The sequence below is a fragment of the Equus caballus genome, chromosome 10 (assembly GCF_041296265.1).
Source record: "Equus caballus isolate H_3958 breed thoroughbred chromosome 10, TB-T2T, whole genome shotgun sequence".
Classification (NCBI taxonomy): Eukaryota; Metazoa; Chordata; class Mammalia; order Perissodactyla; family Equidae; genus Equus; species Equus caballus.
The window spans coordinates 64,530,059-65,094,417 of record NC_091693.1 but is presented as its reverse complement, the minus strand read 5'-3'; the positions used below and the strand labels follow the sequence as shown (position 1 = coordinate 65,094,417).

General features: G+C 41.0%; 4 protein-coding genes and 1 long non-coding RNA gene across 14 annotated transcripts; 3 read left to right on the top strand and 2 right to left on the bottom strand.

The window, feature by feature from the left end:
• Positions 1 to 7,604: 7,604 nt before the first annotated feature.
• Positions 7,605 to 13,231, top strand: LOC111775333 (uncharacterized). The gene is made up of 2 exons (XR_002810909.2): positions 7,605 to 8,610; positions 10,176 to 13,231. It is a non-coding gene; the product is annotated as an uncharacterized lncRNA (long non-coding RNA).
• Positions 13,232 to 26,152: 12,921 nt separating this feature from the next.
• On the bottom strand, positions 26,153 to 182,243 carry SOBP (sine oculis binding protein homolog). 5 transcript variants are annotated; one of them, XR_011422130.1, is made up of 8 exons: positions 181,567 to 182,242; positions 168,814 to 168,952; positions 166,558 to 166,743; positions 143,299 to 143,450; positions 92,529 to 92,624; positions 45,712 to 47,664; positions 45,306 to 45,594; positions 26,153 to 28,071 (listed from the first exon to the last, which is right to left on the bottom strand). XR_011422130.1 is itself a non-coding variant. In XM_067053918.2 (7 exons), exons 1-6 carry the CDS (start codon positions 181,660 to 181,662, stop codon positions 45,715 to 45,717), a joined length of 2,619 nt encoding a protein of 872 aa, XP_066910019.2. In that variant the 5' UTR covers positions 181,663 to 182,242; the 3' UTR covers positions 26,153 to 28,071; positions 45,712 to 45,714. The 5 variants fall into 5 exon arrangements, 3 of the variants coding, with proteins under 3 accessions (XP_066910019.2, XP_070079732.1, XP_070079731.1); XR_011422131.1 differs by having other exon boundaries at positions 45,512 to 45,594; XM_067053918.2 differs by lacking the exon at positions 45,306 to 45,594.
• A 27,263-nt stretch (positions 182,244 to 209,506) lies between these two features.
• PDSS2 (decaprenyl diphosphate synthase subunit 2) lies at positions 209,507 to 477,286 on the top strand. 4 transcript variants are annotated; one of them, XM_001503961.6, is made up of 8 exons: positions 209,507 to 210,739; positions 326,554 to 326,688; positions 373,748 to 373,946; positions 394,883 to 394,957; positions 423,863 to 424,036; positions 424,967 to 425,098; positions 439,208 to 439,240; positions 466,057 to 467,497. In XM_001503961.6, exons 1-8 carry the CDS (start codon positions 210,444 to 210,446, stop codon positions 466,213 to 466,215), a joined length of 1,203 nt encoding a protein of 400 aa, XP_001504011.1. In that variant the 5' UTR covers positions 209,507 to 210,443; the 3' UTR covers positions 466,216 to 467,497. The 4 variants fall into 4 exon arrangements, with proteins under 4 accessions (XP_001504011.1, XP_023506642.1, XP_070079729.1 ...); XM_023650874.2 differs by lacking the exon at positions 466,057 to 467,497 and adding an exon at positions 477,032 to 477,286 and having other exon boundaries at positions 210,158 to 210,739; XM_070223628.1 differs by lacking the exons at positions 326,554 to 326,688; positions 466,057 to 467,497 and adding an exon at positions 477,032 to 477,286 and having other exon boundaries at positions 210,163 to 210,739.
• Positions 477,287 to 495,893: 18,607 nt separating this feature from the next.
• On the top strand, positions 495,894 to 530,073 carry BEND3 (BEN domain containing 3). 2 transcript variants are annotated; one of them, XM_023650873.2, is made up of 4 exons: positions 495,894 to 496,079; positions 510,155 to 510,202; positions 510,695 to 510,897; positions 524,246 to 530,073. In XM_023650873.2, the coding sequence occupies exons 2-4, from the start codon at positions 510,166 to 510,168 to the stop codon at positions 526,490 to 526,492; spliced, it is 2,487 nt and encodes an 828-aa protein (XP_023506641.2). In that variant the 5' UTR covers positions 495,894 to 496,079; positions 510,155 to 510,165; the 3' UTR covers positions 526,493 to 530,073. The 2 variants fall into 2 exon arrangements, with proteins under 2 accessions (XP_023506641.2, XP_001504004.2); XM_001503954.7 differs by lacking the exon at positions 495,894 to 496,079 and having other exon boundaries at positions 507,832 to 510,202.
• A 9,016-nt stretch (positions 530,074 to 539,089) lies between these two features.
• Positions 539,090 to 556,137, bottom strand: MTRES1 (mitochondrial transcription rescue factor 1). Of its 2 annotated transcripts, none has more exons than XM_005596857.4 (4): positions 555,787 to 556,137; positions 545,652 to 546,124; positions 543,935 to 544,007; positions 539,090 to 539,375 (listed from the first exon to the last, which is right to left on the bottom strand). In XM_005596857.4, the coding sequence occupies exons 2-4, from the start codon at positions 546,110 to 546,112 to the stop codon at positions 539,196 to 539,198; spliced, it is 714 nt and encodes a 237-aa protein (XP_005596914.1). In that variant the 5' UTR covers positions 546,113 to 546,124; positions 555,787 to 556,137; the 3' UTR covers positions 539,090 to 539,195. The 2 variants fall into 2 exon arrangements, with proteins under 2 accessions (XP_005596914.1, XP_005596913.1); XM_005596856.4 differs by having other exon boundaries at positions 555,751 to 556,125.
• Positions 556,138 to 564,359: the final 8,222 nt, after the last annotated feature.

The following is a 564,359-nucleotide window of genomic DNA, read 5'->3' as shown; positions in this document are numbered from 1 at the left end:
CTCCATTGTAGGAATTCAAAGCGCCATCACATGCATTGAACACGGACAGATCTTGCCTTCTGATCTCTAAGAACTTCCATTCATTTTAGTGCTCAACGAACTTGCACGTTTTCTCATTACCCTTTTCATAAAAAAATCATTTTTTAAGTGGAATTGCTTTTCTCCTTGAACTCTTCACCAAGGTTGATTCGCTATCTGTCTCGGAGTGGCTCCTAACTTACTGTTAACCTATTAGTGGAAGCAATAAAAAATATTGAGAGGCAAAGGCTATTTAGATGAGAAATATTTCTATGAAATCCCCTGGGATCGGGAGGTGGAGGAGCAGTGGATCTGACAGTAGCTCTGTTGCCGGTTTCAGACTAACAGGTTTGGCAATGATGTTTTGTTAGCAGCAATTAATCAGCGAATCCCATTACTTAATAAGGTTATCACTCTTAGCAAAAGCTGCAAATTACAGCTTCTTTCTCCAGGCTGAAGATAACATCCTTAAAAATTTTGCATCTACAAATGGTATCTCGTTAGCAGAAACTGGGTAAACAGAAGCACGTTGAAAATGCCTTTTGCGTGCAATTCAGGCTGATGTTTTTACCCAAAGTTGTACAGTCATGTGAGCCTGCTATTTCCCTTCTCCACCGTCGTTGGGTGCTGGTGTGGACTGTGAATCAGAAAGAGGTAGGAAAACGCTCCTTTGTTCATCACCAGCTGCAGGAGTCACTCTCGTGTCCTCCGAGAGTAAATTCATAGGCTGGTAAAATCCTCACTAAGTACCACCCATCCCAGGTCCCTCTGCTCCTCTGTCTTGAAGGATTTAGTCTACTAGTGATTCAGTGATCCAGGAGAGTCTTGTCTTTCAAGTAAACCATCTCCATTAACCCCTGCAACTCTCACTTCACATCTCATCACAGGGTTCTCAGAGTAATCTATGAACTGTGGCTCCCCACCTCACCTGTCCCCACTCCTGCCCTTGGCTCTTGCTGGTGTTTAAATCCCACAGCCTCATCTGCCAAAATTCCACTGTGAGGGTTCATACACGTGCACCCATCCCTTTCCTTGTGGGGCCCAAGACCTCGGAGAAGGATCAGGTGGTGCTAAACTCATTGGCGTCAGCCTTGACCTCCTACCAAGATGGCGTCATGTCCCATATGGAAGGGGAGGTCATGTAACAATGAGTGTATCATGTAGCTGATGGGAGGTGCTGTGGAAGCCCCTCAGAGATGGGGGCGAAGGAAGCTGCTCCCCCTTTGCAAAATACAGGACAGGAGGTGCTTGGGAGAAAGGTGTCTGGGGGCCAGGAGAATATGCAGTGGAGACTTTCTCTCGGGCTTCCCCTCCAGAGGGGCTGGGCTGTGTCTGAGCACTGCCCCCTGCACTCACAGATGTAGACCCAGCTGACCTGCTATTCCATCTCCATAGCGCTCCTCTTTCCAGTTCAGTTGTTTTGTTTTGTTTATTTTCCTTTTGGCTCAAAAAGCTCCAGAGGGGATAAATTTGAGAATTTTTCTGGTGTATGTGTGTTGTGTGTATGTACTGAGTCTCTACCTCATTCCAGTTGTTGATGACATTTCCCTCCCACCCTTTCTCTCTCCCCCCACCCACCCCTTCCCACCCATTCCTGGTCCCTAGCATTTCTTAGAGCTGCATGTGATTTCCCCGGGGAGGGACTTTGTGTTTTCTGGCTGAGTTATCCTTTATAAATTTCCAGTCAACCATTTCCCCCTTTCAGTTGCACCACTGCATCCTTCCTCCACTTGGCTCTTGAAGCATTTTTTCTTAGTGTTTTATTTCCTCCTCTTGCCTTCTCCATCCCCACCCCCAGTGAGAACATCTCTGTGCATGTCTCACAGCCTTATATTTTCCACCAGCAAACACACTTCCAAGGGCCTTAGTGACTTGTGAAAATTCCTTCCAAACTTGTCTCCTGGAAGCAGGATGGCAGATGAAAGATTTCTTCGTTAAAATTAGACACTTTAAAGAGGCATCCAGTAAGCCTCCAAGAATCCCCAATGGGCCTGTGTCTGAATGGAGCTGGCGAGGAGGCCAGAAGGAGTGGTGGACTCTGGAAAGCCTAGGACGAAGCATGCTGGGGTTCTATCCCCCTCTTTCTGACACAGAATCACTCCCCTGGGCAACGAGGTTTTGAGCCTGACGGGTTGTTGCTTCGCTTCCCACCCATTGCTCACACTGTGACTTCTGCTTGAAACAGCTCGTGTATGAGGTACCTGGAGGTCCCCATGACCCATGTTCTTGGAGAACAGAATATGATTTACGACTCGAGAAGCTGGTCAAGGCTCTGGACGTAATTCCAAGCTGTGATGTCTCATTGGGGCTCCTAATGTTTGATTATGCAGCTGGGTGGCATCCCCTCTAAAAGGAAGCTTTCGTGACATGAGCCAGTTCCCAGCTGGGGGTTTTAACTGGACCAGCAGAGAGCAAACAGAGCATGGAGGAAACTCCTGGGCAGGGCCGGAGGAAACTCAGGGCCTGGGAGAGTGGTTGTCTAAGTGACTGAGAGCAGGGGAGAAGGAGGCTCCTAAATGGTTCCTCTTCTGAGCCAGGCTCAGCTCTGGGTGCTTCACGCACAGCAAACATCTCACTGATTCCTTAAATGCCCCAGCTTGAAGGGAGCTGGAAGGGCAAGGTGAGCACATGGAGGGCAGGCTCCAGTGCGGTACTGGGGCAAACCAGAACACCGGAGGGGCTGGCAGGAGCCCCCGACTCTCTGTAAGGTCTTTGGTGCCTCCATGAGGACCGAAGGGATGGGTGATCTGGTCTTGTGGTTAGGCCTCTGTCCGAGGCAGGAGCCATCTCTTAGGGGCCCACTCCTCAGTCTACACGGACACTTTCTACTTCTTTCAGAGACTTAGAACACAAGCTTCTAAAAAGCTACTGAGAAGCCAAGCACAGAAATGGACAGAGATTTTATTTTTTTGCCACCTGGCCCACCTGACAGAAGCCAAGAATAAAACACCTTCTCAGCAGGCACACACACACACACACACACACAGCACTAGCAGCAGATTGGCCCCATCCTTTACTGTAGACCCTTGTTGTATCTAACTTTCAAGCAAACTATTAGGATCAACATCCTTGCCAGAATATTGAATCCCAAGGCAGGCAGACGAATGACCTGTGTCACTAAAGTCTTTCTTATCCAGCTATCATCCACCCTCCTCAGTGCAGCCTCTCAACATTCACTTTCACGCATATTGTTTCTGCCAGCAGACGTGAGCCAGGTCCTGCCACGCCTTGGTGTGTAAGCACCTACCTCCTGAAGCAGGGACTGTATTCCCTCACTGAGCTGTGTGAGACCTGACCCTGGCTATTGACCAGGAGGCAACCAAGGGGTTGAGTGGAGGTCAGGGGGCAGATCTTGAAGAGTACAGGTACCATCTTGTGAGGCTCCTGAGGAAGTCTTTACATTGTCTCTGGGCAAAGGGAAGTTGTTTTCCTATGTCGAATGAGAGAGCCCTGCTTCCACTGGCCTGGAGAATTGATAGCTGAAGATTCTTAGGTGCTTCCAACCAATGTCCCTACCCCAAGTCCCAGGGTCCCACTCTTTCACTTTTAGAGCCATGAATTTGACATATGAGACCTAAGGCTGCATATTCAGTATCCTTTGCAGCTCTGCTATATTATTATTATCGGATCTTGAGACTGATTTCAGCACAGTTTGTCCCATGGATGCAGGAGATAAGAGTTAAGGACTGCCATAGAGGCCCTCTGGCTTTCCCAGCATACTCTAAGCTGGCAGTAAGCTGTCCTGAAGGTTTTTTTTTTAATCAAGTGTTGCAATGCTATCAAAAACTGTGAGCACCTACCATAATCCTTATAATTACCCCATTCTACCAATCAAGAGCCATGGCCAATGGATATCCCAGTGGTTTCCAATTTTTGCTGCATATAAGAATCACCTGATGATTTTTTAAAAATGCTGATACCTGGCTTCCACCCATAGACAGTTTGATTTCATTGGTATGGGGTGGGACTGAAGCATGCGGTTATTTTAAAGCTCCCACGTGATTTTAATGTGCAGCAGTTTGGAAACTACTGGATAACCCAGTGCCTCATCTTCCACCTCTACTTCATCACAATTAACCACAGGTGCAGACTTTAGTGATGCTACTGAACATCATGGGTTGTTACTAATCCACTTACCACCAGCAATGGGGGCCCTGTGCCTTCAGACCAGTGAGTAATTCAACTCCAAAATCCCATTCTGGGCGTCTGCTTTCTAGAACCACTCTTGGGACTGTCTTTTCCCAGATTCCCTAGAAAACAGAGGCCAAGCAAAAGCTTATATGTTAAGACTTTATTGGGGAATGGAATTCCAGGGAAACAGAAGTGAAGACAAGAGAAAGAGAGAGCAAATATAAGGAGGTGCATTACCAAGCTGGCCACGGCTCCATGAGAAACTGATTGCTCAGTTCTGCAGGAATGTCTCCAGAGAGGCCATATGACACTATCCATCCTCAAACAGTCCTTCCCAGGGGAAGAAGGGAGAAGGATTTGTCCTCAGCTCCTGTCTTCCATTGGTCTTGGTTTGCCAGTTGCCATTTCTGGATTGTGTATGTGTGGGCACCAAGTGGGTCCCAAGTATCTTGCATCTCATAGTAAAAGGAAAGCCCAGAAAATGAGAGGCAAGAGATGTGCGGCACAGCATGTGAGGAGAGGCATTGCATCAGTTGTCTATTGCTGTGGAACAAACCATCCTAAAACTTAATGGCTTAAAGCAACAACCATTTCATTTGCTCACAGTACTATGGGTAAGCAATTTGGGCTGGCTTTACTGGAGTGGTGCTTCTGCTGGTTTTGCCATGGGTTACTCACACAGCTGGTGTCATCTTGTGGCTTAACTGGGGGTTCCTTGGGCTGAATGGTCTGAGATGGCCACACTCACATGTCGGGCAGTTGCTGCTTGCCAATGGCAGGGTCTTTCTTCACAGGGTTGTTTACCCTCAAAGAGGCCAGCTCAGGCTTCCTGACATGGCAGAATTGTGTCCCAAAGTGGGGAGACAAGAGACTGCAACGCTTCTTGAGGCTGAGGCTCAGAAGTCACACAAGGTCATTCCTACTGGTCCTACATTCTACTGGTCAAAGAAGTCACAAGGCCAGCCTAGATTCTAGGAAGAGGACATTGGCCTCTTGATGGGAGGAGAAGGAGAGGCACACGCAATGGGCATGTGTGTAGCAGTGGGAGGGGTCATTGCCGCTGTCTTTAGAAGCAAACTACCTCAAGCACTGTGACTTTATGCCTGCAAGCCCTGGTCCGTGGCAGTGGTGGAGGTGGCAGCAGCCATCTGGCTCCAAGATAGACGGAATAGCACAAGCTGTAGTTAGAGCCATTCCAGCCAAAATCCAGGGAGAACGTGTGGATCTGGGTGGCCAGTACCTGAATCCAGTTCAGCGTGTACAACTATTTTAGAGAGCAATGTGGCAATACCTAGTAAAGTTGAAGATGTACCTACACAACAACGTCAAAATTCCACCTCTAGAAATTCTCACAACTGTTCACAAGAAGGTGAGGACATATCAGTCCAGCAGGGCAACATTGTTCAAAATAGCAAAACATTGGAACAACCTAAAAGTCTATCAAAAAGGCACTAGATAAATGAACTTCGGGGTCCGGCCCATGGCCAAGTGGTTATGTTCACACGCTCTGCTTCGGCAGCCCAGGGTTTCGCAGTATGGATCCTGGGCACAGACATGGCACCACTCATGAGGCCATGCTGAGGTGGTGTCCCACGTGCCACAACTAGAAGGACCCACAACTAGGATATACAACTATGTACTGGGGGGATTTGGGGAGAAAAAGCAGCAAAAAAAAAAAAAAAAAAAAAAGGTTTGGCAGCAGTTGTTAGCTCAGGTGCCAATCTTTAAACAAAAAATCTTTCTTAATTTAAAAAATTTTTAAAAACTGAAAACAGTGAACTCAGATATATTCTTTCCACAGGAAACTATATAGTAACTAAAATGATATACATGTATCCACATGAATAAATGTCAGAAATATGATGGTGCATGCAAAAAAGAACCTTGTCGGAGACATACATATTGATATAATTTGTGCAAATCTTAAACCACAAAAATGATACTTTATATTAAGCATGCAAACATACATAGAAAAATATAATAACAGATAAGGGAGAGATATTCTCAACTTCAGGAAAGTGGTTATCTCCTGGAGAGGGGAAAGGGATGGGGTGGTTGTCAAAAGTCAGCAACATTGTGTTTATTAACACAATTAAACAAAAGGTATCTGAAGTAAATATAGAAACGCTAACTTTTGTAATATGTGGGCCTTAGGTTCATGGATTTTTGTACCATTATTTTCTATGTTTTTTATATATTTGGCGTATATCATAATAAATAAAAACAAATATTCTTAAAAGATGCCAAGAAACCTGAATTTGGGTCTGGATTCAGCTTCCAAGTTTGCTGTTTGATAGGGAGATATACACCACAATGTAAAGGCTGCTTATGTCTGGGTCATGGGATTTTAGATTATCTTTATTTCCTTAATTTTTATTGCATTTTTTTAGCATTGTGTTTTTTTGTTTTGGGGGGCTTTTTTTCGGTCTATAGACCGTTTATGGGGATCGGAGAGGAGTTACTCTTCTACTCTGGCTGCACCTTCCAAGGAGCACCCCGTGTAGGCCTTGGAGGACCTGTGTGGAGGTGGCCCTAGGCGGTGGGTCCCCCACAGAAGCTGTTCTCAAACCAACACACTGGCTCCAGCTCACACTTTTGCTCCTGGCCTCTGTCCCTCCGCCCAGAAGCCTCTGAGCAGGATGAGAGGCGCCTGCCTGCCTGGGAGCAGGCTTGCTGGGAGAGGGGCACATTGGAGGAAGGAAACCTCAGACCTTTCATCCTCAGGCTGGAGCAGGCTGAGCAGAAGGCTGGCCCGGGGCTCTGGGTTCCTCCCAGTCCTCTCCCCGTGGAGAGGGGCAGGCTGGGCTGGCGTGGGGGCAGACAGCTGGGCCCAGAGATCCTGTGGTTGGGCAGGCCAGCCTGTTAGGCAGGAGGTTGAAGCGGAGCCTTGAGGGGGAGCAGGCCCCCTCCAGTGAGGGTGATGCCCGGAGTCAGGAGAGGGTGTGCAGAAACAGACAGTGACCAGGGAGACACCCAAATCTCTTTTACTGGGGAGGATGGGGCCCTGGGGGATGGGTCCAGGGGCCCTCCCCCTGCACGGCTCTATGCTGTATGCATATCTCATCATCATATCTTAAAGGGGGTCCTCCGTCAGGTAAGCCATTGTTGCTGAGAGTTATTTAATAAAGGAGCGTGGTGGGGGGTCCACTTTACAGTCAGGGAGAGCCTGTCTGCTGCTTGGTGTCCCTGCCTTCCTACCCACCATAAGTCCGAGCCTGCTGACGCACGGCTGCATTTAATGTCCAATTGTCCAAGCTACGTGCAGAAGTGATGTGAAATAGCAAAGATCAGACACACATTCAATGAACAAAATGGTGATTTCCGATTGTTTTTTTCTTGTGATGCACATGGTGGCTTTAAAGTTGAGTGATTTATCTAAGGCCAAAGAACAAAGTTTTTTGAAAATATCTTAATTTATTTCTGATAATTAAAAAATACAGGCGGGGGAAGGGGCGGGGTAGGGGCCGGGCTCTGCGCTCACACCGGCCAGCCGCCCCCAGGATGTGATCCTCATGATCCGATGCCGCCACGACCACCATCTTCGTGGACACCAGGGAGTCAGCACCGTGTTCTTGCTAAAGTGCATCATCGAGGGCAATGAAAGAAAGGACATCCAAGTGTACACACCACTGCATGTGCGTGCTGATTTTACAGTGCCACTTTCCATCATTTGACGTGTTCCTCACCCTCATGACACAGGACTCTGGATTTCTTTATAATAATCAGGCTGGGGTCTCTATCAAGGGGCTCCACCCACTTCCACCCGCCAGTGAATGACAACAGGTTGTCTGAACCATCACTACCAACTGTCACAGACTGCAGTGATTGCAAGTGAGATTTGTAAACTGAGAACACAGAGGCAGCACGAATACCCTCAGGCCTGACCTCACTCAGCTGATTTCACCACAAACAAATCAAGAGATGCAACTCCAAGTAAGTAAAAAGGGAGAGTTACTTATCAGCTTATCTAATTGGAGTGGAAAAGGGTGGATCCAGGGACTCAAAGTACATCAGCTGGACGATTTCTTGATTTGCCATCTCAGCTTCTCTCTTGGTGTTGATCTCATTCTGTCTTTCTCCAAGAAACTCCCTCCAGCGGGCAGGACACAGAAAAGGGAAACTGACAGCAGGCAGTTCCAGACTTCCATCCTTCCAGCTCAGTCAGGCTCCAAGAGGAGAGAAAGGGAGATTCACTAACACCATCAGCACCTTTAATCTCATGGAAGGATTCTAATGAAACCAACTAGAGTCTCCTCCTGTCCACCATACGGACCAATCATTAAGGCCAGAGACTAGGCCAAGCTTGGGCCACACGCCCATGTCTGCAGTGGGGCATGAGGCAAAGTCCAGGGACTGGTGGCCTCATCAGAACCAATGACACAGGCATGGAGGAGCAATTCTCTAAAGGAAGAAAGCGTGCTATCATCTGAGGCAGAAGGAAGAAAGCCTGAGGAGAGAAAGGTAAGTGTCCACCCCAATGCACATAGGATTCAGAGCTCATAGTCTGCAACCAAGTCTCTTAAACAGCCTGGGGGCATCTTGTCCCCCTCCCCCATTCTAAGGGATTTGTGGAGATAGTATCTGAGGTGCGGGGAGGACCCCAGGAGTGAAACAATAGAAGTTATTGCAGCTGTTTGGTAGGCTGGGGGCTTCACCTTGAATTAGCCAAACTCCTCCTCCTTTCTCCAGCACCGTCACCGCCCCCTCCCCTTGCATCTCTATTCTCTATGCATCGCTTTTTTTTTCTAAAGGCAATAACCTTAGTCTTTATAACCTTCCCTAGAGATAATTAAAAGATATTCCTGGCTTCTTAGCAGCAAGCCCTTGTATTTCAGGGGTAGAGAACGGTGAATGAAAGGAAAATTCTTAGCTAATCTCACTTATGAACTAAAAAATCCTAAACAAATGATTAGCAAACAAAATCCAGCAATATACTGAGTTGCTGGTATTCAACCATTTTTAACCTACAAATACAGCAATTTCTTGTGCTTCAATCTAATATTTAAAACTTCTATGACCAAGCTGGGTTTGACTCAGAAATACAAAGAGAATTTAACATTTCATATGATCATCTCAATAGATGGTTGACTTAAAATGTATGACTTAAAAATTCACGATTTAAATTTTTTAAAAACACTAAGAACAGAAGGAAATATTCTTAACCTGATAAAGGATAGCTCCCAAAAAATTTCAGCAAACTTAGTGGTGGAACATTAAAACTACTCCCTTTGTAAGTAAGTGGATGGTGGATGTGGGAGCTGGATTTCTCACAGTTGGAGAGAGAAGTTATGGATAAGAAGGGGGAAGCCTGGAATGAACCATGTGCTATTGGATTAGAATCTGAGACATCAGTATGAACTCATGTTTAACCTAATAAAGACGAAAATGGGTAACTACAGACAAAATTATAGATCTCTGTGCATATATTGGTTAGCATGCATACAGTTATTTCATAGCTCTGTCAGCTGAGAGGCCTAGAGGCAGTGACACTCCAGTTGTAATGAGCAAAGCCATCACTCAGAAAGAAAGGAAGTGCCCAAATCAAAAGGATGGGGGCAAGTGGAAGGGGCACAGGAGCCAACCTGAAAGAGCTTCTGATGGCCAAGGCTGGAAGAATTTGAACAACAAAATAAATAACATAGAACATCCCAAAGTATGAAATAAATATACACGAGTCCATACTGATATAAATACGTTTGAATAAACAAATAATTAAATGAATAGAAAAGACAAGTCTTCCTTACAGAAGAAATCCAGATAACATGTGTAAATATTCTGTCCTCTAGGAGGTAAAATTTAATTCTCCCTCCTTGAGGGTGGGATGGACTTAGTGACTTACTTCCAAAGACTAGAGAACGGAAAGCCAGGGGTGGGTGGGCGGGTCACTTTCCCATGGAAAAACCTGGCAAACACTACCTTGGTGGGGTGACAAGGTTAACTTCACCAGTGATCAGTCATGCTGTCAGAATGGATCCCTGCTATGATGTGATGAGAAGGGCACTTACCCTCTCTGGTCTTATTCCCAGGAAACATAACCCCAGTCTAATCGTGAGAAAGACAACGGCAAACCCAAATTAAAGGACATGCGACGAAACACCTAACCAGTACTCCTCAAAACTTCAAGGTCACGAAGAAGAAAGAAAGAATAAGAAACTGTCATAGGCCAGAGAAGACTAAGGAGAGTTAATGAGCAAACACACTGGGGTCTCCTGGATTAGACCCTGGGACAGAAAAAGCACATTAGTGGAAGAACTATTGAAATCTCAACAAAGTCTGGAATTTAGTTAATAGTGGTTCACCAGTGTTGGTTTCTTAGTTTTGACATGAGTTACATAACCCATGGTTATGTAAGATGTTAACAATAGGAGAAACTGGGTGAGGAGTATACGAGAACTTTGTGTACTCTGTGACTTTCTTGTAAATCTAGAATTATTCCAAAATAAAACATTTATGCAAAAAAACTATTTCCCTTAAAGTCAGGTTGAGTAGCAGGATGACCTCAGAATGCTAAGCAACACTGTAAGAAATAAGAAATAGAAATCGAACATATCAGGATCAAATGGGAAAAATAAAACTGGTATTATTTGATAGGATTGTTTACACAGAAAATCCAAAACAATAGACAAACTATTAGAACTAATAAGGCTCCAGTTAACAGCTATCAATACACACACACACACACACACATTTGTCTACATACCAGCAACAATTAGAAAATGTAGATATTCTTAAAGATACATTACAGTAGCGGAAAAAAGCTATAATTTATCTAGGAATGAATCAAATATAAGATGAGCAAAGTCTTTATAAAGAAACAAAATTTTTTATTGAAAGACATAAAAGAGAAACGGAATAAATGAAAAGACACACCATGTTCATGGAAGGAAAAATTCTATATCTTAAAGATGTCACTTTTGCACAGATTAATATATAACTTTGTAAAATTACAATGAAATTCCCATCAGAGGTTTTCATGGGATATTTTCAGGGTAGTTCACTTCCACCAAGAGATGGGTCACAGGAAAAGCTCCACAGAGCAATGACCAGTGGTGACAGCCTCGGCTCTTCTTTGACATCATCTCAAGGTGACGGGGTCTAGGCTTCAGTCCCCATTGACCCCAAAAAGGTGATGAGCACGGGAGTCTTAAGTCAGGCCTATGACAGGGATATATTTCAACATCAGCTGAATTCCATGTTTTTGAAAGAGGAGCAATGGAGAAACTTGTTTCCTGCTATTTCTATTGCTCAGGAACCAAAGCCTCTTCAACCCTCGGATCTGGCCAGCTAGGACATAATAAATGACCCCACCAGTGGAAAAAATGCCTTCATTTCATTCCATGAGTTTATAAATCACTATGTTACTCAGTTATCCCCTGACTTCATCTCATATTTTTCTCCATCACTCCACCATAGGGGATAGTGTCCTGCAGGAAAAAGTTACATTCTGAAATGTGCATTTCATCTTCTTCCAGTATGGAAAATCAGGCTCAGCGAAGAAGGAAGAGCAAACAGCCACTGCCAGCTTTCCGCTTGGAAACAAGCCACGGAAAGGCATCCAGGAAGAAACTCATTGGAAGATGACTCTATCAGGCCAGATCAGGAGCTCACATCCCGTCTGAAGGAAGCCCTGTGACACAGCTCAGGTCAAACGAATCCCAAGACCCGCGCCAGTGTGTATACAGTACCTCATAGTTCGCAAATCATTTTGTCTCATTTGATCCACGTAACAACCCTGTGACTATTGCCATTTGAAAAATGGGGACTATGGCATTTTACAGATGGAGAAGCAAACCCAGACTTCAAATTCAAGCAAACAAGCCAGAATGGACATTCAGATTTTTTTTAAAAAAATAACTGTCCTGTATTCTTCTGTCTCCACACTCCGTACATCATGGCTTTCTGCAGCGTTATCCCCCTGTCCCCACCTGCGTTGACCTCTTCAAGCCACCATCGGGCTTGGTCGAGATGCCCTGCAGCGGCTATTTTATTCATCTGAAGGCACATAGAGGCTTGTGGCTTATCCACAGGCAAGACCGAGGAGGGGTGGCCTTTTGGTAACTTAATAATCATGCCCCTACTAATAACAAAGGCAACTTCTCCAAACAAAAAATTTCAAAGGGCAGCCAGCGACACCTTCTCTGTGCGCCAGGGCGTTCCTCAGGGCTGCGCTGGGAGCCAGCACCTGGCCAGCCCACTGCTGACACCTCGTGGCCGAGAAACAGAGTTCCAGACCAGTTCCTATCAGAATCACGTGGAGAAAGGAAGCTGAATGCTTAGAACCAGCCAGCTATCCCTCTGTCCTTCCCGGGTTCCCCTGGCAACCCTTTCCTCTAAATGGTGCCAGGGCTGCTTAGGAGCTGCTGTGACCCTCAGTGGGTGGCTGCAGGGCTTCCTCAGGGCCTCGGCGGCCCAGCTCCTGCCAAGCCACGGTGGTAGTCACAGGGCCCTCTAGGTGGCACCTCTGCCCAAGGCAGTAACCAGCATGCATGGCACTCGCCAAACAACTGACAGATGAAACACAGATTTGCTCATAAAAATAGGCATGAACCAGACACCTGAACACTGGGTCTAGTTTGGGGCCCTGTGTCTGCCGCCGCGAACTGTGAGCATCAGGAGGCGGGCGGAGGACACTCTGCTGGAAATAGAGCTTGTGGCAAACGGCTCTTGTGACAGCCATTGAGGCTAATTACAATTTAGAGGCAAAAATCATCGAGGGCCTTGTTCTGACATCAGTGAGAAAACACTTCAAATTCTAAGGAGACACTCCTAGTAATAGGCCAGGGGTAACTTCTGATATCTAGATTCATACCCTTTTAGTCGAGGCATCTAAATATGGAGAGTCTTGTCATTGCTTTACGAGGCGGTGTGCAATGATTTTAGCTCAAGATATTTTTAAATATTCCTAACAGCAATCAGCAGTATGGCTGTTACTGGCTTAGTTCACATAACGAGAATTTGAGGCGGTTCTATCTCAAACCACCGTGATCTTCCATTACTCTAAGTACTCTAAGGGTCCTGACGCAGGACGTTTCATCTCTAGCCCTCTGGCTCCTCACCAATAAAATGAAAAGTTTGAACAATCTGTATTTCTTAAAGTGTAGTTTGTGAACATATGTGCATCAGAGTCACACAATCTTATTAAAGACCCAGATTGCAAAGCCATGGGTCTAGAGTCTGGGATCTGCGTTTTAATCCATTTTTCAGGTAATTCTTATGCACTTATGTTTGAGAATCACTAAACAAGGTGACATGGGGTCTAAGATTTATTGAGACCTATTGTGCACCCAGCACCGACAAAAAAAGCTTCTTTCGCTCAAAGAGCCCACAGTCCCACTGAGAACATAGACAAGAGAATAAACGGTGTAGCAAAGGACAGCAAACGCTATGGGAGAAATGAGGAGGGTAGTGGGTGACTGCCTGGGGGCTTCATCCCTGAAGGCTTCCCAGGGGAGGGGACGCTGGAGTTGTCTGGAAAGATGGGTTCACCAGGCGCACAAAGGGTGCTGCTTCCGGAGGTCAGGAGGGGCAGCGCAGACCTCGTGAGCAGCATGTGACTTTCCGACACCGTCCTAGGGCTGGGACTGTCAGGGATCTGAAGCCCCACCCCTCCAGGGAGGCCAGCATCTGTAAGAGGAGAGGAACACGCTCAGGATTAGCCTGCCGTTTTCATTTGATCCAAAAATGGATCCGGAGCTCTGGTAATCTCATCCTCTCCTTCCAAAGCAGCGAGAGGTCAGGTCCTCACCGAGGGAATGGCCAGGGCGGGGCTGGGGCAGCGTCCATCGCAGCTCGCCGGTGGGAGGCCCGTGGGAGTGTCCACAAAAGCGGGCCTAAGCTTTCGTGCCAGCAAATGACTTTCTTAATAAAGGGTCATTTTAAGTAACAGTTCTTTTTCTCCTTATTTCTCTTTCCCCTTTTTCCCTTTTATCCTCTCAATTTCTTTAACTATCTAATATTTTGAAAATATTTAGTTTCTGTCACTTTTGGAAAGACGTACACCCCGCAAAAAACCTTTAGTTACATACTACATAGAATCTGACCCACGCTCTTACATCCACCTCTAGCCCTCAGCATGAGTCCTGCCCAGGCCTCCTTACCTTCCTACCTAGATGGCTGCTGACCTGGTCTCCTGGGCCCAGTGCCTTGGGCAGACTCTGAAACAAAGCACAGCAGCCTGTCCCTCTCCTGCCAGCGGGGTGCTGGCGGCTGCTCCGGTCAGCTCACAAAAGCCCATTCTAAATTTTCAGGAATTTTGTGAGCTAGTTGCTAAATAGAGACATGATTAAAAATTAAATTATACAGATGACAATTAAATAAGTTATGTTAATAACAAAGGAAACAGACACTCAAAATGCACCACTCCCCAATTATTTTACCACGTTATAGTGTTATCTATGCTCTTGAGGTTATTTATGTCCATTATGTCTGAATAGTGGAAATACTGTATAAATTGAGGTGCTGCTACCACGAGTCCTGCCTACTCTGAGTTCAATGACACCATGTTGTTAGCTTGAAATTGATCATGGTGAAAATATTTACACCATGGAAATCAGCGTATGCTAGAAATCAGGCCTTCATTTATTATTTTGTTGATTGTCTAGACTTACGGAAGTGATGGAAAATGTTAATAATGAGGATTAAACTTTAAAATATGTAGTGTCTATGGCTGTTACATTGTGAGTGGCAAAAAAATTTGAAGTGCTATTCTCCCAGTATTTGAAAACTAATATCTGATTTAGAAAAGAAGTTGCTCATGTCATTAATGAATGGACAAATTTCCAGCCTCTGTTATTGTGGTTCCAGTTCTGTCTTACGTGTTAACATATGAGAAAACATCATTGAACACTTATTCAGCAATGGCAATCAGGTATAGGTACAAGAATTCAGCACAAATCAACAAAAGCATTTTGTGACAGCCTATTTGCTTTATAGAATTTATAACAGAGTGGTGTATGTTTTATTATTATTGTAAATTGTGTGCTACACATCCTTAATATCAGCAAAATTTTCAACAAACTTGTATACACATGCATTTTTTTCCCCAGAGAGCCCATAGTTAAACATTTACCAGTGCAACATTAATTTTCTTTGGGCTGTACATCTGTGGACCACAACTCATACCCCTGTAGCAAAAGCTTGAGTTGGTTTTAATTGACATGGTGGCCTCTGGAAGGAGCACTAGATTAAGAGTTCATAAAGACCCAGGTTCTCATCTTGATACTGCCCCTTGCTAGCTATCTGCCATTGGCCAAGTCACTCAGCCTTTCTCTGTATCTGACCTCACAGATGACACTGTGCACTGAAGTTTACAGTTGGGAATCCTTAGGCTGGTGTGTTTGCACTACCCAAACCTCATGGATTCCATTCCTGCAACTTTGGAATCATCTCTTTCTCATATATTCATAACTCATAACAGGTTACAGCTGGAAGGGACTTTGCTGTTCCTATTGTTCCCTGCACCCATTTCTGCACATGAGGCACTGAGATACAGAGAAAGCACTTTATAGCTCGCACAGTTCCTTTGGGTCTTCACAATGTTGGGCAGGAAACGGTTAAGCAGGGCCCGGCCTGAGCCTGGGCAGTCACAGGCAGGGGAGGGGCTCCGATTAATAACACTGCACAGGAAGTGTGGGCCTCCTTCTCTCTGCCCAATGGGGAAATCCATTTTCAATTCTGACCTCAATGAGGAAGTTACTCTTCCTGCCAAAAGGAGTGGAGTAGAACTTTCTCCATCCCCACAGCACAGAAGAACCAGAAGACAGAGGGCAGACAGAGACAAACAGCACAGAGGGCAGAGCAAAACCTGGGAAGGGATGGGCAGGAGGTTGATGGAGACAACCTCCCTTAGCAGTGCAGAGATAAGATAACACTCATGGCTCCCTCACTGAAACGGAGCACAGGCTGGGAAACAAGACAATGCTACCAGGTGTGGAACAGGAATAGCGGGAGACTCAGAAAAAGGTCCACAAAATCTAGAAGAGTCTAGACACACCAGACCACACTGCTTGTAGCTTCCTTAGCAAAGAGTAAATGAAAGGCACACCTGAAGTCCCCTGGGTACGTTTTATTACAGTATATATTTTTTAGCTAATACATGATAAAAACATATATACTTCTTATCCCATGTTTCTGTCTTTATAAAATCCCAAGTTGAAGAACCCCTGTGGAAATTGTTTCAGATTGACAGCTGGCTCAGGAAGATCCTGACCTTACGGTCCACGTCCAGGATCTGATGCTTAGAGTGAAAAGAACCAGGTGAGCAGCCCTGCCCCCTTGCACCTTGTGGAATGTGATCTTCAGGAGGTCTGTCTCCACCTCGGTGTGCAACACATTTACACGCTCACACACTTTACCAACCAAGGTCCAACCAGGAAAACAGAAAGCATCTCGGGCATTTATATGCAAGGGAATTCAATGAAGGGGACTGGCTACACAGGTGATGGTGAGCTGAGAAGCTGGACAGGTGACAGTGAGGTAACCTTGAGGCTGAAGGGACAAAGGGCGGAGGCCATTGTGGGAGCTGCAGTATTAAGGGCTTTCCAGAGGAGACTGGAGAAATGGCAGAGAGGAAGAGGTTGCTGGAGAAGCTGCCTGAGGCAGAAAGAGAGGGAAAGAAATACCTTCTCCCAAGTTCCCATTGGCTGAACTCAGCCAGGGTCAGGGGCCCTGCCATGCGAGGCAGAACAGGAAACGTGAAGGAATGGGTCTGAGGGAAAACAGGCCCAGAGCTAGCATATATACTAGCATTTAATTCTGGAAGTAGCCCTAAGGGTAGGTATTATAATCTCCATATCACTGTTGGAGAAACCAAGCCTTGGAGACATTAAAACAAACACAGCCAACAGCACACAGTAGCAAATGGTGGAGCTGAGACAGAAACGTCAATCTTCCATCTGTACACCACTCTGTCCATCCTCCTAATTTGGTCCTGCAGTGGGGTGGGGGGCAGGGATGTCTCTTGGGCCACATAGCACTTCCAAGTTACCAACAGTAGCGATCCTTAACCTCCTGCTCGTTCCTGTGCCAGGAGCCACAGTCAGGGCACCACATGGTGCTCTGGCATGAGGGGAGGCCATTGTGGGCCAGGACTGCCAGCCAGGGAGGTGGACTCATGGAGGGTCTTGCCCAACCTCCCTGAACCTCCATGAAAGCCCTCTGTGTGCTCTTCAGAAGGCAAAGCAATGGCCCAACACGAAGGCTATGCCAGCTAATTATCTAGCCCTCCTTCTGCTCCCTGGAAGCCCCGGCCCTGTGGACGGGCCAGCGTTCTGTGTTTCTGATGTCAGATGGCCTGGTTCCACCTCTCAGTGGGGCTGGTATTTGGTTGATCCTTCAGGCTCCTACTTGGCTCATAAAGCACAAACATCTGCTGGGGTTCTGGTTGGCCTGTAGCAGACTTCAGAGTGCAGAGGGATGGAGAAAAGGTGAGGAAAGGGAGAGGGGAACCGGGGGGGAAGGGAGGGCGAGAGCAGCCGTTCTGAGGGAGTTAATCAGATGGTGTGTGATGGAGGATGCTTCATCAAGCCAGAGCCTTGATCAACCTCCCAAAGAAGGGAAAGGCAGAAGAGAGGACGCATTTTCATGGAGCTTTGTTGGAAAGCCTGAAGTAGAGTCTGTGGATGCTCTTCCGCCATTGCTTTGCTTCCGCCAACTGTTCCTTTTCTCACCAGTTGGCTATTATTTTCTAACGCATTTTGATAATTACTTTATCAATCAAGAAAGATAAACAAAAGCCTAAAAATACATCTGAGTAAATGAGTTCCCAGAGCCAACCAGTCTTCAGTACTATGATTTTTCAACGGGCGTGCTTGGGGGTGTACGGGTTTGATTCCTCACTCACTGGTGGTTCACTAGAGTATGTTCACCAACCTCCGCCCTCCTGGCGCTCCTCTGTAGGGCCAAAGAAATTCAATGAATCAAGGAAATGCTCTCCAAGAAAAATAAACACCCTAAAAAGACTTGCCTAAAATCTTATCCTTATTAGAATGACTCTGCTTTTGATTTGCTTATTAAATCAACAGAATATTGGGTCAAGAGTTGAGGGAGCACTTCACAAGCCACCTTTTAACAAAGTAAAATGCGGGGAGTTTGTATCATTGCAACTGTTTAGAAAGAAAAGTGTCAGTTACTCAATGAATAGAGCTCATATTTCAGAAGCCAAAATGTTGTCTAGAGATGCCCTGTGAGCGACTGGATATAAACCCAGGCCATTAGCCTCCAGTATACCTCACCAAGAGGCCCAGCCCCGCCTGGCTTATTAAGAGCCCTGGAGATAAGCTAATGAGCATTGTATTGGGGGAAGAGGCATTAGCCTCAACTTCTGCCTCAGTCCTAAATCTATGACTTTGGAATGAAAAAGTCATGGAATAAAGCACCCTAGTGACCCATTGGAAAGGCTTTTGTGACAGACCCCACCTCCTCCCAAATTTCCATTTCCCAAAGTCACTGTCGCCCACCACGAGAGGGTCTGGGTTTCCATTCCTGTCACGAACAGCACAGGACTCACATATTCAGGGACTATTCTCGACAATCCAAAGCAGGTACTACAGGGATATGGGACCTGAAGGAAACCATCCAATTTATAGCTGCTCACGTAAAAACCATCAGAAGAATTGTGGAATGATTCTCCATATGGTGCCCTGAAGCTTCCAAAAACTATATGAGAAAGGGGCTTGGAAGAAATTCTTTCCTTTTCGGAGACAAGAAAGGTCGAAGCCAAGCATCTGCGGCAACCTGGAAGACTCCTCCCTGACACCCACCCCCACTGCATCCCCAGGGGTGGCCTGGAGGACCAGTCTGTGATGCCGCCCAGGCACACGGGGTCACCGACATTGGCTTGTTAGGCTTTTCCATTAACCAAGCTTATGTTTTCTAGTATAAATGAACTCTACAGTTACATTGTGTGGAAGCTTCGGGACATGGTTTGCCAAATGGAAAAACATTTGGAGGTTGGGAAAATATCTTGCACATAAATTACTGAAGGCACAGAGAATCTAAAAGAGGGCTGAAATCAGAAGCCAAGGAAAAGCCGGGAGGGTGCCAAAGTAAAAATGGAGAGAGAGAGAGAGACGGGGGGAAAGCGACGTAATGATTTCTCTTAATGACCTGCCTTCAGACCGAAAAGGCAAGTTTCTAAGCCATATTTGAGCCTCATAAAAGCCATGTGCCTGAGGATTAGGAAATATACTTTAAATGGCTAGATCAAGCCCCCATTTTTTATCCTTTCTGAGTGGAGCTCTCCATTGATTATGTTAAGTGCTGGCCACTGGTAAGAAACACAAAAAGCTCATTGTCTTTGACTGTGGCAAAGGCCAGTTACACACTTGTTAATTTCCTGATTTATGACACTGAGGAGATGGAACTGAGAACAGTGTTTCCTGTCTGTCTCTCTCTGTCTCTCACTCACTCAGTCTCTCTCTTTCTCTCTGTCTCTCTCTCTTGCTGTCTCTCTTTTGGTGGTGGTGGTGGAAACTATTAAAACAGAGGCAGATCAGGAAGTTTGTGATAAAGAGAAGCCAGGCTTTCGTCTGACATACAATCTCCCTCTTGGCTTAAGTAAACTTGCTCCTTAAAGGCCTGCCATCAACAGACTCGGGCTCACGTTTCACCACTAAATCTGAGTCAACAATCTCTAATCTGGACACTGGGTTCGGAATCCAGGCTCAGGTTGCACTTGGAAGCTGACAGCAGGGACGAGAGTGGAGAAAAATACAGCCTTTGTTTCTGGTTTGATCGTCCCCACCGAGCCGAGCTGAGGTCATGTGTCATTTTCTGTCATCAACAAGATAGAACTTTGCACTTCCCTGGCCCTGAAATGGCTCTCCTGCCATTTATATGAAGGCCAAGGAGTGCTCTGCCCCAGGTTTTGAGGGCCAAGTTTGTGGAGAGCTTAGATTTGGAGTCCTTTTCATCTTTCTGACATGTGATACCGTGACATAGGCAGCCCTTGCTGGGTTGCTAGGCAGATATACAATTTCTGAAAAGTTACACCCGGAAAACGAAAACCCCGGGCTGGATTAGCATTTCACAAAGAACAGGGATAAAATGTGTAGCAGTTAGGCTAAAAAGCTAAAAAAAATAAAATAAAAAAGAATTAAAGTTTCATGAAAACAAACTCTTTTTTTAAAGGATCAATAAGTATAAAAGTATCTTATTGCGTTCCTGGCCTTTGGTCCCGAGCCCTAATCCAGCTACTGTATGTGAAGTCGACATTGTGAGCCAACCGGCAGAGACTGGGAAGGAAGGTCTGGTGCAGTGTGGGGGTTTGGGGGTGCCAGGGAGTGTGAAATAAAAAAAACCTCTGTTTTGTGCTGTTGTTTCAGAAAACTGTTCTTTCTTTCTACCTATAATTGTTTGCATTGTTTTTATTTTGTAATGGTCTTGCCCTTTCGTTTAAATCAACCTAGAAAGAAGAAAACAAATTACCACATAGTCTAAAGGTTCTGGATACATATCCGAAGGCATCCACCTTCCCTTTCTTCACCGAGGTCAATGGGCATGGCTTCCACAGCTCGCTCACTCACATGCCAGCCTTCCCTTAACAGAAATTTTTTTTAAGTATTTCTAATAACGGAAACGATCTTATATGGAACATTTAAATGGAATGTGAGGTGTTCACACCAGAAGTAGGAGGGGGAAATTTAGGGGTTACCCTTGTTACCTCGAGACTCAGTGCTTCCAGCTGAGGCTGTACACTACTCCTCTGGTGCCCTTCCCAAGCTGGCCTTGTCACACAGCTGGGCAGGTGGTGGCCCCTCACCTGCTGCTCCGACACCATGGGCTTCCCAGCAGCCTCACCCGCAGAAGCTCTGGAGGGAAGCCCAGAACAGGAAATGGGAAAGGGCGTTTTGAAGACACAGAGGATGTGGAGGAGATTCGAGGGACCCAACTAATTCTGTGCCCACAGGGCATGGGAAGCAGAACAGTCAGGATCCATGGCCCAGAAAACTCAGTCCTTCCACACTGAGTGAGTGCTGCATGCTAGGTGCACATAGGTAATGCAAAGATGAATTAGCCCTGGTCCTTGCCCCCAGGCTCTTAGAGGAAAGCAGATGAGTGGAAACAGGCACAGTAAAGAGCTGTGGAGGGAATCCCCTTGAGCGTTCCCCTTGAGCATTGTTGGATCATGAGGCTGGCTCTGTTTGCAAAGAAGAGTTCTCATCCAGGACAGGAATTTATTGGAGGTTAAAGAAAATATTGGCAATTGACCTTTTCCATAACTCAAGAGATGGGAACCACTTTTGTGCTCTTCTGCATGACTTTCAGGGTTGATGCTCCAGTCAGTCTCAATGAGATGACATATGTGAAAGTGACTGTTGTAAAACTTGGCCACACAGGAGGTACTCAATTCAATGCTCCTTTATTCATGCATGCAGGCATCTGTCCGGCCACAAGAGGGAGGCCAAAATGCGAGTGTGCTGGTTAAGTGTGGGCCTTGGTAACAGACTGCCAAATGCAATTCCAGGCTTTGCCCTTACTAGGCTTCTATGTGCTCAGTTTCCTCATCCGTAAAGTGGGAATAATAACAGTACCCACCTCACAGGGTTGTTGTGAGGCATAAATAAAATAATGCAATGGAAAGGCATTTAGTACCCATTGGATAAATGTCCACTAAGATTAGCAGTGTTGTTCATTACTTCTTTGGGGGTTCACTCTGCTGGTTTGGCAAAACTCTGCATGTGAAGAATGGGTGAGGAAAGAGGGCATTATCCATTCCCACAGGTCTGGAAGGATATCATCAAGCATGTGTGCCATTGGCTGATTCAGAGTCAAACGGAGTTAAGACCTGAGTTGACGCCGTATTTCTGGGGCTGTGGTGCCATCAAAAGAGCCCTGCATGTGGGGGCAGAGGGTTTAGATCTTGGCTCTCCTACCTACTAGCCGAAGGACCCGAGCAGATCCCTAACCTTCCTGAACTGTTCTTCCTCATGCAGAAATGAGGATCGCACAGCCTATAGCGTGTGGCTTTGTGAGAATTGCCTGAGATAGTCTGAGTGACTGCCCCCATTGTGGGGTCTGGCATGTGGACACTTTCAATATTTCTGTCCATTTGTTCGGTCAGCTAGTCGACCAGGGATCCAGTGACCCCGCCCAAAAGTGCCTGTGTGGCTTGGATTCAGGCCCCTGTGTTCTGGGCAAAGTGGCACAGCCCCGTGTGGCCCTGGCAGCTCCACGGCTGCTCTTGTTGGGCGTCCCTTCACCTATCCAGTCAAGGGCCATGCGAGAAAGCCCAGCTTGCAGCTCAGAAAGTCAGAACAGTAGGAAATGGAAAACAGCCCCTGGCCCAAACGCTCCCTCTCTCCCTGCCCCAGGAACGTTAACATGGCGGCCAAGTGCTTCTCTCTCCTCTTCTTCCCACTGAGCTGCTGCACAGGCCCCCACCCCTTCTCCCTCCCACTTTATTGACGGATATATTGACAGTTGGATTTTTGGTGGTGTTCAAAACCAGGTGTCAGGAGCAGCAGAGGTAGATATTTTTCTCTCCAAACACCACATAAAGGTCAAAGATGTTTCAATCTCATGGTTTAGGCACCAAGTAAATGACATGAACTTTGCCCTATGACCTGAACCGCCAGGCGTCCTCGGCCCTGATGAGGCAGCTCAGCGCAGCGATGGGGAGTGTGGGTGCTGGAGCCCACTGCTGGGTTCTGCCTCTTCCTCCTTGCGGCGCCTTGAGCCCTGCAACTTCATGCCTCAGTTTCTTCGGCTATAGAATGGGGATGTAGATAATACCAGTGCCTCCCTCACAGGGCTGCTATGAGAGTTCAATAAGTGAATGTGGGCACAGCTCGAAGATGGGGCTGCGCACCGAGTAAGCGCCTAAAGGACGTGAGCTATTTTCCGTTTCTCAGCTGAGGCCCCTCCTTTCACTAGAACAACCACATACACTGGTGACAACTGTTCATTCCGCCCATGGTCAAGAGGACAGAATGAGAGGCCCTTTCTGGGTACTGAAGATTAACTTTCCATCTATAAGTGTGTCCAAGGATCGAGGAATTATCTGATCTCTAAGGCTCTTTTGGGTAAAAAGTATAATATTCCGTGACCTGGAATCATTGCACAGCACAGAAACCCAAGAGCAGTGACTGAGTCTTGTCCCCTCGTGTCACTCCTTGTATTGAAAAGAAGCCCAAAGATGCACTGACCGACTGCTGAGTCGGAGGTAACACCAGCACCTCCCTCCCCTGAGCACCAGAAACGAAACGAAACTCTGCAGCCTTTCTGGGCTTGCTGCATAGCTGGTTTTCAGGGTTTTACTATCCTATCATTAGGCCAGTAGGATAAAAGGGCCTCCACGCAGCCGACATTTCCCATTTCAAAGGCGGAGAAGAGCTCTTCAAGGGTGCAAAGTTAGGAAAGCCACAGTGGCCACCTTCTAGGACCCTGGATGACACGGGAAGAGCAGTGCGAGCAGTGGCCTCAGTCTGTCTGAACAAGAGCCACAGAGCCTGAGGGAGAAGCGATTAACTGCAACTCAGGAAAATCAGACTTGGCTTCGCAGAGGGGTGGCATGTAAATTGAGCTTTGAAGGGGGTGGCTTATTAATTGTATTAAAAATAATTATAATAACTTCCCATGTGCTGGGCCTAGGAGATACAAGGCAAATAAGACAGGATCCCAAACCTCAGGGACTTTGGAAACTAGCAAAGGGCACAGAAAGCTGAGCAGCTGGACAAGCAGAGTGTGATGTGCACTGGGATGGAGGTGGGCATGGAGGGGTACCTGCCCTGGCAAGGAAAGGGAGGAAGTGGTGCCCGCAGGTTACCCAGGAGAGCATCACCCCAGTAGTTGGCTGAGCCTTGATGGGCTGCAGAAATTGCCCAGGGAAGACAGGGGAAGACATTGAAGGCAGAGGCAGCTCCGTGTGCAAAGATGTAGAAGGAAGAAAGAGAGCAGAGGTGTCAGGAAGCAGCTCCTAACTCAGCATGGGGAGTGCAGGCGGGGCTGGCAGGCAGGGAGAGGCCAGCAGGGGCCAAAGCTGGGGGGTCTTGGCATGCCACACTGGGTCTGTGGCTTTGCCTTTGTAGGGCACAGGGAACCACTGAAGAGCTGTAAGCGGGGTGTGACATGTCCCAGGGTGGGGTCCAGTTGAACTGATCAAGGAAGCTACTAAGACTCTCGCCCCTGGGGTGGAGGAGGAGCACAGGAGGGGAGGAGTCAGCTGAGTCTTGAGTGCCTTTGTACCTGGGCCTCAGCCCTGGCCTTTGGCTGTGGCAAGTGGACAGCATGAGCTGGCACCTACAAGTCTGCTTGAGGCTCAAGGGAACACCTGCAAGAAGAGAGTGGCTTGCAAGGCTGTGAATCAAGGCTCCAGATGTGCAATTATAGACACCCTGGAAAACACTCAGAGAGATCCCTGCTGAGACCAAGAAGTGGTCCATCTTGTCCACAGCCTTGTGCTCTCATTCCATGTAAGCTCTGGGGCAGGGGCTATGAGCGCTACTCTTTTCTAGTCTCCACCCCCAGCATGAGACATGGGACCTTGGGTTCGGTGGGGCTTTACCAACAAGGAAGGCACTGCCTGACTCGTTTCTCAGAAAGCGGAGTGGCCTCAGCACTTCCCCACACTCAGTATGGTATGTGAGCAGCAACTGTTAACACCCAACTTTCTAGCTTAGTTTAAACTAAGGAAAATCAGACTTGAGGGCCACTTTACAACAAAGCTGAATCACTGCCACAAACTGACAGGAAGTCAAAATGACAATTCATGGAGACGTCAACAGTTTTTCTTCAGATTGGATCCGGTAATAAAAGGAAAATAAAAGGACCTTTCTCACAGGGTCACCATGAAAATGAAATGAGGCTAATGTCCATACGCTCACCACTTGCTCATAAGTATTTGCGTTATTATTTCTATGTAATTATTCTATGTATTATTTCTCTTTATATATAGTTTTGATAGACTAAGAGGATTTCGCACTCAGGGAACACTAAGATTAAGAGAAAGAAGGGAAGGAGGAAAAGGTGTGCCGATGTCTAATGAGATGCCCCGGAATCTTTTCATGTTGGAACAAAGGTACCTTTTGTTTCCAGAAAGGTCAAAATATTTGCTCAGCAATCTTGGACTACAGCACAAAAGCAAAATCGATATCCTGGACAATTGACTCTACGGCCAAGTCCAGATGAATAACGCTAACAGGCACTTTGCACCAGACAGCCACAGCTGAGTGTCCGGGTCCTGGCACATCCTCACCTGGGCCTGAGGAGTTCCCATGGAGTCATAAACACAACCCCACACCAGGAACCTCTGAGATTCCCTCAGGCTCCATGAGAGAAAGAAACCAGGTATCCAGAAGCCTCTCCTAGGATGGCTATTTGGAGAAAATTGCTGATGGTGCCTAAGCTTTTAATGAACATTCGTTTTTTTTGACAAGCTAAACCAACTCAGTGTGGGACTCTGGACAAGTCAATTCACCTTTCTAGGCTTCAGTTTTTTCACATGTAGAACAAGAGGACTAGACTAGATCTACATTGACTAGAGCCAGGTATTAATGTACTTTCTACCTTAGAAACTTTCTGATGTTTAATTCAGGTACCAAAAAAAATCCAGATTGACCCCTCCCATTCATACAAACCACCTCCAAGTAGATGCGACTGATCGGAGGGGAACCCACGAGCGAAGTTTGCATCCACTGTGCGGTGCTTCTTGAGCCTTAGATCCAAACCCTTGGAGCCAAAAAAGACCGGGACTTAGAGAGAATTCGGGAAGGGACAACACAGTCTACAGGCCCAGGAACCGGCTCTACACGCAGTGTGTGTTGTCAACAATGGACGTGGTGGGGAAGCAGACCCTGGAACACACGTGTGGGCTCTTGTTCACAGAGCAGCATGATCCACAGCAGGTTGGGAAGGGCCAGTGTCACCCCAATATCTCAACATCTTTTAAAACGTACTTACTTTATTTCTAAAAATTTTTCCCTGGGGGAAAGAAGTGAACATCTGTAACAAGGAACATAACAACAATAGTCGTAATAATGAGAAAAGCAAAATCAGCACATGTAAGTGCATTTTTTTTTCTTAGAGATTTATTTTCGTTTGATGAATCTGACACCGGTCAGGGAGAGAGGAGAATGTGGGGGAGCCCAGCATGGAAATGAGCACCCGGAGGAGGGGTGCAGCTTCCTGCGCGGGGACTCGGTGTTGGGGTGGGTTGGTTGGTTGGTGGAATTTGTTGCCGGAAGTTTTCCTTTTGTTTACGTTTATAAATCTCTCCCCGGGCTTGCGAGCTTCCCCTCCCTCCCCTCCCTTCCCCTGCCCCCCAATTTCATTTTTAAAAAGCGAGCTCGCTCGCCAGGTGTGTCCCCCAAGCTCTCACAGCTCTAATAAATAAGGAGCACCTGTAAAACAGTAGCTTGACTTGTTAAGTGACTCTGTACAAAGGAGAATATAGAAATACAGTATGTACACCGCATCCACGGCCCCGGGGGCTCTAAGGCCGGCGCGACACCGTCCCAGCCTCACCCGCCGCTGCCCACCACCCCTCCTGCTGCCGGCTCAGCGGCCCTGTGGGCAGGGGGCACCTGGACCCCTCCAGAGGGAACAATTGCTTTATTTGAGTTAGTAAACAGATACACTGAATCACAAGGTGATTTGATTTTTTTTTTTTTAGTTTTCTTCTTTTTTTGGATTTTTTTCTTATTTTTTCTCTTTTTTTTTTTTTTTCTGTACTCATCAGAATGGGATACTCCACGACTGTCTCACCGACTCAGTGCCAGTACACATGCTCTAGAGGACTTCTGGACTCGCAGCTACAACTGTACAAGTGCACACAAGAAAATCTACCCTGTTATCCTCCACCCACTGATTGAGGATCCAATTGCACATTTCTCTTAACCATGACAGGAGAAAGCAAACAGTGAAACAGAATCATGGGTGATCTTTCTCACTTTCCCTCTTGTTTTCATTGGTTTGTCCATACCATTCTAATTATCATGAAAGGGCTCTGCGTATAGAGAGATTGCTTCACTGACTTCCTGGATCACCGAAAACCATCAGGGTTGAAATTTCATCCAAGTCTTTCGTGACGCCCAGCAAATATTCCCTCTCGGATTATTTTACACCTAGAGGGCATTTTGGTCTTCAGTTCAACACTCTTGCTCTGTTCCCAAATGGGGCGCTATTTAGGGGAATTTAAAGAGAAAGCTGAGAAGAATAAACATTTACCGAGTTCTCTTGGCATTCAGTCTCTGAAAAACCACAGTATAAACTATTCATGCTGCTTCTTACATCTGTCAAATCGAAAATTAAAAGCCATAAAAGTGTAACACTGAAAATATGGCATTAAAAAGGATAAAGGTGGCCTTTGTAAAAATAACAAGAAAAGTATATTAGCCAATAAAATATTCTAACTCTTCATTTAAAAGTGCATCCTGGGCAGGACAGAGATGAATCTGAAGCGTTGGGACTCCAGTATGATCCCTCTCCGCCGTCAAAACGTGGACAGTATAGGTCCAAAACCGTACAATGCAAATCACAATTCTTAGTGTAGCAGCAAAACCACAGCAGTTTTTAAAAAGATTAAAAAAAGATTTTTGTTTTCAAATCCATATCATCTTCCAGCCTCACCCTCTGAGCCTGGAAGATGGAGCGGGGAGAATACCTACATTGGTCCTTGTGGCTTGTTGGTGTTTTGTTTTTTTAAAACCAGGGGCGAAATCCCTAAGTTCCTCTGGGAGAAGCAGAGATGGTGGCAGCAGGAAGGCTGGGCCCGCTTGGTGGGTCCAAGACGTGCTGGCTTCTCTGGGCTAGAGGCCACGGAGGGAGGGCTGCTTCCTCTGAGATGCTTAATGACAGGAAGCGGCTTTATTTGCTTGAGTTTTAGCCAGAGGGGGTGGTGAGCTGACCAGCTGGTGTCATTGGATGGTGTGACATGGTTTGCTCTGCGCCCTCTCTCCATGCAAGGTACCCTGTGAGTGAGCGTTCCTGGAAAAAGAGGAGAAGGGGCCTGTCAGCACCTACTGGACCAAACCAGCCCCCCCACCTCCCACACTGGGGAGAACCCAGGCATGAGTCAGACCAGCACACTCTCCAGCCATCAGGTCAGACCTAAGATGAGTCCCTAAAATTAAGGCAGCACAGCGTGATTTCGACATGACTTTCATTCACGGTTCTGCTCAGGATGCAACCCTGCCAGCTCTGCGTGAGGAAATGAAACTCGAGTCGCTTTTTGGAATACCACAATGAGCATGGTGCACCACGCCCTCACTCAAAGACCACAACAGCATCCTTTGCGACCTGGCAACTTTCACTCTCCACGTTACTGCACGCTTAACTGGCAGAAGGTCTTCTGAGTTGCCCAAGGTCACCCCAAAGCCAGACAAGCCTGGAGCTCCAGACCTCACCCCTGTACTCCATGCCCTGGTGTTTACTGCTAAGGAGGAAAGCCAAGAGATTCACATTTTAGGACATGAAAATTTACTGTGGACACATAGACCTCTCTTCCTATGGTTTCCTATGGAGGCAACTAAGCTGGCAGAAATGCCCCTCTCTGTGGGTCTTGCTGACAAAGGTGAGCCATTCACATCTCTTCATATCCTAACCAAACAGTAGCACAGGACTGGAAGACAATAAACCAACCAGGCCTTGGAATCCCAGGGCAGATGTTCTAAACAGGATTGTTCACCTGGGGAATGCCCACCCCAACTCCACCACCACCGTTAGGCTCTGCTTCTCCACCCCTACGGGCTTATTCCATTTGCTGCTAGTCCCTTGGTTTGAAACATAACCTCCTAAGGACACTCAGTCACTCCCAGTAAGGAGCCACTTAGAAGTTTGCCAACCAACGGGGAAGTCCCTGAGGTCTGGGGCTGTGTCCGTTTTGCTCACGTCTCTATGCCCAGCTCCTAGTTCAGCTCGACACACGTTTGTCAAATGAATGAGGGTCAAGCGGCTCTGGTCCTCCATGCCCCAAAATAGTACCTTTTTTTTCCTGCCAATAACTGGGGATGTCAGGAATGTGAATGGGTAAAATTTGGCTAACGTGAGGTGGTGACAGAGGACTCATAAACATCTTTACAACTGTTGAGATTATTCCTAGAACAATGAACAAATAACTTCAGGGAGGTGATAGAATTTAGAACTTGAAGGGACCCCAGAGATAATATACTACAATTTCTTCATTTTATAGATGAAGAAATGGAGGCCACAAAGAGACTTGGAAACTTGCTCAGAGTGTCTGTAGCATGAATTTAGCACAAGTGTGAGGAGGTCAAAATGCCCGAGGGGAGGACGAAGTCCAAGCTTGTGCTTTGAACCCGGCTATCCAAATCCTGGTGTTAATGGTAACAATCACGATCAGCCAAAAACAAGGTTTGAAAAATCTGAATGTGCATGACAGGAAATGCCTGAGTTCCCCAAATCACATTAAATCACCAGATCTGTGTGCATTTAATATGTATATTAAATAACCAAAGTGAAAATGCAAAACACCACAAATATGCAGTGGGGGTGGAATTACAAGGCCATGGAAACCTTTTCATTTGGCATGGTCAGATCTGGAAACGCGGATATTTATCTCTGAATAAAGAGCTCACTTTAATTTCTTTCTTTCTCTTTCTTTCTCTCTCACTTTCTCTCTTTCTTTCTTCCCTCCCTTCCTTTCTTCCTTCTTTCCTTTCTTTTTTTGAGAATGAGGGACAATGGCGAGAGGGACACAGAAACAAAAACACCAAGAGCCACCAAATGTGAAGTCACAAAGGACCAGGAAGCAGCCTCAGAAATGACAAATGGATCCAAAGACACCAGCGTAGCATCTACTGTAGATGATTCTTTTTCGTGTAGGGAGCACAGCCTGAAACTTGCTGTGGAGGAAGGGAACCCGTCCCCACCTCTGGGCTTGAGACCAAGAGTGACCAAATCTTATAGTCAGAGGGGGCCTCTGAATTCTTTCTTTCTAAAGGAAAAGAAAAAAAAAAAGGTGTTTAATGCTTTCTTCCAGCGACTGGAAAACACCACCATTTTGAATTCCTTCCTTAAGATTGCTGCCACTGCTTTTGAGTGATGTAGCTTTTTCCTCTAATGTAACCATGACCCAAAAATGTGAAATATTTCTCAAATAAATTTCCTTATGTTCAAATCACCTTTGGACAAAGGCCAAACATGGACAGCATCGGCCTACTTGGAGAAAATTTCAAGGCTTTCATAAGGGACTGGGGAAACGGGATTATAATGAGAGCCATTCTGGAAGCTTAACTACAGCGTTTGCCATCCCAAACACTATAATAATCATTATTATTCGCTGGTATCTATTATTGTCTGGTAAATAATATGTGTTTTCCCCCAAAGTTCTAAAGGATGCAGCTGTACCACACGCTATTTTTTGCAGCCCCATTCCTGCTGCCTCCAGAAGCCTCCTCACACCAAGCTTATTTTAAGAGAATGGCAAAGTAGACAATTTGTGCTGTTTCCTTCCCTCTCACCACACACTTGCCGAGGCCGGGACACCCACAAAGGCCAGATGGTGGCAGTACAAATCCCTTTCTACCAGTTGAGGAGGGGGTGGTCCTGAAGTTATCTTCATTTGTTCTTCTGGCTCTGCCTAGTACAGGGCAGCCCCCCTGTTGGTGACACAGGAGTAGACTCTGGAATCAATGAGACTACGGAACCAAGCTCGGGCTTCACTTTCCTGATAGTTACTGGTATGTGAGGTACAGAACTCAAGAGTGGGGAGGAAGCAAGCTTGGAGTTTTAGAAAGTGATCACGGCAGGAAGTTCCAAAGCCGGAGCCCCTTCCTACTTTGCCCTTGCCAAGCATGGGGATCTTAGGGAAAATCCATCCTCTCTGTCTGAATTTCTTGCTCTGAGTGAAAAGGAAATTACTACCAAAAGTGAGACAGATGTGAGTTACAGCCCAATGTGACCCCTAACTAGCAGTGTGACCTTGGACCTATTCTATAACCTCCCTAAGCCTTGATCCCTCCTATGAAATGGGGGCCTGGGTTAGATTTTCTATTATATCTTCCATCTTTCATATTCTGTGATTGTAGGATCTCTGGACCAAAACAAGTATCTAGGATTATAAACTTGAGCAGTTGAATATTAATCTGTTATCAGTGTATGAGAAAGACTATTAATTTCTGGACCTCAAAGTCTGAAGTTTCAGAAAGAGTCTCCTTCTCTCTCTTAATCACACACACACACACACACACACACACACACACATTCTCAGCACTGGCAGAGATTTCTGGAATGTCCCTTAATGCAGGGGGTTCTGGGAAAGTGGCAATATTTGCACCTCACATTCAGGTTTTCTTCTGAATTGGGGGTTTGTCTGAAAGCAGGACAAGCCAGGGCCCTGTGACATGGAACATCACACACACACAGCCCATCCTGTATACCGTGGATGTACCGTGTATGAAGACCGGCTGCATAACGCATGGTCTCCAGGGGGCATGTATGGCCAGGTGTCTTCAGAATTCCAGGCCCACCTGTCCCTTTTGGCCAGAGCAATGAAGTGTCTTCCTCATGGAATCATAACTGCACACCAAATGCACTGAGAGAGCCACTGTCCACCTGACACTTCCTTTTCATCACAAAAGCATGGCTAAGAGTGAGTGAGTTACTCATTCTCCTTTATCACACAAGAATTTTCAGAGAATTACAGAGAGCAAAAATGTGCCTGAGTACTAATAAATTCTTTCAATGTTGATACTGTCAAAATATGGTCATTCTCACCTTTTCTTCTTGGCCTGTACAGCCTAAGACTTACGCTGATAGCATTTAAAAGGAAATTTTACAATTTCCAGGCAACCATTCCCCAAAGAAAATGTGTGTCCAGAGAAAAATGTCTGTCTTATTCTACATCCCAACATTTCCAAGCTAGTCCCTCCGTGGTGTGAGTCCACCTCTACCAGGAAGCCTGCCTCAATTAATCTAAACCATTTTCCAAACTTTTATTCCTCTTTCCTTCCTTACGTACCTATGTTATTAGCATAACCAAAATCCTATAATCCTGTAGTCCTGTCTTACCTGGTTAGAAGGCAAGCTCCTCGTGACTGTCATATTTATTCCCATGAGTCTAAAATCTGGTGGCATCAACTCTATAATGTGCAAGAAATGCCTGTTGCCAAACCGACTTGCCTTTGTCCAATAACCCAGGTCGCACTAATGATGCCACTCACTCAAGCATGTTGGCCCATCACTTATCATGGTTAAATACAGCCATTACACTCTGGCTTTGGCCACGCTGTTTATCTGGGACAATAACGAGTCCCCAAGGACTGGACTGCTCTCAGGTAGCCACAGCTATTCTGGGACACTCACAAGGGTACAGCCCCACGGTCAATGAACAGAGCCACCTGCAGCAGCTGATAAACCCAGGTGTGATGCCAGATAGTGGTCTCTGCACCAAGCTTATCCCAGAAAGGGCTACACTTGGAGAGGTTTTGCCAAGAAAATGGTTCCCTCTCTCCCCCGTCAACCACTGCTTCATGAAGAGCTTTGAAATGGCTTTTATCGAGTTGGAAACGGTTTTCATTAATGAAGTGGAGGGCATCTCTTTCCTTATAGCTCACTAACTGATGAAAGCAATTTAAAAAATCCTTTTTCCTTTTTAGTGCGATTGTGATGGGAAATAACCCAGGGTGAGGACAGGGGTGTGGGGGCCTGGGGTGAGCTTCAGCTCAGCTCAGTGCTGGCTCTGGTCTGAATCACAACTTCGTCACCACTGAGCTGTTCACTCCTTGGCTTTGACAAGCTAAGGCCCATGTATATTTAAAAGAAAAAAAATTAAACCAAACCTAAGAACTTGAATTTTTTTTAAATAATTTTCTTCTTTAGCAGTATCTCTTATTTTACTCTTTAATCTATAAAAATCACAACCATACAAGACCCCCTACTGAGATAACTCCATCTTTAATTCTTTGTTTCAGAAATTAAAATTCTGGTTTTCTTTGCTTAGCTGGGTCTAGGAGTTAAATGGGTAGACAGGCCTGTTTATTCTTATAAGGAGTCACTGCTGTTTCTGGCTGACCTCAGAAAGTTCCTGGGGGACCAAGAACGCTGAACCGGGGAACCCCCTCTTGTGCACCCACAAAGGCCTTATCTTCACCCTGGACAACTGATCCTCTTTAACTACTTCCAGTCCTTTCTGGAACCTGGGAGTTTAGGCAAAGCAAATGACTCTATCTCTGGCTTTTTTCTAAAAGCAGGCGGGGACTCGTGACTCACAGTGCACATTTGTACCAACACACTGGAGCAGGGAGCTACATCCATTCACAAAAGACAAAAATAAAATAAAGAAGAATTACCTGATCCAGCTAATATTCTGCAGGAAACTTTGAAGAAGAGCCTAGAGTCCTATGTCCCTGGCTTTCAGGACCAAGCACTTTCCATTACGGTTTGAGAAAGCCGTAGTGTTTTCAAAGAAAGGAGTCAAATTTTATTGAGCACCTACTTTATGTCAAGTATTGCACTAGAAACTTTCATATAGTTCCTTCACTTGAAAACTGGTATATCTTATATACTGACTTCACTTATACACTTATTTCATTGAAACAACAATGCTTCTAAAGTTTATTATTGTCTCCATTTTACAGATGAGGAAACTTTCCTAGGAAGGTTAAAGAACCTACTTGCTCAAGGTCACTGCTAGAAAGGGGCAAAGCTGGACTAAAATCCAGCTCCTACGACTCTAATGTTACACCCCCTGCAGGGAGTGCTGCCCCCAATCCAGGTTTCATCGCTCACCTTCCTTACCCTGACAGGTGGGGTTTACGATATCAGAGCTGTGAGGGGCCTTAGAGACATACATAGTCCAGCTCCCTTGCTTTGCAAACAAGAACTCTGAGAAGTTATTTGATAAAAATTACTAATTGCATTTCCATTCAAGTCCTATTCAATACATCAACTAGCCGACGCTGATTCACACCTTCCAAAAATTCTGCCTTGGACAAAAAAAGGTAGATGTTTATTGTATTAAGATTGAGTTTGTTATTTCTCTATATTATCTGAATACAGGCCTTCTAGGTATTAAAAACAAACAAAAGAACCTAGAGAAAAAAGCAGCTTTATGTGGCAAGTAGCTATGGTCTATGGATCAAGAGATTTTAAGATTTTTAGATGAGATCCAAAAAAAGAGGTCTTTATGACACTTTATTATTTTTTTTACAATCAGCCCATTAGCAGAGAGAGAGAGAGAGGGAGAGAGACAGGCTCCATATTCATGGAAATTTCACTGTAAGAAATAACAACAAGCATACTGTCCCCCTGCCCCCACCCCAAACAGCCAAGGAGATGGGGAGCGTGGTTAATAATCGCTTTTCTGCAACCCTTCAACCCTTCAGCCCCAGGTATTCAGGTACAACCTATTTCGTCTCTGAAATCAGCTGCCCAACATGAGGAAGCGATGCTGTGGGTGGCAAAAATATGACTCTGGTCCTTGGCACAGGGCTTGTAACTCAAGCAGCTTTGGTCGTATCCCGTGTCCCACTGAGGGGAAAGGCAGATGAGAACTCAGGTTCTAATCCTAGCTGAGCCACGCTGTGACCTTGAGCATTCGCTCTGTTTGTCCCAGTCTCTACTTGTAAAAGTGGAACCAGACATCTTATGACAATTTCTGGAACAACAGCATGGAAGTGTTTCATTACCTTACATGACACATTTGAGCGAAGAAGTTCTGGGCTGCAGGGGCCACCATGACAATTCTTATACTAAGGACCTACTATGTGCCAGGTACCTCCTGGACATTTTAACTTATGTTATTTACACTGGAGCCTGACAACTCTATTACTAAGTAGGGGTATTAGCTTCGTTTTTTTCTATACAAGATATGCTCAGTGGTTTTATGTGGAAACTCTGGAGCCAGACTGCCAGTTAAATCCCAGTGCTGCCATTTAATGGCCAATGACTCTCGGTAGGAGATTAACCTCTCCGTGCCTCAGTTTCTCCATCTGTAAAATAAGTTTAATAATGGTGTCCCATTGGGTTGTTGTGGGCATGTAGCACTTGGAACACTGCCTACATAGGAAAAGTGCTCAATAAGTACTAGCTGTTACCATTATTTAATGAGAAGATTCAGGCACAGAGAGGTTATAAAAGTTTTCCAAACTCCCAGCTGGAAAGCAACATAGCTGGTTTTCAAATCAAAGCAGGCCTCACTCCAGCCCTGTGCTCTTCTCCCAGGCATTACAGCCTTTCTAACAGGACAGTAACTGCCATTTCTAGGGCACCAATGATGCGCCACACTCTACGTATGTTTTCTTACCTATCCTTCACAGCACTGTTACTATTACTCATGAAAATACTAATAGCTCAGAGGTTGAGTCACTTCTTCCCTCATCTAGGAAATGGCTCTGGCAGGATCTGAACCCAGGCCGGCCCAACCCCAAAGCAGATGTTCTTATCCACGAAACCACAGTGACACCTTCCTTCACTCCTGGGAGCCCACTGATGCCACATGTGGAAGCTTCAGAAGGTCTATGGCCTAGGAAGTTAAAAAAGATGACAGAACATCTCCAAAAGTTGCCAAACTCCCCTAAAAGGACCTGCAGGCTGTGGGAGGATCTGACTTAGATTCTGTGAAAATCTCTGAAGGTGTCTGGGGGAAAGCAAGACACCCAGGCCTCAAGGCTGCTCTTCAGGCCAAGGACAGAGCGTTTGGGCATCACTGTGGCCACTGTCCAGTCTCCGTGTCCATCATAAGGGAAGTCCTCTGCCAGGAGAGCCACTGCCTGCCTCTGTGCACCCACTAGGCGACAGCCGGCAGCCCGCACCACTCCCTGCCCTGCTGGCCTAAGGCTCGGAGCAGCTGGTCAGAAGGGCGGAGCCCATTTCCACGGCAATCTGGGGCCTGGCCAGCACCCTCCTTGACTGGGCTTTGTGAGGTTTCCTTTCCTGGTGTGCTATGAAGCCTCCTTAGGCCTACTCTGGGCCCAAAGAAAGGAGTTCTTCTTCCCACTGCATGGCTACAGTGGCTTTCCATACTTAAGACATAGATATAGCAGTGTCTGCCCCTCACACTGTAGTGATAACATACTGCAATGTTTAGAATCAACCGCTGGTACTTAGCCTGTCATCAGGATGCAGCCATCAGCTTTAGCGAGGCCAGTCTTACTTCCTCTCAGTCTACAAACAGCTGCTAAAGTAATTTTCCTCAAACCCAGATTTCATCCTGTCACTGCTCTGCTCAAGGTCGTGGTGACGCTGCCTAATGTATAGAGTACAAATCCCACAACCTCCTGCTCCACTACCACCTTTCTCCTCCAGCCTCCTGCTCCTCTCCTTCTGCAGTCAAGCCCTCTGCTGCAGCCAAGGCAAGGGCAAGGTCATCCCTAACGTGGCTTTGCTCTTTGCCTCTGCAGCTTGGGCCATCCAATTGCACTCCTTATTCCTCCACTCCTGACTGCCAGTCCACGTCCCTCCCCGGTTTTAGGATCTAACTCCAAATTCATCTGCTTTATGGAATGCTATCAGCCTAACGCCACTGGCTAGTCGTCTCTTCAGACTCTTCTCATTCATTTGCTCAACAAATACTTGCGAGCTTGTTCTGCCAGCTCCCAAGCTAGGTGCTCAGTTACAAGGGAGAGTGACCCGCCCCCAGTCCCTGCCCTCGCTGAAGCCGGCCGGCCAGCACAGGCTTTTGTACTGTATCACATCAGTTTGCAGATTCCGCATATTGCTTGTAAAAGTGACCTCGTTATTTTGTTATTTCGTGTCTCTCTCAAGGTTATTAGCACCTCAAAACAACTCAAGGACCCCTGCCACAACCTCTCCCTTTTTTTTCTTTTCTCTTCCTTCCTTCCTTGCATCTTTCCTTTCTTCCTCCCTCCCTCTTTCCTTCCTTCCTTTCTCCTTCCTTTCTTCCCTTGTTTTTTCCTTCCTTCCTTCTTCTCTTCCTCCCTTCCTTCTTCCTCCCTCCCTTCCTCTTTCTTCCTTTCCTCCTTCCTTTCTCCTTTCTTCCTTCCTCCTTCCTTCCTGATATCACCTAATAACAGTGTCCTTGCAGGAAGTCAATGTTAGATTTTGTTAGTTAAAATTGGATACGTTTTACCCCCTAGAGAAATAAATGACGACCATCTCTGAACCATGAATAAGTGAAAGCGACTGCCCCCCTCTGTTTGGATATGATTAGGAATTTATTAAGTTTTGCAGAATGTGATATATTAATTAAATATAAATTAAGAACTCCAAACATAGGATTTTTAATAAGTTATTATTTCTGTGCATAGGCCACACACACACAGCTGAGACACAGAACAAGTTGATCAGACGATCAGACGGTGAGGAGTGCTGTCGAAATCAGAACCCTCAACCGAAATCAGAAACTTCATTTGTACGTTCATAATGTTTTCCCACAAAAACTTTTTCATAGGTTTTCAATTAGCATCTGGGATTCATGTTGTTCAAACCTTGATTTGAAAATAGACATTAAGTCCCATGTTTATGATGCCATTGTATTAGATGAGAGGATGGAGGGACCTGGATGTATTTTTGGTTTGGCAAATTGTAGAACTATTTTTTCAAACTTCTGGGGTTTGGCTAAAACCAAAACTTATTTTGCCAAGCACTGTGGCCTTAATTTTTAAACCCATGTGTATTTTAAAAGAAATTCAATCTATATGTTTCTGACTCATTTACACTTAACTCATGAAAACGCTGCTTGGTACAAGCGATTAGATGTCCAAGCAGGTTTATGAGCCCTTCTAAGCCTTCTTTTCCCCCATTCTTCCCAGAAAGTTGTATTTTGCCAGCCATAAAAGAGTGTGAGCCCCAGAGGTCTGTGGTCAGTTTGAAATTTATAACCTCCGAAGCTTAAATGGATTCTGAATTTGGAAAAAGTGTTTTTTCCTCTCCTCTCTTTCACATTAAGTGCACGAACAGACTCCCTATGGTAAAGCCACGGTCCTACGTCTTAGTTCCCAAGATGGCTGAAGGTGAATAGTAAGAATTCAATCTAGCCACCAATAAGTTGTCCCTAAGACATTTCGGAGGAACAATGTGACACTTTAAGTTTAAGGTGGACACAGATCCAGATCCAACACCCTAATGGAAAGTTTTACTAATTACTCAGGATAAGAAAAAGAGGTGGGACTCAGCGTGATTCAAGTTGGACATTTTACTTTTGGGGGACTGGGTAATTTTTTTTTTAATCACAGACAACCAACCCTGTTTATGAGTTTTTATACATTTTTTAAATAAGCTGAAATCTACTAAAAACATCACTTGAATTAAAACCAGAAAAGCAGGAAGAATGTGCATGCACACTGCAGTGACACCCCCCTGGTATCTTCCATATATAATGATGCTCAGATACCCCTCCAGTACAGCATTCTACTGGGAGAAAGCTTTTGGATAAAGTACTTAAAAATGGCTTATAAATATTTAAAGTATAAGCATCTAACAAATCATAATGACAAAGTTTTACATTTAACCACATGTGCTCCAAATATCTTGAAATTACTCTAAGTACGGGTTTAAAATATCAAAAGGGCTTGTTGATGGGATGCAGAACTTTGCAGAGAAACTTGAACCTGATCATTCTTGCTCCCACAACACCCAATCTGCACAATTTTTAAAGTGTGCGTGTGTAGATTTCCCTAGAAAAAGATCACGTTACAGCCTGAATTTCCAAAACAAGAGTTGAAGGACGAAATATAGGGTTTCCCCTTCTCTCACCAAATGCAGCTTAGCCACTTTGCTTCTAGATAATTTGTTATTGTAGGTTGGCTCAAATTTAAGACAGTAACATTTTAGAAACACTTGGAGAACTAAGCCAGCTGCAAGGAGGATATCATTACAAATTGAGACACATGTTGTATGGGAATACCATTCATTTTCAATACCAAAAATATGTCTGGGGAAATAGGCCATGCAAATAAGGGAGAGATACACTTTTTAATTGCATTTTTTGGGCGTTAGGTCAATGATTCGTGTCAAATAAGTCCATAAAGTGTGTTTCTCCCTCCTGTTCTTTAAATGCTATCAGTCATATTCTTACTTTCCCTTTGACCCAAAACAAAACACAGCTTGCTATCAAAGAAAGACAACAAACCAGAGGTTCAAAGGAGGAATGATGAGACAACCAGCAGCACAACCAAATATCTGAATGGGATGAGGCTGGGGAGCCTAAACAGCTTTGATTTGTTGCCGTCCTGACCCCAGGGCTACATGGAAAGGCAGTTCTGCTCTTGTGTTCCCTTCTTCCTATTCAGTTGTGCATTTGGGCAACACGCTAAAATTTCATGAGCATGTTGTTGCTTATGTCTGTAGCTCAGTCCTAAGAGCGTAAAATTAAGAGACCTCAGGGGCAACTCGACTGGTTTCCAATGTAAGAATGTTTCGAACACTCAGGAGCTAATTAAAGCATGAGAGACTAATTCCAACTTTCCGCAGTCATTATACTTTGCTCTTGCTCCAGTCTATTCACTAGAATCTTTTAAACGGCCCTTGAAATAACCTGTGTGTGTGTATTTCCCCTCCTTGTCAATGGCCTCACGTCCTCAATCCTGACCCCACCAGACTTTTTCCTCAAGCAGAAGGCTGTGAAAATCCACAAATATGGAGAAGAATTCTACAGGAGTAGTATTTAAAAACGGCATTTACTCCTTTTCCTTGAGAATGGGACCCTGTTAAATGATGCCAGCACTAAATTGTTTATCTTTTAAAGCTAATTTATTTTTCTCTGAAATGGATTCCTTTTATGCTTTTGGGGCTTAAAAAAAAAGTTTACACAGGCAGAATGCATGTCCTCAACACGTACCCACATATAAAGTGTTATGCATTCAAATTGGCATCTGAAGGATACAAAATAGTTCTGCGCAGGACAGGGGGAAGGAAAATAGAATGGCCACCCTCTGTCCCTTTGGCACAGTCTCTTTGACAAGAGAGTCTGGAAAAGGCGGAGTGTTGGGGGTGGAGGTAAGCGTTCCACTCCATGAGGTAAGTGTTCCATGCTGTAGTATACTTTGGTTCTCAAACACCTCTGCCCCTCCACAATGCTTGTCTGCACCATGGTAGGTGTAAATGATTGAACTATGATGCCCAGGCAGCCGCTCAGGCCGGTGAGGAAGTGATTCACTGGAAACCAGACAGGGAGCTTATTTTCAGTGCCCTTCTGGGCAATGGCTTGCTAATGGCTGGTCAAAGGCTTTCCCCTTTCCAAGCACACTCTCCCCAGGTGAAGAAGCATGCTAGGGAGCTAGGGAGGATGGGCAGTACTCTCAGACATGGCCACATCGACGCCCTGGGGTCTACTGAACCATGCACTTCTCAGACTCTTGCCATTCGGCTCCGTTGGCCTCAACAGCAGGGTAAAAGGTTTTTCATGGAAGGACAGGGTCTCCCTCCACAGCAGAAACTCTGAACATCCAAGTCCTGGGGAAGTGTCTAGCTTGTTTCTTTTCTCGCTTCCCTTTTCTTCTTTCACCATAGGCAGTCATAGGACATGGTAACTTGAAGAAAGCTCTACAACCTTTTGCATTTTGTCACTAAGGCAATCTTACCGAGGCAAGTGCTACATTCTGTAGCTGCAAGAGGGATTCTGCAACATTGAGTCCACAGCAAAATTTGCTAAAAATAAGTTCTAAGTTTTAAAGGAAACATAATTAATTCAGCTTCCTCAGAGTAACAAGAAAAATTCCAACTCAGATGGTGATAAGATAATCCTTCAGAGATGTAAGGCATAGTTTCTCTGAGGCCAAAATCTATGGACCTCTCCTCCCAAGAAAATGCCTCTGTGCGTGGGCACATAAAACTTTCCATGACATTCCAGGGGGGATTGCTGAAAGCCATCCAAAGACTAGTCCATGGAGCAGACTAGCTTTAGGGAGCTGCCACACGGATCCGAAGGTCTGGAGATCAGAGCCAGGACTAGGGCTGCACCTGCATGACCCGGAGAGGGAATTACTCTTTGAAGTTTGCACACTAAGCACTTCCCCTTCCTCACTCTAGTCCCAGGCCTGCTGAAGACGGAGGGTTATGGCTACATCTGAAATAAATAAATACCTAGTCACATATGTCATTTCCTATTCCATCATAATCTGATTGGAATAATATCTCAAAGCCAGATGCCTGCACATTAAAACCCTCCTTCAATCCCCTTGTCAAAAGGGTTAAAATAGACCCCGCAGCATTGAACGAGCTGTGTCTGAAGCCAAGCTTGACACTGTTCATCCCAGCAAACTCTCCTCTACAGCCTCAAATGACCACGGCAAGCGCTCTTCCAGGTCCTCACCACTCACCTGTGTGCATGATCACACCTGGTGCTTCTCGCTGGCTCTTTGAATGACCTATACCCAGAACTGGACAGCCATCTGCATCCTGACAGACGGCGAAACTTTAACATCAAGGATTATGTTGCCAATTAACTTTTCCAGCAATCAACTATTAGAACGTTAAAACTCTCAAGTCTGGCACGGGATCTGAGCACATCCCATTTGTATTGATTTTCTCTTCTCGCTGGCAATTTTTCTTCTTTTCCTTGCTTTAAAAGTAGGCACCCAGAGTAATATTTCCAAAGGATGGACTGACTTCCCAGGAAGAGCACTCTCTAATACTTCAGCAGGACAAACTAAACTGGCAGAAAGTTACCTCTCATCTGCACCCTTCTGGCTTTCCTAACGAGGTGAGCTCCCTGTCTCTGACATAGACCTTTCTGGGATTGTGGCTCCATGACCAAACTAATAATTAAACTCTAAACTCCCGAAAGCCCAAACTACAGCCCCCTCCTCGAGCTCTCCCAGAGAAAACAAAAAGTGGAAGGAACCCCTGCTGCTGAGGCTGGGAGAGCACCACGGAATTGGGGCCAGGGAACAGAGTCTCATATTTTCTTTCTGGTTTTAGAAACACATAAGAAATTTGGGAGCCACAAAGGTGGGAAGTTGTATGGACTTGTTGCTCCTCAGGAATGGAAAAATTGAGGCTGAATGGGTTACTCATGGTACACATTTTTTCCATTGATTATTTTATTTAAAGAGAATATGTCATTTCCCTGGAAAATCGAGGAGGGGGGATATTTTCTTTTGAATATCTTCAAACATTTGCAAATGGTTACTCTGAACTCCCCAGCGTACCGTAAACAAGTGTAAACTGCAGAAATTCAGAAAATGTACAAATAGAAACAGCTATCCCCCAAGCTCCAAGGCAAAGAAACGAAGGGAGTATTCCATTTATAAATGGAATTCTTTGTGGATAGAATAGTTTGGGAAATGTTTATACATTGTTTTCCTTATTATTTGGGGGGATTTTTTTTCCAGCTTACAGAAGCTGTAGAACTGGTATTTGGAGTCTCAAAAGTTGAAGATTAAAGGAAGTTTACAACCTTTTTAAAATCTTCGACTAAACTTAATTAGTTCTGCATCTAGGAAAACATCTGCCCATTGAAGTCACTTGTAGTCATATCAACAAACAAGAATGCATAAAGTCAGGTAACCAGAAACAGAATAACTTCAAAATGGAAAAAAATATAGACTATAATTTGCCAAGAACTAGCAAATACGATGACCTCTTTGAAGACAACTGTGGCTGCCTGGATTGTTGATTTCAAGACACAGTCTGCTTTGAATCTATTTAAAATGATAAAATAATAGTAACATAGTATGAGAACGGTGGGCATCGTAAAAAGAATGAAGAGTCCTTACTGAAGCTACTGACAGACTTTCCTAAGAAATAGTAATGAGCCACTAGCAAGCCCATGGAGAAATCGCTCACCTGCCCCTCACCCACTGCAACTCCGCCTTGGTTTGTTTTGGGTTTTGAATACTTCCCACTTTGGCTTTAACTCATCACCAAACAGCGGTCACTGTCAGGGCACAAAAGCCATGCAGTCCTTTATTTAACGGATGCATTTTCAATTTCCTCAACCACACGAATGGGCTGGGTTTCTGAAGGCCTAGAAGAAAAACAGCCAGCACGTGTGCACAGAAAATCAGGAAGGGCAGAGAACGTGAGTGAATTACGGCAGGTTGAGACTGCGCTGTGAAGTGACGTGGAACTACAGAGGCCAAGAGGAAACGTGATTTAGTGGAGGAGAGGCCGTTCTTCTCCCGTCTTAAATCACTTGCCTCGTCACCCCGCTGTAGCTGGCAAAGGCTGAGTGTCTCCGACTTTAGAGAAAAGCTGTAATTTCTTGGGGGACCCATCATAAAAAGAACTCTCCAATCTCGAGGGGCTCTGGGCAATTTTGTCATTGCATCTTCTGAAATTGGCTGAAGCCAGGTTAATATTTCTAGCAACAACTCTGGTCCACACACAAGACCCTTGCCTGACTCTTTATTCAGAAACATATATCATCCAAATAGCCATCATACATTTCATGCTTTTATGTTCTTTTGGCCCCATGCTACTTATGGACTCGTGGCACTATTCCTGACCTGGTCACTTCTCACTCCAGTAATAGTAATGAAATCTTGCACACCACCCATTTTTCCTTTAATGTTGTTTGAATGAGCGATATTAGAATGCGTTTAAAATTACAATTTCCAGCTTTCTAAAGGCCATCAGTTTTTTTGTCCCACATCTTCCCATTACTTGCTGCTTTGTCAACCTTACTCACTGCTTTGTCAACCAGATTAAATTACTCTGGTGGAGAAAACAGGGGCATTTTCAATTGAGGTGACTAGGAGAAGACTGGAGCCATCTGTCTTTGGACAGCAGAACTTGTAAATGTAAAACCAAGAAGGAATGGTGAACCGAATTTTAGTGTTTTGCTGCTACTGGCAAAGACATCAGTGGAAAAGGAAACCCCAAACTACGGCGGCTGAGAAACCCTTCTCGTACCACGAGACAAGCCCCCTCGCTCTGGCTCAGTGCTTCCCAAGCAAACTTCCGGCTATGAGTTAGGCAGGCGCCCATGTAAACATGCTGACTTAGAGACAACCATCTCCACGCCACATCCAGTGCTCTGGTCCACACTTACATTTCCCACTGTGGAGTAATGGGTTGGTATTCTAGGTTTGCTGTTGTTGTTGCCGGAAAAACAAGAAATGAACACTGTCTACACACTTAGAGAAGTTGGTAGGTAGGCTTGGTTTTTCTCTAGGAACTTCCCCAAAGACAACCGAGTTGGATAAAAGAATTTTATCACATAGTGTAACAAAGGGACCAGTTTGCCTATTCTCCTACGGTGGTCTAAAGAAAATGCAGCTCTTGAGGCAGACAGCCTGGATTTGAATCTCGACTCTGCTAACTTGGTGACCTTGGGCAAGTCACTTGTCTTAGCTTCCTCATCAGTAAAATGAAAATAATAATAATTGTATGGATCCAGATCCAAATAAATACTACCAAAAAAACTTAGAAGAGACCTGCACATATAAACATGAGCAACTCTTCTTCCTAAGGCCCGCCTCTCCTGCCCAGGCCTCCCTCCGCCCTGGTTTATCTCTCCCCAAGACTGTTAAGTGCCTTGAGGGCAGCCACTGCATTATAGTCACCTTTCTACGTCCCCAGTGCCTAAAAGGAGCTGTGCACGAGTTAAATGCTTAATAAATGTTCATTTCTCTTCCTTTCCTCTCCATAACAGTTGATAAACCTCAACTGAACATTAGCCAGTTTGCTGTGCTCTTGATTAGAGGGGAGAGCTGTGGCTCTGGGTTCAGCAGGTCTGAGTTGGATACTGGTTCCCCCACTTACCAGCTTTGATTTGGGCAACGTCTCCAAGGCTCATCTTCCTCCTTGGTAAGATGCAGATGATGCCTACTCCACCAGGATTGGCGGGGGACCAAATCAGGCCACATCTGGCTATAGTGGGAATGCCACACGTGCTACTTCCTCGTCCCCTTACTGAAATTCTGGACTCACTATCAAGGGTTCACTTGGCATCAAGCAGGATTCCGACCATTAGGTCAGAGATGTGCACCCTCACCCACTTCAGCAACGTCCTCCTTTTCCCTGTCAAAGCCCCCCACTCTCTACCCACCAGCTGAGCCGCTGAGCCCAAAAGGGGAAGAAAGCAAAGCTGGTCACTGATGTTGAGGCCTGCCCTAGGGAATGCTGGATGGTGACAAAATGAAGGAAGAGACCCCATGAACGGGAGCTATGAGCCACTGCTCCAACACCCTGCCAGGAAAACAGGGTTGAGTGGCCTCAGTTCAGCTGGCGTAAGCATGTAAGAAGGTTAGATTTTATTCTCATCTTGCAAATGGGAATCCGGGAGTTAGAAAATTTGGTGAGTTGAGACATTCTGCCAATGAGTCTATCAGCTTCCAGGAAGCCGCCTAGCTCACCTTTTACCACAGCCTTGTAACCGCATGAGTGAACACTGACAGGTCCAGAGTAATCTCTCCTTCCTCCCCACATCCTCCTCTTCTTCAACAGGGTGAATTACAGAGAAAAGCATAATAATGCAAGTGTAATTAAGTAGATAGTGTTTCAAGTCAGTTTCAAGACTGGGCTTTACCATCAAGTAAGTGACCTCGGGCATGGCACTTACATGCTGTGACTCAGTTTCCTCAGCTGTAAAATGGGAATGACGTTGGATCAAAATGATGATAGTGTGTGACCACACAAGGTGTACTGGAAAACATGTAAGGTAAAAAATGATTATCAATACACTCTCTCGCCTCTGCCTCCTAAGAAGTACGGAGAGGTGCACTGGCTCGTGCGGAGGACAGCCGCGGCGTACATACAAACCTTTTACTTATTCTGATTTCTAATTCGGAGGCACCTCCTTTTGAGCGGAGGCTCCAGGTCCTCGGGCCCGGCGCTCAGCATGGGCGAGGAGATGATGCACGGCGCCATGGCAGTCTTCTCCGCCGGTTTTGGCACAGGCTGGATCACGCAGCCCGTCTTGGGCAGCATGCGCAGAGCATACGCGTGGTCCTCGTCCGCGGGGTTATTAAGGTTCGGGTCTGACTTGTCGCCCCCCGCCAGGGCCTCCTCCCCCATCAGCTTTTTGGCCGCCTCCCCGTCCAGGTGGCAGTTGGAAGCACAGTTGTTCTCCTTGACGGACTCCAGCTCGCTCACCGCGGGCTCCTCGTGCGACAGCAGCTTCTTGGGGGGCGCGGGCGGCGGCGGCGGCGGCGGCGGGGGCTGCTCGGGCGGCGGCTCCGCGCCCTTGGCGCCCTCGGCGGCGGCGCCGCGCGTGCCGTTCACGATGACGTTGCAGGCCGCGGCGGCCTCGGGGCCCGCGGGGGCGCCCGGACCCGGGTCGCCGGCGGCGGGCGGGCTGCAGTGGCCGTCCCTGCAGCCGCCGCAGGTCCTGCGCTCCGCGGCGCCCGGCTCGCGCTCCGCCTTGACGTGCGCGTGCAGCGCGCGGTGGATCACGTTGTGCAGCCGGGCCCGGTGGCCCACGGTCAGGTCGATGACGCCGTCCTGCGGGCCCTGCAGCACGCCGGGGAAGCCGAGCTGGCCGCCCGCGCCCGGGGGGCTGCCGGCGCGCCGCGTCAGGTCCACCACCTCGCTCCGGCCGTGCTCCGCGGGCGCGGGCGCCAGGCTCAGGGCCTGGCCCGAGCAGCCGGGCGGCGAGTCCGCGGACTTGGACGAGCCCTGCTTGGAGTCCCGGGGGGACAGGGAGTGTCCGCCTGGCTTACCTCCTGCCGCCGAGGAGTCGCCGGGGGCGCTCGGAATGAAGTTCTCCCCGTTGCTGGAAAATCCGTTGGGGGGCTTGGAATCATTGACGTGAGGGATGGGAATAGGGATGGGGATGGGCACGGGCAGGGGCACGATCACCGGGTATGGCACGAGCAAGGTGGGGGGCGGCACCAGCGGGGCGAGCGACGGCAGCCCGAAATTCATCATCTGGGGCACGGGCATCGGGCCATTTGGCATCATGCTCACGGGCGGGAAGGGGAGACTCGGCAAGGGCGCGCCCGGGGGCGGAGGGGGCAGCAGGCCCGGGGGGTTACCAGGCATGGTCGGGGTGCTCGGGGGGTGGATATGGGGCGAGAGCATGGGCCGGTGCATGGGACTGGAAGTGGGGCCCAGGTTTCTGGGGCCGCCCGGAGGGGGCCCGATGCCCGGGAGCATGGGGTTGGACAGAGGGCTGTTGGGGTTGGAGGCGTGGTGTGGCGGCCCGCGAATGAAGGGCGGGCGGATCTGCTGCATGATCTGTTGTTCCATGAAGATGGGCAGCGGCACCGGGCCGCGGTTGGTCATCACCATGGGAGGGCTGCGAGGCGGCACTCCGAGGGGAGGCCCGATGCTAGCAGGTGGCTGGACGGAGACAGGAGGGATGTTTGGAGTCTCGCTGATCGGCATGGACTTGGGCACTGGCGTGGGGATTTTAGCGACAGAGCAGTTGGCAGTGTCAGATGGAGAGACGGTGGTGGACGCCGATGGGCCAGGGCCCTGGCTTTGGCCAGCTGCAGCCACCGGGGAGGGGGCTTTCCTCCGAGCATCTGTTAGAGGAATATTCCAAGAGTCTGGAGTGAGCAGCTGCACCCCGGTGCCTTCTGCTTTATTTTCCATGGGAGGGTGTAATGTGCTGCACAGCCCAGCTGGAAGATTGGCCTGGGTCTCTTTGTAGAAAATGTCCATTTTGTATTGATTGAGACATTTTGCACTGCAGAACTGAAGCCTTCTTTCCCCGTCCCCAAAATCCAGGTATTCTTTTGTGTGTCTTATGTGTTTACACCAGTCACATACCTACAACACAGTAATAAAAAAGATAAATAAAAAGATAAGCAGTTTCCTCTGGTAGATGGCGTTTCAGGTTTCACATAAACGTTCTTTCAGACTTTATCACAATCTTTCAAACAGGCTGAAGTGTTTCCTTCGAAAAGGTAAAATTCTGAAAAGTTCGTAAAATAATTTTTCCTTGGAAACCAGAATTGCTTTATAAATATTAACTCTTCAGAATAGCAATTATCACCATCTCCTATTTAAAAAAAAAACAAAACAAAACTCTCTTGTCCCCTTTGAGCATGACTTTAAGGTGGATCTGACAAAAAGGAATATGTATACCTGCCCACACATTTTCACTTGTCAGAGAGGCTCGTTGTAAATGCAAATCTAAGTAGTTTTGGAGAGAAGGATTCTCCAGAAAGTTCAATGGGTTTTGAAATATAGCCCCTTAAAATTCTCCTCATGCAAAGTCACTTTACACTATTGACTGTGTTCGATAATGCAGTTGGAAAGGGTGTGCTGTGTTAGCCAATAACACGAAGCGTGGAACATCATTATGTCTGCCTTCCAAGGGGAAACTTGGAATTAGTCATGAAGTCTGTGTGAGGTTTAGCTATTCCCAACCTGTGATGTTGCAGCAAGCTAGAATTATTTTTTGAGCTGTTTGCCCACTCTCTCTCAGTAGTCAGAATTTTTGGTGACATTTCTTGGCAGGCAGTCTTATTTAACAACTTTTCAAACACCAGAGAACGTTTTCCAAAAGTTGTTATGGCTTTTTCCCCCCTTCAGAGCTACTCCTGGCACAGGAAAGACATTGCCAAATTTATTTTAAAGTTGGGCTGCAGAACTAATTAAAGGCTGAGAGCTTTTCCCAATTGGAAATCATTAGACATCAAAGTTCAAAAAATAGTCATTCTCAGCTTCAGAACCCATTACTTTGGAGAAATTATTGTGATTTCATTAACACATTAATTTTGCAACACCATCAGCTCTCACAGATGGTGAAGACATGATCTACAATTCAAATATGACTCTTGTTTGCACAAATGTCTTTCCTTCATATGGCATTTTAAACAAGAATTAATATGAGTAATCTTGCCATAGCTATAAACAGATAAACAGATGTCAAAATTTTCAATAGTTTTTTCAGTGCCTTACTTTTTTGACTGAACATTACACACAGAATCTTTTTTTCTTTTCTTTTCTTTTTGCTTTTTTGGTCATTTCCTCAGCTTCAACCCATGCAGCAGCAGAGGAAGGATTCTGAAATGCAATGCAATGGTGAGTTTATTGACTTCGAGTCCATCTTCAGTAAAGCACTGGTTCCAATATTGCTCTAAATGGAACCCTGTTTTTGTGGAGGAGGGTGTCTGTTGTTGGTGTGTGTTGTTTTTTAACTATGGTACACTGATAGCATTAAAAGATGATAAATTTTAATAACGATTGATCACATAAACAATGCAAAAACAACATATGCTGGGCATTTGATTCCTCATCTCATTTAACTCTCAGTTTTCCTTGACTGTAAACAGTGGTGGCATGCCCGTATGTAATTGTGGGTGCCCACACTCGTGGCAGATGTGGGTCTGGATGGGTAAATCCACTCTTTTCCTTCTCGCTGTTTTTTCAGTGATATTCGCAGGTAATATACTCGATGGTGTAAGGCTGAAGAACAAATACTTACTGGCACACATTAGTTTTTCCTTTGGTTTCATATCAAATTGCCCTTTCAAAATATTTGTTGTAAAAAAAATTTTTTTTCAATGCTAATATCCTCCTGTGTTTCACTACAGTGTTTCAGGTTTCTCCAGAATTAAGAGAATTTTTTTTAATCCTAGTTGAGATGTCCAGTTTACAGATAAGTACAGAATTGCCTCTGATGAGAAGAGACATGCAGAATCCATCAGACCCTCAAAATTCTCATCTAGAAAAGGTTAAATAAACTAGTAGTGAAAGTTTGATGCATGTAAGTTATTATTTTTAAAACCTGATCATTTTTACACAGTTAATTTATAATGATGTGACATTTAAACTCCAATATGAAATAAAGCCACCTAATTCTGTTTCAATATTAGACATCCATAGAAAGACTAAAATGTAAATTTATAAGTTTGAAGTGAAGGATCAAATATAGCTTCTTTAATCATGAACTAGAAAACATTATCAATAAATTAAACTAATGAAAATAATATACCAAATTTTCTGGCATATTTCTTTGGGAAGTTATTTTTTAACCATAAGGGGAAAGAGTTTTCTGAAATCCTTAATTGGTTTTTAAATTGCCAGATTGAATTATTTGTCTCCAGAGGATTCCTCTGTTTCCTCAAGCTAAATAAATATTTTCAAGTGAAATCACAAAAAATAATCTAAATATAACTTAAATGTGCTCCCTTCGCTTCCTTCACTTTTAATAATTCATTGATGAATAAGGAATGCGCAGCGATCTATCCCAATTATCAAGTGAGAATTCCCCACCACATTTTATCTATTTCCACATAAAAAGGATTACAGACATCAAAGTTCAAAGCAAATTCCATTTCATCAAACTTTCCAGTTAAAGCAAAGGCTTAACGCTTAGCTACTTGGTTTTCTGCAACATCCCAGTGTTTAGGTAATAGTGTGACTGTTTATGACTATCTCATTTTGGGTAACGTGAGTGTGAATGTGTGTGTATCCTTGCCTTGTTACATCTCAATTCAGAACGCTGTTGTAAAAATCCAGAAAAGCAAGCTCTCTGATGAAGCAAAAAATTACTAGAGAAAAAAATGGTCACTTAAGAAATAATGAATCAAGTCTGTCTTACAGGACACATCATTTAAGATGAGGTCAATGAATTTATGGCACAAATGGCTATATCATGTGAGGCAATAAAATGCAGTCCATCATTCATTCTACATCTAACTAATGACACACTTCTAGTAATTAAAGATTTCATCATCAGAGCCTGAGCTGATTACTTAAGATGGGGTAGTTAGGTAAAAATACATACTGTAGATCTCTCTCTTTAATAAAATAACATTTGCATATCCATGAAATACACAGCATGTGTCTCATAAACTATGGTTTTCTGAATTGTGGTGTTATAGAGTATTCTCTTTTTCCACAGACGGCTTTAATTTTTTTTTTTACTTTGTGAGGCTTTAGTTTTTCCTCATTATGCCAAGAAGTACCAAAATTCCTTCGGATATTTTAAAAGATAAAGATTAAGAAGTGCAGAGGCCAACTCACTGGGCTCTGGAACGATTTCCCCCTAATTCCACCCCGGCTTTGTTTCTGTTGGAATCTGGCCTCTTTGGTTCCAGTTCTCTCCCTAACAGGTCCCAGATTGGACAGAGCTGAGGCTGAAGCTGTTTAACGATGGCAATCTGGGGACCGAACAATCAGCTAATGCAATGCCATTGAGCGAGACAGCTGAAATGCTTCGCATCACAAATACATAATGTATCACCAGGAAGACAAAGAGATCACAAAGGAGATAAACAAATGCGTGTTCCATTCAACCCTCTCACAGCAGTCCTCAAAAAGATTAAATTTACCTTCCTGGGATGTGTCCAATTCTAAACAACAGAATGAACATTTCCTTTAGTCCATTTAGAGTATTTATATTTTGGTGGCTGACTGCCAGAGTAGTACTTATAAGCTCAGTGGCCTGATGGATTCACTCCTTTCCTGTGAAATAAATGTGTGGCAACCTACACCGTGGAACTGCTCAAAAGATACTGCCTCAGCAGAAATATCACTTGCTCTTGATATAAGAAAACCGAAAGGCAAGACTTCTGGTTCCTATAACTCTTTCCATCTTGTGTTTCCCCTGGAAAGAAAGGAGGCTATTCATCTTGGCGACGAAGCCTTTATTTTTATATAAATGTCCGAAGCCAAAGCCAAAGTATGCCATGAGGTTACTCACATGGGCACTAGATATACATTCTACTGGGCTTAAGAGAAGATTCAGGTGACTGGAGGTAGGGGGGACAGGGTTCCTAATTAACACATTAATCAATTGTCGGCTGTGGGAGTGAAGTTCATCCTTTAATGGAACCCTTCTGAGTGGTAATCTGGCATCAGGCAATATTTAATTAGGAAACCCTTTTGCTGAAACCTTTCTTATCTGGGCAAAGACACGTGCAGCAATGGAAGAGTAAAAGGATATTTTCAATCCCTTGAATGCCATCAACAATTTGAAAAACAAAACAATCTTCACATGCTCCTGACTTTCCACGAATATAGCATCCAGGTAACAGGTCAGAAGCTACAGCTCTTTAGGCAAAACTGAAGCTTGCCATAAGAGGCTGGATCTCTAAGCCTTGGCTTGTTAAATGTGGCATTGATCTTGCCAGCCATTGATCTTGAGTCCAGGCCCAATCAAAAAAATCATGAGCTCACCCAAGAGTGAAGCAAAGGAGGATGAAGAGACATGGGCGGAGGTGATCAGTGCTTTGAAGGGTCTGGGGTCTCCTCTACCTGTGAACAGTCACCTCACAGCATGAGTTGAGGGCCTGAGGCTGACCCCATCTGAACACCTGCTTCCAGCCCAACCCTGGAGTCCCATGGTCCCAGCATCAGCTGTTCCTTGGCGTTTAGCCACTGCCTCCATCAGGGCCCTGGGTCAGTGGACCCGGGCAGCAAAGGATGCTATGGAAATCATGTGGATTTGGAATCAGAAGATGTGGGTTTGAATCTGGGCTCCATTACTGACTAGCAGTGCAACCTTATGAAAATCAGCTTCAATTTCTTTATCTGTGAAATGAAGCTAATAGTAGTAACAAGTAATGCTTGTGTGCCAGGCATATCACTAAGCTGGTTACACAGTGTAGTTTTTCAGGCCCTAGCCTGCCGCCCTCATGGTTGCCGATGCCCCAGGAACATCCCACATGTTTCAGTTCATTTTAACTTAATGCGAGGATGTTTGTATGGCAGTGTGAGGAGAGAAAGGGAAATTTTCGTCCACAGTTTTCCTATGAGCCTGTGTGTCTTTGAGATAGAATGGGGCATGTTTCTCTCCGGGCAAAATGCATGCTGCACATCACAGACACCAGCCCTCCACCCTGCTTCCTAGGAGACTCTGTCCCAGGGCTAAGAGAGGGGCTGTCCGCAGTGACAAGGAACCAAGGAAAGTTGTGTGTGCGTCCCAGTTGCCCATCACCCTGAGAAGGCTCTATTCAACTCCTGCCGAGCCGTCTTCATTTTCCAAGGCCAGTCATTCTCTATTTCGGGCAAAAGCTTGATAAAGCAGCATGGCTGCTTGGAAATGAGTGTTAGAACCATTAAAATGAATAATTCCTCTTAGGCTCAACTGCTGTTTGAATAGTGGTAGCCATAAACTGTGCTATTCATGTTTTATTAAAAAACAGAGCTGATGAATGATCTGCTTGACTCATTACATGGCAGAAGAATCTTCCAAAGGAAGGGCCAGAAGCCACAGTATCAGACGCCTTTAAGACAGGATGACCCAACCCCCGCGGGGCAGAATGAGTGTGAGGGAAAGCCCCATGGAGCAGGGAGGGTGCACTAACACCTGATGGAGGGACCAAGCTCGCCACTCCAAGTTTCCTTGCAAAGTTCGATTGGAGAGTGAAGGAAGGAAAAAGATGGCCTAGCCATAGATATGCAAAGCCATACGGAAATCAGGAGAGGATTTAGAACTAGTAAGGGCTATTTTTTTTTTTTTTAAAAAGCAAATTCATGGTGAAATTTATTTTCAAAATAAACTTTCTGCAGGTTTAGATTCCAACATGATGATGTTTGCTACATAGTTCTTTATATTTAAGGGTCTTATTTGGCTTTTTGTTTTGCTTTATAGTTTGATCTCTATTCTCTCTCTCAATTTCTCTTCCTCTCTCCTCAAATAGGATTTGGAGCTCAAGGGGAGGCCAACAAGCATCTTTATAAGAATTGAAAATCTCATTAGAAAACTGCCCTGTAGGAACTTTATACCATGACTCAAATTCTACTTATCTTATAAATTTTAAGCTAGATTTCAGACCCAGGTCGTCAGGGCAGATCCTTCTCTTTCACATGTGCCATGAGCTCTGTAAGGGAGAGCAGAGATGGGCTTGGTTTTCAGGATCTCAACGAGCATTGACAAACGGCTCATTACTGACCCAAGTCTCTGTTTCTACAGCCAAAGCAAGAGCTGGAATCCTGGCAGTGACCAAGATTCAGTGACCGAGGGGCCATCCTCATAGCCAAACACACGATGCAGAAGAAGGTGATTTTACCCTTTGGTATGACAGTTTAGGTTGCCTACAAGCATTAGCATATCATCACACACCTCTGCTTTGTTTAAGCTGGATAAATGCAACTTACATCTTCCTAACACAAGTCATCCAGATGGACACTGAAAAATTCAAACATCGGAAAATCTGGTCTACCTGGTGCCAAATGTCTGCCTCTCTGTTTTCCAACTATTGGCACTGAGAAGACACAAAAATAGCCTAAGAGATCTCAAAGCCATGAAACTTAGCCCTGAAAGAACCTCAGAGAACATCTAGTCCACTCCTCCAGCCTCCAGGTCCTGCTGGGGCCAGGCGCTTAATCACTTCGAGCCCCAGGTGCTCAGCTGTAAAATGAGATCGTCAATAGAAACAGCACCCCCCTGGGAAACAAGTGAGGAAGAACCAGCGAGTGATTGCAGATGCGGAAAATGTGCCACATAAAAGCAGAGAGCGGTGTCCTACCCCGTCTCCCACTGTCATGCCCTGTGACTCAATTTTCTCTTTTTATCAACTCCAGATATTGTAACTATCACCTGCCCTGAAAAATCTGCCATCACATAATCCAATCTATTTGTTCATAAGCGAGCGTGTGGTGAGGGCCCAGCATGTGTCAGGCACTGTACAAGGAACTGGGGTATAAGTAAGATGCGTCCCCGGCCCTCATACAGCTTCAGGTCTACTGCAGCAAACAGGGGGCCTGCACATTTTCGTTCTGTTTTTATTTAACCATCTTTGCTACAAACTGAAGCTTAAGAAAAAACTGTGCTTCTATCTGTAATGCTTTTATTCATTCAAAAGTAAGTGCTGAGCTGTGCTCAAAAAGGAAATGGACAGTGGAACAGCACAGGAAAGGTCCAGTACTTGCCCTCAAGGAGCTCAAAATCTGTCTATTAACAGTCACAATAGAAATTTGCACACACCTCCTCTCCCCAGAAATATTCTGCACTCCATCCATCAACAGGTTTGTTCTAAAGGTTAAAATTCAACTGACAGATTTTAACTAAAAAATAGTCAATATTTTACTCTCTCAATATCAGACTCCCCTTTGTCCTTCTAACCCAACACTGTCTCCCCTTTTTTTCAAATGTATATCTGAATCTTTTTTTTTTTACCTTGGTTATTGGAACTCCTTGTTTTCAAAATACATATTTGAATCTCTTTTCAAATGTATCTTGGATCTCATTGATCATGACTCTTTCCGTTTTCTAAATGCATGCTCGAATATTTGAAGTTTTATTATTTGTGACTATAAGAGCCCTCTCTCTGCCTGAAAAAGTTTCAGGGAGGGACCCTGGGTTGTTCTTGAGTATAAAGGGAGACTCACCAAACTGATAGATTAAAAAAGTGAAGCGTGCTGGTTACCTGGCTTCTATGTGAGGTCATTCACTTCATTTCTTCCTTCATGCAGACTTTTTAGAAAATGGCAAAAATCATTATCTCAAAACACCTAGCTTTAGTTCCACAACACGGCTCATCATACATCAATGACAGGACTTTTTGGAAGGACTTCTGTTATTATCTGTGATATCTGAAGCAGCCTTTTGTTCCTAGGGATCTTATTTGAATCTGCCTCCCAGCCTCCTCAACCACCTGGGCTATGTCTTGGCATCTGTGATGAGCAGCACCACTGATATGCCATAGGACCAAGGCTGTGTGTGTACCGGTGGTCCAGGTCAAGGGCACTGCTGGGCAGAATTAATGGCCCCTCTGGCAATCCTGCACCTCGGCTCCCTCTCTGGCTGCTTCTTGAAGGCTCACAGCAGCTCCTGGCCACCTCTCATTCACTTACCAACGACAGACTGATTGCTTGGAACGTGCCAGGCACTTGGCTAAGGGCTTTACTTGCAATGCCTCAGTCAATCATCTTTTAACAGTCTCTTGCACATTTCTCTGCTCCCTGAGTCATAGACTGAACCAGCTTCTATCTGTGGATGCTCAGGATTGTCCCACTTCAGTCCCTGGTGTCCATCTCTGCACAGTCCTCAAATCTCTCCAGGACACTCCATCAAAAGTTATGGCTTTTATTATAGTGCCTTCTGGAAGCCCCAATCTGATGTAATAATAATAGATTATACTAGTAACAACAGCTAGCATTATTTAAGCACTAGTAACTGTGTTGAGCATGTTACATGGATTGCCTCACACTCTCCACAAGTACCTTATCGTATAGGTAACTGGGGTTTAGGTAGGTTAAAGAACTTGCCCAAGATGACCTACGCAGATAACAGATGGCAGATCCAGATTCTAACTTGCATCTGTCTGGCTTCAAAGCCCGTACTGCCCCACTATCTCAAAGACTTTTTGCATTTTCCTTTAAAACTATAGGATTAATATGTTGGCTAATATTTGATAATAACTTTGTTCTGAAATTCCAGAATCACAGACATTTAGACCTGGAAGGAACTTCACAGGTCAAACCAATCTATCTCCCCTGGGAAGCCTGGGCTTCCTTCAACACATAGGTGGTCTTCCAGGTGGCGCTCATACTTCCTGTGACAGGGAGAACCAACCAGATCCATCCACACAGCCGAAGAGTGATTCCCACAGAGTGAACTTCCTCCTTTGCGTGGACTTTTCGACGGCCTTCAAAGGAGGGTTGCAAGATAATTGCAGAGCCCTGCGCAGCCTGTTTTGAGGCAACCTGTTCTGTTGCCGGACAGCTGTGATTCTTAGAAAGTTGAACCACTCCACGTCGCTGTCACTTCCACCCACGGGAAGTAGTTCTGTTCACCAGGATCTCCCAGCACAGGTCAACAACTCTTCCAAAATTCAGCCTTTCAAATACTTAAAAAGAGCCATCATATTTCCCCCAGATTGTCATTTTTAAACCTCCCCAGTTCCTGTGCCCATTCCCCAGGGGACGAGTTCCCAGAGCCCTCCTATCCTGTCTGTCCTCCTGTGCCTCTTACCCAGGCATATACTTCACCTGGGTAAGGCCCCTCCTAAAGGGTGGAGCCCAGAATGGAATGCAGCAGCCTGACCAGCACAGAATCCAGGGAACTCTCCCCTCCCTCATGTAGAACTATACCTCCGCTAATGCCGCCCAAGAATGCATGTGCTTTTTAAGCAGTTATAGCCCGCTGTGAAGTCTTTACTTTCTAAAAACAAACATTTATTGAGTATCTGTTATGTACCAGGCTTGAAGCTTTCCCTTAAGTTATCTCCTTCAATTCTGACCACAAACTTGTAAAGGAGCTATTGTTTTTCCTATTTTACTTAAAAATGGGAAAACAAAGTTTCAAAGAGATGATGCATTTCCCTAGGCTCTCACAGCCTACAAACAGTGGAGCCAGGATCCAGATCCAGACCTTCCAACACATCCTCTTTCCACCCCACCACGCTGCTTGCTTCATGCTGAGTTTCTGGTCAACCAAAACCTTTTTCCCCTAAGTGCTTATCAACCATTCGTTTAATGATATAGTCAAGGACTTTTGAGGGTAAGCCGTCAAGCCTACTGGTCTAGAGTTTCAGAAATCAGAAACTCTTTCCCGGTTTTGAAAATGTGGTCAACATTTGTCCATTTCTGTTGTTTTGAAACCTCTCTCATTCATCATGATAGAACAGATTACCCAAAATTAGATATGAAATTATCTACAAACTTCCTCATAGTGGCTGGGCAATCTAAATTGGGTTAGCGTAGCAGGTGCTCTCTGCCTGTTTCTTTGCCCCTAACTTGGGATTCACAGCATTCTTTATGGTATCTGCCCTACCCATTCTGGTATGAGAACATTCTCTTTATGGAGAAAGTTGAGAGAAATCAAATAAAAGTTGCCCAGCCTTGCCTTCTCACTCTCTTTTGTTAAATATTACACCATTTGCTCTAAACACTGACCTGTCCAGTTTTACTTCTTGCTCCTTCCAGGAGCACAGCCTTAATAGCTCCTTTTACTAACCTGGGCAGTTCCCCAAGGGTCCAGCCCCTCATGCACCCCAGCCTTCCTGACACAATACTCCTTCTCAGAATTTCCTACCTGCCATGTTGCCCCCCTCGCCCCAACTACACTGAGCATCCGATTGTGGGACTAAACCCACCTTTCCTTGGAAATTTTTTAAAAATCTGCTTTTCTAAATTGTAGGAATGTAGCTGATCATATCCAGCATTGTCTCCCTCTGACATTGCACATTCCAAGGTGGTTGGGTCTCTTCCCCACTCTATCCACATACCAAGCAGCTTTCCCCCATATTAATCAAAGTGGTGGTCAAAGTAGGGTTCTCCTCATTGCCCCTTTACCTTCTCAGAGCTATCTGCAAGGCATGGGAAGAATGATCAATTGCTCTGTTTTATGAGAGTGAAATTCTTAGCAGATATCTAGGTAAATTGCCCCATATCTTGCTTCTTTGCTAATTAATCTATTTTTAATGTCTGCTTCAGATTTTGTACTCAATACCCCCAAATAACTCCTTGGATGTTTCCTTTCATTTTCCTAAAATTCCCATCTTGCATTTCCCCCCAAGTGCGTGGACTGCCATATAAAGATTTATTTTCCTGAGATTTACCCACCTATTAGATATGTTGGTGGGGTATGTTGTTTTATATTTTAGTTCTACATGTTAGCTCTAGTCTAGGCATAAACCTCCCTCCAAGGCTCAGTGGTATCTCTGAGATTGTTTTTATCTTTCTGCGCCCACAATCCAGGATAACCCCGTCCTTCCCACTCTCTGCGTTGGTAGACAGATGTCAGAATCCATTTGTTTATTCCTCTGCAAGACTTTGCTCTGGAGAAGGAGTGGCCCCTTCTTAACTATCCCATCTTTTCCTGTGTCAGACATGCTGCCTTCATTGTGTCTAGCTTCACAGGTTTAAAATAGAGCCAACTGGTTTACCCACACTCTACTCTTATTTACTCATTATTCTCCTATTAAGTCTCACTTATAAAAAACAAAGACAAAATCCTCTACCATGAATTTTCCTATGATGTGTCCTTCAAAGTAAAAAGCACACCACAAAAATAAAACCCAGAAACCCAAGTCAACGAAACTCTTGACCCCCAAATTCGCCACTGTTTCCAAAGGCTTGTGGAGTGTTTGACAGTAATGTAATTGCAATAATGAGGAGGTTTGCAGGCCAGGTTGTGGTCCTAAGCTCACTATGGATGTTTTAGCCCTAGGCTCAGCTTCAGGCCAGCACCAGTCGCCGGGCCCAGAGACACCAGTGGAATCCCTTATGCTCAGTCACACACAAATGTGACATTTATGGCATCTGGTGCACAATGCTACAAATTCAAAAGGCCCAGAGTGCTGGGCTCACAAACTTGGGGAAAAGAAATAACTTAGGTTGCTTATTATCTTTTCTTCTTAGTTAATTAAGACCTGTGTGAGAGCACCAGCTTAGTGACAGGTCTTAGGTATCTGGGAGGGATATGCTGGACTGCTTCTGATGTTGGATCTACATGTTGGTTCCTTTGTCTCTGAAAAGCTTCCTGGATGTTTGTGGACTGTTAGTTTGCCTAGTTCTCTTCCATCTTTGTCCCATGAACATAGCCATCCTGCTGTACTAACTACCCAGTTGAAAGCCAACACTCCACTAATGCTAGATTCTGCCCAGAGCATCCCTCTTACAACTGCATCCTCATAAGCAAATCCTGGGTCAGCCCCACCCAATCTCTCCATCCAGGATGAACGTCTAAAGGGCCAAATGTGTGAAGAGAGACAGCCTGGGACAAAGAGATGTTTTCATACATATTTAAACACACCTGTTATTTATATAACTCCTTTCTCTCAGTGAATTCAAGTGGCTCAATAGACACTATCACAGTATCATTCACCAGAAGTCTGTAAAGAGATAAGCAGCCAGATAACATACTTATTTTAGAGATAAGTAAATTGAAACTAGCAGCAATTATATATCAGTTGTCAGTATTTGGGTCAAAGCCCCCATCTCATCATCCCTGTATAACCAACTATAGTCACTCATCGCTTAACAAGGGGGATACATTCTGAGAAATGCGTCGTTAGGCAATTTCGTCATTGTGCGAACATCATAGAGCATACTTACACAAACTTAGATGGTATAGCCTACGACACGCCTAGACTCTATAGTACTAATCTAATGGGACCACTGTCCTATATGCGGTCTGTCACTGGCTGAAACGTTGATATGCAATGCATGACTGCAGATCATTCTTTGGTCTATGAAGAAAGAAACAAAATGAAGAAGAATACTTCCATTTGACCTGTCATACAACTGGAGTCTTGGCTCCCGGGTGAAAAGAGAAAGGAGTATGACAGAGCTGCCTAATCCAAACAGCCTGCACAATGGGCCTCAGATCTGGTAAGACACACAAAAAAGGCATATCTGGGGGAGAATCTAAATATGTGAGGCCAGGCATCTCTCCTAGGGCTTAGTATCTATGAGTGAAGTAAAAGGCATTACTGGCTATATTCTGCTGCATCACGGCATGCCCTGGGTACAGACTGGCATGTAGAGAAGTGGAGGAGAAGAGGAAAAGGAAGAAAGAGGAGGAGGGAAAGAACTCTGTACTAACTACCTTTGTATCAGAACAGAACCCATTAGACACTGAGTGCCTGCTATGGCCACAGCCCTGCTGTTCTCTGGCCACAGCTGACTGGGCCCAAAGACATCTCAAGAACTTGGTGTGGCTCTGCCAAACAGGAACAGAGTAATTCAACAAACCAATCAGAGTTTCTTCTTTGGGAAGATGGGAATCAAGATAACTTCAAGAGACTAAGTAGCGATGGGGATAGCGGTTGTGGGAATAACCACAGAGGATAGGCAGTGAGCAGAAGACATGGGGCAGCACAGGTCATGAGGCAGAGTCGGGAGAAGGGGCTGGAAGTGGCAGGAATGGAAGTTAAGCGGCAGGGAGTTGCAAGTCCTCAGAAGCCATGTGCTAAAACAGGAAGGAACAATGCCTGCTCCTGGGGGGCAGTAAGACAGTCCAGTTGCCCAGTTATTAGCACTGTGGGACCATCTTTGATGCCAGAACAATCACCCAGGCTCCATGAGGACGGGCAGTGGCTATTCCCATCTTACTTATTTCCTTGGGCTTCTTTATAGCAAGCCTCCATAACTTTAGGAAGACCAAGAATCTAACCCAGCTTTATTAAATTAAAATTAAATCTCTCTGATTTAATCCTTACTCTCTAATCAGTATTAATCTCTATTAAAAGATGAGGGAAATCTAGGAAGGGGCAGTGACTTCAAAGTCCTTGCATGATCCCACAATAATTCCTCCTGTTGTTAAGAAGTGCCTTGTGGCACATTACCACCATGTACCCTGCTATGGGTGTGGGGTGCCCAGGGCAGCTTCAGCCCAGGGCAGGAGGAAGCTGACACCAGGACGTGCCTCTTTACACCAGCACTATTTCCAAGGGTTACCACAGAAAGGAAACGTGACTGCCACATCAGGTGCTTGCCCAGTCCCAAACCCACTGCAACTGCCCCCTTGTCACAGACCACTCCGACCCCAACTCTCTATTGCCTACAGTATATTCATCCCTTCCTGCCCCTGAACAAGGGTTCCACGTTCAAATAAGTTTGGGAAACGTTGCATACCCTGTGCCCCTCTTAAGATTCTCAATGCACATTGCCATATTTAAGCTTCTGAGAAGTTCTGCAGAAAAGAAACATGTTTAACTTCATTAATCCAGAGTTTCCTCAATTTTCCAAAAATAGAATTCTTTTTTTCTAGTAGGATCCTGTAGAAAAACACTTTGGAAAATGCTGCTTTAATGATTTGGATGCATATAAGAGAGAGCCAAGAAACCTAGGCCTTACCATTATTCCTTTGACTAAAGCTTTCCTCTGTGGTCTCGCGGAACTTTTACACCTGGCCTGCTGTCTCACACGTGGTAGGGGTTTCATATGCAACTGTTGGTTGTTCACGGAATTGTAGGAGAAGGCCAAGGTGATTCCCAGCCTGTGCCCCTCTGCACATCAGCAGGCTCTGTCCTGCCGGAAATCAAGGTTATTCGTCCCCTTGTAGCACTTTTCTCAGCTCTGCGGCTCCCCCCTCACCTCCCACCAGCTTCCTGTGCTCGCCCAGGCCTAGACCCGATTACATTTCACACTGTGGTTTCAGCTTCTGCAGTCAGTACAAACTCAATTTCTGTCCTCTCAGCTCCAGTTACCCCACACAGTGCGCGGGGCCGACAGGATGTCGTGAATGCCACTACCTAGAGCGTGACCTTCCAAAACCTGAAGCTCCACCTGAGAGCATTTGAGGTCACACCATTGCATTTTCTGCATTACAGATGAATCCATGAGCATCTTCTGAAGGACGAGCAGCCAAAATGGAGGGAGCAAACTCTCACAGCACAACAAGAACAACAAATGGCCTATCTGTATTTTCATATTCATATACAAAGGACTGTCCTTATCTGCCTGCTGAATAAAAACATAAAATCAAGAAATACTACCTCAACCAGCCTTGCTGGCACACTGATTTTGAAAGAAATTTGAAATAAACCCTCACAGTTATCTCTTCCCTTGGCCATCCTCTGCCACAGGTCTTTGGGTGAGTTCTCCCTTATCAACAGCGAGTGACACACGTGTCCTAAAGGGCCAGAACAACTATGGTCTCAAAAGACAAATGGGTGATTAACTGTTCCTGGACTAAGTATATTCTTCTAATCGGACACCTGCATCCTGTAACACACACTCCATGGCCTGATAAACCCAACGGTGGCATGGATGCCTTGATTTCTAATAGGTAACCTCACTCTCTCAGGTCCCAGTTGGAAGTAACTCAAATTCTTTTCTAAGTCCTGTTAACACTGTACAGTCATTTTATCCATCCATTTAACTAAAAAGGGTTGCAATGATAATCTAATAAAGCACAACACTACCTACACTGCCATATCTATGTTGCTACAGAGTTTAAGCCAACCTGGGCGTGGCCCTGTGATAGTCAAAATGAGCCGTGGAGTGAGCAGGCTCACTGGCTAATTGAGCTTCCTGCTGATCACCACTGAGACGAGAGACACGAGTAGGGATTGGAATTCCATTATGAGTTTTTAATAATTAAACATTACACGTTCGGAACCTCATTCTTCTGTATTACTTTTTAAATATTAATCTATTTACATCAGCTAGACCTCCTGCAGCTTGACACGCAGCAAATGGGAGTCATGCTGAGATAGACAACTGTGTTCCGAGCTTACGACATCTTTGTTCTTCAGTAACAGTAAATGTGACACTAACCCTCTGTTCAACTCAATCCTATACCGTAATTACCCCACCTTTTAGAAGGCGGCTTGCTCCGTTTTTCAGCACACTCACATGTTGAAACATGATGAGTCATGACACTGACTTTTAAAATTATCAAAGAATCCAGATTAATCTTCTTTTGAGAGTTTTTAATGCCCCTTATAATGAGATCTCAATGAGATCTCTGGGTGGGGGGCACCCTGCCCTCTTCAGAACCGGGGTTAGGAAATGGATGTGGGAGGCACGTGAGGGTTTCCTTCGATATTATCCCACACTGTAATGAGACTCCAGCATAAAAATTCAAAACCCGGAGCTCACATAAAATGCTCATAAAGAGCTAATTCTGCTTTACACTGCGCCCTCATGCCCAGAGGACTTGTCCCAGGGGCCCGACAGCCACTCTCCTTCAGGGTGAATGTTGCTGCTTTCACTCGTGTCCTTCCCTCCTCCCATTTCATCATCCCTGTCAGGAACCCTGGGTGCCCCTCTCTCTGCTGCTGGGGTCTCAGACTCAGGTTTTGCTGCCTGTCCATCCTCTCCCAGCTCAAACACAGAACATCCCAAGAACAGAGACAAGCCCTTCCCAAACGCCTGAGTGAACTGGTGCTGCCCAAGAGGACAGCCTGGGGTAGGACTTCAATGGAATCTGGAATTCTAAGCCATCAATCAATGATTGATCTATACAATCAAGGGCTGTCTAAATCCAACGATGGGGAGAACCGACGGCAGCAAGTGTCCACTGCTCCAGAGATAGCTGACCCCTCTGCTTCTGCAGTCAACGTAATCATCAGACCCATGTCTGCACTCGGCCCCTCATAGAGCGCACCACAGAACAGTCCAATTTGGTTTCAATTTAAGAGTTTTATTCCCTTTTAAGACAAAGCTGGCAGCGCAGACCAGTCATGGTCTGTTTTAAAGAGTAAAACACCATTTTACTTGATAAAGATGTAGGATTCAAAGTGGGAAATTACATGGGAGCTACCCTTGTAATGGAAAAAGAGCCCCCCCCCAGCTGCCCACCTCTGTGACCGCTGAGGAAGCCAGAAGTAGTGACACTCCCAAGAGATTAAACATAAAAATTTTTAGCAAATGTCAGTCTATCTTTCTATTGTTTTTGTTTTACCTGTCAGTACTATTGAATGACTAATGCTAACGACCTCAATGCAAACGTCTCTAGTCTCAGAAGGGAGCCTGGGTCCCATGAACCCTCCAGGCAATGTATGGGTGCCCAGCATGCCTGGTCCAGGAAGGCCACAAGTCCTACAACAGTGGCTGATGGTCACCAGAAGCTGGGGCCATCTTGGAAGAGCCATCCATACTAGACTTTGGAAAGGAAAGTAGATTCCTAGCGTTTAGGGGAAACGCTCCAGAAGAAAAGAAAAGCTCCAGGCTTTTATTCAGGGCTCTGCAATGGCTGAGGCCTCCAACTTCCTCAGCAGCAGAGTTCAATCCTCCCGGTAGCAGCCATCTCCTTCTAACCCAGAATTCCAAGATCCTTTCCCACCAATCACAGGAATGGATAACCTTCGCTTCCTCTTCCTGCCCTCCAGAGGCAGGACTAAGTAGCAGGCGGAGGAGTCAGGTGCCTACCCGACCCCAGAGCCTCTCCAGAACTGTCCCCTGATTCTCACATTCAGATTTTTCGTTTGGGAACACACCATCCTTTGAATAATCCCCGGTTTTAAGAAAAACAAGCACTTGTTACAGAAGTGATTCAGAAGGGGGTCGCCCACTGAGCTGTTCATGTTTATGAGCCAAACCAGAGGAAAACGGAGCTAAGCATTCTGTTTGCCTGATCCCCAGAGGCTGTGGTTTCCTCAAGATTATCTCAGTCTCGGTCCCCCTCATTTCAAGTAACTTGGAAAACACAGAACAGCATTCTCTAGAAATTATTTAAAAATTTAATAAATCTATTGCTTAGAAGTGCCTCACGAATATTCAGTCTGAATCTTTCTTTGCTTAATTTCATTCCCTTACTCCTCCCTAATTATGTCCCCCAAGCTAAATAGATTCCTTCCTTCCTTGGTGTTTACATCCTCCAGATGTCTGAAGACCATGATCATGTCAACCATCCAAATCCTCAGACCTCACTACTGTGATCCGAGAGCAATAGAAAGGATGATAACACAAACAGGCCCTGTGTGCGCTGGGTCTTTCCTGCTTTGTGAACCCCCAAGATCCATACCCAAGGAGTGGCTCCACTTCGAGTTTTCTAATTATTAGCATAAAAGGGAAATGCCAATAGGTCAGAGCAGTACACAGTGATCAAAAGACACTCAAATTGATGCTCCCACTGAATTTGTAAACAGAAGTAGACAAAATCCCCAAAGAGCAATTAACTCTAAATGGTTCAGAAATTTCCATCAATGACACAGAGTGGTTTTTTTTTTTAATGGAGGGACATGCTTTAAACAGTGAAAATGATCGATCCATATCAGATTCCCTTTTGATACTGGTCTTGCCTTCAGCATATAACAATTCAGCAACTTTTGGAAGCTCAGGGTCATAACGCCTTGGAGTTGGACTAGCAGCAGGGAGTCATTTCATCCTACCTTCTAGTCAGAGCTGGGAGCCCTGTTACAATACGCCTGGCTGGTCAGCCGACTCAACTGTGATGCTTCTGCCAAGATGCCAATGGGAAACTCACTATTTCACAAGGGTGCCCATCCTACTGTTGTTAGCAAACTCCTTCTGATACTGAGAAGAGATCAGCCTTCCTGCAAAACCCTACCCACAGGCCTGGCCCTCGCTCTCAGAGCCACTCAGCACGGCCACATCCTCTCCCACATGGCCACCCTTCAGACACCTGGCAACACGGGATGTGTCCCCTTGACCTTTTCGTCCCGAGAGGAACATCCTCAGTTGCTTCCACTGTCCGTAAGGCATCAGGACTTTCAGACCATCACAGTCCAGGCTGCTTCCATCTCACACCATTTCATTCTCAATATGCGACACCCAAGACGAAACGCAATGCCCTTCTGAAACTGCCCTCCAGGGACGGCTAGAGCTGAGCTTGCAGGAGACAACGTGGTGTGACTTTGCAGTTGCTGCAGGGCCTCCCTCTCCTATTCCTCAGGTATGACATTCTATCTTTGAAGATTTATTTCTTTAGGTTAAAACATTACATATCCAGGAGTCCTCTGTTAAAAATTCAAATATCCCCAAAGGAGGTAATATTTTCAGCCAAAAGCAGCCAGTATGAATCGATTTATTCGGCAACTTTGGACTGAGACCTGGATTCTAATCCTGGCTTTGTCATTTATTAGCTGTGCAACCACAAGCATATTATTGAACCTCTCTGATTAGGAAGGAGTTAGTTAAGAAGAAGGTAGTGGGGCCTGTAAATTCTTAAGACAACAATCATCAAACATTCGCCAAGCATCTGTGAGCCTACAGCAAACACATTTTTCCTTCTTTCTTTTCTTTTTACCTACTACCTTAACAATTCTCAGAAAAATGACCTGATTTCCATAGATAAGAGCAGGGTAGTCCTTGTTATAGCTAATATCGAAGCAGTCACAGAGCAACATAAAGCCTCTCAACGAGACTCCAATGAACACGTCAAATGGTTATGTGTTTTTAATAAATATTTTTCTGCCATCCCTTTAAAATATTTTGATGCACCACCCTTGAAACAAGGTCAAAGAGAACCGCTAATCTGGACAAGTATTTTTGTCTTGGGCCCAGGCTTAGGAGGACCATTGAGAAACTCTAAATATTGATTCTCTGCAGCAAAAATGAAAGGTTAGTGGCCACAGCCCTGACCTCTGGCTGAGATGGAGGAAGTTGCAGTAAAGCACACATCCGCCACTGAGCGTTCTGAGTTCCAGCACAGAGACAGCTCTGGGCCTCTGGACCATGGCTTTGCCAACTTGAGTGTACATCAGAGTCCCCTGGAGGACTTGTTAAAACATGGACTCCTGATATTTGTACACCAAGGTTCATAGCAGCATTATGCACAACAAAGGGTGGAAACAGCCCAATAGCCTGTGTCCCTCAACAGATGAATGGACAAACAAAATATTGTGTGTACATACAATGGAATATTATGCGGCCATAAAAAGGAATGAGGTTCCGATACATGCTACAACCTTGAAAACATGCTAAGTGAAAGAAGCCAGACACAAACATCACATATTGTATGATTCCACTTGTACGAAATGTCTAGAACAGGCATATTCATAGTGAGAGAAAGCAGATTAGAGGTTATCAGGGGCTGGGGGTAGTGAGGAGAGGGGTGTGAAGAGTTATTGCTTAATGGTTATAGAGTTTCTGTTTGGGTGATGAAAAGGTTTTGGAAGCAGATAGTGGCGATGGTTGCACAATTTTGTGAATGCCACTAAATTATACACTTAAGTGGTTAAAATGGCAAATGTTTTATTATATATATTTTACAATATAAAAAAGTGCTTTTGAACCCACAGATTCTGGGGCTCCATCTTCAGAGTTTATGATTCAGTACGTCTCGGATGGAGCCCGAGAACCTGCGTCTCTAATAAGTTTCCATCATTGGTGCTGATGCTGCTGATCTGGGGACCACATTTTGAAACCATTGCTCTAAGCCCGCAGAGAGGCTGAGCAAACCCTTCAGCCTCTCTTCTCATCTTGCTCTGCTTTGGTGATTGTCTAGAAGAGCTCAAACTTCTGTGCATTCTAGCAATGTCAACACACGCTGGAAATACATAACAAAAACAGCTGCATTCTGGCCAGCTTGAGGTATCGGTCCTGCCCTGTGGTTTTCTTCCTCTTTTTTTTCTCACTCAGTTTTGAGCTGCCATGGACCGTAGGAATGCCAATAATTACACCCACTTCAGCAGGGCAGAAACAGGTGCAAATCAGAATTGGGGGTGAGTGAATGAAGTCACCCTCCAGGCCTCATCCTCAGAAATCTAGCCCCCCCAAATCCAAATTCACCACATTAGCAGTGAATTATTTTCTTTCTTTCTTTTTTTGAGGAAGATTAGCCCTGAGCTAACATCCGTGCCCATCTTCCTCTACTTTATATGTGGGACACCTACGACAGCATGGCTTGCCAAGCGGTGCCATGTCCGCACCCAGGATCCGAACCGGCGAACCCCGGGCAGCTGAAGCGGAATGTGTGCAGTTAACTGCTGCGCCACCGGGCCGGCCCCAAATTATTTTCTAATAACACTTAGAAAAGTGCTTGCTGCTTAAAGTTTCAAAAGAACTTGTGTGCCAGGGTTCCTGATATTGATCTGGGCAAGATATTCATACGGGGCATAGAGGATGTAATGCATATGTCTCATTTGGGGTCTGGTAAACTGCTGAAGAGCTCATGTTTCTGCGATTCTCTTTTTTGACATTCTTGGGTTCACCTCAAGTTCACTGGTTTTCCCGATGGTATTACTTAACTTCTTCAAATTTAATATATTTTTATTCCTGCTCATTTGAGTGTTGTATTTCCACACATGCATGCTTAATTAAACAAAGTGCTCTGGACATTTTCCCTACAGAGGTAACACTGCGCAGCTTCTTCACCCGGAAAGAACAGCATCCTCGTCACCACTGTGGAGGAGCCTGCCATCAATGGCTGACACGCAAATATCCATGGCAACACAGGTGAACCCAATGCCTGGCCAGGCCGGACGTCACATGGAGCGGGTCCTCCCACGGGGCTGAGGGGAGGTGACAGCTTTTACTCAGCCAGCAGATAGAGTGTTGGTTCTTTTCTATTTGCAGGGCTGTCATGTTTAAATACGAAAATGCTGCTTATAGGTAAATGTTAGTGACAGCAGCCTGTGGCGCCTATCACGGTTTGCACTCTTACTCCTGCTAAAAATAGGCTTGCTTTCTCTGGATTCCTTCAAACTCCACATCTGCAGGAAGTTTTTGTTGCTGTTGCTGGCCCTTTTCTTTCTTTCCCAAAGATTATGGTTCTTTGGCTCCTCCAGGGCCCCCTCCTTTCTCCCCTCCCCTGGGGAACGCCACTCAGAATGATAACAGACACCCTCGGCTCACACAGTCCCACAAAGCCCTCACATGGGTTCTCAGTTCTTATCTTAAACCTTTGCCTTTGAACTCTTTGGGGAAGAGGGAACTGGGGCAGCTACAAGGGGCAGAATCATTTGACCTTCAGAAGGAAAAGATGGAGCGAGGTGGGATTGGCTGGGCAGGTTGAGAAGCCAAACTGAAGGGCAAGGCTTCTGTGTTTGGGACCCACTCAGCAGCCACACCTGCACCAGCCAAGCCAACAGCCTGCTCCCACTGCGTGCTGCGATAATTTTGTTTTTGAGGTATTAAATTCACACCCAGCAAATGGTAACTACGGTAATGATGCATTTTGAGCAAATGTTCAACTCCTCTCAAGGCGAGTGTTCAATTACCTTTATTATTCTCTCTCTCCTGCCCATCGGGTGTGCATGTGTGTGCGTGTGTGTATGAGAGAGGTACAGAAAGAAAGATACGCTATGCGGAGGAGGGGGGATGGAGCAGATGGCAAAGTTGCTCTGGGTGTTTTCAGAACCAGCCAGATCTTTTTGGAACAGGACCTCAGCACCTTCAGATGCTCCAGGTGCTTCACAACACATTAGAATCACATGGGGAGATTCTTCTCTGGCCGCCACTCTCAGGGATTCTGATTCAGCTGGTCTGCAGTGGGTGGCGCCCCCCTGAGGGCTTGTGTGGCGGCCACATGGCCCCTGCCAGGACCTCCTGAGCAAAGGTCACACACTGGCTCATGGATCCGTAGGCTGCTTAGACGTGCTGTGTCTTTCTTCCCCAGACCACCCTTCCTGACTCCCTGCGGCCTCTGTGGACCAGTCACTTCTGATACGCCGCCCTCTTAAGAAGCTAGCGAGGATTCTGGCTGTGAAACATCTTATAGGAGACAGTCCAGAGAGTTACTACGGCTCCTTCTCCCCCAGAAAGGAAGATGGGCCAGTTCTGCAGTCCTGGCCCTGCTGTCTCGCTCTGGGGGACCCCAGGCAGCTCCAGACCAAATGAGCCCCGTGGGAAGGAAGAATCCACCTCATTCTGCTCCCAGCTCTTCCCAAGGGCCTGGACTTGCTGGATGCCTGACAGAGGCCGCAGTGTTGAGTGCTTTCTCAGAGTTCTCCCAGGGCTCACAACATAGGTGGCCTCCAACCGGGAGAGCAGATGTGACGACTAAGAAGAGATGCCTGTGAGTGAATTCCTATCAAGTGAGCCCTCTGTGAGCCCCAACTTGGCTTATGGAAATTGGGAGATTTGTGTTTATGGTAGGAGGATCCTCAGAGAACCAGAAGCCCTTGGTCAAAGCGCGCCAGATAATCAAGACCTGAGGACACGCAGGTAGCATTTTAAGCTCATGAGCCCATTGCCCAGTCCTAACTTAGTGCTTCCCTCCCAGTTTAGTCTTCCCCAGGGATAGTGATGATCTGGGGGGGGGGGGTGCAGGGGTCCCCAGAACTTCTGTCCTCCTTCCACCTGGGATTCCTAATGCCTAATGGAGCCAGTAGGCAAGAGCAGCCGGCTCACTGGGGCTGCTAACACCACGTGCTACTCCAGCCTGAAAACTCCTCAGGATCAAGCAGAGAGGTCCTGGGGGATGGATCAGCTACCAAGGGGTTAAATGCAAACTCTGCACTACAAGGGGATTTACGACAAAGAATCTCAGCATTGTGCTCCGCGGTGGCTCTGTAACCTCTCTCTACCACCCATAGATGCCAACGCACTCTTGGGATTTGCTCAGGAATAGGATGTGTAGCCTAACAGGCTACACCTTGGGGCTTTTCCTGTCTATAAGAGCAATTACTACACAATGTAGTTTCCTTCAACAGCCTATGCACACCTCTCTAGAGTGGTGATCTTCAAGACGAGGTGGGGTCCCCCAGAGGGTGCAGAAATGATCCACTGAAGTAAGGGAAGAAAATAGCAGAACGTCAAATGTTTTTTCCCGGCGGGGTGTGTAATGAGAAACCTGCTGAGACCATGGGGCTAGGTGGCATAGTCTGGCCTCACTTTTCACGAAACACTGAAAGCAGCAGATTAGGGTGCGAATGGCTGGGGGCTGGGGGGGGGGGTGGGGAGGAGCGTGTTGGATGATACTCCCTAGGTTTTTCTTTGGGAAGGGGATGAAGAACAGATCAAAAGTGATGGATGCCCTTTGTGTCTGTGTCAGCCCAAGGAGCTTTCTGATGCCAAATCTAACAGACCACCCGATTACCTCTCCCTGATCGGATGTGGTCTGTTCCTCCTTGGGACCCCTCCTGGCACAAGGCACACGTCACTGTAATTTGTGACATCACTTGAATTCTTATTACGCTGTTCTAGGCTCCCAGCTCCCTGAGGGGGGTGTCTGTTTCTTAACTCATCTCCTGAAGACCTTGCTTATAGTATCTGATGGAGAACACTTGGAAACGTAATCAAAGCTTTCATTTTAAAAGAGGTGACCGTGTCTATAGTGAGGTCACTGGGGACTAGACAGTGCTGCCCTGGCTTTGGATTCCACAGTCAATAAAAGCTCAAAAACAGCTTTTAAGCTACTGTCAGTCCCCTGAATTATTTTTACCTAAAGACTTTTTAAAATCATTATTTATTATCACTGCCATTTCCATTTTAAAAAGGAAAAGAAAAATGGCAATTTAATACCACACAACTCAGAAAGACATAATCTCAGAAAGAAAACTGTTCTTCCCCAAAAAGGACCAGGACCTTATGCCTCCATATGAAGTATCTAAACATTAGCATCCTCATTTTTCTCATTCATCATGCGCCAGTTCATTTAGGAACTTCTGAGGTGAAGGGAAGCAACAACATAAACATTCCAACCAAATCACTGACAGCATTTTGTTCCCCTGGGTGATCAAGGGAGAGACAAGCCCAGTTCTAGACAAAACTATGATATATAAGATGTAAAATATTTGTCCCACCTTCTTCTTCATCGGTCTTTCCTGCCTCTTGGTTATCTGTCCTTCTTTCATGGCCCTGATCCTAGGCAAGTGAAACTCAAAATGTCAATCCTTACATATAAGGCTTTCATACTTTAGATGGCATTAAAAACCCAAAGAAAATAATCTCTAATGGTGGAATTTCAGGCAAGCGAGTGGCCTATCCCTTCCACATGAGTAGCTCTTCAAATCACAGTATATTCATGGCTACAAACCAATCCACCTCTCTGTAGAGCTGGCCCTATAATGAGGTCCAAAGCTCCAGCAGCCATTAGGACCCTAGACTGACACAGGGTCTCTCATGCCTGGTCAGAGGGCAAAGCTCTCTACAGAACCCTATGAACTGCTGATATGGTTAATTCTATCATTCAAACTAAAAACAACGTTATATCCAGAAAACACGATTATTTTAACTATATACACATACACAATTGAGAAACCCGACCTCAAGCCACGTACTGCCCACACGATCAACTCTCTTTGAGTACTTCAGCACTAATTTTTTCCCATTGCTTATTCAGTTTGTCAACTGCTACAATAGGTCCCAAGTGCTTAAGAAAAACTAGAAGAGAAATTATTAAATGAAAAAATTACATTAATTTTTTCTGCCGCAATGCCAGTATTTGACATCAGCAGCAGAACACAATGGTCCAGCTGGAGGTGCACCAGTGTTCCCTGGGAGCTTAAGGATAACAGGCCAGAATATTTTACATTGGGCCTCTCCCAGAAATTCCCTGTGGCCATAGACGTGATCCTTTAAGTTAGTCCACTTCCTGTCGTGCAATAAATTGTCACCAATTGCCTGAAAAAAAGTCAGGACACATGATCTGACCCATGTCTGTTCTGCCATGGGTGGGGTGTGTAAGGCAGACTGGGGAGTATAGCTGGAGCCCCAGCTCATCTCAGTGATTTATAGTGACAACAGGCAGAACATCTGACACCAGGCGTCCTGGAACAGGTACAGTAGCCATATCAATAACATCACCCAGAGCATGTCCGCAGGACTGGACGTAAGGTCAAATGCTCAGCAGCCCCAGTCCCCTGTCACACAACCTTCTCCCCGGTCCCCTTTCTTGGTATGGACAACAGACTCTGTCCCCAGACTATGAGAAACCCAAGGCTTCCCAGTCAGCCATGTGCTTAGCTCCCTCACCAGTTCAAAGTACGTGGGAGGGAGGGGGTGGTGATAAGCCCCAAGTTGGGCACCACTGTAGGCAGCTACTTTGAAGTCGTGGGGCAGGGCTGGGAGCGCCCTGACTACCCTTCCCACTACACACGGTCATCTGCCTGAGCAGAGGGAGGCCAGGTGAGTCCAGCATCTCCTGGTCCTGCAGGCAGACAGCAGGGGGGTGGATCCTGGTGCAGGCCCTGCCGACCCCATCCTCGCCCCTGCCCAGCCTGTGGACCCCCACCCCCATCCCACGCGGCTGGGCCACCTCCCCTTAGGTGAGGCAGGAACCATTCTCTCCCTTCCAGGGATTAAATAATGAAGCCCAAATTCCAGGCACCAGAGGCAGTTAGGGATTTAGTTTCCTAATTTAGCTGCCTTATCTTTTCTTCCTAAACTGGAGCCCTACAACTCAGCCATCAAATACGCAGCGGCAGTAAAGCAGAGGGCTGAACTTCCCGAAGGGCTGCGTTCTCTCGATGCTGTGTCCCCATCGCCGCTGCACACCCACCTTCCTCCACCCCACCTTGCTCCTTGCAGAGACTGCCAGGGAGATCCTCTCTCAGCCGTGGGTAAGACTTCTATCCGTTGTCCACGATAAGTTTCTCAATAGCTGTGAAAGAGATTCCAGCAGTGGGGGAAGGAGTGTGGAGTGTGAATGTGTTGTGGGCTCGTGTCCTGTAAAGATAAGGAGCCCACTGAAGCAGGCCCAGATTTGCAGGATAAAAATCTATCATATCCTCGCTTCTCAAATTTCAATATGTACACGAACCCCCAGGGGATCTCGTGAAAATGCAGCTTCTGATTCAGGATATCTGGGCGGGGCCTGGGAATCTGCATTCCTTCCACCATCCAGGTGGAGTCCGCCCTGCTGGGGGTGGGCCACATTTTGAGTAGTGAGGGCTCTAGGCAACTTGGGGTTGGAGGGTCAGCCCACAGTCAAGGGGACCATATTTTCTGAACCCCAAACCAGGCCTATGGTCTGAGGAAGCATTTGGGTTTGCTTCCTGGAGCCACAGACAGTCTGGGAGCCGCACCAGGACGCTGAAGCTTCGCCCTTCCTGGGACGTTCTCAGAGACTGGGGGCAGTGGTTCTCAGACTCAGCTGCTGGGGACCCACTGTGTGCCTGTAAGCTAGACCAGCTGAAGCTGCTACTGCAATCAAACCACTTTTGTTTTCTCCCAGACCACTGGGGAGAAATGGCAAAGCACTGATTTTGCAATTTTATGTTTTTCTCCTACGTACTTTCCTCAGCTTCAGTTAGAAGCCTTCAAGATTTAGCTACTACGGCAGGATAATCTCTGGTAAGAGAGGGCAGCTAAGTGAGCAAGAGGCAGCGACTCCTGAGCGTCACCACCTCTGGGGGCCCCCCACTTCAGCCCTGCTGGCCCCGCATGGGTCTGTAGATGCAGCTGCCTGGTCAAGCGTCTGCCGTCCTTTGACTTGCTTTATTCCCACTTTATTCTTTATATCCCATAAAGATATTACAGTATATAATATGTGAGAACACAAGGGAAATGTACCCAGAGAATACAGGAAGCACAAAGGCTGCCTGGTGACAACAGGTCTGTTCAGCATAAAAAAGTGGAGGGGGATTTGAGCACGGGGGATAAGCAGGCAGAGAGGGGAAAGAAGGAAGTGCAGGAGGGGAAGATGGCTCTGGACTAACGGGTGACTGGAACCTGTGGGCAAATGTGGCCTGGGAGACATCCCTCAGGGCAGGTGGCTGATGAACTTTCGTGATCGGAAGTGTCATATTTAAGCTTTTCACAGTACTGTGATATAAAAGCGCTCGCTGACTCGAACCTTCAGTGAAACCTGCTGCATGCACAAACACCAGAGTCTGGCTCAGCGATCTAAAATATCGAACTCGCAGGTCCCAACTATTGGCGTAATTGGCAGGCCTGGGTCCAGACACTGGACCCAACTTCAGGGCCAGCTTGCAGGGTGTTATTATACCACACATCACTAGGGGGCGCCCTCAGAGGCATAGTGTAGTAAAGAGCCTGCCTGTCCACTGTCCTCACCCTTCCTGGTTTCCAAGGGAAGGAGGTGGGAAGGGGAGAGATGTGGCAACGAGGGTGAGGGTGGAGGTGCAGGGTTGAGTTTAGAAATATGAGACACCAGTCTCTTTGAAAATGGAGTGGCCAGGTCTCCAGCTCAAGATGAGCAGGGAAATAAACTCATATCACAAGACAGAAACCACAGCACGCATAAACAAGAATTATCCAGATTCCGTAGGAAAGGACTTATCTCACAGACCAAGACGGCTGTATCTGCTAACAAGCATTCAAAGATGACAAAATCCACAAGCAAGCGGCAAAGGAATACTAATGAAAAGCCAGAAACGGCCAGTCTCACTTAGACAGCTCGATTATATATTTGCAAACCTGTTTATGACTTTATATTTCATATGTGTATTATAGATGGCAAAAGTTACTCCCAGGTCACACAATGGGGATTAAATAGGTCAATAATTCATGGTGTTCTCAAAAGAGTGACACTATTTCCAAATGCTGGGCACCTGAACTCATTTGAGGACCACTGATTTATGAAAACACACAATCTATGCAAAAGTGGGAAGGTTGAGCAATTCCGGGGACATGTGGTCAACACTCCAATAGCCAAGGTGCCTGTGTCTGCCTGTGGATATGATACCCCCCAACAAAGGATGCCCCCCAACACAGCCCTGAATCCCAGCCCAGCAAATAAGGAAAACCCATGGCAATCCAATTTGCTCCATCCAAACTGATTTTCTTACCCTCCAGTTTTTAAGGAATTATTACAGGTGTTGGGGGTTGGGGGCACTCTAGGCCCCCAAAGCATGAGACCCACAGGTACCCTCTGCCTTCTGGCCCTGCTTTCCCTCTGGGTATCTCACATCTCTGGGCGAAGGGGACTGGTGAGGCCATACCATCTTGACGCATCTCTCTAGGCATAGAGGTTTCCTTCATGCTCCTATGGCACTTTGTTCAGGCTTCTATTACATGGTACTTAAACTGCTTTTGAAACAGTTTTCCACTGTTTTAAAAGCCAGACCTGGCATGTCTGTAAACATCAGTTCATATTCCTGGAATAAATCTTTTTTGTGTTCCATCCTACTACCCACAGGGGTACAGATGGCATGTTTTATGTGGCGGCCACTATTTACAATTCAACCCCAAGGAGGCTCATGAGATGCCACAAATGGAGCCCACACAGGAAGACAGCCCCCTGGGCAGAGACATTTGTCCCCACAGGACAGGCGTGCCAGGAAAGGACACACCCTGAAAGTACACGGGGGTGCCTCTGCGGCTGACACACATCCTCCGTCCGGGGACAGAGGGGTCCTGGGCATCCCCGAGAGGCACATGGAGAGGCAGGCTTTGCCCAAGTGACGGTGGGGCGTGCGCGGCCAGTGGCTGCAAGGAGGGAAAACAGCACACAAAATGCCCCAAACTGGCTGTAGAGTTAAAAACATCAACAAAGCAAATCCTTCCCTCCCAAGAAGGCTCACCACATTCATTTGCATGTTCATGAGCATCTGCTAGCTGAGTATCAATGTATCCTTCTTTCTAATCTGATGGACAGCCATTAATCACAGTAGATTTGACCTTGTCAGGACCTCAATGAGTGGATAAAGAAGCAGGGTTTTTTGTGAGGGCGGAGGGGGGAAAGGAGAGAAGAATCACTCTACTTTGAAGAATAATCTGAAGAAGCCACCGCCGCCTCTGTCTCAGACTAAGATAGCATTTGCCGAAAATGTCAACAGATTGCTCCTTGAGTTGGAGTTGTGCAGACATCAAAAGCTTATTTTAACAGGGCATTTTGCTTAAAATCGCTTGGTTGGTTTAGGCATTTAGAATGTCTCTGACTATATAATTTAGATTAAGAGGTTCTTGTTGAGTTTTACTGATTTAGCATAAATCAGAAGGCCATCGTGGAATAGACCCCTTCTCATAACCAAAGCCTCGAGGCCATTAATATAGTAAAATTTGTGCTTTGCGTTGCATTTTTAGTGGGTTCTTTTTTCTTTCTTTCTTTCCCTTTTTCTTTTTCTTTTTTTTTTTTAACGCGGCTTAGTTGCTATGCGGAGGCTTAGCGCTCCAGCGTGGGGATCAGTTCCAGCCTTTGGTTTGATCTGAAACAAGCCAAGCAATTTGCCCGAATGTGATTTCCAAAGGTTTTCCTGTTTTCCCATTTCTCTCATCAGGAGACTGAAGGAAGCTGAAAAGCTCGTCACTATTTGGGTTCAAATAATGCTGGCCTGATTTTCTCAAGTATTTAGCATGATTCAATAGACAGAGTTCAGATGGACGGCCACTGCTCCTCTGAGACCTTGCAATAGTTCTCAAGACAGGACCCGGTCTCAGGAAGCTAATTTTAAAAGGCAAATTACTTATACTTGCAGATAAAGCCTTTTTCTTCCATTTTTACTTTTCTTTCAGTCTTTCTTTTTCACTTTCTCTCTCCATATCATATTGACTAGATGTGACTTAAAAAGTTAATGGTAATTGCTCTCATCTTAATCTAGCAAAGAGAGAGAGAAATGAGTCCAATTTGCAGAGCTGAGCGCAGGTCATTACAGGTGTGTTATATTAGTGTATTCATGAGCCCCCTGGGACAGGCAGGCTGAGCGATCCAATAACTTTCTTAATGTGTAATTACACAGCATCGGACTATAATTGATTAATTGAAAAGAGAATGTAGGCAGATGTGAGGGCAAGACTTCTGCTGCTCATTAAATGAATATGTCCTTGCTTCTCTTTAATAAGTTAAGTGGAACTACTCAAAAGCAATTAAGTCAGTAGTGAAATTCATTAAATTTTAAGTAATTATTGGTATTAAATTCTGTAATAAAATTTAAGACTTGCATAGTTCTATTTCAAAAGGAAGTATGAGAATTCTATGGGGCCAATTTAGCAGAATGAGGGTTCCAGAGAAAACTACATCTTGGACCCACTGATATTTTGTGTGAAAATCACCTGAGAGAGAGAGGCAGATGGAAAGGGGGACAGGGGACATTCTAGAAGCTCTGCTCACCATCCTAGACCAGCCAGAGTGAGTGTCTCCTTTAAACCTAGGAATTTAGTAGAGCTTCCAGAGTAATTCTCTCATTTAAAATCTTAAATAGTTCAAAAAGAATGAAAAAAATATATATCTTTTAATATAATGCCTTAAGTACTACATTTGATACCTACTCTAGTAGCTAAATTCAAACATAAACATGAATATGGAGAGTTGAATGCAATTTGGAGAAAATTCTTTCCAGACTGTATTCTCTCATTTGGGAAACAACCCTGGGCTGGTGGGGTCGGGAGAGAGGATGGGGTTTGCCACAGTTTAGGGAGGGGGCCACACGTAGTTCTCAGAGCCGGTGGGTAGTTTCTACACCTTCTGCCACTATTCATTCTGCCTAGGAAACTGGACAACTCAGAACTGTGTCAGAGAGGAACTCAACTCAGCCAGCGCTGCCGCATTCCAGACATTCCTGACGACTCCTAGACACAGGAGAGACCTTGGAGTCTGAGCCGCTGTGGGAAAATGCCAATAGGGAGCCACACCAGCATGGGCTGTTCATTCATTCATATACTATTTCTTCAGCACCTATTCAAATCCTTTATTAAGATGAGCTTATATAGTTATGTCTATATCTATATAGTATATAAATAATATAAAGTAAATGTATAAACAACTTATAAAAACTAAGGGTGGAATTCTGTAAAAATGCAGTCCATTTTGTACCCATCCAAGATGATCTTGTGCCCTGCACATAGTAGGCACTCAGTAAAAGCTTGCTGAATGAATGATGGAAGGAATTGATGATGTGGGCTTTGAGGAAAGCGGGACAGTGTGTGGCACTCGCATAAAGTTCTCTACTTAATTTAAGGAAACACTTAAGAAATGTTAAGCCTTGGCCAGGATAAGCCAAAGAGATGAGAATGGTAGCAGCTGAGACTGAAGGGAAACTGATTCCAGAACCTTTATCTCTTCCCAGGTTTCTGCCCCAACCATCAGCATCCTTAACAGTCCTGTCATTTCCTTCTTGCAATAGAAAACTTAAAATGGAAACCCATGTATTGGCATCTTTTTTTTTTAAACAGTAGATTCAATCACATTTTTTTTAAACTTGTGCTTCCAAATCTAAAAATAACGTTGTAAGGTTTGTTTCACAATCTAACAAAGTGATTGTACTTTCATTGTTTGCTGGGGCCAACACTTTGATGACATGAGAGCCAGTCTCCTGGATGCCAGACTTCGGGGCTGCTGGTTCTGGGAAGTACCTCTCCCACCACGTGCCCCATGAGAGGCGTCCCTACTGCCGACTGACCAGACACAGAGTGAGTAGGGACATAGGAGATTCCTGCCCTTCCCTGAAGGAGGAGAGAAAAGCAGTTTATGTATACTCTAACTCCTGCTGGAAGAAAAAATTCCAATCCTCATACACACTGTAATTTTAGAAAGCATCACAAAAGCTAAAACTAAATTGGACTAAATAGGTATATTAGGCTCAGAAAGAAAAAAAAATCAGAGCATACAGAAAAACATTAGGTCTCATTTTCTGTTTGTCTATTTTTCTGCTGTAATGGGCAATTTATGGTCCCACAGCTCATTTTAATCTTGAACATGACCTTGATAATCTGGGTAGGGGCAGCCCAACTATTTCAAAGAGGAGTTCTTACCAAGAGAGATGCTCTCCAGCTTTCTCATGTTCACTAAATGACATTTTGCTCACATTATTTTGGATGTTTGTTTCTTTGTTTTTGATTTTTACAGCTGTAACAGGTCCCAAGGGTATTCCACAGAGCTAAGTCAGACCAAAGGGAAAACTGATTTATCAGATCAATAATTAAGTGCCTAACTGATATATTCCAAAACTGATCAGCATATGAACAAAGCAGATGGCCAAGAAGTGGGTGAGGTGTTTACTTCCAAAAGAAAAGTGGAATTTTAAATGGTCAGGTAATTAGAATAATTAGGGAATATGGGATTATAGGAAATTTAATTTGGGGGATTAACTAGCAAACGCTTTTTTGTGTGAGACTTCTTCCTCACCCCACCCCCAAATCATTTTATATTTGTCTAACGTTCTATCTTAGTAAACGCAGCAAATTCAGTCAGACATTTTCTCTTTGATGAAGATCTTGATGATCCTTAGGGTCATTACTGGATACATACCAGTTCTCCTTCTAGAGTCCTCACCTATGCAGGGTGTAAAGAACAAACTAAGTCCACACGATCAAAAGCTATGTATTGTAAGATTTTTCCCTTCGCTTTCAAAAAGCAAGGATTCTGAATACTTGTGTGTGTTTTATTTATTGGCATTTCCTTATTTCTCTTAAAAGATGAGTACAAGAGAGAGATTTTATTCCCTTTATTAGTTACCTTCTACTGAGTGCTTATTATAGGCCAAGCACTGCATGTATTATGTCCTTTAGCTTTTACAGCAACCCTAAATGGTGTATCCAGCTATTATTCCTGTTTTACAGATGCAGAAGTTGACCTTCCCAAGGCCACAGAGTGAGTGACTCACATAGCCTGGAAGGGGACCGAGTCAGTGATTCCAGGGCGCATACCCTACATGGCCCCTGTGCTGTCTTCTGAGAGAAGGGGTTATTGCACTCTTGGTCATGGAGATTCGGTCCCTCTGTAAATAATCCCAATTTAAGAACCTTTTTCCCCTAGTTTGTATTTTTCCAGTCTAAATCACACTGATCCATGAATCATTCTGGATCACAAAGATCTTAAACTTCAGCGTCTTGCTCCTACTTTGATCTTTTTCCCATTGCACACAACTAGCAACTTAATTAAGACTGTTCTCCAACATCTAAATTTACAAGAAAATTGGCTTGAGATAAAAATCTTTGCCAGTTACTTATATATTAACATTGTCATAAGAACTTGACGACCAATATTTTGGGACAGTCATTTGCAGTCTCTTCCTCGCCTTCCCAGCTGTGAGCAGCCTTTGTCCTCATCGCACTGTGCCTGGACCCTTCTAACTGCCTTCCAGGCATCTCCCACTCCCATCCTCCAACCTGGGAAAGCACTGCTTTCATAACAGTACTTTCTTGTCAGGAACCTAATACAGATCTCCAGAGCCGAAAGCACCGAGTGTAAAATTAGCGGCTTGGCTTTCACTGTTTTTATTATCTGACCACAACCTACAGAGTTACCTCTATTCTCACCACTCCCAAAAGGATGCCAGGCCAGGCAGTCTCTCAACTGGTCCCCCAAGTACTTGCTGCTCAGCTCCTTCACCATCATTCCGCCCACAGTCTTCTCTTTCTCTGGGACCCCTTCCATTCCCCACCCACCCTCCAAGGCCCAGTCCAGGACCCCCCTCCTCTGAGGATCTAATCCTGATGACTCCAGCCCATCCTCTCTTCCGCACTAAATGACCCTTTATTTCCTTCTTGCACACATAAAACTTTAATATTTCTATTCTCTAATCATCATACCACCCCATCTGGCACCTTACTCTACACCGGAGTTTCATTGTTCATAGAAGCACAGTTTGTAAACGCCTTATGAGAAGGCTCCACATTTTATACTTTGCACTGCAACACATGACTTCTAAGCACAGCACTGGGAAGACAGTAGGCACTCAATCAATGCATGTCAGTTAAAAGACAAATGTCTTTAAATTCCAGGTCATATACACACCCCATAACCACCTACTCTCATATTAATTCCACTTCTTGAGATATGTTCCTGACACTAAATACCCAGATTTTCAAAAAGGTCTTAAATCTTTATAGACATTGCATTGCATTATAGCCATTGTTTTCATGCAGTGTATACCAAAGATAAATTAGAGATATAAGACACTATTCAGACCAAATAAACCAGAGAGAATATATCCCTCAAGAAAAGGTCTTTTGGGTTTGAATTATCAAGACTGACTTTCTCCACTGATGCAGCTCAATTTTCAGCTTGGCTGATTTGATCACAGTCAGAACATTGTTTAAAAATCAAAATGCTAAGGAGAAAGGAAAATAAAAATTTCATTACAACTTTATTTTTCCATGTTATTTATTTTTCTGTATTCATATGTAAACATCAAATTGTTATTAAAAAAATACTGCATAAATGATCGAGATGCGTTAAATGCCATAGGCTCATAGCACTTTTGTAATGCTCTAGTTTATTTTCATTTTCCTCTATATAGACAACCACATTTCTACATAGGATATATAAATTTGCCTTCACATATTGTAATTTATATGTGTATATATGCAATGATGTTGCATATTTTCAAAATTCAAGCTCTCTGAAAAATATATAAATATTTCTCTAAGCCAAAAATGGTGTTTAATTCCCTGGGAATGCCCTTACACATTTATCAGACAATTTAGAAGCTAAAAACACCACTGATGGAAATGGTTATATAATGGAGGCCCCCAAAGTATTTCACATATCATAATAATCTGGACACTTTTCATGGGAAAGCCTTACCCTTGCACATTTAAATATTGCCTCCTTTCCCATCTCAGGCTTTGAGACTTAAAAATGTTTATGTGGTTTTTCCCCTCCTTGTTCATACAAATAAGCGTATAACAGATCCGGCTGCAATATCAGAATCAGATTCAAATTTTCCATTCAAAGGAAACCAAACTATATGGAGACTTGAACGCTATAGAACCACAGAGTATTTCACATAGCTAAGTTTAGGGTATAACTTTACCTATACAAGTTGATATCCTCCATGTGGATTAAAAAATTCTGAAGTGGAGGAAATATATTGATGTGTGCTTTTTTTTCTGTACACTGGGATCCTCCCTAAGAGATGACCGTGATGGTGATGATGATGGATTAGCGCATCCTAATTTATAAAAAACATGCTTTGTCCTAATGAAATCTATAGCTTGTTCTATCAAGAGAGAAAAAGAAATGACTGCTACACTACCAACGTAGCTTCATGAATTTTCAAGAGAAATCTTGATGGATATGCAAACCAAAGTAGAACGTTAAGCAATTTTCTGGATAATTAAGGCAAGAGTACTGCTTATTATTTTAAACCTGGCTTGGGGTATGTCTTAACTGGTTCAACATTTCACTTTGGAAGAATGAACAAAGCTACCTATCAGCTCCACTGGAGGGAAAGTATACAGCAGTAAGATACTCAGCCAAAGCAACCACAGGCCAACCCTCCATTCCACCCCGTCAGTGGCCAATCCACATTCCAGAACCAACTATAAAGATTTCATTTTTACCTGCACTTGAACCAGGGGAATATGGTGTTGCACGCATTCATTCGACAATTATTGACTACCAACCACTACAGTTCATTGAATCTTTATCACCACTGGTTGTTAAGATGTCATTATTTTAAATCACTAGGGAAAAATACCGCCAATTTAAAGATCCCATTTCTGAGATTTTAAAATGTTACGGGGGAAAAGTGCATCTTGGGATCCACAAAATATGGTATGGGCCAACCATAGTTCTCAAGCTTACAGCGAGGAACAAGACAAAGCTCCTGCCTCTTAGCAGAAGGGAGCCTCATCTGGAATGAAAAGACGATCTCTCAAGTCCTGGCTGTCTGTGGCTATGCAGTAGGGAGGACGGGCTGGGAGAGAGCCCTCCAGGAAAGCCTGACACCTCAGACCAGAAGAGTAGGAAATGCACAAATGTACAAAAGTACAAAAGACACTTCAAGCCAAATGCAATGAGAAAATACATTATTTTAAAGACTTGTTTGCCTGAACCTGCTATTTGCAGCTTAATCATTGGCTTCTATCTTCCTTCTTCCCTTTTAAAATTCCCTCTCTGCCGTTCCTCATCACCTCCACATCCCCATCTCCAATTTCTTGCCTCTTTTATTACTCACATATGTCTTTCTTCTCAACTCCAAATATTTTTATACCCTTTCCCTTTTCCTCCCAAGAGACTTTCGTTAGCTTGTTCTTCTAGCCATAAAGCAAGCACATGACTGAATTTGATTAATATTAGTTCTGGCTGGTTACTTCTGCAATTTTATATTGATAATTGATATCCTATCTGATTTTCTGGTTTTGCTTGATATATGACCTAGAGTTTCCGTGAAGCCATCAGAGGCGAATTCTCTTTGGTATTTTAGGTAAATTGTTCAGTTCTAGCAATTAAAACAATGAGGGAAAATATGACTGATGCCTGACTCCAGCATGCTACTTGATGGCCAGAAGTCTCGAAGGAAATAGATCACTTCATTCCGAGGAAAACAACCATACCAAATCAAAAGAGGTCTAGCCTTTTTTAAATGGCCTTACTAAACAAAATTCTCAAAAGAAGACTTAGCACTTATCATACATAATTTATTGCTGTCCGATTAAAAAAATAATATACTCAAATGCTTATATCACATTGAAAAATATATTTTCTACAGTCTACCAAATTAAAAAATATATCCTTTGGTTCCTTCCTCCACAATTTATTACGCATTGGGAATTCTCAAACACTGACATGACTTTCTGAATAAACTCTGCTTCCTAATATTCCCAGAGATGTTCTTTCTGGCTTCAGAATTCTACCAAAGAATTGATACTATAAATTAGCTAGGAAGAGTGATTCAGAATTAGCTTCTTAATTCCTTCATCTCACAAACATAGATTGAACCCCTTCTCTAGCCCTGGGGTGGAAGGATGGATCGGACCTGGTCCCTATCCTGAGAAGGCAGCAGTGTGTGTTGACCTGAGCACGTCAGAGAGATATGGTCAATCCTCGCTTCTGGGCCTGCTCACTGAATCCCCTCTCCTCCCCATGGGCAAGAAACACAACATCTCTGAATTTTAATTTCCCCATCTGTAAAATGGAAATAACAATTTCTACTTAGCAAAGTTATTGAGAATAAAGAGTCTAAAAAAGGGTCTATAAAGACCGAGCACAGTGATGGGACATTGGAGGCACTCTACAAAATACGATTTCTTGTCTCCTTCCCTTAGCAGGCTTATCAGAGGCCCATCCATTTGCTACTGTAGATATTTCCATGTGTAAATTACACTTTTTTCTTTGCTTTGCATTTTTTTCTTAGTTGTATACCTCTAAGATTAACAATTTTATTATTAAATGGTAGGGCAAGATGAAGGAGTCTTGGATCATGTAGAGTGTTCCTTGAGAGTTATACTTAAAAAAAGAGGAAAAAAAGCTCAGCTCTAAGAATTATCTGCATAATGTATCTTGTCCCTCTCACTGTTCACAAGGAAATTTTGTGACTTTTGCACACAAATGTGCGTACTCAAGACTTTTAGACAATCTATTGCTAGAAAATTTGGTCAAGTGGTATTCTGTGATGCACTTGAAAGTAAGCAACATTGGAAGAAACAATCATAATCATAATCACAACAACATTGATTAAGTGCCAACTGTTTGCCAAATATTGTTCTAAGCACCTTATGGGTATTCATCTATTTAGACCTCACACCAATCCTACTGGATAGATACTATTGTCCTCATTTTTACAGACAAGGACATGGACACAGAGAGATTCAGTGATGTGCCCAAGGTCACACAGCCAGTAGGTGGAGTGGTAGAGATTCCTGAATCTGAACCAAATAGTCTGGCTCAACAGTCCAACCTCCTTACTACAACAGCATACTATTCTTTGGAAGTTTTGTATTCTTCAAAAAAGTATTCCAACATCAAAGTACCTCACAAATCAGCAACATCTGCTATGCAGTCAACAGGCATCTCTAGTGCCCTCGGCATAGTCAAGTGGGTGGATGCTCAAGGCTTTCTCTGAAGTTCTTTGTCCTAAATTAAAATATTACATATGGACTTCTATCCAAACCAATTGGGAAGAGACTCTAGTTAGAGAATAACAGCAAGTACTCCCAGTATCTACCTTAAGATTTTTTTTAAACTAATACCACCAACTAGCTCCATTTTATTAGTAATAGGGCTATCGCTTATTGAACTTCTACTGTGTGCCAGGCATACTAAGTGCTTCATATACATGTTCTTGGTTACTCCCCAAAACGACTCTATGAAGTAGGTACTGTATTTATCCTCATTTTATTGATAAAGACACTGAGGCTCAGGGCAAGCAAGAAACTTGCCCAGGTTCCACAGCCGGCATGTCTGCAAAGCAGGGATCGGGACAACCACTCTTATCCACGACACCAGTGTCTCCCTTGGAGAACACATGGTCCTCGATACCTCTCTCTGGCTCCAGGAACCACTATGATGTACTAGAAGCCAGCATGAAAACCAAACCATTATGCCTCTGAGCTATTTGTGCAATGGCCTGAAACTAGAAAGGCAAAGAATTCTGTGCCTTGGAAAAGGGAGCTTGCTGGTGACCAACGGTCTCCAATCAAATCAATGGTCTCTAACCCCAAGAAAAGTCCGAAGACCAGGGCAGAAGCTGGGGAACTCTAGTCCTCCCCCAGATGGCTTCTCCTCCAAATAAAGAAACTAAGAAGAGAGAGTTAAAATAGGGTTTGCTTGGGTGGGAGCTGAAGGGAGATGGTCTACACTGGTACAGAGGGTCTTTGTACAGGAGAAGAAGGCTCTGAACCATGAGACCATGGCAGCAATGGAAGCCAAGAAGCTGAAAAGAGAGAGAACAGCAGACCCAGCTGGAGAGCAGGGTGAAACAAGAGGACAGATGGAAACAGGAATGTGCAGGCGAAACAGGACAGCTCCAGCAGAATCCACTCCTACCGCCTGTGTTAAAAACTATATGATTTTGCTGGAGAGCATAATTGTGCCCCCTCTATTGGAATGGCCCCTTGCTTAGTCTAATACTGGTCCTTTTCCTTCTACAAAGTTCTATTTTTCTAAAACGTAGTTCAAAAAACTTTAAGAGCACAGGAGTAGCCCCAGACTAAAGGGATCTGGAGAGTGGGTGGAAAAAATGGTGGGATAGGACAACTCTCTCTAGACAGCAACCAGCCCCTGGGGTTTTCTGGGTCATTTTGCACCTTTGGGGCTTTTACAGTTAGTATTTCAGGAAACTGGCACACAGCGTACTATATATGTGTACATCATATGATATTTTATTTGATGTCATGCAAGTCCAAGTGTGTCACCATGAATTTTAATTCTCAGAGCCTTGCTGCTCAGCTGCAACGTCACAGAAACTGTGTAAATTCAAGTTGAGCTGGGGCACAAATCTGGCTTTCTGTTCAACCAATAGTGTTCATGGGAGGGTCTTTGGTCAGTTATACCTCTTTTGAAAAGCCTATCAAGTTTCAAGCGAAACGTGGAAGTTTCTATCACCCCTTTGGGGGTTCTCATTAAGTCTCTATGATCTAGCAGGAAAGTTGTAGCAATAGTTAGTATCTGACAGCAATCGAGAAATTTCCCCTCATTACTGTGATGAGGCCAACATGTACTGGTGCGCTGGGCTGGGTTGCAAAGAGATCTAATCTTATTGTTAAATAAATACATTTAAAATTAGGGGCCTGAGAGCAGAGAAGACTCAATCATCAGTGGTGTTGTGCTGTGTCTTTCACCTTAAGGGCTTTTTAAACTGGATCTGATCGTCCAAGCCTTACAAGGCTGTGCTGAGTAGAGGGGAAGAGTGCACTGTGTAACCAAGAGTCTTTTATGTATACATAGTCCCAAGGTTCCAATTCCCAATCTAATCAGTGTCAATGGATTCTCTCTAGCCAGAGAAGTAGAGTACGAAAGTCTTCACAAACAAACAAACATAAAAGCACATTTGTTTCGTAATACTCCTGAAGAATAAAAGGGTGGGGTGGGTAGAGGGTAAAGAGATAGATGTAGTAAGATTAATAGTTGATCATTGTTGAAGCTGGGTGATAAGTATATGGGGTTCATTATGACTCTCACTACTTTTGTGTATGTTAGAAATTTTCCATAGTAATTTTTTTTAATCTATAGAAGTACTAGGAATTTCCATGAAGCAGATCTACTAAAGGCCAGACTTGATAGGAGGGTGTCAGTTATTGAGACCTCTGCAAATGGGCCACCTGCCAGCTCACCCTGTATCCTTCAGGGACTCTATGCTCCAGCCAACTTAGATGCCAACTGAGGTATGGTTCACCTGGCCTGTACCTTCCCACCTCCTTGCCTTTTCCCATGCTACTTCCTTCCACTTGGAATGCCCCCTTCCCTTACACTCAGCTCTGACCTATCAAAATCCAACCCATGTAAGGCCTAGACCGAAGGTATCCTTCTTTGTTAAGTCTCTAATGACTGCATGGAAATTCTCTCTTCTTCCTTGTACTCTAGAACTTTGCTAGTGCTCTCCTAGGGCACAGCTCACTGTGTAATGATAACAATCATGAGACTAAGAAGAATCATAATAATAGCAGCTAATAGGTACTGAATGTTACTACATATCAGGCACTTTAAATAGGTCATCACTTTCAATCCTTACAATATCCTCTGAGGTTATTACCTTTTATTATCATAGTTTACAGGTGAAGATCTGAAGCTCAGAGGGGTCCAAGAGGTAAAACAGGGATCTAAGGTGATGTGATGCCAGCTGTATCGCCATAAACTTTACACCTTTGTGCCTATGATCCTTACCTAAACCACCAGAGTGACATAGTATAAATTAAAGTCAAGCTGGGGCAAAATTCTAACCTTCAGGAAGATCTGAGAACCCACATTCCCAACGACAACCATACTGTATATGCCTATTCTTCCTACTGAATTGTGAGCCCCCACAGGAAAGGGACTATGTCTTTTTCTATTTTGCGTCCCCTACAAGCACTGTCTAGTACAATGCCTTCTAGAAGATGCTCAATAATGTCTTGTTAATTGAACACTGCATTAATACAGAGCAGTTCTGCCTAAGGCCTAGGTCCAACTCTCATAATCCACCTGTCTGCCTCCAAGAGGAAATGAGATGAACACATCAGCCCACAGAAGAGCTGCCTAAGCACCTCTCCTCCCACCATCTCTGTTCACAAGGCCACAACACTAAAATAGTTTTCATCTTCTCCCTACAGTGGCATTGTAAGTGACCAGAAAGAATTCTTCCCCAATGCTATTTTTATTTAGCCTCCCAGCTGCGGGCCCCTCTCCCTCCCTCTGCAAACCCCCACCTCTAGCAGCCTGAAGAAAAGCCAAAGGGAGTCAGACTTTGTCTACATGATGACCTGGGACTCTGGAACCGAGGAAGACAGGCTGATTCTCCCCCAAGTTTCCTTTCTCTTATTTCCCCTTTCAGACTTCCTAAACCTGGTTTCTTTCCAACCAGATTACACTACTTTATTTGCTGCTCTTCTTTGACTCTATTGTGACCTTCCTCCTGAATACAGTGATGTTCTCTGGACGGGCCCTAAGAACACTTGGGAAGAAGGCTCAACTGACTTCAGTTCCTTCCCCCAAACCCTCTCAATATTCCTCTTCTTCTAGCTTTTGGTCTTTCCCCCTCCAAGGACCCAGCTCATGCTATATTTCTGCAAGGTCTTACTCCCAGCCTGCTTTCAAGGACTGAGAAAGTACTGGCTGATAAGCAGGTGTGAGCTCATAATGTGACTAAGGTCCTCCTCTCACACTAGCCCTTTACCCAACTCCCACCATCGATACTGAGCATTTTCATAGGGGAAATCAGAAGGCCTTTTTGTTCCAAAAGAATGAGGCAATAGCAGTAAAGGGACCAGCAATGGAGTTGGAATTTGGGGCAAGGGTTAGTTGCCCATGGCTGGCTCTAAATGTTCCTTCTTCTGGGCTCTCATAAGTCATGTTGCTGTAGTGTTAACATGATGTGTATTTCCTGTGTTTTCTTCTATTGAAAGTTATTTGCTTTGGTCATAAATTTAGATATGCCAACAAAATATCCTGGGGCGGGGGGATGTGTGTGAGTGTGTATGTGCATGTGTACATACCTATCTGTGAAGAGGTAGATAGGGCCACCTTGAATTGTGATATATCAAATAGTACTCAAGTTTTATCTAATGTCACTCATCTTGACAGCCTTGCATTTTCAAAATTAATAGAAAGCATAAGGAAACTGCTGCAAAATCACCAACCAAAGAATTTTGGCCACCAAGCTAAATATCTAGTCATCTGTGTTGTACATTGTGTGAAGGCACAGATCACAGTTTGGGATTTAAACGGAAAAATCAATACCCTACAGGAAATCTACAGTCGCACGGCAGATTTTTCTATCAGCCAATGCTTTCTTTGTCAGTGCCTTCTGATTACACTACTTGTGTATTCCAGGCATCGATTTTACTTTGCTTTTGTGTAGGTTACTTAATATTCCTCCCTCTTCCAAGAATCAGAGGCTGGGGGTGTGGGGGGAGGGCAGAGACAATCAACAGTCAGTAATAAAGTCAGAAGCAATGTCTTGTCTGCCTGGACAGGGCACGTTCTGTCACACCTGTGATCCAAGGGGTTAGCCTGCCAGTCATGTGTCCTCATTACCTGGGAGCCTAGAAGTAAACGCGCCCTGAATGCTTTCTCCCTAGAGCCAGCAGCATCCCTTACAAGACTCCCCCAGTCTCTAAACCCACCACTGCTCTCGCTGCAGCGAACCACACAAGATGGCAGACCACCCTTAAGCTAAGAAAGCACTTTGGAGCAGAGCTTGCCATCTTCTCTCACGGAGTCTTCTAAAATTTGCTCTAAGCAGCGCTAAGAAAACTCCAAGGACGTCCTATTTCTCTCTTAAGAATGAACAAGCCTCTGTCACATAGAAGCATAACTTCTCAGGGCTTCATAACCAGCCAAACACCATCGCTTCTCTTGCAGCTGAAAAAAATTAAATTTCTCTTTGGAGAAATAAGCTTTCTCGGTTTTTCTCTTTTATCACAAGAAAGTATGCTGACCAAAATAAAGCATTTCTAACAGTGACTAGAAGGACAAAGATTGTACCAATCTCTCAAAACTACTGCCAACCCAATATTGTGTTTAAGCACAGCAATGACTCATCATATATTTTCTCTAAAGACAGCTGGAAAAAGATGTTCACATACACGTTTTACTTCCTCCAGTGCAAATTGACCCCAGACAAGACTCAAGTATGTTCACTTTTCCAACAAATAGAAAAAAAAATCGAACATGGCATATTTCTTTTAACAATTTCTCTAAAAAGAAGTGAGCTATTCCCAAAAGCATTTTGATACCAAAACATAGCATAAATGGCCTCTACGGTCTTCTGCTGGATAACCATAGTTATGGAGTGAAACCTTAAAACAGAAACGAATGGAAAGGTTTTCCCCAAAATAGGTAATGCTAGCAGGCCTGGAAGTTTAAAAGCCCAAAGATAAAATATACAGTGAGTTAAATTTTTAGAGAAAAAATTGCATTCATCAGCAGCAAATGTGCCTGTGGATGGGTTGGTCAAGGAGCTACACCCAGAATGAGTGGTGCTATTGTAACCGTGCAGCCTGTGGAGCAGGAGAAGAAGTTTCTTGCCGTCAACATCTAGCTACTGCGGCTAGAATGGGTAAGAACTGTATTTTTCTCACTTCTCCTGCTCTTTGGATTCTTTGTTTTTAAGGAACAGTTGGTATCAAAGCTAAGTCCAAAGACTGTTACATGTGGGATTTCCTAACGCAGAGACCTGGCAGAGCTGGACTGTACTCGACCAAAAAGCTAAACAGAAAGGAGACTACCTCAAAATGTAGCAACTGAGCATCCTCATTCTCTTTCAGTGTTTTCATTGAGTTGGAGCAAATGTTTTGCTTTAATGCAATTGAAAAGAAAAGAACATTTAGGGACAACATCGCTAGATCCCTCATAAAGTTTCATTTTCAAAAGCAATGTTTGAATCTCTAAATAAATGACAATTCATTCTCTGTTTACTTTAGGTAAACAGAAAACGCATTGCGGAGCACTCATTTTCAAAAGCTAATCAAGAACATTAGGTCCCAACAGATTCATTTAATAGAAATATAATAGGCATTCCTGCTTGCTTTTCATCTCGTCTCGTTGTAAATGCTAAAATGAACAGCAGATTAACCCTCGTTGGAACAGAGTCCTGTCACAGCTGATATGCTCTCTCTCACGACTCGTAAACATCCCCGCATCCTGTCGCTGCTTTGACTTCTTCCACAGAGGAGAGATGAAAATGCCTGATTGAGTTTGGCAAGAAAGTGTAGGAATACTTGAATTCTAAAGGGAGTACTGCGTGTCAACTCCGCTATCTTTCCTAGCAGAACAAAATATTACCATGTTGTCTCTTAAAATAGTGTACAATTAGGAAGCGGGGGGCAGGGTGGTGATTGTTGAGGTTTTTTTCCAAGCTACATATATCAACTGTCTTTCTCTGTATTTTTAACTTTACTAGCCATTCTCCAAATGGATGCTTACAAACTACGATACAAACCAAGCTAATAAAGACAGGGCCATTCAAGCTCTATAATCAGATATAAAAGAGGTGCAAACAATTTGAGATCGTATAATTAATATTCAGTGATATCAGAATCAGCATTTAGAACTCTATACAGAAAAACTATAATACTTCATAAATTATGTAATAATGAACAAACCCTTTCAAAAACTGTTTTCACTGTGCTAAAGTAACATTCTAGACTTGTTGTAAGTATGTTATTCTTACAAGTAGTTCGCAGTTATTCTTGAAGGCAAGCCTTGGAGTTTCCTTAGCATAGTGCTGCTGGGGGAAATTTTCAGCATGTCCATCTTCATCTCTAGCCTGAAGGGAAATATAATGGCCTATTTAGGGACTTACAAATAATGGAAGAAAAAAAAAGCTAAAAGCATAACAGCTCAGATCATTAAACAAACGGGAATCCAGAAATAACAACATCATTAAGAAGTTTGTTTAAATACGCAGTACGCCTTTTAGACATCAAAATTTGGGATTTATTTTTCTTTGCATAGTTTAGTTTGAACATGCAAATTCATTGTGGTGTAATATTTTAAATGATACGAAGCAAAAACCAAAATCGAATAATTTTGTTGGAAATGACCACCACTTTAGTCTTCCAGCGACTTTCGGTGCACATTTCAGATTATATGACATACATACGTGTTTAAACTTTTTGGCATGCTTAAGCAATCTCTAGATAATGCACTTTTAAAAAATTCTAATAGCAAGGCCATAAGAAAAGCAATTTGCATAGTTATATTTTGCATTGTAATACTATTAGAGATAAACTGATTCCCCTCAATTTTTAAATAAAGATCTGAAAGGAGCAATGATCTAGTAAGAACAATGACTCTTCAATCAAATGCAGTAAAAAAAAAATAGATTTAATTAAGAAGCTGCATTAAAAGTTACTGGTTATTTTGATCTACACTGTTAATTAAGAAAGCTGAAGTTTAAATGGAGACATTAACAGAACCCATTAGCAATACCGCTTGCATAGTCTTCTCTTTCTAATCTCCATCGGTTTCTGGTTTGGAGTTGGAGAAAAGGGAGAGGTAGGTGAAAGGAAGCGTGTCCGGAGCACACTCATTAAACCATTCATTTGGGTGACACTTGCACTCCGCTCTGCTCTCATCTCATCTTAGCCCTAACTGCTCTCTCTTTCCTGGCCTCCTGAAATTCACAGCTGAGCTGTCTCCCACACATATGGCTTGCATATAATTATGCATATTCCATTTTGCACTGCATTAAAATGATGAGCTCCTGGCTCCCTGCCAGCTGATTTTAAAAAGCCCAAGTGAAGTAGGAAAAAGGAGAGAAACACAGGGAGAGCCGCACAGGAAGCAGCAGGTAGTTCTGTCTGCTGTCTCTTTAGATAAAATGTATGTCTGGCACCAGGGGAACAGCTGAGAACTACCTGTTGTGATGTATGGATCGAGGGGGAGAAAACAATGAGCATACGTCTGTGGCATAGCAATGACAGCGCTTATGTATTGTTTCTCCTTTAATGGAGTGAGACCTGCCCGCCGACAAGTGTCACTCAGAGCTCCTCGGCTAGACTGGGGATTGTCATTTTAGAACGGAATCCATATTTTGTACGTTTTAGAATGTATCGCTTGTCTTTCGATAAAGGCTTCTGCTACTTAATGCAGGGAGGGAACTGGATGGAATTTGGAAGCGGAACGTCATGGGCAGTAATATCTGGGTTACAAGAAGTTTGTGGGAGAAGAGATTGCTCTGTTTCAGTTTCATTTTTGAGATTTATGAACCTCTCTGGGATTTGGTACCTTTTTATTGTACCTTTTCTTCCTGCCAAATCAGAGTAAAATAAAAATGCAGTCATGGGTTTGGACCATATGTGACAAAGAAAAAAGTGTAAGTATTGTTCATGTCCAATGGCTATCAAGGCACTGAAACCAGTGGTTTTCCTTCTCTCTGCGTCAGTTCGACTCTGCAGCTACATCAGGGTGTAAGTTAATACAGCCTTAAATGGGACCCGTTTTAAAGTGGAGTGTATAAATAAAAGGCAGCCATGAGAAAGCAGTAAGATGCCAATGGGCAGCAATGATGTTACAGTCTTCATAACTGAATTTGAAGCCACTCTGTGAGGTACAGGTCTCTTGAAGAAAGGGCCACATCTATTTCATCTTTCATATTCTGCCATGCACAGGGCCTTACTTTTAGTTGGTACTTAACAAACATTTAAGTGATGAAAAAAAACCCCATACATGGACAGTAACTAGACCCTACCATAAACAACTCTGTAGAAAATGCCACCTCAAAATATGCTAAACTTGGTGGGAGGTTTATTATATTCCTGATGCACTATGATGCATATGCTTGGAAACACGCTTTGCATATAGTTTACAAGGGCTACTATTTACATATGTATGTCTATATTCAATATATATGTATCTTGTGTATAAATATTCATAAGGTGGAATGTGTTTATTATGCATGTTCTATGTATACACATTCATACACACCAGATGCCTGGGGATATTTTCAACATTAGTGGAAAAAATACATTCATTCCACTTACATGTAAGGTGCTCACAATGCTTTTTATGTTTTTAAAGGACAAAAAAAAATCCTATTATCTATGATTTGAATGTGCTTCCTCAAAGGGGTTATAGATTTCATATAAAGCCTCATAATTTATGAGGTTAAATAAAGCAGCAGTGGAAGAGAAAGGAGAGGGGAATCGGGGGGATTGGAAGTAGACAGAGAAAGCCAGAAATCTGCTTCTTTATTGAGCTGTATATTTGCCTCTGCATCAAACTACACGGCCCTGGGAACGGGCCGCCTCTGACAAGCAATCTGATTCCAGCGTCCAAGAAATTCCTTCCTCCAGTCATTTGCTGTGTTTCCACCACATGCCGCAGAGATGGAAAGCACACAACGTGCCAGGAGACCCAGCACCATCACCCTCACATGTGTGCACACAAGCGCTCCCATACTCTCAACAAAGTAACTCCCTTTGCCTTAGGAAGTTGTTTCATGTAAGTTTTTAAATTATTATCACCAGACTAAGAGAAATTAAGTGCATTCATCTAAGGCAATAGTTCTCTACGCTGGCTGCATATTAGAATCACGGGGGTTGGTTTTTTAACATGTTGGTGCCTGACCTCCCCCTCTCCCTCAGCTTTCCAGGGTTCTGATTTCTTTGGCCCAGGGCAGGGCCTGGACATGGGTGACTATAACGTACAGGCAGGGCTGAGAACCATTGATCTAAGGAGAGTGCCTACCGCGAGCAAAAGGAGGCCCTTGGCAGAGTTGGCAGAATAGTCCCTAACCACGTCCCAAGCCCAAAGGAGTGAACCACTATGCAACGCTAGGAGGACACAGGATGTGGCCCCTGAGATGGGTCTTACTCTAAAGATTCAAGAGATTACATGGCCAGCTGCTTGTAGGCAAAAACTTCTCTTTATTTGTTTATTTATTTTTAGTTTCTGGTGTGACAAATAATCCTGAAAGAACTACTATATCACTTCTTTAAAAAGGCGTCCCTGAACCTCTCTAACCAAGTCAAATATCTCCTCTCTTAGACTTGACACAGGCGCAACCTTACACTGGTTGGTGTGATTCTTGTCTCCCCCACTAGAATGTGAGCTTCCTAAGGGCAGGGATGGTGTCTGGTTCCTCATCACTGGATCTTCAGGCCCCGCCACTGCCTGGTGCATAGCTGATGCTCTGCAGGAATGAGCTCTATTATCCTTCCACAGCAACTGGGTGGCAAAGTTAGACAAAGTCCAGAGGAACTTCCTTATGCCACATGCAGAATCCTTTCAGAACGCTTAATAACCTCTTATATATGGAAGCCGGCGCTTTATTCTGCATCTGCCCCATTTTGAGTGGCAGACAATGGCATATCAAGGGGGGTGCACAGAAGGAGCCCATGACCCCCGCAGGGAGGGGTGTGCGAACCCTGAAGATGTTCAGAATCACCGCTCATAGTAATAACATAAAGCAGACTGACTTTCAGCTGGTTTTATTATTGTTCTTAAATTCCCTGCAGACGATGCCTTCTCTAATTGCCTGTCTTGGGGCCGACCACCCCACTGCCGGCTCTTGGTATCCACTGGGGCCGGGAGACCTGTGCTGATGTCTGACTTTGTTCTGGAGTGACCGGTTCTGATAGAAGGAACGTCAAGACATGTTATGACGAACTAACTGTCTCCATGTGTCTTATTCTCAACAGCTTTATTCTGACTAATACACTAGATATTTATGCCAACGAAGGGGAAAAGCAAATAGGAAACAATTTTTTGCATTTTACTACAAATGTAATTGTCAAACCAAAGGTACATTTTTGATCTATTTATTCTAAGAAGACTTCACTTCTTGCCATAAAATAGAAATAAAGATAAAAATCCTTCAGTTAAACTGCAAGGGGATTTCCCCATCTTGCTGTCATGCATCTGTTTTCGTTTGGTGCCTAGCATCTGAATAAATATTAGATTACGTGAGAAACTTACACTAATTGCCTCCCTGCTTCCAAAACCTCTGGCTTAAACTTTGTATTCACCTCTCTTTCCCTGTGAATCACCACTAATTCACTTTTTTATTTTCAATCTTACATCGAACAGACCTTAGTTCTCTTTCAAAGAGCTCACTTCTTCCGTTGGGCCAAAGCCATGGTGCCATGTGCATATTCAAACAGATCGGTATTCTTTCTCCTCTGGAGGGCTCCTTTAGAAAATGTGGAACATTCTAAAAACAGCTCCACTGACCTACCCCAGAAAAGTGAGAGTTTCTGACTCATCAAAAGGTTAACACTGTTGCCATTTAAGTGCAAAGATAACGAGGCTTTGGAGTTAATACCTCCTGTGATGAATGGGCGTTTACGCCTCCGTGTCATTGTGATTTCCCAATTTCTTTTGAAAAGAAGGGAAGGCTGTGCCTGGAATCAGAGCGGGAGGAGAGCTTCCAGACTTAGCTTTCCAACGCTGCAACAGATGTAGCCATGTCAGCTCACACATGTGGTGTCATTACTAGACTTGGGAACATAAAAAATAGTGCATCTCAAAGTTGTGGGAATAAGTTTTGGGATGAATAGTCGTAGAGAAAAAAAATTTATATTTTATAGCTATTTTTTTGAACCAGAAACAATAGAATTTCTTTTCAAAATTCAAGATAAAAGCACAGGGACACCACTTCTGAAAACTCCTAGCATTTCATTTTCTGATATCCCATTTCTGGTCTATCCTTCCTTTTTCAAATACCCACACACATTCTCTTAGGGAAGCTCAGACGGCTGTCACAGGCTGTCTTTCCGTGTATTGCGAACATCTTTGTGAACTGGACTAAAGGTCAGCCTGGTTTCTTTGTCCCTCAGTGGAGTTCAGCCAGTGCTGGCCCTGGGCTGGAATAACCTGGGGAGCCCTAGAGAGTAGCTCCTGATTCCACTTGAGTCACTGCCCAGTTATTACCCTCTCGGTGGCCCAACTCCTCATCACTAAATGTCCAGTTCCCTTCTACTGGGTTCTCGTCTTTTACCCCATGTTCTCAGGGTAAACCAGATTCTGTCTCTCCTCTCCACTTCTCTTGGAAAATTCTTATGCATCCTTTAAGACTTCACTCTGACTGCAGTCCTTTAGGAAGCCATTGGAGACCTTTTCCTCCCGGTCCTAACCTGGGCTCTGAGCCCCTCTGTCCCTGTATATCTGTCTATTGCATTGTGTCATGACCATCTAGATGTCTGCCTCCCCACTCATCTGTGAAGTCCCTGAGCGCCTAAACTGTGTTCCAGTCCTCTGCAGATCTCTAGAGCCTCGTCTGGTGCCTGGCATATTTTGACGGCTCCATAAATGGTGAGTCAATGAATGAATGAATGGGTTCCTATCCTTCAACCCTAGCAACTAGACATTCCGCCTTGCACTCCAGTCCTGAGGTGAGTCCTCAGTTCTCTCCACACCTGAGTCTCAGCCGGCCTCTGCCGGAGCTCTCTGTTCGCACCGGCCTCACACCTGAACCTTCACTGACTATTCCGTGCACTTCTGCCCCTGTCCTTCCCGCTTGGTTGGACGCTAGGGTCTCAGCCTCACTGAAGCTCTCGTACAGATCTCCCTTGACTTACAATAGGCTCATGTCCTAATAATCCCATCGTAAGTTGAAAATATCATTAAGTTGAAAATAAATGCATTTAATACACCTAACCTACAGAACATCATAGCTTAGCCTAGCCTACCTTAAACGTGCTCAGAACACTTACATTAGCTGGGCAAAATCATCTTACACAAAGCCTATTTTATAATAAAGTATTGAGTATCTCATGTAATTTATTGAATACTATACTGAAAATGAAAAACAGAATGGCTGGATGGGTACAGAGTGGTAGGAAGTGTACTGGTTATTTACCCTTGTGATCGTGTGGCGGACTGGGAGCTGCGGCTCACAGCCACTGCCCAGCATCACGAGAGAGTATCGTAATGCATATTGCTGGCCCAGGAGAAGATAAAAATTCAAAATTTGAAGTATGGTTTCTACTGAATGCGTATTGCTTTCACACCACCATAAAGTCAAAAAATCGTAAATCCAACCATTGTAAGTCGGGGACCATCTGTACTCAATTTGGACTCTGGCCAATAAACCTTCTGTCCCACATGTTTCTCTCCTCCACCTCCCACCTGGAATGACTTTCTGGTCTGTGCCTAACAAACTCTCATCCCCAAACGCCCATTCTTAGATTAACCAACCTGGCACCTTGCTCCCTGTTTCTGGTATCTCATCTGGTCAGAGTGACCCAAGTCAGGCTGGTACTCCTTGGTGTAACTCATCTGGGTTATGACTCAAGTCTTACCTTCTCTACCAGACTGGAAACTCCTTGAGGGCAGAGATCATGCATTATGTATGAAGCCCCCAAGCTCAGTAGAATATCTTGTATAACAAACGATCCTGTAAATGCATGTTGAATGGATTCATTAATCCTTTGCTCTTCCTTAAACCAAGGCCCACAAGTGTTCTACTTTTCTCCACTCTGAACTGCCTAGGCTCTACAAATGGATCCCGTTAAGTATGACTTGTTTCTAGGCAAGTGTTCAAGTCACTGAACGGGTCACAGAGAATTGCGCGGCTCATGGACAGGATCGTGCGTGCGTGCAGCTTGGGTAGAGAGCTTTCCCCTGGACAGAGGACTCCCACCTGGTATCAACTCTGCTCTAGAGATACCCCAGGTCCCCAGAAACATCAGCCTCTGGACCTAGGCATCTGCTCAATTCACGTTCCTACTAATCTTTGCATCAGGATCCCTTGGCCTCCCTTTCATTAGCTTGTCATCAAAGATTGACTATGGTCAATGCAGTGGTGCTGTTTTACTTTGCTCCTTTAAAAAAATGTTGTAAATTCCCATTGAGCATGTAAGCCAAGGAAAAAGCTGTGCCCGCAGCGAAGTTCCTCCTAATTCTCCATCTTCCTCAACCGGCAAGCGGAGGAGCTCTCTCCATACCTCTTCAGGCAGCTCTGACAGCTCGCACATCTCTCATAGATGAGACAGACTTATTTGCTGCAGCTATTTTTTCATTCCATGCAAACTTTTATATATATCATAAATTTTTAATATCCAATTTGGAGGCTTCAAAGAATAACGGTAACAAATATGCAACATGAAGATAATGGGAATCGAATCACGTTTACGGCCTCCAGGAGCATCTCCTTAAACGATGTCAGGTCAGAGCCACTTGGAGCCGCGAGCGTGTGAGGCTACCGAGCTGATCTGGTGGCTGATTAATGGCTACCCTTACTCAGGGGCCCTAATGGATTGCATGACAGTTACGGCAACAGATTCCACATCAGCCTGAAATACAGCTACCACGTGAGCTAAAATATATCATGCTCATCCCAGCACATTACAGCTGTGTCTGGAATAATCAGAGCAGTTGCTAAGTGGTTCTGAAAATCCCTGTTTTGGCTTTTCATTTTTTAAATCTATTTTTCCTTTATTGGACAGGTGACCTTACAGATTTATCTTGCGCTGCTCTTTGTCAGGTCACCTGAGTGTCTTTGTCTGGTTTAAGAACTGTTTTTTCAAAGTGTTCACAGGTAACGCCCAGCAGCTGGGGCACACAACCTTGTTCTTTTCTATTCTCTGCTAAAGCCACATGGCCATCACATCCCGGGCAGCTACTGATTATCCCAGGATGCCTAATCTGGGGTGGATTATCCAGGTTCCTTGATTGCTCCCCATCCCCCACCTTCTGCCTCCGCCCACCGCTTGCCTTTTGGCTTCCCCACTCACTGTTCATTTGCATCTATTACCCAGGGACCCGAGGAGGAGAAACAAAAGGCAGGGAAACACAGATGAATCCACTTTGCTACCAGCCAGCGCCTATAAAATGCTTAAATAATTGGCCTAATCTACGCATTTCAGGTGGCCCTTTTATTCCTGTTCTCTGAAATCACTAGGCAGAAGGGGCTGAACTCAGGGCTTTATCTACTACTCTGATGAGGGACCTGAAAAATTAGAGAAAATGGGAAACAGGCAAGGGCCGGGAAGGGGACTCCTGGACCCCATCCATGAGGTGAGGAAAGGATCCAGGCTTGACGGTAGAGATTTACTATCCACAGGAAGTCTCCCCGAAATAACCCGGCCTCAAATGGGACTAGGAAACACACTAGAAGCAGATGCAGACACTGCTCTGGATATGATCAGGGATTAATAGTAACAGCTTACCTTCCTACAGCTCCTAGGTACGCACCAGACACCATTCTAAGTGCTTTATATACATAATGCATTTAACACACACTCCTACATAGACTAATACAAAAACTTGTGAGGTAGGTACTATCATTATCTCCATTTTTTATATGAGGAAATTGGAGCACAGAGAGCTTATGTGGTTTACACAAAGTCACACAGCTAACAAGTGGTGAAACCAGGATTCAAACGCAGGCAGTCTGCCTCCAGAGTTCCCACTCTTGCACCCTGATGATCTGTTACCCCTCTGCCAATGGTTCAAAAAACAATTCAGTGTGGAATAACTTAAAATACTGACGTCATTCACTTAAATATATAGATTATTTATTAATTATGGGAGGTTTTCATAATTCTTCGGTTTTAGCATTCCAAGATTGAATACACCAAGGAAATTAGGAAAGGAGGGTATTTAATGACCAATCTAACTGAAGGGGGCGGGGCGGTCTGCAAAGAGCCTAGGAAAAGAGAGGCAGGAGTAAGCACAAGTCAGTAGGTCTCTGGTACAACCTGAGGGAGACGGTACTTCAAAATTTATCCAATTAATCCTTAAAACAAACCAACTTTTTGAACCCGATTCTTAGTAAATAATCTTCAGATCACTGATTACGACATCTAAACCCATCAATTCCAGAAGGACATCCTACAGAGTTCACTGAACTCTTCAGATCCTTCAGCAATTTCCTCTGTGAATTTCTAAAAGCATTATCAATAGTATCATATTATTTTTTATTTATCCCATAGATGATGCTGTACAGAGTATAAAGGACGTTTGTGTGTCTTATCTCATGTCGTCCTGGCACTCTGGTACATAAATGCAGACTGTGACATTTGTTAAGATGAGTCAGTTCATCACAGCAATGGAGACCCTTGGGAGAATTGGGGAAATTGAGTCCCTGGACTTGCCTAGCTGAGAAACAGGCCTGGACTGTGGCGATTCTTCAAAGATGGGGCGCCAAAAGGCAGTTCCCCGGCCCCTGCTCAATACCACCACACCCTCCACTGCTAGGGATGACTGAGACAGAGCAAGGACAACACAGCCCTGATCAGGGCCACAGATAATTAGCTCAGTTGGTGGGAGGACGATGCAAGAGGCTTGGGTTGCGGTCCTGGGAGAGTTAACTTTCTCTGTGCCTGGTCACAGAATACACCCTTCATCATGACCTGCCACATCACACACATACAGGTCTTGGCAAAGGGGAGATGGACACCAGAAAACATGTGAGAGGATGTGGATAAATCAGTGCACATCTGTCACTACTTCTGGAAGAAATAAGTCAAAGGGCATACCCTGGTGACGGTGGTCATGAATAGCTATGAGTCACAAACTGAAACAAATGGTGTCCTTGAATTCATCTCTAATTCTGAGGTCAAGGACTATAAATTCTGAATTAGCAGCAATATTTGTCAAAGACCATGATGTCACAATAGTTATCTGTCACAAAGGGTCAGTTCCCAGACAAACTTAACTTTCTTTTCTCCCACCAGCAATTACAGAAATGCCATAATCAGGCTCCAGATATAATGGGATTGCCTACGTCTTCTCTGGAAGGTTCGTACACACCCCATCCCCTGGGTGGCCACCAACCTGCAAAGCAGGCCTGTAGATGCCCCACGACTGTTCTCGGTAATCATCCTGCACTCCTGTCACTCCCTCCCATCTCTGGCCTGGAGCCCCCTTCCAAACCACTCCCAGTTCTCAGTCCTCTCCCTTGACTCTGGCCCTGCCTCGGACCCTTTGATCTGTGCACTTCACCTGACTGGAGCTTACTGTCACTTATGGATGTAGCCTTGGACCAGCCACTCTGGTCCTCCGCTCTGGACAGCCTCAGAAGGGTCACTCTGGTCACAGCGCTGGCCTGGGACAGTTTTACAGTCAGCATCCTATACTGGTGCCCTGAACACAATTTGTCTTAATGAGAAGATATCTTTAGGAAGAAATATAAGTGAAAATGATGCACAGTTCTAAAGATCTCACATCAGCCTGATCACAAAGAAGAGAGAGCAGGACTAGGAGTAAAATCCTGACTCTTACTGTGCACTCTCTACACGATTTTTCTGCCCAACACAGAGCGAGGCTGTGGTTTACGTCAGTGGAGGCGGGCAAAGGAAAGAGACATCTATTTGCTCTGCCCTCTGGGTCTTTCAGAATGTGAAGCTAGGATGTGATTCTGAACAGGATGGTCCTCCTAACAGCTTCAATTACAACTCATGTGCCACTCGACCTGTTAAGAGAGGCACCATCAGGCTTAAAGGAACAAAGTCTAAATTACCTTGTTTCCAAACCCAGGACCAATCAGCCTCTCTGAGGAGCCAAATGCAAAGATGGTGGCAAAGGGGCTTCATAAATAACGACCTCTGCTTGAACGACACTCTCTGGAGTTTTAATTTTAAATCCCAGCCATTCTGCAGATGATGAATGGAAGTAATAAAAGGTGGGATTGTGGCATGTTTAAATAGGGGATAATCTTCGAGCAGAATTTGACTGGTGTTGAGGGAAGAGCCTATTGAAGCCAGCAGCTCAGTATCAAGTTAAGATCTATTTTTGGATGACAACTTCAGTTAACACTTGCTCCTCTGTCACCATTATCATTATTATTATTATTATTACAGTCATGTATCACTTAACAACAGGGATACGTTCTAAGAAATGCCTCGTTAGGCAATTTCCTCATTGTGCAAACATCATAGAGTGCACTTATACAAACCTAGATGGTGTAGCCTACTACACTCCAAGGGCTCTATGGTACTAATCTTACGGGACCACGGTCATACGTGCAGTCCATCATTGACCAAAACGTTATGTGGGACACAACTGTATTACTTCTCCAGAAGGTATATTTTGGAACCAAAGCCCAGGTGATAAAAAACAAAAGTGACCTAGGTTTCCACGTCCTCTCTCTTTTTCGTATAACTGAGAAGAAGATGTGGTTTTCCCCTGCACAGTAAGCAGCCCTGTCCCCGTTTGCTCCGTTCCCTCCCTTACCCAAGCTTTCTGGTTACCAAAATTCCCAAATTATCCCGGTTCCTCTGTACTCTGGTTTCTCCAGCAGTGTGGTTCTAGATATGAGATAACTGGGAGCCACACAGACCACAGACTAGACCCCACTGAAGAGAACATCACCACTTCCAGAAACATCCAACTCAATGACTGCTTCGTGGAGCTGTCACCACAAACGAAGAAAACTCAATAGAGAAGTCACTTTGACAGAAACATTGAGATTTAATACTTGTTCTGTGCAAGACACCGAGCTAAGAATTTTTCAGACTTCGGCTCATTAAAGCTCCTCAAACCCTTATGAAGTGTATATTACCATTACCATTACCATTACCATTACCATCTCTATTTTGCCAGCAAAGAGTCTGAAGTGTAGAGAAGTTGAGTAACCTGTCCCAGGCTAGAGAGCTGATAAAGAACGCAGGTGTGATGACACCTGGCGCAGGCCTTAACCCCCACCAAACTGACCCTTCCACAGCAGCACAGCCAGCAGAGGAAGGTGGGCTCACTACGAGCGACCAGAACTAGTGGGAGACAGGGACACTTGCCCTCTGGTGTCTTCCCTTCATGGTGAAGCACTGATGCCCAAAGAAACCCAAATGGAGGTGGTCAAGGGAGCAGCACCTCACAGGCAACAAGAACACAGCCAAAGGCTGAGCAGATCCAAACTCTAAGCCCACCAGGATGGAAGGCAATGGCCTTGCCACATCTTCTGCACTTGAGCTGTGGGGCAGAGAAGCCAGAAGGATGGGAGGAGAGGAAGGATGGGAGTACACGTGGAAATGGGAGTGTGCCAAGGGAGTTTTCTGTACATCAGCAGGAGAAACGCTGCATGGACATGGGGAAGGACGCATTCTTGAAGCTGACAGACTTCTCATCAGGGGCCTGTCACCTTGAAATCCCTCTTATATTTCAGCTTCATTTGCATATCCTACAAATCCTACAATTATGGGATTCCAAGGTGAGACTGAGAGCCCAAATCCTTTCTTGGGTATCAAGAGAGACTGAGACACGTTTTCAAGGACGAAGGATCCTAAATCCATAAAACTCTTCCAGCAGTTCTTGCTTAATCATAGAACAGAAAACTGTTATGGTTTGACGTTGAAACTAAGAAAAGGGGAACAAGAACTACCACTTGATATAATTATTACTAATATCAGCTTTGCCTTATTAGTAAAACCCAGCAGGGTTTACATGCAATCAAGTGTCCTAATGTGATAAAGAAATTTCACTCATTTCTTTGCCTTAAGAAATGACAACCTTTGCCTTTGAATTATAAAAATGTTTTGTCGAACTCTGTAAACTGTAGTTTGCACTGCTGTATATTTATACCAAACCATTGTATTATTGGGCATTGCGATCCCATAGAAAGCAGACAGTAATGAGAAGAGCACTTACATAACTTTTTCCTTAGGTCTCATTCATTCATACATCATTTATTGAGTGTCTACCATGTGCCCAGCAGTTATAGGCAATCGAACAACTAAGCATCTAAAATGAATGGCATTCAGCCCACATGTTCAATACATTTTAATTTTTTAAGTTCAATGATAACAATAAAATGAAGGTCTAAGCATGCACAGTTTGGAGTGCCAAGTATCATACATCTATATCCTATTGAAAATTAAGATATTTAAATAACTATAATTTTTAAAAGGTAAATAAATGTAAACTACAGAAGTCAAGAAGTAGGAAATATTCTTGTGAGCAGACTAGAATTTTGAGAAAGTAAAAACCAAGAAGTGAGAGCCAATTCTTAAAGGCCCATGCCCAAGCGACCCATGTGCCATTTGGTTGAGGATGTTAGTATAGAAAGGGGCGAGGAGGGCCATTTCATGCCAATACTGAGCTGAGTTTGATTTCTGGTGCCGCTGGTAAAGTGGGGACATAAAATCCAGCTCAGAAATTCATTGCAAGGATTAAATGAGATAATCCAACACACGTCCCACACAATGCCTGGCACAGAGTAAGTACTCAATAAATGACAGTTATTTAAATTTGACAAACACGCTCTCTTTTCTGGAAAGAAAAACTCAGCTGGCAGGAAGGCAATGGGTACTCACTATCTTTTCTTATCATTAAAGTCTTGATTAAAATTGAGTTACATGCAACTATGGAGCATGCTCAGCAGCGAAAGGCAAATACCAATCAGGAGACACTGGAGAAAATGTGAGGACTTTCAGAAATTCATAAACACGCCCACTAATCAGGATCCTAACCCTCTACAAATCTGGACACATGGATACTTAATGACCACTTTTCTCTCTTTTCTGCCATCTGACTACCCAATTTGCTCCCTGCAAATAAGGCATAGTTTTGTTTTCTTTTTATCTCTTCATCTCCTCTTGTGTTTCATAAGTGGCATCTCCATCAAGAAACTTTCCACACTGTCTGAGCAGCTCCCACACACATAAGCAGCCCCGGATTCAGGGAGACAGCAATACGTTGAAGTCTACGGCCCTCACCACACTTCTGTCAAAGAAGTTGACCAAGGTTTTATTGTTGGTCCCTTTCATCACCATTCATGTCATCTCCCTTTATTCCTCTTTTTCGAGCTACTAACTTCACCCTGTATCAACTCTGTTTCTAACTCAGTAATAGAGGATGTCTGTATCATTTGCTGATTTAACTGCTCGGCAGGGGTTGGGCACACATACATTGTAACACACTCTTTCCAAGCTGAATGGCCTTAACACAGACAGACAGGAGAAGACAAAAAAAAAAAAAGGAGAGGGGGAATTTCTGAACAATCTAATATTTGGTTCACCATCTTCAGAAAATGTGCAAATAAGTGGATTATTTTCTTATTTCAAAGGCTAGGGATTTTTTTTTTAATTAAATGTTGTAGCATTTATTAGGTCCTTATTTGTTTTAGAATTCAGTTCAAAATTGTTGCCTTTGAGGTTTTTTTTTTTTTTTTCATGTGTTCACCCCCATTTTTCGGACACATCAACTCTCCTTCAAAACCCTTAGACAGGACTCAATCACCTGGCAATCTCTTCTCCATAAGCGAGAACCCCCCTCCCTTAGTCACCTGTGCAATCGGAAACAGCTTTCTTTTATTTTACTGATTTATTTCATCTTACAGTAAAATGTCCTTCTTGTATGAAACATTTCCATTTCTATTCCTCCCTACCCCTTGCCCCGTCACAAGAAGCTGCTCTCCAGGTACCATATAACGTTTATGCTCATTTGTTTCTTTATATTACAACCTGGCCTCCTGTGCTCTAGGATCTGATGTCTACAAAGATATAATCAAAATGAAATTGTATTAGTTTAGATTAGCATCTGTGGCAGCAATTCCTATAAATGATACAGACAAGGCAGTAGCTATAACGTCTGTCTTGTTTCCAGGGAAAAATGAAAAATGACATCTTTGATGGAGAAGACTCCACAGAGACCCGGGTAGAAACGCATCCTGTTCTTCAGCTCACAGACAGCTCTCTTTCCCATCATATGGCTGACAGGTGTGTAATCAAGTTCCTTAGTCACAGTTTGTGTAAAAATAACCAATTACCGAATGAATGAGAATCGAGCTCCAGTGTGACTGTCACCACCATTGCAAAGTAAGGATGTGCATCCTAAACACGGGCTCAAAGGGGAGGCTCTGATGGGCTCCTCCCCAGCCAAGGATGCTCTCCAAGGCTGAGAAGGCTTTCCTACTCTACAACGAGCTCACCAAAGTGCACGACATTTCCCCTCTTGTCCCTCCTCTTAGGAATGAAGATTCCAACAGAGCCACCACGGACGGTCAGTCAGATTTCCCTGGTAACTCAATGTCCCTACCATTTCCTGTCCTTGATCTTTCCAGAACATCACCCTCGCCTCTCATTGAGGACCCACTAGCACAGATGTCTCCCTGCCCACTCAGATTTCCACGTGAAGAGTATCCGCCATCAGCCCTTTCTTTCCCCTGTGGCATACATCACCTTCTACCAGACTCCACAGTGACAGAGGACAAGGCTGAAACCCGAGAGCGCTGCCATTCCAAGCATATCCTCATCAGGCAAGTGGTTCCCCAGATCTACTGCTCAGGAAAAGTGGGGCAGTCCCCAGGGAGCCTACATTGTTCTGTGTTGTGGATATAATCAAGAGCAGGGAATCCTTTAGCACTCATGAAAAATATAAGCACAAAAATCACACTTTATATTGGCCCAAAGGTTATTTGATAACATGTTGAGAGAGAAAGACTGCAAATAACTCAAAAGAAGTCAAGGTAGAAAGTTGAGATGATGACTTATTTACAACAGATTGATTATAATCACACTGTTATTATACTTAGGTGACCTTCATCAAATGTAGACTAACCCTCTCTGGCTGTCAGAGATGCCCTGTTGCAGGGCCCATGGGTGGAGGAACCCTACCTCCCAGACTAGTGGCTGAAGAAACAGAAGGGCAGGTGAAAGGAAGTTACTGCCCTGTGTCTTTGTTTCCCACCTGTGACACAAGGCTAGTGCTTGTTACCCACACTTGGTTGAATGAGAGAGCGGTGGTAACCGCCAGGTTATAGCAATCATATAGCTCAAGAAAAGAGTTTAAGCTGTGTGCCCACTGACATCTTCAGGTCAGAAATACTGTAGGCTTCAAACAAATACTAAGTTTTCAGTAAAGCCAAAGGAGGCAATGATTCCAGTTAACCCAAAAAATCTCCAGATTGGTTTATTTAGGCTAAAGGATACAAGGATATTAAAGACAAATTCAAAAAGGTCAGGGAAAAGTAGAATTCTTTTATATCCCTCACTCTTTTTTTTTTCTGTTTTTTTCTTATCCACAAAAGATCTTCCACTGCAAGATTTACCTTCGAAGACTAGACCAATGTTACTTTCCTGTAAAAAGGCGTGGGAAGCTACGCTTTGCATGAGATGAAGACAATAAACACTTAAGGGGAGAAAAAAGCATTAGCTGGTTTTTCCCTTCGTGTCATTCCTCTGTAACTGATGAGTTTTTAACTGCAGTCTTGTTATCCTCATTAGCATTAAGTGTTAATTTCCCCCGTCTTCTCCTACTGGAAGGGTACCTGGAACTCCACGCTGACCTCAACAATGGCTGGCATCATAGGTCAAGGTTGAGGGAGAAGGATGAGGGTAAGACTGTGTAAAAAAAGGTAAGCCGAAAACGGTGTGACCAATGAACTGAAGAGAGGACACAAATGCAGGTGGCTGCTGAAATCAGGGTCTCCTTCCAAGAAGGGGGTGAGGCCTGGTGGGCATTGCGTACAAGATTCTCTCCTCCACTTATTCATGTGCTCCTGGCAATTTTGGCAGTGGCACCTCGAGTGAAAAGCACACTACTTTGCACATATGGTGGAAAGAATCTTGTGCATCAGTTGAATGCATACTGTACTACATACACATTCTGTTTTATCTCCGGGCCCAGCCGTGCTGCAAACGCTTGCAAATTGGGAAACCTTCTGTGCAGTAAAAATACGGACAGGAGAAGCTAGACTGTGACTTCTAAGATGCAACACCAGCCAAAAAAGCCAAAGTAACTAAAAGTTAAGGCGTGTGCTTCACGCTCATTGCAACAAAGGCAGCTCTGCAAGGTGGGGACTCACAGCCAGCATTTATTTCGTTCCCCTTCATTCTGTGGTTTCAGGCCCAATGAATGGGCTTCCCTACCATACACATGAAGCCCTCTGGGAACCGTATCCATTGCTGCTTTATTTTATGGGATATTGGAAATTTATATGGAAAAAAAACTTCAGTGAATTTCTCAGATTTACCTTGGTAGGGGACAGTAATGAAATGGCTATTTTTGTCCTCTGTTTTATCCTGAGGTCTTGAGCCTGCCATCCAGCAATGGGATGCCACTGCCCTTAGTGAGACCCTGGCATCGCTTTCACTTCCTAAGTGTTTCTAAAAGCAAAATCTGATACCGCTCAGGATTCAGAACACCCTGAATAGTTGGGATATAAAAGGGGCAAAGTGGTAGATTCTGGCTTTCCTTCTTGCCCACTCTTCCTTTACCTGGCCCCCAAACAAAGGAAGGATGTTTTTTAAATAACTCTTTTAAAACAACTGGTCGCTAATTAAAGAGATTGATATAAAAATCGTTTCTTACTTTAAGTCACGGATCTTCCTCTCTTTTCTATTATAAAAGTGTGAGAGTGTACAGATTTCTTTAATAAACGAAGACAATTTTTAGAGGGGTCAATGCATTAAGGTTTCTATGGCTCTTTTCCAACTTGCTGAGAATGGTAACATCTTCAAAATGAAGAAACCAAGACGTAACCAGGTAACCCAACTGAAGGCACAGAGGAAGACCCATAACATAAGGTTCTTGGTAAGATCCTGACTGCTCAAAGTATCAGAGGAAAAGAGCATTGGGTACCCAGGGTGACGCCCGGTCTTGCCTCCACTATCTGCTGGCAGCTCCTTCTTATTCAAGGACACCCGTCTCCCCTCCTAACCCTTTCGTCTGTGCAACGTCAGAAGGTGTAAAGGAGCAGCAGGCCTAATAACGCTGAAGTGTGTGCTGCTCCTTTCCTAATTTATTCTGTGCTTAGAATCCGTGATTTAGTTTCCATGTTATTTAGAATCATCCTCTCACAAATGTTAGGAGTGATGGAAGTTAACCCCAGACTGGTGGAAGCTTTGAGTTGCCTGAGGCATGCTTTGGCTCCTTTCAGTCAGTTGTTCATTTTCAATATGGTTTTAGTTTGTCGAGTTGCTAGAAACAATAAAATACATATTTAAAAGATTGCGTTTTATAAGGACTCCACAGGCAACTCTGCCACACTTTCCACTGGGCAGCACTTTGCCCGGCTCTATTCTTCTTTGTCTTGTTTTTGTGGCGCGCTTCTTTTTTAATGAGTTGAAATATACAGAAAATATAAAGTCAATAACTGGGAATGACTCTCGCCATTCAACTCATTAACAATAGTGTGTGATAATCATTAATGATACATCTGAAATTGTTAAATGGAGATTTCTGAGAAGTATGTATAAACCGAAGGGAAAGAAATATTACATACATGGATAAAGCCTCAAGCTCTTAAAATGGGCCTTTTAACAAAGTCATTAGAGAACCAGCCAGCTGAGTTTAAAAACTGCCCCTCCTCCCCCACACCCACTCCAGAGCCAGAAAAGGCAGAACAGGGGAAATCCTCTGGGCTACCTTCAGAGTCTCTTTTCTCGTTCTCCTTTTTGAACATCCCACGTGTGCCAGGCCTCCCAGGGCAAAGATACACCTTCAACATCACAGCTCGCCCTTGTAGGAGTGACCACTTTTTACACCATGTCCTTACTTGATCAAGAAATTTACCTCCTCAAAATCTATAGTCTTGGGCATTTCAAGTACTGCTATTTTATTTTGTATCATCAAAATATCTACATATTTTAGTAACCAAATTCTAGGATAGGATTGCATTTTAATACATAGTATATTCAACAGTAACCAAGGCTCCTCCCAGAGGAACTTCTTCCAGTATTCTGAATTCATTTTACCTCAACTCATAGAACGTCAACTATGGGAATTACAAGAAAGAGGTTAATATCTGGTCCCTTCTCCCAAGGAGTTTTCTGTCTAGTTAAGAAGATTAGACATCAACACATTAAAGAGAGAAAAAAAGTGGCAGATTCTTGTTTTAACATGTGCCCTGCTGGGCAAGCCAGCGGGAGAGGGGCATCCTCTTGGGGTGGAGTGGTCAGGCCAAGATGGGATTTTAGCTGAGCCCTGGAGGTAGGCTTTCAATAGGAATTTTAGCCATTTCTAAGGACGTCTCCATCTTTCAATTTCATGGAGCAAGACTGAAGAAGAACATGCTTTTGTGTGCTCTGGATTTTAGATTAGAATCGTAAGTCTGGTTATGGATTATTGAATCCTAAACTTCTACCATCTTCCCACATGCTACCTGCTATGTCTTATCTGCTTCTACTTGTGGTCATTTTTTCCTTCCCTCCTTACTACGTAAAAAGGAAATGAATGACAGACTTTTGACCACCCTTGATGCCCAACTCAGTGCTTGACACAAATGATGCTCAATAAACGATGGGCATTGGACTTGAGCTATCAGTCAAAGTGTCTGCCCACCACATACCCTTCTAAGGGACTGTGTACCATGTTTTGTACCAGATGACCCAGCCTTAGCTGACTGGACCAAGTATATGCACGTGACCCAAGGGCAGCCACTAGATAAGGTGTCCAGAAACCCATGAGGTGGCTTGTTCCAAAAAAATGAACTGATTCAATCAGATTTCTTCTCTCAGGAATGAGAATTAGAATATACGAAGAGACGGCAGCAGATAATGATGGGGGTTAAACCTAAAGGTCACAACACTGAGAGGAGCTGGAGAGGCCATGATGGAGTCGTACTTGCTGAAGTGATGTGGACCAGGAACTACAGGGAAGCAAAGAAATCTGGTTGATAGAGAGAAAAACATGGAGCAGACCGCCAGAGAAAATCAGAGATACCAAGAGAGAAGAGGTGGAGAGAAGCCAAGCCCAAAAGCTGCCTGAGTTCTCACTGCTCTCTGGTTCCAATTCCAGCCCCCCTTGCCTAAAGAGCCTGGCTAAAATAGACTGTAATATCTTCTGTCTTCAATTTAGCTCCACTCTCTTCCCTTTCAAAAGTCTTGAGGCTTGTTTTCTTTCTCTCCCATGGTGGAGAGGGAAAGTGGCTACCACAGATGGAAGGAGTCTCAAAGGGTGAACGATCATGAGGACTTTGAAACCATCAAGTATCTCATCACAAACCTCCATCACCTGCTGTGATGGACTGGACACTGCATTAAATCTTAGAAAGGGCAGGCACAAGTGAGAATGGTCTTTGCTTTGTTTTGCAAGAGAAGATAGCAGTGTTAACAAGCGGAACCAGGTTGCCCATTTTCCTTCGTCACCTGAAATCACCACTAAATGCATGGATTAGACAATGCTGTCCATTTGGTGAGTGGTGGAGTCTGAGTGGATTCTATTTTTTACGGAAAATCAGCCAAGGCCTTTCACCCTTCAGGGCATCTGTCATTTCTAATTTCTAAGAGTGGCAGATGTCAGCTCCCTTAGCAGGGGACAATTTTTAAAAATCTGTTTGTACACATAAGCTGACACAAACTGAGCTGAAACCCACTGGGGGAAAGTACAGGATTATGCTTGAAGCAACTGGAGAACACGGCATCAACCTCCTTCCCTGTATGGTAGGGCTGGATGAGCTAGGATGCCTTCCCACCCTAATTTGCTTTACTTCCTTCTCACATACTCCAGGGTACAGTTTTGGAAGGGGTGGAGACTGGTCAATTAACCTGAATACTCAGATTAGGTTCACTTTTAGGTGGCCTCGGATGTTCCAGACCCTGGCTCTGCACTAACACCTAAAGATTAGATGTATCTTCTACAATTTAATAGAACTTCACTTTTTGTTTTTGGTTTTGTTTTTTTAATTAATATTACTTACTCATTCCACTTATCTCCAGATACCTTCAGTTATGGCCGAAGTCTAAGGAAGTGCCAAGGAGTGGAGAGTACTCCCTGAATCGTGCCTCTTCTCCTTGGGCTCCATCCACCCCACCCCACACCTGCCTGGTTCCATTCTCAGCCTAGGAGCCCTAAGAATCTGGAATAGGCCCAAGTCATCTCCCACCCAGATGACCATATGGAAACTGAGTCTGTTTTAGACCTCTTTCTGTCTTTCTCTCTCTCTCTCTCTCAGACACAGACACACACACATGCACACACCTTCCAGTAATCACTCAGTCTGAGAGAGATCCTTTGCACCTGCTGTGCACTGGATTCAGGGAACCCAGTATGAGAAGGGGTGTGGAAAAGCAGTACTCTCTGTGATGGTGGAAACTCTAAGGCAACCTAGCCTCGATCAGACTGACCCGGTGAGGGCAGCCTTGTGCAGACAGACTACAGCACATCAAGACAGAGAGGAGCTCAGTGGAACCCAACAGAGACTCTGGAACCATGGACAACTAGGTCTTATTTCTGATTGTCTACGTCAACTCCTCTGCTTCATTAAATATCACTGAGTCCTGAGAAGAAAACTTCTGAGGGTCTCTTGACCCTTCAAACCACAAGGGGACTTCATTCTTTCATTACAGCAAGAGTTGAAGGACCACAGGTTGATCTAGTCATAGAATCCAAACCAAAGAGAAAACATGGACAATCTCAAAATTTGTGTTGCAGTCATCCAGACTTCAGCTTTCCATAGCCATCTCTTCTTTCTCTCTTGCCCTCTTTATTTTGATCTGCTGCCCTTTCAGACAGAGATGCTGTTTTCTTTAGCAGACCAAAGGCAGTTTGTTTCTGAGTTAAATGTCACTTCAATATTTCCCCAAGTGAGATGTTTGAACCAGTTTATGAGTTTCCTAAGCAACAGAGAAATGCTGGAAAAATATTTGGTATCTCAGGTCTGAAAGTTGCCTTAAACTCTGACTCCCTGAGGCAAATGAAACAGATAGATTGAAAACTCCAGTCTCACTAAAGTTTCAAGCTGAAAAATAAAGTATTGACCTGAAACCATGGAGCTCTAAAAGCCGGCCTCCTAAAGCCATGCCACTCAGGTTTGTGCCTGCAAACAATTTTCATACTGAAATATCCTAGTGACAGTAAGAGAAATGATGGCAGCACAAGTCCAGGATCATGGAGCCACGATCAACAACTAATGTGTGAGGAGGGAAGCAAGCTTCCCCAGCCAAACATAGAATTCTGCAGGAAAATTCCTGTGGGAACCAGATTATGCCCTGAAGGCTGAGATTTGATTAACCTTCTTGTAGCATGTGTAACGACAAATGTTATTGGTCATAAAATTATCCAGCCCTTATTAAAACACAGCTGCAGCTCTGGGCTCACTGACCTCCTGGGGGAGAGATTTCCATAAGATAGCGATAGACTTTATGGAAGGAGAGCGCCTTCCTAGCGTCAAAACTCCGGGAGAGTGTTTTATACTTTAATGAGGAGTTCTTGAGAGAGACCAGGCTCCTTAGTATTAAAAGCTTTAAGAAATAGAAGGGCCAGATTACATTCAGTCTGCTACTTGGTGGGCAGCCAGCCTACAGCTCACAATATGGATACGTCTTCCTTTATGGGGAACTGTGCAGTCACACTCACACAGACATACCTATCTTGTATCCAACTGTTACCGCTGCGTGTGTTTTCATTTCTTTTTGTCTTATAGAATCTCAGAATTTGAAGGGAACTAAGAGACTCTCCGGTCCAACTACCCATTCAACTCCATCACTAAGGAGAACTGCACAAAAATGGAAACCAGTTCCCTGCCTTTAGAAGTTTTCCAGAGAGACTATGAAACCCAGAGGGATGTTCTCAAAGGCTACCACGGCCAAAGGAACTGACTCCTGCCAAGAGCTAGTGCTGGCCCGCTCTCCGTCTAAAGTTGTGGGGTCTTCCTTGTGCTTTCCTGAACCTCCACAGTCATGGGGAGTGTGGCTATGAGGCTCCAACCCCTACAAGACAAATACCATTGTGGGAGGAGCATCCTCGGCTTTTCTCGCCATACTGGCGAATCCTTGAGTAATGCCCTTTTGTCTCAAGTTTTTTAAATAGCTAGGGACAAAATAAGAACAATGAAAATGCTTATTCTTTTCTGTAGTTTGTTTCTCAACTATTTATATCCTACTATTTTTTCCTCCCCATGAGCCACTAAACTCATTTTTACTAATGGTGCTTCCTTTGTGAAATTTTAGCTCTGCTCCTAGAAATCCTTCCCCCACATACAATTTCCCCAGTTTAATTTCACCTAAGTTGATAATTTATCTGCTGAAAAAATCAGAACCTGAATGACTCCAGAGTTGGTCTCATTAATTTTTTTCTCAATGATGTAAATTACCCAGTAATACATATTTTTTTCTTAATGACATAAAGCTTTTCTTGTGAAATTATTTTGGACCAAAGACCTACAGTCTATGATTCTTATTTTTCTATCTCCTACATATCTTGCCTCTATTACCATATTATCACTTTTAAAATTTTTATTATGAATTTTTTTAATATACACAAAAATAAAGATAATTTAATACTGAATCCCCAAATTTCCATCACTCAGCTTCAATAATTATCAAATTTGTACCCCACTTACTTCATCCCTCCCTTCTTTTCATTTTTTCCTTGCAGAAGTATTTAATTTTGAGTCATTTCATCCCTACATACAGCAGTACACATTTCATTCTATCAGTTTTTACATAATTTTGATATTATTTTTTTTTCCTTTTTTTGTGATTTTTCAACTTTGGTCCTTAAGTAAACGATCTCAGAATGTTTCAGTCCCTTACTCAGGGGATCTCAGCATCTCAACATGTCACATTCACTGGTCTCTACTTTGTAGAGGGTAAGGGGAAAAAAATGGTTTGCTTCCCAAATAAGAACACTCCATCATGAAAGATGAAATTCTGGAGATGAATTTAAAGTCTCTTTAAATTGGCATATAGAAATTATTTGGAGAAGATAAGTGTAGGTGCGTAACTGTACTACTCGGTGACCATAAGACAGAATATGCTGCTGCTGACATTCTCATCAAGACATCATGCTACCATGTACCAAATGACCTGCCAGTGTCCAAAGACAATCTTCTAAAAAATTTTTATTTTATTAACCTCTAAAAGGCTTCCTTTTAATATACCATCATTAAGCAAAATTCAGTATTTTAAGAACCAGGGAGCCATTAAGAAGCAGGCGTGTGATGATTTAGTAACGTTTTAGTTCAAAGAATACATGATTTTAATGATCTCTTTTGAACACCGCAGAATCCCAGACACTGGAAAGAAACAGAAACGTATGACACACCATTCAAGGGATCTATTTCTCTCTGTTATTCTTACTTCTTTTTAAACTATCAAGCTGTAATAATTATTCAGTCTAAGCAGCCCCCAGTAAATGAAACAGCCCTTAGACAGCTGTCAAGGCTCAGTCTTCCGGAAGCTTTGATTTTAATGAAACTCATTAAGGAAAGAAATTAACAGAAAATATAATAATTTGTCTTGTTTCAGAAAACTAAACAGAAACAAAGGGCTTCTTAACCTGACAAGGAATCTGACGAGCCAAGCTCCTTTATTATATTCGGAGCTCCTCACCGGCAGCTCTGCACACACATGGGACTAGGTTAGAAAATGTGACTCCTTCCAGAAGAATGGCCCAGCCTGGCCCAGCCCAGCCCAGCCCAGCCCAGGCCAGAGATTTGTCTCAACTTCATGGAGAAGGCCTCCTCAGCCAGGGCAGGGGTTTTTGGAGTCATGTTATGCAAGCACAGAATATTCAAGGAAACGAAAGGCTATGGAAAATGTAATTCCCATTAAAAGGCTACAGTTGGAGAAACTGTCCACACATCTGGCTGAAAACACTGAGTTCAACTTCTCTCCAGACAATAATGAAATTTCAGCTTGGATTTCTTTCTTGCTTTTTTTTTAACTTAAAGAAACCCTCATGAAGTATATGCTCCTTGCTTTCCTTTTCATAATGTCTTCCAGCCAACTAAGCTGGAATGTTTCAAAAGCAGGAAGCAGCATTCACCCAAACTTCCATCTCCTAGCTAGAACGCTTCCAAGGAGGAGTGACAATGCCCACAGTCCTTGTGCCGATAGGGTTGGCACAGCCCTGATTTGGATGTGCCTAGATTGCACATGGATGTAACTGGCCTCTCATCCTGACAGGTCAGATAACCCCAGAAACAGACTTTTCCAGAAAGAGGGCATCCAAAGCGTCCATGAAACCGAAAGCAAGTGTAATATTGACGGTGGTCTCACTGCAGCAAACACACATTTCTGAGTCCCTCAGAAAAAAGCCTGAAAAGGTGGTTGAGCTTTTCCAGGGATTCAGGTCGTGTCAGTAAGAGACAAGAAGAGGGGCAGAACAGAGCAGGGACCGTGCAGGGGCACTGCTGCACCCACTGGGCACACACACCCACCTTCAGCCTGACTCGGGGAGAGTCTAAAGCTCAGTCCCTCGGGGAAGGAGACCTGGTCACTTATGGACCATCTGACCTGGGTAAGTTATTGACCTTCTCTGAGTCTCACTTGCCTCCCGTAAGCGAGGACAATAAGATGGGGACAATAATACCTTTTTCATCAGGTTATTGTGAGGATTAAACAAACATAAAGTGCTTAGCCCAGTGTCTGATGTTGTAAGAACGTTTTAAAAATAGGAGGAACTGTGAGGAGCCATAGTTGTATGGAGAGGGTGCTAACGCACTAACCCTTGGCAGTCAGGAAGGCTCTTGGGGCCAGGATTTGGGAGAAAGAGAGAATGGATCCGGGGACCCAAGTCCTTGAAGGAGAGGAACCAGCGATGAAGGGGCCCCCGGTGGGGTGGGCAGAGACCCTGGGCAGGCAGAGTTCCTGCACTTGGCTGGCCTCCATCCCGGTGTTGCACTGCCCTATAGGCAGGTCCCCAGGAAAACCCCCAAATCCTTCCTGGGCTAGTCCTAGCCTTACCAGGAGGATCTACTAAGGAGACCGTGGAGAGAGCTGCGTAAAGCTTAGCTGAACATTACTTGGGATGGGGAAAGGTAAGGCTCCTGAAATCCTGGTTTTTACAAGCTGATTGGTAAACGGAAGGCAGGTAGCTGCTAAGAAAGAGGAAAACACCAGATAGACAAGAGGAGAAAGAAGAAAGGTTCTTTTTTGGCACACAGTATTACTTCAACTGTTGAAAAGGTCGTTTTGAATTAGTTATTTTCGACCTTCTCCTGGGCTCCATTTGACACACACTGGGGCATCAGAACGCCACCTCCAGTCACCCTCCCCCCACCATAAGGTTAAAACTCAGTTCTAGGCAATGCATTGAACATCATTCCTTTTGAAAGGAGAAAGAAATTGACACGTACATTACAAACCAGTGAGTGGGACTCATGACTGAGATTTCTACTTTAGGTTATAAGAGTCTGTGTTCGCTGCAAGGTACAAACTATATGTGGATGGTATTAATGGAAAATAACCTGATCTATGTGCCACCCAAACTTTGTACAAATCCATATTCTCTCACACAATACAAAATAAGACGTTTTGTCTGGTGATACCACTGAATAGCTAAGAATAAGATAATTATTCCTACTACTACAAACCCGGGAAGACGGATTAGTTAATCTGCAAAGGTTTTATACAACCCAGTGACTCAGGGACAAAGCTATGTGGATGGATGATCAGGAGATTAAGGACCCCCTGACTCTGGGTCCATTTACCCCAGACAGTATTATGCATACACATTGTAGTTCTCAATCTTTTTCCAATATCTCCTCTTTTTCTTATTTCATGCCTGTTTCTATTGTTTTCTTAGTTAAAATAAATTTCATCTGAATTTTTTCATCTCCAATCCACTTAGATCCTTTGTACTAAAGGATTTGTATTTTGAAAAAGAAAAAATAGGACAATTACCTAGTGTACCCTTTATTTTTGCAGCCTCCACATCCTCTGTATGGATTCCCAGTTTCAAAAAATGCACCCAACACTTGATGGTAGAAATGAGGATATCTATTAGCCTACAAACTAGCTCTTTTTAACATTTAATTAATCTAATTTGGTAAGCAAATTAACATTCCTTTCAATGCTCCTTATTTCAAAAAGTCAGGCCTAGATTATTTAGTTCATCATTTAGTTCAGACCTATTTATTAATTCATTCAATGAATATTTATCAAGAATCTTTCATATGGCTGACACAATTTTAAACACTGGGGGATGCATCAGTAAACAAGACAGAGAAAGTCACTATCTTCATGGGGTTTTATTATAATGGGAAGTACAGACAATAGACAAACATCTGTAAAAAGTATATGATATCCAGTGGGATTATATGCTATAAAAACAAAAGCAGTTGTAAGAATTTGAAGAGTAATGGGGGCTGCTGATCTAAATAGATATTTGTTGAATAAAATAACAAGTGCTCAATTTTTAATATCACTAGGGCAACTTTTAAATTTTTCTAATCATCTCCCAAGTGTGCTATGAATTAGCATGTTAGAACAGACACGTAACCATGATACTCGGCACTTTTACCGATTAATTCAGTTTTATTTATTAATTTACTTGTACTCTGCCTTTTTCCTGAAAGGATTTATGGTAGAGCTACTATATAGTTGCACAAATTGCCCTCTTCGCTATTAGAGAACAAGATCTTTATGAAAATAGTAGAGACACAAACTCATTTCCCAAGTATTTCATTTTCTCTCATCTCAAGTTGACTTCCTTGACAAGCTAAGTGTGTCAGTAAGTACTCAGAACCAAGATTTTCCAGGAAGATCAAATGAAAAGGCTAAAAATCAATACAGGCAGCCACTACTTCTTATAATCACAATTTTCATAGAAATTTAACTTGGTAATCTTTTTTCCACAATGTGTCAGTCTCACAAGCATATCAGGATCGATCCTGTAGTCAGCATCCTAACTTTAAAATGTTCAAATGTCCCATTCTAGTGATGTAAATGAATGTCACAACGACACAGAAGGGTGGAGGCAGAATGAAGGGAGAAATTATTCAGAAATTATGCAGAATCATCTTTTGCTGATCTTCCTTGGTAGAACGGGTGAAGTCTGAATGACACAAGACAAAGGATAACCTAAAATTGCAGTGGAACACACACAACCAACGGCCCCCTCCATAACCAGCCTTGGCCCCTCAAAGGTCCTCTCAACAGCCAGAATTTAGAATGATGATGACGACAGGCAACCTTTGCGTTGCTAGGAAAACTCAATTCATGGATAATCAAGTGGAGTCTACACACAACGTGAGCAAATGAAGTGAAACCTCTGTTTCAAATCCACTACTTGGCACTCAGTGTCCATGTGTTGAAACATTTTATAATAACTTTCTGAAAGTCTGACTTATTTTAACCAAGCGTGATATTCACCTAAAGGACATAAGATACACTTTGATGCGTGGTTCATTTTGCCATTCTCAAAAGAGTAGCCATTAACAGTTTTCAAGTGGCTATATCTTCCATAATTTTTAATAGTTTAAGAAAAATTTTATATGGAGATAGCAGAAACAGATTTATGCTTGTAAAAGCAAGCCTATAGTTCACAGAAGCACTAATTTTATTTAACAAATATTTATTAATATTTTATTTAATAATAAAATAGTTAAAAATATATTTTTTTACTTTCTGAATCACCTTTACCAGAGGTATTTATTAATTACTTATGCAAAGAAAGTTTGATATGTTTTCATTTTTCTGCTGATTTCAAAGGAAAAAATTCTCTAAAATGTGAACTATATTTTTTAGTTTTAGCTCTGCTTTGCATTCACATTAAAATTGTGTCAGCCATACAATTATCTTATTCAGAAAATAATCCTTGCACCAACAACAAAATGAGTGTGCCAACTGCACAGACAACATATGGACATTAAATAAAAGAATTGCTAAAGATCGGAGAGGAGAGATTAAGTCAAAGTCTGGAGGTATGTGAATGCTTTATAAATTATAAAATGTGATACAAATGAATATTCTTATTATTGCTACTAATGAGATCCTATCAATTAATTTCCTTTGGCGCTCATTATATAATATGGAAGACCATAGTTTTTTGAATTACCACGTGGTTATCTTTTGTAGTCACCTGATTTTTGGAATTGCCAGATGGACACATCTGTTCTGAGGTCTGACTAGACTCTGATTCACCCAGGAAGAAGTAAGGTTCAAACCAGCCCACTGCCCACAGCTGCTGAAAGGTCTGTCCCAGCCCAGGATCTACGTGCTACCTCTTATCCACGTCTATCCATGATTCTCCTGCTCAGAGCCAAGGTCTGTGGATGAGACCGTGCCACTTGCTCTGTTAGGCACAAATTAATGCAGTCAAATTATATAATTAATTCATGCCATTTTGTCAAGCCAATTCACAAAGAAAGAGCACTAGGAAACCATACCATGACCTCCTTTGATATCTCCAAATTGTGTTCAGTCACTGGCTCTCAGGTGCGATGGATCAGAAGGGTCTCCAGTGTCTGAAGTGATAGAAATCATGCTGCTGTGAACACTATGAGATTTCAGGTAAGCTGATTTGTGTGTGTTCGTAGAAGTGTGGCACTGGTATAATAAAAAACCTTTGACTATATGGAGATTTTGGAGAGGCCATCATTAGGTCATTCAGCATATCAAGGACAAAGCGCTGATTTACTGCTCAGCTTCAGAGTGTACATTTCTGCCTTTTACAAATGACAAGCCACTCAGTGGGATTATTAGATGCCACCCTTGGCTCAGGACTGTCTTACAACACCTGTGCCCTGTTATAACACCTCTATTACTTTAACAAGCAGAGCCATGGTCTGGTTTCCCCGACTTGCCACAGAATTCTCAGGTCAAGTGTAAATGCATATTACAGAGCACCCTCTGGCACATATTGTTAAAGCCCTCATTAAAAAACCTCCAAAGTCTTCAACTGTGCAATTGGAAATGTTTCCAAATTCTCTTATCCCCAACATAACAAATCCCATTGTTTATTAAATCTGACGTTTTGTAAATTTGATACTGCCTGGCTTATAGGGGAGCAATATCTTCCAAAAGAACCCAAGAGAGTTCTTATGGAAAGAAAAGCAAATCAGGAGAACCCCCTTCCATGGTAAGAAGACAATTCTAGGATTAGGAGACACAACAGCATTGCTAACCAATTACAGTTCTGTCTGGGTCATGCGCTATCTGTAGCAGAAAGAGGCAAGATGGCAGATGCCCTGGGTTATTTTAATTAATTTAATCATGTGACTAATTGGTCTCTGCTGGGTTTCTGTGGTAACTGCTTCCTAAGTGCTGATGGGCAATTGTGTTAAATGTAGCTTGGAATCCGCACGCAGGGCGCAGTGCCTTGGAGAGCTCGCGAGGAGAGCCGTGCAGCTGCGCTCGGAAGGTGCCCTGCTGGGGCTCTGATTGTCTGACTGCAGAGCGTCTACAGCTGCAGCATCCTCTGGAAGCAGGCACTGCCTCCCTTTTCTAAAAGAACATTGCTTACCTACCTACGTGGGCGAGAACTCACTGTGGACATCAGAAAATCATGTGATCAAAGAACACTCAGGTTTGGCAAGGATTTGGGAATTAGATGGAGAAACGTATCTGTAATAAAGGGACACTGGAATGGGAAAGAGGAGAGGGAATATTAAGGCTACTCCTCTGTGAATAATATGCAGCCCCAGAAGCTATCATGTGTTATTCATAGCTGCCCAAACGATACTAATAAGCCATCCTTTTTTTTTTTTTTTTTTTTTTTTAAAGATTTTATTTTTTCCTTTTTCTCCCCAAAGCCCCCCAGTACATAGTTGTATATTCCTCGTTGTGGGTCCTTCTAGTTGTGGTATGTGGGACGCTGCCTCAGCGTGGTTCGACGAGCAGTGTCACGTCCGCGCCCAGGATTCGAACCAACGAAACACTGGGCTGCCTGCAGCGGAGCGCGCGAACTTAACCACTCGGCCACGGGGCCAGCCCCCCATAAGCCATCCTTTTAAATGCCTCACAGGGTTTATCTTTTTTTTTTTTCATTCTCTTACAATGCCATCCCCTCCTTGTCACTGAGAAGGTGCGTAGGAGAATGGGTGGGTGGATGGCCAGTTTTAGAGCACAGTCTACTTCAGACAGATGGAAGGAAAATGACTTCCAAATTTTCTCATGAAGTGGGATATGTTTGTATTTGCGCAATGCATTCTAGCACCTGTGCAGAGAAGGAAAAAATTGTCATCACAGATTTCCCTCAGAAGGGGATTTAAAAAAAAAAGTAAAACCACTAAAGGCAGCACAAAGATGTTGCTGTACTTGATCAAGCCCTTCCATCTGCAGGCCCAGGCGGGCTCTCAGAACAATAGTTTCTCCCCACCCCACCCCCACCCCGAAGAAAGAAGAGTCAATGCTTGGACCATTCTAGAAACCCAAGAGAAGTTGCTTTCTGAGATCATTCCCATGTCTATTGGAATGGCAGCATGAATGACACTTTTTTCAAGAGCAGGAGTGGGAGACAGTTGGAGGGTAACGTTGCTTTTCCTTAACACATGCCACAGTGACCCACAGAAGCCATCCTGTGTCCTGTGTGTTCCAGACTTCTGCAAAGGGGCAGCTCCAATGGACTCCAGCCCTGCGCCCCACCCCGACCCCAGATATGAAGCAATGCCTTGGTAAATTAAGCTAAATTGGCTTCATCTAAAAATTTCACCTTAGAGATGAACATTAAATGGGCTGACAGTTTAAATTCCTTTAAGAGGTAGCCAGGAGTTCTGTGAAGCATAACAGTGTGTCTGACAGGACATCTAGGCAGAAAGAGTTATTTAACCTAACATCCTGCTAAGACTGGGAGCTTCCCTACATCTGTTATGTCTCTATAATGCAAATGGAAGAATCTGTCCATAATATCACCAGTTTTGTGACTTTAATGACATCCATTTTGAGAAGTATCTGTCTACTCTAAGTATTGGATAAATTGCTGAAAAATTGTGTCATTTGATTCTCAAGGCCTACATCCTGGAAGGAGCATCATCTGTGGCACCGAGGCGAAACTGCCCTCTCTCCTAAAACGGTAAAGTTTATTATTGGACGCTTATTCTAAAAATCTGCCTGGGGACGTCAAGCCGTACCAGTCAACCCCAAGTCTGCCTGTACTATCCCTCATGCTAACAGGTCACATCCACCTGTTCCAAACCTCTACTTCAGGCTGCATAGGTTAGAAAACCCTCCATCTTCTACCTCTAGTTTAAGGGAAGAACTCTAGTTTTTAGAAAAGCAGATGGGGAGCTGAATGCTCCCACATCCAATAACCCTCAGTTAGGATTCTGAACCTAGATTCAAGAGGTCCAGGAACAAACTTCAGAAAGTCCACGAACCCATGAAATTATCCGTAAAATTCTGTGCATATGTTTATCTCCTAGAGAAAAGGTGCACTCTAAAGTTTTCTTCTGATTGTCCAAGAAGGCCATGATTCAAACAAGAGGTTAAGAACCCCTGCCCCAGAGAGTTTTCTATGCTAGTTGACAGTCCACCCTCACCTCGCCTCTAATCTTGCTGTGGGTATCAAATTATTTAAATAGGGAAGCCTTAGCATCATTTCTTTATCAGCCTACTTTAAAATAAATTCAACCACTCTTTCTTCTTGATAGCCAAGTTGTCCTCCCAAATGACTCCCCTGATGTGGGCCAGTCCTTGTGAAGGATGAGCCTCATGCACACCTCTGTGGAACAGGCCTGGGCAGCATCTCTTTGACTATGGCATGAAGACCAGGCCAAACATGGTGGCAGTCTATGCCTCCATTTAGCTCCTTGTGACCTTTGGCCCAAGGCTCAGAACTGCAGTGGGAAGCTGCCTGGGAGGCCGCTCCTGCTTCACTTCACTTCTCCAGCCCCTCCTCACTGTCTGGCCTTCCTCCACCCGCTTACTCCATCCCTACCAAGTCATCTCTGCCTTCCTTTACTTCATTTCCACCTGATACAAGAGATTGACTCAGCACATTTTAAATTTTGAGCATTCCCTTTTACTACCTGGTCAATACACCCATTGCCCCCACTGCTCCATCACGACAAATGCATACTTAAAAACAAATTATAAATGGGGCAGCCATTGGCCATTTTAAGGGATAAATATGACTCCGCTGAGAAAATCCACAATGAAAGTTTTAATTAACTGAGAGAAATACCTTGGTTTAACTTGGTGAAATTGCAGTTAAGGTCAAGGAGAATCCAATAGAGAGGGCTTAAAGGCCCCCCTATCCTGCCACAATAATTACATTTCATACAAATCTATCTATTCATCTAGTATTTTCAAGCTGGGTTCTCACCCCATTAATGAGTCCCAACCAGCAACTTTTTAATGAAATAGAACAAAACAAATAGAAAATATCAGAGTTCATCCCATAGAAAAATAAGTATTGTTTCATGAAAGTTTTGTTTCAGTTTTAAATAGCTATGCCCTGTTTTGTGTATTCCAAAGCCTAAACAGTTTTCACATTTTAATACTTCTGAAATCATGATGCATTTTACAATTGTTGTCAGCCAGGTTGCAGTTGCAGCATAATTGTGTAAAAATCTTCTGCTGACACTTTCTGGTAAAATCAAGAAATTGCCAGCATCAAAGTGACTTAGATATTATGAAACAAAGTATGAGTGTGTGTGTGTGTACATTAAATTACAAAGCAAAATGTATTTCTTACTATGGGTTCACGGTAAATAAAAGTTTGAAAAATACCATACTAAGCCCTTTAATCAATTTTATATGTACGCTTACTGAATATTGATGTCCTAATCACAAGGAAGAGTGGTTTCTATTGCCCTTAGGCAGCGGCCGTTACATTCTCCTCTTGTTGACTTCAGAGACCGCATCCTAGTCTCAGCATCTGTGGTTTCTGCCCTCACTAACTGTGTGACCCCTGCAAGTCACTTCTCTTCTCAGGGCTGCAGTTTTCTCATCCATAAAAAGAGGATGCTGCAGGAGCTGTCTAACATCGCTTCCAGTTCTAACAGTCCAGGAAGCGTGCAGGTAGGCATTCAACTCTCACATGTCTGTGATGAGCCCTGTCTGTATATTCTCTTCTTCTCTGCCTCCTTTATCTCTTGTAGACTTCTTCACAACACAACCCAAAGAAAAAGGGACATCAAAAGTCTATTTTTTAAATCATATAATATGATTTTAAGTATTCCAATAAAGTTTGTAATATTTTAAAATGTTAAAACATAATACGGGAATTACAATAAGGGTTATACCTTTGTTTTTTAATGGGTGACATGTGGAGCTCTCATTCCTGACTCAGATCCTTTTTTCTCTGCCTCACTGTCCTTAGCTTTTTTCCTATCCATCCCATTTCCTGAATTTACATTTTGGTCTCCATCCTAGCGTGCTCACTCAGGCGTGGAGCCTGGCCCCTGGGCTGGGGAAGTCACTCTGCGGTTCCCAGTTCTTCTTCTCCACATCTGTTCCAGCACACCTCCCACAATATCATTTGTTTACTTGTCGGTCTCCCTTATTCAACTGTGAGAGCCTTAGCAGCAGAGACCTCTCCTTATTTATCTTTGTATCCCCAGCCACAGAACAATGCCCAGCACATCGTGAACACTAAGTGAGTAAGTGAATAAATGTGCGGCATGAGGTCAATTTCCACACAAGCACAGGAAAACACACACTCAGGCAGACATTCTTCTGAGCAGAAACCACATCTCAGATTTCTGTGTTCCATGGCACCCAGCCCTGAGACAGGTCCCAGCCTCTGAGGACCTGAGCTGCTGGTTCATTCACTGCTTGCACAGACACTGATCTGTACCCAAATATTCATTCCTGCGCTTCTCTCCAGTCTTTCACTTCCTCAACCTATGCCAGTATCCTGGCCCAAGCCAAGACTCTGGGTCAAACTGTCTCTGCCCCTGCTAGCAGCAGCCTCTGACAAGGGGCTGAGTGACAAAAGGCATTATTTCAGCCTCAGGACCCAAAAGCAAGATGGAGACAACCAAATTCCTTCCTGTTCCCACTAGGGGCAAGCTTGGCATTCCAGGTGTGGAGAAGAGGGGGTCCCATGGGTGCTGGGCTGCTCAGGAGTGAGTGAGGCTCGTCTCTCTATTCCTCCCATGCACAGCTGGTTTAGAGCAATACAGTGGTGGCTATCACTTACTGGGCCCCTGGATGTTCCTGGAGAGTACAGGTGATGGGAGCTAAATAAAATAATCAGGTTGATATAGGTTTTATTCAATATACCATCCCATCTCCCTACATACATAGGGGAGAAAAATTGAGGTCCACATCACCATTACTAGCCTTGATCAAATATTTAGCCAAATATCTAGATTCTGGGGATGTCAAACATCTCCTTGTCCACAGCTGAATTACACGGTCATAAAGAAGTAAACCTAACTGACATTTATTAAGTGCTAAATGTCTGCATTAGAAACAGAAAGGAAGTGAGCAAAAGAGCTTGAATGAAGAGGGAGTTCTTGGGGCCGGCTGGTGGCTGAGTGGTTAAGTTCGTACGTTCCGCTTCGGCGGCCCAGCGTTTCGCCGGTTCAAATCCTGGGCGTGGACATAGCACCGCTCGTCAGGCCACACTGAGGTGGCGTCCCACATGCCACAATTAGAATGGACCCACAACTGAAATATACAACTATGTACTGGGGGGATTTGGGGAGAAAAAGCAGGAAAAAGAAAAAAAAAGATAGGCAACAGTTGTTAGCTCAGGTGCCAATCTTTAAAAAAAAAACAAGACGTTCTGCTTGTAGAGGAATGGAAATGCTCACTCAAGCTCACCTCTGTTTACTCTAGTGCACTTTCATTTTCTCCTCACATCACATTTAATATACAATGCCCTAAATGAAACACCGTAAGACATCTAAACTTTGCAACCAACTCTTCCTGAATTTCTATTTACTTCTGGTTGTCTTGATTTAAGCATCAATAAATACAAATAATTTCTATGAGCTCCATTCCTGGTATAGGGATTGGGATTGTACCTCTTCATAATTAATTCTCTGGGGTCTGTCTGTTTTTAATTGACTCTTTAAGTCAAGTTCAATGCTGTGGAATTTGGGAGGCCAATATTCTTTTCTACTTATTAAATAATTCAGGGTAGACGAAAATGAAAATTATGTCATTGGTACAAGGCTTTTCTGGTGCCAACAGACCATAAGATTGAGGATTCTTTTTTTTTTAATCAGTAGTGACTTGATAATCAGGTTTGAAGCTCCATTAGATTTACAGCAGTGGTGTCTGCTGCCTTCACATTCGATTCACAAATTTCTCATACTCGATATACTCTCGATGGTACCATTTTAACCAGGAGTAAGAAGTTGTCAAATTAAATCATGGACCTGGGATGTGAGGCCACCTTCTCTCTCTCCCATTCACCTGAAGTACTTTAACCACCCCTTCCCCGGAGCATGCCTCATCAGCTGTGCAGTGCAACACAAAGGGGGAAATGTTTTCCCAACCCAGAAACTCATCAACTTGGACCCTGAAGCATGACATCTGAATACCTTACAGCAAGAGCTGGAGCAGCTCACAACTGCTATACACGATCATTAACAACCTGCTTGCATTTCCAGCGCCGCCTTCGTGGATTAATGTATGCACTATGTATTAAACCATCTGCCACAGAGTTTGACCCAGTCTTTCTCCATAGTGGCCAACTGCAAAGGTTACCCCTGAGTATTAAGAGGCAGGGCACACTTTCATTACATTTATCTTTCCCAATTATTTAGTTTTATCATAGGGTCTTTTGTCCTCAACAGAATACCTTTTCGGGCTCCTGTATCCCATATTTATTTAGCCTGGAGTCTAATGAAAATATATTTAATCCTCTATGTCAACTCTCTTAAAGTTCAGCATTAGCCTTTTATAAAAATCAGGTTAAAGAAGAATGAACTAGACATTTCCTGTGAAGATGGGACATAGCCTGATTATCAGCGAATAGTTTGATGTACTTTTGTCCACTTTAAAAAACTGTCTTTAATGCAAACATTTAAAATCTATTTTTTTACTCTAGGCGAGGAACACAGTTGAGGCCCCTTCACACTGGACCACGTTCCTCTCTCAGGATGCTGAGAGGCAGTTTGTATCAGGGAGTATGAGGACTGAAATTTTTTGTTCCCTCTGCTAGCTGACAGCTCCGTGAATGGAATTGCATCTGATGTCAGGTTACCTCATTATATTTATATATTTGTAGAGCAGGGTTTGGCTTTTTTTGGTGTGGGGGAGGGTAGTGGAGGAGAAGGTAATCCTCTGTGGTTTTTCAAGTGAAAGCAACTTAAGAGAAAGTAGCAAACTTCCCCTCCTTCCTGTCATCTACTTCCAAATAAGCAATAAGTATATTAAGTGTCACTACTCCTAATATAAACCCCTGGGATGGTATGCTATTAATTTATCTGTACTCTGAGGAATATCATCCACTCCCTCCCAGGTTCTTAATCCAAGGCAAAGCTTTATTCCTTGCCTTTGGTTATTTATTTTCCTCAAGGGTCCCTTTGGAGGGAGTCAGCCAAACTCTAAGTGAATTACTTAGATTTTTGAAAATCCAAACAACTTACCTTACTTTTTGCAAGGCTATATTTGGTCATTTTTATTTAGGTTTATATTGAATGCTAACTCAAGACACAAGTACTACTTTCTCTGTTTTTTTCTCAGAGGCTTCTCAAATGGCAACCCTACAAACTCTGTACTGTTCTGTTCTTCTTCAGAGTCTGACTTTTGGCCAAATTATGATAATGGAAGTTCACCAGTCTAAAATCCAGAGTCGTTCTGTGTACATGTGTGTGTGTGCCCCTGCACGCGCACAGGAACACACTTGGAGGATTGCAGCTGTAAGCACTGAGGGATACCTCGGAGAGACCCCAAGGATTTCCCAGTTTTCAGGTATGCCTGCAACATCATACTTTATCTCCCTTCATATGCTTTGGACCTTCTGATTTATGGCACTTAAGCATCTCAAATTTGCTCCAGCTGATTTTCCTTGGAGATTCAAAGCACCATTTTAGTTGCACCAAATCCCTATTAAAAACTGCTCTACATCAAAAATACAGGACAGGGAAGCCACAGCCAACTCTCCACATCTTTCTCTCACACTGTTTTCTCATCTCCTTACAGCACAGCTTCTGATACTCAATGTGCATAAGCACCTTGTGTGTTTCCACTATCTTTCATTGCTTTCTGAAATGTCATCTGTTTGCCCTCTCCACTTCCCACTGATCTTTAACAGGTCTTCCGAATTTCCTGAGACAGATTTTTCACTTTTCTAAAGGATGCCTTTTTAGTACTAATAAAACTTTCATACTTGTCTGCTTAATCACGCCAGCTTTACTGTCCCCTTTTTACTTTTTTGTTTTTTGGCTCAGAGGTATATGAACCATCTGTGCCTCTAAAACAGTTTGCTTAAATAGCCTCCAGGCAGATTTTATGGTTTTTAAGTTTTTTACTTTAACCTTCAGCCTGCTGTTAGCCATTTTCATCACAGTTTTAAAATCAGCCTCTTTTGGAAACGACTGTCACTATGTGTGGTTTTCAGAAGTTACTGGAACTGGAGAGGGGGCCACTGACTCCAGCTGTTCAGTCACCGGAGGCAGGTACAGGTATGGTTAGCCTTGATAAGGGTCATCTCCTCTATTTGGCATCCTGAAGAGAGACGCAGACGCCTTCATTTAGAATATCCACAGCCACATCAGCCAGTTAAGACCCAGGAAGATAAAATCTGAATTACTTACTTGCCTATTTATTTATCACTACATTTCTACAGAGTTGTTATCATGATCCTAGGCACTAAAAGAGATACCAGGCTGAAACAAAGAATACAAAGAAAGAGAAGAGAATTCTTCCCTTCCCGCCACACCACTGTGCCATGAGAATCGCCCTCCGTTATCGTGCCAGGAGACACACTGTTCTGTGTCCATTTTATCACAGTTGTCTAGTCTGCGGACCTGAGCATCAATAAGCATTCCTCTATCCTGGAATTTATCATCGCCCAAACTTCCTGTCTGCCCTTGCATTAATGTTAACATAGCTCTATAGTTCTCTCTCTACAACAAAACCACATCTCTTTCCACACCCAGCGGTGGGGGGAAGGTGGGAGAGGGGGGGATCTGCCTTTTCTGTGGCTCTCTCCATCAAAAAGTGACTTACCGCATTTATTTTCAATCATCCCACCATATTTGTCAGATAGTAATTACACTCTTTTCCTCTCTTAACTCAGTGTATTTTCACCCAATCTTTTCTCTGTTGTCATTGTTGCTTTTCTGATACATTTGATAATTAAAAACACTTAGGCTCTTACAGTCATCGTTATTTTTTATTATTATTTATTTACAAATGCTTCTAGCTTCAGGAGTTACAAGCTGTCAATATACTTCCTGAATTGAGTTAGTAGTAATGTTCTAACTCTATAGTCGATGAAGCTGAGTGAAAAGTCAGGGAAGGGAGAAGCCGGCAGGCAAGCAATGAATCCCCAAGGGCTGGTAAGAATGAATGAATGAACAAATGAATGAATACACAAACAAATGGATAAATGAGATTATTGTTCCAGGGAATATTTGTTTAATTGTTTTCTTGTTTGTCGGTAGAGTTCCATCCCTTCATGAAGAACTTGAAATTAGCAAAGAAGTAGCTAATCAGGGCCAGGATCAGAAATCAGGCAGCTGTGTCCTCAGCCCAATAAGCTCATCCTTTCTCTAGTTAATGCCTCTTCATCTTTCAGATTTCAGTTCAAGCACTACTTCCTCAGGGAAGCTTCCAGATTGCTTGGCTAGTCAGATCTCCCTGATAGAGACTCTCTCTGTGCCCCACCATTGTAGCACTTGCCACAGTAGCAATTTCACATTTGTGCTGTTATTTAAATAAATGTCTGTCTCCCACTAGATTGTAAGCTTCATGAGGGCAGGAACCAGGTTTTTCTTGTCCAGTGTAACTCCACCGACTATCACAGTGCCTGGCACATAGTAGCTGCTCAACAAATATTTGTTGAATGAATAAATAGATTAACAACTGTGAAAGTTGCAGCCTTCAAGATCTCTGCTCCTTCAGCCAACCGAACTTGATGCATTCAGCCTCAGACTAAATCACGATTTGTTTGACCACTCCCCTTTCCCTTTCGTTTAACAGACAGTTTTCAGCCACACAGAAAGTAGCTTAAATGTGTGGGGAGGCGGGCGAACTCTTGATGGGTAACAGCAGCCTCTTCCCATCACCCATCCAGTCCCAGGCATCTGCCTCCCCATATCCAATACAGTCCTTAGCAAACATCTCCCAGGTCACTTACACAGATGAAACTGTATCCTGGGCTATCTGCTATTCTAACTGACCACTGTTCCTCTTCACAAGTGAGCACAACTAACAGCTAACCACAATCCCTTAGTCTTACATCTATGTGATCTCATGTTCTATAAAGTCCAAAAAGAATAGAAAAAGTCAGCACTTTTGGTCCTGGTACTAAAGCCAACATTTTAATAATCAGATTTTCAAAGCAGCTGGTCCTGGATGGAAGAAGTAGTTCTATGATGACTGCTAACCACATTTTTCTCTTTCAATCCACACTTGGATTCCAGATTCCTTCTTCCACATGAAAAGAGTAGATGGGCAGGACACATTCACTGTATAAAGAATTCAGCCTCATGAGATAACCTCATGAGATCACCTCTCCTTCTCTCTAGTGGACATCTGCTGGCACCCACCATCAGTCATCACTCTGACCCCTTCTCTCTTTTAATAGTTTCCAGATTTTCATCCTAGGAGCTACCCTTCCCCATGCAGCCTCCCATGGGCTTTAGAGGGAAATGAGCACAACTCCAACATCAGCAAGAAGCCTTGATTAGCTCAGGCTAAGGCTAATCAGAACATTGCCAGCTCACAGTCCCCAGTTCAGGCACGTGCATGTGACCTACACATAGACAATGAGTGTGAATTTCAAGACTCTTGCTTGGAATACTAGGACACAAGCACTCTGTCTTCAATTGGATGGGAACGAGGAAGCATATAGTCCTGCTTGCTGCTAGCAGCCATCCCATAATGTCTGGCGAGCTTGCTTTGGAATATAGCCAACACTCTATACAGAAGAATATAGAGATGAGAAGAAGTGAGACCCTGATAAGACCACTGCACTGCAGGATCAACCTCACCTAAAGCATCCCCTAACTTAGGACTTGCCAGTTCCACCAGATAAAAGATGCCTTTTATTGTTTAAACCAATTTGAGTTGGGTCTTCTGTTACTTGCATTAAAAGTCCTGATACATCCTATACAGAATCACCAAATTAAGTCTTCTCTTAGAATAAAATAAACTTCAGACTAATTCCTTTACCCAAAGACGGTCTCTTCAAAGTTACCACCTCCTTTTCATCACACTATTTCTGGGGGTAGAGCTTGAGAAGGCCCATGGATGCTACAGGTGTCTCAGCTCAAGACCTGGGTTCTGTGTTGAACCTGCCTTCTGAGGCCTTAAGCTCCTCACTGGGTTGGGGGCAAGCCCATCCACCCTATAGAAAGAAAATCACTGTGTCAGAACATTTAACCAACAACGTCCATCCTTGGTTCATTTCCTCCCACTCTTTCCGAAAAAAAAAAAAAAAAAAAAAAACACCCTAAATTAGTTCAACACACTTTTGCTACTGGAAAATGTTTCATAACTGCTAGTGAATAATTCAGTGAATACAATATTTTTAGTTTTCTATTGCCAGACACACCCAACTTCAATGGGAATGCTCTTGCCTTTCTCACTCTCCAAATCTCCTTTGCATCCAGGATCTTAAATGTACTACTTCCTTAACAGACATCCGATCAACAACGAAAATCAGATCACGTCACACACCCTGCTCAACAACTCCCAACAGCTGCCATCACACAGAGACTAAAATCCAAACTATTAACTCTGTGGCTGACATGATCTGGGCCCTAACCACCTTGATCGTTCAACTCCAGACACTCTGACCTTCTTGCTCTTGTTCAAAAATGCCAAGCCTGTGCCCCCCGAGGACCTCTGCTTTTCTCTTGCTCCTCCTCCCCTCTGGAACTCTCTGCTACAAGCTTTTCACACAACCAGCTCCATCACTTCATTTTGTCCCTACCCACACGTCACCTCCTCAAAGAGAACTTCTATGACAACCAGATATAAAACAGCAACCCATCACTATCCATCCCCTCATCCTGCTCTTTCTTACAGTATTTATTACTACCTGAAATCGTGTTATATATATACCGTACTGCATCACTTAGCGGGGATATGTTCTGAGAAAGGTGAATTGGTCATTGTGCATACACCAGAGTGTACTCAGACAAACCTAGACGGTATAGCCTACTACACACCTAGGCTATACGGTGCTAATCTTATGGGACCACCACCGTATATGCCGTCTGTCATTGACTGAAAGATCGCTATGGAGCACATGACCTACATATTTTTAACTTGTATATTCTCTGTCTCCCTTAGACAATGTAAATCCCTTTCAGGCAGGGACTTTTCAGGATCCACTGAACTTAAAAACGTGCCTAGCACACCATGGCTCAATATGTCTTTTTATTTTTTATTTTTAAGAACGAATGAATGAGGGTTGGCCCAGTGGTATAGTGGTTAGGTTCAGCATGCTCCACTTCAGCAACACAACTTCATCGGTTAGAATCCTGGGTGCCAACCTACACCACTCGTGAAGCCATGCAGTGGCGGCGTCCCACATATAACATAGAGGATGGGCACAGATGTTAGCTCAGGGCCACTCCTCCTCAAGCAGAAAGAGGAAGATCGGCAACAGGTGTTAGCTCAGGGCCAATCTTCCTCACCAAAAGAAATTAATAATAATAATAAATGAACGAATAAAGAACAAGGTTTTTTAAAGCTTGGCTAAAAATAAACAAGCAAGCAGAACATAGGCACTTGTCTCCTGTTGGGCAAATCCTCCTCGTCTTTAACTATTTGCCCAGCTTCGCATCACCTGACCCTGGCTCTCTGTATTCCTAAATCCTTTGACACCAACAACTTAAATTGCTCCAACTTATGAAACACACAACCCTACAAATGATCCCAGAAAGTGTCAGGGCCTTCAAAGATTCTTCTTATAACAAAGAGTTGGATGTGCAGTCATAGAACTGCTCACCATATTTGAAATGATATGAAATCATCCCATTGAACCAGACTACAAGATAACATCGCTTATCAGATCCATATAGAAATCACCACCTTATCATGGAATGTTTGGCAAAAGGCCTATGAAGTAGACTAGCAATCAACATACCTCAAAATTCCTATTAACCACTGAACCCTCAAAATACACTTATCAGAGTGGGATCCAGCTCTCTTAATGCTAATTAGCTAATCAAGAAAGTGAAACACTAAGAAAGTTTAAGTTTGTGTGACAAAAATCGGATGCAAAATCTTTGATTTATGTCATAAATTCTCCTATCTCTGTGGAAAAAAATAATCATTTCAAAGTCAAGGCAGTAGTTTTTTCACAATCAAAAGTGGTTAACTACTTTTAAATACATTTCAACATATTTATGAAGGAATTCTCCTATATGCCGCCAAAGCTCACTCATAAATCAGAATAATGTTTCCAAAGTACATTTGGAAGTAAAAAATTCATATCTACCAACTATATTTTCCTCTATCAGAAGATGAATTAAGCATAAAATACATTAACGTCTGAATTTATAATAGGAGTGGTTAACCCTTAGCCATAGCAAACTAATGAGGAATATTTTACCACGGAAGGATTAATCAGAGCTCTCCAACACCATGCAATTTGACATTTTGAGGACTTAATCACAAATGGATTTTATTCCTCCATTTACGTTTCATCATGGGGATGCCATACAAAGACACTACACGTTAGAATAAATGTAATTCTTGAGCTTACTCTTGTGCTTTAAAGAAATATTATTTAAATAATATTCCATAGCTCTTAAAAATAGTCCTCACAGAAGCAACACTACTACGATTATGTCATCTCTGGGCCACAGTCAGCTCAAACACTGAGAAAACATCAATATAGACATAGTGAGGCTCAGAGCCTGGATCTGGCTAAGCCTCTGCTAGCAATGAGACAACAACACAAATTCTGAAAGGTTGTGATTACTGACATTGGCTTCCATCCCCAGCCATTGATTACCTCTATCTTTGTTAAAGACTACAGGAGTTTCATTTAACTAGAGTGCACAGTAAATTGCAGCCGAGTTCAAGCATCCTTTATGGATTCATTAAACCATTGATCTGCCTTCTAGTGCTTGTAGTAGTATCCAGCCCTGGCCCACAGCCTGTGTTTACAGAGAATGCAACAGACTGACGTTTATAACCTCCAAAGGCAGTCTGTCGGCAGACATTAGATTCCACTGTGTGCACGGCCACCCTAAGAGTGGACTGTAACACAGGGAATTTCCCATTCTCAGTCTGAACTGCCAGGGCAGGAATTAAGTAGCCATCTGCAACAAGATTTTCTTCACTCCATCTCAATCTATGATAACATGAACAAAGAGCAAAGAGCCCAATGAACGAAGATTTACACATGGCTTGCCCACTTCACAGTTTTGCTTACGTGTACAAAAGCTATCCAGAAGTATTGAGTTGGGGGAGGAATAAAAATAACCATGGGTGTGCCTATAGTTGGCATGTCCTGCATATGGCCCTTTTGAGTGTACTGGTTTTGTGACCAGACACTGCAAAAGTGTACCAGAGAAATGCTGGACTCAAACTACTACCTTAAATATCCCAAGGCAAGCCACCTGGCCTGTTTTAGGCATGCACTTATTTAGAAAGCTAAACATTTTCAACAAAGCATTTGAATTAACAGAGCATAACTATAATCCTAGGAAAACGCACAATCCAATCTCTCTTCGTTTCTCTGGACAGTGCCCTAAGTGCTCTTAGAAACTTCTTCCTCTGATCTCTATTAATAAGGTCTCATCACACCTTCCTTTTAAAGCCAGGCAGAAAGAGTAACTCGGTGCTGGATGGAGCTTATGCTGGGAGAAGCACATCAAAATGACCCATTAGATAATCCTTTAAATATTCATTCTTCAGATAAACCTGAACACCGTTAGCAGCAAGGTGAGAAAGTTGGCAATGCAAGTGACTGGGTCAATAAGGAGAATGCATGTCCCAAATAACTAGATCGCTTCCTGATCGTTTGTTTCACTGAACTGCCCCCTGCCCAAACAGACAGCTGGACTCTGAACTCAAAGCACGCACATTCATCACTCTGTAGCCGCAGTCACCAGAACACAATGTAGCTGATGCAATCTGACACTGTGGTTAATGTTAAAAGGGAGCGTGCCTTTGAGATGGATTGGATAATTACCAGCAGTTCACAGGAGCAAAACCTGATTCAAGTGTACAGCATTAGCTATCACCAGAAGGATGGCCAGAGACTGACTATGTCTGAAAATTAACATTCAAGCATATATGTCAATAGCCCTGTATATTGATCTCTGGGCGACCAGATTCGTGTCTACGAAAAATTCTCCCTCTTCCTTGTGCTCATTGAAAAGAAATGTTGAACAAAGATTGGGGCTTGAAGCTATTTGGAGCTTTAATCACCTCTTCATATTTAATCTAAACTATCTAACATTATTCAGAAGTTGACATCCATTCTAGGTTAACAGTTTAGAATCACTTCTCTGATTCCTCCACAATCTCCCAAAATGTAACCCATTAAAAACTAGATGTGGCTATTCCTTTCTTTCAGTACAAACTCACTGGCCCCATCTTGTATGAGTCTGAGGTATCCCCAGACCAGGGTTTCTCAAGTGGTGTCCAAGTGTTCTGGTAAACATAAGGATCACACACCTTTCCCCCAAGCTTCTGATGGCTTCCTAGGGCATTGTGTCCCACCCTGCAGAACCTCTGCCCTGCAAACTTTTCTGGTTTTCTTCAAGGGCCTAGGCATCACTTTAGCCTGACCTACATCTTAACTTCACTGGCCAGAATTTTCCTGCTCTAACCACCCCCACCCCCACCCTCACCATATTGTTTCAAAGGGCTGGCACCGCCCCCTCCTCTGCTATTGCTTTTTTCATAAGTTCTCATTTGCAGCAGCTCATCAATATTCCATTCCATATTTCAAAATACCAGAGAACAAGAAAACAGTTGGGTTTGTTGTTCTTCCCTCAAAGCTTCCTGAGGACACCCTTGTTTGCTGGGACAGAGAGGGATCGCAGCCATGGGCCTGCAGACTGAAGCCCTGGGAGGCCAGGGCCTCTACACGCAGGCAGCGGGGGAGCCAGCAGCACAGTTCCAATGGACACCGCAGAACCAGAGGAATCCTCCTGCAGGCCAGGGCACAGGCAGACAGACCCCACAGGCTCTTTGGTGCCCCATAAAAACAAAGTGAAGCCACAGAAAGAACTCTGGTGCTCCCTGGGCGCACTGACTTGTCAATTGAGAATATTTGCCAGCAACTGGCAAAAGCGAGTCTGTGGCCTGAGCTTCAGGCAGTCAGGGGACATTAATTACGGGTAATTCCTTAATATCCTTCCCCAAAACTTCATGAATGATAGCCATTTGCAAATTAAATCTCGCAGGTGTTTAAAGGGAAAAAAAGTAGACAGGTTAATCACTAGATTAACAGGGCGATTGTTACATGTTTCTTCTACACTACTAGGTTCTAGGGTTAAGTCTGAAACTGAGACTTTTTCCCAGGATATATGCAAGCTTAACATAAAGACCAATAGTCTAAATACAATGTAGCTCCAAATAATATAATATACATGCTAATTAGCAAAGGATTCTTCCAAAAGAGATCTCTTCCAAGCTCTCTTCTATATCCCTCTATATCCAGGGATATAGTTTGAAAGTAAAAGAAATTCTTATTTTACAATATTTCCCTAGTTGAATATCTGTTATTATTATATAATTGTTAGGAGATCTTAATGACATCATCTGCAAATGTTGTTTATATCTATATACCCTTTTTATATTTCATTCATCCTTATCCTTATCTCTTATCCACACAGGTTTCTTCCCACTGTGGTTTGTTGGGGAACAGTAGCATTATGATATTACAGAAGTATTTCTATCTATTCTTGTCTCAAATTATGGAAAAACTAGAACAAGGAATCAAAACTTTGGTGCTCTCGGGAATTTGTGTCTATTACCAAAATATCAATGCCACTAATCCACAAAGAACATCATAAATTTGAGATCTGAACAAAGAAAGAACACAATCATCCTTTACATTGCCTGCGTTGGCCATTTGCCTTGAGTTTTGATTTCCTGCTTGATGTGTGGACATTAGTTTAGACAACAGGATACTTCCTATGAAGAAGGAAAAAGATCAAATACAGGATATTTGAAAATGACTACTATTTGTGGTCTTGTTTGTTATACTCGTTTTTAAAGGGCTAATGGTTACAAGGCATTATTCCCTTAGGAAAGAATATTTTTAAGTGTCTCTTATTGTGCAAAGCAAAACTGGGATTTGTTGGACTAAATGCTTCAGTATTTCTTGCAAAACCAATGAGGAGTCTCTGCAACTTTCTGAGTCCTAGGAGAATCGCTCAGCTAGAAACATCCTCAAGTCCTTCTCTGCTTGTGGCCTCAAAGAGGGGCGAGGAAAAGAATGAGCTATCAGTTCTCTGAAAAGTCCTTAGTGCATGAAGCAACGAGACTGACATCCCACTGTTTGGCCAATGCCTATAGACTACAAAAGTATTTTTCTTATCCACTGTTTCAAAAGGTTTTGAGCCAGCAATTGAGCCTGCGGGGGATAAGGATTCTACAAAATATAATTATGAATTAACACTATCTAATTCTTAGAGCCAACATCCTGAAATGCGTAAGCTAGTAGTTAGGTTCCTTAAACGAATACAGCTGTGATTCACAGGCCTCTCCTAGCAGAAGCGTTTTGAAGAAAGCCTACACACTTGCAGCAATCCAAACAACTCTTCAAATAAAATTTTAAATTCAGTTTAAAAATATAACCTACATGCCATAAAGGAGTAACTTGGCTTCAATCCATCCCGACTTCATAGTGCCAGGGTTTCTGAGAGATGTAGGTGACATTCTTAATCTAATCCATCAAACAGACACAGAGACCCAAAGAGAACGGAACGTTCGAGAAGCAAATGAAATTTAAAGAGCCAATTTTCAGTGGGCCTTCATTTTCAGAGTTGGGCTATTTTTGTCCTTGTTTTTAGCAGAAAATCAGTTCCTGCTGCTATACCCAAGCATTTGTGAAGAGGAGAGCAGAGCAACCGCAGGCACAGCTGTCCAATTTACATTCACAAATGCAGGTGTTGCTCAGACACAAAACAGAGGTCAGCTGAACGCTCTCCTAATTAGCTACCTTTTTTGCTAGGATTTTTCTTTGTAAAGTTATGCTCGCAATTTGGGTTCAACTTACAGACCATTTTTAGATCCCGGCATGCTATCCACCAAGAAGCAGGCTGTCATTATAAAGCATAATTTACAGCATAATCAATTTTCCATGTTTTTTAAAATCCACATTATACCTAAGGCAAAATTCTGCTCCACACACACATTATTCACCCTATTTTCCATCTACTTCTCAATATTTAAAAGTGTAGAATTTAGCCTAAATATCTTTTATGTGGGAAAGGGAAGAATTTTCTCCTTTTGCTTAGATTAAGAAACTCTACAATTTTAATAATGAGGACTAAAGACTTTGTGAAATGATATGAGAAGTAGCTATTTGCTATTGTCTTCGGGGGGAACACCCTGGGGCTTATTACAGCAGTTCTTAGACGTGGCAGGATGGAGACTGGTATCAAATACAATCCATTAGGAAACCCAAGCCCGAAATGAAATGACCACAAAATCCTATCAGGTCACAGAAATGCAGCAGCTGTACATGTTTATTGTAATACAATAGGATATTGTTGCAGAGATAACACTCTTAAAATTAAAAAAAAAAGAAAAAAGAATCCAGCAAGCCACGTGACCAGTTTATTTCTCTGTTTGAAAAGCGAGACCATATAGTGTGGCAGAGCTTTGAATACATAAATAAGAGTGAAGATGGCAGAGAAGACAGGTATTGTATGTACACTAATGGGCTGCTGGGATCAGCCGTCAAAGTTACTGGCTAAACTTCAAGCCCCTGCGACTCCCAGGTTTTGCAGGATGTTCAAAGATCTACCCAAATAACTCCTTGCAGGCCGTGAAAGTTAATGGCTCTCCTGCCCCTGCTGATTTTCCCTACTGTAAGTATTCCAAATGCTAATTCTTCTCTTGGCCCCTGGTTATCCATTTTTTAACACTATATGCTATCGAAGTTTAAATTAAGTCTGATCTTAAACTTTATTATGATGTAATATTATATGTATATTATTTATATTACATTCTCTATTTTATAAAGTATTCTGGGCTGCTGTTCCACATAGAATCAGGTGCCTTTCTTCAAAGGCTTACTAAAGTAAGATGGCTTTGCAAAGTGTAACGTACCACCAGGATTGTGACATATTCATCTTGCTTGATTTTATTCACTACAGGAAGTCCATCAAGATTCAGACCCATAACCCTTCCGAATCATAGAAAGACAAAAATCCCTGTTCTATAGCCATCTTCTGGGATGGAATGCAAAGTATTTTGTTGTGGTAAGTAGGGATTTGAAGACAAAAGCACTGGGTCCACTCCTGTGATTGTCACCCCAGTGTTCAGCATTCAAAACGGGAGCCCCAGGGTCTCAGAGATCATTTTAATCCTCCTATATTAAAACAAAACGTGTCTCCCATGTGTTGCTCCAACCACTCTCCTCTGAAGCCTCACTGGCCTCTCCCAAGGGAAAGTGAACTCAACTTGTGACTGTCCCAAAAGAATTCCAAACAATTTCCTTACTTGCCTCTCTGTTCCAGTGAAGATTATGAGCCTAATTCTTAGAGACTGCTACTAAAATTCCACCCCACTGAATCCTGCAGCCTAATTCTTTCGGCATTATGCTTTTTGGCAGAATGATGTGACCCAAATTTGCAGGAGGTAATTTGCTGCAACAGTGCTTCTTGCAATGCAGTGAACCCAAGAGTAGCATTTCAGGATTGCAAATATCACACTTAAAAAAAATACTAATTGTTTGCTTCAAGAAAGGACAGATTTTGATTTTGTATTATGGAAATGGAAATGGTTAGCAAAATGTGGACGATTCTATGAACTGAGGAAGCTTTACAGATCAATGGAAAATAATCAAGAACTAGCAATCCACTTCAGCAACTGGTGGCAAAATGTTGTAGCGGTCCTTTAAAGATTAAGAAATTAGCTGTGTGTGTATGTGTGCGTGTGAGGGTAAAAACATCACGCATGCCATTTCCCATCAGTGGTGGCTAATACTATTCCAAAAGAACATTTTCAGATCTAAGATGTCTTAAAACAAAAAAAACAAACCAAAAAAAAAAAAAAAAAAACTATAACTATGGCTGTTCCTGTGTTTACCCACCAAGCTTCTCACAAACGCTTGTCTGCGTGAGCAATGTCAGTTCATGTATTCATTATTTCACCTTTTCTCAATATCAATCAACTTTAATATAAAGTGTCAAGAGAGACTTGACGTTTTTCTTGATTAGAATTTGTGGATCGGATTTTGGAAAGAGCCAGAGCAATATTCCCATTGGGAACAGATATTAAACTGAGTGGACTAACGCTTTCTGGCCATGCTTCTGTGGCTAGTTTCTCAGCCTTTGTAAGAAATCCCTACCACTTATCTTTCACGGACTCTAGTCTATGGACTCTACTGCTGGAGAGAGAGTCTCGTAGGATACCAGCTGCGATCACCATGTCCTCATCAGATTCATTCACCCTCTCAGAATTCAAACACCGTGACAAGAGAAACTGAAGAACAGGTTGCACATTAGAAGGGGACTCCTTATTCCAAAAGGTTAAGTATGACAGAGAAAGAGAAGAGACAAATCAGAAAGAATCAAAGTCAAAGGTGCGCAGTGTTTTCAGCAAGAAGCTAAGAGGCACACATGCGCACGTGGTCTTTGAGGCCTGCGAGGGCCCCCTCTCTCTACGGGCTCTTACCTTATTCCTCTTGAAGTAGGCTCGTCGGCAGGCCGCAAAGCACTTCTCGCTGCAGAAGCTTTTCACCTCACTTCCCATACTCAGGGAATAGCGCTTGATTCCCACTTTCTGGCACCAGGCACACATTATTTGTACATTTGACACATCATCTTCTATAATAAAAGTATAAGAAAAATGTTCATATCAGAAGCAAACATCCCTTCAAACTTAGACACACCCTGAACCTCACAGAGCTACTGGAGGTCTGATTCACATTTCGGTACTTCACCACTTTCAGACCCCGTAAGACAGCCAGCCCTTGGTGAGAAGGCTCAGTGCTCTTTTTCTTCTATTTTCTTTCCTTTTTTTTTTTTTTTTTTGGTTGGCTTCTAAGTTTCTGAAAGACATCATTTACTTAAAAACCAGAGCATAACTGCAGAGCCATGAGGGTGCCCAGGGCTTCTTAGCTTGGTAAAAATGCTTATTCTGCCTGGTTAAACCAGGTTCAGAACTAATGAAGCTTGTAAAATGACCCACGTCTTCAAAGGTACGGCTGTAAGCCTGCAAGATCTGCCATGGGTGGGACATCCAGTGCTAACCTACAAATGTGATGCCCTAATGTGAACTTGACTGTCAGGAGCCAGGCTCAACCTTGGCATCTTCCCTATTACTGTTACATGATAAGGGGTGTTGTCTACTCTTGCAATATAATGCTTCCCAAGTCATATGGTTAGTCAAAAGAGGAAAGATGGGCGTGGCCAGATTCTGAGGATGGAAAGGCACTAGCCTCATGCACTCAGCAGTCTCCTACGATGCAGCCTTCCCACACGGGTGTCCTCAGGGAGGTGCAGGCCTGATTTAAATTCTCCTCTGGGGGATGTGGTTCATGGTCCCTGGATGGAGGGATGGTAATGGGGGTGTCAGCCATGAGACCTGAGATCACAAGGCTGCCCAGATCATTCTCAGCCAGACTGATGGTCCTCACAGCTCCTGTAGGACCTGTCACCTCTCTCATGGATATGCTTAAAATGATGTTAGGTGCTATGCAATATTTTCAATATTTAAAATGCTGTATTTCTTTTCTCTTGTAGGAGAAGAAAACTAATTTAACTAGCACAACAAGCCCATGATATCACAAATAAAATATTACTGCTTAAAACAAAGGCTTTTAAAGTGAGTCAGTTAATAAAATGTATTGAGTTAAATTACAGTGTAGGTGGTAAGAAGTTATGACAAAAATGTGACGGTGATATTCAAATGACTGAAGTCGGGGAAACATGGGCCTCTTTGTGGGGGAATAAAAGGAGACTTTAAGTAGAATTCTAAGAAATATTTCCTTGCAGCCTTCTAGGGGCTCTTAGGAGTTTTCTCGGTCCTCCCAATTGACAATGTGCGTGTGCATGATTGATGGCCACTATTAGTCACATCTCCTCTTCCTTCATGGATTTTTTTTTTTGTACTAACCCAGACTCATGCTCCAGACATGAATGGTAATCACAAAATCCCCAACAAGCTCTGGTATAGTGTTGTCTGATTTCTGAGTAAAATCCCTGAAAGACTAATTGCTAAGCAAGCCTGGTCCATGAGTTGTTGACATATTCATGGTTCATAGAGTCTGTCATGCAATCATTCCATTTCCAGGGAAAAGATTTGGTTTGAGGCAGTGGGGTCATCAGCCTGCAAAATTAGAAGCAAACTAATTTGTAGTCCAGTGACACGGCTTTTTTTCCCCCGAGTGTCATCACTCAGAACTATGTGCAGCATTTTATTTACCTTAATGGAATAAATATTGTCATTTTAATGACCATTTTTATTTCACAAATTACATATTGTGATTTATTGTTAATTATCAAATGAGATGGTGTAAAAATGACCTTTGATGTTAATCAAACATTTTTAATAACATAACTTTCTTTAAATGGAGTTACAACATGAATTCAAGTGTCATACAATTACTGCATTTAATAATTTGTTCTATTCAAAGAAAGCTTTACTTATATTTTATATGATTTCTAACATAGCATCTGTCTATATATAGACATTTTACATGATAGGAAAAATCAACAAAACTCGATAATTTACCTTACAGTATAAAGGAGTTTTTTAAATTAGATTAGAAATAGTATATTTTAAAAATAATCATTACTAAACTAACTAGCTCTAATAGTTTCTATTTTTCCCAATCGATTAGCTGCTTTAAAATCTTAAATTCCTGAAAAAGAAGTTGATATAGCAGAGTTCTCACAAATCATCCACTGGCAATAAGCTTGATTCTGGTGAAATCTGTAAGGAAAAAAATTTTATGGGGGAAGTTATTTGGCCTCACAGTTCAAAGAGGAGAGCCCACTTCCCAAGGAGCTATTTTAAAACATGCATTAGATTCCCCTCATTGTTTCTTCCTTTAAATAGTCTAGTTTGGAAAACAAAACAGAAGATTTTTAAGTCCTAGATCTTTAACTATAATGGACTAAAACTGAGATGACAAAGGGCAGAGAAAAGCTATGACAAGGCCGGGCACTTAGCCTGCACTCTGGCCTGGCCGCGAGGAAGGATGCCTGGGGCAAAAGGGCAGCTGGCAGGTCTTCTCCTGGTTCACTCCATCATCACCAGACAGACCCATTTGTCATTTTTTAAGGGAAGGCAAGGATATTTGCTTACAATAGACCTAACAAATAAACAAAAAGTAGAATTTTAAAGCAGATTATTTTTATAAATCATTCATACTACAAAGTAACGATATGAGAAGATGAGACAAAAGAAATTGTGCCCTTTCGTTTTGGATCTGGCTGTTGAAAAACTCGTAGAATGGTGGTTAGCATCTGTCTTGTTAAATAATTCAGTATTCCAATCCGTTTTTCATAGAATTCCATTTCATAAAGGCAAACGCTTTGGAAAACTTCCATCAGATTTCTCCTTTTCTGTCATCAAACTGTTTTCAATGGCTAATGATCCAAAGAAGAGTCTGATTAAGTGGATTATTCCAAAAATTCAAGAAAACATTTTCCAATTTCCCAGGTATTCTCATCTTAATAAGGTCACATATTAATATTATATTTAAGAAACTCAGAAAGAACTATAATTAGCTAAATTAACTTTGTCAACTAAAACATAGCTCAAAATTCTGTCACCAGACATGAGACGGTGCCCCATGTTAAGCAGTATGACTATACCCATAGAAAAGTGAACTTTTCCTAAGTGCTTAAAGCCAGAAGGACTGGTTCATTTCAACAACCACATCTTTTTTTTTACCTGAAACCCAGAAATAACATGTATGCTTGACACTGGCAAAATAGAAGGCCCCAGCACTTCAGTTCTAATTTGATCTGCTTGAAATTTTTTTATTTAAAAAAAATTTCTTCAACCTATGAAAATCTAATTTCCTCTCTTATATTCATGCTAAAGTTCTATGTGATTAGAGACTTGAGACTACCTCAACAGAGATTCACATAACAGATTTTTCCCTACAGCTATTAGCCTGCGTATTTTTCATAATGAACAATGCAACAAGAAATGCAAAATATTTACAGCATTAAATCACATTCCCAAAGCGAATAGTTTGTATAACACGATAAAATTTTCATATGATAATACCATATAAATATGCAGCAGTAAAAATATGCATGTTTCAATTAATCATGAAAAGTTTGTACTACCTCTTTAGGATTTAATTAAGCAAAATGTTTAGGGCATTTTCTTTCCAATCAAATGTTCAAAGAGCTATAGAATATTATTCTACTTTACATCCCAGAAGGAGAAATTCAGATTAATTACTCTGAGATGAAATCAAAATTGTATTTATTTATCACAGTGCAGAGAAGTATGAGATCAAGCATTTCTGGAATGCCTTGCTGAAGCTGTTTGAGAAATTGCCTTATCTGGTGACTTTCAAAAATAAGGATGGCCATTGGTCAGTGATCTTCTAGGGACATTTGAATTGGCTATGAACACGCATACCAGCTTATCTGACCAGAGCCCAAAGAAAATCAGGAGGGTCTTAATGGACCCCAAGCTATCAAACTGTATATTTACCGTCCCTCTGTAACTTTCATTGGGACTCCAAGACTGAGGATAAAATCTGAAAGTATTTGCTGGTGGTGTTTCTCTCCTCCAATCGTTCCTAAAATGCACGCATCCAGATAATCATTTTGAGACAAGTTGCAAGGCAGTCTGAACTGCCTCCTCTGTATTGCCCACACCATGAAACAAAAGTATGGCACAGGCAGCACTCCATCAATCTACATTTGTTGGAGCAGCTATATTTAAGGACAGAATAAAGATGTGGCCTGAAAGCCAGGCAAGAAACTAGGGTTAAAGTTTACTTTCTTTGCAGCACTTCTTGGAATGCTTCAATCCTAAAAGCTTTAAAGGAGTCCAATTTAAAAATCTCTACAGAGTCCTATAGAAGCTTCTGTATAAGTCCCTGTGTTCTAGAAGTGAACGTACAAGGAGACACACGGAAAACTTGGACCACTGAGCCAAAAGGAAAATAATCATAGCTAGCCATTCATTCAATGCTTACTAGGTTCCAGGCACAGTGCCAAGTTTTTCAAATCCATCATTTAATCTGAATGACAACCACCAGCCTCCAGGTAGAGACTAACATTATCCCCATTGTGCAGATGGGGAAAGTGAAGTTTCAAGGGTAGCTTGTTCCAAATCACACAGCCAGTATGTATCAAAGCCTGGATGAAGACCAGGCCGGCTGACTCCAGGGACCGAGCTCTGGCCCACTACACCTTAGAGACCACAGCCTTCCTAAGCATGTGCAACTACACACATCCACACAGACTTCCCTCTACAAAAAGGACTAAAAGCTGCCACAGATTCTGCTACTTACACAGCACGCTGCTCCATGACACACAAACAGACAAAGAAAATGGAATCAAAGAGGTCAAAATGTCTTTGAGGAGCCAGCTGACGCGTTATTCAATCAATATTTGTTGATTGATTTTTTCAAAAAACAAGTCAAAGGCCCACAGTGAAGGCCTTTATTTTTTATGACTATGAGACATGGATTTGCTGCAAACATTCTGTCTGAGCCGCACCAGCAAGTGCTACTTAAACATTCGATGATGAGACAGAACCCACAGTACTCGGATCTTAAGAAGCAGTCGTTCTACTCACAGGCGAGCAATAGTCTAGTCAGCTTTCTCTTTTGTAAGAGGGGGCATGACAGCAGGACATGGATAAGATTGACTTTCCATGTGGGTGAAATGGGGGACCACTAAATCTGTAATTTCAAAGGTACCAATAAGATATCCCAGCTTCAAAAACTATCCCTCAACTGCTAAGATTAATTTCTACCAGTAAAGAGTCATTTCTTTGGCTAAATTTTCTTATATCCCATTAAAATACAAATTGCCTGAAGGCAAGAAGGCTTGATATTATTTGTCAATAATGATTTATGACTCAAAATGAGTGATTCTTTCTGAAGAACAAGTTTCACAGAGAGTGGGAAGAAGGGTAGAGGACAGGGTTCCAATGAGAAAGGTAGAGGGCAGAGACGGGAGAGGCTAGGGCACAAGAAGCCTCTAGTCACTCCTTTGCTAACATCTAGCCTTGGGCATACAGCTAGAGCAAGATGAGGGCAGACAAGCGAAGGCAGGGTGGACAGAAAAAAATACTGTCTGATCGTCCTGTAGCACTGTGTCAAATATTTTCAGAGTGCCTATTAGATGTGAACACAAAGCACAGTAGAAGTTGAAGGAGGTGGGAGGAAGGACATATAGCTAGAGATCGCTAGAAAAGAAAAGCAACAGCCAGATCCACTTATTCCCATCTCAAGAGGGTCACTTTTTTTTAAGCAAATGAAGTTACAGATATGCGCTGCTTTGGAAACCTAAGTTGCTACTATCTGAAAGACAGTGTGATGGCATGCAGAGACATGGAGACAGAGGATGTTGGGGAAAATACTACTGCTTCCCCTTCTTGTTGTGTGACATGGGCAAGTCCCTCAAGGCACAGTAATGCCCACCCTAACTAAAGCCATGGTGAGGACCAAACGAGAGAAAGTAGGCGTATTCTACATGTAAATGAGCCTTCCTTAGGATTACTACTGGCAATCAAGAGCCATAAGAAAAGGAGAGTATCACCTGTATGCAATCTGGAGGGACTCGGATGACCGGGTACCAGTCTCCTCAATCACATCCCCTCTCATGGACGATATTTGTAGAACCACTATTTTTGAATACAGACAACAACCCAGTAACTGGTTAAATTTCACTAACTCAGACTATTTAAGAGTCCAGCCATTAGATTTAATAAAAGCTTCACTTACGGTATTCCTTCAAAAAAATTACTTAACTTGAATTAACAGTTGACAAACTATTGCCAAATATATCACTATACTGCCAGATATTCTGTAATTAACAACGGGAATTTTTTGTAATTATTACATCAACTATCCACACATGGGTGGATCTTTCTAAGTGCCTGAGAAGTTTGTTCTTTTAAAAAGTAAATATCTGCCACCTTGGTAACTGAACTATCAAAAATTGCCAAGTAATAGAGTCTGAATTAATAAAATTTTATTGCACTTATTTCTCATTAAAAGGATAGATGCAATTAAATAAGAGGTTCCATACAACTATGATTCTTTATAGTACCTAAAATTATTCCTATTCCTGTTTTGGAAACAGAATTATTTGAAGTAATTTCAAGAATTTAAATTGTTCACACCCCTCTAAATAGAGCAGTACTTAAGCCCAAAATAAAATCTAAACCTCTACACATAAACTAAAATGTGGTTCCAGTAAGTAAAAAGAGTGAGTGCATATTAACACAAAATGACAGAAAAATGATAGAATGTAAAATTAATTTTCAATTTTCTGATGGAACTTTTCTAGCCAATTCTTAATTATTTATACATGTATGTAATGTATATATAAATATATGTGGGTAAATACATATAAATATATTTATATATTATATATATATATACATATATATAAAAGATGTGACTCCAGAATGAATTAAACATTTACACGTAGGTCCCTGCACCAGCTAACTGGTCAAGAATGCCGAGGTGAATAGGGCATGGTCCTACTCCCAAGAGAACAGATAGAAATGTGTGTGACTCATTATATGACAGGCAGAATGTGGTAAGAGAGAGGTTCAGAGACCTGCTAGAGCCCAGAGAGCACAGCATTTGAGTTCGGTCTTGAAGGATTTGGAGGGGAAGAAAGTTCAAGAGAAGAGGAGAAAGGACAGAGGAACAGCAGTAGCCTGGAAGTGGCAGACAGGCCCACGGATGGGGAGGAGACTTGAAGTCAGCTGACCAAGGGTGAATGAGGAGAAAAGTAGGAGATTAGCCTGGAGCTGGTAGGGCCTGAACAAGTTGTCCCTTGAATGGCATTTTGCTGTGGGGCAGGAGGAGCTCATCTTGATTGCACAGATAAGAAGGAGTTCCTGAATGTCTCTCAGTAGGACGTGACAGGATCAGAGATGTGCTGAGAAACATTAGTCCAGCACAGCAGATCAGAATTCGGAAAGACTGGCATCTCATTCCACATCTAGAAGCCTCAGTAAGCAACATGGGAGCAGGTTCCATATCTCATCACCTTTGTGTGTTCAGTGCCTAGCACATAGCGGTGCTTAAACTGTGTTGAATGAATGAATAAATGGATGGATGGATGGATGGATGGATGCAGAGAAAAGGAGATGAGGTTTGGAACCTACAGAGTAACAGTGGAAATGAAAAGGAGAAGACAGATTTAAGAGTGAGACTAAAACAATTACCAACATGTAGGAATGCAAGTCACCCAGAAATAATTCAGATTTCAGAGACTTCATCTCCCTGTGTGTCTATTCAAAGCAGACCAGGGAAAAGTCCAAAGAGTTCTCTGTGGAAACTGACTCTGTAGTCAAATTCAAACAAAGTGAATTTGCTTTACCTCCGGTGTCCCTTCCTCACGTATTTTCCCACATTCAAACAAAGAAGGAAAATAAAAGGAGAGATCTCATAAAGTCACAAAATAATAATTCTCTCTTGAATACTGTACTGAACCTGGATTCTTTAACAAGACACTACTAAGCACATGTGCCTTCGGCTCCTCGCCATTAACTTGAATATCTCCCCAGAATTTCAGTGACTTGCCAGTGAAGGGGCTTCTTCTTATAAGTCTCCTCAACAACCTCACCTCCACTTCCTCAGTACTCACTGTAGAGAATCTATAATTCCTATATACTAACTCTAAGAAACTGGAATAAGAAGGGAGAGGGCAGAGCTTAAGAGTAAGGAAAATCCAGAGTCCTCTATGCAACATTTCCCAAAGCACGTTCCACAGAACAGTAATTCTGTGGGATACTTAAATGGGTGCTATTTTTAAAAAGACTTCCATGGTCAATTATGTATGGAAAACACTGGGCTAAACTAAGTTAAGCTTTTCACTCTAAGTCTTTTTGGGTCCACCAATGTATATTTGGGAATCTTCAAGAGGGAGATAGAATGTGCTGTAGTTCACAAACTTGACCATGGACATATCTTTTCACAGAGAATCCACAAGACTGGACTTCTGAGGAAGTCTCCCTGGGATGTGCTGCTCCACTGCCCTACATTAGCACTGAAGCATGAGCACTTCCATGTGGGTCATTAATTCTCAGGAAGGTTTCTCTTCTTTTGCCCAGAATTGGATCCTCCATTGCCAGGAGCCTCCTTTGTCTGCACTGGGCAGAAAGACAAGGCCTGCAGCCATGTGGCCAGTGCTGGGCATGCTAACACCTACTAGTCCTCAATAAACAACACCTGACTGAACAAAGACACCCATGGTCCACAAAATCCTGTGGCGTTTGCTTCATGCGTCAAATATAGAGAAGGCGAGACTTTTCCAGTAAAGTCCTATGGAGAAAATGGCAGAAATCAACAATAAAGCAACAGGAGAGTAATAACACTGCTCTTAACAGTCTGAATAATTCATGTTCATTGGGTAGTTGCCATAGACAAGGAGCTCAAGTAAAATCTTGTCCCCCATCCCAGAGCCCTGGATCTGACTCTCTGACCAATCTAAGATGCCCTGAGATAGTGATGCTGCAGTCATGGGGTTGCCTCCACTGGACCTTTCTCTCCCACAAGGCTGAAGTCCCCTCACCAAACCCCAAGCCCCAGCATCTAGCCAACAAATACATGTGATTAGGGACAAGGGAGCAAGGTCAAAAAGTATGCACCAGCAAATCCATCAGCGCTGGAAAAGCAATTCCAAGCCCCTGTCCTGTGTAGAGTGGCATCACCTCTAAGGAAATACAAATGGCAGCACATTAGGACTAAAGGGTCAAGCTGCTTTTTATAGGACCTCAGAGCAAGAAAAGTATTTCCATCACCTACTATTTATCTGAAGGGCTCATTTCCCCTTCTGAAATCTGGCTATCCCATTAATTACACTTAATGGGCCCCACAGTGGTTGACAAATGTCCCCAGAGGGGAAACCTTGATTGTAGACAAAGGATTCATTTATTTACTCAACTTGGTGCCATACACTATACTAGGAGCTGGAAATACACTGGCAAACCAGACAGACATGATTCCAGTCCTCAAGGAGCTTTCCACGGCTGCCGTCAGTGTAAAACGCCAACATTCAGTAGAAAAGGATCATGGAAAAGCCAGGCCTGCTCCCAGGGCTCTGTCACCACCAGCAGGTCATAGCAGCCAGGTATTCTTGGCGACCACCAGGGTGGGGCGGGGGGGGCGGGCAGCTATAAGCAGTCCTGCTGCAGGGAGCATAAGCAGCTCCATCATGACTGACCAGCAGGCCAAGTCGCACCTCTCAGCATTCCAGGCAGTCCTGCCAAGCAGCGTACCATGCTGGGGCTACCATCCTAGGGGAGGTGCACTGACAGAGAGAGACTCAGGTGAAAGGGACACCTGGGAGGGGTTGTGCATTCACGTGAAGCACTGTTTTCCTTCTCCTCGGCACCTCTTCTTCTCTCCATGTCCTGAACTGCAAGTTCAGTAGACTGAAGAGTAGGAAGAACCTCACTCAACTAAATTTGTTGAAAGAACCAAGGTGAAGCTGTGGATCATTGTCAACAAGATAACTTACTTCCCTCTTTATCCTTCCCATCTTGAAATATTTATTTAGATTTTTTGAATGAGAGTAATTAACGGTTGAGGGACTCTGAAGGGGCCCCATGCCAATCCCCACTCAGGAACGTGATCAGACATAACATGCCAGAACAGCCCAGCTATGGGAAAGGTGGAGGGCACAGCAACTGGAAATCTTTCAGAGTCCTCTCTTCTCTCCACGTATTCCCCCTGGGTCATATCATCCATGGACTCCTGTGACTCCAGTTACCATCCATAAGATGAAGATTTACAAATCAACACAGTTATCTCTCATGAGATATTATTCCCAGCCGCCTCCCAGACATCTTAACTTGTCATGTTCAAAGCTACACACACCCCTCCCCATAACCTGCTCCTTCACTGTGTTTCCCACCTCAGTTCCTGGCCCTACCAGCCATGCAATTACCTGCTAGCAAAAATCTGGCATCTTTCCTGCCTCTTCTCTCCATTTCCCTCCCACATTCTGGTGAATCATCAGGTCTTCCTAAATATTTTCATAATATACCCACTCATTCATTCATTCATTCATTCAATAAATATTTATCAAGTCTACTTATGCCCAGACACTATTCTAGGTGCCCTGTCCTCATGGAGCTTCCTGCAGTCCATTCTGGTGAAGGCACTAACACCTCTTGCCCACACTACACGTGGCTTCCTATCTCACTCCCATCCAGTTCATTCCCTCCACTCTGGATGTGAGGAATTCTTCTGAAACACAAATCTCATCACTGCTCTCACATGCTCAAAACCCTTCAGTGGCATCCACTGCCCTCAGAAAGAAGCTGGAACTCCTCAGCATGACCTCCACAGCTCCCATGACCAGGCTAGCCTCATGACCAGGCTAGCCTCTCAGCTTGTCTACTCTCTGGCCTCTGGCTTCTTTTCCTTTCCTTGAGGCTCCCTCTCCACTCTGAGCCTTTCCAAGTGTTGCTTCCTCACCCACAGCCTCAAAATCCTTGACTGGTTCAGTCCTACCGCTCCTTCATAGCTTATCTTAAACTTCATCCTAGAGAGGCCTTTCCTGACCCCAAACCTGGTCAGATCCCACAGCACTCTGGACTTGATCATCATCAGACTTGATTGAGATTTATTTTTAATGTCTGTCTCCTCCAACAGCCAGTGGGCCAATTAAGACAGGGACCAAGCCTGTCTTTTTCCCTAGAATGAAATGTCTGACTTTGGGCCTTAGCATAAGGAGGAGAAAAACTAGGTGCACCTTGGGTGGTTGGATTCCTTGCAGGGCAGGAAAGCAGGGGAAGCCAAGGGCACCATCTTTGGTAATCACTCAGAACAAAGTTGCCTTAGAGGGAAACACCAGTGAAAAGCCCCAGCACAGAATGCAATCATTATTTCCACTATCCTTGGCCAAGTTCACGAACTAATTCTTCTCAATTTAACAGAAACTTTGAGAAGTCAGCACTGGGAATGTCCCTAGAATAACAAGAATTACCAACTTCACCATCACTTCTCTCTCTTAACCAAACTTTATTTATACCTTCAAATAATTAACAGCAAAACAGTTCAGTCAAGTCTAGGTTAATTCCAGAAACACAGCCACCCTCTACAAGAAAGGGAAAGCACAGCTGACATCTCCTCAGATTTCCTGTTAGCATCTTAGCTCCTTGATGACCTAGGGCTGGGTGTTCTGAAAGTACTCTCCCAGCTAGGTTATACCCTCAAGAAGAGTTTAGATGATGCCAAGAGAAGTTCCAGGCTGCCTCAGGAATCACAGGGGTGTGTGATTTAGAATCCATGTTTAAATGGTGTCCTCACTTCAGAAGTGAGTTTTGGCCCTGATTCTGCCATTAATACAACTGAGTGACCTTGAAAAGGTCACTTAGCCTCTCCAGGCCTTATTTTCCTCATCTGTAAAAGAGGACATTTAGCAAGATGATCTCCTAGGTCCCTTCTAACTAGAATTTCAGGATTCTAAATCTCTCAAAATAACAAGATCCATTTAAAGGAGTGCTGGCAGAAGTTATTCTTTCTCCTTTCCTCTTTTTCTTGAACTCCTGACTTAATTTTTCCCCTTGTTCTCCTGTGTGGCCACCACTGGTGTCCCTCAACCTTACCACAAGAAGCTTAGAAAATTCTTTGGCTGCTGGGACAATTTTATAAGTGGCCCTTTCTGAGCTCTCCAATATTTGTACCACCAAGAATCTGGTACTCTCTTTTACTCCTTTGTTATATATTTATGCTGGACTTTAACAGGAAAAACATTAATGTTCATAAAATTCTAACTTTCCATATTCTTTTCCATTAATTTCTGATCTTTCGCTGCAGACTTCCACACATGGTATTTTATCCTGAGTTTCCCAGAAAACAGAATCTGAGACAAAGACTTGCATGCAGCTGGATTATTGGGCATGTGATTCCAGGAAGTAGGAGGGACAGACAAGGGGATGAACTTGAGGAGGAAGAGCCAACACAACGATGTGTTATTGAGTTGGCCACCACGAAGGGAGACTGGTGTTCAATCATAAAGAACATTTTTTGGAGCTTATGAAATACATTTTGTAACTACTCACCCAGGGGACAAAAGGAGGAAGAATTTGTTTGTCATCTCTCACGCCCCATCGATCTAGTGTGTTAATTTTCCCACACATCTGGTTTGTGCGTGTGTGAGTGAGTGCTGAAAGGATTTACATGATGCTCAAAAGCTGCCATATCACAGAAGCCCCAGAGCGAGAAGCCAGAGACATATGCCACAGGCGTGAGGTAAGGCCCTTTAAGAACGCGAACGCATGTGCCTAGGCTGTCAAAGTACTAAAGCAATCAGTGGAGTAAGAGCTGGGGCCAAGAGGATCTGGAGTGGTGCACAAGAGGTGTCCCATACACAGAGCTGTCATCACTGTAGAGCCTGGTTTGCCAAACATAGTACTATTGACATTCTTAGCCACATAATTCCTCGCTGTGGGGCTGTCCTGTGCACTGTAGGATGTTTAGTAGCATCCCTGGCCTCTACTCACTATATGCCAGTAGCAGGCCTTCTCCCAATTGTGACAACCAAAAATATCTCCAGATATTGCCAAATGTCCCCTGGAGGACAAGGTTACCCCCAATAAACAACCACTGGTGTACAGTATTGTGTATCTTACTTTTGTCACCCACCCAGTGCCCTTCATTTCTCTCTACTTCACACCACATCGAAAGCATCTCTCAAGTGGACCACTGTGAGGGATATTTATGCCTTATGCTTACTTATGCCTTTATAGGCTTCACCATGATATATTTCATTTAAATAGATGATAATTCCTTAAGAAGAAGGAATGATGACATTTTAAATACTTGATTTGAGAAAGCTGTGAACAGCCTAGATATAGAATTAAAATGTTAAAATTACATTCTAGGGCTTAGTGCTTAAATCAGGAGAAGAAGGAGTTAAAAAATTTTTTTTGAAATCTAGGTCTCTTAAGTCAAGGACTCGTATTTTTGAGACAAGGATCTTCATCCCTGAATTATGCATATAGGAGACACACACAATTTCACATCCAACTTCCAGGCCCACACTCACTTACTCACCTCAGCTCACCCAAGGAACCCCTGGGAGACCATGCTAACCACTGTTGATGAACATTTGGATTGTTTCCGGTTTTTAGCTCTTATGAATAAATGCTGCTATGAAGGTTCTTCTATATGTCTTTGGCTCACATATATACAAATTTATGTTAAGTACATATCTAGGATAGAATCATTGGATAATAGGATATGTGTATGTTCAGCATTAATAGATAATGGCAATTAGCTTTCAACAGCGGTTATGCTAATTACTCTCTCACCAGCAATGTATGAGAGTTCTAGTTGCTCCATATCCTCCTTGACTGTTGGTATTATCAGTCTTTTTCATTTTAGCCATTCTAATGTTTGTGTATTGGTATCTCATTATTATTTTAAATTTTATTTCCCTAGTAACTAATGAGATTGAATAACTTTGAATATGTTTATGGGCCACCTGGATATTTTCTTTAATGAAGTGCCTATTTATGTTTTTTTCCCCATTTTTCTATTGGGCTCTTTTTTATTTATAGGAACTCTTTATATATTATGAATATGAGTCTTTTGTGGGCCATGCATTACAAACATCATCTCTCATGCAGTGATTTGCCTTTTCTTTCTTTTCAAGGATATCTTTTAATCAACAGAAATTCTTAATTTTAATAGAGTCTATTTAATCAACCTTTTTCTTTATGGTTAGTGCTTTCAGTGTATAGTTTAAGAAATATTGGCCTACCCAAAATCATAAATATATTCTCCTGGGCTTTCTTCTACAAGCAGTATTGTTTTATCTGTCACATTTAGATGCATAATCCATCTAGAACTAATTTTTGTGAATTGTGTGAAATAACGAATCAACAGAGATTTTTTTCCACAAGCGCTTTTATTGAAAAGACTATACTTTCCTCACTGCTACTGCTCTATGTTGTATTTCATTCCACATACATCTTTTTGTTACAAACTAAATGTCTGTGTCCCTCCAAAATTCATATGTTGGAGCCCTAACCCCCAATGTGATGGTATTTGGAGATGGGGCCTCTGAGAGTCAGTTAGGGTTAGATAAGGTCATGAGAGTAAGGCCCCTGTCTGATGTGATTAGTGCCCTTATAAGAAGAAACACCAGAGAGCTCCTCTCCCACTCACTCTCACCTTCCCCTCTTCCCCTCCCCCCTCCCCTCCCCCACATGAGGATACAGGGAAAAGGCAGCTGTCTGCAACCCAAAGAGAGAGACCTCACTACACACCGACTCTGATGGCACCTTGAGCTTAGACTTCCAGTCTCCGGAACTTCAAGAAAATAAATTTTGGTTGGTTAAGCCACCCAGTCTATGGCATTTTGCTATGGAAGTCCAAGCTGACTAATACTTTTGTCATAAATCAAGTATCTGTTTACATTTGCTTCCAGACTCCACTGAAGTGGTTTATATGTAAATCCTTGCATCATTATCTCATTGCATTAATTATTCTAATCCTATAATAAGTGTTGCGATCTGGTAGCATACGTTTTCCAATTTTTTTTTTCTTTAAGATTGTCTTGGCTAATCTTGCCCCTTTGCATCTCCATGTAAATGTTAGGATCAGCGTTTTAATTTCCACAAAATTTTATGGAGGGATTTTTATCAGAATTGAATTAAACATACGATTAATTTAGGAAGAATTTGCCTTTTTAAAATATTTAGTTTCCAATCCATAAAGATAGTGTGTGCCCCCATTGATTTAGGTCTTCTTTTATTTCTCTCAGCAATGTTTATAGTTTCCTGCGTAACAATCTTTCACATATTTTGTTAGATTTTTTTTCCTGGGTATTTGATGGTTTGATGCTACTTTAAAAGGTATTTTTAAGTTTTGTTTTTTTAATTTTTTTGTGGCTGATACATAGAGATGTAATGGATTTGGGGGCTATTGGCTGTGTTTAGAGACCTTGACAAATGCACTCATTGATTATAATAGTTTATCTGTAGATTGTAGGGGAGGTTCTAAACAAAATGTCATTTCTACCTTTCAAATCTTATATTTTTTCTTTTTCTTGCCTTATTACATTATCTATGAATTTCAGCACAAAATTAAATAGAAGTGGTGATAGTGGTCATCCTTTTCTCATTCTTGATCTCAAGAGGAAAGTTTTCAATGTTTCACCATTAAGTATGATATTTGCTGTAGGTTTTTGTGGGTACTTTTTGTCATATTAAGGAAGTTTCATTCTATTCTTACTTTGCAAAGAGTTTTTATGATTAATTATGTTAAATTTTATCAAATTACTTTTATGCATCTACTGAGAATATTGTATGACGTTTAATTTTATTCTATTAATGTGGTTAATTATATTGATCAATTTTTAAAATTTAAATCATTCTTGCATTCCTAGAAAAAAATCCAAATTAGTCATGAAGTAATATCCTTTTGTTTATATCACTGGCTTTGGTTTGCTATGATTTTGTTCAGGATTTTTGAATCAGTGCTCATGATGACATAAATTTTCCACTTTAATGTATTCCAATTACATTAAATTATCATCACGTCACAAAATCAGGCGAGCAATTCACTATCAAGTCACAAAATAAGAATTTTATAAATGTAGGGAAATTATACATCACCTAAGCTAACTATATCATTTTGCAGACAAGGAAACTGAGGCTCAGAGAGGCTAAGTGACTTATCAAAGATTATACCACCAGTAAATGGCACAGCTGGCATCAACAACCCCGGTCTCCTCATTTTTGCTCTGGTAGTCTCTCCACCACATCATGCTACCATTCAAACTACACATTCCATCTGCCATTAAGAACAATTGAACATACTGAAATTTGACTTAGACCCTTTCAAGACTTCTCAGTTGTATAAAAAAAGATGAAAAACAGGATCCATATCATAGTAGATAACATTTTTAAGCTTCATTTTGTGTCTTTTTTTTATCACTTTGAATTTCAAATGACTATCTTCTAGCCTACATTATGTTTCAGGTGTCATTTCTCCTCAACTTTACAAATATAACAGTTCTTGATTATCTGCCCATAGACTTTCTGCTACCCCATTTAAGTGCCTTTCTACTCCCACCATATACCCTCCAGATGCTGCTGAAATTATATGAAATCACACTTTCCTGATTTCACTCATATGTGGAAGATCAAACAAACACACATATACAGAGAACAGACTGGTGGTTACCAGAGGGGAAGTGGGTGAGGGGAGGGCAAAAGGGGTAAAGAGGCACATATGTATGGTGACAGATGGAAACTAGACTTTTGGTGGTAAACGTGATGCAGTCTATACAGAAGCCAAAATATACTAATGTACACCTGAAATTTACATAACGTTATGAACCAATGTGACTACAAAAAAATAAAATTTTAAAATGTAAAAGAAAAAAATTATATCATAATTTCCAAAGTCAAACTAGAATGATGTTTTGATTATATGCCAATTACACTGTAATTCTTGGAGGTTAGAGACGATGATATATATATATTTGTGTTATCTCATATAAAGTGAAAAACATTCAGTAAGTACACAATTGACTGAAAGACTGACATAGCGTTTTGGATAATGCAATGGTTATCAATTTGAGTTAAGGAGACATCATGCCTACGTTCAAATATCAGCTCTGCCAGTTATTTCCTAGGTGACCTCAGTCAAGTTGCTTAGCTTTTCTGGGTCTCAGTTTCCTCTTCTGTAAAACAAGGTTAATAACAGCATCCACACAGAGTAGTTGTAAAAATTAAATGAGATAACCTAGTGGTACAATGCCTGACCCATAAAAAGTGCTCAAGAAATATTAGCTATGATGAGATTATATCATTACTGTTATTAACTACTACTCCTTTTCCTACCAGTCACCATAATTCCTCCTGTCCTTGTCCTAAGTGATTTGGAAAACTCTCCAAATCTGAGGCTTCACTGAACCTCTTCTTTTTTTTGAGAAATGTATCTGCTACATAAATAGTAAGTCATCCAAATCCCATTAACTCTAGGTAATTTTATTTAACAATCATATTTTAAAAGTTGGACAAATAAATAAATGGCAAAGCAATTTTGATTAAATCCTGTTTTTTCAATGGCTATTTGGAACACATCACTCATATGCAAGCCCCAAGAATATTGAATAACAGATAAAATAAATAATGATCATAATGCAAACCACATTCTGATTCCTACTTCCCTGAAAGTACAACTCCATGCAAGAATTATAAGAGCCAAAAAGTAACATGCTTATTAACTGTGGGTTACTCAGCTATATACATAGAGCTTAGCAGATCACGTGAACGTTTCCATATTCTCAGTTAAGCTAATGGTTCCTTAGAGCCCAGTTCTTATAACCCCTTAAGAATTTCAAGATTTGCCTGAAAAAATATATCATATTTCCATGACTATGACTGAACACAAACTTAGAAAGCTCATTGAAAGCAAACCATCCTGGAAGACAGGAAATGGTCATTGTTTCAAAGACAGGCGATGCACACAGGAAATGAAGGTGGTCTTAGGAGCTGGATTTCATCTCCCTCCACACAGACCCGTGTGTGCTGTGTGGATGGACCCCACCTCTCACCTCCCACATGGTGGGGAATATAAATAAGGTCACTTACCATTCGAGGTAAAAGATATTTTATGCCAAACTGTCATAAAAATGCATCCAGAATATTCCTCCTTTTTTCATATTTCATTTCATTTCATTTTAAAGTATTCAGGGATTTAGAGGGATTCTGGACTTGTAACAGGCAAGTTGTAAGCCTCTGGGAAAACCTGTCAAGACTCAGATCTAAAACGTCGTCTCCTAGAAACACAGTGTTTTCTGCAGCAAGGCTCAGTGAAACTTTCACCAGAAAAAGTTGCTGCTTTTCATCTTTTCCTCATGAACAAAAACAATTACATGAATGGTTTTATTGATTTTTTAAAAAATTTTTGCGAGCAAAATGCTGTCACGGAGCAAGTCTGAAACTAGAAGATAAAAATCCTGGTGAGTCTCAGTTAGTTACTTTGAGCAGAGGTAGACAAGGTGGGGAGACCCAAATGTACCCAACAGCTGTAGAGGACTGAGGTCTGGTCAATGGAGCCAAGTGCCATTACATTTGTAAAACCTTTGTAAAAAAACTGTATTTAAAATCCATTGTGAATGGCTTTCCTTCAATAGTCAAACATGGAGGGGAGCAGGGCAGGCATAATATCTTGACAGAGACTCACCATAGCACAGTTCTTATAATCCAGGCCCAAAGTCCTTATTGGCACAACCCTCTTTGAATGAAGTCTCAAAGGTTGAATCCATAATAAATTCTCTAATATGAGAAGAATTACAGCAAAGTTACAATATAATTAACCCGAGTTATCTTTCAAAATTCTTGCTGATATATCTTCTGCCACTTCAGACTATGCTCATGCTGTGATTTTTAAATCAGCAAAGGAGGTTTTCATATTTGTTCAAACTAAAAAGATAAAGGAATGTTGCATAAAAAGAAAGAGTTGGTCAATACTTTCTATTATTTTCTAACATTATTCTTATAATAGCTTTTTTTTTAATCGCTGCTCCGTATGGCAAAGCCTTACTCTATTCACTTCCTTGAGTCTGCAGAAAAGTCTGCAATTCTTATTGAAGGATCATGGTGATTCCCTTCACTGCTTGGAGGGAAAAAAAAAAGCAAAATCAGGGCTATTATCCTGTGTTTATAACAAGTCTATTACCATAGTAACGACTGTGATGTCACAAACCCTACACCAAGGGCCAGATTCTGTCTCTGAGCGGGGAAGGGCAGCTTAGCCCCAGAAATCAGACGCAATGGAACACAAACCTGTGCGGCCAAAGCAAGGTCAATGCTTGTGGTAGTCACCAAAGCACAGGGAGCTCCAATTCTCTGAAGTAAAGGGGGGCAGGAACAGAAAAGCAGTTCCCCAGGCCCAGAAGTAAGCTACACCCACACTTCCGTATGCAGCTGTGCAAAAGGAAGGTGGAAATCCAAGCAAGTGTGGTATCACCGTGTTCCCAATCACGAGTATTCCACTGGGCCCACTGGCTGCCAAACACAGATCAGATCCAGGGGTGAGCCTGCCCGAGCACATGAAACACCCTGGAACTAGTGCCTGACCAGATGGGAGCCCTCTAGTACCTCAGAGGAGAAACAGCTTGTCTCGTGATGGCAAACACTTTAAACTAAGCGGGGGTTTTACTCTTCCTAGGTCATCCCGGTTCACAGAGTCCCAGGGTTAGAGAACCCATCAGGTCTCCCAAAAGATGTGGACCTTAAAAAATAAGCTTTTGCAGGAACAAGGTGTATCCCTTGTCACTGGGGAATCTGAAGTAGCAGATTAATAGATACTCGTATTTTGATACAGTCTAGGGAAATTTTGTACAAATATGCTGAAAACGCAACTTTAATTAAAAAGAAATTGGATAAGAAGTCAGAAGACCTTAGTACTGGTCTTGGCTCACATACTTAGCAGCCACATGACCTTGAGAAAGCCATTTAACCTATTTGAGTTTCAGTTCTTTATTTAATGGTATCTAACATGCTATTTCCCAGGGTCACTGTAAAGATCAAATTAAATAACAAATGTGAATGAGTTTCATAAACTGTAAAGGATTTAATATAAACATAAAGCACTATTATTATTAGCATTTTCACATAGCCAGTTTACAGTACAACAGGAATAATTTGGACACTAATATTTTCTTCCCAGAAATCCAAAGTACACATATGATCCTCGTCTTCCCTATCCCAAGGGGTGGACACTTGCGTGATACAGTCAACTCTAAATTACTCAGGGCTGATTACAGAGGGGCCTTTTGCTTCTAGCCATTGTACCATTTACTAGTTTCCCTCTGGAATGCCGTGTTAATCTACATATGACTTGAAAATTGACAGTGAGTGTCCCTCAACTCGATTACGTTGAATAATCACTCTGGTAAAAGTTTTACCAGAAGGAAGAATTGAAATGATTAACAAGACAGAAGTTTTTGGATAATTCGTGGACTTTCTTTATCCATGGATAATTACTGACATCACTGTCAGGGAGGCTATGGTCAAGGTCAGACATGTTGGGACTAATTCAGACAAGGTACTAGCATTTTCTCAGTGAACAATAAAGTAACCTGTACTGTCTTGTGTATGTGCAATGGGAACCTGAATATCAGTCATCCATTCATTCATGCAACAAATATTTGTGGAGTACCTACTATGTGCCAGAGCTCACCACATACCCTGAAAACCTCACAATTTTCCTGCCCTTGTTGCTGTGCCTTCCTTATGATAGTACACAGAGCATCTTGGCAAAGCTCACAGCCTGACTCTTAGAAACTCTATTCACCTTCTTGTTATCATGAGACTTGCCACCGTACCCTACTGCAAGGATCAGCAAACTATGGTCCCTGGGCCAAACCCTGTCTACTGCCTTTTTTTATAAATAAAGTTTTATTGGAACACAGCCATGCCCCTTTGTTTACGTATTATCTGTGGCTGCTTTACTGCTACCACAACAGAGTTCAGTAGTTGTGATAGAAATAGTACAGCCCCAAAGCCTAAAATACTATCTGGCCCTTTCCAGAAAAAGTTTACTGACCCCTGCACTAGATAATATAACTAAATGAAAAGTCCTCTCTCCTGCAAGTTTCTGCTTAGGGACTAATAGAGTAAGCTCCTTGAAAGCAGAGAACCTTTCTGTATCTTTGTCTTGTCATGTAGAACCCTGGAATAGGATTGAGTCAAGGTTTAGAGCAGATACAGAAAATTAAACACGTCCTTCCCTACATTTTGTTTTCAACAGATGAGTGCCTTGGAGTTGCATGGAAGACAGCATAAAACCACTGGCATTCGGTTACTCTGGCTTCTGATTCCTCAGAGTTCCTAAGTCTAAGACTTCCAAGGCTCAGTTTTTGGCCTCTATCCCTCTGCATATTTATTTCCTGATCTGATGTGGAATTAGAGTTAAATAGGAGCTGTGTGCTTGAATTCCACGTGGCTGGCTCAGCAGGAAACTCCAGGGCAGGTTTTTTGGCATGCCAGACTCATGTTAGCCTCAGCTATGCTAATTTCTAAAGCTGTTTGCTTTGCTCAAATAAATCTTAGAGGGGAATTTGCATTTGGATGCACACCTTTTTATGCACAAATTATGTGCATGATAACTCTAGGGCAGAACAAGGACTGGAAAAAAGAAAAAGAGGCATGGTGTTTACAGAAGGGTTTTTGTGTGCCAGGCACTATGCTAAATGCTTTACATACATTTTCTGGTCTCACAGCCACAATAATGCCATGAGGTGGAACTGTGATCCCCACTTTACAGATGGGGAAACTGAGGAGAAGACAGCTTATGTAACTTGTCCACAGTCACAGAGCTGGTAAGTGACAAAGCCTAGATTTGAACCCCATCTGTCTGAATCTGAAGCCCATGTTCTTTTCACTCAGTCACACAGCATCATCACCACTCACCTAAGTCACAGGACAGTCATTCAAACACGAACCCTACATTTACAAAATTAGTTACCCCTCTTCTCTCCAGCCGGCCTATGTAAAATATGTCTTTGGCCCTTGGGAGATATATTTAGGCCCCTCTGCATCACAACACAATCAACCAAAGAAGAAGAGTGGCATTAGAAAGGCAAACTTTACATGATACACAAATCATGTTAGTAATTAGTAAACAAATGCAATTACAAGTGACTTTGACAGGTAAGTGGATTTAATGATATATCTGAGAACCTCAGTACGAAATGACACTTTTATTGCTAAAATATAATAGACCAAGCAAGAGAATATGCCCATACCATGAAGAAAAATGTTAGTAACACTTAGAAGTGTTAAATATATCTATAACACAAGCCTAGGAACTTGTATCTATAAATATCTTCACTGTTTATGGGAACATAACCAAACACCTATCTTCTCTAAAAAAAAAATACAAGCATTACCTTCAGTAAGTTACAATAAGTACTGCTGTCAAAACTCTGTATTTATCATTGTTCAATTCAATATACAGAAAAATAACCAGTGTAGCAATTACATATTCTAGCATAATTCTAACATTTTAAGGCAGCCAGACACAGTACTATTGAACTTCTTTCTCTGCGTAGAACATATCTGTAACCTAGCTTGCAATATCACATCAAGCTCAGCTCATTGCCATCTAGCTTAATACACTGCTATCTAATTTTCTGGAAATATAAAAGAACTGATTACATTTTCATGCAAGTGAAATTCAGATCTCCATTTTTTTTTTAAGCTCTCAAAGAGAGCTTTCCAGGAATTAGAAAGAACTCTGTGGCGGAGATGGGTGATCTAGGTTGTTTCTTAAGTGGATTTCAAAGAAGTCACATTGAGGAACAAGCCTGCCACACACCCTCTACAAAACTTCCCCTTCCTCCAGAAAACCCACAGAGGAGACCTGGCCCTCACAACACCACCACCAGTTCAACCACGGTTACTTTTTCTTGCTAACCAGCCAGTATGTAATTTTTTAAGTTAGTTCATCCTTTTTTATTTTAAACAGATGATTTCAGAGAAAGAAAATAACTGTTTTGTAGTTAATGGTAGGAAAAGTTCATTGTCAGGTGAAAGTCCTAAGCAGTAGACTGAGGAATTCGCATAATATAGTAATACTACTTTTAATAATAAATGCACTAACATTTCTTATCTACAAAATTCCTAAAGTGGTCTTTTCCAAAATTCACTTGAACCTTTAATAATTATTCATAAGATAGTTAAAACAACTTTCTATGAACCGTTATCATTGGAAACCCCATAGCCACTTACCTGCTGGTGGCTTTATGAAAGGTGGCGGAATTAAAGGTACAATAATGGGCACATTGCCATGATCCTTTGACCCTGCAGGTGAGTCACTGAGTCCATTTCCTGTGGCAAGCCCTGAATAGCCTGTGCTTATATTGTATGGTGAAATAACACTGTCCTCAGGTAATTTTGGTTTTGGCAAAGAATTTTCTGTAAGAGAAAAAAATCACATTCAATATGACAAAAGCACTTATTTTCCTTAAAACTACATTTTCTCAAGTAAAATGGCTTTTTCAAGTAAAAGTGTAATAAAATATGTTTTTCCTTGCAAATCTTTAAACACTTTACCAGAGCTTCACAGACCATCCTGGACCTTTTCAGTCTTGTTACCATAAATTTCCAATGGGGTCCTTTATAATTGCTCCACTATGATAGCTAACATCCCAATTGCATCGTGGTGATGAATTTTAGCACTGTAAAAGCCCATAGAAAATTGAGAGGCAATTAACCTTTTCCATGTACAAAGTGATATATAGCAGGCATTGCTCTCTAGCTACCAGAGGGAAAGCTTAAAAGTGCCCCCCAGCACTGCAACTAGGTCCCACTGCATTATAACCTTGGGTCAGATTATAACCGAAAGAACCAATGAGAAAGAAGCAGAGGAATAAAACTGTTGTATCACAGGGTAGACCCATTACATTACCCCATTAACACCCATTAAAAATTAACAAAAATGAAAATGAAGAAATCTTACAATGATATGAACTGTATGAATTTTATCCTTGCATGTGAATCATTGAAAAAAAAAAAAACAACTCAACCAGGGAAAACAACTTTTTTCCCTCCAGTGGCATATCCTGGCACTCTCTCCATGTTCCCCAGAGGCAAAGATTATTACCTAGACCAAGTATTATATGAGCTATTAGTTTATAGAATATAAACTCATGACTTGCATTTTTCATTTACAGTGAAATTGATCATACTATCGCCATAACATGATGTGCACAATTTCATAGCAAGCTTAACATAAAATTTGTCACGTACGTTCAATTCCACATGCCTGCAGGACAGCTCATTTACATTTCGTTGCTTGGCATATAAGAAGGAGAAGCGCTATCTTAGAGACTGGAAATAAAATGCATGAACAGGTAGTTTATGCCAATAGATTTTGAGTGCAATGCAAATACTGATCAAGTTGCCAATGATGACACACAATTAGTTTCACCCACATTTTATTAAAGTTCCCCAAATTGGTTGCTTCTTCACATTCTCTTCTTTCTTTCTTTGACAAATTCTCATTCCAAATTTAGGTTCTTAAGTTCACTATCCATATCAACAACCACCAATGGTTCCAGCCTTCCCTATGAGATATTTGGCATTGCGACCCACTGGTAGAATCAGTGTTAATTCAATTCTGCCAAGCTTCTAAGTTCTACTCTTTAACTGGGATCTGATGAAAATTCTTCTGGAATAATATAGGATTCAATCATGTACTACACTCTTCCTCCTCTTCTTACCCTATCCAATACTGTGGGGATGAAGGAAGGGTAAAAACTTCACATGCAATCCAGAAATAGAGCTTTCTTTTAGAATTCTCACCAGAAACAGGGGAGGGGGGAACTACCAAACTAACCACGATTCTCTCTTGCAGTCTGAAAAAACCCTTATGGTTTCACTTAAAAAGCACCAGTCCCCGGGGCTGGCCCCGTGGCCGAGTGGTTAAGTTCGTACGCTCCGCTGCAGGCGGCCCAGTGTTTCGTTGGTTTGAATCCTGGGTGCGGACATGGCACTGCTCATCAAACCATGCTGAGGCAGCGTCCCACATGCCACAACTAGAAGGACCCACAATGAAGAATATACAACTATGTACTGGGGGGCTTTGGGGAGAAAAAGGAAAAAAATTTTAAAAAATCTTTAAAAAAAAAAAAAAAAGCACCAGTCCCCAACAACTGATATATCAAAGGGCTCAGGAAACTAGGAGAAGTTAGCAAACATTGTCCCTTTCTATAAATTTGTGGGCAGGACCACAGCACTTAAAATCCCTAGTCCTGTCTAGTTAGCTCGCCCATTGCTGGAAGGAGATTAAGCGGCATCTATTTTTGTTTTATGTTGCTCTCTTATATTCTGCGGCATGCTGCTTATGAGAAAGTACTACTGGGGATGTACATTTAAATCGACCATTGGCATAATCAACAAAATGAGTCCCAAAGCAACTTAATTCTGGCAGGTTGAGATAGTTAATCCTTTTTGCATGAACAAAGGGACATTAAATGTCATTACCTTTGAGAACAGAAATGTGCTGCCGGCTCTCTCCATCTGTAGGGTAGCTCCTGAATTCAATATCTTCACCATCTTTCAATTCAACCTTATCATAGCCATACCAGCCAAGGAGTTCATTCATGGTGTTTTCTGCAAAGTTCTGAAAGAGAAGCATAGGCTACTTATTTATATAATCAATAACTATTTGAAAAGAATGCATAAATCGAATTCTGTTTGCACTACCCATTTATTGCCAGCTCTGCCTCACCTCCCTTGGAGTTGTGTTCATTTTTCAAATCACGTTCAAAAATTGTAATGCATTTAAATCTCAGGATGACGCATTCAATTATGACAGGCCTTCAGACATTTGCAATTTAGTGATAATAAGAAAAAAGGTATTTGTCAGTTTTGCTTACGAATAGGAAGTCATATTTTAGCATATTCTTCTGCAAAGTCTCTATCCCACACTAATAGAAAAATATTGAAAGGGAAGGCACAAAAACAGCTGAGGAAATATTTTGAAAGTGAAAACAATTGACATTTTTGTGGCTCAGATCAATCTAAATCAAAATTGCTCTCTGATTCAGGTGTTGTTTCTTAACACGACTCATCGCAGATAAAGCAAAATCTCAGCAAAGAAATAATTTCTCAATTGTCAACCACTACCATACAGAAAGCTGAATAGGCTACAAGGGTCTCCCTTTTTAATTTCTCCTTTTGCAAGAGTATTCTTTAAAAATCAAAGCATAATTTGCTTTACAAATTTCATTAGTGCCAGATTCTTTCTCCATGAAATCAGAGGTCACTATGATTGTCTTCTGACAAATAACATAGAAGTACCAAATATCTTTAAGGTTACCAGCCAGCCAGCCCCAATTGCGGATAACATATGAAAACACATTATTAACTATAAATCGATATATAAATGCAAGGTGTTATTATTGTTGTTATTATAGATATCAAACTGTGGAAATAATGGGTGTAGTTGGACAGATTTAAAGCTTTAATATCAGGTGACTATTTTTTATGAACTTAACAACTGCTAGATATTGATACAAGATGTGCTGTGTATGTTAATGATCTTAATGCTTGCATACACCTTAAAGCATCTCTATCTGAGAAATAGTGAGTAGAGTGGGGTTTACCAGAGGTTGGAAGGTGGAGGAAATGGGAAGATATTGGTCAAAGGGTACAAACTTCCAGTTATAAGATTAACAAGTTTGGGGATCTAATGTACAACATGGTGATTATAGCTAATAATACGGTATCATATAGCTGAATGTTGCTAAGAGTGTAGATCTTAAATGCTCTCACTACAAAAAAAGAAATGGTAACTATGTGATAGGATGGAGGTGGTTAGCTAATACTATGGTGGTAATCAGTTTGCAATACATAAATGTATAAAATCAACACATTGTACACCTTAAACTTACACAATGTTATGTGTCAACTATATCTCAATAAAGCTGGAAAAAAATTTAATTAGCAAAAGGGACTCTATACTACAGAGTAAGGGCTTAATAAATATTTGTTGAATGAATTTTTTTAAAAAGCATCTCTATCTGGCAAGGCAGCCTGAGCCTCCTAGACTGAGCTAGGAAAACTATATATTCTAACCTTCTCTGTGGCTCAAAGAATCTTTTCTCATTCTCCCTAGAAGCTGTCATTTCTGAATTACACTGGGATGTATAATTTATATAGCTGAAACAAAGCACCAAGGCTTAACCAGAGCATGCATAGCCTCAACGTGTGAGTTCCATGTTCTCTTGAATTTCACAACTTTAGATTTCAGCAGGGGCTGCATAAAAAAGAAAAGATACTACTCTACTGAATCCACAAAAGCAAATGTGGCATTTCAAACCACCCACAGGATGCTAGATTTTTTTTTTTGCTTTAGTACCCACTTAAGCTCAGAGCTGCAACTGGGTCGATCTGTGATGGTGTAGTGCACAAGCAATTAAAAAAAAATCCAGCCAGATTGATTCCGTGTTACCATCCATAAGGCCAACAGTCAGCCATATCAAGCTTCAGTGAGGCATTTATTCTTTCTGATGGCTGGTCATGTTCACATTAAATAGACATTCTTTTCATGAACGCACAAAGATGATATGATCGATATGTATAATAAGCTCAGCAACTTCTGGAATCTCACTGAGGGGGACACAGCTAAATGCTGCTCTACTCGATCAAAAGAGATCCCTTTAGTGAGACGTTTGTCTCCCCTAACACCCCATTTCTTTCACTGAGCCGAGTGCCTGGACTGGAGAATGACAGTCCCTAAGCACACAAATCGAGGTCCTCCATCAGTGGTCTGGCAGCAGAAATCTCCAAGGATACGGATTATACCTTGCATCAAAAAACCAATTCCCAACAGCGTTAAAAGCAAGTCCAAGCCACCCCATTGGTCTGTGTGCTATTTGTCCCAATCTCTAAGAGAATTGTGCCAACAAGACAGCAAATCTTTCGCATAGTAACTCCTGGCCACCATATCCAATTTTCTAGACTGTTTGTAGCTGGGCGTTTGTATCTCTCCAGGTCTATCTAACTTCTGAAGTGACACAAAGGCTACAGATGCATAATTCATGGCGCAGCCTCCCAGCAAAGGATATAGATTTGTTTGTTTTAGTCCAGCTGCAAATCTATTCAGCCTTTCAGAACCAATCCCAGGGATGGGATCCAGAAGTTTCAGACATTTGGGTAAAAACTGAAACCTCAACTGGATTATTAACACCACATTCATATTATCTGGGCATCCTAACTGCCTCACTTAGTTTACGGTTTGTGCTGAAAATTCAGAGGCTTCGTGGGACAATCAATATGAACTTGATCTATTCCACGATTTTCAAGTTACTATAAATGTCAGTGAAAATAAACTCGAAAGCATTCCCTTTCTTGTCACTGAAAATAAAAATAAACACCTTAATGTTTTGATATATGACCGCAAAAGCAGAAAACAAAAGTTTTATAAAGCCTCAAGCCATAAATCTCAAACCTTCATGAAAGGAGGAACAAGATGAAAGAAAGAGAAAACAAACACCACAGTTTCTTATAGTATAACTACAAGAAATAGACTACTACCTCTGTCTTATACACTCCGGTATTAAGAAACTAAAAAACCCCAGGGAATAAATAATTTAAAACTTTATATCCCTGGGTAGAATTTGGTGCCAGGTATCACGTGGGCTTGTTACGGTGCTAAATCAAAGGAAATGAAATAGGTTTGTGAAGTTATCATCTAAGAAACATAACATATTCTAGGAGAAATGAATTAATGTTTATGGCCTATATGAATTTTCAAGTCCTTCTGGTAGAGAATTTCAAGGTTATGTTTTCAACGTTTTTTGCATCATTATTCTTTACAGAAAAGTGTTCCATTAAAAAAATGATTCCTTTCCTATATAAATTTCTTAGTAAGTTATGTTTTTCTAAATGGTGAAAAAATTAAGATGATAAGAGTTAAAATGTAGAGAGATTTTGAGGTACAGCCGTCCAATAACAGGACAAGCTACTGTACAAGGGATGCTGCAAAATTTGCTTCCCCTCAAATCTTTACCCAGCATTCGTCCTGGAGACTGAGGGCAGAAAATTGAAGTAGAGTCTCTTATTAAAGTCCCTCCCAGCTCTAAGTTTCTGTAAAATCAAAGAACTTCCACTTATACAAGAGATAATATACATTTTGCAAAGAAATATCATAATTATAGTGATCATACATCATAAATTTTACTGAACAGCCACTATTTCAAATATTTTATCATTGTTCCCATATACCATCAAAATGTGCCAGAAATTTCAATATTCTGGCATCTAAGTTACATTTTGCAGACTGCCTCTTGCCCTTGGAAGTGGCACAAAAATCCTCTCTCATACCATGTGGTCCAATTTGGGTTTGGAAAATAGGTCACTATAATTATAATGATAATGTCTAACACGCTTATAGCACTTTACAGTGATTCCACATCCTTTAACTCTGCTGTTCCTTTCAATAACCCTATGAGTTAGGTATTTGATTTCCACAATAAACTTTTGGTGAACCTATGTGACATCATTTTACAAGAGAAAATTTAGAGCATCCAGAAGGTAAATGACAGGCATGAGAGATCGCCTAGTACAGTCAGAAGGAAAACACAGATCTTCTGATTCTTATACCAGGCCTCTTTCTAATATAAATTCTTCACAGTCTAATGTGTCAGCAATCCCAAAGAAGGTACCTCCTTGAACCAATCAAAGAGTTGAAAAGAAATCATCCCATAGGATGTCAATATCACATACAGAGCCTTCCAATCGGGGCATATCTACTTATGTTAAGATTTGTCTTGCTTTCAGATTTGATCACTGGCCCCTACTCTCCTTAATTATTTGTAGTATTGGAATGAGCGTTCTCAAAATTCATGATTAAAGTTTAATCTTCTCATTTTGACAATTTTTTGACATCACATCATACTCTAATTGCTTTGCACTTCTAAAACTGTACCCCCATACTTCTTCCTTGCCCTTTTCCAACTCCCATCTCTCACCTCCAGGACTCCCAAGAAAAGAAGACAATCCTAATATTCAGTCTGAAAGCATGATATCTTCCTAGAATTTAAAAAAAAAAAGAAGAAAGATGGTGGAAAGGCAGGACATTTTACTATTTCCCCACTCTTCTGAGTTCTTTCCATACTGGCAAATTTTATTTTTGTTGGAACTTAATTCCCAGGATAGTCATTAGACACTCTCCTTATTCAACTGGAAGTACTATACAAATGTCAAAGTTCAATCTAAATGATCTTTAATTGAACATTCACCAGGTAAATAATCAAGAATTGACTTCAAGTCACTTTGAAAAACTCAGTAATTACCAATTCTCAAAACACCTCTGAAATGCAAGTACTTCAAGGTCTTCAAAAAAGACAAATGATCTTACTTTGAAAATACTAAACATTTTAAAACATAGGTAGGTACTACTAGTTTCTTTCATCCCAGGCCTTGCATAACTAAATATTGATGTGTTTTCAATTTTGTATCCTACCCAAGAAAGCAGAAAGTTCTCAAAGAGCTCCAAACCATTCATTTGAATGAGGGAAAAGCCATGTGCTCCCTCTCCCCACAAACATAATTCCCATTTCCCTCCAAGTCCTAGCTCACCCCACAGCTCTGGTAAAATATGTCACCAATCCCAAATACACTGTACATTACTGGAGGACAGAAACCTTTTATTTCATTTTATGTCTCACCTAGCACAATGCCTAGCACTTAGAATGTACTCAATAAACATGCTAATACATTTGGATATGTTCCCAAATATTTGTTTTAATGTATAAATACAGAAAAATGATCAAACAAAATTGAGGAAAACTGATTCCAAAAATAAATATGTGAAAGCTAAAAAAAATTATAATGTCCAGCGTTAATGAGCACTCTCATACTATTGGGAATTTAAATTTGACTTAACTTTTAGAAAAGGTAATTTGACTCTATGCCTAAAAAGCCTTAAAAATTTACATACCCTTTGATTCAGCAATTGTATTTCTAGGCATTGCAGACACTATTCTAAGGAAATAAGTGCAAAAATATGCACGTTCAGGAATGTTTATCTCAGTGTTGTTTTCTTAGAAACAAGCTATATGCCAAACAATGGGAATTTGGTTAAATAAATTATAGCTTAGTCATGGAACGACTAAAATGGAATACTATTTTGCCACTAAAATATATGCCATAGATAAATTTTTGCGGCTGTGAAAGGCTATTAACAATATATTAAACTTTAAAAGGAAGGTTAGTACACTATAAGACCATCTTTGTTTTTTAAAAAAACTATGTATCACACATAAAAGGACACGAAAAGACATACATCAAAATGTTGACAGTAATTGTGTCTAGGTGGGAAAATTACAGGCTTTCTTTCTCTTTTTGCTTATTTGTATTGCTTATTCTACCACCTCTGTCATATCCATGTATTATTATCATAAAAATAAAAAATAGTTTTAATTAAAAATTAATTAACACACAGTCTTCTCATAGCCAATCATGTCAGCTATATTCACAGTCCTAATAAAAAGGGTCTGTCAGTTACATGACTCAACTTCAAAACACTCTGACACTCATTATCCAAGTGGAGCATATGAGAAACACTTTGAAAGGAAAAGGAAACCACCAATCCTGAGCAATTTATAAGGCTGGGAAAAATGCTAGTATCTCTGCTAGTTGAGGTTATGAATAATAGAATAATGCTTATTTTAGAAAAATATTTTATCTCCCTTTTCACCTCCATGTTGTTCTGGCTAAGATAGATTTCTATTCAGCATCATTGGACTCAATGAGTGAGTATTTTTTAAAGGGGCTTGGGGTCTGCAAAAGAGGGGCAGAGCCTGTTCAGAGTTCCAGAGTGAAGTAGGAATTGAACTTGATCAGAAGTCAGTTTCTAGCTCTAGTCTCAGGTCTGGCCTAGGGCTAAGGCTAAGTCATCTCTCTTAACACAGACCCAGTGGATGGGTTTTATTTTAGGGTCTGCCAAGAAGAAGGTCGGGAGGTAAAAATTTAAATAGCACAAAACAAATATTGGAAGAGCCCTTTATGACTACAAAGTACTTTCACATTCATGATCCCACTGGATGAGATGGTATCCTAAGGACGAGCCACTCCCCAGAGATGACCCATTACAGGGTCATCCACATGCATGAAATAACAAGAGCAGCCAGATTCACACTCAGTGCAGACTTTACCCATTGAGCCCTGCTGTTTTTACCTGAACTACAGCTTTTTAGCTTGAAATCCTTTGAAGACAATCGCTGCGCTCCATCTGGCTCATTTTGCGGCATTGTTCTCAGCCCCAACACAATGATTATAATGCAGTTTTAAGGGCAGAGGAGATATCATAACACCAAAATCCATCTCCAGCCTGCAGCAGCCCTGAGAAGAAAGTCTTCTTGTCTTATTGATATATCCTGAATCGGATGGCTGTATAATTGGCACATGAAACCAAAATTGTGTGTTTCCACATATAAAATCTATGTCGTTTCCTTGTCTTGTTGTGACTCAGAACAGACAATTATGTCCTCACATTGTAATCTGTAGCCAGGACATCAAATATCCTAAAAAAGGTCAAAGCAATGCTGTGAAATTGTGGATACCAGCCCTCAGGCTAACATTGTGGCAGGCATGGCAGGTGTGCAGCTGTGTGCAGCTGTGTCCTATCACAGCTGCAGAACTGCCCTAAAAATCACCAAGACTTGTTACATTGTTTTCCTGTCGGTGCCAAAGCCACTGGCCTTAAAGCAGGACAGAATTCTACAGCCGTTTGGTTACATAAGAGATATTAACACCCATCAGTCTACAGATCCTTAAATATACATTCAGCAAATCTCACTCACCACATGCTTTCATGTCTGTTTACATGTTTCAATTGGCACCATCAAAAACAAAGTACTCTATTTTTTCTCATTCTACCCTGTAATATCCCTTCCCCTTTAGGAAAATATTCAATAATCTTATTAGCTGGAGAGTGCAAGTGTGGCTGACTTCCCATTCCACAGAGGAAGTTTTAGACTTCAGAGATTTTTAAATGATCCACCTTCTACTACTTCCAACGAATTTTTTTAAGAGAAGAAGTATAAAGACTCCATAAAAAGGACACTTCCTTAGAAGATATAAAAAGTCTAGTCACCCTAACAAGACACTACTTTTCCCTAGAACTCTATTGCAGACAGTCACTTGCACTCATTTGCCTTTTTTGAGGCCCTGTTTTTGACTTTCCTTTAAAAACTCTGCTACTTGGTTTCTATGAGTCTGTCTTTCACACAAGGAGAGTAGGGCTTGGCTTCTCAGAGCAGTGCTTGGCAAGCACAGAGGCAGGAAACGCAGAAGGGAATGAGTCTGTCAGACTCATTTTCTTCTAGTTTAAATGTTTATTTCAGATTCGGGAGGAAGTGGAGTGGTTCCTTTCCATTTCCTCGTCTCTGGAACCTGCAAGTTGTATAAGGCTTAGAGAATCTCGCTCTACTGCACATCACATTCACAGGTTCACAGATGGAGAGACTCTTTTCAGAAAACCCCTGGTTTGAACAGAGCAGAATTCATAGCTGTCTGTGCCCTCCTAGGACCATCTCCTACCAGTTTAGACTGGAGCCTTGAGCAGGACAACTGAGAACAATGTGAAGAACAAGGCTGGTGGGCTCAGGAACATCCTATACCAGCTCACAAGGAGCAAAAGCCATGTCCCAGCTAACATTAGTCCCCAGCCCTGCCACGTGGCACATCTGAGGCCACTGCTCAGCTGGGGAGGTCTGACATAATTTGTGAATGCCACAGCAAGATCTGGTCCTGAGCCTACTTTCTAGGTTCCTGAGACTTACCATGTCTGACACCAGGGTGGCGTTTCACCAGCAAAACTTAAAATATACCTGTTTTAGTAATAAATTTTCAACCTTAAACATGCTGATTTTTCAATCCACACTCTGATTTCTCTCTCTCTGTTTTTTTAAAGCCAGGCTATTTATCTCACTGCACTCACCAGCTGGGCTCCGCAACTTGCTTTATTGTCTACGCAATTGACAAAGGTCATCGCTAATACCAAATGAAGACCATCAGAAACCAAACTAGAAAATCTTGTGGTGAGTTTACTACTAAACTCTAACAGATGTGCCCGATTCTAACTGTAGGCATCAGGACTGAAGCATAATTTTAGGTACAAATTACTTACTGAAAATATTTATAGACAGAAAATTCTTCAGCAAAGGAGACCCTAAGACATTTAACACAGATTATCCTGTAGTTTAGCAATTGATAAAGAAGACAAACACTGTAAATGCATTAATTATGGTTTGTTTAGGAAAGTTTCAGGGCAGAGTGCTGCATCTAATCACCTTGGTTTTATCAAAGAGTTTTAAAAGATAAAAATCTGACTCATTATCTCCACTCATAGTTTAGATTTTGTGAGTTGTATTACCGTTTCGTAGTCACTAATCATATTCACTAAAATCTATGTGCACAAAGTACATCCCTGAAGTGCGACTATATTTACACTTACACATATATTTACATTTAGACATCCAATAGTACAAACTCATTTTTATATTATATCTACCATGTTCTGGAAGAACTCCTGAAATGAATTAACCCTTCCATATGTCAGAATTCCCTCCTAAGATCTATTTATTATGATATTTGTGAGCTAACAATATATTGAAGACATACTACATTAGATACCATCACAATATTCACTTTAGAAACCAAAAGAAGCCAAAATATAAATTGCATTGCCATCAGATTTTTTAAAACTTTCTCTATTGTTCATTAAATAAGGCATATTGATTGTAAGTACAGTAAAGTAACAAGCCTTTTTAATCAAGAAAAAACAGGACGAAGGGAGGAAGAAGAAAAGGAAAGATAAAGAAACACTGTAAAGATCATGAGACAAACATGTCTACTTGAAGATATTTTCACTGAAGTACACATAAGCAAGCTATGCCAAGTCATGTACTTTTCACACACAAAATTATATTGTATCAAATTTAAATTTGTTACAAGTGCCATGTACATTAAACAAGTGATAACGAAAATGTAACTCAATATCTGATCCAGTGAAACAGCAACCAACATTAGCGCCTAGCCACATGAAGACAATCTCCACTGCCATTACTGGTGTCAGCTAAACCTCAGCCAGTTTGTCCTCTCCAGCCATTTTTAAATAAATATGTGACTATCTCAATTAGGAAATCTTGAAGGAAGTCTCTATGATGAGGCAATTTTGTTGCTCATTCTAAGTGCCCTGCATTTGCTGTACTTAAAATAGACACTTGTACCAATGTCCTTTCTATTACCCGAAGGGGAAAAAAAATCACATACACACCAGTCCTTTTTCTTTCAGCTCGCAGAGAAGCAACTTGATCCAACCAGTGTTGAAACCTGAGTAGGTCACTGTACACCACGATAAAATTCCCTAATCCCTGAGCCAAATCTCCCCAAGGGGGGGCCTCCTCCTGATTCCCCACTTCCCAGGCTGACTTTTCCATTCGCTCTCTCCTCTTTCCCCCTTTCATTTCCCCTACCTTCAAGCCTTGATATGTGATCCGCAGTGGGGGCTCAGGTTTCCGTTTTTACAGCTTAGGCCGTGCTAGCTGTATACATTCCTTTCTTTCTGCCGGGCAGTGATTACTTACCAGGGCTTAGTTTACACTGGTCCAGATGAAAGCCGTTCAGATGAAGGCAAACACAGCCAGGCAACTCCAGCGGCACCGATATGAAGCTTCACAAGGCCACATTGTGTTCTCAGTGACATTTTGTTACACACATTTTTATACAGAGCAACCAACTTGTTATGCTACTCTACACTTTAGGTTTGGGGAGATGGAGGGGTAATAATACCCTGAGCTTTGAGGAGGAGTTTTATTGATGTGGTTATTAATATTAAAAGCAGAAAAATATTGATGTGTTCAAAATAACCCTTCCACCATTTGACTTTGAGAAGTCACTTTTTAAATGAGGACTTTTGGTGCTATTATATTTGAGGAATGTCTACTAAACTATTCCACTAGAAATGAGATTTCATGACTCACTGGTATGGTGTATGTTAACATGACTGAAGATTTCAGCCAGAGGTCTCCTATACGTTGTTCCAAAGCAGAGAAAATACTGATCCTACAGGCAATTGAATTATTTGCTGCATAAAGCTTCTTATTTAATGCTACACTGTATTGAAACGATAAGGATTAAAACTTCAAATAGTAGGTGGTGATTTGGAAGAAAAATAACATTTTAAAAAGAGGAAATTCTGTGCACGAAGGTTAATTCCATACTTAGTCCTGTAGCATCGGCTAAAAATTGTGTAATTTTTCCCCTTCACACAATGTTGTTTTTGTTTCTTCCTCACCAGTTCAGACAAACATCTGTTATACTGTAGAAGGACAACTATCTCCCAAACCACGGAGTACGCCCGCAGCCAAAGTCAACAACGCGAGCCCCAAGCATAGAGCACAGTCAGCCTTTATATCCAGCCGGGATAACATTTCACATGTTTTGATTAAAATTAGCTAATTTGTAATTCTAGAACCTATGAAACTTAAAAGCTGCCATCCATATAGATCACATTAAGCAGTGTTTTAAAGGGCCAGTGCACACTGCGATTGCCTAGTAGCTTCACCTCTCTCCTCTTCCTCCACCCCCAATTTAAAAGGAAAAGGAAAAGTGACCTGGAAATGCAGGACAGGGGGGAAAGGTAAGTGAGGAAGAAGGATTATTGTAGACTGTTTGAATTCTACCTCCATGGGAAGACAACAACTCCTACTGGTCTCTTTTTGAAAAAAAAAAAAAAAAAGCTATCATTGGAATCAATGGTGGTTTCCATCACAAGCAACGGCACTGATTTCCAAGGCAAATCCTCCTTAACTCTCCTTGGACTGATGCTGCACCTCATGCTTCCAGGTACTACGTGCCTCACCCAGCAAGAAAAACCCTAACTCCAAAATTTAGATTGCTATAGACATTTCCTAGAGAAAAGGAAAGCTAAGTATATGCATCTAGGTACACATATAGGACATATTATTCCACGTGCCCCTTTCTAAGCATGGGCTTCATACAAGGCACTCTCATAGAATATGCTTGATCTAATCAAGAAAACGTCAAAATGCAATAAATTTCACTTAGTTGCATGCCATTTTCATCCCGTTTGTCTTTTAAATACAAACTTCAGCAACCTGAACAAGTCGGTTGGCAGTATTAAGGATTCTATGCAGAAGATGGGGAACACCAAGACGGCTGCAGAATGAAAACTAAAGTCCCCCGAAATCTACTCGTTTTTAACTCACGGAAACAAAAAATACAAATAAAATATTTTTTTAAAAGAGAGAGAGACTCGTGAAATAAACACAGAATGAAACCCTCGCCTCGCAAAAACTGCAACTTCACGGAAAATAAGCGGGGACAGGGTGATCCGGAGCTGAGAGGTGCTCTTATGCAATCGCACCAACTCGAACAGCTGGAGCGCCAGGCTGCTGCGCTCGCCACCTCTGGAGTACCGCTGGCCTGGCGGGGAGCCCGGCCTCGCCGAGAGGACTCCGGGCTGGCCTTTCCGAACAATGGGCAGGCGCTCTGCTAAGGCCGCCCCTCAGACAGCTATCTTTCAGCGGGTCTTGCCCGGGTCGGCTTAACTGGGAAGTGAAGCATGCAAAGGCGAGCGGGAGGCGGAGGCAGCCGAGTGAGAGGCGCCGGCAGGGGCGGGCGAAGCGAGCCGGCCGTCAAAACGGTACCCAGACCCGAGCGGCTGGTGCCGCAACTCGCCCCGGCGCTGACAGCCTCACTACACCGTCGCAGCTGGCTACTCCGGGGAAAGCGGGGTCGTGGAGAGGAGAGATGAACTGGGGAGTAGGGTGGAACCGAGCGCTCCCGGGGTGCCTCGGCCCGGCAGCTCCTAACTTTAGAGGAATCCGAGGGATGGTTTCCGAAGAAGGGGGAAAAACTACACCACCGAGTAAGAAAACGTCTTCACCATGCCCAGTCGCCACTTGGGGCCCCGGTCCCCTCCCCCTGAAACGCGCCTGTGCCAAGCTGGGGTTTATAAGGTTAAATAGTATGTGGTTTCCAGGCCGCCCCTCACCCCCATCGAATCGGAGGTAGGCAAATCTCGGGGATGCAGCCCGCGAGTTGGCCTCTGTTTTGCACCTGGAGGAGGAGCTGAGGCGTTCTGGGCATCCTACTGAAACTGACAAGCGCTCCCTTGTACCCCCCAAATCCACACCACGGCCCAAAGGGAGCGGGCCGAAGAAAGAGCTCCGTCTCTCCAGCCCCGAAGTCCAAAAATACCTTCATTTCCTCATTGATCTCCCTTTTCACTGGGTGAGCCGGTTTCCTGCTCCTTTTATTTTCCGGAGGTCTCCCTTCTTTCTCCATTTCTGCCATGTTTTTGTGTCTGGTTTCTGTGGAGATGAAATGGCTGCTGCCGCCGCCGGCGGTGGTGGTGGTAGTGGTGGTGGTGGTGGTGGAGGTGCTGCTGATGGTGGCAATGCTGGCGGAGGTAGCGGTGCTGGCGGGGCTGGGGCTGGGGCTGGGAGGGGGGAGGGAAGGCAGGCGCCGGAGAAGCGGGGTCTCTTCTAGCGGCGGAGAACGTCAGTGGCTGTCAGAGGGAAAGGTAGCTCAAGGAGTCTCGGGGATGCCGCCGCCGCCGCTCCTGCTCCCGCTGCCGCCGCCGCCGCCGCCACCAACGCCGCCGCTGCCGCCGCTGCCCCTGCCGCCGCCGCTGCTTCTGCCGCTCCCGCCGCCGCCGCCGCCGCCGGGCTGCATCCTCGGTGCCCCGTGGAGTCGTCAGCCATCTTCCGTCGCTCTGTCCGTCTGCATGGGCGAAGAGAACGGGGGCCAAGCGCGGAGAGAGCTGCTCTGGGCGTGCGTGCGTGGATGTGTGTGTGCGCCTGGGAGAGCGCGCCAGCCCCGGCGCCTAGCGCCTCCCGCGAGTCGAGCCGGGGGCGGGCCGGGGGCCGGCGCGGGGAGGAGGGGGAGGGAGGGAGCCGGGGCAGGGAGGGGGCGGGCGGGAGGGGGAAAGGTGGGGGGGCTAGGACAGCCCCCAGCTCCCGAGCGGGCGTGGCTTGCACCGTCACTGTATACGCGGATGCTGCGCGGCTCCGGGGGCTGCTCGCGGCCGCTTGCTCATCCGCGGCGGGCACGGGCGGGACGCGGCGCCCCTCGCGGCCGCCACCTCTGCGCGACGCCCCCCGGGGCCGCTCGGACCCCAGCCATTCTCTTTAGCTCCGTGATGTGGGCTCGAGTGGGTTTGGAGTCGGTTTTTGAGCCCGTCCTAGAAGCTGCTGAGGAAAAATGAATGGGGGTGAGGGGAGGTGGTTGGGCAGTGGGAGGGAACAGGGACCCGAGGTCGCTGTGCGAGAGGACCGCTTTCCTTCCCCCCGGGGAAGGCACACTGAGCTCGCTGCCTCTGGATTGCAGCGCCGGGGTCTCGGAGGAAAGAAACCACAGCCCTGCCCTCCTCACAGCTGCCAGGATAGAGTGTCCCCCTTCGGGGGCCACCTCAGGGCGCATGGAGGCTGGAGGCCCCTTGGAGAGGTTCCCGCGCCGCGCTCCGCTGGTCCCCAAAGCGGCTCGGGCTACGGCTGCGTTTGCAAGAAAGCTTTTGCCTCTCAATGAACCACTTGGAAGTAGGACATCTCGGCCTTCAGCCCCCTGTTCTTTCTTTTTTCTTTCTTTTCCCTCCAGTTCTTTCTCTCCTTCTCTCTCCCTCTCTCTCTCTCACACACACACACAAACACACACACACACACACGTGTCTCACTACAAAGTAACAGCTTTACCCTGTGACCCTGCGTGCACCCTTGTCCCGGAGCCCTGGGTTTAACCCCAAAATGACTGGGTATTGCTGGGAGCGCAGGGTCGCGCGAAGGGCTCCATTCGCCACGCCCGGGCGGGACCCTCCCCACCCCGGCCGGCCGCCCTCCTTCCCCTCCGCTTCCCCGCGCGCCTCTGCTCTCCCCCCGGCCGTGCGCCCTCCCTCTGCGCCCACGCGCCGCCTCTCTGGCCCTCTCGGTCCCCGCCCGGGGCCGAGCTCGGACTGCGTTTGTCCCTCTCTGGGTTGAGGCATTGGCGTGAAGGGTTTGATGAGGCTTCGGCGAGACACGCAGCCCTGAACGCTCGTACACGCTGCGAGGGACACATTGACGTTCCCGGCTTCGCTTTCCCGCGCCGCGACACTTCGTAATTACCTGACACAATGCGATATGGGGGTGTCCATTGTTCCACTGCTTGTTATTGTGGAGTGTTCATTATGACAGCGGTGGAACTTAAAATTACACAATCTTTTTTAAGTGCTTAAAGATAGAATGAATTCGATGTGGAGATATGAGTAAGCTTTCCATTAAAATTTCAGTTTGGCCTGTCAAACGAGGCTCATTCTGGGTATTACATTGCCTGATTTGTATTTTAGCATTGTTTTGTTTCCTAAACGTCAAGTTAGAGAAATTTGGGAGCGCACTCAGGAGGGCTGAGCCCCTCCTCGTCGACGATTATGCCTTTTAGCATTATTTTGTTTCGTAAACGCCAATTACAAATACTTGAGCTTGTACCCAAGAGAACTGAGCAGCTCCTCTCGCCTCTTTCTGGAGGCAGCGAGGGGCAGCCGCACCGCTCCGCGTGGCTCGCTGGATCCCAGGCGAGTCAGGAGGCCAGAGGCAGCGGGCAGAACCAGGCTCGGCGCCCGCAAGGGGTCCGTGCGAAACACTTCCCCCAAGAAGACTTAAAAATCCTGGGGCGGTTATCTGGGACGCGGAAAAGTCGAAAGAGGAGGATTGATGAGGTTTTAGGGAGCGCTCTGCGATGCAGGCATCCCCTAATCCTGTGGACTCTGGGAGCGTACCCAGGTATTCACAGGTTGTGAGCCCAAGTCTTCTGGCCGGGTCACGCAGCCAGCACGAGCCCATAACAGAGACCTACGGCGACCCCAGCAGCAAGGATGCGGAGAGAAGCCCAAATTTGTTTGCAGGAACACTACTCTCCCCTTCCCGGAGCGACAACACAACATTCCCGAGTGGGTGAGAGTGGGTGTATTTCGCAGTGAGCAATAGTATTCTGGTGCTGTTGCCGGAAGGGAGAGAAGAAGAGGAAGTCTTTTTGGTTTTTAACTCTGAATTTCATCCAAAACATCTGATAAATAATATGTGGGTTGGAATTAGTTTATTTTCTCTGTTTTGTCCTCTTGGTCTTTAATGAGAAGTAGCGAGAAAACTTTTTTGGACTTTTGAATATTCTAAAACTGTAGAAACATATGTTGTAAAGTGTACACAAAGAGAAGCTTTTTGTCTTCTGGAAACATATTTAAGTTCCCTCTGTTCCTTTGGTGCCAGAACCATTACAATTGATTCACTGTTGTTCAGCTGATATCAAATAACAGGTTATATACCCCAAGTCCTAAGATACAGTTTCACAAGTTAAGAATAAAATAAACAGAAAAGGTGCACTGTAGCCCAGAGTTATATTTAGAGGCAGTTATACTTCCTTTAAAGAAAATTACTTACTCTGCAATGGTTCAGGCATTTAATGAAAATGATATCAATCAGCCACCTGTTCCTTCACAGGCTTATGGTCCTCCAGAAAACTGAGGTGAGAACACTGTGTTAGAATCCACAATGCACATCTTCAGTGACAGAATGACAATTCACAAAGTGTGTGTGAGGAAACTTTCAGTCTAGAATAAACTTCAGAGCTAATAATTGTTACATCTTGTTAATGACAAGATGTAAGTTTCTTCAAATGTACTACAGATTAAGACAATGGTAACAAGAGTTGTTGCTTTAGGAATCTGGACGTACCATGAGTCCAATAATGTTCCCTGGGTAACTTCATACAGTCTGATCTGTGAGAGTATAACCCTGTGTGGATAGGAACAATCTCATACATCTCCTGGAAGAGCCACTCTTTCACTACTATGACTTACCCTTATGCTCTCCAATCACCAGCTCACACACACACACGTATACATTCAAGGCTCTGGACATAGAAAAAGTCTTCAATTTTCCCTTTATTACCCCTGCTAGTCACCATGACATGACAGGACGACACTTCATATATTCCCCAGGTATAATTTTGTGATTTCTTTTACTCTTCAAGGCTGCTCTTGGTGTTCGTTCTAGCCTGATTCGCCTAGAAAATACATCAGAGAGTGGATGGGAAGAAGCTAGGGTGAGCTGCCTTGGGGCTTTAACCTCTAGATTTGCTTCTTTGTTATCTCCAAGAACACCTAACTCAGAAGCCCAGTCCTCATGCCTGGTAAGGAATTAATAAATATTTGCTGATTGATTAATATGACATAATAACAAACTTACAAAGAGATTTTCCTAGGTATTATTTGAAATTAATGACGTTCTTGAACAAGCTCTGTGATTTAGTCAAATATGGAGGCTAAAATACATGAAATAATTACTATGCTGAACACATTATAAGAATTACCTCCTTTAATAGTAACAAAATCCTATGAGGCATTGTTATCCCCATTGCACAGATGAGGAAACTGAGCCTTACACAAGCTAAGTTATTAACTCACAAGCTAGTAAGGATTGGGATTTGAATCCATAACTTTCTGTCCAAACCTAGATTTGGAGTTCTTGACCCTATGCTAATGTTCTTTAATGAATGCCTTTAACGCCTTTTAACAATCTACATTTTATCTAATCTAAGGGCCACGTTTTTCACATTTTAACATCTCTGAGATTGTGGTGTATCTTACAATAAATTCTTACAAGGATAAATGACAGCTTTTTTCCCCTGAATGGTGTATAAAATAGTAGGACATTTTCCAATCAATGGTGTATTTGGTTAGGTTATGCTGCAATAGCAAATCATCAGAAAATCTCAGGAACTTAAAACAACAAAGGTTTATGCTTGCTCACACAGAGTCTGTTGAAGATCGGTGTGACGCTGCATAGCAACTCTCCTCCATATGATGGCTTGGCATTGCACCTCCATGCCTGCGTGTGCTTCCACAGTCACTGCTGTGGGAGAAGATGGAGCCCTGGAGGATCTCTCACCAGCTCCAGCCTGGCAGTGACGTATGTCATTTCTGCCTCCAATCCGTTGGCTAGAATTAGTCATATGGCTCTGCCCAACTGCTTGGGAAGCTGGGAATTTTAATCCTCCCATGTTCCCCAGAGGAGAGGAGAGCTGGATATGGGTGAGCATTTTACATTTATACCACAAAGGTATCTTCATTCAATGAAATATAGTCATTAGGATCAATTAATGTACATATCGGGGGTCTATTTTATTCAAAAGCAGTGAGCAGTGACTGGCCTGTGATTTGTTATATTCCATTTTAAAACATACTTTCAAAGTTCATGCTGATGTTTAATTTCAAAGAACAAAATTCAGAATCAATTTCAAAAAGAATGTTATGAAACAGCATAACTGTAATGCAAGGGCTTCAACCAGAGTCCACAGATGAGCTGCCAGGGCTTTGGAACCTCCTGAAATCATATACAAAACATTTGGTGCATTTTTTCTGAGGAATCGACACATCTCTGTCATCAGATTCTCACTTGGGGTTCATCATTTATTCATTCATTTATTCAACAAATATGTATGGAGGGCTCACTATATTCCAGGCACTGTTCTGGATGCTTGGAATCCAGTAGCAAACACAAGACAAGTTTCCAAATCTCACAATGCTTATAGTCTGGAGAGGGGACAATAAATAAGCTAAACAAGTAATAAAGATAATTTTAGATACAGAGACATGACGAAAGAACAGCGTGCTAGAGAGAAACTTGAGTAGGGTGGGTATAGGGATCGGGGGTCTGCTTTAGCTAAAATGGTCATGTAGGACCTTTATAACGAGAAATTTGACCTGGAACAGGAAAGATGAGAAGGAACTGCCCATGCAGAGATCTTGGAATCCTGGAGAAAAATGTTCTGGTCAGAATTTTAAAGGAGCTAAAGAATGGATGCATTCAGCATATTTGAGAAATTGAAAGGTATCTGGAGTATAGAGAATGAGGAAGAGAATGGTAGGAAATATAGTGAAAGAGGAATGCAGAGGCCAGATTATATGGGGCCTGTAGGTCATAGTAAGGGAGCAGAATTTTATCTGAAGCACAAAGTGGACAAATGCACAGTGTAAAGAAACCCTCCTTTGCATGGAAAAGGCTAAGTTTCTTTCTGGCTCCACTACTTGTATGTGCAAGTGATCTGGCCATCATTGGCTCTGCCATTAAACAGGAGGAGAACCTAGCTGGGCACATCCCTGAGTGGGATCCCTTTCCCCGCTGGCTGTTCCAAGAACATCCTCACCCCTTTTACCATGGTGTCAAGATGAAGACCATGACCTTCCCAGAAGAATGAGTGCCTTCCATTAGTCACAAGGATATAAGAAGCTCCCCAGCTAGTAGCTTCAAACAGACTTGAGTTTCTTTGCAGGAGAATAAGGGGCTTCATCCTTTAGTGAGGCCTTGAGCAAGTCATTTTACCTTAGTCTTCATTTCTTCATTTGTGAAATGAGGATAGTAAGTTATATTTTGGAGTGTTGTTGTTATGACCACATAATGTCTATTAAAGTGAACTAAAAATAAAACTAAAAATTTCTGTATACAAATTGTATTATCTGCTCTTTTGAGCATGATTATTGTTTTACGATAGCCTTGAGTTTGTATGTAGAGACTAATACAGGTGTGTGCCAATTTAAGGAAACCTGACACATGAGGAATAATTGCCTATATAATAAAATTGTTCTTCATTTTCAAAATAATGTACACCAGGATCCCTTTTAATAGTGATTTGCTAGAATGTAACAATTTTAATTTATAAAAATGAGATTTTCGCATATGCTTTCAAGACCATTTCAACTGTACCCATTGAGGCAAGCAAGCCAATATGTATACATTCAAGGAAAAAGTCAATTTGAGTTGTAATGTTTAATCCTTATCCATTGAAGTAGAGATCAAAGTCCAGTATTTATTTATCCCAAGCATCTCTATGCTGAAAAAATATATATTAAGCTCAACTATCAATGTATGTATATCTGAATATAACAGCTTTATGTGTAGTAAGCCTGTGGAAATAAATGAAGACCACCCAAATGAGAACAAACAAAGGCTATTTATTTAGAGTAAGGAAGTCTGTCACCATCACTTGCATTTGGCAGAGACTCAAAGGCAGGCATGGGAGTGGAAAAGCTTTGTAGTGAAAGAAAAAAACAGCTTCAGGTGTGCTCTGATTGGGGTCTGTTAGCACGGAGAAGCTGGAGAAGGGCTAACCAGAACAGAAGGTGGGCTAACTAGAAGCAGGACATCCTACGCAAATTGGGGAGCATATTTGGCTTTCTCTAGTTGGTCCTGAGTTGGAAGTGAGTGGTGGTGAGGAACTGGGAAACTGGCAGTCATTGACTAAGTTCTAACCATTCTGGGCTGATTGTGGCAGAGACGGTGGTTTGGCTTCTCTGGTTTGTTGCTTCAGAGGTTGTGGGTCAGAGTTCTATTGTCATATATGGTCTGGCCGTTGTCCATTTGTACAGCCAGTCTCTCAAGCCATTAACTGGAAAATAATTTAAGTCAGACTAAGAAGAAAATGGATCAAGGTGTAAGGCAGCTTCTATATGTGAGGAGATAATATTTTCATGTATTAGGAAGTGCCTTGTTTTGTTTGTCCTTACTAATTCCTTTCTATTCCATGCACTCATTCATTCAAACTAGACTTTGGCATCCATTGCTTCAGGATAAGGATGTTACAAAAGAAATTCACAGAAAAGTGTGAGTTGTCTGTGAATTTTGAGATTTAAAATGGACTTATGACATTCAAGGCAGAAAAAAAGTTGGAGAGAAATTTGTTTTCTTCGAGTTTCAAAAGTCTAGATTTTGAGCATCAAGACCCAGTGACTTGAAGGATTTAGATTAAAAGTTTATGCCGTAAAGAATAACTTTAGAAAAAGAAATGACAAGCCAAAAACATTTTCCCAATCCAGAAAGAGATCACAATTCTGTGTGGTTGGGAGAAAGAACGAGCAAAGGAGCTTAGACAACGGAAGGAGCCTCCCTGTAGATCCTCAACCAGGTCCCAGTGCCCTGGGAAGTGGGAGGAACAACTAGAACTCTTGCTAGGGTTTGGGGAATCTGAAGGCAGAGGGCAGAGGGCAGAGGTGACTCATGCCTCCCATCTGAGATGGAGCCCGGAACAGCAGCAAGCCTTATAGAACAGACCAGCCCAGCACAGTGCAGGTAGGCACAGTAGGGGTAGGCACAGTGGTGTGAAGGAGCCTGGGCAGAAGGTCTTGGGGTGGCCATAAATACTCAGCACTCACCACAATGTGTTTCATGTGTGACTGAGGGTGGAGCAGGTGTGACTCAGATTGCAGAGTTGCAGTAGGCCTGCACCCCAAATGTTTCATTAGAGACTCCATGAAGACTGCCATCTCAGAGGATGCCAGCTGGAGAGGTGACCGTGACTGAGGGGTAGATGCCACGCAGTCGCCCACCCACCCACCTGCCATGTAGATGCCAGCCCAGTGAGAAAAGTGAAGGGGCTGGGCACAAGAGAAGACCAAGTCAACCAAGACTATCTGGAGGTTTCATGTCCACCTCCTAGCGTAGTAGTCTTGAGAAACAGAGAGTGAGTTTAAAAGAAATAAAGAAGTTTACATGTAGCAAATACCTGAGGTTTTTACATTGATTCTTATAGCTCACACATATATTTACCCTATGACTCAAATTTGCTTTTAAGCAATTAAAAAAGTGGAGTTTTCTGCCTTCTGAAGTACATTTGGGGCATTATCTGCCTAATTATTTAATATCTAAATGGTATCACCCAAACAAAAATAGTTTCTTTGGGGTTATGGCCTTAATATCATAATAAGACCAACTTAAACACAGAACATTTTCAGTAATTAGTCAAAATTCTGGTAAACACAAAAACTACTGAGTTATCTAGATAACTCAGATGACTTAGTATCTGTGTTATCTTGAATTGTCATTTTTTCCTTGACAATATCCATTGATAAAATCAGAACTCTTTTCTTTATTTGATTCATATAGATATTAATATAGACATAATAATATCATATTTCCTTTAGATAAATAATAAAATGCCATTAAAATTATAAGACCTCTGACAATCCTACGTTGAGTGATATCATCAACTATCATGTATTGGATTCCTGCTAAGAGCCAAATATTTTGCACATACTATGTCACTATATCTCACAACCATGCTTGAGATTGTAATTGTTCCTATTTCACACCCTAGGAGAGTGAGGAGGAGCAGAGGGTCACACTAGGAAGTGGCTGATTCAGGAAAAAAGTCGCCAGTCTACCAATTCCCAAACAGATGAGCTATGCTTTCACCTACACTGCACTCTTCTCCTCTCTGCTCAGCCCTGTTATCACCTTTTTGGTTAAAATAGAGCATGCAGATATGGTAAATAATTCTAATTTCTTCTGTGTTCTAATTTACACATGGCTGTTAGGGAAACTGAAACAGCCATAACAAAATACTCAAGCTTTCAAAAATAACATACTCCATTTTAATATTCTCAAATCAAGTATGATATTCAGTAAATAGTTATGGAGGATTGATATCTGTGTTTTGACCCACCTCCTTTGAGAAACATTACATGTAGTAAAAAACCATTTTTCTTTCACAGAAAATTTGTCTCCAATGTGCCGTTGGGCCATAAGTTGTCTGTTTATTACATCCCAGAGGGAGGAAGTTGAGTGGAAAAGATTCTGCAGTCTAACTACAAGAGGGCATTATATATTTCTGTGGAAGAAAGAAAAATTCATCCAAACCTAAGAAGGTAAATTAAGGATTCCATAATAAGTCTTGGGATATAGGCTGTACGTTTGGTTTTTTTTTTTAAAAGATTCCATTAAAGCTACTCAATCTGTATACCAGATGCTGAAGAAGGACTCGCTTCAACGCAGTTTTGCCCTTTCCATATGAAGTCAGTGGGTCTTTAGTGCAGCTGATCTTACTTTGAAGGCCCGGAGGTGAGGGAGAGCTGGCAAGGACAGACAGAAGAGAGAAGAGCCAGGTACAGTGACTGGTAGCTGTGCTCCCCGAAAAAGTCTCAGGATGCAGAGTTTGGGAAGGCGCTGATGTCCCAAACTGGAAAACAAAGCAAAACAAAACAAAACCCTGCATGGGAAAAAATGAAGTGCAATATTGAACACAGAATATGCACTGGGGTGTTCTTTTTATGTGGTGAGCAGTAGAGTTTGTGGCCTGAACACATGAACAATTACATAGAATTTAGTAACACAAAAGCTCCTATTTATTGAATGCTTCTTGATGCACCAGGGACCATGCTAAATACTTTACAGAGATTATTTTATTTAATTCTCACACAGTTGACACAATTATTGGTTTTGGTCCTGTTTTCCAGATGAGGAAATGGAGAGTTAAAGGGATTAAGCATTAGCCCAGTAAGTGAGCTAGCAGTCTGACTCCAGGGTCTAGAATTCTCTCTGCCACCCTGTTACCAATGGTATTGGTAAGGTTTCTTGTTTGCAAGAAGCAAAAATTAGCTCTGTCTGGAGACAAAAAATATTGGAGGGAAGAGGGATTATAGAGCCCAAAAGGCTTAAAGAATAGACTTGGGAAATAGGCAGGAACTCAGGGCTTCAGGAGGCCAGGCTATAGGAAGACTCTATCCAAGATGCCGCCATCTCTGCTTCTGCTGCAACACACCTTCTAGAAACCACCACTGGACATCATACTCCCCCATGAGCTGCCCCAGATGTTCTTCCTTCATCTAGGGGTGCACAGGCCTGATTGGGAGGGTCCATTGCCAGGTATTAGGGCTCCTGTTCCGTATTCCGTGTGGGGAGAATGAGATTCAAACTCTTTGGCTTCCATAGTGGAAGGCAAGGTCCTATATCCCAAGATCACACTTAATGAAGAATTCCCCCACATGTAAGGACAAATGGATTTTGACAGCCAAAGGAAGTTTACAACGTCCTCCCAGACTACCCACTGTTGCCACTTTGTAGCAAGTTATTCCATCAGGAAAGTAAATGTAGGTCTGTTAAAATCATTTTGAAAGGTCAGGCAAAGGTGGAATTGTGTAAACATTAAATATTGCAAATCAAAACCTGACTGACCTGGAAATTCATCCTAATAAGTGTATTTGCAATTTCTAAATGCAAACTTGGAAAAGACAAATTTGGAAACCCATTAATTAGAATGTTTAGGGAATGGAATGTTCTTGTTAACTTAAATTTCTAACTAAATGTGATTAAGCCTTCAGATCTTGTCACTGGAATTCTTAATAAAATATTTGGATTGTGAAGATTTTGCAACATCTCAGAATGCCACCATGTGTAGTTGTATAGTGCAGTGGGTGGAGACTGTGCTAAATGTGTACAGATGCCAGGGTATATGTTCCACGTACATTTCATTAACCAAACTTCTGATGTGTTTGCCTTTGGGTTTCCCCATTGCATAAAAATCGGGTAAAGAGGAAGAAATAAATTCTGTCCATGCAAAAATTTTATTTGGAGCCCACAAAGGGCAAGCGCACTACTAGGCACTGTGAAGATAAACGTAAATGATAAAAGTATTTTAAAAGTGGGGCAAGGATTAAGAAAAGGGGATGACTAATTCTGAGTGAGGGTGATAGCAGCAGCGACCATCTGAGTTGGGCCTTGAAGGATGATGAGTAGGATAGTGTCAGGCAAGGAAGGGAGGAAGAGGAGCATCTTAGACAGAAAGAACAATGTGAAGCCAAGTGTCAAGATGTGAAAGTACAAATAGAGTTAAGGCAAGCGTGAATAATTTGGTATGCCTAGGATGAGTGTGTTAAAGGGGGCTATGAGGACACTCCAAAGGTAGGATGGGACCAGATTGTCAATGATGGTATTATCAAATACCATCATAAAGGAGTGTGGACTTATTTCTAAGAGTCCTAGGAAGCCAGTGAGTCTTTTTTATTTGTTTATTTTTATTTTTTTAGTTTTTGGTGAGAAGAATTGGTCCTTGAGTTAACATCTGTTGCAAATCTTCCTCTTTTTGCTTGAGGAAGATTGTCACTGAGCTAATATCTGTGCCAATATTCCTCTATTTTGTATGTGGGATGCTGCTTAGTGAGTGTATGTAGGTCCCCGTGCAGGATCCAAACCTGCAAACCCTGGACCGCCGAAGCAGAGTGTGCAAACTTAACCACTACACCACTGGGCTGGCCCCCTAGGAAGCCACTGAGAATCTTTTTTAATATGGAAGTGATAAGATCATAAATGGGGGATGGGAAGATCACCCTGACAACAGGTGAAAGGCAAAAGGGGAGACCAGAGGTAGGAAATTACACGAGAGGTGTTTGCACTAGTCCAAGAGGTCATAAATGATTGCTTAGACTAGTGTAGTAGCAGTTGGGAGGAATTCTTTCTCTGTAGAAGTTACCTTAGACAAAATCCATAGGAATTAATATCTTGTTGAATGCAAGGAGGGAAGATGAAGAAATGAGTATTTGGATAATAGAGCCCATTGCATAGTAACTATCTCTTTTGCAAAAACGACGCCAACAATAATAAATACACTTCTAATTAGCTCATTGAATAAGCAGAGCAGTGGAGTCCAATTTTGATTAATCATCTCCCCATCCTAGACCTTTGGAAGCAGATTGTCTGGAAGTGAAGACCAGCCATCCATATTTTTAAAGTTCTCCAAGGATTCTGATGATCAGTCAGTTTGAGAAAGCACTGCAGTTGAGGACAGGAAGAGGAAGTGACAACCAGTAACATTAGATTCAGCAATATCTTATCACATCCTGTCTGCTCTACCTCTGAAACAGGTCCTGAATCTCACTGCTTCTCTCTAATTCCACTGCACCCATACTAATCTTAAGCCCGTTTATCGATTGCCAAAACTCAGTAATCACCACCTACCTGGGCTCCTTGCTTCCACTCTTACCCCTTGCAATCCATCTTCCACAAAGCAACCAAATCAATTCTTTAAAAATGTAAAACAGACCTTGCACCCTCTTGCTTAAAATGTTCCAATGACTTCCCATCATTACTGTGATGGTTTTAAAATATGTCCATAAATTCTCTTGATGCTTCTCCTTTAGAAAAAATAAAGCCTGATTCCCTTTTCCTTGACTATGGGCTATACTTAGTGACTTGCTTCTAAAAACCAGAATGTGGCAAAAGCAATGGTCTATGATGTCCAAGATTAGAACATAAAAGCATTGTGGTTTCCTTCTTGCTCTCTTTTCTTGGATCACTTGCTTGGGGGAAGCCAGCTACTATGTTATGACGACATTCAAGCAGCCCTGTGGAAAGGTCCATATGTCAAGGAACTGAAGCCCCCTGATGAAAGCTAGCAAGGAATTCAGGCCTTCTGCCAACAGACAGGTGAATGCGCCATCTTGGAAGCAGATTCTCCAGCCTCAGTCAAACCTTCAGATGATCGTAGCCCTAATCAATGTCTTGAGTCCAATTACCTGAGAGACCCTGAGCCAGAATGACCCAGCTATGGGGCTCCAAAATTTCTGACCCACAGAAACTATGAGGTAATAAATGTTGATTTTAAGTGTTTACATTTGGGAGGAAATCTGTGATGCAGCAATAGATAACTAGTACACATGTTTACAATATAATCCAAACTCCTCGCCATGGCTGACTCCTTGGTATTGGGTTCCATTCAAAATACCCTCCCCTCTATTAAAGGGGGGGATTCTCTATTAAATAATCATGAGTTCTATTTTTCATGGCACTCATCAGCACCCGAAATGTTCTCATTTATTTGTTTGTCTGTCACTCTCCCATGAAATACAATCTCCATAAGATCAAGAACCTTGTCTGCCTTATTTCCTGCTGAATCTCCAGTGCCAAGAAAGTGCCTGCACACACTAGGTGTTCTATAAGTATCTGTTGTGTGAATAAATAAACAAATAAATTAATAATCAGTGATACCAAGAACTCAGCCCTTCGGTAACTTTTCATAATTCGGCCTCCTTTATCTGTTGAAATTAGGATAAATTAGATAGCAGTCATGACTTAACTCAGGATGAACAAAAGAATGCCAACAAGTCTCTTTTACTCCACCATCAAGTGTTCTGATTTAATGAGGAAAAAGAAATGGAAATAGTAAATGAGTCTCTGCTTTTGGTCTTTAAAACCCAACTAGGGAAAAATTAAAAGAAGCTCATAAAAGTATTATGCCTAAAAAACAGATTTTCTTAAGCCCTAATATGGATTATTGTATTACATTGACTCTAAGATGCCAACTATTGTAAGACACACCATTGTTTTATGTACCGTGACAAAAGGAAAAACGCTGCTGTGGCAGATTATGTTATTGTTCCCAATTGCTGTTCCCACCGCCCCTTCCCAGCCTCATGATGCATGGGGTACACTTCCCCACTCCATTATCAGGATTGGCCATGTGACTTGCTTTCGCCAACTTAATGTGAGTAGATGTGACAAACACCATATCCAGGCAGCTCGAAATGTGCTTGTGAGGTTAGACTCAGCTTTTGCTCCTTCCCTCAACCATAAGATACTGGTAGAATAGTCCCATATAGTGGCTAGTCCTTCCACTTGAATTCTAGAGTGACACCTGTAGCAGTGCAGAGTTGAGTCATGCCCAGAAACCCATCACAGCAAAGGCCATTGGAGCCACAGCCAACCCACAGCCCTCCATAACGTGAACAAGAAATAACTGTCATTGTCAGCCACTGAGATATCAGTAATCACAACAGAAGCTATGGCACTTAAACTACTACAGGCCACCAACTGTAAGCTGCATCTTGATTTCAGAGATGTTAAAATGTGAAAAATGCATGTCTTAGAATTAAAAAAAATGGTGTGTATTGTATATGTTATCATATATTAGCATGAGATATATAGCAGGTGCCAAATAAATATTTGTTGACTTGATATTATATATATGATGATGTGGAGTTCATATTTTCACTCATAGTCTTTTTGATAAAAACATTTTCTTTTTAGCGTATTGTATGTAACAGTGTTAACTGTAATAGAAACTAAAATTTATATAGCAAGCCAAGTTCAAACCTAAGAAAAAGGTAAGCTTTTTTAAGATTTTATTTATTTTTTTCCTTCTTCTCCCCAAAGGCCCCAAGTACATAGTTGTATATTTTAGTTGTGGGTCCTTCTAGTTGTGGCATGTGGGATGCTGCCTCAGCATGGCTTGATGAGTGGTGCTAGGTCTGCGCCCAGGATCTGAACTGGCAAAACCCTGAGCTGCTGAAGCAGAGCACACGAACTTAACCACTTGGCCATGGGGCCAGCCCCAAGCTGTGACTTTTCACTATCTCTCATCTGTCCCGACTCCCCTACTACCTCATATAATTTCTTGATTTATATCCCAAAGGACTTCCTCCTCTATCTGTCCCCCTCTATAGCCCATTTTAGATAGATAATTATCTGGCCAGATATTAGTCTAGCTAGATTTAATATCTAGCCCAGCTAGATATTAGTCTATTATTTTGAGAATAACTGGAGAACAAAGGTAGCAAAAATGGAGTTCAATAGCCACTGGCATAAACATAAGACAAAATATTTGGATTCATGCTTGTGAAACAAGTTTTTCACGTGCACACACACACACACACACCCCACACTAGATAAGAGGCTGAATAGGTTGAGGGAGGGAAGGGCTGGAACCACATGAGCCACAAGCTGAGTTAGAGAGATGTCAGCATCTGCCAGATGAGGCACTATCTATTGTCAATACCAGGGGCTGTATGGAAGCCAACTCAGAACATTGCTCACCGTATATGGTCTAACACTGTGTTATAAATTAATCACAGTGTATAATTTGGATATTTTTACCCAGAAAAAATAAAATAATAGCAATAATGATGATGATGATGATAAAAATAATATTAAACATTAGCTGAGCAGAGCACAGACTATACGCCAATATTAGGTTAAACAATTTACATAAATTATGTTGTTTGCTTCTTGCAATAGTCTTATGTATTAGCCAGCTATTGCTACAGTAATGCTTTGTAACAAGATACCCCTGAACCCAGTAACTTACGCTACAGGCATTTATTATCTTTCTCATCAGTCTGCCCACCAACTGTGGCTTGGATGATCTAGGCTGAGCTCTGCTGCATAGCTCTGTTTCAGGCTGTGGGTGGGGGAGACTTGGCACCAGGGTGTGTGGTGGGTTCAGATCTGCTCCATATGTGTTTCATCATTCTGGGAAGAACAGCTACATGGGGAATGTTCTTCTCGTGGTGATGGTAGAAGTGCAAGAGGGCAAGTGAAAACACACGATACCAGGCTTGGAACTGACACACTGTCCTTTCTACCTACATTCCATGACCAAGACCCACATTGATAGGGAGGAAGAAATACCCCATGGAGCTGGGGGCGAATATTTGCTGAACTATAATCAAATATATTATATCATAAGATAGGCACATATATATTTTACACATATATATACATTTATATATATGTACATATATATACACATATATATTTTATTGTAATATATATTACAGACTAATAAACCAAAGCAAGAAAGGTTAAGTGACTTACTCAAAGACATACAGCTAGGAAATGACGAGGCCAACGATTGAATCCAGGCTGTCTGATTCCAGGGGCTAGGATCTTAACTATTACTCTACATGATTTTAACAAACCAGACTCCAGAAGGTAAAACACAGGAAAACATTGAAGCAGTGGTAATTTTACAATAATAAATAGGATCCTGGGAAAAGAAATATGCAAGATAAAAGATGCTAACTATTTTGAGATCCTAATCAATAAAGACGATTTTCTCATTAGCTTTCATAGCTGCAGAAGGTTATATTGCAGAAATCCACAGAAGGACATGGGTTTACCTATTTTTAGATTGCCCCCATCATACAAATATGTGAACATTGTATCTATTTGAATACTACCTTTGTTATTTATTTCCTATCCACCTACTTTGAAAGAGAAATCTCATTTATTCTGATAATTATGAGTAACCTATTAAGCGATTTTAAAGTGTCCCCTTGTAAAAACAATTGGAGGCTTCAGTGGCAGTCATAGTAAATCTATACTGAAAACAATGAAGTCCAATAAAAACATTAGATTCAAGCCTTAAGAGGCATGCAAATTGTCCTGTCTGGAAAGAAATAAAACCAACACATGATAATAAAACATGAGAACCAAGGTACAAATGTCATAAACGAATCCTCTGGAAATATTTTTAAGGAAGAGAAGAGAGAGTCTGAGACAGATGAGAAGCAGGAGGGAGTTCTACACCCAGGAGACTTCAAAGATTGAGATGTTGACCAGTTCATGCAGCTTCAGTGTCTTGGAATGCCCACAGACAGGCTGTTTTTGAACTCCATATGCTCCCTATACCACAAGTACTTTAGAAGGATTATTTTTCCTCTTTCTACGGTAGCAACAGAATCTACTGTCCTGAAATAGAACCTTAGGCCAGTGTTACAAGTAAAACCCAAACCAACTGGGAGACTCCCATTTCTCTATTATTATGATGATTTCAGCCGTGGTCATTCAGTTCCCTATAAAATCAGTGTAAAGCTGAAACATCTTCCAAAATAGAAAACCAAATAGTTACAACTTAAACTACCCATTTCACCTTGTCTGGATCTTGATTTAAACAAACCAATGGTATAAAGACATTTTTGGGACAATTTGAATATTAAGAATTTTGTTAGGTGCAATTGTACTCAGGTTACTTTTTTAAAAAATGAAGTCTTTATTTCTTATAAATAAATTTTGAAGTGTTTGCAGGCAAAATACTATGATGTCTGAGATTTGCTTCAAAATATTCCAGCATTGTTGGGAAGGGAGCGAAAAATGTTGGTAATTGCCAAAAATGGATTATAATTACATAAGAGCTCATTATCTTATTTTTTCCACTTTTGTGTAAAGTTTGAAAACTATAATATAGAGTAAAAAAAAATGCTCATTTAAAAACACCAAAAAAAGACCATTGTGAGTGAAATCTAATCCAGAAGATGCCTTCAACAGTGAATAGATTTCTCTCTGAAATAAAATGATGAGCTCTAAGCAATGTAACTTGCAACATCCTTAAAATAACATCACCATAATATTCACAAGCAACACAGCATTTCAACTGTCTTTTGTATGTATATACATGCTTATGCTATGTGGACAAATTGTACGATTTGCTCTGGAATTAAAAACAGCTGTTGTCTCAGAAGAGCAAGAAGGAAAAGCACTTTATATCTGTATTTTTTATTGATTTGAAGTTGGGAGGACTCATGGTTGAATAGTGCAGAATGATTGGGTTCATGTTGTCAGCTTACCATGTGCTAGACACTGATGTAAGTACTTTATGTTTATGAACTCATGTTAATATTCAGAATTACCCATTGATGTAGGTATTATTGTTCTTCCCATTTTACAACTAGAAAAACCACAGTACTGAGAGTAAATTACGTAATTTGCCCAATGTTGTCACTATTGGTTAATAGCAAAGCTGGGATTCAAATGCAGGGCATCTGGCTCCTGTTTCTGATCCCTTAATCACCAAGCTCTGTCACTCTCTATGGAAAGGGTGTCTTGTAGAGTCGTTCTTTGTTTGGATCTTGGGGACCCAGTCTCTTTTATTCTTAGAAAAACAAAGCAACTCTTACTCCCTTTGACATCAGCATATTCTTTTTATTTTGTCATGCACTTCAAACCTATTACTCCCAACATAGTCACACCAGCCCTATAATATTCAAACATATTTATTACAGATGTTTGTTTATGGCAGGATTTCAAAGAACAGAAAACATCACAGCAAGTTCTTCTCATTGATTTAAACCAGGATAATTTTGAGAAACAGCTCTGACACCATAGTAGTTGACAATGACATCTCTCTTATGTGGGTGTCACCTTCTGGGAAATGACTTTACATGATTTTTCCTAATCACTCGATCTCCTCAGATGGTCTTTTACAAATTCTTTTCAGCTCAGCAAGTTGATATCACTGCTTCCATATTTCCAAGGTTAATAATGGAATCTCTTTTTTTTCCCTCTCTTTCTCTCTCATTTCAGATATATCATCTTTTTGGGGAAAAAACAGTTTTGAAGGGTCCATTTTTCTATGGGCCACATCATAATAGCCTTTGAATATGGTGATTTTATTTTGGGGGACTTTTAATAGCTATTTCTAGAAAGGACTTAGTGTGAGTCTATGCAGGGCTTCAACTGACGTTTAACTGAATTGGTCGTTAAACTTATTAAACAAGGGCTTGAATGAGTTTTATCAGTAAATTTGTGAAAAGAAATTTCTTAGAATTAACTAACCATACTGATTTGATTGTTCACCCATAGATACTTCCACCCCTGAATGAAACATTTCCCAATTTTAGAAAAAAACTATTTTAAGACAGAGGAAATATTTTCAGGTAATTCAGGGGTTATATTTATTACTATACAGCAGCAGTTGCTGACAAGATGCCTTGACAACTCTATAGTTTGAAGTTGTCAATCTCTATACATACAATAAATACAGTATGTCCTGACTCCGTTTTACCTGATATTACCTATATATGCATTCTATGCAACAAAAAGAGGGTTTTTCTGTGTATAGAATTCTATCAGAATTTCTCTAACCCTAGGGAATGGACTCTGACCATATATTTCTTTAAAAAAGAAAGAAATGAAAGAAGAAAAGAAGAAAGGAAGGGAGAGAGACAGAGGAAAAAAATAAGCAACAAGAAATAATAGAAAAAAAGACTAGATTATAATTTTTCTAGAATAGCAATTCTCGATCCTGACTGCATATTAAAATCTCCTAAGGGGTATTTGAAAAATACTGATACCTGGTCCTCAGGCCCAGAATTTTGATTCAGTTGGTTATGGTGACTTTTTGGTCTTCCTAAGAAATGTTTAAATAGCAGTGGAGAACTAGCTGAACTTGTAGTGATGGAGACATTCTCTATTCTGGGCTTCCTGATCTTATAAATATCTTATAAATAAAATACAACTCAACTAACTTCTGAATTTGAGTGTGATGGTGGAATGATGATGGGAATGGAGAATAAAGACCTAGCTCATTCATTCATTATTCATTCAACTGGCCAACAAATATTTATGTGGTGTTTATTCTTCAGCAGACTCTGTATTAAGAGTGGGAAATGCAATGGCCAATAAAACAATTAAAGAAGAATGATAGTACCCTCTCTGAAATCTTGCTGTGGGCCTCAAGATTCAACCTACGTTAATGCCAAGATCAATCAGGTTGGTTGGATGAGAGACAGAGACAGAGAGAGAATGAAATCACCATAAAGACCAGATTAGTCTATTAGTTAATTTCATCCATGGAATAAAAACATTTTGTTACTTAACTGGACCCAAGAGATCATCTACTTTTGTTTTATAGATAAGTATTTTAAACTCAGAAGGGTTAATGACTAGCCTATGATCATATAGTTATTTAGGACAGGGTTGTAGAGCCCAGATTGCTGGCCACTTTATAATGCTGTCTATGTTCAAGTAAAAACCTTCTCAGCAGATTTTTTTTTCATTCCAAGTTCCTAAAGAAACTAGTCTCCTGGAAAGAGCCTTTGTAAAAGAAAAGAACCAAGTTCTTCCCCTGTTGAGCTAATCCTAGTGTGAAATTAACTAGCAGCATTGCTAGTCAATTCCACATTGCTGCCGTGTAGGGAGAGAAACTAGGAAGAAAAGAGAGTAGGTCTTGGTCTATTTCCTCCTTAACTATAGCTCTTCTAACACTCAGAACATTAGAAGGAGACAGCAAGAAAGGACTATTGTGATCATGGGGAGTGAGGATCTGAGAAGGGAAGACCTAAAAATTAAACCAAACAGAGAAATTACAATGAAGAATTATAGTCACGTACTCTTTCCCACATCATCTTTGAGGGTTAATCTGCAAGATGAAGAGGACATTCAGCAATGTTCCTGAATTAGGAATACAGATCCGTACTGTATACCCATTTGCTGGAAATTATAAGAAGTCTGACAATATCAAGTGCTGAGAGGGTGTGATCAACAGGATCTCTCATAAATGGCTGGTGGAAGTATAAATTGTGAAAGCCACTTTGGAAAGCTGTTTGGCATTATCTGTTAAAGTTGAATATTCACATACCTTACAACCCAATAATTTCAATGCTACATATAAACTCTTGACATGTGAACTTGGAAGCATTTATAAACCTGTTCATGGCAACATTGTTGTAGTAGAAAAAATCTGGAAGCAATCCAAATGTTGATTGACAGGAGAATGGATAAAGTGTGGTATATTCTCTCAATGAATGTTATACAGCAGTCAAAACAAATGAACTGCCGCTATACACAGCAATATGGGTGAATCTCGGTAAAACAATGTTAAGGAAATAAAAAAGGTCACAGAAAATTATATCTAGCATGAAACGTCCTTTTGAAGTTAAAAATAACATATGCTTTTTAGGAATACATATATTATTAAACTATGTTTTTGAGAAATCATGGGAATGATAAATATAAGACTAAAGATAAAGATAACCTTGGATTGAAGAAGTAAGGAGAATGGGATGGAGGAAGTACACACAGACAGAAGTCTATTGTCAATATTCTAGTTCTTGTGTTAGTGGTGGGTTCACTGCATGTATTAAACAAAGATTAATAGATTGTAGTATTATTCATTACAGCATAAAAAATTATTCCATATCTTAGCAACTTAAAACAGTAAATATTTGTTACTTCACATAGTTGCTAGGGTCAGGAATCTGGGTGCGTTTTAGCTGGGTGGTTTCGGCTCAGGTTCTCTCATGAGGTTGCAGTCAAGCTCTGAGTCAGGGCTGCAGACTCCGAAAGAGTTGGAGGATCCACTTCCAAGATGGCTCATTCATTTATTGGCATGAGGCTCAGTTCTTCACCACATGGCCCTCTCCATAGGACTGCTCATGACATGGCCTCTCTCAGGGCAAGTAATGAGAGAGAGGGAGGAATGAGCAAGAGAGAGCCCAGAACGGAAGCTGCAAAGTCTTTCATAAAACTAATATTGGAAGTGACATACCATCACTTCTGCTGATGTTCACAGAGGACCAGCCCTGAGACAATGTAGAAGAGGACCATGTGGGGTGTGACTGCAAGGAGTCAGTGGAGACCATCTTGGAAGCCGCCTATCACCATGATAAAACAAAAAAGAACAATGCATGGACCAATGATGAAAGTGTGTCAAAAAGCAATTATGTGTGAAATGTTATGTTATGAAATGTTATGTTAGAAAATAAGTGGGTAAGTAAATAAGTGCCTTCGTTTCTGAAGACAACGGGACACAGGAGAAGAAGTGAGACTATTTTGAGCCTTAATTCTAGCTCCACCACTTTCCAGCTTTATAACATTGGGCAAGTCATTTGACTTCCTTTCATTTGTAAAAAAGGGTTGAGGATATTTACTTGCCTCTTTAAAAATATTTTACTATGAAAATATTCAAACATATACAAAATAGACTAGTATAACAAATACCATCTATTCATCATCGAGAATCAACAACTTTCTAGATTTTAGCATACTTGCTTCATTTTTTCCCTCCTAAAGGGTCTTAAAGCAAATTCCTGACATTGTATTATTTTATTTCTATATAATTTAGTATGCATTGCTTAAAAAATGGACATTTTCTTTTATACTCATACATAAAATTAATAGTAATTCCTTTGCAATATCTAATATATCAAAACTATAATTCAAATTACTTTCATTGTCTCAGAATTTACTTTTTACAGGGGGTTTGCTAGAATCAGGATCCAAACAAGGTCCATACATTATGCTTGATTTGTTTTGCCTCTCAAAATCTTTCAATCTAGAGGAATCCTTTTATTCATTTCCATCTTATCCTGTTGTCTTGTTGAAGAAACCCAGTCAGTTGGCTTGTAGAATGACTGACATACCGGATTGGTCTGTTTGCTTCCTTGTGAAGTTATTTCACTAGAAAATGATGTTAGACCTACAGGCTTGATGAGATTTAGATTCAACTATTTTGGCAAAAATATTTCATAGGTGGTGCTGTGTATTTCATAATGCACCACATCAGGAGGCACATCTGTCTGGATTCCCCACTCCTAGTGATGCTGAGACTAAATAGCGGTTGCAGGTGGTATCAGCTCGAGGCCTCCATTGCTAAGTTCCCCATCAGCTTCTCATCTGATTGTTGCCTGAATTGCCTATTTCATAAAGAATTCCAAAATGGTGGTTTCTTAATTCTACCCTTTCTTCCTCTTTTATTAGATGGAATTATGTTATAAATGTTACAAAGCCTGGGCTATGTGGTTACCACATTAGAAACGACGCATTCCCTGTTTCACATCCTCTCAGCCTGCCTCTTACTACAGCCATTGCCGATGCTACCTGCCTCCTGCAGGTGTAACCTGACAGCACCTCTCCTCATATGCACGTATACATCTCACACTCTGCCCACAGAGTTCCCCTGACTCCATGAGGGTGGGATATCTGCCTAGCACTCACATCACAGCTTAGAAACGTGAGGAGGCTAAGGCCCCAAGGGGGAAAATTAGGATCAATGGGAGATGGGAGCTGGTAAATAACTGATCCTCTCTTGCATCAAGATGACAATTATGAAGTATATTCTACATGGTAACTTAGAGTCCCGGCAGGTTCAAGGCCTCATTGCCCACAGAGATGACTAACTCAAGAACACCCTTGTATTGACTTTCCCTATTTTACTCTCCCTAGTCATCCACTGCTGTTTCCTGAGATCACTATCCAAAATAAACTATCTAAAAGTAAGCCCTTGTCTCAGGTTCAGCTTTCAAGGGGGTAAGTCAGGCTAAGACACCACTAAATGTAATTCATACAGGAAAGTCAGGATAAATGTTCAATTTTTTGCATTACATTGAAAATATTCAGAGTATTGCCCTGGTTATGTCTAATAAGGAACTCAAGGAATTATATGTCATCAATGAATTTCAATCAGTTGTAGTTCTTACTCTATTTTGATGCTCAGTTTGTCCCCTTTTCAGCCAGTGGAAGCTCATTTATGCTGATCCCTTTGTCCCTTTGACCTGTCCCATTAGATTTTAGATTTTAATACCTTCCTTGATTTCTGGCACAACAGGGTGTCCCAGGCTCATCACGCGCATTTCTCGCCCCGGCCTGAAATCTGCCATTTTAGAAAGAATTTGTTCCTTTTAATAGGGAATGATGTATTGAAAGTACAATATGAATGCTAAAGGTGCTCATTGGTACAAGATTATCATTACTTCCAGGCCTTTTCAAGGGACAAAGCAAGTAAATGCTTCTTTTATTTTCCCCAAAAATGTAAAAACTTTTCTTACTGGGACATAAGAAACATTTTTGAAAAGAACAAATCACAGTTCATTTTATTTCCAATTCAACTTTAGTATTACGTGAATTCTACTTACTCTGAAATTCATTGTTCCTGAGAACTCTAATATTTGTTTTTACCTATAATACACAAAAAGAGTTTGAAAATAATAATACCTATATTTCTACTAGCAATAAGACTGCTGAACGAAGTTTAAGATTTCTTTGTCGGTGTATTTATCCTGAGAGCATATTCCACTATGAACATAGAGTGAAAACAGTATTTTCTAAAGTCATTTAATTGTTTACTTGGTGTGATTATGCCACCAACTTAATATACAGTTAGATCATTTGCTTCAGTTTGTTTTCAAATTTTAGGAATTGCATTTTCCTTTTGAATTTAAAATTATATTGAATATGTAAAATATAAACGTGATTCTAAAGTCAAAGCTATATAGTCAAGGTATATTCAGAGTAGTCTGCTTCCATGCCTCTCCCCTCCTCCACCTGCCGTCCCATCCCAAATATATGTAATACATATTCACAGTTCACCTATCTTACAATAAAAGCATACTATACTGTTCTGCACCTTGGTTTGTTTTTTGTTGTTGTTTTAAAGTTAGCATATATTCTGGAGATCACATCAGTGTAAAGAGATGGCCCTCATTCTTTTTCAGAGCTGCACAGTGTGTTTCATGGTATGGATCTACCCAAGTTTATTCAACCAGTCCCCAACTGTGGTTATTTGGCTTCTTTCTGACCTTTTGCTAGTACATACAATATTGCAATGAATAATCTTGTGCATAAGTCATTTTGTATTTGGGAAGGATTCCCAGAACTGGGATTTCTGGGTTAAAGGGTGAACGTATACACAATTTTTCTAGGGATTAGCAAATTCCCTTCGGTAGGTGCTGTGTACCATTTTACACTCTCACTAGCAATATGTGTCGTCCCTATTCTCCAAAGCCTGCCAATCCAGTAGGTGGTCAAACTTTTGGATTTCTGCTAATCTGATTACTTGCCTCCTTTTATCATTCTGCCCCAAGATATACCACGAGACTTTCATCTGCTTTTGGAAGAACTCTCTTAGCACAGACAATAGGTGATTGTGTTGAGGGTGATAGAAGGAGGGTGGCTGCAGTGTCCCTATCTATTTCCACTCACCTAATCGTGGAAGTGCCAAAGCCCAAAGTATACACCATTCTTGTTAAGGCCTTGAGCTTCCAAAGGCTGGCTCGGGTTTCCAGGCAAAGAAAAAGACATCAAATATGACCTCCCTTCTTTCTAAGGTCAGCAGAATGCAGAGAGGACACAGTGAGTGAAGCCCACTGGTATTTTACCAGCTTCAGGATCCTGAGAAAAGTGGAGGAGGAAAACTGATCATCTTTTGTCAGCTTGCTGTCTCCAGAACAATCCCAATGCCAAGGAGAAGTTTCTGTGTATGGTTGCAGGTTTCTACAGATTGTGAAGTGAGCATCCACTTTCTAAACTGCAAGTCTGTTCACACCCAGGACCTTTTCTTTTGCTGTTTTGTAGGAGTAAATGTCATGATGGACATTGTTTTCAGGTTCTCCCTTTTCTCTGTGTTTTCATGGGTGATTTTGCTCCCCAGGGGACATTTGGCAATGTTCTGAGACATATCTGGTTGTCACAACTCAGAGAGGGGTACTGCTGGCATCTAGTGAGTAGAGGCCAGGGATGCCCCTCAACATGCTACTGTGCACAGGACAGCCCTCCCCCTGTAGCAAAGAATTGGGTGCCCCCCAAATATCAATAGTACCAAAGTTGAGAAACCCTGCTGTTTTCTTTCTTTATGTACCCATTCAGAGACATCCCCAAAATTACTATTATCAGTGGCAGAATCACAGATATTACCCCTCCCTGCTCCTCCAAAAGTCACTAGCAATTCAGAAATCTCTTTAGTCAGAAAGACTCTAAGGAGTTATATATTAATCTGGAAGATTAAAGAACAAATACCATTTTAACCTTCTAAAAACTGATTATTATTAGGTATAATGCAATCTTTTAACTGTAAGTATAAAGAAAAGTGCCGATTATTTAAAGTAAATGGGACCAAAAGTCCCGTGAATAATCAGAAACTTGGTTAATAGAGTATGACCAGAGAATAATGCACTTGGCTTCTGTGGAGAAATTAAAGTACATGCTATGAATTGGTATTAAGGAAACTGCATGAAAAGTTAATCTTAAGGTACCATGATTCTGGAGAAACAGCCTCAGGTGCACAATATATCACATTCAGTCTTTATCTCTGTCTGGTTTTTCATGATTTCTTTCACCTTGGATAACCCAGAAAGTTCCGGCCTTGGAACTTTCTGGAATGCTAAGGTATCTGACGCTCCACATTTATTTTCATCTAGAAAGACCTGAATTTTATTGCCAGGAGTTTATCTCTTTCACAGGAATTATTTTTGAATTTCAGCTTGCCTTACTTATTTTGTGAGCTCAGATTGTGTTTAATACTTACAAGCATAAGTAAGTGAGGTTCATTTAAAATGTACCCCTGAAAAGTTATGCCTAAATTGAGTTTTTGGAAATAAAATCAGATTTTTAAATCACAAGGTGGGGACCGGAGGTAGACTAGTGGTCAAGTTCGGCAGGCTCCGCTTGGGTGGCCCTGGTTCGGTTCTGCAGCACAGACTACACCACTCCTGGCGACTATGCTGAGGCAATGACCCACATACAAAATAGAGGAAGATTGGCACAGATGTTAGCTCAGGGTGAATCTTCCTCAGCATAAATAAATAACAAGGGAAATTTGCCATTCGAAGGGAGTCTGCAGATACACTTTTTGTAGAGAAAAGCATCTTTTTTGCAAAGTGAATAATTACTCTTTAATACGCCCTTTAAGTCCAAGGTTTTATATGTAGCTTGAGTCTAGTCCAATATTATGCATGATGCTAATTTTAAAAATATCAATCATGGATTTGAAAGAATTTTGAAAGTTGAAGAGAGTTTTACAAGCTACTTTTTTTTTTTATTTTAAAGATTTTATTTTTTCATTTTTCTCCCCTAAGCCCCCCGGTACATAGTTGCGTATTCTTCGTTGTGGGTTCTTCTAGTTGTGGCATGTGGGACGCTGCCTCAGCGTGGTCTGATGAGCAGTGCCATGTCCGCGCCCAGGATTCGAACCAATGAAACACTGGGCCGCCTGCAGCGGAGCGCGCGAACTTAACCGCTCGGCCACGGGGCCAGCCCTACAAGCTATTTTTAAGAGTGTAAAATCGGGCAATATATTGTTTATTACTAACAAGGGTTTGTTAACACTCATTTTGGGTGACGACAACGGGGTGAGGATGCTAGACATACCTGAAAAAAGAAAAGATGGCATTACGAAAACGATAACCACTGCTTTCCCTCCGCAACGAGGATAAAGAGGTTGGTAGCTTGCTACTTAGAGGGACAGTGTAATATTGTGGTTAAGAGCATGGAATCATGGGGCTGGCCCCATAGCCCAGTGGTTAAGTTCCCCAGCTTCACTTTGGTGGCCCAGGGTTTTGCAGGTTAGGATCACGGCCACCAACCTAACACTCACCGCTCATCAAGCCATGCTAGGCAGCATCCCACATAGCAGAACCAGAGGCACTGACAACTAGAATATACAGCTATCGACTGGGGGGCTTTGGGGAGGAGAAGAGGAAGAAAAAAAAAGATTGGCAACAGATGTTAGCTCAGGTGCCAACCTTAAAAAGGGGTTGGGGGCATGGAATCAGAAACCAGATTACCTGGATTCACATCCCAGTCTAGTGGGGTCTTGGGTAATTGACACGACTTGGCTGTGCCTCAGTTTCTTCATATGAAACATAAAGAATACTAACGCTATCTACTTAATGGAGTTGTTTTGAGGATTAAATGAACACATATGTGAGCTATAAGTAGAAAGCACTAGGGTGGGTCAGTGATACAGTTTTGAATCCTGGATGGCCAGCAGAGCTTTCTTCTAAAGAGAACGACGAGAGACGCTGGGCGCAGGCCTTTCCGCACCCTGTGGAGGCACTGCTGGTTCTGCCTGGGCTGTACACATGGGGAAACAAAGGCCGGCAGAGGAGCCAGTGACTCGGACAAGGATGGAGGACATTCCTTGGAAAAAAGAACGCTTTCCGCCGGGCCACGCCACCTTCCGCCTGGTTGGCAGCTGAGGGCAGGAAGGCTCCGCCCCGCGCCTGGACATTGCGTCCCACCGGAGCCGTGGCCGCAGGTCCCGAAGCCCCGCAGCCCTAGGGGCCGCGCTCACGCCGCTCCACTACCACGGCCAGGGTCTAGCGGCGGGCAGCTACGAGAGGCATCCCAGAAGAGCGGGCGCCTCCGCCTGCCGCCCTTCCTTCCGCGGGAGCTGGGGGCCAGGGAAAGAGAGTTGGTAGACACCGACCCTCGCTCGTGACACAAACATCTGTATGTCCACTCTGTGCTGGGCGCTGGGCATGCTCTCATAAACCAGACTCCGCCTAGACTCCAGGGGCTGGAGAACCGCTCCTCGCCGCCCTGCGTCCCTCGCAATTGCGATCCTCGCAGGCCTGTACTGGGGCGTGTTAGGTGGGAGGAGCTGAGGCCTTCACCCTACCCATCACCTTCCGGGGTTCAACTCCAAAGCCCCGCCCCTCTGGGGCGTTCACGACTGCGCCGTAAAGCAAAGAACATTTGCTCCTGAACAGCCCGCCCCTGTCTTTACGGCAGGCCGCTTTCCACGCCTCCAATATGGCGTCCTCCATTTAGGCAGGGGCCGTGGTTTCTACCCAGATGGCCGGGGACGGTGCTGAGCCGGGGCTGTTGTGTATCTAGCCCATGCTGCAGAAAGCTGCAGTGAAAGTTCCTTTCTATTCTCGGCTCCAGGAACCCACCCCGCTCTGAGGCGCTGCTTCTAATTAGTCCCTGCAAGTTCCTCCTCTGCCCCTGGTTTGTTCCCCGCGCCACCTCCGGACACCCCCAGGTCCCTGACACTGTCAGACTCAAACTATGAGCCTTCGGCAGCGGCTGTTTCGCTTGCCCCGTTATCTCGGGGCCTCGGGTTCCCCGCGTCGCCTGTGGTGGTCCCCGTCCCTCGACACCATCTCCTTGGTGGGCTCCTGGCGTGGTCAGTCTTCCAGGTCCCCAGCCCACTGGAACCAAGTGGTGTCAGAGGCAGAGAAGATCGTGGGCTATCCCACGTCCTTTATGAGCCTCCGTTGCCTGCTGAGCGACGAACTCAGCAACATCGCTATGCAGGTGCGGAAGCTGGTGGGGACTCAGCACCCTCTGCTTACCACAGCCAGGTGAGCTACTCTCTGTCCCGCTGACGCTGGCACCCACTCTAGTCCTTTTTCCTGGCCGACACACCCTTCCTCGCTCATACTGGCTCCCTGCTTGTCTCTTTTTACTCCTTCCTTTCCTCAGCCCTCTTAGACTTTCAATATTGTGTCTAGTTGACTACGCTCACCTTAACCTTCTCTCTTCATTTGCTCAGCCGAACGGATTCGTGGTTCTCTTTTGAGAAACACTTGTACCCTTTTCGCGTTTTTGCTTCTTGACTATTGAGAGCGAAGATACCTCAGGGATTTGTGGAGAAATCGAGTAGGGATGAGGATTTGAGTCACTTTCTAGAAATGGTCTTTTAATAATGAGATAGATTCGTTTTCCGTTCCGCCCTATTTAAGAGGTCATCTCCAGAAAGAATGTGGAGGGGGAGATAGGCTGGAGGTAGGCAGTTCTTTTCGACGAACCAGGCTTGAAGTAGGAATTTATCCGGTCAGTAGTCATTATCCTCTTGGGATTTTTATCACTTATGCTGGTCTGCTACACTGTGAAACTTGCCGTTAGGATTTTAGGGACCACAACTTTTGTTTCCACTTAAAAAAACCCACCGTTTTATTTGTAAATGATTTTAAACATACTGAAAAGTTGCAAGAGTTAAAATAATACAAAGAACACACTTGTATACCCTTTAATCAGATTCACCTATTATGTACATATATATACTATTCACATGTATATGTAAAATTTATATATACACATACACACATATATATTTCCTGAATCATTTGAGGGTAGATTGCGTGCATCGTGATCCTTTACCCCTAAATACTTCATTGTGTGTTTCCTAAGTATAGGGATATTCTTTACATAACTACATTACAGTAATCAATTCAGGCACATTTAATATTGATACAATACTTTTATTTAATCTACCATTGATATTCCAATTTTGTTAATTGACCTAATAATGTCCTTTATAGCATTCTCTCCTCTCTAGTACAAGATCCAGCCTGGGATCAGGTATTGCATTTAGTTGCCATGTCTCCTTCTTTTGGGAACATTTCCACAGCTCTTCTTCGCTTTTATGACCAGAGCAGTGGTTCTCAAATGGGGCTGTTTTGCCCCGTAGGGAGCATCTGGCAGGGTATGGAGATGTAGTCACAAGGGGCATGCTACTGGCATTTAGTAGGTAGAGGCCAGGGATGCTGTTAAACACTGCAATGCACAATACAGCCCTAAGTGAAGAATTATGTGCCCCAAAATGTGTACCAAGATGGAGAAACCCTGGACAAAAATTATCTTTTTTTCTGTTTCTTTTTTTAAATTAAACTTTTATTTTGAGATAACTATAGATTCACATGCAGTTGGAAGAAGTAATACAGAGAGATCCGATGTACCCTTTATGCAGTTTTTCTCAATGGTAACATCTTGCACTACTATAGTACAATATCACAAGCAGGACATTGACACTGATATAGTCATGATGCAGAACATTTCCATCACTGCAAGGATCCCTCACTTGCCCTTTTTATAGCCACCCCCATTTCCTTGCCCACCCCCTTGCTATAATTTTCTATGAGACACCTGTCACTTCTTTGTTACTACAAAAGTTACCAAATAGCAATAGTAAAGTGATTTTATTTCTTGGTGGTGTTCCCAGTTATCAGGAATGTCATCTTATGAGTGGGCTAAACTTGTCCTGTAGCTGGAATGTTAGTTCTCCAGAGATTCTGGATGATACACACTCAAAACACACACACATATATGTTTTAAAGCTTAACAATGAAACTGATGAGTTTAAGAACTCAATTTAAGAACTACGACTTTACCAATCCTGTTGAAGCTATCTGTGTATTCCCCAGTCCATCTGCCTGACCCCCACTGTTCTGGATTTTGTGTTTATTTTTCCTTTTTAAAATTACATGAGTGTTTCCCTAAAAAATAGCATGTTTAATTTTGCTCAGTTTTGAGATTTATAACTATGGTAGTTTATTGCATATAATCTGCTATGACTTGGTTTTTTTTTATTCATCATTGTTTCTAAGGTTCATCCATGTTGTGTTTAACTGTACTTCATTAGTTTTTCACTGGTGTATGAAATCCTGTTGTGTGAATATGCCACAATCTTCTTTCACTCAGAATTTGGGTTGTTTGCATTTTTTGGTGTTATGACAAATGCTACTGTGAATATGCTCGCACGTGTCTCCTGGTGTACTTGTCTTGAGAGAGTAGATACAGGAATGTATGCACATGTTCAGCTTTAGTAGATAATACCAAGTGTTTTCCAAGGTATGTATACCAGTTTATACTCCCAGAGCAGTGTCTGAGTTCAGGTTACTCTGTTCTCACAGCACTAGAACCATCCGGCTTCTTAATTTTTTTTTTGCGGAAGATTAGCCCTGAGCTAACATCCACCACCAATCCTCCTCTTTTTGCTGGGGAAGATTGGCCCTGAGCTAACATGCATGCCCATCTTCCTATATATATAAAATATATATGGGATGCCTGCCACAGTATGGCTTGATAAGCAGTGCATTGGTCCGTGCCTAGGATCCGAACTGGTGAACCCCAGGCTACTGAAGTGAAGCACATAAACTTAACTGCTGTGCCACCGGGCCAGCCCCCGAAGTTTCTTCATTTTTGCTAATCAGATAGTGGGTCTGTCTGTGTGTGGTGGGAACCGTAGTGTTAGTGGTGAGGGTTGTGGTAGTATATTGCATTGTGCGTATTGTAGTCTTTGTAACAAAGCATTGAAGTTAAAAGTGCAGAGCTAGAAAGACCCTTATTGATGAGTATCTTCTGAGAATTGCAGTTCATCTGCCTAGTTGCCAGAGCATCAAATGGGGTCTTGGAGAAGATCCCTTCTGAAGCCACCAGAGACACACTGAGTGAAAGCTTCTAAGACTAATTGCTCTGAAACTTTCCTGATTGGAGCCTGCCCTGCCTACCTAGTCCCATACTACAGTGAAAGAATTGGAGAGGAACAAAATAAGTTTCAGCAAAGCTGTTGTGGTAACATATATGAATTGCTTTAGTTTATAAGAAAAGAAAGAGTGAATCCGCATATAGTTTTATTACATTTGCTTTGATAGTGTGTGGCAAATTATTGAAACAGTCTAAACTCACAGGCAACCAATGAATAAAAACCTTTGAAGGAGGGAGTTGTGTATATTTCTGTTTTAGCAAAGGAGCAGGCATTTGATCCATTGGGTAGGAAGACTGTGGTTATTGTAAATTATAGCTGAAAACATGGATTAAGTAGCTATATTTTTTCAAATGCTATACACCTTGCTTTGTTGAAATATTGTCAGCAAAGCATTGGTAATTAAGAGGAAGGTGCTGTCACTCAGCGTATTAGCCACAGGACTCAAAGACCCCTTGTGGTTGATTTAGTTAGCACCATAGAAAACCAGACGTGGTAAATTCTTTTACGGTTCCATCTGACATTCTGAGTTTCTATTTACTTAAATCAGTAAAGTACCCCTTGGGTTATTTTACTTTTTGGGTAAATCTATACAGTATGTTAGGGATGAATCATGTCTAATAGCCCTAAAATGTAGATGAATGGTAGCATTTTTGGCAAACAGCAAGAGGAAAAAAAGGAAATCACCGTAATTTATTATTCACTAACTTCTCTTTTTTACATAAGCCATCCCATCAATTCCATCAAGAAAAGGAAAAGAGCCTAGAAGTATACTCTTTAACAGTTTAATTCAGAAGTGAGATCAAGTTTAAAACCTTGAGATTTGGGGAGATAATTATCGTATTACTAGGTACAATGTAGCATTTAGCTGATTTTTTACCTTTGTCGTCTAGATTTTCTAGGATCTTTCTGTTTTAAGTTCCAGTTAGAAAAAATAATTCTCAATTAATTAATTCAATGTTTATTGAAGCTTATGGAGGAATATAAAGAAGTCTAAAACATGGACCATTTCCCTTGTTGAAGAGACATCGTGTTGGACACGTATATATATAAATATCTAACAGAAGCAAGTAAATGACTTGTGGCTAATGAATAGTGGAGATATATTAGCTATTACATTTAGAGATACTGAAGTGTCCTGGAATAATAGAGAACCTTTCATGAAGAAATCGGAGTGTCATTAGGATGAATGGATCGAAATTACCTGGATAATATTTTAGTGTGGTCGTAGTATATTACACATTGTTTCCTTCATGGTTCTTTTTTCTCCTTCCTTCCTCTGGCTGCCATACCTCTACTAGGTATAGGGAGGACCTTATAAAAAGGATAAGCAGTGCAATAAAGTAAAATGAGCAGCATGAAATGGAGCTAGAATAGCTAAAACAATTTTGGGGGAAAAAAGTGGGAGAAACATTCTACCTAATGTTAAGTCTTATATATATAACTTCATTGATCAAGATGGTGTTGTATTGGCAGAGGAACAGACAGATCAATAGAACAGAATAGAGACCTAGAAATAGACCAACACAAACACAGCCAATTAATTCTTGACAAAGGTGCAAAAGCGTTTCAGTGGAGGGAGAAAAGTCTTTTCAACAAATGGTGCTGAACAATTGGATATCTAGGGGCTGGCCCCGTGGCCAAGTGGTTAAGTTCACGCGCTCCGCTGCAGGCAGCTCAGTGTTTCGTTGATTCGAATCCTGGGCAGACATGGCACTGCTCATCAAACCACGCTGAGGCAGCGTCCCACATGCCACAACTAGAAGGACCCACAACGAAGAATATGCAACTATGTACCGGGGGGCTTTGGGGAGAAAAGGAAAAAATAAAATAAAATCTTTAAAAAAAAAAAGAAGCTTGACCTAAATTTCACATCATATTAAAAAAAAAATGTAAAACGAATCATTGTGAAATCAATGTAAATGGATTTAAATGTGAAATGCAAATGGATTTAAATGTGAAATACAAACCTATAAAACTTTTAGAAGAAAACATAGGAGAACATTTTTGGGACCTAGGGTTAGGTAAACAGTTTGTAGATCTGACACCAAAAACCCATTACATAAGAGAAAAAAATTGATAATTGGATTTCATTAAAATTAAAAACTTTGCTCTGCAGAAGACCTTGTTAATAGGATGAAAAGAGGAGCCACAGACAAGGAGAAAATATTTGCAAATTACTTATCTGAAGAAGGACTTGTGTCTGGAATATGTAAAGAACTCTCTAAACTCAGTGGTAAGAAAACAAAAAGTACATTTAGAAAATGGACAAAAAGAGCCTATAAAGATGGCAAGTAAACAAATAAAAAGATGGCAAGTAAGCATATGAAACATTATTAGCCATTAGAAAAATGTAAATTCAAATCATGACAAGATTCTGCTACATACCTATTAGAATGGCTAAAATAAAAAGTACTGACAATTTGAAGTCCTGGTGAAGATGCACAGAAACTAGATTTCTCATACATTGCTGATGGGAATGTAAAAATGGTACAGCCACTCTGGAAAACAGGTTGGCAGTTTCTTATAAAATTAAACATACAACCCAGGAATTATACTCTTGAACACATATCCCAAAGAAATAAAAACTTCTGTCAAAATGTATACACGAATGTTTATAGCAGCCTTATTTGTAATAGCCAAAAACTGGAAACAACCCAGATGTCGTTCAATGGTGAATGGTTGAACAAACTGTGTTTCGTCCCTACAATGAAATGCTACTCAACAATGAAAAGAAATGAACTGTTTATTCACACAGCAACTTGGGTGAATCTCAAAAGAATTATGCTAAATGAAAAAAGTCAATCACCTTCCTCAAAAAATTAAAAATAGAATTACCGTATCATCAAACAATTTTGCTTCTGGGTATATAGCTGAAGGAATTGAAAGCAAGGTCTCAAGAGATATTTGTTCTCCCATGTTCATGGCAGCATTATTCACAATAACCAAGAGGTGGAAGCAACCCAGATGTCCATTGATAGATCAATGGATAAACAAGATGTGGTATATATGTATAATGGAATATTATTCAACCTTAAAAAGTAAGGAAATTCTGGCGCATGTTACAACATGAATGAACCTTGAGGACGTTATGCTAAATGAAATAAGCTAGTCACAAAAAGACAAATACTGTATGATTCCATTTATATGAGGTATCTAGAGTAGTCACATTCAGAGAAACAGAATGTAAAATGGTGGTTGCCAGGGGCTGGAAGGAGGGGGAAATGGGATTTGTTGTTTAGTGGGTATAGAGTTTCGGTTTTGCAAGATGAAAAAGCTCTGGAGATTGGTTGCAGAACAGTGTGAATATACTTAACACTACTGGACTGTGCAGTTAAAAATGGTTAAGATGATAAATTTTATGTATGTTTTACCATAATTAAAGAAAAAGTCAATCTCGAAAGTTTATATACTGTATGATTCCTTTTTTTTTTTTTTTTGCTGAGGAAGACTCACTCTGAGCTAACATCTGTGCCAGTCTTCCTCTATTTTGTATGTGGGTTGCTGCCACAGCATGGCCACTGATGAGTGGTGTAGGTCCATGCCTGGGAACGAAACCCAGGCCACTGAAGTGGAGCACACCAAACTTAACCACTAGGCCATGGGCCAGCCCCTGTTTGATTCCTTTTTTACAGCATTCTTAAAATGACAAAACTATAGAGATGGAGAACAGATTAGTGTTTGCTAGAATCAGAGATAGTGTGGGGAGCAGGGAGGGATGTAAATACAAAGAGGTATTTTGTGGTGATGGAACAGTTTGATGTTTTGATTCTAATGGTGGTTACATGAATCTATACACGTGATAAAGTAGCATAGAACTATATACACCTACACACACAAATGAATGCATCTTAAAAAAACGTGCTGAAAATGGATTAAGGTCTGTAGATTTGTTAGCACTAATGTACCACTGCTAATTTTTTTGGTTTTGATAGCGTACTACAGCTCTATATTGGAGGGAGTTGGATGAAGGATACATAGGACTCTGTACTATTTTTGCAACTTTCTGTGACTCTATAATTATTTCATTGTTTTGAAAAGCTAAAAAAAATCATTTGAATCGAGAGTGAAGGGGAGTGGAGTGAATGAATGAACGGCACACAAATGCACAGTAGGCTGGGGAAACAGTAGACCTGTGGTTCTAGCTTCATCTTCAGCAGGTGACAGTGTAACTGTAGGCGAGTCATTCCATCTCTCTGGGCTTTAGTTTCCTAAGCAATGAAGTAAGGAGTTTGACTAAATGATTTCCAAAGGTGTTGCCAATTCTAGACTGCCGTAGAAATTAGTGTTGTCACTGAATATGGCAAGGAAGGGAGCTATTATCCGTCCTTCGTGTACTATTTACTGACTGTCAAGAACCTAAATGCTTTTAATAATCATATGGAGGATACTTAATTGTTTCAAAGGTGATGAGTAATACTTTTTTTTTAATATATAGAATTGGTTAAATTTTTGTTGTTTCAACATAGCTGATTTCACTGAGCAATGTCGCTTTATTTGTTTTCATTGATTATTCTTGACAGATTTGGCTCTTAGGATTAAATTTTCTTAAATACTCTTTTGACTTTTGCCCTCAAAACAATCTGATCTCTACTTCAGATTTAGATAGATGGGATTAATTTAGTATCCATTTATTGGTGACAGATTATGACGTTTAGTCTCTCTCTTAGGGAGTATTGATTCCTTGGTAGAGACTTTCTGTTCCTGACTGAGTTCGCTACAGTTACTTAGCTACTTAAGAAGCCTTATTAATCTTTTTTGCATGGTAAAATTCTTCAGAGCTCTTTGAATTTATTATTAGAAATTTAATTTTAGTCTCTTCTATGTTTATGAAAGACCCTTTCTAGATTCAGTTCTGTAATTACTGACTGAAAACCTACATTGCTCATGAAGGACTTTTTCTTGGATGACTCGGAGAAAATTATAAATTTTAATTCATTCCACAAATGTTTGAGGTGCTCTGGGCATGGGGTGTACAAACAAGAATAAGACGTAGTTGCTGCCCTTCAGGAGTTCATGGGAGACAGTATAGTGAGCATGTGCTCTGGAATCAGACTGTTCAGATTCATATCCTGGCTCTACCACTGTGTGATCTCAGGCAATTTACTTAATCTCTCTGTACCTTACTCTCCTCATTTGTAAAATGAGAATAATAATAGTACCTGTATCTTAGAGTTTTATCAAGATTAAATGGGTAAAAATAGGTAAAGTTCTTAGAACAGTACCTGGCACATAGAAAGTATCCATAAGTTAGCAGTTATCATTATTATTAGAAATTCATTTTAGTGAGGAGACATGCAAATAGTCAAGAGGATCTTGGGATAAATGCTATAGTATGTGTGAACAATATGCTGTAGAGACAGAGAGGTGAAAAAGTCTTTCTCTACAGAAAATTGAAGACTTTCAAATGTGAGATGACATAAGAGTTGGGTCATGTTGGATGAGAAGGAAATGACCAGGGCAGGGAAAGCAGTTAAGGTACAAGGAATTGCTTAGCCAAGTGTAAGGAAGTAGTGGTTTGGTGTGAGCTGAACGTGGGATGGAATGGGATAAGGCAAAAAGGACAGGTTGGGAATGTCTGCGTCTGCCAAGGTAGAGTAGCTAATGCTAGACTCACCCTTCCACTATAAATAGCAGAAAACTGGATAAATATGTGAAACAACTATATTCCGATTAGAGCACAGGAACACAGGGTTGTGAACACTTTTAGAGGGAAAACAACTGAGTTGACAACTGTGATCACTCTGGCTTTCTGCTGGGAGATACTGTCCAAATAGCAGCACAGAGAGGGGGAACTCAAGCAGAGGATGGCAGTGCTGCTGAGTTGAGGAGACAGATCAGATTTTGGAGAGGCTGAGGCAGCTGGAAATTGTGGGACAGAATATAGAAGAAGAGGGAGCATGTAGAGAAAGGCTCCAGAAATCTAGCATTTACCGAAATGATTTCAAGACTTCCTACCAAGCTACAATAAGGAAGACCGTGTGGGATTGGTGTGAAGATAGACATATACATCAGTATAACCAAATGGAGAGTTCCAAAATGGACCCACATGTATATTGTCAATCGATTTTTGACAAAGGTAGCAAGGTAATCCAATGGGTAAAAGATAGTATTTTCAGCAAATCGTGCTGGGGGAAAAAAAAAGAACCTTAATCCTTACCTCATACCATAACGAACAGTTACCTTGAAATGGACCTTGTACCTATACATGAAAATTAAACTATAAAGATTAAGTAGTAGAGAACTGAATAGAAATGCCTTTTTGAAAGCTGGCTTTCGCAGCTGTGGAGCTTGTGGATTTCAGAAAAGAAAAACTAGAGCAGGAAGACCTGGCAGAAGATTGCTATGGCCTTTTCATTTCTCCTCCCTTGCTCCCAGCCTTACTGAGGTAAAATTGTCAAGTAAATTTATTTAAAGTGTACACTGATTAGTGGTGTTGAGCACCTTTTCATGCACTTAATGGCCATTTGTATGTTTTCTTTGGAAAAATGTCTTTTCAGATCGTTTTCTTGTATTTTCTTTTTTCTTTTTTTTTAAAGATTAGCACCTGAGTTAACATCTGTTGCCATTCTTCTTCATATTTATTTATTTATTTATTTATTTATTTATTTTTCTTCTTCTTCTCCCCAAAGCCCCCCAGTACATAAGTGTATATATCGTAGTTGTGGTCCTTCTGGTTGTGCTATGTGGGACGCTGCCTCAGCATGGCCTCCCTTTGCTCATATTTTTGTTGGATTATTTGGGGTTTTTTGATATTGAGATATATGGTTTGTAAATATCTTCTCCCATTCTGTAGGTTGCTTTTTCATTTTTGTTGATTGTTTCCTTTGCTGTACAGAAGCTTTTTAGTTTGATGTAGTCCCACTTATTTATTTTTGCTTTTATTGCCTTGGTTTTTGGTGTGATATCCAAAAAATCATTGCCAAGACCAAAATCAGGGAGCTTTTTGCTTGTTTTCTTCTAGGAGTTTTACCGTTTCAGGTATTACATTTAAGTTTTTAATCTATTTCAAGTTCGTTTTTGTGAATGGTGTAAGATAGGGGTGCCGTTTCATTCTTCCGTTCCTTTCTTCTTTCAGCAGCTAGTTAAGTGTGTCTCTTAATGGCTAGGTCCTGTGCTTATTATTAGGGGTTGCAAAGAACACCAGATACTGAACTGCTCCCCCTTACTCCTCACCAGGATTTATATTCAAATAAGGGAAATAGGTATATAAAATAATAAGTGCAATAAAATGTTACACGTGTTGGGCTAAAAATGTTTCCAAGTAAAATGAAGATACAAAGAATAGAGTGGTCCAGTGAGCAGGGGGCTAATGAATCATGAAAGTCTTGAGCCACCCTGATGGCCTAGTAGCTAAAGTTTGGCATGCTCCGTTTTGGCAGCCCTGATTTGGTTCCCGGGTGCTGAACCACACCACTTGTCTGTCAGTAGCCATGCTGTGGTGGTGACTCACATAGAAGAACTAGAAGGACTTACAACTAGAATGTACAACTGTGTACTGGGGCTTTGGGGAGAGAACAAAAAAGAGAGAGAGAGGAAGATTGGCAACAGATGTTAGCTCAGAGAGAATCTTTCCCAACAAAAAACAAATAAAGTCTCAATGAGATGATTTGAGTTGAATATTGAAAATTGAGAAGGTGTTCTTGAGGGTAGAGGAGGATGAAGGTGGGGTATGAACGTAGGCAGTGGTGGTGGAGGTGATGGAGATGAAGTGGAAAGAATGGATTCAAGTTACATTTGTGAAGTGGAGTTGACAGGACTTGGTAATTTTGAGAGCAGATTTTAGGCAAGTTGCGTAATTTAATATATTGAGATACCATTAACTGACAGTGGGCATACAGGAGGAGACGCATGTTTGGGTGCAGAGTATAGTGGGTAATTTTGTGTTTGTGGCATGTGGATATGTCTAAAATGCAGTTAGGAATGGGTCACGTGCTCCTAGGGAGGTAGACACTGGAGCTAGGGTTGGAAAGGAGTGTAGAATTACAGTTGTGCACTGCATAATGACATTTCAGCCAACCGCATATATGACAGTGGTGCCATAAGACTAGTATCATAGAGCCTAGGTATGTAAGGCTATACCATCTGAGTTTGTGTAAGTGCACTCTATCATGTTCACATGGCAATGAAATTGCCTAACAATGTGTTTCTCAGAACATATACCTGTCGTTAAGCGACACATGACTGTATATGAGTGTTGTTTAGTTGCAAGCAAAGAAACTCATTTTGGATTACTTAAGCAAAAATAGGAAATTTGTTGGAAGGACGCTAGGTAGATCACAGTTTTGAAGAGGGAGTTAAAAAATCAGGCCTTAGGGAGAATGGGAACTGGGGAAGCTCTAAGGGATATCAGTAGCAGGAATTTACGGATAGTTTAGTTCCTCTACAGTACAGCACTGTTGTCAGAAAGTTTTGGCTGTAGCTGCCTTTCATCCTTCTGTGGCTCCTCAAGGCTCAAATTCCCGTCAGAGAGGACCTATTCAGCCTTTCTTTCATCTTATACATAATGTAGATCAAAAGGTGTACTATGATTGGCCCTGCCTGGGCCATTGGCCACTCCTTTGGTCATCTGTGGGGTAAACTGTTGTATTTCAGGCCTACTGAGACCTCACAGAATAAGAGAAATGAATTCTGCGAAAAGAAAAGTGAGATGTTGTTATGAGACAAAGGGGGACAGGTTCTGGGCAGGATACCCTTGCTTGAATTTGCTGCCCGCCCTCCCTGCTTTCTTACTGAATAGATATTTTAAAAGATGCCTCCACCTAAAATGATGTAATTAATCACTCATACTAAAAACATACCACCTCCCCAAAGAAATAACTCATTATCAAGTCTTGAGTGATATTCAATCTTCTTCTAATTGTATTGTGACCCAGTTTTTATATTCTTCAACCTGTGGGCTAAATGGTAAATTTGCCCACTACTATTATACCTATATGGGCAGAAGAAGTAGTAAGGCAGAGGAAACACCAAGAACTATTGACCCACTGTGGCAGAGACTGCTGGTTGCCTTTCTCAACTTTGATGCTCTTTCTACCTTGGAAAAGAGATGTGGCTCTATGACTAATTTCTGGCCAAAAAAGATACTGGTGGAAGTATATGGAATTTCTGGGAAGTCTCCTAAAGGGAGGGGGCCTACCCTTCTCTGTCCCTTCTTTTATCCTGCTACTTTGAATACTGATGTGGTATCTGGAGCTCTAGAAGCCATTTTTGACCATGAGGATGAGTGCCACACCCTATGGATGGTAGACTAGAGAGTGTGAAGGAACATGACATCTTTGTGGAGTTTCCACACAGTTCTGGGTTACCCTCTCCAGACTTCTTGGTTTTTTTGGTGAGGAAAATTGGCCCTGAGCTAACATCTGTGACAATCTTCCTCTATTTTGTATGTGGGACGCTGCCACAGCATGGCTTAATGAACAGTGTGTACATCCCCGCCGAGGATCCAAACTGGCAAACCCTGGGCCATCGAAGTGTAGTGCACAAACTCAACCACTATGTCACTGGGCCGGCCCCTCAGACTTCTTTTACATAAGAAAGAAATACACTGCTTATTGCTTAAACTGTTGTTTTGAGTTTTATGTCATAATCAGTGATACCTGATCCTAGCTAATATACACATCAAATAAAGAATTTGCATTATTTCTGCAAATGGCTATGACTCCAGCTTGTCAAGGTTCTTTGCCTCATGGGTTGATTCATATCTTCATCCTGAAGGGTTATGCCATTGATGGCCTAGCCTATATAGAATTGCAGTATCTTTCATTGTACTTTATTATGGAAGCACTCCAGAGCGTTTCCTGCATGCCATCTATACTCCTCCTGGCTCACATTGTATGCCAGTATCCATATGCCCTCTTGGTAGCTGATATATCACTCTATTTAAGCATCTCTTTTGCCCTTTCTGTCAATGATGAGCCAGGTAGCAAGCTCAGCTTCCAGTTCAGACACACCATTATTGTGTTTCTTTATGGAAGCATTCTTGGGCACAAAAGTTTATAGCAACTGCCAGGCTTAGAGACAGGTAGCAAACTTCTCAGAGATCATTAATTGTAGTTGTGAGAAATGTCACATCCATTACCCAACTGGAAGAATGCTGGTTTAGCTCATAATCTGCATTTTGCAGCAATAGCCCAGCCTCCCAACATGGTAACTCCCAGCTGAAGCCTTGCTTATGTTGTTGTAGGCTATGTTACCATTGTGTGGGCCAGGGTGCTTCTGAAAGATGGGTGGGGTATGTGTTAAGATTAAAGAAGCCCTGGGTCACTAGCCAGTTGCCTTACTTTTGCTGGGAATTGATTTTATTTATCAGAGGCAGTGTTGAATAGGGTACCATGCTAGAACACAAGTAAGACCTAGATGGTAGTGTCGGTAGCAGCCTGACAGGGAAATCATATCCAAACACAGGATAAAGGTCTCTTCTGAAGAGAACGAATTGCTCATCTCTCCAGGATGAAAACGGTCACTGGAGTTCATCCTTTATGAGGTAAGTGGTTTATCGGAAGGAGGATATCATCTAGAGACACTTAGCAATGACAGCCATTGTGTCAGCCTTGGTGGGAGGAAATCCCTGTTGTTGAGCACATGTGTAGCCACCATTACCTGCCACCACTACTGCTTTGTCAAGTGCTGAGTTGACTAGATAAGGAGAGTAGCCCCCTTTGTCAATAACAGTCACCCTGTGCATCTGCTTATTAAGAGCCTCTTCTTAGTGGGGGTATTTTTGTTGAGAAGTCACATGGAACACAGATATTCTCAGATGCTGGTCCCATTCTCAGAGATTTATCCAAATATCCATTCCCCAAACCACCTTGTCACTAGTCATCTGAATGTGTTCCTTCCTTGTCCTGATCATTCAGCCAGTCTATTAGAAATGCCAGAAATTGGCATGTAGATTCTGACCTCAGGCCTCATATTATTTCCAGGCAAAGTGAGTAATGAGATGCACTGCTTTAGGTCCTCCCTGTAGAGAGGATTTCTCTTCTCGGCTTATTCTCAGGATCACCCCTGGATGGAGTTGTCATGTAACAATAGTACTCTTGCAGCTCGTGCCAATGTGTTGTTCAGGTCTTTCTGTAACCAGGGAGGAATTTTGCCCCTCAGTCCTAAACTCACTAGTCGTGGGGTACTCCTCATGAAGCCATAGGTGCAGCTTGAGGGAGAGGTGGCATGTAGCAGGGCACAGGACGCTCCTAGGGAGTGTAAGTGATCTGATATGCAACTGAAATGTGCCTTCACATCCTGTTTGGGCCTCCGCTTGTTTTTCTTGATCATGGCCTTCTGGAATTTAGAACTAAATGCATCCAATAATAATTAATGGTGAACTGCTAGTTGCATGGTCACTTAATGTTCTTCTATTCAGTTTTCACCAGAGTCTAATAGCAAGCCAGGATCTGTTTCTCAAAAGGAAATAGTTGCTTCAGTTGCTTGCTGAAAGGGCCATGGCCTTGTTCCAAAACCTTAGGGGGCTGCGCTGTATTCATTGGGGCTTTTCACAGGTTCAATACAACATCATTTTAGGTGGAGGCATCTTTTGAGTTGCCTGTACAGTAATAGAGTAGGGGAGGAGGGCAGTATGTACACCTGCTACTCAAGCAAGCGTGCTCCTCCCAGAACCTATACCCCTTTGGCTTATAACATCTCACCTTTCCTTCAGAAATTTTAGAAAATTTCCCCTAGAAAGGCAATGATTCTGATTAGGAAAGGGAATTTGATCAGCGTCTACTTTGCACTTCTTACTGTAATATTCCTTCCTCCTAAGCCAGGGAGCCATTATGGGGACTCTGTCAGTTTGGGGGAATATCTGAAAACTAGAATGTCTTTGGGCCCTCACAATGACGACTCTGAGAAGAGGTTGTTAGAACTCCACCCCCTATACCTGACTTTCATAGTCAGTCAGACTCGTGGACAGGGGGTATTCTTAATTCCTAAGAATTAATGTTCGCTCAGAGCTAGTAGGTAGGAATCGTTAAGAGGATTGTGTATTTCCCTTTTCTGCCAGCTTGTGATTACCTCGGTAAGTGGCCAGAGATCCATTTGGGGAAAGAAAATCTTCCACGAGGGATTTGGCTTCCTCTTCATTCAAGAACTGTGGATCTCAGATTTGGGGGAGAGGCCACGACTCTCCTGTAGTGTCTCGGACGGGTCTCTGTTCACCAGACCTGGAGTTGTTCGTTTTGGGTTATTTAAATCAAAACAGATGTCAGTGGGATGCCTGTTGAATTGAATTCTTGGATCTGATTAATTAGTCGTGGATTTCTGCCTATCACAACAGAGCCTGAGATGACCTAAAATTCCCGTATCCTTGCTGCCTGTTAGGATCACCATGGCCACTTTGCTTCTGGCAGTTATTGCCACCACCTGGACCCAGCCTCCCCAGGGCTTCTCCTATCGCTTTCTGACTCAGGGAGTCCATTTCAGTTGTCTCTCCCACCAAAATCCTTAGCCCTGGCAACAAGAGCTGCTCAAGTGATTAGTAATGATTGTGGTGTGCCCCTGATCAGTCTATTTCTTGTGTCAAGACTGAAGAGAGAATCTTCTGGGGCCAGGTAGGAGACATAATAACAGCAATATATTATATGAATAAAAGTTTATATAGTTTGAATAGAGAAAAGTGGTGAGAGAATAACATCTTCACCTTAGGCTTCTCTTATTCCAAAGAACTACCACTACAGAACCATTTTCATATTGGGAATCACAGTTTAGTTTCAGTCAAGTACCGTCATCTGTCATAGTAAATTAATGCCAATTAGAATAAGTTTTGTATTCAATTTGTAATTTTATTTATTTTAGTTGTATAAGAACTGTAACCATACAGTGTTTATAATTTTTGTATTTATACATATTTAAATAATATTTTGATAAAAGTCACTTAAGGGAATACTGGATGACTGAATTTTTACTCTTTAAAAACATTCCATATATTACTTAAGGGTGAGGAATACTGACTAGTCTGTGTTCTTAATTCTGGGCCCAGTTAGTAAGGATGAATTGATCGGAAGGTTTTCTTTAGGCTTTTTGGTGAGGAAGATTGGCCCTGAGCGAATATCTGTTACCAATCTTCCTCTTTTTTTTCCTCCCCAAAGCTCCAGTACATAGTTGTATGTCCAAGTCATAAGTCATTCTGGTTCTTCTATGTGGAATGCCGCCACAGCATGGCTTGATAAATGGCGTGTAGGTCTGTGCCCAGGATCCAAACCATCAAACCCCTGGCTGCTGAAGCGGAGTGCGTGAACTTAACCATTCTGTCACAGGGCTGGTCCCAGATCATAAGTTTTTAAGTGCTGTAATACTTAATTCTTTGTGCTTAGATTCTAACAAATTAGGTTGGATGCCCACATCTCTCTTCTCATATTGTTCATTACCACGGTATTGCCAACTGCTTTTCAAAATACTGTGTTCTATAATTGTCTCTTCTTTATTCTTCTATAGGATTCAGAATATTTTCATGTGTATGTGTTTTAAACACCTTGGAGGCCCTTTAGTGACCAAAAAAAATATTCATCTGTGCTTGAGGTTTGAAGAGTTTAATGAATGTTTTTCCAAAAATAGCTACCCTGGAGTACGTTTTTGAAATGAGTATTAGATGTTAACGATTCAGATAGTTGTTTCTGATTTAAAGCTTATTCAAAGTTCTAGTTACAAATCTTTAGTTTATGGAGTGCAGCTGGATTTGCTTTTCTTCCTATGACTCACCAAAGGCTCCTCCAAGCCTTTCATTTTTTTCTATTTTCGTGTACTGAAACTTCATTTTAACAAATATTTAAAAATAGCTTTAAAAATTACCATTCTCTCAGAATCTCCTTGGAGGGTTATTTCATTTGCTTCGAAGATTTTTATTTTTATTTTTATTTTTTAGCAAACTAAATTGGTTTTACTTCTAAAATTATGAGGCTAGAGATAGGTCTAGTGAACATTATATCATACTCTAAAAACTTAGCAGTAATGTTTTGAATTTTTCAAACATTGATAATTTGCATGAATATATTCTTTGTAATGTTTAATAATTATAGGGGCTTTGTGACAGGTGCTTTCTATATCTTAAATTGTTAAATATCAACAAATAAATGAAATTATTTTATCCTCAGAATAAAAATGGCTTCATGAATCTTCTACTTCAATATTTCTCTCTGACTTTATGCTATTTCTTTTATGTTGCTGTGTATTTAAAAGAAATGTCATTTAGTTTCACAGGGCTAATACTATAGTATATACAAAGCTTTTATTAAAGGCATTTTTATGTTTTGATTATTTTTAAGTATTATATATTTTTTCCCATACTTTTTATTCTGTAGTACCCATGATTAAAAACAAGTGTGACAATAGAGTATGCATTGTACAATTTTATGAGGATGTAGAAAGGAGCTCCAGAAACATCTAGAAGTTGGTGGTCCTGGCCCCAGCATTTTAATCTAACTTTTAAAATACTAATCAATACACCTGGTCAACTTAGGAAGAAACTGGGGTGGAGCTTTTCCATCCTGGATGATTTTTACTATTTCATTGGATAAGTTAAAAAATAATGGGGGCCAGCCCTATGGCCCAGTGATTAAGTTTGCGCGCTCCGCTTCGAGGGCCTAGGGTTTCGATGGCTTGGATCCTGGGTGCAGACATGGCACTGCTTGTCAGGCCATGTTGAGGTGGCGTCCCACATAGCACAACGAGAGGCACTCACAACTAGGATATACAACTATATACCAGGGGACTTTGGGGAGAAGAAGAAGAAGGAGGAGGAGGAGGAGGGGGAGGAGAAGAAAAGATTGGCAACAGGTGTTAGCCCAGGTGCCAATCATTTTAAAAAAAACAACAATGTCTTTGACTTTGAATGTATGTTAGAATAGTGGATTCATTTGTTAGATGGTCAGGGTACTGTCTTTTGCCTCGTCGAGGACAATCCTGGGAGCTTTATGGTTTAATTTCCTCCCAAATTAAATTGAGTTTCTGATTATCCATGTGTCAGCCAGTGAAAAATTTCTTATAAATTCCTAGTAGATGTTGTCCTGCACCCTGTGCTACTTCTGCCACTTGCATTTAGTAGTGGGTTAGGGAATGCAGACTGATTTTAATTTTAAGTTGGAATTCCAACCAGTTTTAGTTTAACTTAATTACAGTGCAAGCATAATATTCTATGAAGAACACTGCCGTTTAGGGAGGCAGTACTATATGAGGCTGTGGATGAGAGCGGGGGTTTGTGAGTTTACCAGTACCTGGACTTGAATTCCAGTGCTGCCGTTTCTTAGCTGTGTGAACTCTAGAGTTCCTTGAGCCTTGTTACCTCATCTGTAAAATAGATGAGATTGTTAGTATTCCTGTCTCACAGGTTTGTAATGAGGATTACATGAGACGACACACTGTAAAATGTTTGGCTTAAGTGCTCAATAAGCATAGCTGTTGTTATCAGCTATCATTTATGCCTAATAATCATTTCTCTGTGATCTAAGGTTAGTCATTTTTATTTTCTTTGCCTAAGTTACTTGAAGGATAGTTTTAGGAACGCACAGAAATATTACAGATGAAAATGATTTGAAAGGTATGTTGCACTGTACAAATATAAGGTACAAGTGGAGTGTTATGACTTATTTTTAGAAATAGTAGCAGTTGAAGCTGTGTGATATAGTGGAAAGAACATAATTTTAGAAGCAGACTGACCTGGGTTCAGACCTAGCTTATGTTATTTACTAGCTGCCATTTGAGCAAGTTAACTTCTCAGACCTTTTGTTTTCTCATCAGCGAAAATGGGAATAATAGTACTTATCTTGTGGAATAATAATACCTATCTCTTGTGAGGCTTGAATGAAAGACTGAGGCAACACATAGTTTTCTTTCCTTCTTCCTGACTGGAGAATAGGAAATGTCCTTGGCAAAAACGAACATCCTTTCTGAAGCAAAATATAGATTAATTTTGCATTGGAGTTTATTATATTTTCATTAATGAATTGCAAGTAAAATAAGATTGACCAATGGATTAGGAGGATGACTAATGGGTTAGGAGAATGAAGAAAGTAGGGGTTGCTGGTTAATATCTGGCCCTGAATTAGATTTTAGAACTCCTGAAGTGGTTTAGCATTAAAAAAAAGAGTTCAAAATATGAATACAATTGTTTGCTGTGAATGTGTTATAAACCTAGACAAAGTAGAAAATAGGGAGCTGAGCGTCTCTTACATGGTTGAGAATAATATATGTCAAGAGGTTTTGTGAACTCTAAGTCATTTGAATAATGAATAAAGTATTGCCATTTTTTTACCCTTGCCAAGAATGGGGAGGAGACATCCGGGGGTGGCAGATGTCACAAAACTTTCTTTCTGGGTTTGGTATACTCTTCTCCATGGGTACATTGGCTGCTGTTTAAGCAGCCATTGCTGCTACTGGAACCATGTGAGCACTTAGATGTTTCAATAGTTAGGGGCCTAACAAAAGCGTTTAGGTATGGTGATGCCTACTTTATAGATTATAAGCAAGGTGCCTGCCTCTTTATCTACCAGTCAAATCTTGCAATCTCACTGAATGGCATTTTGGTGAAGTTTCCCTGCAGACAGATAAATTCTACCCTTCTATGATGTGGAGTCATAAACTCTTCAGTAGCTTCCCATGTTCTGTGGGATACAGTTTGGTCTATGCATGGCAACACGTCCCTTCCTTCCTTTCTGGTTGCTTCTGCCTCTACGCCTTTTCCACCGTAAGCTGTAGCCACAGCAAGTAAACCATCTACATTCATACCTAGTGAGCATTGTTTAACCTTCAGGACTCAACTCAAGTGTTAGCTTTTTTGCTAAGCATTTTCTGATTTCTCTAGGATAAATTGCTCCTTCCTCCAACTTACTGTCTCTTCAAAAAAATGGAAGATATGACACCATGGAGCTTGCATTCTCCATGGCCTTGATCAGCTGGTGTCAAGTGGTGGCTGCTTACCTTAGACTGGGCATATGTTGTTCATTTTAAATACATACAATTATATTTGTCAATTATTCCTCAGTAAAGCTGGAAAAAACAAAAGATTGGGCATATGTTCTCTAGTTCACCATTTGAGATGCTTCAGCTACAGCTGTCTACTTCATGGATTAATTGTCCTGTCTGGATCCTTTATTTTGGACCTTCGATTTAGGTATAAGTGTTTCTAAGACTGAACTTTTTGAAAGAGATGATTTTGCCTTTATATTCCTACTTGACACATAGAAAGCCTTCAGTAAGTATTCACAGAATTGAATTGAGTGGAGTAAAACCTTTCCTAACCAGAGGATTTTGCCCTTTTCCTGACCTTCGCTTTAGTTATTACTTTAAATTAGATTATGGTTTACTTTACAGATTATTCTTCATAGCATAGAGTGTCGTGGTTAAAGATAGTGATCAACTCTCCCTAAAAACAAAGAAAAAAATGCATTTAAATTGTAGCAGGATTGATTAAAATTAGGTAGGAAAACTTTTCCTAGCTATAGCATTTGTTAGGAATAGATTACCATGAGATGCTGTTACTCTCTTTATTTTGATATCTTCCATGGGTTTGGCATACACCTTCTTGAAGACAGAGGGAATAATAACATAAAACTCCCTATGAGTCTGTTCAGTGTACTAGTGAGCGATCAAAATGTTTCAGAAAATTTTGACTATATCTAATATGTAATATGAAAATATATTAGCTTTAAGACATTGTTGATTTAGAATTTGAGGCTAAATTCTAGTCAGCAGGTGTACAACTTCTGCAAGAACGTGAAATTTGTCATTCCATAATTTGCTCCTCTATCAAAGACAGCTATTTTCAAATAACACTTCATACTGTTGGCAAATTCATTACAAATGCAGGAATCAATTCCGGTTTTATATGATTATGATTTATAAAAATAATTTAGATGTAAGCTATCTACAAACCAGTTTTTTAGTAACAATCCTATCTATATCCTCATATTTTGGCATTAGACATGAGTGGCATAAGTTTAAATTCTGGAACCTCCAAGCAGAAATATAAGAAAAGATGGAATTCCATTTAGAATGGAATGGCAAATATTTCTAATTGGGAGGGTCCTCATTTTGATTTCTGCCCTCCTGCCCCCGCCCCTTAACCAAAAACCAAAGCAAAACATCTGGAGTTATTTAGACAGTATCAGTGTTCTTAAAAGAATGGATCCTAATCCTAAAACTTTTCTGGTATTGAAAAATGCTTTCGGATAGATAGAATTCACGTGATTCTTAAAAATATCTTTGAATTTATAAAGGCTCCCACAAGTCCTGAGTGCAGAGTTTGGGAGTATTGGGAACCGAGACTGACAGAGTTGTTCATGTGTGTGCTTTAAGAGGAAAGCAATACATTAGTGCACAAGGGTTTTTTCCTTCTCTTTTCCCATAGAATAGTCTCCAATAAAGGTGACATTTCTTGTTAAATGATGGTGGTTTTACTCTGAAAGACATGTGCCAAATGTATTAGTTTTATTCTCTTTTCACATGTGTACACAAGTTTTGCTGCAGGGAGACAGAGAAAACAGTGCCCTTCAAAACCCTTCTCTTCAGCCTCTGCTTTGTAGTTCTGTCCCTGTAAGTAAGACAGAGGGGAGGGAGGAGGAATAATAGCTGTGTTGCAAAGAACATTAGTTTCAATTAAGGAGGGGAATTGAAAGGTGTAGCTGTGTTGCAGTTAGTCAGCCAATGTTTATTGTCCATCTACTGTGTATTAAAAGACCGTGATGGATATGTTGAGGTAAAAAGGGTTCCTGTACTCAGAGAACTTAGAGTGTTCTTGAGGAAACTCGATGTAAACATATGAAGTTTAAATGATGATGCAAAATAAAAGAATTTCATCATAATTGTTAGTAATTGCCAAATGAAGGATTTAGTTAAGTGTTAGAGAAAATCAGGGCAGGGGTAGACCGCTGTGGGCTGGCTAAACCAGAGGGCTTCATGGAAGAAGAATTTTGAGCAGCTGCTTGAAGAATGGATAGAATTTGGATAGATGGAAAATAGGAAGAAGTTATTTCTGCCCTTCCCTTTAACTGGAATACCAAGTGTGGAAGTCAGGAAGAGCAGTTAGTATCATGTTAATTTTGAGTCAAAATCAGCAGTTAACTACACGGGAGAGTTTTAACTTAATGAGCCTGAGAAAACCTCTTGATGATTTCAGCATATTGTAAGCCCCCTTAATTCAGGCCTATAGAACAAAACAAAAACAAAAAGGTTTTTAAAATGCTGCAGGGCATAGAGAAGTGACCGGCATAAGACAATGTCCATAGAGAATGAAGGGCATAGAGAAAGTGATGCCATCCAGGATATAAACTATGAAAGCAGCAATACTGTATTATTAAACTTGGACATTGCAAGCAGTTTAACTGAGGGAAAGAACACACACGAAGAAGGCATGTGTCTCCACTAGAGAAACCTTAACTTTCAGTTGCACAATAACCCTTGGTAACTCTAGAGCATCAAAATAATCTTTCAGAGATTCTGATCTTGATACAAATTACCAAGCAAAAGAGGAAAAATTCCCTATATGCCTGCCTTCTTCCTTATCCTCACAACAGAACTGATTCTATTTTTTCTCAAGATCATGTTGAGGAAGATATTATCATTCTTGTCATTGTATTCTCTTTTTCCTGTCCATCTTTCCCTTACAATATTTATGGTAGAGTACACTTGTCAGCATGTTTTAATAAATTATCTATTTAAAAATATCTAAATCTGTACTCATTGCCATTTACAATTAGATATAAATGGAGATGTAGAGATTATCAACTTCATGGTGAATGGGCGTACACACTCCTTGGGTTGCATGGATTGTTTTTGAAGCAAATCTGGTCAAGTATTGTTTGTTTTTAGACTAGTAATCAACGAATCTTTTCTGGGACCTGGAGGAATCATAAAGAAAAAGCAAATGTTGCTGTGTCAGGCAGGGTAGTTTTATTTTTCCTGTGAAACTATAAAATTGAGTAGGGTTTTTAACATTATTATATATAAAAATCTCTAGTTGATAGAGCCTTCTTTAGTTTAGCATGTATTATTTGATTTTAAAAAATTAATTTCATTTTAAACATGTCCCTGTTAAACAATATAGAAATTTATTTTAAAAGTATCCATAATCTTGCCACTCAGAGATAGCTGGTGTTAATATTTTGGTATATAGCCTACAAGACTGTAAAGATGAATTTGTCCTATATGTATATTTTTGTTTCTTGCCTTTCTCTCCTAGCAGTACGTAGAGAACTGCTTTTAATAGTAAATAAACATAATTTTTAATAACTACATAGTATTCCATCGTATGGATATAATGTAATATAATTAATTATCCTCTTTTATTGGACATTTTTCCCCTAAATTCTTTGCTGTTGTAGATAGTACTGTGATGAAGAAATTTACTTGTATGTCATTGCATACTTGTTTATTTCCTTAGGATAAATTCCTACATGTTGAATTTTTAGGAATAAGGGCATGCATATTTTCTTTTGAAAATATTTTCACATTTTAATTTCTATCCCTAGTATATGGGAGTGCTTGTTTTTGCTTATTCTTGCTAACTTTGGATAGTGACAATTTTTGCCAATTTGGTAGGTGCTAAAAATATCTTGTTTTGTCTTGAGAATTTATTACTAGTGAGATTGAGTCTTTTTTCTTATGTTTATTGGCCAATTTTATCTCTGGTGAGTTGTCTGTATCTTTTGCTCATTATTAATTGCATTTTTTTCTCTTTATTGACATATGAGAGCTCTTTGTATATTAAGGATTTTATTTTTTCTCAAATGTATTTCTTTCCAATTTTATCACAGTTTTTTTCTGAACAGAAGTTTTGTTGTTTTTTTTCTCTTTTGAGATAATTATATATTCACAAGAAGTTTCAAAAATAGTACAGAGACATTCTTTGTCGCCATTATCCAGCTTTCCACAGTGGTAACATCTTGCATATATATAGAAGATTATTAAAACCTGGAAATTGACATTGGTATAATACTGTTAACTACAGATGTTATTTGGATTTCCCCAATTTGTGTGTGTGTGTCTGTTGTATAAACTTTGATCACATGTTTATATTTATGTTAACTACCACAATCAAAATATAGAACTGTTCCATTACCATGAAGAAACTTCCTAGTGCAACCCTTCTATAGTCTCATCCTCACCTCTTTCCTAATCCTGGGCATTCATTCATCTGTTCTCCATCTCTATATGTTTATCATTTTGAAATAGAATTGTATAGTATGTAACGTTTTGAAACAGGCTATTTTCACTCAGCGTAATGTCCTTGTGGTCCACCTAAGTTGTTGTGTGTATCAGTAGTTTATTCTCTTTTACTGCTAATTAATATTCCATTGTATGAATCTACCATAGTTTATCCATTTACCGTAAAGGCCATTTGGGTTTTCCCCCTCCCAGTTTTGTCTATTACAAATAAACCTGCCATGAACGTTCATATATAGGTTCTTATGTGAACATAAATTTTCACTTCTCTAAGATAAATGCTCAGGAGTATGGTTGTTAGATTATATGGTAAATGCATATTTAATTTTATAAGAAACTGCCAAATTGTTTTACACTTCCACCAGCAATGTCTGGTAAATCCAGTTACTTCACATCCTTGTCAGCATTTGGTATTATCAGTATTTTTTATTTTAGCCATTCTAACAGGTTTGTAATAGTATCTCCTCTTGGTTTTAGTTTGCATTTCCTTAATGACTAATGATGTTGAACGTTTTTTCATGTTATAATTTACCATTCTCATATCTTAACTCTTTGATGAAGAGTCTGTGCAAGTCTTTTTGCCCATTTTCAAATGGATTGTTTTCTTACTATTGAGTTTAGAGAATTCTTCACACATTTTGGATACAAGTCCTTTTTCAGATATGTAATTTGCAAATATTTTCTCTAGTCTCTGGCTCATCTTTTTATCTTGTTAACAGGATCTTTCACAAAGTAAAAGTTTTTAATTTTAATAAAGTCCAATTGTTGATTTTCTTTTCTTTTATGAATTGAGTTTTTGATGTGATGTCTAGGGACACTTTTCTTAGCCCTAGGTCCCAAAGATGTTCTTGTATGTTTTCTTCTAAAAGTTTTGTAGTTTCATATTTCACATTTAAATCCATAATCTATTATGCATTTGTTTTTGTATAAAGCATAAGTTTTAAGTCAAGGTTCATTACTTTTTTTGCCTATGAATGTCCATTTGTTCCAGCACAATTTGTTGAAAAGACTGTCCTTCCTCGATTGAACTGCTTTTGCACCTTTGTCAAAATCAATTGATGTGTTTGTGTTGATCTGTTTCTGAGTTCTTTGTTCCATTGATCTATGTTTCTATTCTTCTGCCAATGCCATACTGTCTTGATTACAATAGCTATATAGTAAGACTTATCAGATAAAGTGATTCCGCCTACTTCATTCTTCTTTTGCAAAATTCTTTTAGAATAAGCTTGTCTGTATCTGTTGTAGTTGTTGCAGTGGTGGCAGCAAAACCTGGCACCTCTCCAGCTTGACTGTGTGTGGGAGGAGCTCTGACTGAGGCCAGGAGAAGGTGCCAGTACTCTCTCGGGGGGAGCTTCTAAATGTCCAACTGAGCAGGGGTGGGAGGGAGAATCTTTTAGGGAGTAGGAAATGGTTCCTAATGTTAAACAGATATGACATCATTTAAAATTATTTTTGTAGAAAATTTTCCTTTAGCGATATCAATACAAGACTTTTATAAAGTATTTAGAATGGCATTGTCCTGCTTGAAGGCAAAGGAGTAGATGGTTAAGTACTCAAGGACCCTTCTGTTGTTGTTTTCGTTTTATCCACTGTTGTCAGGGACTTGGGTTTAGGTTTCTACAGCAACTGTGGTCTGGACTACATAATACCAACACTTTGTGTGCATGTGGTGTTAACTCTGATGCCTTATACACTACATGTGGCAGAGTTGCAGTTGCTATGGAGATCAATCTTTGGACATACTTGGTTGATAACGATGTCTCTCATATGTGGATTTTGCTGCTGAAATAATATGAGGTGATGCTAGGAGTTGACCGAGAGATGCAGAAGACTTTGTCAATAATTTCCCTATAGCTGAGAATCTTACGTTAGGAAACTTTGTTATACATTTGCTCATAAACATACCTGGAAAATAGAGGGAAAATATGACTGTAAAGAAGCATTATCAGAGGAATTTGACAGACTCTCTTGGCTAGTCTACACCATTTCTAAAATATTCTATAAAAATTCAAAGACTAAATACCTTACATAGTTTTAGTAGTCTTATAATAAATTCAGTTGTCAGTAGAAAAGTGAAGGAAGCACAATATCTTGTGAATTACTCTAATTTGAATATGGGGCCTTGGGGTAACAGCTAATAAGAACCTTTATCTTGGAGAACTCCGTCTCTGAAGAGTCCTTTGAACTCCACAAATGAGAAACATTGAGGTAGTAGAGTGATTTTATTTTTTTCTTTTCCTTCGAGAGTGTCAGTTAAACTAGGATGCAGCCCCCAGTCCGAAATTTAAACCAAGACAGACTGTTGCTGAGTGTTTTCATTTGCAGAATTCTTGAAAGAAATGTCATTTTAGGTTGATACACATTCCTGCTTTGGGTTAGGGAAACCTGTCAGTTATGAGTTGATATACTAGAGTAGTAGTGCTCAACGCTGGTTGCACATTAGCATGTGGGGCTTTTAAAAAGGACTGATACTCGAGCCTAAGAAAAATTAAATCATCCTCTGGGAATGAGGAGAAAGCATGGCATTGGTATGCTTTTTTTTTTCTTAAAGCTAATTGCTTGATACTAATATGCAACCAGGATTGAGAACCACTGCAGCAGAGTAAGTTTTCATCTAGAATCTTAAATTTTAGCTAAATTCATATATTAGAGTACAATAGAAGTAATATGAACATTACAGAAAGTTTAGAAAGGGCAGTCTTACCATCTATATTGGTTTCCTATTGCTGTTGTAACGTATTACCACAAATGTAGTGACTTAAAACAACACAAGTTTATTATCTTACTTTTTTGGAGGTCAGAGGTCCAAAATGGATGTTATGGGGCTAAAATCTAGGTGTCGGCAGAGCTGAGTTCCTTCTGTAGGCTCTAGCGAGAATCCATTCCTTGCCTTTTCCACCTTCTGGAGGCTGCCCGCCTTTCTTGGCTTGTGGCTGCCTCACTTTAACCTCTGCCCCTGTTGTCACATCTCTTTTCTGACTGACCCTTCTGATTCCCTCTTATGAGGACTCTTGTGATCATATTGAGCCTATCCAGGTCTTCCAGGATAATCTCCCCATCTCAAAGTCTATAGTTGAATCACACCTGCAAACTCCGTTTTGCCAAGTAAAGTAGCAGTCATGGGTTCTGGGGATTAGGACCTGGCCATCTTTGGCGGGGGTGGGCAGTTAATCAGCCTTCCATACCAGCTTAACACAATGATGATCTCTCTGGTATTTCCTTCCTAGTCTTCTTTAATATGCATGTTTTTATTTAAATGTGATCATCTTGCATATACAATTGTCTATCCTTTTCTACTTAGTCTTCATAACCGTCATTTTAAGTAGCTACATAATAGTCCATCCATGATTATATCATATTTTACATTGTCTTTACCCTGTTGTTGAATTTTTTATGTTGTTTCAGATATTATTATTGGTAGATCAAGATATGATAAATATTTTTGTTTATTAGATAGATCCCATCATGTGGGAATACTGAGATAAACTTATAAATATTTTTGAAGTGTTCAATTCAAACTGCCAAATTGTATTTTTGAAGAGTTCTAATCATTTTGCAACACTATTAGCAACATATGAGAGTACCAGTGTCACTATATCTTCGCCAGTCTTGGCCATGATCATTTAAAAAAGACTTTTTCTAATTAGGTGAAAAATGTTACCCTGATTTAAATGTAATTTACTTGAAAATTTTTTTCATGTTTCTGTTTATTACTTTCTCTTTATGTGTTTTGTTCATTTGTTTCTTATTAATCCTTATGACATTTTCTATGGTGAAATTGTCTTATATGCCACAAATGTTTCTTTTTAAACACACATTTAAAAACTTTAAATGTTCATATCTGATTTTTCCTTTGTGATTCGTTTATTTTCTTTATGTGTAAGTTTTTCTACCTAACAAGGTTTCGCAGCAAATAATCAGCTCTGTTTACTTTTACTTCTTTCTTGATTTAGTCACTGCCCTTAGCAAATTGCTAACAAGCTAAGAAGTTTGGGGACTCATGAGTCCAGACTTACTGTATGACTTACTGTACCAAAGCAAGTACCAAATTAATTTGGTTCCGTTTACATAATTTATCAAAATTAGAAACAAGTTTTTAAAAGGACTAGAGAAGAAATCTAGCAATTTTAGTGCAGTTCTAAGATGTTTATTGCCCTTTCCTAGAAGGTTTATTCAGCATGCTGTCACTTTGTGTGTTCATGCAGATAATTGAGAATTATAGGAAGCTATCTTAGTCCATGATAAACAGACAGAATGCACTTTAATTACATTCTAATTTATTATCTGGTGAAAGTACCTTGCTAACAAATCAACCCGGATATGACTTATTGGATAGCCTTTGCACTTAGAGGAATAATCAGTCTGTAATCATGAACAACATGAACTGTTCATCTTCTAGATTGTTATCATATTTATTACCCTCAAATGCCTGTGCCGGGTTTCTTTCCTGTTTGTTTCCCATTTCATGGCTCATGTGCCCCCACCCTGCCTGCTATAAGTTGGTGGAATCTTGTGCTTACGAATTCTTTTTCTTGAAATAAGGGTTAGGCACATGCCTAGGAACAGAGTTCTGTTGCTTTGCCCTAGGAATAAAATACATTTCCTCCCAGTAACAGTAAGTAGAATAAACTGTCACCACAATGTACTAAGATGTGATTTATTCCCTGTTGTCCTGGTAAGAACTAGCACAATTCGAATTCTTAAAGAAATAAAAACTTTGTTCCCTAGAATAGCCACCACATCCTTTAATATTCTCTATTACTTCCCCTGGTCCCAAAAAGGAGGTACTTAAATTAAACTGAAACAACAGCCAGCCCCTGTTTCTTTCTTTTGAGACAACCTTGTACAGAGAATTGATATCAGGGAGTAGATTTTACCAAGTGCATGCGGTTCTCTGATGGGGTACCTTCTTATAATTCTACTACTTAAGGCTGACAACAGAATGAACAGCCCATGGCACTAGTTCCACAGAATAATTTATAAGTTTGTAGTAGTACATTTCCTCAGTTGACCCAAATCTTTTTGACTACCACTATGTTAGGTGGGCATTGGAGTGGGGCCAAAGTGTAGGGGATACAAAACAGTGTAGAACAACCTAAAAATCTTATCATCAGCCTCCTCGATGGAGTTACAATAAAAAGTTGTTAATTACCTTCCCTGTTTCAGACACCCTTTTTTCTTTCTCCACTGCCTCTATGTTAATGATTCTAGTTGAATCTACTGATCCTGCTTAGTATCTTTAGCAACCAAAGAGAGTAATAACCTTTATCCTAGAGTATCCTGTTTTATGAACAAGGATCTTACACCTAGAAGAGACCTCACTAGTGCTTTTGATATAACACTGTCGCAACAAATGAGCCTATAGTTGTACAGATGGTAAGGGATAGAGGGGACCTGTAACTTCTGCATTTTAGTGCTATGATTTTTTGTGTCCATTCTTGGCCCAAATTTGTGTTAAAATGGAAGGTAAAAAGATATTGGTCTATTTCGCTTACCCTATTTTTCCATGTTGGAAATTGGTTTCGGCATACAGATCAGCTTAGGTGGGCTTGAAATTTCTTTCTATTCTGAGGAATTCTGTAGGAACTATATTTTTAAGTTTTTTACCCAGGAAGTGCTCAGTTAACGAGTTCCATTTGAGAGTCCTTGTTTTATTTGGCATAAACATGAATTGTAAAATTGTGATGTAAGATCACCTTTTTTTTTTTTTTAAAGCATTCTCTCTGAGCCAGATGATATCTCAGGTCTCCCCTTACTATTCTATGATTATGCGTCTTGAATTCCTTGCCTCATTCCCTGTATATTCTCCACCCTCACACAGTCCCAGGTTTCTGGAGTTTCCCGTGGGATATTCTCCTTAGGGCCTGTTCAGCCCCAGTTTGGATGTGAGCAAGGCATTGTTATTATCTTATTGACTCCTCTGTTTCCTGATCCCTCTTACTGTCTCCTTGAAGCTGGATCCTGTGTGCTATTCTGTCTGAATAGTAGGAAAGAATTAGTAATAATTCTTACACTGACTTTCTTACCAATACCCTTACTTTTCTACCAGGGAATTCTATGTGCTTCTTTTGGGACTAACCCAAAAGAGAAACTACAGTTAGGATTTTGAGATAAGTTGAAGGAGGGACAGAGTGGTATCTCAACAAGATGCAGAAGGCAGTGTCTCTGAGCAACCAGGTGCTTGTTTTGTGCATCCTGTTTAGACAGCCACTTTTTTATCTGGATCTCTGGCCGTACTTGAGAATGTTAGCAGGGGCTGCCTCCAAGCCAAGTCCTTCTCTGAAGCTGCAGCCTCAGTTGCTTTGGAGAAAATTTACTTCATGTTTGCCATCCCCTTCCTTCTATAGCTGTTACTTCCTCCTCTGGTTCTTGATACTTCCTACTATTGGCAGTATTTTCTGGATCTGTGCATTTGCATGAATTATTCAAGAACCTTCTTCTAAGACTATGTTTGAACTCCATTTTAGGAATAATAATTATACAGTTATATTCTGAATTTAGTGGCATTTTGACCTTTAAGAAGACCCTTTTAGGATCAAATTAGAGTAAAATAGTTATATTTGGCCATACTGGAATGAAAGTCCCACTTTGGCTTCTAGCCTTATTAGTACTCCCCAAAATAGATCTTACTAAGATCACTAATGACTTTCATATCACTAAATCTAATGGATTTATTTTAGTCTGTGTCCTAATTATATTGTTGACAGTTTCTTTTTTCTTAAAAAACACTCTTTACTTGATTTTCTTCTAACTTTCTAGCCATTCCTTCCCTGCTTCTGTGGCAGGCTCATCCAGGTGATTAAATGTTGCTATGCCCTCTTATCACTCTGTTTTCTCTCCAGTTTATCTCTACCATATCCTTTCATTACCAGAAACAATCTGCATTAGTCTAACCTCACCCACCTGGCCTCTTTCTAGTGTACTCCTCATATCCTTTAGAACATGAAAGTAGATGTGAACATATTGAAAAACAAACCATGTTCTTGAATAGGAAGGCTCAGCATCATAAAGTGCTGATTCCCCATACTTAATTTAAAAATTAAAGTGATCCCAATGAAAATCCTAGAAAAACTAATTATAAAGTGTATATTGAACTCTGAAAAACCTTGAAAAAGAAGAGCAATAAGAGGGGACCAGCCTTTCCAGGTAGTAAAACGTACGATGAAGCTTCAATTATAGCAATGTTGTACTGGTGCTTGAATTGACAGACTAATAGAGCAGAATGGAAAATTCAGAAATAGACTAGAAAATATTGCAACTTAGGCTATGGTAAAATCAGTATCTCTTATCAGTGGGAGTAAGGATGGACTCTAATAAATGGTGTTGATATAACTGTGTAGCCATCTGGAAAGAGAATGTTAGGTCCATCCTTGACATTGTATACTTGGATAAATTCCAGATTGGTCAGCAGTTTAAACATAAAACATGAAACCATGGGAGAATTTAATTATAACCTTAGAGTTATAAAGCCTTTCTAAAATTATGACTCAAAATCCTGAACTCGAAAGGTTGGTTAATTTGCCTTTTGAAAATCAGTATGACCAAAACACACCATAATCAAAGTCAGAAGAGAAATACAAGATTCATTGCAATCCCTATCAAAATTCCAGTGGCATTTTTCATAGAAATAGAAAAACAATCCTAAAATTTGTGTGGAACCACAAGAGACCCCAAGTAGCCAAGCAATCTTGAGAAAGAACAGCAAAGCTGGAGGCGTCACACTTTTTTTTTTTATTTTGAACTATATTACAAAGCTATAGTAAGCAAAACAGTATGGTATTGGCATAAAAAGAGTCACAACAATCAATGGAACAGAATAGAGTGCCCAGAAATAAACCCATGCATACATGGTCAATTAATTTATAACAAAGAAGCCAAGAATAGACAGTGGGGAAAGGATAGTGTCTTCAATAAATGGTGTTCGGAAAAATGGAGCACTGTTTTATAACATGAACAAAATCAACTCAAAATGGATTAAAGACTTGAACATAAAACTTGAAATCATAAAACTTCTAGAAGAAAACATAGGGGGTAAGCTCCTTGACATTCGTCTTGGCAATGGTTTTTTGGGTTTGACACCAAAAGCAAAGGCAACAAAAGCAAAAAGTAAACAAATGGGACTATATCAAACTAAAAAGCCTCTGTACAGCAAAGGAAACCATCAACAAAATGAAAGGCAACCTACTGAATGGGAGAAAATATTTGCAAATCGTATATATGATGAGGGATTAATATCTAAAATATATGAAAAACTCATGCAACTCAATAGAAAAAAAAAACCAGTCTGATTAAAAAATGGACAGAGGATCTGAATAGACATTTTTCCAAAGAAGACATACAAATGGCCAACAGGTACAGGAAAAGGTGCTGAACATCACTAATTATCAGGGAAAAGCAAACGAAAATCACAATGAGATATTACTTTACACCTGTTAGTGTGGCTATTATAAAAAATATAAGAAATAACAGGTGTTGGCGAGGATGTGGAGAAAAGTGAACCCTTATGCACTGTTGGTAGGAAGATAAATTGGTGCAGCCACTATGGAAAATAGTATGGAGGTTCCCCCCAAAATTAAAAATAGAACTACCATATGATCTAGCAATTCCACTTCGGGATATATTTCCAAAGGAAACAAAATCACTATCTCAAAAAGATATTTGCACCCCCATGTTCGTTGCAGCATTATTTATACTAGCCAAGACATGGAAACAACCTGTGTCTATTAATGGATGAATAGATAAAGAAAATGTGGTATATGTACAATGGAATACTCAGCTATAAAAAAGAGGGGAATACTGCCCTTTGTGACAACCTGAGTGGACCTGGAGAGCATCATGCTAAGTGAAATGAGTCCTACAGTGAAAGACAAATGAAATGAGTTCGTGGATACAGAGAGTAGGTTGGTGGTTTCCAGAGGTAAGGGGTGGGCAAAATGGGTGAAGGTAGCCAAAAGGTACAAACTTCCGGTTATAAGATAAATAAGTCCTGGGGATGTAAGGCACAGCATGATGACATGTTAACAATACTGTATTATATGTTTGAAAGTTGCTAAGAGAATAGATTGTTAAAGTTCTCATCACAAGAAAAAAAAATTTGTAGCTATGTATGGTAATAGATGTTAACTAAACTTATTGTGGTAATCATTTTATATACATTTATCAAATCATTAGGTTGTACACCTGAAACTAACACAATATTTTATGTCAATTATATCTCAGTTAAATTTTTTTAGTTTAAAAAAAGAGAAATACAAGTTGAAGAAAAAAGTTTGTCACTAATATTGTAGACAAATATATATACTAAGAGCTCATAGAAACACAATAGAAAAATGGACAGAGGACATGAACAAATAGTTGACAGGAAAGGAAATATAGATGGCTCTTAAACATGTGAAAGAATACTCAACCTTACCCTAAAAAAGGAAATGCAAGTTAAAGCTTGACCTGCCGCGTTTTTTCTCACCTATGACATTGATAAAAATCCAAAAGTTTCGTAACTCAACCAGTTGGTCCAGGCGCTTTCATGCATTGTTGGTAGGAGTGCACAGTTTAGCAATATCTGTCAAAATTACAAATGCATTTACCCTGTGACTGAGCAATCTTACTTACAAGATTGTCTGTGATAGCAAAATCCAGTAGCAGTTGTTGGACTTTCTTCTCATTCTCAGGGTACTGGTTAAATAAACCATGGTACACTCAAACAATGGGATGCTATGAGCTGCTAAAAAAGATTGGGCATATTAAGTGAAAAAAGCAAGGTACGGAACAATATGTATAGCATACTATCTTTTGTGTAAGAAAGGGAAGTTTGTGTGTGTGTGTGTGCGCGCGCACATGCTCACATCAGGATATATAAACTACATAGGAAAGACCAAGACTGGTTACCTTGGGGTTGGAGGAAGTCAAGTAAATAGTGACAGGTTGGGAGTGTAACAATATTCCTTTTTATTTTATATTCTTTTGATTTAAAAATGCATAAAAATATCAACAAATCTGATTCTTTCCTCCTTTTCCTAACTCTAGCTGTTTCTGTTGCTCTGAGGATGGATGAATTGCAAGGCCCTGGATGGCCTGTTTCTTCAGCCTTCCCACACTGCACACTGCCCCTTGTCCTCTCTGCTTTGCCTGCACTGGCCATCTTTCTCTACCTCAAACTCATTGTGTTTCCTTCTATCACAGGGCCTTTTTCACACTGTTCCCCCTGCCTAGAGATATTGCCTAGTTAAAATGTGCTTATCCTTTGATCTCGGCAGCATGTTACTTCCATAGAGAAGCCTCCTTGGATAAGATCAAATTTTCCTCTTCTATGCATTACTAGTGCCTTGTTCAACTCCTTTCTAACTCCAGTTATAAATGCAGTTGTATTTTCTTTGTTGGGATTGTTTAATGTCTGTCTCTCCCACTAGAAAGTAAGCCTCATGAGGGCAGGGACCATGTCTACTTTGTTCAGAGATAAGCGTACCTATCTCACATCACAGGGTAGTGAGGATTAAATGAGATGATACATGCTGTGTGCTTAGCACAGTGCCTACCATGTAAGCACAGAATGCTACTTAGATCCTGCTATAGGTTTTTTTTTTTTTCTTCTTAGTAAAAGGAAATGAGACTGTGAGTAAATTAACTGGATAAAGTTTAAGGAAGAATTCTTACTCTCCTTGGCCAGAGAAAGGATTACCTTTGGAGAGGAGTAATAGTCTTTTTGTGAAAAGAGAAAGAGAAAATAGCTTTTACTCTTCCTCTATTCTTGACTCCTGTATCTAAGTCAAAATCCAAGAAAGCAGCTTTTTTCCCAAAATATTTTTTCCTGTTTTCCAGTTGCGTTTCTTCCTCTTGTTTTTTTAATCAAATAGCAGCCAGTTTAAAAAAAAAACCGAAAATAGAATTTTTCAACTGGAATCTTGGAATTAATACATCCAATTGCAGATCTGTATTTGTCATGTCAGCCAAAGTTGTAAAAATCAGGTAGAATTCAAGACAATGGGATCCAAGATGATAACAACACACATTTCATGTTGTGGCATAGGGAACAGATTTGTTGTGAATCACTGGGGTCATATTCCCTATTGCGTGATTTTTAGGGTGGCTTTGAAGAGTTTTAAAAATTATGTTGTAGCTGCTTAATATTTTTTTCAAGTGTTCTCTAATTACCGTGGCCTCATCTCTGTTCCTGACATTTTGAAAGTTGGTAGATTGTTTTAACACATTCTTTAACTGCCAGGTTTTTACTTTTCATATATTAAGTAGGTATTAAGAAAATTGCCTTTTGGTTGACTCCTTTAGTTTCTTTATTTTACATTCCTTGAATGTTGCCTGATGCCCTGCTCTCAGGGAATTGGAGTTCTTAGATCCAACTGAGATGTGCCTAACTGGGAAGTATTGTTTCCTATCATTTTCCTTCATAGCTTGGAGAAGGATGTGCATGGAGCAGACAGCACATCCTGGGGGCCTGTAGACTCCTTGATGTTCTCAGATCTGTTTTGCTCAGCCTGTAGAGTAAGTTGAAAAATCTGAATTTCCAGCCTCTTTTGAAAATTCAGAAGGTATGGCAACAGTGGGCTGGCATTACCGGGTAGCAGCCATTGGCAGTGCTCTGTAGGTGTGACAGAAACACTCCAGGCTGCCATAGCTCTGTGTCCCTGCTTCCCTCCAGATTCATCCCCTTTGCTTCATTAATTTACTTTCTTTTTCTGGCTTTTGGCTTCTTAAACTTTGAGATTGTGACACCTGGTATAGACGAGTAGGACACTATTAGTTTAAGAGTAAGGGAAGCTAAAACCAGTGATCTGCTGAGCTGATTCAGTTATGCACTCAGAGATCTTCCATCCCTATGACATTCTGACCAAGGAAGTCCTTGGTCCCCTCTCCTGGTAAATGAGATTTTAAAAATGGCAATGGATGTCTTGTAGAAGTGAGTATAGGATGGTTAAATAAACACTTAATAAGAACTGCAGTACTGGCCAATCAGGGCTGGTTTTGCTGTCAGAACTGTTTTCTGGAGCCCCCTGTAATTCCTCTAAGTTTGTCAAAATATGTTACCTGTTGATGAAAATGTTTGAACTTATTATTTTTTTCAAGAAGAGTTTTTTAAAGGGAAATAACCCATAACTAACAAGCTGACAAGTTGGTAAGTGGCATAGAAAACCAAAAATTCCTCCCACCACCAAAATTCTCATTTTTTTTCCTTTTTTTGGTGGTATTCTGCTTCTTTTGGCCATTACTGAAGCTGTTTATGTATATTCCAGCCTTATCCTACCTCACACTCCTGCTTAACTCTAGGAGTGTAGTGATTTCCAACTTGGTTCTATCTGACTTTTCATTCTTCTCCTGTGAATTAAACTTTCATGCAACTCTGTAGATATCTGGAAGGCTTAGCTTTCTGGTCTCAGCTGCGTCGTTCACTAACTAGCTGTGTGACTTTAAGCTACACTATTCTTACTTATGAGATGAAGATTTGGAGTAGATGATATTTCAGATTTCTTCTAATTCTCATATTCTATCATTCAAAACATGCTACTTGGTGTCAGCATGGTGGTAAAAGCAAAACTTGATGGAAATCCATTTAGGATTTTGTGAATCAAATAAGATTATATATCAGAAAGTGCTTGGTAAAGGTTGTTTTACCATGATAAAGGCTACAAAAAGGTTTCTGTAACAAAGCTATTGGAAATAGAGTAACTCAATTCCTTACTGTCTAGATAAGTGGGGCTGTAGAGTGAGTAAGAAGGGAGTGTGTTTAGGAATGGATAACTGGGCCTAAAAGCACTAAGAAAATAGTATCTTTTTTTGAACAGCCAACTGATAACATTTGGAAACAATTTCAATACATTTTATAACTCTTTGATATAGCCACAAAAGTTGCTAACTTTTATAACTTTTGTTTGGGCAGGATACCTGATTGGATATACCCGATTATGTTAGAGAAGAAATGGGAGAGTCAAAGGCAGATTCTGATAAACTGATAAAGCTGGTATACACCAGTGGTTTGCAGATTTTTGAATTTCCTGGTTCAGTAAATTTTCAAAATAAATCAAGCAAATAACTTTGGGAATCATTATAGTGTTGTCAACTTTTAGTTCACCGAGAAAAAATTATTTTAAAAAATCTATTATCACTATTTCATAGAAGGAAAGACATTCTACCAGTAAAATGTAGGAATTCTCTCAGAATTAAGGACAGGTTTTTAAGTAGAACAGCACATTCTGTTACAGTTTTTCTCTACACCGTTGTAAATTTGGTTGTGAATCAGTGTTTGGGAATTACTGGTGTCAATGGTTGTGAAATTTAGAGGAAAGGAAAATCATAATTGCCTGGATTAAGCAAGGGTGGAAAGGATGGAGGAAGAGCTAGTGCCAGTGAAAGGGCAATGTTTGCGAAAGGAAGTTCTGAGGAGTAAAGAAGATGCATTGGTTTTGTATATGCTGAATGTCCAGGTTAAAGCTCAGCAAACAGTTAAAGGGTAGATCTGGGGATAAAGACTGAGACATCTGCCACCTTGAGGTGATAGTAGTAACCAGGAAAATGGGCTAAGTTTCCTGAGGGAAAATTGTGTGGTAGGTAAGGCTAAGGATAGCTTGTTAGAGGTTTAAAGGCATGGTCTCTGAAACCATCTTGCCTGGATTTGAATCCTGACTTTACTGGTTACAAGCTGTGTGACTTTAGTGAGGATACCTTATTATGTTGTCTTGAGAATTAAAGGAGTTCTGAGCATTATGCAAAATGCTTAGAATATTGCTTGGCAGACAGTAATGGTATATGTGTTACTTATTGTTATTCGGTGGTGGATGAAAGACCTCTAAGTAGTGTATAGTAAGTAGTGGCAGGCCACAGCTCCTGTGTGAAAAATGGATAAATTCCAAAAATCTTATTTTTAAAGTTATAAGAGAGCTGTGGAAGCAAAGAGGAGGAGGTAAACTCGAATTCTAGACAGAGAAGTTCACTCCTCATGTGAATTGAGATGGCCAGCTGTTTTTTTCCTGAGAGCAGTTGCCAAGTATGGGCATCTTCCTAGAATTAGGTTTGGGCCAGGCAGAGGGGTTCCACAGGGGAAAAGAGAATTCAGAAGAGCTTTTAACAGTTGTGTGGGCTGGTTTGACAGATGGAAATCTAGGTGAGCCACAAATGCACAGCCTTTTTGTCCCCACTAGGCGCTTGCTAAGTGCTGGGGTAGTGTGGGAGGCTGGTGGCTAGCCTGGAAAAGCCGGGTAAAATCTCGCAGTCTCATGGTGCTTAGGAGACTTACTGGTTTCTCAGACTTCTTGATATCAGGACCTCTTTTCAATCTTAAACATTATTGAAGACACCAAGGAGATTTTCCTTCTATGGGTTATATCTGTTGATGTTTACTATATCAGAAATTCAGAAATTAAAAGTCAGAAAAAGTTGGGGCTGGCCCCATGGTGTAGTGGTTAAGTTTGACATGCTCTGCTTCGGCAGCCTGGATTCGTGGGTTTGGTTCCTGGGTGCAGACCTACACCACTCGTCAGCTATGCTGAGGTGGCAACCCACATACAAAATAGAGGAAGACTGTCATAGATGTTAGCTCAGGGCTAATCTTCCTCAAGCAAAAAAAAGAGGAAGTTTGGCAACAGGTGTTAGCTCAGGGAGAATCTTCCTCAGGAAAAAAAAACATCAGAAAAATTTAAAATGTTTTAATTTTAAAATGACAGTAATAAACTCATTACGTTACCATTAATAAACTTTTTTTGAAAAAAAATACATTTCTCAAAACAAAAAATTTCTTATTGAGAAGAGTGAATTGTTTTATATTTTTGCAAATCTCTTAATAGCAGACAGCTGAGTTTTCATATCTGCTTTTGCTTTCAGTTTGTGCGAAGTGTTGTTTTGGTTGAAGTAAGTGAAGAAAATTCGGCCTTACACAGACAAATAGTTGGAAATAGGGATAATTTAATCACTTTTCAGATAATTGTGAAAACACTAGACAGGTGGTAGTTTCTCAAAGCTTAGTTGCATTGTGGAATCTGAAACCATATTACTGAACTTTTATACTTTATTACATTAAAATCCATTGTTTTGTCTCGTTTTTTTTTAATTGAGGTCATAATAGTTTACAACATTGTTAAATTTCAGTTGTACATTATTCTTTGTGAGTCACCATATATATATGCCCCTTTACCCCTTATGCCCACCCCCCAACCCCCTTCCCCTCTGGTAACCACTAATCTGCTCTCTTTATCCATGTGTTTGTTTATCTTCTGCAAATGAGTGAAATCGTATGGTCTTTGTCTTTCTCTGTCTGGCTTATTTCACTTAACATAATACCCTCACGGTCCATCCATGTTGTTGCAAATGGGACGATTTTGTCTTTTGTAAAATGGCTGAGTAGTATGCCATTGTATATAGATACCACATCTTCTTTATCCATTCATAAGTCGATGAGCACTTTGGTTCTTCCACGTCTTGGCTGTTGTGAATAATGCTGCAATGAACATAGTGGTGCATAAGTCCCTTTAAATTGTTAATTTCAAGTTCTTTGGATAAATAACCAATAGTGAGATAGCTGAGTCATATGATATTTCTATTTTTAGTTTTTTGATAAATTTCCATACTATTTTCTATAGTGGCTATACCAGTTTGCATTCCCACCAGCAGTGTATGAGGATTGCCTTTTCTCCAGATCCTCTCCAACATTTTTTATTTTTTGTCTTGGTGATTACAACCATTCTAACAGGTTAAGGTGGTATCTCAATGTAGTTTTGATTTGCATTTCCCTGATGATTAGTGATGTTGAACATCTTTTCTTGTGCCTATTGGCCATCTGTATATCTTTGGAAAAATGTCTGTTGATATCCTCTGCCCATTTTTTGATCAGGTTGTTTGTTTTTCTGTTGTTGAGTTGTGTGAGTTCTTTATGTATTTTGGAGATTAACCCCTTCTCAGATATATGATTTGCAAATATTTTCTCCCAGTTGGTAGGTTGTCTTTTCATTTTGTTCCTGGTTTCCTTTGCCTTGCGGAAGCTCTTTAGTCTGATGAAGTCCCATTTGTTTATTTTTTCTTTTGTTTCCCTTGCCTGAGTAGATGTGGTATTCAGAAAGATCCTTCTGAAACTGACAAAAAGAGTGTACTGCCTATATGTTCTTCTAAGAGTTTTGTGGTTTCACGTCTTACTTTTAAGTCTGTCTAATCCATTTTGAATTAATTTTTGTGTATGACAAAAGATAATGGTCTACTTTCGTTCTTTTGCATGCGGCTGTCCAGTTTTCCCATCACCATTTATTGAAGAGACTTTCCTTTCTGCATTGTATGTTCTTAGCTCCTTTGTCAAAGATTAGGTGTCCACAGATGTATGGTGTTATTTCTGGGCTTTCAGTTCTGTTCCATTGATCTGTGTGTCTGTTTTTGTACCAGTACCATGCTGTTTTGATTACTATAGCTTTGTAGTATATTTTCAAGCCAGGGATTGTGATGCCTCCAGCTTTGTTTCTTTTTTCTCAGGCCTGCTTTAGCTATTCGGGGTCTTTTGTTGCCCTATATGAATTTTAGGATTCTTTGTTCTATTTCTGTGAAGAATGTCATTGGGATTCTGATTGGAATTGCATTGAATCTGTAGATTGCTTTAGGTAGTATGGACATTTTAACCATGTTTATTCTTCCAGTCCATGTGCATGGAATATCTTTCCATTTCTTTATATCCTCATTGATTTCTTTCAATAATGTCTCATAGTTTTCCTTGTATAGATCTTTCACCTCCTTGGTTAGATTTGTTCCTAGATATTTTATTATTTTTGTTGTGATTGTAAATGGGATTGTATTCTTGAGTTCTCTTTCTGTTCGTTCTTTTTTAGGGTATAGAGATGCAACTGATTTTTGTAAGTTGATTGTGTACCCTGCAACTTTGCTGTAGTTGTTGATTATTTCTAATAGTTTTCTGTAGGATTTTCTATGTATAAAGTCGTGTCATCTGCAAACAGCAAGAGTTTCACTTCTTCATTGTCAATTTGGATACTTTTTCTTCCTTAATTGCTCTGACCAAAACCTCCAGTACTATGTTGAATAAGAGTGCTGAGAGTAGGCACCCTTGTCTTGTTCCTGTTCTCAGAAGGATGGCCTTCAGTTTTCCCTATTGAGGATGATGTTGGCCTTGGGTTTGTCATATATGGCCTTTATTATCTTGAGGTACTTTCCTGCTATACCCATTTTATTCAGAGTTTTATTTTGTTGGATCTTGTCAAATGCTTTCTCAGCATCTATTGAGATAATTGTGTATTTATTATTCCTCATTTTGTTAATGTGGTGTATCACATTGATTAATTTGCAGATGTTGAACCATCCCTGCATCCCTGGTACAAATCCCGCTTGATAATGGTATGTGATACTTTTAACGTATTGCTGTATTCAGTTTGCCGATATTTTGTTGAGGATTTTTACATCTATGTTCATCAGTGATATTGGCCTGTAATTTTCCTTCTTTGTGTTGTCCTTGTTTGGCTTTGGGATCAGGGTGATGTTGACCTCATAAAATGTGTTAGGAAGTGTTCCATCTTCTTCAATTTTTTGGAATAGCTTGAGAAGGACAGGTATTAAGTCTTCTTTGAGTGTTTGGTAGAATTCTCCAGAGAAGCCATCTGGTCCTGGGCTTTTATTTTGGGGGAGGTTTTTGATTACTGTTTCAATCTCTTTACTTGTGATTGGTCTGTTCAGATTCTCTATTCTTAATTCAGTTTTGGGAGGTTGTGTGAGTCTAAGAATTTATCCATTTCTTCTAGTTTGTCCAATTTGTTGGTATATTTTTTTCATAGTATTCTCTTATAATCCTTTGTATTTGTGTGGTATCCATTGTAATTTCTCCTCTTTCATTTCTAATTTTATTTACTTGAGCCTTCTCTCTTTGTTTCTTAGTGAGTCTAGCTAAGGGGTTGTCAATTTTATTTACCTTCTCAAAGAACCAGCTCTTAGTTTCATTGCTCCTTTCTACTATTTTTTTGTTTGTTTGTTTCAATTTCATTTATTTCTGCTCCAATTTTTATTATTTCCCTCCTTATGCAGAATTTGGACTTTGTTCTTCTTTTTCTAGTTCTGTTAGGTGCACTTTAAGATTATTTATTTGAGATTTTTCTTCTTTGTTAAGATGGGTCTTGCTATGCATTGCTATGAATTTCCCTTTTAGGACTACTTTTGCTGCATCCCACATTAGTTGGTATGGTGTATTTTCATTTTCATTTGTCTCCTGATGTTTTTTTATTTCTCCTCTAATTTCTTCAATGATCCATTGATTGTTCAGTAGCATGTTGTTTAGTCTCTACATATTTGTCCCTTTCCCACCTTTTTGCTCGTAGTTGATTTCTAGTTTCAAAACATTATGTTCAGAGAAGATGCTTGCTATGATTTCAATCTTCTTAAATTTATTGAGGCTTGCCTTGTTTCCCAGCATATGGTCTATCTTTGAGAATTTTCCATGTGCGCTTGAGAAGAATGTGTATTCTGCTGTTTCTGGATGGCATGTTCTCTATATATCTATTAAGTCCATCTGGTCTAGTTTTTTTTAAAATCCACTATTTCCTTGTTAACTTTCTGTCTGAATGATCTATCCATTGACATAAGTGGAGTGTTAAGGTCCTCTATTAATATTGTGTTGCTGTTAATATCTCCTTTTAGGTCTGTTAATAGTTGCTTTATGTACTTAAGTGCTCCTGTGTTAGGTGCATGTATATTTATAAGCATTGTGTCCCTTATATCATTATATACTGCCCCTCTTTGTCACTCATTGCCTTTTTTATCTTGAAGTCTACTTTGTCTGACATAAGTATGGCAACACCTGCTTTCTTTTGTTTGCCATTAGCCTAGAGTATTGTCCTCCATTCCTTCACTCTGAGCCTGTGTTTGTCTTTAGAGCTGAGATGTGTTTCCTGGAGGCAGCATATGTTAGGTCTGTTTTTTAATCTGTCCTGCGCCTCTGTGTCTTTTGATAGGAGATTTCAAACCATTTACATTGAGTGATTATTGATATATGAGGGCTTAATGCTGCCATTTTATTACTTGTTTTCCAGTTGTTCTGTATTTCTCTTGTTTCTTATCCTGTGTATTTCGGACTGTCAGTTCAGTTTAGTGGTTCTCTATGATGGTTTCCTGAGTTTTCTGTTTGTCATTTGTGTCTCTGTTCTGATTTTTTGTTTAGTGGTTGCTGCGAGATTAGCATAAAAGATCTCAAAGGTGACATAGTCCATTTTCTGTTAGCCTCTTATTTCCTTAGTCTAAGTAGGGTCCATCCCTTTCCTCTTCCCCAACTGAGTTATTGTTGTCACAACTAACTCCATTTTGTATTGTGAGTTTGTGGTTTAGATGAAGTGATTATATTTATTTTTGATGTTTTCCTTCCCTTTATCTTTAATGTTTTAATTAAGTGTTTGCTAACCTGTTCTGATAGAGAGCTGCAGTTTTCTGGTTTTGTTTGCCTATTTATTTCCTTGCTCAAGGCTTTGTAAACCCCCCTTTTTTCCTCCAGGTATGGGGACCTTCTTGATCATTTCTTGTATGTAAAGGAGTCTTGTGATGAACTCCCTCAGCTTTTATTTATCTGGCAACAATTTGATTTCTCCTTATCAAAGGATATTTTCACTAGGTAGAGGATTCTTGCCTGGAGGTTTTTGTCTTTCAAAATTTTGAATTTATCATTCCACTCTCTCCTAGCCTGTAAGGTTTCTGCTGAGAAATCTGCTGAAAGCCAGATAGGGGTTCCTTTTTAGCTTATTTTCTTCTGTCTTGCTGCCCTTAATATTTTTTTCTTTGTCATTGACTTGCGAGTTTTACTAATAGATACCTTAGAGTAGGTCTTTTACACTGATGTAATTAGGAGCTCTGTTAGCTTTTTATACTGGTGATTCCAGCTCCTTCCCCAGGCTTGGGATGTTCTCAGCTATTATGTCTTTGAACAGGCTCTCTGCTCCTTTCTTCCACTCTTCTCCCTCTGGAATACCTATAATCATTATGTTGCATTTCCTAATTGAGTTAGATATTTCTTGGAGAATTTCTTCAGTTCTTTTTAGTCTTAGTTCTCTCTCCTCCTCCATCTGAATTATTTCCATATTTCTGTCCTCTAAATTGCTGGTTCTGTCCTCCATAATATCAGCTCTGTTATTGAAGACTCCAGATTATTCTGTATCTCATTCATTGTGTTTTTCATCTCCAACATTTCTGATTGGTTTTTCTTTATAATTCCAATCTCTTTTGTGAAGAATTCCCTCTGTTCATTAATTCTATTCCTGATTTCATTGAACTGTCTGTCTGAGTTTTCTTGTAACTTGTTGAGTTTTTTAATGGTAGCTATTTTGAATTCTCTGTCATTTAGATTGTAAATTTCTGTGTCTTCAGGATTGATTTCTGGGTCCTTGTCATTTTCCTTCTGGTCTGGAGTATTAATATACCTCTTCATACTTTTTTTTTTTCTTTTTTGAGGAAGATTGCCCCTGAGCTAACTGCTGCCAATCCTCCTCTTTTTGCTGAGGAAGACTGGCCCTGAGCTAACATCCATGCCCATCTTCCTATACTTTATATGTGGGACACCTGCCACAGCATGGCTTGCTGAGCGGTGCCATGTCCACACCCAGGATCTGAACCTGCGAACCTTGGGCTACTGAAGCAAAACATGCACACTTAACCACTGCACCACCAGGCCCACCCTTCTTCATACTATTTGATGGAGTGGATTTGTGCCTTGTCATAGTGGTAGTGTCTGGTTTCAGATTCCACATGCTGCCACCGGGGGGCTCTCAGGAGCTGTGTATTCTGAGCCTGCCACGATCTCTGGCATCTGTGCATCTCCTTTGGAAGCTAAGCTGTAGGGTCTGTCTGTGTTGCCTGCTTGCCACAACTGCTTTACAAACATGTGCGCATGCTCTCTGGTGGGGATCCCCCTGCTCAGGCCCTTGTGCTGAGTGGTTTTGCCGGTGGTGGGTGGGAGGGGTACTTTCTTTCATGTGCACGATCCCAAGTGCCCAGGCTCTACACTCACTGTCTGACTGGCTTGGTGTGGATGCCCCCACGATTGTTTCACCACCTTGGTGTGGAGCATTTCCACAGGCTAGGAGGCAACTCTGAGAGTGCAAGTGTTCCCAAGGAAGGCTGCCTTCTCTCCCTTCTCCTCTCAGGGTCATGTGCTGGCTGTCACCAGGTCCTGCCCCTAGGTTGCTGCCACATGAGAAAGAGAGGCAATCCCCTTACCTCCTTCCATTGCCTTCTGAGGTAGTCCAGCACCCCCACCTTCAGACATATAGCTTTGTGGGTCTCTCAGATGTCTGTTGTGTTGTGTGAATGTCCTCTGTTGGTTTATGAATGTCCTTTTCATTGCATCTTAGTGAAGAGAGAGTAAGGGAAGAGCTCATTCTGCCATGATGCTGCTGTCACTCTGGTCACTCCTATCTTGTATTTTGAATGGATCTTTTACCCATTCATAATTTTGTATCGTGCATCGGTCATTTGGAAATATTGGTTCACTGAGATATGCGAGTCTTCCAAATACTGATGTTTCATTGTAAAATATAAAAAAACCCATCATATTTGTTAATATCACCACTGACCTCATCAGAAAAGTTGTTAAGTATTGGAAAGTTGTCAAGGTTATGGTGGCTGATAGAGATTTTCTGAAATTCAGATTTTCGCCTGAGGTTCAAATTTTATTATTGGCAAGAAATACTTTTATTTTTAATCCTTTAAGTAATAGGCTCACTGCATCATTTTCGAGAAAATGCCTGATAAATGTGTAAATTGAAAGACTGTGATTTGTCTGTTGATTGTTCTTTCAAATGAAAATAGTATTTCATGAAAAAAACAGCTGATTTAGATGGTGACTCAAAGAATAACACAACTGCTTTTCCTTGAGACAATTACCATACTTTGGTACACAATAGAATGCGTTATACATGCTTTCCATTTTGTAACTTGGATTATGAAGATGTATACTCGAGGGTCAAGATTTAATAAAATTAACTATTTTTACTGTTTCATCAAAGATAATCTTAAGTAAAACTGGCGTTTTTCTTACTGTGAGTGCATGACACTGAAGATCTAAGTATACGGATGGTGTCACTGCCTTGATTGGTACTCAGCCTCCAGCAGTTTTATCCACTGTTGCTTTTGCACCATCAGTGTCAATGTTAACACAGTGAGAAAGGCAAATAATATATTAATATTATTATATTATAGTTTTTCTTTCATGGACCCCCTCCTGAAAAAATCTCAGGGACCCCTGGAGGTTCACAGACTATACCTGGAGAAGCACTGATTTAGAGGAAGGAGCCTGTAACAAACATCCAACAGTTTCACCTTTGAGACATTTGAAAATAGAGGTGAATAGAGTCTAACTAAAGCTACATTCCAGTCCCAAGCCAGCTCAGTCCTTTCTGCCTAACAGCGGAAAGGGCAATCCTCTGTGGGAAATAGTATCAACCACAGTCTCTACAGTTATTTTATAAATACTGTTTGACATACAATCAAATATTATGAGAAAGAACTTTTGCTTCTCACGATGAGAGAATGATAGGATCTGGAATTGCCTTCTCTCTGTGAACAACTAGAAAACTGGACAAGATACTTGGAAGAACTGTCTTCACATACTGGGCAACAGGCAACACAGCACTGTGATTCCTAAAAGAAGGAAAACCAAAGAGATGAGTTCTATGATTACTTTGGCTTTCTGCCTGGAGGCAATTTCCAGATCGTGGTGCAGGGAGGGGAAACCCAAACAGAACCCTGTGGTGTTGTTAAGTGGTGTGAGACATAGATCAGAGTTTGGGGAAGCCATGGTGGCTAGAATTTACAGGGCCATGTACAGAGAGGAAGGAATTATGCATAGAAAGAGCTCTAGAAAGCTGTATAGGAGTCCCTTTGAGTCCTTCACATGGTTATGGTGAAACTCCATGAGGCTAGGCAAAAAACAACTTCTAGGAAAAAAGTTACTGAGGGAGTGTAAGCTGAATAACTCCCACAGCTCATACAGGACCAGAAGTCATTTGAGTTCCCATCACCAGAGTAAAGAGACCTCATTGAATACACAGGTTATTCAAGGAAGACTTCAGAAGGGTCATACTTTTGTAGTGGGACTAAATTAATTTTAGAGTAGTCCCATGTGGATCAAATTTAACTGCTCACTAGAATAAAGTCCAGTCCTCTTTAAAGGAATACAAGAAAATCTAACACTCAAGGACGTAAAATCAGCAATATTTGGAATACAATAAAAAAATTGCTGGACATGTGAAAAAGTGGGATGTGTAACTCATAACCAAAATAGAAAGAAACTCAGGAGAAAGAAACCCAGAAATGATAGAATTAGCAGACAAGACTGTTGAAGCAGCTACAATAAATATGCTCAGTATACACAAGTAATTAAAAGAAAACATGAATGAACATTGTAAGTAGAGAAATGGAAGATATAAAAAACCAAATGGAACTTCTATAGGTGAAATATAAACTATATTAAATGAATTTCACTTGATGAGATTACAGACAAGTTAGATTCTGCAGAAAAAAAGATCCATAATCTTGACAAAAATAGTAACTATCCAGACTGAACATAGAAAGATGCCTGAAAAAATTCACAAATCCTCATTAATATTTAGACCGCTATCAAGTGGTTTAAAATATGAGTAATTGGAGCACCAGAAGGTGGGGACAGGAAAAGTATTTGAAGAGATAATGTCCCAAATTTTCAAAATTTGATGGAAAATATAAACTTCCAGATCCAAGAAGCTTAACACACCCCAAGCAGGATAATCATAAAGGAAATCATACCAGAATACTTCATAATGAAATTACTGAAAAAAAGTGATAAAGAGAAAATCTTAAATTCAGTTAGAAAAAAATGGGTACGTTAAGTACAGAGGACAAAAGATAATTATCATAGAGTTCTATCAAAAACTTTAAAAACCGGGGGCTGGCTCCGTGGCTGAGTGGTTAAGTTCACGCACTCCGCTGCAGGTGGCCCAGTGTTTCATTGGTTCAAATCCTGGGCGCAGACATGGCACTGCTCATCAAACCATGCTGAGGCAGTGTCCCACATGCCACAACTAGAAGGACCCACAATGAAGAATATACAACTATGCACCAGGGGGCTTTGGGGAGAAAAAGGAAAAAGATAAAATCTTTAAAAAAAAAAAAAACTTTAAAAACCGGAAGATAATAGAATGACATCTTTAAAGTATTGATAGGAAAAAAAGCTGTCAACCTAGATTACTATACCCACAGAGAATATCTTTCACTAAAGGAGGTGAAATACTTTTTTAGATAAGTTTTAGCTGAGAGAATTCATCACCAGCAGACCACTGCTACAAGAAATATTAAACAGGATTCTTCAGACAGAGGAAAATGATACCTGATGGAAACTTTGAGCTACACAGAAGAATGAAGAGCTCTAGAAATGCTAAATATGTGGATAAATATAACAGAGTTCTTTTTTCCTCATTTAAAAATAAGTATTTGAAACAAAAATAATAGCAGTATATTGTGGTGCTTATAATATATGAGGAAGTAAATTGTATGAAAACAATAGAACAAAGGATGGGAGGGGGATAATGGAAGTATACTGTTGAAAAATTATACATGAAAGAGTATAATATTTAAAGGTAGACCATGGTAAGTAAAAGATGCATATTGCAAATCCTAGAATAACCACTTTAAAAAAAAGACTAAACTAATGAGCCAAATAGTGATGATAAAATAGAATACTGAAAAAAAAAATACTCAGTTCAGAGGATGGCAGGAAATGAGGGGGAAAAGGAACAAAGAACAAATGGGACAAACAGAAAACAAATCGCAACATGGTAGATTTAAACCCAGTCTCACCTAATATGTTACATTAGATGTACCCAATACATTAATTATAAATGGTCTTGATACTCCAGTTAAAAGGCAAAGAATTTCAGACTATATAAAAGCAAGAGACTGTTGTCTGTAAGAAACTCATTTTAAATATAAAGGCCAAAGGGTGGAAAAATAGGTACCACACAAGCACTAATCATAAGAAAGTTAGAAGAGCTGTTTTTATCTAAGAGTAGGCTTGAGAACAAAGAATATTATAAGGGATAAATATGATAAAGGGGGCAATTCATCAAGAAGGTGTAACTATTCTTAATGTATATACATGTAATAACAGAGCTTCAGAGTACATGGAGCAAAAACTGACAACTGAAATAGACAGATCCACAATTATAGTTGGAGATTTCAACATTCCTCTCTCAGTAATTGGTAGAACAAGTGTAGGTAAAATTCATAAGGATATAGAAGACAAACAACACTATAGACTAACTTGACATTTATAGAACATGCCTCGCAACAATGCAAAATAAACATTATTTTCAGGTGCACATGGGACATTCACCTAGATTGACCATATGCTGGGTGATTAAAAAAAAAAGTCTCAATAAATTTAAAAGTTTCTAAATCACGTAGAGTGTCTGCTGTGACCGAAACTAGAATTAAATTGGAATTCTCTAACAGAAAGATATCTGGAAAATTCTTAAATATTTAGAAATTAAACAACAGTCTTCTAAATAACTCATGGGTAAAATAAGAGATCACATGGAAAGTTAGAAAATAGTTTGAATGACAATGAAAAAACAACATGTCAGTTTGTGGGATGCAGCTAACGCGATGTTTAGAGGGGAATTTATCACTTTAAAACAATAGTCTAATTTTGTACCTTAATAAGCTAGAAAAGAAGAGCAAGTAACCCAGAGTAGAAGGAATGTAGTAATAAAGAGAAGAAATCAGTGGAATAGAAAATGGAAACAATAGAGAAAAATTAATAAAAGAAAATGCTGGTTTTTGAAAAGATCAATAGCCTCGCCAGTATCAGAAATGATATTGAGAAGAAGAGTAGGTGGTGACATGGGCAGTCCCCAGGTGGGCATAAAGGTAGTTTATTGGTATCACGAAGTAAGAGAGGAGCCAACACAGAGCCTCAGCTTCCAAAAGGGGAGTGCCTAGTTTGAGGTCTTGGTGGGCGTGCCTGTACTTCTGACAGTAGAGTAAGGTGGAGAGTGAAGGGAGGCCAGGATGAAAGTCAGCGGGACCCCACAAGTCATCTGTTGATATTGGTTTAACTGAGAATGAAAGGCAAAGGGAGAAAATAACCTACCACTTAGAAGAGAGTAATGTTTTTCCCTTGTGAAAATACTTTGACTCTATTTATGCATTGAAAATTCAGATGCTGTGATAGCCTTCGATGTGGTCATTTTTCACTCAGATTTAAGCTAATGAATAATGCTCAAGTTCCTTTAAAATTGTATTTAGTAAGAACATGCCTGAAAATTTTTCTTTTGAGAATTTTCAAGCTTAACATGGAACTGAAAATCAGAAGAAATATGCAGCTGCTTGTGTGGTCCCCTCCCCTGCTTTTAAGCTGATTTTCAACAGTGAGTATTTTACTGTTTTATTTTTTTTTAACTGTCGCTTTTTACTGCTGCAGATAGTAGCTGGCCATTTTATTGACTATAGTAGAGATAGGCAGAGAAAAGTTCTTTTTGGTTTATTTCAGGAAAATCATTGGGCTGAATTCTCAGGTTATTTTTAATAAGAGAAGAGTCTAGGATTAATATTGATATAAAATTCAAACTTCACAGCTTTTTTTTTTTTTTTAAGAAAACTTTTCTTATTTGAAAAGTGGCTAAAATGCTTTTTTTTTTTTTTTAAAGATTTTATTTTTTCCCCTTTTTCTCCCCAAAGGCCCCCGGTACATAGTTGTGTATTCTTCGTTGTGGGTTCCTCTAGTTGTGGCATGTGGGACGCTGCCTCAGCGTGGTCTGACGAGCAGTGCCATGTCCGCGCCCAGGATTCGAACCGACGAAACACTGGACCGCCTGCAGCGGAGCGCGCGAACTTAACCACTCAGCCACGGGGCCAGCCCCTAGCTAAAATGCTTTTTATAAAACATTTATTAATGTGCCTGGCAAAGAGAGATGTCTAGATTCTTTTTTACCAAATGTTAAATTCTGGGTGGTAGGCTGTGGGGTGATTTTTTTCCCCCTTTTTTCATTTTTTTTGTTTGTTTGAATTGCTTGAATTTTAAAATAATGAGCACGTACCCTTTTTTTTCAAAACCTATAGACGTTTTCAAAAAGTGCCTAATGTGTAAGAAACAAAGTAAATATTTATTGACTAAATGAATGAATGAAATGGACTTTGTGGGAAAATTAAAGGTAATACTTATTATATTACTATTATATTAGGTTTAATTATAATATGCATTGATATATTGGACATACTGGAAAGTCATTTTGGCAGAAATTCTAGTTTGTTGTCCCCCACAAATGAAATATGTAAGTTTATGCCAGTTTAGTATATTAGAAATACCTGTAACTCCCTACAACACCTACCCTCCTCATACAAGATTGAAGGGGGACAAGCATCAAGAAAAATATTTGCTTCCAAATGATTTCTGTACCCTCTCTGTAATTTTTTCCCCCCTGCTCGGAATAGAAACTATTTCTGGCAGCAAAGAGCTCTCTAAGGAGAATGTTAGTCCTCACCACAGCAGACAGAGTTGTACAAAGAGTTAATTAAAAATACAGTTTGTTTACTACCAGCCAGGATGCCAGCCAGGATAGAAGGTGGTTAGTCAGTTTTCAGTATCTTCTTTAACTCCCCCTTAATCCTTAAGAGTAGTCTTTTCTTTTTTTTTAACCCTACTAATTTGTTTCTTTCTTATTTCTCTTGAGCTATAGGTCTAGTGTGGTAGGCCTCCCAGTTCACCACTTATCTTGTGAGTAATGAGGTTTCTTTTCCAATAGCCGTGTTGTTGTTCTCTCTTCCACAAGAATAAAATACTTAAGCCTTAAATATGAAAATTGAATGGAAGGGAAGTTCTAAGTAATAAGTCTTTTAGTCACAAATCATCTTTTCTTCTGCATTTTCTCCCCTCTCATCAGTAAAAGGAGACTTATTTGAAGCATTATTTTGTATTTTGTGCAGTTAGGAATTACAAAAGAAAGTTTAAAAAATTGTTTTAGCAGCGATGGAATCCAATTAGATTTTCCATTGATCAATGAATAGCACAAACTCAATGGTTATTCTCTAGATTTTCAATAGAGGATGTTAAGAGTGAAGGTAGACAGAGATCCCACATCAGATGAGCATAATGTCCTGGTTTTTCCAAGACAGTTCTAGTTTATATATATTTTCCTGGCATAGTTTTTTAATACACCTTTTATTTTGGAATAATTTTAGATTTATAGCAAAGTTGCGAAGATATTATAGAGAGTTCCTGTATACCCCTCATCAAGTTTCCTCTCTTGTTAACGTCTTACATAACCATGGTACATTTGTCAAAACTAGGAAATCAACAGTAGTACATTACTATTAACTAAGTTCCAGACTTTATTCAGTTTCTACTAGCTTTACCACTCTTTTTTTTCTGTTCCACGATCCGACCCAGGATACCACATTGCATTTAGATGTCATGTCTCCTTAGTCTCCTCTGTTCTGTGACAATTTATCAGTCTTTAATTATATCTTTCATGACTTTAAGTTTTGAGGAATGTTGGTCAACTCTTTTGTGGAGTGTCCCTCAGTTTGGGTTTGCCTGATGTTTTTCCTGTATAGACTGAGAATGTGGTTTTTTGCGAATGATACGACACTTGAATTGCCCTTCTCATCACATAATATTAGGGATACCTTCTGTCAATATGACTTACCATTACTGATGTTAACCTTGATAATCTGGCCAAGGTAATTTTTGCCAGGCTTCTCCACTGTGAAGATACCCCCATCCCCTATACTCTGTTTTTTGCAAGTCACTAAGTCCAGCCCAGACTCAAAAGGAGGGAGTAAGTTAAGCTCTTAGAGAGTATGTACATAGATTATTTGGAATTCTTCTATAAGGAAGATCTGTCCTTTCTTCCTCATGTATTTATTTCTTCAATCATTTATTTATATCAGTATGGAACTCATGTCTATTTATTTTATACTTTGAACTATGACCTATTAACTGTGTTATTTTGTTGCTCAAATGGTTCCAACCTTGGCTGTTGGGAGCTCTTTCAGGATAGCTCCTGTGTCCCTTTTAGATACCTCAATACTTTCGTTTTTTTGAACACTTCCTTACTTTCTGGTTCTACAAGATGCTCTGGGCTCATCTTGTGTTTTGCCTACCGGAGTGCTAGAACCAGCCATTTTTCCAAGGAGCCCTGGCTCCTTTTATTGGATAGTGGCTTTTAGAAACCAATATCTGGGCAGTAAGTGTTTTCATTGCTACTGGGAATGTCACTGTTTCTAGGCCCTCTGAACAGACATAGCAAGGAATGTATATATTTATAAAGGCACACCCCCTCATACCTACACATGTATCTATAATTATTTCTGTATCTTTCCATCTGTGTCTATATTAAGCTAAACATGAGTTCATACTAATGATGCTGACTCTAATCCAGTACCTCAGGATTTGTTCTAGCCTTCCTCCTTTGTTTGGCTGTAACTTCCCTCTCAACTGTGAGTAACCTGGCTTCTACCATCCATCATCCATTTACTTATTTGTTCAACTGTAGTATATATGTAAAGCAGTTTCAGAAATGTCAATTCCTACCCCTGTGAGAAACAGCTTACCAACTAGAAAACTGTGTTTATGTACAGTTCCTTTTGCCTCTAGCCTTACTGTTTCTAGTCAGCACGTGATTTTCCAAAGTTATTTAGATTAGCTCCTTTTATTTTCCTGCAGCCCCTTCAGTGAGATTATGCCCTACATTTATAATACAGTTAGATTCTTTTGACGTAGTCTGCATTTTGTCCTGGGGTCCCCAATCTCTTGGTTGATTTTTTTACATAGGCATACATTAAAAGTTTACTTTTTTTGTTGTAAAGTTCTTTGGGTTTTGCCAAATACATAGTATCATGTATCCACCATCCCAGTACCATATAGATTAGTTCCATCACTCTAAAAATTCCCCTATGTGTCCCCTTTATAGTAAACCACTCTCCATTCCCCCAAAGCCTGGCAACCACTTAACTGTTTTGCTTTTTCTAGAATGTAATATGAAGGGAATCATGTAATACGTAACCTTTTAGATCTGACATTTTTCACTTAGCAGAATGCATTTAGGATTCATCCATCTTGGGGCCAGCCCTGTGGCCGAGAGGTTAAGTTTGCGCGCTCCACTTCGGCAGCCCAGGGTTTTCCCAGTTTGGATCCTGGGCGCAGACCTAGCACCACTCACCAAGCCACGCTGAGACGGTATCTCACATAGCACAACCAGAAGGACCTACAACTAGAATATACAATTATGTACTGGGGGGCTTTGGGGAGAAGAAGAAAAAAACCAGAAGATTGGCAGCAGGTGTTAGCTCAGGTGCTGATCTTTAACAACAAAAGATTCATCCATCTTGTGTGAATCAGTAGTTTTGTTCCTTTTTATTGGTGAATAGTATTACATTGCATGGATGTCTCAGTTTGTTTATCCACTGCTCTGGTGAATGACATCTTGGTTGCTTCCAGTTTTTAGTGATTATGAATAAAGCTACTATAAAAATTCACATATAGGCTTTCACATGAACATAAGTTTTCAGTTCACTTGAGTAAATACCTAGGAGCATGACTGCTAGGTTATATAGTGAATCTATGTCTGACTTTGTAAGAAACTGCCAAACTGTCTTCTGAAATGGCTGTTAACATTTTGCATTTCCGTCAGCAATGAGTGAGAGTTCATGTTGCTCTGCATCCTCGCCTAGTGTAATTCTTAATAGTGCCCCCTTTCACTTCCAATAGTGTTCTGGTTTGGATGATAAATTATGCTGTTTTAAGTAAACATATTGACATGTTCTATCTTCTCTTCCTATGTTTTCTGACTGTATTGGTGAAGAAATTGAGTCCAGGATTTTTTTTGAGAGATAGGATTTTCCTCATTAGCAGCATGATTTCAGATAGTCTAATTTCAATAATGGTGAAATAAGGGAAAAAACAGGTAAAGGAAATCAGAGTAAACTAATTCATTTGATAAATCAGATTGACATCATGTAGTGAGTGCCAGTCTCTTAGTGAGTTTGCTCATCTTGATAACCACTCTTTACTTGTCTATTCACTTTCTTCAGTGGCATCACAGGTAATTTTGTACATTTGTTTCCATAAATCTGAAGTCTAGCACTCATTGCAGCTTCTCGTGTAGTTCTCTATCACAATCGCAGTTGAAGCCTCTAGGGATGGTCAGTGAGGCCAAAAAGCCATCTTTGTCCTTGGAACTCCTGCAAAATAACTGTGAGTACCTGTTATCCTTCAGATCTTTATGCCTCAGTGTTATTTTAATCTTCATATTTATTCTTTGGATTCCAGCGTTAGATATTTAAGTTATACCTTTGACATGCTACATATTAGCCTTGGGCACTGCCCTTTTTGCCTTATTGTGAAACCAAACAGTTAGAGCAAATAGTGCTTTTCTTTCTTTAAAATTTTTTTTGCCTTCTGTCTCTGTAATCACTTATTTATTCATACAAAAATAATGGTGTCTGCAAAAATGAGAGTTCAAGTTTGCTGAGAAAATTTTTGAGCAGTTCATTCATGTTGTCTACCCAGGGTCTTTAGAGACAGTTTGCTTAAATGAAAACTGCTAATATTTCTAGAAATCCACACTGTTGCTTCTTTTAGTCATGCAAGTGAGACTTCTGCTCGCAGATCAGAGGCCTCAAGTGCATCTGCAGGCCTGTCATCTCATCTTCAGGAATAGCCAGCCAAACCTTCTGGCCTTTTACACAGGTGGTGGAGAGAAGCTGGGGAACACTGCAGTTTCCCGGTGTCATGGTCTAAGTAGGTCAAGTCAGACCCTCTTTGGGAATGTCCAGTCCCAATTGTCAGAATACCGAAGCAGAGTGCAGTGGTTGGCAGAAAATTGACAAACCCGTGAGACTTATTTGTGGAGATGGTGGCTTGTGGATTAAATTGCTTCACTAGTGATTTTCCTGTCCTTAGACCAAATTCAAGTGGAAGACCATTGTACACCTACTTCTAAGGGAGAAAGATAGCAGGGAGAACCCTAACTTTGGACTTTCCTGGTTTATTTTTAAATTTTTAATTGCTTTAGATCCTAGGAAATATTTTGAAGATTTCCTTTATTACTGAAACTGATTGCTAGTTGATCTTCATGTTCTCTTTCAAACTAAGAAAATCACTTTATGATGAAAGAACAAAATTGAGTAAGCCTTCGAAAGATACTTCTTCCTGGTTAAATGTAGTTGAGTTAGCTTCAATGTTAAAATATTACAACTAGGGGCCGCCCCTGTGGCCGAGTGCTTAAGTTCATGCGCTCTGCTTTTGCCACCCAGGGTTTCGCTGGTTCGGATCCTGGGTGCGAACATGGTGCACATGGTGCGAACTCATCAGGCCATGCTGAGGTGGCATCCCACATGCCACAACTAGAAGGACTCACAGCTAAAAATACACAACTGTGTACCAGGGGGCGTTGGGGAGAAAAAAGGAAAAATAAAATCTTTAAAAAAAAATTACAACTAGCGCTATGCTGTGCCCTAATCTTGAGATCACCAGGCATCTTGGGCAAGTCAGCTAATTTCCATTGGCCCTGGAAGGTTCTTTTGTAAATTTAGGAGATTTGGACTAGTGAGCTCTTGGATACCTTCCAACTTTATAGTCTGTGGTTTTGTGACATGAATGGTCATATTAGAATTTACCCTAAAATGAGTAATTACCAAATAATGTTGATGATTTAAACGTAAGCCTAGTTCTGCTGTGAGCCTTGGTAGATCACAGAACAATGTTTACTGTGTTCAAATGACATTTTAATATAGGATCAACTTGTCAGGTTTTGTTTTGATTTTTTTTTTTTTTAAATCTTCATCTCCAGTATAATACTATTTACAAGTATCACCTTTCTGTATCTAATAGCATGAAGTCACTTTTTAATAAGACTGAATTTTTTTTTTAAAGGAAGATTAACCCTGAGCTAACATCTGCTGCCTATCTTCCTCTTTTTGCTGAGGAAGACTGGCCCTGAGCTAACATCCCTGCCCATCTTCCTCTACTTTATATGTGGGATGCCTACCACAGCATCGCTTGCCATGCAGTGCCATGTCCGCACCCAGGATCTGAACCAGTGAACCCCGGGCCGCCAAAGCGGAACATGCGCAGTTAACTGCTGCGCCACTGGGCTGGCCCCAAGACTGAATTTTTAAGTCTACTATTCCTCATTGTACAAATATCCTTTTGTTTTGATTCCTGTATATCGGAACTCAGAAGAGAAGTAGATCATTGTGTTCAGTGCCAGATTCTTTTCCCTATGAAGACATATAACTGCTTATTAAATAGTTAATACAATCTTAATTTTTAAAAATGTATCTCAGTTGATTTCTGAAGAGAAAAATTTGTAGCTGTCTTTTCAAAGATGCTTTTTTTAGAGGACAGGCTAGAGAATGAGGAGGATGGGAAAGGGAGGTTGACTTTCCTTCACTTAACGTGACGTTCCAAGGTAGATGTTCTATTTACATAACAGTTAATTTGTAAGATCTTTAAGTATCGCATATGATTTCCTGTAGACTTGTTACTGTCCTTTTCAGGGAATGATATCCCTTGTTCCACTAAGCAGTCCTGTTGCATATTTTGAGCTGTGTATTTTTGCTGATGTACAGTAGTTGCTTTTAAAGGTAGAATTGGCAGCACCTGGAAACTTACATATTTGGTGAAAGTTCCAGGCCACATAAAATTGCTACTGTGTACCTACACCTAAGGGATCATTATACCTCTGCATCCATGTGTGCTTGGCCTAGTGTGGTTGTCTGTTTCTTGGAATGGACACAGAGAAAGCCATTGAAAGGCACAAAGAGATAAATGGACTTTTCTCTTTTGTGTCTTCATTAAACTAGAGTTTAATGAAGTTTATTTGCAGAGTTCCTTCTGTTCCTCCCCTGTTTACATCCCACCAGGAGTCAAAGATTTCGTATTTGAAGGGTTATATGAAACTTCCTCCTTTGACCCCTCTCCTCTGTAAGGATTCCTGGATGCCAGTGTTCCTCCTAGTTAAGCTTTCATTCAGCCTTTTTGTTTCCTTTCATGATTTAGTGATGAATTGCCCATCGCTTGCTTGCTTACTTTATTTCTCTCTTTCTGTTTCTGTCTTTTTTCCTTAAGATGTTTCATCTTACAGGCTTAAGCTATCGATTTTCTTGTTTTCACTGTCCTATAGTAAAAGTTGGTCTATCTGGCATTCTTTCAGCTGAAACTTCCTCACTGAATACACATGCAACGACAGCCCAACATAGAGAATAATGACAGTTGGTTGTAACGATGACCCTAAGGTAGTGCAAGATACCCAAGTGTTTTCTGATTTATTCAAGAAAGAGAAGATCATGGTCAGCTCAGTTTGTTGTATATTTGTTCCAATTCATTTGGCAAGTACCAATCTATATATAGTAAGTTGATATTAACCAGAATACCCCATTCCCTGATCCAAGCGGGTAACAGGATGTTTGTTGTGTTTTGTTTCAACTCTGCTATAGCGATGCGCTGCATGGAGGATGTTTTTAATTAAATCATTCAAGAAGGTACTGATAGTATCCCTTATATTAGTGTCATGTTCTGAAGATTTCTCAAGTCTCTCCTCCTAAAGAAACTGGCTGAACACAAAATAAAGATCAAATTCAGAAATCAGGATTCATCTGGAAAGCCTCACTATAACAGTACTTCTTCTAACCATTCAGGTTCCCTAGTCTCTTTTTTGAAGAGCAAACATTTGAGCAAACATTTATCAAGCATTTGCTATGTGGAAGATACTGGTGATAGGAGATAAACATCAGGGTCAGGAATGAAGGGAAATAGAACTATGATGTTGATACTTTTGTGGCCTTCAAGGACTTCGCATTCTAACAGTTCCTTAAATTAACTTTCAGCCCTCTATTTATAAATCTGGGGGAGTTTTATTTGTGGAAATTGAGCATTTTGCATCAGTCAGCTGGAAAGCATCGGGGGGAGAATGATCTATTCAAAGGTCTGCAAACAACATGTATGTGTGTGTGTATTTTTTAATAACAGCTTTATTTAGATATAACTCACATACCATAAAATTCACCCTTTTAAAGTGTACACTTCAGTGAGTTTTAGTATATTTATGGAGTTGTGCAATCATCACCACCCTCTAATTTTAGAACATTTTCATCATCCCCAAAAGAACTGTACCTATTAGTGTTCACGTACCCTTACCCCCCACTCCCAGCCCTAGGTAACCATTAACCTAGTTTCTGTCTTTGTGGATTTACCTATTCTGGACATTTCATGTAAACAGAATTATAAAATATTAGTCCTTTTGTGTTTGACTTCGTTTACTTTGCATAATGTTTTCGTGGCTCATCTATTTTGTAGCATGTATCAGTGCTTCATTTCTTTTTATGGCTGAATAATATGCTGTTGTGTGGATATACCACATTTTGTTTATCCATTGTTCAGTTGATGGATATTTGGGTTGTTTCCACTTTTTGGCTGTTATGAGTAATACTGTTATATACATTTGCATATAAGTTTTTGTATAGATGTATGTGTTCATTTCTCTTGGGTATGTACCTAGGAGTGGAACTGCTGGGTCATATGATAACTTTGTTTAACTTTTAAAAACTGTTTTCCAAAGTGGCTGTATGATTTTACACTTCCACCATCAATGAGTGAGGGTTCCAATTTCTCCATATCCTCATCAACACTTGCTGTTGTCCGTCTTTTTTATTTTAGCTGTCCTGATAGGTTTGGAGTAGTCATTGTGGCTTTCATTTGCATTTCCGTAAAGGCTAATGACTTTGAGCATCTTTTCATGTTTCTTGGCCATTTGTATATCTTCTTTGGGGAACTATCTATTCGAATCTTTTGCCCATTTAAAAATTATGTTATCTTTTTATTGTTGTGTTGTAAGAGTTCTTCATATAAGCTAGATACAAATCTCTTATCAACTATATGATTTGCAAATATTCTCTCCCATTCTGTGGATTGTTCTTTCACTTTCTTGATGGTGTCTTTTGAAACACAAAAGTTTTTAATTTTGATGATTTCAATTTATCTATTTTTGTCTTTTGTTGTTCGTGTCATATCTAAGAAACCATTGCCTAATCCAAGGATATGAAGATTCACTCCTATATTTTCTGCTAAGAGTTTATAGTTCTAGTTGTTACGTTTAGAGTTAATTTTTGTATATGGTGTGAGGTAGGGTCCAGCTTCATTCTTTTGTATGTAGCTACCCAGTTGTCCCTGCACTATTTATATTATTCTTTCCCCATTGAATGAACTTTGCAACCTTGTCAAAAATCAGTTGACCAAAGATGTAACGGTTTATTTCTGGACTCTCAAGTCTATTCCATTGATCTATGTGTCTCTTTATGCCATTTGCAAACTGTCTTTATTATTGTAGCTTTGTGGTAAGTTTTGAAATCCCACAAATGATTTTTTCCTTTTCCTCATTGTCCACATTGTTTTGGTCACCAGTTTTCAATTTTTAGTTTTTAATATTTCTCAGACTGGTCTGTTTGTGCCCCCACTAACAATGCATTGGTTTAGGATCTTAATTGTTTATAGTTATTTCCCAGGCCAAAAAAAAAAGCGAAAAAAAGCATTGGCTTCTTAACTGGTTCTTTACATTAATTCATTCAGCTGTTTTTGTTTGTTTACTTGCTATAGCTGCATTATATAGATACTGGGGATATAATGATGAATAAGTCAGATATGATCTGTAGTCTTATGGACTTTACATTCTAATTGGGGAAACACAAAAGATAAGTTTTAAAAAGTTAGATGGTATGATGAAAGGAATTAAACAAAATAATCTGTATAAAACGTAAATGTAGTCTGGCTACTTTCCCGACTAAAATTCTTCAGTGGCTCCCCATTACTCTCAGGATGAAGTTCAAGTTCCTCATCTAATTATATTTGAACTTTTTTTCAACATTAGCTTCTGGTAAGTTCTGTCTTGTCTTCTTTCGTGAATACTACTTATGAACTGTATAGCTAGTATTAAACCTCTAAAAAATTCATCTGTAGCTGTAAAAAATTTTCAGTAGGCTCTTTTTATCTCAACATATTGGCTTGTATATTGCCAATATAGTGGAATATACTTTAAATGCTATAATTTTAATGAAATATTTATAAGTAGGATGAAGTATATTAAAGGAATATATTGACATGCTAATATGGAAGTCAAAAAGTATAGCTGCACAAGTTATCTCATAATAAAAGCATTCTAGTTGCATTACATGAAACTAGATCACAGCATATCTAACCAGAATAGTCTAATTGTGGTCTTTGAATGTGTCAAATATTCTAAAATACTAAATTATGCCTTTGATCATACTGCCTGGCTTTAAACAACGCCTAACTTCAATTTCTTGGATACAGTTAGTAAATATAAGCAGCATCGTAAGAAAACGGAACATATCCATGAACAAGGTGAAAAAAAATCTTATTTCCAAAATGGCCAAGAGGATGAGTCAATTTTCTATTACTATGAAGAAATTCTGTTGTTACTGAGTACTTCATAGTATTTTGCATATGCTTCAAAGCTCTTTGATTTAAACCTGTTTTCTCTCTCAGTTGGTGATGAGCACAAAAAACTTGGAAGACAAGGGCTAGATTTGGCCACCTTCCAGCCTTATAATAATGGAGATCAGAGTCAATAAAAGCACCTTATCTCCTGGTTCATTGATCTAACAGAGATTTATTGAATGCCTGCTATGTGCCATATACAGTTTTATGTACTGGGGATACAGTATGTTATGGCAAACAAAGCTCCTACTGTCAGGAGTTTACAATTTAGGAGTTAATAGGATAGACTAATAAAGAGAAATGAGGGGCTGGCATATAATACAGTCTAATGGGTACTGCCTTTCCCATGCTAAAATAAACCTTAAAATTTTCCTTTTGCCTTATCTAGCATATTCCATTCTTTAATTCATATTGTTAACTGTTTTGAGGGAAAGAAAAAAATCATAGAAAAATAAATCTGTACTTTTTTAGACTTCCAGTTTCTGCTCTGACATGTAAAGAGCTTGGAAGTTGTCACTCCCCTTCTCACAACAAGAAAAAGCTCAAAACTGAAAATCAATAACTCTTCATAGATTGAGGTCACAGGGCAAATCACTACTCTGAAAACTAGAGAGACAGGTGAATACAGAGAATCACAGCTCGCCAAGAGCACAAGCTGCTGCAACTGGTAGGATCACTTAAATGATAATTGACTAGTCAATGAAGACTGAGTGTGGACTAGCTTGAGAGTTAAAAACTCCTGGGAACCCAGTCTAAGGAGGTTCCCACACTTTCATGAGTTTTATCTCTAGGGGTTGCACCACCTTTGCAAGTGAAAGATCTGAGAAAAATCCCCTCATTCTTCTGGTGAGTAAAGGAGGAAACTAATCATTGTGAAATATTCCCAGTATTCCATTCTCGGTAAGGAAGGCCAGCCCTCAAAGGAAACTGCCAGAGCTTTATCTCCCCTAGGGAAAGGGCGGTTAGACAACTCAGCCCACTCTAGCCTTCCTGTCTCACATAAGGGGATGGAAAAAAGAGTGAGAAATTCTTCTGAAGGTCACAGCCCAGGGGCTCAGGCCCACACAAAAAGCTGAGATTTAGTCATAAGAACAGAAAATGTTTCCTCTTCACAGTACCTTCCCACCATGTCAACAGAGCTCCAGTAAACTAACAGTGGATTATAAGCTGCAAGACACACACCCTATTTAAGAAGGGGTTTCTAGGGAAACCCGAAGATAACAGGAGAGACCAAAAAAAAGGCACTAGAGGAAATTGAAACCTCTGACACCTACAGCTATAGTAAACGTTAAGCACAGCCTAACTCCTAGCCAAATAAACAAAACCTCACACTAAAGACCTGTTTACAGTAAAGCACAAAGGCAATCACTAGAACAAGGGGGGAAAAATCTTCCTAAACATAAAAGAAATCTTACAAATAATAAACCAAAGGAAACGTGGAGAAAATATAGCAGATAAACATATTACACTTAATAATTACAAAATAATATGACATAGTTAAGACCAAACATATGAATTATGTCAGTAAGTGTGAATAGCCTCACCTCACCTCACCTGTTAACAAAAAATATTTTCAATTTGGCTTAGAAAAACTGTATGCTATATACAAGGGGCACGTCTAAAACAATATGAATCAGAAAAGCTAAAAATAAAAGGATGAGTAAAGGAATACCAGACAAATGGAAAAATGACTTAAAAGCAGGAGTTATAATCCTGATACCAAAGTAGAAGTCAAGCCAAAAAGCATTAAAAATGAGGAATAACTCATTTCAATACAAAAATCCACAATTAAAAATGAGGATATAACAGTTATGAGTATCCATATAACAGATGAACACAGCAACGACAGTTTTTAAAGCAAAAAATTCAAGACATTCAAGGAAACATAAGCATGCTTATTTATAATGGGAGACTTTAGCATGCTGCTTTTAGTATAAGACAAGACAGACAAAAATAAATATATAGAAGGCCTAAGCAACCTAACCAAATAGGTACGTATGTATATATATGTCAAACTGATAATAGAAAATACATCTTTTTCTCAAGTGCATGTGAAATGTTCACAAAAATTGACCACATATTAAGTAACAAAAGTAAACATCAGATAAGTGTCATAATGTAGAAATATTACAAGGTACATGCTCTGATCAGTATGCAATAAAGCCAAAAATTATTTTATAAATTAAAAAAACCAAAGTATAAAATTAGCATCCATGCTGACATAAATATTGAATAAATAAATAGAGAGAAGAGATAAATCTCCCATACATAAGAATTCCAAGTAATTTATATAGATATTACACCCTCAAGGACAGGGAGCATAACTCCCTACTCTTGAGTGTGGGCCAGGCATGGTGACTTGTTCCAAAGAGTACAGTATGGAAAGTGGGAGGGGAGGACAGAAAGGAGAAACCTGACAAACATGACCTCAGCCAGGTGATCCAGGTCAGCATCAGCAGTGATAAATCATGTTGATTTTATGTGTGGCAATTTACCTATATAATATTCCTGCCCAAATCCCAGAACCCCAGTCTAATCATGAGAAAAACAGACTACTTTCAATAGAGGGGCATTTTAAAAAACACCTAACACTCCTCAAAACTGTCAAGGTCATTAAAAACAAGGAAAGTCTGAGAAACTGTCGCAGCCAAGAGGAGACTAGGAGACATGGCAACTAAATGTAGTGTGATGTCCTGGATGGGATCCTGGAGAAGATATACATGGTGGAAATGGGACATTGTTAAAAATTAATAAAATCCAAATAAAATATGGAGTTTAATAAATTCAACAGCAACAACAAATTATGTATCATATTCTGTGGGATACATTTAAAGTAGTAATCAAAGGAAAATTCATAGCCTCAATCCCTTTTATAAGTGAAAGTTCAGAGATCAAAAAACTAGAAAACCAACAACAAAGTAAACCAAAAGAAATGCTAAATGTAAAACAAATTAATGAAGAAAAATAGATCTATTGATAAAACAAAGTTTAAAAAATAGACAAATTACTAGCTAATTTCATCAAAGTGAGAGAAAGCAGAAATTTGCAAAATAAGAAATGAGTAGGAGGAAGTGACCATTGAGACCAGAGAAAATAAATTAAAAAAAAAATACTCTACAGATACCTGTGCAAATAAATTGAAAGTATAAATGAAATCAAGGGAGATACAGTTTACCAAAATTTATCTCCTTGGGCATAGAAAGCAATGAACCTGCAGATTAGTTTGGGGAGAATTGGCATTTTAACAATATTGAGTCTTCTAATTCAAAGACATGATCTCTCTCTATTTACTTAAGTCTTCATTGGTTTCTTTCATCAAAGCTTTGTAATTTTCAGCTTACCAATTTTGAACACTTTGTTAGATTTATGTGTAAGTATTTCTTGGTTTTTTGGTGCTATTTTAAATGGTATTGCTTTTAAAATGTCAGGTTCTAATTATCCATTACTAGTATATAGAAATACACTTAGTTTTTGTATATTGGCCTTATATTACGTGACTTTGCTAAGCTTATTTATTAGTTGTATTAGCTCTTTTATAGATTCCTTGGGATTTCTACATAGATGACCATGTCTTTTGCAAATAGGGACAACTTTATTTTTTCATTTGCAGCCTATATGTCATCATATTTTTTTTCTTGCCTTATTGTGCTTGCTAGAATATCTAGTATGATGCCGAAAGTGGTGGTGAGAGTGGACATTTATACCCTGTTCCAAATCTTAGGGGAAAAATTCATTTTTTCACTATTAAGTATGATGCTGGTTCTAGGGTTTTTGTAGATACCCTTTATTAGGTTGTGGCAGTTCTTTTTTTGTTGTTGTTGTTCTTTTTTGTGTGTGTGTGAGGAAGATTGGCTCTGAGCTAACATCTGTTGCCAATCTTCCTCTTTTTGCTTGAGGAAGATTGTCACTGAGCTAACATCTATGCCAATCTTCTATTTTATGTGGGATGCTGCTACAGCATGGCTTGACAAGCGGTGCTAGGGCTGTGCTCTGAATCCAAACCGGCAAACCCTGGGCTGCTGAAGCATAGCATGCAAACTTAACCACTATGCAACTGGGCCAACCCCCAGAAGTTCCCTTCTTTTTATATATTGCTGGGTTTGATTTGTTAATATTTTTTGAGGATTTTTGCATTCCAGTACTGTTTCATAAGTGTATTGTAATGTTTTTGTCTGCCTTTAATATCAGTGTTCTCTTTGTCTATCTTATTTGCCATTAGCTTGGAGTATTATCTTCCATCCCTTTGCTCTGAGCCTGTGTTTGTCATTGGAGCTGAGATGTATTTCCTGGAGGGATCATATTGTTGGCTTTTGTTCTTTAATCTATCTTGCTATTCCGTGTCTTTTTATTGGAGAATTCAACCCGTTTACATTTGGAGAGATTATTGATATATGAGGGCTTAATGCTGTGATTTTGTCACTTGTTTTCTGGCTCTGCTGCATTTCCTTTGTTTCTCATTCCGTGTATTTTGGACTACCAGTGCGGTTTGGTAGTTTTTTATGGTGGATTTCTTAGTTTTATCCTTGTTTATTATTTGTGCCTCTAATCTACTTTTTTGTTTAGTGGTTGCCATGAGGTTTGTATGCAAAATCTCATAGATGAGATAGTCCATTTTATGATGAACTCTTATCTTTAGACTAAGCCTATTCAGTCCCTTGCCTCTTCCCCTCCTAAGTTGTTTTTGTCACATCTTATTCCATCTTGTGTTGAGAGTTTGTGGTTAAAATGACAGATTATCTTTGTTTTGGGTGTTTTCCTTCCCTTTATCTTTAATGTTTTACCTGAGTATTTACTAAGCTCTTCTTCTGGATGGCTCCAATTTTCTGATTTTGTCTACCTGTTTATCTCCTTACTCAGGGCTTTGTAACCCCTTCTGTTTTTTTCAGGTATGAGGGCCTTGAGGATTTCTTGTAGAAGGGGTCTTGTGGCAATGAACTCCCTTAGCTTTTGTTTATCTGGGAAAGTTTTTATTTCTCCATCATATCGGAAGGATGTTTTAGCTGGATAGTATATTCTTGGTTGAAAGGTTTTGTTTTTCAATATATCATTCCACTCTCTCCTAACCTGTAGGTTTCTGCTGAGAAATCTGCTGAAAGCCTGGTAGGGGTTCCTTTGTAGGTTGTTTTCTTCTGCCTTGCTGCCATAATATTTTTTCTTTGTCATTAACTTTTGCCAGCTTCACTACTATCTGTCTTGCAGTAGGTCTTTTAACGTTAACATAGTTTGGAGATCTGATGGCTTCTTTCATGTGGATTTCCATCTTCTTCTCCAGGTTTGGGAAGTTCTCCACTATTATTTCTTTGAATAAGCTTTCTGCTCCACTCTCCTCTTCTCCCTCTGGAATACCTGCAATCCTTATGTTGCATTTCCTATTTGAGTTGGATATTTCTCAGAGACTTTCTTCATTTCTTTTAGTCTTAGTTCTCTCACCTCCTCCATCTGAAGCATTTCTATATTTCTATATTTCATTCCTTGATGATATCAGCTCTACCGTTCAGAGAATCTGTATTCTGCTTTATCTCATCCATTGTGTTTTTCATCTCCAATATTTCGGATTGGTTCTTCTTTTTTTTTTTTTCCTGAGGAAGATTAGCCCTGAGCTAACATTAACCCTCCTCATTTTGCTAAGAAAGCTTGGCCCTGAGCTAACATCTGTGCCCATCTTCCTCCATTTTATATGGGGGATGCTGCCACAGCATGGCTTGGTAAGTGGTGTGTAGGTTCAGGCCCAGGATCTGAACCAGCAAACCCTGGGCTGCCAAAGTAAAACACGCAAACCCAACCACTACACCACCGGGCCAGCCCTCAACTGGTTCTTCTTTATATTTTCAATCTCTTTTGCAAAGTAGCTCCTGAACTCATTGAACTTTCTCTTTCTCTTTTAACTCGTTGAGTTTTTAAATGATAGCTATTTTGAATTCTCTGTCATTTAGGTTACAGATTTCTGTGTCTTCAGGGTTGATTTCTGGGTACTTGTCATTTTACTGCTGGTCTGGAGATTCAATATATTTCTTCATACTGCTGGTCGGCATGGATTTGTGCTTCTGCATCGTGGTAGTTTTTGATTGCCACTTCTACCTGTCACCACTGGGTAGGGGTCAAGAGCTGCATATTCTGAGCCTGTTATGATCCGCAAGGACAGCTCCAAGGTGCTGGGCTGGGGCATGGGGTGGAGGGGAGGGGTGCTTTCTTCTCCTGCCTGATCTCTGGGACTTCTTGCTCTACCCTTGCTATCTGCTCTCCTGGGGTATTGGTTTGATGAAGACACCCCCGTGATAGCTAGTCCCCTCTGTGGGGGGCTTTCTCCCAGGCTGTGAGGGACCTCAAAGATCTATGGTGTTCCCATGCAGCCCCACTGCTCCCTCCCTGCTTTCCTCCCAGAGGCCATGCACAATCCCTAGGTTGCTCTCCTTTGGGGAAGAAGAGAAGTCTTCCCTTGCCTCATTCCACTTCTCCTGGGGGGGCTTCAGCACCTCCACCTTCCAACATATGCCTGTGTGGGTCTCTCCAGATGTCTTTTGTGTTGTGTGGATGTCCTCTGTTGGAAGGTGAATGTCCTTTTTGTTGTATCTTTGAGGGGAGAGTTTATAGAGAGAGCTCACTCTGCCTTGATCCTGACATCACTCTTCTCTCTCTTTGTCTGATTTTAGTATCAGGGTAATGCTGGCCTGAGAAAATGATTTGAGAAGTGTTCCTTCCTATTCTGTATTTTGAAAGAGCTGGTGTGAGTTCTTCCTTAAACGTTTGGTAGAATTTACCAGTAAAGACATCTAGGTGTGAACTATTCCAGTTTATTTATTTATTTTGTATGAGTTTTCTTTTTTTCCTCCCCAAATCCTCGCAGTATATAGTTGTATATTTAGTTGTGGATCCTTCTAGTTGTGGTATGTAGGATGCTGCCTCAACATGGCCTGATGAGTGGTACCTTGTCCACGCCCAGGATCTGAACCAGCAAAACGCTGGGCTGCCAAAGCAGAGTGCCCAAACTTAACCACTCAGCCATGGGGCTGGCCCCTTGTATGAGTTTTCTTTTCTTTTTTTTGGCTGAGGAAGATTCACCCAGAACTAACATCTGTTGCCAGTCTTCCTCGTTTTATATGTGAGCCACCACCAGAGCATGACCAGTGACAGAGGAGTGGTGTAGGTCTGCGCGCATGAACTGAATCTGGGCTGCCAAAGTGGAGTGCACCACACTTAACCAGTAGGCCACTGAGCCTGGTCCTGTGTGAGTTTTCGTGGTTTGTATTTTTCAAGGAATTTGTCTATTCCGAGTTGTTGAATTTATGGTTATAAAGTTATTTGTAATATTCGCTTATCTTTCTGAAGTATGTGAAGTCTGTAGTGAGGTCTCCTCTTTCATTGCTGATATTTGTAATTTGTGTCTTATCTTTACTTCTTAGTCATTTTGGCTAGAAGTTTATCAGTTTTATTTATCTTTTCAAGGAATTTTTTTCTGTTTCATTGATATTTCTCTATTCTTTTTCTATTTTCTATTTCACTCATTTATGCTTTTATCATTATTTCCTTTCTTCTTGTTTTGGGTGTATTTTGCTCTTCTTTTTCTTATTTCTTAAGATGAAAAATGAAAGCATTGATTTGAGACCTTTCTTCTTTTCTAGTATAAGTATTTAGTACTATAAATTTCTCACTGCGTTCCTGAACTTTTGATATGTTATATTTTTATATTCATATAATTCAAAATATTTTCAAATTTCTTTTATGATAGCTTCTTTGTCTTGTAAATTATGTGGAAATTTATATTTAATTTTCAAATATTCAGGGATATTCTGGATATCTTTCTATTACTGATCTCTAGTTTAATTCTGTTATAATCAGAGAACATTCTTTGTGTGATTTCAATTCTTTTAAATTTGCAGAGATTTGTCTTGTGTCCCAGAATGTGGTCTATGTTGGTGAATGTTCCATGTGCTCTTGAAAAGAATGTGTATTCTGCTGTTGTCAGGTGGAATATCTACGATTGTCCCTTAGGTTGAATTGGTTGATAGTATTGCTCAGATCTTCTATATCCTTACTCATTTTCTATCTGCCTTTTCTGTTGACTGCTGAGACAGGAGTGTTGAAATTTCCAGCTGTAATTTTGGATTTGATATTTCCTCTTTCAGGTCTATCATTTCTGGCTTCTTATATTTTGAAGCAAATTAAGACTTAAAGTACTTTTAAGATTGTCATATTTTCTTGATTGATTCTTTTATTATTTAAAGGAAATTTTAAAACACCCTTCTTTGTCACTGGTAATAATAATCCATGTTTGAAATCTACTTTGTCTGATATTCATGTAGTTACTCTTCTTTTGATTAGTCTTTAGATTATATATTTTTCCATCCTTTAATTCTAACCTATGTCCTTAAAGACAGTTGCTTATGTACAGCATTTAGTTTGGTTTTCCTTTTATATTCAGTCTGACAACCTCAATCTTTTAGTTGGTTTCTTTAGATTATCTACATTTAATATAATTATTGATATAATTGAATTCAAATCTATGATCTCGCTAGTAGTTTTCTGCTTGATGAATCATAGTCTACCTTCAAATAATTTTATACCACTTTGCATATAGTGTAAGAGCCTTACAACTGTATACTCCCAATCCTTTGGTCCATCCTTTGTGATACTATTGTTACACATTTTACTTTTGTGTATGCTATAAGCATACAATACATCATTACTATTTTTTTTGCTTTAGACTCTCATTTACCTCTTAGACCAATTATAAATAATAAAATATTAATTTTATATTTACTTTCATGTTTACCATTTCCAGCAGTTTGGAGTTGGAGGTAGCCATAGAAACTCATTTTTTAGCTAGATAGATGCATATAGATGTATAAATAAACGTAGACACACATATACCCATCTATTTCCTACCTCTTTTTGCAGAGAGGTCTTAGAAATAATGATACCCCAGTGGTGAGTTCACTTCACGCTATATATTGGTTTCTACATACTTTTTCCACTAAGAAAAACCAGGGCTCCCTGCAAAAGTACAAGATGACCCTGGACCATCTTTTTGTGACCAAAAGTAGCAAGTGCTCAAAAAGTGATGAGGACATGTCCACAGGACACAGGTACCAGGTTGTATGAACTTCCCCACAGACCAAATTTCAAACAATGTGAGCGAAAATAATAGGAGTGAAAATAATAAATTAATTATAATTCATTGAACCAAATAAGAATGCATAAGTTCATACTGATAAAAAAGAATAGATACACAAGAGAGAAGGGAAATTTCTTTGTTCAAGTATAATGCCAACTATAAAACTAGAAAGAGTAGTAGAAAATCACTCTTGGTACCCATCATAATAATAATTGTTTTAGGCAAGAATCAATAGGTATTAAAATTGGTGGGTATAAGTTTGATAAGTAACAGAATATTTTGACAGTTTCAAAATATCTACTCATAATATTCTTATTAATTACAGAAGGAAAAGTAGTACCTGGAGAAAACTAGCAGACACCACTGTAACAAAGTTGCAAACCCAGCATCACCAATATTGAGACATGTTAACATTTTGTGCCTCCCAGTATGAGGTCCTGAAAAGAACACAATGTCCCTTCCATGACATTCCTGCCAAAAATGCATAACCTGATATCTAATCATGAGGAAAATGAAGAATAGCTCAAAATAGGGGACTTTCTATAAAATAACTAGCCTGTAATCTTCAAAAGTTTTACTGTCAAAAGAAAAAAAAGGCTGAAGAACTGTTCCATGGTAATGGAGACTAAAGAGCCATGACAACTGAATGCAGTGTGTGATCTGGGAATTTCTTTAGCTGTGAGAGACATTATTGGGACAATTGACAAACCAAATGAGGTCTGTTGATTAGATAATATTGTATCACTGTTAATTTCCTGATGTTTATATTTCTACTATAGTTATATAAAAGAATGTTCTTGTTCCACAGTGAAATGTTTAGGGTTAAAATGGCATCATATCAGCAACTTGCTCTCAAACGGTTCAGAAAAAAATGCGTAGTTTATATAGAGAAAAGAATAGAACAAATTGGTAAGCTCTTAACATTTGAGGAATCTGGATGAAGAGGATGTGGAGATTCTTTGTACTCGTCCCACAACTTTTCTGTGAGCCTAAAATTATGTCAAAATAAAAAGTTAAAAGAGAAAAATTATTCAACAAAAGAGAAGGAGTTTTCCTCTAAGGCACTTGAAAAGTTATTAATTAATATCTGTCCTCCCTGGGGGACTTCATAAATCTCTCCTTTCCTTCTTAGTCTTATTGGGGAAGGAAAGGACAGGCTTTAGAAATATAAAGCAACACCCTGAGTCATCTGTCCAGTACACAGGGCTGTACAAATGGTGTGTTTTGTTTCTACCCTGGACCACTTTTTTTCTTCTCCAGCACTTGATGCTGCTTTTCTTCTCAGAGAAAAATGTGGCTTAAATGCCTTTCTCAGTGCATGTGTTGGAATGATATAGCTTCAGTAAAGGTGTTTTTCTAACCAAAAATTGAGTGTTTCAGAAGACCTGAGATGTATGGTTTCCATAGCTGTAGCTTGGATACCTAAATTCAGAGGCTTCACTTCAGTCTCCTGGATTGCTAGGACGAGTCTATACTAGCCACCACACTTGTCCTCCTGATGCTGTTAATGTCAACTGGATAGTATTGGGCATACAAATTCCTAGAATAAAAATGGAATCCACGGTGGAATTAGGGTCCTTCCATTTCCTGGTTACCCTTTGGCAAGGTTATCTAACTACTCACTGGTTATCTCTGTGAAGATTTTGACTACGTGTCTAAAATTGAATTCCTCATATTAAACCCATTTCTCCTGCATCCCCATTGGCCTCATTATCCATTTGGTTGCTCAAACTACAAGTCTGGAAGATAGTCTAGATTCTTTCTTCTTCCTGATTCTCTAATCCTTATTCATTGTAATTCCTTAAATTTCAAATCTCTACCTGCCTCTCAGTCACTACTATTACTGCTGTAGTTCAGATCCTCATCTTTAGCATATGTGTGTTTGTTTTTTTTCCCCCAGAAGATACCTATCTGATCTTTCTATTGTCAGGCCTCCCAAAACAACCCCAACCCAAATCCATCATTCACACAATCTGTTGAAATGATCCATTGAAATATGTCTTAACACTCTATGGCTCCCCATTTCCTACAGGAAAGATTTGAGCTCCTTAGCTTGCATTACAAAGCACTTACAATCTAACAACTGTGTGCCTCTCCAGTTCATTTCTTGCCTCATCACCTTTTATCACTTTTACCCTGCAACAACAGCAGATTTCTTAGAGTTCCAGGGTGTACCAAGTTGTTGCTAAACTCTGAGTGTTTGCAGATACTACTTCCTCTATCTAGAATGTTTTTCCTTCTCTCTCTACTTGGCTAACTGAGGAACTTATTGTTCTGGCAACATGGTAGGATAAGATGAAATGGAACCCTTCTTGCTACAAATACCCAAGGGTGCCAGACAGTATATAGCAAACAACAACATAGTTTAAATACATAGCTTAACTCACAAGAAAAATAGGGAAATCTCAAGCTGCCAGAAAGGAAGATGTACCTGAAAGTTGCAGGAGTAAGCATATTATAAGCTAGTGTTGTCATGACCTTTAGGGGAAGGGAGTGTTATTAGACCCAGAAATAGATCCTCCTGAGTAGGAGCTTGAGTTTTAATGTCTATTCAGGGACAGAAAATGAACCCTTGGGCTTTTAGGATGTGAAGAGTTGTATACCCCTGTATAACACCAAAACCTTTGAAGGGCTACTCACACAGGCAAAGGGGATCTAGAGAAACTTTCTGTTGACTCGGGAAGACTGTAAGAAATGGTGTATTCTTGAAGAATATAAGGTCGCAGATTCAGAATTAAAAAATAAGACTCCATTATAAGGACTGCGTGGCAGGCAGGCAGGAAGACAGAGCTTGCCAACAAGAGGCTGGGGACCACCATACTCTGGTTCCTTCAAACATCAGAATAATAGGCTTTTTGTTATACACAAGTACAACTGAAGACACCCCCCGCACACCCCCCCATAGAATTGCCTTGTGGTCAGCAAGGGAGGGGTGAACTGATGACACTCAAGGTGGAAGACATGAGACCTTGCCACATACGTAGGAAAGGGGTAGCTCAAGTTTGTAGTCATAAGTTAGCAATTTCAAAAAGGTAACTTAGCGAGGGTGCTGTTAACATACATTTGAAAGAGGTCGTATTGTTTGTGCAGTAAAACCTTTCCATTGTGTATTGGCATGTAGTACTGTTTTGTGATAGAAGGATATTTCTTCAACAATATCTGCTTGAGACTTGGTGAAAAAAAAATCCTCCTAATGAAAAGGTGTGATTCTGTTCCATTTATCTATTGCTGCATAACAGACCACTCTAAAACTTTGTAATTTAAAACAACAGTCTTTTATTTGCTCACAAAACTGCAAATTTGGCAGGGCTCACTAGAGACAGTTCATCTCCACCCCATATGGCATTGAGCTGGCTCAACTAAGGCAGGAGGATTCACTTTTAAGATGGCTCACTCACATGGCCGGCATGTCGCTTCTTGCTGTTGGCTGGAAGCTCGACCGGGGCCTCAGTTCCTCTCCATGGGAGCCTCTCCATGGGCTGATTTGATTTCCCCACAGCATTTGGCTGAGTTTCAAGAATGAGCATCCCAAAGGAACAGGGAGTATGTGTTTGGCATTTTTATGACCTAGCCTTTGGAGTCCCACTGTCACTTCTACCATATTGTCCAGGCAGTCACAAAGGCCCAACCAGTTTCAAGAGGGAGAGCACACAGATCCACCACTTCATGGGAGGAATGTCAGGGTCTCATGTGAAGAATATTTGAAATGGGAGGTGTTGTTGCAGCCAAATTTGGAAAATATAGTCTGCCATCATCCACAAACCTTCCTCTTACATTGTGAGTTTCAATCTGATTTTATCCTACCATGTGGTATGGGATCCTCAAGCCTAGAATCAGGAACGGGGGTTCCATTGGAACTACACCATAATTTGGTCTGCTGGGTCTGCAGTGTTAACAAATGCAAAACTGGTTTGGAGTAGCACTTCCAGAATCCAGGCTATATAAGATGACCACTTAGTGGTGACCTCAAGAACAAAAATTATAAATTTGTGGATATTACATACCATAAATGAAAGGAAGCAGGAGGGTTAGCACCTCAGAAACCTGAGATATAGAAAAGTATGAAAGGGGCTATAAAATAAGTGTTTAAAATGATTAAAGAGAGAAAATAAGGAAAATAACCCCAAAAGAAAGAAATACTATGAAAAAGGCTCAAATTCAGCTTTATCTCCTCTAGGAAGTGATTCCTATACCCTGTGATAAATTGTGCAAATCCCTATTGTGGCACTTCACACACTTTATTAACATTTTATGCCCTAGCACCACCAACCCCAACCAATCTAAGTCTTGAGCACATTGATTTGGTATCAAGTGGACTTTATTCTTTTTACTTCCAAGGCTTAGCACAGTGCCTGGCCCATAGTAGGTTCTCAGTAATTTTTGAACTGAATAAAGACTGTGTAATTCCATGTTGAATTATAAAAATCCAAAATTAGATCAGTTCAGTTGATCAGTTTGCATGAAGGGAACAAGTTTTTCTACCTAATATTCAGCATTAACATTGGCAACAGTACTTAAGAGTATTAGCTGCCTTTAGTTGCTTTAATTTATGAGATGTTCACTGGATCCTCCTTTTTGAAGAGAAAATCTTACTCGTTTGCTTAAGGGAAAAGAGGTTTCCCCCCTATCCTAAGTAGTAATCTAGATCTGGAAATGGGGCAGAGGGCCATGCTAAAACTTCTACTTTATCCATTAACCAGGGTGAGAAAAAGCAGGGGGTTTCATCCCCAGATCCATAGCTTCTGTGCTTTAATGAACCCTGGTCTCGAGCAGAGAGAAGGTGGGGATAATTCTTCTCAGGCCTTTGTGGAGAGACGTTAGACTGGCATGTGACTCAAGGCAGGAGAAGAAGGGTTGCTTCTTTCTCCTTTTAGCTTTATGTAAAAGTTATTGATGGTACTTTTGCAGAAAAAAATACGGGCCTAGCTTGAGAACTCCCGGTTGACATTGTGCAGAAACAAGGAACAGTGGAGAAGAAAACAAGATTATAAGCCGTGTCTAGATTTAGAACAACCCCAAAATGTAAATTTAACACCTTGCTTTCTGTTTATAGGTAATATTAATCATAATAATGTAAAAATATTGCAACAAATAAGGTAAAATTATTTCTTTGAGTTAAACTCATTTTAAGTTAGTTCTAGTTCTTTTAAACTTTTCAAGGCCTGTTATTTTCACTCAGCCTCATATACTAAGAAATTACTCAACAAACTTATAAAATGGATTATTGGATTTATCAAGCAAAAAAAAAATCAAGTACATAGTTTTAGTCTTGGAACTCTTTTACAGTTGCCTATATATTTTAGGAAACATGAAAAATTGAGGCCTAGAACTTGAAATTGGTTATTTAAATTCTGCTTTAAATTTATTACTCATTTTATTGGAACCCAATAATTCAAAATTTTCACTTGCTAATATAGAAGGATAATAGTTTGGCATGAATTATGTGACACTGATGAAGTACCCTTTCAACCAAGGAGAGAATTTTTTTGCCCCCTTCATCCCTTGCCCCCATAACTAAATCCACTTGCCATGATTTTTCCCTAAAAGCAATCTACCTAAAAATTCTTGGAATAGCTATACCACTGAGCTTTGTGATTCACTCATTTTTAATGACTTGGTTCTTTAAAGCACCAGTTTATAACAGTGAGAGAGAAACTAAGAGCCAGGATGAAAAAAGAAAGCTTGTACCTGCTGAAACCTTTGCCTAGATACCTTACCTCCAGCCCACAGTTTGTTGACCACCTTCCTGACTGTCCAGTAGAATATAGGAAGTCCAAACATCAGGAAATAATAAATGGTTATTACTTTCTTCTTAATTGAATCTTTTAAAAGAATAGTATCTCTAATGCTTTAAATGGTTGTAGAAAGATACAAAAGAAAAAGTAAGAGTCTAGGTCCTTGGTTTGAATTTTGCCTGGGTTCCATTATAAGCAAGTGTTCTTCCTCTACAAGCCAGGGAAAAAAATGCCTGTCTGTCAGAGTTGTTATGAAGATTACATGAGATAATGTATATTCCTAGCATGGGCCTGCATCAGAATAGAAACTCAATAGATATTAGGTCCCTTCCCTTCTTGTTAGAGCCTTTCACAAATTGTTTAATTTGTCAATAGTTCCTTAAGGAACTGTTATCTAACGTATCACAGAGCCTAAGATGTTTTAAGATGCAGCTGAATTTTTTGGTCCTGGGGTTGTCTGTCTCCCTTCACTTTTACTAATTTTTACTAATATATAGTTACCAATTTTACATTCCACAGGAGTATTTTCACTCGAAAATAACCTAAATCAACATGCCGTGGAGCATTTAACATTTACTTTGAGAAAGGAGCTAGAATAATTATTTAGTAGATTACAAAGATAACTGTCAGTTGAAATGAATGAAAATATGGGAAAATGTAACCTGTAGATAATTCTTTGCCACTTCAGACTATCCTTGAATCTTGATATATTCAGTTTAATCTTAGACTTTTTTTCCCCTTCATATGGAAGTTAGAAAGAAAATCTAAAATATTCTGTTTCCTTTTCCATTGTACCTGAATTTTGGGTACCCCAATCCTTTGGTGGAAAGAAGTTGATCCTTTTATTCCAAGTTGAATAACTGTGGTAACTTATAAATAGACCTTTCTTTTGAAGTTTTACAGGGAAATCTCATATTCAGTATGCTTTTCTTTGGCTTCTGGTAGTTGACATTTTCTTAAAACATTCCTTACATCTCTATTTAAAGAGGTAAAAAGGAAGATTGCTCTGATTGTGAACTGGAAACTGGAGGCTCAGAGGTACCCAGATTTTCTTAGCATCCTAAAGAACTATCTTGCCTTCTGCCACTTGAAAGGTGGTGATAAAATACATTATTCTAGAGCTGTTATCTCTATTGTAGGTCTAGAATTGATGTTTGCTAAATGGGGAAAGAACAAAATTGATACTTGAATACCCTGCATTGTAACTGGAGAGGGAGAAATTAAAAATTCATTATTCTTTAATATGCACTTCCTTATCTTTGAAATACACTCCAGTTATGCTTAGATGGCAGACTTAAAATTCAACATTGTAAACCACACCATGCTATCTTTGGAGATTCTTTAATTTTGCAGATGTTATTGAATGCAGAGTTCCCAATGGAAACTGCAGATCAAGAAGCTTTGTTTTACTGATTAAATTCTTTGTGGAAATCAGTCTGCTGGTATATTCGGATCTTTGCATGGTCTTGTTTTCTTCTAATTGGGATCGCTTTTGAAGGTGATTTTGTGTAAATGATCCAGTGAGGAGTTGCTGGTGCTTTCACTGAAACACAGCCCACTAATCACTGGTGAATATTCTCTGAATTACTCAAGACGTTGTCAGTAATTTGTACTAAAATATGTGGACCTAGAGTGATGATTCTGTAAAGTTTTAACAAACTTGCCACAACTCTTGAGCGTAATCCAGAGTTAACTGTGACTATGGGATGTTAGGTGACGTTCTCAAAGGTCTCTCTTTCTCCTTCATCAACTCAGAAGTTGAAAGCTGTGGTTTATTTTTCAGAGTTGAGAAAACTATTTCTCATTGATGAAAGTCTTTTAGGATTCTTTCTGTACTTTTAAATTGCTTATTGGGAACACTAAGTTCTTTAAAATCTTTAATAGTAATATGTTTTTAGTAGTAAGTTTTGTAGAAATATGTGTGTTGTCTCTTTTCTGATTCCTTTCTCTTAGCAGTTAAAAGTTTTTACAAAAAAGAGTTGTCAGCTTTATCATGGGTCAAAAAAACAAATGCATGATATAAATTTGTTATATCAGCACTAAAAAGAAAATAAATTTCTGTATAATCCTATCATGATAATATAACATATTTATATTTCTGGGCAGCTTTCCAGTATTTTTGCTTTCCAATTTATTCGTGTATTCATTATGTATATTTTACATAGGTGTGATCATAATGCATATGCAGTTGTGTTCTACTTTTAATTTAGGCTGAATGTACACATTTTCCATATTACTATAGTCTTCATATTTATTTTTTAAATGACTTTCTAACATTCTGTCCAGTTGAATCTAACCATTTCCTTTTTATCTGACCTTTTCTTTCCAGATTTTCAATTACAAATAATCCCATAGATATTAGTCCTGTTGTTATGCTTATCCCTTAGTGTTGTATGTGTCTGTGTGTATACTCTAAATTTATCTGATGTGAAAACAACAAGTAAAGAAACACCCTTAAACACATTGTTGTATATTAATAAAGTATCAGTACCGTAAAATTCACTTGATCTATTTAAAGAGATAGTTGAGTCTAGACAACAAATTGAATGCCTAAAGAAGAACACGTAAAAGCTGGATCTGAAAGATATTTGATTAATTATTTTTTAGTGTCATAAGAATTATGTATTCTTTTTATCTCAAATATATACCAAACACTTGGTGAAATATGTTTATTCTTGTGTAAGGGGAGTCTCTGAATGGATTGGCAGTGATTTACTCTGTGGTACTCTACCTTTAACGAAGTAGAAAGAACCCTAATGGAGACTTGAGTTCTTAGTTAAGTCACTTTACATCTCTGGTGCTCAGATTCAGTGAAGGCTGGTCAGGGGAGCTTACTTCCAGACTGTTTCCTATAATCTTCGCAAAACGCTCTGAGTAGATTTTATCCTGATTTTACTAACGTGGCTGTTTAAGCTCAGAGAAGTTAAGTGATTTGTGCTGAACTATCAGGTAGTTAACGGTCAAGCTGATGTCAAGCCTAGATTGCTCGACTTACACCCAGTGCCCTATTTGTATTCCACAGCTGCCTTTGGTATCTGAGAAATAAAATGGGTTAGGTATTTTCCAAAGTGAAGTGCCCTCCTGTTTTATCGTTTTATTAATGTGTTTCTGGAGAAGCTATCTCACATAAACAAAAAAGATAAGCACTAGAAATTGAAAAGGAAATTTTGTTCAAGCAACAGATGAATTATTAAGAACAAATGTGTAAAAATTTTAGTATTAAGAAACCATACAAAGGATACATTAAAATCTTCTAGACGTTTTATTAAAGACATAATGTATAGAGCACTATAATACAGAAGAGATGTAAAGATGAATAAAACATAACCTTTCCCCTCAGTTTAGTTTATAATCTAGTGGAACTGACAGACTTAACCAGACGACACAAATGGGTTGACAGATGTTTAACTGAGACAGGAGATTGCTGGGGTGAAATGAATTTAGAACTGCTTGACCACTAGGTTCTGACATGAAGCCAGTGTTAAGAGTGCAGGCTGTTTCTGATTGATCATTGGGTCTGGGAATGAAAAACCAGGGAGATCTGGGATCCTGTAGTAAGTCTCTTTGTGGCGTGGTCTTGGACTGATCCTCAAATTTATTAAGTGGCGGAGTACACTGAAGTCATTTTGCTTCAACTGAAATTTGGTTAGCCCAAAATAATCAAAATCAGGTGTCCTTTGCATTGTAGTTCAGATAGTTGTAGGTATTAACAGCTGAAGAAAACTATATGGAAAGTGTGAGGAATTTAATCGAGAAAGTTTTGTCCTTTTTGGGATTTTTTTCTTTTAATTGGGAAAACTCGGTATTGTTCAGTACTTAGCAACTTGGACCAGCCTGAAGGCCAAGCGTGGTTTGAGATCCACTGGCTGTAATAGAGCGTTATATCTGAGACTAGAGGTAAAAGAAAGCAGCAATACTTAATTTGGTTATTTGAAAGTATATTTCATATATCACTTTTTTTCTAGTATTTCTCATGGTTTGTCATGTTCAATTCATATTGCTTTATCTCTTTCAAGTATAAGTTGAAATTTTTAAAAGTTACATGAGATTTTGAAACGTCACCTAACTTAAAACAACAATGAGATACCACTACACGTCTATTAGAATGACCAAAATCCAGACCATCAACACTGAATGCTGGCACGGATGTGGAGCAACAGAACTCCCGTTCATTGCTGGCGAGAATGCAAAATGATACAGCTGTTTTGCAAGAGTGTTAGGTAGTTTCTTACAAAACTAAACATTCTCTTACCATGTGATCCAGCAGTTATACTCCTTTGTATTTACCCAAAGGAATTGAAAACTTATGTCCACACAAAAACCTGTACGTGGATGTTTATAGCAGCTTTATTCATAGTTGCCAAAACTTGGGAGCAACCAAGATGTCCTTCAGTAGGTGAATGGATAAATAAACTATGGTACTTCCAGACAATGGAATATTATTGAGCACTAAAAAGATTTGAGCTGTCAAGCCATGAAAAGACATGGAGTAACGCATATTACTAAGTGAAAGAAGTCAACCTGAAAAGGCTACATATTGCATGATTCCAACTATGCGACATTTTGGAAAAGGCAAAACTAGGGAGACAGTAAAAAGATCAGTGGTTGCCAGGGGCTGGGGGGTAGGGATGGGACGGGGAAGGATGAGCAGGCAGAGTACAGAGGATTTTCAAGTCAGTGAAAATATTCTGTATGATACCGTAATGATGGATACATATCATTATACATTTGTCCAAACCCATAGAATGTACAACATCAAGAATGAACCCTAATGTAAACTATGGACTTGGGTGATTATAATGTGCCAGTATAGGTTCATCAGTTTTAACTATTGTATCAGACTGGTGAGGTGTGTTGATAATGGGGGAGGCTATGAATGTGTAGGGGCAGGTGGTATATGGGAAATCTCTGTACCTCAATTTTGCTGTGAACCTAAAACTACTCTAGAAAATAAAATCTTCATTAAAAAAAGTCACTTAAATTTTTTATGGAACAAAGTGAGATAAAAATAAATATTGAAATTAAAAGCAAATATTTAAATAAAGCAATTTAGTGACAGAGGTGACATTATAAACCAGTGTTATACTAGAAGAATAAATTACGAGAAGTCATACTTAAAAGTGAGAAGACTATGCCCATTTTAACATTCTTTTCTCTGTGAACTAGGAAAAAGCCAATATTACTCTAGTTTAGAAGTACTCTGCCTCCTGAGCAATTTATTAACCACTGCTTTAAAATGAAATCTAGTGTTCAAGTCTTCCGTCCACCCTGTCCACCGTGTTCAAGGTGTTCAACTAGCCAGCAGCCCATACCCTAACCCAGTCCCCTATTTTGGTTAAGAAAGGTAAAGTCGATTTTGTACTGCTGTTTTTTTAAAAAACAGCTTTATTGTGACGTTATTTATATATCATAAATGATTTTTAGTAAGTTTGTAGAATTGAGTAGCTGTCATCACCATCACCAGCCGTCATTAAGCATCTCTGTCACTCCATACAGTCCCCTTGACCCCATTTGCAGCCAGGCCTTGCTCCTACCCTTAGACGCAGGCAACCACTGATCTGCTTTCTTCTTTAAATTTGTCTTTTCTGATATTTCATATAAACAGCATCATACAATATATAGTCTTTTGCATCTGGCTACCTCCACTTAGGATAATGTTTTTGAGATTCATCCACATTGTGACATGTATCAGTGTTTTGTGTATCCATCCCATTTATTGCTGAATAGTGTCCTGTGGTATGGTATCCGTCACCTGTTGATGGACAGTCAGACTGTTTCTACTTTTTGGCTATGATGAATAATGCTGCTATGAACATTTATAAACAAGTTTTTGAGTAGACATATGTTTAAATTTCTCTTGTGTAGTTAGCTGGGAATGAAATTGCTGGATCCTACGGTAAATTTGTGTTTAACTTTGTAAGAAATTACCAAACTGTTTCCCAAAGTAACTACCATCTTACATTCCCACTGGCAGTATATGAGGGTTCCAGTTTCTCCACATCCTCACCAGTACTTGGTATTGTCTGTTGGTTTTTGTTTTTGTTTTTGTTTTTTTTACTGAGGAAGATTTGCCCTGAGCTAACATCTGTTGCCAATCTTCCTGTTTTTGCTTGAGGAAGATTTGCCCTTAGCTAACATCTGTGCCAATCTTCCTGTTTTGTATGCGGGTCGCCACCACAGCATGGCCACTGACGAGTGGCATAGATCTGTGCCCGGCAACCAAACCTGGGTTGCCAAAGCAGAGTGTGTCAAACTTAACCACTAGGCCACAGGGCCAGCCCCATTGTCTTGTCTTTTTTATTGTAGCCAATCTAGTGGGTCCTTATTGGTATCTCATTCTGGTTTTACTTTGCATTTCCTGAATTAGTCAGTGATGATGGGCACCTTTTCATGTGCTTATTAGCCATTCATGTATCTTCTTTGGTGAAATATCTATTCAGATCTTTTGCACGTTTTTTTTGGTGAGGAAGATTGGCCCTGAGCTAACATCTGTTGCCAGTCTTCCTCTTTTTGCTTGAGGAAGATTGTCACTGAGCTAACGTCTGTGCCAGTCTTCCTCTATTTTGTATGTGGGATGCTGCCACAGCATGGCTTGATGAGTGGTGTGTAGGTCCATGCCGAGGATCTGAACCTGCAAACCCTGGGCTGCCAAAGCACGCAAACTTAACTACTATGCCACCAGCCTAGCCCCTCTTTTGCCTATTTTTAGATTGGATTGTTTTGTTTCTTACTGTTGTGTTGTAAATGTTATGTATATTCTGGGGACTTTAACAGATACGTAATTTACAAATATTTTTTCCCAGTCTGTAGCTTGACTTTAAGGTTTTTCAAGGAGCAAAACTTCCTAATTTTGATGAAGTTTAACTTATTCTTTTGTAGGATTGTGTTTTTGTATCTAAAGTTCCTAACCCAGTGGTTTTCAGCTGGAAGCCATTTAGCCCCTGAGGGGACATTTGGCAATATCTGGAGACATTTTTGGTTGTCACAGCTGTTTATGAGGGAGCTTGGTACCTGGTCAGCAGAGGCCAGCCAGGGATGCTGTTAAACATTCTACAATGCACAGGACACTCTCCGCAACAATTATTTGGTCCAAAATGTCAGTAATGCTGAGGTTGACAAACCCTGGCCTAAGGTCACAATGATTTTCTTTGGTGGTTTTTTCTTCTAGAAGATTTATAGTTTCAGTTCTTACATTTAAGTCTATGATTCATTTGAATTGATTTTTGTGTATGGTATGAGGTAAAGGTCTACGTTCATATATATATGTGTATGTGTATATAGCCAGGCCTGGTGGTCTAGTGGTTAAGATTCGGTGCTGTCTCTGCCTGTGGTTGGGTTCATGTCTTGGTCAGGCAACCACACCCCCCATCTGTCAGTTGTCATGCAGTGGCAGCTGCATGTTGCTGGGATGCTGAAAGCTATACCACGAGTATTTTAAATACCAGCAGGGTCACCCATGGCTGACAAGTTTCAGTTGAGCTTCCAGACTAAGACTAGAAAGAAGGACCTAGCCACCCACTTCTGAAAAATTGGCCATGAAAACCCTCTGAGCAGCAGCAGAGCATTATCTAATACAGCACCAGAAGGTGAGAGGATGGCATGAAAAGACTGGGCAGGGTTCTGCTCTGCTGTACACAGGGTTACTAGCAGTCAGAATCGACTCAAGGTCACTAACAACAAATGTGTGTGTGTGTGTATCCCACCTAAGATTAGGAATAATGTAAGAATGCCAATTCTTGCCACTTCTATTCAACATTGTACTGAAGTTTCTAGCCAGTGCAATAAAAAAGTAAAGGCATTCAAGCATTATTCACAATAGCCAAGTCATGGAACCAACCTAAGTGCCCAGCAACTGATGATTGGATAAAGAGGATATGGTATATATATATACAGTGGAATACTACTCAGCCATAAAAAAGGACAAAGTTGTCCCATTCACAACAACATGGATAGACCTCGAGGGTATTATGTTGAGTGAAATAAGCCAGATAGAGAAAGACAAACTCTCTATGACTCCACTTATAGGTGGTAGTTAACATATAGACAAAGAGAACTGATTGGTGGTTACCAGGGGAAAGGGGGAGGGTGGGGGGAGGGCACTAGGGGTGAAGTGGTGTACCTGCAACATGACTAACAATGATGTACAACTGTAATTTCACAAGGTTGTTAACTGTCATAATCTTAATTAAAAAAAAAAAAGGCATTCAGATTGGAAAGGAAGAAGTAAAACTGGTTTTATTCAAGTCGTAAATATGTGGCTATTCAGTTGCCCCAGCACCATTGGTTGAAAAGACTCTTTCCCCATTGAATTTTCTTGGCACTTTTGTCAAAAGTAATTGACAATAAATGTGAGGGTTTATTTCTTTACTTTCAACTCTATTCCATTAATCTCTGTACCTCTCCTTAGGCTAATATTGTACTACCTTAATTACTATGGCTTTACAGTACATTCAGGTAGTATAAGTCCTCTAACTTTGTTTTCAAAGTCATTTTGGCTATTCTAGGCACTTTGCATTTCCATATAAATTTTAGAATCACCTTACCCATTTCTATTTTGCTGGAATTTTGATAGGGATCGTGTTGAATCTATGTATCAAATTTGGAAGGGTTAACATCTTAACAACATTGAGGTTTCCAGTCTATAAAAATGGAGTGTCTCTCAGTTTATTTAGATCTTCTTTAATTTCTCTCAGTAAATTTTATAGTTTTCAATGTCAAATATTACACTTATTTTATTCCTGAGTATTATTTTGATGCTATTGTGAATAGAATTGTTTTAAAAATTTTATTTTTGTATTATTTTTTGCTGATATATAGAAATACAATTGATTTTTACATGTTGATCATATATCCTGAGACATTGCTAAACTCATGTATAAATTCTAGTATTTTTATTGTACATTCTTAGGATTTTCTACATAGATGATCATTCTCGGATAAAAACATTTTCTCTTCTTCCTTTCTAGTCTGAATGTCTTTAATTTTTTATTGCACTGCCTGGAAACTTCAGTACAACGTTGAATAGAAGTAGCAAGAACTGCCATTCTAACCTTATTCCCATTCTTAGATGGGAAGCATTCAATTTTTAATGATTTTATGATGTTAGCTGCATGTTTTTCATAGATACTTTTTATTAGATTGGGGAAATTCTCTTCTATTCTTCATGTATTGAGAGTTTTTATCATGAATGGGTGTTGGATTTCGTTAAATGCCTTTTCTGTGTCTACTGAAATGGTCATGTGTTTTTTATCCTTTATTCTGTTGATATGGTTTATTATATTACTTGACTTTTGAATGTTAAACAAACTTTACTTTCCTAGGCTGACTCTCACTAGGTCATCATGTATGAGCCTTTTTATATGTTGCTGGATTCAGTTTGCTAATATTTTGTTGAGGATTTTTTTGTCTGTATTCATGAGGCATATTGATCTGTAGATTTCTTGTGATGTCTTTATCTGGCGTTGGTGTTAGGGTAGTACTTGCCTCATAGAATGAGTTGGGAACTTTCTCTCTATTTTCTGAGAGAGTTTGTGAAGTATTGGTATTTGTTTTTTAAAATATTTGATAGATATTTCCAGAAAAGCCATCAGGGCCTGTAATTTTCTTTGTGGGAAGATTTTTAATAATTCACTTTTTTCACTTGTTATGTCTATTCATGTTTTCTATTTCTTTTTGAATGAGTTTTGGAAATTTGGTTCTAAGAATTTGTCCATCTTTTCTAAGTTGTCTAATTTGTTGTTATAAGGTTGTTCATAATATTCCCTTGTCGTCCTTTTAGTTCCTGTAAGGTCAGTACTGAGATCTCTTCTTTCATTCCTGAGTTAGGTAATTTGTGTCTTCTCATTTCCTTAATCAGTCTAGCTAAGGGTTTGTCAACTTTATTGATCTTTTCAAGTAACCACTTTTTGGTTTCATTGATTTTTCTCTATTTTTCATTTTCTATTTCATTGATGTTTGCTCTAAACTTTATTATTTTCTTTTTTTCTGCTTGCTTGCAGTTTAGTTTGCTTTTCCTTGTCTAGTTTCTTAAGGTGGAAGCTTAGATTATTGATTTGAGAGCTTTCCTGATTACAAGCTATAAATTTCAATCTAAGTACTTTTTTAGTTACATCCTATAAATTTTGATATATTGTTTTCATTTTCATTTAGTTCAAAATATATGTAAAATTTTCTTTATAATTTTCTCTTTGACTCCTATGCTATTTAGAAGTGTGCTGTTTAATTTCTAAATATGTCAGTTTTCCCTGATATCGTTCCACTTGAGATCTTTGACTTAATTCTGTTGTGGTCATAGAACATACTTTTAATGATTTCAGCCGTCTTAAATTTATTGAGACTTGTTTAGTGGTCCAACATATGGAGACTATTCAGTGTGTGCTGGAAAAGAATGTGTATTCTGCACTTATTGTGTGGAGTACTCTATAAATGTCAATTATATCCTGTTGGATAGTATTGTTAAAATCTTCTATATCCTTGTTGATTTTCTGTGTAGTTGTTCTATCAATTATTGAAAGTGAAGTATTGAAATCTCCACTTCCAATTATTACTGAATCGCCTATTTCTCCTTTCAATTCTCAGTTTTTCCTTCATTGGGGATATCTATTGTTAGGTGTATATGCATTTATAACTATTATGTCTTCATGATGTACTGATGCTTTTATGATTATGAAATGTTCTTTGTTGTCTCCAGTAACATTTTTCTTAAAGTCTATTTTTGTCTGCTACTACCATAACCATTCCAGCTCTCTTATGGTTACTATTTGCATGGCATATCATTTTCTGTCCTATTAACTTTTAACCTATTTATGTCTTTGTATCTAAGGTGTGTCTTTTGGATACGGCATACAGTTGGGTCTTGTTTTTTAGTCTAGTCTGATTATACCTGCCTTTTGAGTAGGTTATTTACTTTGCTCATATCTGATCTAATTATTGATATGGTTGGATTTAAGTCTGTCGTTTTTCTATTTGTTTTATATTTATCTCATGTCATTTTTGTCCCTGTTTTTCCCTTACTTCCTTCTTTTATGTTAAGTAGATATATTTTAGCACACCATTTTTATTTCTCTGTTGTGTTTTTAACTATATGATTTTGAGTTATTTTCTTAGTGGTTGTTCTAGAGATTACAATATGCATCTTAATTTATCATAGTCTGCTTCAGAATCATACTACCTTCAAGTCCAGCAAAATATAGAAACTTATTCCAGTGTCTCCTTTTCCCCTTTTTGTTATTATTATATATATTATATCTGTTTATGTTGTAAAGCCATCAATACAGTATTATAATTTTTGCTTTATATAATCTTATATCATTCATAAAACTGAAGATTAAAAAAATAACAAAAAATATGTTTACAGAATCTTTTACATTTACTCACATAGTCACCATTTCTGGCACTCTTTGTTTCTTCATGTGGATTCAGATTACTATCTGATATCACTTCCATTCAGTCTGAAGAACTTCCTTTAGTATTTTTTGTGAGGCAAGTCTGATAAATTTTCTGCATCTTTTATTTATGTCAGAATGTCTTTATTTCACTTTCATTTTTAAAGGATAGTTTTATATAATATAGAATTCTCAGTTGCCAAACTTTTTTCCCTCAGCACTTTAAATGGATCATTCCACTGCCTTCTGGCCTCCACTGTTTCTGGTGAACATTAATTGTGTTGTGGTTCCTTTGTACCTGATGAGTCATTTTTCTCCTGCTATTTTCAATATTTTCTCTTTGCCTTTCAACAGTCTATCTATGATGTGTTTACATGTTTTGTGTTTGTCCTATGTTGGGTTTCATTGAGTAGCCTGCCTCTATAAAATAAATTTTTCATCAAATTTAGGAAGTTTTTGGCCAATATTTCCTCCGTTATTTTTTCTGTCCTTTTCTTGCTTTTCTTCACTTTCTGGGGCTCTTATTACACGTGTATTGTTACAGTTGATATTGTCTCATAAGTCCCTGAGGCTCTGTTCACTTTTCTTTAGTCTTTCTTTTTCTGTACTGTTTAGATTGTATACAATCCTGTGCCACATAACGATGTTTCAGTCAATGACGGACTGCATGTATGACGGTAAGGGTGTAGTAAGCTATACCATCTAGCTTTGTGTAAGAACACTTTATGATGTTTGCACAACAATGAAATCACCTAATGACGCATTTCTCAGAACATATCCCCATTGTTAAGTGATGCCTGACTGTAATTTCTATTAATCTGTCTTCAAATTCACTAATTCTTTTTCCTCTACCTCAAATCTGTGGCTGAGTCTCTCTAGTAAATTTTCATTTCAGTTATTTGTACTTTTCATCTCCAGAATTGCCATTTGGTTCTTTTTAAAATAAGTTCTGAACTTTTATTGAGGTTCTGTAGTCAGAGTCATTTAATTCTTTAAACATGGTTTTCTTTGGTTCTTTGAGCATTTTTATAATAGCTAGTTTGAGGGCTTTATCTGCTAAGTACGAGATCTAAAGACACTTAGAAATATTTTCTATTGACCGCTTTTTTGTGGATCGCATTTCTTGTTTCTTGCATAACTCATAACTTTCTGTTGAATACTAGACATTTTAGATAATGTATTGTAGCAATTCTAGTTTGTGACTTTCCCCCTTTGTTGTTGATGTTGGTTGTTGTGTGTGTGTTGTGTATTGTGATGTGTGTTGTTTCTGTGTTTTATAGCTTGCCTGGACCAAACCTTTGAAGTCTGTATCCCCTGCAGTGTGCAGTTGCTGCTATCTCAGCTCGCTGTTTTTTCCCTGTTTTTTTTTGTAAGCCTGGCTTCCTAGGGGTTGCCCCTGTGTCTGTGTAGCTTGGTGATCAGCCAAAGATTCGGCAGAAGTTGTGCTGAAACACCTCGAGCTAGTAAGGCTTCTAATCTCTCCTGATGGAGCTGGTGTGAGCTGGGAAGCACGTTCAAACTTCAGGCTGCCCCGGCCTTTGCTTCCTATTGGGCCTCTCATGTCTCACCTGCACGTGCCTGCAGGCTCCATCATCCAGGGATCATGGGCCCTCTCTGGTCTCAGCAGCAATGCACACAGCCTCAGGTCAACCCCAAAAATGTGGGGTCAGGCCTCCTCTGGCTGACTCACCTGCTGGACCTCCCTGTTAAATCCCTGGCTGATCTGCTAGTGTGCTGCTTGCCACAGAGATCACCCCTGATAGTGTTCCAGATCAGGTGAATGCCCGCCACAGAGGTGACAGAGCTGCTGGCTTCCCAGTCTGCCCTGCCCTGACAGAGCTACTGTACTGCCAAAGCCAGGGATAGGGGTGGGAGCAGTCCCTGGCAAGGATGCCATCGACTCACACTGTTCCTCCCTGAAGTTCGACAGTTTTCATGAGGTGTATACCTTTGAATTCTAGAGTGCTAAAATTACTGCTTTTGACTGTTTTGTTCAGCTTTATAGTTGCCTTTTGAAGGAGCCACCTCACTCTATCATGATGTAGTCAGAAGTCTCTATACATTGTAAAACACTAGTGATTTGAGTTGTGTTACATGTGTGATCCTATATTTTATGTTGGTATTACTTATAAATAATGTCTCATTGGTTAGTCTTTTGGGGGGCAGTTTTCATCTCCATTGTGTAGACATATAGATGATTTGTTATCCAAATGAAATAAAACTTTAGAGAAAAGACATTTGTAGGGTCAAGTGGAAAATGTCAACCCTAAAAGTTTTCCTTGAAACATGAAATGAGTCAGAGAGCATCCATTGTTTCAGAGCCATTTTCTCTTTAGTTTGTTGCAGCATGTTGCCTGTTATAACTAAAGAATCCTTTGTTAAATTAATCCTGTACCTGTGTGAAATGTGCACAATATTTACTTAAAATACAGGGTGCTACTTTATTTTATAAATTTAGAAATTTGTTAGCATATATGTGGTGTTTACCTTCAATATTAAGAATTATTTAAGGAATATCAAAGGCATCTGAATTTATCAGTAATTGGCTTAATGTCATATGTCAAATTGCTATGTTGAGTTTTTTTTAAATGAGAACATTCTTTAAAATGTGAAGCACCGTTTTGTTAAAATTCTAATTTTTTCACAATGAAGGTTTTCCAAATAGGATTTGGGTATTTATCATGTATCATGAATATTGTAATATATGTAAATTGTAGCATTAAATGCAAAGTGCTTTGGCATTGCAGTTTTTTGTAGCTAAAAATAAGTTGTCTTCTATCTAAATCAGATTTCTCTGTATCTCTAACATTTGAAATTAAATTTTCATGTACCATAAAATGCTCTTCCAATTAGACTTTGTTAAAGGAAATACTGCCCAGTATGTAAATTCAGATTTAGCAGATTATGTCCAAATTTCTAATGTTGGAGATATCACTATACATAGAGTCAAAACAAAACAGTATTAACAGAACTTTTCAGCCTGTAGGCATCCCTTTGTGAAAACATAGACCGTTCTCTTCTTTCACAATGTTGAAGAAACAAAAGTTTGTTGAGTGTGAGAAATGCAGGCCACTTGGTAACTTTTCAAGTGAAGGCAAAACCAAAATGAGCAACACTCTCCTCTTGATGATGATAATTCCCAAATTCATCAGTTATCCAGACTACTTCTTGTTTGTTTGTTTTCAGTGCGGAGCTTGTAGGTTCCCAGAAGCAGAGGGGGCACTACTGGCAGGCCTGTCTCATGCACTATGCCTCCAGTGGCCCTAATTCTTTTAAAAATTGATCCTGAGGCAACTCATGGAACATTCCTTTCCATCTTTATCTCTTAGTGGTTTTCTTGTAGAATACTTTCATATGCCCTATGCATCAGATTTTTAGTGAGGTGCTGCCATTACCAGTCAATTCTTCAAAGTTTGATAATTAAGTAGATGTGAAGCCTAGAGAAGAGAGAAAGAGAAGAAGATGCATGAGGCAGAGGAGGTCAGTCTTTCCCCTTTATATATTATATAGACCTGATGTTTGCTTGACACCTCAATTATTTGGTTCTTAATCTAACATTTTAGAAATATCCATTGTAATAAACCTTCAATGTTTTTGAGATCTTTGGAAAGTATGAAATTTGAGAATGATTTTGTAACAGTTTTTTCTCACAAAATTCATATACAGAGAACAAAACCACATTGTTTTAATGCTTCTAGGTCATTGGATAGATTACACATGAACTAAATGGCTTTCTCCTTAACACCAGCCTGGAGTTGTACTTGATTGTGCTTTAGCAAAATGACAAGTTATATTTTGGAAAAGTAGGAAAGAAAGTACTAAGGGTTTCTTGGAGGGGCACAGAGTTGTTTCTAATTTGAGAAACCTTAATATAATGAAAGATATCTTTCTCCCATTAGGAACATGGACTGATTAATATTTTTTAGACTTTTTGGCAGTTAGTGGCAGAAAACCATAGATTCAAAACCTAAGCCACACCTTGATATTGAATTTGTGATTTTATTCCTCTATTCAATACCCTAATGCTTGATGCCTTAGAGCTGAAGCTATTTTTAAAAGAATAACGAAGCTCCAGATTTGCTTTGCCTCTAGGTGATATTTAATATGTATCATTAGCTTGGAAAGCAACATAAGGTATAGTGTTAGTTGGCTTTATCCAGTGTTTCTCAACCAGGGGTGATTCTGCCCCCCGGGAACATTTGGCAATGTCTGGACACATTTTTGGTTGTTACAACTGGGGGATGCTGCTGGCATCTAGTGGGTAGAGGTTGGGGATGTTACTAAACAACCTGGAGTGCACAAACCCTTACAACAAAAAATTATCCAGTTCAAAATGCCAATAGTGGCAAGGTTGAGAAACCCTAGTTTTAGCAAATTATTTCCATTTAAAATATCACCATATTTTTAAGAATCATGATTCTATCTTTGGCTTGCTCATCAACCTCTTAAATTTTTTACCATTTCATTTCTACAGAGGCTTTTACTAGATACTTGTGGCTGTAGATCATGCTATACCATCTTTATTCTTCATAGAGTGTGTCACAGAAAACATAGAGTAATCACTTAATACTTCTGGAATAAGTGGAAATAATATCACCAGAACATGTATCAGTGAATAAACCAAATGATTTTTTTCAAAAACTAGATGCAGGTAAATGTAACAGTTTGAAATAACATCAACAACAATTAACACATTGAATTTTCACATCATCTTTGGAAGATAGGTACTATTATACTGTTTTTACAATTTTGATAATTTATGTGGTCAAAATATTGCTATTATGTTTACCTTAGGCAAATTACTGAGCCTCACTGTGCCTTATTTTCTTATTCTGTAAAAATGTGTGTTGAACTAGATTATCCATGCTGCAGTCCCAACTCTGACATTCTAAATATTCTTTAGTCAGATATACAGGTGATTCCTTATAAATCTTCAGATATTTAGTTTATTAATCAGTATTTATAATGAAACAGTAAAAATTATTGGAGGATAACCATTGCAACACGTTTTTCAAAATAAGTATAAAATGTGGTAAAATGCAGTGTATGTGTGATTCCCTCCCCCAGTTTTAAAAAGATAGATGCGTGTTTCAATATTTGTTTAAGTTTGAATAAAAATTTACTTCTTAGTAAACAAAGCTTGTTTGGTCTTGTCAGGTCAAGACAAAAGGCTACTCATCAATTTTTTACATTCAAATGAGGATTAATATGAAAGTCTTTGTTTTGGGACTTAGGAAATGTTGTATATGAACTTCAGTATCCTCTGTGATCAGGACCATAGGAAAATACCTTTGTATTAAATTAGACTCTCGGAAGCTAGGCATTGCTTCCACATGCTAATAGATGGAATTTAAATTTGTATTTATTTTTAATCAGTTGCCTAGTACTAAAATAAATTTGGATACCAGCAGCTCATAATAGTTAATAGCCTGTATAAATGGGTCCCAAGACACCTGTTCCTTTATTGTTAATGAAACTCTATTTTATGTGCAGGAAGACTAGAGTTCCTGTTGATTCTCTGTCCTAGCATATCTCCCTGTCTCCTGTGTGCATATTTAAATAACATTAAGAAATGTTGTTTCCTCTTGTTTTCTGTCATCTCTAGAATTCTGCCAGACACACTTACTCTCTTTAATAGGTTGTTTCTTCCAAAATGCATTAGGGTGATGTTTTTTCCTGTTTTGTGAATTTTTTTTAGAATTAAACCCCAATCATGTTATGTTATGAGGATTTGATGTAAAATTATGATGAGTTAATAGCACTATAGACACAAATAGCCAAATAAAGTTTCTCAAGGAAAGAATAAATGACTTGTGGAAATTTTAGTAGCTTGTGGAAATGTAAGAAAGCAAACAAAAATATAGAAATCAATTCCAAGGCCCCGGTATCATCATGGTTTATCCTGTCAGATTACTTAACTGTACACTCTCCTCCCTAGTCTCCATCGCTGACAATTTGGAGAGTTTGTAATTACTTTATTTCTATTTGCTATTTCATATCAAGCAAAAAGTGATCGGTCTGCTTGAAAATAATTTGAAAGGAGAAAACCATATGTATAAAGAACTACCATCACAATCTACCAGATATTTACATTTTTCTACATGGTAGAATTTCACTATGAATGTGTGGCTCAAAATAACATTTGTGAGCTACGGCATTCATTTCTCCTCTCTTTTGGGGACAGTATGTTAACAGGTTTTTAAAAATTGTTTTTAAATATGTGCTAGAGAGGAAGGTGGAAGGAGCCCTTCTTACCTCTGCAGCTTTTCCTTCTCCAAATGCCCGAATTTTCACTACTGTTGGTTGTAGTTTAAAGGTCATTCTTGAAAAAGAGAATATCGTATCTGTGAAGTAATAAGTGAGAATTACACTGCTGATCATTTAAGTCAGTTCTTCAGAATATCTGTTAAATGCACTGGAAACCCAGAAAGCATTTATTTTGTGACTGTTCAAAGTGGAGAATACATCATAACCAGCTCAAACACTGAGTATATCCCAAAAGGAGTGAAAATGAATTCACTATTCACAAGTCTTCGTAATAATGATAATCTTTGTAAGAGGTAAACATTACTATCTGGAATAGTTCCCAGGGAAACTTTTTTCACATCTCAGTATTTTGTTGAACTCCTTTATGATAAAATGTGCTACACCAAATAATTCAGTACAGCAATTCCTTTTCTTAAGTCTTGTGCCTCTCTGTAATAAAAAGGAAATCTAACGTTGAATTGTGTATCCTGAAAAGATGAAAGTGGTGGTTTGAGATCTCTTTCTCAACAGGGGTAAAGAAAAACGTGAATCACAGTCTGTCTGGTGTTTTTTAATGGGGCTGCACATTAGAATCACACCTGAGGTGTATTTTTTGAATACTCATACCTGGTCCCCACCTCTGATGATTGTGCCTAAGTTGGCATATTCTAGGATGTGGGTATTGTCATATTTAAAGCTCTTCAGATGATTCTGTTTTGTCACCAGGGTTGAAAACCCGTCTGAGAAGAAGTTAAGCTAAACTAGAAGCTGTTGTTTGCTAGACAGTTTCCCACACTACAAGTACCGTAGAAGGCGGCAAACTGAAACCCTCTGAAAAGGGCTTCCGTTTTGTGGTCATGCAGGTAGTGATCACTCGCTGTAGGTAGGCATGTTTTTTGGATGGATGAGCTTGGTACCTTCTTGGAGACTCTCCAGCCTCGTATGAGAAAGGAGGCTCTTTCCTAGGTTCTCCAGGTTTAAATAATTCCCCAAAATTGTATTATGGCAGCAGTCTTTGGTAGACCGTGTAGTTCACTGTGGCTCATCCAAGATACATAATTTAAAAATTTTTTTCCCAGTTTTGAGTCAAATATAAATCTAGGACAGTCTCTACCAGTCTTAAAATGTTTTAATTGAAAATTTTTATTTTTTCAATTAAACCGTGATTTACTTTACATAATTGACTCCTTTCATAAATATGCATACTATTTGTCTGTATTTTCATCCTGGATTGTTCCACAGAATGAAATATCTCATTTCCAATGAACTTTCTTTGATGTGAGAAGCATAGAAACAATCTGTAAATGATAAAAATCAGCAAATTTAGGGATAGATGCATGAGAAGGAGAATGTAAGACAAGTACCATTTACCAAATATTGCTTTATATGTGTAATCAAAATGGCTATTTATGTAATTAAGAATAGTACATACTGTCCCAAGTTTTTTTTAAGGTAAGCATTCCTCACCTACCTTGGGAAATACATCAAGGCCCCTAGGATGGGCCTATTAAGAAGGGTTGCCTGGGCCCTTGTGGAGCGACAGGTTCATGTATAGCCCCTTCTGAGTGCCTGCCTTCCAGATACAGGGTCACTGCCTCAAAGATGTTGATAATACATGCAGGAATTGGCTGTTCAAACTTTTACTGACAGACTAATCACATTTATAGTTTCTTGGCTTATTTTAGATTTCTACCAAATAGTACCTAGCAAGTCAGCACAGTTAAACCAGTGGAATTCAGAACACCTGCATTTTTGAAAGCCACTACTATGTACATGGGATGGAATCTGATTTTTAAACAATTTTGCCATTTGCTTTACAACCTATTGTTTATTGTAACAAAACTCTTTGTGCTTCTTAATTTCTCATTTGTTCTTTAAGAAAAGATGGCCAAGGGATAAATTTCCAAACACGATCCCACTTTTGTTATTTCAATCCATTATTTTCTCTTCATCAGATTCATATTTGTGGTGATATGTCCTGCATGGCAAGTGCTGAGAAAACATTTGTACAAAGTCCTGCCAAGGAAGACTGTTGACTCAATGGAGTATAGTGACTTCACTGTTCAAGATCTTCATGTGTTTATTAAAAAGAAAAAGAAAAACCCAGATACTAGTTAATTATATTTGTCTGTGTAAATTACTAGATCTTGTGGTTAGTATATTAAATTTATTAAATAGTTCAAGTGTATTCAATACAGTATTACAGCAGTTTTATTGATATACTGGCAAAGAAACAAACATGACCACTCTTTACCATCTGTTTATAATGCTATATAAAGACGACCATGTTGGTTGCCATGGAAACTACATTTCCAAAACCACTGAGTGTTTGCTTAAATTCTCCAACCTTTTAAAGTCATAAGCTTTTTTCCTGAGAAAAAGAATAGAAAAATACATTAAAAAATTTCCAGTGATCTTCTAAAAGTCATTTCTCTGTAAAATTCATTTATCATTTCTAGGCTGATATTTTGCCCCAGGATTTCATGAATTAAATTGTGGGACTCTTAATTTAAGAATCTTTGGTATTTTCAGGAACTGGGGAGAAAATGTTAACGTTATCCTATTGAGAGGTGTCACCTACCTTTTTATAAGTACAGGCTTTGCTTCTTCAGAAAAACTTTTTATTGGTGTAACAATAAAAAGGAGTCTTAAGAGATAACAAATATAATAACGTGATATCTGAGAGGAAAGGCAGTTGTAATGTAATTACACTGGCTGACCACATTTAGTTATTGCTGTCATCTTAGCTAACAGGAGAAAAATTATAGCAGGGGAGTACTTGGCTTTCAACAGAATGGTCTGACTTTTAAAAAGTGTGGCTACTAGAAAATACTTTGTTATAATAACTATAAATAAAATCAATAGATATTCCTGAGAATCCTGCCTAGGGAAGAAAGAAGTAAAATATATGTTTTACTGTTTTTCTTACTGTAAGTGAAAATCTAGAATTAATATTTCCTAATCCCAAATGATTGTGTACATCCATGTATTTTGTTTATGCAAACCTGGTGCCTACATAAACACTCAAGAAGCTTTTTGCTATATTCTTCAGAAAAAATCTTTTTTTTCAACTTCTTGAAAGTTATTCTTTATGTTTTTGCGTGGGGGCAGGTAAGATAGGATTGTATCAGTTCCAGCTTTCACTAAAGCCAAAAATCATTGACTATGGATTACAACAGTAATACTGATAATAGTAATAACTGATGCATATTGAGCACATAGTATGTGCCAAGGAGTATACCTAGCATTTTACATGATAAATGTTTATATTTAAGCTTTGTAATAATCCTCTGAAGTGAGTCCTGTAAGTACACAGTACATTCTCTAAATTAGGGTTTCTTAACGTTGGTACTGTTGACTTGAGCTGATAGTTCTTTGTTGTGGGAGACTATCAGGTATGTTGTGGATTTTCAACAGCACCCTGGTCTGTGCTCTCTAGATGCCAACAGCATCACCCCCAAGTTGTGACAACCATAAGTATCTCTGGACATCACCAAAGGCTCCTGGGGGACTAAACTCACTCCCAGTTGAACTACTGCTCTGGATGAGTTAACAGTTTAATCTTTTCCTGGTAGAAATAGTAAATCACATCCTGCTGTTACATGCTGTCTCCCCCTATCATCATCATTTCTAATACCAGCTACTCTCCAGTTTTGTTCACGTATTGATCTGAGTAACTTAAGCAGAACCAGTGTATTACAATAACTCTTTTTATCCAGAATTTTGAAAACTCTTTTGCACCATAATGAAACAAATGGAGTAATTAATGTAAGTTGCACTAAAATTACATATTCATAAAACAGAATTTTGAATAATAGAATTTTACAATCTTTTACTGAGTTTCATATATGAAAAATGAGAGGAAATCCTTATTATTTCCATATATTTAACTATAAATGCCACACTAAGGTTATTCTGTTTTCATATTATTGATTTGTGTAGGAATATTTAATATAGTTAAGTTTGTGTGAATCTTTTCTGTGATATTGAAAAGTTAGAAGATGGTCAATTATGGCCCATTCTCACAAAGTTAAAGAATCCCTTTACGACAAACTTGTAATAGCAACACTTACTTAATAGTTATTGTTACTTTTCTGCTCCTTTTGTAAAACATGACTGTTTTTGCTGCGTTTTCTAATGAAGTTTTGCTTTAATACAACATGCATTTCTTAGCAGCATTTTAAAATGGTGATATTGTGAAATGGGGCTCAGCAGGCCTCTGAATTGATAAAGTTAATCAGGTTTCTGTGATTCATCACATTTCTTTACCAAAAAGTCTTAGCTATTAGTGCATTCCCCTAAAATCTCATAAAAATATGGAAATATTTTTTATCGTCCGATAGTTTCAGAAATGTATATTAGCACTTGGTTCTGTTAATGCTGTTTTGTAGGAAATTACTGGATCTCAGTACAGTTAACTAAAGAACATTTTGGAATAATCAGACATAGGGAATAACAGCTCCTTTATAACGAATGAGAATATTAGACCTTTTAGATGTACTTAAATAACTGTGCATTTTAACTATAACTTTTTATGTAGGCAAGAGCTTGCATGGTATTTATTATCACATTTTGAGACCAGATTGAATGGGGACCAGAGTATACGGTGAGGATTGTCGGTGCTTTTCACCTCTTCCATAATATGAAACAGTGAGAACCATTCACCAGGCATTGACTTAAATACAGAATATTTGAAGCTGAGGAACATATACAAACAGTCAAGGATTTTGATAGACCTAACTAATCTATTGCTAAGTTTCTAGTTTCCATTTGTGCATGAATAACAAAGCAAAATACTCCTGAAATATATTGGCCACAGGATTCGCCCCATCTTTAAATTTGTTTGGCTGCTTTCAGAGGAAGGAAGAAACTTTTGATATCAGGTGATGCAGATAATCAAATTTTTATTAACATAACCACATTAGAACTTTATACCAAGGGAAATCATTGCCTATATTTTGGGACCAAAATGTCTCTTATGTGTCTCTGAAATTCATTAGGTTTTTGGCAGATGCACTCAGAGGCAAAGGTTTCATACTTTTATCAATGTCCTCAAATTCATAAGGTTTGGAACTGTATTGACAATGTGGAGAGAGTAATTGCTTTTGTCCGATTGCTTTGATCAACTTTACTTTTAACATGGTAGAAAACATTTTTGTCTCTCTAAATTAATGTTTGTGTCATTCCTAGTTTCCCTCTCTTTGCTCAGTTCAGACCTTGTTTATTTTGCAGTTGTCTTTTTTAGGCCATCATTTAAAACAGAATCTGTATTTGTGACCTTTTTTTATTACCACTTTCACTAAATGTGTAATTTTTTTCGGGGACAGGATAATGACTGTGTGTCTCAAATATTGAAACTTTCACTGTTTAATCATTTGCTTATCAATTAGACCTGAAACATTTTGTTTCTTTTTATTCATTCAATAAAAGTTGCCTCTGGAGAAATACATTTTTATCTTCCCAATTCACTCTGTTTTTACCTTATTGAGCTAATGATACATATTTGCTCAAGAGAAGCAATGATTCTAAGTACCCGCCAATGTCTGGCGTGCTCTGGTTTGTGAGGAATAGGTATTTATATAGTTTCCAAGTACCTCCCCACAAAACTTGTTAGTATTAAAAGTGAAAAGTGTGCCTTTACTGTGGAGAAAACTGTTAGACATCACCTTAATCAAATAGTCAAAGTTAAAATCCAGGAAACAAACTGAAATTGAGGTGGGAAGAACACATTATTTCTGTGATAATTCTACCAAAGATGCATAACCTGAATCTAATCACAAAGAAATGTCTGACAAACCCACATTAAGAGAACTTCTACAAAATAACTGTCCTGTAATCTTCAAAATTGTCAAGGCCATGAAAGTCAAGGAAAGACTAAGAAACTGTTCCAGGGGCCGGCCTGCTGGCGCAGCAGTTAAGTGTGCACATTCCGCTTCAGTGGCCCGGGGTTCACCGGTTTGGATTCCAGGTGTGGACATGGCACCACTTGACAAGCCATGCTGTGGTAGGCGTCCCACATATAAGGTGAGGAAGATGGGCATGGATGTTAGCTCAGGGCCAGTCTTCCTCAGCAAAAAGAGGAGGATTGGTGGCAGTTAACTCAGGGCTAATCGTCCTCAAAAAAATTTAAAAAATTAAAAAATTAAAAAAAAATGTTCCAGATTGAAGGAAACCAAAGAGACATGGCATGTAAATTCAATGTATAATTATGAATTGCATCCTTTTGTTATAAAAAATATTATTGGGATAATTGGCGAAACTTGAATGGGGTCTGAGAATTAGTAGTTACATATTACTGACTTTTAAAATGATTCAAGAAAAGAAAAATTATTTGTTCTGTACTTGCAACTTTTCTCTAAGTTTGAGATTGTCTTTTTGAAAAAGTCTAGGAGAGGGTGAGGAAATATGTGGACTCTAGAGTCCTAATGCCTGGGTTAGAATCATGGCCCTACTACCTACTTATCGGCCTACCACTTACTTATTACTTCTTTGTGTCTCAGTTTCCCCATCTGTAAAATTAGGATAAAAAATGGTACCTTACAGCCTTGTGTGAGGTTTCAGTGAGTAAATACATATAAAATTCTAAGAGTAGTGTGTGCAATAGATATTAGCTATCATTTGGGTTTATTACTTTTACCTTTCTAGGATAAAGTGGCCAAGACTGGGCTCTAGTGTATCAATGAGCAGTGTTTAGAATCTTGGGCTATATTGTGTGTTTGTTGCGATAAAATAGGCTTGTACTGATGGAAACATTTCAGTTTAGAAATATGAAATAAATATTGTGCTACAGGTCAGCACATCAAAATAAATGTAGATATTAATTTTATATGGGTAGTTACAGAGTTTAAAAACTACTAACAATAGCTGTTTTGTTTTAGCTTGATATTCCAGTGATTGATACAAGGCTGAAGAGCCTTTAAACAATAAGAAACAAAACCTAGCTTGTTTGTTTTCCTCTAAGTTCCATCTGCCCTTTCACATTGGAGTCATCTGCTTGCCTCAGTGTTATTGGTCCCTGAGAACTAAAGAACGTGAGTGAATAACCAGTGATTAAGGCAGCAGGTTTGGAGTCAAACAATCTCCATTTTGAATTCTGACCCTGCCACTTTCTTTGACCTTGAACAAGAAGCTAGCCTGTCTCTAAGCCTCAGCTTTCTCACCTGTGAAATGGAGATAACTAGTACTTAATAGAATTGTTAAGTGCATATAAAGTGCACAGCCCACAGTCACATATGTGCTGTAAAAATAGTAGCTCGCTCCCTACCCTCCCACTCCTATTGCCCATCCCCTTGCCCCGAAAAAGTCAGTGAAAAGGATAGGCAGATAGATGTCCATAAGTTACATTGCCTTATTTGGAGGGAGGGGAGAATCTATGACTTATCTTGTTACTTTTTTCTCATTTCTACTGAAATAAAGGCTATCATTTTCAGCTGATGCCCCACAACTTTTCGGGAAGGACAACGGTGGGGAAGAAATGACATCCTAATGAGGCAAAGCCTAATGATGACCACAGCATCTTCGACATTTCCCAGCACTTTATAGCTATAGTGCTGTCCTTTACTGTCTTTTACCTTACCAAAATGAATTAGTTTAGTATGAATTAGGACAAAATACAGCTATTAGGATGGGAACAAAAGTCTCCAAACATAAATTTCTTGTCTTATTTTAATATATTCCTAGAAATAAAAACATGGAATGTATCTAAATTATTTCTTTTAAGTAAGTAGCCCTTCAATCAACTCTTTCCATGGAAAAATTCACATTCTGCCCAATTTCAAAGAAAGGACCCAAGGTGTTCAGAAAAGAGTGATGAAAAATGTGATCTCCTCCTTCCCTAAAAGTTATAATTTTGTGTACTATTTTAGAGGATCAACTGTCACAGGCCACCAGAAGGGCACAGGGCTGTATGCCACAAGCTGAGCCTGTGCAGAGCCTCATCTTGGTGTAAGGCTCCATGGCTGTGGTGGAGACCCTGGCTGCTCCTGCAGTCTGTGAGGGTTTCTGTTGTTGTTTTTCACTTGTGGTTTTTAACCTGGACAGCACTTTCACTGCAGTGAAAACTTTCTCAGGCTCTGTGTGAATGGGGGCTATTCAAGGCTTCCCATGGCCCTGTGTTTAATGGACCACAAATCCTCCGGCTCTGTGCTGCCTAGGAGTCTTGCTGAACTTGCCCATAAGGAGAAGGTTGCGCTCAGCTGCTTGTCCAGCTCTCAGTACACCAGACCTCTAATCAGGAGGAGTTTCAAGGAGTTGTTCAGGAGAGATGAACTTAAAAATTTTTTTTACTCCTCTTACCTGTAAAGTACTTTCTCAGCCCTAATTTCAAGCCGTCGTCCGTTTTACTCTTTGTACTCTAATGCTGCTGTGATCATTCTTGCTCTAGGTTGGGTGAGTATGGGCTTTGGAGGCAGACATCTGAGTTGAACCCTAGGTCTCTCACTCATTGGCTGTATAATTTTGGACTGGTCACCTTATTAATTCATCTAACAAATATTTATTGAATGTCTATTTGTGTCAGACACTATTCTAAGTGCTGGAGATACAACTGTGGACAAGTAAATATTCTGTAACATGCTTACATTCTAGTCAAGAAAGATAAATAGTAACCAAAATAAAAGAATACAAATATGTAGTGTGTCAGTAATAATCATTGATATGGAGGAAATAAACTAGCAGTGTGAGCCTCAGTATCCTCATTAATAAAATGAGGTAAACTACGACCTCACAGGATGCTTGTCAGATTAGATGAGCTAGCACCCGTGAAGGCTTCGGGTTATCCCAGGGCGGATGAGACAGTCTGCCTCCAGGTAGCTTGCTGGCAATCTAGTAAATGAGGGATTTCTTCCTAGACCCTTTTGACCTACTAGAGTAGAGCAAGTGTTATTGTTCTCTGAGGATTAAATTGGCTAGAATAATCTGTATGTAATTTATTCTAAGCATCTCTCTCTTCATTCAGTAAGTGCCATCCTATTAATTAAGATCATGTAAACGAAACTTTAAAAAATTGAATCATGTTTTCCTATTGACACACATAATTTGCCACTATCATAGTAATCTTTTGCCTTTACTGCTTCTCTTGGTGGCTATTCTAAATATTTATAAGATCTTAGTGTTATTTGGGTGACAATATTTGTGATTATGAGAGCTAGTAGATTTGAACTTAGGATCGTGGAATCTTCTCTGGAGGAAATTCTTTCTGTGGAAGACGACCACAGTTTGTGTCCCACCACATGTTTTGGTCTCCTGTACCTTGATGTCAGTGTCGGTTTTGGAAAAATAAATGAGATATTCTTAAAAATTTTGCACTTGATTTCTGAACCATCATGTTGTAATAATGTAGTTTTAGGTTTTGATTGTTCTTCCATTCCTTTTTTAAGAACTCATTTCTCCTGCTAAAATCCATGTATTTCACTTTGCTACCTTCCCACCCCATCCCAGTTTGCCCTGGAGGTATTTTCTGTTTCTCTATAAAGTGTTTCATCGCTTTTTTCCTACTTGCTTTATTTTTACTGGCTTCTCCCGTCTGCTATTGGTCTTTTACATTTGGCTTTAGCCTCTTAATAATATGTTATGTAAAAGCCAATTGAGTGGACTTCTACCTTTTGTCTTTTCCAACTAGTGCTAATGCAAATATTCTAAATTTTGCACAACTGAACCATCTTCATTAGCTAATAGCACTAATACACCAATTACTGAATAAATATTATTACTTACATTGAGACATTCTTTTTGATAAAAACGCGCTCTTCTACCAGCTGAGTGAAACCCAGACAGTTACAGAAGATTACTCTGAGAGCAGTTCTCTTGGATCTGAGTGGTAGAGTCTGTTGCAGTTGGAACTGCCAGTGGAGAAAAGCACTGCGCATTAAGGGAAAGAGCACTCATTCACGTTTGGTTGGTTTACTCCCTGCACAGACGGACCGTGGTAGTAGGAGGTGTAATTCACAGCGCGTTCGCTCTTAGCCGGTGTCACTGCTTGAGTGGTGGTGTGAGTCTCGTGTGTCTGTGTAGTGTAATGATGCCTGTGTTCCAGCACTCAATTTTTCTACCTCTTTGCTTCAACATTAAGTTGATTTTTTAATGTGGACAGAAGGAATCTGTATGAAAAAATTATTGTCTGAGATGATTTTAAGAGAGTTTTCAGTGTGAGAAAAATATCTTTTTAAATGGCCCTACTTTACCGCATTAGTATTTTTAAATAAATTTTCAATTGAGTAGGGAAATCTTTGTTGTTGTTCTTCTCTGGTGGTATGTTTAATTCTAAGATGGCCAGCCTACATCTTGCTGCAAACTTGACGATTATGGCATTATTTTTTACTTTTTTTATTTCAGTCATATTTCATTAAACTACTGGTATTGAGTAACATTTCTTAAAAGCTCCTGGCTTGATTTCCCCCCTGCTCAACAACCCCTGTGCCCTACCCCCATTCTACCTTCTCTTCTCTCTGACTCCTTTTTTTCCGGCGCCTCTCTTCTGCCACATGCCCATCAACCCTAATTGCAGCTTTGGGAGGACTTTGGTGAGGCAGTTCCTTGGCCCTGCTGTCCCTTGGGGATTTAATTCGGGTGGGATGTGCATGCGGCCCTCGAGCCATGTCAGTGACTGCTGCAGCTCCCAGATTCTAAAGGCTGGTCACCTCAGGCCCTGAAGTTGTTTCAAGTCTAGGGCAGTTTAGTCTCAGGATAGATATGGCAGGAATAATACAATTTGGGTCATTTTGTCAATGGAAATTAACCTCCACTTCTTTTGCTAATTTTATATAAAAATCTGTGACATGCAGACTATTTTTAGTCTTCCTCAAATTATAGTGCTTTAAAACAATTTTCATGACTATTAATTTTTTTCTTTTACAACTGAGTAATGTTACTGTCATTGAATTGCTAATTATATATATTTTTTAACATGACTTCTTTGATACCATTTCAACTTTGGCCTTGCGTCTAAATCTTAGAGAATTTAAACATGAAATATGAGAACCCCAAAAGCACCCAACATAGGACTCTGGGGTTCATTAAATGTGTATTGAATTTTTTTCTGCAAATGAGAAACACAACTATAATGTAGTAAGTCATCTGCCTTCTTAAAATTGTTATTTTTAAAATACAGTATTTTTTTCTCCAGACTTAAAAAGAGATCTGTGCTCTTATGCAATTTAGAAAATAAATTACCCTTAATCTAAAAATCCATTGATTAACACCTGCTACCATTTGGGGGTATTTTCTTCCTATCTTGTTTCTTTTCATTTTTTTAAACAAAATATTTTAAACACACAGGAAAATACAAGGACGCTTTGTGTATTGAACACCTGTATAATGATATGCAGATTTAAAATGTTAATGTTTTGCCATATTTAGTTCTAGTTTTTGTCCTTGGCCTTATTTATATGCATATGTATGTGCATATATAGAAATGTAATTGAGATTATATTATATATACAATTTTACATTCTATCTTTTCGTTTAACATGTTAAATATTTCCCCATGTCATTAAAAATTTTTAATGCTTTGTTGCAGCACTAAATTTCTTCTAGTGTATGGCAGATTTTTTGTTTGTAAATAGTGATCTTTCTATTCCTATTTAATTAATTTTGCATTATACTTCCAGTTCTTTTGACTTAACATATCAAATACTTTACCTGACTTGAAACACTGTTTTTCAAAAAACTGCAGGTTGCAACTCATTAGTAGGTCACAAAATCAATTTAGCAGGTTGCAGTCAGTGTTAAAAAAAAAAGAGTAGAAAAGATCAGAGTATTCCTATGGTTCTTTGGCAAAAACTGTGCACATTGTGATAAGTCGTTTTGTTTCAGGTATCTGTGTGTGAATTTTCAAAAGTTTTAACTAGGGTTACAGTCACAAGCATTATTAGGAATCTTATGAATCAAGCTACCTCATATATGTTAGATTTGACATCCATCTTTTATGCTTACATTTTCTGGATTGATTTATTGGAATTGGATATATTAAAAGTGGGGTAATAAAACAGTAAAATAAACTCTGTACCGCTAGGTGTTAGCATGGGGGGAGTTCTTCCCCTGTGGGTCTGGGCACTGCTGACTCTTCCCCATTCAGTTTTACTTTGAGGGGCTTTGAGCTAACTCAAGGGTGATGGTCCCTTGTAGGTGGAAATTGTTTTCTTAATATTTGATTATAACTTTACCAAGAGATTGTGATTTGGATCACTGGCGTAAGTTAGAATTCTGAACTCCCAAGCATGAATCCCAAAAGTTTTCTCTTGTGCCTCAATTCTGCCACCCTACCTCAGCTCTCCATCTGGAACTACCCCTACCTTCTGTTCAAAGTGAGGGCAGCCTTCCCTCATGGGCACTGATGTGGCAGCGAATTCAGTCAGTTCTCCTAAATGAAGAAACAAAACACATAAACACTCCCATGTTTTGAGTTCTCTCTATTTAAAACTTAAGGAATAGGTCCTTTGACATGGCATACTTCTTATATACAGTAACTTTTCAACATAGCATTAAAATAAATCTCAGCATGTTTTTTAGAATGTTTTGTGGCTTTTCTTCTGTGTGGCTGTCACTTTTAAAGAATCCACTATGATTTAGGAAGAGGGACTCAAGATTCAGAGCTGAACAGTTGAATGTAGCAAATGGATAACAGGAGAGATGAGAAAAGCTGGGCATGGTAACAGGTCTACCTGGGTGAGATGTGTAAGAGAGAGCCTGCTGCTCTACTTCTCGAAGCCATTTATTCTCTCATCTTGCATTTGTTTGAGGCTTATTCTGTGTCAGTTACTCTGCTGGGTGCAGGGCATCCAAAGACGGCCAAACCTGAGTGCCCTCAAGGTTCTCACAGACTTGGGAGGGAGTGCCTGCAAACAAATTAAATGGCAAGGCCACAGAGCCTAAGCGAGCCTGGGCGTTGGAACCCAAATTATGTCTAAATCTTGGTACTTCCATTACTAGTTGACTATTACAACTAGTAATCATTTAACTTTTCTAAGCCTTCTTGCTAATTTTCCTCACCTGTAAAGAGATATGACCAGTTCCTTTGCCTGGTGTTTCTGAGAATTAGAGCATGTGCATGTACAACAGCACATGCCTGGCATTATAGTATGTTATGGTAATTGTCTGTGTCGTTATCATTTTTATTACTCAGTGTATTAAGTCCCAAACCATAAGTTTATAATAAGTACCATGAAAGCTCATGGAAGGAGCAACTACTGGTCCTAGATTCTGCGTACTGCACTGTCATAGTTCTTTCTCCGTTGTACATGTATGTCCACACTTTTCTTTCTTTCTTTCTTTTTTTGCTGAGGAAGATTCACCCTGAGCTAACATTTGTGCCAGTCTTCCTCTATTTTGCATGTGGGTCACCACCACAGCATGACTGCTGATGAGTGGTGTAGGTCTGCACCTGAGAACTGAACCTGGACCACCAAAGCGGAGTGTGCTGAACTTAACCATTAGGCCATGGGGCCAGCCCCTCACACTTCTTTCTGGGTGTCTGTGGAGACCCCTTGTATTTGTTTACAGACATACTGTGTTCCTTCATATTGGTTATTCATCCTTCCTCAGTCCCTTAAGTATAGGAATTCTCCAAAATTCCTTTTCTCTTCCCATATCTTCCTTTCCTTTCCCTTCCCTTCCCTTCTTTTCTCTCTTTTCTCCTCTCAAAAATACTCATCCATCAATTCCTACTGCTTCAGCCATCACCTCTATGAAACTGCTTCCCAAATCTATACCCATAGAATTTCCAGCTGCCTGCTGGGCATCTCCATCTGGAAGTCCTTATGCATTCAAAGTTAACATGTCCAAAACTGAACTCATTAATTCCCCATTAACTCTCCTTATTCTTTCCAATCCCTGCTCGTGCTAGCATCATCACCTCCAGCAAACAGGTTTGAATCTTAAATTCAGCCCTTATGTTTCCTTTGCATTCTGATCCCTTCCTGACATCTCCCTCATGCAGTCAGTTGGCCAGACTAGCCTGTCCCACCTCCATGCTCCTGCCATTATTCAGCTTTTCTTTTCCATCTCTGCTGCCACTACCCTAATTTAGGGCCTCATTATCTCCCACCTGGACTATTGGAAGAAGCTACTCCTAACTAATCTTCTCTCTTCTTTCCACTGCACCCAACACGCTACTGCCAGAGTAACAGTATTAGGCCCAGAGTAACAGTTTTAGTCTTTAGCTCTAATCACATTACTGCCTTGCTGACAAACCATCCGTACCTTCAGATTGCCTGCAGAATAAAGTCCTGACTCAAACCCTGTCTTTCAAGGCCCTTCGCTCTTTAGGCTGTCTGTTTTTCTGGGCTTGTTCACCTTCACACATTGCCCAAGTAGGTAGCCCGGCAGCTCCTGAACCTGTTCCTCATTCTTCTCTCTCCTCATCGCTGCATAATCTGTTTCTTTCTCCTAAAATGCCCTTCTTTGCATTCCAGTAACCCATCCCACTCCTACCTCTGTTCTCTGCTCGGGGAAATTTGATGCTGCCGCTACCATGAGGGGTACCTCTAGCAAGAAGCACTTTTCTTTATTCCTCTGTGTACTGACTGCTTTTTATTACTCTGCTATCTTTGTTATCTGTTCCTTGTATTATTCAATGCACCATTTTTTAAATCTATTATTATAGCTCTTTTCTTACACTTCTTATTTCTTTGTATACCTCTCGTGCTGGGTACGTATGTGTTGAGGAAATGGGATTTGAGAGGATGTATGGAAAGGTGCCATAGCTGTGATCTGAGAATTTGAAATACATATAGGATTGGGTTAAGGAAGAGAAATTAGATAATACTTATGGAAAGTATGATGACACAGTGAGAGTTGCAGTTAGCTATAGAAACCATAAAGTGAGAAGGGTATATAGATCTGGGTTACACAAACTTTCACCTAGTCAATCCTTATCTCCATGAAACTGTATAGGTATTAGAATATTAACATTTACTGTTTGTCTGTTGTAGATCTAGAGCAGAATTTTGGAGGAAGCCAAGTTTTTTCCCTCTAAAATTCTACTTATAGACTTTTCAGGATGATATTATTTAAAATTAGTGATATATCCATATTAGCTAACTTTCCAGGACTGCATAGTATCCAATATCTATTTCAATTGAATTGAAATATGTTTTTGACTTGGTAGATCTCTGGTGCGTCCACCCAGCTACCCCCACATTTCTCATTGGCTTCTGCAGAAGCTTCCTAGCTGGTCTTCTCACACCCTCTTTGTTTTCCTCCTCCCCCCCCCCCCACCAAGTCATTTTTCACACTGATGATAGAGGATTTGGGGGCTTTTGTTTGTCTTTAAAAATACCTGGATATGTTACTGTTGGCTAATAAAATACTGCAGTGGCTTCACATTGCTCTTTGGATGTGACAACGCGTGTTTTCTAGTCCCTGTCTTCCTCTCAGCCTTGCGTATTTTCATTCTTGAGCTGCAGATACACTCCCCTTACCAGGTCTCTTCCCTCACCCCTCTTTTACATCTCTTCTTCCTTTGAATATCAACTCAGCCATCACTTCCTGAAGAGGCCTCTGGCTTTCCTGGCTAGTTTACTTCCTGAATTATAAGCTCTCACAATACCATCTCTCTTTTTCCTTTGTGGGATTTATTACTGTTGTAGTTTTACATTTATTTGTGATTCATTCATTATTACCAGTCTCTTCCACTAGATCATAAGCTTCACAAGCCATGTGCCTGGTTTTGCTCCCCATTGCATCCGTGCCTAGCACAGGGCCTGATGTGTGCAAGGCGTTCAGTCTATTATTAGTTGAATGAATGAATGATGAAGTGTTTGTTTATATTAGCTAAAAGAAAACAATTATGTAGAATTTTAGTGATAAAGATTACAAGATACTAAATATTACTTTCATTTATGACATGTTGATGACAGTAGAGAATTCTTCCAATTTTTATGCCTATTGTACTTATTGTAGAGTACCAGATAATTAAATGTAGTGAAGTGAGGTCATAAAGAAATCACAGACTAAGAAAAAACTTCAAATGTCAAATAGTCCAGGTTTCTCTCTAATGTGTTATGTCAGAGGCTGTGCAGCTTCTTGAATATTTCTAGTACAAGGCACTCAGCCTCAACAGAGGCTACTCTGCTTTTTAGTTTCTTCATATTGAGCCAAAATTGGCCTGCTGTGTTTTCTATTCATTAGTGTCAGTCTCTAAAGTAATACTTCCAGGGTCTGTCTCCCATCCATACGGGACCCTTTCAAATGAGCAGACAGCTGTCATGCATGCCTCCAGCTTTAGTTCTCCACTCTTCCCCTCTCACACTGTGCTCCTGCCATATTGCTTCTGGAAACAGCTGTGTCCTCTACTCTCTCCTCTAACCCTTCACGGATATGCTTCTTTTTTGGAACACTTTTCTTTTCACTTCCCCTCCCCACTTCAGCTCCCTGGCTACTTCCTTCTCATCCTTTACGTCTCAGGAGGATCTCTTTCACCCTGCTCACCTCTGCTATGTTAGTTGCCCCTTCTCTGTGCTCTCACAGCCCTAGTTCATCCTCTAAAGTAGCTCTGGCCACATTTCATTGTCATTTTTAATCCAGACTGTATTATCCCCAAGAAGGGAGACCAGAGCTCTCCAGGGCTCGCCGTCACCTCATCCACTGTCTGTTTAGCACTGTGCCTTACATGTAGTAAGCATTCACCACATTTTTGACTGAATAAATTTGAGAATACGAACTGTATTGTCCTCCCAGCTCGCATCCGTAGGTTTTGTTCTTCAGCGCCATGTGTGGTTGTATATGATTTCACCATCTTTGGGAGATGCTCCAGCTTGTCAGGGTCCCTCCTTAAGAGAGGCGCTGAGAATAAATCACAGTTTTCCAGATGAAGTATGACCCGAACTATATGAAACATGTTATCTCTGTAAGTTTAGAATCCTACGGGTTTTTTTATGCTCAGGAGCAAAATCTCATATTATCTTCTGGTTGTGGGCTAATTTTTGAGCTGTGGACGTTATCAATTTATCTTAGTGCTGTTTTTTCTAAAGGTGTTAATGAAGTGAGTTTAAAGAAGTGGTGTTTTGGAAACAGTTATTTAATTTACTCAAGCTGTTAACCTGTTCTCTGGATTGTTAACTACTGTCATACATGAAAATTAGTGGTCATAAGACGTACTTTGCTGACTCCTCTCTTGCTTTCTATCAACCGGTCCACTACAGTTTCTTTTCCTGACCTTTTCAGTAATGCATTCTGAGAGTGGCAAGTGTCTCATGATGTTTGGATGGGGGACAGGGGAAGAATGCCCTACCTTTGTTATTTCGGGAGATAGAAAAAGAAACAATATATTTAAAGTTTCAGGTGTACGTCATCATATTTCAATTTCTGTGTACACCACCTGAAGACTAATTACCATCCATGATAATACCATCTGTACACATGTGCCCTGTCACCTCTTTCACCCTCCTCCCTCCCTCTTTCCTCTCTAGTAACCACCAGTCTAATCTCTGTATCTCTGTGTTTGGTTGTCGTTGTTCTTGTCTTCTACATATGAGTGAGATCATGCAGTATTTGACTTTCTCCGTCTAACTTATTTCACTTAGCATAATACCCTCAGGGTTCATCCATGTTGTTGCAGATGACAAGATTTCATTTTTTTTCGTTGTTGTTGTTTAATTTTCTTGCTGGGGAAGATTCACCCTGAGCTAACATCTGTTGCCAGTCCTCTTTTTTTTTTTTTGCTTAAGGAAGATTAGCCATGAGCTAACGTCTGTGCCAATCTTCCTCTATTTTTTTTTGTACATGGGACACTCCCACAGTGTGGTTGGTGAGTGGAGTAGGTCCCAACCTGGGGTCCAAACCTGCTAACCCAGCCGCCAAACCGGAGCGTGCAGAACTTTAACCACTCGGCCATGGGGGAGGTCCAAGATTTTATCCTTTTTATAGCTGAGTAGTATTCTTTATCCACATCTTCTTTATCCATTCATCCCTTGATTGGCACTTAGGTTGTTTCCAAGTCTTGGCTATTGTGAATAATGCTGCAATGAATATAGGAGTGCATATATCTTTACACATTCGTGTTTTCATATTCTTTGGATAAATACCCAGCAGTAGAATAGCTGGATCATATGGTAGTTCTATTCTTAAGTTTTTGAGGACTCTCTATACTATTTTCCATAGTGGCTGCACCAGTTTACGTTGTATATGAGAGTTCCCTTTTCTCCACATCCTCTCCAACACTTGTTATTTCTTGTCTTATTAATTATAGCCATTTGGACTGGCATGAGGTGATATCTCATTGTAGTTTTGATTTGCATTTCCCTAATAATTAGTGATTTTGAACATCTTTTCATGTGCCTGTTGCCCATCTAGATATCTTCTTTGGAAAAATGGCTGTTCAGATCTTTTGCCCATTTTTCAACTGAGTTGTTTGTTTGTTGTTGAGATATATGAGTTCTTTATATATTTTGGATATTAACCCCTAATCAGATATGTAGTTCACAAATACCTTCTCCCAATTGTTAGGTTGTCTTTCCATTTTGTTGATGGTTTCCTTTGCTGTTCAGAAGCTTTTTAGTTTGATGTAGTCCCATTTATATTTTTCTTTCGCTTCCTTCGCCTGGTCAGACATGGTATTTGAAATTATACTGCTAAGACTGACGTTGAAGAGTGTACTACCTATGCTTTTTTCTAGAAGTTTTATGGTTTCTGGTCTTACGTTCAAGTCTTTAATCTGTTTTGAGTTAATTTTTGTGTATGGTGTAAGATAATGGTCTACTTTCTTTCTTTTCCATGTAGTTGTCCAGTTTTCCCAACACCATTTATTGAAGAGACTTTCCTTTCTCCATTGTATGTTCTTGACTACCTTGTTGGAAATTAGCTGTCCATAGATGTGTGGTTTTATTTCTGGGCTCTCGATTCTATTCCATTGATCTGTGTGTCTTGTTTTATGCCAATACCATGATGTTTTGATTACTATAGCTTTGTAGTATATCTTGAAATCAGGGAATGTGATGCCTCCAGTTTTGTTCTTTTTTCTCAGGATTCCTTTGGCTATTCAGGGTCTTTTGTTGTTTAGGATTCTTTGTTCTATTTCTGTGAAAAATGTCCTTGGAGCTTTGATAGGGATTGCATTGAATTTGTAGATTGCTTTAGGAAGTATGGCTATTTTAACTATGTTAATTCTTCCAGTCCACGACCACAGACTATCTTAAAAGGAAACAATATTTGTAGGAGATTATACATGCTGGTAGAGTAGGGAAGACTTTGAGAGATACAAGGAGAAACAGAGCAGAAGAAAGAGAAAATCTAAGAGTTGAGGAGAAAATAGATGGCAAAAAAGTAATAAGGAAAGAGAATGTAATTTTATGATCACCTGATCACCTACCATGTGCTCTGTAGTGTTATATACTTTATTCATGTTGTCTCTGCCATACAATGACTATGGAAAGCAGATGTTGTTAATCTCATTTTATAGACAAGGTGACAGTCTCTGAGTCGTTCAGCTAGTCACTGGCAGAAGAATTTTTCAAACCTGGTTCTAAAGTGGGACTCTTCTAATTTGACTTAGCAAATAGTTTTGTACATGAGATGAAACAGATACAGAGTCATTAGAGCATAATGGTTAAGAGTGTATATAGACTCTAGAGCCAATCGGCCAGTGTTCAAATCCTGACTCTATCAAGGCTCTAACACCTACTGGCTTTGCTATCTTGGCCAGTTGCTTGATCTCTCTGTGTGCCTCATTCTCCTCATCTGAAAATCAGGGTAGTTATGGTGCCTTCCTCTTAAAATTGTTGTGAAGTAATTTAGTTAATATATATTATAATGCATAGAACAGTTCCTGGCATATAAAGCACTATGTAAGCGTTTGTTGCTATTGTTGTTGTTGTTGTTGTTGTTATTATTATTATTAGTTTGTGTGTGTGTCTCCTGTGAAAGGTCCCGTCTCTGTGAACTATGAGGAAGATGTTGTCAGAACTGTTGCCAGAGCTGTTTCATTGGCCTAACTTGGTCAGACTTATTTCAAGTTTCACCTCTTAGAATTCTGACTGTGCCATTATGTCCTTCATCCCTAACCAGGCCCAACCCACAAAATACACACACACACACACATACACACACGCACACACAGCCTTACCTTCCTCTTTTCCCTTTCTAGAATTAAGAGCCAGTCAGACTTTCTCTTTAGTATTATTGTACAACAGGGAAGAATAAAAGATTCACTGTAAATAATGCATAAATAAAGATCTAGTAGCGTAAGTTAAAACTTGTAATTCAAAGCAGAAAATTTAGAAAGAGCTCCCATTTTGCATTTTCTTTTTCCAAAATAGGGTGCTTCCCAGCCTCCCTGCAATTAGGTCTATAGGATTTAAGTAGATTGTTAAATGATAATAAAGAGCTTTAAACATTACTGATGATTCTTTGTTTCTATTGTGATATAGCTTAGTTACCTTAAATTAGCTTACTTTTCCTAGGAAATTAGAACTTCTTTTTAAAAGTCATTAACCCCTCTAACTTGCTGAAGATCACTTACTAGATTGAGGAGAAAATATAAATAGAGAAAGAGCTGTAACTGTTACTTTGCAGAGAGCCTGAAGAACTGTCTTTCTTGAAACTAATGAAAGAGTAAGAACGGGCCCTTTTAAAAATTTCTGTTTGGAGGTATGAGGGTGAAGATTTTTCTCTTTTTTTTTTTTTCTTCTTCTTCTCCCCAAAGCCCCTCAGTACATAGTTGTATATTCTGGTTGTGAGTGCCTCTAGTTGTGGCGTGTGGGACGCCGCCTCAGCATGGCCTGATGAGCAGTGCCATGTCCACACCCAGCATCCAAACCTGCAAAACTCTGGGCCACCGAAGCGGAGCGCAAACTTAACCACTTGGCCATGGGGCCAGCCCCAAGATTTTTCTTAAGTAATGGACTAACTCATCAATTTTGGCTATGTTAACTTAATTCATTTAAATTGATTCTTTGTTCAGAATTCACCAAGGAAGTCTTAATAATTCAATGAAGTATTATAATACAAATTTTTAATGTTTTTTCACCACATTCAAGAGCTATATTTGTATATTATTTATGTATGCTGTAATGTAATCTATTTTATTAGTGCCCATGAACATTGTTCTAAATATTAATTTATTATAATATATTGCCCGTAGTTTTCTTTCTTTCTTTTTTAACAATGCCATTTAGTTCTTGTATGACAGCCACTTGTAATACTTAAAAATAATGTATTCCTGGAAAGTATTCCTGACCTTAGTTATAGTAGAAATTATAAAAATTCAATCTTCATAGCAAAAAAAGGTGACATACTAAGTTAAAGCCTTATTTTGTGTAGAATGATAATTCTTTGCGTAAGTAATAGGAAATGGCAAGATTTTTGCTGATGGCATTCATTTCCATTTTACTTATCAAATAAATTTTTGAGTCATTTGGATTTGGTTTAATCCTTTCATTCTCTGAGCTTCTTCTCTACCTGTGAAGGCAGAAATTGCTTTTTACCACTCCCCCTTACCACCGTCATCACCAGATAATATCACTGCATCCGAGCTATACAATTTGTATTTCAGTTGCTATCAACTCCACGAAGCAGTTTAAACTATGCGTTCCTGTTGTTATCAGAGCAAACGCTAAAGATTACGAGGTAGGTTAGAGACAGTGGGAAAACCCAGAAAGGAGGAGGAAGCCCTATCGATCCTGACAATTTGAGATTGTCACTTTTAAAACCAGCCATAGGTTTCTCTAGTTTCCTGAACTCATTGCCTCCCCCTATTAACTTTCTTCCCCCGGTCCTGTTTCTTTTCAGCAAGTCCCATTGTCCGAATTTGGAAGTATGGATGTGCTTGCAGCAGTTTTTGACCTTGATCTGACTGATCCTGTGAGGGTGTGTTAATCCTCTTTTCTCTTTCCTTTTTGGCAGGGGGCTTGTGTACGACAGCCGGCATAACCTGCAGTTGAGGGGCTTGGTGGTGCTACTTATTTCTAAAGCAGCTGGGCCGAGCAGCATGAAGGCTTCATGTCAGAACTATGACATGGTCAGTGGGATCTACTCGTGGTAAGAAGAAATTAGTCTTTTAATGTTGCTCGCTAAATTGTGTTTCCTTTTACTGAGCAGAGGTCACTGGAAATCATTGTTTAGTTCTTTGTCACTCCCTGATTCAAAGATAGATTAAAATATTTCGTAAGGTTAAAAAATGGATTTTTATTGTTCTTAATAAATCTGATCATCTTGGCTGCTCCGTGCATAACTCTGGTAAATCTCCCCATACGTTTATGTCAAATACTTTCATTTCTACCTTGGGCATTTACAATGTTCTTTTCATCACTAACCCTCCTCTCCCAACATGGTATCATTGTATCTCTGTAGGGTCCTCTCTGTCCCTTAGTCCAGGATTGATGATTTTTAAACCTACTCAAAATGATATACCTAGCTGTAAAAGAATGATGTAGCTACCATTTTAGGAGAAGTAGTCTACTTCAGTGCTGTATCAGTTACTTTATTTTCAGTATTTATATGGTGAAGAAGTTTTTACTGAAGTTTCTGGAATAAGAGATTTTTATATCTCACATTTAGATTAAAAAATAAATTTATGAGTGTGTATTAGTCATTTTTGCTACATGTGAAACAAACTTAAAATTTTCAGTTTTATTTTTTTAAAAAATCACTGCATATTTTTTAGTAACAATATAGCAGCAATAGCTTTATTTAATCTTAGCAGTGTGCTTGAGACTGTGGTAAAAGCCTGTGTGGAGGTAACAATCTGCAAGTAGACTTTGGCACGTCAAATTAAAGCTACCCTAAAACAAGGATGACAAGGAAATTTTCCTCACAAAAAGAAGCATTTCCAGGAACTTTGACTTATGGCTAATATAGCTTATTGATTTACTTAAAAAAATCAGTCCACATCGTAGATTTTTTTTTATTTCTGGAAGTCTTAACCATAAATGTTTTTTTCTTCTGTGATATTTAGAGATGATTATCGCTTGCCAGCTGTGAAGTCCAGTGACCCTTCCTCACTAATAAACAAGCTAAGATTATTACTGTTGTGTCTACAAATGGCCCCTCCTCCAGCCGCAATAATTTTGCAGACCTTCTACCATTTATCCGCACAAGTATCTTCAGTGGAAGAGATATCTTGGGGTCATTTTCAGTTCCTACTCAACTTTGAAATAATTTATATTTGTTTAGTGCTTTGTAGGTTACTGATCATTTTAATGACAGTTATCCCATGTGATCCTTACAATAATGGCATAGGTGAGAATTGTTATACTTATTTTATTCTTGAGAAAACTGAGATTCAAAAATCTTGAGATTCTTTCAAGGTGACACAGTTGGCAAATGAGAAAAGTTGAGGCTCTAAGTATAGTTCTCTTCCTTCCAAATCTCATGGGTTTTTTTCTTGATTCCATTCCACTTTCCTAGTCTGATTCAAAGAATTGACTTCACTTGTAGACTAGATAAGCCATTAAATTAATACACCAAAAAAGATCTTGTAAGTATATCTTTAAAAGCTTCTGACTGGGAAACAACCTGGCAAGCCTTTAATACTTCTACATCCTTCCCCCAGCCTGTTTGAATGTGAGCTCAGAACTTTACCTTATAAATTTTGTGGAAAATTCTTGGCTGAGTTTAGATGAAATAACTAGAGAAAATACATAAAGATCTCCAATGAATACCAATAACCTGTTAGTCCCTGGAAACGAAACAGACCTCACATCCCACTGTATCCCGTGTCTCTGTTTCTTGCTAGGGATTCTATTGGTTTTCAGTTGGCCGACTTTGACCCTGCTTCATTGTTCAGTCATCCTGGCTTGCATTTGGATAACCATACAGACCTCTAATGAACACTAGCTACGTTTTCTTATGTCTAATCCTAAAGTAACCCTTGGAAAGTACTATTTGACACGTGATAGGTGTTCAATAAATATTTACTGCATAAACGAATCATCCCCATTTTACAGAAAAAGAAACTGATACTGAGATCAATATTTGTCTAAAATCCTCTTGGTAGAAAGTGATAGAGTTTGGATTTAAATCCTGGTTTTCCTCTAAACTGTGTACCCTTTCTACACTGCAGGTGCCGTTGTTTGTATGTCCACAGTGCACTGTGATGTGGCCTCATGTTTCGAATTTCTTATCTAGCCTCTAAGAAACAGCTGCATCGCCTTCTGATCCTTCACGAGAACATAGTGCATTTGGTATATGGTCATTGTAATATGAGCAGTTGTAACAGAACTTTGCAAAAGAGTAGGTGGTACATTATGAATATAAAAATTTTTCTGAATAGCATAAATGGGTTCATACCCAAGTGTATAGAATCCACAATTACGTTTAGGGAATAATCCTGGTGTGTGGTTCTAGGCTATTTTCTGTAATCAGACTTGATCTAGTAAGTCAGTGTGATGCTTGGGTGTTTTACACAGTTCTTAATGTGAAAATATAATTTGACATAGTATTATGAGAGGCTGTTAATTTGTTTCTCTATCACTGAAGTCATTTGTTTGGTTCCTGCTTCCTTAATTGTTCAAGCGTAACTTCTGCTGGAGGCTTGCATCTATGATGCTACAGTGAATTATTTAACATTTGAGGGAAGTACTGATTTAGGAACGTTAACATTCACCTCCAAACTACTGGGATTTACATTGTTGGTGGTTTTCTCTCATAAACTTGACTTTGATGTCAGATAGTGGAACCTGAGTAAATTACCTAAGGGACCAAAAGTGAGTTAGGTGACCTCTTTTGTTTGGCCTAAGGATATAACTGATAGGTATGACTTGTGGCTGTGTCTAGTGAAATTATAACATAATGGCCAAGAGAGGTAGAATTTAGGCTAAAATGTAATAAGTACATTTTGAAAAGAGACTCACATTTATAAAAATGTACTATAAATGTCTACCATAGCATTTTTCCAACAAGACTATGGGCTTTAGGTTTATTCCACCAACTCTGACTTTTAAAAAATTGGTTACAGGGGGCCGGCCCGTGGCCGAGTGGTTGAGTTCGTGCGCTCCGCTGCGGCGGCCCAGGGTTTCACCGGTTCGGATCCTGGGCACGGACATGGTACCGCTCATCAGGCCATGCTGAGGTGGCGTCCCACATGCCGCAAATAGAAGGACCTGCAACTCAGATAAACAACTATGTACCGGGGCGGGGGGGGGAGGGGGGATTTGCAGAGATAAAGCAGAAAAAAAAAAAAAGATTGGCAACAGTTGTTAGCTCAGGTGCCAATCTTAAAAAAAAATTGGTTACCAACATGGTCAGGCAAAAAAGTATTACCAAATTTGCAAATATCCCTAGCCACAGCTTAGAAAATAAGTTCAGAAGTTCCTTTTCTATTAATGATAGGATATTGTTACTTTATGTACAAAATATAGATCATTGTAATATATTATACATAGTATTAAAAAATATAGACATCTAATATAACAAGATTATTAAGTTTAAAGAAATTCAGATGAATTTTTTTGACTAATGGTTCAGCTTTCTCAGTTGTGTTAGCAAGAATTGAATCAATTATTTCTCATCTAACAGTTATAAACAGACCACATATTTTTATTCTACCTTCATTCCCTGAAATTTCCCAACACCGCTTGTTAACTGTGTTAGAACAGATTGAAGCGAGTTTGCCAAACACATTTTCTTTTCTCTCCGAATATCCAGCTAGACTGTATTTCCCAGCCTCCCTTGTAGTTGGCTGGGCCGTGTGACTGAGATCTAGCCAATAGAATATGAGCAGAAGTGATAGTTTCTGTTTTCTGATCACAAAAATCTTACATTTGAATACTCCTAGAGCAAATGATCTTTCAAGTGACCTATTCAAGATGAGAGGTGCCTACATCCCTGAGTCACTCTTGGAGGAGAGCCACCTGCCCAGCGGGAATATCCATATAGACTTGATGTATGAGAGGAAAAAAATCTGTTTCTTAAACCGCTTGAACTTTAGGGTTTATCTGTTAACATTTTTTAATTATTTTATTTTAATTGATATATCTTTACTGTTTCTGTCACCTGGTTACCCTAGAGAATTTGGTCATCTTTGATTACTCTCACTCTTTTACTTTCCATACCCAACAAACCACCAACTCATTAGTTTCTCCAAGTCTCTTTTTCTTTCTTTCCATTCACTGCTTTCCTACTTCAGCCCTTTGTTACCTCTTGTCTAGACTTTAGCAATGGCTATCTATCTGGTCTCCCTGTCTCTAGATGTTCCTCCTTCAAATTTTACCATTAGGTCTTGTTAAATTGAGCACCCTACAGTCCTGCTTGGATCACTCATTAAGCAAATACTTATTAGGTACTTACTATGTGCCAGGCACTATCCTTGGTGCAGGAGATACAAGCTGAATAGTGCATAATACTTGCCCTCAGCAGCCTTATTAGCATCGAGCCAGGGAACACAGAAGTTTCCAAACAACTGTAATACAATGCTACAGATGCTGTAAGTAGAGTATTAACAGAGTTCTGTGGAGGAATTAAGTATATTGGGTGGAGAAAAGGAGAAAATTTCAGAAAAAGGGCCCATTTGAGCTTTACAAAATAAGGAAGTTATAAGTGAGTTTTGAAGGTCACTAGGAGGTCATCAGTTGGAGGAAAGCAGGTAGGCAAGGGGCTCAGGAAAAGGTGGTTGTGGGGGCCGGCCCCCTGGCCAAGTGGTTAAAGTTCTGTGTGCTCTGCTTCGGAGGCCTGGAGTTTGCGGGTTTGGATCCTGGGTGCAGACCTACTCCGCTCGTCAACTATGCTGTGTACGCATCCCACATACAAAGTAGAGGAAGTTTGGCACAAATGTTAGCTCAGAGCAAATCTTCTTCAAGCACAAAAGGAGGAGGATTGGCAACAGATGTTAGCTCAGGGCGAATCTTCCTCACAAAATAAATAAATAAATAAAGGTGGTTGTATCCTAGGCAAAGTACGGAAGTAACTGGCTGACCAAAGACATGGGGTATGGAAGTGTATAGCAGGGCCCAGAACAGTGCTGGCACTGTAAGAGGCACTCAGGGCATAATTGTCATCTGAGTAGATGAATTTATAGAACAGAGACTAGTTTCGTTATGTATGTGTGTAGGTGTTATGGATTGAATTGTGTCCCCCCAAAATTCATAGATTGAAGTCCTAACCCCTAATACCTCACAAAGTGAGCTTATTTGGAGATAGAGTCTTTACAGAGGTAATCAAGTTAAAATGAGGTCATTAGAATGGGCCCTCATTCAGTATAACTGATGTCCTTATAAAAAAGGAGGAAATTAGGACAGACATGCATATACAGCGAGAACACTCTGTGACCATGCAGATGGCCATCTACAAGACAAGGAGAGAGGCGTGGAACAGGTTCTACCCTCACAGCCCTAGCAAACTAGAATATTATGGAATAGAGATGAGCAGATGGCATAGAAAAGAGAGGTTGAAGTCAGATTGTGATGGGCCTAAAGAATTAGGGCTGTATCCTGAGGAATAGCGGGGAGCCATCCAAGAGGCAGCAGAGTAGACTAGGAATCTGGAAACAGACCACATCACTTACCAGCTGTGCCTCAGCACATACTTCAGAGGCTGGATTTGAGGATTAAGTGAGTGAATAGAGTAACGCATAGCATAGTGAGCATTCTGTGAGTGTTTGCTCTTACAGCTATTGTAAATGTCTTTAAGCAAAAGAGCTGCATTAATATATCTGTAATATAATTAGCTTAGGAGAGAAGCCAGAGGGTTGAAGTCCAAGAGGTAGAGAGAATCAGCCAAGGGGTTACTGAGTCGTCTAGGCAAGAGCTGCAAGGGAAAACAGAGACCTGGAGAGGTTATGGGGTTTTTACCCGAAGCAAGAGGTTAGAAATTGGCTGAGCCAGATTCAGACCCATTAGGTCCTCTGATTTCATGCCTTTTTTCTACTGACAATTTGTGCTCCAAGGCTGAAGATGTATGTAGCTAGGTGTTCAGTGGGACAAAGGTCCTGTGGTCAAGAAAGTTTGGGCATGCCAGGTTAAACAAAGTTAAAAAGATTTCTTCATTTCAGAGATCTCCAGAGTTGTTATGTACGTATGGCATGCATCATGAATCTTTAAGAAGAGATGTTGTTTCCCAGTTATTTGACTACAGAGCCCCTTAACCCCTGTCAGCAGCACTTCTTGTGGAATGCTGCACAAGTTTGGTAGATGGTATTCTATTTCAGGGTGCCTAGCTTTGAACCCTAATGGGAACTCTATGAGGCAGAAATAGTTTCACCAGTGAGAGAACTGAAACTCAGAGAGGTGAAGTGACTTTCTGAGATCCTACATTAAGTGATCAAAAAGGAGAAGAAATAGATCATACTGGTTATAAGTTACCTTAGTTCAAATCCTTGCTCTATCACTTATTAACTGTGTGACCCCAGACAAGTTAGGTAACCTCTCTGTGCCTCATGGGTTCGTCAGGTGGATTGAAGAAGATAATATGAGTAAAACACTTAGAACAGTGCCTTGTACTTAGAATGTGCTTAAAAAGTGTTGTCTCTCATTGTTATTCCAGACCCCATCATGCTGCTGTGTCCTCTGCTAGACTCCTCACTCCTCCAGGGCAGGCACTTGGCTTTGTACGTCTTATATCTCACCAGTGCCTTGGACGTAGTATTCTTTTAAATCTTTGTCTGGACGACTGAATCTTCAGCATAACATAAGTGCTCTAGACCAGAATGAACATTTGAATCACACATTTCTCGCGTGTGTGCCTTTCAGAGTAGTTTAAGGTGACCTGTGACTTCAGCGACTGTATCTTACTATGTCCTTTCCAGCCTCTGATTCCAGGTGTGAGCTGTAATCAGACTCCAGAGCGCTGCTCATGGAACAGTCTTAATTGTTTACTCCGTTGTTATGTAAAACAGCATATAATGTGAGATTTAAAGAAGGGGAGGGAAAGTGTTAGTGGAATATCACAAAAAATGACACAACGTTAAGAAAATATTGCAGAATATCTGAAATTTTTAGAATCCCATCAAAAGTTTGTTTTATTTTTTCCTTCATGTTTCAGTGTATTCCTTCCTTACTACATTGTCTTTACTCCCCTCTGTATCTGCAGCTTCTGTCCTGCTGTCTGTATGGCTTGGAGTTTTGCTGATAGGTTTTGGACTCCTCTGAGTTTTTGTGGCCCCCCGCTCCATCTCCTCTAAGCAGCAGAAGGAGGAGAAGAAGCTGCTGCTGGGGGACCAGTGCAGAGAGAGTGTTCCCATGGCCATCAGAATTGTAGCAGAGCCACCCGACCTCTGGAACCACAAGGCACACCTGCCATTTTCAGGCCTAACTGCTAAGTTTAATTAAAGCTCTGCAGTGTCCTGGGACGTGCGTTCATTTATAGATGTGTTATCACCTTCTCCTTGCCCACCTTGCTCTGTCTCTTCTCTGTTTGCTAGAAACACATTCAGTGATAAGTAGAACCTGCAAGAATGAAAAAGCATTAAATGAGTCAAAATTAAAGTGATTGTTGGTATTCCTGCCTTTTAGGTGGTCTCTTGCCCAAGACACTTATGGGTGCTGACAGATTTTAAACCACGCGAATTCTGTTTGTAAAACAAGTACTTCTGTTTTATTACTTATTTGACTTCTGGGTGGCAGGTGAGCTGATGAATAAGAATAAACTTATGGACTGATTATTTTCTGTATTTATTTGTAATGCTGATAAGACAAGACTGTGTGCTTTATGTGCTCTTAAACATAGTTCGGGGCTGGCCCGGTGGCATAGTGGTTGAGTTTGCACACTTCGCTTCGGTGGTCTGGGGTTCACAGATTCAGATCCCAGGTGTAGACCTACACACTGCTCATCAAGTCATGCTGTGGCACTGTCCCACATACAAGGTGGAGGAGAATTGGCACAGATGTTAGCTCAGCAATAATCTTCCTCAAGCAAAAAGAGGAAGATTGGCAACAGATGTTAGCTCAGGGCCAATCTTCCTCACCAAAAAAACAAAAAACAACATAGTTCAGATGATCCATTTTTTCCATATTACCCCAGCATTCTGCATATTCCTAGCACATAGATGGCAGTCAATGACTATTTGATCATGGCTGAACAATAATAATGATAGTTTAACTAATAAAACATGACAAAGGGCCAAGTTTTAATAAACACGTCAGTTGAAGATCTTATGAATCAGGAAGAAGAAGACAATACAACACAAAAATGGACGAAAGACATGAATAGGCTGTTCAGTGAAGAAGAATCATGCATGGTTAGTAAACAAAAGGGGAAAAAGCCTGGACCTCCTCATTAAGGGCAAATTAAAACAAGAATCACAGTTTTCCCCTGTCCGATTGGCAAAGATTAAGAAGTTTGATACCCAGTGTTTGTGTGTGAGGAGGTAGACACCTGAATGCTTTGTGAATATGGACGTTAATTAATATAGTTGCTATAGAGCAATTGGTAGTAGCTATAAATTTTATTTTAATTCAGCTATCCTTTGATTTAGCAAAATTGTATATTGATGTATTAACATCTCAAAGATGTATGTATGAGAATGCTCTTTGTAGCATACTTTGCAAGAACAACAAAAAAGGAAACAACCAAAGTGTCCACCAGTAGGGCACGTTATGTTATTGATGCAAGGGAATATCAAATTATCATTTAAAAGAATTACCAAGATCTGTATGTGCCAATCTGTAAAGATCTCAAAGAACATATAAAAAAAAGCAAGATGCAGAAACACATTATAGTTTGATCCCATTGGGACTTGAGTGGCAGGCAGTGGATTTTTGTATGCATGGAAAGTGCTTTGAAGGAGACACACAGAGCTGTTAATAGAGGTCACCTCTGGGGAGGGGCAATTGCAGGGGGAAGTGGGATGAGAGACTTTAACTGTTCATTTTATGTCCTCTTCAGTGGTCTGAATTATTTTTAGCTGTGTACGTGTTTTACTTGTGCACTTTTTGTGTGTGTGTGAGGAAGATTGGCCCTGAGCTAACATCTGTTGCCAGTCTTCCTCTTTTTAAAAAAAATTTTTATTGAGGTTTAAATAGATTACAACCTTGTGAAATGTCAGTTGTACATTATTATTTGTCAGTCACCTTATAGGTGCTCCCGTTCACCATTTGTGCCCACCCCTCATCGCCCTTCCCCTTGGTAACCATTAAATAGTTCTCTTTGTCCATGTGTTTGTTTATCTTCCACATGAGTGAAATCATACAGTGTCTGTCTTTCTCTATCTGGCTTATTTCGCTTAACATAATACCCTCAAGGTCCATCCATGTTCTTGTGAATGGGACGATTTTGTCATTTTTTTTGGCTGAGTAGTATTCCATTGTGTATATGTACCATATCTTCTTTATCCAATCATCAGTCCATGGGCACTTAGGTTGCTTCCACATCTTGGCTATTGTGAATAGTGCTGCAATGAACATAGTGGTGCATGGATCTCTTTGAATTGCTGATTTCAAGTTCTTTGGATAGATACCCAGTAATGGGATAGCTGGGTCATATGGTATTTCTGTTTTCAGTTTTTTGAGAACTCTCCATACTGTTTTCCATAGTGGTTGCACCAGTTTGCATTCCCACCAGCAGTGTATGAGGGTCCCCTTTTCTCCACAACTTCTCCAACATTTGTTATTTTTTGTCTTGGTTATTAAAGCCATTCTAATGGGTGTAAGGTGATATCTTAGTGTGGTTTTGATTTGCATTTCCCTGATGATCAGTGATGTTGAGCATCTTTTCATGTGCCTATTGACCATCTGTATATCTAATTTGGAGAAATGTCTGTTCATATCCCCTAACTATTTTTTGATTGGGTTGATTTTTTGTTGTTGAGTTGTGTCAGTTCTTTATATATTATGGAGATTAACCCTTTGTTGGATATATGATTTACAAATATTTTTTCCCAGTTGGTGGCTTGTCTTTTTGTTTCAATCATATTTTCCCTTACCTTGTAGAAGCTCTTTAGTCTGATGAAGTCCCACTTATTTGTTTTTTCTTTTATCTCCCTTATCTAAGAAGACATGGTGTCCGAAAAGATCCTTTTAAGACCAATGTCAAAGAGTGTACTGCCTATATTTTCTTCTAGAAGTTTTATGGTTTCAGGTCTTACCTTCAAGTCTTTGATCCATTTTGAGTTTATTTTTGTGTATGGTGTAAGATAATGGTCTGCTTTTATTCATTTGCATGTGGTTGTCCAGTTTTCCCAACACATTTATTGAAGAGATTTTCCTTCCTCCATTTTATGTTCTTAGCTCCCTTGTAGAAGATTAGCTGTCTATCGACGTGTAGTTTTATTTCTGGGCTTTCAATTCTGTTCCATTGATCTGTATGTCTGTTTTTGTAACAGTACCATGCTGTTTTGATTACTATAGCTTTGATAGCATATTTTGAAGTCAGGGATTGTGATGCCTCCAGGTTTGTTCTTTTTTCTCAGGATTACTTTAGCAATTCAGGGTCTTTTGTTGCCCCATATGAATTTTAGGATTCTTTGTTCTATATCTGTGAAGAATGTCATTGGGGTTCTGATTGGGATTGCATTGAATCTGTTGATTGCTTTAGGTAATATGGACATTTTAACTATATTTATTCTTCCAATCCATATGCATGGGATGTCTTTCCGTTTCTTTACGTCATCATTAATTTCTTTCACTAAAGTCTCGTAGTTTTCATTGTATAGGTCTTTCACTTCCTTGGTTAAATTTATTCCAAGATATTTTATTCTTTTTCTTGCAATTGTAAATGGGATTGTGTTCTTGAGTTCTCTTTCTATTAGTTCATTATTAGAGTATAGAAATGCAACTGATTTTTCTAAGTTGATTTTGTACCCTGCAACTTTGCTGTAATTATTGATTATTTCTAATAGCTTTCCAATGGATTTTTGAGGGTTTTCTATATATAAGATCATGTCATCTACAACAGTGAGAGTTTCACTTCTTCATTGCCTATTAGTCTTCCTCTTTTTGCTTGAGGAAGATTGTTGCTGAGCTAACAGCTGTGCCAATCTTCCTTTATTTTGTTAGGGCTGCCATCACAGCATGGCCTGAGGAGCAGCCCTGGGACCACACCCGGGATCCAAATCTGCAAACCCTGGGCCACTGAAGTGAAACACACAAACTTAACCACTACGCCACTGGGCTGGCCCTACTTATGCACTTCTTAAAAACTGGTGAAAACTTTGGTTGGATGAAGGCAGTTAGCTTAGAAACTCTATCCTGCTATTGAAATAAGGGCTTTAGAGTACCTGAGCTGACTTGAACTTTTATCTTTTGCTCTCTTGGACAGGATCAAATATCCTATGAAAATGCATAAACTATAGTTTTTTTCTAAATAAAGAAAGCATAAATGAAGCAAAAAAAAAGTGATATCTTTAGATTAACTGTCTTAGGTTTACTATCCATGTTAAAATGGATACCATCAGTTTCTTGGTAACTGTGCTGTCTTCATTCAACTCAGTATATTATTCCATTGATTAAGATTAGTTTAATGATATACATGCTAAGGTAATTGTTGGGCTTCGAGAACTAATCACAAAAAAAACCATTATAAACATATCTATAAGTTAAATCTAGAAAACAGCTTAAAATCAAATTACTGATCTCAACATTAATTTCGCCTCTAAGTGAGATGTGGTCAGGCTTGGTGTGCTGCTAGAGGAAGTGGTGGTAGAATACTTGGTGGCCTAAATAAAATCTTAATTTAAGGAAAGAAGTGGAAAAGACAGAAAGCTGTGAAAGAAGCAAATTTTGGAGTTTTTTAAATTTTTAAATTTAGGGAATTGGTCTTGGTCTCAGCTGCCAATATTGTAGTTAATAATTTATCATTTTAATGCGGTACTAATTAGCTTTTGATGACTTCTAATTATAGTAACAATAGGCTGTGACTGTCAATCCTCACCTTCATACCACACATTTGAATTTGTCTAGTGCTTAAATACCAAAGTTAACAAACCACATTTCCCTTGGGGATTGACCAAATCAAAAAACATCTTAAGAAATGAGGCTTAAGTAGGAGCATGTTTAATCATATTATTTATTTAGAGCTCAATTATATTAAGGTGAAATAATTAACATTGAAATGTGTAGCATGTAAAAAGTTATGGTCATTATTATTTTTTTAAGATGATATGTGTAAATGCATAGAAAAGAGTATGAAACAGACCTCACCCACCTGATCCTAACAGTGGTCGGAGGAAGTGGGGAGGAGGGAAGATTGGGGACAGGTACAGGGGAGTAGTCAAAGGGGACTTTGTATGTTATATTTCAGTTTTTTAATAAAGAGAATCTATTCATATTATTTTTGTATAATTAAAATTAACTTGAAAGTTAAAAGGAATTTATATTTCATATACTTAAAGGCAATTAAAACTTATATAAAAATGTATCTTTTTATACTACAAGAACCTTGAAAATGAGGAGTGCTTATTGACCGACAATGATTTAAAATGATTATGCTGAATAATTGAATTTAGAGTAGGCTTTTGAAGATAATTTCCTGAAGATATTTCAGCTCCTTTTCAGAGATTACTCAAGAGATGAAAGCATGTGCAGTTTGATTACATATTCCTATTGATTGCATTCCACTTACAACAATAAAAATAAACTCCAGATACAAATCTAGCAATATTACTAATTCATTACAACTAGTACTTATTTTCTTCATTAACTTTTTATTGTTATTTTCAACTTACACAGCATGCACAAATGTAGCAATTATATGTTGAGCAAGAAAAGGGAAGGCTCTTTATGTTCAACATACTGTACATCGGAAGTCATTACTTTACCAGAGCTGTTGGAAAAACACAAAATAAGAACAACCTCTTACAAAACAAGTATAATTAACCACAAAAAGTAGGTGGGCTCAGCTACTAATCTACTCAGCTGAGAGTTTATCGTATATAAATATCTTGATATAGATTAGCCTGCCTGACTACATCACAGCAAAAAACAAGCTGCATAAATTGTTTGGTTAATGGTGAGAAAGTTTAGATCTTTTCCTTAGAGAAGGGGTATATGTTGATTAGTAAGAAGCCACAGTCAAAGGCATTGTGCAGTATCTAATTCTGCCTTTTAAACTATGCTTAATTCTTGATATTCATCATAGTAAAAATGTTAGTTCTATGCAGTAAAATACTTGCAGTCTTGCAGTCACTTAAAATGTTTAATGGCAGAGTTTGCCTAATCATTTCAAGAGTTAACGCTGATCCTTTGAACCCAAACTCAAGGCACCCCCAGTGGTAAACAGTATGGTGTAATAGAGACATGGGTAAAGGGCCAGAGATCTGGGTTCTTGCCCCAAATCTGTAAGTGATTAGTTATTTGACCTTAAGCAAGTCACCTAATCACTCTGTGTGATTACTTATCTATAACATGGGGATAACAATGGGCTTCAAGTCAGGGAACTTAACAGGGCACATATCCAGCTAGAATCGAGTAGCTTGTAGTCCAATATAGCACATCCTGACCACCTCCTCTCTGCAAGGCACAGGACTGAGCATTGAGGAAACGCAAATATTAATAAGAAATAGTCTTTGGCCTCAAGTGACAAGGTAAGGAAACAATTTATGCATCTGGTAGCCTTCTCACACTATTGATGCAATTTTGTTTCTAGAACTCTATTTCTATAACTTAACTTATAGAACTATAGCCATATTCACTATGGGGTCTGCAGTCTACCCATGTCCACTGGCAGCCCTTTGTTTAAAGACAGATGGTCCTTAACACCTCTCATGTAAGATGCTGGGTAAGAACTGGCATCTACAGGAGGCTTAGTGCCTGAGGAATTCCTTTCTCACTATGCTCTTCGTCTCACTCTTGGACAGTGTAGCTGGGTGGTGGTAATAGAGGCAAAGAGAGCAGATTCTCCACTTCCTTATCTCTAACTCTGTCATCCTTCCTCTCTGTAATTGCTGGCATCTTGACTCTCCATTTTCTATGATTAAGATTCCCTCATTCCCTCCTCTTCTGCTCAGGTTTTTAAGTGGAGTGAAATATCCTTAATTCTTCATTGGTGACCCATTCCCTACAGGGTTAAATACAAATTCTTTAACATAGCAACAGGCACTTCCTAGCAGCCCTAGAGTAGAAGTGAAGAAAATTAAAGCGTCATAGTGATTTTTCTTTGCCCACCAAGAAAAGGGTATGTGCAAAAGAATGGTTGACCTAATAAAGTTGTTTAGGCTTGATCAGGAAGGAAGCAAGGCTGAGGGAGTCCAAAATTAGGGAGAAAATAGTGATCAAGGACTGGAGATCATGATGATTCATATTATAGGAGTAGAAGTGTAATGTGGTGAGAGAGCTGAGAGGTTAGGAGGTTGTAGATAGTAGGATATTTAAACTGAGATTTCAGAAGTAGAGCAGTTCTGAATGGTAAGTGCCTGTTGTGCTTGAGAGTCGGGTTGACAGAATATGGAAGAAGTTGAATTGAGTACAGTCATGCGCCACATAATGATTTCTTGGTCAACATCGGAATGGACAGACCGCGTATATGCTGGTGGTCCCATAAGATTAGCACCACATAGGCTAGGTGTGTAGTAGACTGTACTATCTAGGTTTCTATAAGTAAACTCTGTGATGTTCGCCCAAAGACGAAATTCCCTATGACGCATTTCTCTGAATATCTCCCCGTCATTAAGCAACGCATGACTGTGGGTTGAGAAACTACAGGGTGGGCAGTTGACATGGTTGAAGTTAACCAGGAGAGCAACAGAACTGAGATTCCAAAGACTGATGAACGTGGCCTGACAGAGAAGAGGAGTGATGGCGGAAAGTAGAGCTGGCTTCAAAGGAGCAGTGGTTTCTTAAGATGGTGAGGAAATAATGGGTACTGGTCCCACTTCTCAACTCCTCAGTTTGTGCCTTGTCAGAGGTTCAGTATGTCCACTCACAAAAATACAGGGATTTTGATACCCCAGGAAAAGCTATGGTTCAATTAGAGCCAGAACCTACAGGGAATGTTCTGTGAATTTTTAGAACACTCAACACGTTATTTTGTAATGACTGATTTATGTGTATGTTTTCCCACTAGACGGTGCTTTCTAGAGGTCAGAGCTTGTGTTTTAGTCATCTTTTAACCCACCAGCTCTCCCACCCCTGAGGCTTTTATTACATTTTGTACTTTTGAGACACTTCTTGTCTATCTTGTAGTAATTTATATACCTATCTTATCCCTCTACTAGATTTGTTCGTTCACTCATTGACTGACTCATTCATTCATTCAGCAAACATTTGTTGAGCACCTGCTATGTGCAAAGCTGACTGTGATAAATATAGAAAAATAATAATACTACCGCTAACACATAATTTAGTTTTCTATGTATCTGGTACTGTTCCATGTGCTTTATATGTATTAACTCATTTAATCCTTACAACATTGGTTACCAAAAAATTGCTTTTCTTGGGAAAAAGGCATAGAGAAATTTAATAATTTGATCAAACTTATAGCATAAGTAAATGACAGTTGGGATTCAAACCCCATTTGACCATAGAATCCATGCTCTTTCCGTTACTGTAGATGGCCTCTGGATTAGGGTAGCCTATGCGTGCTTTCTTATTCATCCCGACATCTTCAGCGCTGAGCACCAGTCTTTATGTTTGGTAGCGTTGAATTGTGTAGTGAATAGAAACCAAGTTATAGATTTTCTTTGGCCTCCAAAGCCCTAACACTGTGATGAGCACTCAAGAGCTCCATGAGTTTTTACTGATTTATTGAGACAAAATTTCCTTTATTTTGAGGTTGACTGTGGATCATGATAGTGCTCTATAAAACTAAAACCTTCTAAATTTGCAGGCCATATCTCTTTATTGCACATTTCTTTTCACAGATTTATTCTTTATCTGTGAGGAATACAGACACTTGTATATTTTCTTTGATACAGGAACCATTTTTTTAGATAGACTTGTACCCCAAGCAGATGTTCTATCTAATGGACTTCCCCTACAGACAGAGAACAAAGTGTGTTTCTTTTATCATTAGTCCTGAAATGCTCAGCGCTACAAATTTTGATATTGAAAACCATTACGTTCATACTCATTGGAGACCTGTTTCAAGGAAATACTTAGATAGTTACGCATCTACAAGTTTTGCTGCTGTCCATGGGTAATTTACATCCTGCAGTAATATGGAGCTTCTATTACTCTACTATGATTACTTTCATATTCATTGCAAATAATGATGTAATGGATTTTTAAAGGCTGTGCATAAGAGAACCAACAAACTGAGATGCAAAACAAGTTTCCACCCCTTCTTTCCAAAACTGTAGTTAATCACTTGAACACTATCCAATATAGTAGAAAGCTGGCAGACTTTTCTTTGCAGCAGGGTATGTAAAAATGTTTATAACTTACAGCTTATTATGCCATGCAAACGACTGTGTTCTCAGTGAAGGAGAGTGAGAAAATATGACTATGAAATTACTTAACTCCCCTTTGTTAGTTGTTTTCTGGCAACAGTGGAAGGACACTTTGCACTTAAAATGCATTTCTGTATTTAATTTTATGTCATTCAATTCAGAACTTTAAACAATTGGAATTTACTTTTTATCTCTCTTTATAGACAGGTCAGAGCAATTCTAATTTAACAAAAACAATACACTGAAAAAAGAATTTTCAGGGAATTTAAATGAAATAACACTAAATTATCAGTGTTTAATTCAATTTATGGCTTTAATTTTGCAAAATCTGTTTTTCTTTTTGATGAACCTGCAGTGTTAATGGGCAACTTATTATTTTTAAAGATACCTTATGCAAATTTTGTTTTATATTGTCTATAGCACTTTGGCTGGAAGTTAATCTTCCTAGGAACAATTAAAGGGGTAGGCAAGATAACTTGGACTTTTCTGTAATCCCCTGAATATATCCACCCATTTTGTCTTTCCTTAGCATTTCCTAATTTTATTGATTCCACTGTTAGATTCATAAAGCCCCAAAATTCAGATACCACGTAGTCTTTTGGGGTTGCCATTCTGTCTGTGCCTGGTACACCGCTGCAAGTTTGTACTCAATAAATAGACCCCAGACCATCACCTCCATTTTGGTGGGAAAGTAGCTCTTTGTGAAGGACTAGCTAAGGCTCACTAAAGGTGCTGTGCTTATAGGTGGGCCTTCCAGGAAAGAAGTTCCTAAGAGAGACAATAAAAACACAGGAACTGGTGTTTAATAGTCTATAGCCTTTTTCCTTCTAATTCTTCAGCTCTAAAGCAGGGGAGAGCTTTCTGTTTAGCTTACACTTCCCTGAAGGTAAAAGAGAGGAAAAAATTACATTTAAATATTTAAAACATTCAAAACAGAATGTTTAATTGTTCTGTTCTCCTATTTGTTTAAGAATTAATTTAGAAACTTGGGACTTTATAATACTTGATCAATTCTTGTTAATTACATACTCTTTTTTCATAACAATCAGATATCGATTGGGAATTGTTGTACATGTGCAACTCAGATGTTTTTGAGAAATAATGGATTATTATCTCAGAGAAAATAGGATTGTTATGTCAACATCAGGGCTTTGTCACTTTTATTGTCCTTGTCCTCTTCAAGGAACTTTTTGCTATAAAAACTTATATTTAAAACCACACAGGAGAATTTCTTTGTTTTCTACTTTAAGCCTTTTTTTCTTTTTTAGTTAAACATTACATCAGCTTTAAAGTCATCTCTGATTGTGTCAGAGTAAGAAATTGAGTGTAGTGGTTTATTCTGTTTTCTTGGCTTCTTCCTTTTGGGTACCAAAACAGAGACCTGAGATGTGCCTGAGTCCAGCCCTCTGGGTGGGAGGATGGGGTGCCTAGCACTGCTCTCCACTGACCTCTTCTGGCCTGCTGTTGGATGTGTTGTTGAAGTGGACAGCTACTTGCACTTCACCTTGGTGAAGGAAAAGGAGTGGCCAAGGAAAAGTAGAGGGAATTTAGCCAGTATAGACCTTCAGATGATAACTCCCAACCTCTTTACCACCCAGGACTTCTTTTGCTATTCTCCCAGCCTCTTGTAAAAGAGTCTGTTTACCAAAAACGCTTTATATGTAAAATAGTGATTACTTGATTTTCCATTTTATTAAATACATTTGCAACTGGCAATCTGAGGGTCTGACGACCATAAGATAACCACTGCTATCACATCCTATCATTGAGTACAAAACTAAAGAAAATTGACGTTTTTATTAACAGATGTACCTTTATCCAAGGCTGAACGAATGGCTTTCCTTAGGCATTTTGGAAAGGGAAAAATAACTCACTCTGTGAGGAATTCTTCACAAACTGTAAAGAATCCTTAAAGATCTGGGAAATCCAGGCAGGGAACTACTGATCTCAACAGTATCATCAAGCAATAAGTGTTCAAACATTTTTGCTATAGAAATGGTGACTATTTTCAAATAGTAAAAGGTGACCCCCTCTGTTACTATTATCAGTGATAATTATTATATCAGAAGCTTTTATTTTCACCCATGGAAGTTGGAGATGTACCCCAAAGCCCTGATGGCTTCCAAGATTGAGTTCCCCTTCTTTCCTAAAACTGGGAGGTCAGGCAAGATTTTAATCTATGTACTATCTTTAGAGAATGCATGGTCATCAAACCTAAAACTCAAACATCTTTACATTTTGAGATAAAATAGCAGGTTTGTCACAAAGAAAAAGGCTTTATTTCTGCGGGCTCCTTTCAAGTCTATAATTCAAACTATTGCCATGGGTTCCCCCTCCCTTCTATTCTGTACCTTTCTCAATTTATGATACTTTATCTCTTGTCACACTCATGTCTCATATTTTCCCCACGTCTACTGGTTGTGTTTCATATCTGTTATTGAACATCATTTAGTTATACCTAAACTACCTTAAACTCTCTAGAATAAGGCAGAGGTGAGAACAAATGAATAAATTATGGTCCTTAGAGTGTTGGGAAGAAAAGACGCACTGACAAAATGGCCATCTGGCAGGGCTTCTGGATGCCCTTGTGAAGTGGGCCGCCCATGCTCTTCTCTGTATGCACCTTCAGCAGTCTCATTCTTGTTTTGTTCCTTGAAGTTCATAATTACACACAGTAATGAAATGAACTTAGAACAATAAATGGCTAGTGTGGGGCCCCATTGCTTTTTCCTTATCTATACTCCAACAGTGTAACTTCTATTGTTGTACTACGATGACCATCTCATTATGCTCCCTGCCTTTTGTGACTCCTGATGTTCTTTAGCTGGAGCTTTTCCTGGTAGAAAAAAATTGAACCAAGCAAAATTCAGAGTCAGGAATGATACTGTAACCATTTACACAAAGCTACATGTTCATAATTTGTACATAGTTATACATGAAACACAGCTGAGCCATGCGTGAGCCACGTGGCAGCCATGACTGAGTATGTGGGAGCCACGTTTCAGCAACCTGTAGTCACGTGGGAGCCACCCATGTACGGCACGTGACTCCTGCGTGATCACATTTCCGTCACACAAGGATAATGGGAGATGAATGCGATGTCGTTTTATATATGGCTTTTAAAAATCTTTGGAATCTATACTTATTATTTGTTCAATAGATGAGAATCTTGGAAGATCAAATACTGCTGAATTAAAACACTGTTTAGGAAGGGGAAATGACCATCATGTAAAAAAACTAAATCAGCATAGATATATAGGACCTTGTTTGGAAATATAACAATATTCACAGAAAGAAGAAATCTGTTATGCTCTGGAAGAAATGAAGTATTACTATCATAATGCCACAATCCACTGAGGAATCCACCATATCACAGACCATAGCTATATATAGTTGTTGTGCTAGGACACAATGGCATTTCCATTAAAAACAACAACAACAACAACTCTTGTAGGTGTCTGATTACACCTGCACTGTTCTGGGTCCCATACCAAAAGAATTAAATCAATCTATTCTCTGTCCCTAAAAGCTTATTACCTCTTAGATGTATGTTGAGAGTAGACACACATATATTAGACATATAACATATTATAGCTTACCCTTTCATCAGTTTAAGGGGAAAGAGACAAGGACACTTATTTACAGGGGTAAAGAGCAATTAAAATAGCCAATGAAATTCAAAATTTGGTCATGGCAAGTTATTCATTCAGATTCATAGTTAACATTAAATGGGTAATACATTTATTCACTCTGAAATTTGAATGACCATACATGGACCTGACCAGGGAATGTTTTCCTTAAGATACATTTTTTTTTTCATAAAGTATATCATTCCAACTTCAAAATGTTTTTTCTAATTTGGATCAGCTTTTAAGAGAGATCTCTTAAAATAGTATTTCCAGTAATCTGAGGTGTATGATCCTACTTCAGCCCCCTTGCTGTCCACTTCTCCGCGTTCTCTGTGTCTTTCTCCCCCGTGGTTCTCTGTTAGATAGAATTTTCCTTTGGGTCCCACTTTAGGTGTTATTCCATTAAGTCTTGGGTTAGGTCCTCTTCCTCTGGGCTCCCTTGGCACCCTGTCTTTACTTCTATGATAGCAGGTATTGCCCAGGCTTGAAATCATTTGGATTCTCGTCTAAATCCTTCACTGCTGTAGCCATGAGTTTCTTGAGGACAGAGCTATGGTTTCCTTTTCTTTTTTCTGTTTTGGATGACTTCTCAGAGCCCATCACAGAGTTTGACATGGGGCAGGCACTCAATAAATGTTCATTAAATGAAAGCAAGGGATCCTTGAAAATTCACTACAATTACAGGCTGTTAATAATAAAATATGGGGAAAGTATATTTGAAATATCCTTCTAACTATAATGAATTTTAACATTTTATTAACAACCGATCAGGACTTTGGAAATCTCTTCTAAAGATCTCTTTGCTACAAACTGTTTACCCTGTCAGTAATTCAGATGCTACATTAATCAGTTATCTGATTACTTGACAGAATCCATCAAGTAGCTATTATTTTGTAGTATCTATTTTAATTTTTATAACTTACTCCAAGATCTGCCTTCTTGACCAACTCTTTCTAGTTACAATAATTATATGCAAAATTTCAGTTTATTAAATATCAGTAAATGTGGGTTTGCCACAAAGATGAGAAACTAGATTATCTTTTTAAGAAAATAAGTATTTATAGCAGTAAATTGAACTTATAACCAAATTGTGCACAAAGGCAGTGTAAGAAATGTTTAAAAATAATTTGATGTAAACGAGGCATTTCAAAGTATAGGTTGGCACTTCATTAACTTTAATTTTGTGACTTTTGTCAGTTGATGTCACAACCTTAGTGTTATTTTTAAAATAGTTTTTTTAGGAGTATTTAATTAAGTAATGTGGTGTTTGCTTATTTCAAACAGTCTGTCTTTGTTCCTGTCAAAGCCGTGCTGGCGGGGCATTGCTTTTCTTCTCCCTTTTGTTAATATTCTGTGTTAGATAATGGTTTCGCAAATAATAGATTCCAAGGACCTTTGATCCACCATTACTGTAAAATAAAATGCAACTTAATTTTTTTCTAGGCATAATGGTTTTAACCTTGTGTACTAATTTGACTGTGTTTGTGGGGGCAGATCCTTAAATGAGACGCAAATGAAGGAAAAATTGCTAATGCTGCCACTGTATATCTAATGAGCACTGTGTAATAAACCATAACCTCTTCGACATTTCTCTGGAAAGCGGCGTGATTATTTTGGATGGCTAGCCCTTTGTGGATGGCTCATTACCGTCTGGCATAATATGTATTGATAGAGACTGTAATTGTCAACTCCTATTTAACATGCTGCCTCTAATAAATATGACTTGCATCGCTGGAACCTAGTAATGGTTATATGGGAAACTGTAATTAAAGAAAAAAATTATATGTATTTTAGGTTTAAAAAAATAGTATATATGTCTATAAAATGTCTCTATAGAGGATGGTCTGTACCCTCCTCCCATCTTTCCAGCTTCTTGTCTTAGAGTATTTGAAGCTCCCCCTGAGGATTGGTGCTCTTTTATCAATATAAGGCCAACACGTGACAAGACCCCTGTGTGTGTGTGTGTGTGTGTATGTGTGTGTATGTGTGTGTGTGAGAAGGAGAGAGAGGGAGAAGGAGAGAGAGCAAGAGAGGGAAAACAAGAGATTGAGAAGTGAGAGAGAGATTTTCCTCCACGCTTGAGAAAAGCATCTCGATTGACAAAGAAGCGACAGTATGAAAAGCTCCTTTCCTGTATGTATAAGATCCATAAGACTATAGTTTATACTTTTGGTTCCGCTCATGAAGCTAATGGTTTTTAACCAGACAATCTCATATCATTCACCTTTCCTCTGGTTTTCTTTAACTTTACTTTTTCCTAACTTTATTTTCATTTTGTTATAAGAAATTTATGTTCTTTGGTGGAAGAAAAAGGATACTTAAGAAGCCAAATTACTATGAAATATGAATCACAAAGATATTAAGGACCCACAGAATACTTTACACAATATTTAGGCTTGAAAAAATGTAAATTAAAGATTAGCATTGGGCCTACCTCATGTTATACAAATGTAGGCGTAGTCAGTTTATGTCTGAAAATGTAGGATTGTGTAACTGTACATTGTGTAATTGTAATATAACTTCTGGATAAGGAAATGTATTCTTGATTTATATACTATTGTTCATGATTTTTATGAAATAGAATCCTCAGCATTGCACGTGAAATCAGAACATGAACAAATGTTTATATTTCCTAGAAAATCGTGTGAAAACTTAGGCAGCTCTCAAGTTTCTTCTTAGTAATGTGAAGTTTGATGTCATAATTTTCAAGCTAAGAAAATGGAGGCCCATTTTCACCATTCTGGTGAAGAGAAGTAGCTGTTGGGAGAGCATGGCTCTGTATTCATCCACCCATGGTTTTGAATCATGGTGTTGTCCATTTGTCTAGACAAATTTCTCGACATGTGTAAAAATAGGGACCATGCCACCTACCTAGCACAGCTGTTATGAGGAGCATTTGAAAAAAGCATATGAAGCACTTAATGCGATACTTTTAGCACCAGTAGGTACTCAATAAATATTATACTTCTTTTTGCCCTTTTATTCTCTCTTCTTCCTTCTGCCTCCCACAGATGACCACATTTCTAATCTAGTGCATTCTTTACTTTCTCAAGAATGTCTTGTCTATGAAACATGAATTTTAATTTTGTTAGGTTATAATAGCTAATACTTATTAGCAAGCAGACCCTGTTCTCATTTGCTTACATGCATTAATTTACTGAATCCTCACAGTAACTGTAAGAGATTATTACCATCCCCGTTTAACAGATAGAAAAAGTTGAAGCACAGGGGCTGGCCCTGTGGCCGAGTGGTTGGGTTCGCGCGCTCTGCTGCAGGCGGCCCAGTGTTTGGTTGGTTCGAGTCCTGGGCGCGGACATGGCACTGCTCATCGAGCCACGCTGAGGCAGCGTCCCACATGCTACAACTGGAAGGACCCACAACGAAGAGTATACAACTAGGTACCAGGGGGCTTTGCGGAGAAAAAGGAAATAATAAAATCTTTAAAAAAAAAAAAAAGAAAGAAAAAGTTGAAGCACACAGAGGTGAAGCAGTTTGCCCACAGTGACACAGTGCTGGGGCCAGGACTTGATCCCAGGCAGCCTGACGCCAGAGCCCAGACTCCTAGCCACTCAGCTGTGCTGTCTCTGCCGTTTACCCCTTCTCATGTCTCTAAGACAAAGGGACAGAGTAGGTTCTGGGAGGGTCCTGAAGAGGCCTACCTGCCTTCGTAGACTGAATTATCTTTAAAGGACAAACCAGCATAGCTGTCAGGGGTAGGTGTGTATTTCTGGGGAGGATAGATGGTAAACCATGTAGAGGGAGAAGCTACTATGCTGTAGGACGCCAAGGAAAGGGGAGCTGAGTGATGACTATTCTTGCACTAGGCTTACCAGCAAATACCAAATATTTGCAATGCTCTGTGTACACTGTGCTCTTTCCCCAGCGTGGAACACTGTTCCTACCTTTCTTCGTCTAACTAACTCTTACCTATTCCTTGAGACGCAGCTCAGCTCTGATCTTCTCTGGGAAACCTTCCGTAACTCCAGGCTGATCTAAGTGCTCCTTTTCTGGGCTCTCAAAGCACACTGTGTATAAGTCCATACAAACGTTAGTGGTGACAGCAGTAATAGCTACCATGTACTGAGCAGACCCTGAACCAGGCATTACACATTATCTCATTCACGTCTCAGAGCCATCTTAAAGGGTCAGGAACGATATCCCCTTTGTATAGATGAGGACAGTAAAGCTTGGAGGTGCTGATTTAGCCAAGATCACACGGCCAGGAGCAGGACTGTGATTCTAACCAAGTCTTTATTACTCCAAGCTCACAGTCCTAGTAACTGCAGTATATTTACCACTCTATGTTGACATTATCTGCTTTTGTCTTTCTCATAATCTGATTACAAACCCTTCAAGCACTGCACTGTGTCTTACTCGTATTTTACCCCAAATCCTGTCAAAACTGTGCTTTAGAGAAGAAAGAACGGAATATTAAAACATGCTTATTTTTTTGCTAACTGAACTTGAATTTTAAATGTGTTTTGTAATGAGCAGAGTTTAATGTAATTTTCTTTTGACTTAATGTATTATCAAACTGTAAAAACCATATGCAGATATCGCTGGGTAGGTTATTCTAGATCTTCTTGCTTTAGGATTTAAATCAAATGTTATATGAAGAAATGTTTGTAATTGATAATTTAACATGATAAATATCCAACAAAGGGTACAGTAACTCAAGATAGGCCATTAATAATATAATTAGAATAATTATAAGGTCTTTATAGAAATGCAGAAAAATCAAACTGATGGCGTTATCAGGTATCCAGAATGATAACCACCTGCCGTTAGCCACCGGAGGACAACCCGGCATTCTTCCCTTTCCCCAGTGCAGGCACCACAGCTTCACCAGCAGTCGCTTCCCTCAGGAATCCTGGCTTAGTCCTTTCCTATGAAGAAGGGCTTCTGGGAAGACAAGACCCTTACAGTGGAAGGCAGTTCACTTAGGAACTATTTAAATTATCACCTAAACTTTAGGCCCTAGGAGGCTGAACTGGGGGTACATTTTTATCTTTTAAGAGGACTTGCTAAAAGGGCCAGCCAGGGTGTTCTCTGCACCACCTCCCCTAATAGTCTTCACTGCATTCTTTTCTTTAGAATGACGATGAAGACAAAGGGCTAAGTTAGCCTATACATTTCTCCACCCTCTTCAAACTGAGTTAGCGCTACCAGACCATTCTGATTAACATGTAGACCTCTGTTTTAGACCACAAACAGGGCACTTGTGTCCAGATGAAAGTATGCTGGTGAAATGAGGTAGTATAATGACTTGACATTCTGATAATTAACTGGCAGTGAATATTTTTCTGCAGTTTCTAAGACCCAACTATTAACTCGCGTTTCTTTGGTTTAGGTATCCTTACTTAAGCAAAATATAAATAAGAAGCATGTTAATTTTCTTTTTATCTCTGTGTGAGTGACTTTTGGCAAATAGTAGCAATTCAGTTATATTGTTCTCTTTAATTTATCCAAGTCATTTGGGGCTGTGGCCAGAAGACGCAGGATGTTCCTGGACTTTTCTCCTCCTTTTCTCGGATTTTCTCATTTCTTTTCCTCTCAGGCCCTATCCGAGAGGAGACACCCAAGCCTTTGTCCTAAACCTACGCTCCACCCATTATTCTGTTTCTGTCTGCTGGCTGCAGCCATTCTCAAACCAGTTCATGGCAGCTGTCAACTGTGTTCATTGTTCAGCAGGGTCACTGGAGCCCTGTTGGGACCAGCAGCAGCAGCAGCGGCGGCAAGCCAACTGGAGAGTTCTCCCCACCCACCCAGCACTGCTGTGGCAGCCACACATGGCACTGTGGGGGCGAGCAGCAGCATCCTTGCTCTCGTTGATCTAAGTGCTCCTCTTCCAAGAAGGGCCCAACTCTCCTGTCACCTCTTCCATGGAGCCTTCCCATTCCTCCCTCCAAATCCTCAGTGATCGTAATTGTGTATCCCTACAGCAATTACAGACCATGGCATTCATTGTACACTTATTATGTTATATGCAGTATAGTTTTCTTGTTAAATCTTTTTGTGTTACTGTGCTATATACCCAACTAAACTATGAGCCCTCAGGGCACAGACCATGTCTTAAACTACTTTAAGAGAGAGAATACATAAACACTCACCCTTTGAAACATAATCATTGATGGAATTTATATATCTAGGATCTGACACATAGTAGATATTCTATTAATAATTTTATTGAGGATAATGATAATCAGATAATTCAGGTTCACAGTTCTCTGGATTTTCACCTTCTCTGACTCATTTAACTTACAAAAAATCAAAATATTTTGTTTTTAAAGTTTTTTTCCACATTAACTCAGGAGTGGACTATTTCATGTGGTCATGAAATATATATAAACATTAAGGTGAACATATTTTAGCTTGTTGTAATGGGACTATATCTAATCTGAATCAAGTGTTTATTAAATGACTCTCCTTTCTTGTTATGTTCTGCTGATCTTTGGCTTCCAAATTGGCTTGTGAACCATCTGGTATCATCAACTATCAGGAAGGTTTTTAATAGGGGAAGTTGGTGGCTTGTACTCAGATATTTCAGGTTTATCTTATTCCTTACAGCCTTCTTATTTTTAAAGCTTACTTACAAAAACATTCATTTATAAAAAGAGGAGTCACCAGTATTTTTAAAATAATTACTGTAGTCTTAGATTACTCTTTAAGTGATTGGACTTGGTTGGAAGGACATCTAAGAATGCAGAATGGTGAAAAGAAGATGGTTTCCTTTAAGGAAATCGTACTATAGACATAGGAATTAACTAGACCAGTGCCGAGGCAAGACAGTAATGGTAGCCGAGTGCCAAGATGATTAAATGTGGAAATGTATAAAGGCATGAAAGGCAATATAAAACCCACAAGAAATGGAAAAAGATCAGATTACTTGGAAAATTAGAGAGACATTGTACAGTTTGGTCTAAAACAACTAAAATGTTTGCTGATCAGAATGTGTAGTTTTATCCTTTTGCGTAGGTTAATATATTTTCTGAGGTAAGCAGGGGACATTTTCAGATATCTCTGTTTCTGTTCATTATTTTTTGTCCCTGCCAGGCTTTAAGCTCCTTGGGAGCAGGACTCTGATGTGTTTACGGTGTCAAGGCAGCACCAAGCACAGTGCCTGCCACATCATGGGAGGTCACGAAATACAAGATTGGTGGAGCCATGTGCAATTTGGCCATGCTTTTAAAGTACATTTTATTAATTATTTGTTTAAAATGTATGTTCTTAAAATATGTGCATATTTTAATAAATCATATTATTTGCCTTTCCAGGAGTAGATGTGAGCACTGTAGACCCAGAAGGCCAGGATGAGAAGTCATGGTTAGACTTTGGAAAAGAGAAAGATAGTTGCGGCGGGGGAGAAGGTGCAACCAAAAGTAATGTGGTCTTTGAGGGCTCTGGGAAAATCAAATCCTTATGCTTATGACTTTTTGGGGCTTAAAGCCAGAAGTTGTGAACCTAACATATCTTGTAAAGTTAAGGTATTTTCTGAGGTGAACAGGAGCCATTTTTAGATGTCTCTATTTCTGTTTATTATGCAGGAAAAGACAGATTTCACAAATTGGATTACACAATTCATCTCTGTGATCTTGTTTGATTATTTTAGTACCATGTAATCAATATTAATTGGTTTTTAAGGTTGCTTGTCAAATACTAGTTCAATTTTTTTTTAAATTTCTGTATAATGAAATATCTGCATACCATATGCATATCTGAAGGACCACTAATAAGTTATAATTTCTGCAACATATACATTCCAGCATAATAAAAGAATGATTATTCTGTGTTGACTTTATCACTAAACAGAAATTTTTTGAGAAAATTCCATCTAAAAAACTTACCCTTAAATTATTTTGTCTGCTTCTTGGAGCAGCATTAATGTAGAGGAATGATTAGAAGATAAGGGTTGTACTTCCAGCTACCTGTATGGATAACTACCTGTATGGCCCTGAACAAAGTACTAAACAAAGTACTACAATCTCTGAACCTCGATTTCTACAGCTGTAACTGAGGCAGCAGCATGGGATGATGGACACCCAAGGTCTTCGTTATCCCTCTACTCTGAAAAGTCCTAAATTTAGTGTCCAGCATGGAAGGTCTAAGAATAATGTCACGCCCCTTCCCCACTGCACTGTAGGTTTCTGGAACCATGTTTTAGCCTACTCTGTATTCCTAGTGCCCTGGGTAGTACCTGCCATGTAACAGATACTTAATAAATGTTTCTTGAATGAATAAATAAAGGTAGAGTACTAGGCCCACTTTGTAAAAAAGGAAATGAAAGAAACAAAAGACATTTCTTATCTGTCTACCCCACTAAGCAATCAGTGTAATTAGGAAAAGTCTTGTCCGCTATCCAGCAGATGGTTGGTGTTCCACAAATCTTTATTGCTTGCTCAATGAATGAAGTTTATTCCCTCCTTGCAAAAGTCCTATGAAATACCTGTTTACCCTTTCACATAAGAGGAAACCAAGACTTGGGAGGGATGAAATAACTTGTAAGGTTCTACAGCTCTTTGGAAATGAAGCCGGGATTTAAAACCAGAGTTTTCTGATAACAAAACTCACTGTTTGGATAAACTTAATTCACCCTAAATTATAAATGACTCGTGATTATTTCAAAAAGTTCTGATGTGGGGAGACAAGAAAAGAACAAGAGGGCAGTAGAAGCTTGAGGTGGAAGGTGATCAAGTGCTGTAGGGAGATAGGGACTTAGAAATCAAGCTTACCACCTTTCTAGAGTTGTACCTGGCCCAACCACTGTGATTACTTGAAAGATTTAGCAGTTTTCTTTTCAAGAAGGTGAACTATCAATATGAAAAAAAGAAAATATTTTCTTTGCTCATAAAACATATTTATTGGCTCTAGAAGAGAAAGCACTGGAGATGGGAGTTAGGGCACCTGGATTTTAGGTGTAATAGCTACAACCCATGAGACCTTAAGTAGTTCAGTAGACCTTTCCAATCTGCCAGTTACTCATCTGTAACATAGATGTGTTTATGTGTTGGTCTAGGTGAGTGATTTTTCCCAGATTCAGAGAAGTTCAAGGGCTGGTCGGGTAGGGGGTGGGGATGGGACTAGAGGAACAGGAAAAGATTGCCCATCACCAAAAGAGGCATCCAGAAGTCCAGAGGAGGGCCAGCCCTGTGGTGGAGTGGTTAATTAAGTCCAGTGCACTCCACTTCAGTGGCCTGGGTTCAAGGGTTCAGATCCGAGACACAGACCTACATCACTTGTTAGCCATGCTGTGGTTGTGACCCACATATAAAGCAGAGGAAGATTGGCACAGATGTTAGCTCAGGGCGAATCTTCCTCAACAACAACAGAAAGAAGTCCAGGGGACCCCAAGCCCAGGATGCCCCCATAAGAATGCCTATGGTGGTATAAAGGATGACTCCCTCTCACCACAGGTTTCGGTCTTGTTGCTGTGTAGGTGACTCACTCCTGACCTGTACTCTAGACTAATATATCTAAAATACTATCATTTTCAACATGTCTTTAATGTAAACCAAATAGCTGAGATGTAAAGTTTCCTCTCAAGATTTAAGGTGAATTGATTTAAAAGCAGTAATAGTTAACGTTTATTGAGCACTTGTTATGTGAAGTTATTGTTCTAAGAACTACTTATATACAGCCATTTAACCCCTACAACACTGACGTGTGCTATTGTTATCTCCGTTTTACAGATGAAAAGACTGGGTACTCAGGGTGGCTGAGCAAATTGTTTGAGATCGCACAGCTAATAAGTGACAGAGCTGAGATATGAATCTGGCTCCAGAATCTACATTCTTAAGGTCTTTGCTATATGGTGTCTCTTAGACAAAATCCTAAAAGAAGATTTAAAGATAAGATTTAAAGAAAACCTTAAATACATAAGAGTACATGTGGTATATGAGAAATGACAAAAGTGATACGTGAGTAACTGTAGTTCATAAATCCTGCTTTGGAGCATTGCCTTTAGCAACTCCCAGATAACTCTGAATTTCAGATTCCCTGGAGACAGAATCTGAGCACCCGTGACTAGGCCAGGTGCTCAACTCTGGATCACTCAGCCAGGGTAGAAGACTGAGGGCCACATAGAACAGACAGGTCAGGGACTGGCCCCATGGTGCAGCGGTTAAGTGCACACGTTCTGCTTCTTGGTGACCCAGGGTTCGCCAGTTCAGATCCCGGTTGCGGACATGGCACCGCTTGGCAAAAGCCATCTGTGGTAGGCGTCCCATGTATAAAGTAGAGGAAGATGGGCATGGATGTTAGCTCAGGGCCAGTCTTCCTCAGCAAAAAGAGGAGGATTGGCAGTAGTTAGCTCAGGGCTAACCTTCCTTAAAAAAAAAAAACAGACAGGTCAGAGGCTACCCACCCTATGATCTCAGTGAGGGGTGGGGAGGCGGCATTTCTAAAGAACAGGGAATCATTTCACGGCAATCACCCCAAAGGTGCCCACCAGAGTCATCAATTCACTGAGTCTGGGCTGACTTCAGGACACAGGTTAGAATTGTTTTTCTTCATTGAATCCCTGACAGGAAGCTTATGTCCTTGTCATTTCAGAGACTCGTGGATAAATTATAGTCTGTCACAGACTAGATCATTTATCTTTTTATTTTAAAAGTAGAATAGCCCATTTAGCAGTATCTAACACAATTTTAAGTGACATACTCTTTGACCCTGTAATTTCACTTCTATGGGTATATCCTAAAGAAATACTCCCACATATGCACATAGATTTATGTATTAGGATGTTCACTGTAGCATTGTTTATAATAATAGAAAATAAGAAATGACCTAAATACGTATTAATGGGGTCTGGAGAACATTATGGTCCATCCATACTATGGATAAATATCCATCATCAAAAAGAATTAAGTAGTCCTATATGTAGTGACAAGAAAATTCTTTAAACTATATTAAGTGAATAAAGTGAGTTACAGCACAGTACCTGTGGTATGAACTCATTTTTATGGGAAAATGCATAGCATTTGCTCTGTGATTCTAAAGGCATTGCATTTGCTATATGCTTATAAACATATCTAAAAACATATCTTAAAAACATATCGCAAAAGTCTGAAAGAAAATATGCTAAACTATGAGAGAGAACTTATGGGGAAGGAAGTAGGATGGAGGGATGATGGACCTAGTGGGACCCTAAAGAAATATAATTTTAAATTTGTTAGTAGCCATGCTAAAAACATAAAAAGAAACACATAAGTGAAATTGTTAATGATATATTTTATTTAGGCTAATATATCTAAAATATTATCATTTTCAACGTCTTTGATGTAAAGCACTTATCTTTGAGATATTTGAAATTTTTGTACTGTCTTTAACACTTACAGCACATCTGAATTCAGACCAGTGATGTTTCAAGTGGTGAATAGCTCCATGGTGTTAGTGTCTACCATACTGAACACCTGAGCTCTATATACTTTTATACTGTTGTGATTTGTTTACACTAGGAGTATGCTCTCATCTGACTTGTGTGATTTATTTTTGTAAGTAGATCATTTAATAGGTGTGATGTTTTTAAAAGGTGAGCTTTAATCTCACCTTTTAATCTTCCTCTATCACTTTTCTATGAAAAAGAAATTTGGATGGCATACTTGTTTCCCTTGAAATCAGTAGTTGTGGATTTTCATCCCATTGAACACATATGAAGTCTATACTGAAATTAAATAAAGTGATGCAGTTTGAAAGAATGAATGAGGCTAGCTTTTTATCTCATCTAAATTGTGATTCACAGACTTTTTCCTTACTTTTTATGTATATATTACTCCTTTCCTTGCAAGGCTGTGGCAGCCTTTTGAACATTTCTCTTGTTTCTGTGGATGTAAACAAAAAACACACTAAAGAAGAAATAGGAAACTTAAGGGTTGCTGGGATATAAGGTGTGGTTATAAAGTAATGTTTATTTTTTGGTGAATAAACAAACTGTACACATTTGCCTTTCAAAGTAGTTTCCTCAAAGTTGTATATGGAGACCATTTTCTCCATCCGTCCTTTGAGATGCCTTGGAATCAGTTTTTACAGACAAGCATTACTTTCAGATGCCTGAGAGATCTGTCATTTATATTTGGCTTTGAAGAACATATATATCATGTGGATATTTTACAGATTATAACATTTTTTCAGTGAAAGTATGTTGGCATTTCCATTTTATATTGTTGCTCCTTATAATTAATTTCATTAAAAATTCCAAATACTTGAAAAATTAAAAGGAAAATCAAGACAAATAGCCTAAATAAGGAATAACTCTAAATGAGCATAGGGTTTATTTTTTTAGGGTGATGGAAACGTTGTAAAATTAGATTGTAGTGATGGTTGCACAACTCTAAAATACTAAAATTCATTGAAGTGTACAGTTAAAAACAGGTGAATTTTATGATATGTAAATTATATGTCAATGAAGCTTTTTTAAAAAAATAAATAAATAAAAGATAAAGCCAGGGCCAGCCTGGTGGCACGGTGGTTGAGTTTGCATGCTCCATTTTGGTGGCCTGGGGTTCATGGGTTCAGATCCTGGGAGCAGACATACACACCGCTCATCAGGCCATGCTGTGGCAGCATCCCACATACAAAATAGAGAGAGATTGGTACAGATGTTAGCTCAGGGCCAATATTCCTCACCAAAAAAAGAAAAAAGATAAAGTAGCCTTTAGTGACCCTATTAAGAATTTTTAAAGCCATATCTGTAGTTTGAAAATAATTCTATACATGGTAACAAGAGTAATTGTGGGGTCTGATTGTTTAAAGAGGAATTTGGAATGTCATTTGATTTTAAATCTTCCTTTCATTTAATGTTCAGGTTGTGTGTCTTTCCCTCTCCTGGATAATATTTCCTATAGAGGCTTTCTGATGTTTTTTTCCCCTTTGGAAATCCATTTCCTCATCTATAAAATAGAGTTAATAACTAAACTTGGTGAAGATTAAATAAGATGCTATGTTAAAAAAGCATAGTATCTGGGATGTAATAAGTTATGAATTGTGCGTTAACCTGCATACTGAGTACCTGCCCATAGCTTTTATTGTCTATAGTTTAAACATGCTGGGGGACCACTCTGCTTTTATACATGAAAAGACCTGCTGAAATATTTGGGGGGAACACTAAGAATTGTTCTTGTGACTCTCGATACCTGGGATGATTAGATAGCAGTGTAAGCAACCTAATTTAAAGCATATCACTGTACAGCCTTTGCCCTGACATCCTTTTCATAGGAAACAGATCTTTGCCCCTTTATGCTCACCTTATCTTCATATTTCCCAGCCTCAGACACATTTCGTGGTCTAAATGAAGCCTGCCCAAGCTTCCTTTTCGGTCTGTCCCTGCCTCCCGTAATTCAGTCGAGAGCACTTTGCGGAGTGGCATCTACCTCCTGCAGTGCTTCCCGGGCCCATTTAACAGGCAGCCTGCACACGTCTCCGAACCCCTGCGTGCCTTCTGAAGAAGACAACATTCAAACCTCAGCCTTTCGTGACGCCATTCAGAACTCACAGAGCCCCGGCAAGAGGCAGTGGGCCCACCACTAGACTTCGGTAATGGTTCTGAGTCCCCTTATTTTTAAGCAGTCTCCAAGATTCACAGGTAAAAATCAAGTCATTGTCTTCATTTGCCATTGCACATCCTTCCTTTAATCCCTGCTAAAACCAAAGTATGCATGCCAACTCCAATTCACCAAATATTTTTAGCTTTCTCATATTCTAATTTACCTAAGAAGCATTTTCTGGTATACTCTCTGGGCTGTGACTGGACTGTCATTTCTCCCAGTTTGGCTGTGCCTGAAGCAGTTTTCATAGCTAAATGATGAACCTTCGAGGAAAGAGATTTGTAATGAAAATGGAAACAGCAGCACGCTCTTTGTAATCAGTTCTTTAATCTTCCACCTGCCATAATGTGGAGAGGGCTCATAATTATCGGAGCAGAGAACTAAACTCATGTACTGCAGCATGAAGAATGGGAGGGCGAGTGACAGCACTGACATCCAATGGGGAGGGGGACAGATATTTTGGAAAACTTTGACAAGGAATCGGATGTATTTGTGTAACCTTTTCATGTAGAACTGTGCTGCAGTCAGAGAGGGGGTTTGGGGTTTTCTTCATTAAAAGCTTATTAAATGAAGAAATAGGACAGTCGTTTTGCTTCGGTAGATGAGGGTCAGAGAGGCGGGTCTGATCTCCTCAGGATATTAATGTCTGCCTTCAGCCGGGAGAAATGAGCCGTCACTTGAGTTAGAGGCAGCTTTATGTGCTCATCACTAGGGATTCCCATATGTCCAGGGAGCTGCAACAGTAAAAAATGGCAGAGCTCGGTGGTAGAGTGCAGAGGGCTCTCATTGGAATTCATGTCAGGAAGCACGGCTCAGTCTGCCCAGAGCAAGTCTGTTTAATGTTGATCAGCTGTCCATCTGATAAACCGAATTGATATGGGCATTCCCTCCAAGGGCTGCCCTGACAGTGACAGCCGCAGCACCCAGATGTCTTGTTAGCCTTTTTTGGTAGTCTTGAGTATTTTTAACCCCTTTTGTATACCCAAGCCAAAAGTACTTTTAGAGACCTGGATAAGGCATCCTAGTTAGACTTTCCCTTTGCTTCTCTGGCAGAAAACAGCCCAGCTTAAACCGTTTCCAGAAACCAGATGCTGTTCATTAGCTCCCCCTTTCCCTGCTTATAGTAAGCATCTAGTGGACCTGCAGGATAATTATGTGTTGGCAATGTCAAGTTTGTGTCTAGTTACTCAAAATAATGTTCCTTAAAATGTTCTTAAATCCAAGCTAACTGGCTTGGTTGTGCTTTATTCGTTTCATAGGTGTGTTAGTTGATCTCTAAGCAGAACTTCACTATGTTCATGCATAAAGAGAAAATGTATTACAAACTTCATTTTGGCTGGCTAATTTCTGGTAATAACTGTGGTGACTCCTTGCTGAATCCCAACATCCTCTGCCTTCTCCAGTATGACTACCACCACTGAAGGCAGCTCACCTCTTTGTAGATTGATTGGCAGGTATGGAGGGAACTCATTACAGAACATATGAATACTGAGCTTTGTTTGTTTGTTTTCTCTCTTTTTTTGTGAGGAAGATTGGCCCTAAGCTAACATCTGTTGCCAATCTCTCTCTTTTTGCTTGAGCGAGATTGTTGCTGAGCCAACATCTGTGCCAGTCTTCCTCTATTTTGTATGTGGGATGCGGCCATAGTGTGGCTTGATGACTGGTGTGTAGGTCCACGCCTGGTATCCGAACCCACAAACCCCAGGCTGCCAAAGCAGAGCACACAAACTTAACCACTACTCTACTGGGCTGGCCCCCTGAGCTTTCTTTAAAAAAAAAAAAAAAGGTAATCATGTGAGGAGATGGATATGTTAATCAGCTTGACTATAGTAATCATTTCACTATGTATGTTTATCAAAACATCATGTTATACACCTTAAATATATACAATTTTTATTTAAAAATTAAAAAAATTCTGAGCTTTCTTTTTTGGAAATAAACTAAGACAGATAAGTCTTTGTGTTAAGCTGTGATTATTTTAAAATTATGTTTCTGAAAAACTGCCAGTAGTTCAGAATTACAGTACTGAATATGGGAAAACTTTGTTTTAGAGGTTTTTATTGAAGTACTCCTTAAGGATTTTTCTCTTTTTTCCACCTCATTCCAGACCTTGTGTTTTCATGGCATAGCAAGATTCTAACAGAGACTTGGGTATCTAATCTCTTTGAATGAGATCAGCTGCAAAGGCTTTTTATTTTTCTGCCTCTTTTCTGTATACTCTAACTTAGAATGTCAGATGAACTTTCCTGAAAGAGACACAGAGCCCTCGGTACTTTCACTGGTTGCTTACGTGTGTGGTCAGAGCTGGAAGTAAGGCCTGGTCATTCTTTTTTTTTACTTATTTATTTTTTTATTTTTTATCGAGGTTATGATAGTTTACAACCTTGTGAAATTTCAGTTGTACATTATTATTTGTCAGTCATGTTATAGATGCACCACTTCACCCTTTGTGCCCACCCCCCATCTCCCTTTCCCCTGGTAGCCACTAATCTGTTCTCTTTTTCCATGTCTTTATCTTCCACATATGAGTGGAGTCATACAGAGTTTGTCTTTCTCTGTCTGGCTTGTTTTGCTTAACATAATACCCTCGAGGTCCATGTATGTTGTTGTGAATGGGATGATTTTATCCTTTTTTATGGCTGAGTAGTATTCCATTGTATATATATATCATATCTTCTTTATCCAGTCATCAGTCAATGGGCACTTAGGTTGCTTCCATGTCCTGGCTATTGTGAATAATGCTGCAGTGAACATAGGAGTGCATAAGTCTCTTTGAATTGCTGATTTCAAGTTCTTTGGATAGATACCCAGTAGTGGGATGACTGAGTCATATAATATTTCTATTTTTAATTTTTTGAGGAATCTCCATACTGTTTTCCATAGTGGCTGAACCAGTTTGCATTCCCACCAGCAGTGTATGAGGGTTCCTTTTTCTCCACAACCTCTCCAACATTTGTTATTTTTTGTTTTGGTTATTTTAGCCATTCTAACAGGTGTCAGGTGATATCTTAGTGTGGTTTTGATTTGTATTTCCCTGATGATCAGTGATGATGAGCATCTTTTCGTGTGCCTATTGGTCATCCATATATCTTCTTTGAAGAAATATCTGTTCATATCCGCTGCCCATTTTTTGATCGAGTTGTTTGATTTTTTGTTGTTGAGTTATGTGAGTTCTTTATATATTATGGAGATTAACCCTTTGTCAGATATATGATTTACAAATATTTTTTCCCACTTGGTGGGTTGTGTTTTTGTTTCAATCCTGTTTTCCTTGCCTTGTGGAAGTCTGATGAAGTCCCATTTGTTTATTTTTTCTATTGTTTCCCTTGTCTGAGAAGACATGGTGTCCAAAAAGATCCTTTTAAGATGTCAAAGAGTGTACTGCTTGTATTTTCTTCTAGAAGTCTTATGGTTTCAAGTCTTACCTTTAAGTGTTTGACCCATTTTGAGTTTATTTTTGTGAATGCCAGAAAAGAATGGTCTATTTTCATTCTTTTACATGTGGCTGTCCAGTTTTCGCAACACCATTTGTTGAAGAGACTTTCTTTTCTTCGTTGTATGTACTTAGCTCCTTTGTCAAAGATTATCTGTCCGTAGATGTGTGGTTTTATTTCTGGGCTTTCAATTCTGTTCCATTGATCTGTGTGCCTGCTTTTGTCCATGGTCATTCTTTTCATCCCTTGAACCTGTGACTGGATCTCTATTTGGAGGTCACCATTACTACAGCCTATAGTTTTGGCATTTTGCTTTTAATGGTTGAGATTTTTGGTTTCAATAGCCTGTTTTTAAAATCAGAATTCTCATTTCCAAATGCAAAAGTGAATCAAAACTAGTCTTGAATGCTGTGATCACGGCAAACTCAAAATTCAAATTTTTATCTTCACTTAGGTTATCAAGGTGAATAAATGGCAAAATAGGAAAATCATTATGTTTCTGTAATTATTGCAATGAATTGAATGAATTTCTTGGAACTTTGCATCTGTCCTACTTATAAAAAATTAATATTTGACATTTATAATTAGTTATCACCATGAAAGATTCTTCACATTAAAAGCATATACTTTTCCTTTTTATTATCATTCATATGCCTTGATATTTTTCATATTTTGGTATTTTTGAAGTACGTTTTTCTGCTCCTCCCCCTACCCACTCCATCCTTTGCCCTTATGGAGCTTTGTTTCTGTGGGGCCAGGGAGAAAAGCAAAACACAAATAAAACAGCTAGTGTGTCAGATAGCAGTAAGTGCTATGGAGGAAAAAAAGCAGGCAGTGAGGAACTGGTAGGGATGGGAGGGTTGCTATTATGAATGGAGTGGTCAGAGAAAGCCTTACTGATCAGGTGCACTCTGCAGGGACCTGAAGGAGGCAAGTAATCAACCTTTGTAGATATATAAGGGAGGATCAGTCCAGACAGGTGAAACGGCCTTTGCAAGAACGGGCTTCGCATGTTCAGGGAACACCAAGGAAGCTAACGGAGCTGAGAAGAGTGAGCAAAAAGGGAGGAGAGTAGCAGGAAGTCAGGGAGGTTAGGGGTTAGAAGAGCTGCAGGTTGTCCTGGACTTCGGAGTCCATTGTAGGGACTTTGGCTTTTTCCCTGAGTGGGATGGGGAGCCACTGGAGGGTTTGAGCAGCAGAGTGTAGCGATGGATCACATGTTTCTTCATCTTCCTGCTTGCCTCATTTCTGATCTTTTTCATTTTTACAAGCTAATCAACTGAAAGTATTATCTCATCATCATCATCATCATTATTATTATACTCCTTTTCCAAATTATTAGTGAGATTGAGCAACATTTTATATGATTTTTAGCCATTTGTGTTTCTTCTGGAATTATCTCTTAATATCCTTTCCCATTTTGCTCTTGAGCTGTTTATCTTTTTCCTTTTAATTTCTTGTCCAATAAGCTCCACACATATTTTGAATATAATTTTCTGCCTATTGTTTGCATTACAGATACTTTATTTCAAGTCTGTATTTGCCTGTCTTTTTAAAAGTTGTTTATTTTACTAATAAACATTTTTGTGTATTTTAACTACTCAAATTTATCCGTTATTTTCTTTATGACTTCCTATTTTATTTTACAAGGATTTCTCACCTCAAGGTCATAAAAATGTTTTCCTAAATGTATAATTTTGTTTTTCACATTTAAATCTTTAATCCTTCTAAATGTACTTTTATTCTTGGTGTAAGGTAGGGATATAACTTTATTACTTTTTCCTTTAATTAATAGCCAGCTGCCCCAATGTCTTTTGTAAGAATAATCAATCTTTTCACTAACAATTTGAAGTGTTAGCTTTACTATAAATAATTTTCCAAAAATGTTTGTATCTCTGGATTCCGTTCCACTAATCAATTAGTTTATTCTCATATTACTATACTTTTTAAAATTGCAATAGCTTCACAATAAGTTTTAAAATCTAGAATGGCAGGAATTTGCTTTCTTTTCCAAAATTTTCTTTGTAATTTTCAAATTTATTCTTCTTGCATGAACATAAAAGTCAGTTTTCCAATTAAAAAAGCTTTTAGAATTCAAATAAAATGATTTTAAATAAATGACTCTTGCCTAACATTTAGTACTTACAGAAACACTCTGAATTTTGTACAGTTTGTGTTTGAGATTTTTATTAGTTTTCTATTGATATGCAGAGAGCCTGGGCTTTAGAATCAGACAACCCTGGGCTTGCGTCCAGCTCTGCAGTTTACCAGCTATGTGAACCTGAGCAAGTTACTTAGCCTGGCAGCCCAGCTGCCTCTGTACAATAGAGATAATAATGCTTACCTCAGAGAGCTGTTGTGTTTTACGTGATTTTATTAATCTGTTAATTGAGTTATTATTATGCTTGGAAAATTATTTTATAGAAAGTGCTCAGCATACAGTAATTAATTGGCTCAAAGTAATTACTAAACTAATGTAGTAATTAATTTCTGATCTTTTTCATTTTTAGTAATAAATAATTTAGTCAGAGGGAGCCATAATCGCTATTAGGCTTTTTTTTTTTTTTTTTTTGAGGAAGATTACCCCTGAGCTAACATCTGCTGCCAGTCTTCCTCTATTTTATGTGGGACACCTGCCACAGCATGGCAAGCAGTGTGTAGGTCCTCACCAGGATCCGAACCTGCAAACCCCAGGACGCGGAAGCAGAACATGCAAACTTAACCACTATGCCAGCAGGCCGGCCCCATCTATTAGGCATTTTTGAAAATAGGATATTTGAAATATTTCTAGATGAAATGACATGATATGTGGTCTTGACTTCAAAATAATGTGGAAGGAGAGTGAAAAGTATAGCTGAAACAAGCTTAGGGTCCACAGAGGTTCTTTATGCTGTATTTACCACTTTCGTATGTTTGAAAATTCCCAAAAGAAAGAAGGTTTTTAAAAAAAACGCATCTTTAAAACTTGTTAAAAATGACAAAGTGTAAGCCTTTTCTATTTCTAGATGGAATATTATGTATTTGTTATATTATTCTCTGTACTTTGCTGTATTTTTTTCAAACCTCTCAAAAAACAAGGGAAGGAGGAAGGAAGAGGAAAAAAATAGAGTAAGAAAGAAAGAGAAAGAAGACTGTTGTCTTTTATCTCCCTTGCCTGTGTGGTGAAACACAATTGACCCTTCTACTACTTTAACACCAACTTAAACATGTAAAACATTTTAAGAGATTTCAAGTGAACATAAGGAACATAAGGAATAGCAGAATAAATGAATGAGCTATGTTCAAAGACTTTCAAGCGTAGAAGGGGTTATCTCTGGGAAAATGAGGAAAGACTTCACAAAAGAAGTGACACATGGGCTGATTTTTTAAAATTTGTTGAAAATAGATTTATTAGTTACCCTATAGTAGCAAAAGTTGTATGGTACATCCATACAGTGGACCTCTGTAGAGATGTTAAATAGAACAAGGAAACTCTGTATTTGTAAATAATGTGGAACTATCTCCAAAAGATAGTATTAGGTGAATAAAACCAGAGTGTAGAAGTATGTGTGTAAAATGTCTTTGCCATTTTTATGGTGTAACTTTTATTGATCGTATTTTTCAGGAATTTATTTAGCTGCATATAACAGGACTCTGACAAACAGTAGCTTAAAAGAGTGCAGTGTTTATTTATCTCAGATAACAAGAGGTCTAGAGATGGGCCTCTCAGAGCTGGTATAGCCCTCACAGAAGTAGGTTATCAGGGGTCCAGGTTTCTGTTCTCTTCCTGCTCTACCATCCCCAGGTTGGGGGCCCTCTTTAGGATCCCGAGGTCTCCACTGTGCCTCCATGCAGCTGTGCCATGTTCTAGACAGGAAGAAGGGGAAAGCCCAAAATGCCAAAGGTGCACGCCAACTGAATCTGTCCAGGAAATTAGTAGATTTCTCAGAAATTCCATGTAGTGGATTTCTACTTACATTCTTGGCCAGAAGGTGCTCCGCAATCACCTCTAGCCTCAGGGGATCTTGGAGAAGTGAGTATTTTAAGTGAATACATAGTCACTCCAAATATAGTTGAAGGTATGTTGGTAGTGAGGAAGGAAAGAATGGATAGGTAACTAGCAATGTCTGCCATCCTTACTTCTAAAGCCTAGGATGCTGAAAAATTAGGAGAAATGTTGGAAGAAAATGGATCAAAGCACATGAAGTTGTTTAACATATAATTGAAAGAAAGATTTGGTGAAAATTCTTGTGAAAACATCAATTAATCCTCAGGGTTTCTTTCAATCTGGTAATTACTTCCTTACTCTGATTACTTAACATAAGTGGTATTCATTTTTGACTCTTTTCCAATCAAGATTTAGCATAAAAAATACCCAAGAGTACTAAAATATGTGTACATAAAATGACGTGAAGACTTTTATTTAAGATAATTTTGAAAATCCAGTACGTTGAAAGTTTACTAGATTGCTTTGGGTGGCTAAAATAGGAATAAGATAATGAGAAGAAAATTTTCCCAGATTCTTTCATACTGTCGCTACTTCTCTGCCACACACTAAATTAGACTCTTGCATAATGTGATCTGGAGTTGCTTATCTGATGACAAAATCTTAGAAGTTGAGAGCGCAGTACTAGATGGTGGAACTGCAGGACAGATTTAAAGATGACCAATCATTTCATTTCTGTTTCCTGTAGAAAAGTAGGTGTCATTAATCACAACATTTTTGTCTCTTTTTAACTATTAACTGCCAGGCTAGATAATTGTTTTTTTTAAATCCCTGAATCTTGGAATTCAGGAATTGGAAGAAACTGTTTCTCTAATTATTCTCCTTTCAGTGATGAGAAGACCAAGGGCCTGCGCGTTTTCAGGGATTTGCCCATGATCTGTCTGAAGTTGTAGATGGAGGTAGAACTAGTATCCAGATCCCTGGTTGAGCTAGATCACTTGATTCGGTTCTGATCAAATGATTTGGAAACGACTCAACTGCTTTCCCCAGTTACTATGAACAAGTCAAGTATGCTCGTAATATGCTTTCTCCTAGGAAATTCTTTTCTGTAATGCCTAGAACTAGGGATGAAAATTGAACAAGTTTGTCATGGGCATAGACTAGCATTGGTAACATTGGTAACTTGGCTTCTTTTCCTCCTTCATTTACTATTCATTAAGTAAATAAACATTTTAAGTTATCCTTGGTCACTATGACAAGGTGGCTCTGAGTTCCAGCTTTGTCCTTTACAAACTGAATGTTCTTGATCAAGTGTTTAACCTCCCCATACCTGCTGTAATTAAACTCACAAGTTGATACATAAATGAAAGTTCTTTGTGAATGGTGGGTACTGTACAAATGGTGGGTTTTCACTTTTATTGTTACCATTGTTTTTGTTGTTTCTGGCCATGTGGCACTTACAGACTGCTATTTATTTAATGAATGTTGTTTTATGATTATAGATGTCTTTATTAAAAGCTCATAATCACTCATTTTCATCCTTAGGGTGATTCAAAACACCTACAACTTCTTGCATGCCTGGTTATTACTTTCTTTCATAAGCTGAACTGCATAAAAGATTTATCCAATGCTTAAACCTTCTTGAGTTTTATAGTTGCTCATAATCTCATTGTGCAATTTTTGTGAAATGTGGCAATATGGATCTTTACAGTGAATGATTTTGTAAACCAGAAAAAGGATACTAATAAAATACAGTTTTATTCCTTTCTTTGAGTCACTTTTTTAAAGGATAAGTTTAAAAAAAAATTTTTAATGTTTTCTGTTAACTTCTCAGTAGTCTTAGAAGCCTCCAGCCTTGGTCATTTTCTCTGGGATATAATGAGGTTTTAATCTAAATCATGAATTTGCTGTTTTCTTAGAAGCTGTTTAACTCACTGGTTCATCTTCTCCTTCTCCAATTTGGAATCAAGTACAATATTTCCACTGGGTCATTTTTACATATTCTTTTACTTTTTTTTTTAACAAAGGAAATTAAAAATGTGATTTTTCTTTTATAGATGCCACCTTGCTTGGCTCCTTTATCTAATTGTATCTTTATGTAGTTATTGTATTATGGTTGTTAAGCTAGTACCATATTTTTTTGAAAGAAGAGTCTCATATTTATTATTTGATTATTTTATATTTATTTGTCTCCGTGTCTAAGGCTGTTGTCCTAGGTTAAATGCTTAAATTTGACCTTTAGGTCAAGCCCTTTCGTTACATTTCCCTTGGACCTTTGTAATAGCTTCTTCCAAAGATCTCTCTACTTTCATTTTTTTTACTTTTTCAGATTTTCTACGTATCACCTTCAGAATATTCTTCCCAAATCATTTAAAAATATATATAATCCTCCCTTCTCAAAAACATTGCCTAAGTAGTAAAATGCACACCCTTTAATCTGCCATAACCTAGTTCCAGATTCTGATTTCTCACTTATCCACGCAGACCCTGTACTCTGGCCAAACTGACCTCACCCCGGATCACATTTTTCTATTCTTGCCTTTGCGAAGTCTTAAGTCCTGTTCTTCCTTATTCTGGGGTTTCTAATCCCTACTGTTGTCTCTGCACTTTCTCTCCAGCTGTGGAAATTCTGCTTATCTTTCTAAGGCCCAGCTCAAATTTACCTTCTTCAGAGGAACTTTTAAAAATCATTTAACTGGCATATCTAGGAGGCAGCCTAGTATAGTAGAAATAGATTGGGTTTTGAAGTTTCTATTGGTTATCTATTGTTGCATAACAAACTGCCCCCAAATTTGGTGGCTTAAAACAGTGATCATTTTGGGGCCAGCCTGGTGGCACAGCGGTTAAGTTTGCACGTTCTGCTTTGGCGGTCCGGGGATCCCTGGTTCGGATCCTGGATGCGGACCTGCACACTGCTGTCAAGCCATGCTGTGACAGGCATCCCACATATAAAGTAGAGGAAGACAGGCACGGATGTTAGCTCAGGGCTATCTTCCTCAGCAAAAAGAGAAGGATTGATGGTGGATGTTAGCTCAGGACTAATCTTCCTCAAAAACAAACAAACGAAAATAGTGATCATTTGTTTCTCATAGTTCTGTGAGTTGGCTAGACTGTTACTCTGCTGGGTTTTCCTGGGTTTATTTATGTGGCTGCATTTACCTGGTAGGTTAACTGGGGGCTGAGTGTGGCTAGGAGAGCTGGGCACCTCTCTTTCATTCTCAAGGAGGCTAGACTAGATTTCTTCACATATAGTCTCAGGGCAGCATTCCAAGAGGGTAAGCCCCAATGCAAAAGAGCTTTCCAAGCTTGTGTGTCTCACATTTGCTGGTGTCCCATTGGCCAAACAAGTCACATAATCAAGCTCAGAGTCAATAAAGGAAGAGACCACATGTGACGTGGATATCAGGAGATGTGATTCATTAGTGGCCATTAGTGTAACAATCTGCCGCAGTGTACCCACTGGTCCCAGTGATTCACATTCCTCCCTTATGCAAAATATACTGACCACCTCCCAAGACCCCAAAGTCTCATCTATTTCATGGCATCAAGCTCCAGGTCCATGATCTCATAACTTATGTTAGGTCCAGATGTGGATGTGGCTCCAGAGTTGCAGCCCCTCTTAATCCAGGGACCTGGGAACTAAAAGTACAAGTTATCTACCCCAACCCCACCACCACTACACATCCAACGTACAATGGTGAGTCAGGAACAAGATAACTACAATAGTCACTTCCATTAAAAAGAGGGAGGAGGAGGGGCTGGGCCCATGGCTGAGTGGTTAAGTTTGTGCACTCTGCTTCAGGGGCCCAGGGTTTTGCCAGTTCATATCCTGGGCGTGGACCTAGCACCACTCATCAAGCTGTGCTGAGGCGGCATTCCACATGCCACAACTGGAAGGACCCACAACTAAGATATACAACCATGTACTGGGGGCTTTGGGGGGAAGAAGGAAAAATAAAATCTTTAAAAAGGAAAAAAAGGGGCTGACTTGGTGGCACAGCAGTTAAGTTCGAATGTTCTGCTTTGGCAGCCCAGGGTCCACTGGTTCAGTGTGGACCTATGCACTGCTTGTGAAGCCATGCTGTAGCAGGCGTCCCACATAAAATAGAAGAAGATGGGCACGGATGTTAGGTCAGGGCCAATCTTCCTCAGCAAAAAAGAGGAGGATTAGGGGCTGGCCCCATGGCCGAGTGGTTAAGTTCACGCGCTCCGCTGCAGGCGGTCCAGTGCTTCGTTAGTTCGAATCCTGGGCGTGGACATGGCACTGCTCATCAAACCACGCTGAGGCAGCGTCCCACATGCCACAACTAGAAGGACCCACAACGAAGAATATACTACTATGTACCAGGGGACTTTGGGGAGAAAAAGGAAAAAAATAAAATCTTTAAAAAAAAAAAAAGAGGAGGATTGGCAGCAGATGTTAGCTCAGGGCTAATCTTCCTCAAAAAAAAAAAGAACAAAACTTTTTGGGATTTCTGTGAATCTCATTAGAGTTTATTCCATATCCTAACAACAACATCCATAATTCTTTTTGAGACAGACCTCTCTACTTTAGGTTAGTGTGAGGCTGCCATGGGACAATACCCTTATAGTTCTTAAAAGACCCTTTGTCTACCTAAGGAGTCTACTAGGCATCACTTTAAATATTTAGGTCTTTACAAAAGTTCTTATAGCCGTACTTTTTATTTGGTCTTTTTTCTAATACCATTTCTTACTTTGAGAATCTTTTCCTGGAGAGACTGGAAAAGTGAATCAGTTTTATTTTCAACCTAGCAAGTCTTTGATCCTTTATTGTTCCTCTAAATTATTCTTCCAAACTAAACAATTCTCCCTTTAGCTCATCTCTTTCTTGTTACCTTGTCATATGCAGTGAAAAAACTCCAGCTTACATTTGCTGCATTCTGCTGGAAAATCTCCTTATCCAGATCCATAAGTTTATTAGATATATTTTCTGTCTTTCAAGTTACCATAGGCAACCATTTTGCCAATTGTCTCACGACCTTAAAAACCAGTATGTCCTGTCTGAGTCCTGCAGGAACAATCTCCTTACTGCCTTTCCAGCTTTTACTAAGAGCTTGCTTTTTCTTCAGCCTTTTCCTTTAGCCCCCACCATTCAGACTCAAAGCCATTGACGCATATTTGAGGCTTTTGTGAGCAGCACCCCATTCCTAGATATACGGTTTCTGTATCAGATATCTATTGCTGCATAGCGAACTACCCTAAAATTTAGTGACTTGAAACAACCATTTTATTTCTTACCATTCTGTGGATTGGCTAGATGCTTGTTCTGCCTGGGGTCACTCATGTCACTGCTTTGGACAAGCCTTAATGTATAAGCACTTATCAGGCTTTGCTTGTGTCACATTTGCTAATGTCTTTTTGGCCAAAGTCAGTCACATAGCCAAGCCCAGAGTTAGTGTGGAAGGAACTATACAGGAGCTTGGAAACCAAGAGGCATGATTCACATGGGGCCATTTATAACAGATTCTAACAGATTTCCATTTCCACCTTACAGTGTGCCTTTAGGCAAGTCATTTAACTATATGCAACAATTTTCTTACCTGTAAAAAGAGGTTGGTAATACCTATCGTAGGGGGGTTATGAGGTTTAAATTTTTTAGTAATTACTGATTTTATTATTATTATAAAAGTAATAGTTTTATCATTGTAGAAAATGTACAAACTATAGAAAAATACAAAAAAGAAACAAACATCTCCTGAAATCCCATCTGATACAGTATGATACTGTAAGCTCCGCAAGGGCCTTCTCTATCTTATTTACTACTTAAGGTGTATATCTTAGTTCTTATTCTGAAAGGTAAGGTCCTTGAAGAAAGAGACCACATTTTATTCATCTCTGTAAAGCCCATAGCTTTGCATTTAGGATTAAAAGAGGTAATGTATAAAACTACTTGGCTTAATGTCTGACACAGCTTATGTTCCCACTTAAATTTGAGTTCTGTTAGATTCTAGTAAGGATTCTCAGAAATCCTAAAGTTACGGAAGCAGGGGAGGTATACTGAGAACAAAGTATCTAAATGGAATAGTGGAAGGTGGCCCTCCACTGGCCAGCTTCTCTCTGGGGAATCCTGGTTACTCCTGGGATAGAGAGTGAGCAAGATTATAGAGAAGGAAGGTGTCAAGATCTGCTTGTAGGTCCCAAACTACTCAGTGGGGAGAACTCTATAAAAAACTTCATAAGAAAGGAATAATAAAAAAACAGACTAATCACTGAAATATTTTATTGTTGAAAACTGAAGTCCAATATTACTGATAAGAGGGTATTTTTGACACTCAGACAATCTTTCCTTTATGTTTTAGTCAAAGAAGTTTGGCAGAGATCACAGAACTTATCCATACTGCTCTCCTTGTACATCGTGGGATAGTAAATTTAAATGAATTGCAATCTTCTGATGGGCCACTGAAAGACATGCAATTTGGAAATAAAATAGCTATCCTGAGTGGAGACTTTCTTCTAGCAAATGCCTGCAATGGACTAGCTCTGCTACAGAACACCAAGGTAAAGCAGAGTTTGCCTCGGTCTGGGTAACCTTTAGGTGGCTCTTGGTTGATGGCTGGAGCCACGGAGGTCTGTGCACCCAACGCCCCTCATGTGGATGCTCAGTAAAGTTTTGCTGCTGTTGATGCAGTGTCAACACCCGGTAAAAGTGGTAAATGCTAAGAAAGTTTTGAAATGAGTTTATATTTTTTTCTGATTATAAATGAAATTATTTGTTAATTATAAGATAGTATTAAATATTTAATATAAAGAAGATATAAATAAATATTACCTATTTCACTACCCAGAGATAATCATTATTAGTTAATATTTTGATGTATTTCCTTTCAGTCTTCTGTTTGTTTGTTTATTCCTACCTTTATGTATGTGAATTTTTTTTGTAACATAGGTAACAACTTGCACATATAAGGCTTTTGTAAAATTCTGCTTGTTTTTTCCCACTTCATATTATGACATGGGCATTTTCCCATGTTATTAACACTTTTCATAGACTTTTTAATGGTTGTATATTAAATTATTTAGATGAAATATTTATTTAACAAATTCCTCATTTTTGGAATTTAGGTTGCTTCTAATTTTTTACTATCATAAATAAATCTGAAGTAAACATCTTTACACATCAATTTCCTCATTCCAGATTATTTCTTTAAGATAAATACCTAAAAGTGGTTCAAAGGGTTTAAACATTTTTACTGTTCTTGATACATATTGCCAAGCTGCTTTCTAGAAAGACTGTAGAGGTGTTTCTTATATGTTAGTTAGAATTAGGTTTGACTATAAAATAACAGTAGCCTAAACAAGATAGGAGTTTATTTTTTCTCATGTAAAAACATCCAGGACTAGTCAGTCCAAGGTTAGAATGGTGATTCTACAAAGTCAGGAACCCAGGCTCCTTCTGTCTTACCACTTTATGGCCCAAGGTAGTTGTCATCATGTTCTCACTCCTGTCAGTTGGAAGGAAGCAGAGTCTGGGGGTGGGGGTGGGGGTGGAGCAGAGCAGGGCAGATCTCCTTCCCCTGAAGGTCAAGTGAGTATACCTCCTGGTTTGCTAAGGACAGTCTCAGTCTAAGTCTGCTCTCCCAGAATCCTATCTGACTTAGCATTTGTCCTGGATTTTTCATTTTTAACAGAATGATTACTAATAATTACATTAGAATAAACCAGGGTGGGTTTCATAGATCTCCACTTCATATGTCCAGCCTCTGCCTCAGTTTTTGTCTAGTGTAGGCTAATAGTGTGTGAGATCCATGTACAGTGGAAAGAGTTCTCATGTTAAGGTCTTATTATATCTGAAAGACAACCAGCAATAACTCATCTCTTTTCCCAACCCTTTCAGACACCTCCCAATCAGGAACAGAATGTAGGGCAATTGCTGATACAACAAAGTGCACTGAATGTCTAAGGACAGGTAACTCCTTCCTGTCTAGGGTGGCAGAAGGATTTGACACTGCTGCCCCAGCTGGTCACTTAGTGTTTCACCCCGTTGTACTATGGCCCATGCATAGGCTTCAAGAGTCACAAAGCCACCAAGTACCAGTCCAAAATCTCAGTGGGAAATAGTGTAAGTTAGAGGTTTGGTGTCTATAAAATATGTATGAGAAATCAAGGCTGATCAGTTCTTTGCAGAGGGAGTAGACTGAGCCTGCTTGCTTGTATGATGTAAGCCTATAGCTGTTTTATTATTTGGCAACACTTTGTTTTTGCAAGAAACCCTTTTGGCAGCAGTAAGCTCAACATAATTAGAGTATATGTTTCATTTTTTAAAAGTACTGAATTTTTGTTTCTTGAGAAAGTTGGTAAGGAATGTGTAACTTGCACAAAATGTTTGTTGATATTTACTATCCTCTGTGGAGGCCATAGCAGTGTCACTGACCACATGAAAACAAGAAGAGTCAAATCTGCTGAAAAAGTGCCAAGATCTACTTCCAAAGTTAGTAGTTACTTTAAGGAGACTTCCTGAAGATGATGATTTGATACATGCAGTTGCAGAAGATATATATGCATAGCAGTCTGTGAAGTCTAACTTTTATTTAGATAAATTACTATTCTTCCAAGTTAATTTCACTCATTCTTGACTACAAGTTTTTATGTGCATGTAGAAAAAGGGAAGCAATAGCTTTGTTTGTTAGCTCTATTGGCAGGAGAAGAACTTGGCAAAAAAGTTAAATAATTCCAGTTTTAGTTGTCTGTCATCAGCTACTTTAAACAATTAAATCATTTTAGTTAATTCTAAAAATGATTTATTTTTTCTATCCATTCATGGAATCAAGGTAAAGCTTTTGGAAGTATATTCTGTCAGAGGTAAAACCATTATGAGTGAGATTGGAAATTCAGTTTGAAAGTTCAATATGGGAGATAAAATTATTTGTTTATAATAATAATAAAGTACAAATTTTGGTGAAACACACACTGTTATGGCAAAAACAATGTTCTCCCTACATTGAGAAACCTGTGAGTAGTTGATTTGGTTATGGCATGCCCATAATTCATAATTGCATCCAAACAAGCGTCAACGTTATACTAATTAAAATAGAAGCTATTGTTATAAAAATTGACAAATATCTTTATAGTCAGAGTCTCTGAAGTACAAGATTTGAGGGATATATCTGATGTTGAGTATAAAAATACACTTCAGCGCTGCAGTATGTGCTTTCTCTCTTTGTTGCCTGTCATCAATGAGATTTTTGAAATCTTTATACCCAACAATGGTATTGAACTTTGCTATAAATGGGTCATCAAAATTTTCGTGATATTTTGTTCAAAATCAGTTAGAAATCTTTTTTTTTTTTTTGAGGAAGATTAGCCCTGAGCTAACTCCCGCCAGTCCTCTTTTTGCTGAGGAAGACTGGCCCTGAGCTAACATCCATGCCCATCTTCCTCTACTTTATATGTGGGACGCCTACCACAGCATGGCGTGCCAAGCGGTGCCATGTCTGCACCCGGGATCCAAACCGGCAAACCTCAGGCCACTGAAGCGGAACATGCGCACTTAACTGCTGCGCCACTGGGCCAGCCCCCATCAGTTAGAAATCTTAAATCAAGTGTTCAACAAATGGAACAGCAAATGAAGCTTTTAGGGAATTATAATTAATGAAAACAAAGCTTCCATTGGAATTTTTCCCTACAATAGCAAGGAAAGAACTGAACAAAATAAATTGTAACAACTCAAATACTACACAGGATTAAATTTTGCAATTCTATAATTATGATCTGGAATATCTCACCTTGCAGGAAGAATCTTTTGGTCGTGCTCCTCTTTTGAATAAATTATGCATACACACACAGGAATGAAATGAAATTGAGAAAGGCTAGATTTTGCATCTAATTTTGGCAAAACATTCAAAAGAATCATAGAAACAATTTATCTGACAAGTGTTGTCTTATAAAAATAAAAACATTTGTCAAAGAAAGGTACTCTGAAGGAAACAAAAAAAGACAGTACCTTGAAAATATTTGAGCTGGAGTAGTTACACTTTTCATCATTAAAAAAATTAGAATTGAGTATCCCTGCCATTTAGCAAATTTGCTCTGAGCTTACCAGGTTAACTCAGAACCTGTAGAAAGAACATTTTCTCAATTAAAGATATAGTGATCTACCAATAAGAATCAATTGAAGGTATCAATAATTTCAAATTAATTAATCATACAGTGCAACTGTGAAGAATATTACTGGCAGTTTTGTTTTAAAATGCCATATATTAAAAAGCACATTCTTCAGAAAAAGCCAGTTACACAATATTAGAGACAGATATGGCTAAGAAACAAATTAAAGTGTGTGAATATGTACCAAGAATAATTATTCTACTGTCTGTTTTTTAATATTCAGGTAATCAATGTAAAGAAATTCTTTTTCATTTTGTTTTAATGTACATAGATATGTGTTATTTCTATTTCTTTTGAAATTTTATTTTTGAAAATAGTTTTTGAGTAGAACTAGTTAACAAGTCCACCAATATGATAAAATCGACTGTTGGTGAATAAATGCAAATTTCAAAAAGTATAAAATTTTAATTATTTTAGCACTCCCTTTTACTCTCAAGTGTCCCAGTTTGGATAATAAATTATATAGTGTCATCACTTTAAAGACATTTCTCAGAAGCTATCTGAGATCCTTCTGCTTACATCCTTTTGACCAGAATTTAGTGATATGGCCACACTTAGCTGTAAGGGAGTCTAGGAAATGTAGACTTTATTGTGGATAACCATATACCCTGCCAAAAATCTGGAAGATTCAGAGAAGGGAGATAAGTAGCATTCTTCCCTACCTTCCCATCGTATTTTAAGCTACATATTTTCGTAAGATAGACCTGCTGATTTTTAGAAAATAGTATAGTACCTTTAATATATAGTTTATATTCACGTGAAAAGGAAGCTAAAGTAAGAAATGAATTGGGGTCCGGCCCCATGTCCTAGTGGTTAAGTTTGCGCACTCTGCTTCCGTGGCCCAGGGTTTCTCTGGTTCAGATCCTGGGTGCGGACACGGCAGCACTCATCAACCCATGTTGAGGTGGCATCCCACATAGCACAACCAGAGGCACTCACAACTAGAATATACAACTATGTACTGGGGGCCTTTGGGGAGAAGAAGAAAAAGGGAAAAAAAAAAAAGATTGGCAACAGATGTTAGCTCAAGTGCCAATCTTTTTTTTTTTTTTTTTTTTTGTGGAAGATTAGCCCTGAGCTAACTACTGCCAGTCCTCCTCTTTTTGCTGAGGAAGCCTGGCCCTGAGCTAACATCGTGCCCATCTTCCTCTACTTTATAAGTGGGACGCCTACCACAGCATGGCTTGCCAAGCGGTGCCATGTCCACACCCGGGATCTGAACTGGCGAACCCCGGGCCGCTGAGAAGCAGAACGTGCGAACTTAACCGCTGCACCACCGGGCCAGCCCCTCAGATGCCAATCTTTAAAGAAAATAAAAAAAGAAATGAATTGGCCATATAAAATGGAATAATAGATAATCTCAAATCTCTCTCCAGAGATTTATTGCCTTTTGGACATTATTTTTTTTCACCCTCAAATTGCTGTATTTTCTGTGTATAGTCTACTTTGATGGGTCTTGCTAAATTCCCTCCTTTACTGTAATTCGCACATTAGCAGAAGGGTAAGTGATCCCTTGTCCCTGGGAGCCACTCTGACTGCATCATCTGTCTCCTCTCTTCACCATACCTGCTGTGGCCTCTGATGAGCTTTGGGCCTTGGAGAAGGAAGAGGCTTCACAAAGGGCAGGTCTGGTATAGTTTCTGGGTGCCTTGAGCTGCACATGACTGGCTCTAGCCACACTGTCTAGTCATGGATTCAGCCCACATACCTGAGAGGAAGAGATGTTATAGACATAGTTAATTAGGTCCACATTTCAGTAATTAGCCCTCATCCTGGCCCCCACCTTAAAAAAACAAGACTTGTTGCCTTTAGACAAATTTTTGTTTTCTCTAATCATCAGTTTTCACTTACTTTAAGCTATTCTGATAAAATCTTATATAAGATTAAGATTGTGGTATTTAGTACCAATATAATCATGCTATAATGACACAAGTATTCACTTGCTTTAATCACTTCATTTTATGGGAATAATATTTAATGTGTTCCTTTCTCTTAGCCAGCTTGTGTCACTCACACATTCTTTCTTTCAGTGTGGTTCAAGTTCAGAGAAAATGGAGGCTTTACTCCCATCAAAATCAAATCAGATTCACAGTCTGTGAAATCCACTCTTGGTGTTTTGCATTCAGAAGCATCACTATGAATGTTCCAGAGTCTAAGACCTCCACCATCTGCTCCATTAGGCACTGGATTTCAGTAGCACTACTTGATTTACAAAAAAAAGAAAGAAAGAAAGAAAGAAAAAAAAACCCTTAGCATATCCAAGCAACAGTTCAGCCTGAAGCTTCTCCTTGAAATAAGAATGATCAGGCATTGCCTTCCCCTTCAGTGAGCCCTATACCTTTATGGTCTGCACAGGTTTGCACCCTTAGATTTGCATTTTATCAACCTTTATCTGGTCAGTAATTTTTTTTCTTTTTAGGCCATAGTATGTTTTTTTTTTTCAACTTGATAGTTGTGTGTTGAACTGAACCCTTTATTCTGTGCAACCCTCCTATTCATCCAAAACATGGATCTTTTGCACCTTGTTCTTCAAAGGGTCATTGAAGGCTCTACAAGGTCAATTTCAAAAGATGCTTCCCTGGCTCACTTTTTATGAAAGACCTTGAGTACCATGTCCAGGGGTCTGTAATTGATCTTCTACAAATCGAGGCTTTTAGTAGCCCTCTTTTAATCATAATAGATGATTTCCAAATCATGTGAACTGTATTTTAAAATGAGGAGATTGTAAGGGGTAACTAAAATGCTTGAAAGTCAAGAATTCTCTTTGATAAAGTGTCTCCCCCATATTCAGAACCAGTTCCTTTCATTTAAATACTTGGCAGTATTCCCATTAGAATATTTTTTTAAGGAAAGTGAAGTTATATCTCAGAAGAGGACTAATTTTATTAAATGAGTTCCCAGAAGCTTAAGTTGATTAAGGATAATACTAACCATTAATAGGGTTTTTTTTGTGGGGGGGAGGAGGACGTGGCAATAAATATTTCTTTGGGGTAGTATTAAGTTTTCTTAAGTTCTCTAACATGTGGTTAATGTCTTGGTAAAGTTAGATTTCTATGTAATGTGGTTTTAATTTTCTTTTATAAAAAAGAAAAATTGTCAGCAATGGCAACGTAAATAGAGACCACAGCAAGGAGGGAGCAGGCAGAATTGAATACAGAATGTCTGTATATAGTAGTATGTCACTGTTTTTTGACAGTCACAGTCTGCTTTTCCTCTGAGGGTGTATATTTAACTTGGTAATTAAAGTTAGCATCTTTGTAGCAACTTTAATTTTTTATGACTTATTCATTCTACTAATTTCTCATTTTCTTATGCTATTGGATTCTTGTCTGAAGTTCTATATTATGTGTTTATCTCTTTAATTCTCCTGAAGCAGACCATTAGATGAAGAGTTGTGCAGTCATATGAAATTCAGAGCTATTTTATGATTGCCAAGAGTAAAATTAGCAAAGTCAATTATTCTCCCTTTGGCTTTTCCCTGAAGATATTAGGGGTCTTCAAGGTAATTGCCTTAGGTAACACTTAGATTTTTAAATATCTCTAAGTATGGAAGTTGATATATTAATCCTTTGGTAATTGTGTTCTAACTGTTATAGCTATAGTCACATAAATGTGAATTAACAAGATTTTGAATTCAAGAGTGAGTTTAAAAATTAATGCTTGGGTTTTCATTCACTTTCAATTATGGAACCTAAGGTCAACTTTTTATTTTAGTTCTTTACCGTATAAAGACCTTGGACTAAAAGACCTCAGACTGCCTTTTTAAGCCGTAAATTCCCTAACTCCATTGAATTAAGTTGCTCTGTATTGTGTTCATGTAGAGCATCACTGAATGCTGAAATGATGGGGTCATGGCAGAATCTAAAATTTTAGTGTTTGAGCATCAGGCTATCAATGAGACATGCTGAATAATTGGAGAAAAATCATGAAATGGAAAAACACTATAATTTAGAAATCTAGCTGACTGTTACAGGTTTTCCTTGGTCCCTATGTTTATTTGTAGACTGGATTTATATTTTAGGATTTAGCCACAGTGCAAATAAGACTGTGTGGATTACTACTTGTCATCTTTTTTTTTTAAATAGCCAATGTTTTATATGTATAGTGATAATCCTAGTATTTCAAGAATTGAATTCACCATGCTATTTTTTTTTTAACCTTTGTAGTCATTTTCACTTAATGGACCTATCGCTCGCCCTCAGGTGGGAGACTGTGAGTTAGCCTGGGACTGGTCTAAACACCCTAGAACATTGTCGTGATGTCACTCCTGGGAGCTGTTCTATTAAGTGATTTGTATTTCTAAATAACCAGTGGCACAGATGTACTTCTTACATAGCTGATGTATTTCCTTATGTTAACTTTGTTTTCCTAAAGGCAAAAATATGTTGTTTACAAGAAATAATTTTGTTTGTATAAATATGCTTAATTTATGCATATAAATCTCCTTTTACACCGTCTATACATTTTAATAAAGAGGCTGCTATTGGTTAGTTGATGTTTATCTTATCTGTTATATTAATTTTACTTTCAAATTCATATTGAAAAGTGAAACCTAAAAACATGCTATAGCATATGAAATTTAAATTTTTCTCTATCGTATACATTTAAAGTAAGTGTTATTGTGACCTTGTGTGTTTAGAGTCTTAGTACTATTTTACTTGTGGAAATTATTGAATTAATATCTTTTAACCTCTTTAGTTCGACACCCAAGATTAATGTTCTTTTCTACATATAACCTACTCAAGTGTATATTTTCATGACTAGAGTTAATGGGTATAGAAGGTAACTGGGATGTCATATATTGTAACAATAAAAGAAACTAACTCCATATCAAATAAGTAGAGAAGTCAAAATGCTGTCATAAAATTACAATTTCAAAATCCCCAAACAAATTTGTCCAGTTTTTTCTTATCATTTCCTAACATAGCCACATGTTAAACAGACACTATGACCATTTTCTGAGCCTGCTTCCTTGCTCTTTAAAGTAAAGGTGATAAAAGATTAGTGTTTGAGAAGTGTACTAAAAATAAGAAGAGAACGTATTATGTTCTTTTAGAATTTACTATCTCATTGAAACCTTAACTTTGCCCTTTTCATGCCATTAAACAGTGGAATGAAGTATGTTTTGGGCATAGATACCATCATGCAAAATGGACACTTCTCTGAGTGTCTGTGTCAAACCAGAAACCTGATTACAAGGAAGAAGAGTAAGAGAAGCATTTCTTTGATGTGCCTGGCATTCAAAGAAGCCCATTTAAAAAAAAAGTCTGTGTTGTACAAAAAATACATCCTCTGAAATGGGTAGAGTTGAACCCCACACCATGGTTGGCCAGGAGAGGTAGAAATGTGTTGATTATGGCAATTTCATACTGAGCTTGGCAAACTCAATTTTTGTAAACTCCTTTTTCTGCTTTCCAAAATAAAATTAATTAAAACCAGCCTTTTTTCCTCCATTTTCACTGACATAAATCGCTATTTCTCCAAAGCCAGAAGGAGAAAAAAATGTATTTTCCAGCTTGAGTTATTCAGTACTCCTGCCTTTCTAAGAGGAACTTCTTGAGTTAGGAGTTTCCAAGGTCCTGGGCAGATGAAGAGCAGATTCCTTCCTTTGCGTCCTCAGCTACCTGGCCTGATGTCTCTTCTTCACCCATCCTTTCTCCACTCTGGTAGACTTGGACACAGTGCCCCTTTCTTTGTCTCTTACTGTTCACAGTTTAGTTAATTTCATCTCAGGTAATCTCCAAACTATATACACATCCTCTTCAACCCTTTGCCTCCAGTTTTTCATTTTTTCTCCTCTTACCTGTTATTTCAGAAAAATTGCCGTCCACCTTTTTGCCTTCTCCTTGCTCCTTTCAAGAGGAAAAATAAACCAAGAAACTACTTGGAGTTGAAAAACATCAGAGTAAAGCTTAGTATACTCTTGGGTTAAGAAAAAGGAAAATTCTATAATTAGAAATGAAATAGGCATAAGAAAGAACCAGTATCTACCCTCTCATCCTCTTATTAAAGTAAATTTCCCTGTAACTGTCAATGTTTAGAAATCATTTTTTTTTTTTTTTAAAGATTTTATTTTTTCCTTTTTCTCCCCAAAGTCCCCCGGTACATAGTTGTGTATTCTTCGTTGTGGGTTCTTCTAGTTGTGGCATGTGGGACGCTGCCTCAGCGTGGTCTGATGAGCAGTGCCATGTCCGCGCCCAGGATTCGAACCAACGAAACACTGGGCCGCCTGCGCGGAGCGCGCGAACTTAACCACTCGGCCACGGGGCCAGCCCCTAGAAATCATTTTTTAAATATTTTCTATTTAGTTTTGTTTTCCTGTTTTATTCAGTTGCAGGTACTGTAAGTTTGTGTTTTCTATTCTATTTTTAATTACAGCTATATGGTATTTCTAACGTTAAGGACTAACCAAGCTTTTGTGGGCTGCCCTGAGAACCTAGCAATCATTTATAACGTATGTTGGGAAAATGTGGTCTGAGCTCCAAACAATTGACTTATAGATGTAATTCCAGAATGCAGTGCATTTGTAGTCTGGTGCCTGCTGTATTAGATTAATACTGAATTTGAACACCATAAGCAAAAGAAAATTTAAGAGCATCCAAAAGGATCAACGTGACTACTTTTCATTAGTAGCCACATATAGTTCAGTTGTATTGATACAATTTTGGCTTTAGCATTCCCATCATTTTCTTGAATCCTCAGAGTTGTAAATACTCAATGAAAAAATTCACTCTAAGCCAAAATTGGCTTATGGGCCTTAACCCAGGAGCGAATTTTATTTATTTAGCAATAGTGATTGGGGAAGAGCCCTTTTCTGGCAGCTAATGACCTACTGGAGGACTTGTGTGCCCAAGGCAAAGCTGAAGGCCATTAGCCCAACAGGTCATTAACTGACAAATGCCTGACCCTGAGGTCATTTCTGATTTTGTAAACTATGGAAACATTAAAGTGGGTTTGTTGGAAAGTGTGACTGTGCCAAGGAACTTTCTTTTTAGACATTTTGGAAAATGTGTTAAATTTTTTGTTATTATTCATGTGGCTTAATTGCCTTTGTTCTGGTGCCGTTTTCACTGTGCAAAGCAAGTCAGTCAGACATCAGTAAACACCAAAACTATACTGTATGTCCAATCTTTAGTTTTTAAAGGACAATTTCCCTCTTTAGAATATCAGATTAACTGTTTCATTACTAAGCAGCTTCAGCTTACACTCTTGTGGGTCACTTATGTTTTCATAATGTGTTGAGCTATGTAGCTCTTATCTATTTTATACTTCTCAGAGATAACATATAAAGAACAAAGAGAAGTGGAAAGTGCCCTGGGGTAGAAGTCTGTGGACCTACTTCCTATCCTTGCCCCTTTTTTTTTAAATTAGCCATTTAACTTTGGACAGCTCATTTACCTCTCAGACTTCTAGTTAAGATCATTCATCTTTTTCTCCAGACTATTTATCTAGTGTCTTAAAACTCCATTTTACAAATGAAATTAGAAACTTCATAAGGTATAATATTTAAAATTTATTAAAATTAGTATCAAACATTTAACAATTAATAATTTTTAATTTAAAAAATAATATTAACTTATAGTTTTGAGTGTTTACTATATAGTAGACTCTGTTGTAAGTGCTTCATGTATATTAACCCATTTAATCTCTCCTGAGGCACAGGAAAGAGTTAAGTAATTTCCTTGAGGTAACACTGCTAATAAATGGTGGAGCTGCTCTTTAATTTCAGGCAATCTAATTCCAAAATCTTCATGCTTAACTAAAGTAGAAAACTAACAAACCAACAAAGAACCATGATACCTTTTCTTTTTTTTTTAATCTTATTATATTTTTGTGTGTGTGAAGAAGATTGGCCCTGAGCTAACATCTGTTGCCAGCCTTCCTCTTTTTGCTTGAGGAAGATTGTTGCTGAGCTAACATCTATGCCAGTCTTCCTCTATTTTGTATGTGGGAGGCCGCCACAGTGTCGCTTGATGAGCGGTGCTAGGTCCGTGCCAATATCTGAACCTGCAAACCCCAGTCCCCAAAGTGGAGCACATGAACTTCACCACCACCAGCTGGCCCCACCATGATACCTTTTTTGCCAGCAATTTTGCATTATCGATCCTGGAATTTATAATGTCTTAAACAACTAGTTGTTTTAAAATATTGGAATAAACATTTCAGTGCAAACATCAATAGGGGCTTTATGAAACATTCTACAGAAATAACTAGTAAGCAAAGGCAACTTGTTTTCTTGGTTTCTTCATCTGTAAAATAAAGGCAGCATTATCTCCATCCACTACATTCTTGTCAATTCCAGTATTTTACAATTCCGAGTGTTGTAGGAAAGAATCCAAACTTACAACACGTAACTAGATCCTGAAAATGGCATGAAATATGAAGAAAAACAAAGGAATCGAGAAAAATTGTTAATAAAATCAGAGATATAATAGAGAACTCAAAATTTTTTATGAATGTCTGAGATCTGGAGATTTATAAACATATTTCAGCAGTCAAAGCAATACTCCAAATTAATGACCTCACCTTTATGGCAGATTTGTGATGAGAAACTTATATGACTTCATTTATCAACTATTCTAAAAGCCATAAGGTGATATGCAAATATAAATTTCTGAAAATAGTGGTAACTGTGCAAATTTATTTTGAAATAGTTGTGATTTATATAACTAATTCACATATTAGGACAGTATTGGTAATTGAACAAAATTTTGTGTGTGTGTTATGCCAAGCATGGGAGATACCAGTTTAAAAGCCAATTGTATCTTTATAGATTGGAGAACTTCTAACCCAAGGGCATTCATTATTTGATGCAAGGGTACAAAGCAGTTAGTCTCAAGTTTCTACTACCTGATTTTTTTTTTAAGGAGGGAAAAAAAGAATTACCTAATTTTCTATAACGCAGTACCAGTAGAGCCAGTTATTTTTAGAATTCTATTGAATCACAGATTTTGAAGAGCCGAGAAGGTATTTGGAAGAAATACAATTACAGTTTTAGACAAGATGCATGGATTTTAGTGCATATGAGTCATGCCTTTATTTCTGTGGCTGCCTTTGAAGTGCAAACCTTGGGATGTCTGTAAATTACAAACATCTGCCTTTTAGTGTGGCCCAATTTGAAGAGGAAGTGATTGAGCTGGAAAGTGAACTATGTTACCCAAAAGACATGGTCTTCCTAGAATTTGTAAGATGTATGTGTGAATCCCAGAAAAATCCTGAAATTTTTAAGTCTTTGGCCAAATGTGGTCTGAGCCAATTTGTTTTCATGAATCTAGTAAAATCAAAGCTAAGAGTCAATGTCAGTGATATAAACCAACAAGACTGATAAACAGCCTAACAGAATTACCCCATAGAACCCAAGAGTGATTGTTTCATCCTGCCTCCTCCCTCTATTCACATTCAGCTAATTTACATGTTTCTGGTATAAAGTGATACAGAAATTAACGCTTTTACAAATATATTTCAGAATAACAATGTTTAAGCTGATAATATTAAACAATAACAATGTTTAAGTAAAAAATATGGAGTCTTCGGTGTGCAATTAAGATGGCTAACCACAGTATGAGCTATCGCATATATCAGTACGATGTAAGATAATATTTCCAACCACAGATCACATCCTATTTATTGGTGGGTGGTGAAATCCATATAGCAAATCACCAGCAACACTTTTTTTTTAATGGAATGCAATAGAAAATAGAGGGATAATGAAACTTTTTAATGAAAATTTGCACTCATACATATGCATGTACCGTGTCGTGATGTAAAATACAGTTCTTACTGTGGGTTACAGTTTAAAATTTTTGATACTATTTGGGAGTCTTCTAGCCAGCAGCATTCTTTCATCCAGCAGCATTCTTTCAGTTGAATGAAATACTGTACTTTGATTCTGGTGTTCCGAAGTTTCACATTGTGAACTTGTGTTTCTCAAAGGTGTGATTAACTTTTCAGTAAAATCACACTTGGAAAACATCACTTTACATCACTGAGAGGGCCCTCAAATGAAGAAGCAGTGAAAGCAAACTGGAGGTTATCAGCTACGTGGGAAAAAGTGCGCTGATCACTGAAATGACAGACATAATTCTCTCAGGGAAAGTTCAGTCAGAACAAGGGGTAACAGTGCCACTAAGTAAAGAACATAGTAACGTGGAACATCCTGAATACAGCAGACTCCAGGTGCAGGAATGCCCGTATTGGAGAAGGTGGAAAATAAAGCAACTGACTGTTGTCTGATAATGTCAGAATTACTTTCTCTGTTTCATGACTAAGCATTCAATTCTCAGTAACCACAGTTTTTATAGTAATGGCACAACACAACCAACTGTTTTTAGCCTACTGGAAAGCTTCTCCTTTCCCTTTATTTCTTATGAAAAGTTTCATCTTGATGAAAGCATTTTAAATTATCTGCAACTTTTTCAGGAACCTAGTCATTGTTTAAATAAATAGATGATATTTGTCATTATTCAGTGACAAACAGTCGGCCAAGAACCACATACCTCCATTCAAAAAGTGAATGACGTTTTTGGATTAGTTTTTTATTGTTAGTAAAAGAAATCTACATTTTTGGCTAATTGACTATTCCTTACAATTGTTATGAATAAAAAGATGTATAGAGACGCACATTTAGTTTTCCCATCTTAGGGCTTACTATCGATAACGTGCAGATGCCTCTTACCTAGATAGGCAAACTGGGGCTCTGAGAAGTGAGATGGCCGGCCCAAGGGCATGCAGCTCATCCGTGTGTTACCCTTCTGAGTGATCAAAGACAGATTAATGGCTTCTGTCTTTGTAAGGCTATAACTAGTTTCATTAGTACAGTTCCAGGCACATAGTAGGGTATCGACCTACTAATGTTAATAGAATGAGTGCACTAGCCAGTATAATATTAAATTTCAAGACTTCATGTTCAAGCCATTTTCCTGAACTTGTGGCCTATTTCTTTTAAGTTTTATCAGTTGTGATTTTATACTTTTCTGTAGTTCATGGAATTTTCCTGAACCTTTTTTGACAAATGTTATCAGTAGTTAGTTTATACACCAATGTATCAGCTGTTCTAAATTAAAAATTAAGATTATCAATTTGCTTAGTTTTTGCTGCACCTGTCCTACTGGTAGTGCCATTTCTCTCTCTGCTCTTCCCCCTTAGCCAAAAGAACTTCCAGCTCACTAGAACAGATTGCCATCCCTCCCACAAATAAGCATGGCCTTACACATTTGGCAGCATTGAAAAGGCTCCCTTCAAAAAGCCGAGTTAGAAGCTTCCTCCAGAACTCCTGTGAGTTAGTAGTGTGTTTATTGCAACAGACCTTTCATCATTGTCTTCATTAAACCTGGTCCTTGCCCGGTAGGAAGGAGTGGAGAGACCCATTCTTTCATCGACTTCATCAATGGCTTTATTAAAGCCACTCATTTATATTAATCAGCATGCAGATTAGGGCTCATCTGGGTTGTTTGTGCCCAGGTGGTGGGTGAGTAGATTCACCCCTTATTTGGCCACTGCTGCTGTTCCCTGGGCTCTTCAGAGGTTGCTTCTCCACTGAGGCTGCCAGCCTGCAAGCTCTGGCTGAGCACTGGGGACTGAATCCACCTGGAATGAGATAGTTTGCTTAAACCCAGTTTGTAAATGATAAAGTGCTTTACAAATGTTAGATGTTAATATTGGTCTCTGTGGGAGAGCACTACTCCTTAACCAGTCCTTCTCGACCTTACCTTGGTAATGTAAGTAAATCTTTCCATCTTTAAATGCATCTCTCAAATATTTTGTGCTTCGTTTGTATGAAAAGGAACTAAAGAGTGAAACTAACTGCTCTGGTTACCATTAGCAGGTATTCGGCATCCTTTATCTATAAAAGTATTTTTCTGCAAGACTTCACTGACAGTGTAGTTTTGTGGCTTAAAAAAAATCCATGCAAATGCCAAAGCTCTTTGAAAAGGACATATTTACGCTAAATCCATCTTTTGTTTCTCTCAAGACGTATATAAGAATTAATTCTTCCCCAAGGGCGTTTTACCTTTGTTACTGCTTCGTGCGTTGGTATTTGTTCCTGGGGGTGGAAGGAGGAGTGCAATAAATTTGTGTGTAATTAATGCCATCAGCACTGCAGATGTGTGCACACACATGACTGTTTCCTTTGCGAGCAGCTGTTAAGAGTAGTAAAGGCTGAGGGGCTGTGTGTTCATTTGCCTCTTAAATAGAGTGATGGATCTCACGTTGTCTTGTCATTCCACACTGTAGTAAAAAACCGTCATTAAAATAACGTTTCCAGAGCATGTTTTTGAAAGACAGTTATAAATCTGTAATAGCTGCCACAGTTTTTATATACCAAGCAAATTAAGTACATAGCAACCTTTTTTGAGTGAATTAAAATACAACTGTACTACCTTATTATATATCTCCTCAGCATATGCCGGTTTGAGCATTAATTGAGCCACATTAGTTTATAGTTACATTTTTCTAAAGGTTTAGTTGTGTTTTACTTTTTAATTTAGCATGAGTGTCCTTTCCTCAAACCTAAGTGGTCTGTTTTACTAAAGATCGACAACTTTGTTGAATCTATTCCATCTGTCAAATGCTAACTGACAATACTCCTGAATCACAATTATTGAAAAAGGCACAACTTGACTACACAGAATGCTTACCACCACTTACTGATCTTATTTTTGCTAATCTAAGGATGATTGATTGATATATTCTATAAATCAATCTGTGAACATGGGTCAGCTTGAAGCCTCTGAGATTAAAAGCAGAGTATGCTTCTCCCCACCTCACCCCCTGGAAGTAGGTTTATTGTTTTATCTGATTATAAAAGCAGGACAATAAAAGGGGAGAGAAAATGTAATACATTGTAAATTTAAGAAATTGTAAGTTTAGCAATTATAAATTTAAGCAATTCAGAAAAGTTGTTTTTTTAATTAAAAATCATCTAGAATCTTACCACTTACACATTATCATTATTATTAATATTTTGTTGTCTCTCCTTTCAGACGTTTTTCTCTGTATTTAGAAATACATAGATTGACCTCATTTTTAAAGTACTTATCATGCTATTGTTTGGTAACCAGCTTTTTTTCTTAGGAATATGTTGCAGACACCTTTGTGTAGCAGTATACAGTATAGTGAGGATTTTTTTGGCTACTGTTGTTCTCCTACTACCCCTCACTTCTCTCAGTTTCTAATTTTTATGATGAGAATTTTATTATAGCTCAGGACATAATCATAATTTTGTGAGGGTATGCATCACTTTAGTTTTTCAGTTAAAAAAATCATTGAATTGTAGTTACCCTTGCCAAAAGATAAAGAATGAAGCAATTACATATTCCCCTGAGACTGGTGAAATTTGTCCTATAAATTAACCGTTTAAGAAATTCACTCCAAAGGTCAGTTATTATCAGGTCTGTAACTGTGCTAAGGTTCAGCTGCACCTGGATACTACCGCTTCCTTATCTTTGATGAGAGGGTGGGGATTGAAGTGGGAAAGATCAAGAGTTTTCTTGAGAATAGCAGTTAGATGTGCACTATACACTTACTTTCCTATGTGACCTCCTCCCTAGTAGCCAATACAAAGTGGCAGGAGAAGCCAGCTCACATCACTGACATTGTGGTTACCACTTCTGGCTCACTGAAATCTAAGGTGTTACTCAGACGATTGGGGGATAATGTATGGCATTGCTGTAGAGTCAGATTTAAACATATGACACAAATTGAAGAGAAAAGCATTATTGCATTTGCATGTACAGGTAAGCAACCCTCCTATTCTCACAACCTCCAGAAATGAAGAACTATATCTCCTGTTTGATTACTCTCTAGATAGCTAAAGTAAACTTTGTAATATTGATGGGGTGACAGTCATATAATTTGAAATAATGTTTCAGGATGCAGTAAGTCAGTGTTACAGAGATCTCTGATTTTGGTTAAAATAATCTTTTCATGTTTTCTGTTGTTGAATTAAAACCCACTTTCTTCCAAAATATTTGGGCACACAATTTTTAAAAAACGCTGTAATCTTGGTTTCTGTACTATGCCCTTCATCTATCCAGGACTTGTACTGAATATAGAGTAATAATATAAAAGCACAGAAGAGTAGTAAGTTAACACTCACTGAGGCTTATTATGTTCCAGAATCTCTTCTAAGTCTCTACATATTTACTCATTAGAGAGGGAAGTGATATGGTCAACTAGTGCCATTATTTGTTTGATGCAACATTGCACTTAAACCTGATGTCATTCTGAATCTGATATGTATGAATTATTCCCAAGCATTAGAGCCCGTCAAGACCCAGAACTCAGCAATGTGACCTTTAATTGACCCAACTAGGACCTCTTCATCAGTTGGTAGGGTGGGCTACCAGTCATAGTGGTTTAAAAAATGGAAACGATTTAAAATGGTTTAAGAAATGAAAATTGTTTCATTATGTTCTGGGTTTTGGAACCAAGGGGGTTTGGGTACAAAAAGTTTCACAAAGAAAGTAATCAGAAGAGTTCAGACAGCGGGAAAGGTCCATGTGAAGAGAACAGATGAAAATAATAGTATGAGCAAACATGTCTCATCAAAATTTACAAAAAAGCAGTTTTCAAATTTCCATGCCTAATTATAAATACTAACGTTTGCATTTGTAGAAGCTCAGAATCTTAGAATTGGAAGATAACTTAAGGAATTATGTTTTGCAACTCCCCTCATTTTATAGTTGAGGAAGACCAAAGCTCAGAGAAATTAATTGATTTGCCCCAAATCTCACAATGAAATTGATAGTCGGCCTCTAATTTGATTACAGTGCTCTAAACTGTTGGGCTTATTAGGCTGGCCACCATGGAGGCTCTTTTAGCCTATCTTCTTTTTCTAGTAGGAGGTGTTGTCTTGCCCTCCTGGGCTTGAGACACGAAAGTCCTTGAATCTTTCTCATAGTGGCTCTTGTCCAGAGCACCAAGAATTCTGGGGCTTGGGCTCTTAGCCTCAGGCGGCCTGGCAGTTAGGCTCTGGATTTTCCTCTGGCTGCTGTTATCCTCGCTATCATTTGGGGTTGCTTGAACAAATCATTCCTCAAGAATCTGAGGGGAGAAAGTATCATTAAGCAAGTGCTTTCTTATATTTAAATACAGGAGATATCTAAACAGGTGAGCGCCTGTGGTAGTAAGGCACATAATGGGAAAAAGAAGACCAGATCATTCATGGTCTTGTTAAAGTACACGTGACTCATAGCCCTGTGGTCTTCCTAGAAATATTTGCAATTTTAAATGACGATGATACTTAAACACAACTCTCTCTTGTATAATTTTAAAAGTAAACATGTCAGGCAATGGGAAGAGATTTATGTGTGCATTGAGTAAGTTACCCTTGCCTGGGACACATTAAACTCCCCTAGGCTGTTCCTGCTTTTCATAATTTCTTACCTTCCTTGACTTGTTAACTCAAGGAAGTCCAAAGCTTTCTCCTTGATGGTTGTCATTGGCTATGAAGAAGTATTCTGCTCAAGTAATTATGAACATTTGGAAGTATAGGTCACTTATAAATTATGAACTTATAAGTACAGGTCTTCCTATATTCGCTAATGGCATTAAGAGAAAAAACATCAGAGAATGAAATATTTTTGTTACTTCTGTCTGGTCTGGAATTTCAGGGAGGTAAAGGAACACTGGTTATCCAGAGCCAGATCCGTTGTTAAAAGTTTATGCCATCATTTTGACATTGAATGTTGGACTTTCTCTTTGTAAATCCCTCTTCACTTTACCTGTGCTGGTCTCAGAGCTCAAACTGTTTCAAAACCATAACATTTCTTAGTGAGTGATTGATCTGTATTATGTGTCCAGCCATCAGGGGGATCTTGGGATGTTGCTTGTATAAACTGTAATCCAATCTGATGCTGTGCATTTAGTTACAGTCTTTCATAGACCTATTGGTGATACTCTATCCTCTAGGATTTGGGAATAGGGCTTATCTGATACCTTCAGGGGGAAAAAATCCATTCATTTTTCTCTCTTCCCCACTTAAATAACTCAACACATCTGGTAACACTGTAGGATCATTGTCCTTCCAGTTCCTCTGCAGCTCATATTGCTACAATATTTCTTAAGTATTTGGTTACCTAAAGGGCAATGTGATTTAAAAAAAAAAAAAGACTTTGTATAGGTCTTACAAATTAACCCATCTGCAAAGCTAGAAAAAAATATGCCTTTAATCAGCAAAATTTCCATATCAGCAGCTCTGTGTGTATTATGCAGTATGAATGTAAATATAAATTTGGAGATAAATACTCGTGTTAAAATTTTAAAGCAAGTCTTTCTACAAATTAATGTAATTTGCCTCTAAAAAAATGTTTATTAAATCCAGAGTACCTGATATTGAAGTATCTTGTTGTTTGAGTCTGTATCCTTTGGCTTAATAGTGTCTTCCATTACAAGAATGATAAAAGCTGAAACAAAATCCTTTAATTCAATCAAAACCGAGCTAAATTTTAGGAAGCAAAGAGTGGAAATCTGATACAGGACTGCATGATATAGAAAGCTAAGTATACAAGATATTAAGACTTCATAAGAAGTGGATGGGGTTGCCTTCAGGAATTATTGTTTGAAATGGCTGCATCAAACATTATAATAAATACCACTATTTTATCCTCCTGAATTAAGATGGTTTATACAAACAACTCTAAATTGTACAGTAGTTCCAAAGAGACCATTTACTGTTTTCTGCTTGTTTTACATTCTGGAACAAGTTCAAAGCTCTTGATTTTGCTTGATCATTTTTTTTAATAGCCTGAGACTTGAAAATAATACAGGTTTGATGAATATGATTTTAATATTGCAGTTCTATAAAAATGTTCACTGTTTATGGTACATTTGACCCAGAAGCCCTCCAGTGCATTTTTAGTATAACAGAATGAACACATTTGAAAGCTTAACCATTCTTTTGCTTTTGCTTTTGCTTTTATTTCTGTATTAAGTATGAAAATTAGCATTGTAATGGCTCCCAGAATGAGGATATTGAAAAAGTGTTCACCTAACAGGAATAAACATACAGAAAATAAATTGAGTTAAGATTTCATTAGTTATCTGAAATTTAAGCTTGTTTAAAATGGCTATTACTGGATTTTCATGTATATTAAATGCTACGCATACAAGACTTTTTTGGGTTTTTGGCTTGAATTAGGACTGAAAAAAATTGGATCACAGCTCTGATATCCAGGTGGGCAATGCTATTTGCCAGGATCTTTGCACATAACCCCGTTTTTTCCATCAAGCACAAATACCGCCTTTCTACTAAGCCCTCTGAGGTATTCTGAGGTAAAAATAGGGATAAACTTTTTAAACTGTTTATTTTAATTTTTGTTCTTGTTTTTTAGGTTGTGGAACTTCTAGCAAGTGCCCTTATGGACTTGGTACAAGGAGTATACCATGAAAATTCTACTTCAGCAAAGGTAAAGATTTGGTAACCATTATAAAATGTTAGGTTAAAAATGCTCGTGGCAAAACTAGGATTGATGAGCAAAAATGTCATTCTTGTTTTGTGTTTAAATTGTACATGACGTTTTTTTTAGATTAGTGTTTTGGCTACGAATTCATGGCCATACGCTTAGTACATAGCAGATTTAGCCAATTAAAACAACCTCTTATCCTCTGGCTGGATTCACAGTCTGTTCAATCTGCAGTAGCCCAGTAGACACCAGCATGCTGCTGGCTGGCAGGTAGCACTATCACAAAGCTGGCAGGCTGGAGGAGCAGCTCAGCCTGAGGTGGCCAGGCCCAGCCTCTCCCCAGAGCAAAGGGCCTTCAAGTGTCCCAGAAGAGTGGCCAGGATCCCAAGAAGATGACTGTTGGGCGTGTGAGGGAGGAATGTCTTTTATATCCAGGATCCAAAATTTACTGCATTATTACATTCTCTATGATAAGAAGTAGGATGGTTGCACAGCTGGATTATTTTGATTAATTTTATAGATCTAGAATTAGGGTTTTTTGACTCATTTAGCAGGACATCTCAAGAAGGGTTAGATTTTATTTCCTTAAAATGCACTTATTTCATTTCAGAAGGATATTGAATGTGAAGCTATTGCTTCATTGACCATCACCATCATTTAATGTGGTATATACTGTTATAAGGGACTCCTATCTCAGTGTTTCATTATTCTAACTTCTTTAGCTTCTATATTAGCAAGATTTCATTCACTGCAAATTAGAAAAAATATGCATGTGTGCACATCTTAAGCTTTTTGACATTTCCATTTGAAAAAAGAAAGACAAATTTTACTAGAAGTGAAACATAGGGCATGAGCAACTTGGATAAGAAACTTAAAATTTAAAAGTATAACCCAGGGACTCAGGATAGTTCAGAGAGTACTTAGTGAAATATGAAAAATTGTACATTGGACATCTGGTAACATTTGGTTCAGGGAATCACAGTTCCCGATAGGCATATCTAACTTCACCTAAGCAGCATAGTGGTATATAGGGACCTGGCAGAAGATGTGACCACAGTGGACCCCCTTTGCTGCATTTTTTCAGAAACATCCCATAGATCACTACCGTGGCTGAGGTTAATGGCAGATTGTAAAATGGAGGATCCTGGTCTAGTTCCACTTATAGAAAGTCACCTAGTATATAGTATGATGAAGATGATGATAGCTAAGCAAATAACACTGTGGTGAGTAATTGACCCATATTTCTTTGTTTAATCTTCACAGAAATCCTGCTAGCAAGTACTACTGCTGTCCCCATTTTACATATGTGAAAACTGAGATTTAGGAAAGATTAAGTAATTTGCCCATGAGCACACAAGTTGTTAGTTGAGATTTGAACTCTGGAGCTCAGGCTCTCACCCTCTCATTTACTGCCTCTATACCTCCAGGAAACCTGATTTGCTAGCATCCCTCTGCCATACCTGAGATCCCACCAAATTGTGATGATTACAGTGACCTCTCCTGGCAGTTGTGACATTGTTCTCCCCTGGGGCATTTTCAAGGTGTTCATCTTTGTTCCATATAAGATTCTTTTTTCTTCTTCTCCCCAAAGCACACCCCCCGCTCCCCCGCCCCCAACCCCCCGTACATAGTTGTATATACTAGTTGTGAGCGCCTCTGGTTGTGCTATGTGGGATGCCGCCTCAGCATGGCCTAATGAGTGGTTCCATGTCCTCGCCCAGGATCCAAACCAGCAAAACCCTGGGCTGCCAAAGCGGAGCGCACAAACCCAACCCACTCAGCCATGGGGCCGGCCCCTGTTCCATATAAGATATTAATAATTCACAGTTAAATATCTGTTAATTTTTAAGTGAAAGTGTTATTGTTGGTTTTAAGGTTCTTGATTTATCTGCTCTTACTATTTGTCCACTATAATTAGCCCAGTTCATTAGTAATTTTGTGAACATTTGTTAAGTACTTTCTGTATGTCAGGCAGACCTAATAGCAACAACAATAATAAATACTTAGATAGCAGTTTAAGCTTGCTTATACTTTCTTTCTACACAATCACCTATGAAAAGGGTGGCATTTGTTGGTATACCCATTTTATAGAGGAAAAGCCTGCAATTCAGAGATGACAAACTGCAGGAAAGCATAGTGTCCGGAAATTGTTAATGCATGTTTGACATTGACATGATCTGAACCCAGGTTTTTTGACTTCAAGCCCCACATAATGTTTCTTCCTGGGAAAGAGAAAAAAGGAAGCAACAGTCTTTGAAGGACTGTTGATCATAGTGAACTGCTACTTAGCAAGCACTGCTTGCTGACTTTGATTAGCTAATAAGTTTACTCAAAAGCAAAGCTTTGTTCATCTGCCCTCTTTCCCCACCACCTCCCCAAACACGGTCCTTTAAAGCAGTTTTTTTAAGCAGTTACATTTCTAAATATAACCAAACCATTTAAAGAGCCTTTTTTTTTTTTTTTAATAAAGGAAGCAAAAATGCATAGTTGAACTGAAGCACTGGGAGTGCTTCTTGATGCCTCCATTTGTGCCCCAGGTCCAATTTAGGTTAACCACGTTTCCCGTCCTAACCAGAAAAAGTCTGGGTTTTTTTCCCCTCTGAGTATGCTTGCCATTAGAATGGCTTTTCAGAATTTGGTTGTTCTAACTAGGCCCAGGAAACACTTCAGAGGCAGAAAGAGCACCGCCCCACGTGGAGTGCCTTCAAGGTTTTCATGTTCTGGCATGATTAGGAAGCAGCCACAAGTGGAGGTCATGTGGGAAGTGAGTTGCACAACCTCCGTAGCCTTGGGCCAATTCAGTACACAAAAGAATTGCTTTGTGATTTAAAATAAGCTGCAAACCATTTCATCTCTCTAGGGATAAAAGGACACAATAGCGGTCTGTTTTCTATATGGCTACTTAATGCAGTGATGGAGAATCTGGGTAGCTTTCCGTGGGGTAATATCTGTGTGACTAGGGTAGACGCATTAAAGCAAATGAAGGGAAACTGGAACTGAATTCATTCCGCCAAATCTCCTTCTCCAGAAGAAGTTTGTAGATAATTATGTAATCCTCCTCAAAACTATGAAAATTTGTGTGACTTACGTTACATAACAAATTGTAGGTAAGTTGTGATCATGTAAACATTTAAAGTAACTTAGGAAATTCATCTTTTGTTCTATCCATTGAAAAATAACATTTTTATTTTTGTACTTGCTAGTTTGTGAACCATTTCTTCTTTCTAATAAAAATTAATCGTTGTGCTTTCTTTGGTGTTTATATTATCTGTCTTCCCTCTACCTGTTTTTTTTGTTAGCTAATTGAAGAAAGAAGCATATTAAATACAAAAATTACATTTTAAACAGTTGTTTACCATTCTAAGAGTTCCCCAGTCAAACTCTGCCTTATACATTTGTACTCATGTTACTCACTGTACGTACTAAATATTTTACATTTTAGCAAAATTGGCTTTGAATCCACAGACCTTTATATCTAAAATCTTTTAAATGTAATTATCTTACTATTTTAACTTGTTTTCTAGTTAGAAAAGCAAATACATGTTTATTAAATATAAACTGAAAGCCTAGGAAAAGGTCAAGAGGAAAATAAAAATTGTATAAATCATCCCCCAGAAATGAATCATGATTACATTTTAGTGTATTTCTTTCTAGGTTTCATTCTGTATTTCTCCCATTTTGGAGTTATTATTGTATATATATATATATATATTTTGTGCTGATTCACTCCCCAGGATAATCATTTTTGTTATTAAAAGTTTTCAAAACTATAATTTTAATGGCTATTTAATATTTCATTATACTACTGTACTATAATTTACTGAACCATTCCGCTATTTTTGGACACTTACCGTGTTTTCTTTCTTTTCTTTTTTTACTAATTTAAACAACATTGTGGTAAACATCTTAGTGTATATAACTTTGCTCTATTTCATAAGATAATTCAGTCAACTAGGAAGTTATGGATTATCTCCTGTCTGCAGAGCATTATGCCACTATCTAATAAAAAGATGAGTAAGATGAGTTTTACCCATTGAAAAACATAATAGAAGGGAAATGTAAACAAAAAGTCACATCTGGTTGGGAAAATCAGAAAAGACATTAACGAGAATTTGATATTTAAGTGGACATTTCAAGGATGAGAAATATCTATTGATGGAGAAGGATGGCATTCCAGGCTGAGGAAACAGCATGATCAAAAGTAGCAAAGCGTATTAAGATCAGGGCTTCTTCCATGTAAGAAAAAAGGAGTAGTGAGAAGACTAGAAAGGTAGGTTTTGTCACATGTGTGCAGACTTATAATGCCAGAATGTAGAGCTCATACCATATTTAGTAATTGAGATAAGAGAGGGATTGAAGCTTTATAAAGAAAGGAATTATATAGGGGCTGGCCCCGTGGCCGAGCGGTTAAGTTCGCGCGCTCCGCTGCAGGCGGCCCACTGTTTCGTTGCTTCGAATCCTGGGCGCGGACATGACACTGCTTGTCAAACCACGCTGAGGCAGCATCCCACATGCCACAACTAGAAGGACCCACAACAAAGAATATACAACTATGTACCGGGGGGCTTTGGGGAGAAAAAGGAAAAAATAAAATCTTTAAAAAAAAAAAAAAAGAAAAGAAAGGAATTATGTAATCAGATTAGCTTTTGGGAAAGTTAATTCAGCAGTGGTTTACAGGAGATTGAGGGGAAATGAAAACAGTTGGGAAGCCAAAATAATAGTGAAGGCCAAAGGTGCTCTTCTGCCACCTCGACATGGTTGGCTCCTTCTTGATAGTCATATCTCTGCATCAATTTCACCTTCTCAGAGAGACCCCACCCACCCACCCAGTCTGAAGTAGCCACACAACTGTGATTTTTAAAAAAGGCTCTTTAAATGGTTTGGTTATCTTAATCAGAGTTGTCACCATCTGATGTTCTTCTTCTTATTTATTTCCAGTCTCCTCCTATAGGAATGTAAACTCTATAGGAGGAGGGATTTTTTTTTTTTAACGCATTATATTCCCAAACCAGAATAGTGCGTGCCTAGCACATTAGGAGTAGCCCAAAAATGTTTGTTAAAATTAATGATATAGAAAGGCCTAGAATGCTTGGAATGGAAGATCTTTCTCATTTTTTTGGACCGCCTTATTGATGTGCAAGAAACTGCAAATATTTAAAGTGCACAATCTATGTTTTGATATATATATGGACCAATTAAACTATCATCACAATCAAGATAATAAACATATACATCACTCCCAAAGAGCAGACTTGCTTGCTGGTTACTACAAAAGCAGTGGATTCCCCAAACTCAGTGTTTAGCTGTAACACAAATCCACTGAAGGCAGAGCATCCATCTGAGTGTTTCCCCTGCAGGACTTGGGGCCAAGGGTAACGAACACAAATATGCAGGTGCACAGGCTTCTTGCTGTCCATGAATAGTAAAGTCGTTTGTCTCTGACCCAGGCATCTTGTGTCTTCTGTTAGCAACCACAGAACAATAACAAGCTAACTCATTAGTTTGTATGTATGGTGAGATGAAATCTCAAACCCAATAACTAGACCCTCCAATACAATGTTGAAGTGGTGAGAATGGACATCCTTGCCTTGTTCCTGATGCCAGGAGGACAACATTCAATATTTCATCATTAAGTGTGATGTTAGTTATAGGTTGTTTTTGTTTTGTAGAGGCTGTTGATTAGTAAAGAAGTTCCCTTATATTCCTAATTTCCTGAGAGTTTTTATCAGGAATTAATGTTAGATTTTGACAGTTTTTTTCTGCAACTATTGAGGTGATCATATATATATATATATAAATCTTTTTTCTTTTTAGTTTTTTTCTCTTTTAGGTTCTTTTTTAGTCTGTTAACATGATGAATTAATTGATTTTCAAATGTTAAATGAGCCTTGCATTCCTGGAATAAACCTCACTTGATCATGATGCAGTCTTCTTTTTATATATTGCTTGATTTGGTATGCTAAAAATTTTGTTAATGTTTACATTTATGTTCATGAGAGATAGCGGTCTGTTGTTTTCAGTTCTTTGTTATGTCTTTGTCTGGCGTGAGTATCAAAATGAATTGGGAAGTATTTCCTCCTTTTTGATTTTTTGAAAGAGTTTGTGTAGAATTAGTACTATTTCTTCCTTAAACGTTTGATAGAATTCAGTAATGAAGCCATCTGGACCTTTGTTTGTAGGAAAGGTTTTTTTAGCTGCAAATTCAATTGCTTTAAAAACTTTGGGCTATTTAAGTTATGTGTTTCTTCTTGAGTGAACTTTGGTAGTTTATGTCTGCAAAGGAACTCTTTTATTTCATCTAAGTTGTCAAATTATTGACATAAAGTGCTTCATAATATTCCCATGTTATCCTTTTAATATCTGTAGAATTTGTAGTGATGTCACTTCTCTCACTTCTGATATGGGTAATTTGTGTCTTTTCTTTTTTTCCTAGAGGCTTAACAATGTTATTGATTTCAAAGGATCAGATTTAGGTTCATTAACTTTCTCTTTTTTTCTCCTTTCTTTTACATTGATTTTCATTCTAAGTTTTATTATCCCTTTTTTTCTGATTGCTTTGGTTTTATTTCCTCTTCTTTTTTTAGTTTTTTAAGATGAAATCATTTTTTCGAGACCTGTTTTCTTTTCTAATATGGCATTTAGAGCCATGAATGTCCCTCTGAGTGCTACGTTAGCAGCATTCCCCAAAACTTCCATTATGTTGCTTTTTCATTTTCTCTTTTTTTTAAAGATTGACACCTGAGCTAACAACTGTTGCCAGTCTTCTTTTTTTTTCCCCCGCTTTTTCTCCCCAAATCCCCCCAGTACATAGTTGTGTATTTTTTAGTTGTGGATCCTTCCAGTTGTAGCGTATGTCACGCCACCTCAGCATGGCCTGACAAGCGGTGCCATGTCTGCACCCAGGATCCAAACCAGCGAAACCCTGGGCTGCCCAAGCGGAGCGTGCAAACTCAACCACTCAGCCACGGGGCCAGCCCCTGCTTTTTCGTTTTCATTCAGTTCAAACTACTTACTAATTTCTCTTTTGATCTTTTTCCTTTGATTTATGAATTATTTGAAAGTTCATTAGTTTCCAACTATTTGGAGATTTTCCAGATGTCTTTCGGTTGTTGGTTTATAATACTGTTGTGTTTAGAGAACATATTTTATATGGTTTGAATTATTTTAAATTTATTGAGAGTTGTTTTATGGCCCAGATATGATCTATCCTGGTAAATGTTTCATGTTCCCTTAAAAAGAATATGTATTCTGCTATTGTTCACGCAGTATTCTATAAATGGCGATTTGGTTGATAGTATCTTTAAGTTCTTCTATATCTGTAATTATTTTCTTTCTACTTGTTCGATCAATTACTGACGGTAGGTGTTAAAGTCTCTAACTGTAATTGTGGATTTTTCTGTTTCTCCCTGCAGTTCTATCCATTTTTCCTTCATGTATATTTCATAGCTCTGCTTCAGGCACATTAACCTTTAGGATCGTTATATTATCTTAGGATCATATTGTTTTCCTGATGATTCATCCCTTTATCATTAACTGACCTTTTTTATCTCTGGTATCATTCTTTATATTTTTTTCTCTGATATCCACTTTATCAGATATTAATATAACCACTCCAGCTTTCTTTTGATTAGAATTTTTATGGTATATTTTTTTCCATCCTTTTACTTTTTTATGTTTAAAGTGGCTTCTTGTATGCAGCATTTATATGCAGGATCATACTCTTTTATCCAGTCTGACAATCTCTACCTTTTAATTTGTATATTTAGATCATTTACTTTTAATGTGTTTATTCATACGGTTGAGTTTAAATCTACCATCTTATCTGTTTTTCATTCATCCCATTTGTTCTTTCTTTCCTTTTCTTCTTTGCCTCTCTTAGATTATTTTTCATGATGCCATTTTGTCTCCTTATTTTACTTATTAGCTATAACTTTTTGATGCACTTTTAGTGGTTGCTATTGAGTTTATAATATATACAGGCATACCTCATTTTATTGTGCTTCACTCTATTGTACTTCACAGATGTTGCATTTTTTACAAGACCCTCTACCAGCAAAAAGATTACAGCTCACTGAAGACTTAGAGGAGGGTTAGCATTTTTTAGCAATAAAGTATTTTTTAACTAAGGTATATACATTGTCTTTTTATTTTTATTGAGGAAGATTAGCCCTGAGCTAACATCTGCTGCCAATCCTCCTCTTTTTGCTGAGGAAGACTGGCCGTGGGCTAACATCCGTGCCCATCTTCCTCTACTTTATACATGGGACTCCTGCCACAGCATGGTTTGCCAAGCGGTGCTGTGTCTGCACCCAGGATCCGAACTGGCAAACCCCGGGCTGCCAAAGCAGAACGTGAGAACTTAACTGCTGTGCCACTGGGCCAGCCCCTACATTGTCTTTTTAGACATAATGCTATTGCACACTCCATAGAGTACAGAATAGGGTAAACATAACTTTTATATGCACTCAGAAACCCAAAAAACTTGCGTGACTTGCTTTATCATATTTGCTTTATTGTGGTAGTCTGGAAGCAAGCCTACAATATCTCCATGGTATGCCTATATCTTTAACTTATCACAATCTACCTTCAAGTAACAGTATACCTTTACTTACAGTGTAAGAAACTTACGAAAGTATATTTCTGTTTCTTCCCTCTCAGGTTTTGTGTTATCATTGTCATAAATTTTATTTACTTATATATTATAAATCCCACAATCATTATTTTTGCTTTAAACATTCAATTCTATTTTAAAGGGATTTAAGTTTTTTAGAAAGTCTTTTATATTTACCCAGATAGTTAACGTCTTCAGTGCTTTGCTTTTCTTTTTGTTGATACAAATTTCCACATGTATTATCTTCCTTCTTCTAAAAGATTTCTTTTAACATTGCGTATTGTGTGGGTCTGCTGGTGATTAATTCTTTCAGCTTTGTGTTGTCTGAAAAAGTCTTTGTTTTGACCTTGTTTTTGAAAGATATGTTCACTGGATATAGAATTCAAGATTGACAGGTTTTTTTCTCTGGCTGTTTTCATGATTTTCTTTTTACCACTGATTTTGAGAAGTTGGATTATGATGTGCCTTGGTGTCAGTTTTTTCATGTTGCTTGTGCTTGAGGTTCATTGAGCTTTTTGGATCTGTGAGTTTATTGTTTTTATCAAATTTGGAAAAGTTTTGGTCATTATTTCTTTAAATATTTTTTCTATCTTTCCTCCTCTCTCCTCTCTCACAGGAACTCCAATTATGTGTCTAATAGGCTGCTTGAAGTTATCACAGAGCCCACTGCTGCTGTGTTCATTTGGTTTGTTTCCTCAGTATTTTCTTTTTGTGTTTCATTTTGGATAATTTCTATTGATGTGCATTCAAGTTCACCAGTTTACATCTTCCATGTTTCTCCTTTACATGTTCAATGTTTCTTCTAGCTCTTAGACCATATGGAATACAGTTATGAAAACTGTTTTAATATCCCTGTCTACTAATTCTATCATCTGTGTCATTTCTGAGTTGGTTTCAATTGATTTCTCTCCTCATTTTGCATAGTGTTTTCCTGCTTTTTTTTGCATGCTTGGTTATTTTTGGTTGGATGCCAGACACTGTGAATTTTATTTTGTTGGATGCTAGATATTTTTGTATCTCTATAAATATTCTTGAGCTTTCTTCTGGAATACAGTTAAGTTACTGGAAACGGTTTGATCCTTTGACGTCTTACTTTTAAGCATTGTTAGGCAGGACCAGAGTAGCATTTAGTCTAGGGCTAATTTTCCCCACTGCTAAGGCAAAATCCTCCTGAGTACTCTGCTGATACCCTGTGAATTACGAGTTTTTCCATTCTCACTGGTGGGAACAGGAGCTGTCTCCAACCCTATGTGAGCTCTAAGGATTGCTCTCTCTGTACCGTCTGAATGATTCTTTCCCCAGACTTCAATAGTTTCTCAATAGTTTCTTTGTGTCTACACATTGGTAATACTCAGCTGAAGACTTTGGGGAAACCCTCTACACCTCCACAACCCTCTACACAGCTCTCTAATCCTGAGTACTCTGCCCCGTCAACTCTAGTCCCTGACTCTAATGCCTTTGGCCTCCCTACCCACTTAGGTCCATCGCCTCAACCCAAGGAAACTGTTAGGCTCTACTGCAGCCTGGCATTCTCTCCAGGCAATAAGCTGGAACAATTATAAGACTCATTTATTTCCCATTTCTCAGAGATCACTGTCTTTTGTTGCCTGATTTCAAATGTCTTAAAAGCTCTTGTTTCGTATATTTTGCCCAGTGTTTTAGTTGTTAGGTGAAAGGGTAAATGTAGTCCTGTTGCTCCATCTTGCTAGAAGTGCCAGTCCTCATGATTTTATTTTTTGATTTGTGTTGGAATTATTTTTTTAAAAATAGCAAATGTAAAACTTTTCCCCTGCAAATTTTATGGTGCTTTGTTTTGCTGGTACCCTAAGTGTTTTCTTTAGTGTGTCTATTGGATACTTCAGCCGTGAGAATAAGAAATCAGAAATCCCTCCAGTGTCTTGCACTGTTTGACCAGAAAAAAAAGGATAGTAGAGTTAACATAAAAGAGGATTGGTTATAGAGTGGATGAGTCTACTTGATGTCAATTTAATGTTCAGGTGCTGGCAGACTCTCCAGATGAAAGAGTCAGGAGCTCCAGAGAGGTTAATGTAAGAATTCCTTTTGGTAGACTTACAGGTAAATGAATTTTGGTGGACAAAGAAAAAAAAAATTAGGAAAATAAAAACAAAATGGATAATATGGAAAGGAAGTTAAAATGGTTATCAGTACTAGCAGAATGTGCTGTAAGTGGATTTTGAATTTGACGCTATTTCTTCCCAACTAAGAGTGAAAGAGAAATAGGTTGTGTTCTGAATTTTTCATTATTTGGTGATTAATGCTACGGATAATTTTTATATAGAAATTTTTCCTAAAATTAAACAAATAGAGACATATGTGGTGGACCTTTATGTAAAGGATATTAGAGAATATAGTGAATAGGGACTTCAACAGAAAATTGCAAAGAGCCAACTCTCCCAGCATCTACTCAGAAATCAGAGGATATGTAGTAATTCATATCTCAGTGAAGATATTTCTTTTGAAGGACAACTGAGAGAGTAAGATTCTTTCTCCTGATCCTTTAATATAATGAGATTGAATTGGGGAAATCTCAATAAAGTGTTTCTCACTGAATTCTGGTTAAATTGTTTGTTATCATGAATCCTACATTGGCCATAGAGCTCTATTAGGCAGTTTTGATAAAGTGCTTATAGTAAACCAGTATTGAGTTGCTGCTGTGTGCACAATAGCACACTGAGGGCTGCCAGAACATTCAGAACAAAGCTACACAAAAAAACAGACCTGCCCTCAAGGATCTGATGATACGTCTAGTTCAGAGGAAAAACATGCACATGAAACCACTGGAGAGCTATTTATCTATAAGACCACATGTAATTTTATATGGTACAGGCTAAATGTGTAGGAGAAAGTGCAGCCTCAAGAATTAACAGTATTTCAGGGGAAGCTTCTTGGAGGAGGTAATTTTCTTTTAGGCTGAGTCTTAGAAGGTATAGTAGAAATGAATTAGGAGAAGTTGACATTTGTTGGGATCAGGAAATTGGCTTTGAGCATTGGCTAGGAAGTCAGATTTGTTCATTCATTTAACATACCTTTTGAGCATCTGCTTTATGGCAGACACTAGCAATACAAGGGCTCAGTGAACAAGACATCTTTGCCCTCAGGGAGCTTACAGCTTAGTGGAGAGGCCAGTTAATCACGTAAATAAATGAACAAGAGAAATAGTAGTATACAGCTTAGTGGAGAGGCCAGTTAATCACGTAAATAAATGAACAAGAGAAATAGTAGTATACTGCACAGCAAAGAATTGAGTAGAGAGAAGTGATAGTGAAGGTTTGAGGGAGTTACTTTAGACTGGATGTTCATGGAAGTCCTCTCTGAGGAAATAATTTTTAAGCTGAGATCCGAATGACAAAAAACAGCTAGCAGTGTGAAAAAACAGAGGGAAAAGCTTCCAGGAAGAGGAAGCAACTCAGGCAAAGGCCTGACGGAGGAACCAGCTGAACGTATCCAAGGAATAGAAAGAAGGCCTACCCAGCTAAAACATGGTGGATGAACAAAGAGTGGGTGGAGGCGAGTTCAGAGAGGCAGAAGGTGTTATGAAAATATATTTGATGTAAACATGAAGGTGCTTTGGACACAGGTTCAACTAAACCTAAGGAAAGAAACTTGTAATTTTGTTTTAGGGTTACCTAGTTGTTACTCTAGGCCTGATCATTCAACAAATGTTTTTGAGTTCCTCTTATATGCTAGCAGCTGTGCTAGACAAAGCAGGTACATGTGTATTGAGAGCTGAGATGGAGACAAAGTTGTCGTCAGAGCTGGAGCAAAGGGACTTTGCTAGGGAAGGGTGATAATTTAAAAACGGATTAATGAATCAGTGGGTAGATCTTGAACATTTGTATAGGAGAGTGTGTATTTAAAATAGTAAGCAGGACGAAAGCACCATAGGATCTTATACAATCAGATCTTTGATAGATTATTGTAGAAGCTGTGAACAGGATAACTTGGAAGCCAGAGAAATTAGAAGCAGAAAGACCAGCTGGAAGAGTGTTGAAATAATACAGGTGGGAAGCAACAAACAAGACTGTTGGCAATGGAAACAGTAGGGCAAGGACCCAGGAGTTCAGCAGGTATCCTATCTCTCAACTTATTAAGTGATTTGCAATTTATGTCTCCTGTTTTATTACTCTCTTACTGTGTATTATGTGGAATTGAGTCAGCATTCACCATCTTTTAACCTGTTCTTAACATATCACAGTCATTTATTTTGGTGCTAAGTATCTTCTAAATAGCATTTTCCCATAAAATTTATTGTATTGTACAAAAAATTTGTTTTAAAGAGTAGTAGACAGTAGGGTATTTGTACAGGTTCATTTCAGTCTCTTTGCAGAATACAGCATTTCTTATCTTTCATGAGAGGCCCCAAGCTAGAACTACCCAGCTGAGCCATTCCTGAATTCCTAACCCACATAATAAGTGTTTATTAGTTGTTTTAAGCCACTAAGTTAGGGGTAATTTATTATGCAGTAATAGATAGCTAATATGCATATCCATGTCCTTTGCCATGTAACTGTTATGCCCTCCCACTGTGGGCAGGGTAACTGCTCTTTAACTCTGGGCTCAGCCATTTGACTTGGTTTGGCCAATAGGAGGCTGGCTCTCTTGGGCCTCTGCTGTCCCACCATGAGAAAAATGTGCCGTGGCTAGACTGCTGGTCCAAGAAGAATGAGAGACACTTAGAGCAGAGCCTCTCCAGCCAACCCAGAGGTGTGCAGTGAAAAGCAAAGCCACCAGTCTAGATTAGCCGAATCCCAGTTGATCCACAGACACATGACCAATAATAAATGATTACTCTTTAACGCCACTGAGTGTGGGGGTAGCTTTACCAATAATGAACTGGAGTCAGATGGAGTCAGAGAATCTGTGGGACCTGGAGGTCTAGGCCACGCCTGTCATTAGGATTCTGATTTGAGGAGTTGACTGGAGACTTCTAGCGTGAGGACCGAGCTCTGCCTTCCAGGGCTAGGAACTACTAAAAGTAACTGGAGTACCAGCCCTCCCCAGGCTGGAGAGAGTGGAAGTTTGGTACTTGGAGTTTCAGGAAAGCCATGTCAGGACTATTCATGAAGCACCTACAGTGGGTTTTTTGTGCTTTTCTTAAAGTTTTTATAGTTTATTAATCCTCTTATGAAAAATTTGCACTGTCACTGCAGATAAAGTCATTGCAGAATCTGCTCCTTGTTTTTGCCGGCACTAACTTTCTTCAATCTGTGCTTGTGTTCTTTTCACTATTTTCTGGAGGCCTTTTTCTTTTCATACAGGCCATGTCTTGCAAATTTGTGTTTGAGTTCATGAATCATAAAATCGTGCCAAAGCCAGTTGTCTTGCTACCACCAAAATGGGTTTTGAACCCAAATACAAAGATGACATCCAGTATGGTTTTGTACATTTTAGTGAGTTTTTCCTAAATTTCTGCCTTAGGTACTGTTGCCTTCCCAGGATAAAGGACATCAATGACCATGTATTTCCACTAAAGTAGTTGGTTGGTCATGAACTTCCTGGTTGGGATAGTTACCACGATGGCAGTCGATCCTCAGGCAGCCAGAGAGGACTGCAGTGTTTTATATGGAGACATTATTGTGCAGTGTACAAGCAGAAGCATAGAATAATGATGGAGAATCCAGGGCTGTGCAGACTGTGTTCATAAAAAAGAATGAAGGTGGCCAGGAGAGGTTGACCCAAGAGGAAATCACTGAGTTTGAGTACAAAGAAGCTAATTAACCTTAGCAAAGTGGAAGGGAGTTCACATTGAAAGTTTTCATTTGTAGATTTGAAATAGGAAAACTTCATTTTCCTTTCTTTGAAGTAAAAAATATCCCAAGTATATATACGTGTAAAAACTACCTTAAAAAGAAAACATAGTTTAAGAGGTTTAAAAGTAAAACAGTGAGCGCAGGATAAAAGCATTAAGGTCCTCTGGGGTGTATTTCACTGGCACATTTACTCACAACCTGTCCCTCACATTGGACCCAAGGCATGGATTAACAAACTAATAAAACATACTATGTCATGTTTTATTGTTGCTGGGCATCTATTCAAGCTTATGTCACTCACATACCCAAAACTTTGAAAATGCTTGTGGTGGTGATAATAAATACCTATAATTTTACTAACATCCTTTTTTCATAAAGTAGACACAGTCTTAAATCATTCATTGCAAATAAAAATGTTGAATTTATTCAGATTTAAAGGCTATTGAGTATGGTTTAAAATGTTTTTTTATTATGAAATGTATCAAGCATACAAAAGAAAATACATGACAGATAAATACTGTTTAAAGAATAGTAATAAAATAAAACACCTTGGTGCCCTCCATCACATTTAAGAAATAGTGCTATATATAACTGAAATCTCGCTATGTTATAAGCTATTATGACCACAATAAAAAAAAAAAAGATTACACCCCGGAGATGAAAAGAATTTGCTCCACACCACAGGTGTGAAGTGCCAGCAGGAGAAAAATAAAGTTTTTTATTTTTATCCTAGCTGGTCAGGTTGGTTCAATAAAGTGACCACATGTATTCAGTCTGGTTGCTTTATTGTATTTCTGTTTGCTTTTCTGATTACTCATTTTGAATGTAGACTTTGCCCATAAGTTAATGTGAAATTTTAATTTTGAACGCTTTCCTCCTCAAGACCAGAATAAAAATAATAATTCTGCTTAGCCGGGCACTTTACATACTTAAGAAAAACAATGCTGTCCATCTCAGCCCTGGTGCAAAAAGAAGAGAGAAATCTTAACCCAAAGCAGGAGACAAGGAGCCAAATGGAGACGTTGAACAACTTTCCAGCTTTTATAGAAATCGCTCTTTGCAGTGTGGTTTTATCATCTGTCTAAAAGAATTATAAATTCTCAGAATGCTATGTACAAATTTCACTAAATGTAACTGTAGGCCATATTATAGAATAAAAACATATTTTATTCTCTGTAAAAAAAGAAATAGTACTATATATATTTTTTAATCCACAAAATGTTTTTATTTAAAGGAAAAAGCAGCAAATGTATTATGAAGTAAACATATTAGAACTCAAATATAGGAGTATTAGGTTAGATGTGCAAAGGTGGTAAAGGGAAGGTCGATACAGATATTGAGAAGGCAGAGGAGCTGTTGGGGACTGAGAAAGCTTAGTACATATAACAGCCCTTCCAATTAAGTAGACCCTCAAGTTTAGAGTGGGTCTGGTTGGTGAACGTTTTTATTTGTTAAATGTTTAAATTGAATTTGTACACCATTTAGAGATACTCTGGGTCACTCACTGATGGCTGTTGCAGCAAAACATCTTAAAAGGCAGTTTATTTGCCTGAGAGATAAAGCATCACTATTAGGCATGTAAATTGTTTTACAGAGTACCATTCTGATCACAGGATGAGAATAGACCATTCAGAAAGTGAAACCCAAGCCTTCAATTATGATTTGTGTATATACCAGTGAGTCCCAATTTATAGCTCCATCTCAGATCAGTCCTGAGCTCTAGAGCTAAATATTTTGGTGCTAATTCAATATTTCCACTTGGAGATCTCACAAGCATCTTGGACTCAGTACATATATGACCAGATATATGATCTTTCCCTCCAAACCCATTCCGTTGTTCTCTGTCTTCCCAAAGAGCACCACCATTCATCCAGATTCTTAAGTCAAAAACTTAGGAGTCATCCGTAATGCTTCTGCCCCTCACTATGCTTACCCCCATGGCTGCCTTACTCCATCTCCTGTATCATCACTTTAGCCAGAAGCATAACTGGGAGGGAGCAGAGAAAGCAGTTGCTCTCCTGAGCATTCTCCTCAAAAGTAGAATGTGGTGGTTTAAAAAAAGACCACAACTCTTTAACTCTCCTCCCATCACCTCCCATTCACTGGTAAGGATCTGTGTCCCTTTTCCTTGAATTTCTGTGGAACTGTGAGCACCTCAATCAATAAAGCATGGTAGAAGTGACACTACCTGACTTTTCACGCTGGGCCATAAAAGGGTCTGTCAGAATGCTCGCTCTCTTGAAACACTGCTCTGTCTTCTCCCCCTTGAAACTTGACCACTAGTGCTGTGAGAAGCCATGAAGGAAGACCATGGGGAGGTACTCCAGTCATCAGTCCCAGATGCATCTGATTGATGTGTGGGTGAATAAGCCATCTCATTGGAAGTAGGTCCCTGGTAACTTAGCTGTTCTAGCCCCAGCCCTTTGAATCAATCCTCGGCTTTTCAGATCCTCCCAATGAGGTCCCAGATATCATGGAACAGAGGCAAGCCATCTTCTCTGTTCCCTTTCTGAATTCCTGACCCACAGAATCTGTGAGCTTAATGAAATGGTGGTTGTTTTTTGTGCCGTGTTTTGGGGTGGTGGGTCATGCAGAAATAGATAACCAGAATACAGATCTTTTTGACAAATTTTAAGGCAATATGTTAACATGATGGTTGTTAAGACCGTGCTGAAAAGATGTTGGGAGGAACAGTATAAATATACTTTCAAAACATCACTGATTGAATCCTCAGATTGTTAGAGAAGGTAGTTATATTAGTCAGCTCAGGCTTCCATAACAAAATACTGCAGACTGGGGGGCTTAAACGACACAAATTTATTTTCTCACAGTTCTGGAGGCTAGAAGTCCAAAGTTGAAGATTCTGGCCAATTCTGTTTGTAGTGAGAGCATTCTTCCTGGGTTACAGGTGGCTGCCTTCTCCCTGTGTGCTTACATGGTGGAGAGAAAGCCGAGCAAGCTCTTTGGTGTCTCTTCTTATAGGGACACTAATCCTACTGGATCAGGGCTCCACCCTTATGACCTAATTTAACTTTAATTACTTTCTTATTCTAAATATAAACACAGTGGCATTTTGGGCTTCAACATATGAATTTTGCAGGGACGCATACATTCAGTCGATAACCGTAGTCAAGGCCAGTACCTTGTTTATGCCCTCATTTCCCCACCATCAGTGGCACAGGCTGCAGCCTGGCTTTACCCCATGCCTACCCCTTTTGCATGGTCCATCTTCTCTTGTCTGAGCTACTCCAATAACCTCCTCCTTTGCCTCCCTGTGTATAATCCTCCCATCTTCTAGTCTTTTCTCCACACTACCAGGAATCTCAAAATGCTAATCTGATGCTGCTGTGGTTCCATTTCAGCCCATCACTCTTGGGCTAAAGAACAAAATCCTGAAAGTGACTCAAAAGACCCTGCATAGTCTGACCCCAATCTTTCCCACCAGCCTTGCCTTGTGTTATTCTCACTGTCACTGTCTGCATGTCAGCTCTATTTTGATAGCCTTCTCTGATTCCTCAGACGTGCTGTTCTCCTTCATATGTGCAATCCTTGCAACCTAGAGCACACTTCTTCATCTTCTTTACTTCTCACCCCTTATTCATCCTTCCTGTTTCAGCTCAAGTGTCACTTCCTTAGGCAGACCATCCCCAAAAGCCCTAGTCTCAGTCAGGTTCTTTTATTACATGCTGTCATAAAAGTATGTTCATTTTCCCCATTGGAAGTATCTCAGTTTGTAGTTTGTATGTATTTGTCTGGCTATCTGATTATCTGGCTTCCCCATTAGACTGTAAGAACTAGGAATGCAAGGACTCTCTCCTTTTGCTCAGCATCGTGAGCACCTAGAACAGTGCCTTGTACACAAAAGATACTCGGTAAATCTTTAACAAATAAATAAATGGAGGAAATACAAATGGCTAACCAATGAAATGACTTCCCATATCTAAATGAAATACACTGTTTACCTGTTAAAATCACAAGTAAAACAATAATTCTACTCGGTGGCAAGACAGTCTTGGGGCCAGCCCTGTGGCTGAGTAGTTAAGTTCGTGCACTCTGCTTTGGCGGTCCAGGGTTTCATCAGTTCGGATCCTGGGTGCAGACCTAGCACCACTCCTCAAGTCATGCTGAGGCAGCATCCCACACAGCAGAGCCAGAAGGACTTATAACTAGAATATACAACCATGTACTGGGGGGCTTGTGGGCAAAAGAAGGAAAAAAAAAAAAGAAGAAGAAGAAGATTGGCAACAGATGTTAGCTCAGGTGCCAATCTTTAAAAAAAAAATGTAAAAGAAAAAAAATGTAAAAGAAAAAAGAGAGTCTCAAACTTGGCTGGTCAGCGTGCACATCAGAAGAACCTTTCTGTGAAACAACTTGTAGAGTGTTTTAAGAGACTTTAAAATGTTCAGATCTATTGACCCAGTAATTCTAATTATAGACTCCATCTGTAGAACAGTTTCTATGATGGCCACCAGTAAGCCCCACCTCTATTATTCCTTGTGTAATCCCTTCCCACATTGTATTCGGTTGGTCTGTGTGACCAATAGCACACAACAGAAATGATGATGTGTGGCTTCCAAGATTAGGTTATAAGAGATTGCGAAGCTTCCTTCTTAGATATACTCTCACTCTCTCTCACTCTGTTCTATCACTTGCTCTGGGGAAGCTAACTACCATGCCATGTGAGTGCCCCATGTGACAAAGAACTAACACCTACTGCCAGCAGCTACCTGAGTGAGCTTGGGAGTAGTTTCTCCAGCCCCTTTTTGTGACTGTAGCCCCGGCTAATAGCCTGACCAGCCGTATGAGAAACTCTGAGCCAGAACCAGCCAGTTAAGCCATTCTTGAATTCCTGACCCTTAGAAACTGTGACATAATAAAATGTTTGTTGTTTTAATATGCTAAGTTTTAGGGTAATTTGTTATGTGGTAGTAGATAACTAATACAGCATCCTAAGGAAATTCTTCCTAAAATGTTTTAGCAGTTGTTAATGTTGGCATGTATAGACTTCATATAGTGTAAACATTTTTCATCTTAAGGAGTGAATTCATTGGAATACTTTCAGCCGCAAAAAAAGGAAAATCCAATTAAATAGACATAAAAGTAAGGAAATACATTTTACTCTAACTGTACGTGCAAAGGGAGTCAGGCATCAGGGATGGTTAACATGTCAGCTCCATGATATCAGAGTTTCCTCTGTCTCTCTGCTCCGCCTCCTAGTGTCCTATTTATTATCAGGCTGGTGGCAGTTTGGCTACAGTAGTCCTGGGTGTCTCAACAAGACAAAGCAAAATCCACAGGGAACAGTTGCCACTTCTACCTGGGTCTCTTTCTAGGAGCTCTCTGGTAGACTTCCCTCGTGTCTCATTGCCTAGAATTGGACCACATACCTGTTCCTAAATTAATCATTGGCAAGAGCAGTGGCCACCTTAACAAAATCAAGGTTTGTTAGTAAAGAGGGAGAGGGAAGTGGATCCTGGTTGAGTGACCGTCATGTCCACAACAGAGAGCTGTCTTGTTTCACTTTTTTGAGCAGCTCATATTGTTCTTGCCTCTCACTCCCCACTAGCTACCACTTTACCTCATCCCTGCTCACCTAGAATATAGCACTTCACCCCTTAACGAATCTTCCAGTTGTTGCCACTCTGATCCACACTGCTTCTGAAGCAATCAATCTAAATGGCACATGTAATCATATCATTTCCTGCTGAAAATAGTTTCCTAGCACCTAAATGATAAGATCCAAACCTCTGGGCCTCATACATAGCTAATTAGTCTCGTCTTCCTTCACCTCCCTCTCCCACTGTATGCTTCAGCAATATAAAACTAATATTGATGCCCCAAAGTCATCCGCTACCTTGTCTTCTTGGCTAATTCCAGTTTATTATCCAGAACCAGGCTTAACTAACAGTCCCCCCAATGAAGCCTTCTTTAACCCTTGCTTAATAGAACTCTTCATTCCCTTCTCTGTACTGTAAGCGTAGCTCTCTTTTCACATACCAAACTACTTTCTAACTAATTACGGTGTTTCTCCCCTGCTGAACTCATACTCAAGGTCAAGGAATAGTGCCTAGTTCTCAAATCCACAGTGCCTGGCATATAGTAAGCACACAAAAGATCAATTGAGTTGCATCTACTGCACATTTACATGGTATGCCCAACACCAGCATTCATTGTGCATTTCAAAGCAAGCCAGGTTTCCCTTTGGTGCTGTCCAGTTTGTTCATCTTAAAGAATTATTCAGTATTTCCTTCTGCCCTTACTGTGCAACCCATCTGAAGACTATCTGCTGCCCTCTACTTTTCCGAAACTAACCCCATCCCGAGCATCCCTCCTGCTGACGGATTTGTGCTGTAAAATAGTCTTCCCTTCTCCATCCTGACCCCTCATCAGCATGATCATTCCCGTACATCTCGGCAAGTCCTGGCTAGTGGGGGGGGGCAGGAAGGAGTTGGCTGGCCTTAGACCAAAGAATTCCTGATTTTTAAATTCCCTGGCAACTCTTCTCTCTAATTTGTGAGTAAAATTTTAATAGCTTTATTTATTGTACAGAAGTATTTTTTAAAATAGACTTTAGTTATACACATTTATCAAATTTACCAGTTTCTCTCCCATGATTTACATAGATGTAAAGTTTCCAGATACCTACTTTACTATTTCCAATGTAATTGGATTATAAATTAGAACAAATTATTTCATTTTATTAGATGATGCTGTTAAAATATCGTATTTTTTCCCCTTCCTTGGGATTCCTGAAAAAATACTTAAGATATTTACTATTTCTAATCTTGTTACTTATGTGCTCTAGACTCTTGAATCTCTTCAATGGATATTCTTAAAAGACTTAATTTACAGGTTTAAAATGCCTTTTTGATACATATATGAATGTCATTGACTCTTAAATACAACCTACTTTTTAAACTATACCTGGTATTTTGCGTGTATTTCTACCATGTATTAAGCAAAATAGAATCTAATTGGTATATGTCTGAGACCCATCTCTGCCACTTACTAATATCTGATTTGGGTCGAAATACAGTCTTTTAATCTCCTTATCTATTAAGTGGGAAAAATGACAATTAAGATTTTTGAAAGCTAGTATGATAATGAATGTGAAAATGTCATCACCTAGTTAACTCTCAGGAAATGTTAGATTCTGTTCTCCTCCTTGCTTCCTTCTTATCCCTAAATGTAGATAGAGTCTTTATTGAAAGTTTCTTGACCTTAACTTTTTTTTTTAAACAAAGTTGGTAAACTGTTTTGGCTCTTGGTTAGCTTCTCAGAATAACTGAAAAGGACAATTCAAATCAAATATCTAAAATGGTGAAATGTGGCATTAGAGAGATCTTGTCTCTTGTCAAACCCAAATTTATGCTGCGTTTATAAAGATAGCAGCTCAGAATATGAATCTTAAGTAGAAAGCATGAAAACAGGAAATATTTGCATACTTTCTTTAAAGTACTTTTAACTCAACATGTAGTAAGTTTCTTAGTTTCCTAAACTCTTCTTTTCTCATCATGTGAAGGGTAGAAGTTGGCTTGGCGGGTTCTAGTTGGAGCTTTGACATCTTCCTGGGTCAGTTACTTTGCCTTTGTTCTGTGACCTTGGACCAGACCTTTAATCCGGAGCACCACTTTACAAATGCATTTTGGCCTCATGCACATAGGGATGTACAAATGTATTACTGTCATTAGAAAAGCAACTCAAGAGCCAGCCCTGATGGCCTAGTGGTTAAAGTTTGGCGCTCTCACAGCTTCCACAGCCCGGGTTTGGTTCCCAGTTGCAGAACCACACCACCCGTCTGTCAGTAGCCATGCTGTGGTAGCAGCTCACGTAGAAGAACGAGAAGGACGTACAACTAGAATATATAACTAGTTACTGGGGCTTTGGGGAGGGAAAAAAGAGAAAGAAGAAAAGAAGAAAAAGCAATTCGAAGTGCATGTCCCCTGGACAACTCAGAAGGAGAACAGCATGTTATATCTGAGCAAAACCACGAGTGCCACTATCTTAGGCAAACAACGTCTTGCAAGCTTCAGTTTTTTTCATGTGTGTTTTTTGAACCAGCCTTACTTGAGTAAAAAGGTCATGTGACAGTGAATAAGAGACCTGCATTTTTAAAATTAAAGTGCTTCTCTCTGACAGTCATTCAACAGGTATGTTGGCATAGATTACCTTTCTCGAAAAAAAATCCCATCAGAAGTAAAATATCCACCAAACATATCTTCCTTTTATATATCATAAAATCTTCAGTAAAAACTGCACATATGTAAGTTGATGCTTTAAGTATATCTAAATCTCACTTACTCTGACTACATTCATTCATTTCACACCAATTCTATGTATCTGATGTCTGAAGATACTGATTTGGATGTGGTTATCAAACCGATTTCTTGGTATTTTACAATCGTACATTAACTTTTCCTTTGTAATAGAGCATTCTCTTACTATATACATGGCAAACTGATGGAAATGAATGGAGCGACTTTGTTTCATTTGTAATCAAGGTCACAATAGGTAATAATTGAGTGTTCAGGGAATAAAATTTCTGATTAACTTAGGTACTGAATTATTGTTTGTGACCTGATTAACTTATGATAGCAGATTTCAAGGGACTGTAAATTAATTCTTTCTTGGTTATCTGAATTTTCTAATTTTTTTCAGTGATCGTGTATTACTTGCATAATTTAAAATGTAGAAATGATGAATAATAAAATATCTTAATCACAATAAGAAAAAATATAATGAACAAAACTGAATCTTTGATCATTGGAGATCCTGCAAGAATTATTCTGAAACAGAACCAAATTGATTTATCTATATATTTATATCCATATATATATACATGCTGTTCTTGGACTGAGAGCTTCTTGAGATCAGGCTATTTATTAATCTTCATATCTATTTACTGCTTCGCAAGGAACATGACCCATAATAGAACCTAAATAACTGTTTGTTGTATGAATAAATGAGGGTGGTATACAAACCACAAAAAGTTAATTGAGAGTCATATAAATTTTTTAAACATTAATTTAAGCTTTTGAGACCAAGAAATGTAAAATTTTATACTCATTACCTTTTGTCTTCTTAACAACTTTATTGAGATATATTTTACATATCATAAAATTAACCCATTTCAAGCATACAATTCAATGACTTTTAGTAACTTTATCGAGTGATACAACCATCACTATAAATCAGTTTTAGAACATTTTCACACACACACTCATAGGGTCCCTCATGGCCATTTACATTTCCACTCCCAGCCCAGGCAACAACTAATGTATGTTTTATATAATGGAATCATACAGTATGTGGTCTCTTGTGGCTGGCTCCTTTCACTTAGCTTAATGCTTTTGAGGTTCATCCATGGCATAGCATGTGTCAGCAGTTCCTTCTTTTGTATTGCTGAATAACTTTCCATTGTATGGATATATCTACTCATTAGCTTCTAAAATTTTTAAAAGAACATTCAATTACTTAATAAATACAACAAATAAACATGGTTCTATTCATTTAGCAAACATTTGTTTAAAATTAAATATAGCCTAAGAGATTAAAAAATATAAAGGTAACCATATCCAGCCCTCAGGGAAACAGAAAAATAAGCAGTCATACAATTCAGAGAGAATAAGTTCTACATTGAAATATAAATAAGATAATGTTAGTCTAAAGAGGAGAGTATTTGTGGGAGTATTTGAGAATGCTTCCCAAAGAAGTGATATTTAAACTGGATGTGTTCAATTTACTGGGCAGAGAATGGGAGGAGATGACATTCCCTTTAAAAGGAATAATATTTTAAAATTCACACAAGTGTGAAAATATGTATTTTATTCAAGAAACAGCAATTTGTCCTGTGTTACTGAAATGCAGCCCTCAAAGGGGATATTTTGGATAGGAGATGGAGCCAGAAGCTTGGTACCAAAATGGAAGGCTTTGAATGCTGTGCTGTAGAGTTTTTCTTGATTCTGTGGACAGTAGGAAGGCATTCAAGGAGAATTATTTCAGTTTATTTATTATGTCCAATTTAAGAAAGATAAAGGGAGGTGGAAAATAGAGAAAGAGAAAGATACCAAAAGAAAGATAGAGATTCAGCAAACATTTTCTGCATACCTAATGAACTATATTGGGTGCTGATGTTTCAGCAGAGCACAGAACAGGCAGAGTCCTTGCTTTCAGGGAGTCAACATTCTAGTGAAGGGGAGATAACTGTATCAGGTGTCCAGTAGTATCAAAGGAAAAATGTTTAAAGCAGGATAAAGAGACAGGAAATGATGGGGGAGGGATGTGGAATTGAAATTTGATTACAGACCCAAAAGTAATGAGAAATGGAGCCAAGCAAACATCTGGGGAGAGTGTGTGACAGAGAACACCAAGTGCAGAGGCCTCAAGGAGGAGTCTGCCTGGAGCGCTTGAGAAACAGCACGAAGGCCAACGTGGTCTGTCTGATTTATGTTTTAAAAGGATCACCCTGGCAGCTGGGTGATCAGCACAATAAACTATGACTTTGTATATATTTCATTTCACATGTGTTTGGGTTTATATGTGGGATTAATTCCTGGAAGTAGGATTGCTGGCTCACAGGGCAAATACATTTGTAATTTTGATAGATATTGTAACTTTCGATGCAGTCTTCACTTCCACCAACCATGTTTGAGACACCTGTTTCTTCCCAGCCTCACCAACACTAAGATGGAAGATTTGGGGAGGTGGAAATTTTTTTTTCATTGGTCGGAAACCCCCAAATCAAATTGATGACAGGGTTGCATTCCTTCTGGGTGCTCTAGGGGAAAATCTGTTTCCTTGCCCTTTCTAGTTTCCGCCTTCATTCTTTGGCTTGTGGCTGCATCTTCCATCTTCAAATCCAGCAGCATAATATCTTCTAATCTCCCTCTCTCTGTCATCACAGACCCTGCTGCCTCCCTTTTATGAGGATCGTTTTTTACCTTAGGCCCACCCAGTTAATGTGGGATAATCACCCATCTCAAGATCCTGAATTTAGTCGTGACTTCAAAGTCCCTTTTGCTATGTGAGCTCATAGTCACAGGGTCCAGGGATTAGGGTGTGGACATCTCTGCGGGGGAGGGGGGGGGGCAGCCACCAACGTACCACAGGGAGATTTGCCATTTATCTGTGATAGGAAATGCAAATACTTTTCCTTATTGTCTTTTGTCTTCTCACATTGCCTATGGTTTTGTGATTATTTTTCTTTTGTTTTTGCCATTTGGAGTTTATCCTGGTAAATAGTGTGAAATGCAGATCAGTCTTTATTTTTTTCCAGATAGTTATTCAGTCCTACCAGTACCATTTGCTGAAAAGTCCGGTGTTTCCCTAAAATATAGTAAATTCCTGTACACAGTTTGATTGACTTCTGGATTTCCATCTTGTTCCATTGTTTGTCTGTCTAAAAAGTACACATTTTCAAAAAATTACTGAGGCTTTATAGTATGCTAAACTATCTGGTAGAGCTAGACATCATTTGCTTCCCCCCCAACCCCTGTTTTTCATGACTTTCCTGCCTTTTCTTTTTTTTCTGCAGGGAGAGAGTCACCCTGAGCTACTATCTGTTGCCAATCTTCCTCTCTTTTTTTCCCTCCCGAAAGCCCCAGTACATAGTTGTATATTCTAGTTGTAAGTCCTTCTAGTTCTTCTGTGTGAGCTGCCACCACAGCATGGCTCCTGGCAGAGGAGTGGTGTGGTTCTGCACGTGGGAACTGGAGCCGGGCTGCTGAAGCAGAGCTCACCAAACTTTAACCAGTAGGCCATCAAGCTCGCTCTTTCCTACCTATTCTTGTTTGGTTTTTCCCTGTGTAAACTTTAGAATCAGCTTGCCTGGTTTAGAGGGGCTGGGAGGAGTGGGGGACAGAAGGTGTTAGTTTTATTGGAGTAACTTTATGAGGCTGGATCTTACTACCTTTAAACATGATATTCATTCAGGTTACTTTTTTTCCTTCAGTAATATTTTAACATTTTCTTTGTTTCGATTTTGTATATATCTGAGTTTAGTCCCAGCTTTTTAATCTTTCTTTTCATAGATATAATGGAAGCAAAGACCCTATTTATAATACTTTCTGATTAGTTTTTATGTATGAAAGCTATGGTTAATACATTTATCATATTAATTATAAATTATATTAATTTTATATGCTGCTACCTTACTGAATTATCTTCTTATTTGCAGTAGTTTTTTAGTTGAGTTTCTTGGTTTTTCCCAGCATACAGTTATATTGTCTTCATATAGTGATGGTTAAACTCTTTGTTTCTAATTTTTATATATATGTCCTTTTCTTGCCTCTTCTGTTAGATAGCAGTGGTGTTGTGTGCATCTCTGTCTTATTCCTGATGTTAGGAAGAAAGGCTCGTGTATTTCCCCATAAAATATTTGCTGACTTTTGGGTGCACACTCAGGTGCATACTCACACACACACAGACACACACCCCTGTCATATTAAAGAAATACACATCTGTTCCTATTTTATTCAGCACTTCTTTTTCCCATCAGGAATAAGAGTTGAATTTTGTCAAATGCCTCTTTAGTATATATGAAGAGATAACATGGTTTTTATCTTAGGTTTATTAATATGGTATATTAACTTTGCACATTTTAAAATACATTCTCAGATTTCTAAAATTAAATGTTTTTATTTATACCTAATGTTTCATGAAGCAGGTCTCAAGTTTATGAACTGTGTCTCCCCTGTGTAGCTTTTTGATTATGACACAATGCTGTGTTGCATATTTGCCACTGTCATAAGTGGAACTCTTTTTGTTTAAAGGCTTAATAAAATTAAGCTGAGAATTTGGTCTGATCAGTGCACTCAAGATTCCCTTCAGCTTGGTGAAAGAAGTGGGGCTAAATCTGAGCTGACCTTTCAATGGCCCCTGTTTACCTTTTTTTATTATTTTTTATTTTGTCCTCAAATAATGGTGGAACGAGGGGCCGGCCAGGTGGCGCAGTGGTTAAGTGCGCCCGTTCAGCTTCGATGGCCCAGGGTTTGCTGGTTCGGATCCCGGGTGCGGACATGGCACCGCTTAGCAAGCCATGCTGTGGTAGGCATCCCATATAAAGTAGAGGAAGATGGGCACAGATGTTAGCTCAGGGCCAGTCCTCCTCAGCAAAAAGAGGAGGATCGGCAGCAGATGTTAGCTCAGGGCTAATGTTCCTCAAAAAAAAAATAATAATAATGGCGGAAGGAGAAGGATTATGGTATGGATGGCAGGAAGGAAAGTGTTTGAAAGAAAATTAATCTTTCTAGATGGGTTCTAGTTTGAGATTTCAAAGAAACACCATAAAATGGACGTTGTTTTATATATTTGCTTCATCACACTTGTCCTCAGAGAGCTCACTGCCTGCAGTAAAGCTATGCAATAGGATAGTCACTAGCTCCTTGTACCTATTGAATACTTGAAATTCGGCTAGTGATGTGCTGTAAGCGTAAAATCCACACTGATTTTGAAAACTTAATATTAAAAAATGTAAAATATCTCATAATTTTATGTTGATTATATCTCAAAATAATATTTTGGATATATTGGGATAGATAAAAATGTCATTACGATTAATTTTACCCGTTTCTTTTTTTTTTTTTTTTTAAGATTGGTGCCTGAGCTAACAACTGTTGCCAGTCTTTTTTTTCCTGCTTTATCCCCCAGGTACATAGTTGTATATCTTAGTTGCAGGTCCTTCTAGTTGTGGCATGTGGGACATCACCTCAACATGGCCTGACTAGCGGTGCCATGTCCATGCCCAGGATCCGAACCAGCGAAACCCTGGGCCGCCGCAGCGGAGCGCATGAACTCAACCACTCGATCACGGGGCCGGCCCTTACCTGTTTCTTTTCACTTTTTTAATGTAGCTACTAGCAAATTTTAAATTGCATATGTGGCTTACATTATGTTTTTATTAGACTTCACTGGTCTAGAGGCAGTAGGTGTGTGTATACTTACAGATATTACAACGCTTTTCAAAATTTAAAAAGATGAAATTAAATAAACCACAGTTACATTCTCCCTTATCACTTTGTTTCTTCTTATGGGAATAAACTTTGATGAGTAATGTAATATAAATCGTACTCCATTGTAATGGGTTACCTCCTCTCTGATTTTTCTGTTTAACTGTTTATAAGAAAGTGGTGTTTATTCATCATGCCCTTGACATTTGCGATAGGATTCTTGCATTTTAGAATACTAGCACTTAAGATCTGATGTGAATATAGGAGGGAGTTAGTTCGGAGGTCCAAGTTTCTAATTTTGCCTTATCCTAAAAATATTTCTTCATAGAAGTTCCCCAGCTCAAAATAAAATTTGCTTCAGCATTTCTTTCATTTTTCTTCCCCATTACCCTAAAAAAGCAGTTCCCACCTCCGTAGTTCTCTTTAGGTAGAGCTGAGCTTCAGCATCTTTAGTTCTGTCTTGTTGCAATAGCCTGAGTGGTTTGAATAGTTCATTTCTTAACTCTTATTTTTCAAAAACTGAAACAATTAAATTACTCCTAAAGCTTTTTTTTATCTTGGCTTTTGTTGCATTTTTTAGGAAAATTATATCACAGATGATATTGGAATATCGACTTGGAAGGAGCAGACTTTTCTCTCCCATGGTGCCTTATTAGCAAAGAGCTGCCAAGCTGCAATGGAATTAGCAAAGCATGGTGCTGAGGTTCAGGATATGGCATTTCAGTATGGGAAGCACATGGCCATGAGTCATAAGGTATTTGTACACCCTTTCTCTTTTTCCAGTACTTAAATAACAAAAATGATAGACAAGAAACCTTTTACCATTTAATAAGCTGCTTTTATATCTCAAAAAATGTTTATTGTTTGCTTAAAATCTATCAGTGATAGATGGTGATTATTGTGTAATATAAACAGTATGATTAGTGAATACTGTGTAATTTTCATAGAAAGCTACAGCTTACTTAAACCATATTTGTGATGTTTATCTTTTCTTACCACCTGAAAGGGTTCTTGAAAGAATTCTTAGAGATTATTAAAGAACGTGTAATGTTGCCATTCACAGAATGGAAGAATATTTGCATTTTTGTTACAGTTCCCGTATAGTTCCTTATATGAAATGAATTGTGAAATGTTAATGAAATTTAGAAATATACTAAATGAAATTGAAAGCTTTAGTTCCATTAGCTGATTCTTTTGAATGGGCATAATGAAATATAAAATATCCCAAGATTAGCTGTTATATTGTTCTCTCTGTGTATATGTAATTTTAAAATTCTATTTAATATGTATTTCTTAGATGTTGCTTAAATAGCTTATAAGAGGGGGGAATATATACTTATATAGATAATATCTCCAGATGAGTTTTTTATATATTAAATCTGAGATTAGTTTATTAAGCAATTATATGTATTAAATCTTTTTCTAAATTTTTACCTTGAAATTAAAAAGTGAAATAAAGGCTACTGCCAAATAAAAAAGAAATGTTAAGGAAAAATTATTTTAAAGAATTTTAAAGATTATTGTTAATCGTACAGACTGTTCTTTTGCTTGTTAAAGTACATCTAAAAACTGCATTCCTTAAGCTTCATTTTTCATTGTATTAACTCATGCTTTCTGTATATGGCTAAAACATACTAGTGTACATGCATTTCACTGATTTAATTCTTTTGACTACTCCTTCTAGATAAATTCTGATCTCCAGCCTTTTATTAAAGAAAAGACCAGTGACTCCACAACTTTTCATCTGAACTCAGCTCCCGTAGTCTTACATCAGGAGTTTCTTGGAAGAGATTTGTGGATTAAGCAGATCGGAGAGGTAAAATGAAATTAGTCCCATTTTAGGTACCGGTAGTACTTAGTTGATTTTAGAACATAATTCACATTTTGTGATGATCTAAGACATCAGCCATATGGATCATATAGGTCAGCCTATTAGTGTAACAGGTAAAATTCTTACTTTATAATCTACATTTTTAAGACCTGAAGTGTTAGTTAAAAGTTAGAAACTGCAATATTGTGTTTTCTTATTATCTGAGTTCCTAGAATACTGCAACCCAAAACTAGTGCCTGTGGTGAATGCTAATTAACTCAGATTTTTTTTTCTAAAGGCTTTCAAAAATTGGGCTATGGTAATAGCACCACCCTTTAACTGACGGCAATTTCCCATCTGTAGACTGTAGCACAAGCTGCAGAATTCCAGGAGCTCCGTCTGTCAGCTCATTGGGTTATTTTAAAACAAACTTGGACCCTGAACACTCAAGTTCTGAGGCATTATCAAAGAAAAAAGGGCATGGTTAACTGGGAAGAGTAAAGGGGCATCAACTGGGTAAATTTCCCCTTTTTTTTTGTGAGGAGACAAGGTGTGAAAGATGAGAGGGAACTTTTTTGGTTTTCTTTTAATCCAGAAACTCTGGTATAAAAAGTCTTTGCCCTTTTATCCAGAGCTTCATGGAATTTATTTAACTTCATGGTTCTAATTGATTGGGTTGATCTGAGACTCTGGACATGGGGAACCAGGCACAGCTGAGGGGGTCTAGCCGCCGCCATACCTAAAGCAGAGAGAGCCCAAGTGATATTTGCGTTCAGAAAGGTAAGATTTTCCCTCTGCTACCCTTGCTCCCTTATTGGCTCTCAAAATGCTGGCAGCTAGCTTAACATCCCTCATATTTGTCAGGTAGAAAACGAGAGGATTCCTTTCTGGGAAACTGTCAAACCCAGGAGAAAAGACCTGCAGATGTGGAAGTTTGGGGCTCCCTCCGTCACCGTGCCATGTCCCTGACCAGCCCACCTGCAGTGAGGCCCACCAGCTGACAGACCTCAGAGTATCTGAGTGCACAGAATAGCCAAGAGAAGTGGACGAGGTGATAGAGGAGCCCTGGGCGTTTGAGAAAAGGCTGTACCATGAAAGAACGAGTCCAGAGCAAGCTGAGGGAGGGAACTCAGAGGACAGAGACGTGGGAGAAAGAACCACGTTTTCAAAAGCACTGTAATCAGGGTACTCAGTGAGGTAAGATATTAAATCCGTGAAAGAAGAACAGGGGATATATAAAAATGGACAATCCAAGAATAAGAAAGCAGAATTATAAAATATAAAAACATGAAAAAAAAATTTTTTAATCAGAAAAAGAATGGAAGATATGAGAAAATCTCCCCAAAAGTTGAGGGAAAAGACAGTAATAAATAGAAGAGATAAAAAAAATTAGAGGACCGCTTTAAGAGCTTGATATTATGAGTCTCAGAAAGAGAAAACTGAAAATGGAGGTAAGAAAATTAACAAAGAATTTTTTAAAAAGGAAAGAAAAATGCGAGAATTGAAGGATCTGAGTCTCCAAATTGAAATGGTGCCCTAAATAATGAACTTTAAAAGACCCACACCAAGTCACATGATTATCAAATTTCAAAACAAGAGGGATAAAGAAGAGTTCCTAATACTTCCAAAAAAGAAAAAGAAAAACCTACGTACAAAGGATCAAGAATCAGAATGGCCACAGTAGTGACACTGAAAGCTTCAAGACAGTGGAGTAATACCTTCAACATTCAAAGAGAAAATTGTTTCCAACTTAGAATTTTATGCCAGTCCTGTTATCAAGTGTGACGTTAAATAAAGACAATTTAAAACAGATAAACATGGTCTCAACTTACCTCCCAAGCATCATTTTTCAGGGAGCAGGTGATATATTCTGTCAAGACAAGGGAATAACCAAGAAAGAGAAAGACATGGAATTTTAGGAACTAGGGGATCAGATATAGGTATGAGGCAACGGGAATTCCCAGGACAACATGAAGGGAAGAATAAACGACAACAACAGTAATGCCAAGAAGAAGAGCACTTACTATGGTCTAATGAGAAGCCTGAGACACAGAGAGATTAACTAATTTGTGCACAGTCACACAGCTAGCAAGTTGTGGAGCCAGGATTCAAACCCAGGCATCCTGGCTACGGGACCCATGTCCTTAAGTAATGTGCTACACTGTCTCTCATCCAAGCAAATCCTAGGCTGATGGCTATGCATCCGGTCCAGATTGGGACAAGAGGACAGAGATCTCCAGGAGAAATCTCCAAGGAAAAAAATGGAACTGATGATCACCTAATGTACTTGACCATACTGAGAATTTAGGGACAGATTAATGATGGATACATAGAAAACTAAGTGTTCTAGTTACTATTGCTGCATAACAAATTACCCCAAAACTTAGCTGCTTAAAATAACCATTTTATCACGTTCATGGATCCTGTGGGTCAGGAATGTGGGCAGCGCACAGGGCATGACTGCTCCATTGTGTCTGGGGCCTCAGCTAGAAAGACCTAGAGACTGGAGGTGACTCAGGGATGCTGGGGACTGGTTTCCTCTGGAAGCTCCACTCACACCTGGCGCCCGGGCTGAGCTATTGAGAAAACCAGGCTGCTGACTAACCGGAGTGCTTACATGGACCCTCCATTGAGTTTGGCTTCCTAACAGCATGGCAGCCTCAGAATAGTTGGACTTTTTACTTTCTGGCTCAGAAAGCCAAACGCAAGTGTTCCAGCAAACAAGGCAGAGGCTGCATCTTTTTTTATAACCAGCCTCCGAGGTCATACAGTCATTTCCATGGTCTCCTATCAAAATAGTCACAAGCCCACCCAAAATCAAGGGGAGGAGCTGTAGACCTCACCTATCAATGGGAAGAGTTTCAAAGAATTTGGGGCCCACATTTTAAACAGCCACATTAAATATATGAAATAAAATGAGGCAGCTATTAGCTATAGTGAAAAATTTATATAAGAAGGGAAATGTAATCATAATATTCTGCATGGCTTAGAGAATAACATTTATGTAGCATAAAAACGTAAATACTGAATATTGATTTAAACCAAAAAGTGTAATCAGCACAAGGAAAGTAGAGAAAATGATGTTTGGTCATGTAAGAAATGTAATTATTCCTTTCATGGTAGGATCAATAGATAATGTATAAAATTTAAAAATCAAGAGAGAACAATATTTGAAGATAAACAGCAGAAGAATCCGCCAAAGAGAGGGACACAGGACAGACAGGGTCTGGAGAATGCTAGGTTGTTTTGTTACAAGTCTTGTATTATTTGGCTTCTTAAATACTATACATGTATTTGTTTTTATTTCAAGACTTTTAGTGTAAAAATTTATGTACTTTCTATAGTAATTCCGCTTCTAACAATCTATCCCAAGAAAAAAATCTCAGAGATGTGGGCACAGACTTAATGTGGAAATAAGTAGTAAAATATTAATTCAAAAAGGAAAAAAAATTAAAATCAATCCATTTAAAAATAGAAAAGGGAAAAATGACGTATAGTACAATGAAATATCACACAGCTATTGAATATTGTATTACTAGGGTGTATTTGTGTGTTTTTCGACAGCTGAACCAAAAATATCTATACAGATGGTGTTAGTAACTCTAATTGGGTTGCATTAGAATACATTGCAGATTTACATTTCGGTTGAAAAGATCCAGCTAAATATGTTAAATGAAAGCTACCAACTCTCCCTCGGCTATGCACATTTATCCACATACATGAAAGAGAAGCAGAGATGTGAATTTTAAAGAAGCTTCACAGGAAAGGGACATATTTAACTCTTAGTTTCTTTGCAGGCATACAAAGTTGTAAATGTAGGCAACATGAGAGTCCAGGATTTCCTAAACAGCTGGTGAAATGTTCCCGAATCATCATCCCAAACTTGATTTTAGATTCAAGGGATAGCCTTTCCCAATAGCCTGTGCCGCAGGCAGTAACCCACGTAAATCAAATGGATCTTGTCCAGAGGTCAGTAAACCCTGTCGAGGGGAAGTCCGTGAGCAGACGATGGCCTGCTCTCCAGCCTAGGTCCCCTATGATCATCTCCAAATCCTCATCCTTCAGGAAAGACGGGCAGTTTACTGCCCCCCTCAAGGCCCTGCCAGGCTGCTGTAGTTTGCTCCAAGACTTCAGGCTGTTTTCCTTATATCCACATGTCTGAGTCATGAACAGGGTCACTGATGAAGAGAAGAGGAATTCATCTGAAACAAATAAGAAATAAGGAGTTAGTTTCTGTCGTGCAGGGGGCAACATTCTTCAGATTAAAGACTCCTTACTTGAATTTATTTTAATCTTCTAAATTATAATATTCATGTTTATATTAAGTGCTATAAGATAATGATCTTGTTCTGTGAATACCCCCTAGTCATAGTTAGGGAGCACAATTTGCATAACATTTAAGAGGGACGTTCTATCTCGAATCTCAAGGAGGTTGCTTGTTAATCTTGAAATTAGTTCTGGTGCTCTTTCCAAATTCTTCGTGTTTACCTCCTTTGCATTTTTGTAATCTTCCCCCCCCCCACCCCCACCCCCGGTTTTGAATTTTATTGCAAGATTCTTAAGAATAATAGTGAATTCACCTTTGAATTATCCATAGTGCCTGGCGTGGTGATGTACATGGAATAGTCATCCAATTAATATTTGTCAAAAATTTTGTGTGGAATGGTCTTCACAGGGTAACTGTTTGGTGGCAGCCCTTTTTGTTAAATAGAAAGAATCAAGCTGGCGTAGCAGAAATGGCCCATGGAGGACCTGGATTCTAGATTGGGCTTCGCTAGCATCTGTATAACTTTAACCATGGTCTTTCACATCCTTGTTACTATTTTCTGTAAAATGATGGCATTGAACTAGATCGTTTCTAAGGTTCCTTTCAGCTTTCAAATAAATCTAAGAAATAGGTCTCTTAGGCAAGAGATGCACTGTAAGAAAAATATTTATCTCTATTAGAAGCTTAATCCTAGTTTTGACACTGAGAAATAGAAAAGTCTTGCTCCCAATGTTGGAAATCTCCTATGATTTCTTATTATCACATGTAAAATTACTTTCCCTCTCTGCTCAGACAGGTTTGTGTCCCATCTACCCTTTTGATTTCCTGCCTGGGGAGAGTGAGAATTAATGACTAGACCAGGAACGGAGGAGGAGATCACATACCCTTAGTGCCTGTTCAACATCATTATGAAGCCTGGAAGAGCACCTCTGGAATTTTTCATATCAGGTCTTCCTGCCTCCTCTCCAGCTCCCCAAATCTTAAGATTAAATAGCCCTCTTCCATCACACCCATAGGTGCGCGCACACACACACACCCCATATCCTTTCACAAGAGTCAGTTCAGAGCGCCAGACCAGACCTGAAACAGCTGAAAAATATTTGTTGAGCAATGTCTCCATACTAAATTCTACAGATCCCTCCCTACCCTAATTTTAAATTTAAATTTGTAGCTGCTGAAAAATAATGATCAGGTAACGGTACTGATAGTGAATGGGTGATTCACCCTAGGGAGGTGAAGTCATTACTTAGTTATCATTTTGATTCCTAATAAAAGAAAGTAGAATCCTTCAGAGAACCACAGAGCTCTGACTCTCTCAGGGAGTCCAGGGGCTACTGCAGGTCAGCAAGCTTTATTTTTAATGATCCTTCTAGTTTTCAGCTGCCATTATAAGTCACCTGAAGAAATAAGAATTATGATTATATTTTCCTGGCTATTTCTGAAAATACTGAAATGTCACTTAGGCTTGTGACATTCTGACACTGTCATAACTAGCCGTAAACTACCTTAAGTGAACTACATATTACCAATGCTGAGCTATAACTGGTTTGTCCCTAGATATCCTACTATTATCTCTTATTCAAAAGATTGCTAGGCAAGACTGGTGTGCATGAATATAACACATGTATATTCTTAAACAAAAGAGAAAATGCACATTCAGAGAGTCCTCACTGATGCCATGTGATATCTTCTAATTATTTATGTTATTTTGAGTTGTTTCAAAAGGAGTAACATTGACAACATCCTCCACTCTAGAGGGTGTATGGTGTGGGCATTTGAAAGAACTATATATGAGAGCACAAAGACTGAAATATTTCTAGATGTCTCCTAAATTAAAGCATTTTTTAAAGTTTTCTGTTGCACTTAAGGAAACAAAGTGCTCGACCACAGGAGATATAGCAGTAAATTGCCTGCAGGTTTGCAGGCTTTGTAAAGAGGGGATAAGAAAAACACACAAATATAAGGAAAACTAATTGATGCCATTTGGAGAGCTTGAAGGAAAGAGAGTTCACATCCAGTTGGGAAGGTCAAGAAAGGGTTTCTGAAGGAAGTGATATCTGAGAGAGTCCTTGAAGAAGAAGATCTTGACAGCAAAGATGGGAACGAGGGGCTTCCTAGGCGGCAGAAGCCATGAAAAGGTGATGCAGATGAGCAAGCATACAATGTATTCAAAGAAAAAAAGGTGTTATAATTTGGATGGAATGTGAAAAACATGGGGCAATTTAGGGACAGATGAAGAATTGCTCTGAAATAGTACATAACGCCTGTAGGACTTTAGTTCAGACAAAAACATGCACATGAATGTTCAGATCAGCAATATTTGCAATAGCCAAAAAGTGGAAACAACCCAATGTCCATCAAATGATGAATGGATAAAGAAAATATTACTTGGCCGTAAAAAGGAATGAAGTATTAATATGTGCTACAACATGACAAAAATGTTCTGGAACTAGGTAGTGGTGATAATAGCACAACATTGTGAATATACTAAATGCCGCTGAATTATACCCTTTAAGATGGTTAAAATGATAAATTTTATGTTATGTGAATTTTAGCTCAATTGAGAAAAAAAGACGTTGGGATGTTTGCCTGTGGAAAATGAACTTGATTCAGAAGTCATGGAGCAGACATTGAAAAGTTTTGAGCCAGGTAATGTCGAGGTCTGAAGTGTGTTTTAGGGAGGTATATCTGGCTGCATTATATAGGGCGAAAGGAACAAGGAGATACTAGAGAGAACGAGATCTGTTAGGAAGTTTTGGGGAACCTGTTGATAAGTGCAGGAGAAAAGTCCCAATCAGAATGTTGGCAACAAGAATGGGAAGGTAAGGAGGTGAGATGTAAAACCCATTTCAGAGAAAATGTATAGGACCTGAGAACTGAGATGATAGGGAGAAGCTGTCAGGTGTGTACCGGGGAGAGGCGGTCAGAGGCCAAAACCAGGATTTTGAACTTGAATAACAGGAAGAGAATATGAGAAAGTTAATTTCATGGACATTCACATTTGCCTCCGAAAATTAGCTTTCCCAGGTGAAAGAGATGATAAAATCAGGTACCTGAGCAGTCTAGTTCTGAATGGTGTTGACTTCCTTGCAGATGCCTTCTGTGCTCTCTTATTAGTAGGCAAGAATGGTCAGGATAGCAAAGAAGCCTGCCCTGTTCCTTCGTATTCTGATTCTCTTCCAGCTCTGTCACTGGAGAGCCCACCAATACAAGGCCTGCTTTTCCTACCAAGCCAGAACTCAACGGACTGCTTCAACTTCAGGGCTAGTAGATCTGGTAGACTTCTGATTTGTGGCCTTTTAAGTCCTCATGCATTATACCCAAACTATTCTGGGATGAGGATGGAGGTATCCTTCCTCCCTTCCTCTGTCCTCCCTTATATAAACTAAGCTCCACCTCTTAATATCAATGCAAATGTACGGAGAATTTATTTTCAGTAAGACTTGTTTTCTCTAAAGGAGCCAGTGATATTTTTGTCAGTGCCAAGGCAAAAGACCTTTAAAATGTTATTATTTTTGCAGCCACCATTGTAATCTTTTGTTCCAACCAGAATCATTAGTGGATGATCCATTAGGACCATTGGATGAATGGTTAGTAGGGAAATGAATATTCATATGGACTCAAACCATCTACAGATTACTGATTAAATACAGAGGGAAGCAGTGAACAAACTTAGTTTCACCAATAATGAGACAAACATACTGTGTGACTCCTAATGTAATGGAGAAAGACTATACAGCATCATCTGTGTAGCTGTCATGCCAAACATGTTTTACTTTAGTTGTGAGAAAACAATCAGACTTTCTTCTGGGCAACTGATCTGGATTCCTAAAAAATGCCAGTATTATGAAAGACAGAAAAGGTAGTGGTGTAGGGACTGTTGTAGATTGGAAGAGAGTAAAAAGCCATGACATCCAAAGGAAATGTATGATTTTTAATTTGATCTTGGACTGAGATAAAAACAGCTCTAAAGGAGACTATTGGTTGAACTTGGAAAATTTGAATATGGTCTGTATCTTAACTGTTAGAGTAAATGTTAAACTTGTTATGTAGGAGAATATCATTGTTCTTAGGAGAGAAATGCTAAAGTATTCAGGGATGAGGCATCACAATGTCTACAACTTAAATGGTCAGCAAGTGATCATCTAGAGAGAAAGCAAAGATGGCAGAATTTTAGCAATTGGTTAATCTAGATGGAGGGCAAATGGGTGTTCCTTATGTTCTTTCAACTAAAAAGTTTGAGGAGACAGGTAGTTTTCCTTGAAGGTTTAAAAAGAAAATCTTAAAAAAAAAAAAAAAAAGAAAAGAAAAGACTGTTGTTCCAAAATATAGCATTTGGGAAGAATAACATGCTAAGTAGAGATGATGAGTCTCTAGCAATGGCTGGACTCCCTGCTGTGGAATATTAGTTTTCTGCTTTTAGAAAGAGGTTTCTTCATATCCAGCTTTCAAGTCCAGATAACAGTAGCTGGAAATTGGAAACAGTTCATTTATGTCATCCAATGCTTCTTTGTTACCTGACTTATAAAAAAGCATTTGTTTCTTAAAGTAAAAGACCACATTGTACATCCGTTACTTACCAACAGGGAATCTATCTGCCTTTGGTCTGCAGAGACTGGTATATAAACCTTTGGAATTAATCCCACTGCGCATCTTCTCAATCAGAGTGCTGGCTTTTTTTGCTTTTGTACCGAATATTGTTTTACAGTGCTCACTATAGCTGTCCGAGGAGGCCTCCAGTGTCACGAGCACTGGCACACTATCTTGTCTATTTTCACATTTTTTAAGATAAAACAAGGTTCAAACCACACATTCTCTGTGAACTGCTAAAGACTAGGAAAAATTACTTTCTTTTCTCATGACCTGGATTGACAAGAAGCACACCTACGGGAGGCAAAAAGATGAGTGAATCCCTTTTAAAGACCCTAGTAATGAAGCCCTCAGGGAATTGCCGTGTATGGTAGAATTTACAGTGTCTTCTGGAGATGAACAGTGTGGCAGGAAGAGGTTCAGGACTGCTGGCTGTTGAAATACAGTCTGCATTTATTTTATATCAGCCTATTTTGGGCCCCAGTGAGAAAGTTATTTTAATAATATCTTGCTCTGCTAGAAATATACATGATAAGTGGCAGATGTCAGAAAAAGGAGGGAAAGTTACAGCACTCCATTCTCCTTGAGACTTAAGGAGTTTGTTCTCTTCTAGCCTTTAAAGTAAACTCTGATGCATACAAATGCATAAATTAACAAGGACATTAGACATAGTCCAGACCAGTGATCCTCAAATGAACCAGAATCTCAGGGCTAGGGTATTGAGGATGTGCATTTTTAACAAGCTACCCAGGTGATTCTGATACAGCCAGCCCAGCATTCGTGAGAGCCCCGCATTTGGGAACATCTGGTCTGGTCCAATGTTCTTATTTTACAGATAAGAAAATTAAGACCCAATTAAAAATTTAAACATTATTGGAGGTATTAACCTATTATGGACCAGAAACCATATTTTCTGGCTCCCAGGAGATCCATCTTCCCAGGAGGTCACCGTGCCTCTTGGAGTAGTCACAGTTAAGATCTTAGGCCACTTGCTTTCTTCCATAGACAAGGCCTGCTTAACACATGAGGCTTTGAGATGTGCATCTTAAAATCTCCTGAGGTCTCCTGACTTCCGTTCCAGGCTCTTTCCACTTCAACACACTGCTCTCAAGGTTGAGGCACTTAATTATGCTAAGCCACTGCATCTGTGAGAAGGCTACTCCATCATTCTTCTCTGTTCTATCCTTTTGTTGTTGGATTTTCATGAATTGTTTGAATTTATTTTCTATAGATTCCCTTCCTTAGTCTACTTATAAATAAAAATTAGGCAATAAAGAGAAAATATAGTATCATTCAATATGGGTAAAAATTACTTGTAAGGCACCACCTAATGTCTCTACATTAACTACATAATAGACCTAACCACCCCGCAATCCTGGAACTAGGAGTGAGTAAAATGAACTTTGCTTTGTAAGTTTCCTGAATAGACAGCACATAACTGACACATATAAAGAAAAAGCCCTCATCCATCTATTCATTTTTCACCATTCACAATGACTGAACATTGACTATATATAGCCAGAGCTGATTGAGACATGGAAAACAGTTGTGAGCAGGAGAGAAAATTTCCCTACTCTCATGGAGCTTAAGTTCTAGAGGGAGATCGTATGTAGAGCCTATCTAAAACAAGACTCCCTACAGGGTAAGCCCCACGAGGGCAGAAGTTTTTATTTGTTCTGTTGATGGCTGTGTCTCCGGTGCCTAAGCACTACCTGACACACAATAGGATAGGTGCACAGTGGATAATGATTGAATGAATGAGCAACAATTAGGTAAAACAGAAACTATGGCCCCTCTCAAATTAACTGTTTTACAAAAAGAAATAGAATCGATAATGTTTATGAGAAGCATTAATTATGTGGGGGATTAAATGATCATTTGCATTTGTTTCTAATTTGCTAGGTTTTTATAAACTCTAAAAGGTTTTTGTGAAAAAAAATTTACATCAGAATATGTACTCTTCAGGTGTGTGTATGACATATGTAGATATTAACCCACATAGCAGCTGGAAATATATACCTAAAGATTTAAATATTTGTAATACTTTCTTATAAAATAAATGATCCGTTTATGTACAAGCTAAAGCAGTTAAGAATGAAATGGTTTCATAGAACTGGAATGTTTACTGTGACAAAATAAAAAGGATGTTCAAGTGAGCTGCATATCAATAGTTACAGTCTGTTCAGGCTGTAATGGCTGTGGTAAGCGTGCTCTCATTTTATGCAGGCTTCTAATCTCTCAGCTTCCAGAAGATTTAAGAGCTGATGTTGAACAGATAAGGATTTACATATGTGGTGTTTCTCTGCCGTTGCCCCCAGAAAGTATATCTCTACTGGGTGAAAGGTGGTGGCCAAGCTAGGAATACAAAATAAAATGAAAGAGTTTGAAAATAGCTTGTGATTGATTAAGCACAAGTGCTTCAAAATAATATCCCTAAGATGGTTAGTTTATAAACAAAGTATGTGATAGGAAAAATGGTTTTACAAAAATTTGTGATGACCTCTCTAGATTTCCTTACCTATAAGCAGCATTATATTCACTTACTACCTGAAGAAACTGCTGTTGATTTTCTTTATGAGACAAAATTGGGAAATGGCTCAATACCTCCAAAAGGAAAAGTCCACCCGAAGTCCCTGTAAATTGTCTAGTTCTCCGTGCTTTACCTGACAATCTCAAGATACAAAAGCTCCTCAACTTCCTAACTTTCAACAAATACCACTTTCAACATTTTAACATATCCTTCTTGTTCAACGCTGAAAGATGAGGATGTTGAAGGAGCTAGAATGAAGAGGAGCTGGTTAGAACGGAAACAAAATTTAAAGTCATGAGGAAACGGCACGTGTTTCGGGAGTGAGTTGTTTGGCAGTAGGAACAATTCTGTAGGGCGTCCAGTTCGTGCGGCATTTGGAAAGTGCCGTGCCTGAGCAATCCATACTAATCAGCGGGAGACGAGGAAAAGGACGAACAATTGAAAAGGTGGGACACTTGTGACCACAGGATCAGCCTCAGTGTCAAATATCTGTTAAGCTAAAGTGAATTCAAGAGACAGCTGGGAGTTTGAGAACTTAAAGACTAAGCATATTGCGAAATGCTGCTGCTGAAATTTTGGTCACAAGCCATGGATTATTCGTAGGATCAAAGCCAGTTCACATTTGCACAGCATCAGAGGAGCGGTAAGTCACGAGTGCCGTATACAGAGGTGCTCCAGGGCTCCCTACCACTGCTGAAGTTACAGCGGGTGGAGGGGCATTTTCACTGTAGACAAAACTACTTTAGTTTGGGAAAAGATGTCCATAGACAGAAAGACAAAACACGTAAATGTAAAATACCTGAGCAGAGAGAGGAATAAGCCTGGTTTTAAAATTTGTCTAAGAACTGACTCACACTCCCCTTGGTGTAATGCATCTCAGGACTTAGTTCACTGAAAATCCTAAACCCCCCCAAAAAACTTTGAAGAGCAGATTGAAAACCCCAACTTCTTTTTCATAGTACACTGGTTGCAGGGGACTTTTGTTTCATTTCAAACATTCAAGTCACAATTTTAACTTAGAGTGATTTGTGATGGTCCCAACAGCTATACATGAGCAGTGGCTTGTTCTAAGTTGCTTATTATGACAATAAGAAAAACAAAATGCAGGCATCTTTGGATAAATTTTTTAAAGATTGTAAAGGAGCAAGAAGAGTCAGGACCAATTATAAACATTTCCTTTTCTCTCATGAAAGTAATCTGCCCATGTTCATTATCTGTATAGTGTCATTTTGGACTCAGAAACAAAATCATCTCAAGAACTAACGTATTCAGGGGGCCGGCCCCCTGGCCGAGTGGTTAAGTTCCTGCGCTCTGCTTCGGCGACCCAGGGTTTCGCTAGTTCAGCTCCTGGGTGCGAACATGGCACCCGTTCATCAGGCCATGCTGAGGCAATGTCTCACATAGCACAACCAGAATATACAGCTATGTGCTGGGGGACTTTGGGGAGAAGAAGAAAAAAAAAAGAAGATTGGCAACAGATGTTAGCTCAGGTGCCAGTCTTAAAAGAACAGAAACAAAAACTAACCTATTCCTAAGTGGAAGGGCCGTTGTTCTGTGCAGAGGTGACAGGAGAAGTTTTATTCTGAAGTTGAGCTGACCTATCGGCAAAGACTAACACATTGATCGTCTCTGTTACGTTCAGATTTGATATATAGCACTTTTGAGTGTTAATTTTAAATTGTTTTTTCATAACTAAAAATATTTTGTAAATAAAATCTAACCTTACGCAGGAGGTCTCCTTCGCGTCCGCCTTTCTTCCCTGTCTTCATCTCTGATGGAGGTAGAGGGCTTTTGACCTAATACAACATAATAAAAATTGTGCCAAGGGAAGTGGAAACATAAACTTACCCCACAGATTACTTACTAATTATACAGGAGAAAATATGTGATTACAGTGGAGCCATCTGATGGCCACCACCTTAATCAAGTGGTCAAATGTGTAGCATTACTAAGAGTTGGACAGCCTGACATTTTGTGCCTCCTGAATTGATGCCACATGAAATACATAATTTTCCGTATAAAGTATTCTTGCCAAAAATGTTTAACCTAAATCTAAACAAGCTTCTTCAGACCCAACTTTCAGTAGGCAAGCAAAACAGGGATAAGTTAAATGACACAATGAAGAAATAATATGACAGATCCAAAAAGGGAGACATTTTGTAAGACAGCTTCCCTGATCTCCTCAAAAAGCCGATGATTTTCACAAAAAACGTTAACAGTTTTTATTTTCATTTTTTGAAAAATGAAGAGAGACTCTCTAGATTTAAAAGGCTGGACAGACACATGAAAACCAAATGCAATATGTGAATATTGATTAATTCTGGTTTGGGGAAAAAAGTATAAAGAATATTGTTGGGACAATTGGAGAAACTTGAATATGGGTTGTATGTTGGATGATATGGCATTGTTAGTTTTTTAAATGTGATAGTGGTTATGTGGTCATGTATGAGATGTCCTATGCTACAAGATGTGTGCTGAAGTATGGGGGAGTGAAGTCATGGTGTCTATACTGTCAAACCTAGACAGCGAGTGTATGTGTGCTCATTGCACTGTTCTTTCAACTTTTCAATATCTTTGAAAGTTTTATGTGTTTTATATAGTTCACTATAGAGATAGAGAGGAGAGGAAAGTGGGGAGAGAGTTGACTTTTATTCTTTGAGAGGCAAAAATTGTAGAAGCACTATGTAATTTTTAAAGAACTAACTAATCTCCCCCTTTTCTATTTTAGGCTCAAGAGAAAGGAAGATTAGACTATGCTAAGGTAGGTGGATTTTATACATACTACACAGTTTTATACATTTCAATTTGGTACTTGGTTTTTGTTTATATTTGAAAGGTCAAAAGAGAATCATCTCATTCAAAGCTGAGGGACAGTCCCTGTAAAGTAACAGGCATTAGCAGGTAAAGTAAGATTTGTTCAACGATAAGTTTATTTATCAAGTGCCTACTTCATTCCAAACACTGTGTTAGGTGTTGGGAATACAACAGTGAACCAGATCAAGTCTTTCCTTTCATGACATTTACAGTCTCATGGAGGAGATCAATAACCAATAAATAACTAAGTGGATCCATAATATAATGCCAGGTTGTGAGAAGCGCTGTAAAAAACACTTGACTGGGTAAGATCAGTAACCATTGCTGGAAAGATGCCATTGGCCGATGGATGGAAAACAGCTTTTAGCACCATCGCATGATACCTGGGAAGCACATACAGGGCCCATTAGACTCCTAAAGGTGGTCGTTTTCTGATCACCTGTGGAGCTTTTGAAAACACACATGCCTAGGTTACCGCAGCGTCACACCCTCTTTCACCAGATCAAAATCCCCTGGCAGGGGGAGCAGGGCAGAGCCAGGATGGAAGGGTTTGAAAAGAGGCTCCACAGATAATTCTGACACAGCCTTGTTGAAAAACTGCCACAGGAGTTCAGATTTCTGTGCCCCAGTGAGAGTCTGTGAACTCTCTTGGGTCACATTCCATTTGCTCCTCAGGACAAATGGAACACTTTAGCACGTGTGTGGGATGCATACAGCTGCTTGGCTAGAGGAGAGGAACATGCTAGCCACCTGATTTATGCAACAGTCAGGAATATCCAGGGTGTGAGCACACCTGCTCTCCAAAGACGAGGAGGCAGAAATATGACCTGTAAGGGCTCCGCATGCAGTAGCACAACTGAACCGTACCGTGATCTCTCCAGGGCTGATCCGGAACCTTGTGTCTCCTGACAGCCCCGAGGTGCACGCCCATGGCTCCATGCCTCTGTTCTAGCTCTTTTTCTTGCCTGAAGTGCAGTCCTTCCTTTCCTCTGCCTTACAAATTTTTGCCTCCTTCAAGAAAAATTGGATCAATAGGAGCATCTCTAAACTAAAGACTTCTATGTCTGTCACTCTATCTTAGATGTCTGCTTGAGCCTTATCATATACCCAATCGTGGGCTGTGGACATTTCTTCTTGGGTCTCCCCAAGATAAAGAAGGTAAAGAGTTCTCAAGGTAAAGAAGCTCAAAGTGTCAAACTGAGCTCAGCATTTTCCCTGACATCCTTGTTCTTTTTTTTTTTAATAGACTTTATTTTTTAGAGCAGTTCTAGGTTCACAGCAAAATTGAGTGAAAAGTATAGAGAGTTCCCATTACCTCCTAACCCCACACACGCACAGCCTTCCCCACTGTCAACATTCTGTGCCAGAATGGTATATTTGTTACAATCAATGAACCTTCATTGACACATCATTATCACTCATAGTTCCATAGTTCACATTAGGGTTCACTCTTAGTGTTGTATCTCTCAGCCTTTTTACTTATTCCCTCTCCTGATCTTGGCACTGTCATCCCATCAGTCAACCACGTGAGAAACTTAGAAGTCACTCTTGAGTGCTCCTACTCCCTCACCCTTATGTTCCATGGCCAAGTCATGCCCACTTTAGAGCCTGCGTTTTCTTGAATCCATACCCTCCTCTTGATCGCTCTTTCTCGCTCATGTTGAGTCTCTTCATCTGAACCACTGGAAAGCCTACTGACTGGTCTCCGTGCTTCTCTTTTGTCCTCACAGATCCATTACCAGTCAGAATGTCTGTCTAAACCACAAATCTGACAGTTTCACACTCCAGCTTAAAACCCTTCATTGGCTCCATGACAACATTCAAAGGCAATTCAAGGTTTACTAGATTTCATATAAAGCACTGTGTGGTCTCACTCCCTAGAGGGACTCTCCAGCTTCTTCTCCTCGCACCCTGTGCTCCAGCAGCACCAGATTACATAACACGTACTGTGTCTATTCTCCATGCCTTGACTCATGCTGTCCTCTTTGCTTGGAATGCCCTTCCCCTTTATCTGGCTACCCCTACTCCTCCTGTAAGGCTTAATTTAGGATCATCTTCTGAAGGAAGTCCTCACTGGTTCCCCAGGCTGGATTAGGGAAACTCCCCTGGATCAAGAAATGGCTCTGTCACCAACCCACTGCAGAATCTGATGTGAGTCATTTAACCTCTTTGGTCTTCCCTCAGTTTCCGTAGTACAAAATGAGCAGTTTAGAAGAGTGCTATTCGACTCTTTAGGCCCAAATTTGAGAGGAGACATTCTTTTTTTTATGGGCGGGGGGAACATTCTTATCTTGTGTACTCCTGAGGTCCAGATTCATTCCTTCATCCGTTCATCCACCCAACCACTAAGTGTTTGATATGTCATATGTGCAAGGCCCTGTGCCGGCACTAACTACACTGTGAACACGACTGACGCAGGCCTTCCATCGCACCTTCCTTGACTCACATCTCCATATCTAAAGTGGCCACTCTCCCTTTGCTCTACTTTTTTTCTTCTATGAAAATGTTAACATTTATCATAATCTAAAATTATTATTTTTATTTAGTTACTTGTTTCCTTCTTCTTCCACTGGAATGTAAGAGCCTCTGACTGCAGGGCCCTTGATGGCCTTGTTCGTGGCTACATCGTCAGTACCTGGCACAGGCTTACACATAGGAGTGCTTGGTAAATGGGTGTGGAAGAGTGTTGCATTAGTGTTATGCTAGGAGAAATGCAAGAGGCTGTGAGTGGTCTGGAATTGAGGATTGCAGACTCCAATTAGCCATTTTAAGAGTATACTGACTGTATAACACAGTCCATCCCAATGTTCAGTAGCCCGAAGCTTGCCTCGCCAAGTGCTAGAGACGATATTTCTCATGCCAGTAAACAGAAACCCCTCTGGAATATGTGGTGCTATTCTGATATTTAAGGGCATAACTTGATCTAGGCAATTAATCCAGACCTATCATCCTTACATAGACCTAAACCCAAGTAACATGGGAAAAAAGATTATAACCATCCCTACCAAGTATCAGGGAGATGTCTGCAGGGTACAGCTTGCAATATTGTCCCTTATTCAGTGTATTATGGGCCTGTAGTATGGTCATGGTGCCCATGCTGACCAATGCAAGCATCGTGCTTAGCAGCTTAGGGCTCCTCTGGTAGATTTTTCTGTAAAACTACATTTAAAAAACTCACCAGCCGGAGAAGATCCAAGGTGGCACTGTGAGTAGTCCTCTTTGTCTCTCCCCCTTCGAGTCTACAATTATTTGGACACTCATTGCTTAACAAAGGATATCCAGATAGCATCTCAGGACGTCTGAGAGACCCACGCGACTATACATCGGAAGGCGGACGGACTTCCCTCCGGGAGGAGGTGGAGATAGGTGAAAACTCTCCAACCCCAACCGAACAGCCTAGTACCTGCAAGCGGCTTTCTTCCAACGGACACCCGCAGAAGATCAACACACACCTAGGGCAGGAGCGAGCACACACCAGAGGAGTGACGGTGGAAACAGGTGACCAGAACCCTACCTAAACCCCCCGCAATTACTCCTAAACACAGAGGGAAACTCTAGAGTTACACACCTGAGCCCGTGGGGAGAGTCTTGCCCCGCCATTGGCGGGGAGATCCCTCCTGGTGTCCACGGCACCCAGAGGGTCCCAGAGAGAATCACAGAGGGCGTGGCAGCCCCCCGGCTGCCACTGCCTGCACGGCCGGGCAAGGGATTGCCGGAGATCTCGGAGAGGACTGGGGCTGGGCGGCTCCGCGGCCTGGGGGGGAAGCTCCAGAGTTCCGCCCGGGCAGCAGACAAAACTCTCTGTCTGCCATTAGCGGAGGGGCCACGCCCAGCATCCACAACTCTGGGAAAGTCCCGGAGAGAATCCCAGAGGGTGCGGCGACCCCCAGCTGCCATTGCCCGCCCCGTGGGGCAAAGGATTGCCGGAGATCTCGGAGAGGACTGGGGCTGGCTGGAGCTCCAGAGGCCGGCTCCACGGCCCAGGGGGGAAGCTCCAGAGTTCTGCCCAGGCAGCAGACAAAACTCTCTGTCTGCCATTAGCGGAGGGGCCACGCCCAGCATCCACAACACCAGGAGGGTCCCGGAGAGGAGAATATCAGGCAGGACAGCAGCTGACCAGCTACCACTGGAATCAGGATCTCCGGCTATCCCCCAGTCAGGGCAAAGGGCTCCCCGAGTTCCTGGGGAACAGGACTGGGGCTGGGTGGAGTTCCAGCGACCCGTCTCCGTAGCCTACGGGGAAACCCTACAGACTCACAGCAGCCTCAGCGAAAGCCTCTGCACAGCACTAGTAGAGAGCACCCATCCGGCAGCCACAAGGCTGGAAGACCCCGGGACAAAAGTAGCATAGCTAGATGAGCTAACCACAGATTGTAGAAGATGCCAGTAGCTCTGCTGCGACCGATAGTGGACAAGTGAAATTTTGTGGGTGCCGACAGTGACGGAGTGGCAAATATAAGTGATCCTACCCCTGGCCACTGGAAAAGCCCATAACACCGTTGCAGACCCCAAGGAGGGAGCACGTCTAGGTGGGCTGCAACAGTAGGCACCAGCAGCCTGAAGCCCCCCCATGACAGCCCCCACGGCAGAAGAGGGAATCCAAAGGACCACTGTGACTACGAGGAGGGGCCCAGGCCCAGTTAGCAACTGAGGATGGGGTTCCTGGTTGGTGCAGTATAAACAGCTGCTCCCCCACCACACCAGCAGAAACAAGTGGAAGGAGCAACTAATCTCTATCTCTATGCGAAGGCACAAATCTACAACATCAAGCAATATGAAAAAATACATTAAGTCTCCAGAACAGAAGGAAAATAACAAATACACAGACAACAATCCCAAAGAAAATGAAATATATAACCTAAATGATAATGACTTCAAAACAGCCATCATTAAAATACTCAATGAGTTAAGAGAGAATTCAGATAGACAACTCAACGAGTTCAGGAGCTATGTCACAAAAGAGTTTGATACGATAAAGAAGAACCAAACAGAAATACTGGAAGTGAAGAACACAATAGAGGAGATTAAGAAAAATCTAGATGCACTGAACAGTAGGGCTGATAATATGGAGGAAAGAATTAGCAATTTGGAAGATGGGAATATAGAAATGCTGCAGGCAGAGGAGGAGAGAGAAGTAAGACTAAAAAGAAATGAAGAAACTCTCCGAGAATTATCAGACACAATTAGGAGATGCAACGTAAGGATTATAGGTATACCAGAGGGAGAAGAGAAGGAGAAAGGGGCAGAAAGCCTATTCAAAGAAATAATGGCTGAGAACTTCCCAAATCTGGTGAGAGAGATGGATCTTCAGGTGACAGAAGCCAATAGATCTCCAAACTTTATAAATGCAAGAAGACCAACCCCACGGCATATAGTAGTGAAGCTAGCAAAAGTCAACGACAAGGAGAAAATACTAAGGACAGCCAGGCAAAAGAAACTAACCTACAAAGGAACCTCCATCAGGCTATCAGCAGATTTCTCAGCAGAAACTTTACAGGCTAGAAGAGAGTGGAATGATATATTCAAAAATCTGAAGGACAAAAACCTACAGCCGAGAATTCTCTACCCAGCGAAAATATCCTTCAAATACGATGGAGAAATAAAAACTTTCCCAGATAAACAAAAATTAAGGGAGTTCATTGCCACAAAACCTCCTCTTCAGGAAATCCTCAGGAAAACCCTCATTCCTGAAAAATCAAAAAAAGGAAAGGGGCTACAAAACCAAGAGCAGAGGAGATAAGTAGAAGGACAACAACAGAGAGTAGCAGCTCTTCATCAGAACAGATTAAACCATGGGATGAGAAACAAAGGAAATTGAAGAAAACCGGAAAACAAGACATAAAATGGTAGTGGTAGGCCCCCACATCTCAATAATCACTCTAAATGTAAATGGATTGAACTCCCCAATCAAAAGACACAGAGTGGCAGGATGGATCAAAGAACAAGACCCAACAATATGCTGCCTCCAGGAAACACACCTCAGCCCCAAAGACAAACACGGACTCAGAGTGAAGGGATGGAGAACAATACTCCAAGCTAATAATGAACAAAAGAAAGCAGGTGTCACTATACTAATATCAGACAAGGTAGACTTCAAAGCAAAACAAATAAAGAAAGACAAAGAGGGACAGTATATAATGATAAAAGGGACTCTCCACCAAGAAGACATAACACTTATATACACACCCAACACAGGAGCACCAAAATTTGTAAAGCAACTCTTAACAGAACTAAAAGAAGACATCAACAACAATACAATAATAGTACGGGACCTCAACACACCATTAACACCAATGGACAGAACATCCAGACAGAAAATCAACAAGGAAATAATAGAATTAAATGAAAAATTAGACCAGATGGACTTAATAGATATATATAGAACACTTCATCCAAAAACAGCAGGTTATACATTCTTCTCAAGTGCACATGGAACATTCTCAAGGATTGACCATATTTTGGGAAACAAAGCAAACATCAATAAATACAAGAGAGTTGAAATAATATCAATCATCTTTTCTGATCATAATGCTATGAAACTAGAAATCAACTACAAGAAAAAAGCAGAGAAAGGTGCAAACATGTGGAGACTAAACAACACGCTTCTGAACAAACAATGGATTATTGAAGAAATTAAAGAAGAAATCAAATATTATCTGGAGACAAATGAAAATGAGAACACGACATACCAAATCATTTGGGATGCAGCAAAAGCAGTCCTAAGAGGGAAATTCATCACAATACAGGCTTACCTCACTAAACAAGAAAAAGCTCACATAAGCAACCTCAAACGACACTTAACAGAACTAGAAAAAAAAGAACAAACAAAGCCCAGAGTCAGTAGAAGGAGGGAAATAATAAAAATAAGAGCAGAAATAAATGATATTGAAACAGAAAAGACAGTAGAAAGGATCAATGAAACAAAGAGTTGGTTCTTCGAAAAAATTAACAAAATCGACAAACCTTTAGCCAGACTCACCAAGAAAAGAAGAGAGAAATCGCAAATTAATAAAATTAGGAATGAAAGAGGACAAATCACAACAAATACCAATGAAATACAAGGGATCATAAGAGAATACTATGAAAAACTATATGCCAACAAATTGAACAACCTGGAAGAAATGGACAACTTCCTAGACTCCTACAACCTCCCCAAACTGAATCAGGAAGAAATGGAGAATCTGAATAGGCCAATCACAAGTAAGGAAATAGAAACGGTAATCAAAAACCTCCCCAAAAATAAGAGCCCAGGACCAGACGGCTTCTCTGGAGAATTCTACCAAACATTCAAAGAAGACTTAATACCTATTCTTCTCAAACTATTCCAGAAAATTGAGGAAGATGGAGTACTCCCTAACACATTCTATGAAGCCAACATCACTCTGATCCCCAAACCTGACAAGGACAACACAAAGAAGGAGAACTACAGGCCAATATCACTGATGAACATACATGCAAAAATCCTCAACAAAATTCTGGCAAACCAAATACAGCAATACATCAAAAAGATTATACAACATGATCAAGTGGGATTTATACCAGGGACACAGGGATGGTTCAACATCCGCAAGTCAATCAACGTGATACACTACATCAACAAAATGAAAAACAAAAACCACATGATCATCTCAATAGATGCAGAGAAAGCATTTGACAAGATCCAACACCCATTTATGATAAAAACCCTCAACAAAATGGGTATAGAAGGAAAGTACCTCAACATAATAAAGGCCATATATGACACACCCACAGCTAACATCATACTCAATGGACAAAAACTGAAAGCCATCCCTCTGAGGACAGGAACAAGACAAGGGTGCCCACTTTCACCACTCCTATTCAACATAGTACTGGAGGTGTTGGCCAGAGCAATTCGGCAGGAAAAAGAAAGAAAAGGAATCCAAATAGGTAATGAAGAAGTAAAACTCTCGCTGTTTGCAGACGACATGATCTTATATATAGAAAACCCCAAAGAATCCATAGAAAAACTATTAGAAATAATCAACAACTACAGCAAAGTAGCAGGGTATAAAATCAACATACATAAATCAGTAGTATTTCTATACACTAACAATGAACTAACAGAAAAAGAACTCAAGAACTCAATCCCATTCACAATCGCAACGAAAAGAATAAAATACCTTGGGATAAACTTAACCAAGGAAGTGAAGGATCTATACAATGAAAACTACAAGACTTTCCTGAAAGAAATTGACGACGACATAAAGAGATGGAAAGACATTCCTTGCACATGGACTGGAAGAATAAACATAGTTAAAATGTCCATACTACCTAAAGCAATCTACAGATTCAATGCTATCCCAATCAGAATCCCAAGAACATTCTTCACAGAAATTGAACAAAGAATCCTAAAATTCATATGGGGCAACAAAAGACTGCAAATTGCTAAAGCAATCCTGAGCAAGAAAAACAAAGCTGGCGGAATCACAATCCCCGATTTCAAAACATACTACAAAGCTACAGTGATCAAAGCAGCATGGTACTGGTGCAAAAACAGGTCCACAGATCAGTGGAACAGAATTGAAAGCCCAGAGATAAAACCACACATCTATGGACAGCTAATCTTCGACAAAGGAGCAGAGGGCCTACAATGGAGAAAAGAAAGTCTCTTCAACAAATGGTGCTGGGAAAACTGGACAGCCACATGCAAAAGATTGAAAATTGACCATTCTTTTTCACCACACGCCAAAATAAACTCAAAATGGATCAAAGACCTAAAGATGAGGCCTGAAACAATAAGTCTTCTAGAAGAGAATATAGGCAGTACACTCTTTGACATCAGTTTCAAAAGAATCTTTTCCGACACTATAACTCCTCAGGTGAGGGAAACAATAGAAAGAATAAACAAATGGGACTTCATCGGACTAAAGAGCTTCTTCAAGGCAAGGGAAAACAGGATTGAAACAAAAAAAACGGCTCACTAATTGGGAAAAATTATTTACAAGCCACTTATCCAACAAAGGGTTAATCTCCATATTATACAAAGAACTCACACGGCTTAACAACAAAAAAACAAACAACCCAATCAAAAAATGGGCAGAGGACATGAACAGTTATTTCTCAAAAGAAGCTATAAATATGGCCAATAGACACATGAAAAGATGTTCATCATCGCTAATCATCAGGGAAATGCAAATCAAAACTACACTAAGATATCACCTTACACCCATTAGATTGGCAAAAGCATCCAAAACCAAGAGCAACAAATGTTGGAGAGGTTGTGGAGAAAAAGGAACCCTCATACACTGTTGGTGGGAATGCAAACTGGTACAGCCACTATGGAAAACAGTATGGAGATTTCTCAAAAAGTTAAAAATAGAAATACCCTATGACCCAGCCATCCCATTACTGGGTATCTATCCTAAGAACCTGAAATCAGAAATCCCAAGAGTCCCTTGCCACCCCTATGTTCATCGCAGCATTATTTACAATAGCCAAGACGTGGAACCAACCCATATGCCCAGAAACTGATGATTAGATAAAGAAGATATGGTATATATACACAATGGAATACTACTCAGCCATAAAAAAAGACAAAATTGGCCCATTCGCAGCAACGTGGATGGACCTCGAGGGTATTATGTTAAGCGAAATAAGCCAGTCAGAGAAAGACGATCTCTATATGACTCCACTCATAGGTGGAAGTTAACATATTGACAAGGAGATCTGATCGGTGGTTACCAGGGAAAAGGGGGGCTGGGGGGAGGGCACAAAGAGGGAAGAAGTGTACCCACAACATGACTAACAATAATGTACAACTGAAATCTCACAAGGTTGTAGTCTATCATAACATTAATTAAAAAAAAAAAAAAAAAACTCACCAGCCGTTTCTGGAGACTATCATGAAATTTATTTGTTGGTGGAAATTTCTTCATTTCTAAGTGGTGAGTATTTACTCAAGAGCCAAATTTTATCTGAAAAATCAGATTTCAAGAACCACAGAAAATTATTTTGGCCATGTGCTCTGTGGCTTTATATGCCATCTTTCAAATTTTGTCAAGTTTCAGAATGGCAACGAAGTAGGGGAGAGGGCACAAGAGGTGATCATTTCAAAATCAGTCTCAGCTGGATCTCGAGAATGTCTGTCACATTCAGCAAAACAGTGGTCTGGCCTCAAACACTCAGATAAGAAATTGAATTACTTTTTAATTGAGTTCTTGTTGTGATAGAACCTGGATATGAATACTTTACACTGCTGCAATGCCTCTCATCTCAAGATATCAAAGCACTCGACAACTTTTTTCTTTTTCATTGAGGAAGATTAGCCCTGAGCTAACATCCACTGCCAGTCCTCCTCTTTTTTGCTGAGGAAGACTGGCCCTGAGCTAACATCCATGCCCATCTTCCTCTACTTTATATGTGGGATGCCTGCAACAGCATCGCTTGATAAACTGTTCTTAGGTCCACACCTGGGATCCAAACCAGCGAACCCTGGGCACCGAAGCAGAGTGCCCAAACTTAACCACTGTGCAACCTGGCCAGCCCCTCGACAACTGTTAATTCATTAGGTCTCTCTCACCTCTGTAAGTGGTTAACACCAGCACAGGAGCACTCTACCCACTACTGAAACCTGTCCACCTGGGGACTGGGCAAGGATGGAAGCCGTTTATCAAGTGATTCTACCTAGTAGCTTCTAAAATGGCAGAACAGGGAACATCTTATCTAGTTAAAACTGCAGGAAAAGTTTTATTAACAGAATGTAGTCACCGGAAGTGAATTGTGACCAAAAAACTGGTGCTAACAGTTTTGCTCATAGGCACGGTGCTATGGGACTCTAAATTACAGCAGTTGGTCTGCAGCCTGGCTGTGCATCTCGCAGGCTACTCCATGTTCCACAGGCTCCCGGCCCCAAGGTTAAGCACAGCTGACTGAGCGCCGTGCTGGAGGGAAGAGTGCCACCTATTGAACGGTAGAAACTCACGGGCATGTGGGGGACCAGTGGAGAAGCTTCTCGGGCCACATTCACGCTTGGTTTGCTATGGTAACTAATATATACGTCTGAAAGAAAACGAGTATGTTGACTACCCTTGGTTAGAAAAACATCTACAAACGTCTGTGTATTTTCCCCAGCTGGAGCTGAGCGTATGCCTGCAGCTTAGCCTCCTGCTACTTGAAATACGCATGCTGCTGAAAGACCGAGGCAGATGGTATTTCTACCACTTAAGGCAAAACATGGCACCTATGGTTCGGCTTTCCACAATTTTAATTTTTTAACACTTTCAAAATGGCTGGCTTAAATATCTCCATCACAGAGACAGAGACTTTTTCCCAAAGTCTTTTTAATAATTGCTTCAGATATACAGATCTGACTAAATATCACTTCGTCAAAACCAGACTCTCTCAGCACTGCAAGTCGGCCTCCTGCTCATTCTTTCACAAGTGCCCGGGCCTGGGCCTTAAATGGGCTTTGACGTTCATGCTAATTTTGACACAAAGACTCGAACTGGTTTATAGGAGCTCTCTTTTTATTCATCTCCATCTTTACTGTGCAGTTCATATAATTTTCCCCATGACTCAGTACAGAACAGAGAGTTGAGTTTTTTTAATGTCTTCTTACTGAGGTTCAGTCTAAGCACAGAGAATTGCTCAAGGTTAAGCACTCAATAAAGAAAGACTTTGCAGGTGTTAATTCATTAGGCTTCCAGTTCTCAGTCAAATGTAAGAGCGATTCTTGTGGGGAGTGGGCATTTGCCATGTGCTCTCCCCTGGAATTAGCTCAGGGTTGCGGTGGCCCACTCCTCAGCCTGTCCTTCCATGCCTCTCAGGCTCGGTGTCTGGAGCTGCTGCTCTCTGCTTCCCCCACCCCACCCCCCACCCCCCCCCGCCCTCAGAAGGCCTTGCACATTTTGTTTTATTATAAAACGCATTTGCATAGGGTGCACATTAAAATTCTCTTCCCACCAGCAAACAGTGCTGTCCACAGACATTTGCATTTGCATGATCTCATACCATCACTTGCCTTTAAGAAGAAAAAAAAGAGTCTTTCCTCTCATGTCATGATTCTCCTTTCCAAGGTTTGTCCTTTTAGCCATTTCTGCTCTTTTATTATACATAGATTGCTTCAACCATTTTACTGCATATTGAGTCCAAACTTCTACTTTTTTGAACCTTGAGTATAGAAAATTTTCTATAAATATTATTGTCCTTTCTTTACTGACAAAGCCAGACTTTTTTTTCTTCTTTTTGTGTGCTCGTTCTTTCCCGTAACCCTAGCTAACTGGCTCTGAGCTTTTCACGTTGGCACATTTAGAGACCAGATGTTGCTGTGTTTTCTCTTCCCTGTACGCCTTTCTTGGGCAGATGCTGCCTCTCCTACCCTGAGACTTTACATTAGCTCCTTTGGTAAAATATTCCATACAGCATCACTGTATGCACTAAGTCTCTCATTTCCTCTAACTTCTTGAAGGTGTCTTAACATTTAGCATTTCTGCTTTAGTGATAATTATGGAGACCGTGTAGAAGCATTGACATTCTCTTCTCCCATCTTTTTCCATAAAGGACTTGTGGTCCAAATGGATGAGATATTTATATAGAGTTTAAAGAAAAAAATCCAAATACCATTATGATATGGGTGCAACTATGTAAAACTTTATATGCTTGATAAAGACTGGAAGACAACATGTAAAAATGTAAATAAAGGCATAAAGATTTCTGTTTTAAAAGTGTAGACTCTGATTTGAATTGGAACTTTTCCAGATTATGACCTGAGCTGGTTATGAGACTGAAAAATAACTTGCCCGAAGTCATGTTTTTAGTGACATAACCAGAATTTAATTCTCGGCTCCTAAAGAATTGCTTGCTTCTTTGGCAATAGGCAGAAATGCAGTTGGAAAATGTGATTTTTTACACCGTGAATTTTTAGGATTGGCCTCAAGGAGTGTTTGAGGTGCTGGAGGACAGCTGAGGAAATGGAGAGCTAGTGCACTGAGCACACGCTGCAGGCACTGGGCTGATGGCCTGCCCACAGCACAGGGTCGCTGCCGGAGACGCTGCCAGAGCCGCCGTATGAAAGTTTGAAATCCTCCCCTCCTCGTTTCCTTAAAACTCAGATAACACTATTTATTTTTCTTTTGGCAATCACATTTCAGACAAGTGTTTTTCCTTGCAGCAATAATGACTATATTTTGTTCAATCTGCTTTTCAAAACGATTAATTTCCTAAAGTCAGATTTTGCAACTTTGGCTTTGATTCTAAATCTCCTTCAAAATACAATTATTAATGATGGAAAAATAATCACTGCTCAATTTCCGTCTATAATAAAGCAGAGAGGCTTTTGTACCATGTGAAACTTTTAACCAAAAATAAATTCCAATCACACACGCGGCAGTTAGTCTGCTGAACCAGAGTTGTGCCTTATTATGAGCCCTCAAGTCCTCTCTCGAAACAGTTGCCCTCTGGACATTCATTCATTCCCTGTCATCAAGCTAGTTTTTTTCCTCCGTAAGTCTCTGAATATATTATTTTGCATTTGTCCCCAGTGACTATCATCTTGCTTTGATGATCTGTTCTTCTAATTTCTTAATGTTATTTTAAAATTAGATTCTTGTTCTCTGAGGTGTTAGCAATCCCACACACCTCAATGGCATCAACAGATTTAATGATCATAATCTCTATTCTCTTGTGGATCATGAATAAAATTATTAAATGATATAAATGATAAGCCTCTTTATGACATCATAAAATATGCCACCCTCTCAGTTGTTAGCCCAAATACTATTGATACTGTTTTGGTTTTTGGTTTTTGTTTTTTTGAGGAAGATTAGCCCTGAGCTTACATCCGCTGTCAATCCTCCTTTTTGTTGCTGAGGAAGACTGGCCCTGAGCTAACATCCGTGCTCATCTTCTTCTACTTTATATGTGGGATGCCTGCCACGGCATGGCTTGACAAGAGGTGCCATGTCCGCACCTGGGATCCAAACTGGCGAGACCCGGGCCACCGAAGCAGAGCGTGCAAACTTAACCGCTTCACCACTGGGCCGGCCCCTATTGATAACTGTTTGAATTCAGTCCTCTAGGCAGTTGTAAATCGCTCTGTTTTTCTTCAAATCGTATATTCGTAGCTTGTTGATCTTCGGTTTCTAATTTTATATTTAAAATGTTAAATTGTTTAGTTCATAACAATCATATTTAGTGGGGCAGTCTCTCACATTCTTAAATTTACCATTTTGAATTACTGGCCCCTAAAAAATTACATGTCTACAAAATATCTAACATTTATCAGGAAGCTAAGGCAGACTTGGATGCTTAATGAACACCAGGTCATTGTTATAGGCCTGGAATTGTGTCTGGTTTGCTCACCATTATCTCCTGAGGGCCTAACACAGTGCTGGCACGTACTAGGTATCCGGTAAATACCTGTTGAACTACTGTTGAATTCAGGAAAACCCAAGATACGCCAGATGTTTGTGCCTATATTCTGTTCTTCTAATTTATAAGGCATATTGGACTGCACCTTTGCTCCTCTTATTTCCCCCCGAGTATATTTTTAATCAAATGGTTACATCCTCAATGCCCTGCACTCCCTGGGTTGAAACAAATTCAGTTGGGGTAACCTTGTGAATCTTAGTCTAGAAAGCTAACGAAAAATGCCCACCAGGCTGGTTCTGTGGGTAAATGCTCTGCACTGCGGGATAGCTGGATTCAATTATTGCTCCCAGTTTGTGGTATCAGGAGCCACCTGTGCACAGGGAGTGCTTATATGCCTTTATGTAGAGGGCAGAGCCTTCTGTCCCCACAGAGGAGCCTGTTTAGTCTATTGAAACAGTTTTAAGTAGATCTGAAGGGAAGCCTCTTTCCTTGTCATAAAAAACAGTTGAGAGGCATGGGTTTTCCAAAATTGTATTTTTTGAGAGAGAAACCTCTCATAGATGCTGAATGTGGTTTTAGTAAGTTAGAAGTCTTTGTCGTTACCTAGATTGATATTCCAAACTCACACTAATCCCACAGCCTGATTTGGTACAGATTTAAGGATTTTTGTGATTTCAAGGTGCTTGATCTATCAGAAAGCTTTAAATCATTTAGTTGGTACATCTGAAGCCATTCCCCCTTGTTTCCTAAGCAGCGTCTGTAGGCACTACTTAACCTCCCCACTTAGCACCTCAGACAGAGTGTTGATCCGGATGTGCTTAACCACCTTTCCTGAAATAACAAGGTGGCTGTGCCACCTCAGTTTTCAAACGGAATTACTGAGGTAGCGGTAGAGATCACAGGACCTACAACATTAGGTTAGTGATGTGTAAGATGCTACTAAAGATTACGGGCGAGTAAATCTTGTCCCTTTCCCGAAAGCCCTTGACTTTCTGGCTTGAAAGATCTTACCTATCCACCAGAGTATAATAAAGCCAGAGAAGAACCTCTGAAGGTTGATTCGTGCATGGCGCGATGGTGCCCCCTGTGGAAGATCTCCCAGTTCTAGATCTAAGGAAGTTATGCTAACCTTTATCTTTGATTCATTCCTGACGAGGTTTGTGTGCACCTCTTAGGAAAGGTCATAGGCCTTTCTATGTGCTGTGATCTCTTTAAGATGCACGCCATCGTATGCATGGTTTTTAGTATGCACTCTGGTCAAGACACACTAAGCACTGTAATCAAGTGGTTCTATCAAATTCTGTCTCTGAATCCCTTCATTTTATGGAGAAGAGGTTGAATAACCTAGCAGTGTTCATACAGTTAGTATCTCATAGAATCATGGTTCTTCCCAGGTCTGCTAACTCCACAGTGTGTGTTCTTTACCACCATACTGCTTCTCAGGGTGCTTTAGACATACTACAAAAAGGAGTAAGAGAAAATTTGTATATAGGCTCTGGTCTTACACATATCTAGAAAATGGTATGCATTACTCTGTGATCTAACAGTTCTGATCTCAGAAATAGTGATTGGCTAGTAAATGACTGTCTTAGGATTTATGTTTGCTAAACCAGTACAGTAATTTTTTTTTTTTTTTTTTTTTTGGTGAGGCAGATTGGCCCTGATCTAACATCTGTTGCCAATCTTCCTCCTTTTTTTTTGGCTTGAGGAAGCTTGTTGCTGAGCTAACATCTGTGCCAATCTTCCTCTATTTTGTATGTGGGATGCTGCCACAACATGATTTGATGAATGGTTTGTAGGTCCATGCCCAGGATCTGAACTGGCAAACCCCCAGGTGCTGAAGCATAATGTGCAAACTTAACCACTATGCCACCAGGCTGGTCCCAGTGATTTTTTTTTTTTTTAACTGGTAAGTATTGTTCACTCTTCCAAGAAAGTTTTATAGGCATAACCATTTAAACAAGTTCTCATCACCATTCTCTTGAGGGAGGCACGGATCTAGATAACATATACATCTTCAATTACACTGTAACATTAGAGACGTCCTACATCTGGAAGAGATGTTAATTGTGCAGATATGATTACATTTACATGGCACAGAGAGTAACTTTTTCACTCCATACATTGATTCCTGCATTTGCCCCCAGTGTGATGCAGCCGGCCTGGAAGTTTTGGCTGAAGTATTAATTTATTTCATTGTCATTACGCTCAGTAGATAGAGTTGTTCTGTTGTTTGAGGTACTTTCTGGTGATGGAAGTCAAAAATGTGTTTTGAGCTCATCTTGTATCAGCGCGCATGTCAGGATGTTAGGAACCTACAGTCAGGCAGATGGTGGTGGTGGTAGTGATAGTAGTTTTGAAGCAAGTGATCCTCAGGTGTCAGCATCCAAATACTAAAGCAGAGTGAAACTTGGGACATAAGAAGGATTTAAGAAATGGAAGAGTAAGATATGGACTCAAACAAAATAATAGAAACCCAAATTTACTCTCCATGAACTTTTAATTCATGGAGAATAAACTAGAATTCATAGCTTATGTATTCCTCAAATAACCCCCAGGACTGTTTGATACCTACATGTTGTGAGTGCTCTTGTCCCACAATGTTCTTTTTAATTAAATAACCGGCATAGTATTTGTCATGAGATTACAGAGCTTACTGTTTATTGATTCACTCCTAAAAAAGCTACAGGCAAGAGTGGCTCATCGCTGCATTCTACAACCTATAATATGTTTTGCTTATTGAATTTTTATTACAGAGTTTGCTAAAAAACTTCACAGTCCCAGTTTTGCTTTTTGAATTTCAATATGTAGAAATAAGTTCTTCTTTAGAATATGATGCTAACATTAAAAATTAGCTTTCAATCAGAATATGGATAAATCTGTGATTATTTATACATTGTTAAATTTTCTTTCAGAAGACATAAGCAGTGATTGCTTTTCCTATGTAATTAAGGCTCAATTTAATATAATTCCATATTACTAACCTCAAATGTCCAATCTGTCAAATGTTAGTGAAAGTTTATAAACTAAGAGTTAAATAGTACATTTTGTTCTGTTTAATTAAATTTTTAAGTCAGGCACATCTGCTTCTACCCTGAGCTACAGGTTGACCTCTGTTTCTTAAGTTAGTAAGTAGCTCTTTGCCTGAATTCTCTGCCATAGAGTCAACAATTTAGGTCAATTTTGAGTATGCCAGTGAAATGTTTTTAACTACATGAAAATATCGCTAAACTACCTATGTATATATGTAGGGATGCTAAATTTTAGGTATGTCAATATATATGATTTAGGGGTATTTATACATATAACCAGGATATATTTATTCAGACATGATAATTTATACGAAATGAGTCATCTGGTTATGGGCAGCTCTTTGTAGATAGTTAGTCCACAACATGGACTCCTAAATGTCCTAGCTGAGAGGCTGAGCCTTAAGATCAATTCTGAAATCTCACTTTGAACAGGAGGCCACACACCATCCAGACTGAGCCTAATAGACACTGGTGGCGGACAGGGCAAGAAAAATGATACCAAACCTGTCTTTATCATTTTTTTTCCTTTTAGGGCGAATAGATTAAATTTTAAATGGTCAAGATGATTTGGAAGTTCATTTTTCAGAAACAAGCATGTTTCCAATTCACTAATAATCAGAGATTTAAATCACCTTCATGAATCTATGTAGAATGGTCCATGAACGTTTATAATTAAAGCCAGGTGCATTATGTAAACGTTACATGAAGTTTTGCAGTGAACCCCATGCTTCCTTCTCCTTCACACCTTGCATTTGTATAGCATTTTACTGATGTCAAAGTAATTTCATGTACATTATCTTACTTGTTCTTCATAATAATTCCATATGGTATAAATATTTCTTTGCGATTTTACAGGTGAGGTGGACTTACAGAGGTTGCTTTGCCCAAGGTCACACATGTCCAGGTCGAGAGTTTCCTTCCTAACGTTTGCTCGCTGCCTCTCCATGATTATTGTTTCTATGGGTATAAAACAGCAGAAATGAATTCATCGGTCTTAGGAGAACTCCTCATTCTAAGATTAAAAAAAGCTTCCTGTGTGGCTTCATCTGGGGGATTCTGCTCCAAGGTGCTTGGAGGGCCACCATGATGGAAATAGTGGTGTTTCATCCCTGCTAGAGCCCACCTTCCCTCTTACCTCCCATGTCCATGGGCTTCAGGTCCCAGGACTCGGCAGGAAAAGGAGAGCAGTGGAAGATACCGTGTGTGTCATGCACTCTCACACAATTACACAGAATGATTTTAGTTCTGCAAAAGAATAAAGAGAACTTGTTAGAAAGTGAGTATCTTGGGGCTGGCCTGGTGGCATAGTGGTTAAGTTCACATGCTCCTCTGTGGTGGCCCAGGATTCATGGGTTTGGATCCAGGTGTGGACCTACCCACCGCTCATCAAACCATGCTTTGGTGGCATCCTACGTGCAAAATAGAAGAAGATTGGCACAGATATTAGCTCAGTGACAATCTTCCTCAAGCAAAACTATGAAGATTGGCAACAGATGTTAGCTCAGGGCTAATCTTCCTCGCCAAAAAAAAAAGAAAGAAAGAAAAAGTATCTTAAAGCTCAATACAAATCTATTTTACAGGAATTTTATAGGCTACTTTACAAAAGAAAAATACTCCGATGTTTTATTAGAGAACAGTAAAATTCTTGAAGCATGGATAAATTATATTTATCATTTTGAACTCATTAATCCTTTATCCAATGACTTAGAGTATGATGAACTCTGAGATTGGTTTTAAAAAATAGTGAAAATGACATGAGGCAATGTCCTGTCATTATGTGAAACCCCATGTACCACTACTACTGTCAGTCTTTGGTTGAGATTTTTAGCAAAAATAAGTTTTTATTTTTAAGGATCTATATATATATAGCTCTCTCTCTGTCCAGTCCTCACAACAGCCCTCTGACATAGGTACTATTATGTCTATCTTATCATAGACATACATAGATATAGATTTAGATATCTTAGGACAGTGCTGCACACACATGATATGGGACTGTCTTTGTTGTCATTGCTATTATTATTATTGCTATTTTGGTGTTGGGAAGCACTACCATTCTTACTGTGTCTTTGCATGTGAATTCGTGTGATTGAGGAAATCACTGAAAATTCTCTTATTCCCATCTCCTTCCATTTTTATCAAAGTAAGATATTTAAGATCAATAGATTTTTTTCTATAGATTCTTTTAATTTGTTCCTCTAAGTAAAAGGAATGCTTTTTGTGTTGTTGGCAATGCATTTAACAGTTTATTATATTAGAGAAAGGTTTCAATTGTATTTTCTCCTTTTGTACTAAGCCTTGCCGCTCAGAAGTTGACCAGATCTTTCAGTTGAAGCACTGTCAGCTAGAATCTTGGAGTCGGATGGGTCTTTGGAGGCAGCCTTGTTCCACCTCCCCCATCAGCTAAGAGTTTCGTTCCTGCTTTCTCTGACGTGGTCATCCAGCCACTGAGGACTTTCAATAATAGGGAGTTCACAGCTTGTCAAAAATAATTTTTCTGTTGTTAGACAACTCTGGTCATTTGAAAGTTTTTCTTGTTTGTAATTGAAATCTGCTTCCCAGAGAAGCTCACCGTATTGCTCTTTGTTCTGCCCCCTGAAGCATATAGAACAGGACTGCTCCTCCTTCCATTTAATCGCTTTAGATATTTGAAGATGGCTTTCACATCCTCATTTAAGCCTTCCTTCCAGGTTAGACATTCCTTAGATGACATGTTTCCAAATACTTCGTCATCCTAATAATGGGCCCAATCTATCTTGTCTTTGCCCCTCTTGACACATGGCACCCAGGACTGAACACAGTTTTCTAAATGTGAGTTGACCATCAAAAAGTGCAGTAAGCCCCTTCCCACCTGTGTTTTGGGCATGTACGTCTGTTGATGCAGCCAAAGTTTGCAACTGCCTTTTTTCGTATCTACATCACAGTCTTGGCTTATATAAAGAATGTGTTTATCAAAAATCCTCAACATTTTTTATGAGTCACTGCCAAACTGAGGTTTACACTCCTACAATTGATTTTGAAACCTAAATGCACAACTATACAGTTACCTCTGTTACATTTCAGCTGGCTAGTGTCAGTCTATTGTTCAACGTGTCAGAATCATTAAAATTTTGATGCTATCCGTGTGTTATCTTTCTCTTTTGGCTGTATGACATCTGAAAATTAAAATTTAATGTGCATTTCTTCTCCATCTTCATTCAAGCAATGCGTAGAACTGTGATAAGGGTAAGAAACCAAGTATTGAGTCGTATAGCAAGCACAACACTAGAGATAGCTTTTCTGCTCAATCCACTACTAAACATTTTCTAACAATAGTTGTTTGACATATTTGAATCGATATTACCACACTCTAATCCAGACCCCACTTTTCTGTCTTATCCATGAAGGACTGAGTTTCCAAAATCTGAATATACTCTGTTTTGACTGTTTCTGAAGCGAATAGCTAAGTAGCCATATCAAAAGAAAAATGAGAGCTCTTTGTCATGACTTGCCCATTGTGCCCCACCCATCCTGGGGCTGCGACCACCACTGCCTTTTTTCGAGAGCTCACAAACCATTTATTTAATAACCTTTTCTGGAATTTTGCCATACTTGTTCATAAATTCACTGGTCTGTGTTCCAGAATGCACCTTTGTCCTCATCTTCTGCTTTTTTGTTCTACATTTGAGGACATTAGTCATTTGAATCTCCCAGCTCTGAGATCTCTCATAGTCTTTCAATAGCTGGGAAGGACATTGATGTGCATTCTGAGCACGCACGAGCAGGACAGAGGTGGGTGGACGCCCCTGTGAAGGTGCTCTGGACTGGGAACCAGGTCTCCAGAGTGAGAGCGAGACAGAGGAGGAAGTGCCAGAAGATGAAAGCCCAACAGGGACAGCAGACAAAATGAGTGAGAGGGCTGCCGGCGGGGAGGAGATCGGCGAGGGCTACATGGTTGTTTGTCCTAGAGGAGAAGGTTGTGTTTGGAATGGGAGGCTGGGTGGTCTTGGAAAGCAGAGGACACCAGGAGCCAGAGGAAAGCCAGGATGGTAGCCGCATCCAAGGTCCCCCTGACAACCTGCGATGTGCTATTTGAATGCACATTTCATCCTTAAAGCTCCTCTTCATGGAATTTTAGTCTTTACAATTTTTAAGTCATTCTTTATTTATTCTATTTCCTTTTTGTCTTCTCTTAAAAATAAATATATTATCTTTTGCAAATATTTTGAGCATACTTGTTCTTATTTGACATATTATAGCCTCTAAATTTTGAAGGCCCTTACTTTTGTCATCATCTCCTTTCCTCACGTCCCTCCCCATCAGTCTCTCACAGATTCTAAGGTTGTGTGTTTCTGAACATTTTTCTATGGGGTACGGCACTTTAAAACATTATGACAAGTGTCCTAGTGATAACACAGACTTATGGGTTATTCCCACACAATTTTTACAGCATTGTCTCTCTCCTTTGTCAGCTCTTTCAAATCAGGGATAGCATCCTATCTGGACAGTGGTGTGTTGTGCAGAGCAGATGCTCAGCCATGGCTCCGCAGTGGAGAGGGGATAGGCTCCTCCTTGTACACCTGGGCCTTTTCAAATCTGAGCCCTGAGAGACCTTATTTTGTAGCCATTATTTTGGTCTCTTTCATAATTAATTATGCCCCTTGCTGGAATTTAGTTTTTCAGAGACTTCCATCACCCTTGAACTGTATTTCCACTTATCTCTTGGAATCATGGCAATCTTTCACTAAAGTTATTTTTGCAATGCACTTTCCTAATCTAGAGTCTGGGTGTCCAAAACCAGGCCTGCTAGTCCTTTCTTCCTCTGATTCTAATACCAAGATGGCGTTACTTTTTTTTTTTTTTTTTGCCAAATTTCTATCACCTTTACATATAATTATGTTGACATAATTAAGCAAAAATTTCTCCTCTCTTCTGATACATAAAATTATCAGTCAGGCACGCCAAGAATTTGTCAACTATAGAATGTGAGTTTTAGCAAATGTTCAGAGGTTGAAGTCTCCTATCGTTACTGCATCTTACCTTTCTGCCAGCTTCATGATCTCCATTAGGGAAGCGTGGCCCTCTTCTACCACGTGGTTAGGAGGTACGTGGTCTCTTCCCATAACAGAATGGCTTCAATTTGTTTCCTTTTACCCTTGTCCAGGTGTTTTCAACCATAAAAAAAACTTTAACATATTGTTTCATACTCTTGTTTCTTTAGAACAGGGTCTACCCCATGTTCCAGATGAGTTTTAGCATCCTCATTCTCTCTAAGCACTGCCTGGTTGGGTGAAAGATAACTTGGGTTGTCTGCAAATCCTTTCCGGTGCTATAGAGTGGAAGAGCTCTGGATGTGCAGTAATGAAACCCAGGCTATTTCACAAATGTGCTGTGGACTCTTGTGCACATCACTTAGCCTCTCTCATCCCAGTATCTTCTGCAAAACGAGGTGAGAAGATAAAAGTGTGCTTGGGGTTTCTTCTAGGTCATAAAGTCTTTCTCTGGTTTCACTAGAGAAAAGTGGCTGCTGCCTCTGCTTCTCATAAAGCTACTTAGAGCCCATGGCAGGGGCATGTCTTTAATATTTTAAGAGGACTTTTGAACCAAATAGTTTTCAGAGGCATACAAGGATTTCTCAAAAGGGTCTCATTGGGGCCGGCCCAGTGGCGCAGCGGTTAAGTGCGCACATTCCTCTTCAGCAGCCCGGGGTTCACCAGTTCGGATCCTGGGTGTGGACATGGCACTGCTTGGCAAGCCATGCTGCAACAGGCGTCCCACCTATAAAGTGGAGGAAGATGGGCACGGATGTTAGCTCAGGGCCAGTCTTCCTGAGCAAAAAGAGGAGGATTGGCAGCAGATGTTAGCTCAGGGCTAATCTTCCTCAAAAAAAAAGAAAAAACAGGGTCTCATAAAAGCAACATTTATCATTGAAAAGGTGTCTAATAACACCTTTTAATAAATGTTCAATGATAATGCACTTTACTTTGCATCCTCTTCTCTCTGTGTTAATATCTTTAATTGGATGCTCTAGCAGGGGATTTAGACTTAATTTATTTCAGGTGATGCTGCACTTAGTTATTCAGCTGACTTAATTCAAGATTTAATTATATTAGTGCCCTAAAGTGCTATGTCAGGGAAATAAAACAGACTGATAATTCATCTCTTTGTATTTTTGGGGGTTATTTATCCTATCTCTAAAGTGTTTTTCAAACCATAAAGGACAGAGTGGGCACACTCGCACTTTTGGCCACATCCTAATATGTAAAGTTCTGTATGCGTCAGTTTGGGATTTGCCCAGCTGAAACATAGGTGAAGGCAAAAGTGGAATTTTTTTTACTTGTGGCCTTTCTCTCACAGCTATTAGAACCAAGGTCACGGGTCCAGTCCCTCAGTGTTCCATTCAATCCTCTCTGCTTCTACAGCCCTATGACAGGCCCTCTCATAGGTAGTCCTGGAGGCAGTAAATGTGTTCCTCTCTGTGTCTCCAGCCCCTACTATATGCATAGGCCATATAGGTGCCCAATAAATGCTTGTTCAATTGAATTTGATCACTGCAGAGACAACCAGTTGGAAGTGTGGTTAAAATGGTATAAACCCAACACAGCTATTTTAAAATACAGTAACTCAAAATACTTGCCCCAGTGAGTGAGATACTCCCAAATCTGGCTCATCATTGGAATGGCCTAAGAACCATTTTTTAGGGCTTATTGACTCTATCTCTAGGAATGAGGGCTAGGCATCTGCATTTTAAAGTTTTCCCAGGTGAATCTTAGGGTCAGCCAAGTTTAGGAACTCCAGCTTAATATATCTTTTGTCACATTTATTTACAAAGGACAAGATTGTTTTGTCAGGATAGACCTATTGTGTATTCTAATTTATAGTAAAAACGAGTCTCTTTTATGGTCTGTTAATTATATCTAAAAGACTTCCTTTGAGCCAATAGTTTATGTTTCGTTGGTGGAAGTGTATACAGATGTCTGTAAGGAATAATACGTTCCATGAAGGATTATATTACTGGTGGGTCATGAAATGGGTGTTTTTTACACATGGAAGCTGTCAGATCCCTTGGTTTGTGAAGCCCTGTGAGCCCGCCTCTGTGGAGAGCAGATCTGAGTATTAACTGGAAGTGCAGTAGTCGTTGAGTGAGAGAAATTAACTCTTTTAGGGCTTGAGTAACTTGCAGTAATGTCATCCTGGGTACTCTTTTGCTTTAATCTGAATTACTCTTCATTATAGAATTAAATACCAAATAAATCACCATCAAATATTCAGTTAAGTCTAGCTGAATAAAGTTTATAGAGTAACAAACTAAATAAAGCAATCAGAGAAATCCAGAACATAGAACATTGTACAACACAGCCTGCTCCTTTCAAAATGGCGCTATCTTGGGGGAAAAAAGATTGGTGTGTCATAACAAATGAGTACAATGTGTAAACCAGGATTCATCATGGTTTGGAGGAAAAAAGACTAAAAAAGACATTTTGGAGCCAATTGTGAAAATTTGCACATGGATTAGATATTAGATAATAGACAATTATTGTTAACTTTCCTATCTGTGTTGTAATAGTATCTGCTTATGTGGGCGAATGTTCTTATCTGCGGAGGTGCGTGTCAACACAAGAGTGAAGCATCCTGCAGCCCATGGTGTGTCCAAGCTAAGTCCGACCAGCTCAGAGCCTATTGTTAAATATTCAAGAATTTTGTGATTCCACAACCCTTGGTAGCTTGAAATCAGCTATGACAGGAGTATTTATACCACAAAAATCTGCAAATGCTACAAATAGGGCTTTTTTTCCTCCCCAGGAGAGCTAATTTGCCAACATACCACTACCCACAGCTTACTTTCAAATGGTTCAGAAAATACACACACATACATGTGGAAAGAACAGAAATGGCAAAATGTTAACAGTTTTTGAATCTAGGGAGAGGATTTGTAGTCATTCACTGTGGTAGTCTGGGAGTCAGCAGACTTTTTCTGCAAAGGCTAAAGTGTGAACATTTTAGGCTTTGCAGGCCATAAAGTCTGTGGCAGCTCCTCAGCTCGGCAGCTCTGCCATCATAGCACGAAAGCAGCCCTAGACAACGCTGAGATGAGCGGCGTGGCTGTGTGCCGACAGACTGTATTTAGGAAAAGCAGGGGGCCAGATTTGGCCCGGGGCCATAGTTTACTGACTCCTGTGCTAGTCTTTCAATATTTGTGTACTTTAAAAATATTTCATAATAAAAACAATTTCTGGGGCTGGCCCCGTGGCCAAGTGGTTAGGTTCGTGTGCTCTGCTTGGCGGCCTGGGGTTTTGCCGGTTCGGATCCTGGGCCCAGATATGGCACCGCTTGTTAAGCCATGCTGAGGTGACATCCCACATGCCACAGCTGGAAGGACCCACAACTAGAAATACACAACTATATACCAGGGGGCTTTGGGGAGAAAAAGGAAAAACTAAAATCTTAAAAAAAAAATTCCTTTAACTAAAGTTCAGATTTCTTAGCCTGAGGTCGTCACTGAGAAAGAGAAGATGGAATCAGGGCAAGGGGCAGTGGATGGACAAAATCATTATAAATCTTTTTCAGCTCTAAAGTCTAACCATTTTATTGGTCCTTGCCACATCAAAGAGAGGGAGGGAGGGAAACCCACCAAAGGGAGGGATTGGAAATCAACTCCATTTGTTGGTGAGAATTTACTTTACTTTTTACAAAGAGTGTTTTAGTTCATTCTTCCCAGTCAAATTAAGTCTTTTAGTTTTAAAAATATAGCATTCAGGGGCCAGACCCATGGCTTAGTGGTTGGGTTTGGTGTGCTCTGCTTCGGCAGCCCAGGTTCGTGGGTTCAGATCCCAGGTGTGGACCTACACCACTCGTCAGCCATTCTGTGGTGGTGACCCACAAATAAAATAGAGGAAGATGGGCACAGATGTTAGCTCAGGGCTAATTTTCCTCAGCAAAAAGTAATAATAATGTAGCATTCAGAACTAATGCTATACGTCTTTCTTGAATTTTCATATGGACCATTGTATCAACATACAGTGTAAAAAAAAATTAGTTAACTAGGATGTTAGTGCAGCCGTCCTCACATAAGAATATCAGGCTGCTGGATTCAAGATGCCAGAGGTATAATTGCCCTCCGCCTTCATTATGCGATCCCCTGGCAGGGCACATTTCCTGGTATTGAGGGGTGGGAGTTGGGAGGAGGTGTAATTAGGCTGATTGGAGCTTGTTGTGCTGCCCTGGAGCACAGACACCAAGCAGCCTTAGGGCGTGTTAGTGCCTGGAGGTCATTGGGGAATGATGTCCTCTTTACCTCAGAGGACAGTAGCAGAAACAAGTGAACCTGTATCGTTTCTCCCTTTCTTTGTCTTCCACCTCTCCTCCCCAGTTTAATTGTGCTACCTTACAAACTGACTTTTATTGTGCGTTTGTTTCTTAACAGTTGCGAGAAACAATCAAAGCTGGCAAAGGTGTGACTTCAGCTATTGACCTGTGTCGTTACCATGGAAACAAGGCACTGGAGGCCCTGGAGAGCTTTCCTCCCTCGGAGGCCAGATCTGCTTTAGAAAACATTGTGTTTGCTGTGACCAGATTTTCATGACACCAAATTAAAAAGACACTATTGTTCATCAGCTGAAAAAACTGGGGAAAGAGGTGATCGGGAGAGCTTTCTTGATGAAATATCTAAATGTGTTAATGACTTTAAAAACGTATACATTTTTTTCTTCCTTTTATCAAATTGCTAAATGAATGCTGCCTTCTTTTTGGAACTGCTACAAACAGAATTAGAAGAAAAAAAGGTCAAGCAGTTTTCACTTGTCACGCCAGAAGCACACTTGAGGCTGCAGTAGCAGAAATAATTAATGAGATTCGCTCCTGTGACCTCAGCAAATGGACAGGAAATAAGTCCTTATTGATTGGACCGAGCAGGGATGGCGCCAGGGCAGTGGCCTGTGGTTTTCCTTCTAGAGAGGACAGAGCAAGATGGAAGCTGCAGGTGTCAAGAGAAACACTGTCCGTGCCAGCCAGGGAGGACTGTCAGAGCAAAAGCTACTGACCAGTTTGGCATAACGAAGGGTAGTTCAGTGATTAAGAAAAAAAATATGCTTTGTCTTCTCACAATTATGTCTTTGTATTTTTAGATACAGTATGAATTTACTTTGTGCTTCAATGGTTTTTGTAATTTTTGGGGAGAAAATCGCTGAAAAGATAATGCCAAATATTTGAAGTAGGAGATTAAAATGTTATCAAATGTTAACTTGGCTGTAGTAGGAATTGCCTGTTTTTCTTTCTTGAAGACCAAATTTTTTTCAAACACATTTCAAAGAACCAGACTTTTTTTTTTAAAGCTGAACACGATGCTTATTTCAAGTAAAATGTATTCATTTGTAATACTTTGGTGTAGAGAATACCTTTCATTTTTACAAGTTTCAGGTATATAATTATTGTACAGGGGAATTCATTGGTGATTTTTTTTTTTAACCTCAGAATGTCAGATTTTGGTCTTGAACCACAGACATCCAATTACAGAAAGAATATAAGCAATCTCACAGGGCTGCAATCGGACACTGTCTCTGTGTGGTTCATAGGAGATGATTTCTGCGGTTTGCTTGCATGCAATATGAGAACGCCGTTGACAAGAAGGCTGAGTTTACATAAATGATCGAGATTGAGACTCAGCTACCTTTCTTCCTTATGTGGTGTAATTACAGCCCTATCTGGAGACAGCGGACACAGCAAACAGATTTTATTACCTCGTTCCCTCAAACACTAAGTCAAGTTATTTTAGTTAAATTCCTCCCCCTAAAAGTTACAAAACCATTTTATCAGGACCCAGCATGTGGCGTGCAATAAAGAGAAAATATAAGCTACAGAGTTTTAAAGTATTGTACTGTGAAATATTTTTAAGTATTTTTGAAATATTCTAATTGTACAGCTTATGCTACTGCAACTTGAAGGCCTATAGATTTAGCTTAAGAAAACACTCTTCTGTTTGAAATGTCTTCTCTCACAGAAATTGGCTTAATTAGTAACTATGGTTAGATGCTTTCAATCAGACTGGGTTTTAATCATTAACTTCCACAAAGGAGGGGTCGTGCTTTGTGTTCAGGGACTTAAGCAAGCTGAAGGTTTCATTAGGCAGAGGGTCAGGTACTACAGGGCACCAAGGCAGGATCCTAGGGCCCTTCTAGTTCTGGATTAGCAGCTAGTTTGCTGTGACCTTGAGCAATTCACTTCCCTCTGAGCCTCAATTTCCTCATCTGTGAAATATGGTTAAACGAGAGAATCTATGAAGTCCCTTCCAGCTTTGTTTTATTTTCTCAAAGTTTGCCATTTCTGACTTTCTGGATAAGAGAGATGCTATGCGAGTTTCAGAGAGGAGGGAAGGTGAAACCCAAAGAGAGACTGTGAAAAAATGCGTAAAACTTAATGGCAGACTCCTCGCTGAGCTGCCTCACAGGTGACCTCGAGTATTCCCAGCTCTCCTGTGTAGGACGTGTCATCCTGGACTCTTCTGTTTCAACACCCACCTTTCTGCTTCCTTTGGGACCTTTCCTACCTCCCTTTCATCTCCCCTGCTGCCTTCTTTACTCCTTCTCCTGCGCCTTGCCCTCCTGGCTCCCTGGGAGCAGCAGCCCCGCCCTCCCTGTTGAGTGACAGAGCTCCGCGTCCGCCGTGCCTCTCTTCTCTCCTCAGGTCTTACTTAGCAGAATTCTCACTTCCTCAGCATCTTGGCAAGCTTTGGTTAAACCTAACACGTTGGCTAATTCACCCTTAAGTATTAAATACTGCTGGTCTTTCTTCATGCCCCTTCGTCGGGGATATTTATTTATTAACTCATAGGAAGTTCTTATAATTTCAGACAGTCTCTGGGGAGAAATTTGGGGCACCAAGACATGCTTAATCACACTTCTCTGCCTACTGCCCGAGTACAGGCAGGGAACGTACTGACTGGGTAGAGTTATGGCCTGAGAATGTCTCCTCCTTCACCCCTCTCCATTGCCCTCCCCCACCCCCATCCAGTTTCATGGTAAGGGGAAGAATTCATTCATTAGCCCTTGTCCTGCTGCCTTCCGCCTAGTCCCCCCAAACTTGTGCGTTGGCTCCTCCAAACATCATTCACTTCAGGCCCGTGAACCCGCCTGCACTCTCCTCCCTTTGAGTCTTTTCTTTGTTAAGTATAATAAAGGCTGCATTAGCGAGGGCTCCGTGTATATGCCAGGCACTGTGCTGAGGGCCTTAACTATACTCTCTTGTTCAAACCCCACAACCACTCTCTGAGCCTAAGTATTAGCCCCCATTTGCAGATGCAGAGGCCGGCTGAGAAGACCACCTCTGACTGACTTGCCCTCACACCCCACCTCCCCATCTGAGTCTTTGCAGATAGGGCCTCTTTCTCTCTTCCGTTGCTTCTCTTTCCAAATAAGACTCCTTCCTGCTTTCCAAAGATCTCGAGCCTGTAGCTTCCCATCTCCCTATTCCTGAATCTTCAGTGTCTCCTCTGCTGCCTCTGAATGTGCCTCTTGTCCCTATCCCTGGAATGAGATTCCTCACTCCGCCCCGTTTGTCCTCCACCTCCACTTTGTCCTCCCAGCTTCACCAGCGTACCTTCTTACCGTCTGCTAATTCCTTACCCCTGGCAATGGGTCGTTCACTACCAGGTCCCCACCATCTGGACCAGCACCAGGCTTTAGACCCTCAAAGAATACTTGTTCAACAGATCTCTCAGGTCCCCGCTGCCCTGCTCCACTGAGACGGCCTTCTTACAGTTCAGAGATAACCGCCTCGCTGTGAAGTCTGGAGCCGTCCCCTGCCTGCAGCCTTCCCCGCAGCATTTCACGGTACTGACTGTGTTACTGCGCTGGGTTCGTTTTCCCCCCCGCTGCCCAGAAAGCCAAACACCGAGATGACGAGATTGCAGCAGAGAGGGTTTTAATCACAAGGCAGCCATGCGAGGAAACGAGAGCATGAGTCTCAAACCCATATCCCCAAGAATAGGGACTCAGGGATATTTATGGGGTAGGGGGGCAAGGTGGTCTGAAATGTGGTGAGAGATGATTGGAGATGAGGAGAGGTGAGGTAATGATGATCTGCGCAAGCCTAGTCAGACTCCACGCCTCTTCAGAGGACGCATGCTCACAAAATGGTGGCATTAGCATGATCTGAGGGTGGAGTTTTTAGCCTCTTGACGTCAAAAGGTCGCTTATCGGACATCTGCGTGGGCCCAGTTGATGGGTTGATGGTCTCAACTGGCCTGAAGTGGAAAAGGAGTTCTAATTCCTGAAAAACAGCTCACACACCCATTACCATGGTGATCCAGGCTCCAGGGAGATGTTATCCATGCAGGAACCCAGTGGGAGTCAGATAGCATATTGCCTAAACAGCACAGTTAAAGATGGGTGGGTTAAACAGCTAAAAGCTATAATCAGTAATTGCAAAAAGGAAAAAACACTTTAGTTCCTAGCTAATCATCAATGGCTAACTGTCTGCTGGTTTCAATCCACCCATTCCTTAGTCGTTCCTTATTCTTGAGGGATTCGGGGTGACCACCGATCTAGCTACTTCCTGCTGAATTGGGGCATAGATCTGGGTTGGAGGAATGAAACTGTTTAGCACTCATTTGGAAATATTCTCTTGTTCCCAGCTTCAGGTTGACATTTTGCACTATTAGGATTTTGTACCTTGCTCAATGGTTTTGGAACAACATCTAACGTCACATTTTAGGGGCCGGCCCCATGGCCATGTGGTTAAGTTTGCACGCTCTGCTTCGGTGGCCCAGGGTTTCACTGGTTTGGATCCTGGGCACGGACATGGCACTGCTCATCAAGCCATGCTGAGGTAGCATCCCACATAGCACAACCAGAAGGACCTACAACTAGAATATACAAGTATGTACTTGGGGGCTCTGGGAAGAAGAAGAAGAAAAAAAAAAAAAGATTGGCAACAGATGTTAGCTCAGGTGCCAATCTTTAAAAATAAATAAATAAATACTTTTTTCCAAAAGTATAGACAGGAGCCAGCCCCATGGCTGAGTGGTTAAGTTCACGGGCTCTGCTTCACTAGCTCAGCGTTTTGCCAGTTCAAATCCTGGGCACGGACATGGCACCACTCATCAAGCCATGCTGTGGCAGCATCCCACACACCACAACTAGAAGGACCCACAACTAAAAAAATACACAACTATGTACCAGGGGGTTTTGGGAGAAAAAGGAAAAATTTAAAAAAAAAATTGAAAAAGTATAGACAACCCAAATTTTAACAGTCCCTGAAAAATAGACCTCATCCCAGTGGGGCCTCCATCTGATCTCCAGGCGGGGCATACATCTGGTCTTAGTTCCCAATAGTCTTCTGTTCCACTGGATATGCATCAGAGACCAGAGCAATGCCCCATACCCTGATCTTTCACTTGTCATTGATGATAGCTGTCAGCATAGACTCTGCCTGGGGGTCATCACATTCCTAAGGAGCTCAAAAGAACAAAGTTATCAACTTATAGCAGCTGGGAGGGGCCATAAAATTCACAAAGCATGTCTGGGTTAGTTAATCAGAGGTCATTCAAAGTTACAATATGGTTTCTTTTCTACAATATGGCTTCGCTTATGTCAAGCTTGTGTTGAGCCGGTATCAACTGCAGCTTCCCCACCTCTCTTCTGATTCTTCCCTTCTCTGACTATCCTTCCTTTTGTCTGACACATCTCTTTCTCAGTCCCATCCCTAGGACATTCTTTTCTAAACATTTAAATTATATTTCCCCAGAAATGAAAAAGCAATTTCCTGCGCCGCTCTAAATCGTCTTCTTTTAAATTCCCCAACTTAGAAAAACATTTCAGGCATAAAAAACAATATTAATTAAATATTGATTATATAATGAGCTATTTGCCTTTCACGATTAGTCACTTTGAAAGAAGATAAGGATTATGACTATTATTAAAGTTTAAGTTTTACTTGATAACACTAAATCCTCTTCATGTTTTCTTGCTCATATAATGTGTTATCTAGTCACTCCTAAAAATAAGTTATCAGTCATGTTGTTTGCCTGGTTCAGGTCTCATTCCCCGATGTTTGAGACTTTATCTTATTATGACAGTGTTATTGCTGCTTAGCCCAGGATGTAACACCTACAAACTTAGGGTAAAAGACATAGACGTTAGTGTGAAATGCTCCAAAAAGATGTAAATCTTTTTTAGGCCCAGTATAGACAGCACATTGAACTCAGAAAGTAGTCTGAATAATCCGTGATGATCTCCTTTCAAATCCTGACAAGCAGCTGTACCTCAGATCTCTTTGGGCAAGCGGATTTGGGGAATTGTGTGTAATCAATAAAATTGCAGCTAAAGGATACTTTTTCCTATTTCCTTTTCCTTAAGACTCTAGCTAATCAGCAGGTCCATCACTGATAAGGAGAACCTTACTTTTCAGAAAACCCTTTTCAAGCTCCTTGCTAGAGTTCTTAATTTCAGGAAGATTCTTTCCTGCCTCTCTCGTCAGCCTATGTTAAGATCACCTTCTGACCAATAGAAGCTCCAGGATTTATCTTTAGAATCTGTAATGGCTCCCTCAATCTAGAGAAGGCAGCCACAGCTTTGCTAAAGCACAAAAAGGTGGGATAGATTGGGTTGGTTTTTTAATCCGTTTAACTATGAGGACACAATTGTCATTCCATTATTATTAATAGTTTCCATTATTGTTAATCATGTTTTAGTAATAACACAGTTATTTGTACCTTCTTTAAAAAACACAAAGTAATCTAAGATAATCATTTACTTCTTTCTCTTCCTACACTCCGGATCCTGCCTCAAATTAACTGTTTTATTCTTTGAGAATGGGTCCTGCCTTTCCATTAAGGGGATAACGTACTTCTAAAGGTGACTGAAAAAGAAATGTCACCTGGGGAGAGTCCGGAGGGGCCAGCACTGATATTGGGTCCACCCCCTCCTCTGGCTCACCCCACCTGCCCTTGGAGCTCTGAAGTGCTAGGTTTTAGTCCTATACTGGTGGAGGCATGTTCTTCCTCAATATATATTTCTTTCTCTTCCATAGAAAGAAAAAGTTTCTCAGGCTTTTATTCTTTTTCTTTCTTCTTGGAGATGCTGACTCCATTTTCATGGAAAAGCTACATCAGCTTCCTCTCAACTTGATTTGCTCACTTCTGACAGTGTACGCATCACTGTGTCAGTGGGCTAGCCACTGCCTTGACTGTTGGAGTAGCTTAAATTTCACTTTTTGAACACATTTAAATAAATAACCACTTTTTTTTCTTTTTGAAGAAGATTAGCCCTGATCTAACATCCGCTGCCAATCCTCCTCTTTTTGCTGAGGAAGACTGGCCCTGAGCTAATATGCGTGCCCATCTTCCTCTACTTTATATGTGGGATGCCTACCACAGCATGGCTTGCCACACGGTGCCATGTCCGCACCCAGGATCCGAACCGGCGAATCCCGGGCCGCCGAAGCGGAACATGCGCACTTAACTGCTGCACCACCGAGCCAGCCCCAGTAAATAACCACTTTAAAGAAATTTTGGAAAATATAAAAAAAATCATTCATAATCTCACCATGCTAACAATCAGTATCACCATTTCATTTGTGTTTCTGCCAGCCTTTTCTGCCATATCTTTTTTTTCATGATTGTAATTATAGTATAAATTCAACTTTGGATCCTGCTATTTTCACATAACACATCATAAACATTTTTCCCTAGTGCTACAGTCTCCATGACCATTATTAAAAAGTAGCTTAAATTCTAAACAAGGTATCTGAATTTCTATTCCTGGTTTCTGGTGTAAATGGTTGGACTGACTTCATAAGTCAACCTCCTAACCTGCTACTAAGAAAGTCTTTGACTTGGAAAAATAGTGCCCCGCAGGTCCTCCACAGCAGCAGGTTAAAACTGGGAAGCACACTCCCTTAAAATTCTTCAACTTGAATGATTAATCTTTTCACTTGGTGGTTCCCCTTCCTGCAAGATGATGCTCAAGATGGATTCACACCTCTACGTATCTTCCTCTTGCTTCACTTAGTCAGGCATACTTCAGTATGATGACTTCTTTCCTCTGCTGAAGTTCACAATCTCCTAGGGCAGGAAAGGGCCTCCATCAATCGTCATAGCTTCTGCTCTTGGCCGCGACCACGGAGAAACCATTCTGTAAGAGAAGAGAAGCCATCTTTGCTTCCTCAAAGACTTGGGAGAAGGAAGCTCCTAGAGTTTGTTCTGAGAAAAACCAAATAGTCTTTATTTGACTCCAGTCTTTTATGCTGTAACAGTATGGGTTTATTGTGTTATGTTATTGTCTTGTTTTGTTTGGGTCTTTTTTTTTAAGCCTTTACATGATCTAGAAAACAACACCCTCCTCAAAGAATTAAGCTCCGCTTGCAATCTTTCCTTCCTTAAATTCATCATTGTAACTTGACTATTTGTATGCCTTTGCGGTCTCTAGGCGTTTTAGTGACGTCTCCCTGCCTGCCCTCCCCCTTATATCATGAATTGCACAGTGACTTCAACTTAACTTATGTACGTAGAATAGGATCAACTTACTGTGAGCTGCATAATTGCTGCCTGTTTATGCAGTTGCATACCACGCTTCTCTTTCTTTTTATCCTTCTTTCCTTCCCTTTTTTTTTTGGAAGATTAGAATTGCTTTAATTGCATTCTTTTTTAAAAGCAGCTTGATTGAAGTATAATCTACATACCATAAAATTCACCTAGTTTAAGGATATAATTTTCAATGATTTTTAGTAAATTTACAAAATTGCGCAAGCATCACCACAATTCAGGTTTAAGGGTCCTTTGTGCCCATCTGCAGTCAGCCCCCACTCGCGCCCTCATCTGAGGCAGCCACTAATCTGCTCTCTGCCTCTGTGGATTCGCCTTCTCTGGGCATTTTGTGTAAATGGAATTATACAATACTTAGTCTTTTGCATCTGGTTTCTGTCACTTAGCATAATGTTTTTGAGGTTTATCCATATTGTAGCATTAATCATTATTTTGTTCCTTTTTGTTGCTAAATAGTATTCCATTGTAGGGCTTTACCACATTTTTTTATCCGTTGATTGGCATTTGGGTTGTTTCTACTTTTTATCTCTTATGAATAATGCTGCTATGAATATTCAGGTAGAAGTCTTTGTGTGGACGTAAGTTTTTATTTCTCTTGAGTACATCTCCAGGAGTAAAATTTACAGTAAATTTATGTTTAACTTTTTAGAAGTTGCCAAACTCTTTTCCAAAGTAGCTGTATCATTTTATATTTCCACCAGCAACACATGTGGGTTTCAATTTCCTCACATTCTTGCCAACCCTTGGTATTCTCTTTTTTATTATAGCTATTCTTGTAGGAATGAGATGGTATCTCGTGATTTTTATTTGCATTTCCCTAGCAACTAATGATATTAAGCATCTTCTCCTGAGCACATTTGCCATTCATATATCTTCTTTGGTGAAATGTCTGTTCAAATCTTTTGCCTATTTCTTTTTTTTTTTTTTTTTTTTTGAGGGAGATTAGCCCTGAGCTAACTGTTGCCAATCCCCCTCTTTTTGCTGAGGAAGACTGGCCCTGAGCTAACATCTGTGCCCATCTTCCTCTACTTTATATGTGGGATGCCTACCACAGCATGGCTTGCCAACCCGTGCCACTTCTGCACCCGGGATCCAAACCGGCAAACCCCAGGCCGCCAAAGCGGAACGTGTGCACTTTAACCACTGTGCCACCGGCCTGGCCCCTTGCCGTTGTTTGTCTTATTATTGAGTTATAAGTGTTCTTTATATATTCTGGATACAAGTCCTTTATCACATATATCATGCGCAAATATTTGCTCCCAGTCTATGGCTTAACTTCATTTTTGTAATGATGTCTTTTGAAGTGCAAAAGTCTTTAATTTCAATGAAGCCTAATTTATCAATTTTTTATTTTATAGATCATGCTTTGGGTATCATATCTAAGGAATCTTTGCCTAACTCAAAGTCACAAAGGTTTTCTCCAATATTCTTTTCTAAAAGTTTTATAGTTTTAGCTCTTACATTTAGGTCTATCATCCATTTTGAGTTAATTTTTGCGTATGATGTGAGGTAAAGGTTTAAATGGGTGTTTCTGATCCTCGGCACTGTTGACATGTTGGGCTGGATCATTCTTTGTTGTGGGGTCTGCCCTGCGCATTGTTGAATGTTTGCAGCTTCTCTAACCTCTACTCACAAATGCCAGTAGCACTCCTGCCCCCAGTTGTGACAACCAAAATTGTCTCCAGACATTGCCAAATGTTCCCTCCCTTTGGGAGGCCAAAAGCGCCCCTACTGAAAACCACTAGACCAAATTAATTTTTTTTTGTATATGAACATTCAGTTGTTCTAGAACCATTTGTTGAAAAGAGTATTCTTTCCCCCTTTGAATTGCCTCGGCAACTTTGTAGAAAGTCAGTTGACCATAAATATAAGGGTTTGTTTCTGGACTCTCAATTCTATTCCATTGATCTCTATGTCTATCCTTATGCCAGTACCACACTGATTGATTACTATAGCTTTATATTAAGTTTTAAAATTGGGAAGTGTAAATCCTCCAACTTAACTCTTTTTTTGCTTGTTTGTTAAACTTTTTTTTGAGATAATTGTAGATTCACAAGTAGTTGTAAGAAGTAATACAGAGAGATCCCATATACCCTTTACAGTTTCCCCCGGTAGTAACATCTTGTAACACTATAATACAATATCACAACCAGGACATTGACATTGATACAATCCATCAAATCTTATTTGCATTTCCTCATTTATACTGGTAGTTCTTTTCTGAAATTGTTTTGGTCACTCTGGGTCCTTTGCATTTCCATAAAAATTTTAGGATCAGCTTCTCAATTTCTACAAAAGAGCCTGCTGGGGTTTTGATAGGGATCGCTTTGAATCTATAGATCTAATTTTGGATAACTGCCATCTTAACAATATTAATCTTCCAATCCCTGAATCATGATTTTCTTTTCTTTTTCTTTTTTTCGTTGTGGATATAGATATATCCACAATATATATATGCTATAATGTGCCATTTTAATCATTTTAAGTGTACAATTCAGTGACATTAATTACATTCACACTGTTGTGCAACCATCACCACTGTTTCCACAATTTTTCCACCCCAAACAGAAACCAGGCTTTTCTTTTTTAACAACTATACTAAAATTGCCAATTTACTAGTTACTGTTTGGTCTTCTGTGGCCCCCAAAGTCATTTTTCAGATCAGTACTTTAGTACCAAACCCTGAATCCCAGGGCATCCTGGGACTTGTCTTTGGAGAAAAAAGACTGAGTCTTTGTTAGGGAATTGGGCTTTAGAATCTTCAAATGCCAGCTCCGCCACTGACGAGCCGGTGACTTAACTTCTCTGAATCTTCCCTTAGCGTGCACAGATCTAAACGCTTGTATTTCTCTCCGTCTTCTAGGCGTGGCTTCACTCAACAGGGTGCAGAGACTCCCGGGGATACTCGCAGCCTGCAGGGGCTGTGGGAAGCCGCAGATATGAACATGCACATTGTCTAAGAACATACTTTTTTTCTACAAAGTTGAGGTTAGGTAATTTTACAGGTGATTTAAACTTTGTGGCATGCCAGATATATATATTATGGAATTAAATGTAAGATTTGCATTCATTTTAATATAAAATATAAGACAAAATAAATTTAAAGTTTGTGTTTGGGTCTTTTGGACTAATTCTCTTTCCCTTCCACACCCTGCATCCCACTTAACAAGTCTTTTACCGTCTGGTCTCCCTCCTAGCGCTAACAGACATTCACTCATCATTCACAGCCCTTTTTGTTACAGAACCTCAGAATCCTCCTCAACACAGCGCTTGAGGCAACCACTATTAATTTATCCGAGATGGCACACAACTCGACGTCTGTTTGCCATCTCTGTTCAACTAGCTAACAACTATTTGCTTTAACCTATATTTTACCATTTTGGGGTATTTGAAATAAAATCAATAGCCCTAAAAAGCAAGATGATTTTATTTTCCAAATGTTATGTTCTTCCTTTCAGATTATTTTACTTCTCTGCTTTACATATAAATTACCACAATAAAGATAATGAAAGGCATCATATGGCATGTTGAATTTAAAAATTGCAGTATCCATCATGTCATCCAAGTCTGCTGGTCCAGAGGTATTGATGTTTTATGTAACTTTGTCATCCTAACAGCTATCAAGAGAAATCAAATGCCCGTTAGTATGAAAAAGTCCTTTTGAAAAGTCTTTGTAAAACACTGTTCATGCACTAGTGTGACCATTAGTTTCTATTTCAGAAAGATTAAAATATGTTGTTTTGTTCCCTAGTTAAGAAGGGTTTACATTTTGTTTTACTCCATCAATTATAACACAGGAGTTTGTTTGGGATTTTTTTTTTTAGATTCTAATCTCTTTATGAAGAGATTCATATATATATAAACGTGAGGTAAGGAGATGGACAAAGGCAGGTAGTAGAGAGAGCAAGTCTGTTTTTGATTAAACCATTAAACATCTAAACATCTATGTTTTCTTTCCCAGCATGCTACCTACCAACTTTTTATGATCAGACACTGGCATGACAGATTACCTTAATTTGTATCTAGCTGTTGCTAGGCTATCACTATGGTATCCAGGCACTCAGGCAAATATAGATACCTAAAAACAAATATGTAGGAAGAAAATCTTGTCCCTAGCCCCCTCACCTCTTCTGTCATCTGGATGAGTAGTTCATCATTAAAATTCTGTGTCATAGTTGCTTTATAACCATTTAACACAACAAAAAAAAAACAAACTTTTGAAAATCAAATTATTACAGCCCATAAAAAATGTAGTGATGTCCACAAATGTTATATTTGTCATTTCAAAAGTCATCACCAGTCTTTGTACCTATACCTTATAATGATTGAAGCAGGCTGCATAGTAACACTTACTGAATTTTTGCCCTCTAGCAATATAAAACACCAGCAAAAAGACTGCCCTACTAATTACAATTTTTATGGTCATACAATCAGAATGAGTGGCATCTTTTTGTTCTGTCACAATAAAATTTTTCAAGAAGGTTTTTCAATTTTCAAATTCTAGTAGATGATTTCAGCAAAATGACCTACTGTGAGCTTTATCTCCAAGAGTGGTATAAATATAAACTGCACTCTCCACTTCTATCTTAGGCCTATCACTTCCTTTGCTGCTCCACATGCACATTGTACGAGATTATTTAATCCAAAGGGAACAGCTCAATTTTCTTAAAAGTGCCCATCAACACCGTTAAAATATGTTTATAGACTAGATGTATCACTTGTTTACCCAAATAGTTGCATAAATATCTGTTTTTAGAAAGCATTACCATAGTCTTTCTATATGACTGGATTCTTAAGCAAGGCTGTGATTAGGAAATAAGCCACTTTCCCTCTTGGCTGGTTCTAATGAATGCTTTTCGACTTAAACATTGTGTTGAACACTTCTTCCATTCATAGCATGTGCCCATCAAAAAGCACTTTCTGTTTGCAGTGTGTCCGCTGTACTATTTATAACCTAGTTAACAATGCCAACTAGAGGCAGTAAAAGGTGTGTGTTTCATATGCAAATTCCCAGCAATAATTTCTACAATTACTTATAGTTGCTTGCTCTATTATGTCCAACATCAGCATTATAAAACTGAGTACCGGAAGGAGAAAATCGTACTAATATTACATTTTTGTATTGCTTAAAAACTTTTATTGAATTAATTAGAAAAATAAACTGAAGAATGCAAAATGAAAATAGCCCTGGCTTATAATGGACAATTTTCACATAATGGGACTTCGATGACCTGTTACAGTAGCTGTTCAGAGAAAGAAACTCACTGTGTGACATAGGCTCTTCTTTCTGCTTTGTCTCCAAATTCATGTTTTCCCCAACAGCCCTCTTTGCTGCTTCTTTGTTTTACCAGATTGGAATTCCCCTGACTTGGAAACCATCAACAGAGGAAGAAGTAAGAAACCAGGATAAATTCATGCTTTCTTTTCAGTGACATTTATTTAACGTTACTATGTGCAAAGCATTGTCTTGGATACAAAGATGACCGGAAACTGAGATTATTTGTGTCTTCCCCACTACCCTGTGGGCTTCTTGGGATCAGATTCTCTCTTTTTTCTTTTTCCACTTAGGAAGATTCCCCCTGAGCTAGCATCTGTTGCCAATCTTCCTCTTTTCGCTTGAGGAAGATTTGCCCTAAGCTAACATCTGCGCCCGTCTTCCTGTATTTCACATGTAGGTTGCCGGCACAGCATAGATGCCGACAGTGGACTAGGTCCACACCTGGGAACAGAACCCGGGCTGCTGAAGCAGAGCACGCCGAACCTAACCACTAGACCGCGGGGCCAACCCCTCAGGTTCGCTTTGAAGGTAGTGGGATATAACAAATAGAACACACAAATCTGGGTTCACATACTAGCTTCTCCACTGAAGGGGATATTAGGCAAGTTCCCCAAGTTTCTTCTTACTTTCTTATAGAAATGGAGACAGTCATGCTTCCTAGTAAAGTGGCTGCTGAGTGCCCGAAACTGCACCTGTTACAGAGGTTGACATTCAGTAAGTGCTGTTAAAGGACGTATGTTTTTATAATGATGAAGCAAGCAAGCCAAATAGAGTAATAGTAAAGGAGCAATGAACTGCAAACTCTAATTAGAAGAATATAGATTGTGGAAGTAGGTCTAGAGACTTCTTTTAACATATAGGACAATGTAAGGTGAGAAGGACTCTAGAAAGGAGATGATCAGAGCCCGCCCCAGGGTGTATCTTGAAAAAGTGATATTTAAAGGGCAAGGACAGTGTAAAGCTTACCATGTGGAAAGTTACGGGGTTGGAGGGGAACAGTATTTCCACAATGTGGCCTGTGAACCACCAGCATCAAAATCAGGGGCTTGCTTTAGAATCAGGGCTTTGCCCAGACCTGTTGAGCCAGAATTTCTGAAGAGGTCCAGGAATCAACATTTCTCATAAGCTTCCAGGTAATTCTCACACACACTCCAGTTTTACATCCAGTGGTGTAGATGACAAATTTCTAAGGTTCGACTGACATCTAATTCTTGGTATGGTACAACAGACAGAACATGAGCTTTGAAATAAAAAAGGTTCCAGGCAGACTGAAAGCTCAACATTTAAGCCAGCAAAAAAAACAAAACAAAACAAAAAAAACTCTCCAATAGAAAGCAGAAAGGGAGAGAAACAAATACCAAATGATCTCGCTTATATGTGGAATCTAAGAAAAACCCCAAACTCATTGATACAGAAACAGATTGGTGGTTGTCAGAGGCAGGGCAGGGGAGTAAGGGTGGTGAAGGGGATCAAAAGGTACGAATCACTAGTTATAAAACAAATAAGTCATGGAGATGTAATGTTCAGCATGGTGACTATACTTAATAATATTGCATTGCATATTTGAAAGTCGCCAAGAGAGTAAATCTTAAAAGTTCTCATCACAAGAAAAATAACTTTGTAACTATGTATGATGACAGATGTTAACTAGACTTATATGCTATGATCATCTCACAATATATATAAATATCTAATCATGTTGTACACCTGAAATTAACATAATGTTATATGTACCTATCTCTCAATAAAAAAAAGAAAAGAAAGTAGAAAGGGGAAAAGAAGTATAAAACGTATAGTAAGTGAAAATATAGAATAAAATGGCAGAAATAAGTACTTCGAATGAATTATAATAAATATAAATTAAATTTACCAATTAAAAAACAGACTCTCAGACTGGGTTAAAAAGCAAGGTCCAATAATAAGTTGTCTGAAAGAGAAACTTAAATCAAAAGAACACAGAAAGATTGAAAATAAAAGATGGAAAAAGGGGCCGGCCCAGTGGTGTAGTGGTTAAATTCGTGCTCTCTGCTTTGGCAGCTCCAGGGTCATGAGTTTGGCTCCCAGGTGTGGACCTACACACCATTTATCAAGTCATGCTGTGGCGGCATCCCACATACAAAAAAGAGGAAGGTTGGTACAGATGTTAGCTCAGCCACAATTTTCCTCAAGGAAAAAGAGGAAGATTGGCAATGGATGTTAGCTCAGGGCCAATCTTCCTCACCAAAAACAAAAAAAGAAAGAAAAAAATATGAACCAAAAGAAAAAGGGGGAAGAATCTTAATATCTGACAATATGGAATATAAGGCAAAAAAATATAAGGGACAAAGAATGGTGTTATATGCTGATAAAAGGAACAATAGGGCCAGAAGATATAGCCATCAAAAACATGTTTGCACCTAACAATACAGCCTCAAAATATACAAAGGAACAACTGAAAAAACTGCAGGGAGAAATGAATAAATCAAATTATAGTTAAAAGATTTTAACTACATCTTTCAGAAATGGATCAAGCAGACATAAAATACACATACTGAAATATTTAATAATACAATAATATGCTCAAACTATGAAGTATATATAGAACTCAACACCCAAGGAATAGTTCAATAATAACTATTAGATTGAACTATGTGAAAATGTCAGTAGTTGACAATTTTTGACCTATAAAAATGGTAGTTTCATAGTATTCAAACTATACCTCCTAGTTTGTTGAAGATATATAAAACAATTAGCATAATATCTAATTTAGTCTCCTCTGGTCTTTCGTCTACTAAGAGAGTACTTGCCTCAATTGTTGGTTATCATAAATTAGTACAGTAAAACCCTACTGTAATTGGATAAGTGAGATCCAAAGAATTCAGTCATGTGAAATCTAAGGTCACAATTTTTTGCAAAGTTAACAACAAAATGACCAGTGTGAAGCCAACTGGTGAGGAATTCTGGGAGTCCAGCTGCCCTATCTAAATTCATGCCCAACTCGAGCTGTGATTTGGTGCCACCTGGTGGTGGTGGTTGGCTCCAACTTAAATATTATTGGGGACAATTCTGAATTCAGAGGCAGCAGAATAGCATCAGTAACTCCAGAAATGTCCCAGTTAGTTGACCAGATTCAGAGATTCAGCTGGGAGAATACTGAGAACCATAGACTCATCCTTCACCTCGTCTCTTTCTGAAACAAGTTTGCATGCCTTTCCTTCATCTTCATGACCTTGGCCTCCACTCCAAGACCCCCACCCCAACCCTAGCATAGAACTTTAACCCCCATCCTGACCCTTACCCCTGTCCTGTTCTCAAATAGGGGCTAAGCAGAGAATGAGAGCCAGTTGCCAATTCTGCATTATACCTAAAATTTTATTTCTGATGTGTGCGTTATCATGGGGTTTTACTGTGCTTATCAAGGATCCCATGAATGCTTACAAGATAGTAGCACTATATTTTTTATTTTAGAGCCTTTGATTACTGCAAGTGTTTCTGGTTGGCTATAAAAAGCCATTACTAGATTGAGATTTATTGAAATTCAAACAGGAAAAAAAGGGATGACATGCAAAGTGGAAAATTCCATCCAGAGAATATTAACCCTATTACCTGAATGCCATGACATTTTAAATTTATGGTTGCCTTTTGTGGATGATCTCTTGTCACCCAGCAGGCTCAGAAATTCTTCGTTTGATTACTTCTTTGTTAAATTTCTCCGTTTTGGGGGGCAGCTTTTCCTTCCCTATATAAACAGGTGGCCCTGCTCCAGTGTTCTTAGGCACGCCCCTTGAAGACACAGATTGGGCCTCTTGGAAGTTGCATGTAGGTGAAAGACTGTAGAGGGGGCAGGAGGCACTTATTGGTTCTGTTTCTGTTTCTGTCCCCATCACTCTTCTTGGCATCCTTCCACCTCTGAGTTATGGCTGGGTCACTAAAAGGACGTCAGAGATAGGCACTCTGAGAGAGCTGGCCGTTTGCAATGAGGGTCCTCTTGGCTTGTGGCTGCCGGAGGTCACGTTTGTCTTCCATGAAATAGTCAAGCACCAAGCTGAGTGTCAGGTTTTGGAAGACTTGTGTCACAGACCAGAGAAAGGCCTTAATCTGTCCACCAGCTCTCTCTGACCTTACCTGTTACTTCTGCCTGCCTTCTAACTTCAAGGCTCTCTGTTTTTGACTCAAAAGGGCTATTTATAGTTTTCCAGATATCGCCTGCAGTCTCCTGCCTCAGCTGCTGCCTGCAGTCTTCCCTGCTCAGAATGCCCTTCCTCCAGCCTTCTTGGGTCAGAATCCCACTCAGCCTTCCTGCGGGCTCCGGGTACAGGCTCCTCCTCCACAGAGCCTTCCGGATCTGTTCCAGCTCCCTGGCTCCCCCTGCTCTGGGTGTCTCTGGTGCCGCCTTCTGCTTTGTATTGCAGTTTCCAGTGTTCATGATGGGTTCTTTGGGCAGACTGAAAGCTCTGTGAGGACAGGGACCTCACTTACCCGTTCCTTAATTCCCCAAAGGACTCAAAGCTTTGCAGTTGTAGGTGTTCAATAAATATTTGTTTAATTTTGAAAGCTTTTGTCACATTAGAGCCAGTTGGGCCATCTTCCGGAGAGGTCTCACCTCCTGCCAACTTCACGGGTGCTCAGCCCTGTGTTTAGGTGCTAAATGGTCTCTCCCACCTCCCTCTACAATTGAATGAGCCAAATTTTGTCTCTACAAGAATCCTCTGGGAATGTGGGCACTGGGAAAACACATTCACGTATTCCAGACTAGAGATCCCTCTGGCACTAAAATAATTTACTTACTTACCTAATGTCAAGGCTGAATAAATGCAGTTTCCACAAATACACAGTTTAGTTACTGAAAGCCAGGATTGCAACAAGCATCTCGTGAAGAATTGGCATGACTCCAGAAGCTGTAACTTTTATGTCTTAATTTTTTAAATATTTAAGTGTTATTAAATCACCAGCTAGCAAATTGGATGTAATATATTTTATTATATATAGCATTTGAAAATTTCAGTATCTCCAGAAAGAGAATTCAGGAAATGTTTGAGTCTTAGAGAACCACAATATATGTGCCATGTCTGTCCCAAAACTTATGAGTTTCTCCCTGCCACTGTACATATGCCACTTATTTCTGCTGAGGCTAATACTTCCCTTTAAAATAAAATGTTTTTAATTTTATTGGAGAAAAGTAACCCCAAACTTTTCTAATTTCTAATGTAAAATATTCAGAGGGAAGAAGCAGGTAATGTGGATTACTGAATTCCTCTGGCCCCTTTTCCTGCAAACTCATAAACTCAGGTTCCAAAGAGCAATTATTTGTCTTTGCTCCAAGCTGATTATATAGGTCAGGAGGGTAATAAGGTCGTCTATTTGAAGGATTTTCATCTGGTGTATTTCTAATATTCTTGCCTGACTCCTGACCACTCAAATCAGTAACACAGTGAGATCAGCATCTCTCCCACCACCAAAGAAAATGATGAAACAGAAGTGATTTGAGTCTGAACTTTCTGCTCCCAAATTTGTCATCTTCCCAAAGCACAAGGGTTGTGTGGCTTTAGTCCTTTAATCCAGTAATGGCTCAGTAATAATGTTAGTCCTTTAAACCAATGACGGCTCATTAATAACTAGTATCATGTGTTTACTATGAACTCAGTGGATAAACCTTCAAGGTATTACATATTTTCTCAAAAACCTTATTATTGAATTCAGAAATTGCCCATGGCAAAATCAAGAAAACAAGGTGCTATATTAATAAAACTAAATGTTACATCATAATATATTATTAAGATGCTGTGCTAGATACATATTATTTTACTGTGAAAAATGGAATCTGATTAATTGGCTGAATTGGGATTTCCTCCCTCAAAGATTGTCCTAGTGCTTCTTAGAGTCCACAGCACAGAGAAATTCTGCAACTGTTTGATAGATAACCTCAGATCAGATATGTTCAGTAAGTATGTGTGGCAGGATATTATTTTTGAGACATTAATCTAGAGTTTTTCTCCTGGTATTTCCCCTTTTCCTTCCCTGCTTCCTAGCAGATATTCCTGTCTGGGTTTATTGTCTTAGCGAAAACAGGAGACAGAGGAGAAAGCTGAACTCACCCTCAAGCTTTTTTTTGTTTCTAAAAGCTTAAGCCCCAGTAGGGAGAAGCTTTGAGCCATGGGCAGAAGCAGGGGGACCCTGGACATGGTGGTGGGGACAAGCAGGGCCACCATGTGGGATCTGCGGCAGCCTGGCTGGGAGGCCGCCTGCCCTGGGAGAAGGTGTGGCTGTGGGCTGCGACCACAAGCTAGAGGCCTGACTTTGTTTGGCCGTGTGAATTTCAGTCATTCAGCATTAAAAATCTAGGCAATTTCACATAAAAATCCAGGTTTGGGCTTCTCTTGAATAATTGGCAGATTTGGCTGTACTGGGTTCAGTCTGTGCTGGCACCAAAGGGCTGCCTGCCTGAGATAAGGAATCAGTGCCTGGAGTCCCCATAGGGTCCTCCCTAGTCCGTGCTGTGTCCCTACGCTGAGGCCAAGGGTTAGCTGCCACTCATGACACCTGCCCTGCTGTGTTCCAGACAGGAGAGGATGTTTCTCTTTACCCAAGATCTTTTCCATAAATGGGGAAACAAAAGATAGACCGAAGATGGCTCATGTTGAAAGAAACAGAGGAGCTAGTGTGTTTTTTTGTGGAAGTGAAGAATGTTCCTAATGCGCTTAATAGGCAAACTGCCTGCCTCACTCTCAGACTCCCCTGCGTGCTCCCTGCAGGCATTCGCATCACCTCGGCCTGTTCTAGGCAGCCTTGCGAAGAGATGACCATGTCCCTGGTTGGGCATGGCAGAGCCGCTGCCTGCAGGGCATGGCGAGCAGAGTGAGGGCCAGCTCAGCAGGAACCCATGTGGGCAGGTGCCTGCAGGGCAGAGGCCCCTGGAAGCCCGTGGGGGTGGGGAGGACTCCACAAGGATGGGGCTCAAAACAGAAAGTAAATTGTGAAAATCGTTATTTCGTACACACAAATGCATGAACTGAGACTTGCAGGCACCATCTCTCCTTTCTCACTGGCTGGGTTCCTTAGCTCAGGGCTGTAGTGGCAGCAGTGTGCACACATGACGGAAGCTACCAGGACCTGCCCTGGAGAAAAACGGCAGGACTCCTTGTTCCTTTCCTTACAGGTGGAGTAAGGAGAAGGAACATCAGAATTGTGGTTTGGGGACCATCGGATGTTTTAGAATTACATGGTAGTATTTTTTTTCCTTTCTGGGTGGAGTTTGAATTTAAAGTGGTATTCTACGGGTGTCTTCCAGACAGCGTTGAGACTGGTCATATGAAACTTTGTGCTTTTGCTGCTAAACCAGAAATGAGTTTTTCAAAACCCTGTTATGTGCCCGGGCTAGTTATTTCAACAGTTCGCTCACTTCATTCGTAACCAATAAAAAAATAACAGCTCTCCTTTATGGAACTAACCTTCTGCCAGCCACTGTATAGTGCCGCACAGAACTGCCTCGTTTATAACCACCCCGTAGGGTGCGGTTGCCCCATGCTGTGATTATGGACATGCTAAGGCTCAAGCAGCTTCCAAAATCTCACACTCAGTACAAGTTGGAGCCTGGATTCAAGTCCAGGTCTGTCCGACCTCATAAGCCCTGTGCTCTACAGTTGGCAAGTGCACAAGCATTTATCACCCCCCTCTCTCTGCAGGACAACGACAGCAGTGGAGGCATGGAAATATGAATGCAAATGGCCGAGTCCCCGAGCAGCAGCAAAATTAAATTAGGCACATTCTTTAGAAATAAAAGGGAAGGCAGATTCCTGCAGTGACAGACGTTTTTGCAAAAATCCTTGGAGTTTTGCTATAGCGGAGGGAGCCACCTTGTCAGCAGAACATTACCCCTGGGACCCGGTACTTCTAGGATGTTAGGACTGAGTCCAGGTGAGCGTGCTACTCTTCTCCCACCTATTATGAGTCGAATTGTGTCTCCCAAAAGATGTTGAAGTCCTCATTCCCAGTAGCTGTGAACGTGACCTTATTTGGAAATAGGGTCTTTGCAGATGATCAAGTTAAGATGAAGTTGTTAGGATGGACCTGAATCCAATATGACCGTGTCCTTATAAAAAAGAGAAATTTGGATACAAAGACACACACTACAAGGGAGGATGACGTGAAGACCACCATCCATGAGCCGAGGAGAAGGCCAGCCAGACGCTAGGAGAGAGGCCTGGACAGGCCCCCTCACAGCCCTCAGAAGGCACCACCCTGGCCAGCACCTGGATTCTGGACTGCTAGCCTCAAGAACCATGCGCCGACAAATTTCCGATGCTCTAAGACACCCCGTTTGTGGTACTTTGTTATGGCAGCTCTAGGAAAGAAAATCACCACCCAACATGTATTCTTTTTAAAAAGATTTGGTTGTGGGGGTTTGTCATCGTCCTCTTCAGAGTCCTCCTATTGGATAGGGCTTGGCACCAAGCCACCCAGGAAAGTCTGACATCGTCCACCAGAAGCTTTGGATGGCTACCTACATTTCAAGCCTCAGCCGCCAGCCCAGTCAGCTGGAGCATCTAGTGCATGTGTCACAGTCGTAGCAAAGAAGAGCCAGTTGAGATACTTACCACAGAAGGCAACAGGAGGGATGACACGCATTCTGAGGCTTCATGGAGTCCCGTACAAGAGCATCACAGAAGACACGAATAAACAGTCTAATCGAGTAATACCAGCTAGGCTGAGTTAAGGGCTGTCTGCAGTAAGAGTATGAGTGGAGCACTGTGGGAGCGTAGACCTGGGTGTGCTACCTCTGTGGGGAAGGGGGATGGTGAAAACTTCACAAGGGAGGGCACATTTGGCTGGGCTTTGAAGGAGGACTAGGAGTTGACAAGGGGAGTACAGAAGCATCATGAGCAAAGGCAGAGGAGGCAGCAATGCCCAGCCTGAGCAGGAAGGAACACTTGAGCGCGCCTTTGTGTCTTAGAGTAGAATGAAATTCTCTGAAAGGAAAGATTCAATTCTCTTCTGGTCAGCACGACTGATGTTTTGAACAATTAAGTTGGGAAATAACTAGACTTAATTGGGAAACAGCAGAAGAATTAGTACTTAGGGTATAAAGGAGGTCATGCCAATTGCCAGGTATGCATCTAGAGCCTGGCACAGTGCCCAGCACATATTAGGCCAGCGATAATTATTTGTTAAATGAAGGAATGAATTACAAACCTTGAAATCTCTCTGGACATTATTTTCTTCTCATCTGGTTGAAAATGGGATGGAGGAGCCGGCCCGGTGGCGCAGCGGTTAAGTTTGCACATTCTACTTTGGTGGCCTGGGGTTCACCGGTTCGGATCCCAGGTGTGGGCCTACGCACCGCTTGGCAAGCCATGCTATGACAGGCGTCCCACATATAAAGTAGAGGAAGATGGGCACAGATGTTAGCTCAGGGCCAGTCTTCCTCAGCAAAAAGAGGAGGATTGGCAGCAGATGTTAGCTCAGGGCTAATCTTCCTCCAAAAAAAATAAAGGGATGGATTGGTGTGGGGAGGTGATATACCTGTTCCACCTCTCTCAGGTCTGCAATCAATGGCAAAGAGGATGACAAAATCTGAAAACACTATTGTTATGGACTAAATGTTTGTGTCCCTCCCAAATCCATATGTCAAAGCTCTAACCCCACAATGTAATGGTATTTGGAGATGGGCCTTTGGGAGGTAGTTAGGGTTAGATGAGGTAATGAGCGTGGGGTCCTCACAATGGGATTAGTGCCCTAATAAGAAGAGAGACCAGGGAGCTTGCTCTCTATCTACCCTGTGAGGACCCAGGAAGAAGGTGGCTATCTGCAAAGTAGACACTTCTCACAGAACCCAACCATGCTGGCACCCTGATCTCGTGGCACCCTCGTCTCATACTTCCAGCCTCCAGGAATGTGAGAAGATAAAGTTCTGTTGTTTAAACCAGCCAGTGTATGGTGCTTTGTTATGGCAGCCTGAGCAGACCAAGACAACGTTATAGCTGTGTGATATTATTCAAGTTGGTGTGGTCTGGTGGATGGAGCCATAGACTGGGAGGTGGGGGGTTCTGGCATGGGGCCCAGATCCCGCCATGAATTAGCTGCCTGCCTCTGGGCTATTCCCTTGTAACAGCAGCGGTGGTACAAGGACACTTCCAGGAGGCACCATTCTTACGGAGTAGGAGCAGTCCTGCTCCTAACCTTTGACCCTTTGTTTCTTCATCCATAAAAAGGGCAAGAGGAATGGAACATATGAGATCTAACAACAGTTCGAGTATTCTTTCAGCAGATATTTGCCGAGAATTTTGACTGTGTCTCAGCCACAGAGTCAGAGCATCTGAACGTGGTCTTGCCCTCCTGGAGTTTACATTCTAGTTGGGAAGACAGACAGATAAGAAGACAGTTATAGCTTCTTGTGAGCAGGGTCTGTGCATCAGCTCAGGCAGCTGTAAGCAAATCCACAGACAGGGGGGCTTAAACAGCAGAAATGGATTTCCTCACGGTCTGGAAGCTGGAAGTCCAAGATCAAGGTGCTGGCAGGGTTGGTTTCTCCTGAGGCCTCTCTCTTTGGCTTGCAGACTGCTGCCTTCTCCCTGTGTCCTCATGAGGCCTTTCCTCTGAGTGGAGGCACCACCACCCCCACTCCCCCCGACCCCACCCCCCGCTTCTTGTAAGGACACCAGTCCTACTGGATCAGGGCCCACTCATATGACCTCATTTAACTTTAATTACTTCTTGAAAGGCCCTATTCCAAATACTGTCAAATTCTGAGTCTATTGGGGGGGGTAGGACTTCAACACATGAATTTGCGGGGGGTGGGGGGGAGGCACAATTCAGCCCCTAACAGTCCCAATGACAGAGAAAAAACAAGGTGCCATAGCAGTGCCCCTAACCCAGACAAGGGAGACATGAGGCCTCTTGAGGAAGAGATCCAAGCTGCCTGAGGACTAAAGGATGAGGCTGGAGGCTGGGGCTGCGATTTTTTTTTTTTTTTTTTTTTTGTGAGGAAGATTAGCCCTGAGCTAACATCTGCTGCCAATCCCCCTCTTTTTGCTGAGGAAGACTGGTCCTGAGCTAACATCCGTGTCCATCTTCCTCTACTTTATATGTGGGATGCCTGCCACAGCATGGCTTGCCAAGTGGTGCCATGTCCACACCCAGGATCCGAGCCAGTGAACCCCGGCCTCCCGAAGCAGAATGTGGGCACTTAACTACTGCTCCACCGGGCCGGCCCCCTAGGGGCTGTGAATTTAAACAAACACAACTCTATGAAGCACAGACCTTGTATATTTCACGCTTTGGTAGAATCTGACTTTTTTTTAAAACTTGTTTGGCCTTTGGTGGGAATAGCAAAGAAAGAGGAACCCAAAACATCCTTCCAGAGGCCCGTGTGCCTCAGGCAAGCCCCCTTTCCTTTTTGCCTCAGTCGCCGTATGGTCGAATCAGGCAGTCAGCACCTATTATTTCTCAGGCCCTAACAGCGTGCCACGATTCTAGGGAAATCCTTAGACAGATCCATAGTTACGTCTCTAAAATACGGTGTCGACACTTCAGAAGCTTGGGGGAAGGGAGCCATGGATTCTGTAGCCAAATGGCATATTTTCTTTTGGAGCATTATTACTAAGATTTCTTCCCTTCTTTTTTTTTTTTCCTAAGTCCTAAGAATACATAGAAGGGGAGACAGTGTCAGGAGCGAATCCCGGTTCTCACGGCTGCTCGGCATGACTTTTCCCACTCCAGGGTGACTTTTGCTCCTTAGGCTGTGGTGACGACTCTCTTTTAGTCAGTGGGAGGTAGAAAGGGCTCCAGAAGCAATAGATGCCCATTGGGGGAAAAAAGAAAATCAAACATTAAATGGAAGTACAACGTGGAAAAGTAAAAGTCCCTCTTCCCTCCCTGCCATCCTGTACTCAGGGGTAACCACTGTCACCCTTGTATTTTCCAGACCTTCCACTCACACCCAGATATGTGTACATACATGTTTTTCTTTTTCTATAAAAATGGGATTATGCTATACATAGATCTGTAATTTTCTTTTACTCAATAACGTCATAGACATTCTTCCGTATCCATAAGAAAGAGCACCTTCCCTTTTTCTGAAGCCTATGTAGTATGCTGTAGCACATGTCATTTAACTAGTTTCTATGTTCTCTCCATTTTTTTTTTTTTTGGTGAGGAAGATTGTCCCTGAGCTAACATCTGTGCCAATCTTCCTCTAATTTGTATGTGGGATGCTGCCACAGCATGGTCTGATGAGCACTGTGTAGGTCCGTGCCTGAGATCCAAACGTTGAACCCTAGGCCACCGGAGTGGAGCACACAGACTTAAACCATGATGCCACTGGGCTGGCCCCATCCAATTTTTTGCTCTCATGAACGATCCTGCAGTGAACACTCCTGTAGCTGGGGCCTTGATTGTTACTCTGCTATGGATACCTAGTGGAATGGGTGTCGAGTTCATTTCTGTGAGGTGTTTCATTTTGCAGAGAAGATTTTAGACAAGTCAAATAAGACTAAAAAAGTACATGTATGTATGTATTTATATCATTTCATTTAGAGAGGCTTTTGATCCACAGCATGAAATAATTTCTTAAAAATGGGCCAGTTCCTAGAGCAGGATATGTCTCCTTTTTCTTCTTTTTTAATGGGCTCTGATTGGCTGGGAAACCAGCCTGCCCGGCTCCCTGCTCCCTGCCTTTCACTGCTGGTGTGCGATCCGTGTGGGGACTCCTAACCGCAGGCCCTTGGGCACCCCTCTGGGTGTCAGGGCCCTGGTGGCTGCAGCGCCTCCAGCCAGCACTCTGGGCTCAGAATGAGCTGAAGTCCGGATGGCATTTGTTTTCTCAAGGGCTTGAAACTGAGAGTGGGACTGCTGCCGCTTTCACTCTCCCTAACGTTCCTTTTTGCAGAATCCTATTGTGCAAGCCAGATATTCCACTAAAATCAGATCCCAATGCTGTGTTGGGTGCTTAAAATCGCAAGCTGCTGTAAATTATTAACTCGTTCTTCTACCCATAAGGAAAACTGCCCAGCACAAATTCTCTGCAGCTTTTCATTCAAAACCTCATCTTTTTTTCCACATTGGGTCGTGACCTGTCCTTTACCTGCTCCCGATTCCACTAAAGGTAGCGCCCCCCGCAACAGCACATGAGGGGTTAAACTTAACTTCCCGAGCCCAACTTCCCAACCGAGTCAGTTTTGCAAGTTATTTAGCAAGGTATGTCTTTCCTTCGGTTCTATTTAATAAAGTTAATATATTCTCTCCTGCCCCTCCACTCTTTCCCTCTGACTTTTCTGTTGTGAGAGTATTCACGGAATCTGGATCTGCCAGCTACTTCTGTTTGAAGTTGAGGACTTGGCAAAATTAGACATCCAGCAGGCAAGAAATAGAGTGGAAATGTCTCAGAAGTAACAGTGAAATCTGTTGCGTTGTTTTAAGACTTAACTACTGAAAGAAAAAAAAAAAAGCCCTACTAAATATTGTCTTGGCAACTATAAATATATTTTAGTGATGAGAAAAACCTTTAGAGTAACAGTAAAAAGATATCTGAAATCTAATGTCTGTCTGTCTGCCACTCATATGTATTTACATTATTTATGTAGATCCCACTCTTTACTAAATGCTGTGTCATTTTCCATTTGAGTTTTTCCGGTTACTCTTTTTTGTGAGTCCTTTATATGACCAAGTAGCCAGGTTCCCCCTGCTGCATTTTACTCAGGTAAAATTGCAAATGAGTTCATTAAATCAACTGCAGCAGCTCTAATCTGAAATCTTGAAAAATGCATTTCCAATTAAGAAATTTCCAATCAAGCAGACTTCTAAAACGCATGTTATTTTTTTCAGGTCTTTATACGCATCCTTATGAACATGAACAGTCGCTCCTGCTGACTTAGGGTTCTGTTGGGCGGGAACTGTGTTTTTCATACCTCATTCCTCTCCCCAAGTTACCCCATGTTCATTCATATTTTTTTCAGAAGGCATTACTTTTATCCAATAGCATTTTCAGAACTATTATTTTTAAAGGCTCCAAAATACAACAGGAATACAACTACTCCCATGTAGTTATTTTCACCTTTATGTTCTATTTTCCTGTCCTCAAAAAAAAGAAAAAGAAACACGTAAACATACAAAAACCATTTGAGGTAGGTGGTCCCCTTTCCTAGATAGCAGTACCTTCTATTTCTATCTGTTAACTTGTTTGGAACAAACAGCTTACTTTGTTAAGCAGATTGATCCAGTTATGCAAATTAAGACATACACAATTTACCATAATCCTCAAGGTCACTTCGTAGTTTCCAGAGAGAGGTTTTGAAAAGTCAGCTATGTCTCTTAAGCACACAGCTTACCCTTAGATGCTATTTATTAATACAGTTATTGTATTTGACGAAGTCTTTGGCTTCAAACAATATGAAAAAAGAAATGTTAATTTCTATTATTTTATTTCTATTGTTTTATTATTTAATTTCTCCTTAAATACCTGAGTTGTTACTGTGAACGACTGGCTAAAGATATATCCCTTCACAACACACATTTTATCTAGTCCCTTTGGTAAAAATGTAGCAAGGTCATTTTACATTACATTACATTACAAAGTGAGCTTAAATCCTATTCTTAACTCTTCTACTGGGAACTCCTAGAAAACTGAACTGATGAAATTCAACGTATACTTTTTAGACTCTGTCACATTAAATTGAAGGTGAGACTAAAACTGCTGTATCTGTTAACTAAGTCAAGCGATGTCCTGTATCCTACGTGTTATTTAACGCGCGAGCGTAAAAGTCAAGTTCCCGGCAGAAATCGAAGTGCCTCCATTCTGTCTTCTGGGAATGTATAAATTAACCATTCTCCTCCAAGCAGCCCTCCTCCCTTCCTCCCCCCGCCCTATTTTAAATGTAGATAGGGCGACTCTAGTCTTTTGAATTTGAAGGGCTGCTATCTTGGCCCCATTCTTTTCATCATCCTGTTTTGAATGACACTGGGCACGTATGGATTCTTTTATAAAAGCACCCCCTGGATGCAGGGCTCGGTGCTCCCGGCTGCTTGCTAATTTTGCATAGCAATTAGTACTGACTTCTCAAATGGGCTACCCAAATACAGTTCGAGAATGTTCCACGTAGTTCTTCAAGGTCCTAGATAACTTTGTTGTGCCTTTTGATTTCAGACCCTAAGGGGAGGAACTTGTCTGATTACTAAATTCCCAATTGGAGTGGTCTGGAAGAGGATATGGCAATCCAAAACTATACGTTAATTCAAACCCTCTCCGCGACTGGGCAGCAAGGAGCTAGCATATGCCTTCTTTTAAAATCTATTCTACCTCCTCACTGACCGCGCAGGGCTGGGCCACATGGTCCTCCCTTGCAGCCAGTCAGCTGTGAGCAGCAGATGGGATCATTTGCATTTTTCTTTTTATACTTTCCTCGATCGGCAAATTGAAGGATTTTAAAAAATTTACATTTTCATTGTTTGCCTAAAATGTAAACGTGGCTTAACTGTTGGATTGAGCTTCCCTGACCCTCACAAACACCACACCCCTCCAAGTCACCGAGACTTGAGAAAATACCCGAGGGGTAGGTTTCATATTTATCAACTTGGAATCTCCAGTCCGGGAGTCAGGAGTCGAAAGAATCAGCCTTGGAGTCGGTGACTCGTGTTTTCCTATTTTAAGCGCTCGGCGCAGATACCCTGTGGGTCTGTCTGTGGCAAGTGGGTCTGCGAGCGCGCGCACTTCTGAGTCCCTCACTCTGCAGCCTCCACCCTCAAAACTTCGGGTTACGAGTCGAAGGCAGATTTTTAGCTCTTAGGTTTACAACAGAGGGCGGCCACCCTGCTGGGGGAGTGGCCAGAGCCAGCGTTTCCCAGCGCCGGGGTCGCTCTCCCGCGGCCCGCCAGACTCCATGCCGGCTCCGCGGGGCCACCGGGGTCCCCGCGCCCCGATGTCTTTGTGCCGCGCGCGGCGCGGGAACACCGGCACGGGAGGGCCAGGCCACCGCCGAGATGCCAAAAATGCGGGAGAGGCGCGGGCGCCAGGGGAGGAGACGCCCCGCACAGTCGCCGTCCCGGGGAGGGGGGGAAAAAAAGTAGAAAAAGAGGCTTTTCAGGTCCAACTCCTCGGGTCTGAGAAAGCACGTTTTCGGGAGATGCCTCGCGGGGGGAGAACACACGGCGAACAGGGGACCCCGGGCGCCCGCGCTGCCCCGGCGCCGTGGGTACGCGGCCGCCGCCCCCACCCGGGCAGCCGGCGCGGGCCCACGTGGAGCTGCGCGGCGCCGGCCGAGCGCGCCGGCCGCCGGGCCCGGAGTGCGCGCCCCAGCTCCCCGCCGCGGCCGTTCACGCCCGAGCGCCGCCGCCGGTCCCGCGTGTGCCCCGCTGAGGGGGAGGGGCGGGCCGGGGGTGGGGGCGGAGGGGTTGTGGTTCCACTGCAGCGGGGGCTCCTGTGTCCTTGTGCGGAAATGACACACGGAGTCCCGTCACGTCACGCGAGAGCGCAGCGCACGGACACACACAAAGAGAGGGGAAAATACACGGCGCCCGCCCGCCGCCCCCAGCAACCGCCCGGGCCGCCCCGGCCAGGCCCTCCGCGCGCGGCCCCCGCTCCCCGGCCCCGCGCGCCCCCGCCCCCCCACGTGGCGCCCAAACTCGGCGCGGGCCCGCTCGGCAAAGTACAGAACTCGTGTCCCAGGTAAGTGCGGGGCGGATCGAGCCGGCCGCGCGGCGGCGGCGGCGGCTCCGGGGCGGCCGGACGGGAGAGCGGCTGCAACATCCATGCCTGGGTGGGGGCGGGAGCAGGGGAGGGGACGCGCAGGGGGGCTGCCCAGAGCGCGCCCGCCGGCAGGAGCGCCCACCCCGCGCGGAGCCGGGCCGCCGGAGCGGGCGCCCGGCGCCCACGGGCTCGCCGCGCCCATTGTGCCGCGCGCCCCTTTGTGCCCGCTCGGAACGCGGCGGCTCCATGGCGTTCCGGGAGCACGCGCGCCGCGGGGCGGGGGGGGACACGGAGTGGAACGGTCCGCGCCGCCGCCCCACTCGCGCCGCGCGCCGGCCCCGCGTCCCCGCCGGGCGCCGCGATGGAGCGGCCGGGCTGGCGGAAGGCTGTGCGGCGGCGGCGGCGGCGGCGCTGGGCTCGGCGCTCGCGCTCGGCCGGGCTGCTTGGGGACGGCTCGGCGCGGAGAAGGGGGTGTCAGAGCAGGAGCAGGGGGCGGGGACTGCCGCGCGATGCCGAGCGGGGAGCAGGAGGCCCGAGGAGCCGCCGCTCGGAGGGACGCTGCCTCCAGAGTCTGCAAATGGAGCGAGGCAGGCCCGCGGCGGCGGCGGCGGCGGCGGCGGCGGCGGCCGGGAGCGGACAGGGCCGGACCCCGCCACCAGGGGGCGCAGCGCTCCCTCCCCGGCCGTCCACGGCGCGGTGCGCGGTTCCCGCTGCCCGGGAGCTGGAGGCGGGCCCGGCGCCTGGGTGTGCACCGCGGCTGGCGCGAGGCCTTCCCGGCCGGGCCCGGAGCGCTCGCCGCCCCTCGCGGCCGCCCCTTCCCCTCTTTCTGGCAAACGCGCTTTCCCACGCACAGTTAGCCCTCGGCGTGCCGCAGCTCGGGAGGGCCTTGGGTGCCGGCGCATATATACTTTTTACAAGGTGATTTTTACGGAGGTGAACAAGTTTGATTGCCCGGGTGGTCCGTCTGGCAGGATTTTACACGCAAAAGCTAACCAGACGCAAGTGCGCAGATTAGGAGTAGCGCTTGAGTCGGCAACGTTCAACTTCACCTTCTTAAAGTAACTTTGGAATGTTTAACGGGCCAAGGGCAACGCAAACTGCCAGCAAGCTACGGCTGCAGGACACTGAGGCTAGGAAGTGAGCTCCTGGGCTAGCTCGGTATGTAAAAGAGAGGCCTGGAGGAGATCCTTTTGTTACCCATGCTCCCAACCCCACCCCCGTAGTTTTTGTTTTTTTAACTACCCATCCCTAGTTTTCGGTTTCATATCACCACACAGAACCCTATCAGCTTCCCTCACCCTCGACTTTGAGATTTGCGCAAGATTTTGTATCTTCCTTACCGTTTTACATCCTCAGCTACGACCCCAGTGTCTGATAACTTAGTAGGTGCTCAATAAATGTTTACTAAATGAGCGGAGAGCCTCTTGGATTCCAGAAGAAAGGTGGAGTCAGTGCAGCCTGTTCCTACTAGCCGGTTAGCTGGTGTGTGCATGGCCCTTGAAATGAAATTCACGATAAAATCCGAGCCTTTAAAATCTGTCACGTAAAAACTCCGCCACTGAACGTGGGTTTTACCAGAGACGCCATCTCCTTGTGGAAGTAATTTAACAGAAAAGTTTCATGTCCTTCTCTTCCCCCGCCACACACGAAGCACTAGTTATAGCAAGAAAAGAGCCCAGTTAGGACCTAGTAGACGCGATGGTCAGCACTGCAACACATTGCAACATTTTCTTCGCAGTCTCCGTTTGTGTTATCTCTGAGTTCCTAAGCATCTCTTACGTGAGCAAAGGAATAGCAGGAGGTCTGATAATTAGGACGAGAAAAATTGGAACTCACTATGACAGATTTGATTTGGTGAATTTAATCTCCTGCAGGAACGTCCCACCTGCCACTTTTTAGAGCTGTCTAGAAAGCCCCGGAAGCAATGAAGAAAGAAACAAGCTTTTATGGATTGTATTGACACCATGATGAAAAATTGGGGAATCTGTCTCTTAAATACCTCAAACTTTATAATACAGAAACACTTGAAAGTTGCTAGCCAACCAGCAAAAATAATTCGGTGTTAGTGTATGGGAGGTTGGGATGTGGCGTTTTTTTCTGGCACTTAATTTTGACGATAAGTGGTGAATTAGGATTGTCATCCTGATTATTCATTGTGCCCAATATTGGCTAAAGTAAGTTTGAGGGAATTTTTTGTGGAATTAACCCTTGTGGTGATGGAACTTTTCGGTATCCTCTTCTTGGTGGTGGTCACAGGGATGTATACACATGGTATCTTTCAGAGAACTGAACACCCCTCCCCCCGGAGAGTAAATATTACTGTATGATAATTTTAAAAAATAAAATTCAAAGTCCAGAAAAAGCGCGTATGACAAAATGAATATTTTCCGTGCTTTGTGAGCATCCCCTTGCTCTCGCTGTTTCTTCCCCCTCCAGATTGGACTCTTGCTCTTCTCCCCCTCCTGATGCTCCAGTATCTCTTGCAACATCGTCGTTTCAGCTAGAGCTCTTGTGGTTTCTGGAACCAGCTGCCACACGTGACCTGCACATGCCAAGCTAGAGCTCTCGGTGCTGGCATCGGGCCTTCAGTGTGTCAAACAGGAGAAGTGCTATTTCACTCAGAGTGACATGTTAGTCACTGAATGATCAGACTTTTTACAAACTGTTATTTTAGAGCCAAGTTTTTCTCTGCAGCTCACCTGGGAATATGCTGTTTCTCCATTTTTAATCCCACTTGAAACACGTCTTTAAAGTCAGCCCTCTTGGGTTCTTGTTCTCTACCAGCGTCCACCTTTCCTCTTCCCTGACTGATTGTCAGTGATCACTGGCCAGTGAAACACGGTGGCAACAGGAGCTGTAGGGCACCGATTGCTGAGTTGAGTAAATCGTTTATTGGTCTTTCCTGCATGCAAGGGGCTGTTGGTTGAGCACGGAGCCAGTAAGTGGGAGGATGGAGGCTTGTGCTGGTGGGCGGGAGCGTCCGCCAGACTCTGCCCCAACTCTGATTAGCTCGTGTGGTCACAAGACACCACGCTTGAAACAGTGGGAACTACAGAGGAAACTCAGCTTCTATCTCCCAGGAAAATTAGTCACCATTGGACCATTGGGCAGTCAGTCACATGAGTGGCTGCTGGCCCACCTTTCTTCCTTGAGCCCCAGTTTCTGGGTGCCAGGGTTGGTGCTTCCTGCTATTAGTGTCTAAGGAGGAAGCACTTCATGAAACCAGGGAGAGCTTGATAAGTAGAACCCCTTAGCTGCAGAAGACGTCACGTTTAGTCACCTTCGGAAAATGCAGTGTCCGTAGGGTTAGACACCCGTCGTGGGCGGGCGGGCGGGCAGGCAGGGCTGTGTGGTTGTACTTGGTGGCCGGCTGGAAGATGTGCTCTGACTGAATAAGGCAGGCAGCGACAATTACAGCTTTAGAAAAACTTGGGGGGAAATTGCCCTGGTTTTGTGAGGACTGGTATTTTTCAAACTGCATTTGCAGATGTGTCTAAAAATAAAAACAAATTGCAAACATGTCCCGCGAGTCCCATGGGCAGGGTACCACTGCCAAGAGGGCCGGGCTCCGGGGGCCTGCGGCTCCCAGCCGAGCCCCGCAGGGCGGATGGCATGGGAACATTCTTCCCGTCATCCTTAGGGAGAGCATTTTATTTGATCTCACCCGCTTCCAGTTGTTTCTACCATTTAAAAGTTACTAAACTTTGTAAAAGTTTTAAGCCATTTAATTTAATTTTGTAGTTCTTTAAAATATTCACTATTAACATGCACTTTAAAAATCTTTTTTTAAAAAGGGCTTTATAATGGGTAACATTTCCTGAGGGCTGTGAGCCAGGCACTTGCTCCTTTGTAGTTTTCACAGGCTCTCCTGAGAGGAGGTAGTGTGTCGGGCCCCATTTTACAGAAGAACCACGGCTTGGGTGGGCACGCATGTTGCCCAGTGTGAGAAGCTAATGCATGTGGAGCCAGGGACTCCATGCCGGTCCAGGTGACCCTGAAGTTTAGCAGGGAATTCCATTGTCTTTGAGATCAACTGCACTTGTCCCTACCTTGGTGGCCGGAGGGCCCATCCGGCTGTTGACTTGCCCGCCCAGCCCAGCCTACAAATGGTGCTCCGCAGAAAGGGAGAAGGCACAGCTGGGGACGGTTGTGCCCCGTTCCTCCATCCCAGCTCCTCTCGGAAGGCGGACACGAGGCCGTCACCCCCTGGTCCACCCCACTCCTCTCCCTCTCCCTGCTGTCTGCAGTCCGCCGTCCTGTCCCGTCCCGTGTTGTCGTCCCGCACGCCCCACCAAGTGAGGTCCAGACTGCACCCCCCGCCCCTTTCTCTACCTGCACAATCAGAGTGCTCTCGTGAGCCTGCGGGGGGAACACGCACAGCGCTCAGACCACGGAGCCGGCGCGGCGTGAATGTTAGCCACTGCCCTGCTTCTCTGTTTCATTTTTAAAAATCAGTATGACCAGCAGCACAGAGAGATCAAAGTCACGTCGTGTGGTGTGACAGTTGTGAAAAGGGTGAAGTAAGGTTTAGTTAGATCTTAGCTAAACTTTTTGAATCCTTGAGTGTGTTTGTTAATAACACCTTCACAGTGGTCGGAGCACATTCTCTTTGCTTCACCTTTCGGATGTGGCGGTGCTGCACGACCACCATCCCCCTGGTCTCGGGTTCCACTCACATTCTTGTTCCGGGGCTCGAATTCTCCGGGAGACCTTCCCGGAGTCGAGGGTTTGCCTCACTTGACATCTGGAGACAGGACTTGGAAGATGGGGAGGGTTTGCACCTGAGCAGCCCGAGGTCAGGGCTGCGGGGCCACGTCTTCCCCGCCCTGCCCCTCAGCCCGGGGCTGAGTCCGGAGTTCAGTGGACCTTTCCAGTTTAGTGGGGCAGAATCCTGAGTCAGCTGGCTGGGTTTTGAACCTCGAGGTTTCAGGAAGCCCAAGTACTTCCCATTTCTGGGCCTGTGTGACTCCGGCCAGCCGCAAGCCTCTGTGCCGCCAAGGGGCCTCACGCAGCTCTCTCCAGAGCCTGGGAGCCTGGACCACTGCTCTCGGAGCGGCTGGGTCTCTTGAAAGAACTCGGTAGAGAGGCACCGGGTCACTCCCAGCCCCCACTGGGCAGCGTCAGAGAACGCTTTCCCTTGGAAGCCTGTGGGACATTTAGGAAAGAAACCAGCGATCCTGTGAGGGCAAAGGAGTCGCCCCGCCAAGTGCCCCCTGCTCGGGGTGCTGTGTCAGCTTGCATCCCAACTCCTGCAGAGGAGGATTTCCCCCAGGCAGATTCTTGCATGACTCCTTGTAACCAGTGACCTCACCTCCTCCCTTTATCTGTGGCCTGGCCCGGCCTTCGCTCCCCAGACCTTCACATCTCGCCTCTCTGCCCACTGCCTCCTGCTGCCTTGTCCTGGGCCAGGGCCCCCTGGAGCAGGTCTTTGAGTACCCAGTTTGGTCCCGTTTTGAGCAGTCCGGGAAGGAGGGCTCCAGGTGCTGGTCGGAACATCTCCCAGGGTGTTCAGACAGAAGAGAACCTGAAGAAAGGACCCCATTTCACAGTCATCGTCATCCAGAATGCAGAAGCCCGCAGGTTGGGCATCTTGGCCCTGGTGGATTGCTCAGCTTCTCTCCAGTCCATAAGTTTCCCAGCCAGCCGCAAACCCCAACCTCCCCGGTGACCTGGCCTCGGGGGTCAGTTTGGATCCCTGATCCAGGAAATACTCTGAATTGTGATTTTTTTTTTCCTTCCATGAAATTTGGCTTATTTCAGAAAATAATTGAAGTATCAGGCAAATGCATCGATAGGGCCTGTAACGCCCCCACCAGGAAAGACATTTCCTTAGTGTCCAAAGCTGATCTTTTCACCTTCTCACTCACACATGGGTTTGTCAGGTGACACTTTTTTCTGGTCTCCCTTCTCCCCATGCTGAGGAGCTTTCTACACCTTCAGACGCGATAATTCAGGGACAGTTATGAAATGAAAGTCTTCACTAATGTATCAGCTATTATATTGTTTCTTAGAGCATCGGTATTTTAAGTGTTTAAAAGTTAAGTGATTTGATTTTCCATTCTTAGCTTATTGCTGTGTGTGGACCTAACTTAGAATATGACCTGGCTGGTCAGTAAAGATTGCTATACTTATTTTTTCATTTTTAAAAATTTGGGGGGGCCGGCCCCGTGGCTGGGTGGTTGAGTTCACGCACTCCGCTCCAGCGGCCCAGGGTTTCGCTGGTTCAGAGCCTGGGCGTGGACCAGTCATCAGGCCACGTTGAGGGGGCATCCCACATGCCACACCTAGAAGGACCCACAACTAAAATATACAATTGTGTACTGGGGGAATTTGGGGAGAAAAAAAGTAGGAAGAAAAAATAAAAAAGAAGATTAGCAACAGTGGTTAGCTCAGCTGCCAATCTTAAGAAAAAAAATTTTTTTTTCATTATCAAAGAATTGCATACCCAGTGTAGAATATTTGGAAAGTTGGGGAATAAATAAAAAAATAATCCATAATCCTCTTAATTGGAGGTAATTAACATTTTGGCATATTTCCTTCCAGCTGCTCTATGGCATTTTTTAATTACGTAGTTTAGATATCCCCAGTGAACTTTGAAGTATGTTGTTATTGACTGGATAACTCTGTAATGAACAATTGATTTTGGATCTTTACACCTAATTTAATGCTCAGGTCTTTCTGTCAATAGAGGTTTTGGAGTTGTATGTTCAGAAAATGTGTAGATGTTGACTTCCTAACTTTGTGTAATGGCAATAACAATAGTCAAAGGTGATCTCAATCCAAGTCACGTTCACTTTTGTTGTTGCTCCCATTTTCTCTGCATTTTTTGGTGGAAATGTATCAGTAATTAATAACAGTTAATGGTAGGATTTCCATGCTCAGTCTGACCCTAGACTTCCTGCTGGGCTTAACCCAGGATCGACTGGGAAGTGACAGACCTCCTGGCCCAGGTGCTTGGGCCTCCTGGCCTTTGCTCAGTGCCGTGACTGCGAATCGTAATTGTCAAGTGCGGGAGGCTCTGTAACTAACAGAAGGATTTGGTTATAGGTCTTTAGAAGCTGAAAGTGATGAGGAAGATCAAGATAGGCCCGTTTAAACATTGACCAAGTTATTCCCTAAGTAGATTTTTTTCCCCCTACAATTTGCTTTGATTGACATTATTTCTCCCTCCAAAGGAAAAAAGTCTTGGAAGTATATGTTAGAGTTTAAAACTATTTGTGTCCGGATCACAGAACTGTAAGCATGGGTGGTCGCCCGCACAGCTGTGCCTGCAGCCTGTGTTTACTCCATGTGAGTTATGGTTGTCATAGAAACTCTAGTGTAGTTTCTTCTGACCTTGGGGTTCGGACTGCTCTTTTCTTCCTGGTACTTTTATCTTTGGTGTTTACCCGTCCTCCCCTCCGACGGAGTTTCCAGGTTCCATCTTACCCTCCTGGTCCTCCCATCTCTGCCCCTGGGTTGGTTGCAGTCCCTGTGAATAAGCTCTCAATCCCTTGCACAGAGGACAGTCCCGCCACCGGCACCAATAGCTCCTGTCACACAGCCGGGTGTCACACAGCCACCAAAGCACAGGGCAGGGAGACTGGGGCCCATTCCTGATGGTTTGATCTTGAACATGTTCCAGACCTTTCTGATCCTTGAGTCCCACACTTATGAAACAAGATGATCTCTGAGCTCCCTTCTGGCTCTAAAACGGTGCCTCATTTTCCTCACTGGTAGAAGGAGACTAACAAGAGTTCCCACCTCCTAGGATTGCCAGGTGAAATTTACAGCTGTAGGCACAGCGCCTTCCATGTGGGTGGGCTGTGGTTTCCATGGTGTGTCCACTGAGTGTGCAGAGTTCAGGGCAGCGTGGTGAGGAGGTGGGTGGGAATGGCACACAGGGTTTCTGCCTTCAGGAGTCACCGGAGGGGTTGGCTCTGCCCCCTGCTGCCACCCGCCCCTGGGACAGCTCCATCAGCACCCTCAGCACTGCCTGCGGCCAGGGCACGCTCTCCTTGCCGGAAGCCCGTTACTATGCCCCGTGCTGATCATCAGCCTTTGTCTGTCTCCTCCCACAGGTACTGGTCACTCCCAATCCTTGTCTCAAAATCTGCTTCTGGGAGAACTCAAACTGAAGGAAGAAGTGATACAGACACTTCCATGATAGCTTAAGTGAAAAAAGCAAGGAACAAGGATCTTAAACCTTTTAGTCTCAGGATCTGTTTATACTCTTAAAAATTATTGAGGACCCCAGAGAGCTTTTGTTTATGTGGGTTATACCTGTCTATATTTACCGTGTTAGAAATTAAAACAGAAATGTTTGGTTTTTTGGTGAGGAAGATTCTCCCTGAGCTACCATCCGTGCCAGTCTTCCTCTCAGTTTTAGTGTGTGAGCTGCCAGCACAGCATGGCTGCTAACCCATGGTGCAGGTCCATGCCCAGGGACTGAACCCGGGCTGCTGAAGCGGAACACACTGAACTTAACCACTAGGCTACTGGGGCTGGCTCTAAATTATTTTTTTATTAACTAAAAATAAGTTAAATATTTGCTTCATTTAAAAATAACTGTAATAAATCCATTACAAGTTAATGTCAATAACATTTTTTATGAAAAAATACCTTTTCCAAAAAAAAATTCTTAGTGGAAAGAGCGGTATTGTTTACATTTTGCAAATCTCTTTAAGGTCTGACTTAATAGAAGACAGCTGGGTTTTCATATCTGCCTCTGTACTCAATCTTTTGCAAACAATATATCATGTTGCCTTTGGAAAACTCTCCTGCACACTTGTGAGAGAAAAGAGGCGATAACATCTCAGTGTCACTAGGAAAATGGTTTTGATCTCATGGACCCCCTGGAAGGGTCTTGGATGTACTGACTCTCCCAAAAGAAAAGAAAACCCCCTCTTTGGAAAAGTGTCAGTTTCTCTGGTATAAATACTCCCACCGTGGCCAATTTCAAGGTATGACTTGACTCCACTAGTGGTGGAGTTGGGGAGACACAATCCGTGCAAGCCGATGTAAGTCAGCCCACTGCAGTCGATGAATCACACTCGAGAACCTGACACAGGATGTTTCTGGAAGGACACACAGGAAAAGCCACATGCTAGGCTCCCGGAGAGTAACCTGGTGCTGGGGGACAGTGGGCCTTTTAACCAAATATCCTTTTATATCTTTTGAATTTTGTTTCATGTACATGTATGATCTAGTCCAAAAAAAGATTTTAGACATCTTCCCATCTTCAGATGAACTCTGAACATGTAAATTGACCTGTAATTGTAAATCTTTCCTGCTTTTCCATTTCTTTGTGGTATCTCTTAGAGTTCGTTCTTTCTCTGCATCCGCGAATGGTTCTGCCTCCCTTCCCCCTTGTCCTTCTTCACAGGCTTTCTTCCTCCCCCGAGCCAGGTGCATGCTGCTGGTGGGGAGTCAGGCTCAGCCGGCTCCTCCGAGGTAGCCCCGCCAGTTACTGCATTTATGTAGTCAATTTAAGCAACTCATCCTTTGTAATTTGATATTTGAGTGGCTAAAGTATCTTCCTATTTCTGAACAAGATTACCCTCCCTTTTGTGCTTTTTGTAAACTGAAGGCTTTTCTGATGACGTTCTGTCTTCCCTACCCGTGTGCCCTGCATGGAAAATTGAACATTGTCCATCTCACTCTGTAGAAGGATAGACACCAGTAGGCATTTTAATGAAATTATATCCACTCCTACAAGCTCTGCAACATTTAAAACCTTTCCGTACCAATGACAGGTCACTTTGCCTGTGGCTTCCTAGACTATTTGGTTTAAAAAAATTATATGTAACAAGCATTTCCACTTATTAGATTGACCACTGGAGATTTGTCCTATTTGAGAGTTACCCTCCGATAAGTCCCCAATGTCTTAGAACCTGTGGTGTGTTAACTCGGGGGGCAGCCGGCTACGCGGGTCTCTGACTCACGTCCCCTTCATTCGTTTGAGTCTTCCTTCGCCTTGGTCAGGTGTTTCTGAGAACAGGGAACCGCCACCCCTTGGGAAGAAGGCTGATTTTCAAGGACATGTGGATGTATAGACTGTCTCACGGTTTGAGATTCGTGGTGAGAGGAATAAGAGGGTTTTGAAAAGGAGAGAATGTTAAAATAAGAAATTCTACCAAGTCCAGCAGGCACAGGAGATTGTAATCCCAGCAGCTTGGGTGGGCGGGAGCTGCGGTGGTTGCTAGCTCCTGAGGTTATTATGTAAAGGAAAGGAATTTCTGTGGCATGCTCCATGTCCACCCAGGGTGAGCAAGCCAGTGACCTCGTCTGGACAGGTGACCAGGAAATGGAGGGAGCCACGTGATGCCCATCCCCTTTCCACCCAGTCATGACGCTGTTGGTGTACCGTCACCACGTCACCTCAGATGCCGGGGAGTGACCCACACATCCCTCTCATAGAAACTTTTCTGTACCGTGGGATGGAGTCTATAAGCACGGAGGAGAGGGGATTCTGGGTAGCTACGGGGAGACAAAGGGGGATTTGGATGCTGCTGCTGCTGCTGCTGCTGGACAGAAATCCAAGGCTGGGACCTGTCCCCGTGTCATCAGAAGAACCTTAACAGAAGAATGAGGATCCTGTTATGTCCTCTCCCAGTGGCTGACGGGAGATACAGACAGACTTGGTTTGAATCCCAGTTCTGTCACTTAACTAACAGCCGTGTGACACTGGGCAGGTTACTTGCCCTCCTTTTTGCCCTTCTAATAGTTGAATATTTTATTTCCATAATCAAAATGATATCAAAATAATTTTTCCAGCTTCATTGAGGTATAATGAACAAATAAAACTTGTGTATATTTACGGTGTATGCCCTCACTTTCTTTCCTGGTGAGATTGGGATTCAAGTCGCTCAGGATGAGGGGGGCGCACACGAGGGGCCTGGTGCGGTGCGTGGGCTGCAGATGTCCCTGAGGACCCTCCGCCCTCCCCACAGCAGGAGCCAGCTGCAGTGTTGGGCTTCCAGGCCTTGCACATGGGACCTTCCCCAGCTTCCCGAGGAGTGTGACTTCCTTGCTGGCTGGGAGGGAAGGGGCCGCCATACTGCAGTGCTAATCTAGCATCTGTCACTCGTCTATAAATGAACACGGAAATGTTTTCTAAAGCAGATGCACACGGGGCATCTAGAATGCCCAGGACGCCAGCAGCCCCTTCCTCCCACCTCACCCCCGTGACCCTTCCCTGCCTCCCCTCCACACCCCGCCTTCTCCCACACCCGGGGCGGCTCAGGTGTGTGCTCTTCCACCATCGTTTTCTGATGAGAGGATCACCAGGAGCTCAGAACTCAGGTGCTAAATTGCCTGCTGTCGTGTCACATGGTGGTTGTTCAGAAAATCCCCTTCCTGCCCCTCAAGGCCCTCCCCACAGAGGCGACCCTGACACTTGCCCCAGGCCCCGCGCTGGTGGCCCGCGCCTGCCTTCTGGGCTCAGCGCTGCTCCAGAGAAAAGGACTGGCAGGTGTCGCATCAGATAGCATCCGGTGCTGGGCAGCACTTGTGGTCCTGTCTCCTGTGTTTTCTCATCGAGCCCTGTTTTCTTTTCTTCTGGGAGTCGCTCGTCCTTTTAATAGTTTCCATTTAGCCAGAGTCGTCGTGGGTTTCCCTTTTTTCCCCCAAATAAGCCATCCTCCATCTCCTCTGTGTCTCACCTTTCCTCTCCCGAATGTAGTTGTTTTCTGCACTGTCCCCTCTCCGCCAGCCCTTTCCCCATTCCTCCTGCTTCCCCCCCGCTGCCCTTGATTAGAGGGAGTAGGGTATGTGACCGCATGGCAGGCTTTCCGAGGGCACTTGGCAAGCTCAGGGTGTCAGGGTGAAGCCTGAAGTGTTTCCGTGAGAGGCCCCCCCGACTGGGCTGCAACCCAGGCAGCCTGAATTCCTGCCTGCCATCGGCTAACCTTCCTGTCCAAAAAGAAAGGAGTTATCCCTGCCTGTCCCCCCCAGACGCCCAGGTCATGTGACGTTATCACACTCGAGGTTTATTTCCTTGGAATGCAGCGGCGATTGTATTTGCCAGCACTCACCTCTGGTAAAGTAGTTCTTGGACCCTGGAAGTTGCCTGATTGTCTGTTTTCCCTCAGTAGCACCTTGTGTGTTCAGTTTTTCAGGTAAGAGATAGTTTGGTAAGTAGAAATTCAGTTTCAAATAAATCTTAAATTTTCTTATTCATTCTTCTGGAAATTAGTAATAGAGGGAGGAAGAGAATTGTGCCTGTCATAAGGTTACTGTGACGCACTGAGAATAGTGCACCACGTCATAAGCACTCTATGAGTGTGGCTACTGTTAGTGAATTTTGAAGTTGTCGTGTGCATGGATCACCTTGACACACTCCCTCCCTTGCCCCCTCACTCCATTCGTCCATCTAAAACAAGGGCCCACACACTCTTCACGCCTGCTCGGTAAAAGGTTTACTGACCTGTGTAGATAGCATCGCTCTTCCTTATAGAGATGCTCCTTCGTCCTGCTCTCCCGATCCTCGGCCAGAATAGGACCTCAGTATTTGCAGGCAGCTTAATTAGTTATGGGACCCACAGCCCCTCAATGGCAACAGTACTGGCTGCCATGTGTATTCTTTTCCAGTGTTACTACCTCATTTCTTGTTGTTAGTGCCGTTGTTGCTGTTGGTGCCATCGAGCGGATTCTGACTCCCCGCGACCCTGTGCACAGCAGAGTGGAATTCTGCCCGGTCTTTTTGTGCCATCCTCTCACCTTCCAGCACTGTATCAGACAAGGCTCTGCTGCTATTCATGGGGTTTTTATGGCCAGTTTGTCAGAAGTGGGCGGCCGGTTCCTTCTTCCTGGTCTGTCTTAGTCTGGAACCTCTATTGAAACCTGTCCACCATGGGGGACCCTGCTGGTGTTTGAAATCCCAGTGGCATAGCTTTCAGCATCACAGTAACGCTCAGATGCCACAGTATGACGACGACAGACAGGTGTTGTGGTTCCCTGACCTAGGAATGAACCTGGACGGCGGCAGTGAGAATGCCAGCTCTTAACCACTAGACCCCCAGGGCTGCTTGTGTCTCATTTATACCTTATATATTTATGGGCACACTTAGGTAACTTGGAGAATCTCAAAGACTTGCAACGGTGCTTTTAATCATGGTGTCTGTTCCATTCCGGCTGGCGCAGTGGGAGTCAGGCTAGCTCTGCACCAGACCCTACAGCCCCCTCTCGTCAGCCCCATTCCCTCGTCAATAAAAAGAAGGGTTTGGACCAGATTGTGTGGAGCTTGAGAGCTTTAAAAACTCACAGTGCCTCTTTCTTCTTGTTGCTTCTGAAGGCAGGGCTAGACCAGCACCATCCAATTAAAAATGTAATGCAAGCCACATAGGTAATTTCAAATTTTCTAGTAGCCACATTAAAAAAAGTGAAATTAATTTTGATAAAGTATTTTACTTAGCCCAGTAAATCCTAAATATTATCATTTCAACATGTAATCAATATAAAAAATTTTAATGAGCTATTTCACACTCTTTTTTGCCATGCTAAGTCTGTGAAATCCAGTGTGTATTTTATACTCACAGCACATCTCCATCTGGACTAGCCACATTTTGGAGTCCTCGGTAGCCACGTGTGACTAGTGGCTGCCACATGGACAGCACAGGTCTTTTTGGACCACCTGTGGTCCTAAGACCTCTGCTCGGGTCCATGGGATGCACAGCCTCCATCCTTAGTCAGCCTTTTCCTTTTGTGGCTGGAATTTATGAAGCAGGGACCTCACAGAAGATCATCCGAACTGGGGTCTTTTGTAAGACTTGACTTTCTCGAGTAACTATCCCCTCGCGCTGTCAGTGGCTCTCAACCCGTGTGTTAGGATGCGTTCTGCGCGCACACAGTCTTGGAGAAGTGCTCCCCGCAGGCACTCAGAAGGCCTGGCTGCTTCGGAGCAACTGCAAACAAGAATAAGAGGCTGCAGTTTTCCAGGATGTGGCAGAGCAGCGTCCGCTGAACCTGCCGCCACCCGGAGCCTGGGTTGGGAGGGTTGGGGACATTCTCCTGGGCACGGCAAGTTCAGTCAAACAAGCAGTAAATCGCGACTTTGTCTTTGTCTTTTCCTTTAGTGAAATAGAAGATGAACGCAACTGAATTCAGTGAAGATGTAGAAGAAGGTAAAAAAAATGCCTCTTTTAAAAAATTATTTTTAACTTGATATTTTTTTAGGTCATACATTCACATGGTTCAAAGACATAACAAGATACCTAATGAAAATCAATGAAGTCTCCTCCCACCCCATTCCCATCCCCCCCACCCACACCCCCGTTATGAGTATCTTATGTATCTTTCCAGAGTTGCTTTTTAAAAAGTCTCATTTAAAAGATAGTATTTGTTTCTCTCCTTCCATCTCCTCGCCCTTCCCACCTAAAAGACTTTAAGACCAGTTTTGAAAAAAATGTTCTTGGAACATGGTTTTATTGTATAGCGCTCATGTGGTAAGATGAAATTACTTGGTTGGAAAGTGCAGTTTTGTTGTGACTGGACATTATTATCTGAGTGGTAGTGGCGGGGGGCGGCCTGGGAACACCCGGCGCCTGCAGAACCCTGCTAATCTCTGAGCGGCCCGGTGATCTTTCCCACTGAGCCCTATTTCTTCTCTGCCACAGTTCTAAAAAATAACACTGTGAAAGTGGAGACAGAGGCTGAAGATGCTGCCCTGGACTGCTCAGTGAACTCCAGGTCTGCCGAGAAGCACCCTCTGGACAGCGTCTTCACTGCCCTCCAGGACTCCAGCAAGCGCAAGCAGCCGGGCAGCGATGGCCAGCCCGACTCCGTCCCCAGCGTGAAGAGGCGGCGGCTGATTCCCGAGGTGAGGCCCAGCCCCTTCCACCGTTCGCTCGGGCTCCAACCCTCTGATTAGACGTTGAATCTCTCTACTCTGGGCATCGGGCAACTGCTAAACCTTTGGGCCTGAGAAGGCTTTCATTCCAGCTGTCCCATCTCTGGCTTGAGTTGCTAGAGGGTGTCTTTAACTGGAAATGTTGTCTATGTCTGGATTCATTACGGGGTAAGGGCAGTCTTTCCAGTGCAACTGCTTTTTTTTTAAAGATTGGCACCTGAGCTAACACCTGTTGCCAATCTTCTTTTCTTTTTTCTTTGTCCTTCTTCTTCTCCTGAAAGCCCCCCAGTACATAGTTGTATATTCTAGTTATAGGTCCTTCTGGTTGTGCTGTGTGGGACGCTGCCTCAGCATGGCCTGGTGAGTGGGGCTAGGTCTGTGCCCAGGATCCAAACTGGCAAAACTGGGCTGCTGAAGTGGAGCGTGCGAACTTAACCACTCAGCCACGGGGCCAGCCTCTGCAGCTGCTTTTGAGTTCATCATTTTGCTTTGCTCCACAGGAAAAGCAAAAACTTGTTGATAACAAGGAGTGTTGATGAAGGCGTAACACAGGGCCACCCCAGTGGCGTAGTGGTTAAGTTCATGTGCTCTGCTCCAGCGGCCTGGGATTCGCTGGTTCAGATCCTGGGTGCGGACCTAGCACCGCTTGTCAAGCCATGCTGTGGAGGCGTCCCACATAAAATAGAGGAAGATGGGCACAGATGTTAGCTCGGCAACACTCTTCCTCACAAAATGGAACTGGACATGGTGCCCCCTCAAGCAGCCTGCAGTCCAGATGTGAGACAAGACAGTTAAGACGGAGGGAGGCAGCCGTGGGAGATGCGGATGTGTCTGCCTGGGCTGCCTCACCAGCAAGCCTCCCCACAGCCCAGCAGGTTACATCTTAAACTCTTAGAAGGACGTTTTCCCTAGCTCTCTAGCCCAGACACACATACACAGGCTCTTTGGGGGGGACCCAGATAGGCATTTCAACTTGTGCATGTCTGTCCAAAACAGCCCATGTTTTCAAGGCTCTTTGTCATTAGCCAGAGCACCACCGAGGGTCAGCCTGGGCCTCTTTGGGTTGTTACTGGTTGGTTTTAATTCTCTTCTATGAGGTGCCAGGGCAGATTCAAATAAATTGGGAATTCAGGGATTTTAGAGACTTAATAGGTCTTCAATAAGTAAAAACTGTTCTTCTCTTTAATTAGCAAAATGATGAGATTAAGATTTTCACCAGGATTTAAATATACATGTTTACATTATAATGAGGGCCGACCTCCATTCCCCATCATGGAATGTTGACTGATACATTTATGTATTTATTTGGGTTTTTTTCCCCCCAAACAGCTTTATTGAGATATTCAGATACTATACAATTCACCAATTTAAATTGTACACTTCAGTGGTTTTAGTGTATTCGAAGTTGTGCAACCATTAGCAGAATAAATTTTAGAACATTATCATCACCCTGCAGAGAAATCCTCTACCCATTGGCACTCACTCCTCATTACCCCTCCTCAGCTCCTGGCACCTAATCTACTTTCTGCCTCTATGGATTTGCCTATTCTGGACATTTCATGTCAATGGAATCAGACTCTGTGGCCTTTTGTGTCTGCCTTCTTTTAGTCAGCATGATGTTTTCAAGGTTCATCCATGCTGCAACGTGTATCAGTACTTCATTCCTTTTTATGGCCAAATAATATTCCACTGTGTGAATTAACCACAGTTTGTTTATCCATTCCTTAGTTGATAGACGTTTGGGTTGTTTCCACTCTTTTTTTTTTTAAAGATTGGCACCTGAGCTAACATCTGTTGCCAATCTTCTTTTTTTTTTTCCTCCTCCTTCTCCCCAAAGCCCCCCAGTACACAGTTGTATATTCTGGTTGTGCTGTGTGGGACACCGCCTCAGCATGGCCTGATGAGCAACGCCATGTCTGGCCCGTGATCCAAACTGGTGAAACCCTGGGCCGCCAAAGCAGAGCGCATGAGCTTAACCACTTGGGCACGGGGCCGGCCCCTTTTCCTCTTTCTGACTATCGTGAGAAATACTCAAGCAATACATTTTTAAGAAGCTATAGTGCCCAGAAAAAAAGTTGAATTTTTTAAATACCTATGAGCATTTTTTGTAAAGGATTAATTAGAAATATCCCACCCTTGCCCCTGACTGCCTGAACCAGCCACGTGCTGCACACGCTGTGACTCTGGGGAGAGTGTCACGCGGGGACGGCCATTTCCAGTGCAGTGAGTAGTGACTACAGATTAAACCTCGGATCCCTGAGATTCCTGCCGTGGCAAATGAAAGCTGCAAGGTGGTTGGTAGAATAGCTTGTTTGAAAAATGGTTATCTGTTTGCTCTTTCTGATGTTTTATTTTAAACCACAATATATTATCCCTTTCCCAAATGATTGAAATTTAGGTGTTTTCCACATTTATATCATTATAAATGGTGCCACAGGCACCATCCACATACACAAGCCCAGTGCCCTTCTGTGGGTGTTTCTATGGGTCAGATTCCTAGAGGTTGTTCCTGAAAATGTTGAGAACTTTGGGAAGCACTATGCTAAGTTCCTAAAGGAACCCCTGAAATCACTTTCTTCTGTGCGTCACATTACATTTCTGCTTATGATCAAGTCTGTAAACTTCCAGTTTGCAAGTAAAGCCAGAGGTCAAGAAATGGAGCACAAAGTTGAGTGTATCAGTTCACTTTTTTGTTTTTTTTTAAAGATTGGCACCTGAGCTAACATCTGTTGCCAATCTTCTTCTTTTTTTTCTTCTTCTTCCCAAAGCCCCCCAGTACACAGTTGTAGATTCTAGTTGTGAGTGCCTCTGGTTGTGGCATGTGGGATGCTGGCTCAGCGTGGCCTGATGAGCGGTGCCATGTCTGCGCCCAGGGTCTGAACTGGTGAAACCCTGGGCTGCCGAAGCGGAGTACGCAAACTCAACCACTTGGCCACCCGGCCGACCCCTCGGTTCACTTTTGCTGTGTGGCAAACCACCCCAAAACTTAGCAGTGTAAAACAACCAGCATTTTATTTTTTTTATGTTTAATTAATTTATTTTTTTTGTTGAAGATTAGCCCTGAGCTAACTACTGCTAATCCTCGTCTTTTTGCTGAGGAAGACTGGCCCTGAGCTAACATCTGTGCCCATCTTCCTCTACTTTATATGTGGGACGCCTACCACAGCATGGCTTTTGCCAAGCAGTGCCATGTCTGCACCCAGGATCCGAACTGGCAAACCCCGGGCCGCTGAGAAGCAGAACGTGTGCACTTAACCGCTGCACCATCAGGCCGGCCCCCATACAACCACCATTTTATTTATTCACAGTTCTAAGGGTCAGCTGGTGGTTCTGCAATTTGGCCTGACGTGTCAGGGCTGGGTAGTCTGGGATGACCTCCTCCCATCTCTGGGACCTCACCTGGGCGGCCGGGATGACTGCAGCCTCCCTGTATGCGCTTTCTCACCCTCTCGGAGGCTAGTCCGGGCCTGTTCACATGACGTGAAAGAGTTCTAGGAGCAAGAGAGGGCCAGCCCCGGGGGCAGACACTCCTCATGCCTCTGTCTGCATCACATTTGCTAGTGTCCCATTGGTCAAAGCAAGTGCTGTGGCCAAACCTAGACTGAAGTGGTGGAAAAACCGACTTCACCTCCTGGTGGAAGGAGCAACAAAGTCACATGGCAAAGAGGCTTTCACACAGGATGGGGGAGCTGTTGGGGCCCTTTTTGTAAACAATTCACCACAGGAAGGGACAGCAAGCTCTCCCAGCAAGAAGGAGTTCTGACCACGCGTAGGCCAGGTTGAGGCCTTTGTGGAAGGCCCGAGGTGACCCTGTTGTCTCATTGCACAAATGCTGTCACTCTTTATCCTTTCATTCAGTAAATTTTTGTTGTCATGGCATCATAGAGCAGGAAGCATTTTTGTATTCTTGGAGGCAGAAAGGGAAGGAGAAAGTTCTTAGGAGTTATATTTTAGTTGACTCCTTCAGTATGTGAAGCAAGTCAGAAAGATCTGCACTGCGCTCGAGCCCCATCGAGGTTCATAGTGGAGGGATCCCCTGAGCATCGTTGGATGGTGTGGGGTGCAGTTGCTCGTCATTATCTGTGAAGGCAATAAAATTTAGCCAGACCTTCAGGCATCTTGCAGGAATTCTGACATTGTTGGAGAAAAAGGAACCAAAAATGCATTTGAATATTTTTTCTTTCTTTTTCTTTTTTTTTTCTTTTTGGTGAAGAAGATTGTCACTGTGCTAACATCTGTGCCAGTCTTCCTCTATTTTGTATGTGGGACACTACCATAGCGTAGCTTGATGAGTGGTGTGTAGGTCTGTGGCCGGGATCCGAACCCGTGAACATGGCTGCCAAAGCGGAGCACACAAACTTAACCACTATGCCACTGGGTCAGCCCTGAATATTTCTAATATGACTTGTCCAATTTACGCATCCTAACCTGTCACATATGTTTACAATGGATTGGATACAGCAGGCAGTTCTAGCCCATTAGATTTTGAAGTGAAAAAAACATGTTAAGTCCTGGATTTTATTTTGGGTATTTTATTAGCTGTGTTCATTTTCCTTAGTGTAACAAAGTGAGGTTGATATCCTTGCCTTCCTTCCTGTTCTGTAAAAAGAATGTATGTAAGTATAAATCTTTTGAAATTCTTTTTTTTTTTTTTAAGATTTTATTTTTCCTTTTTCTCCCCAAAGCTCCCCGGTACATAGTTGTGTATTTTTAGTTATGGGTCTTTCTAGTTGTGGCATGTGGGACGCTGCCTCCACATGGCCTGATGAGCGGTGCCATGTCTGCGCCCCAGATCCAAACTGGCAAAAGAAACCTTGGGCCACTGAAGCAGAGCCTGCAAACCCAACCACTCGGCCACGGGGCTGGCCCCTGAAATTCTTGCGCTCCTTGTAGAAAAGTGGCGTGTGAATTCAGACAATACTTTTTTTTTTAAGTTTGTGTAAATTCATCTATCAGTAGCCTCAGAACCTGGGGACTTTTGAACAATCTATCAGTTTTATGAAATTATAGTATATGTTGATTTTTCAAAAAATCAACACGATTTGGGGAGTATATGTGGCTTTCTTAACCACTTTCACCACAGGGTGAGACAGGAGGGATCAAGAGGCTGAAACAAGCAATAATCATCAGAAAAGTGGAGGAGGCTGGCCTGGTGGTGCAGCGGTTAAATTCGCACGCTCCACTTCAGTGGCCTGGGGCTCGCTAGTTCGGATCCCAGGTGCGGACCTGTGCACTGCTTATCAAGCCATGCTGTGGCAGGCATCCCACGTGTAAAGTAGAGGAAGATGAGCACGGATGTTAGCTCAGGGCCAGTCTTCCTCAGCAAAAAGAGGAGGATTGGCAGCAGATGTTAGGTCAGGGCTATTTTTTTAAAAAATTTTTAAAAGTAAAAAGTAAAAGTGGAAAGGAAGTACATTAAGTTATCAAGTACCTGCTCAACAAATAGCCCATTCCTTATTTTGTATCATTTAATCCATATATCAAACCAATGATGAGAGACTTAATATCTCCACCACAAAGGTGAGCAAACTCGGGCATGTAAGTTACAGCCAGGATGCCAGTGGGGCAGCCGCATTCCCAGTGTGAGGTGCCAGGAGGATTGGGAACACTCCGGCTCTGGGGTCCCTGCTGTCCAGGGAGGTGAGCCCCACCTTCTCTGATCCAGCCCACAGGAATAACAAATACCAGAATGAGGGGAGAGTTCACCATGTGGCCTTCGGCCAATTATGTGGCCTCCCAGACTCCGAGGTTCCTCCGCGGTGATGAGGGCTGACCCTGCTCACCTCCTTGGTTTCTTGTGTGGATCGTGAGACGGCCCATGTAAGGAGCCTGGCACAGGGCCTGCCCCACATCCACCTTCAGAATGGTTATTTATTGCCCCAACCCCCTTCTCTAACTCCCACCCTGTGGTCAGTATTCCGCTGCCTCCCTCCACATTTATCTGAACGAGAGTGGCATGGAATTGCCAAGGGAGGCCGTCTGATGCCCTACAGGATGCTGCAGGCCTGAGCACCCTCGATTCTGAGTTCCGTCCAAGTCAGAACATAGACCACCTTCCACCTTCTCCCCCAGCCCCACGGAAAGGGGAGGAGGACGAAGGGGGGAGGTTGAGGGGTAGCCCCGATGCTAAAGGTGAGTCATAGTCAAACTCCGTCAGTGCTGACAGCTTGTTTGTGAGTGACATTCAGTACAATGCTTAGAAGATAAATAAAACGGCCCTAAAAAACCTAACAAAAGGCTGTGTAAAGACTTATTTGGCACCTCCACCGCAAAAGGTCCCGTAGCCAAATACAGCAGATGTGGGAGGTGAGTAGCCAGCGTTTTTATTGGTAATCATCTTTTTGTTCACCGAAGTGGGGGTGATACTCAGGAGCCCTGTGCCAGGCAGAAGGTAGCTTTGTTCTCCTGGGGTTTTTGTTTCTTATTTGTTTTTAATCCTGAAGTGTCACTGTGGTTTGTTTTTCAATTGGAGAACAGAAATGTCATCTCATTTATTCAGCGCAACTGCACTGAACACCTCCTCAGTGTCCATTAGGGTGGCACCAGCTGGAGATATCATAGTTCCACAGCAGCCAAAGCAGAGAGGTCCTGTGGCCCTTCCCATTCTGACGAGGCTCAGAGACGTGAGCACAGGCGAGCCTGCTCGATTCAGAGCTGTGCCCTTAAACCCGAGGCTGGCGGCCCAAAGGGCCGTGGGGCGTTTGTAAGAGGCTGTGAGGAGCCTTGGAGGACGTCTTGCCCTGACACTTTGTCGTCCTTTCAGGTCTTTCTCTTTTCCCTTCATTATAGTTGCTGCTTCTCCCCAGATTCTTATTCTTAGGCATCATAGCACATTCTTCATCCTCACTGTACCCTGTCGGCAGTATAAGGATGACCCTGAGGGGAGAAGCCACCAGGGCAGGGACTGTGTCTGGCTTATTGCCTGTGTGCCCAGGGCCTTGCACAGTATCTGCCGGATATTGGGCTCTCGGTGAGGTTTCCTGGCTCTGTGTGGTAGAGAGCTCTTCCATACCTTATAGCTAACTATGTCTGGGCATTTGATGATGAGGAGGATGAGGATGAGGATGATGATAAAATTTAATGATGACGAAGATAAAAATTCTCTTGAAAACGAAAAATATTAGTATCACCCCTGCCCTGATTATTTGGAGGGGGGTGGTGACGCCAGCCCCCTGGGAGGTGTTTCACATGGTCTGCCCTTGATGCCACATTAATTCTTGACTCCCTGCTCTTTCGAAGGCATGCTGCTTTCTTGGTGTTCCAGTTTGCTGACTCTCTGGGCACCATTTAGCCACTCATCATTTGTTGAACTGAATTCAGTGACTGCTCTTGGATTTGGAGTCCTGAGGAAGATGTTTAATGCCTGGAGTATCTCCATGGTGACCCAGTCCCTGGGATGTCATTGGGCACAGACACATGGAAATCTCCCCAGTCTACTGACCCCTCACTTGTAACCCAACATCAACCCCTTTTTTTCACCGGATTCTCCAGCCAAGAGATTTGGGCATTCCCTCCTGAGTCTGAGGGTCATGGTGGTAGAGTAAATGCCCTGATCACATCCAGGATCGAGGCTGGCAGCGCAGAGCTGGAGCTGTGCAGCCGAGTTCCCATATGGTTGGAAGATGAGCCTGGGAGCATTGGGAATGGTGTCAGCCAGACATCCAGTGCCAAGTAGCACAGATTTAAAGATTTCTTGATACTCCTAGACAGCTGAGCAGAGATTTTATCAGCAGCAGCAAATGCAGCCAGCCCGTCGTTGCCTTGGCAGCATTTGTGGAATTAATTGGAGCCCTGAGTTGACAGGACACCAGTCTAGGGGTATCTAAGAACCTTCTCTTGGGTGCTGTGTTGTGTTTTGTGCTGAACTGTATATCCGTGGTCTCTGGGAATGAAGAATGTTGCCCTCTACTGGGACTCTAACTTAATGTTTTATTCAAGCCAGTTAGCCAAACATGTTTCTATTGATGGCAGTGTTTCTAACATGCTTGGTAGAAACTGAAATATTTTTATTAATGAGGCTGAATATTGAGAGTTGTGGAGGGGATTTCCATTCCAGTGTACCCTGGCCTTCTGCCTGCTGTAGGAATGTGGGGGAGTCAGACAACTTCTGTTTGTTGTTGGTGTTCAGTCAATTCACCCAGAAACTTCTCCCTGTACTTGTTTTCTACTCTGGGTCTTAATTAGGGCAGACCTCCCTCGAGATCATGTGCTCTTGTGATGTGGCCTGTGAGCTTCTGATCTCTCTGCAGCAAATCTTATTTTAAATGTATTAGTGGGACCACTTGTGGTAAAGCAAAAACCCCTCTTCTAAAATCACTCCTAAGGTAGTTATGACTTTTTTTTTTTAAGATTTTATTTTTCCTTTTTCTCCCCAAAGCCCCCCAGTACATAGTTGTATATTTTAGTTGTGGGTCCTTCCAGTTGTGGCATGTGGGACGCCGCCCCAGCTTAGCCTGATGAGTTGTGCCATGTCCGCGCCCAGGATCCAAACCGGCGAAACCCTGGGCCGCCGAAGTGGAGTGCGCAAACTTAACCACTCTGCCACAGGGGCCCCTAGTTATGACTTTTTTAATGTTTGGAATTACAAACTCAGATTTCTCTATATTGGTTAAACTTCATGGTTATCTTCGGATCCATGGGACCGCCAAGATTATTTTGGTGTAATAGAATTTAATGGTGAATAAGACGTTAAAAATCTAATTTACAGTCTACAGAAATTAGCAAGTAAGGCACTTTGATTTTATTAGGCCAGTGCTTTTCAACAGTGACCCACAGTTATAAATCTACCTTCTAGAGACATACAGCTCACATATGGATTTGCATGTAAATATCTAGGCGCACACAGAGAAATAAGACAAAACTTTCCTGAATTTACTTACTGTGTACAATGTCCTCTGATATTTTCTGTCCTGTTTTCTTTTTCTTGTCCTTCCTGCTTTTCTTTTTGTCTCTCTTTCCTTTTCCTTTCCTCCCTCTTTCTTTCTTCTTATGCTGGTCATGACCCACCAATTCAACTTGATCATTTACTAACAGGTCACTACTCACAGTTCCAAACAGGCTGCATTAGGGGTAGAGATTTTCATCTTCATCCCTTCCTTTCTCCAAGTTTCTGATGTGGGTATGTGGTTTCCTCTCACCCTCCATCCCTCCCTTCACAGTCCTCTGCTTTCTGCCGGATAGCAGAACAAAAGAACTTGAAAGAGCTTAGCCCCCGCTTCAGCTCATTTCTCCTGTACTCTTCCCTGCCCCCAGCCTTTAGGGCCAGCAGACCTCAGAGGTGCCTTCCACGAGTGCCCTCCCCTGCTGCACTGTGGGAAAGTCCTCCTCTTGTTTGCTGGCTGAGGGTAACCATCACAGCTAGTTGAATAAAAAGCCCGCTGTATTCTCTCTGCTCTGGCTTGGGAGTAGCATTGTTTAACAGTAATCACATTGTAACAGTACACATTTATTAAGCACTTGCTGTGACTCAGACACAGCTCAGTGCTTTATGTACATACATTATCTCATTAAGTCCTCACAACTACCCTGTGAGGTGGGTACCATTATTCATCCCTGCAGTACACACAGGAAGCTGAGGCATAAAAAATCACATACTTTGGCCAAGGTTGCACAGAGGACAACCTGAGCTGAGCCCTTATCCCCTCCTTTATACCTCTCTGCAGTCATGTTAATCATGAAGCTGGTGGCCTATCTGAACAGCCCATATTTGAGAGTGCTGGCACCCCTGCCCTGCTTTGACATCCATGCGTGCGGTTCACAAACACTCATTGAGCTCTCCTGTGTCCCCGGCACTTAGCTAGGCACCAGGGATAGACTCCAGAATGACATGGTCCCGTCATGTAACCATCATGCATTGTGATGAGGATGGAGACAACTCGGTGAGGAGACCCCCGGAGGGAGAGGGGCAGGTGGCAGGCCACCCATCACAGGCTCCCCCATCCCAGCATGCCCCTGGTCCTCTGCTCTTGGGAAGTGTGTGGGGTGGGTGGATGTAGGGGGCCAGGTGCCTCTGACCTCCATCAGCTTATACAGACAAATCCTGAAGAAAGCATTGGCCGGCTTCATGGGATAATTAAAACACTTAGAAAAATGCCTTTATCTAAAGATTCCTGAGAGAGTAAAGTAGCTTTTCTTTTGCAGAGATGCAAGAGAAAAATTAACCTTTCTCTAATACGAGTCAGATTATTCTATTTAAAAGAGAGGACTCCGGAAGTATCATCTTCATCAGTTCCTTTGCTGAGTAGTATCCCATTGGATGAATATATCACAGTTTATCTTTTTTTTAAAGACTGGCACCTGAGCTAACATCTGTTGCTAATCTTTTCTTTCTTCTTCCCAAAGCCCCCCAGTATGTAGTTGTATATTCTAGTTGTGAGCACCTCTGGTTGTGGTACGCCGCCTCAGCATGGCCTGATGAGCAGGGCCATATCTGTGCCCAGGATCCGAACTGCTGAAACCCTGGGCCGCCAAAGCGGAGCGTGTGAACTTAACCACTCGGCCACAGGGCCAGGCCCCAACACAGTTTATCTTTATGACTTGTTGATAAAAAACTTGGATTGTTTCCATTTTGGGGCTATTTACAAATAGGACTGCCATGAACACCTGTGTACATGTCTTTGTATGATTGTGTGCTCTCATTCTGCTTGGTGAATAACTACCTAGGAATGGAATACCTGGATCATAGGATCCCATGTATGTTTAACTTTTTTAGAAAATACCAACTTTTCCAGAGTGGTTACACCATTTTATATCCCCACCGGCAGCATATAAGAGTTCCAGTTCCTTCACGTCATCTCCAACACTGGGTATTGTCCATCTTTTTGATTATACCCACTCTGGTGGGGGTGATGTGGTTTTACTGAGCATGTTACTAATGAGCATCTTTTTATGTGCTTATTTGCCATTTATACGTCCTCTTTGGCTGTTGAAATCATTAATTGGGCTGTATGTCATTGTTGAGTTGGAGAGTTCTTTATGTCTGGATATGAGTCCTTTGTCAGATAAATGATTTGCCAATATTTTCCTCCAGTCTAGGCTTGTTTTTCATTCTTTTAACAGTGTTTTTTTGTTTTTGTTTTTGTTTTGTTTGCTGGGAAAGATTTGCCCTGAGCTAACATCTGTTGCCAATCTTCCTTTTTTTCCTTCCCCAAAGCCCCAGTACATAGTTGTATATTCTAGTTGTAAGTCCTTCTAGTTCTTTTATTTGAGCCACTGCCACAACATGGCTACTGACAGATGAGTGGTGTGGTTCCATGCCCAGGAATTGAACCCGGGCCACTAAAACAGAGCATGCCGAACTTTAACCACTAGGCCATCAGGGCTGGCTCAACAGTGTCTTCTGAAGAGCAGAAGTTTTTAATTTTGATGAAGTCCAACTTGTCAATTTGTTCTCTTATCAATTGTATTTATGATGTATCTTAGAAATAGTTGCTTAAACCAAGGTCACAAAGTTTTTCTTTTATGTTTTCTTCTAGAAGAGTTAGAATTTTAAGTTAGGTTTTATATTTAAGCCCACGGTCCATTTTGAGGTTTTTTTTTTTTTTTTTTTTGAGGAAGATTAGCCCTGAGCTAACATCTGCTGCCAATCCTCCTCTTTTTGCTGAGGAAGACTGGCCCTGAGCTAACATCCATGCCCACCTTCCTCTACTTTATATGTGGGATGCCTGCCACAGCATGGCTTGCCAAGTGGTACCATGTCCGCACCCGGGATCCAAACTGGCAAACCCCGGGCCACGGAAGCGGAATGTTTCAACTTAACCGCTGCTCAACCGGGCCAACCCCTGAGTTAATTTTTTTATATAGCACACTTTTGGTAGGGCTTAATTCTCTCACAGAATCTCTGTTGAGCAAGGCTGGATAGGATTAAAAACAGATATTTCTGCATATGTGTATACAATTGTTTCAGCATCATTTGTTGAAAAGATTATCCTTTCTCCACTGAATTGCCTTTGAACCTTTGTCAAAAATCACTTGTCCATATATATGTAAATAAGCCTCTTAAAACATGCAGGGCCTGGCAATGGGGAAAACCATTGATGAAAGCAGTAAGCACCTGGGTTCCAGATGGTCAGGGTGATTGCCATTCGTCTGACCCGTGGTGGAGCTTGGACTCAAGGTTTGGGCTCCTTAAGGGGCATCTTCAGCTTGCCTGGGAGTCAGAAGAGTGGACCTGCAGAGTGTGCCATCTTTGGGCAAGTTGAGAAAACAGTCCGTAGATCACTTTTGGTAGGGCTTAGTTCTCTCACAGACTCTCTGTTGAGCAAGGCTGGATAGTATGCATAGGAGAGAGGTTAATTCATTACATACAGTGCGTGCCTTAGGACAGTTGGGCTTCTCTCCTGGAATTCTGGTGGAGAAAGGCTGCTGGACCAACAAGGAGAGCAAGACTTAGAGATCTGGGAGTTCCCATCACTTCTTGGAATCTCACAGATGCATCAGCTCTGGGAAGTTCTGGGCTTGCCTTTTTTCCAATCCAGGATAAGATGTGATTCCGGGCAGTGGTACAGCTGGCAGCAGATTCCGCTCTCTAGACCCCCATTCTTCTGTGCCCACCACCGCGCATCTCAGGAGCCATCCTGAGTGAAGACGCCTGCTCTCCTAGAGGCTGCAGCCTGGAGGACACACTGCTGCTTCTTGAGCTGCCATAGGCATGAATCATTATCCCTGTCTGAGAGCAGGCTGAGATGGGGTCGATGAGGTGACCTGCCCCGGGCAGGGCCATCACAGAAGCTCCTTGAGTTCCCATGGTCTTTCTCCCATCCCAGCGGGGTTCTCACCTGGCTTTGCCAGCCTCTATGCTCGGTCAGGCTCTGTGGGCGGGAAGTCCAGCACTGGTGTCCTGCAGGAATTCGAAGCCTTTTGGGTCCAGCCTGAGCCTCTCTCAGGAAGTGGGAGAGTGAGCAGATGTGGCGCTAGGATGCAAGTGTGTATTAATGGTGCATTCCTGGCTGGGCACAGAGATTCTAGGGTGAGGGAAGCAGTTTCCCACATGCTCCTGAGATGGACCTTGGCCCCTGTGCATGACAGAGATCCATGTCTAGTGTAGTGAATCAGAACACCCACCTAGGGCCGGCCCCAGGGCCAAGTGGTTAAGTTCGCCGCGCTCTGCTCCGGCAGCCCGGGGTTTCGCCTGTTTGGATCCTGGAGGCGGACATGCCACCGCTCATCAGGCCATGGAGAAGCAGCGTTCCACATGCCACAACCAGAAGAACCCACAGCTAAAATATACAACTGTGTACCGGGGGGCTTTGGGGAGAAAAAGGAAAAATAAAATCTTTAAAAAAAAGAACACCCGCCTAACACACTTTGTGTTTTCCAGGCGCTCCTGGCAGGCATGCGGAACCGGGAGAACAGCTCGCCCTGCCAGGGCAATGGGGAGCAGGCCGGCAGGGGCAAGAACTCGGGCTCCGTGTGGCCAGGTGAGGAGGAGCCCTGCAACGACGTGACCACCCCCTCCTACAAGAAGCCTCTGTATGGCATCTCACACAAGATCATGGAGAAGAAGAACCCTCCCATGGGGGATGCACTCAACACCTACGAGCTCTTCGAGAAGGCCAACGCGGGCAACAGCCCCTCACCGCTGCGGCTCCTGAACGAGCCACAGAAGCGGGACTGCGGCAGTGCCACAGCGGCCACCGACGGGGACCCCAACATCTACTTTCTGATCCAGAAGATGTTCTACATGCTCAACACACTCTCCTCCAACATGTCGCAGCTGCACAGCAAGGTGGACCTGCTCTCCCTGGAGGTGAGCCGCATCAAGAAGCAGGTGAGCCCCACGGAGATGGTGGCCAAGTTCCAGCCGCCCCCCGAGTACCAGCTCACGGCGGCCGAGCTCAAGCAGATCGTGGACCAGAGCCTGTCGGGCGGGGACCTGGCCTGCCGCCTGCTGGTGCAGCTTTTCCCCGAGCTCTTCAGCGACGTGGACTTCTCCCGCGGCTGCAGTGCCTGCGGCTTCGCTGCCAAGCGGAAGCTGGAGTCGCTGCACCTGCAGCTCATCCGCAATTACGTGGAGGTCTACTACCCGTCGGTGAAGGACACGGCCGTGTGGCAGGCCGAGTGCCTGCCGCAGCTCAACGACTTCTTCAGCCGCTTCTGGGCCCAGCGGGAAATGGAGGACAGCCAGCCGGGCGGCCAGGTCGCCAGCTTCTTTGAGCCGGAGCAGGTGGATGCCGGCCACTTCCTGGACAACAAGGACCAGGAGGAGGCCCTGTCTCTGGACCGGAGCAGCACCATCGCCTCGGATCACGTGGTGGACACGCAGGACCTCACCGAGTTGCTGGATGAGGCCTCGTCGCCTGGCGAGTTCGCCGTCTTCCTTCTCCACCGGCTCTTCCCCGAGCTCTTCGACCACCGGAAGCTGGGCGAGCAGTACAGCTGCTACGGGGATGGCGGCAAGCAGGAGCTGGACCCGCAGAGGCTGCAGATCATCCGCAACTACACGGAGATCTACTTCCCCGACATGCAGGAAGAGGAGGCCTGGCTGCAGCAGTGCGCCCAGCGCATCAACGACGAGCTCGAGGGCCTGGGGCTGGACGCGGGCAGTGAGGGTGAGCCACCGCGGGACGACTGCTACGACTCCTCCAGCCTGCCCGACGACATCTCCGTGGTCAAAGTGGAGGACAGCTTCGAGGGCGAGCGGCCCGGCCGGCGGTCCAAGAAGATCTGGCTGGTGCCCATCGACTTCGAGAAGCTGGAGATCCCGCAGCCTGACTTCGAGGTGCCAGGCGCCGACTGCCTACTCAGCAAGGAGCAGCTGCGCAGCATCTACGAGAGCAGCCTGTCCATCGGCAACTTCGCCTCGCGCCTGCTGGTGCACCTCTTCCCCGAGCTCTTCACCCACGAGAACCTGCGCAAGCAGTACAACTGCAGCGGCTCCCTGGGCAAGAAGCAACTGGACCCGTCCCGCATCAAGCTCATCCGCCACTACGTGCAGCTGCTCTACCCCCGGGCCAAAAACGACCGTGTCTGGACCCTGGAGTTTGTGGGCAAACTGGACGAGCGCTGCCGGCGCAGGGACACGGAGCAGAGGCGCTCCTACCAGCAGCAGCGCAAGGTCCACGTGCCCGGCCCCGAGTGCAGGGACCTGGCGAGCTATGCAATCAACCCCGAGAGGTTCCGAGAGGAATTTGAGGGCCCCCCGCTGCCTCCCGAGAGAAGCAGCAAGGACTTCTGCAAGATCCCCCTGGACGAGCTGGTGGTCCCCTCGCCCGACTTCCCGGTGCCTTCGCTTTACCTGCTGTCAGACAAGGAGGTGCGCGAGATCGTGCAGCAGAGCCTCTCCGTGGGCAACTTCGCCGCCCGGCTGCTTGTGCGGCTCTTCCCGGAACTCTTCACCGCCGAGAACCTCCGGCTGCAGTACAACCACTCCGGGGCCTGCAACAAGAAGCAGCTGGACCCCACGCGCCTGAGGCTCATCCGCCATTATGTGGAAGCCGTCTACCCCGTGGAGAAGATGGAGGAGGTGTGGCACTACGAATGTATCCCCAGCATCGACGAGCGGTGCCGCCGCCCCAACAGGAAGAAATGCGACATCCTGAAGAAAGCCAAGAAAGTGGAGAAGTGATGGGCAACCTGCGGACCGAGCGTTTCTTTTGGAGCACGCGTATGGTACCCATAGACCCGCACCTTATGTCATTGGGGAGTGGCTTACTGCATTTGCACACGTACACACCCACCCAACCACAAGAAAGAAGCCTTGCGTTTTTGGTCTCTTGTACTTAGGACTTCTGTCCTGTGTTCCCTGGTGGTGCAGAGTGTGGGGAGAGCCGAGCTGTGAGAACAGAGAGGCTTCAGAGTGGGGCACGCTCTCCCTGGCTGTGTCCTCCCTGACCCTCGCAATTTGAAATGCAAACCCAGCAACTCTCTTGTTCCTCTTCCCACATTTTACATCTTCCATTTTTATCAATTTTTTTTAATTAAAAAGAAACCCTTTTTAAAAAAATCATTGGGCTCTTTGGGGGCCATTTTACTTAGAGAAAAAATCTTTTAAATATTTGAGATGAAGTACTGTAAGATGACTTCAGTTGCTAGGATTTTTTTTTTAAAGATGGTTTCAGATTTATGAAATTTTTAGAAGTGCCATGTTCATGCATGATGGCTAATAAGAGCTTCAGGTGGTAGAGAGACCGATTTTACCAATCTTGTCTTTTACATCTGATTTTAGAAAAGTCAAGATGCCCCTTGGATGGCAGTAGAGGGGATGGAATAGTGATGTCCTTTCTGACCATGGTCGCATTCTCCCTTCCACTGTGGTGCCAAGGAGGGGGTGTGTGTGCGGCCTGGTCTGTTCGTCATTGCTGCGTCGGTAGAATGTTGTGCGCACTCTCTGTAGATGAGAACACTGGATGATGATGATGATGATGATGATGATAATGATGATGATATGAATGTAGATAGACGTGGAAACACGTTCACAGTGTCTTCATCTGAGCTGTGTCCTTCCACTGCCCCCTTCCCTTGCCACACCAGAATGCTGGTTGGAGCAGCAGACACGTTTCCTTGGAAAACAGTGTGTGGCTATTTGGCTTGTTTGATTTAAGGATGGGCCCCTTTGGGCTTACCAAGAACTGTTTACTTCCCGTGTGTGTATTTGTACAAAACCCAGGTTCTGGGAGCTGTATGGTGACTTCACCACACCTCAGTGTTAGCTCTTCCAGTCAGGACACATCCTTGTTCCTCAGGGCAGGCCTAGGCCTCAGGCCCTCTTGGGGACACCTGGTATTGGAAGGGCACAGGTCATTTCATATGGGGTCCCCATATGCCTTCCCAGGGTCCACGCAGAGTTTTCCCCTCAGACCCCCTAGAAGGTCCTGCTGTCCTACATCTGGCTGGCCCCTTGGCCTCAGGTTGAGACATCTTGTCTCTCCCCGCTGGTTGGGAAGTTCGCACTGCTCCAGGCCAGCGGCGTGCTCTCCGGGAGTTCCAAACAGGGACTTCCCCAATAGGTAAAGTCCTTAAAAAGAATACTTTTACCTGCCTGATTCTGGGGGCCAAATGCCTAAGAGGGAAAGGAAACAGTCCAACCCAAACTGAATACCTACCAGACACCTAGAACATGGACTGGCCCACGCACGGCAGTCAGGGAGCCCTGGGAACGCTACAGTTAGTGACCTAATGGCTTCATCGTTTGCTACCTTAAAATGCAGGAATAGAAACAATCTGTGAATTTTCTTTATACAGCTGATGAGGACTTCAGTGCCAGGGCTGTGTGACATCATTTTGCCTGCACCTAGTGGGCATTTTTTTTTTAATGGCAGGATTTTGAGCAATGTAAAGTTGCTGGTCTGACTTTAGTAAGTTTGCTTTTAAATGTCATTTACAGATTATTTCTCTTAAAACTGAAGACCTAAATTATTGAAATTTAGAAATGCACAGAGACTTAATGATGCGCTCTCATCCACTTACATGTGCACACACATTTCTTACTAAAACACTGAAGTGAGAGGAAGGGGACCTACATGAATAACACCTGCAACCTCTGTGCCTGGAAAGAAGGGACTGGAGCAGCCAGGAGACTCACTTTTCCCCCTCACTTGGGCCTTTCTCTATGCCTTAGTCTCTCCAACACACAGATGCACGCACGCACACACACATGCACACACACGCCCTACCCAAAGATGGCGGTGGTACTCGCCTGCTGGCCCTGCTGCTTGGCGGATGCCCTGGAATTTGTTCTGGTCTCCAGGATGTAGCCAAGAGGATTCCAAGCCATGTGAAAATTGCCCTGCTTTCTAGAGGGTGGAATGTGACCCTGCAATGTCAGAAGCACAATCATGTATTAATAATAAAAATATTCTGTCTACCCACATTGCAGAAATCAACAAGTTCTAGGTTCTGGAAATGAAATATGTCTCTTTATAACCTAGAGCATGTTCAAGTTTTAGAAACCACACTTTGGTGGTTTCCTTCATACCTTTCCTGGGTAGGGCTTCTTCCCCCCAAATCTTAGAACCCCTTTCATGAAGAGAGGTGGACACACTTTGAGAGCTGTTTCCTGTCCCTCCAGACTGTCTCACCAGGAAACGCCTGCAGGTCCTGTGTCTGTCTGTATGGTGTCCTCATTTCTCCAGCAATCCCGGTGGGCTCCAGGGGCGATTTTTTACATGAAGCAATAGAAGTACAAAATACTTATTTTTTTCAAAATTTAATGTTTTCCATGAAATCTGTTGGCAAACCCTTTCCCTGTCCCCATCTAAATTTTTGGTTTTCACTTGTTTGTTTTTTGGATTTGTCTTGTTTCACCTTTTATCCAGAAGACTGAAGAATTAGCACAGACACGTTCTAATGTCAAGTAAAATAGCAAGTCACAATAGGTGGTAGTGTCCCTCGTTTTCTCTGTTAGTAAGTTTTAAAGAATGTATGAAGATAGTCATGAATGTACTAGATGTTCTAATCCTGCTTCAGTTCACTTTGGCTGTGTCTACATGACAACAAACGTCTGACAGGGAATAAAGTCATGTCTAGTGTCATGGATGTTAGTGTGTCCCTCCCCTTCAGTGTTGGCCCCAAAACTTCCTTTCTCTTTTTAAGTTTGGGAGGAGGGGGTACCACATCAGCAGCAATCATCAACCAACCAATGGGATCTACATAGTGGTAAGTGGATTAGCTGTTTAAATGGTAGGAGTTGCTGGCCTGTCCACACCACGGCATGGCCCTTGGGTTCCTGTAGAGATGGCCTCCGTTTCCACCTTTTCCCTGAATCTTTGCTTCCTGCCTGGTTGAGAGGGGTGTCTCAGACCCCTGACTGGAGGTCACTGAGCTCTCACCCTGCCTGGCCATGTGGATAGACGATATGAAGTAGTGGTGGTGCCGAGGGGCTGTTCCTGCCATTCGAAATACTTGCCTCAAGTAGATCCAGCCTTAATGATTTTCTGACATCCTAGTGATAGCAGACCCTGCACAAAGTGGATATCAGAGTTAATACTGTGAGGAGACAAAATAATAAAGATAGTTTTACCAAAGATGATGAAATATTGCATAATGTCTGCATTTTACCATTGATTTGAGTGCATCCTTAGAAAACTGAATGTAACAAAAACCCAGGACATTTTTTGGAAATTGTATGCTCTGTAGCAACTTTGTGTGAATTTTTATACAAGCACTGTTTTATGAGTTATATAAAATGTTATAAAAATAGAAAAAACACAGTCTCGTAACATCTTATTTTCTTAGGGCAGAGGTCTCTCGGAACATGTCTCGGTCTACTTGTCTTTCCATGCAGCCTCCTCAGCCCCTCCCAGGGGGCGACACGCATGCTCAAGGGCATGTCGGCCTCTCAGGCTTCCACACGCTGGGTGTCGGGTACAGTTCACAGGATTTCGGTTTGTCACAGCTGACTGAGAAGTCGCCAAATGAATCCTAGCCCGTTTCTACACAAACCGCTTCCTGGCCACACAGTGGGAGGCGCGGTTGACTTTTTCTTACCTTTCCTGGTCAGGTGCCAGACCCGCCTGCCTGCTGCCAAGCTGGCAGGGCTTCATTTCACTCTTTCTTTTCACTTTGGATTAAATAGGATTAGTCCCTCAAAGCGAACATATTATTAACTGATAACAGGAGGATGCATGTTTTTCTCACCTCTTCTTTTTGGCTAACTATAAATCATTAAGTGATATTTTATAGTAAAAATAATGTCAGAGAAACATTCATTTTGGGGCCGCGGGGTCACAGGATATAAAGGAAGTTGTGGCTTGTGACTGGAACGCTTTTCCTACGTTGAGCGTTTGCTCAGTTGTGCGTGACACTTCTGTGCTGTGAGCCGCATTGGCAGGATAGGGTTGGTCAGCAGCTGGAGCCCCGAACGCTAAGCCCACAAGTGAGTTTAAGCAAGACTTGGAGGAAGGCTCAATTCTTTAAGCCCCTTCTGGCTGTAGATATCTTTGTTTTCTACCAAAAATAAAACTCACAGAGAATTTCACTATATGTGAGCTTACTTATAAATCCAGTTCTCGGAGATAAGAACTACACAGCAATTTAATTATGATCATTGGAATAGGGAGATGCAGTGGAGTCTTTAAGGAGCTTCCAGACAGGTCTAAAATCCCCTGGCCAGTGGTGGGAAAGGAATGAATGTTCACCGCCTGCTCTCTGTACTGGCACCTGACATCTGTTGAGTATACACCATGTGCCAGGCACGCTGCTAAGAACTGTACCTGGGTCATCTCCTGTATCCTGCCACAGGCCCTCTGAGGTAAGTTCCATAATCATGCCTGTTGAGAGCAGAAGGCTAAGGCCCTGAGTGGTCTACGCTTTCTCAGTTCCCGTAACAATTCAGTGTCTTGGGCACTGTTGTGATCTCTGTTTTGTGGTGAGGAAGCAGAGAGAAGTAGGTATATTGCCCAAGTTCACACAACTGGCAGTTGCTGTGGCAGGATTTGAACCCGGGTCTGTCTCTTTCCACCATGCTACACCATCTCAGGAGCTAAACGCCCCCTGGGCCACAATACACAAAGATTCAGATCCAAAAACGATTGCAAGTTGGTGGTGTCCTGTCACCCACATCATCTAAGCCCCATTCGTCTGATCTTAGATATGAGTGTTCTGGTTTTAGAATTGCCCTGGGAGAAATAATTGTGGCGATTGTAGACAGACATGTTGTGGTGATAGTAAGCTTTTTGAGACTGAAAGTGACTTCCCCGGACCAGATTCCCTAGGAGCAGAGCCCGTGCTGGGATTCCTGTACGTGCTCTCATGAGAAGGGGCAGGACGAAAGCTGGAGGGGGCCAGGGAAGGCCATAAGCAGGAGTGTGGTCTCCACCACAGTCTAGCTTCATTCTCATTCTCATCCACTGGGAAGCACTAGAATATGAATTATTTGGCACAATTAGTCCCAGTTGAGGCAAAGGGACCGGTTGGTCATTGTCTGAGGTCTTTCCCAGGGAAGCAGGTAGCGTGGCTGGCAAGGTGGCTCCCTTTGGCCAAGGGCAGTGCTCCAGAAGGGCCACTGTGGGTGGTTGGTTGGCCCTCAACAGTAGGGGATGGGTGCACTAGTAAAGGGGGTGTGGGCTGAACTTCATTAGCGTCCACGAGGGGCGGAACCACCAGAGGATGGCTGGGCCCTGTCCCCCAGAGGTTCTGACTCAGGTCTTGGTGGGGCCTGTAAATCTGCATTTCTAACGAGTTCCCAGGTGCTCCTGGTCCGGGGTCTGCACTCTGAGAACCACTGCACTACAGTAACTTCGCAAGATATGCTGTGTGTATCACAGAAACTGAAGGCTTAGCACTTTCCTGATTATTAGAAATAGATCTGATCTGAAATAAGTGGTTTCCTGTTTTCAAATAAGACTGACTGCTTCTTAACTGATGGTAAACTAAATCTTAGCTTTTAGGTCAGTGGGAAGAGGCAGGTTTACAAATGCTTCAGCATCAGGGCTTAGGGGCACTGACCAAATGTGATGGTTTTTGCCAGAGCATTTCTGCAGGAAGGAGTAAGAATTCATTTGTTCTTCTAAATAGAGTTTGTAGTCTAGAGGGTGAACTGTGTCCTTGACAGAGTTTGAGAGTATGTAATGCCACAACTGTGTATTCAATACAACAGCTGTGTATTCAGAAGTGACGGTGGGTCCCTACATTACAGAGACTTCTGTTTTTCATAAGAGCTCCCATGTTCTGAGCTCTAATGGGTCAGGATGTGCTGGGGACCTGACATACATTCTTTCATTTAATCCTCACAGAAACCCCGTGGGGTGGAGATTTTTATCCCCCATTTTACAGATGGAGATGCTTCCAGAGGTTAAGTAATGGCCGAGGTCACATAGAACTGGGGGCATCTAATGATGGCCAGGCTGACTGCGAAGTTCATGCTCTTGATGCATAGCTGTGCGGGAAAAAATTCTCCATCTCTCTGCCTAATGGTCCCCCGCCATTTAACTTGGGGTTTTGCTGACTATCCAGTTTCTGAGGTTCTGGATCTGCCCCAGTGAGAGGGTGTTTGACTCAGGAAACCTTTCAGTGCCACAGGAAACAGCACAAGGACTGCAGTAAGAATCATCTCTGTCTCAAAAGAAAGTTCATTCATTCAGCAAAAATATTTGTACCGCCTGCTATCTCCTCGGCACTGTTCCATGATTCTAAGTTCCAGCCTCATTAATCGGTAGTGAAGAAGCCTGTTTGCGCTTGGAGAGAAGGTTCTGATAGTAAACAGCACAAAACCTGACATCTCTTGCCTGAAACTGAATTTCAGAATGCACGTGGATATAGGCAGCCTGAGATGCGTGGCTCCCTGCTCAGTGCAGGCAGCTGAGGGCATCGCAGAGGAGCTGGGCTGGACTCCTGCCTGAGGCACACCTGCAGGACTGTAGTTTCCTGACTCTGGTTTCTTGCAGACAGACGACTGCTAAGTATGCTCGAATGCTGCCGCAGAACTCAACAGCCCTGGTCTTTCTGCTATTCAGTTCCTGCTATTTCTTTCTTTTTTTTTTTTTAAGATTTTATTTTTCCTTTTTCTCCCCAAAGCCCCCCGGTACATAGCTGTATATTCTTTGTTGTGGGTCCTTCTAGTTGTGGCATGTGGGACGCTGCCTCAGCATGGTTTGATGAGCAGTGCCATGTCCGCACCCAGGATTCGAACCAACGAAACACTGGGCTGCCTGCAGCGGAGCGCGCGAATTTAACCACTCAGCCACGGGGCCAGCCCCTAGTTCCTGCTATTTCTGACACAAGGTATTAAACTTTTTTCACCTCCTTGGACTTGACAAGCCGAAATCTCAGGCCAGGCACAGTTCTAGGCGTGAAGGGACATATCCTTCAGCATATGGAAGGCCCTGTGTGATGGGCGCCTTCTCTTCAGCTTAATCCTGATTGTTGCTGGAATCCAGAGTTGGCTGCTATCATGTTAGCCTCTCCTTTGAGTTCTCTGTCTCCATCAGGAGTTAAGAGATTTGCCCTACAATCCCTGAAGAAAATTCCTTACATTCTGTGGGGAAGTATGTGACAGAACCCCTCTGGGCGGGGCTCCAGAATGGGTAGTACCAGTCCAGACCGCAAAACAGAAATCACCCATTTTAGACCATGCTGCTCTACCCTGACTGCAGTCTTTGGGGCTTCACTCGTCTGCCTTGGGAAGGTCTCTCCAGCTTTAACAATAAAGTCCCAGGATAGAAGGCCCATAGGGTGCAGGTGACAGCTCCGCAAAGGAATCAAGTGCACGGTGAGTGATCCATGTCCTCAGGACCGTGTAAAATTGTAGACTTTCACCATCCTGCTTTTGATACACCTCGTCTGTTAGCCAGTAACGATGAACAAAAACCTTACAACAGAGCCAGCAACCATGTCTGAGAACAGGGCAGTGGCTGTCTCGGAAAGCTGCATCGGAGTTCAAAGCCCTCGGAGAAATTCCAAGCAAGATTGGAGGGTAGCAGCTACCAAGAGGCAGGAGCAGCAGGCTGCGGGGGCGGGCATGTGTAGGAAAGGAAAGCTTAGGAAAGGTGCGTGGAAAGTAATTCTCTTTTCGCTTCTACTGGACTGGCAAAAATGAGAAAGCTGGACCACGCCAGGGGGCAGGCGAGGGTATGGGCCTACAGGCACGTCTGTGTGTTGCTGGTGAGAGGGCAGCCTGGGGCAGCAGTTCTGGCCAGTAAGCAAGCACTATGGTACTTGCAAGGGGATTGGGTGGAGTCTGGGAGAACATCCCTGGGCAGGGGGTGGGCAAAATGGGGTGGGTGCACCTCAGTATTCACTACACAGCAGTGAGAAGCAATGGGTTAGATGTACCTAGAGTGCCATGGACGGATCTTAAAAAACCATTCTGAGGGAAAAAAGTGAGATACAAAATGAAATATTTAGTAATGCCATTTATGAAATTTAACATATATGTGCACAGAACAGCAAAACATATTTTACAAGAATGTGGACAAGCAAAAAGATACACATTAAACACATGAGAATGGTTGGATAAAGTAAGGGAGGAGGCCATGTGAGAATACATGAGGACAAGAGAAGAGAAAACATAACTCGAAAGAAAGCCTTGGAGGGTGGATACCGGTGCTAGGGCGTTTCCTAATGGGAAAACTTGTGGGTGTGCATCCCCGTTCCACCCAATGGGGTACTGGTAAATGTTTAACAACTGGCTCTCCAAGGGAGAAATAAATCCTGATTCGTGGTCTTTGCTGATCTCCACCGTGGAAATACTCCTACCGTGGCTGATTTCAAGCTAACTGAATGACTCACTGAAAGCAGTTTGAGAAATGCATGCCTCCTGCTCTCCTGACGCTGCTCGATGGAGCTAATTTCCTTCACTACTCCCTTGAGAATGTAAGTTGACTGAGGATTCTGACAGCAACTTTCTGAAAGCCAAACATACATGACCAAGATACAGCAGAACTTTAATGGGGTGTCATCTTACTTGCCTGATATACATTGCATGGCCTTTAAGAAGGGTCATGGAACATAGACTACCCCCAACTGAAATCTTTCCTTGTAGTTTCTTGAAAAATGGTAGTTATGTCTCTGTCTCCCCAATCATTATTGACAAATAAACCATAACTTAAGAATTATCCCCAAAATGTCTATTTTTATCCCCCAAATGCTAAAAAGATAATGAAACTATGGCCTAAGCATCTCTCTAATTTTCCAGGAAAGACAGTTAGTGCTATTTGGCAGAGAAATGCAATTAGCATCTTTCCTGGAGATGAGCTATTTCTTTGAAAGGATTAACCATTACTGGTAAAAGGGCTAGATAGGCCTCTACCAAAACAGTCATAACTTTAAATTGTTCTTCCTTAAAAACAAACATACACTAGAAGCAGTTCCAGACTTTCCTGAGAAAGCAAGAACTATTAAAAAAAACAATTCTTACTGTAACTCCTCAGTTGAGGGAAACAATAGAAAGAATAAACAAATGGGACTTCATCAGACTAAAGAGCTTCTTCAAGGCAAGGGAAAACAGGATTGAAACAAAAAAACAGCTCACTAATTGGGAAAAAATATTTACAAGCCACTTATCCGACAAAGGGTTAATCTCCATAATATACAAAGAACTCACACTGCTTAACAACAAAAAAACAAACAACCCGATCAAAAAATGGGCAGAGGACATGAACAGACATTTCTCAAAAGAAGATATGAATATGGCCAATAGACACATGAAAAGATGTTCATCATCGCTAATCATCAGGGAAATGCAAATCAAAACTACACTAAGATATCACCTTACCCCCGTTAGATTGGCAAAAACATCCAAAACCAAGAACGACAAATGTTGGAGGGGTTGTGGAGAAAGAGGAACCCTCATACACTGTTGGTGGGAATGCAAACTGGTACAGCCACTATGGAAAACAGTATGGAGATTTCTCAAAAAGTTAAAAATAGAAATACCCTATGACCCAGCCATCCCATTACTGGGTATCTATCCTAAGAACCTGATATCAGATATCTCAAGAGTCCGTTGCACCCCTATGTTCATTGCAGCATTATTTACAATAGCCAAGACGTGGAACCAGCCTACATGCCCAGAAACTAAGGATTGGATAAAGAAGATGTGGTATATATACACAATGGAATACTACTCAGCCATAAAAAAAGACGAAATTGGCCCATTCACAACAATGTGGATGGACCTCGAGGGTATTATGTTAAGCGAAATAAGTCAGTCAGAGAAAGACGAACTCTATATGACTCCACTCATAGGTGGAAATTAGTATATTGAGAAGGAGATCTGATTGGTGGTTACCAGGGAAAAGGGGGGGTGGGGGGAGGGTACGGAGGGGGAAGTGGTGTACCCACAACATGACTAACAAAAATGTACAACTGAAATCTCACAAGGTTGTAATCTATCATAACATTAATAAAAAAAAAAAAAAAAAAAAAAAAAAAAAAAACAATTCTTCCCTGTTGTCATCCCATCAGAGCAGGGTGTCTCACCCTCATCACTACTGACATTTTGGGTCAGATAATTCTTTGTTGTGGGGACTACCCCGTACACTGGACAATGTTTAGCAGAATCACTGTTCTCTACTCACTCAATGCCCACACCACCCCCTTCAGCTGTGACAACCAATAATATCTCCAGACTGCCAACAATGGGTGGCAAAAATCACCCCCCGTTAAGAACCCCTGCATTAGAGGGGCCGGCCCCGTGGCCAAGTGGTTAAGTTTGCGCACTCTGCTTCAGCGGCCCAGGGTTTCACCAGTTCGAATCCTGGGTGCGGACATGGCACTACTCATCAGGCCATGCTGAGGCGATGTCCCACATGCCACAACCAGAAGGACCCACAACTAGAAATATACAACTATGTACTGCGGGGCTTTGGGAGAAAAAGGAAAAATAAAATCTTTAAAAAAAAAAATGCATTAGAAACATCCAAATCTTTTCTTTAATCTTTTCATCATGTTGGTCACATTTTCACTGAGGTGGCCTTGCCAGGATGGCATTATAAAGCAGCTGCCATTTGAGTCAAGTAATGAGCAAATTGCAAGAGTTCCATAAATCTTTATGCATGGCTTTTGTTTGTTCATAAATATTTTCCAAGTCCCTTGCACTGTAGACAATGAGATCGATCAGTTTTTGCCACATGCTATGACCAAACCAACATTCTCCATCATCAGATCTTTTTCTTAGTTTTTTAAAAACAGAAGTCTGGAATGGGTCAAACCCTGCCAAGCAGCTACGTTGAGGTTCTAACTACCAACAGAGCTTCCAAAAAGCCTTTTAAATGGCCCTGCCTCTTTCTAGCTACTGTCAACTCACCTTACCTCATACAAGTCCTTTTACCTTTCTTCCTCCTTCAAGACAGGGGACACAAGGTAAGGCAATTAGTATCCTGATCCCCATTTGACCAACGAGGAGGTGAAAGAGAGGTTAAGGTCAAATTATGACCAAGGTAACCCAACTTGCAACTGGCAAGATTGAACCAGAAGACCCCTGACTCATCACTAGATCACGCTGCCTCCCTTCACCACCTGAGCCCTCTCAGGCTTTCCATCATTTTCCAAAGAGAAGTCAAGAGACGAGAGGGAGGGAGAGAGGGAGAGTGAGAAAGGGACAGAGAGGTGAAGGAAATGACAAAAAGCAGGGACATCAATATAATTTCCTAAATTATGATTAATGACTAACATGTTGAAATTAAATGGACTGTTTTCACTGATGACTCAGTAAAGCCCAATTAACAAGCGGTAAAATAGAAAAATCCCTCTGTTACATTGCACAGTGTGTATTATTTCTTCCTGAGAGTTTAAGTTTTCAAATAAAAATCAATTTTCCTAATCTCCTGAAATCTGGGCTGGTAAGGCTTCCAGACTCATGGGCCCCCACATCCCACTGCTGTGGGTTACGGCTCCCGGGGGTCTACAAACCAATTGACCTGTGCAGATGCCCTTCTCTTAGACGATCTATATTATGTGTGTGTGTGCCCTCTATTTTTTTTAGGTTTTGTCTCTTTTATAACACAGTCTTCAAAATTAGAGTCGGTCTCTTGTTCTTCATTCTCTTCATTGATAAAATCTGTGTATTTCCTACTTTCACCTGAAAATTAAACCCTGAGATTATTACCCTAAACCAGGAGGGTCATCAAATTTTCTTCTATAAAGTATCAGATGGTAAATATTTTAGATTTTGTGGGCCATATAAGGTCTCGGTCATTGTTTTGTTTTTTTTTAAAAAAACTCTTAAAAATATAAAAACCATTCTTAGCTTGAGGGCCTTGCAAAAACCCTCTGGCTGCCTCAGTTTATCAACCCCTGCCCTAAGAAATTAATTTTAAATGGGCTCTGACTACTCCATTCGGAAAGGGTCGGAACAACTTTACCCACGCAGACTTCTGAAGACAAACTGAAGGGAACTAGGGCCAACACGCTGGTGACTCAGAAGGGCCGGTGGAGAAGGGCCTCTCCTGGTGCTTCTGCCCTAAGGATGTCAAGGGTGACCTTGACTTTGCTTGGCTTTGCCTTAAGAAGCCTGAACCCAGGAAAGCTGACCACCAGGGGTAAAATTGAAATAAAACCACTTAACAACAAGGCAAAGTTTATTTTACATCGACTCCTGAGGTAGTTAATGCAGGAAACAGCAGGCTCCTCATTAAAACCCTCTCTGGGCTCAGTTCACTCAGCACACATCTCACTCATGCTCTCGAGGTCAAAACAAGCACAAAATAAGCCCAGGAGGGAATTCCAGGCCAAGAAAAGTGTCTCCAAGATATGGATCTTGATTTCCACAAAATGGCTCTGCAGATTCCACAAATGGTAAGAGAACTTTATTTTAATAAAAATGTCCTCTTTTTAAGCTGGGCCCTTCCCCCACCACTAGAAAGGAGCTTTAGCAATAAAAGGCAATCCATTTACTTAGATGTACTCTTTTTAGGCAACTTTAGCTTTTTCCACCGTCGTAACACTACTCTGTATTTCTCACTTTCAGTCTTCTCTTCAAACACCTTTTTCAGGAGAATCCTCATCACTGTCTCGGTTTCTCCTTCTTTATCCTCTCCAACAAGAAGATCCAGAGTATCTCCCACTTTCACCTGAAAATTAGAAGAAAAGTGAGTCTACTACGTTTTGAGAAACAGAGGCCAATGCACACATCCCCGCTTTGAGTTTTCACCCAGTGGCCGGCCGTCACCCGGAGGGCAGGTGAGAAAAGGTCCTGTCCCCTTGGGAACAGTCACTAGTCCCCAGCGCCTCAGGGTGAAAGGGCTCCACCCGGAAGGTGCCTCTCACACACGTGGCCCAGCACCAGCCAGTGTCCTTCCTTCAGACCTAGACAACTGGCTGCTCGTGGATGGTGCAGTGTGGCTCAAATACTGCCTCTATCGGATGATTTAAGGAAACACTTGAATGGAGGCATTTATTTTGGTAACAATGGCAAAAGACAAAGTGGGGCACAATCTTAGAGAATACGTGCACAGTAATTACTCTATGCCCTGAGAAGACAATTTTCAGTGTAACACTTTTCATTCATTTCAACCCAGATGAGCTACATAACTGGGGAAGGGGCAGGTTGTTGGAAATTGGTCACTGTGGAACAATGGTTACCTGTCGCTCTTAAAGAAATGGAAGTAAAGAAACTGCTTTTCCAGCACTGGCAGCCCCGGTGATGCCACATCATCAAGAAGAGACAGAATGCAAGTCAGAAAGATGGAATACCAGAGAAAAGAGGGTAGAGTTGGATGCGGACTCAATGCGTTGAAAGGGCTGACGTCAAACCCATTCTTGCCCCATGGGAGCTTTGGGTTGAGCTAGTGCAGGGCATGCCCTGGGGCAGTCATGTCAGTGCTTCCAGGGTGTGGACAGCCCATGACAGGTACCTGGTCCTGGCAGCTCAGGACCCGCCCAGTAACTAAGGAAGGAGCTAAACGGACCTAGGTGCCATATGCTGCTTCTGCTCAAACACAACCAGGGACAACCAGGAGCCACCTCAGACCACTCACCACCACTCCCAAGGAGGGGGAGGCAACCCCATGTGTGGGCACATGGAGCCATTTAAAAGCCTACTGGAGGGCTTCTGTTTAAGAAGCAGTGTCAAATGCTGGCTTTTACCTTATTTTCCAATTAGTGCTCTCTGAAGCAGTCCGAACTGTCACAGTGTCTGAACATTGTACCTCACCAGGGCAAGCCCATACCTGTTCTCCCAGCCACTCAAGGCCTATGCAAGCCCAATATTCAGTCTACAACATGGGAACGCACAACTGACACCACACTGTCATTCCAGACAGCGCAGAGCAGCTGGATGTAAAACTCACACAGGGGCCAATTTTAAACCATTAACTTTGCCCCTCTGGGCTGAGAAGCAGAAAGGCTCATACCACAGCTAGGCAAGAAGACTGTTTCTCCCCCTGGGTTTAAAGGATGGACTGACCCAGGCATCATGTGGGGGGCTCCATTTCCTGTAGTTCTGTTGGATTTTACTAAAAAACAAAGGACCACTTGGCCCACCTGTGTGGACATTTAAAATCAGTGTCCAAGATACAAGGCATGGGAACTCCGCTTTACCATTTTTGGCATAACTTTGTTTCACTAAAATTCATTTTTTCACAAGTGATATATACACACGATACAAAATGTTAAAGGCTATATAAAGAAAAGGCATCCGTTCTTGTGTATCCTTTCACAGATACAGTGTGCATGATGCCTGCCCCTTAAAAGAGCAGGCAGCATGGAGCGGAAGAGCAGATCCCTTTGGTGGCTTATTTCTAGGGCAGAGAATAGGGAAGGAAGGTTCCCCCTCACCCAGTCAATCGCAGGGAGAGGTGCGTTTAGGAAGGCTTCAATCGCCACACTTGGGCTCCATGCACCCTCTGTTTAAGTCAACAGTGAGCCAGCACCTCCAGCACTCTGCTCCCACCTGGTCTGCAGCTCATAGAGAAGCTGTGCTAGGCTGCAGGCAGCCAGGGTTAGAGCTGTGGCATGGGACAAGCGCCTGACCCTTCTGGGCCAGCAGCCAGGCACGGGCCCCATGGAGCAGGCCACGGAAAGGAAGGGGAGTGTTCTTCACTCCCTGCGAGGCCCTGTCCTTTCTACTGTGGGAGATGGCACAGCAGACACAAAGCAAAACCGGCCGAGACTAGGGGCTGCTCCAAATATCTACATTTCAAATCTCCCCTTAGCTGCAGTTACTATGGCTACCAGGGCTCCTAGTAACAAGGCAGCTGAGTGTTAACACTGGCCCCTTCCTTTGCTGACCCTCAGGAGAAATCTGGAAAGCAGCCGAGACACAGAACACCCAAAGCAGAATGAAGCAGCAGCAATTAGGCTGTAGTTAACAACATCTCAAAGCAGAGGGAGAAAAACAGACTTGTAGTGTTTGTAAATGAGGCCCCGGCAGAGGTATGGCGCTCCAGGAACAGGTCTCATCTGAGGAACACTGCAGCTGAGGAGGGGCAGGGCTACAGCCAGGAAAAAGCAGCTAAGGGACTAGAAGCAGGGGCGGGCCGTGGCTGAGCGGTTACGTCCATGGACTCCACTTTGGCAGCCCAGGGTTTCGCTGGTCCCGATCCCGGGCGCAGACATGGCACCGCTCATCAGGTCATGCTGAGGCAGCGTCCCACATAGCACAACCAGAAGGACCTACAACTAGAATATACAACTATGTACCAGGGGGCTTTGGGGAGAAGAAGAAGAAGAAGAAAAAAAGAAGATTGGCAACAGATGTTAGCTCAGGGCCAATCTTTAAAAAAAAAAAAGGGACTAGAAGGGCCTGATCCCCAGATGCGTGTCTGGAAAGCCTGACTTCCTGCAGCTCACTGAGCAGCACCTGCCACCGCAGTCTGCCCCTGCCAGGTCAGGTGCCATCAGGGAGATCGTAGGCCTTGTGATTTGGCAGCTGAGACAAGCATTGGGGAGTGTCCCGTCTGTCACCCCCCCCCACACACAACCCCTGCCAGCAAGGACTCTGAAGAAGCCTCAGCACTTACCCAGGGCCATGGCCCATGGCTCACACCCTCCCATGTCCCAGGGCAATGGGATGCAGCTCTGGTCCTCCAACCCCAGGGGTGTTTTGAAATATGAAAGAATCTTAAAAACAGCCTTCAAAATGTGTCCAATTTCCTGGAACATTTGTCCTCTGGACACTGACTGAGAGGGTATGTCTGCCAATGCCTCATATGTCTGTGTTTTCCAATTTTTAAGGGTCTCTGTCATACACATTTTTATTGTGTTTTGTTAACTTTTACTATCATTATTGGTTTTTTCCAATTATGAAAGTGATACTCATAAAAAATTCAGAAAATTGGAGGGGGATTGGCACAGATGTCAGCACAGGGCTAATCTTCCTTAAGGGGGAAAAAAAAAAAAGGAGGATTGGCAGCAGATGTTAGCTCAGGGTGAATCTTCCTCAGCAAAAAAAAAAAAAAAAGAAAGAGAAGAAAGAAAGAAAATTAAAAGCCTAAAGAAAATATAACCCAGGGGCCAGCCCAGCGGCATAGCGGTTAATTGCACACATTCTGCTTCAGTGGCCTGGGGTTCGCCAGTTCGGATCCCAGGTGTGGACATGGCACCACTTGGCAAGCCATGCTGTGGTGGGCGTCCCACACATAAAGTAGAGGAAGATGGGCACAGATGTTAGCTCAGGGCCAGTCTTCCTCAGCAAAAAGAGGAGGATTGGCAGTGGATGTTAGCTCAGGGCTAATCTTCCTCAAAAAAAAAAAAGAAAAGAAAAGAAAAGAAAAGAAAATATAACTCATAATGCCCCAAAGATAAATACTAGTAACATTAATACTTTAATTCTAGACGTATAAATATATGTAATTTGTGGGGAGGTGTGTGTGTGTTTGTGAGGAAGATTGGCCCTGAGCTAACATTTGTGCCAATCTTCCTCTATTTTGTATGTGGGACACCACCACATACAAAAGCATGGCTTAACGAGTGGTGCGTAGGCCCACTCCCGGGACCTGAACCCACAAACTCCGGGTTGCCAAAGCACAGCGCGTAAACTTAACCACTATACCACCAGGCTGGTCCCTGAATATATGTATTTTTACAAAAATACATATTTTTAACAGAATTTTTATATAAATGACTTACTTTAACACTGGATACTGGAAATACATTTTCTTATAACTGTCTTTCACTTAATATTAATATGGAGCTGTCAGAAAAAATATAGAACCTCCTTTTTGACAGCTGCCCTGCACCCAGAGAGGTGCACCCAGCAAGTGCTCAGGGGCACTCCTGAGCTGAACAGAATTACACATCTGCTCAGCTAACACCAGGCCAAAGAAACCTCTGCATGGATCAAATGTTTCTTTTTAGCCTAATTACTATGATTTCATGGGGGTTAACATTAATGACTTGGAAGTTTAATTAACAGATTTTTGCCAGTTCTGATAGTGGCTTAAGATTTTAAAGAAAAAGGAGAAGCTTGATGGCAAAGTCATGAAGGCTGCAGAAGAGCCAGCAGTCTGTGTGAGTAAAGCTGGCTGGTGACTCTAACTTGACCAGGCCCACAGGGGACCTCAGAGAGGGTAAGACGGACATACACAAGGAGCCACTGAGGCCCCAAGTCAGGAGCCTGAGGGGAGACTGGGGCGGCACTGAGTACTGGCAGAACAACAGACAAAAATATCTGGCTGTCATAGTATCTCACCGTTCTGCTTTTCTTCCATAATTTTTCCCCGTTGAGCCTGAGTTCACCTTTGTAGAATGCATCTTCCACTTTGCTTAAAAAAAAAAAGTCAAAGTGGTTTAAAATAGAAATATATTCAAAACAATTATACAATTTGAGAAAAACACCTGCCATTAATGCTTATTCTGACAGTGACCGACCTGCCCACAAAATCTCCATCCTGGGTGCTGGGAAAGTGAAAGTCAACCACTCCCACATGTGGAACAGGGAGGTGGAGGCGCACTTCTGAATGCATGCTGAACTGCTGCAAAGATCTGCTAGTACCACCAGGCAGGTAATCAGCACTCTGATGGGGGCCTTCCCAGAGGCTTCAGCAGCCCACCAAGCCCACTCAGGACAGGCCACCAAGGCCAGTGAGGACAGGCCTGGGGTACTCCACCTGACTCCCTATGCAGCCACTGCTTGCGAGGTGGCAGCTCCTGCAATTCACAACAGCCAAAGTCAGTGGGCACTCCCTTCCTCTCAGCTCTGAGAGAAAAACCAGGCACCACATGCATGGTGAAACCATCAAGAAACCCTCTATTAGTCTGCACTGAGGCTGGGGAAATTCTAATCCAGTAGCTGCTGCTCCCTTTGCATTTAATCACTGTGGCAACTAGACGAGGGCATGGTGCAGACAAAAATCAGTGCCGTTTGCCTCTCAATGCTCTGACTCCAGGTGATTGACATCTCGGGTTCTGCTTAAAAATAACAGCAGCAGCTACTAATATGGGAGAGGGAGAGGTCTCCTTACGAGTTTGCCAGATTTTAGAGAACATTTAACAAATCTTGATCAGGGTGCTGTGGACTCAAGAGTCATCTTGATGAGTCCTTAAGCTTCATGGATTAAAAAATTAAACTATGCTACTAACTTAGGTCATAAAGGTACAAACTACACAAGGAGATCTTTCTGAATTGATTATTCATACCACAGTTCTTACCTTGCATGCAGTATGCACACAATGATTGCTAAAGGAATGAATGAACAGTGAGGGTCACTGCTCTTATACTAGTCTAGCAGAGAGAGAACGAGAGTATTAAACAAATCCTGAAAGTTATACACTTAATATCTCTGTGCACTAAATATGCACACACACAGTATTTTCTTCACAATAGCTGACATATACTGAGTACCCACTATGTGCCAGGCACTGTTACAACTGCGTTAGGTAGAGAGAGAGATGTCATTTAATCCTAGCAACCACCTTCTAAAGGGGATTCTATTATACATTTGACAGATGAGGAAACTGAAGCACAGAGAATGTAAGTAACTTGCCCAAGGTCACACACAGAACCTGGACTGAAACCCCGGTAGTCCGGCTGCAGAGCCTGCATTCTTCACCACCACGCTACACTGCTTCCGTTGATCCTAAGGGGTCCCTTCTCAGGCTTGCTATATACATCTAACATGTGATTCCTTCTCCTCAAAAAGCTGATATTAAATCAATGGTTCATCTTATCGTCAACTGTCTTAGAATCAAGGAAATATGACACATGGGATTTGCAGGCAGTCACCTGATTTCTTTGGAAATCAGTTTCTCATCTATAGAATGAAATAACTGAAATATATTATCTATAAGGTCCTTTCATATCTATGGTTACTCTTCACCATAACATGGGCCAAGTGATCGGGAATGCTGCATTAAAATAACCAACAAGACGACAAGTGACTTTCTAATAAAATGCATGTCATACTTACTTTCTCCCAACGTCGAGGCCTGACTTCAGGATGACATCATACCGAAAAGACTGCACTACCTTCTCCAGGTCTTTATAGTCCTTAACTACACTGGGGTCATCCTCGAGCTCCTCTTCCTGCTCGCTCATCTCTTGCTGTTCACTCTCTTCATCAGAGACCTCTTCATCTTCAACTTTTTGCAAAGTCTTTTTTGTGGATTTTTTAGAGCTTTTGAGTCTTATGGAAAATGGGAAAATATATTCTGGAGATATTAGAAGCCTTGGGAGTCTCAGTGACAAAATGTTATGGAAAAGTGTTTTATAATCTGATGCATTTAACTTGGTACTAGAAAAATAGAAGTATCGATTCCAGGAAGCACAGGCTTTATGCGAAGGTGTCCCTCGCAGTGTGCCCCAGAGTCCAATCCAAGCATCTGGCCTTCTTAAGACACTGGCGGCCAATCTGACACTAGCCATAGCCATGGCACATATGACCTGAAACAGACAATAATTCAGCTTTATTTCACAAGAGCAGTGTCCTCACCTTCTCACAACATGAACCGGAGACACCAAACACTTTCTATCTAGTCCTGTACTTACGCTCCCTACGAAAGGCCATACTAGTCTGCATGTACCCACGGCCACGCACCGTCACAGTGAGTCCTCCGGCTGGAATTACCGTGCTTACCTCCCAGTGTCATCAGGAGGGCTGAATTAGATACTAATGTGTGTGAAAACACTGGTTCTACTTCTCTCCATCCCCCAAATTAGCATGGGTACTGCATACTACTGAAAAATATTAACAATAGTTCTCGATGAATTAAAAAATCACGGAGAGGACAGAAAGACTGTTTACTGATATACATTGCATCTTTACAATATTGACTTTGCTAAGCATCATGACTTCATAAAAACAGAGCAAATCTCTAAACTTTATTTCAACCTCCAATCCCAGCAAATCAGAGGCAGGAATGAGCAAACTGACAGATCTGCATTTTATCTCCTTTTACATCTTCCTCCCACTGTTTAAGGGAGGCATTAGCTAGCAGAGAAGGAAGGGGCCTGGAGACCCACAGACAGGTAATTGTTTCCTGAGGCTCTGAGGTGCTGATACGCTAGGGAGCAACCGGTTCCTTGTTACCTCAAAGGCAGCAGAAGGCATCTTAGTACAATGGCGGCAGACCTTTCCAAGCACATTGAGATGGTTCTGGAGACCAGGATTGAGTAATGCGAGAAGGGGTGCCACACGGTCAATATCCTCATACCTCTAGCCTGCAAATGACCCTCCCTTGTGCCAAGGCTACACTGTCAGACTGACTTCTTTGACAATGATTTGCACGACTTTTCCTTCCTACTTTCCATTCATCACAAAGCTGCCAAGAGCAATTATCTGGAAGCCCACACAAAAGCACATAACTAGCTACTTCCAGCTATTCTGGCTATTTGTTAACATTTGGGGCCTTATTTCTGTTGGCATGAATGAGGCAGACAACACAAGCTCAACTCTGTATCTCACTGCTCTTGGGACCCCAATATGAGTCTTAAATGAGACACAAAGCAGGCTCAGTTTAAAGGCTGTTTTACAATATTGCTATAATTTGAAATATTTTTTAAATGCTATATAAAATCCATAGAGTACTCTAAAATACTGACTAAGAAACTATGTGAAGCACTTTAAAGAGACTTATTGAAAGAAATTATTTTTACACATATTCTATCTAATTTATTTATTTATTTATTTATTTTTGAGGAAGATTAGCCCTGAGCTAACTGCTGCCAATCCCCCTCTTTTTTCTGAGGAAGCCTGGCCCTGAGCTAACATCCATGCCCACCTTCCTCTACTTTATACGTGGGATGCCTGCCACAGCATGGCTTTTTTTGCCAAGCGGTACCATGTCCGCACCCAGGATCCGAACCGGCGAAGCCTGGGCCGCCGAGAAGTGGAACGTGCGAACTTAACCGCTGCACCACTGGGCCCAGCCCCATTCTATCTAATTTAATAGAGACTGAATAATAACCATTCATAGAAAGAACTTTAAATTTTATCATAAGTAGGGATAAAGGAAGACAATAATACAGTTCAGTCGCTCCGAGACTTTGTATTTCACCTGTCACTAAAATAAAAAAAAATTTTTTTAGGAACTCACACAACTGAACAATAAAAAAACAAACAGCCCAATCAAAAAATGGGCAGACGAACTCAAAATGGATCAAAGACCTAAAGATTAGGCCTGAAACAATAAGTCTTCTAGAAGAGAATATAGGCAGTACACTCTTTGACATCAGTTTCAAAAGAATCTTTTTGGACTCCATAACTCCTCAGACGAGGGAAACAATAGAAAGAATAAACAAATGGGACTTCATCAGACTAAAGAGTTTCTTCAAGGCAAGGGAAAACAGGATTGAAACAAAAAAACAGCCCACTAATTGGGAAAAAATATTTACAAGTTACTTATCCAACAAAGGGTTAATCTCCATAATATATAAAGAACTCACACAGCTCAACAACAAAAAATCAAACAACCCCATCAAAAAATGGGCAGGGGACATGAACAGACATTTCTCCAAAGAAGATATAAGGATGGCCAATAGACACATGAAAAGATGCTCATCATCACTAATCATCAGGGAAATGCAAATCAAAACTACACTAAGACATCACCTTACACCTGTTAGAATGGCAAAAATATCCAAAACCAAGAGTGACAAATGTTGGAGAGGTTGTGGAGAGAAAGGAACCCTCATACACTGTTGGTGGGAATGCAAACTGGTGCAGCCACTCTGGAAAACAGTATGGAGATTTCTCAAAAAGTTAAGAATAGGAATACCTTATGACCCAGCCATCCCACTACTGGGTATCTATCCTAAGAAACTGAAATCAGCAATTCCAAAAGTCCCATGCACCCCTATGTTCATCGCAGCATTATTTACGATAGCCAAGACGTGGAACCAACCTAAGTGCCCAGCAACTGATGATTGGGTAAAGAAGATGTGAGATATATATATATATATATATATATATATATAATGGAATACTACTCAGTCATAAAAAAGGATAAAATCATCCCATTCACAACACCATGGATGGACCTTGAGGGTATTATGTTAAGTGAAATAAGCCAGAGAGAAAGATGAACTCTGTATGACTCCACTCATAGGTGGAAGTTAACATATAGACAAGGAGAACTGATCAGTGGTTACCAGGGGAAAGGTGGGGGTAGGGGGAGGGCAGAAAGGGTGAAGTGGTATACCCACAACATGACTAACAATAATGTACAACTGAAATTTCACAAGGTTGTAAACTATCATAATCTTAATAATAATAATAAAAAAAGACTTCAAAAAAAAAAAAAAAACAGGCAGAGGATAGGAACAGACATTTTTCCAAAGAAGATATACAGATGGCCAATAAACACATGAAAAGATGTTCAACATCACTAACCATCAGGGAAATGCAAATCAAAACTACACTAAGATACCACCTTACGTCTGTTAAAAGGGCTATAATCACTAAGACTAAAAATAACAAATGTTGGAGAGGGTGTGGAGAAAAGGGAACCCTCATACACCGCTGGTGAGAATGCAAAGTGGTGCAACCACCATGGAAAACATTATGGAGATTCCTCAAAAAACTAAAAATAGAATTACCATACGATCCAGCTATCCCACTACTGGGTACCTAGCCAAACAACTTGAAATCAACAATCCAAAGAAACATATGCACCCTTATGTTGGCTGTAGCACTATTCACAATAGCCAAGACATGGAAACAACCCAAGTGCCCATCAACTGATGATTGGATAAAGAAGATTGGTATATACATACAATGGAATACTACTCAGCCATACAAAAGACAGAATCATGCCATTTGCAACAACATGGATGGACCTGGAGGAAATTACGCTAAGCGAAATAAGCCAGACTGAGAAAGACAAACACCAGATGACTTTACTCGTTTGTGGAATATGAACAAACACACAAAGAGAACAGTTCAGTGGTTACCAGAGGAGGGGGGGGTGGGGAGTGGGCAGGGGGTGAAGGGGAGCACTTATGTGGTGACAGTCAAGAAATAATGTACAACTGAAAGCTCACATTGATGTAAACTATTGTGAACTCAATAAAAAAAAATTATTTTTTACAGTTACCTAATGGTGGATTTTTTATTTTGCCAAGTAAAGATATGTTTTATCCTCTATTTTGCCAAGTAAGGATTTTTTTAGTAGTAATTGCCACTATTACTACCATAATTTTTTAAGAAAAAGGAGATTTCAACAATTATATATGAAATACATTTTCATAGTAGAAAATTTTTTAAATATATATAGAAAATTCAAACCACCCAAAATCCACTCCATGATCACCACTGTTAACATTCTGGCCTATATTCCTCACAGTGTAAAGTTTTAAGAAAAATAATTCACTCATAAGCAGAGCCTCTCATACCTTCCTACTCACCCAAAACACACAGGAAGGTTAACCGTAAGTGGCCAGAGCTCTGTATCGGCCTCAGGAATTCTGTGTTGGGCCTAAGTTCTAGACCCATTAGAATTTACCCAGGTGATGTTTAAGTTATGGGCCAAGAGAGCTGTGGTTGAAATCACCACCTGCTGTTGGCCTGGACAGACTGGCCTATAAGATGCTCAGGTAACGGAGATGAAGACTGGCATTAACAATGAGGATTTGCCTATCTTTTTTTTTTTTTTTAAAAGATTGGCACCTGAGCTAACAACTGTTGCCAGTCTTTTTTTTTTTTTTCCTGCTTTTTCTCCCCAAATCCCCCCAGTACATACTTGCATATTTCAGTTGTGGGTCTTTCCAGTTGTGGCACGTGGGATGCCACCTCAGCATGGCCTGACGAGACCCTGGGCCACCGCAGCGGAGCAGCGCACAAACTTAACCACTTGGCCACGGGGCCAGCCCCAGGATCTGCCTATCTTCAGGTCAGTGTTTTTCAAACTATGGGTCATGAGCCATTATTAAAATTTTTACTTTTTAAGAACTAGAACTGAAAAGTACAGAAAATATGACAGTGCATCACATTATAGTAAGAGTAAATACTGCTTCATGAAACTTGTTCCAATTACACATATGCATACACACACACACTGGGTCATCACGTAAAATGTATTCACTGTGGATAACGATAAAAAAGTTTGAAAACACTGGTCTGAGTGAGTTCAGCAAATTATGTTTTGCTATCAGGTACAATGCCAAAGGTCATATGTGTGCCCTGGAGCTCAGGAGCTGGCTGCACGTTCCACCCCAATTAACAACACTCCAGAGCTGTATGTGTCTGCAGAGATAAAAAGGGTGGCCTCTCAGGGATAACTTCGTGCCGGTCCCTCATTTTACAGATGAGTACAAGTAAGACTTGGAGCAGCTTAACAATTTAAGTCATACAGCCAGGACTCCAATGCCATCTCTTCTGAACACTCATTGTTTACTATGGGTCAGGCACTGCTCTACATATTCACTCATTTATTCCTTCCAACAGGCCCATCTCAGTTACAGGGCCACACAGACATTAAGTACATTCAAACCCAGGCTCCCTGGCTCCTAAGTCAGCCTCTTCACCACCATGCTGAACTCCTCATCAGACTTCTGACTCCAAGTCCACGGCTCTTCCTGCTACCCCATGACATTTATTTTCTCATTTTCTCTTGAACAAAAGCTAACTTTCACTGACTGCAAAAACAGACAGGAGTAGAGGAGTGGGAGGAACTGTTGCCCCTACTGGAGGAAGTCCTAAGAGGAGACATCCTGGGGGAGGGAAGTCCTGTTTCCATGTCAGTCCCTGGACTCCCACATTCCTCACCCCAAAGTCCTGCCTTTATGCCACGCCGTTGTCTCCTGTGAGGAAGGCCTGGATGTGATCTTGCTCCCTGCATACATCACAAATAGGTTATATTTACCTACACTAGGAAACTTTTACTAGCACAAAATAACTATTTAAAATCACACTTGGGCCAGCCCAGTGGCGCAGCAGTTAAGTGCACATGTTCTGCTTCAGCAGCCAGCGGTTCGCCAGCTCGGATCCCAGGTGCGGACATGGTACCGCTTGGCACGCCATGCAGTGGTAGGCATCCCACATACAAAGTAGAGGAAGATGGGCATGGATGTTAGCTCAGGGCCAGTCTTCCTCAGCAAAAAGAGGAGGATTGGTAGCAGATGTTAGCTCAGGGGTAATCTTCCTCAAAAAAATAAAAAATAAAATAAAATCAGACTCACACGTAAATACAATAAACATAATCAAAATTTCAAGTCAAGCATTATCTTTGTGTTTATTGGTTACTCACTCAGTCATTATAATCTGCTTCACTCTCCAGCAGACAAACATTGGTAAATGCTGGAAGTTTACATAAAATGTGTTGTTGTTAGTGCCACAGAGTCAAATCCAACTCCTCAAGACCCTGTGTACAGCAGAGTGGAACCCTGCCCGGTCTGTTTGCACCACCCTTTCACCTCCGGCACTATATCAGACAACGCTCTGCTGCTATTCATAGGATTTTCATGGCCAATTTTTTCAAAGTGGGTGGCCAGGTCTTTCTTCCTAGTCTGTCTGAGTCTGGAAGCTCCGCTGAAACCTGTCCGCCATGGGTGACGCTGAAATACAGGTGGCATAGCTTTCAGCAACAGGCAGCCACCACAGTATGACAACAAACAGATGGGTGGTGTGGTTCCCCGACCAGGAAACCTGGGCAGCGGGGTTGAGAACACCAAATCTTAACCACTAGACGACCAGGCTTGGTTAAGATAAAATTTATGATCATAAAATTAAGAAAGCACATTAACTTAATTTTTGCTGGAGATGACCATTTGTAGATGTTAGCAGGGGACACCCAGGGCCACAGGGGTGGAGTCTGAGAACCAGGTCCTGCCTCAGAGCTTTGAAACTGGTGAGAGGAGTGGGAGTGCCAGAGGAGAGGGCTAACCAGGCTCCAACCCCTCTTCAACCAGAGCAGCAGCGCCGGTGAATCCTGGGGTTTCTTATACTTCACTTGAAAAAGGATTCTACTACTGGAAAAAAAAGTTTCTGTCCTTTGAGCATGGCTTTCCCTCTTTCAGGTTCCACACAATGTCCACCCTCCCCCTCCACCCTCCTCTGCCCTTTTCCAAACTCATGTTGCACCAATGCTGTGTGTCTCTTGCACTATTTTTATCTCCCAAAATCCAAGGGTAGTGACAGAACAGGAACTGTGCTCCATTCCTCACTCCCACCCCCAATCTGCTCAGCACACACAAAAACCAGTTAATACTTGCAGATTCATTTTCTAGAAATAAAATGAGCATCCTAGCTATTACGACACCCACTCCCACATTCACTCATTTGCCGACATATGCCAAGTGGCCAGCTTGGCCTACATGTAAAACACACTGCCCTTGTCCTCAAGGAGCTGCTATTTCTACAGAATGTGGACAAGTGAACTGGCTGTCAGAGAACACAAGTGAAAGCTGAGGTCGAGAGGAGGCTGGACCCTGCACAGGCTGGTGCCCAGAGCAGGGGTGCCCAAGCAGAGTTCTGATGGCAAAGGTGGCCTGACACTGAGCTTTGGAGAAACAGCAAGTTACAACAGTAACCTTCGCTTTCTAATGGACCATTCTCATCAGCATGTTGTTGTTTCTCATGCAAAAATCAACCAACCAGCAACCCTTCCCCACAAACCCCAGCCACTAGCTCTTTTCTTGTTCTTTACAATGAAACTCCTCAAAAGGGCTGTCTGCCCTCTCCTCAATTGCCTCTTATTATCTAAATCCAGAATGTCATTTGTTAGTCTCATCTTATCTGACTTCTCAGCAGCATCTGGAACAGCTGAGCACCCCCCTCTTTCTCACTTGGCTTCCAGGACACCTCACTCTTGGTTTTCCTCCTACTGCACCCGCTGCTGCTTAAGACTCCTTTGCTGCTCCCTTCTCTGCTCCTGACAACTTCATGCGGGAGGGCCCCAGGGCTCAGCCTTCTACATTCACTCCATCCAGCTCAGCTGTCAGTTGGTTCTGAAAATGCATATCAAGACACCAGATATTTCCATGGCTTTAAATACCACCTATATGCCAACTACTCCCTAATCTATATCCCCATTCCAGACCTTTCTCCCAGATTCCAAACTTGTATTATCTCGACAAGAAAGAGTTAACATAGCAGGCCTGAAACTGTTCTCCTTACGAAGGCCTGCTCGTAGGGCTGGCCCTTGGCTGATGTCTGGGACCTTGGATGTCAGGGGAGTTCTCACCATTCCCAGATCTGACAGGGGTGGCTGTGCCTAAACTGTACAATCTGATTGATGCTGAATACCTGCTTTCCTTCTGGGAGTCTGGAATTTTGGTCCATTTTAGGTAGAGGGTGTCTATTTGACTAAATCAAAATAAAAACCCTGGGCGCTGAGTCTCTGATGAGCTTTTCTGATAGACAACATTTCACATATGTTGTCACAACTTGTCGCTGGAGGAATTAAGCACATCCTAGGTGTCCACTGGGAGAGGACTCTTGGAAGACGGCACCTGGTTTCCCCAGACATTGTTCCATCCATCTTCTCCCTTGCTGATTGTGTCTTGTATCCTTTTGCTGTTAATAAATCACAGCCGTGACCCATAGCTGAGTCCTGTTGAGACTTCCTAGTGAATCAATGAACCTGGGGGTAGTCTCCGGGACCCCTGCCACCATATCCTATTTGACATCTCCATTTGGGTGTCTAACAGGCATCTCTAATTTAATTGGTCCAAAACCAAACTCCTGATATATCCCCAATCCCAAATCTGCTCTACCTGCAGCCTTCCCCTTCTCAGTTAATGGTAACTTCACCCTTCTAGTTGCTGGGAACAAAAGCCTCCAGTGATTCTTGACTCTTCTTTCCCTCATACCCATATCCACTATGTCGGGAAATCATGTTGGCTTGTCTTCAAAATATGTCCAGTATCCTGCCACTTCTTACCACTTCCACGGCTACCGCAGATTCAGGCCATCATCATCTATCCCCAGGGTTACTACGAAGGCTCCATTAGAGTCTGTTTTCCATAGAGGAGTCAGAGTGATTCTTTTAAAAAGTAATTTACACCATGTCACTCTTGTCCTCAAAATCCTACAAAAGCAATGTAACAGCAAGCTCCCTGATGTGGCTTACAGGCTGTGTGTGATCTGGCCCCTCGATTTCCTCTCTGACCTCATCTCCAGCCTCTCATCCTTGCTCACTCAGCTCTGGCCACACTGGCCTTCCTGAGGCTCTTCATACACAACAGGCATATTTCTGGGTAGAGTCCTTTGTTCCAGCTGCGCCTAGAACACTCTCACCCCAGATATCTGCCTGGATAACTCATCTTCACCACAACGAGGTCTACTCATTCCAACTCCATTTAATGAGCATCTTGCCCTCCCAATCTCCCCTTACGCTCCTCTACTTTCTTCTCCCATGGCACTTATTACCTGCTATTATATTATATAATTTACTGTTTTGTTTTCTGTCTGTCTCCGCTTCTAGAATATAAACTCCACAAGGGCAAGAATCTTTATCTGTATTTTTTTCCTCTGCCGAATCCCAAGCGCCCAGAATAGTGCCCAGCACATGGTAAATGCTTAATTAAATACCGTGGAAAGAAAGTTGATCAGAACTGGAGCCCTTAGAATGAATCCGGAAGAGAACAAAGAATGGGGCTGGATTGATGGGCAAGAAGCAAGGACCTTGCATATCAAAGTTTGGACTTGACCCAGAGGGCAAGGAAGCCAGCGAAAGATCTTAAGTAGCGAAGTGACCCGAGAGGAGGGCATTTTAAAAGATTTCTTTGGTGACGGTGTGGACACGAGTAAGGAGATGATCGCAGCAGGAAGCCCGAAAGAGGTTTCGGGTAAGATCTTCAGGAGAGAGACAAAATCTGTGAGCTAACGGAAGGCTGTAGGAAAAGCAAAGTCTGGAATACAGAGGCAACGCTGTCCTTGACCTGCGGGACGTCGGGACCCGCTCCACGCTGCCGAGCCTGGCCACTACTCCGTAAGGAGAACTTGCTCCAACTGCTTTTAGGTCTACGGTAACTAAAATCCGGCCCTTCTCCTGGCGACCTGAGAGGCGGAATGCCCGCTGAGACGCGGTCGGGTTCCCCTCGCTCCCTCCCCACCCCCGCGGGCCGCGCACCTTCCCGGGTCCCCAAGGTCAAGGGAAACTGGACACCTGCGTCCTCGAGCTCCCAGTCTGCGTTGGAGGCAGCAGTCGCGGCTGTGGCCAGGGCGGAGAGCCTCGGCCCGCCGGGGTCCCACAGCCCCTGCCGCCTCCGGGTCCACGGGGCGTCTCGAGCGGGCCGGGCCGGGGCAGCACGCGTGAGCGGCACGCGGAGCCCCGGCAGGAGCGCAGGCGGGCAGAGGCGCTCAGCGCGCCCCTATCTCACAAGCGCGCGCGGTGAAGCAACAGAGGGGCCGCGCGCTCCGGGGCGCAGGTGTCCGCACTTCTGCGCAGCTCCTCCCTCCCCGCGGCCGCACCGCCCGCCCGCCTCCAGGCCCCGCCCCTTCCGTCGGCGCCGGCGCCGCGAGAGCGGGACGGGCGGGGCCCTCTGGCGCGGTGGCGGGGGTGCAGCGACCCCTGCTGGAGGCCGCGTCTCGGAGGACTGCGCGGGGAGGGCCGCCCCAGGACCGGCCGGCTTGGAGAGGAGCCCGGAAGCCAGCGCCGCGTGACTCCACGTGGCTGAAGAGAGCTTATCTAATGCAGTGCGCTTAGGTTCTTGGGTTCACCAACCCCTTAGAACATCTCAGAGAGTTATAGACGTTGTCTCCAGAAAAATCCACACACCAGTCAGAATTCTCTGATAATGTTAAGGGAAGTTCAGAACTTCTTTTCAAGAATAAAGCAATTAGAGCCAGCCCTGATGGCCTAGCGGTTCAAGTTCAGTGCGCTCCGCTTTGGCCCCCGGTTTGGTTCCCTGCCCAGGAAACCACACCACTCCTCTACTGGTAGCAAGGCTGTCCCTGTACAGGCTCGCATAGAAGAACCAGAAGAATTACAAATATACACAACTATGTATTGGGGTTTTGGGGAGGAAAAAGGATGAAAAAAGGAGGAAGATTGGAAATAGATGTTAGCTTAGGGCGAATCTTTCCCTGCAAAAAACAATAAATCAAAAGATCGATCGAGTCATACCTGTCCAGCTTACTGGTCAGGCAGTAGGTGATTAGATGGCAAAACCCGAAATAAAATAGAAAAAAACTAACTCTGGGGTCTGCCCTGTGGCGCAGAGGTTAAGTTCGTGGGCTCCTCTTCGGTGGCCAGGGGTTCACCCGTCTGGATGAGCGCGGATCTAGCACCGCTCATCAAGCCATGCTGAGGCAGCATCCCACACAGAGGAGCTAGAAGGACCTACACCTAGAATATACAACTGTGCACTTGGGAGCTTTGGGGAGAAAACAAAAGAGGAAGAGAAGATTCCTCACCAAAAAGAGCCCCAACCCAACTCTGAAAATACTGCTTGATGAGGATCAAGGCTGCCCCAGGGAGAGAAACCCAAGGCATCCTGCCCTATGTACCGACCTATATCATCCTCCGGGAGGTGTAGGACATCCTCACGTGATCTGACCTGATTCTATCCAAAGTTATAGGACCGCCCAACCACTATAACCGCCTGCCCTGATACCATTTTAACAACTTATTTACGTAATCTTTCCTTTGTATTGTAAAGAAATAACTCACATACCTATGCCTTATAAATTTAACCCTATCCTCACCTCACTGATGGGCTCTTCACTCAGCATGGGTCCTGTCCCCATGCTACTCCATGCTATTCTCTGAATAAAGGAACGCTACTACCAGACCTTGAGAGTCCAAGAAATCTTTCTTTCAATTCCTAGGCTTGCCAAGCCCACATCACTGCTTAGCAGTAGACTTTGTGGAAACAGACCTTTTGCGATGTAAAAAGATGAATCAGAAATTAAAAGAAGGACTTCCAAGGGACAATTTGTTTCATGAAGTTTCATTATATGTTCACATTAATGCTCACGGGGATACATGCTGTGTGTTAAATTAAAACATGATTTTTTTCTTGTTTTCAGAGGGTCCTCTCTTCTCTTTCCTGTCTTATGCATCAGCTCTAAGACTTGAACACTTTCTTTTCCACTGCTTGCTCACTGCTTCACACAGTGGCTACTTGGTTGCATTTGTGCAATAAGAAAAAGCAGTTACAAATTGTTTCAAGTGCTGAAGTGATACGACTTCAAACATTATGTCAATTCAGGTTACACTGTTGACATTTTATACAAGCAATACATAGTTGCATTTACTAGTGTTATTTGTAAAAGATTACAGAAAAATTGTTAAATCTGCCAGTAAAAGGGGTTAATTGGTATTATTATTGACAAATAAAAATGGCAAGCAATAGCATATACTGGAGAATATGAGGAAGCCATTTGGTATAAACCTAATTCGGCCTGACCTTGTCTTTCCAAAAGGGCCTGACCATGGCTGTTGAGCATGCATTGTATATCTGCTTTAGATATTCACTATGGCAAGAACAAAGGCTCTTGAGATAAAGGTGCAACTTCCCTCCCCCTCCCAACGTTGGCATCTCCTTAAGGATTAAGCATCTTTCCTTAGGCTAGGAACTGATTGCTGTGCTCACCTGTGACCACCCAGCTGGAGACAATAGACTTGCCTCCTGCTATGCCCTCTGAGATAGCAGACCCACTACCTGCTGTGTCCATCAAGCGCTGTGCTGACAGGGCAATCTTGTGACTATTGTGGGAGGGACATTTCAATCATATGTGAAACGTCCTGTATGGGGGTATATAACCACTCTTTATACCTTGCTTCTTTGATGCCCTTTCTTCCTTCGGGAAGAAAGGCCCCGGGCCATGGTCCTCAGATTTCAGCTCAGAATAAACTCACCCAAATTTTCCTTTATAGATTGGTTATGGATTATTGTCATCGACATTATAAAGTGACAAAATTGTGGTATGATTATGGGTGATCATGGAAGGAGATCAAAGAATACAGTGATATTGGGTTACATAGAATCAACTTGGTCATTGGCCTTCAAAAATATAAGCATTTCACTAGATGAATCCAGTTAATTTTTAACTTAAAAATGCTAATTACGGGGCCAGCTCAATGGTGCAGTGGTTGAGTTCACACGTTCCATTTCAGCGGCCTGGGGTTCACTGGTTTGGATCCCAGGTATGGACCTATGCACTGCTTGTCAAGCCTTACTGTGGCAAATGTCCCACATATGAAGCAGATGGGCACAGATGTTAGCTCTGGGCTAATCTTCCTCAAAAAAAAAAAAGCTAATTAACATAAAAAACGGCTGTGAGATTAACAAGTAATGTGTATGTATACACATATTTATGATTTTTTTTGCAGAAACTCCATTTCTTTTCCCCAATGCGCAGGAGCCCCTGCTGTAGTGCATTGTGGGCATTGTAGTTTTCAAAGGTTTAGACCACTTAGTGGACTAAGTTCCCATTTCAGTCAACAGGGCTGCACTATTCAGACCACAAGACACTGAGAATTGATCCGGAGTTTAGCCTAGAAATCAAGGCTCCAGCTTTTAATTTAGCTCAAATATTTAATCTTACACAAAGAGATGAGTAAAGCAGACAGTGCATTTGGTTGGGGCCTGTAGATGAGCTTAAAGTTATTTTTTAATGTAAGAGGAACAGTTTCACTTTTTAAAAAAAAAAATTTTTTTATTAAGGTTATGAAAGTTAACATCCTTGTGAAATTACAGTTGTACATCATTATTAGTCATGTTGTAGGTACACCTCTTCACCCCTAGTGCCCTCCCCCCACCCCCCTTCCCCTGGCAACCACCGATCAGGAACAGCCTCACTTTTGATACTCTGTACATTATTATGGTCTGGATTTTATTTTCTTATATTTTCTCTTACAATTTATTTACTGCTTATGGTACCACCCAAGGCGGGTGGTCATCTGCCCACAGCAGGACAAGCCGATAGTTGAGAGGCAAGATAGTAGGAGAGAAAGAGCTTCATTACAGCTTGCTTGCAAGGGGGAAGATGGCTGACTAAAGTCCAAGAGAACCGTCTTACAGAACAAAGACTACGGGCCAGTCATAGAGGGGGCTGGTCTTCAGGTGGAGGAGGCATCCGGTCTCTGGGCGGGGCAGACATCTGGTCTTAGTTCTTGATAACCTTTTGTTTTACTGGATATGCACCAGAGACCAGAGCAACACCCTATACACTGATCATAGATGATGGCTATCAGCATAGACTCTCTGCCCAAGGCTTATCATATTCCTAAGGAACTCAAAACAACAAAGTTGGGGCCAGCCGGTGGTGTAGTGATTAAGCTCGTGTGCTCTGCTTTGTTGGCCCAGAGTTCGCAGGTCAGGATCCCAGGCATGGACCCAGCACTGTTGGTCAAGCCACGTTGTGGCAACATTCCACATAAAATAGAGGAAGATTGGCACAGATGTTAGCTCAGCAATAATCTTCCCTAAGAAAAAAGAGGAAGATTGGCAACAGATGTTACCTCAGGGCCAATCTTCCTCATATGCACACACACAAAAGTCTTCTGGGGCCGGCCCTGTAGCCAATTGGTTAAAGTTCCATGTGCTCTGCTTTGGCAGCCACTAGGTTTGCAGGTTCGGATACTGGGTGTGGACCTACTCCACTCATCAGCCATGCTGTGGAGGCATCCCACATACAAAATAGACAAAGATTGGCACAGATGTTGGCTGAGGGTGAATCTTCCTCACAAAAAGAAAAAAGAACAAAGTTATTGACTTATCACAGCTGGGTGAGTTAATCAGAGGTCATTCAAAGTTACACTATGGTTTCTTTTCTACAGTATGACTTCCCCATGTCAACCTTGTGCTGAGCTAGTATCACTTATTTATTTGTTTGTTTGTTTAAGTGAAGAAAAATTACCTGGAGGAGAAAGTTCCCTTGCAGTTTCACCTTACTTATCCCAAACCTCAAGGTCAGCTAATTACCAAAGACATTTTAACAGCAATCCTTTACAAAGCCCCATCCCTCACTTGGAATGCCATTCCCTCTCACCTGCTAAGGAGCTTACCTTCTAAGGAGCGCTCCTCTTTCCTGAATCATCAGTCTTTCTCACTCTTCCAGATCCTTCCTGCCAGCACACAAAGAACACAAACATGTAACAAGTTCTAGTTATGTTACATAGATCTGCCCTAGATAGGAGATATTTTTAATTTTTTTTTAAGATTTTATTTTTCCTTCTTCTCCCCAAAGCCCCCTGGTACATAGTTGTGCATTTTTAGTTGTGGGTCCTTCTAGTTGTGGCATGTGGGATGCCACCTCAGCATGGCCTGATGAGCGGTGCCATGTCCGTGCCCAGGATTTGAACCCACGAAACCCTGGGCCGCTGAAGCGGAACATGGGAACTTAACCACTTGGTCACAGGGGCAGTCCCTAATTTTTTAAATTTAATATAAATAATGTGATAGTTTTTTTCACTCCACTTTATTTATTTATTTATTTTTAAAGATTTTATTTTTTCCTTTTTCTCCCCAAAGCCCCCCGGTACATAGTTGTGTATTCTTCGTTGTGGGTTCTTCCAGTTGTGGCACGCGGGACGCCGCCTCAGCGTGGTCTGACGAGCAGTGCCATGTCCGCGCCCAGGATTCGAAACAACGAAACACTGGGCCGCCTGCAGCGGAGCGCGCGAACTTAACCACTCGGCCACGGGGCCAGCCCCCACTCCACTTTATTTTTGAGGCTCATTCCATGTTTATACATACATTTTGGCTCCTTTATACAATTCATATATAAATTATTCCCGGTTTATTTGTTTCCTTCCTAAAAAACAATTCAGTTCTTTCAAACATTGCAGCAATGGCACTTATGGAGGTAATAATCTGTGAAAGTTTCTCCAGTATTTACTTACAATAGAATCTCTGGGTCCTAGAATAAGTATGTTTTTCTTCAATCTCACCAAAAATGGCCTAATTCTACTAATTTACATTTTTCACAAGCTCATGAAAGTCATATTTTTCCCCATTCTGCTTAACAGTTCCTGTTATCAGATTTTTAAATATTGTCAGTCTCATGGATGCAAAGTGGCACCTTGTTTTAATTTGTAAACTTTCCCTGACTGGTAGTGAGATTTAATATCTTTTTTTTTTTTTTTTTTAGGAAGATTAGCCCTGAGCTAACTGCTGCCAATCCTCCTCTTTTTTTGTTGTTGTTGAGGCAGATTGGCCCTGAGCTAACATCCGTGCCCATCTTCCTTTTCTTTATATGTGGGACGCCTACCACAGCATGGCTTGCCAAGCGGTGCCATGTCTGCACCCGGGATCTGAACTGGCAAACTGGGCCACTGGAGCAGAACGTGTGCACTTAACTGCTGTGCCACTGGGCCAGCCCCTAATATCTTTTTATATATTCATTGGCTATTCAGATTTTCTCTTCCTTTAATTTGCCAATTTATACCCTTTGCCCACTTTTCTATGTAGTTTTCTTTTCCAGTCACCTGCCTCTGCTCCGAAGGTACACACCAGTACCACCATGCATGGGCACCATAACTCTAGGAACACTGCATGCTCATCAACAGCATCATTCACACGAACTGCAATGAAAATGGCACCCCTGGAGTTGTGCAGTGTAGTGACTATGCTCCTGATTTGGGTTTATGATACCTTTGCTTTCTCTAAAAATAGTTGTTATTGTTTTAGTCACATGTTTCTGTTTCCCTAAACCATATATTGATGAGTTTTGTTCTTGAAATTTACATCAATGGTGTCATACTGTATGTCACACTTACGATGACTAAATGTCATCAACATACTGCATGTTTATGACTGCTGCTTTTGCTCAACGTTACATTTCTAAGATTCACCTATTTGTAGCTGGCAGTTGTTCATCCATTTCTTTTACTGCTTATAATATTCCATTGTATGAGTATGCCATAACTTATTTTTTATTCTTCTGTTGATGGACTGTGACTTCTTTTTAGTCTGTTTTATTTTGTTTGTTTTTTCTATAATGGAAAATGCACCAATGAACAGTCTTTAAAACATATCTTGGTATACATGTGCCAGAATTTCTCAGACAGTATCAATTTAGGAGTGGAATGACTGGAATTTTGAGTATGCTTAGATCCAGTTTTCTAAGATAAGCCAAACTATTTTCCAAAATGATTATTTCACTGACTAGTTGCCCCAAGGAACTCAAGTTGGGTTTGGAAGCACTTAAACTGTTTTTCCAAATTGTTTTTTTTCTCCTTTTTGTTACGTTAAGGAGATGCAATCACCAACCACCCTGAACTAGAGGAAGCCTCAGCACAAGAGCTACGCCTATCTATGGCCTTTGCCTTATTATTATTATTTTTTTTCTTAAAGGTTGGCACCCGAGCTAACATCTGTTGCCAATCTTCTCTTTTCTTCTTCTTCTTCTCCCCAAAGCCCCCCAGTACATAGCTGTATACTCTAGTTGTTAGTGCCTCTGGTTCTGCTATGTGGGACACCGCCTCAGCACAGCTTGATGAGCACTGTCATGACCGTGCCTAGGATCCGGACCTGTGAAACTCTGGGCCACCAAAGTGTAGCCCACGAACTTAACCACTTAGCCACGAGGCTGGCCCCACCTCTGCCTTATTTTGAATGGTAGGATCTCTCCAGGAGGAGCTTAGCCCTTATTACCATAACCTGTAGTGTACGTGGAAGCATGTTTTCCAACTGGGCCTGCACAAGCGAATACCCACCTCTCCCTTTTGAATATTCATTCCTCATCTAAAATAAAAGGTCACTGCTTTCCTTTGTTCGGGGATGCTAGGACTCTGGAAATGATTCTTCATGGTCTCCTATTTGCTGCAAATATACTTTATGAGACAACTTACTTCTCGTGGAGAGCCTGATTTAACTCACCAGGAGGAGAATCCACTTTGGTTTTGCTAACAATTATACCAAGTATTATCTGACCAAGCAGTGTGTGAGCCTTTCCATTGGTTCAATTCTTGCCAACAAGTGCAGCTTACATTGTCACACTTCTTAATTTTTACCAATCTAGTGGGTGTAGAATGGTATCACATTGTACTTTTAATTTGTACTTCTCTGATTACTCATGAGGTTGAGCATCTTTTTCTTTATTATCAATTTTTGTTTCCTCTTCCTGTTTTGTCCCTCCCCTCCTTTTTTCTATTGGGCTATATAAGTGAGCCGAGTTGTGTCCCTCCAAAGGATATGTTCAAGTTGTAACCCCCAGTCCCTGTGAATGTGACCTACTTTGGAAATAGGGTCTTCACAGATGTAATCAAGACGAGGTTATATAGGGTGGGCCCTGAATCCAACAATTGGTGTCTTTATAAGAAAAAGGAGAGGGAGATTTGGATACAGAGACACAGAAGATACACACAAGGAAGAAGGCCATGTAATGATGGAGGCAGAGATTGGAGTGACACAGCTGCAATCCAAAGAATACTGTAGGGGAGGAAGACATTTCCTCTACCCTCTCTGGGTTCGTCTGGCCAGAGAACAAATTAAATTCACACAAGACAGAATAGCAGGAGAAAATTAAACAAAGCTTTATAACATGTGTACATGGGAGGCTCAGGCAAGCTGAGCAACTCGCCAAAATGGCTGAAGCCCCCACCTTAAATATCATCTTCAGCTAAAGACAAAGGAGGATGTTGGGGGTGGGGGAGTCAGTTACAGGAGGTTACCAGACAAACACAATAAACAAATGCAGATTTAAGTCCTTGCACTCTGTATTGATAGGAGTCTCTAGAGCTAAGGTCATCCCTCCTTCTTCCTGGTACAGAGAGGGAGACACCTTTAC

What these genes read in the sequence shown, in the direction of transcription:
- SOBP (XM_067053918.2), bottom strand. Translation starts at nt 181,662, where the DNA reads ATGGCAGAAATGGAGAAAGAAGGGAGACCTCCGGAAAATAAAAGGAGC. An exon ending in GCACATTTCTGTTCTCAAAG is followed by an intron (nt 166,744 to 168,813) that starts GTAATGACATTT and finishes TTTCTCTTACAG; the next exon opens with AAAATTCTTTGCCAAAACCA. An exon ending in TTTCATAAAGCCACCAGCAG is followed by an intron (nt 143,451 to 166,557) that starts GTAAGTGGCTAT and finishes CTTTTATTATAG; the next exon opens with AAGATGATGTGTCAAATGTA.
- PDSS2 (XM_023650874.2), top strand. Translation starts at nt 210,444, where the DNA reads ATGAGCCTTCGGCAGCGGCTGTTTCGCTTGCCCCGTTATCTCGGGGCC. An exon ending in GGATTAAGCAGATCGGAGAG is followed by an intron (nt 425,099 to 439,207) that starts GTAAAATGAAAT and finishes TTTCTATTTTAG; the next exon opens with GCTCAAGAGAAAGGAAGATT. An exon ending in GAAGATTAGACTATGCTAAG is followed by an intron (nt 439,241 to 477,031) that starts GTAGGTGGATTT and finishes TCCGTCTTCTAG; the next exon opens with GCGTGGCTTCACTCAACAGG.
- BEND3 (XM_023650873.2), top strand. Translation starts at nt 510,166, where the DNA reads ATGAACGCAACTGAATTCAGTGAAGATGTAGAAGAAG. An exon ending in CAGTGAAGATGTAGAAGAAG is followed by an intron (nt 510,203 to 510,694) that starts GTAAAAAAAATG and finishes TCTCTGCCACAG; the next exon opens with TTCTAAAAAATAACACTGTG. An exon ending in GGCGGCGGCTGATTCCCGAG is followed by an intron (nt 510,898 to 524,245) that starts GTGAGGCCCAGC and finishes TGTGTTTTCCAG; the next exon opens with GCGCTCCTGGCAGGCATGCG.
- MTRES1 (XM_005596857.4), bottom strand. Translation starts at nt 546,112, where the DNA reads ATGGCTATGGCTAGTGTCAGATTGGCCGCCAGTGTCTTAAGAAGGCCA. An exon ending in GGCCTCGACGTTGGGAGAAA is followed by an intron (nt 544,008 to 545,651) that starts GTAAGTATGACA and finishes TTTTTTTTTAAG; the next exon opens with CAAAGTGGAAGATGCATTCT. An exon ending in TATGGAAGAAAAGCAGAACG is followed by an intron (nt 539,376 to 543,934) that starts GTGAGATACTAT and finishes TCTAATTTTCAG; the next exon opens with GTGAAAGTGGGAGATACTCT.